Source organism: Dendropsophus ebraccatus, chromosome 9 (assembly GCF_027789765.1).
Source record: "Dendropsophus ebraccatus isolate aDenEbr1 chromosome 9, aDenEbr1.pat, whole genome shotgun sequence".
Lineage (NCBI taxonomy): Eukaryota > Metazoa > Chordata > Amphibia > Anura > Hylidae > Dendropsophus > Dendropsophus ebraccatus.
In genome coordinates, this window is record NC_091462.1 from 81707406 (window position 1) to 82284121 (window position 576716).

Sequence of the window (576716 nt, forward strand, 5' to 3'; positions counted from 1 at the left end):
GTCCACGGACATAGGTACTTTGTCTATTTAGCGGCTACATGTTCATGTAAAAGGTGCAATGTGCTGTATGTTCAGATACGTATTGTAAATACAGTGATAGAATAGACTTAATAGGCTTACAAATTTCCCCGCAGCTTCGGAGCTCAGGGGATTTATGTAAAGGCGCATTGCTTCTACATAAATCCCGATCCGTGTGAAAATTTTGAAACCTACGCGTAGGTTTCAGTATTATTTTTCCACTGAAAAAATGATAAATGCGGCACATGCAGAGGCCGCGCCCCCTCTGCGTGAAGACAGACCCCACGTAACGCCCCCTCTCCACCCCACTAGCGAAGGTGGTGCAGATGGGGCAGATGCGAAAAAACTATTTGCAAAAAAACCTTTGCGAATATTTTTAGGCCAAAAAAAAACATCTGCGCCAAAAAAAGGCATTTTTCATACATGTCCCCCAATGTTTTTAAACTAAAGGTGCTAGCCCTTGTTCTCCACAGACATCATTCTAACAAGATAATCAATGGTTTTAACTTCACCTGTCCATGGTTTTAATATTATGGCTGATCAGTGTGTCCCAGTATATTTATTCCACGCCATCTCTCAAACACACACACAAAAAAAAAAAAACACTTGACTGATAAACACTTCATTGTTCTCATTGTCGGACTACATGAAATGCACTCAGCTGAGAAAAACAAGTTATGATTATCAAGCAAAAAAAATGCAAAAGAATCATAATAGCATTTTGTTATGTTACTATGATGTTCTTTTCCCTTTGTAGCCCCATAACACTTCATCAACTTCTGCTATTTTTTGCTATAATAGAATGACACATGATATATTATTAGTATAAAGAATCCATTTTCCCTGCATGTCATTCAGATTCATAATACCGAAGTTGGTTAATAAAGGACTGAAACCGTATATGACTGGGTGGAGGATGCTGCACTTACTTTATGTGTTCTGCTATGTAATTGTGGTCTGCTATTGCAGCATGGTGTGCTGGTGTATTTGGTATAGTGGAATGATGACTATAAAGTCACAGACATGTTCATTAACCCTTAGACGACCCAGGGCGTATAGTTACGCCATGGAAGTCTGTCCCCAGACGACCTAGGGCGTAACTGTACGCCCTGGGTGTTATTCCCGCTATGAAGAGCGCTCCGGAGCGGAGCGCGCTTCATAGGAGGTGGGGGCCGGCTGCAGTGAGCAGCCGGGACCTCACCGGCAATGACACGCTGCAGCGATCGCGCTGCCGCGTGTCATTAACCCCTTAAACGCCGCGATCGCGGCGCGACCGCGGCGTTTAAGTGTAAGTGACAGGGGGAGTCCCCTGTCACTTACCGATCGGGACCCCCGCAGTGTGACTGCGGGGGTCCCGATCGGTAAAACGGACTGCTGGAGGTCTCTCACCTGCCTCCATGCGGTCCGATCGGCGCTCTGCTACTCTAAGCCTGCACAGGCAGGCTCAATGAGCAGAGCGCCGATAACACTGATCAATGCTATGCCTATGGCATAGCATTCATCAGTGTAGAAATCCAAGTAATGTATGTAAAAGTCCCCCAAAGGGGCTTCAAAAGTGTAAAAAAAAAAAAGTTAAAAACACTAACACACTACCCCAAAACCCCTCCCCCAATAAAAGTTGAAATCACCCCCCTTTCCCATTATATAAATAAAACATATAAAAATAAATAAATAGATAAACATATAATATACCGTAGCGTGCGTAATTGTCCGATCTATTAAAATATAACAAGCATCATTGCGAACGGTGAACGGCGTACACGAAAAGAGGGAAAAAAGTGCGCGGATTACCGATTTTATGTTACATTATATATATAAAAAAATTAATAAAAAGTGATCAAAACGTCCGATCTTCACAAATATGGTATTAATAAAAACTAGAGATCATGGCGGAAAAAATGACACCCCATACAGCCCCGTAGGTGAAAAAATAAAACCGTTATAAGCGTCACAATAGTCCCATTTTATTTATAATTAATTGCCAAAAAAAAGGATTTCATTAAAAAATACATATATAACATTAGAGAATCTGTGTAACCTGCATATGGTTGTGTTCGGACTGACCTATAGAATAATTGTATCATGTCGCTGTTACCATATAGTGCATAACGTAGACACAGGAACCCCCCAAACGTTACCATATTGCATTCTTTTTGCGATTTCACCAATTTATATCTTCATAAATAATATATTTGGAATTCCATCATATATGTTATGGTAAAATGAATGACGCCATTACACAGTACAACTATTCCTGTAACAAATAAGCACTTACATGGCCTGTAGATAAAAAACTGAAAGTGCTAGAGCTCTTAGAAGGGGAGGAGGGAAAAACGGAAACACTAAGATCAAAATTTGCGCGGTCCACTGGGTCATTTTGGGCCTGGTCCTCAAAGGGTTAAAGAGAGGTCATAATGCCCTAAATTCTTCAATTCATTAGGACATTACGCACTGCTGCGTAACCTGATAACCTCATGTTCATACAATGTAATTTTTAAGTAAAGAACACACGCTAATTGCAATGGATACCGCATATGTTTTTTAACTGCAGGGGCGGCATTGCATTGAAGTCAATGCAATGCCGCCTGCTGTGTTCACGCAGCGTTATGTAAACGCCCGTTCTAGTTCACAGCGTCCGGAAAAAATAGCTCTTCACACAATGTAATGTGCGGCAGCCACCCATTACATTGAAGCGAATGGTTAATTGATTTGCGTGCACACCCTACGGTGCCCGCAAGTCAATGTTAAAGGAGAAGTCCGGCCAAAACTATTTTTTAATATGTTATTACTTATGGAAAGTTAGACAAATTTCTAATGTTCATTAATTATGGGAAATGCACATATAGGGCTATTTCCCTTAATTTAGTAGATCAGGGAGACTTCAGATTCTCTGAAATTCTGTGACGTCACGAACCGGGGGTGTAATTACAATGGAGTGTCCAGCAGGGGGAGCACTATATATAGAAGTCAATGAGTACCATTGACGCCCCATCTTCACTCACCAATTACATCATGGTTTTTTAGTTTCTGAACATGATATTGATATCTGATCTGAAGAAATGGCACCACTATATCCCTCCCCCCCTTCTCCCTCGAAAGGATGCTAGATTTACTGGCAAACGGGAGGTGGGAGACAAAAAAAAAAATTAAAAATAAAAAATGTTGTTTTTCTTCCCCCTGCTCCTTGGTGCTGCCCCCCTGCAAGGTGCTGCCCTAGACCAAGGGTGCCTAGTGGTAACTATGGCCCCTCTGAAACCCCCACTAATCAGCAGTTCAGTACAACCATACAGAGAATACACTGCAAAGGAAGCTGGAGGCAAATGGCTCCATTCACTGTTTAGTAGCCTTATTACTAAAGCTGAGCTCCTATTTACTTGAATGCCACCCTTGCCTTCTTTTTTTAGAAGACTATGAGCTTTAAATAGCAATATTCCTTACACATGTACAGTCACGTGTCAGTTTACTGTGTCTTAAATGGAAGCACTATGTTGAGGAGGATGTTGTTATTATAAAACCTATAAAATTAAAACTAACTGCCTTACTTCCACCGGAGGCTACATCCAGAAAGAAGATAAATCACATCCTATATAGAGCATCATATTATTGCTTCTGATGTCTTCTCCGACACCATAGACTACAACATCCAAGAACAATAGCACTAACCATTGCCCTTTGGCACCTGTGTTATGTTTCCTTCACAGTGTGAAATAGTGGAAGCAGTTTATTAGATATATTGTAATTAATCCCTACCATTTCCAGATGTACGACTAAATAAGGAAACCGGATCAATCCGAAAAACTACATCACAAAGGGCAAGCTGTGAACTACTGACAGGATAACCACTTTTTCCTCTCCGATAACATTAAAAGAACATAATTACTCCAGTATGAAACAATGCAAGAGTTAGTACTGTAACTACACTCTGTGCTATCATTAAGGATAGTTTCCTAGATGAAAATTCACATTTCAAGTACATTTGCACAAAAATATCCAGCAACATTTGCTGGATAGACGCTCAGCACTTGGCTCAGCCAGCATTTACCAGGAGTCCATGGGACATGGACTCCTTCCGCACCAAATTTATCATGATTTACACCCAGGCATAAAACGTGATACACATCTACACCTGCTCCCGAGGTTTATGCCTTTTAGTAAATCCAGACGGGGGAAAGGGGGCAGGGCTTTATTTAAGACTGGTGTACTCCTATGCTAGTCCTAATAAATGTTCCCCTTTGTCTGAGCAACCACAGGGCAATTAGGTAACTTTCAAATATGAATCGGGATCTAAATCTAAAAAAAATCTGATAGATTTTCTGAACCAGATGTGAAATGAATTTTAGGATATTTGCTCATTACACATTGGAAAGAAAATAGAATATCTTAGTAAATAAAGAACTCAATCATTGGTTAGTAGTGGTAAAAATTACAAAACCTGGACACCATTTGAGGCGTTCTCCCGGGAGCAGAAAAAATATTACCAGTTCAGCTTCCTCGTGCTTGGCATGTCTTAGAAGTATACACTGATACCTCGTGATCATCACATGAGGGTGAAGCCGAACCTGCATGCTGTGACAAATTGTTACAAAATGTCGCAAAAACATCAGTAAAATGTGAGCGGTGGCGGGGTGGTGATGTGACTCTGATCAGCTGATCAGGACCTGCTATTTCTTTTACTTCTTTTTTGTCTCCCATATGTCTTCAGCAGATAACTTTGAGCTGATAACAAAACTACCCCTTGAATGCAACTTTGCAGCAGTAAGATCTTATAACTAAAGCAAAGATGTAAGCATAAGCAGGCCATCAAAATGGTATTATTTACTATATGTACTAATCATCGGTCCAAGAAATAATTACTTTCTATATATTTAAACCATCTATGTATAGCCCCTCCTGAAACCACTATGGACTCCAAAGTCCTGATGGTGGCCCTGAGTGCAGAATAATCACTTGGAACTTTCTGTTTAGAGAACACTTCTCCTGAAAGACGCACACCTTAATCAAAAACTATTTTCGTCATCTTGGCTTTTTTACAAAATTGTTTCTGGTATCCAAGGTTCCTAGAAATATGAAGTGGTGTTCTTACAGAGAAATATGTGAAGAAGTGCTGTTGTATTAGCTGATGTAACAGCATATATGGCTAATATAACAGTTCTCTCTCACTAATTTATTTTCAAGAACACTACTTACCAAACCTTTCCAGGAATATTGAGGGTCAATGGGAGTAGTGCATGACTTCTATCTGTGTCTTTGGTGTCTCTTTTACCACCCGCTCAGGCCTGGCAGTAGCCATTTTTTCCTGGTATTTCCTGTGTAAGTGATGTACTAACCATATATTCCCATGTATATTTTAAAGAACAAATATCCTTTATAATAGTAAAGTCAAATAGTAAAATTGAGAAGTTATAACTGCACTTGCCGACTATTAAAAGTAATTTAAGATTGCCAATCAAGGTAATGTAAGAGTGAGTTGGTGATATATTTATAAGAAAAAATAAATCTATTTATTGCAGTGATTCTTATGAACCTTCTATTGTAAAACAGTAATACACGTAGGAGTTTGCTATTCAAATGAATAGAACAATGAGTGAATTTCAAAAGCTTTGTTCCCATTGCCTATAAAAACATCAGTCATTTTTACTCTTACTCTTTTCTCACTTTAGTCGACAAAGATGACTTGCGATGGAAACAGTTATCAGACCTTATAATGGTACGTGGCTTAGTGACCAGTCATCTGGCAATGACCCTATTGCTATAGTCATGTTAATTCTTGACTTGCAAGAGCAACTACTAGGAAGAACAATGAGGAAAGAGTGCATCCTCCCTGTCAAAAGTGGAACAGTAAATTCTGCAGGCTCAGTGGAATACCATATGCTACTGCAAGTAGCCTTGCAGGAATAAAATAATCAGGCAGAAACAATTTGCAAAAATTAACCAAAGGGTGATTTCACTGCAAAGGAAGGAAACCGCAGTACACAAGCCCTCAATGTTCTGCACTTGCTGCTGTGGCAGATGTCAGCTTGCCATGTGAAATAGATACATTGAAGACATTTAGGCAGACATTGCAAGCCACTCGGGGAATATTGTTTAAGGCAAATATGTTCTGAAACTGGTATTCTCAGTTTGTGAGCAGTGCTGTTCCCACTTAGCAAGGTGTAACAGAAGTGGCAGAGTGATAATTCTTACTCATTTAACCGCTCCGCTGTTTCTTGGAGATTTCCAGATTTGGGTTTTAGATTTGCCGTGAAATTTTCATATTTATTTCATTGGATTCCTAATCCTCTTCTCTCTCTTCTCTCTCTTTTGGGGCTAAGAGCAGCCTGAACTTTCTACACTGCTCATATATATTAAAATATGTATAAAAAGATCAAAGATGATGTGGTTATTTTCGAACACAGCAGGATCAAAAAGGGCAGGAAGCTATATCAAAGACTCTATAAAAGGCTGGCTTTGAAATCTTTTTTTGGAATATAACTTGATTTTTGGTAATGTAAAGGTAATGGAAAATTAATAGATTATTTTTGTGAAATCAGTTCTAGGTGCCTGGTATTGTATGCATAATGTATAGCTTCTATGAATACCTTTATACTACAGTAGGGTAGTCAGACGATAACAGCAAAACAGACTCCAGTATTAAACTCACACCTAAGCCACTCAACTAAATCTAAAATGAGCATCCACATAGATCAAGTAAGCCTTATTCCTTTGCTGCCTGCTATTCTCCCACATCCTCCTCAGACACCATGCTGTGCCTCTGTTTCTGACCCATCATGCGCTTCTATAGATTTAAAGGACCAGTGTGTACATTAGTTATGCTACCTTCACCTATCCCTAGCTGGCATCTTCTATTTAAGGCCGGGTTCACAGTGTATGACAGCGGCCTTTTTTGACACAGCCGTGTTAATTCCAGGCAGTACCGCCCGGATGAACTTCATTTCTTTTTCGTTCGGGTGTGCCAGCATTCCAATTAACCAAAGCAGACAATGTAAAGTGCGCCCAGAGCTGTCTGCACTGTCAATTTTCTTTGGCCACTATTCAATGAATAGTGGCCGCACAAAATTTAAATTTTTTCTGCGCCCGCATGGAATTATATCCGGAGTGTATACTGTATGTGTACACTCCAGCCGGGATGCCATAGGAATTAATGCAAAGTATTTTTTCAATTGATAATATCCGGTGTTGCAATCTGCAACAACGGCCGTTATTATTTGAAAAAATATGTTGTGTGAACATCCTGGTGTCATCTCTTTTCCAGGGAAGCAAATGACCTAGCTATCCATATTATATAAAAGAATAATAATGTATCAGACTAGGTTACCTTCTCCAATTGCTCCATGGTCCAGTTCTGATGCTCATGAGCCCATTAAGGGCAGGTTTGGATATTTACAGGGGCCAACTTGGGCATTCAAACCAGTCTTGTGGCTATCCAGCCTTTTTTTAGAATAACTGGCAATAAAAGTTTTTTCCAGAAATAATCCTTATCACCTATCCACGCTGAGAACATGCACTGCCACATTCAGTGCGGCTGACAAATTATTTCTAAACTTTATGTTTTTAGTCATACATGATGTGAGATTACCAACCTCTAACAGTAACAGGAACCTCAGAAACCTTAAAGCGACTCTGTACCCACAATCTGAACCCCCCCTCCAAACCACTTGTACCTTCGGATAGCTGCTCTTAATCCAAGATCTGTCCTGGGGTCCGTTCGGCAGGAGATGCAGTTATTTGTCCTAAAAAAATACTTTTAAACTTGAAGCCCATGCCAAACGGGAGTATCTGTGCTCTAACTTTGCACCACCCCTCCGTCCCTCCTCCCTACCCTCTTCATCATTAGGAATGCCACTGGAACATTTTCTCCATGCTGAACATTGCACAGGTCCTTAACAATCCAGCACATGTGCCTGCCTGCCGCAGGTGGGGAATAGGAGGCAATCTGCCTGGAGCATTCCTAATGATGAAGAGGGTGGGGAGGAGGGACAGAGAGGTTGTGCAAAGTTAGGGCACAGATACTCCCGTTTGGCACAGGGATTCAAGTTTAAAAGTATTTTTTTAGGACAATAACTGCATCACCTGCCAAACGGACAGATCTTGGATTAAAAGCAGCTATCCGAAGGTACAAGTGGTTTGGGGGGGTCAGATTGTGGCTACAGAGTTGCTTTACCATTCAAACACTCTCTGACTCCCTTCTGCCACTCTCCACCACACACTGTCACAAATTGCGCCGGACGTAGGTAGGGAACAGAACGAGACAGTGAGCCCTAACCACTAGAACCCACCTTCTGACCCTACCTACTTGCCTCAACGGCCCTAAACGGCCGTGGACAACGACAGTGTCAGTCCCTGTCCTACACCAGGTGATACACAAAACAAGACAGACGAAACAAACACAATAATGCAAAGTCTACGGTCCGGGTCAGCAACGGCGGTCAGCGAGGTACAAAAACGTAAGGCAGAAGAAGAGTCAGAGACAGACAAGGAGGTCAGGGCAGGCAGCAGACAAAGCAGGTTGGAAGATCAAGCAATAGATCAGGCAACAGAAGTAACAGAACCAGGAGAGCTGAAGCACTTAGCTGAGTAACACTCAATAGCCAGCAGGGAAATGAAGAGTCTGCTGCTTTTTTATCTGGAATCAGGGACTGGGTCCAGCACTTGATTGGATCAGCCCTGATCCCAGCACCCAGCTCAGCTGGACAGGTCTATAAGGAGTAACCCCTGCACTGCCAGAGTGTAACAGGCAATGCGGGTGTGGCTGGGAAACTAAGACAGCATTCAGACACAACTGCAAACAAAAAACAACCAGAGGCTCAGCGCTTCCTCGGTCGCCCAGCACGGACCGAGGAGCGCAAAGTCACATTCCTGACAGTACCCCTCCTCTTATGAGGGGCCTCAGGACCCTTATTTAAAGGACCCGGTTTAGAGGGGTTATGGTCATGAAACTTCCGGATGAGACGTGGGGCATGTATATCCTTACTGGCAACCCACGTATTTTCTTCAGGACCATATCCCTTCCACTGGACAAGATATTGGATGGAATTTGACGAGAGTCCAATATCCTGTCCACTTCAAACTCCAGCTCCCCATGGATGACCAGAGGAGCAGGGAGGACTGAAGGAAGCACAGGATTAACATATTTTTTGAGAAGAGACTTATGAAATACATTGTGAATTCTCATAGACCCAGGTAATCGTAATCTGAATGAAACAGGATTAATGATCTCTGTGATAACGTACGGACCAATGTACTTGGGTGCTAGTTTACCAAAGGGAACCTTCAATTTCAAGTTCTTAGTTGAGAGACATAGCTTTTCTCCTATACCGTAATCTGGGCCAGATATGCGTCTTTTGTTCGCCTGTTTCTTAGCTGTCTCTTGGGCTTTGACCAAGTTCTGAAGAGCTTGGGCCCAAACTGTGCACAGTTTAGAATAAATACCTTCGGCCGAAGGGTTTACGGACTCTGACGCATGTACAGAAGAATATCTGGGATTAAAGCCATAATTACAATAAAATGGCGACATCTTGAGTGACTGATTTTCACGATTATTTAGAGCAAATTCCGCTAAGGATAGAAACTCTCTCCATTTATCTTGGCTCCCTGCAACAAAACACCTCAAAAATTGTTCCAGAGATTGGTTCACCCTTTCTGTCTGGCCATTAGATTGTGGGTGAAAAGCCGACGAAAAGGATAATGAGATGCCCAGCCGACCACAAAATTCTCTCCAAAATGTGGAGACAAATTGTACCCCCCTGTCAGAAACTACATTTTCTGGAACACCATGCAAACGTAAGATATGGTTTATGAACAATGTAGCCAAGGTACGAGCATTAGGGAGCTTACGCAGGGGAATAAGGTGACACATCTTAGAAAATCTGTCAACAACCACCCAAATGACAGTTTTACCCTTAGAGGGTGGCAAATCGGTAATAAAATCCATAGAAATATGAGTCCAAGGTCTGGTAGGCACCAGAGGGGGATGGAGGAGACCTTCAGGTAGTCTACGCAGAACCTTGGATCTGGCGCAAGTTTCACAGGCGTCGACAAATGATTTGACATCTCTTGCCCATGAAGGCCACCAATAATGCCGTGAGAGTAAGTACTTAGTACTTGCAATTCCCGGGTGACCAGCCAACACAGAATTATGAATCTCCTCCAAAACCTTAAGGCGAAGGTTTGGAGGAACAAACAGTTTAGACTCAGGAGTGTTCCGGGGAGCCAGAGACTGAGATTCCGCAATCCGAGCTGCCAGATCGGGTTGCAAAGTGGCCACCACCACTCCGAGTGAAAGGATGGTCTCTGGTTGCTCCCTGGGAACCGTGTCGATGTCAAAGCTGCGCGATAAGGCGTCAGCTTTAACATTTTTAGACCCAGGTCGAAAAGAAATTTCAAAATTAAATCGTGTAAAGAACAAAGCCCATCTGGCCTGACGAGGAGTGAGACGTTTGGCTTTATCCAGATATATCAGATTCTTATGATCTGTTAACACCTTAATTCTATGTTTAGCCCCTTCCAGAAAATGTCTCCATTCATCAAAGGCTAATTTAATGGGCAGAAGTTCCCTGTTACCTATGTCATAGTTGCTTTCGGCTTTGGAGAACTTCCTAGAAAAGTAGGCTATGGGTCTGAGGTTGGTGAGGGTCTCTGAACCTTGTGAGAGAACTGCTCCTACCCCAACCTCAGATGCGTCAACTTCAATGACAAAGGGTTGTTCAAAGTCAGGCTGAGTTAACACAGGAGCTTCCGCAAAACACCTCTTAAGCTTGTCAAATGCCAGGATAGCCTCAGGACTCCAATTAACCAGGTCTGCCCCCTTTTTGGTTAGATCAGTTAATGGTTTAGCAATAACAGAAAAACCCTTGATGAACTTTCTATAGTAATTGGTGAATCCCAGGAACCTTTGTAGGGCCTTAAGGCTACTGGGTCGCTCCCAATTTTCAATGGCTGTCACTTTAAGGGGATCCATACAAAATGAGTTGGAGGTGATCTTATACCCTAGGAATGAGACCTCCTGTATCCCAAACTGGCATTTTGACAGCTTGGCGCAAAAGTGATTTTGCCTTAGCAATTGTAACACAGTACGAACATGCTGAACATGAGAGCACCAATCAGGAGAAAATATCAAAATATCATCTAGATATACCACCAAAAAACGACCCAGATGTTTACGGAACACGTCATTAACAAAATGTTGGAAGACTGCCGGAGCATTACATAATCCAAAGGGCATAACGAGGTATTCGAAATGTCCCTCAGGAGTATTAAAGGCAGTCTTCCACTCGTCTCCCTCCTTTACTCTTATTAGGTTGTATGCTCCCCGCAAATCAATCTTAGAGAGCCATTTGGCTCCCACAATTTGGTTAAACAAGTCTGGAATGAGAGGCAGAGGGTGTTGATTTTTCACGGTGATCTTATTCAATTCTCGATAATCAATACAGGGGCGTAGACCACCATCTTTTTTACTCGCAAAAAAGAATCCCGCCCCCATGGGAGAAGAGGAGGGACGGATGTGACCTTTACGCAAGCTATCCTTGATATAATCTCGCATAGCCTCTCTTTCTGGACAGGACAAATTAAATATTCTACCCTTAGGGTACTTAGACCCTGGTATCAAGTCAATAGTGCAATCATAGGGACGATGGGGAGGTAATCCATCCACCGATCTCTCATCAAACACATCAGCATAATCAAGCAGAAACTCCGGAATCTCCCCATCATCAGAAGAACATTCAGCAAGCGACAAAGAAATACAATGAGGAGCACACTCTGGTCCCCATCGAACCAGTTCCCTCTTGGGCCAGTCAAACACGGGGTTATGCTGGTCCAACCAGGGTAACCCCAGAATAATATCAGCAGAGAAATTTTCCATAAGCAAAAAGTCAAGCTTTTCAAAATGAACTGATCCCACCTTTACCTCAAGATGGGGGGTAATGTAGCGTATATTACCCTGAGCAAAAGGGGCAGAGTCCACTCCAGTCACATTCAACGGACATTTAAGCTGAAGCGGACATGCCCCCAGACCAGACCAGAAAACAGTATTAATAAAGTTAGCAGAAGCCCCAGAGTCAACCTGGGCATATCCAGAGATAAATTTATCTCCCAAAGTCAAAGAAATAGGCAACAACAACTTCTTTTTCTTGTCGAAGGTTACCTGTGCACCTGAATGACCCCCTCGATAATCATTCAGGCGCTGAAGTTTTCCGGCGGTGAACCAGGTCTAGCGGTACATTGTCGTACTTGATGCCCCGCTTTGCCACAGTAGAGACACAGATGGTTCTGGAGGCGATATGCACGTCTGGCCTTGGCATCAGTTGACCCAATCTGCATAGGTTCGTCTTGCGGAGGGGACACAGGAGAGGAAGAAGAAGGTTTAGGAGGTAAGGTCAAAGGACATAAACCAGAAGGGAATTTAGACGTCTCTCTCTTTTTTCGTCTGTCCCGCATACGCCTATCTACCCGTATGGCTAAGGTCATAGTTTCCTCCAGAGTCTCAGGATTAGGATAGGCTACTAACAAGTCCTTCAGTTGGTCAGACAAGCCCGCACGAAACTGGAAACGCAGAGCTGGGTCATTCCAAGCAGAGGGTACACACCACTGCCTAAAGTCAGCACAGTATTCTTCCACTGGTCTCTTACCCTGTCTGAGTGTCGTCAATTGGCGCTCTGCCTCTGCTGCTCGGTCTGGGTCATCATACAGAAGGCCCAAGGCTGAAAAAAATCTGTCAACGGTCATTAAATCAGGGGAGTCAGAAGGTAGTGAGAATGCCCATTCTTGGGGTGGGCCCTGCAGCAGGGACATAATAATGCCCACCCTCTGGGTCTCATCTCCGGAGGAGCGGGGACGTAGCCGAAAAAATAATCTGCACCCCTCCCGAAAGGTCCGGAAATTTTTCCTGTCCCCCTTAAATTTCTCAGGCAGCTGCACTGGGGGTTCAGGAGCCTGCGGGGGGGTCAGACACATCTGCCTGGGCAAGCACATCTGCCCACAACCAACGTATTCAGACCCTGCATCTGGGTCACCAGGGTGTTCATAGGGCCCATGATGCAGGTGACCCAAAAATCTTCTTTCAGGCTGGCTATTCTGTCACAAATTGCGCCGGACGTAGGTAGGGAACAGAACGAGACAGTGAGCCCTAACCACTAGAACCCACCTTCTGACCCTACCTACTTGCCTCAACGGCCCTAAACGGCCGTGGACAACCACGGTGTCAGTCCCTGTCCTACACCAGGTGATACACAAAACAAGACAGACGAAACAAACACAATAATGCAAAGTCTACGGTCCGGGTCAGCAACGGCGGTCAGCGAGGTACAAAAACGTGAGGCAGAAGAAGAGTCAGAGACAGGCAAGGAGGTCAGGGCAGGCAGCAGACAAAGCAGGTTGGAATATCAAGCAATAGATCAGGCAACAGAAGTAACAGAACCAGGAGAGCTGAAGCGCTTAGCTGAGTAACACTCAATAGCCAGCAGGGAAATGAAGAGCCTGCTGCTTTTTTATCTGGAATCAGGGACTGGGTCCAGCACTTGATTGGATCAGCCCTGATCCCAGCACCCAGCTCAGCTGGCCAGGTCTATAAGGAGTAACCCCTGCACTGCCAGAGTGTAACAGGCAATGCGGGTGTGGCTGGGAAACTAAGACAGCATTCAGACACAACTGCAAACAAAAAACAACCAGAGGCTCAGCGCTTCCTCGGTCGCCCAGCACGGACCGAGGAGCGCAAAGTCACATTCCTGACACACACTCTCTGAACGACACTGACACAGCCGCAACCTTCTACAATTCCACAATAACCTCAGCCCTTGACTTTGTCGCTCCTCTCACTAAAAAGAGAACACAACGCATCAACAGACAGCCCTGGCACACTGACCTAACCAAACAACTAAGGCGAGTGTCCAGAGCTGCTGAGCGGCACTGGAAGAAAACCCACTCCAAGGCAGACTTCCAGACATATAGAGGAGCACTCCTTGACATCAAATCTCTCCTCACCTCTGCTAAACAGGACTCCTTCTTTTCCCTCATATCTTCCTTATCTCGCAACCCTAGGCAACTGTTTAACACCTTTAACTCTCTTCTCCGCCCCGCACATTTCTCATTTCTGCTGAGGACTTTGTCACATTTTTCAAGCAGAAAATCGATGACATCAGGGTAAGCTTTACCTTACAGTCCCCTCAGCTCCCCTTCATGCCTGTCCAGTGCTCTTCCCCACTAACTCACCTCTCCACCATCACTGAAGAACATCTCTCCAAACTACTCTCCACATCGCACCTCACCACCTGCGCACTTGACCCAATCCCATTCCACCTTATCCTCAACCTCTCCTCAGCACTTGTCCCAGCACTAACCCATCTCTTCAATCTATCACTAACTTCTGGCGTCTTCCCATCTCCATACAAACATGCAACCATCACACCCATCCTTAAAAAGACATCCCTTGACCCTACCTCCTTATCCAGCTACCGCCCCATCTCACTTCTCCCCTTTGCCTCAAGACTCCTGGAACAACATGTCTACCATGAACTTTCCTCACATTTTTCATCCAACTCGCTTTTTGACTCCCCCCCACCACTCCACAGAAACTGCCCTCACCAAAGTGGCTAATGACCTACTAACTGCCAAAACCTCACGCCAATACTCTGCTTTTTCTACTATCTTCTGCCTTCGACACAGTTGACCATTCTCTCCTCCTACAAATCCTCTCATCCCTTGGTGTCACTAGCCTAGCCCTCTCCTGGATCTCCTCTTACCTCTCCAACCGCACTTTTAGTGTCTCCCACTCCCACACCATCTCCTCTACTCGTCCCCTCACTGTTGGTGTTCCCCAAGGCTCTGTACTCGGGCTTCTTCTCTTCTCCATCTATACTTCTGGCCTGGGACATATCATAGAATCCCACGGCTTCAAGTACCATCTCTACGCCGATGACACTCAGATCTACCTCTCTGGTCCGGATGTCACCTCTTCGCTATCCAGGATTCCAGAGTGTCTACCGGCCATATCTTCCTTCTTCTCCTCCCGCTTTTTAAAACTCAACATGGACAAAACAGAACCACCCCGCCTTCTAATCTGTCAACCACTATCAATGGCTGCACTCGCACTCTGTCCCCTGTCCCCCAAGTATGCTGCCTCTGGGTCACCTTTGACGCTGCCCTGTCCTTTAAATTACATATTCAGGCCCTGACCACCTCCTGCCGCCTTAACCTCAAAAACATTTCCAGAATCTGCTCTTTTCTCACCACTGACTCCACCAAACTGCTGATACATGCTTTCATTATCTCCCGCTTGGACTACTGTAATATCCTCCTCTCTGGCCTTCCCTCTTACTCCCTTGCTCCCCTCCAGTCTATCCTTAACTCTGTTGCCTGACTAATCCACTTTTCCCCTCGCTTTGCCTCTGCCTCTCCCCTCTGCCAATCCCTTCACTGGCTCCCTATTGCCCAACGTATTCACTTTAAATTGTTGACCATGACGTACAAGGCCATCCACAACCTGTCCCCATCATACATTTCTGACCTGATATCACGCTAACGTCCCTCACGCAAGCTTCGATCCTCCAGTGACCTCCATCTGCACTCCCCCCTTGTTCGTACCTCGCACAACCGCCTCCAAGACTTTGCCCGAGCCTTCCCCATACTCTGGAACTCACTACCCCGACACATCCGGCTGTCATCCACCATCAAGTCCTTCAAAAGTAACCTGAAAACCCATCTCTTCAAACTAGGCTACAAACTATAATTCTGCATCACACTTGACTGGCTGCACTTTACCTCCTGTTTCCGTCCCCATACCTTATAGATTGTAAGCCCTCGCAGGCAGGGTCCTCTTCCCCATGTATCAGTCTGTCTTTTGTCATCATGTAATGTGTCCTGATCTTGTATTGTTCCTGCTTGTTACCCTTATCAATTGTATAGCGCTCTGGAATTAAGGGCACATTATAAATAAATAAATAATGATCCTAAGACACTGTTTAAGTCTACGTGTCTCATACAGTGATTGTTGTAAATTAAGCCTTTTGAGTGATCTGATCACATGTGGTGTGTATTGTGTTAAACCGTTTTCATGATGGATTTGGATTCTGTAACTTAAAGCGACTCTGTACCTACAATCTGACCCCCCCCAAACCACTTGTACCTTCTTATAGCTGCTTTTAATCCAAGATCTGTCCTGCAGTCCATTCGGCAGGTGATGCAGTTATTGTACTAAAAAATTATTTTTAAATTTGAAGCCCGTGCCAAACGGGAGTATCTGTGCCCTAACTTTGCACCACCCCTCCGTCCCTCCTCCCCACCCTCTTCAGCATTAGGAATGCCACTGAAACATTTTCTCCATGCTGAACATTGCACAGGTCCTTAACGATCCAGCCCATGTGCCAGGCTGCAACAGGTGGAGAATAGAAGGCAATCTGCCTGGAGCATTCCTAATGATAAGGAGGGCAGGGAGAAGGGACAGAGAGGTTGTGCAAAGTTAGGGCACAGATACTCCCGTTTGGCAAGGGCTTCAAGTTTAAAAGTATTTTTTTAGGACAATAACTGCATCACCTGCCGAACGGACCACAGGACAGATCTTGGATTAAAAGCAGCTATCCGAAGGTACAAGTGGTTTAGGGGAGGTCAGATTGTGGGTACAGAGTCGCTGTAACAAAAGGAAAGAAAAGTGTGGACACATCAGCACCAGAGTGATTGTTCTCATGGTTGGTAAGACTTCCAGTGATGGGGCCCCTAGCACTCATGCCCATATCACCTATCATGTGGATAGGTCTTGTTTTTTGGGTGGGAAAATCAGGCCCCAAAAATTGAGAGGTTGGTGACATTGTAGAGGGAGGGTTGAGGTACAGAAGAGATTCAGTCTGGAGAACAAAAGAAATACTAGCAATTGTATGTGGAGTTACACTAGAGTTGCAACTTTGCCTAATTTGTATGAACATTTTGGCAAACCCTTGTCAAAAAATAGGATCCCTATTTTTTCTGATACCATTTTGACTATTATCAAAAATAAATTACACTAATAAGGAACTAATTATATCATAGGTATCAGATCATCATAACTAGGCTGTGCCTTAACTTGGCTAAAAGAGCAAATCTTTACTAAAGCAGTGCAGTTTTCCTGTTATGTTTAACGTAAAACACCCAACCATCAAAGTGTGGAGGTAGTCATAGCACTTTCCGTTTAGGATTCAGGGGGTCCCAGGAATAAACTATGACTAACTGTGGTGGCTAAACCTCTGTTATTTACATTTTACGTAGAAACCATGCAAAACCCAATAATTTTTTTTAACAACTTGTGCCATAGTAACAGTATGTGCTGGACCATGTAGGCAACAATGCACGGCACCCATCCTTTGAAAGGACAGATTCGGTAAAACTCTTAGACAGTGTAAACATAGTCTAAGAATGTTCTAAATCTGTAACAACCTAGAGAGGAGAGGAGTACGGCACTACAGCGTTATCCAAACCGGATCCCGTGCACTGGAGAACTTGGCATTTAAATGTGCATGGCGACATAAGGTGGTCCTCTATGTAGAGAAGTTCAGTAACCAAATATCACAAGGGAAAGATAGACATGGCACTCACCCGAAGATGTCTTCACCGTATCTTTATTTAATTCATGCAAAAACAGGTTAAAGGAGAGGACGCCTAGCGTGTAGCAGCGACAGCTGTTTCGTGCCTATCCGCACTTCTTTATGCAACCGTGAAGAAGTGCCGGATAGGCAGGAAACAGCTGTCGCTGCTACACGCTAGGCGTCCTCTCCTTTAACCTGTTTTTGCATTATATCTTTCCCTTGTGATATAATGTTCTAAATCTATCAAAGTGTATTATGCTGTTTAAAGCAAATGTACAGTACCATCAGGTACATTGTTTTTTTTTACATGAGCCGATCGGCACCAGAGCAGGAATCCTGGTGGCACGGTTCTCTTTTTTGAACCGCCACCCAGTTCCCATGCTCGGTGACATTCTTTGGCAGTGCACTGACCCAGCTCTATGCACTGGGGCTGGGCCCGTCGCCCCCAGTGTGACGATCCTAGAATCAGAACCTGGAGCATGAGGGGGGGGGGGGGTTGCATATGGTCACACTGGAGTGCAGTGGGCCTGCCCACAGTGCATAGAGCAGTGCCTGAGAACAGGAAAAGAATGGTGGTGAGCATGGGAAAATGGGAGCATGGGCGGCATTTAAAAAAAATTAGCTGATTAGCTGATGTAAAATAAAAAGCAATGTATTAACAACTGTTGGCTGTCATTAGAGAGCTGGAAGGCTGCCATAGACCTTAGACAATCAGCAAAAACCACTTTAGCCAACTTTAATTAGATACACCTTTTACTGAAGCTACACCCCTAATTTCAAGGTCACATGCCTTTGGTTGGATACTGGAGAAGGATGTCTAAAAAGGTGTCTAAATCTCATAACAAATGTGGCACGTCACAAAATATGCCGAAATTCTGGTGCATTTACAATAGTAAAACTGTCCCAATGTCTCCAGAATAAAAATTAGGCACATGAACTTCACAACATTTTTATTTCCCATAAACACGGGAGCTTACGATAATTTGGCTGATGATTTTTGTGCACTTGTCATTTAGAGAAATAAAACAAGTTAAATGTCACTGGAGCAGAAATCCAATGGCTGTTATTTATTGCCGGCACTACTGACTGTGATGATTACAGTTTATAGCTTCTGACTAACTTTCCATTGTCAGGCTGAAAGTTAATGCAGCTTCCCATCCAAGGCACTTGTCATCACAAAATATGAAGAAACTGTTTTTTATATGGTTATGTTTAAAAAAAAAAACAACAACTCTGTTCTGAATTACATTATTGTAATGTGGAAAAATAAAGCGATGAAAATAAAAAATAAACTTTATATAGTAGTGGATTTATATACATATTCAGCTTTGCGGCTGATGTATTCACATGGCTGCACATATCAATCACTAAGACTCTAGACAGTATAAAATTATATACCACGCAAAAACCCTGAAATTATTCCCATAAATCTAAAGGACAATGCTGGAGACATTATTAGTTCAGGAGAGTGTTGCCTAGTAAATGTCTTAGTAATGACAAAATTACTGTTGCTAAGTATATGGCTGAAGTGGCCAACAGGCAATGTTACTAAAATTTCCATGCAAATAGTTGACATCATGATTTCTTAAAGGTTATTGCAAATATGATAAAAAGAATACACACTATGCAAATTCCATTTGAAATGCACGCCAGAAAATGATACAGAAAAACTGATATTTTATAAACCACAGTTCCATAGGTCATTAGAAATGCTGATATTCTTCTTATATCCAATAAATAAGAGACGAACTGACAATAATACATAAAGGGTTTTCAACTTCATTTTTTTTTCTAATTTGCTTTTATTTTTTGATTCTATTCCTTTCCTCTTTACAAATTTTTTTGTATAGGGTTAGGGGTGTGGTTATCAAAACCAGGAAGTGCTTAGCAGTGGGGACCAGTGCCACCATGAAGAAGAGTTATTGACTGTTTCTGTGCATGCTCTGTGACCTGTGCAGAGTACGTGCTGCAGAAAGGGGAGGAGGTTAATCATGTCCATCACTTACTGTGATTATTGTTATCTTGTATAAATGTAAACATGGAAAGATAATAAGATTTATATTTAAACAACTCTGTAGAAATTTGCCTTTTGTCTGGTGTGATCGCATAAGGAAATGTTATCCCATAAGGAGACGTTAGCTCATTTCAAAATACAAAAAAAAAAAGGGGTGAGCCACCGCAGCACTGTGACCTCCATTATATACAGAAACCGTAACATGAATGTGAACAGAGTCTTAAAGGGGTGACTGTGGACCATTAATCAGCCAGGATATGGCTTTAAACTAAAATATTTTGGATCAAATATTATGAAAAGTAATATTTCATAAAGTAATAGAAACACCTAATACTACGTAGCCCAACCTATCATGATTTTTTTTTTTTTTAAACAGAAATCTGTCAAGCCCACCAATATAAAATATGTATATCCATGAAGAAAATGCTTTCCACTGTTTATATTTGCTATAGGCCCAAAATAAAAAAATAATAGTATGAATGTTTCCACTACTTCCAACCCTGCAGATACATGTTACCTGCAATGTGCCTATATAGCGCGCGTCCACAGTCATACATGACTGGACATGGCATCAGTCCCTTTAACCCTTTCCTGCAAATATATGTAGCTTACTGTATTTCCTTTAGACACCAGCTATGGTTCCATAAATCTGGAAAGTCTCCCTGCAAAATGCGTATGTGTAGCCTCAGTATAAGACTATTGCCATCAACATCAAAAGGTTTGATTGCTTATAAATAAAAGCTTTAATATTGCACCGCTCTTCAGAAAATAAAATGTGACATTACGTTGATTACATTACATTAGCAAAGAGTCCTATCCAAAATCTCTGTTTTAATTGAAAGCCTCCACCTTCTCCACATAATTCAACACTTTAAAGCTTGAACCTAGACAAGCAAAAGAGATGAATGGAGCAAGGATGAAGAGCCAACCAGACAATAACCATTACTGCTTTTGAGAAATTCATTGTCTGTTTGGATATATCCTTTAAAGGTAGGAGTCCATAGCAGGGGCATAACTAGGATTCATGGGACCACATATCAAAAAAACTGTATGGGCCCCCCTCCAACATACTTACCTGGCCCAGCACGGTCCCCCAGCACATCATTTGTACACTGGGGAGCTGGGAGAAAGAAGAAACTGTACACTGAGAAAGGTGAGTGTGTGTATGGGGGGATTCTTGTGGCTGGAGGTGCAATGCTGCCTCCGGCCTCAAGAAAGACCCGCAGTGGCACTTGTTGAAGATGGTGTCTGTACCTGCAGCTCCTTGATAGAGCTCCTCCTCTCTGTGATGCTTTGGTGCTGGCCAAGAGCAGTTGGGGTTTGGGCGGTGGTGATGTCCCCCTTCAGATAGTGCTCTGAGACACTGTGCCCTGTGGAGGAGGGGGTTAGAGATGCAGCGGGCTGCTTGTGGTTTCTGCTGAGTCTTTGTGAGTTCGGACAGCTCTAAAGCCCCTATTACAAGGGGCGATGCAGAGGAGCAAATGAGTGTAGGAGCTGTAGGCTAGAGGTAAATCACCTGTCTAGAGAACATCAGTAGTTCATTCTTTGGCTCGAATCCCCTGATGGAAATTAAATATAGGTCCTTATTTCTTATTTTTTTCTCATTATTGTATCATTTTTAAAAGTGCAAAGAATATCCAATCAGGGGCAGATTAGTTTTGTTTTTTAACACAATCATGAGGAAAAAAAATAATTACATTTTTTTTTATTTTTCTCATGATTGTATTTAAAAAGACAAATTTGGCCCTGATTGTGAATTCTTTGCACTTATAGGCTATGTTCACACAAGGTTTTTTCAGCTCAGTTTAAAATGACGTCTGTTATTTTGAGGCTAAAATAACGGACGTCATTTAGCAGCCTGGCCTCTCCTTAGTGCAATGAATGGTGTTTACACATTATTTTAGTTTGGGGTTACTAATTGAACTTTGGGTGTGTCTTAATTGAAAAGTCCATTGAATTTAATAGTAAAGACGGAAAAGGAAAACTGTGTGTGAACTACTAATAGAAAACATCCGCTGTTTGTAAAAGACGTCCGAAAATAATGATCATGTTTATTATTTTGATGTTTGCGGCAAAAACGTCCCCTATTGAATATGCTGTGTGCATTGCCATTGCAGTCAGTTAAATCGCGGCAAAGACAGACGTTATTTTAAATATGATAATCGGCCGCCATTTCTCTATTTTTGACGTTGTGTGAACATTGCCATAAAAAGGATACAATTTTTTTTTTAAATCTGTTTAATTTCCATTAGGGAAATCAAACCAAAGAATGAACTGCTGGTGATCTCTAGACCGGTGACTTACCCCTAGACCACAGCTCCAAGAAATTTGGGCTCAGAGATTCAAATGTATCTGAGTGTTTCTTTCAGACACAAACTCCCTACAGAGGACTGATCTGCAATCAGAGACACTGGCTGACAGCTAAATGAGCAGAAGGCCGGGCAGCATTACATAGTAACATAGTAAGGCTGGGTTTACACTACGTTTTTGCAATCCGTTTTTTGCAAAAAACACATAGAAGAAACCGATGCAAGTGTGTGCCTCCATTTTGATTCGTTTTTCTACTGACTTCCATTTAAAAAAACACACAAAAAAAACGATCAAAACGGCTCCGTTTTTTTTACGGACACAATAACATGGTCAACCTCATAGTTGTGTCCGTCAAAGAAAAATGTTTTAATCCGTTTTTTCTTAAATTGGAAGTCAATGGAAAAACGGATCAAAATGGATGCACACACTTGCATCCGTTTTTGGTCAGTTTTTCATCTGTTTTTGCAAAAAAACATATTGCAAAAACGTAGTGTGAACCCAGCCTAACATAGTTTATAAGGTTGAAAGACGACAAGAGTCCATCAGGTGCAACCTATGCAAATCCTCCTGTGTTGAACCAGGGTAAGGCGAAAACCCCTATGAAGCAGATGACAATTGCCCCGTTTCAGGGACAAAATTCCTTCCCAACTCCAATGGCGATCAGAATAATCCCTGGATCAACATATCACCAGATATATCCCGTTAATTTATTAGCCTTAGCAACTGCTGCTGGCAATGATCACTAAAGTTGAGTTTACTGTCCACCAATACCCCCAGGTCCTTTTTAGTTTTACCCAGTGTTTCATTATTTAGCACATAACTGTACTCATTATTTCTATGGCCCGAATGCATTGATTATTCATGAAGGAGAGGAAGGAGGAAGCAGTGGTGAGGTGTGCCAGAGTGTGGAACAAACGTTGAGCCACAACTCCAATTTGACATTTCATTAGAGTAGAAGACCGGAGATTGTGCATTATCCACTGCACATACTAATTACCAAAATGTAATATGCTCACAAAGGGACTGCCAGCTACAGCATACTGTCACCACCAGTGGTAGGGCCTGGGTGCTGACAGATTGCCTTTAAACTTTTATTGGGGATTATTTTATGATTATTTTTTTTAATAGTTAATTTTTTTTTACTTTTTTAAAACATTTAAACAGTTAAATATTGCATATACTGATTAGTGCTATTCCATAAGCACAGCATTGATCAGTGCTATTGGCGATCTTCTCATAGAGCTTGCCTAAGGGCAGACTCTATTAGAAGATGACCGATCCAACCAGACAGAGGTAAGGGACAGAGGTAAGGTGCACAGGGCATTGGCAGCAGGAATATATATAGCCATATTGTGGACGTAAAGGGCTTAATAACGGCATCAGGGAATATTTTAGTTATTAACAAATTATCAAATTTATTTTATATAACCTGCAGATAAAAGGTGTTATTTATAACTATTTTAGTTCCTCTTTATTTCAAAGCCTCAATGTATGAAAGCAATAATGAGAGTAAATTAAACCAGAAAGAGGTAAATTTTAAAGACGGATAAGTGTAACTCATTAACGAAAAAAAATTGTTTATAAAGAAAGCAAAGCAGAAAAGGAAGTATTTTGTGTCTAATTACTAAAAAAAAAAAAAAACCTTCTCTCTTTCTTAAAAAAATTGATTCTCATTATCCTAAGGGTTATGACAAGGACAGATTATACTTGTAGATATTTTTAACTTGCAGTCGGTCGATAAACACATTTTACATATTAGTAATTTCTAGCATTTTAATTCCTTTTCTAAATGTAAATTAATGCTCCGTCTATAAACTTAGGTATTCAATGCATTGTAACAAACTAAAAATTAAAAGTAAAATATAGCTAAATAGATATATAAAGTTAAAAAAATTTAATCTTTTTCGTAGATAGCTGTTTTCATTTAATAAAATAAAAAATTCCAATATAAGGTGCTCGGAGAAATACAAAATGTACAAAAAAAAACAACCTTAAGTCCAAAATAAGCAGCCTGGGCCTTGGTGCAAACAGGCATAAATGTACACCCAGCCGGGGTACCAGACTATGAAGCGAGCTCAGGAGCGGAGCTCGCTTCATAACAGTTGAGGACTGGCTGCTATTAGCAGCTGGGCCCTCGCTGTCAGTGGTGAGCCACCTCAATAACGTGAATGCCCACTATTAACCCCTTAATTGCCACAGTCATACCTCAACTGCAGCGTTTAAGTGTGACAGGAGCAGCAGATCACATTGACTGACTGCCAGAGGTATACAGCTTACCTCCGTGTAGTTCTATTTTCAGTCTTCTGATAGAGTCTACCACAGGCAGGCTCTATCAGAAGATTGCAGATAACACAGTTTATAAAAATAGTAAAACATTAGAAAAGCTATATAAACATGCATATCGCTGTATTCAGACTGACCTATAGAATAAAGCACATTATGTAAACATGAAAATATGCAGAATTGCATTTTTTGCAAAAATCGAAAATGCAATGCAAAAAAATTTGCGCTGTGTTTATGCTGTTTGCCCTGTGGTAAAACTGACATGTTATCTATGTTCCTCAAGTCAGTACAATAATAACGTTAGGCAATTTATATAACTTTTATTTTATTTCACTGATTTTAAAGAAAACTAAATGTGTTAAAAAAAATTTATTCTGATCCTTATAACAATTTTTATTTGGTCTGGTCTATGGGGCTCTTTGATATTTTTTTGTACCATGAACTGTATTTTTCAGTGGTAGCTTGCTTGTGTACAATATATGTGACTTTTTGATCACTTTTTCTGGATGTGATGTGACCGAAAATCAGCAATTTTGTATTTTGGTTTTTTTTTTGCGCTTCAGATTACAGATTACCTTGGAAACTTTACTTTGCTTGATTAGAGTAAAACAGTTGTCAACCCTGGTATTTCCTGCCTCGGCCAGTGATTGGCTGAGCAGCCTGTCAGTGCAGAGACTGGACCAGTAGGGAGCAGAAGGCAGAGCTGCAGCTGCAGAGACCTGGGAAGGCCTGAGGACACTGGGAAACGTGGTAAAGTAAGCAAATACTTTATTATTTTATGCTACAATCATCATTCGACGGACGTGCATCGCTTTTACACCTAACAATGTGCACCTGGTGGACGATGATTTTAGGGCCTGACCTAGAGACACAATAAGCCAATGAGTCCAAGGAGCATAGAAGACTCAGCACTACTCTTCCTGAGCTAGCTGTTCGTTCTTATTTTAGATTAGACACTAACAAACACACTTGGATGGTGCTCTGTAGTATAAAGAACTCAACAATGTCCAATAAGATAAAGAAACAGGACTTAAAGTCAGAATAAAGAAGATTACACACGTACAGGTGAGTGCCTGTTGGGCTCTGTGTAATAGGGCCCTTACTGCTCCCACGCAATAGAAATTAATGTATAAACAAAAAGTATACATTTATTTTAATGAAGCTATATTACAAAGTAATGTCACTTTATTAAAGCAATGTTAATGTATAATTAATTAAAAAAAACCTTACTCTCCAGAGTCCCTTGCCCAAGGTTTACATGTTCTGAACTTATAGTTTATTCCACAACCAACAAAAGGTTTCTCACTTTCTGTGTCTGATGCATAAATAAATGTGAGTTTCGGTATAAAAAAAATAAACAAAATGCTGCCTCTCCTTTAAACTGGCTGAAGCTCATGATGAAATGTGGATAACTTCTGGTAAAGTCATCACCAAATTTTTGATAGGTTATTGAAAATTCCAAAACAAAATAATTCACTAATTTGCCATTCCCCAAGCCCTTTAGTTAGATTACTGTGTATCATTGATGATCCGACTTTAGGCACGAGAAGCACACGCATGATTTCCCCTGACTTAGGCCTTCATAGGCAAAATTAGATGCCGAAATGTCCCAAATTACAGGATTATAAACCGTTATGGGACTAGAATGCAGATTGTGCAGAAGAAAAAGCATTTGCATTATCTTCCCTGTTAAATTAAATCTTGAAGAACAGGTCTGGAAAGGTACATTGCGGTATGGAAAATTTTCTATTAGACGTGATTACCTTTCTCCCTGTGCAACAGACTCTTTCAACAATTAAATGAAATTGAATTATATGAGATACAGGCAGCAATATAAGGTGAAGCACTGTTACAATGGATAACGAAGAAAATCTCCAAGATAAATATTAAAGGTTTAATTTGGCTTTTTTTGCAGATGAATGCAATTGTCTGATCTGTTATGATCGGCCATAAAGCTGCTCATTATAATGCACTTTGCAATATCTTAATCATTAAACATAGGAGAATCGTAAAGTACAATCCAAAGTCAGCCATGGAGCGCTGAGTTATATCACAATCATTTCTTCTGACATTTTCTTTTTTTAATGTGGCTACATTTGTGAAAAAAAAGTATTTAATGTGGATCTGGGATCTCAACCAAACAGTAAAAAAGATATAGCACAGAGTAAGCAAACTATGAAAGCCAACAACAGCATGGGCCAGTACATCTACATCGTAACACATATGGTAGCGTTCTGGAAGACATTAGTAATGCAGACAATATGGCATACAGTGTGTAGTCTCATAACCCTTGGCATGAAAAACCACCATTCAGTAGTCGCATCTGGTTCGACAAAACATTTTGCAGCTTGTCCAGTTAAAGTGCTACTACTCTACTTAGTCTATCCGACTTTAGTTAAAGGGGTCATCTGGGATAAATGAATAATCTATGCTGCTTTCGGGGCTGCAGAGGACATAACAGTGAATCATACTTACCTGTCCGGCTTGACTGCAGCTTCTGGTTCCTGGGTTGCCCACCCTCCGTTGTTGTCATAGTTTTCAACATCCGCATGTCGTTCAAGTTGTTCCCACACAGGAAATAGCTGCTCAGCATAAACAGCACTATACTGTCTATGATGATAGACCATTTCCTGCAGAAGTGGCAGGTCAGCAGATGTTGTGAAAATGATAACAACAGACACCGGACGGATGAAAGCAGCGACAGACGCAGGACGGATGATAGCAGCGGCAGACACCGGACTGATTTAGCAGCGGCAGACACAGGACAGATGATAGCAGCAGACACTGTATGGATGATAGCAGTAGCAGACACTGGATGGATGATTGCAGTGGCAGACACCAGATGGCCCTGTGGGGTTGGACAGGTAAGTATGCGTCACTGTTATGTCCTGCGAAGCCCTGGCAGCAGCATAGATTATTAGTTTATCCTGGACAACCCTTTTAAAGAGTAACTTAGTGTAAGTACATAGTTAAAATTAGTGTCCTACAGAATAAACTCATAAATGGATTTGAGGTCATCCATTTGAAGAAATTAAACCAAATTCATTGTATAAATCATAAAGCAAAACAATGTTTGCCATTCACATGCTGTAAAAATAAGATCCAGTGGCGGGATATTTTCTTACATAATATAGCACAAATGCATATCAATGTTCACATCCATCTCTACTGAGCTGGATGCTAGTGGACACACAGTCACTCTCACCACAGTATTCCTCTGATTACTGCTAAGCAACCAATAGAAATAGCTTCCTACATTACGTGTCAAAAAGGAGCAGAGCTATTTAAAAAAAATTGCAAATGACTTATAAACAGCTATTAGGAGTCCTACAGGATTTTTGTAATAAAAGTGATTTATAAAAAAAAAAACTTTAAATGGTCACTGTCATTCCAAACAACTTTCCCTCATTTGATTTGTAACATATTTGTAAATCAGTACCAAAATCCTTATCCCAGATAAAAAGCTCCAAATCCTTTGCCACTTTTCCTACAAACTGCTATCCACTGGCTGTTTTTAGGTTAAAGGACAAGTGCCATGAAAAACTTTTTCCCAATAATTGAAGCACATTACAAAGTTATATAACTCTATAATATGCTTCAATCACCTATCTGCCTCCCTTCCCTGTCTTTTCCCCCCTCCACCCCCCACCAGGAAGTGTCCTAACTCACAAAGACCTAATTACTGTGGTCACCGTCACCAAGCTTTTCTCTCAGCTCCTTCTCCTGTTACAGCAGCCCCCCCCCCCTCCCCTGCCTTGTCAGGTGACTCAGCTTGCTCAGCTCCCATTGGCTGAACAACTGCAAGCCATCACTTGGACTGGGAGTGGGGGCTGGTGTAACAGGACCTAGAGCCCTCCTGCTGATGACTCATCCTCACAAGAAGGAGCTGCCTGGTGACGTTGACGACAGTCATTAGGTCTGTGTGAGTTAGGACACTTCCCAGTGGGGGGTGGAGGGGGGAAAAGACAGGGAAGGGAGGCAGATAGGTTATTGAAGCACATTACAGAGTTATATAACTTTGTAATGTGCTTCAATTACTGAGAAAAAGTTTTTCATGGCACTTGTCCTTTAATTAGGTCTCTAGTTCAAAAACAAAAAAGACCTGCCTCCTCTAGAGGGTCCACACTGTACCTGAAATATACAGTGTCCTATGTGTCCCTATGTGTTACCATCATCATCATCATCAGTAGCAGTAGTTAAATCAGGGATGTACCCTCTTTTGTAACCTCTGTCTTGCTGTGATGCTGTTGGTATTTTCTGTTTTGCTCACATAGCACCTTGCAAACCCTATGCATCAATAACCCCCTTCTTCCTCAAAATGCCATCTATAGTACTGTACTGTAAATCATCCCCCAGTGCAGTTTCAGCCTGTTCAGTTCAGTGGCCTTTGTCCAGTATTATGTCATGGCATAGCAGAAAGATGCACAAATGGTACAGCACAGTTTTTGGATATGAGAAGGCTGGACATGATTCCAGAATACCTGCAATTTTGATTCTTACATTGGCCTTCTTTGGTGAATCATAGGGCCATACCATGCTCAGTGAAACTGGGTTTCCCTATTAGGATACCCTTTAGTTGTGGTGTGACTGCAAATATTTTAAATTAAATGTTATCTGCTTCTGATTAACACTTACATAACCTAAATAAGTGCAATATCTGATTTCTCTAGATTGTATCCCAAATTCCAGATATTTCGAATATCTACATAGAGCACTATGAGAGATGAGCAAACTTACAGGAAGGTCAGGTTTGGTGAAGCTGATCGCTCAGCATTTGTATATATGTTTTCAAGGCAGCCCCAGAGTTGCATCAATCTTCTCCAGGCTGAGGGATTTAAGTGCCAAGCGATTGGGTTCACGCGAACTCTAACTTTCTGTAAGTATGGTTCTGATAGTAGGGGGCCATTGGAATTGTGGTTGGCTACCACTTGCAGCCATAATATGGAACAAAAATGCACCTGTATGTGAAAATGACTTAAAGGTGTATTTATACAGGTACATCACCACCCATGTAAATGTGCTCATACTATTCAAGAGTGGATAACCAATTAGTGTTATATTGTGCACAAGTATCTACATCTACTGTCACAGTATTTCTCATAATTCTTGGTTCATCTGTTAATGAAATTCCTGTTCTGGTGATTTTGCTGACTACATATGTTTTATGCACGATGATGCAGATTTATCTATGTATTTGTCCCAGTTTTCTGACATAAATAGATTGAAAAATATGACAAGCAGGTTATACCAAGTGCAACATATTTGCTGGCTTTCTAATATCTCCTCCTACAGCTGATTCATCAACAGGGCCCGTGCCTTGCGGATGAATCAGGAATATGCTACCCAGGGGCAGAGACTGGCACAGTGTTCATATGATGCACCAGTAACAAATCTGCCCCATTATCTACATTTCTTTAGCAGCACATAACATGTGTTACAGATTGATAGGAGCAACATGGTGCCTTTCACTGTATAATAGTGATGAGCGAATAGTGAAATATTCGAATATTCGTACAAATATCTCCCGAATATACGATCCCATTAAAGTCAATGGGAACAAGTATTCAATTATTGAAAAACATCTATTCGACCACTTGGAGGTAAAAACCGGAAGCTGGGGGATTTGAACAATTATTGAATATTTATCGAATATTCGGCGAACTATTCGATAATATTCGATAGATCGAATACCTTACTATTCGATCGAATATCTATTTGATCGAACAGTATTCGCTCATCACTACTGTATAAGCAAAAAGGACTGGCAGTAAAGATGGAGAGAGAAATTCTCAGATTAAATAAAAATGTTGGTATGTTGCACAGGGTTTGAGATTTTGTATCTGCAAAAATTCTATGCGGAGTCATATGTTCATATATCTCAGCACCCAGATTTTCTCTATTTTTCCTAATTTACTAGGTTTTGTACTTGCTTGGCTGGGATACAGAAGGCCGTATGCCAGAAGTTTTAGTTTATATGAGAAACTCTTGTTATGTTGATGTTAACTCTACAGTCATAACCTTGCTACTGTATTATGGATTAAAATGTCTGTATAAACCTAAGCACAACCCATGTCTCTGGGTTAATGACCTACCCTGCGGTAACCTGTAGCCTGAGGCCTTGAAAAAAAAATAACTTCAGTTATCAGATATAAAGGAAAGATAAAGTTAGTTACTGTTATAGCTACAATATACCATGTGGGTTATACCATTGAGTAAAAAAAACATGGTTTATCTTGAAACCACAATTCAATGCACACATTGTTAGGCTAAGTACATACATAATTATTGGTTGTTATCATGATTATGTATTCTTAAGGTTTTGGGTTTTTTGTGCCATCATAATCTATAATAATAGGGCTAATTCCCTAATTCTGTTGTCTGGCTAATGCAGGGAGGCCCTTGTTGGTGAGGTGCAGTGGAAGAAACCAGACAACGCAATTGCTATTGTAGAAGATGAAAAAATAGTAAGTTTACTGAGGGCTGGCTGGAGATTTTACACAAGTTACACAATACAGTCCTGACACAGAGATGAATGGCTGACAGACTCAGATGGGTTACGTTCTAGTTTGTGTTAGAGTCCACTAAGTCACCTTTAACTAAGAGGCTTTTTAATGAATATCTAGGTCGAGCCGGAAGCCAATTCTGAACGGGTCCTAAAAGATACCAAGTGTCCTTCGAGAGAATTCTCCCTTGGTGGTAGTTTACATACTTAGGGATCTGAAATCGTTCACCATATTACACAGAACGATAGTCGTTAGTTACGATCATTACTACGATCGTTATTGCGATCATTACTGTGATCGTTTACTACTTCTGATCCCAGCAAAACAATGAAGAATGTGCTATTCCACTGAACGATTAGTGAAAAAATGTGGAACTCAAGCGAACAAATGTGGAATTACAGCGAACGATTAACAATAATTTTAGGTTCAGATCTAAATCAACTATCAACGACATATGATCGATCTTTCGATCGTTGCCTGCAATTACACAGAACGATTATCGTTTAAATTTGAACGATTTAACGATTTGAACGATTTAACGATCTTAGGTGGGGACACCTCCAATCACAACCTCTAGGCTCTTAACTACTGTATTCCTTTCTTCTTAATCAATCTTTTCTAATCATCTAAGTGAAGGACTCCCTGACCTATTTAATGACTACACAACCACGGTTGGGAGAAGTCCTCTGAATGACTCCAACTGAATCCCGACTGTGTAGGTGTATGTGACACAGATTGTTTCCAAATCAACAACCAAAGAAAAAGCCATGTCATACATACAAGGGTGGCACTTCCCGAAAAAATAGAGAAAGCTGCATGTAAATGTGAAAAGTATAGCAAATTTTATTTTATTGGTACACAAAGAGTCAAAAAGTGCACAACATACAAATTAAAAACACTTAAAACCACAACATACACAGGTCCATGTTAAATAGGCATGGAACCAGGACAAACTGACATGTGTCTGTATAATAAACCCCCTAAGGTAAGTAATACTGACTCACAACATAAAGTAATGTGGATGTGTCCTAATTAGAGCAGTAATGTCTCTGTAAGTGACTCTTTGTGTACCAATAAAATAAAATTTGCTATACTTTTCACATTTACATGCAGCTTTCTCTATTTTTTCAGGAAGTGCCACCCTTGTATGTATGACATGGCTTTTTCTTTGGTTGTTGATTTGTAGTAGTTTCTTCATGTCATGTTGGGTTGAGCACCCTGCCTTATAGACTTTAGTAGTGCCTTGCCTTCCTTGTTTGTTTTTGACACAGATTGTTTCCCCCATCTTTGGCTTATCAGATACATTAGTACAAAAGGAAATACTGGTACACAGTACAACAACATATCTATGGATCATTAGAAAACAATATACAACTAAAAGTCAGGTGTCATCCTAAGCCCAGCCATGAATTCCAGTATACTACAAATATGCATAGGTAGGATGGGACGTTCCAGCCAGCAGGTGGGCAGGACAGTGCACCAAGTACGCCCCCAGTGCACTGAATAAATTGCTATGGTAATGCATAAGCAGGCTTTTTATTATATTTAATATGGGTTGGCTTTGGAATTAATGATAGTATTTCTATCCTACTCTTGGTGGTCTAGAGTAGTTTAGTAGTTGACTATTAATACCTCTAGCAATCTAAGGTAAAGAAATTTTTTTATGTACATAATACATGATGGTTATCCCTGGTGAACAATGGTGCTTTAGTGGTTACCATTTAACCATTTGTAATAAAAAATAATGAGAACTATTAATAATATTATTATATTGTTTGGAATGGTTCATGGGGTTTTGATGGTCCAAGTGGTGGCAATATACTGTAACTATATACTGATCAGGTTCCATCTCCTCATGTCCTTATCTGTCTATACAACATTCTTTACTTACCCTTTTCTCAGCACAACCTCTTCCTTGCTCCCTCCTCAATCATAATGCAGCTTAAGGCTATGTTCACACTAAATATATATATTCATAAAACTACGGCCATTGTTGTCGAGTGCAACAACGGCAATGGTTATTACGAAAATATATGTAGTATTGCCCCCTATGGGATGCCGGCCGGAGTGTATACATATAGTAAATACTCCGGCCGGGATCTCTTGCGGCGCCGTGGGAAACTGACATGTCAGTTTTCTGCGACCGCTATTCAATAAATAGCAGCCGCAGAAAACCCTGTCAGTGCACACTAGGGAGGGAGCGGCTGCAAAGATCGTCAGTAGCAGCTGGGACGATTTTTTCAGAGACCGGCCATTCCCTAACCCAGTGGTCACCGAACAGCCAGGCTCATACGAGGTCTAAACATAGCCTAAGAAATACTTGCATGTCCTCTCCTTTGTCTCTCTGTACTGTTTCGTTTACGCACTAGGCATTAGAGAAATAATTTATCTCCTTCCTTCTCATGTATTTAAGTCCAAGAGAGTATGCAATGAACAGCCTGTGAGTAAAGAGATCCTATAGCACATATAGTGTGTAAGCTCATGCATGCGGGCAGGGACCTCACTCCTCATGTATAGATAATTATATGTATCTCTCTGTAATGTCTATTTTTTGTCTATGTATGTACCCCAGAATTGTAAAGTGTTGCGGAATCTGTTGGCGCTATATAAATAAAAATTATTATTATTATTATTATTATTATGTGGAATAGTGAACATGGCTAAATGTCCTGTAAAAAAGGCAAAAATGTAAGACTTGGGTACAGGTGACCTCTTAACCTCACTCCAAGTAACCCTCACACTTTACCATATGTTTGCCCCTGCATGGCTGCCCAGTCTGTGCAAAAGCCCTTTGTGGACCAAGTCTATGTACAGCAGGGGCATCAAACTCAAATTCACAGTGGGCCAAATTTAAAAGTTTGGACTGTGTGTGTGTGGCGTTCCTGGCACTGGTCAGGTACACTGTGATAAATTATATGATACATTTCTATGGCATGACAAACATAGTTTACGAAGGTAGAGGCCCACCTCCCATCTGCAATTAAAAGGGTTATCCAGAAGCTAAAAACTTTTGATATTGTGCTTCCCTTATGAGGAAAATAATAAGGAGCCTATTCTTACCACACTATGCCCGGTGTCCTCATGTGGCATCTCTTTGTCTCTGTTGACCGCTACCACTGACACTTCTGTGGTGAACACGTATCAACTAGGGATGGTCCGAGGTACATCCGAACCCGAACGCTCGGCACCAGATTCCTGTTGTCTGCCCGCTCCGTGGAGCGGGCGGATACAGCGGGAGGAACGCCTGGAAAACTGGGATACAGCCTATGGCTATGGCTGTATCCCAATTTTCCAGGCGGTCCTCCCGCTGGATCCGCCCGCTGCACGGAGCAGGCAGACAGCGGGAATCATTACCGAGGGTTCGTACGAACCCGAACCAAACTTGGTTCGGACCATCCCTAGTATCAACAGTGACAGCTCACTCAGGCAATCACTGGCCACATGGCTGTCCCAACATCTGCAATGAATCCCCTCTGCCCTCCCCACATCTGCTATCCCAAATGTCTTCACATGGTGAGGTCACACAGTACAGAAGTAAACTGATCCCCTTTACGTACTTGCGTAATTGATTTAAAAATAAGATAATGACGTTGACTGCTGTGCTGCTCCAACACGGTGTGCTTCTGTTAGGCAACACTGATGCAACGTAGATGGCATTGTTGCAGGCCATATCCTAGCACTGTAACTATATACGGCATTGTGTCATTACGCTTGGGGGAGGTGCTTCAATCTGACAGGCAGATGATGTCAAGCTGTGGATGGCTAAAGTGGGGATATGTTACAGCATCGTAGCCAGCAATGCATCCTGTGGTGGGGGGGGGGGGTCATAGGGGGCAGTGTCATTGGGGGCACTGATGTGTGATGTGTCATCTCTATTCATCAATGCTGAGTCCATGGATTGCGGCGCCCCGAGCTGTCTGCGCCCCCGTGCATCATTCCCTCACTCCCTGTGCCAGGCATGTTCTAGGCCACAGGTCCGAAACTGCCTGCGGCCTAGAAGTTAGGACATTACAACAGAATATAATATGGCCGGTCTGGAACACCATCCATATTATAATCTGTTGCGATGTCCTATCAGCGGGCCAGAACTTGGAAATGAATTGATATCCACAGCGGGCCAAACAAAAATTGTGGCCAGAGTTTGACATGCCTGATTTACAGCCTATCACATTTTTTATATTTGGAGGGATGGACAGTAACGTTAATATAATATTATATTCTTCAATACATTCTCACACAAATATATACTGTATATTGTATTACATTTTAACCTAAAGATGACTTAAGGTTAAATTATAACATCAAAATTGTGTTAGGAGTCTACATGAAAAATCTGAATACACTCTGCATGCAGCATGATCTCTCTTGCCTGAAATTTGTGCTAGTTTATAAAATCACATCTGGCAGAGAAAAATTCAATTACATGGCTATAAAACAACTAATGAAAGGAAAGAAATCAATTTTGTATAACAAAGGGCAATTCTAAAAGTTGAAGTTGATGAAAAAGCTTATATAAGTGAGAATGCTCTTTCATTTATTTTAAATAAAAAAGACACAATGGTACAGTGACGGTAGTTGGATCTTATATGTTAGGGAAAAGAGGAAAGCTTTCCGAGCGGAAAAAGGTATTGTAATAAGCAGTGAGCGCCATCTAGTGATGAAATTACATTTAGCAGCAGTTTCAATTGTTTTACAAAAGGTTTGTCAGCTATGTGCTGTCAGCAGTGCCTGGAAAAAGTATATACAGTAGTTACTAAATAATACCTGTATACATGGCACAAATATTATTACCATGCTATTAACTAACAAATCCTGAGTGATGACTAATTCCCCTATGCTGTTACTGAAAAAAAAATCCAGTGGACCAAGATCACCTCTACCAATAACACCATCCTCATCTTTTCCCACAATGGTGATAATTACCCCTTTGTACCCCCCCCCATTAGGTAGGTGGGTAGGTTCCCCAATAAGTAGACAGGTGCCCCCAAGAGGTAGACATATGTCCCAGTAAACACATAAGTGTACCCATTAGTCCCCAGTAGGTAGATAAGTGTGCAAGTAGGTAGATACCCCCATATACACCTTAAAAACAAATATGTGCCTCCCCCTGTAGGTAGACAGGTGGTCCCCCATGAAGAAACATGTGTGTCCCCCTGTAGGTAGACATGTACACCTCTGTATAAGTACTACCCATAGGTGCATCTTTGTAGATAAATAAATGCCCCCATAGGTGTGACACCTGGAGTCGTGGATCCACTGAACTGTCACTAGTGATGGCACTAACCTCACCAGGAAGCGGAGTCTAAGGGGCCGCTGGTTTTCACCAGAGCCCGTCGCAAGGCGGGATGGACTTGCTGCAGCAGGCGACCCCTAGGTCGCTACCCCTGGCTTGGTTGCTAGTGACGGCAGGCGAGGCGTGGCAGGAGCAGTAGGCAGGCAGAGGTTTTTAGGCGTAATTGCAGGAGGCAGACAGTACTCAGGAACAACAGGAAGGCAGCGGACAGGGACTAGGGACCGGGTAGCGAACAGGAACAAGGACTGAGGTCAGAAACAACAGGGAGCTGGGCCAAACGCTATGGGAAGCATGTAGAGGCTTCAACACCTGGGGTGGGGCAGGGCTGGAATTTATAGGAGAGTCTGTGGGCAGCAACCAATTAGGGGCGGACTGCCCCTTTAACTCTGAGACAGCCGGTGCGCGCGCGCCCTAGGAGGCGGGGCCGCGCGTGCCGGCCAGCACAGCGACGAACAGGAGCGGGGCGAGGTGAGGTGCCCCCAGGGGCCGAAGTGGCAGCAGTGACGGGTCCCTGCATGTGGACACCGGCGGCTGCAGGACAGGGTGAGGGGGTGTGGCGGCGGTCCGGAGCACGGGACGCCGCCGCAGCCCTGACAATAGGTAGATAAGTGCCCCAATTTAGACAGACAGACACCCCAGTATGAGTAGGTAAGTGACCCCTATAGGTAGACAGTTGATAAATAAAAGTCCTCCATATGTAGCTAAAGGCCCCCATATACTGTATGCAGACTGCTACCCCTTTGTGATTAATTAAGTGTTAAGTAGACATGTGCCCCCATGTAGACAGGCGTCCCTAACCGAAAAAGAAAGAAATAAACACATCTGCACCAATCCATCAAAGGACATTTTGGGAAGCAGATCTGAAATAGATCTTTCAATCTGAGAAGGATATTGGAAAGTATTTGTCAGCATGTGAAAACCACTTTGAGCCTGATCCATTTATGCAACACTCTATTCGTTAAACAGCTGAATAACTGCTTATGCTGAGTGTATTAAGTGTAATGCTGGGTGTATTAAGTGGTCTGCGCTGTAGCTTCAGACAAATCTATATGCTTTTCTGTTGTTCATTGAAATAAATTTTGGTTGCAACTGATAAAACAAAATCCAAATTAATTCAATCTTCTGTGTTTGTTCTTCCTATACATTACAGTGTTATCTCTGCAGGTGGATAATAAACAGCTTAGCTGTTAGAAATGGTACATAGTTATTCATGAATTTAGGCCTTATTTGTCTTTTCTACAGACACAGCATTAAAAGTGACATACCGCACTGTGGAAAGGTTTAAGGCAGCCATGGAAAATATACTGCAAAGTAAGAATGCTTTCAACAATAGAATTGTTAATTGTTCATTTTTTAATCAGTTAAAGGGGCTGGCCACTAAATTGCTCAGTGTACAGTAATAAACTCCAGCATGCTCAAGTCGGATCGTTCAGCATTCAAATACCGGTGGCTGAAGAATTTGGATGTGGACGTGATTTATAGAAAACATACATTGTATTTGAATGAATGGAATCCCATCCTTCTGCACAAAAAACTGACAAGTCAGTTTTCTGCAGCCGCTATTCATTGTATAGCGGCCGCACAGACATGTCAGTTCACACAATGGAGTGTGCGGCTCCGGCCGCACGCTCCATTGTGTGCAACAGTTAATTGCGATGCAGGCGCACATAGGTGCACCCGCATCCAAATACAACAGAAGTGAAGATCATCCAGCTGGTGCTACAGTACTGGCCAGGATGATCTTCCCTGACACCGGATGTTCTGTTACACCGCCGCGTCACAGAACGGCTGGTCTCATACGCCACGTGAACGTGGCCTATAGCTGTATCCATGCTTTCCAGAACGGACAGAGCAGTACGGAGCCAAGGAGGTGAGTGCAGGCTATATTGTTTTTAATTACCCCCTCCCTAACCATGTAACTAAAAACTCCCCTGCCCAGACAACCATTTTAACAGGTTTTCACTAACTAGTAGCAAAATAGATGGAACCAACCAGAAATTGGCTATTTGACTACAACCAACGCATAGCAACCTTATGACTAACTTTCCTGTAAGTCCACTATGCTGAAATGATTAAGACACCTTTGATATTTTGAATGTGTGATAATAAAACTCTTATCTACTTTAAAGGGCCTTTCTGTTTCGGAGAACAAACTAGTAGGACATAAAAAAGTAACTCTTTTTAGAATTCCCCACCCAGGCTCTGCCATTTTTAGAGTGAATCCCTTTCCCTTTCCTTCTGTAATAACTACACCTGTTCGGACATTGGCGCAGTCCTCGGGGAGTAAGGTACCACCGAGAATCCGCTTTTGGCCATGAATTGTGTTTATTCTGTGTTTTCATTCTGAGCTGTGTCTGAACTGTGTCTTACTCCTTCTGTTCTGCTAATTGTTTTCCCTTCTCAACCCCTGTCTGTTCTGCTATGTTTTCTCTGGTCATGCAATGGTTAACCTGGTCTTGCCTCAATGATTGACAGCTGGTTCCTCCAATCGCCTTCTGGACAGGGTTGCTTGTTACTTGACTACGCCTTTGGATCCGATTTTGTACTTTTGCTACCCGACATTACTGACCTGGTTTGTCCACTTTTGTTTAGTCTTTTGTTTCACATATTCAGGCCAGATAGGGCGGCTAGTGGGCAGGGTTGAGTTTGGGGTCCACTGTCCTTGTCTCTCATGCATCCCTCTGTGACCTGAGTCGTGACAACCACAGTCTTTTTATGGGAAGGTTTATGCATCCTTAGATTTCACTACACAATTCCCTTATATGAATACTGTAGATTTATGGCTAAAACAAATGAATATATCTATATTATTTATGTGCCATGCTCCAGTCTGATTTAATAAACTCTTTGGAGGTTCTCCTCTAGCAACCAGCTATGACATGGTGGCAAAGTCTCTATTCTGGAAAGTTTACATAAATAAATCATTCTCTATCTTTCCAAAGAGATTATGTAATTTCACTTTCAAATTGCTTTGAAAGATCAAAGAGGACATTTATCAAAGGTTTACTTGGGTTGTTGGATTTGTTTTATGAGTGAAATATTTTAGCTTGGTATCTTTAAAAATACTGATCTGAAAAAATTGATTCAGCAAATGTATACCTAAATTTTTACCTGCCTAAATCAGTACTACGAGTGCATATGAGAAAAGTCTTACGGTATTGGGATACCTGTGGGCAGGCTGGGCAATGTGGCACCACAGGAGTGATGATGAGGGTCATGAGGGATCACAAGATAATGCTTAATCTTTTAGGATGGTAGCAGGTTGGTGAAGGTACAGAAGGATTTAGACAACACATGGTATCTTACCCGTCACCCTGACCCAATCACAACCACATACATTTGTGCTCAAAAGTTTCCATACCTGATTAACTTATGTAACCTCATAATAAAATTTTCACAGCCATCATTTCTCTTATTTAGAATAAGATTATTTACAGTTTTGCTCAAATTTTAGGCTCTTTATTTTATCAGAGGGTAAAGCTGCCCATTCTCCTTGGCAAAAAGCCTCTAGTTCCTGTAAATTCCTAGGCGGTCTTGCATGAAATGCGCACTTGGGATCTCCTCTAGAGAGGTGTCAACAAGGCTCATGATGAAAGGAACACTATTCCTAATGTAAAGCACGGAGGTGGATCGCTGATCTTTTGGGAATGCATACAAAGGCACAGGAAACTTGGTCAAAATTGAAGGAAAGATGAATGCAGCAAATACTGGAGAAGCTGCGCATGGGATGTACATGGACGTTAAAACATAACAATGATCCAAAACACAAGGCCAAGTCAGCCTGTCATTGGCTACAGCAGAACAAGGCGAAGGTTCTGGAGTGGCCATCTGAGTTTTTTGGGGCAGGATAGCTTCAGCCAATAGGAAGGAAGACTTCACCATAGTGATGGCATAGATAACCTGTCCATGTCATTGGACACCACTTATCCAATCAGATTTTCTGGAAAGATAAAGAAACTGGGGAAAGCCCTGAAAACAAGAAAAACTAAGCCAACAGAATATGACCCCCACAGGCGAAACCATTTTCAACAAGTATATACAAATTGGTATATTAAACATAGAAACAGAACAACATAAATATATATGAATAATAACTGAGGAGGGGGATGGGAGGACGCCATAAGGGGCCAACACTATCGCTCATTGGCCCCAATAAGGATTTTACTTCGTTTCACAGCGCTATATATTGGTGTTGGCGCCTCCAGCAGCTAAAGATGGCTGATATAGAGGAAGTGATTGTCCATGTACCAGGTAATAATTATTATATCATAAAGGGGGAGGGGAAGTCTAAGAGCTAGATTCTGAATGGTGGCCATACACTTGTATTATTGAGAGTTGTATAGCTGTCATTTACATCATATACAGTTATTTTTGAAATTGGACAATGGAGGGTCCCTACTTTCACCATTTTAATCTGTTAGTAGAATACTGGGTGCTGTTTACGGTGGCCTGTATTCTGTCTATGGAGCTGCAGGTAAAGCTTATCATAGCACATGCGGATTCTGATGTCTTTCCCTTTTACATTGCAGATGTTACAGGGATTATTATTATACCAGAGAACAAACCAAATGAGGAGGCAGACACCATTCACAGGGAAGAAATCCCTCAACATATAGACATCACCACAGTCCTGAAAAGGACAACAGAGAACTATACTAAAAAAAAGTCAAGTTGTTGATGCTTATAGAACTCAGGACTCAGGACCCTGTGCCCATAACCTTCCACGAAAAAAAGAACAAAATATTAAGAAAGAAAGGACTCTGAAGATTCCGCTCCTGACTGAAAATGAGGAAAGAGACGCCTAGTAACAGGAGTGAAATACAAAGACAAAGGGAAGAAAAAACCAAGCAAGTCAGTCTGTGGCTAAACAGAAGGAGAGAGAGGATCAGAAAACAACAGGAGAAAAGCACAAGAAGAGGTCCTGGCTATGCTGCTGAGGAGACCTGGATACCAGCCATGGACTTATCCTATTCCTGATACATGTAGATACCAGCAAATAAATCCCATACATGTAAATCTTGATGACTTCTTGCCATTTCTTTTCCTATCACACCCTTTGGGTGAGATCACTGTGATTCCTGCATTTATTACCGTTGTACTATTCTCTTGAGCGATCGGCACATGTCCTCTGCTACCATATTAAATAGGGCATCAATGATCCTATTTGTCTGCTAGAGGTTATGCCCAGCATGTATCCCCTGAGGGAACCATCACTACTGCTGATGAAAACACGTAGGGAGCCAGCAACGGACTGGGGTAATTTAGGCCCCCCCAGGGAATTTGATTCTAGTGGCGCACCCTGCATAAACCACATATAATGTGAAGAGCGATGCCATCTCATAGCTAGACACCACCAGCGTCGGACTGGGCCGCTGGAGGATACTCCAGTGGGCCCCCTGCCTCCTGCACACTTGGTGGCTGGACCCCCAGACAGTGATACAGCTGTTGTCATCACCTGACTGGGCCCCAGCTTCGGACTTTGCCACGGGAGAATCCCTCAACTCTGCTGGCCTGCCGCTGCATCAATGCTGGCAAGCCAGGTAAGTCAGATGACAGCTTTAAAGGTCTGACTCCCAGGATCGGGCCGACCCACGTCTCCTCTTTGGAACTGTATGCGCTTGCGCTCCTGATGAGCGCTTACAGTTCCTCCTGGGCAAACACTGACACAGCAAGAAGCAGAAAACATTGGCTCCCCGCTGTGTCAATCATTCTACTGGAGGGGAGCTACATTTCTGGGTGGACGGTAAATACCAGCTACCTACATGGGGGATACAACCTACTGAGGAGGGTTACTGCTAGTGGGGGTTACCTACAGGGCATGGCTACATGAGGGATACTCCTTATTGGGGGCCACAGAGATGTCTAAGTACTATATGGTTGCACAGAGGACGGCTAACTACTATATGGGCACAGGAAAGGCCTAACTAATATATGGAGGCAAAGAGGGGTCTGACTACGATATGGGGTTGCAATGAAGGCCTAACTACTATATAGATGCAATGTGGTAGAAGATGGAACTCTGCAGGTCTGGTGGTGCTCGTGGTATGAAAAATCCTAGGACAGTAGAAAGATGAATCCTGACACACACCAAATAGTGAAATGCTTACTTTATTAGTGCAATACAAGCAGGAGGCCGTGTTTTGGCTCAGTAGCCTTCATCAGCTTTAGCTTCATCAGCTGATCAAGGCTACTGACCCGAAACACGTCCTCCTGCTTGTATTGCACCAATAAAGTAAGCATTTCACTATTTGGTGTGTGCCAGGATTCATCTTTCTAACTACTATATAAAGGCACAGAGGGGCCTGATCACTATATGCGGGAATATAGGGGTCCTAACTTTTGCATGGAGGCACAGAAGGGGCTTTTCTACTATATAAGGGCACAGATAGGGGGCACTTTTGAGAGCAAAGGGGGACCCTAAACTCAACCCAACATACAGGAACAACATCCTTACAATAGGAAGAAGTAATTTTGAACAGTAGAACAAAGTAATAAGATAACTAAACAGATTCTCTGTCGTTGTGGAAGAGTACCACTTTTTACACTATCATGTCTGCAAGCACATAATTATTCATATATGAGTCGTACTTACTGTTCACTCATCTCTAATCATCACGTAAGTCACCCCCTATGCATAAAACTTTGCCTCTGCTACCCCCTCTTTTATGTTTGTGGTAGATAATGTGTGTGGTACCAGTGACTGTGTTTTTTTCTGCACCTCTAGTTATTATTGGTGAATTTGCATGGGGTGAGCGTGTCACAGCAGAGAGCAGCCAGTAGTGGAGAAGCACATGCCAAGCTAGACCTCCGCACAGACATAGAAAGAGCCTGTGTACAGTGAGTAAGACTGGCCGTGCTGCTGGTCACCTGTATCTCTCCTCGCACATTATAAAACATGAGTGCACCTCCAGTTGTATAGGAAAAATATTATAGAACTTTCTTTATAATTTAATTGGCCTATACTTAATCTAAACAGTAGCATGGATGCTGAATTATAAGACAGTGCATCCCGCTCTGCCTTTAAGGGTCCGATGTCAGAAAATTATAAATGGCACATGATTAAAAGCAAATCGTCTCATAAAAATCTAAAGAAGGGTATATTCACACGGGCGGGCTCGCAGCGAGATTCTCGCTGCGAGCCCGGCAGGTCCTGTCAGTTCCCATAAACTACATACTTGCTGCGGTCTAAACGACCGCAGCGAGTATGTAATTATACCGCGCTTAACCCCTTCTACTCCCGCCGGCTGTAAGCAGCATACATTACCTGTCCTCGCTGCACGGGTCCGGCGTCCTGCTCTCCCGCCCGGCCAATCAGTGGCTACGGCTGGGCAACACACTAATTGGCCGGACGGGAGAGCAGGACGCCGGACCCGTGCAGCGAGGACAGGTAATGTATGCTGCTTACAGCCGGCGGGAGTAGAAGGGGTTAAGCGCGGTATAATTACATACTCGCTGCGGTCGTTTAGACCGCAGCAAGTATGTAGTTTATGGGAACTGACAGGACCTGCCGGGCTCGCAGCGAGAATCTCGCTGCGAGCCCGCCCGTGTGAATATACCCGAAAACAACATTATTACTATATACTTGGAGGTTCACCTCTGCAAATCCTAAATGTGCACATTTATGACTTGATGAATGTAAAATCAACCAACAAAACACAGTAATCACTGAACTCAAAGAGAACAGCGAAAAAAATTCCAATGAAGTACTCAATCAAGAGTCTCCACTGATGCCCCCCAAAATTTACATATGCAAAACAAGAGTCCGTGGAGCCTCAGTTACGAGTCTCAAAACACGGGATAGCCAGATATCTCTAGCCTGTTGCCAACGGGGTGCCTCCATGATGGGGAGAACACCACACCACCCTGATAAATAACCCCTTAAGTCCCACTCGGTTGCGAGTATTGGAACATAGACAGGGAAACAACAGGGTGGCCCCTTTTGTCAATGTCTAACTCAAGGTGCGAGTATTGCGATCATGACAAGGGCTTGCAAAGGCAGGCTTCCACCCACAGACAGCCGTTTCGGGGTTTTTGCCCCTCGTCAGTGTGGGATAGGATTCGATTTGAATCCTATCCCACACTGACGAGGGGCAAAAACCCCGAAACGGCTGTCTGTGGGTGGAAGCCTGCCTTTGCAAGCCCGTGCCTGGCTATCCCGTGTTTTGAGACTCGTAACTGAGGCTCCACGGACTCTTGTTTTGTTGATGAATGTAAGCACAATTTATTACACAACTGTGGTGGTCGTGCATTATTTCCGTATGATTGGCCACAAGATTTATTTCCTCTGAAGGGCCCCAGGTTCGCCAGCCCGATCCTGATTGTAATATACAATGTAAGGCTATGTTCACACAACGTATATTTTCATAAAAGTACAGCCGTTGTCGAAATCGGCAACAAAGGCCATACCTTTTGCGAAAAGATACGTTGCCTATTCTGCTATCGGATCTCGGGTGGAGCGTATACACATAGTATATGCTCCGGCCGGGATCTCTTGCGGCGCCGCAAATAACTGACATGTCAGTTTTCTGCGGCCGCTATTCAGTAAATAGCAGAATCCCATGTCAGTTCACACTGTGGAGTGAGCAAATCCACCGCTCGCCCCATAGTGTGCAGTGGAGTGTTCTGATGCGGGTGCGCACGGATGCGCCTGCATTAGAAGAATGTGGCCGAAAAGAAAATCTGGACGGTACTGCAGTACCAGCTGGGATGACTTTTTCAGAGACCGGCCGTTCTGTGATCCGGCCGGGTCACAAAATGGCCGGTCTCTTACTCTGTATGAACATGGCCTTATACTGGGTCCAACAAAAAGAAAGGCTTGCTAGAAAACCATAAAAAAATGCCCTTTTTTTTCTATACTGCTTCCTGCATTCTTTGGGTCCTTTTACAGTGCCCGATAAACGAGTGCCAATCAGTGACATCACCACTTACTTCAAGTGCCTTTACAAGATACAATTATTTGCGAGGCCAGGCTGCACAATTGTGCGGCCATTGAAAGGGTTGGGGAAATGGGTCCCACCTGTGCCGATGAACGGCTGAGCGGGCCTGCAACATCACGTGTCAATACCCAGAAGCTGCTGCACATCGTGGACTGGAGCAGAGGAATGTGAGCATCAGCTCAGGAGCCAGGAATGTAAGTGGATATTTTTTTTTTTACCCACCCCTTACTCGGCCATTCTGAAAAAAGGGTCCTGGCCGAATAACCCCTTTAAGTAAACAATGATTTTACCAACTGCAAAAAAAATCAGATCAGCCGAGGTAAGCTAAAAACTTAAAAGCTAAAAGACTGAAAGGAATTCCTGCAAAAAAAACCAACTTCTTGCTATAGATACAACTAGGAGCAGCCTAGCGACATACAGCTTTGTACAGTTTACATTTCCTGCTAAGTACAAGATGTATAAGTCCATGTGATGGCTACATATATCATTTACAAATTCAGAAAAACACAGCTCAAGGATAGAAAAAAAATATAGAATTTAGACCAAAAATAAAATGGTGGAAATGATATAAAAGATGGATCCGTTATTGAAAGGACTTTATTACAATCGGCCATCGTCAAACATACATACGGTCTGCTGCGACGCAGCGCAGGCTTTGAAGCGGCACAAGATAAATAACAACATTTACACAGTACCATATACCACATGTACCACACGCTACACTACCATTCCAGCATACATTATACAGACAGTAATGGGGAAAGGGGGTGGGAAAGAAGGGGTAGGGAGGGGAAATCACAGGCCCAAAGCTTTATTTAAAGACAAAAACACAGGAGGGAAGGGGGAAGGAGAGGGGTATCAATCCTCTTTTTCCTCATCTGGTCTGTCCATAATGGAATAGTCTCTGAGCAGGTTGTGGACCAGCCAGCAGCAGTTCAAGATGGACATTTCCTCCCTGTTAATGATCCTTGCCAGCCATAGAGCATCCCTAAAACAGTTAATAAGGATTCATCTTTCTAACTACTATTTAGAGGCACAGAGGGGCCTCATCTAAAAAATTCCTAGGGAACAGACCAGGGGCGTAGCTAGGGGTTCAGCCTAGGGGGGGCGAGCAAGTCTGAGTGGGCCCCCAACCGATTATGTTACCCAAAGGGAACCTCGCTTGACAACAATGCTTTCTAAATAATAAAGGGTATATTCTGCTCCATTACTCATAGTGAATTAAGAGCAGTGTTAGAGGCTTCTACATTTACATATATAGACACATAAAATGAAACAGTGACTTACAAGGGGTGTCTTCTCATCGGAGTCGCTCACTATCCCAATGTCATGGATGTATGGGCAGTATAACAGGTTCACCTGAGATCTGTAGTTAAAACTGTAAAAAAAAGTTAAATCCATTATGCAAAGACTATTATTTTCCCTATACACTGACTGACCCATATACCATAGAGGTAGATAATTTGCATTCTGCCTAAGACAGGTGCATCACTCACAGGGAGGTACCGCAGGCTCAATCACTAGCTAACTCGGGCAGCCACTACAGGCTGCTGCACCCTGCTCTCTGTGATCCGAATCACAGCTTTCTGATTTAAACATACTTGTCCCTTATCCTGTAAGAGACTGGGGTGGAGGGGTCGGACCTCTGCCCCCATTCCCCCAGGATCTCCAGATCAGCCCCCAGCTCCTCTATGAAGCTGCCAGAGAGAACTGGGCCAAATAGGGTTAAATCAGAAAACCACTGTTTTCCACATGTCCAGCTCCCCCTGGTTTCCACATGTCCAGCTCCCCCTGGTTTCCACATGTCCAGCTCCCCCTGGTTTCCACATGTCCAGCTCCCCCTGGTTTCCACATGTCCAGCTCCCCCTGGTTTCCACATGTCCAGCTCCCCCTGGTTTCCACATGTCCAGCTCCCCCTGTTTACCACCTCCCCCTGTTTCTACATGTCCAGCTCCCCCTGGTTTCCACATGTCCAGCTCCCCCTGTTTCCACATGTCCAGCTCCCCCTGTTTCCACATGTCCAGCTCCCCCTGTTTCTACATGTCCAGCTCCCCCTGTTTCTACATGTCCAGCTCCCCCTGTTTCTACATGTCCAGCTCCCCCTGTTTCCACATGTCCAGCTCCCCCTGTTTCCACATGTCCAGATCCCCCTGTTTCCACATGTCCAGCTCCCCCTGTTTCCACATGTCCAGCTCCCCCTGTTTCCACATGTCCAGCTCCCCCTGTTTCCACATGTCCAGCTCCCCCTGGTTTCCACATGTCCAGCTCCCCCTGTTTACCAGCTCCCTCTGTTTCCACATTTCCAGCTCCCCCTGTTTCCACATGTCCAGCTCCCCCTGTTTCCACATGTCCAGCTCCCCCTGTTTCTACATGTCCAGCTCCCCCTGTTTCTACATGTCCAGCTCCCCCTGTTTCTACATGTCCAGCTCCCCTTGTTTCCACATGTCCAGCTCCCCCTGTTTCCACATGTCCAGCTCCCCCTGTTTCCACATGTCCAGCTCCCCCTGTTTCCACATGTCCAGCTCCCCCTGCGTCCACATGTCCAGCTCCCCCTGCGTCCACATGTCCAGCTCCCCCTGTGTCCACATGTCCAGCTCCCCCTGCGTCCACATGTCCAGCTCCCCCTGTTTCCACATGTCCAGCTCCCCCTGTTTCCACATGTCCAGCTCCCCCTGTTTCTACATGTCCAGCTCCCCCTGTGTCCACATGTCCAGCTCCCCCTGTTTACCAGCTCCCCCTGTGTCCACATGTCCAGCTCCCCCTGTTTACCAGCTCCCCCTGTGTCCACATGTCCAGCTCCCCCTGTTTCTACATGTCCAGCTCCCCGTTTCTACATGTCCAGCTCCCCCTGTGTCCACATGTCCAGCTCCCCCTGTTTACCAGCTCCCCCTGTGTCCACATGTCCAGCTCCCCCTGTTTCTACATGTCCAGCTCCCCGTTTCTACATGTCCAGCTCCCCCTCTTTACCAGCTCCCCGTGTCCACATGTCCAGCTCCCCCTATGTCCACATGTCCAGCTCCCCCTGTTTCCACATGTCCAGCTCCCCCTGCGTCCACATGTCCAGCTCCCCCTGCGTCCACATGTCCAGCTCCCCCTGCGTCCACATGTCCAGCTCCCCCTGCGCCCACATGTCCAGCTCCCCCCGTTTCTACATGTCCAGCTCCCCCTATGTCCACATGTCCAGCTCCCCGTTTCCACATGTCCAGCTCCCCCTGTTTCCACATGTCCAGCTCCCCCTGTTTCCACATGTCCAGCTCCCCCTGCGTCCACATGTCCAGCTCCCCCTGCGTCCACATGTCCAGCTCCCCCTGCGTCCACATGTCCAGCTGCCCCCCCCGTGTCCACATGTCCAGCTCCCCCCCCCCCTGTGTCCACATGTCCAGCTCCCCCCCCCCCCTGTGTCCACATGTCCAGCTCCCCCCCCCTGTGTCCACATGTCCAGCTCCCCCCCCCTGTGTCCACATGTCCAGCTCCCCCCCCCTGTGTCCACACGTCCAGCTCCCCCCCCCCTGTGTCCACATGTCCCGCTCCCCCCCCCCTGTGTCCACATGTCCAGCTCCCCCCCCCTGTGTCCACATGTCCAGCTCCCCCCCCCCGGTGTCCACATGTCCAGCTCCCCCCCCCCTGTGTCCACATGTCCAGCTCCCCCCCCCCTGTGTCCACATGTCCAGCTCCCCCCCCCCTGTGTCCACATGTCCAGCTCCCCCCCCCCTGTGTCCACATGTCCAGCTCCCCCCCCCCTGTGTCCACATGTCCAGCTCCCCCCCCCCTGTGTCCATCCACATGTCCAGCTCCCCCCCCCTGTGTCCATCCACATGTCCAGCTCCCCCCCCCCTGTGTCCATCCACATGTCCAGCTCCCCCCCCCTGTGTCCATCCACATGTCCAGATGTCCAGCTTCCCCCGCTTACCAGCTGGGTTGTCTGTGTGCTGCTGCTGCTGCTGCAGCAGTCCGGCACTGACCTTGTGCGCGCGCGCGGGAGACGGAACAGCGCGGCGCCAGAGATGATTGGCAGGTGGGCGGGCCAGGGCGGCGCACGCACCAGCAGCGGTGCGCTGAGGCCGTACGCACCAGATTAAGATGGCGGCGGCCGGGGGAGCTGCGGCAGCATGCCGGGCGGCGGGCGGCGTAAAAAAATCAATAGCGATCTGGGTGGGCCCCTGCCAGAGTGGGCCCGGGGGCGGCCGCCCCCCCTGCCCCCCATCAAATTTCGCTACTGGAACAGACCATACAGTACTGCACAGTAAGACAGCTTGTTCTTAGGCACGGTGTCTCTGAGTTAAAATTCCAGGGTGTCCAACAGGCCCTGAGCAAATGGGCACTGCCAAAAGATGTGCAAAGATGTTTTCTCTGTGAAGGGCAGTATCTCAATCTGCACAGGTCTCGGGCATGCAGGAATGACCTGGAGAGCAGAGCCTCCCTGACAGCCATCCATGACAAGTTCTTGTGCTCGCTGGTCAGTTTAGCCGTAGCCACATTAGTCCACACAGTCTCTGAAGCGGCCTCAGTGAGCCCTGGAATGAGCTTCAATGAGTCCTGTGTTCTAATGAGCTTGTGGATAGTCTCGGGCTTAGTTCCCCTTTAAGCTAGATTTTAATAAAAACTCAGGGGGAGATTTATTAATTACCTTCTAGGTTTTATGACTTTATCCCATTTCAGGATGTGGAAGCTGGATTTCTGCTAAAGAGACCATGCTGCTTCCAAAGTAGCAGCTGGCCAGGCTAGCCAAATAACTATGGTTCCAGGCACTAAGACATGTTTAGGCTATGTTCACACTGCGCACGATTCCGTTCGCAGTTCTTACGCCGCCGTACATGTGCGGCTGAAACTACGGGCGAGGGAAAATCGGCATGCGGCCGGATGCGTACGCACTGCGAACATACGCCCGTAGTACAGTTATGCTTCCCTAGCTTGTTTTGAAGTGAAAAATCAAGTTCAATTTGACTGAAATAAGTACTCCGAACAGGACCGCATGGAAATCCACGGCCGTGAGTTCGAACATTTCCGTCCTCAAACAATAGTCTTGTTCATTTTTCACGGCGGCGTATACGATCCGGTCGTAAGTCCATATATAGTGTGAACTGTGCGGCCATATATCGTATACTTTCAACGCATCAACCTCAAAACTACGTGTGTATATTCGCAGTTCGCACTATGCGCGGAAATATACGTAGTGTGAACATAGCCTTAAGCGGTCTAATAGAGGAGCCTTCATAGGTTATACACATCCAGAGCCAAGAACAAGCAGATAAGTCCTGGCAGGCGACACAGTTGTTGGTCCATGTCAAGCACAGGAGGGTCAGTGTATACACAAGGCTCAGACAGAGGCAACATCAGGAGAACAAGTTAATAGAGCAGGAACCATACACCTTAGTTATGGTTAAACCACACTATTGCACAGGCACAGATGAGAGGGTGGTGCTTAAATAAGTAGTTCCAAATGGGGAAAGGTAGATGACATATTAGTCATTTAAAGGAAAAGTCCGAACACAAGCATTTTATATCAAACAGCAGGGGCACGGGGGGAACATAATAAACAATGCTAACTTACCTCTCCCCATGCCTCTCCAGCAATGGGGATCGGGGCACCACCAGGCTCCGGGACCTTCTGCTCAGCTGACGTCACGACCCGGCTGATTGACAGCCTGCTCAGCCAATCAAGGATTGGGGCGGGATGCCATTGCAGTCAATGATTGGCTGAGTGGGCTGTCGATCAGCCGGGACTGGCATTTTCCCTGGATTCGCGACGTAATGACAACTCGGGGAAAATGCCTTCCGGCGGGGGTTCCGGAGGTCAGTCAGGTGGCGCATCGTGGGTGCGGTAAGAGGTAAGAAATCTGGTAATAATGGTCATTTTCTCCCCTGCCCGCCTGACAAAAATTTGGTATGGCCGGACTTCCCCTTTAAATTGCAGAAGGATTATGCTTGCTTCCTTCTGGCCAGATAAGGAATTGCAGCCACAATGAAGAAAGAAGGAGAAGAGGACAGGAGAAGAAAGCCTGGGCCTGGCACTGTTGAGTTGGTGGAGCAGTAGCAGAGACCTAGAGGCGGTGAGCCAATCATAGCAGCTACTTTATACACTATAATTTAGTGGTAGTCCTGCCCCATTGTCATTTGACAATACATTATAATATTAGCACACAAAGGTACAAAAAACCTAGATAGCTACAAATATACAGCAGCTTTGATGCTAAGGTTCTGAGGTAAGGTACTGAGAAAGACCTGACTCTAATGTAGCCTAACTTGTATCTCACATTTTACAAAAATAAAATAAAGGGGAAGTGATTTGGTTAACTAAAATGTCTACCTAGTAGATGACAATTGTCAGAGGGACATTTTCCAGTTACTCTCCTGACACTTACTTCAGTAAATCCAATTTGTATTTCGAGGACACATTTACTGCTTACACCATCCTGTTGCTAAATTAGAAAATGGTATGAAAAAGTCAGCGGAGAGAACTGGAGAGCGCCTTCTCTATGTTGTCATCGCCATGGAAACCACTTCCATCTGTTCAGCTTCCCTGTCTCAATTTGTCTTTTAAGTATCACAAAAGCACCATAATTCTATAATAGAAGAATATTAAAACAAAATTGGCATCCCACACCCAGTGATTTAGTGATCCGTTACCATATTGTTTTTATCTTTTATTTGTCTGCTGTACATAATATATTAGACTATTAAACATTCATGTGCCAGTTCTTTACAAAGCTTTAACCAAGAGATGCCTATGGATGTTCATAACTTGGACTAGATAGACTAGTTTGGGTTTGGGTTTTTATCCAATTTTCCCATTTCTCTTTGGTAACTATTTTTTTCACTATATACTGTATAGCAGGAACCGGAACATATCAGATAAATGGTAACATTAAAATTAAAGGAAAAGAAAGCTGAGGGCACTCACCCATCTGGTGCAACGACTTCTTTTATTCATAACATTTGTGGATAAAAGTCCGTACAAACATTAGGACACGCGGGCAGACGCCATACACCTTTACAGCGCCGACATGATGGCCATTTCGCGCGCATGCGCGCTTCTCCGTAGAAGCGCGCATGCGCGCGAAATGGCCATCATGTCGGCGCTGTAAAGGTGTATGGCGTCTGCCCGCGTGTCCTAATGTTTGTACGGACTTTTATCCACAAATGTTATGAATAAAAGAAGTCGTTGCATCAGATGGGTGAGTGCCCTCAGCTTTCTTTTTCTACATGTTTGGATTATTCATCTGCTTATGATTGAGGAGCACCCCACACACGACTGAGCATAGTCCATAGTATCTGATACACGTCCATTGGAAAAGCCACCAGCTGAGAGTAGTGCCGGTGATTTCTACACATGAATACTTGTTTATTAAAATTAAAGGGGTATTCCCGCCAAGAGCTAAAAAAATGAAATGCTCCCAAACCTAGCTGGCCTTACTCACCAAGTCCCCCTGAGTATTTTGAGCCGTCTCCCATCTTTCTAGCTGCTGTCGTTCCTGAGTTACAACTTTTTCTAAAACATGGTCTATATCCAAGATAGGAAACTACATTTCCCATCATGCAATGCTTCTGCCTGATGATGGTGAAGTAGCAGAGCTGAGACAATGAAGGAGATGATGACTGTGTAGCAGAGCTGAGATGGCGGTGTCGATGTAGCAAAGCTGAGTTGGAAGCGACGTCGTAGCAGAGCTGCGTTGGCGGTGACGGTGTAGCAGAGCTGAGTTGGCGGGGACACCGGTGTAGCAGAGCTGAGTTTGCGGGGACGCCGGTGTAGCAGAGCTGAGTTGGGGATGCCAGTGTAGCAGAGCTGAGTTGGGGACCCCGGTGTAGCAGAGCTGAGTTGGCGGGGTCGCCGGTGTAGCAGAGCTGAGTTGGCGGGGTCGCCGGTGTAGCAGAGCTGAGTTGGCGGGGACGCCGGTGTAGCAGAGCTGAGTTGGCGGGGACGCCGATGTAGCAGAGCTGAGTTGGCGGGGACGCCGGTGTAGCAGAGCTGAGTTGGCGGGGACGCCGATGCAGCAGAGCTGAGTTGGGGACGCCAGTGTAGCAGAGCTGAGTTGGCGGGGACGCTGGTGTAGCAGAGCTGAGTTGGCGGGGACGCCGGTGTAGCAGAGCTGAGTTGGTGGGGACGCCAGTGTTTCAGAGCTGAGTTGGCAGGGACGCCGCTGTAGCAGAGCTGAGTTTGCGATGATGCGGGCGATTGTGAGGAGCGGAGCTTGTCGCGGGCGATTGCGGGGGGCGGAGCTAGTCGCAGGCGATTGCGGGGGGCGGAGCTAGTCGCGGGCGATTGCGGGGGCGGAGCTAGTCGCGGGCGATTGCGGGGGGGCGGAGCTAGTCGCGGGCGATTGCGAGGGGCGGAGCTTGCCATGGGCGATCGCGGGTGGGCGGAGCTTGCCGCGGGGGGCTGTGTGCTGCGGGTGAGTGCGGAGGCTATGCTGCGGGTGAGTGAGGGATGCCATAGGTGATGGGGGGGGCGGTTGGTTGTGGGGCGGGGGGCTGTGTGCTGCGGGTGAGTGCTGGACGGTGCGCCGGGAGGCTCTGGACACAGGGGGTGAGCTCTGGGTTGGGGGTGACCGGGCGGCTGCTGTTAGAGAGGGAGACAGTGACATCTGCGCTGATCACTGTCTCCCTCTGTAACAGCAGCCACCGCATCAGTATTCTCAGTCACTTCACTGTGCTGGGACTGAGGACACGTGATGCCAATCCATGGAGGTGAATGCAGCTAGATAACAGCAAAACTGTGCAGAATCCATAATAACTTTATATTGGAAAGATCGAAAGCTACGGGTGGGCAGCGTATTAATGCAAAAATAATTTTGGGGGGAATACCCCTTTAATATATATCACATGGTTTATGTAGTTTGTAACTATTTTCCAATAAATGTTATATATAAAAACAGGCTATTGCCTTTATTGCCACTGTGGCAATCAGCTGATCATCCTGGATGAAGTTTTTGATATAGCCAGACAGCTACAGATGGAGAAGTTGGCACTGAGTCATCATTTTGCCTGTTGTGGCCAATACAGGGAAAATTAGGGGGTATATGAATGAGTCGCTCTCCATGTATTATGTGGAAGAACCCAATCTACTACTATGACAGTTAAATGGTCACTATTCTTTAAACAACTTTCCAGGATGAGATTTCAAATGTATGTACATCAGGAATAACACCTTTTCTGGTCATTAAATAACTTGTTTATGGTATTTTCCCCCGCTGTATACTACATGTGTAAGCAAGAGGATGGCTACTAGCAGATATGATTTCTCCCATACTGTAACAGACAGCCAGTGGACCTGTAGTAGACCCACTGTGCTATTCAACCGGTTTGGCTTTGGGCCACACAAAGTAGCGGAGTCTGGGTGCCCTTTAGGTCTTTACCCCTTATCCAGGTTGCGGAAGCTGGACTTCTGCGGCTAGAAAACACGAGGTTGCTCCACAAGTGATGTCTTTGTGTAAGCAGCAGCTGGCCCCAAATGGACCAAACAGGGTCTGTGCAAGCCACCAGGCAATAGGCCAGGTATACAGTCAGCAAGCTGAGGGATGAGCGGGAGATTGAGCACAGTACCAGGGATGAGACAGCAAACGTAGTCAAACAGTCAAAAGATCAGGGCAGGCAGCTTCAGAGGCCTATCAGCCAAAAACACAGGAATTCAGTAGAAATAGCAGAAACACACCTTAGCTTGGAATGCAAGAAATAAAAAACACTCAAAGAGAGAGAGCCAGAATGTGTTTAAATAGGCAATCTGATACGTGGAGGAAGAAGCATTTTCTTTACAAGATATATTACAGGTTTCTTATATTGATTTTTGCAAATTTTGTACAAAAGTTATTGCAAAAAAGTTGGCGTAGTTGCTCCATGGTTACAGACTTCAAAGAAACTTGAGTTTTTTTGCTAGACCAATGTTTTAGATACATGTGCCAGACTACAGGAATTTTACTGCCCTGTCTTAGTTACTCAGAAGAACTTGGCAGATTAAGAACTCTGCATTCGTGCACTTACTCTATACTACTTTCTTTGTCTGTCATTCCTCCTGGCATGCCTGGTTGCATCTGCAATGACAAATTAAGTATAAATGTTTTTTCTTATTTACATTGGACCAGTGTTGAACAGAGTATAGAAATTTAGAAACTAAATATTTGAGATTAAATATTTGCCTCATTATTTAGAGGTGTTGACATTGAAATGTCTCCTGAAAGATTAATTTATGTTCGTTAATCTGCTATTTCTGATTTGTTGACTATACAGTGAGTATGTGATATTTATTACTATGTACTATTATTTCTCCACATTTGTCCTCTAAATGAGTCCTCTTTATTGTCATCTTTGCAGGATAGGCGATCTGCTCACTGAGCCTGCACAAGCAGGCTCAATGAGCAGATCGCCTATCAAACTGATCAATGCTATGCCTATGGCATAGCAATGATCAGTGTAGTAAATGAAAGTAATGAATGTACAAGTCCCCCAAAGGGATTTAAAATGTGTAATAAAAAAAGTTTAAATCACTAATACACTACCCCAAAGCTTCTCGCTCAATAAAAGTTGAAATGACCCCCCTTTCCTATTATATCGATAAAACATATAAAAATAAATAAACATATAATATACCGTAGCGTTCGTAATTGTCCGATCTATTAAAATATAACAAGCGTCATTGCAAACAGTGAACGGCGTAGACGAAAAGAGGGAAAAAATGCACAGATTACCGATTTAATGATACATTATATATAAAAAAAAAATAATAAAAAGTGAACAAAACGTCCGATCTTCACAAATATGGTAATAATAAAAACTAAAAATGACATCTCATACAGCCCCATAGGTGAAAAAATAAAACTGTTATAAGCGTCACAATAGGCCCATTTTATTAATAATTAATTGCCAAAAAAAGTATAATATATAAAACAGTAGAGAATCTGTGTAACCTGCATGTGGTTGTGTTCGGACTGACCTATAGAATAATAGTATCATGTCACTTTTACCATATAGTGTATTACGTAGACACCGGAACCCCCCAAAAGTTACCATATTGCATTCTTTTTTACGATTTCACCTATTTATATCTTCATAAATAATATATTTGGGATTCCATCATACATGTTATGGTAAAATGAAAGACGCCATTACAACGTACAACTATTCCTGTAAAAAACAAGCCCTGTAGATAGAAAACTGAAAGTGCTAGAGCTCTTAGAAGGGGAGGAGGAAAAAACGAAGGCGCAAAGATCAAAATTTGCGCGGTCCACTGGGTCATTTTGGGTCTGGACCTCAAAGGGGATTAAAAAATGTCTTTCTCTGACTATTCAATGCATTCTGTGTGCTCCTCTGATACCCCATTACCTTACATTACAATACACATTGCCTCATCCCCTTTAAGTGCTGTTTTGTGTCTCACTTACATCACAGCTTTCAGTGTCCTGCCAAAAGAGTTGAAGAAGTGTTTCTTGGAAAAATGAGATCTGTCTTCTAATACATCCCACACAACATGTGATAAACAGCATACTTCATACATGTTTTTAATGGGGATACACTTCTACAAAATAGTAATGTATTATGAATGCAGGTGCAACAAAGAACAGACAGGAAACCTGGAGTAGGTGGTCACATAGGGTGCAATTTCTAGACTAAAAGTAGAAATATTTAGCTTTTACATTTTTTCTACAGCCATTGCGGTATTGGGGTATTCTTACTGGTCTCACTGATCAGCGCTCACTTCTGTCCCCATGTGTGGCCGTATGAGAGGAACCTTACGGTAAGCACAGACTAGATTAAAGGCCATGCTTCTGTCCTAAATTTCCCGTAGCACACGCCTTTCCCTGTGAGCCATGAAAACTATGATCATGCCCATACCAGTTGCAGCCTTAAAGTTTCTCTGTCGTTATAACTTTCAAACTCTAAATCAACAGTAGATTTGTAATTTACATTCATTGTTTTATTTTTATTTTTTTAGATATCATGGAAAACACGCCACTCCCTGTGTTTTTTTCCTCAAAGAGTCAGAAAACAGGAAGTCCTGTGTATCCCAGGCCATCTGAGTGCTCACAGAGAGAAGGCAGTCATGTGACTGACGGAAATATTGAGCCGGAATTCCTGTGTTTAGTCTGTTTTTTTCAACCAGCAAAAATCTGCCTGCAGGAGACTAGACCTGGATTTATGGTAAGTATAGCTTTGTTTTACAGCATGATAACAACAAAAAAAATAATGAATGTAAATTGCAATCTTGCTTTATATCACATCTACTGTTGATTTAGATTTTGAAAGTTATAATGACAGGTACACTTTAAATATCTACTGAGGGGCTAGCCCAGGGGGCATATGTCCTACTGCCCCCAAGTCCATAGACTTCCCTTATCCTGGTTATTGCTTGGAGAGAGGAGAGAAAAATCGGGTACGAAGATCCAGCGCTGCCACTGTATGCAGACAATTGTACCAACGTGTAGGAGAACAGATTGCACTTTATTCAGAAAAGCACGAGGTTAACATGTTTCGGGAGACACTCTTCCTTCCTCAGAACAGCGTGCATCATGCAATCTGTTCTCCTACACGTTGGTGCAATTGTCTGCATACACTGGCAGCGCTGGATCTTCGTACCCGATTTTTCTCTCCTCTCTCCAAGCAACACTGTCACTACGGGCCCCCAATCCGGGAGTATCCCGTCCGTGGGTTCATCTAGCTTTGGCAGCCACTGTTTGCTTTCACCACTTTCTCCAGCCGTAAGGTGCAACGTATCCAGTACCTCTAAGTAGGGTGATACGCTTCAAGCCCAAGTGGCTACCAGGTGAGCGCATTACCTCTCTCACTCTCTCATCCACCCTCTGGTATCACACCAGGCGCCGGTGCCTTGTCCTTTTTTTTCTTTTTCAGCTCATCCTGGTTATGAGATCTACAAAGTAAAAGAAACCCATATATTTGGATAATCCATGACCTAGCTGACCCTACTTCTTTTAGGCTGGATTCACAAAGTGCGAATTGTCATATTTCTATTGGCATAAGTGGTGACAAATGCACTGGACACTTTTTAATCTGTTTTTGGACATAGATACCAATACTTTTTTTGAGATGACAAGCGCAGTACACCTAAGCCTTTGTCCACACTTGCATTAGACCTTGCTTTCTGCAGGTTGGAATAAAGTAGCATGGCACACTTTAATACATAGATCATAACAAATGTGATCAGAGCCTGTATTTCTTCACAAGAAATTCATGCGTAGAAGCTGCTGTACCAATGCTGTATGTATGAACTGTAAGCAAGCCATGACCTTGGAGGCTTTTCATGTTGGTTTTTACAGAATTATGTATTAGATAAAGAACGACAGTACTAGAAAATAATAATCACATTTACACATATTTGTCTGTTTTGGCTACAGGGAATCTAAATAATTGCTGCCCATAGTCTGTAAGTCAAAATACTGGGAAATCGAAAAGATGTGTGTGCCAGTTGGGTTGGGATCATGTTGCTATATTCCAGTTAAATCCACAGCTGTGAGTCCTACACTTACAGTATGCAGCTAAAGTGCTATTTTATGTGGCTTTATACGTCTGCCCTAACGCATACAGTATGTTTATTAAGGCAGATTCGCTTTTCATTGTGTAACTGTAAGACTGTTTGTTAGCCACTTCAACCAAGGAAGCACTATGCCATAAATCTGTCTACTGGCGGAAAACTTACGATGCTCATTGTAGGGCTTTTCTAGATGTTTACAGTCACTTCTCAATTGCATTAATACAGTAGCACAGCTACTTTTTAAATACTGTATACTAGTAATATGGCTATATTTTATGTGGTTTTCAAAGTCATTAAACTATATTTTGTCGTTAATCTGTAATAGATAGCTTTAATTAGAGTTTAGCATGTTGGCTATGTAAATTCATAGCAATCTTATAATGGCTGGCTCGTGCAGTAAATGCACTGAACAGAACCCTGCAGAATTTATATCAATATAGTTTCTTTACTTTTTGTGGAGATGTCACATCAGCACAGCATGCAGCATTTATTTGGATCTTATGGCCTTTAATATGAAATACCTCTCGGGTTTGATGGTAGAATACATATAATTTATTGGTCTATCATAAGTTATAAGGGAGAATAACACTAGAATAAAGGAAAAATCTGGGTACTTAGGTGAGTGTTGTTCCCCCCTTTTGCCCCTATTTTATCCCCCTTTTGCCCCTATTTTATCTAGTGATTGATGGGGGTCTAAGCACTTTGATCCTAACCAATCAAAACTTTTTATATGTCTCTTTGACATGTTACAAGTTTTTTTTACAGTAACTCAGAAATTCATACGTTTGTGGATATTGACTGAATCAAAATTTTCCCCATTGTGTGAATAAGATTTAAAAAAATCCCATTGCTATGCATTTAGTATTTGGTGCAAATATTCTGAGCTTTGAGCAGAATCTGTAACAAAAGTCTACACCAAATCTGCAGCTTACAGGCCAATTATATCCCATGATACACACAGTTCCCTACATGTGCTATCTCCAGTCTGTCATATTAATCAATGCATAATGATATCAGTGGGTGATTAAACTCAGCAATAATATTAAATATGCTGTGTTCTGCAGCCATACTAAGAACAGTCAAAATACTTAATAGCCATGATTATCTTGATGGGGCCATTCATTTATTGATCTACATGTGCTCTGAAATGAGAAAAATTCATTTTACTGTAAAATAGAAAAACAAGGTTGTTCAGTTACTGTGAAGTCCACTTTATGGTGTTTCTGAAGGCAAACGTTAAAATTTTTTTTGCTTACTTTCACTTATTTTTTTTGCGTTAGGATTAGAGATGAGCGAACCGGTTTCGAGTCCATCCGAACCCTAACGTTCAGCATTTGATTAGCTGGGGCTGCTGAACTTAGATAAAGCTCTAAGGTTGTCTGGAAAACATGGATACAGCCGGGAAGATGGAGTGGAAAAGTGGAAATGAGCAGGAACCCAATGAACATCAGAGCTGATATTTTTCCCATTGGACAACCCCCTTCAGTTACAGTAGGTACAAATCTTATAAGTGAATAAATCACAGATAGGGGTACATGACATAATTAAAACATAACCTTTAATTTTAAATCACTAAAACTACAGTCCCCACATAACAAACATCGGACATACCTTAACAACAATAAGGAGCCAATGACTTATAAGAACTCCCTACAGCACCGGATACCAGTCACATAACATATGTAATAATAAAAAATAAATGTAAACTCTTACCACTTGGATGTGTTTACACAGACTTGTGATCCGATACCTGGCAGGGTATGTTCCCACCACACTAAATAGATAGAGAAAAGGGGCAAAAATGGATTAACCCTATAATGCCCTACTGGGAAGATGTGTAAACTACCCGTGCTCGCTCAGGGTCTATGGAGCACCTGCCCTAAAAAGGGCAACCCCTACTCTGATCTACTCCTTGGTCTGTCCCTAATAAACCCTCCAAACGACGCATTTCTTACATACTTAGGAGTCCTCAGGGAGACAAATTGCAATAAGGCAAGGAGGAGATGGATAATAAATAGAGATGAGCGAACCTCGAGCATGCTCAAGTCGATCCGAATCCGAACTTTCGGCATTTGATTAGCAGTGGCCGCTGAACTTGGATAAAGACCTAAGGCTATATGGAAAACATGGATATAGTCATTGGCTGTATCCATGTTTTCCAGACAACCTTAGAGCTTTATCCAAGTTCAGCAGCCGCCACTAATCAAATACCGAACGTTCGGGTTCGGACCGACTCAAACCCGGCTCGCTCATCTCTAATAATAAACAACAAAAAACAAAAAAGAGGCTGGATGCCTATATACCAAGGTCCCAGCAACTATAGGGCTGACTAGTGAGTTGCTCTATGGGGGTAATGAGACTAGCAAACAGTGGTCTAACTAGCGTCCAAGAGGCTCTACCTACTCACACAGCCATAGTCCAGGAGGTCCGATGTTTGTTAAGTGGGGACTGTAGTTTTAGTGATTTAAATTAAAGGTGATATTTTAATTATGTCATGTACCCCTATCTGTAATTTGTTACTGAGTATTGGAGGTACAATTAGTTGCTGGCCTTAACTGGGCTTGGTTGTTCTGTAATTTCTTACAACTGAATAGCCAAAAGAAAGACTTGAGGTATAGATGAATGGAAAAGAACTAACCAGTCGTTCACAGTATTTTGGTTACCCAGTACAGGCAGTGTCGGACTGGCCCACCAGAGGACTGGAGGATCCTCCTATGGGCTCCCAGCTTTAGAATGTGCATTGACACTGACTGACATGCCGTTTTTCACTGGTTCTTCATTGGTGGGCCATCAGGATCTTTTCCTCTGGAGGGCCCCAAATGTCCCAGTCCGACACTGAGTACAGGTGTGCCATTAAGTCTTTATTCCACCTGTAAAAAGGTATCACTGTCAGGTGATGGGTGTGTGGTAACTGGTAGCCTGCGAGGGAGTTTAGGGTTACTTGAGCACTTGTCACATTAGCCTGGAGTGGTGTTAGACTAAACCCGGACTGTTGGCACCGCCACAGCACAGAAAAAGAGGATAGCCCAAGTAACAGAGGTGCGTGGGTGCAGGTGCTTAAAGAGTAGACCAGTATTTTCTATTGGAGCAAACAGTACACATGATGACAGTGCTGTCAAATAGTACAAATCTTTACAGAGAACTTAGGTGGTGACAGTTGAGGTAGAACTAGTGCTTGTAGTTGTTAGGACTCGAGTCAGGCGCTCGGCTCGACTTTTTCAGCCATAATGCTTCACATGTTTTTCACATACTCAGCTCTGCTGTTCTTTGTTATAGCAGAGGCCAGGGTTTCACTCCCCTGGCTGTTAAGCATAGGTGTTGGGTGTGTGCACTGATTATTGATTGACAGCTGACTTACCAGTTAGCTTTCTGTGTCTGGCACGACCTTGAGCCTCAGCCCCAATCAAGTCTGGGGCTGGGACTCCAGGCTGAATAAATATCAGACCTGTGCTCTCATTTCTTGCCTGCGATAGAACCTGGTTCCTCCTGTGTATCTTGACCTAGCATTACTCTGACTTTGTACTTCCGATACCTGACCTTTTGGCTTGGACCTCGACTATTCTTTGGACCACGATTTTGTACCTATACTGACTGGCTGTTACCGACTCGGACCTCTGACTTTCCCTTGCTTGTTTGTTAGTCTTGTCTCTGTTTTTCGTGTATGCACTTTGCCAGGTTAGGGAACACCGCCCAGTTGTCCACAGCTGTTTAGAGCTGTCGCGGCAAGCAGGTAGGGCCAGCTGGGGTGGGTGCCAGTTCTAGGGCTGCACTCGTCTTGTTTTCCCAGACCCCCTACCTGACAGTAGTAGTAGGTGCTTTGCAGTAGATAGAGAGGAGAATGTAAATGTAAGAACATTACAAAACTCACCATTCCCTAGTTATAGAAGGTGAAAATAAAATATTAACTACTTAGCTCTTAACATCCCCATACACCTTAGACTTTAGGCTTGCAGCAAATTCAGATGTCAATCTAAGGCATGGGTCTCCAAACTGCGGCCCTCCAGCTGTTGCAAAACCACAGTTCCCATCATGCCTGGACAGTTAAAGCTTTGGATTTGGTTGTCCAGGCATGATGAGAAATGTAGTGTTGCAACAGCTGGAGGGCCGCAGTTTGGAGACCCATGATCTAAGGTGTATGGGGCCATTCTGAACAATCACTGACAGATGATGTCAGTGGTGATAGGGGTCAGCCATGATGGAAAATCACAACAAACCCCTTTGTTCAGAGAGAGAAGCTGAACGTTTCTGTGTATGGGGAGGACGGGCAGCCGGTGGAATAGATAACTAACGGCCGGACAATTTTTGACTATCAGTTATTAAAGGTGTATGGGGACTTTACTCTAAACTAGAACCACCCCAAAAGCTCAATCAAGGTCATTGCTTCCACTGCTTCTGCTAACATTACCCAAAGATTATTCTCTATACACAGGATAGGGGATAACAGGCAGATCAGTCAGACTCATTGACCCCAGGGACCCCAACCAGTCCTGAGAACAGAGGAAAATTTGCACTTGAAGATAATGGAAAACACTGGGTATGCAAAGCGTGCACATCATTCATTCATCCCCTATGGGGCTTCTGCACACTGCTGAGCTTGGAACTGTTCAGACACTCCATAGAGAATGAGAGGAGAACTAATGGCCCACACATATTTATTTAGGGGTATACTTTTTCTTTGTTCTTGTGATCGATGGGGGTCCCAGTGGTCAGACTTCGACCAATCAGCTAGTTACTCCCTATCCTGTGGATAACGGATAAAGTTTTATAATTGGAATACTCCTTTAACAAAAAATAGTTTCAATTAAAGAGTTTGAAGCACTCATTACAAGTTGGGCAATAAACTTTTAACAGCAGCAAAACCAGCATTAGTATTTCTTTTCATTTTCTTATATATCCTTTCATATATACAACCCTCTGCATTTTAGTCCATACCCATGAGATCGAATCAGCACATCCTGCCCTAGTTAAGCCTAGACATAGTTCTTTATGGGCTGATACAATAGTAACACGAGTCTTTTATCAACATTATATTCCCTTTCTGTGTGATAATGTGCTCAAGGATAAAAACCTATAACAAGTTATTATTCTCCAAGAGGATGGTATTTTTGAAAGGAAAAGATTCTACCTCTACCATAATGATGTGATAATTAGGATGGCGAGAGCCCACAAATCCATAAAGTGGTTTGTTTCCTTGACCGGATTGACATTTCATGTAATCGACATGGGGTAAATTGGAGGAGACAAATAACTAATGAATTTCCTTGGGAGTACTTCTTCTTAATGAGCGAGTCATATAGCAAGTTAGGCTATTCTAAGGCAATAAAGACAGCACCTCTAAATGATTTTTTAGAGATGGTTTGCATAGTAATAGTTCCTTTGGTACTAAATCTACGGGTTTGACTTCTGATGGGGGATTTTCAGGACAAAACATCAGGCATTACATATATACAGTATGTCAGCACCATAAGGCAAATGTGCCACTTCAGGACATTAGTTCTCTGTTTGTTATTCATGACAAGTAAACTATCTTCAATAGTCAATAGTTAAAAATAAAAAAAAAACACTTTTCACAGAAACTTGTCTGGCACCAAGTGGTCTGGAAATATGGCTGCTGATATTGTATATCAGTTTTGCTGAATAAAGGAAAACAGCATAAATAGGACTTTTGAGCCTTAAAGGGAACCTGTCCCCCCAACCCCCCCTCCCCGTGCCGGGGTGACGGCCTGACCCCCGCTAGAGCCCCGGATACTTACCCCATCTAGTCAAGTCCCGCTCCTGGAGCTGATCCTGGGACGGAGATATCCTTGTTGGAAGCCGCGCGCGCGCTGCATAGATGATTCCGATGCCCATAGAGAATGAATAGAGCCGTCATTCTCTATGGGCATCGGACGCATCTATGCAGCGCGCGTGCCAGGCTTCGGACATGGATATCTCCATCCCGAGACCGACTCCGGGAGCGGGACTTGGCGAGATGGCGTAAGTATCCGGGGCTCTAGCGGAGGGTCGCGCGGCCTTCACCCTGGCACGGGGTTCCCTTTAAGACTGGACACTTTTAAAGGGGAACCAGTCACCATGTTTTGGTGTTTTAACCTTCAAATGTTGCCTAATAACACTCAATTCTGTCTGTCTTTACATATATTTTATGTGCGTCACACTGCCAGCTAACCACTGAAAACATACTTTTATTATTTCCTTCGACGTATGCTAATTACCCTTTTAACTAAGCAGCGGGGCAGGCTTTTGATATGAACTAGTCATGGCTGTCAGGAAATCATCTGTACAGTGTTACTGAGGAGCCGTCTGTATATACATCTGAGCAGACAGCACCTTAGTGACGCTGCAGGTCCTGCACTGTGATCACAGATGATTTCCTACCAGCCATGACTAATTCGGATGAAAAGCCTGCCTCGATGCCTAGTTAACAGGTATATGTCATAGGAAATAATAAAAGTATGTTTTGGGGGGTTAGCTGGCAGTGTGACACATGAGATATAAGTAAGGACAGATTGAAGTGAGTCTTATTAGGCAACATTTCTAAGAAAGTAAGTTAAAACAACAAAACATGGTGATTGGTTCCCATTAAAAAAGGGAAATGATACTGGAGGGAAATTATACAGAGGGAAATTATATGTTCATTTAAATGGAACGTATCACCTAGATTTGTTTTTACTGGTTAGAGCCAAATACTGAAATATGTTCTTTTTTCCTAATTTGTTTCTATTTTCTAATTGTAATATTTTATTTTAGAACATTATTATGAGGGCTGCCATCTTGTCTAAACAACTTAATTTAAAAGGAATTATGCTGTCCTATCTGAGGGCAGCATAAGCCTGGTTTACTTTTCTCTGCTGGTGCCATTCATCTGGCAAAATTGTTGTTAATCACGTCGGATTACAGAGCAATTGCACACTCAGTAGTCTAAGGCCCCGCAGCGGAATTCCGCAGCGGAATTGTCCGCCGCGGAATGCCGTTAGCCTCCCGCTCATAATGGGAGTCTATAGGAGGCGCGCGCTCCTGCTCTGTACGCGCTGAAGAATGAACATGTTCCCAGATTCCCATTATGAGCGGGAGGCTAAAGGCATTCCGAGGCGGACAATTCCGCTACCTTTGCTCAGTGGGAACGGGGCCTAAGATGTGCATGGGCTGCTGCTCCAGCCCGCCTACCCGCCAATGATTGGCCCAGGTTCAATCTGACCAATATTCACAGAACCCTGCCAATAACTGGGGGGGGTCGTCTGGAGCAGCAGCTCATGAATATCGTGGACTACTGATCATGCACAGTGTGTAGTTCACTGTGGTTAACCCCAGTTTTGCCAGATCTTACTAACTGCACCTCAATCCCCTGCATTCCAGTTCCAGTGCTATTCACTTGTTTAGGGAATCAAAAAAGGGACTTGAAACCCTTCGTCTAACACTGTCAAAGCTGATGTTTGTATGTAACTAGTGCTGTCCAGTTTGTTCTATCTTGGGTAAGAAACAAATGATTGCAATATTCTACCCTTTCACATATGGATTTATGATGCAATGGTACGAAGAAAGCCTTTTCATAACTGTGTTACTTTAAATGGCTGATTCATGACTATAATACATAATGGCAATTGGATTTAGTCATTAATTTTTATAGCTCGTGTTAACATTTTCGTTGCTGAAAATTGCTCCGGAACCATACATTTACCCATTTTAATGACGACCATTACTTTTAACTGCTTGTAATTTTAAGTTTCCTTATAACCATTACATTTATCTGCCTTTTCAAAGAGATGTTTTTAGCTCACATTTAAGCTTGAAACTCCTAGTAACAATTTACTCCTCAGCCTACGAATGACAGCTTTCTCTGCATCTGACATATATTAAACAAAGCCGATGGTTAAGCCACAGATGAGATGCAGATTACTGTAATCAAAGACGGAAGAGGGAAAAGGGGGATCGCAAACGATAGTAATTGTGTCACAGTGATTAAATCAATGACTAATTTATTAGGCTACAGATTGTTCTGCGCTGTAGATAAACATTTAGATGGACTATTGGAATGCATGACAATCAATGGAACCAAAATGACCTTGAAAAACATTTTATATTAGGAAAATATATGCCAGTCTAATGAGATTTATGTTGAGAAAGTCCAACAGTGTATGAAGAAAACAGCAAAACGTTTTCATGAATGAATAAGATACTATACATTTACACGTAATCATTCATCAAAGCTTGCATTCCAGCTCTCTGGCATGAAAAACATTGCAAAAAAAAAATTGGTGATGAGTACAGATTAGATAACTTTTTAAAAGTTCAGTCTGGCAGGTTCACCTGACTTTGCCGCAAGGTTTGCGTTCATCCAGACAGAACCTTAAACAAATCGCACTAACACAGCTAAATGAATGGCATTTGGCTGTTAAGTGGATTCAGCAAGTTTGCTCATCACTACTTACCTGTCCTGGTGTCCTCCCAAGGGTCTTCGGTGACCCTCGCTGATCGCAGCCACCTATCGAGATGAGAGGGACAGCCCACTCAGCCAATCACTGGCCACAGTGCTGTCCTGTCTCAGTCATTGATTGGCTAAGCGTCAGATGAGTTTGTCTCTGAAGTGGAGGCACCTGCAATCAGCAAGTGGCACCGAAGACCTATGGAGGACACCAGGGGAGTGCGGACAGGTAAGCATAGGCTCTTTTTTGTTTTCTATTACTTTGCAAAAGGGTTGGCTCTGTAACTAACCAAACTTTTTGCAAGGTTTGTAAAACATCTGGGTTAGTAAAGCTCGGTTAGCTCATCTCTAGTGATGAGTTTCATATAAATACAAAATTGTCTTCTCTGTAGCTTCATTGTCATAATTTGAAATAACCTTATAATTTTAAGGCTATGTTCTCAAACAGCATTTTTGCTCAGTATTTTGGAACCAAAACCAGGAGTGGATTGAAAACACAGAAAGGCTATATCCACACACTGTTGAAATTGAGCAGGTGACAATCAGTTAATGGCAAATAATGGCTGTAATTTTAGGGGAAGCTTTACACGTACCGGATTCGCAGCGGATTTCATGCTGCAAGTTTGCAGCAAAATTCACTGTGAATCCATGTATTGTGAAGTTCTATGGGGTTACTTATCCGCAGCGGAATTTTCATTCTGCTGCGAATATGTAACCCGGCCCCTTCCTGGATAACATGGTGATGTCACGACCCAACTCCCAGAGCTGTGCGGGCTGTGGCTGCTGGAGAAGATGATGGCAGGGGGCTGCTCAGTGTCCCTCAAGTGCCCTGTGTCCCCCTGCCATCATCCTCTCCAGCAGCCACAGTCCGCACAGCTCTGGGAGTCGGGCCGTGACATCACCATGTTATCCAGGAAGTGACATCACCATTTTATCCCGGAAGTGAAGCCTTGATGGAGTAGTAAGTGCAGGGAAAAAAGCACTTTATAAGCATTTCCCGTAATAAATGTATATTGGTGATTTGTATAACTTTTGGGGGGCAATACAATACTATAATACATATTTTTACCGGACTTCTCCTTTAACTGGGGAAGACTTCACAATGTGCTATAAAAAAAAAATTTATGGGCTCAATTATTTCCCCTATAAAGTGAAGAATGTGCAGCAACACTCTAAGCCATGGTCAAATCCTGTGTCAGTCAACCATTGAAGGTTATACTTACAAATGGCTTTTACTTATTATTTATAGTTATTACCTCATAAGCCATATGGCCAAGACTGAATGATGAATGGTTCAATTTAATATAAAGCAGTTTCCAATTAGTAGTGTGTAGTAAAAGTTAGAGGGTACTGTGCTGTAGTATGTACTGCGCAAAGATCTTCCAAACAAGCCATAAAAGACATCTATGGTCATGAATAATTCAATGAGCACACATTAACTGTGTCATATCAATGAGCTCATGGCCTTTTACCTTCATTTAGGGCATACAGCCAATAGTTACACATTCTGGAAGGTAATTAATCATTATTACTTCACCCCAATGTGAGGAGTCTAAGCCCTTATATATGACAGATGTAGCATACATGCATTATTTGTCCTTGGATTGTATAGTCAGTCCTTCGTGCATCGGAAACTGCGCCCCTCTAGCTCTGATGCAATCCCAAAATGAGTCATCTATTATTTATTCCATTTTACTTTTATCACTTTGTGAAGGAGACTTTGCAAATCTGAAACTTGCTATCAATGAAAATGAGAGGTGCAAAATGAAGGTGGCTTAGTAGTTTGCAAGTAACACTTTTCTCTATTTCTCGTAAACGTATTAAAGAGAATGTCACAGAAAATTACCAACTGTTTAAATTTAAGTTTTTGTTAAAGGGGTTGTCCGGCGATAAAAAATTATTCACAGAATAACACACATTACAAAGTTATACAACTTTGTAATGTATGTTATGTCTGTGAATGGCCCCCTTCCCCGTGTCCCACCACCCCCACCCGTGTACCCGGAAGTGTGGTGCGCTATACATTACCTCTCACGTGCCGACCACGGTCTCCGATCGTCAGCAGTGACGTCTTCTTCGTGAGTCCGGCGGATCTTCCCGAGTGCCGGCCGCCCTCTGCAGCGTCATCCGAAGCTCAGCCGCGATTGGCTGAGCATAACTGTGCTCAGCCAATCGCGGCTGAGCAGCTGATGACGTGGCCGCGTCATCAGCCGCTCAGCCGCGATTGGCTGAGCACAGTTATGCTCAGCCAATCGCGGCTGAGCTTCGGATGACGCTGCAGAGGGTTGCCGGCACTCGGGAAGATCCGCCGGACTCACGAAGAAGACGTCACTGCTGACGATCGGAGACCGTGGACGACACGACATGCGGTGAGTATAATGCACCACACTTCCGGGTCTAGCGTGGGTGGGGGGAAACACGGGGAAGGGGGCCATTCACAGACATAACATACATTACAAAGTTGTATAACTTTGTAATGTGTGTTATTCTGTGAATAATTTTTTATCGCCGGACAACCCCTTTAAACTTTTAAACAATCACAACCTATTAAAATAAATTGAAATAATGAAACCTTGCAGTTTTATTGGCCACGAAGCCTTTAAAATAAGCTGACACTTACTGTTCTATATAGAAGCCTTTTCAGCAGCCGTACAATTATTGTCACATGCTGGATTACAATAAAAGGTAACACCTAGACTGCATGAAAAAAGGTAAGCGTCAATTGCGACCAGTCCCTTATTGAAACTTTAAGAGTAACCCTTAACATCCCAATAACTGAAATAAGGCAAAACACACAGTTTCTTTGTATTACATGGGCATTGGCCACAGCCTTAATAATTATTAAGTAGGAAGCCTTGCAAGACACATGCCAGACACATGCTATCTTGTGTCAGCTCCACCTCCGTAGGGACACCTGCCAGTCGCTTACCCAGATGGATGGTATCGACCAATGCTCCCTTCCCGTCACAAGGAGTTTTCATATACCTGACCCCATCAAAAAAAGAAAAACAGACCTTTCAATGCCGTCCTGGAGACCTGACAAATAAACGCCATCGTGTCCCATGAGGTTACAATTGTCCTCTTTTGATCTGGCTACTGATCTGGGACTACAACTTAGCCAAGTGTCCTAATATACAATGATACCTATGAATTTAGCAATTGAAGAGCTAATTCAAAAGCAGAGGAGTTTTCAGGCCTCTGCCATAGCAGGAAGTTAAGCGGCGGTGTGTGCATCAGAGGGGCAGGTCACAGGATCCCTTAACAGTCAGGAGGCACCTGCACTAGATGTTGTGGTGCCTGACATAGACAGGTGACCTCACCACCACAATAGTTACGGTTACAGCTCACCTCCTCCTCCTGCCCAGAGGACTCTGCACAGGTCACAGAGCATGCCATAAACACGTCAACAGAAGTCAGCTCCAGGTTGCTATTGTGCATGAGATACATCTAAATGTTGTTAATAATAATACCCATGAATTTAGAAAGGGCGGTCCTAAAAAAAGGGCGGTCCTAAAAAATGTTGTTTAGTGCCAATGGACTGTATTACATATAACTAGATACTAATAAACATTCCTTTATTCTTATCTTTTTAAAAGGAAACAAAAAGCAGGTTAAAAGCATCAGCACAGAGCACAAAGGATGAAGGTCATTTTCATAAACTTTGTAACTTATTAGATATGTAAATGAGGCGATTTGGTACAACGGGGACGGGACTACCACCCTCAGTGCACTGATCTGCCCCAGCTGGCCTGCCCTCCTAATTAATATTCATCTGGTGCTCTGCAGTGATGAGCGCCAGAGTGACATCACTGCAGAGCGCCGCCCCAATATCCATTAGCGCAGCGGGCAGATTAGTGCCCTTACGGTGGAAATCCCACCCACTTTGCATCAAACCACCTCATTCACATACCTAATAAACTAAGAAGTTCCCAAAATGTCCCTCAGGATCAAGGTAAGAAAATTATCTTCATCCTCAGCACCTGTGCACTCAATCCAACCTCTGCCTCAATCCAACCTGCTGATAGTTTCCCTTTAATAAGATAGTAAGAGAGGAAGTTTTATCAGTATCTGGTTACATGTGATACATTTCCTTTAAAGTGACTCTGTACACACAATCTGACCCCCCCCCCCCAAACCACTGGTACCTTTGGTTAGCTGCTTTTAATCCAAGATTAGGGATGGTCCGAACCTGCCGAGGTTCGGGTTCGTATGAACCCGAACGCTGGGCAGCAGATTCCCGCTGTCTGCCCGCACACGGAGTGGGCGGATCCAGCGGGAGGAACGCCTGGAAAACTGGGATACAGCCATAGTTTTCCAGGCGGTCCTCCCGCCGGATCCGCGGGCAGACAGCGGGAATCATTACCGAGGGTTCGGGTTCGTACAAACCCGAACCGAACTTGGTTCGGACCATCCCTATCCATGATCTGTCCTGGGGTCCATTCGGCAGGTAATGTCCTAAAAAACAACTTTTTAACTTGCAGCCCTGTGCCCAATGGCCGTGGCCTAGATTCAGTATGCATTAGGCTGGCACAACCTCTCTGTCCCTCCTCCCCACCCTCCTCATCATTAGGAATACTCCAGGCAGATTGTCTCCTATTCATCACCTGTCAGAACGGCATATGGGCTGGATCGTTAAGGCACCTGTGTAGTTTTCACTGCAGAGGAAAAGGAAAAATGGTGAAGAGGGTGGGGAGGAGGGAAGGAGGGGTGGTGCAAAGTTAGGGCACAGATACTCCAAGCCATGGCCATTGGGCACAGGGCTGCAAGTTTAAAAGTTGTTTTTTAGGACAATTACTGCATCACCTGTCGAACGGACCCCAGGACAGATCTTGGATTAAAAACAGACGATACAGACGGTACAAGCGGTTTGGGGGAGACAGATTGTGGGTACAGAGTCGCTTTAAACTTTTGTACTAAAAAGTATTGAGACACCTACGCATTAAATCTAGTGAGGCTTTTATGACATCCTATTCTAACATCATGGGTATTATTTAGAACTTATTACTCTTCTTTCGACTTTCTATGAGAATTTTTGCCCTTGCAAAAGTCTGTGAAGTCAGATGCTGAAATTTGGCGAGAGGCCTGGCTTGCAGTTTTCATTCTATGTCATCCTAAGGCTATGTTCACACTACGTAAAAGTACAGCCGTTATTGCCATCAGCAACAACGGCCGTACTTTTTGCGGAGCGCAACATAACCTTATCTGATATGGGATCCCTGCCGGAGCGTATACACATCGTATACACTCCGGCTGGGATCCCATACGGGGCCGCAAATAACTGACATGTCACTATTCAGTGAATTCTGGCCGCAAAAAGCCCTGTCAGTTCACACAGTGAAGCGAGCAGCTCCGGCTGCTCGCTTCACTGTGTGCTATGGAAAGCTCTGATGCGGGCGCACACTGATGCGCCCGCCTCAGAGCTCTGCGGCCAGACGGATCACGATGATCCGGGCACAGACCGGTCGTTCCGCGACCCGGCCGGGGTCACAGAACGGCTGGTCTGATGCGTAGTGTGAACATAGCCTAAAACAGTTTGATGAAGTTTAGGTCAAGGCTCTGGGCATGTTGGACAAGATGTGCTTCCCAATATTTTTTTTTGTCCATATAGTTCAAGATTACTTGAGAACAGGGTCCCTGAGTGCCTTGTGAGAATGGAACAGTAGTGCTCTGTGTTTAGGACAGACAATAGAATGGCAGAGGTACTCTACTTAATAAACCCTAGACATGAAACTAAAGCTGCTTGAGAGAAGATGCAAATAACATACAATAACATAATTTTTTTTAATGAAATTATGGAAAAGTTGGATAAACTACAGGGTCATATTTAGTTTATAGACATTGATATTCAAATGGGCCACTAGCTAATGAAGTGAAAAATCAGAAACATCCTTCTTTTACATCCAGACAAAACATTATTGAAGAAGGATAATGAAGATATTCTTTAAGAATGTGTTACATACTATGAATCCCTACACACCTCCAGGCTAATTCATATAAACTTTGAAGTTGGGGCTTATCTGCATATAATGTTTCTTCTATCTTTATCAAATGATCAAAAAGAATTACTAGATAAACCAATCTTTTTTGAGGAGCTATAGTTGTCCCTCAAGGCAATGTGAATTGACATTAATCAGTATGTCTTATGTCCTCAGAACTGGAGAAAATTACATTAAGTTGCAGACAAAGGAGCTAAAGTAAACTAAATATCGCCTCTATGTGCTTTGCAGCTCATGAAGACATGTCAACAGTTGGGAAATGTGAATCATCTGCTGTAGACTGGTCAACTTCATAGCCACACAGTGTTCTTAAAATGTTTTTAAGATAAAAAATGAAAATGTAACACTTTGGAGAGTTGCGTAATCATTTACTGGTCATTCTTCCTGTATTCTCTCCTGTATACTGTAGCCTTCTTTCTACTCCATTTATCAGATACCCCCTTAAAGTCATATCGATGATCCATGGTTCACCATTGGAGATGAGCGAACCTGGAGCATGCTCGAGTCCATCCGAACCCGAACGTTCGGCATTTGATTAGCGGTGGCTGCTGAAGTTGGATAAAGCCCTAAGGCTATGTGGAAAACATGGATATAGTCATTGGCTGTATCCATGTTTTCCAGACAACCTTAGAGCTTTATCGAAGTTCAGCAGCCCCAGCTAATCAAATACCGAACGTTCGGATGGACTCGAACTCGAACCCGGTTCGCTCATCTCTATTCACCATCTGATCAATTCAGTGAAAGCCTGCATGCCAGAGCTGTGGGGACATCCGGAACCTTCCTCCATTACCCTTGGTTACACAAAGTTGATGATATCTATTGTATGGACGCTCTAAGTGCACAACTTCATGACCGCTATCACCACTTTTGTTGTACATGGGTTTATCGGTTACAGTATATGTATACTGATGAATATAAAGCTCTGATGTCTTCATAATTGCATGTGAAGCCTTTCCCATCCCTCCCTTTCTTCCCTTATTTCTTCTTTCTTTCTTTTTTGTTTTTCTTTTATGTTTGTTTCTTATTTTTCTATATGAGCTCTTTGGAGTCTCATTGGGTTATGTGTTCTGTACTTTGAATGTCCAAACATTATAAGTCTGCAAAACATTGTAGAAAACATTGTTTGGAAAACTGAAACCTCTGGTTGGTATCTCTTTCTCTGGAGATAAACATAGTGCAATATTTAGGGATTTGGCTTTGGAGCAAAGAGTTGGGGGAGGTTGATATGTGCTGCTATGTGACTATACATTTTCCATACTTCCATTTGCTAGTTATATATTAAAAAATGACAATACAAAAGAAATCAGTGGAAAGTGCATGAAATAGATAAGATAAATAGGGTAACTCATTTAACTAAAAATCCTGAATAAGGTGAGCATTAAAAAGATTTTTAAACCTAAAAACCCTTTACAAACTTTGACTATTGCTTTAGAGGACAACTCCATCATTCTAAAAAAAAACAAAAAAAACACTATCACACATACATTTCATACTGTCCCTGTGACGGCAGGTCGTCTGCAGATCTCCCTCACTTCCAGGTTCCAGTGAAGTAAATGGGAGGGAAAAGGGTACTGGTGCACATGCGCACTGGCAGCTATTTCATTGGCTGGATCGCATCACTTGGCTTCCAGCTTGCTCAGCCAATTAGGGCTGAGCAAGCTGGAAGCCATGTGATGTGCTTCAGCCAATCAAAGGCTGCTGGTGCCAAGTACCTTTTCTCTCCCATTCAGTTCTGCAGGAAAATGCCGAACAGGAGGAAGACCGGGACTGCCCCCATGCTCTGACAACAACAACACAAAATGGCGGTTTTTAAGTATGCTTTCTTTCACTTTCTGGGGAGGGTCAGGGGTGGGAGAAGGGGAGGGAGTGGAACCGGGCCAGATATATAACTTTGTAATGTGTGTTAGTTAAGCAAAAAAGTAAAACTCCAGAGTTCTCCTTTAACTTCTGAACTAAAAATGTATCGCCTTTTTTCCTTTTGGGTAAAAAATGGCCTTTAAATACAGAGGAAGAATAAAGCAAGAGCAGACATTGCCTATAGAAAGAACTGTCATCACATTCACAATAGGCTTTTACTAGCTGCTCCTCTGAAAGTATAATAATTTGCCCTCCCCAAAGAGGAGGCTAAAAGGAGACAAAAGGTATGTCAGTGTCACACAATGGAAAACTAGAAGAATTCCTATAAAACTCATCTTCTAAAAGGTAGGCTCATCCGCCTGCTCCCTTCCCTATGACAAAAACAAAAGGTTAATAGTGTAGAATTAAAGATAACATATCCATTCTTAAGAATAGGCTGTTGTCTCTATAAAGATAACTGCAGAAGAGACTTTGTATTGTAAAAATTACAGCCCCACTTTTTATTCTCCTGCAGATGATTAATAACATGTCACAAAGAGAAAATTGCTAAAACAATTATAGCAGAATAAAAAATAAAATACATCAGAAGTATTAGCGCTGTGGACATACAAAAGTAGTTCTCATTTTGTTGAATGTAATTAGTAGTCTTTTTATCTCCAATATATCCCCATGTTCTTTGTTAAGGTGTCTGGGCAATTCCATGTCTGGATACTTAAAACAAACATAAAAGACGTTAACACACTAAACATGTTAAGTATTTCCCGACCTGTAACCCATGCAATCTAATGCTAAAGGAAGTGATCACACAACTCTAGCTGATCCTTTACATTATAGAAGACAATATTAGAAAAAAGATAATGCCCATTAAGTCAAGGATTAATGAAGATTAATGGATGGCACACCAATTCAGAGGGGTGATATTGCACGGGCAGACCAAGTAGATGAGAGCTCACAAAAGAGCCTATTATATGGCTCGATTATTACACGGTCACACGGCGTGAGTCATTTGTGCAGCCCTTTATTTTCTTTCGTCGGCCACACGTCCCCTATTACACAAGAAGATGTGCAGCCAATAGCCGATGATTTGAAAACCTGCTTAAAATATGCCATCAGATTCATTTACCCTATTACAAAGGGCAGTAGTTGCATGTTTGGTCGATAATTGTCTCATGTAACGGGACAGTAAAATAGTGTTATTACATAAAAGTAAAATACTAATACTGAAAATAAAGCAATGGTGTCAGGGAATACCCTTTTATCTTTATGTGTACAGTGAAGCAGGGGATTGAGAGCAATGTAACAAAAATGCAGTTTCTACCTTTATAATAAAATTATTTACCTAAGTTATATAACATCATGCAATTTGTGTTTCCTTTATGGCATTGACCATCCATGTTCAATAACATGTTTACTTTATTGTTCAAGTTGATATGATTGCAGACATACCATATTCATATGTGTGCATGTGTGTGTGTATCTTTAATAGTGAAAACTATCTGCAGAGGGAGCTGCCTAATGGATGACAGCTACAGGGACCACCTACCTAATAACAGATATTAGCTACAGAGACAAACTACCTAAGAGGGGATATCATTGTCAGGAACTTACCCGACTGCGCTCCAGCGACGTCTGCTCCGGCCGGAGCGCAGCGCCGCCTTCCTCTCCGGGGCCGGGTGACGTCACGGAGACCCGACGGCGTCCTTGGTTACCAGGGATGCCGCGGGCTCCGATGACGCGCGACGACTCAGCTGAGCGTTGTATGCTCAGCTGAGTAGTATTAGGCTCAAGCTGAGTGGCAGACGCCTCTGCCACCCGGCTTGCAGCCTACACATGTGAATTGATCAGGACTCAGGAGTCCGGACCAATCACATCCTGGTCTGGGCTCCTGGTCCTGTATTTAAAGAGCCAGCGGTCATTCACTGATCGCTGGCTATTAGGTGTATTCCTGGTCCCAGCTCTCCCTTGTATATTCCTGCGCTCCCCGTCCTATCCCTCCTACTGCTCGACTCGTTATTCTGACCTCCCGCCTGACTTGTGACTACTTTTTTGGATTCAACACAAAAAACAAGAAAAACCGAATGCAAGACCAATGTAAATATAAATATTTTTTATTATTATTATTGGTATATCAAAAAAAGAGATTTAAAAATACATAATGGGGGGGCTGAAGCTAATACAAATCCCCATACAAACGGTGGATCAAAGAGTTCTTTATACATAAAATGCTATATCAAAAGGTAGGAAGAAAACATAGACAACCTACATATACAAACATATATACTGGGCACTGGGTTGGTACTACATACAGCAAGTAAATAACTCCCACAGTGGGTATATGGCAAAGAGACATATAAAAAACGCCATAAACACATAGTAGATATTACCCATACATGTCCTTAGTATATAAGTCCACCTCACCGTACACCCGACGCGCGTTTCGCGTGTTGCTTTCTCGAGGGTGATCACCCTCGAGAAAGCAACACGCGAAACGCGCGTCGGGTGTACGGTGAGGTGGACTTATATACTAAGGACATGTATGGGTAATATCTACTATGTGTTTATGGCGTTTTTTATATGTCTCTTTGCCATATACCCACTGTGGGAGTTATTTACTTGCTGTATGTAGTACCAACCCAGTGCCCAGTATATATGTTTGTATATGTAGGTTGTCTATGTTTTCTTCCTACCTTTTGATATAGCATTTTATGTATAAAGAACTCTTTGATCCACCGTTTGTATGGGGATTTGTATTAGCTTCAGCCCCCCCATTATGTATTTTTAAATCTCTTTTTTTGATATACCAATAATAATAATAAAAAATATTTATATTTACATTGGTCTTGCATTCGGTTTTTCTTGTTTTTTGTGTTGGATAGTTTCGGGTGCGCATAGACCGCACTATTTAGGCCTTTTTTGGTAGGATTACTTTTTTGGATTGCTGATTTTGTACTGCGTTGCCCGTATGGTTTGACCCGGCCTGGTTTACTATTCCTTATTGTGTTTGTCTGTCCGTATTGTTTTGTGTATCACGTATATAGCGCAGGGAACGTCTCCGTGGTTGTCCGCGACCACCTAGGGTCGGCTGAGGCAATTAGGCAGGGACAGTGGGTGGTTCAGATAGGGCCCACTGTCTGGTTGTGTCTGTGTTATTCTGACAATCATCATATTATATTCAAGGGTTACCTACCGGATGAAGGACTTTATGTGCAAGGGCCACCTACCTAAAGGGGGATATCTACTGGGGACACCTGCTTAATTAGGAGGGGGGGTGTTAACAGAGAAAACATACTGTACCTTAAGAAGAACCTATCCGATCCACCCCAACCTTACCTATTTCTTCCCCCAACCTACTTTACTTTGTAGAAAACCAATAGGGAATTACAGATATGGCGTATAGGTAAAAAGCAGGAAAAGGGCAGAGCCAAGACTTTTGTCCAACAGGTACAGTAAAGACGGGTCGCGGCTGAAAGTTATGGGCCAAATAAACAGGAAAGGCAAAGTAAACAAGACTGGTCAGAGAAGATGCCCCCTGTGAGTCACGGGATGTAACTGCACTGTTATTACTTATATGGTGTGTAGTGCTAATGATAGTGGACATGTCTTTGCATTATTTAGATATTATTTGAGATCGAGAATATTCAACAAATTGCCTATAAACTGCTGTTGATCACACAGGATGTCATGTTATGGCACTTTTATGTAAGAAAAATAAACAAATGGCAACATACAGCATACTCACCTCATCCAGTCCAGTAATGGCCCCACTGTTTACTTATCCTGATGCTGTCCCAGCTTTTCTGGTGGTATTCTGAACCCACTGAAGCCAATCACTAGGGCTGTAGATTGTTATTATACACACACAGCAGGCCATACCTTGTTTGTTTTTAAATAACTCAGAATAGTCGTTTAATGAAGACTATGTCAATCACTGTGTTATAAAGTGATCGTATAGCAATATATTGTAAAATCCTTCGCAATTCTGTTCTTGTAATAAAAGACTTATTGTGGTTCCATACAAGTCGATATTGAACCAAGATTTCATTTTGAGTTTTTGTTATTATGCAGCAATACACTTTATATATTACCAAAGACTGCCCTCTACTGGCAAAACATACAGTATATTAAGGAAGGATTCCAGTCATGACATGTCACATTGACAGCTACCTGAGCAACACACTCTCTGACATATAAGTTATGTAATCATAGTCACTAACTGTTGTAGAAAGTACAAAAGCTTTTTTAAAGATTTGGTGAGAAATGTATTTTGTTCAGTCTTCCATTAAATAGGTTGCCCCATCCTTGGGGTATATAGATGTCACGTAGGGTTCTCCATCTTCTATGGGTTGCGATGTAGCTGTTTTTGTAGATTCAGGCCGTCTGTGCATTAAATGGACAGTCATTCATTTGCATTGTCACTCTGTAAGGGTATGTTCACACAGTAAATCAGGCAGAATTGAGCGGAGAGTAGCAGCAGCAGAGGAGCACGTTCTCCCAGAGAGAAGCAGTGTCACACTGAGGCAGGCGGGATTCTGCGGTAGAGAGTTCCGCTGTGGAATCCCACCAGCCTCAGTGTGACACTGCTTCTTTATGGGAGAGCGCGCTCCTCCGCTGCCGCCACTCTCCGCTCAAAGAAGTGTCATGTCACTTCTTTGAGTGGAGAGTGGCGGCAGTGGAGGAGGGTGCGCTCTCCCATAGACAGGCTATGGCACACTGAGGCAGGCAGGATTCCACGGCGGAACTCCGCCTGATTTCTTAGTGTGAACATACCCTAACATTACATTTCTCCTGCAGTAATAGATGGTAACTTTCCACTGCAAAATCAGACATTATTGAGAGACATCCCAGAGAGCCCAACCCTACTCCGCCCATGTGACTATCCCTTCAATGAGGGTCAGTTCTCCCACCTCCCAAGCTACATCTCCAGCCAGCCAATACCATACGTTCTACTGATGAGGAACAAGAACCCTTAAACAGCAGAGACACATAACACTATTACACCATGTACTGACTTTAAGCACTGATCGACTGCTTGACTCGTGTAACGAACTCTATTCAAATTAAAGGGAGACTCGAGCATTTAGTATGGTTTACCCTGCTTGTCAGAGTAGAGGGAACCTGGGTCTTAGTAAGCGACAGTCTGGCCCCCAGGGGGTTAAGTGACCCCATAGGGGGCCAGGCTATGCTCTGTTTGGGGGGGGGGGGGGGGCGTGGGGTCGTCTATTTTCTGTTCCATTTTCTGCAATGAGCCAATCAGCCGCTGAGGCAGGACACCGCTGCAGCCACTGATTGGCTTAGCAGGTCTCCTGTAGTTTACGCTTAGCCAATCAGAGGCTGGAGAGGTATAAAGCCTTAGCCGCTGATTGGCTCACTGCAAAAAAATTATACAGAAGAGGGATGTCATTAGTGATGTCATCGACTATATCATCAATGATGTCTTCAATGATGTAATTGATGATGTCGTCAATGATGTCATCGGTGATGTCATTGATTATGTTGTCGATGATTTAGTTGATGCTGTCATCAGTGACGTCAATTACGTCGTGAATGCAGTATAAGTAAATCTGGTGCAGCGCATGGGGGAAGTGAAACTTATTAGACTGGCGTACTTGTATGCTGTGTTGATAAGTTTCCTCAATTGTGTCAGTGCTATGTATTTTGATGTTATGATTTGTATAACTCCCCTTCCTGTGCATGGTGTTTAAATATCAGAGTCAAACAGCATTTTACTGTAACTTTTATCTCACCCTAATACCTCATTTGGATACCGGACCCCTGAACCTCGCCTGTGACTCAGCAGTTATTAAAAAGGGGGTTATCAGACAATAAAAAACATTTCATACAGTGCTGATCTTATATAAAACATAAACATCTTATCCTGTGGCATCTCCAGATCCCCGCCGACTATTGCTGCAGACTAACTCGTCTCGACAGCGAGAGCCTGCTCCACCAATCGCTGGCTGAGACGAGACTGATCGCTGGAAGAAGCCAGAAGCAGCACCTGGCACAGCCCTTCACTCTCTGGCTTGCTGCCTTTTCCATCTCCTGATAAGAACATTTTTTTTAAAGTGACAGGGACGCTTTAATTGTAGTCATGTTGTAGAATAAAGAAGATCTGTTATCAGCTAAACACTGGCATAAATAAGCCCATGGCTAGATAGAGCTTCATGGCACAGGGGTACTGTATACTTACTATCTCCACAGTCTTTTTCTGCACCAACAGAATTTTGTTAGTATATAAATGAGGCTCAAGTACTCGGGCTCTTACCATTGCTGCGGAACACCCCTTGGGCACTTGAGTCTTGTTTACATTTTAATAATAATAATAATAATGATAAAAAAAAAAAAAGTTTCCCGATGTTGGACAAAGCTATGGAGATAAGTCAGGTATGCCTAGAATCACAGTGACCCCCCCCCTATCCACCCATGGCCTCACCCTTACTAGCCTCAAATTACTTCTGGAGATCTGGCAATGAGTGTAAAGGGACTCTGTACCCACAATCTGACCCTCCCCAAACCACTTGTACCTTCGGATAGCTGCTTTTATTCCAAGATCTGTCCTGGGGTCCGTTCAGCAGGTGATGCAGTTATTGTCATAAAAAAAAATTTTTAATCCGGCAGCGCTGTGTCTAACGGCCGGGGCTTACATTTGTATATGCTTTAGGCTGGCACACCCTCTCTGTCCTTCCTCCCCACCCTCCTCAGCATTAGGAATGATCCAGGAACATTTACTGCTGTTTGAGCTTTGCACAGGTGTATTAACGATCCAGCCCATGTTCATTATGCACGCAGCTGGGGAATAGGAAGCAATCTGCCTGGAGTATTCCTAATGATGAGGAGGGTGGGGAGGAAGGACGGAGAGGTTGTGCCAGCCGAATGCATATACAAATCTAAGCCCCGGCCGTTAGACACAGCGCTGCAGGATTAAAAATTGTTTTTATGACAATAACTGCATCCCCTGCCGAACGGACCCCAGGACAGATCTTGGAATAAAAGCAGCTATGCGAAGGTACAAGTGGTTTGGGGTGTCAGATTGTGGGTACAGAGTCGCTTTAAGGCTATTCTGCACCTGCGCAGTGCAACACGGATCGGACCCGCTGTACTGCACACGTGCGGCGCAGTAGGAACGTGGGCGTGCTGATGCGAGGGATGACGTGATTAAATGCCGAAACGCCCAGGGGACAGTGACTACTTGTTGGCGGCACACCACGAAGATAACTACCTGGGGGACAATTTCCATACAGCGTGCCAAGTTTATAAAGTAAGTTTGCGGGTTGTGCAATGCAGGGAGGGGGACGTAAAAGCATGTCTGGGAAGTGTGCTGGGTGCTGCTACGGCACATTTCTATAGTGTAACAGCCATTTTTTAGGTGATTGGTTCCCTTCAGGATCATGCGCTATGGAGAATGGAGCCTTATTCTGTATACCATAGGCAGCCCCTCCAGATGTTGCAAATGTACAATGCCCAAAAGGCCTGGACAGCCAAAGCTTTGGTTATCTAGGTATGATGGGAATTCTAGTTGCGAAACAGCTACAGTGCCGCCAGTTTGACACTCCTGCTCTATACTATCTTCTACTACTGTCACACAATGTCTGGCGTGGCCCCCGGTCTGAATAATTATGCCACCATGGAAGGGTTAAAAGGGGTTGTCTGAATTACGTTACGTTTTTTGTGCAGTAGAAGGCACAAGAAACAGAAGCAAGTGCCAGGCATGGTGGATGAGAGCAGCAGCAGGCCAGTACCCTGAGCAGAGCGTGCAGGAAACCATGCCCCTCACCTCAGCTTCCCCTAACATACAGTCCCATGTAAAGACCATGCCCCCCACCTCAGCTTCCCCTAACATACAGTCCCATGTAAAGACCATGCCCCCCACCTCAGTTTCCCCTAACGTACAGTCCCATGTAAAGACCATGCCCCCCACCTCAGCTTCCCCTAACATACAGTCCCATGTAAAGACCATGCCCCCCACCTCAGCTTCCCCTAACATACAGTCCCATGTAAAGACCATGCCCCCCACGTCAGCTTCCCCTAACATACAGTCCCATGTAAAGACCATGCCCCCCACTTCAGCTTCCCCTACCATACAGTCCCATGTAAAGACCATGCCCCTCACCTCTGCTTCCCCTAACGTACAGTCCCATGTAAAGACCATGCCCCCCACCTCAGCTTCCCCTACCATACAGTCCCATGTAAAGACCATGCCCCTCACCTCTGCTTCCCCTAACGTACAGTCCCATGTAAAGACCATGCCCCTCACCTCAGCCTCATCTAACGTACAGTCCCATGTAAAGACCATGCCCCTCACCTCAGCTTCTCCTAACGTACAGTCCCATGTAAAGACCATGCCCCTCTCCTCAGCTTCTCCTAACATACAGTCCCATGTAAAGTTCACTCACCTCACCTTCCCCTAACATACAGTCCCATGTAAAGATCACTCACCTCACCTTCCCCTAACATACAGTCCCATGTAAAGATCACTCACCTCACCTTCCCCTAACATACAGTCCCATGTAAAGACCATGCCCCTCACCTCCCCCTAACATACAGTCCCATGTAAAGATCACTCACCTTCCCCTAACATACAGTCCCATGTAAAGACCATGCCCCTTACCTCTGCTTCCCCTAACATACAGTCCCATGTAAAGACCATGCCCCCCACCTCAGCTTCCCCTAACGTACAGTCCCATGTAAAAATCACTCACCTTCCCCTAACATACAGTCCCATGTAAAGACCATGCCCCTTACCTCTGCTTCCCCTAACATACAGTCCCATGTAAAGACCATGCCCCCCACCTCAGCTTCCCCTACCATACAGTCCATGTAAAGACCATGCCCCTCACCTCTGCTTCCCCTAATGTACAGTCCCATGTAAAGACCATGCCCCCCACCTCACCTTCCCCTAACATACAGTCCCATGTAAAGATCACTCACCTTCCCCTAACATACAGTCCCATGTAAAGACTATGCCCCTCACCTCACCTTCCCCTAACATACAGTCCCATGTAAAGACCATGCCCCTCACCTCAGCTTCCCCTAACATACAGTCCCATGTAAAGACCATGCCCCTCACCTCAGCTTCCCCTAACGTACAGTCCCATGTAAAGATCACTCTTCTCCTACTTCTCCAAGATACAGTCCCATGTAAATATCACTGCCCTAACCTTAGCCTCCTCTATCATTCAGTCCCATGTACAGATCACTCAGGTTACAGCAGTCACAGCCCCCCTATCCCTGCAGAACATCCCATTATAGTACAGTCACAGGCCCCTGCAGAACATCACATCCCATTACATTACAGTATACAGCCAGAGTGTGTTACTTCCTGTGCACCATCTCCCACTACTATGAAGAAATCCCCGATATACAGGCCGGGAGCCCAGCGCAATCCCAGGCCACACTGACCGGCTCCCTGTGCTGCTAGGAAGCCCGGGAACACTACTGAGCATAGCTCCGCCTACACTAGTCACATGCACATGACGTCATCACAGCTCCTTCCGGTGCATTAGATTCAGCCTTCATCGTGATGAGGAGGCGACAGTCAGGTATTAGTAGTGTCCGCAGTGTGCCCGGCTGGTGTGCCCGCAAGTGTCAGGCTATAAAGCAGTCACTGAGCCCTGCTGAGAGGGGAGGAAGCACGGTTTTCTCCAAGAACTACAAGTCCTGCTGGTGCATGATGGGAGTTGTAGTTCTGTAACCACAGCACGGAGAACATTGCTGTATGTCTGTATAGCCGCCCTCTCACCCTATAGTGTATGTGCTGTATGCTCAGTGCTGGGATGTCTGTATAGCCGCCCTCTCACCCTATAGGAGGATGTGCTGTGTGCTCAGTGCTGGGATGTCTGTATAGCTGCCCTCTCACCCTATAGGAGGATGTGCTGTGTGCTCAGTGCTGGGATGTCTGTATAGCCGCCCTCTCACCCTATAGGAGGATGTGCTGTGTGCTCAGTGCTGGGATGTCTGTATAGCCGCCCTCTCACCCTATAAGAGGATGTGCTGTGTGCTCGGTGCTGGGATGTCTGTATAGCTGCCCTCTCACCCTATAGGAGGATGTGCTGTATGCTCAGTGCTGGGATGTCTGTATAGCTGCCCTCTCACCCTATAGGAGGATGTGCTGTGTGCTCAGTGCTGGGATGTCTGTATAGCCGCCCTCTCACCCTATAGGAGGATGTGCTGTGTGCTCAGTGCTGGGATGTCTGTATAGCCACCCTCTCACCCTATAGGAGGATGTGCTGTGTGCTCAGTGCTGGGATGTCTGTATAGCCGCCCTCTCACCCTATAGTGTATGTGCTGTGTGCTCAGTGCTGGGATGTCTGTATAGCTGCCCTCTCACCCTATAGGAGGATGTGCTGTATGCTCAGTGCTGGGATGTCTGTATAGCTGCCCTCTCACCCTATAGTGTATGTGCTGTATGCTCAGTGCTGGGATGTCTGTATAGCTGCCCTCTCACCCTATAGGAGGATGTGCTGTATGCTCAGTGCTGGGATGTCTGTATAGCCGCCCTCTCACCCTATAGTGTATGTGCTGTATGCTCAGTGCTGGGATGTCTGTATAGCTGCCCTCTCACCCTATAGGAGGATGTGCTGTATGCTCAGTGCTGGGATGTCTGTATAGCTGCCCTCTCACCCTATAGTGTATGTGCTGTGTGCTCAGTGCTGGGATGTCTGTATAGCTGCCCTCTCACCCTATAGTGTATGTGCTGTATGCTCAGTGCTGGGATGTCTGTATAGCTGCCCTCTCACCCTATAGGAGGATGTGCTGTATGCTCAGTGCTGGGATGTCTGTATAGCTGCCCTCTCACCCTATAGGAGGATGTGCTGTGTGCTCAGTGCTGGGATGTCTGTATAGCTGCCCTCTCACCCTATAGTGTATGTGCTGTATGCTCAGTGCTGGGATGTCTGTATAGCCGCCCTCTCACCCTATAGTGTATGTGCTGTGTGCTCAGTGCTGGGATGTCTGTATAGCTGCCCTCTCACCCTATAGGAGTATGTGCTGTGTGCTCAGTGCTGGGATGTCTGTATAGCCGCCCTCTCACCCTATAGGAGGATGTGCTGTATGCTCAGTGCTGGGATGTCTGTATAGCTGCCCTCTCACCCTATAGGAGGATGTGCTGTATGCTCAGTGCTGGGATGTCTGTATAGCCGCCCTCTCACCCTATAGTGTATGTGCTGTGTATGCTCAGTGCTGGGATGTCTGTATAGCTGCCCTCTCACCCTATAGGAGGATGTGCTGTATGCTCGGTGCTGGGATGTCTGTATAGCTGTCCTCTCACCCTATAGGAGGATGTGCTGTGTGCTCAGTGCTGGGATGTCTGTATAGCTGCCCTCTCACCCTATAGGAGGATGTGCTGTATGCTCAGTGCTGGGATGTCTGTATAGCTGCCCTCTCACCCTATAGTGTATGTGCTGTATGCTCAGTGCTGGGATGTCTGTATAGCTGCCCTCTCACCCTATAGTGTATGTGCTGTGTGCTCAGTGCTGGGATGTCTGTATAGCTGCCCTCTCACCCTATAGTGTATGTGCTGTATGCTCAGTGCTGGGATGTCTGTATAGCCGCCCTCTCACCCTATAGGAGTATGTGCTGTGTATGCTCAGTGCTGGGATGTCTGTATAGCCGCCCTCTCACCCTATAGGAGGATGTGCTGTATGCTCAGTGCTGGGATGTCTGTATAGCTGCCCTCTCACCCTATAGGAGGATGTGCTGTATGCTCAGTGCTGGGATGTCTGTATAGCCGCCCTCTCACCCTATAGTGTATGTGCTGTGTATGCTCAGTGCTGGGATGTCTGTATAGCCGCCCTCTCACCCTATAGGAGGATGTGCTGTATGCTCAGTGCTGGGATGTCTGTATAGCTGCCCTCTCACCCTATAGGAGGATGTGCTGTATGCTCAGTGCTGGGATGTCTGTATAGCTGCCCTCTCACCCTATAGTGTATGCTCAGTGCTGGGATGTCTGTATAGCCGCCCTCTCACCCTATAGGAGGATGTGCTGTATGCTCAGTGCTGGGATGTCTGTATAGCTGCCCTCTCACCCTATAGTGTATGTGCTGTATGCTCAGTGCTGGGATGTCTGTATAGCTCCCCTTTCACCCTATAGGAGGATGTGCTGTATGCTCAGTGCTGGGATGTCTGTATAGCTGCCCTCTCACCCTATAGGAGTATGTGCTGTATGCTCAGTGCTGGGATGTCTGTATAGCCGCCCTCTCACCCTATAGGAGGATGTGCTGTATGCTCAGTGCTGGGATGTCTGTATAACCGCCCTCTCACCCTATAGGAGTATGTGCTGTGTGCTCAGTGCTGGGATGTCTGTATAGCTGCCCTCTCACCCTATAGGAGGATGTGCTGTGTGCTCAGTGCTGGGATGTCTGTATAGCCGCCCTCTCACCCTATAGTGTATGTGCTGTGTGCTCAGTGCTGGGATGTCTGTATAGCCGCCCTCTCACCCTATAGTGTATGTGCTGTGTGCTCAGTGCTGGGATGTCTGTATAGCCGCCCTCTCACCCTATAGTGTATGTGCTGTGTGCTCAGTGCTGGGATGTCTGTATAGCCGCCCTCTCACCCTATAGTGTATGTGCTGTGTGCTCAGTGCTGGGATGTCTGTATAGCTGCCCTCTCACCCTATAGGAGGATGTGCTGTATGCTCAGTGCTGGGATGTCTGTATAGCTGCCCTCTCACCCTATAGTGTATGTGCTGTGTATGCTCAGTGCTGGGATGTCTGTATAGCTGCCCTCTCACCCTATAGTGTATGTGCTGTGTGCTCAGTGCTGGGATGTCTGTATAGCTGCCCTCTCACCCTATAGGAGTATGTGCTGTGTGCTCAGTGCTGGGATGTCTGTATAGCTGCCCTCTCACCCTATAGGAGGATGTGCTGTGTATGCTCAGTGCTGGGATGTCTGTATAGCTGCCCTCTCACCCTATAGTGTATGTGCTGTGTATGCTCAGTGCTGGGATGTCTGTATAGCCGCCCTCTCACCCTATAGGAGGATGTGCTGTGTATGCTCAGTGCTGGGATGTCTGTATAGCCGCCCTCTCACCCTATAGGAGGATTTGCTGTGTGCTCGGTGCTGGGATGTCTGTATAGCTGCCCTCTCACCCTATAGGAGGATGTGCTGTATGCTCAGTGCTGGGATGTCTGTATAGCCGCCCTCTCACCCTATAGTGTATGTGCTGTATGCTCAGTGCTGGGATGTCTGTATAGCTGCCCTCTCACCCTATAGTGTATGTGCTGTATGCTCAGTGCTGGGATGTCTGTATAGCTGCCCTCTCACCCTATAGGAGGATGTGCTGTGTATGCTCAGTGCTGGGATGTCTGTATAGCTGCCCTCTCACCCTATAGGAGGATGTGCTGTATGCTCAGTGCTGGGATGTCTGTATAGCCGCCCTCTCACCCTATAGGAGTATGTGCTGTGTATGCTCAGTGCTGGGATGTCTGTATAGCTGCCCTCTCACCCTATAGGAGGATGTGCTGTGTATGCTCAGTGCTGGGATGTCTGTATAGCTGCCCTCTCACCCTATAGGAGGATGTGCTGTGTGCTCAGTGCTGGGATGTCTGTATAGCCACCCTCTCACCCTATAGTGTATGTGCTGTATGCTCGGTGCTGGGATGTCTGTATAGCTGCCCTCTCACCCTATAGGAGGATGTGCTGTATGCTCGGTGCTGGGATGTCTGTATAGCTGCCCTCTCACCCTATAGTATATGTGCTGTGTGCTCAGTGCTGGGATGTCTGTATAGCCGCCCTCTCACCCTATAGGAGGATGTGCTGTGTGCTCAGTGCTGGGATGTCTGTATAGCCGCCCTCTCACCCTATAGGAGGATGTGCTGTGTGCCCAGTGCTGGGATGTCTGTATAGCTGCCCTCTCACCCTATAGGAGGATGTGCTGTGTGCTCAGTGCTGGGATGTCTGTATAGCTGCCCTCTCACCCTATAGGAGAATGTGCTGTGTATGCTCAGTGCTGGGATGTCTGTATAGCTGCCCTCTCACCCTATAGGAGGATGTGCTGTGTATGCTTAGTGCTGGGATGTCTGTATAGCTGTCCTCTCACCCTATAGGAGGATGTGCTGTGTGCTCAGTGCTGGGATGTCTGTATAGCTGCCCTCTCACCCTATAGGAGGATGTGCTGTGTGCTCAGTGCTGGGATGTCTGTATAGCCGCCCTCTCACCCTATAGGAGGATGTGCTGTGTGCTCAGTGCTGGGATGTCTGTATAGCCGCCCTCTCACCCTATAGGAGGATGTGCTGTGTTCTCAGTGCTGGCATGTCTGTATAGCTGCCCTCTCACCCTATAGGAGGATGTGCTGTGTGTGCTCAGTGCTGGGATGTCTGTATAGCTGCCCTCTCACCCTATAGGAGGATGTGCTGTGTGCTCAGTGCTGGGATGTCTGTATAGCCGCCCTCTCACCCTATAGTGTATGTGCTGTATGCTCGGTGCTGGGATGTCTGTATAGCTGCCCTCTCACCCTATAGGAGGATGTGCTGTATGCTCAGTGCTGGGATGTCTGTATAGCCGCCCTCTCACCCTATAGTGTATGTGCTGTATGCTCATTGCTGGGATGTCTGTATAGCTGCCCTCTCACCCTATAGGAGGATGTGCTGTATGCTCAGTGCTGGGATGTCTGTATAGCTGCCCTCTCACCCTATAGTGTATGTGCTGTGTATGCTCAGTGCTGGGATGTCTGTATAGCTGCCCTCTCACCCTATAGGAGGATGTGCTGTGTGCTCAGTGCTGGGATGTCTGTATAGCTGCCCTCTCACCCTATAGGAGGATGTGCTGTATGCTCAGTGCTGGGATGTCTGTATAGCTGCCCTCTCACCCTATAGGAGGATGTGCTGTATGCTCAGTGCTGGGATGTCTGTATAGCTGCCCTCTCACCCTATAGGAGGATGTGCTGTATGCTCAGTGCTGGGATGTCTGTATAGCTGCCCTCTCACCCTATAGGAGGACGTGCTGTATGCTCAGTGCTGGGATGTCTGTATAGCCGCCCTCTCACCCTATAGGAGGATGTGCTGTATGCTCAGTGCTGGGATGTCTGTATAGCCACCCTCTCACCCTATAGTGTATGTGCTGTATGCTCAGTGCTGGGATGTCTGTATAGCTGCCCTCTCACCCTATAGGAGGATGTGCTGTATGCTCAGTGCTGGGATGTCTGTATAGCCGCCCTCTCACCCTATAGGAGGATGTGCTGTGTTCTCAGTGCTGGCATGTCTGTATAGCTGCCCTCTCACCCTATAGGAGGATGTGCTGTGTGTGCTCAGTGCTGGGATGTCTGTATAGCTGCCCTCTCACCCTATAGGAGGATGTGCTGTGTATGCTTAGTGCTGGGATGTCTGTATAGCTGTCCTCTCACCCTATAGGAGGATGTGCTGTGTGCTCAGTGCTGGGATGTCTGTATAGCTGCCCTCTCACCCTATAGGAGGATGTGCTGTGTATGCTTAGTGCTGGGATGTCTGTATAGCTGTCCTCTCACCCTATAGGAGGATGTGCTGTGTGCTCAGTGCTGGGATGTCTGTATAGCTGCCCTCTCACCCTATAGGAGGATGTGCTGTGTGCTCAGTGCTGGGATGTCTGTATAGCCGCCCTCTCACCCTATAGGAGGATGTGCTGTGTGCTCAGTGCTGGGATGTCTGTATAGCCGCCCTCTCACCCTATAGGAGGATGTGCTGTGTTCTCAGTGCTGGCATGTCTGTATAGCTGCCCTCTCACCCTATAGGAGGATGTGCTGTGTGTGCTCAGTGCTGGGATGTCTGTATAGCTGCCCTCTCACCCTATAGGAGGATGTGCTGTGTGCTCAGTGCTGGGATGTCTGTATAGCCGCCCTCTCACCCTATAGTGTATGTGCTGTATGCTCGGTGCTGGGATGTCTGTATAGCTGCCCTCTCACCCTATAGGAGGATGTGCTGTATGCTCAGTGCTGGGATGTCTGTATAGCCGCCCTCTCACCCTATAGTGTATGTGCTGTATGCTCATTGCTGGGATGTCTGTATAGCTGCCCTCTCACCCTATAGGAGGATGTGCTGTATGCTCAGTGCTGGGATGTCTGTATAGCTGCCCTCTCACCCTATAGTGTATGTGCTGTGTATGCTCAGTGCTGGGATGTCTGTATAGCTGCCCTCTCACCCTATAGGAGGATGTGCTGTGTGCTCAGTGCTGGGATGTCTGTATAGCTGCCCTCTCACCCTATAGGAGGATGTGCTGTATGCTCAGTGCTGGGATGTCTGTATAGCTGCCCTCTCACCCTATAGGAGGATGTGCTGTATGCTCAGTGCTGGGATGTCTGTATAGCTGCCCTCTCACCCTATAGGAGGATGTGCTGTATGCTCAGTGCTGGGATGTCTGTATAGCTGCCCTCTCACCCTATAGGAGGACGTGCTGTATGCTCAGTGCTGGGATGTCTGTATAGCCGCCCTCTCACCCTATAGGAGGATGTGCTGTATGCTCAGTGCTGGGATGTCTGTATAGCCACCCTCTCACCCTATAGTGTATGTGCTGTATGCTCAGTGCTGGGATGTCTGTATAGCTGCCCTCTCACCCTATAGGAGGATGTGCTGTATGCTCAGTGCTGGGATGTCTGTATAGCCGCCCTCTCACCCTATAGGAGGATGTGCTGTGTTCTCAGTGCTGGCATGTCTGTATAGCTGCCCTCTCACCCTATAGGAGGATGTGCTGTGTGTGCTCAGTGCTGGGATGTCTGTATAGCTGCCCTCTCACCCTATAGGAGGATGTGCTGTGTATGCTTAGTGCTGGGATGTCTGTATAGCTGTCCTCTCACCCTATAGGAGGATGTGCTGTGTGCTCAGTGCTGGGATGTCTGTATAGCTGCCCTCTCACCCTATAGGAGGATGTGCTGTATGCTCAGTGCTGGGATGTCTGTATAGCTGCCCTCTCACCCTATAGGAGGATGTGCTGTATGCCCAGTGCTGGGATGTCTGTATAGCTGCCCTCTCACCCTATAGGAGGATGTGCTGTATGCTCAGTGCTGGGATGTCTGTATAGCTGCCCTCTCACCCTATAGGAGGATGTGCTGTGTTCTCAGTGCTGGCATGTCTGTATAGCTGCCCTCTCACCCTATAGGAGGATGTGCTGTGTGTGCTCAGTGCTGGGATGTCTGTATAGCCGCCCTCTCACCCTATAGTGTATGTGCTGTATGCCCAGTGCTGGGATGTCTGTATAGCTGCCCTCTCACCCTATAGGAGGATGTGCTGTATGCTCTGTGCTGGGATGTCTGTATAGCTGCCCTCTCACCCTATAGGAGGATGTGCTGTGTTCTCAGTGCTGGCATGTCTGTATAGCTGCCCTCTCACCCTATAGGAGGATGTGCTGTGTGCTCAGTGCTGGGATGTCTGTATAGCTGCCCTCTCACCCTATAGTGTATGTGCTGTATGCCCAGTGCTGGGATGTCTGTATAGCTGCCCTCTCACCCTATAGGAGGATGTGCTGTATGCTCGGTGCTGGGATGTCTGTATAGCCGCCCTCTCACCCTATAGGAGTATGTGCTGTGTGCTCAGTGCTGGGATGTCTGTATAGCCGCCCTCTCACCCTATAGTGTATGTGCTGTATGCCCAGTGCTGGGATGTCTGTATAGCTGCCCTCTCACCCTATAGGAGGATGTGCTGTATGCTCAGTGCTGGGTTGTCTGTATAGCTGCCCTCTCACCCTATAGTGTATGTGCTGTATGCTCGGTGCTGGGATGTCTGTATAGCTGCCCTCTCACCCTATAGGAGGATGTGCTGTATGCTCAGTGCTGGGATGTCTGTATAGCCGCCCTCTCACCCTATAGTGTATGTGCTGTATGCTCATTGCTGGGATGTCTGTATAGCTGCCCTCTCACCCTATAGGAGGATGTGCTGTATGCTCAGTGCTGGGATGTCTGTATAGCTGCCCTCTCACCCTATAGGAGAATGTGCTGTGTTCTCAGTGCTGGCATGTCTGTATAGCTGCCCTCTTACCCTATAGGAGAATGTGCTGTGTTCTCAGTGCTGGCATGTCTGTATAGCTGCCCTCTCACCCTATAGGAGTATGTGCTGTGTATGCTCAGTGCTGGGATGTCTGTATAGTTGTCCTCTCACCCTATAGGAGGATGTTCTGTATGCTCAGTGCTGGGATGTCTGTATAGCCGCCCTCTCACCCTATTGGAGAATGTGCTGTGTATGCTCAGTGCTGGGATGTCTGTATAGCTGCCCTCTCACCCTATAGGAGGATGTGCTGTGTGCTCAGTGCTGGGATGTCTGTATAGCTGCCCTCTCACCCTATAGGAGGATGTTCTGAATGCTCAGTGCTGGGATGTCTGTATAGCCGCCCTCTCACCCTATAGGAGGATGTTCTGAATGCTCAGTGCTGGGATGTCTGTATAGCCGCCCTCTCACCCTATAGGAGGATGTTCTGAATGCTCAGTGCTGGGATGTCTGTATAGCTGCCCTCTTTCACTATGAACGATGACAATCAGCTGGTTTTAGACACATCTGGCCATATAGATGTAGCATGGTATGGACAGCCTTGATTTCCTCAGTGACAGCTGCTCTTAAGGCCCTATTCCACGGAACGACTATCGTTCGTATTCGGCCGATATCGGCCTCTACGGACGATAATCGTCCGGTGGAATAGAGTGCAATCGTTCATGTCGGCTGATCGTTGCAGTCGCTTGTTTTTCAACATGTTGAAAAACAAGCAACTGATATAGCAGCGATCTGCTGCCGTCGCTCCGTTGAATAGGAGCATCGGCAGCAGACGCTGCTATATCCTATGGGCTGCCCGGACGATCAGCGATCCCCCGGGCAGCCCCCCCGCAGCTCCCCGCCGCCCCTCCCGCACTCACCCGCTCGCTGCAGCGGCGCTGAATAGCGGCGGCAGCAGCGAGCGGGGAACGAGGAGCAAACGAGCGCTGAGAGCGCTCGTTTGCTCCTCTAAACAACCTGTGGAATAGGGGCATTAGGGTCCTTTTACACTCACGTATATCTGACAGATTTTTGCCACCAAAGCCAGGAATAGACTATAAACAGAGAACAGGTCATAAAGGAAAGACTGAGATTTCTCCTCTTTTAACTCCATTCTTGGCTTTGGCTCCAAACATCTGCCAGATATCTTGTCTATCTAATATATGGGGTCTTTGCTGGGGTCTGTGGGGGTCTGACTGCTGGGACCCTCACCATTCCCAATAAGAATGGAAAGTTGTTCCCCAAATTAATGGACTGTAGCACCCACATGTGATCAGGGCGCCAGGCATTCTGTTTGGGGCCTCCAGGCTGTGCACTCCATTCATTCAGAGGAAAATCTTCCACCATTCCCAGGATCAACAGGGGTGCCGGTGCTTTGTTCCTACTGATCAGTTTGTTATGCCATGGGTTTATTATTGAGGTGAGAATACCCTTTTAGGGTCTCATTCACACCTGACAATATTGGGAGGGTAATGTATGTTATAATATTTATTGTCACCTTTTTCAGCATCATCCGTTTCGGAATGCAGCAGGTGTCATCACTAGAAAACTGAGAAAGTTCTGACTGCGTAACCAGGGAATCCACAAGAAATATGAAGGATTACCCTTGTATGTAAGAAAATGATCTCATCCCAGTTTAGTCTGCAGAAGCATGTGTGAAGGTGCCTTTACAGTTTATACTAATGTCGGGCGCACCCGCCACTGCCGGCAGGTTAAGCTGTCAGTATTAATTGTATGGGTTCCTCTGGAGTCTCCGCTGGCATCTGTTTGTAGAGACTCGGGAGGACCCAATGGGATGGAATTTCGCTTCCTGATCCCTTTGTTTTCAGAAAGAGAAGCTGGCACCTGAGTTTTCTGGCTGCGGCTTACGTCTCTTCTCTCCGTAGAGAATACAAGGTTCGGCCATGCTGAATGCTCAAGTTTATGGGGAGGACGGGAGACATAAATATTGGAGGTGTACAGCCACCTCTATATACTCAAGGTGGACTTTACATTAAACTAAAACCTTTAGGAAAAGTAATTAGACTCTTTGCCCTTCTCTAACCATCACAATAATACTTACCTCCGGTGACTAAAAATAGGTTTTTAATACATGGCTTTGATAAAGTTATTACTTTGTAATATAACTTTATCAAAAGTTCATATTTGCACTTCTGTTGACTGTCAGCAGTAAGGAGAGGCACGGCCCCCTCTGCTTCCCACAACGTTTGTGTCGGGAACTGCAGAGCTATCAAAGCTCTGCAGCTCCCGATCCCCTGCTCTGATCTAGTGCTGCCATACAGTGATATGCAGAACAGGGTCACAGAGTGGACGAGGCTGCCTCTGCCTGCTCTGCTTCTACTACAACTACGGTAATAGCAATCACTGCTCTCTGTACAGTGACTGCAGGACACAGCGATCGCGTCGGGCAACTACTCCTCCCCAGTACTGTAAATAAGAATAAACAGGACATGGAGGGAATGGGATCCGGAACTGCAGGGATTTGATAGCCCTGCAGTTCTTGGCACATGGCCGATCATTAATGTAAACTCGCGCCGATCAAATCGGCAGATTATCGCTCCATGTAATAGGGCCCAAATGCTGGCGGCAGCAGAGGGGGCTGCTGCCCCTTACTGCTGCCAGTCTAGGGAAGTGAAAATCTGAAAAAGAACCTACCTTTTTTAATAGTTATTCTACAAAGTATTAAAGTAATGTATTAAAAACATGTCTGACTCTCTTTGGTTCATAATCACAGATGGAATTCTCCTATAAAACGTAATCTTGTTCGCAGATATCACTGTGATTATTGCTTTGTGACAGATGTACAGTATACAAGGGTCAGTACCTGTTTAACGTCATCTGGTGTAAGCATATGTATACACTGAGGCATTTTGGGCGTAATTTTCTTTATAGTAGATGTGGTGTACACGATAGGTGTGTTTGAAGCTTTTAATTTTACCATTAAGGGTATAAACCCACACACCTTATACGCAGCAGATATGCAACAAATACGCAGCAGATTTGTTGGTACAGATTTGATGCTGTGTTCAGTTATTTAGATCTAATCTGCTGCGAGTCTGCTGCGAGTTTGCTGCGTATCGCAGCAGTAAATACGCTGCATATACGGTGTGTGGGTTTATACCCTAAAGGTTACGTTTTATAGGACGATTCCATCTGTGATTATGATTCATGTTTAGTATCCCCATATGGTCTGATGCGATTTATTGGCCCTTACAGTGATTGACACTCCTTGATACAAAAGATCAGGGTGTCATAAACTTTAAGCAGTCTGAGGTTTATACAGAAAAGATCCTTAGCATCAGCATCACTTCATTCAGTGCATTTCAGTAAATCGTTAGGATTTAAGGCCCTATTACACTAAGCGATTATCGGCCGTGTAATAGCTCCTGTTAAAAGGCAAAGATCAGCCGAAATACACGATCCTGTCCTGGCCGTCTCTCCGTGTAGTGGCCGCAGCAGACTGTCGATATTTCCTATGGACTCCCTGGGCAATCTAAAGATCATCCAGGGAGCCCCTCCTGCAACTCCCTGCTCTTCCCCGCTGTGACCCGCCACTGTTAGAGCATGTAATGGCGCTGGCAGTGAGCTGAGAACGAGGAGCAAGTGAGCGCCGATCTGACAGGCTGGCACTCGCTTTCTCCTCCCGATCAACCTGTGTAATAGGGGCTTAAGACTTAATGTACAGAAGTCTAAACAAGCATTACAACAACCTATTAGGCTACATTGACATGATAGAGGTAGGTCCCCTGCTTGGCACACACTTTCATTATTCAGTAACATGGTGCCATTTATGTCATACATAGCAGATTTACACTATTTCTGTATTAAAATAATTTGGTAGTGTGTTTACAGTAATGCTGCAAATGCTGACACATACCTGTCTTGCTTCTAGATACTGAAGATCCACCCTTGTGATGAGCCTTGCCTCCTAATCTCCCTGTCTCTGTAGTGAAACAACTAAACATTGGATACCCAGATAAGATATGTCAATGGCTCCCCTCCTGGAATATGAAAATCAGATCTTCCTTGACCTCTTTCATGAGGATGGACTTGTCATCACTGCTCGTGGACTTGGTATTGATCGAATCCTGCAGAATTTCTTGAAGCTTTATTGTGATCCTGGTAACTTGGTGCTGGTGCTAAATACCAATACTGCAGAGGAGGTAATGTCTGTATGCACTGCTAGATAAACCACTCTTCTGCCATTTTATTCATACAACTTTTCACACACATGGTGGTCAGTATTCATACTGCACTTTACTTACATGGTGGTCAGTATTCATACTGCACTTTACATACATGGTGGTCAGTATTAGTACTGCACTTTACATACATGGTGGTCAGTGTTCGTACTGCACTTTACATACGTGGTGGTCAGTGTTCGTACTGCACTTTACATACGTGGTGGTCAGTGTTCGTACTGCACTTTACATACGTGGTGGTCAGTGTTCGTACTGCACTTTACATACGTGGTGGTCAGTGTTCGTACTGCACTTTACATACGTGGTGGTCAGTGTTCGTACTGCACTTTACATACGTGGTGGTCAGTGTTCGTACTGCACTTTACATACGTGGTGGTCAGTGTTCGTACTGCACTTTACATACGTGGTGGTCAGTGTTCGTACTGCACTTTACATACGTGGTGGTCAGTGTTCGTACTGCACTTTACATACGTGGTGGTCAGTGTTCGTACTGCACTTTACATACGTGGTGGTCAGTGTTCGTACTGCACTTTACATACGTGGTGGTCAGTGTTCGTACTGCACTTTACATACGTGGTGGTCAGTGTTCGTACTGCACTTTACATACGTGGTGGTCAGTGTTCGTACTGCACTTTACATACGTGGTGGTCAGTGTTCGTACTGCACTTTACATACGTGGTGGTCAGTGTTCGTACTGCACTTTACATACGTGGTGGTCAGTGTTCGTACTGCACTTTACATACGTGGTGGTCAGTGTTCGTACTGCACTTTACATACGTGGTGGTCAGTGTTCGTACTGCACTTTACATACGTGGTGGTCAGTGTTCGTACTGCACTTTACATACGTGGTGGTCAGTGTTCGTACTGCACTTTACATACGTGGTGGTCAGTGTTCGTACTGCACTTTACATACGTGGTGGTCAGTGTTCGTACTGCACTTCACATACGTGGTGGTTAGTATCCTCAAATATCAGGTGGGCACTTCATTGTGTGTCTCTGCTCCACTACTACTATGAAAATGTGACCTTTTCTAAATGTTACAACTACACCACTAGATGTACAGCCCCCTCTTCCTCTGGGCCCAGTAGCAGTCACAGTACTAGGTTGTGCATCTAATGGATACCATAATGGAGTTTCAATAGGCGCTGTCATTAAAGGAGAAGTCCGGCGAAATTTTTTATTACAATATTGTGTTGCCCCCCAAAAGTTATAAAAATCCCCAATATCCACTTATTACGGGAAATGAAATCCTTTTATAAAAAATGTTGCTGGACTTCTTCTTTAAGAAAAAAAATTTGACATATCACAGGGACATTTCAATTGTTTTGATCGGTCTGGGTCTCAACATTGATCAGAAGAAGCACATTTCACTCCCTGGCTCGCAAAGATCTTTGTCCAGGCGGCTCTATAGGTCTATTAGGTCACTGGATGGAGATGACTGACAGCTAGGAGGTGAAGCGCAGTGCTGCCTGCTTCGCCCTGCTCATTTTCTTGATCTCCTGTTTCTCAGCTGTGCCTTGTCAAAAGTTTTTCTTAATGACAGGCACATTTAAAGGGAATTGTTCTCTGACAATTTTTACATTTTCCTTGTTGTTTTCCCATTTTACAGCAACCATGCCACCACGTCAGCACATCCGGCATTAATGGGACCTCATATGTAACTAGTGGGTTATTATACCATTAGGGAGCAAAGCCCAAGCATAAGATCAATACAAAAACATATCTTTTATTACTTATTTTTAACCCACTGATGATCTTTCTGCTCAGTCTGGTTGTGTAGAATTCACAGTTTTCATTTGTTTTTTCTATTGGACATTAGGAATTAGTATCAGAATTTCTTCAGTATGAGATGCTGGATTTATTTCCGTGTAATGGCCATACTTTTCATGCAAAATAATATTGTGAATGTGAAAAGAAAGCTTTACATAATGACCACATCAGTAAGGCCCCAGGTGCTGCAGTAATGTACCATTAAGTAACCTTGCATCATCATCATCTTTTCAGGAGTATCTGATTGAACAGATGAGATCAGAAGGAGTCGCCCATTTGCCACGTATTATCACCAATGAGGTTGGCAGCAATGAACGCTATGATGTATACACACAGGGTGGTGTACTGTTTGTCACTAGTCGCATCCTTGTGGTTGATTTTCTCACCGATAGGATTCCTGCCAACCTGATAACTGGTAAGTGCTACAAGGGTCCACATAGACCAGTATTCTACAGCACCTGGCAAGGGGCAGCACAAGTGATCACATATATAAGGGGTGTCAGATTCATCAAATCCTGCTCATAAATTCTTAGCGTGTAAATGGGCGACACTTATTACACCACATTTTATGATTCTTATTCATAAAGAACAGTAGAAAGCTCCATCTTTGCTCCAAGAAGAGACATAGTACTGAACAGAAATAAATAAAGGGGTTGGCCACTTTATAGTAAAATTGTTTTGTTTGTAGTATAAGTAAATGTATTCACGTTACTTACTGACAGCAGTTCCCTGTGTACAACATAGAGCTAATATCAGACTCCCCTCCTCCAGGCTGTGCTGTCCTGCTCTGTGGTGATTCTGTCCATAAGATGTCTGACATGGAGGAGCATGTGACCATGCCCCGCCCCCAGTGTTCTCCATAGGCATATAGGGGCTCAGTGGTGGACACTGGGGGGCAGCGCATGGTCCATGTCGGCCATTTTGTGCACAAACGCACCACAGAGCTGAACAGTACAGCATGGAGGAGAGGAGTCTGATTTTAGCTCTATGAGGTACACAGGGAGCTGCTGTCAGTATATACAGTGAGTACACTTACTAATACTGTACACTGAGCAATTTTTTTATAAAGTGGCCAACCCCGTTAAATGCTTTGCCCAAGTTATGGCAAGCTTCTTGATTTATAGGTTTTAGAAAGAGAGACATTTAAGGGATTCTTCAATGGAATAATGATAGAAACCACTACAATAACAATGATCACCGCTATTAACTGGGTTAGAACTATAGTACCTACTGAGTTACATGCAAGCGGTAGAGCCTGGCAGAATACACATAGGCTCTGCTCCAAATTAGGAGACCAATAGGCTATTTTTACTAATGCATAATTCACCAGAATTCTATTTTTCATTGGATTTCAAAATATTTATATTTATATACATAAAATAATATATATTTATATACATTAAAAAATCACTTTGTAAATATGTTTACTTCTAACCCTATATATTATATTCCAGAGCTGCGTGCACAATTGTGTAGGCATCATAGCTAGAACCTCCAGTGTTTTCTCTGTTGCTTTTTGTTTGCAGAAAAGCTTCTCTGCTAATTTTTGTTCACTTTAGGTCCCCATATACCTTATACTTCAGTCAGCCATCCCCGCCACTATGAGGTGTATGGGGCTTTCCCAGCTGTCCTTTGACAGATGATGTTGGTGGAGATAGGGGTGAGGTGTGATGGAAAATAACTGCCCAACACCTCTGTTCTGGGAGAGATAAGCTGCAGCCAGAGCTACAGGAACACTGCTCCCCATACACAAGCAAGTTCGGCTTGACACAGGGGCCAGATGGGGGCCATAACTGACGGCTGAACGATCGCTCTCCTGTCATTTATTGGAGTTCTATGGCCAGCTTTACAGTGCAATAATCCCATGCAAAAAAAACTGCACCATTTCTTTATAGTGATAATTATTACTGTCACTTAACTTTATACATTTTAAAAATAAAAATGGTCTCCAAATTCTACAGCATGACACTATATATATATATATATATATATATATATATATATATATATATATATATATATATGATATACCTTAGCCTGTTGTTGAACTTTGGTCAGTATTTTTATCCAAAATCAGGAGTGTTTTTTTTCTGTGATTGTTCTACTTCTGGTTTTGGCTAAAATACTGCATGTAAACCCTGCCGTATCCCACTTCCACCACTAGATGTCATCAAAGTTCCTGGTTTATTCATTTGTTATGTCTTATATTTAACTCATGCTTTGCTTGACCTGAATTCTTAACTACTGTGTTTGTAATGTATTCATGAAGAGAAGCCTCAGCCTTTCCTTAGAAAAGAGAAGCCTTAGGGCCCTATTACACGGGACGATTATCGTGCGGAAAATCGTTATATCGTTTGAATTTAAACGATAATCATTCTGTGTAATTGCAGGCAGCGATTAAAAAATCGTTCTTGTGTCGTTGCTTTAGATCTGAACCTAAAATTATTGGTAAGTTTTTGCTAATCGTTCACTGTAATTCCACATTCGTTCACTTAAGTTTCACATTTGTTTATCATTAACCTAAAATCGTTCACCATATTACACAGAACGATGGTCATTAGTTACGAACGTTACTACGATCGTTACTATGATCATTTACTCCTTCTGATCCTAGCAAAACAATGAACAATGTGCAATTACACTGAACAATAAGTGAACAAATGTGGAACTCGAGTGAAAGAATGTGGAATTACAGCAAACAATTAGGGATAAACAACACACAGTTTTTCGATCGTTGCCTGCATTTACACAGAACTGTTATCGTTTAAATTCGAACGATATAGCGATTTTTCCCACGACAATCGTCCTGTGTAATAGAGCCCTTATTCTTTCCCTTGTAAGTATCCTCCACTTATGATCTGTTCCTGGCTTTGTATTTAATAATTGCAGCTAAATACCTGCATGTGGGAACACAAACTTATAGTTTGATGCAAGGCAGTTTCTTTAGCATTTGAATGAACATGCTTATATCTCTTCTTTAAAGTGAATGTACCATGAGGAGTATTGAATTTTTTTTCTCACTAACTTGCTGGCGAGGGCGCTTGGCGCTGTTTTATTCTTCTGCATTGGTGATCTCCATGCAATGAAAGCAGGCCTGGTGCCCCAGTTTTACAATATCCCCTCCTCTCGGTGATGCGCCTACATTAGAATCAAGCATGGCCGTGTCACAGAGGAGAGGGGATATCTGAGCACTGGGGGCATCGGGCCTGTCTCCAGTGCATAGAGCAGGCTGGTGCACAAGAAGAAAACAGTGCCGATTGCGGGAATCGGGTGGCATTTAAAAAATAATAATAATAATGGTACATTCTCTTTAACTTCAAGATTGCTTGGACCTTTTAGACTATTTCTGTGCTACCTAATAGACAAATGCTATCAAAAGTAACCTTAGGCTAGGTTCACTCTACGCTTTTGCAATCCGTTTTTTTTTCAGCCGTTTTAGCAAAAAAAGGGATGGAAAACGGATGGAAAAAATGGATGCAGTTGTGTGCAACCGTTTAGAACCATTTTTCCATTGACTTAACTTTTAACACAAAAGTAAGGTCAGCCACATTTTTGTGTACGTTTAAAAAAACGGACGTGCTTTGATCGGTTTTTTTTTTTTTGTTTGTTTTTTTATAATGGAAGTCAATGGAAAAACGGATCAAAATGGATGCACATAACTGCATCCGTTTTTCATACTTTTTTTTTTTTTTTTGCAAAAATGGATTGCAAAAACGTAGTGTGGACCCAGCCTTAGTCATTTCATGTATACAATTGGTAAGGTTAGTAAATACAAGGCTGACAGCTTGGACACCTTCTACAGCTTTTAATAATCTAGGACAGCATGGTGTCTTTTAATCATCTACCATGTGATATCTGCATAGTTACCCTTCTGCTTTTATTCAGGTATCCTTGTGTATAAGGCACACAAGATTATGGAGTCCTGCCAGGAAGCCTTTATACTGCGCTTATATCGGCAAAAGAACAAGCAGGGCTTCATTAAAGCTTTCACGGACAATCCAGTCTCCTTTCAGACTGGTTTCTGCCAAGTGGAACGCGTAATGAGAAACCTGTTTGTCAGAAAGCTTTATTTATGGCCAAGGTGCGTACACACGGAACCTATACTGTCTGTTGGGAATAAGTGGGATGTTATTAGTGGAAATAAAACTGGTGTTGGAGATCTGTTACTTTAAATCACAGATAGCATAAAGCCGGGCCAGGCTAGTTCATAGCAGCGATAAGTCATCAAGGAGCATTCAGCCGGCTTCTCCTTGCCCACCTGTGGGCGTGATTAATAGAGCTTTTCCTATACACAAATTGGGAGAGACCTGTCGATCAAACCCAGCATTGTGGAAAAAAGATTTTTCTGTCTTGCGGATTGTCCTGATCTCCTCTGGACCCATGTAGTCCTGGTAGCAGGCCACTTCCATCTGCATCCTATGTATGTACAATGCACAGGTATAGCTGAGCCACACAACATGTCCCTCCTAACACTGTGATGTGGATTAACTGGTAAGAAGCCCCCCCATTAGTCGGTTAAGCTAGGAAGGCAGCTTTGACTGACAGGACTTTATATATTTATTACACCTGTTTTCAGGGTTTTTTCGTCTTCAAAAATTCTATTTTATCAACATAATTGACTGACTGTATACCTATTTTAATGTTCAGATGGGTTCAGGAAATAAAAGTGATATTTTTTTAGAAGATGAGAACTTTTAAAGGAGAAGTCTGGTGAAAATTTTTATTTAAGTGCTGTATTGCCCCCCAAAAGTTATACAAATCACCAATATACACTTATTACGGGACATGCACATGAGGATGATGGCAGAGGGATGCTCAGTGTCCCTCCAGTGCCCTGTGTCCCCCTGCCATCATCCTCTCCAGCAGCCACAGCCTGCACAGCTCTGGTAGTCGGGTCGTGACATCACCATTTTACCCAGGAAGTGAAGCCTTGATGCAGTAGTAAGTGCAGAGAAAAAAAGCAGTTTATAAGCATTTCCCGTAATAAGTGTATATTGGGGATTTGTATAACTTTTGGGGGGACAATACAATACTTTAATAAAAATTTCCGTCGGACTTCTCCTTTAAGGCTTTCACAGAACTACAGGATGAACATATAGTTAATCTTTTACAACTGTACAGTAACCAACTTCTCAGTAATGGGAACCGTTTCATACTGCCCGAATCAGCATAAATAAAGGAAAAGGCTCTCTTACCAGCTAGCTATAATACACAGATTACAGACTAGTCAGGGGTGAAGTAAAAGGTCATCTGGGTGGACCCCAGCACCTTCTTTCCACCACTGGTGGACAATGTGTCTTGGATAAAAGGACCCTAGTAGAGAAGTTGGGGGGGGGGTTGTATGCTTCTCCCCAATTTTATTTCTCATTGAATATTTGCCCTAGATATCTCTGTGGCATTCTTTAGCAGCAGATGCTGCAGGGTATGCATATTGTGGACCAGTGGTTAGTAACCAGCACATTTAGCCTTGATCAGGGAATCCAGTTTTCTTATTAATACTTAAAGGGTATGTACATAGAAACAAAAGCAGTCGGCTCACTGTGTTTAAAGCCCAACAGTTCTTTGGTTTCCCAGGTATAATAGAAGCATGTGGAAAGAGTAAGAAAGCTGAGCCGCACTCCAGCTGGTCAGTCTATGAAGGAAAAAGGGTTTCACAGCTTCCACTTTTTGACATGTTTCACAGCAAGATAGCCCTTAAATACATGAGCATGAAGTTGGTAAATTTTCTTTTAACCCTCTAGAGTAACACACAAAGCTATAAAGCAGATGTGTGTGGGTCTTTATTGATCTTTTATTTCTGGTTACAGAAATTTCTGAGCATTGCTACAAGGTCTGATTTTTTTCTGTTGAAATATTGTGGTCTGAAAATTGGTGATGGTCCAAGATCATAGACCTGGCTGGTTATCTATGACATACGTATGATTAGATGTCAGATCATTATTCACCATTAGAAAATAAAGCAGGTTCATCATGAGATTGATCAGCGGTCATATCAGTTGTTCCCAGGCATTGCCAGAAAATATGCGCACACCGCACAAGTACTTTATAGGGGGATTAAAGGGAAGTAGTTGAGCTGATTACCTTTAAGAAAGTCTGTTTTCCATACATTGGACCTCGCCTGATGAATGTCTATAAATCAGCATCAACTTCTTTACTGATTCCTTATGTTCTTCTTCCAAAATGTATACAGTATATGCAAACTTAGCAACATTCTTCTCTTTAAAGCCCTGAATGGACCATTAAATAGCAATTTCTTCTAATAACAGGAAGTTTTTTTTTCACCTAAACTTATCACAGAAGACTTTTTTTTTTTTTTTTTTTTACTAAAATCCTTCAGAGCTGTCATGGCTCCAGCTGGATAGGAAAGAGAAGCATGGATTCAGTTACATCATTTTCTAAATGGCACAATGAATCTTCATTAACTGTAAAACAACGTCAAGGTTAATGAAGAAAGTCTTTTGATCAGCGGCCGCTGTTGTGCTCGCCGTGTATCGTCTTGTGTACTCCCGGAGCACATTGCATCGGAAACCGCTGACTCCGTGCCAGTTCTCCCAGGTTTATCTGGCTTATTTGGGGCACTTTGGCTGCTGTTTGCATCTTCTTCCAGATGGTGGATTTTTCTTGCCTCTGGTCCACCGAGCATTAGTGACCAAGAATAAAAGGTTGCAGACTAGTACGGATCTGGCTGCTGTTCACAAAGGGATTAATGTTCTACTTTGAAGTAGTAAAAAGGAGTAATAATCTGCTGGAAATGAATAATTTGTGTGTGTTCTGCGAGGAGAGATAAAACCACACTGTTCTGTGAACTCAGAAGTAGGAGGCGAATGGGAAAGTTATAGTGTAGTCTATGCGGTATACTGTATGAGGCTTTTGGGGCATCAATAAAAGGGGTGCATACATCTGTTCATGTGGAAGTAGATGTGGAAAATGCAACTTTGTAAAAGTCATGGTTTTATTTTTGTAAAAGTTTCCTTTTTTATTGTTAGTAGTTTTAGCAATTTGTTAGTGTCCTGCAAAGATTGGGTGCATGCACAGTATAGGCATAGGGATGCCAGCTCTATAGTTAAAGGGGAACTATCAGCAAATTAGCACAATCTAAATAAAGACTGCAAGGAAACGGTGCAGAGGAGCGCCCCCTCCTCTGCACCGTTTCCGTGCAGTCTTAATTCTGTCCTCTGTCCCATAAGGCCACTTGGAGCACTGCCCCGACCCCAGAGCGCCGAAATGGCCTGCCTGTGGCCGGCCTGTTCCATTGATAATTTTTGGAATGGGCACATCACCACTCTGGGGTCGGGGCAGTGCTCCAAAGGCCTCATGGGAAAGAGCGTTAAAACTGCACGGGAATGGCTCTGAGCATGAAGGTAGGAGACATGCCTTCATCCTCAGTGCCCCATGGGCAATAGGGAGCTATCAGCAGGTTAGATTCGTCCAACGGGTGTGTTCACACGTACAGCAGATTTAATGCTGTGTCCAGTTATTTAGTTATGATATCTGCGCCATTAAATCTGCTGCGGATCCTGTATGTGTAAATGCAACCCTAAGGTTAGTAACTCTGCTCAAAGTATGGCGCGTGTTGATGACCTGTATGTACTTGCGTGGAGATTTTATGATTAATATCACGTGTTTAACTTTGAATAACAAGCCCTTGTTTTTGCAGGTTTCATGTGTCTGTGAATTCATTTTTGGAGAAGCAGAAGCCAGAAGTGGTGGAGCTGCACATCACGATGACCCCGGCTATGCTGGCCATACAAGCATCCATACTGGATATAATGAACGCTTGCTTGAGGGAGCTCAAACGTTACAATCCTGCTTTAGAGGTGGAAGATCTGTCCCTGGAGAATGCCATTGGCAGGGCCTTTGACAAGGTATGTCACTTCTGCAAAATGACTGCAGTAGTTAATATTCATAGTCCATGAGCTTATTGAGTCTGTGATAGTACAGGAATTCAGACTAAAAATACCATAAGGTAAAAGTTTCTTTAAACCACACATGTACATTATTCTAGGGGGCTGATTATTAGTGAGAAAGTGTGTAGCAATGTGTACCCTAGTTGACTAGTCATAGGCATATTTCTGTGATTCAATAGATTCATCAGCTGTCATGTGACAATGAGCAGTTTTCACCACCTTTTCACAGCCATTTTTTGTGGGGAAAGAGTATTGATGAGCTATCCTCCAATCCTTGGGATATGTCATAAATATCAGATTGTCAGGGTACCAACACCTGGCGGCTGATCAGCTGTTTGTCAGAGCCTTGGTGCCCACATACATACAGAAACAAAAGACATATAGCTCCATAGATTGTGTAGTGACCATTCACTCCTATTCACTTTAAAGGGAACCAATCAGCACGACCAGTCCTGGCTCTCTGCCTGTGAGCGCCCTCTGCAGGCATGATTGACAGGCAGAGAGGCAACGGCCGGCTCTCCGCCAAGATGACTAGTTCCGCCTCTCTCTGGGCCTTGTGTGCCGGATCAAAATAGTTTTACACATAAACATATACAGGCCACTGAAGACAACGCTGGTACGGTAGGAGAGCGGAGTAGTCAATCTATTTAGTGCAGCTGGGAGCTATATTAGCACGACTATACTGATTGGTTCTCTTTACACAAAGCAGCAGAAAAATGTGACCAGTATCGGCATTAATTGAGTAAATAATTCCTTCTATATTGCTTTCAATACACAAAATGATCCTACATAGAAATTCCCTTGGCTTTTTATTTTATCTGTTTGATTTAATAAACCATGCCCACATGTGTTGAGACCATTACCAGAAAGCGGATAAACTTACTAGATATTCTTAGTTTTTTTGCAGGTGACCCTATTAGTTACATTTAGCAAAAGTGCCGGAGATTGTGTAGTATAACAGGTATACCTTACAAAGCATTTATGTGTGGTTTTATTTTCTAGACTATACGACATTACCTGGATCCCCTGTGGCATCAGCTCGGCGCCAAGACTAAATCTTTGGTTCAGGACTTAAAAATCCTCCGCACCCTTTTACAGTACCTGTCCCAGTATGACTGTGTAACTTTCCTGAACTTGCTAGAGTCAATGAGAGCCAGCGAAAAAGCATTTGGACAGAATTCAGGTGCATTTTTATGTTAACCCCTTTGTTATGAACAGAATATGTCACTAGGTCTATGCTGCTGTATCTGAGCGTGGCAAAACCTAGTTAGAGGGGCTGAGCAGAACAATGTAGTACTTACATGTTGTAATGCGGCCATTTATAGGCCGGAGTATAAGCTCTTCACAAAGCTGCCCCCCTCTGCACAGCTGTCTGCCTGCATACAGTATGCCGGTGAGCAAAGGGAGCAGGTTCTCATGAATATCAAGGACTACTTGGCACATGCATATAATGGAGAGGGCTCAATGCATAGTGCTCTATGTCTTCCGTAACCATAAGGATAGCTCCACATGGCTTAGGAAGTAATCCATTGCCCTGCTTAGCGTTTCTGTCACTAGTTTCTGCTGCCTTCGGATTGAAAATAAGCATAAACCTAGCAATAGTGTCTCTTCTTAATGGGGTAATCCAGTTTTAGCATATAGAGCTTATGAATTGTGTCATCAGTGTAACATTTGGATGATATGACCCCTACCACATGGGAGGTATAGTTTAATCAATTAGAACTGTCTCTAGAGAACTAGAAAATATACCGCTTACTACATAATAAAAGTTTATTTTTAACCTATGGGAAAGCAGTATATTTTCTAGTTCTCTAGAGACAGTTCTAATCAGTGTAACATTTAACCGTTTTACGCCTCATTTACACATTTACAATATCACACGTAGTGGACAGATAATGAACCCATTTGTTTCTATGGCTTCTATGTTTACATGCCCGTAGGTGTTACTGATCCATGCTGGGGCATCCTAACTCAGTCGTAATGTAAAAAATAGTTGTGCCCGAATACCCCTTTTAAATGAGACATAAAATGCCTTTAAATATACAGTTGTTAACATTCAGATTTGTATTTTCTCTTCTGTTTTTAAAGGTTGGCTGTTTCTTGACTCGAGTACATCCATGTTTGTTCACGCTCGAGGCCGGGTCTATAGTGTCCCTGACTCAAAATCTACCAAAAAATGTAAAACGGCGGCTGAGACAAATGACAAACAGGGTAAGTAATACAAATGCCAAAAGTTGATGCTTTGTGAGTGATTTATTATTTTATAGTGAACTGTCTTTGTACGTGATATACATCTTGGAAATGGTTATTGAAACACAGAGTACATTTTGACTTTTCGAAAGTTTTCATAATTCCACAGATTTGGGTACTAAGACCTTTGCCAATCACAAGAGAAAAGGAGGAGAAGCACTCAGCTAATCTCTTCATTCTCCATCTCCCTTTTTTGCAGGAAATAGATTCATGATGGAATCTTTCACTTGTAACAAGGAGAAAGGCAGGGTTCGAAACACTTAGCCAAATGCTTCCCATGGCTTGTTCTAACAATCATTGAGGACAGGGGCGTAGCTAATGTCTCCTGGGCCCTGGTGCAAGAGGTCAACTTGGCCCCCCCCCCTTTCCAAGCGATGCTATTGATAGATGGATAAAATCGCAAGACTGATATTACCAATACCACCAGTATATAGGAAATATTATCACCACAAATATTGCCGCCATAATGTTACAAATTTTGTATACGGAGACCAATATTGCCAATAATACCAGTATACCAGTAAGAGGCAAATATTACCGCCACAACCACTACCATATTGTTAATGACCAAATCCTGTATACTAAGATCAATAAAACACAGTACCAGATTACAAGTAACAAATATTACCACTGCATACTGACTAACATCACCACATACTGACTAACCCCACTGCTGCTACTGAATTATACCACCACATACTGACTAACACCACAGCTGCTACTGAATAAAATCCACTGTACAAAGATCACTATAACATACAATCTCATACAGTCACATAGAGGGAGACCCAGCTCTACGCAGACTCTTTACACCATATACATTATAGTGCAGATAGATTTAGTGACTCACAGGGGACGTCTTCTCTGATCGAAGTTCTTCCCTTTTCATTTTCTTCTCCATCTGCCCTGGGCTGTTATGAGAACTTCTCCGAACCACGAATCCACCGAATCTGCCAGACAGACATATTAGGCTCCTCACTCTGGCACCATCCTCATCTCTCTACAAACTGCACATCTGTATTGGCCCCTTTACACCCTCGTTTAGTGGGTAGGCTGACTCTGTGACCCCCTTATAGTATATGCCCCCCTCTGTGTGGTCCACTATAGTACATGCCCTATTGTATCCACCCCCATGTATTCCCCTTATAGATGGCCCTGCATGTGTTATTTCCCTTATAGATGGCCCCCATGCAATCCCTCTAATAGATGGCCTTCAAGTTTCCCCTTATAGATGCCTCCCCCCCCAGGTAATGCCCCTTATAGATGGCTCCCCCAGGTAATGCCCCTTATAGATGGCTCCCCCAGGTAATGCCCCTTTATAGATGGCTCCCCCTGGTAATGCCCCTTTATAGATGGCTCCCCCTGGTAATGCCCCTTTATAGATGGCTCCCCCCAGGTAATGCCCCTTATAGATGGCCCCCAGTCTGTGCAAAAAAAACAAAACAACACAACTCACCTGACAACTCGCTCCCCCGCCGTGTCTCTCTCATCCTGCAGTCCGGTCTGGCTGTCGGCTGGCGCGCGGCTCCCCCGGTCTGTCCCGTCCCTGGCAGCACAAGCATCAGTGAGGTCAGTGTGTGCGCTGGGGATGTTACTTCCGGCACGGGGGCGCTTGTTATAGACGCACCCTGCGCCGGAAGTACTTCCCCGGCGCACACTGACCTCACTGATACTTGTGCTGCCGGGGACGGGACAGACCGGGGGAGCCGCGCGTTAGCCGGGGGGCCTGTCCCAGCCTCCCTCTTGTGACTGCATGCAATATCCCGCTTGCGGTGACAAGAGGGAATGGTAGGGGGCAGTGCGGTGGCAAGGGGGGGCCTCACGGTAGCTACGCCACTGATTGAGGATCTTGGCACCCAGACCCCAAAGAATCAAAATTTTTTAAACATATACATTTTTGAAAAAAAATTACACTTAAAAGACAATTTTATTGAGCATTGGGGGGGGGGAAATTGATATTTCATAGAGATTTCTCAAATGTTTATACTGGTTGGGGTCTGAGTGATCAGACAGCTAACAATAAGATGAACGAGCCAGGAGAGACCCACGCTTAAGGCGTTCCCTCCCGACTTTGTATTGTGACTGACGTAAAAGCATAATGTTAGTCTATGGGGCTGTCTCCCCACTCGTTCTTCCAATCAGACACCATCTGAACACTCAGATCCTGACTGATAAAAACTTGTGACATATCACACGGATCCACTAGCACCAAGTTTCAAGTCCAATATGTCATAAAGAGCAGATGTGTGCCAGATGGCCTGCAATCCCAAGTAGAGGCCAGGTCACATAACAAGACAAGAACTCTTCCTTCTCTGTTCTGGCGACATGTCAAAGGGCCTTTTTGGTGACTGACAACCTTTATGGCTGTGTCCATGTTTTCCAGGCAGCCTTAGGGCTGCATCCAACTTCAGCAGCCGCCGCTAATCAAATGCTGCACGCTCAGGTTCAGATGAGCCCGAGCATGCTGGAGATTCGCTTTTCTTTCTTAAGAGACTTATTACTATTCAATATGCAAAAAGCTATACTCCTATTAAGTCACTGTAAAGTTTCGACCTTGAGTTTAAACAAAACTCTGTTTCCCTTTACAATAATATAAGTAATATATCAGCAGGTTAGAAGCATATAACCTACTTATGTCCCTATAGCCCACAGGATGCTGAGGATGAAGGTATGTTTCTTACCTTGAAACTCTGCACTTTTTCATGTACTTTTGTAGCTCAATCCATATACTAATGAGGCAGATTGGTGCAGTAGGGGTGGGACTACCCCCCCTCAGTGCCCTGGCTGCACCACCCCTTCCAATGAATATTGGGATGCCACTTTGCAGTAACGCCACTTCGGTGCTCTGAATATTCATTAGAAGGTACAGACCAGCCGGGGGCTGATTGGTGAGGACGATAGTCCCACCCCCTGAGCACCAAACTGCCTTATTAGCATATGGATTAAACTAAAAAGTACACAAAAATGGTGCTGGTGGCAATAGGGACATATTAGCAGGTCTGATGCTTCTAATCTGTTGATAGTTTCCATTTTTTCCTAGTTTGTCTTTTATAAATGACTTTTTTTTTCTTTTTGTTTGCAACAGATGGAAAGAGACAGCTGGTTTTAGAGAGCAATCCCAAGTGGGAAGCTTTGAGTGAGGTTCTGAAAGAGATTGAAACGGAGAACAAGGAAAGTGAAGCTCTAGGTGGGCCAGGTAAGATTGTTTCATGGTTTGATTGTTTGAAAATCTGTATGTGTCAGTCTGTGCCTGTGATCTTGAGAAGGGGACCCCACCATTCTAGCTGAATAAAGCTGCAGGCCGTGTATGAGTAGCTGGTTCTCTACACAGCACCCAAAGAGAGCCGTATGCAACTTTTTGCTCGCTTAGGCGACTCCGTAGACCATGGAGTGTGGATTGCTGCTCCATTCAGCGAGGATATCAGAGTCCCTATTCTTGAGATTGAGGAGGACCCCCTGTGAACTCTTTGTTATGCCCTAAACTTTGTTTATGTCTTTGAAAAGTTCATTTTCATAAAGCTATAATAGGATGGATGATTGATAGTTTGGTCTTTATTACCTTTCCTGGAGATATATCACATACACACATCTGGCCATTGCAGTTATCAGTTACTGACAATAGAATTTGCAGACCCCTTTAAACATACCAGCCACATGGTTACCTAATGTAATATAATGGTTAGCCACATCTCTTCTGTTAGACCAAGTTCACATTGCATCACTTACTTGTTGATACAATTACAGTATACCTGTCTTTTTTGGTTTTTTTTAACACTATGGACAACATGCACTTACCACATACAGTTTTAAGCAGCCTTTGTTGAACCATTGATATAAATCAAAAAAGCATCCCGATTTTCATTGGTCTCCTTGTTGCCAGCCTTTCCTTTTTCAGTGGGTGGTTTCCAGCCAAATATCTTTGCCAGTGCACTGCATGCTATATTCCTTTCCCTCACTTTATCCTCCCATAGGAAGCTTCGCCCTTCTCTCTGTTATTGCTGCATGCTTTTCCAAAATTGCTTTGTGATGGTGGAGACAACTTTTCTGAATGTTTACGTGCCACAAATTTGAAAACAAAAAGTCTTAAAACACGGACCAGATGTAAAGTATAAAGTGATGTTCACCCAGCCGATACTGCATCGGCTGGGTAAACATCTGAGACATCGGGCGCTGTTTGAGGCTGGGTTCACACTACGTATATTTCAGTCAGTATTGTGGTCCTCATATTGCAACCAAAACCAGGAGTGGATTGAAAACACAGAAAGGCTCTGTTCACACAATGTTGAAATTGAGTGGATGGCCGCCATTTAATGGCAAATATTTGCTGTTATTTTAAAACAACGGCTGTTATATTGAAATAGTGGCCGTTATTTACGGTTATATGGCGGCCATCCACTGAATCTCAACATTGTGTGAACAGATCCTTTGTGTTTTTAATCCAGTCCTGGTTTTGGTTGCAATATGAGGACCACAATACTGACTGAAACGTACGTAGTGTGAACCCAGCCTGACACTGCAAACAGCGGCCATGTCAGACAACGGCCAATGTACAGAATGTGAACATGGCCTTATAATAATTTACTGACCAATACATAATCATTTACTGAAAAGGTTTTTTTTAGATTGTATTCATTTTACTTCGACAATAAATGGAATTATATATAGATTTTTTTTTTTTTTAAATGCTCCCCCCCCCCCCCCCCCCCCAAAAAAAAAAAACAAAACATGACCTTACATAGCTAAATTGCTTAAAGGGGTTGGCCACTTTATAGTATAATAGGTCAGTACAAAGTATTAGTAAGTGTACTCACTGTATATACTGACAGCAGCTCCCTGTGTACCTCATGGAGCTAAAATCAGACTCCCCTTCACCAGGCTGTGGTGCCCTGTTCTGTTTTGTTTCAGTCCATAAGATGGCTGACATGGAGGAGCATGTGACCAGGCCCTGTCCACTGTGTCCTCCATAGACATATACAGGCTCAGTGGTGGACACTGGGGGGCGGGGCCTGGTCACATGCTCCTCCATGTCAGCAATCTTATAGACCAAAACACCACAGAGCAGGGCAGTACAGCCTGGTGAAGGGGAGTCTGATATTAGCTCTATGAGGTACACAGGGAGCTGCTGTCAGTATATATAGGGAATACACTTACTAATACTGTACACTGAGCAATTTTACTATAAAGTGGCCAACCCCTTTAAAGAAGATGAAAGTTACATTTAACCAGTGCAGATGGACAAACTATTTCACATAGTCCCTTCCACCGTTCACCCACTGCTGTCATGTCATCTGGTTCTCTTTCTGGTTCTTTTTCCGATTAAAGGGGTAGTGCGGTGTAAAAAAAAAATTTCACTAAATAACACACATTACAAAGTTATACAACATTGTAATGTGTGTTATTTAAGTAAATTGCCCCCTTCCCCGTGTAAACACCCCACCCCCACCCCCCGACCATTGACCCGGAATCACTGTCGACCCTGGCCGCCATCTTGGGACGATCATGTCATCTTCAGGAGGGCGGCCTGACTGCTCCTTTCCTCCCTCATTCCGGCCCCTGGAGGGGGCTGGAGGGGGGCCGTCATGAGGGAGGGTTGGAGCAGTCAAGCCGGCCTCCTGAAGATGACGTGATCGTCCCAAGATGGTGGCCGGGGTTGACTGATTCCGTGAGTATACAGTATCACACTTCCGGGTCCACGGTCAGGAGGGGGAGGGGGGAAACATGGGGAAGGGGGCCATTCACTTAAATAACACACATAACAATGTCGTATAACTTTGTAATGTGTGTTATTTAGTGAAAAATCTTTTACACCTCACTACCCCTTTAAGTTTCACAAAAGCAGGGAGTGTCATCAGAAGAAGCAAGAAGATGACAGTAGTAGGGACAGGAAGACTTGACAGCAGTAGGGGATCAGGGGAGTATGTGTTTTTTTTTTATTTCTATGTACAGGAAGGCATAAACCAACTTCCCCATTAGAAGAATCATGAGGGATATATGTACACCAGAAAAGACAAATTACCTTGTCTACATAGCTACAATAAAAAGAGAACATTTTCCAGGTGTTCTTTTTTTCCTATACAGTCAAAATCCATTAGATTACCTGTATTTTTTTAAACTGAATCCATAAATGATATGTTTCTTATATATAATTTTCTACAGATCCGATAAACCGTAGCTTTGTTTTACTGGCACTGCAGTTTTCAGAAAGAGTTTCCTCCGCAACTAAATTCTCCTTTCTGACATCTGGCACCAAGACTGTTAAATGAGAAGTTATATTTTTAGCATTAACCTGACAGCGTGTTATGCAGTGCAAGATCACGTATCCGGCTTCTTCTGGCCTGGTATTATGACGATCATTGCATTGTTTGTTTAACTATCTGTAATCAAGCTCAATCGCATTTAACCAGATTGAGAATGAAACCAACTTATGTAGTTGTGGCAAAATACCATCTATGTTATGTGCTAGACCACCGAGCGGTCTACGTCTCCCGGACGGTATAACTTACATGTGTACGGCCGATTTACATCTAGTATTTAGTTGATGTGGTGATATGTGTTTATTCTACTTCTTGGCTTTTTCATTGATTTGTTTCCATTACTTTAAAACATCGTAAATATTTTGCCCCAAATCAAACATCATAAAACCTATCGGGATAATGGTTTTAGCTGCCTATTTACAGATCCAGGTATTTTATGGTCACTGGAACAAAGTTAACTGGAAAAATCTGTTTTTACCATTACAAAGTACAACAAATTATGTCCCATATTGCAATATGTGGCCACTACCTTCACGCTATGATTGCAGTGATAACCAGAACGGCTGGGGGGAAACTTTAAACCAGGTCATGTCAGTTCATACACTCTCTACAACTACTGTACATACATATTCCATTATGTGAATTCACTTACTTGTTTTAAATAAATCTGTACGCCATGTGCTTATTCTAGGGGTGCATGTAGAGGAAGAGACTCCTACTCAGGGGCATAGCTTAAAGAGTCACTGTCGTTAAAAATTTTTTTTTTTTGCAGAAATCAATAGTCCAGGCAATTTTAAAAGGGTTAAGCAGCACTACAAAAACATGGCCGCTTTCCCCCCTACTGTTGTCTCCAGTTTGGATGGGGTTTTGAAACTCAGCTCCATTGAAGTAAATGGAGCTTAATTGCAATCCACACCTGAACTGGAGACAACAGTAGGGGGGGGGGCATGTTTTTGTAGCACTGGATAACCCCTTTAAGAAACTTGTAATTGTAATTGGGTATATATGCCATTATCTGCATTAAAAAAGCCTTTTCCCTCCTCTCTTTCTGTCATCCGCTCCTCAGAATCAGGAAATCTCGACCGTTTTTTTTCAGTCTGATCCTGTCTGAGCTATGGAGGGGGGAGGGGGAGGAGAGACAGAGAAGAAATGTCGGCAGCAGAGAACAAAGGATTACTCAGCAGGGGAGCTATTCAGAGTGCCATTAAGAGGTCAGAGAGGTCAGTGGTGACTGTCAGAGGAGAGAGCCTGTGATGTTGCTGTAAATTAACTCTTCATAGGGAAACAATGAAGACAGGGGGGAGAGCTTCAAACTGCTTTTTCATGATAAAAAATAATTTTTCGGCTAATAAACCCAATTACAAGGTTTCTTAAAATCGCCTGGACTATTAATTTTTTCTTTTTTTTTTTTTTGCAGAAATAAACGACAGTGACACTTTAAGGTTCAAGAGCCAAGGTACAAAGGCTCAGCTTTGCACCCCCCCCCCCATCTATGGTTTTATAGATATATTATCTGAAATCTGCTTTTCCCCTCTTTCTTTTACCAAACACATGTATTCTTTGAGACAGGCAATACCTAGCTCCCAATGGCAGCTGGTTCTGGCAGAATCATTGGAGTGCTAAGTACAGGCCTGTGCAGACTTATGCACCTCTGGTTGCCCCTGTTGCACTCTTTGCTCTTTTTTGTATTAAATACAAAATCCATTCCACACGCAAGGCTGCAGGAGAGTGGGACCTGGAGCTGAAGGTCTATGGGCTGTAAGGGTGGGTTCACACTACGGAATTCTTGCGGATAATGTCCGCGGAATTCCGTCGGCTGTCCGCGCACAAGGCCGCGCGCCTTTCCCACCATTCTATGGGCCGGCGTATTCCACTATCCGCTGAAACCCACCGTAAGGCTGTATTCTGAGCCTCACTGAGCCAGCAGGGTTTTGTATTCGTCCGTCTCGGTGAACTGATCCCAGTAGAACCACGTCCGGAAGAACCGAGCATTGCGGTCTTGTAGCTGAGCAGTAAGATCTTCCATGCGTTTGATATCTTCGATTCTACGAATCCACATGGAGATAGTGGGGGGGGGGGGGGGTCCGGTCTACGCCACAATGCAGGGATACAGGCACGTGCAGACATATGCAAGAGGAATAGTGAGGGAGAAAATGGACGTTGGTGGTCGATGAAGGTGGACGAGATGCGTCAGACTTCCTTCCAAAAGGGAACCACTTTCAGGCAGCTAGGTCTTCCTCCCAAGCAAAGAGAAAAGGAGGGGGCGGCTGTTCTGGTGGAGAGCCCAGAACCCGAGAGGGGCAGGGTCAGAGAGATCCCCAAGTTCCGAGAGGGATAATCATGACGTCCCTTTGAGAAAGAGGGTAGCTCTAAAGTTACCAGCCCTGAGCCAAGCGCGGAAGACCGGGTCCTCCGTGCTGCCCGGGAAAGCTGGGTTTCCTATGACTGGGAACAGTGGGGAGGGATGCGGGGCTAGGAAGCCGGAAGAGAGATGTTTCTGACACACCTTTAGCGTCGGGGCCAGGGTAGGGTAGGTGTATTCTGGTTCCTGACATAGCTATGATTAGTAAAACAAGTCAACAAAATGACATTTTAACCCTTTCTTTTTTGACAACATAGGCACATAGTGGTAGTCACATGTAGTGGCCTGGCAAATGGGGAGGAAGCAGTTAACACTTTGAACAGTTCTTTTCTGCTTTTATCAGTGCAGCCTTCGTGTTATGAATTTACACCTCTGTGTGACATCTTTGCTTCTGTCAGTGCTGCTGCATAGACACACACACATATATATATTATATGAGAATTGGAGCTTTAGCAGGTCAGACATAAGCAGTCAACCTTAACATGTAGTGGGGCCTCTGGGCCCCCTAAATTTATGGGCCCAGTCACAGCTGCGACCACTGCAACTTCTAAAGCGAAATCATTTTCTTAGTGCCTGGGGGGTGGAAACACCTTTTAAACAGTTCAGGAAAAAAAAAACTGTAAAAGGCTGCAATTCTGCTGCCAACTCTAGGAGGAGCTCACTGCATATGAATATATGATTGAGTTTTCTTAATAACAGGGCTCCAATCATTAAGAGAACTCAGGACCTATTTATTAAATACATGTGAATAATAGTACACTCTCCTGCCCAAAACCATGGCTTCCATCTGCAGCCATATATTGACAATATACAGTGATGCCTTTGTTTAAGAGTAACTTGGTTTGAGAGCATTTTGGTTTAAGAGCTCACAGTTTTTCAAAATTGTGACTTGGTTTAAGAGCATTGCTTTGGTTTAAGAGCTCCCTGTACTGGGTGGGAGGGTGAATGGAGGAGGGATGTGGCCTGCTCAGCGGGGTCTACAGCACTGTACTCTGACCCAGGAAGCCTCCCTCACCTTCCAAATCATAGCAGATCCACTTCAGGCTGGGGCTTACATCAGGGGACAGGACTGTGGAGGTAATCTCTTCATAGCTGTAACCCCTCTCTCCCCGGACAGAGAATGCTGCTATACTGTGCCCACATCTGTCCTGCTCATTCCTTCATATTCCCTGCAGTCTCTTATCAGTCCTTGTGTTTCCCATCCTCTCCATTACTGTACAGTAAATTATAATATCACATATTCTGCTGTTTCTGAATGTTTGTTTTATTTGTTTTACATGTTATTCAGAATAATAAATCATTATTTTGGGGTGTGCTTTGGTTTAAGAGTGGATTTGGATTACAAGCGCCGTCCTGGAACGAATTATGCTCGTAAACCAAGGCACCACTGTATAATATAATTAAAATAAAAAGTTGTAACTTGTAACCACTAAAATACCTCAGTCTTCCAGTGATTTTAAATTATAGCCAGAAATCATGATGCATAATGTATGTCTATACTATTTCTCTCTTTAGACCACCAGAGGTATTACCTGACAACCTCTTAACAACTCTAACCCTAAAACCATCCCATACAAAAGTGTGTGATGTAAATTTGTGGGCACCAAGGCATTTAGAAACCTCAATTTGTAAACATGTTTGTGCCCAGATTAAAGGAGAGCTATCAGCAGGTTAGATGAATCTAACCTGCTTATAGCTCGCTGTAGTGCACGAGGCGCTGAGGATGAGTGTATGTCTCGTACCTTTATTCTCGTCGCCATTCCCATGCAGTTTTAATGTAGTGCTCTGTACAGTAAGGCCGTTTGGAGCACCATCCCTCCCCCAGAGCGCTGATCCAGCCCACTCCATTGATAATCATTAGTAGGTAGGCTGACCAGGGCTGGATGGATACTCTCAGAGCAGGGCAGTGCTCCAAGCAGCCTTAATGTACAGAGGAGTACATTAAAATTGCACAGGAACGGTGGCAAGAATTAAGGTAAGAGACATACCTTCATCCTCAGCGCCCCGTGCACTACAGGGAGCTTTCAGCAGGTTAGACTCATGCATGCATTTGTCATTTACTCTGGATATTTGGGAAAAAAAGGTCTGACACTTGATGCAGAGTTGTTATTTGTGGGGAGTTTTGCCAGTTAAAATTGCATCCAGTCATTGTGCTTGTCTACTATATTATTCATTGTGTTTTCTGGTCAGGCCGCGTGCTGATTTGTGCCAGCGATGACCGCACCTGTGCCCAGCTGAGAGAATACATTGCAGTGGGGGCCGAAGCTCTGCTGATGAGACTGTACAACAAAACCTTTGGGAGGGACGAGAAAGCTGCTGAAGTGTGGCTGAAAAATCGTAAATCTGTCAAGAAGAAGAAAGATTTAGGTGTGAGTGGGAAAAATGCTCGGGTAAAGAAGGCAAAAGAAGGTACAAGTAAGCAGAAAAAAAATTTGAGGAAGACAGAACTGACTTTAACCCAGATGATGGGAAATGCAGAAGACGAGGATGTCGGGAAAGATCAAGAAGACGACAGATGCAGAGAGGAAAGTATGAGCATTGAGAGTAGTGTAGAAGAACCCAAGTATGAAGACCTTGGATTGAACTTGTCTTCAGACTGCTATTACGGCATCTTAAAGGAGCCCCTCACTGTCATCCATCCTTTGCAAGGTTGCACTGACCCCTATGCACTTACCAGGGTTCTGCATGAAGTGGAACCAAGATATGTTGTCTTGTATGATGCAGAGCTCAGCTTTGTGCGCCAGCTGGAGATATACCGGGCAAGCAAGCAAAAGGCCTTAAGGTATTTATGGTGGTTGTGAAAATTTCTAGTGGTATGATAAAGTATACGTCCACAACTGGAAATGTAGAACTTCTGCACACAGCTGTACTATAAAGCTTTAGAAGTCCAAGAGGCCATGTAGTGACCGGCACTCTGGGCATGTGCAGTGAATGGCAGAAAGAAGCAGGCAGCTATGGCTTAACGTTTTTGGGGTTCTCCATGCTTATGGCATCCACTTTAGTGTTAAAGGGGATCACCACTCTTACATTTTGGGCAAAAGTAGAACTTCCTGTTAATGCATATCATGATTTATCTGAAGGTAGAATTTATGTTGTATTAATATATTTAAAATTTTTCTTCCAAAATTATAGAGTATATTTTCTGATTTATGGTGGGTCTACAGAGGAGCAGAGATACCTCACGTCACTCAGGAAAGAAAAAGAAGCCTTTGAGCAGCTAATTAGGTAATAATATGAACACTGACCAAGGGACACTTGTCTAAGGCCAAAGAAATGGAGGTGAAGGAAGCTGTTAGAACTAGAGATGAGCGAACCTCGAGCATACTCGAGTCCATCCGAACCCGAACTTTCAGCATTTGATTAGCGGTGGCTGCTGAACGTGAATAAAGCCCTAAGGCTATGTGGAAATCATGGATATAGTCATTGGCTGTATCCATGTTTTCCAGACAACCTTAGAGCTTTATCCAAGTTCTGCAGCCACCGCTAATCAAATGCCGAACGTTCGGGTTCAATCGACTCAAACCCGAACCCGGTTCCCTCATCTCTAGTTAGAACCTTTTGATCGAGACTTTTGTTGAGCAAACTTGTCAAAATGATTGGGTTCGGCAGCGTTATCCGAACCTGAAAGCTCGGAGTTTGATTCCCTACAGCTGCACAAGTTGGATACTGCCATAAGGAGTCCTGGAAAACATGTATATAGCCATATGCTGTATCTATATTTCCTGGCAGCCCTTGGGCAGCTGCAGGGACTCAAACACATGGAGCTTGGATACCGTTGCTGAACCCAAACATTTTGACAGGTTCACTCAACTCTAGTCTTGAGCAAACCTTATATATCTGACTAAACTTTTTTTTAGTATGTTGCTGCTATAGGTTATTACATTTGTTGGTTTATGCCTTACTGCCAGCAGGTGTCACCATTTGAAATGATATCCATAGAAAAAATTACGAAAGTGCTCTGCATAGAGATGGTAAATGTACACATACAACTTTTCTCTATGGTTTTAGGGAGAAGGCCAGCATGGTGATTCCTGAGGAAAGGGAAGGAAGAGATGACACAAATTTGGATCTTCAGAGAGATGTTACCCCTGCCTCAGATGCCAATGATACCCGTAAAGCTGGTAGGTGCTATGAGATGCCATCTCTGCATTACAAGGAATGGTCATGGGAGTGTAAATATTTTTTAAGCGGATTATTCTCCATGTAAATGTGATTCTGAGCTTTTGTTCTCAATTGGTTATCTCATATTTCCAACAAAGAAATCTCAAGTGCAAACAGAACAAGTTCTGTATTGTGTTCCTCTTATTCACACTGGCTTTACTGCAGGTATACTATCAACCATTGCAGGGGAGAGAAGTGTGCTGGAAATCCTAATCTGACCACGTGAACATTACTCACGTTCAGCAACCCCTACTATTTCCTTAAAATGTACACGTTTTGTTTTTTTGTTTTTTTCCTTTTTCCCTTCAATCTCAAAGGGGTATTCCGCTCAATTTAAAGCTTTAATATGTTGCTGCCCTTGGGGAGAATATAACAGCCTATTTTTTTACCTTTCCGCTCTCTCCTGGTGTCCTCATGCGTTATCTTCCAGTCCCTGGCTGAACGATCCTGCCACCACGTCAGAGATGGACTTGTCCAGCAGTGACAGCTCGCTCAGCCAATCTCTGACCGTGGCACTGTCCTGTCTCAGCCAGTGATTGGCTGAGCGGGCTGTCACTACCAGACAAGTCAGTTTCAGAAGTGGAGGCAGGATCTATTAGCCGGAGACTCTTATTACTTTTCCTCTTACCATAGATTGACAGTGTCAGGCTGTATAGACCCTAATCTTATTGATAATTGAAAAGATAACACAGTTCTAGAAGAAATTGCTGTAATGTAGCTTTTTTTATAGGAAATACAAATATTTAATAAGATGGACCCAGACTTCACAAGTTGTCTTTAAAGTGGAAAAACATAGATATATTCTTCCTGAAGCAGGGCCATTCTCGTCAGTTTGGATGTGGTTTTGCAGCTCAGTACCATTAAAGTCAATGGAGCTGAATTGTAATACCGCACAATCTGGCAGTGGATTGTAACCCTATGCTGGCAAGGTCCTCTCTTGTTCTGTGCCATTTATCTGTAGTTTGATATATTTTCTTGTTATTATAAAGTGCCCATATGTTATGTATTTAACCCCCTCTGTATTTCCATGTTACCTTGGAGTTTATGACACAGAATCATCTACTTGCCTTTTACCTATAGCAGGTTTCTCATTCCAGTTCTGTTTGACTTCTAGGAGGACAGCAGCGGAAGAACGTGCAGCAAAATATTATTGTGGACATGAGGGAATTCCGCAGCGAGTTACCATCTCTGATCCACAGACGTGGCATTGACATAGAGCCGGTCACTCTAGAAGTGGGAGATTATATTCTGACACCAGACATATGTGTTGAGAGGAAAAGCGTGAGTGACTTGATTGGATCATTGAACAATGGACGCCTCTTCACACAGTGTGTTTCCATGTGCCGATACTACAAGCGTCCCGTCCTTCTTATAGAATTTGACCCCAATAAGCCATTCTCCCTCACGTCTCGCAGCTCGATCCATCAAGAAATTTCTGTGAATGACATAACCTCAAAAATCACCCTTCTTACTCTGCACTTTCCTAGACTACGTGTTCTGTGGTGTCCGTCACCTTATGCCACCGCAGAACTGTTTGAGGAGCTGAAGCAGAACAGGCCACAGCCTGACGCTGCGACCGCCATGGCTATTACTGCTGACTCGGAAACCATCCCAGAATCTGAGAAATATAATCCAGGCCCTCAGGACTTCCTTCTAAAAATGCCAGGGGTCAACGCCAAAAATTGTCGAGCCATAATGAATCATGTGAAGAACATAGCAGAGCTGACAATGCTATCTCTAGAGAGATTGTCTGAGATTATCGGAAACTCTAATACGGCAAAACAACTTTATGATTTCATTCACACGTCTTACACAGAGGCAACTTCCCAGGGGAAAGCAAAACGTTGAGATATATATGTATGTATGTGTGTGTGTGTGTGTGTGTGTGTGTGTGTGTGTATATATATATATATATATATATATATATATATATATATATATATATATATATATATATATATATATATATATATATATATGTATGTATGTGTATATGTATATATAAAGAAAATATTTATTTGATAAACATTTGCAACTATTGCTATTTTTCAGCAAATAGCAGCTACTTACAAAAAAGTTTTTTTTTAAAGTAACAATGTGGGTAGATTTTAGAGTCCCTTTAAGATCACGTGCTGTTTACTCAGGGAGCATCAATTGGATCAATGATGAATTGTTAGTTTATTTTCTTTTATAGAAATATAGGTTCTAAGGCTGTTTACAAGCTGTTTTTCAAACCCTACTGAAATGCTCTGACAGTTCTCATCCTATGCGGGTACACAGGGGTTCCCTGACCCTGTTCACATGTAAGGGAAAAATACTGCCCAGATTTTTCTTTGCCACTGTGAAAATCTGTTGCATGTCACTTTTTTTCTATAAGAAATGCCAAGAATAATTTCATTCATTGACAGTGAAGCTAATCTTCTATTTGCGATTCTGTTGCCCACTCGAAGCGCACCTGAAGCATCACTGAGGATCTGCACATCGGGTTTTAAAGGAAATCTTGCGTTTCAACCTGCTGACAGATATGTGTGTTTGGCCCAGGACACACATGGTACCTGTCATAGATCCATTTGTGCCTTTTATTCTCCAGCGCAAAGCAAAGGGTCAAAAGAGGCTTCTTCACTCATTAACACTTTGCGTCTAGAATAGAGATGAGCAAACCAGGTTCGAGTCGATCCGAACCCGAACATTCGGTATTTGATTAGCTGGGGCTGCTGAACTTGGATAAAGCTCTAAGGTTGTCTGGAAAACATGGATACAGCCAATGACTATATCCATGTTTTCCACATAGCCTTAGGGCTTTATCCAACTTCAGCAGCCACCGCTAATCAAATGCCGAAAGTTGTGGTTCGGATCGACTCGAGCATGCTCCAGGTTCGCTCATCTCTAGTCTAGAACATAGAGTAATACCTTTATTCTCCAGTGCTTAGACAAGTATATGAAAGATACATGTAGTGTAACAGCTATCTAACAGTGTCACCAGTCTGCAGCCTAAAGGAGATGTCGCCATTTTGGAACACAAGTGTAAAGTACTATGATTTTAAAAAAAACTTTTGATGTGTCATGGAGAGATCCTTGGTAAGGGAAACCCTTGGTCTTTCATATATCTGTCTGTGCTTCCAGGACATAGAAAAATGCTTTTGTTCTCCAGTGAAATGTGTCAGAGATGCTTTCTCAAGCTTTTGATTTTTGAGGGCTATAACACCTCTTTCCCTTTAATCCCCATTAGGCTGGGTTCACACTACGTTTTTTTTTTTTGCACAGAAATGCATCTGTTTTTTGCAAAAAAAAAAAAAAAGATGAGAAAAACAGTGTGAATCCAGCCTTTCATGGAACGATTATCTTGTGAAAAATCATTATATTATTAATCTTTCTGTGTGTATGCAGGCAATAATCAAACAACTAACAAAAATTTTCTGTATGTCGTTTATCCCATCTTTTGCAATAGTTTATCAGAGAAAGCAAAAATTTTTCCTAAAAGGACCCTTACCCTGCTTTGAGCACAGGTTCCAGTCAAGCAGGGTCAGGTATAGGAGGGGTAGTTAGGAGGAGGCCTTGCAGCAGATGAGGCGCTTGGGAAAACATTTCTGACACTTTTCACTAGAGAATAAAATCATTTTTCTACATTCTGGAAGCACAGATGGATATATAAGTTTCCATGTGCCTCATTGACCTGACAGCTGTCTAAGAGAGTGAGCAGTTTGGAACATACATTACAGCTAACAGGTTAACAGTCTGAATTCTGAAATGGCTTTTTCCTTTTCTCATCTTATTTCTAGTTAAGAAAATGCATATTTCATGTATTCTTTTTTTCTTTTTTCTTACTTTCTGTTTCCAGCATTTTTGGATCTAGAAGTGCCAAGATAATATTAAGTCATGCCATGACTGCCACAATTTACTTAAAGGTAGTGTGTCAGATACTATTCACATTCCAAACTACTGACACTGTTAGATAGCTATTAGGACAAGGAGACACATGGTACTTGTGATATGAGTCTGTGCTTCCAGAGTGTATAAAAAGCTGCTGCAAGCTGGACTGTCTCCTCTCTTCCCCCTTCCCTGGTGCACTTCAGGAGCTCAGGAAAGACAGATTCCCTATGATACCTTTTTAGTGCCTAAAAGACTAAAATTATACATCAATGGCCACAACTTACTTTGCATTTTAGTAGTTAACCATTTTATAGCTGGTCATTTTAAAGAAATGGCAGCAAAGGGGTAAAAGATTTTTTTTTTTTTTTTTTTTTTTGTGATACTCACCCGAATTGGCTCCATAATATACGATTACAGCTTCTGGCTGTAGTATGCATTCTTCCAGATGGCTACTTCTTTATATAAAAGTATTCTAGGTGTTGGCCTAAATAGAAAGGAAACCATCTAGATGTTTGAACCGTACATTTACTGATGCTACATGATATAGAAGGCTGCAATAGGGGATATGTTTGTGTTGCCTATGTGTATGAAAGGTTTATTAAAGCGAATGTACCATCAGGTACATTTTGTTTTAACATGACCCACGGATAGATCGGCGCCACCCGGCCCGGAACCCGTGGATAGAACGGCACCATACAAGGGAACCGGGCCGGGCTGCCCCCAGTGGGAGGAATCCCCCACCCCTCTATGACACGGTTCTGTTAGAATCAATGAAGCCACGTCATAGAGGGTGGGGGATTCCTCCCTCTGGGGGTGGCCCGGCCCGCCTCCAGTGCTTCAGCCCTGGCCCGGTACCTGTGGATAGAATTGCGCCGTACACGGGAACCAGGCCGCGGATCAAAAAATGGACCGAGACACCGGCGCCGATCTATGCGTGGGTCATGTTAAAACAAATGTACACAATGGTACATTTGCTTTAAAGAAACGGCCAATGGTGTAAAAAGGCAACTAAAGGCTTATTTACAGTCTATTAAATCAACATCATTTGTTAAGCCAAAAAATGTTATGAACATTTCTATCTTTACGCTTTTCTGGGGAGATTTATCAAAGCAGCCAATCACAGCTCAGCTTTTAGCTCTGGTAAAATGAAAGAGCTGTGATTGGCTGCTGTGAGCAGTTTACACCAGTGAATATTTTACACCCTTAGATAAATCTGGGCCTTCATATGTGTAACACCATTTTCTAGCTGACATTCAAGTGTAGTACAATTACTTTAAGGGTGCGTTCACAGGTACAGGATCTGCAGCAGATCCATCAAATCTGCTGCAGATCCTGTACGTGTGAACGCACTCTAAGGCCATGTTCACACATAGCGAATCCACAGTGGATTTCACGCTGCGAGTAACTTTCAATGAGATTACATACTCACAACGGGATTGTCATCCTGCTGCGAGTGTGTAAATGCTGGCCCCCTTAAACCACCGCCGCTCGGAGCATACTTTACCTGCCCCTCGCTCCGGCTGCATCTGAGGCTCCCAGCTCCCGTAGGTCCCACTCAGCCAATCAGGGGCCGTGCAGTGATTGGCTAAGAGGGACCTATGGGAGCTGGGAGCGTCAGATGCAGCCGGAGCCTGGATCAGGTAAAGTATGCTCCTTACGGGTTCAGGGGGTTGGCATTTACAATGACCATCCCACTGCAAGTATGTAATCTCATTGAAAATGACAGTTTGGGATCCGCAGCAGATTTTGCTTCGTGAAATCCACTGCAGATCTGTTGTGTGTGTGAATCTAGCCTAATACAGAAATTTTTTGACAAAACAAACCGGACAGTAACGCCAATTAAGTCTGGACAACTATAGTTTTTTTATTCGACTATATTTCGGTTTTACAATGGACAATTATTATCACAAGAAAACCCACACTTTGTACTGACAGCTCGGATATGTGACCTTCCTTAAAGGGGTTCCTGTATTAGAAAAACATAGTTGCTTTCATGCAAAAACAGCACCACGCCTGTCCTCAGGTTATATGTAGTATTACATATACAGGTCAATGAAACTGAGTTGCAGTACCACATTTAAACTGAGTACAAGAGTGGCGTAGTTTGTGGAAGAAAGTAGAAATATCTATAACCTGGATAACCCCTTTAAATGGCACACTGTTTACAAACCAGGTGCCAGAAGAAATTGATATTACTATACGTAGTTTTTTTGCCTATTCTGTTTGATATCTATTTAAATTATATGAATTGTGTAAAACTTTATCTCTGGGATGAAAGAATGAGGTGTGGAATTTTGTGCTATAGTGGGATATAGGTACAAGTAATAAGTGCATTGTTTGTATTCACAAATGGATAGCGCATTTTAGTGTTTGCTGGTGCTGAATTTACAGAAAAGACTTTGTAAACTGATGAAATATGTCTTCATTATTATATATATTTTCTAAGTGATATTTTTCATGCAATGGTGGTTTCTATATTGTGCTATATTAATAAATATGGTGTACATTTTACACATACATAGCTTATGATTATGACCTGGTCTCTTGTGCAGTAACCTAAGCAGAGACATGCCAGCTATCAGCAGATGGTTGGGTCCCTGTAGTTCTGATGACCTCTTGCTTCAGTGTTTCCATTGCATAGATGTCTATTGCAGAGCGCATATGTTTTGCCAGAGGGTTAATGTTAATTATATATTGCATAAGGTGATAATGTTCCACTAAAAGAATGTTAAAAGTCACCAAGGAGTTTCCTGTCCATAAAAAAAACACATGAGGCTGCAGTTAGGTTCATTTACAGTATACAGATGGATCTCAGAGGTCTCCTCTCTTTATGTATATGACAGGCCCATATACCTTTTGCATAACAAGGTCTGCTGTAACTATGGTGTGTATATTAATTTTCTTGAGCAGCAAGGACATAGAACAGTATGCTACACAGATCAGATGCTGAAGAACCTCTTTGTTTTGTTAAACATTAAATAACTGACCAAGAAAGTATTTCCTTTTAAAGTCTTATAAGGTTAGTTCTGCAGGAAAACATAGGTAAGGTCTATGTAGTACCGCTCATCTATGTATAATCATGAGGTTATTTGATATTTATTTAAAAAAATATATACATAACTTTTTTTTTCTATTTTATTTTTTTAACATTAATTATATATAAGAGCTCACAGTTTTTAAAAATTGTAACTTGGTTTAAGAGCATAAGAGCTCCCTGTACTGGGTGGGAGGGAAAATCGGGGAGGGGCATTGTCCCCATTGTGATCATGTGACCACACAGACCTTTGACAGCAGCCCTCCTTCTCTATTCTAGCCTGTTGTACTACACTAATGCATTATGGGGATCTGCAGTTCTGTCCTGTATCTACAAACTACTAACAGTTTTTTTATTCTTATGCACTTACTATACATTAGACCCCACATGCTGCTTGGCTATACGGTACAGTAACGAATATGACATATCCAGCTATCTAAATGTTTGCTTTACCTGTTATTCAGAATAAAAATAAATATTTTTGGGGTGTTCTGGATTACAAGCACGGTCCCGGAACGAATTATGCTCTTAATCCAAGGCACCACTCTGTGTGTGTGTGTGTATTTATTTATTTATTTATTTATATAATATAATTCTTCTCCTAAATTCCTTAGACCATAAGATTTTAATTTTGTGAAAGGGAAAAAAAAACACTTTCCAAAAAGCAGCACACAATGTAAGTCTTCCTATTTTATTATTTGGTCGATAAGGTGGTTCAGAACAACTGTGCCACTGGGAGTAGACATAGAACAGTAGTCTAAACTCTACATTTGGAATAGATTACAGCAAACAGATTAAAAGCAAATGTACACACAGCTGATAATAGTGCGTGTGTTTTCCTAACTACTGACATCATGCTGCTTTTTATTATTGCTGCTTGAAGGCATGACATCCTCACAAACTGTGATGTAATGTGGAAGCAGGAAGTAAAAGGGTTCCCATACATTTGTTGATTCTGTTGTATACGTTTAGCAGCGGCAAACAATCTGTATGGATAAGTAGCGATGCAGATGTGTGGACATAACCGTTGAAGCTGTACTCATGTATTTTAGAGATTAGCGCCATACAAGTCCGATTGTATGGCATTTGAATACTGGTGGCTGAAGTTTGATGCAGTCCTAGGGAGTCCAGGAAAACATGAATACAGGCAATAGCTATGTTCACACTATATAAGTTTCGTAATAATTACAGCCGTTGTAACAACGGCCGTGATTACTACGGAACTTACGTAGTGCTGTCTTCTAAGGAATCCCGGCCGGAGTGTATAGACATAGGATCCCTAGCAGCACCGCAAAAAACCGACATGTCAGTTTTCTGCGACTGCTATTCAGTGAATAGCGGCCGCAGAAAACCTGTCAATGCACACAATGGAGTGTGTGGCTCTGGCTGCACGCTCCATTGTGTGCAGCGGGAATTTCTGATGCGGGCACGCACAGATGCGCCAACATGCGTATTCAGCAGCAGTGAAGATCCAATGATCTTCTCTGACAACGGCCGGTCTCTTACGCCATGTGAACATGGCCCATAGCTGTATCCATGTTTTCCAGGCAGCCTTGGGGCTGCATTCAGCTTCAGCCACTGGTTCGGCAGCGTTATTTGTACCTGAATGCTCAACATTTGATTCCCCCCGGCTAAAGAAGAGGAAAGTTTTCTGCTTGAAATTCATCGTCTATTCAGCTCAGGCAGAATGCAAGCGGAATTAAAGCCCCATTGACTTCTTTAGGATTCCTCTAGCAGAATCGACCCAAAGAATGAACCTGTTCATTCTTCGGGCGGAACGTGGAACCTGGACGGAAATTCCACTGTGTGCACAGACAGAAGGTATTACCATTTTGCTCTATAGAAAGGAGCAATGTTGCATTAAAAGGGATGGAATTCTGCGCATATTTTGCGGCGGAAACCACAAGGATTTCCGCGAGAATTGCTCAGTGTGTACATACCCCAGGACTTTATCCACCTTCTGCAGCCGTGGGGAAAAAAAAACGCTGAGTGTTCATTTCTTGTCACTTTGGAAGCATGGAAGACAGGGTGAGGATCTTTATTTACTGTGCCAGTCTTCTTTATTTCCCTATCAAAGCTCTGTTCTCATGGAAAGACTGGTAGAGAGGCGGAGTGGTACATGCCTAACCTTCCTGTCAACCAGGTACTGTCACTATGGCTGCTGTTAGATCGGCTGTGAATTAAGACTTTGCGCCCAGTAGTTTGTGTATTCATGGCTATAAAAAAAGCTGTAATGGAAATCTGCGCAACACCTATTCTGATTCTATGGGGGTCATGTGCATATCCTTTACGGTGTGTTTGTAGCTATAGATACCAGAGCTTCCTGGTGCAGAGCAGAATTCACTGCTGATCCTGCAGTAGCTAGTGATAGGTACTCTTTAAGAACCAATATGCATTATGTGGTGACTCTTTGACTCCAATTAAGCGAGTGAATCCCCTCTGTGTGCAGGAGATACAAAGATGCAATGCCATTATGCACCTGAAACTCTTTAAGGGGTTATTCAGGATTAGAAAAACATAGCTGATTTGTTACAGAAATAACACCACACTTATTCATAGTTTTTGTGTGGCATTGTAACTCAGTTGTATCAATACAAATGGAGCCATAATACTACACACAACCTAAGGACAGATGGGGCCCTGTTTTAGAAGAAAGCTACTGTTTTTTGTTTTGTTTTTTAATCAGCCCCTTAACCCCTTAAGGACCAAGCCAATTTTTCTTTTTTGCACTCTTGTTTTTTTCCTCTTTGTGTTTAATAGGCCGTATTGCTTGCATTTTTTTCAGACCTGTGAGCACTTGTTTTTGGAGACACCAAGTGTACTTTGCAACGGCAACTTGATTTTTCCATAAAGTATGCTGCGAAACATGCAAAAAATTCTTTGTGGGGTGTAAAATAAAAAAAAAGCCCCTCCCCCCCCTCCCCCTCCCTGCACAGTGGGGTCTACAGCCCTGTACTCTGACCCAGGAAGTCTCCCTCACCTTCCAAATCATAGCAGATACACTCCAGGCTGGGGCTTACATCAGGGGACAGGACAGTGGAGGTAATCTCTTCATAGCTGTAACCCCTCTCTCCCTGGACACAGAGTGCTGGTATAGTGTGCACACCCTATACCCTGCTCATTCCTTCCTGCAGTCTCTGTCAGCCCTTCTGTTTCCCATCCTCTCCATCCCTGCTATAATGTGCCTGCCATTTACACTGCTAAAAAAGTGTCTGTAACTGTCATCCAGCACGGCTCTGTGATTCTCACTTCCTGATTAGTCCATGCCATTAATTGGTCCATTGGTCCATGGTCCCTTCCCCATTGCTGTCATGTGACCACACAGACCTCTGACAGCAGCCCTGGTTCTCTATTCTAGCCTGGTGTACTACCCTACTGCATTATGAGGATCTGCAGTTCCATCCTATATCTCAAAACTGCTGTTTTTTTTTTTCAGGTTTATGCACTTACTATACATTACTCCACATGCTGACTGCTGTACTGTACAGTAACTTATAATATGACATATTCAGCTTTCTAAATGTTTATTTTATTTGTTGTACATGTTGTTCAGAATATAAAATCATTATTTTTGGCGGGGTGTAACCAATTGTCTGTATTTCAATGATTTCTTATGGAAAAATTTGCTTTGGTTTAAGAGGGATTTGGATTACAAGCACGGTCCCGTAACAAATTGTTGTTGTTTTTTTTTTTTTACTGCTTTGAAAAAAATTAAACCTTTTTTAATAAAAAAAAATTAAATCTGTGTTTGTTTGTTTTTTGGTGTATGGGGCTGTGTGAGTTGTCATTTCTGGCGCAGAGATCTGTACTTTTTATCAGTAGCTTGCATGCGCATTATTCAAATTTTTACGGATGTGATGTGTACAAAAATCTGCAATTTTGCATAGTTATTTCTCTTACACAGTTTACCGTGCAAGATTAGGATTGTGATCATTTAAGTTTTCGTTCACATGTGGCAATTGCAAATATGTTTTTTTTTTAAATGGGAAAAGTGGTTGTGATTTAAACTTCTATTAAATTAAGGGAAGGGTTTTTATAAAAATAAAATAAAAAAAAACACTTTTTTTTGTCAATATAATTTTTAGTTCCAATAGGGGACTTCTATGAGCAATGCACTGATTACTAATTGAGATCAATGCAGTACATGTGCTATGTACAGACTGTAAACAGAGAACAGGTCATATAGGAAAGACTGAGATTTCTCCTCTTTTCAAATCCATTCCTGGCTTTGTCTTCAAATATCTGTCAGATAAATTTGTGTGTAAAAGTACACTAATGGCTCCTGGAGCCCATATTAAATGATTGGTCAGCCAGGATCAGTGTCCTAGCATTGCTGAAGCCCGGCAAGTAGGACTACGATCATGCCACTAGACTATAGTAAATACCAGAGGCAATTGGGGAGTGAGACCGGGTTTACACTACGGAACCCTAGCTGAGAATTTCTGACAGATTCCGTAGCACATACCCGTTCACAGCCGCGCACCTCTCTGTCCGTGCCATAGACAACATTCTCGGATTACGCATTCCGCCGAAAGAATTGACATGTCAATTCTTTCGGTGGATAGCGGAATCGGGCCGCCCATAGAATGGTGTCTATGGAGCCAGCAGAGAGGCCCGCGGCCGTGAACGGGTATGCGCTACGGAACTTGTCGGAAATTCTCTGCTCAGGTAGGGTCAAAACTAAGGCTGCATTCCCACGTTCCGTGATCCTGATGGATCACGGACGTGGAATGCATGTGCCGGAGTCCCCCCGCGCCCGGACAGCATCTGTAATTAGATGCTGGGAGCGGGGGAGACTGTATTCATAAGCGCCGCGCTGTAATGAATCAGCCGCGCGGTGCTGTTACTACAGCGCGGCGCTTATGAATACAGTCTCCCCCGCTCCCAGCATCTAATTACAGATGCTCTCCGGGCGCGGGGGGGACTCCGGTACATGTATTCCACGTCCGTGATCCGTCTGATACACTTCTAGCTTTGGCCCAAAAACTGCAGTGACAGTTTTCCACAAAAAAAAAAAAAAAAGTGCTGTGTGTGATGCCAGTCTTAAAGGGGTACCCTGGAGACTAATACATTGCTTTAATAAAGTTATACAGTGGTGCCTTGGCTTACGAGCATAATTCGTTCCGGGACTGCGCTTGGAATCCGAATCCACTCTTACACCAAAGCAAATTGTCCCATAAGAAATCATAGAAATGCAGACAATTGGTTCCACACCCCAAAAATAATGATTTATTATTCTGAATAACATGTAAAACAAATGAAGCAAACATTCAGAAACAGCAGAATATGTGGTATTATAAGTTACTGTACAGTAATGGAGAGGATGGGAAAGACAAGGGGTGGACAGAGACTGCAGGGGGCATGAAGGACTGAGCAGAGCAGATGTGGGCAGTGTCGGACTGGAGTCCTTGGGCCCACCAGGGGAAATCCTTCTTGGGGCCCACCCTTCTGCCACTATACTTATCTATGGTAACATTAATAAGGGTCCAGTTACACGGCGTGATAGGAGGCAGTATATAGAGATGTGCGGCCGACAGCAATGATTATTACACCCGCACAAAAGATCTAATCAGCCAACTATGGGGCATTTGTCAGCTGATCTCTGGCACTGTTACATGGGGCTTCCTAGGAGCGCTTGTTACCGATAATTGGCCGATGTAATTGGGCTCTAAGACAATTTTCTTTGCATGATAACACTGTATACTACCGTATGCTACCAATAACACCAGTATATAAAGAGCAAACATCCCCACACATATTACTGCCATACTGTTACTGACCAGATCCTGTATACCAATATTACCAATAATACCAACCAATACCATCTCCACCATATTGTTACTGACCAGAACCAGTAAACTAAGACCAATGAACACTGCACCAGATTACAAGTAACAAATACCACCACATACTGACTAATACCATCACATACTGACTAACACCACCACATACTGACTAACACCACCACATACTGACTAATACCATCACATACTGACTAACACCACCACATACTGACTAACCCCACCGCTGCTACTGACTAACACCACCACATACTGACTCACATCACCACTGCTACTGACTAACACCACCACATACTGACTAACACCGCCGCTGCTACTGAATAATCCTCTGTACACAGATCACCATCACCTCATCCAGTCATATAGAGGTAGACGCAGCTCTACACAGGTTCTGTACACCATATACATTACAGTGCAGTTATAGCAGGTGACTCACAGGGGACGTCTTCTCTATTCAGAGTTCTTCCCTCTTCTTCTTCTTCTCCATCTGTCCTGGGCCGTTATGAGAACTTCTATGAGCCACGAATCCACAGAATCTGCCAGAGAAATATATTAGGTTCCTCACTCTGTCACCATCCTCATCTCTATACACACTGCACATCTGTATTAGCCCCTTTATGCCCTCATTTAGTGGGTAGCCCTGACTCTATGTGTATATATCTCCCTTATAGTATATGGTCCCCTCTGTGTAGGCACCTTATAGATGGTCCTTTGTTCAGTCCCCCATATAGACAACTTACAGTGTTGTCCATGCCCCATATAGGTAGACCCCTTATGTTGTCCATCCCCATATATATAGCCCCTCCATGTTGTCCTTCTTCAATATAGATAGCCCCCTTATGTAGTCCATTCCCCCATATAGCCCCCTCATGTTGTCCATTCCCCCCTATAGCCCCTCATGTTGTCCATTCCCCCATATAGCCCCCCTCATGTTGTCCATCCCCCCCTAAAGCCCCCTTATGTTGTCTATCCCCCCATAGCCCCCTTATGTTGTCTATCCCCCCATAGCCCCCTTATGTTGTCCATCCCCCCTATAGCCCCCCCCCTTAATGTTGTCCATCCCCCCTATAGCCCCCCTTATGTTGTCTATCCCCCCATAGCCCCCCTTATGTTTTCCATCCCCCCATAGCCCCCTTATGTTGCCCATCCCCTCCATAGCCCCCCTTATGTTTTCCATCCCCCCTATAGCCCCCCTTATGTTGTCCATCCCCCCCTATAGCCCCCCTTATGTTGTCCATCCCCCCCTATAGCCCCCAGTGCTGGCCATCCCCCCTATAGCCCCCAGTGCTGGCCATCCCCCTCCCTCCCCTATAGCCCCCAGTGCTGGCCATCCCCCCCCCCTCCCTCCCCCCCCTATAGCCCCCAGTGCTGGCCATCCACCCCCCCTCCCTCCCCTATAGCCCCCAGTGCTGGCCATCCACCCCCCCTCCCTCCCCTATAGCCCCCAGTGCTGGCCATCCCCCCTCCCTCCCCTATAGCCCCCAGTGCTGGCCATCCACCCCCCCTCCCTCCCCTATAGCCCCCAGTGCTGGCCATCCCCCTCCCTCCCCTATAGCCCCCAGTGCTGGCCATCCCCCTCCCTCCCCTATAGCCCCCAGTGCTGGCCATCCCCCTCCCTCCCCTATAGTCCCCAGTGCTGGCCATCCCCCCCCCCCCCCTCCCTCCCCTATAGCCCCCAGTGCTGGCCATCCACCCCCCCTCCCTCCCCTATAGCCCCCAGTGCTGGCCATCCCCCTCCCTCCCCTATAGCCCCCAGTGCTGGCCATCCCCCCCCCTCCCTCCCCTATAGCCCCCAGTGCTGGCCATCCACCCCCCCTCCCTCCCCTATAGCCCCCAGTGCTGGCCATCCCCCTCCCTCCCCTATAGCCCCCAGTGCTGGCCATCCCCCTCCCTCCCCTATAGTCCCCAGTGCTGGCCATCCCCCCCCCCTCCCTCCCCTATAGCCCCCAGTGCTGGCCATCCACCCCCCTCCCTCCCCTATAGCCCCCAGTGCTGGCCATCCCCCTCCCTCCCCTATAGCCCCAGTGCTGGCCATCCAACCCCCCTCCCTCCCCTATAGCCCCCAGTGCTGGCCATCCCCCTCCCTCCCCTATAGCCCCCAGTGCTGGCCATCCCCCCTATAGCCCCCAGTGCTGGCCATCCCCCCTATAGCCCCCAGTGCTGGCCATCCCCCTCCCTCCCCTATAGCCCCCAGTGCTGGCCATCCCCCCTATAGCCCCCAGTGCTGGCCATCCCCCCTATAGCACCCAGTGCTGGCCATCCCCCCTATAGCACCCAGTGCTGGCCATCCCCCCTATAGCCCCCAGTGCTGGCCATCCCCCTCCCTCCCCTATAGCCCCCAGTGCTGGTAAAAAACAACAAAACCCAACTCACCTGTCACCACGCTCCCCCGACGGTCGCGGGCCTCTTCTTCTCTTCCCCGACAGACGAGCAGCTCCTGGTCCTGGCAGCATCACCACCAGAGAGCTTTGTGTGCACCGCAGCGGCTGGGACTTCCGGTATGCGTTATGTGAACCGGAAGTCCCCGCTGCCGCACTGCGCACGGAGCTCTCTGGTGATGACGCTGCCCGGGACCAGCAGCTGCTCATCTGTCACGGGAGGCGGCGGCAGCACCACGCTTGTGACCGCAAGCAAGAAGCTGCTTGCGGTCACAAGAGTGATTGACAGGGCGGGAAGCCAATGGCTTCTTGCCCTGTCAATCGGAACACTGCTACATTTAACTGGAAGTGATCGTTTCGATCGCTTCCAGTTAAAAGGGAAGGTGCGGCAATCGGCGGCTGAGTGGGCCCCCTAGGAGCACGGGGGCCCCCGCTGGGCTTACTGAGTGGAGACCACATTCTTGTGGTCTCCAGCCCTGTGTCCCCTGACTGGGGGGCGGGGCCTACTCCTGCTCGGGGCCCACCGGGGAATTCCCCGGTCCCCCGGTGGCCCAGTCCGACACTGGATGTGGGCACTGTATAGCAGCACTCTCTGTCCGGGAAGAGAGGGGTTACAGCTATGGAAAGATTACCTCCACAGTCCTGTCCCCTGATGCAAACCCCAGCCTGAAGTGGATCTGCTATGATTTGGAAGGTGAGGAAGACTTCCTGGGTCAGAGTACAGGGCTGTAGACCCCGCTATGCAGACCATGCCTCTCCCCCACTTGTACAGGGAGCTCTTAAAGGAGAAGTCCGGCCAAAATTATTTTTTTTTATATGTTATTACTTATGGAAAGTTATACAATTTTCTAATGTACATTAATTATGGGAAATGCTCATATACTGCTATTTCCCTTAATTTAGTGTATCAGGAAGTGTTAGAATTATCTTTGAAGCAGTGACATCACAACGAAAAGTGTAATTCCTATGAAGTACCATTGACTTCTATATATAGTGCGCCCCTGCTGGACACTCCATAGGAATTACAGTGTATGTAATGTAATGTTATGCACTGTACTTTTGTGACTTCATGAATACATTTATGGAATACTTTGGGGAACAAGTGTCCTAGCTCCCCAAAGTATCCCATAAATGTGTTCAATGAATACATTTGCAGGGCACCGAGCAGGGAGGGAGAGAGGTGCCATCTACCTCCCTGCTCGGTGCTGGGAACATATACAAAGTACTACTCCCCCATTATCTGCAGATAATGGGAGAGTAGTACCTTTTGCTATCCCTATCACTGCCCGCGCCGCCGCTCACACAGGGGCTGCTTTTCATGCCCCCGCCGCTCCCCCTCGTCCTCCCGGCATCAAACTTACTATCGCGCCGCTGATTTCCCGTCGCCCGCGCCGCTCCTCACTACCCGCCCGCTCGCTAGCCCGTTCGCACGCCCCGTTCCTCACACTATCTGGCCGCCGCTCTCTGCTCTTGCATGCCGGCCGCGTCAGCCCGCCCCCACCCCGGCCGGGGACACCAGGAAGCGCCGTGCTCCCGGACGGGGTGGGGGCGGGCTGACGCGGCCGGCATGCAAGAGCAGAGAACGGCGGCCAGATAGTGTGAGGAACGGGGCGTGCGAACGGGCTAGCGAGCGGGCGGGTAGTGAGGAGCAGCGCGGGCGACGGGGAATCAGCGGCGCGATAGTAAGTTTGATGACGGGAGGAGGAGGGGGAGCGGCGGGGGGCATGAAAAGCAGCCCCTGTGTGAGCGGCGGCGGCGCGGGCGGTGATAGGGATTGCAAAAGGTACTACTCCCCCATTATCTGCAGATAATGGGGGAGTAGTACTTTGTATATGTTCCCAGCACCAAGCAGGGAGGGGGGAGGTAGATGGCACCTCTCTCCCTCCCTGCTCGGTGCCCTGCAAATGTATTCATTGAATACATTTATGGGATACTTTGGGGAGCAAGGACACTTGCTCCCCAAAGTATTCCATAAATGTATTCATGAAGTCACAAAAGTACAGTGCATAACATTACATTACATACACTGTAATTCCTATGGAGTGTCCAGCAGGGGCGCACTATATATAGAAGTCAATGGTACTCATTGACTTCTATATATAGAGCGCCCCCTGCTGGACACTCCATAGGAATTACACCTTTCGTCGTGACGTCACTGTTTCAGAGATAATTCTAACACTTCCTGATACACTAAATTAAGGGAAATAGCAGTATATGAGCATTTCCCATAATTAATGTACATTAGAAAATTGTATAACTTTCCATAAGTAATAACATATAAAAAAAATAATTTTGGCCGGACTTCTCCTTTAAACCAAAGCAATGCTTTTAAACCAAGTCACAATTTTGAAAAACTGTGAGCTCTTAAACCAAAACACTCTTAAACCAAGGTACCACTGTATTTGTAAAGTAATTGCATAATGTATCTATAATTCAACTTCCATTGAGTGGCACCCATATGGGGCAAAATTGCCAGCAGCCAGATGTTAGTTGGAAGTCAATGGAAGTTTATGATATGCCTTAGGGTCTGTTCACACGTACAGACTTGCTGTGTAAAACTCGCACAGAACTCGCATCAAACTCGCATGAAAGTAGCTGCGTTTTTTGTGGTGTTGAACTTGCCTGTGAAAATCAAAACTTGCATGTAAAAATCGCACCAAACACGCAGCAAGCATACACATACATTGACTTGATAGCAATCAGTATCGCTGTGGATTTATGTGCGAGAAACTAGCAGCAATAAATACGCAGCGAGTTTGTATGTGTGAACAGACCCTTAGGGTGCCTTCACACGTACTGTATCGCTGTGTATTTATTGCTGCGAGTTTCTCACACATAAATCCACAGCGATACTGATTGCTATCAAGTCAATGTATGTGTATTCTCGCTGCGTGTTTGGTGCGATTTTTACATGCGAGTTTTGATTTTCACAGGCAAGTTCAACACCACGAAAAACGCAGCTACTTTCATGCAAGTTTTGTGCGAGAAATACGCAGACGGAATGTGTGACGGAAGGCACCCTTACAGTGTTTTTTTGGGCTGGTGCTTTTCTCTTTTCTGACGTTTTTGAGGCTCTTTGGCAGCATGCTGAGGGTGTGTGTGTGTTTTTGTTTTGTTTGTTTTTTTGCAAGCTGTGGCGTTTTTCTCCCAAAGACTTCAATGGGAATGTTCTGGTCATCTCAAAAATGCCATTGCTGCGTATATAGCTTTTTTTTTTCCTGGCCTTTTTGGTTCAGCAACTATGTGATGTGATGGCAGAGGAAACAGAAGTTCAGCCATCTTGGTGCATACAAAAACACTTAAACCACAAAAAAGATTATTCACACAAAGTCAACAATGCCAGGAAAAATGGCATGTACTACATAGGCATTTTTTTTTTGGATGTCAGAAAAATGCCACAGGAAAAAAAAAATCAAGTGAGAGGGCACCCTAAACAGCAAAGCGCTATACAGAGTAAGGTGCCCCCACCCTGTGTACAGTACCTGTTGTAGGAGGCTGCCTATACTATGGCTGTGTCCAGCAGCCTCCGCTCACCACTAACTCTGTTATGGTGCGTTCACACCTACAGGATCTGCAGCAGATTTCATTTAAATAACTAAACACACCATCAAATCTGCTGCAGATCCTGTAGGTGTAAACGCACCCTTAAAGGAAACCTTTCCCCCCCCCCCATGCCTGGGGCAGAGCACGCCATTCCCCGGTAGAGCCCCGGATACTTACTCTGTCCTGCAAGTCCCACTCCATTGATTTTCTATGGACGTTGTACTCATCTCTTGTCATTTACATACCATGCGCGCAGACCGCCAGGCGGCAATTTCTCCGTGGCGAGGCCTGCTTCTGGAGCGGGACATGCAGAACGGGGTAAGTATCCGGGGGGTCGGGGTGAAAGGTTTCCTTTAGGGTGCGTTCACACGTACAAGATCTGCAGCAGATTTGATGGCCCAGATTTCATTTGCTTTGTATCTGCAACTTCAAATCGGCGCCATCAAATCTGCTGCAGATCCTGTTTGTGTGAACGCACCCTAAATGGTTCCAGTACGACGAGTGGTGATAGCAATTACTACTCCCCCCCTCTGGTTAGTGTTTATAAGAATATACAGTACACAGCATGGCGTGGATGCTCTGATCAGAACAGCTTGGGAACTGCAATTCCAGACACAAACACTGGTGGCAGCAGAGGGGCTGTGTCACCCCTTATTGATACCACTCATGGAAAGATGAACAGTAGATTTACAAAAAAAAACAAAAAAACTATACAGGTATTTTAATAAAGTTAATTTACAAAGTAATATTATTAAAGCAATGAACAAATATATATATATATATATAATTTCAGTTCTCTCTCACAAAGCAATCTATTTCCTTCTGCCACCAATATATATGACATGATTAGACTGCTGTCCCCCAATGTGGGGCTCTCCAGCAGCCACAGATTGTGCAGGCAAAAGACGTGTCCCCCTAGCAACCAGATTACAGATGGCAGTTATTAATTTGGTAATGTAGTTGCTATGGGCAACTGCCGCTTCCTCCCGTACACCTGTATTACTAGCGGTAATGCGCTTCCCATGTGCAGGAGCCGGCTGCCATACGTTGTATTTACGGCGGGACAAACATGACGTAACGGTGTTATTTCCCTTGGACGCTGAGCCTCTTCCCAGCAGCGCCGCACTCCGGAACCCAGGGATAGTAGGATTTTGTCCTTCTCCCCTGCGCTTTGCCTCCTGTCTGTGGGAGGAGGGACTGAAGGAGGCCGAGCTGCCTGCGCATGGCAAGCGGCGATTCCAGGCTGAGGAGACAAGAGGAGGAAGGAAGGGAGAAGAGCCGGAGTGCTGACACTCAGGTAATGTCACTCATGATATCAGTGGTGTGGGCTCCACTCCTGAGCTTCTCTCCGGCCTGTGCTGCTAGCCATACCTCAGACCTGCCAGTAGCCGGACATTACTATGGATAGTGCTGGGTACTTTCAGTGCTGGCCACTTTGTGCACTACAAATAAAGTTATGGAAAAAAAAAAAAACCCACAACACATACAGAGTAGTGATCCCTGTGCTGTGCCCGGTGTGTATGAATAGAAGGGGCAGGGGGTATAAATACACATTACACACAAGCACAATCATCCCCATCTGTCCTGGTGTAACTCATTCTATTTGTAGCTCATTGTGCACTGTGACACCACAACTCCCAGCATGTCTGCCAGGTCCCGTCACTTATATGTAGATATTGAATCCTATATGCGTCATTGTGCGGCTGTGGCCCCGGTATATTGTTATCCTACGTGATGAAGATGTTCATAAGGAATGAACGCCAGACGGTCACATGACCATGGCCGTATAATACCTCACTTTTATTGTCACTCTGGGCAAAGTGTTGGGCTTTCAATTTTGCTGAATTGCTCGGCGCTAACCCCGAAACACTTCCGGATACTACGCATATTGCTGAGGCAGCTCCCATGATCCCTTGTAGTTTTTTATCAGTTGTTGTTTTGACACTTGCTGCCCGCCCTGCCGTGGTAGTCTGGCCGTATCAGAACCATAGTGAGGTGGCATCATGAGGTGGCCATTGGACAGCACAATCTGCTGTAGAATCAGTAGATGACTGCTAGTGGCCTTTGCGGGATCAGCGTGTTTGCACAATGGCCAGTGAATGGGCTACGAAAATGAGCAATAAGAAGACAACTCTGTGTTGTTCATCATAACAGCGTATTGTGAGATTGGTGCGGAGTCTCCCCTATCAGTTTCACCCAGCGATTTCCTCCAATTGCCATAGCATTCTTTATGGCATGGCACATCAGGCCTGGCTTACAGATGTCTGGTCTTCCAGTATAGTTTCCCTTTGGCAGTGCGAGGCGGGTCTCACCAGTAAGGCGCCCCCTAGTTGTTGGTGAGGCCCAACAGGAGAGCCAGTTTATACAAAAGTAACTATGATCTGCACAGTCCTTTGGTTGTTTGCAAATATCTCCATTTTAGCAACATTCTTAATTTATTTCATACTTTTATTAGTTAATAGAACTTGGGAGATGGGTGAAAGGTAGTCCTAGCATTATTCTCAGCCCTTAAATGAACTTCTGCCACAGATGGTGAGGCCCAGGCACCCTCTTGGTCAGTCTGGTGAGGCCCAGGCACCCTCTTGGTCAGTCTGGTGAGGCCCAGGCACCCTCTTGGTCAGTCTGGTGAGGCCCAGGCACCCTCTTGGTCAGTCTGGTGAGGCCCAGGCATTGCCTTGGTCTGTTGCGTGAGGCTCCAGTAGAAAAAGTTTAAGAAGCACTGCTCTATGGTGTGGTTGATCCAGTTGAAACCTTTGCATGCAGCAGAGGGAAACTATGCTGGGACGTTCATAGGCCTGGCACCATGCCCCTGGCAACACTTCAAGCTTGTGGCTGAGACCATCAGATATATGGGAAGCCCGCGCTTTAGAGATATTTTACCCTAGGGGTATGTTTACGCTTAGTAAAAGCAGCAGAATCCTGCCTGCCTCGTTGTCCCACAGTGTCTCTATGGGAGAGGTCGCGCGTCTCTGCTTGTGTCACTCTCTGCTCAAAGAATTGACCTGTGGGACACTGTGAGACGCGGGATTCCGCCGCTTTTACTCAGTGTGCACATACCCTAGGACAGTGATGGCTAACCTTGACACTCCAGCTTTTGCAAAACTACAATTCCCATCATGTCTGGACAACCAAAGATATGGCTTTGGCTGCCCAAGCATGATGGGAGTTGTAGTTTTGCAACAGCTGGAGTGTCAAGGTTAGTCATCACTGCCCTAGGAGTTGCTTCTGCTTCTTTTGCACACAAAAAAAGTTGCAAATCTCCTCCTGATGTCAGTTTAACTCCTGGATTTAGCTACAAATACTGGCCTAAATACTATGAATAAAGCCCTATTGATAGGGTGAGTTCACACTTAAGTAAATTCGGCGTAATTCCCTCTGCGAAATCTCGCCTGCCTCTATGGGACTCTATGGGAGGGCTCGCGCGCCTCTGCTCTCTTCCGCTCTCCACTCAAAGAATTTACATGTTAATTCTTTGAGCGGAGATCTGTGGAGAATGGAGGCGCACAAGCCCTCCCACAAAGTCTCCGTTTGACACTGATGCAGGTGAGATTCAGTTGAGGAAATTAGGCCGAATTTATTCAGTGTGAAGTCGCCCTATCAATGGAAATCCAGGCCATACTTTACACTTTGAACTTCTGTACAGATTTTTTTTTCCAACATTGTTTTCAGCATTGTAAGGGGAAAAAGGTGCTCCCTTCTAAAACAATGTCATTCAGACACTAAGATTTTTTTTTAACAAATCTGCTGTGTGTGAATGCAGTCTTATTACTTGGGTCCCTAGGTTGGTTTTGTGTGCTCATTGGGACATTTATGCTGACACAGCTCTGCAGCATTTGGGAAGATGTCCCTGTTGACAGATGTAGAGATGGTAGCGCTGTCTGGTACAATGTACATGTTGTGGTGATTTCTGTTCCATGATGCTAGTGTCATGTTAGGTCACACAGACTGACAGATGTGATAATGGGATATGGATTAAGGAGAGGGCCTCCGAGTAAAGTGCTGTGAAATGTGTCACTCAGGTAACACCTACAAATCCCCAGTGTAGAAGGAAACCTGTATGAAGCAGGACATTTGAAGCAGGTCCTATTTATGGGAATTTGGACTGGACAATTTGTTAAGACCTTCCTTGCGTTGGTTTGTAAATCTGAAAGGGAAGTAAGAGTTCTTGAAGATCAAATAACAAAACACCGGACATGTCCTGCCTAGACAAGATATACAAATAGATCCCTAAGGGTCCTATTACATGGAGCGGCTAACGATAAACGACTAACCTGAAATCGTTCCCTATATTACACAGAACGATAATCGTTAGATACGATCGTTATTACGATTGCTATTGCGATCGTTATTGCAATCGTTTATGCTGCGTTTACACAGAGCGATAATTTGCCCGATTGTACGATTAACAATATCGAAAGAACGATGTTTTTTTTAGAACAATCAGCGTTTAGACGGAACAATATATCATACGGAAGAATCGTTTTGCGATCGCTTAAGCCTATCTCGCACATAGGTAATATTGGTGAACGACTGTTTACACGGAACGATCTGCGTTTTTTTTTGCGAACGTCGATTTTAGAACATGGACGATTTCTTGCTCGTCGCTTGATCGTTCGCTGCATTTACATGTATAATTGTCATTCGAATTCGATTTTTATCGTGCAAATTCGCATGATAATCGTGTAAACGCAGCATCATTCCTTCTGATCTCAGGAAAACAATGAACAATGTGCTATTACACTGAACGATTAGTGAAAAAATGCGGAACTTGAACGAACGTGGAATTACAGCAAATGGTTAACGATAATTTTAGGTTCAGATCTAAATCAACAATCAACGACATACAAACGATTTTTCGATCGTTGCCTGCAATTACACAGAACGATTATCGTTTAAATTCGAACGATATAAGATTTTTTACACGATAATCGTCCCGTGTAATAGGGCCCTTACCGTTTGAGAAGATAAATAGAGATGAGCGAACCTCGAGCATGCTCGAGTTGATCCGAACCCGAACTTTCAGGATTTGATTAGTGGTGGCTGCTGAAGTTCCGGTTCGCTCATCTCTAAAGATAAATAATCAATGTTGACCACCAGTCATATTCCAAAAAATTAGTGCCAACTTTGAGTCTCAAAAAAAAGCTAATTTTCTAACTTTTTCCTTTTGTTGTGTTTTATGCAAATCTGGTGTTTTCTTGAATTTATCAAGTGTTTAGAAGCATTTATATGCAAACAATGTGTAAAATGCAAGTTTTGTGTAGTCAAGCATTTCACGTCTAGTTTTGTGTAATTTAATGGGGAAAATATATTTGTGCACATAGCCTAACAGTATTTTTGGAAATCAGATTTGTTAATTGCTCTGTGAATATAAATTCACAGTCTTTTTAAGGTATATTCGCATGTAAAGGATTTGATGCAAAATTTCTGAATAAGGCTTGTTAAAGACAGCATGCTGTAGTAGTGACCCCACTGAGAGACATGGAACCGAATTCAGTGGTGCTAGTACTGGGTAGTATATGAGGCGATGAACCATACCTTATTGTGAGTTGTGTGGAATCCACATAGAAATACGACATGTAAAAAAGTAACTATTGTTTCACATACAGTATATATTTTACATCAATAGTGATTAGAAACTTTATAAGATATCCGAATAAGGGTGCGTTCACACGTACAGGATGTGCAGCAGATTTGCTTTGTATCTAATGTGGACCATCAAATCTGCTGCAGATCCTGTATGTGTGAACGCACCCTAAAGAATAGAAATGAGCGCAGCTCCCGCATTCTCGATTGGCTTGAATAACTGTGGCTGAAAAAGTTATTAGACTCCTTTCCATTCCTCCTGCACTGATCACTCATTCTGGGGTTAGGCTGGGTTTACATATCTCCTTTTGCCTTATAAATATAAAAAGGGATCCAAAGCACTCCACTCTCATTAATGAATTAATGCACAAAGTTACTGGTCCTAGTGTCCAAATAGAACCACAAACTCAAAGAAAAAATAACAGCATCCTACAAGCAGCCTCAAATGAAAAAATGTGTGTTTATTCCGTCATGGCAACAGTAAGCCCGACACTCACCAAATTAAATTTATTGCTGCAAATCAAGCAGGTACATGGAATACGTGTTTCGGCTAACATAGCCTTTATCAGCTATGAAGGCTATGTTAGCTTAAACGTGTTCTCCATGTACCTGCTTGATTAGCACCGATAAATGAGCATTTCTTTATTTGGTGAGTACCGGGATTCTTACCCTCTACTGCTCTGGGAGGACTACTACCACGTGCACCACCTCACATACAGAGTGCCGTCTTTCATTTTACTATGGCAGCAGCAAGCAAAATGTCAATCAGGTGTTTTATTTATTTATTTATTTATTTATTTAAACTTGGCAATATCTCCATCATCGGGTATATTTGTCACCAGTGTGGCGCCAGATCAATAAACACTGCATGCAGCGGTTTTTGACCCAGCTGGAGATGGGACGCCAGATGCAAAAGATGCAGCTTTTAGCATCTGGTGTCCCCATTCGTTTCTATCACAGATGGGGTTGTATCCCCGGACATATGTAAACTTGGCTGAACTGGCAAAATGTTCAGAGAGGCAAAGATGAAGATGGATTATTAGTAGAGATGAGCTGACCGGGTTGGGGTTCGAGTCCATCCGAACCCGAACGATCGGCATTTGATTAGCGGAGGCTGCTGAACTTGGATAAAGCTCTAAGGTTGTCTGGAAAACATGGATACAGCCAATGACTATATCCATGTTTTCCACATAGCCTTAGGGCTTTATCCAACTTCAGCAGCCACCGCTAATCAAATGCCGAAAGTTCAGGTTCGGGTGGACTCAAGCATGCTCCAGGTTCGCTCATCTCTAATTATTAGCTCACTGAGGGAACAGAGTACAACTGCGGCCCATAGAGGTCTGTGGAGAAAGGAGAGGGAGGAACAACTACTACAGAAAGAAAGACAGATATAGACACACAGGGACACTTACAGATGCTGCATTTAGTGAGTCTTCTATCTTACCTCAGTGCTGGATTCACAGCCTGTGTGCTCTATAATGTCCTCCATACCAGGATGATATAGGCAGTTGGTTCTCCTTTTCTGTGTGTGTGTGTGTGTGTGTGTGTGTGTGTGTGTGTGCGTGCGTGCGTGCGCAGTGCAAGGGAGACATCTTAGTAGCTAGTCTCCCACACAGTGCCGTTATGCTCAGAGAAAACTGACAATTGCCTCTCGGGGACTAGTGAAAAAATTACTAAAAATAGTGCTAAGAAAGTAGCTGTTTTTTTTTTTTTTTTGTGATCCTGGATAACACCTTTAGGGTACAAACCCACTTGCCGGATCTGCAGCGAGTCTCCTTGCTGCGTTTTTGCAGCGAGACTCGCTGCAGATCCCAGCCCTGTACTTTTATTAGCAGAGAAACTCTGTACATCCCTGCTGCGATTTTGTCTGCAGCCCTCCCCATTAACCCCTAGCCGCCGGACATTATACATTACCGGGTCCCCGTTCCTGCTTGCTTCGGGGCTCCCAGTGTCTTCACGGCCCGCCCGGCCACTCAGTGCGCTGCGGCGGGGCAGCGCACTGATTGGCCGGGCAGAACGTGCCGGGAGCCGCCGAAGCAAGGTAATGTTAATCCTGCCCGCCCCCCCTGCAGCCCCGATCGCCCCCAGCCCCCGGCCGAATGATCTCCCCCCGCACCCCCCGGTCGTACGATAGCCCCCCGCAGCCCCGATCGCCCGCAGCCCCCGGCCGCATGATCGCCCCCCGCACCCGGGGCCGGAAGCTGCAGGGGGCGATCGTGCGGCCGGGGGGTGCGGGTTGGTGATCGTGCGGCCGGGGGGGTGCGGGGGGCGATCATGCGGTGGGGGGCGATCGGGGCTGCAGGGGGGGCGGGCAGGATATACATTACCAGGTCCCCGCTCCTGCTTGCTTCGGCGGCTCCCGGCACGTTCCGCCTGGCCAATCAGTGCGCTGCCCCGCCGCAGCGCACTGATTGGCCGGGCGGGCCGTGAAGACACCGGGAGCCCTGAAGCAAGCAGGAACGGGGACCCTGTAATGTATAATGTCCGGCGGCTAGGGGGTTAATGGGGAGGGCTGCAGAGAGTTTCTCTGCTAATGAAAGTAAAGGGCTGGGATCTGCAGCGAGTCTCGCTGCAAAAACGCAGCAAGGAGACATGCTGCAGATCCGGCAAGTGGGTTTGTACCCTTAATCATCATAGTGGTGTCCCATCAACAGTGACTTCATGCCTTGCATAACATCATCTTACATAGAAAAAGGGAGATTCACACCAGGACGTATGGTCCTTGCTTGAATGCATTCTCATCATAGTAATCATGGAGAATGGGAACCCATGGTGGCAGACAGAATGGGCACACTGTATCCAAGGACATTTTTCTGTCTGAGCCAACAATGAGTCCACCTTCTATCTATACATTGACGCATGGCCCCTTACCTGACTATTTCCACATCTTCTATGTACAGTGGTACCTTGGTTTAAGAGTAACTTGGTTTGAGAGCGTTTTGCAAGAAGAGCTCACAGTTTTTCAAAATTGTAACTTTGTTTAAGAGCATTGCTTTGGTTTAAGAGCTCCCTGTACTGGGTGGGAGGGAAAGTTGGGGAGGGGCATGGTCTGCATAGTGTGGTCTACAGCCCTGTACTCTTACCCAGGAAGTGTTCTTCACCTTTCAAATCATAGCAGTTCCACTTGGACTGGGGCTTGCATCAGGGGACAGGACTGTGGAGGTAATTTCTTCATAGCTGTAACCCCTCTCTACCCCGGACAGAGAGTGCTGCATTTATGTGCCCACATCTGCCCTGCTCATTCCCGCTGCAGTCTCTATTAGCCCTTGTGTTTCCTATCCTCTCCATTCCTGCTATAATCTGCCTGCACTCACACTCAGCTATACACACTGGTTCTATAATGTGCTTGTACTCACACTCAGCTATGCACAGTGCTGTATAGAAAAGTTTCTGTCATTATCCGCCTGCACAGCTCTATAGTTGATGCTTTGTCTGCGCACTCAAAGTACGGGGGTGCCAGTTGAAGCGGTTATCATGGATACAGGAATATCAACTGCACACCAATTGCTATCAATTTTTATATTTTTATTTTATGCACTTAAAAGATTTTTTTACAGTTTACAGCCCAGGTAGCCAGGATTTAACATAAGTTTTGGTGTACCATTTCACTGGATGTTTCGGTGATTTATGACCTTTGTCATACTGTATACTGTGCTCAAGAGTTATAGGAGACACCGTGTGTAGGAACTGCATAGGAGTAAGTGATGATGGCCGGACCCTGCACAGCTCTGTGATTCTAACCTTCTGATTGGTCCATGCTAAACACACCCCTTTCCCCATTGCTGTCATATGACCACATAGACCTCTGACAGCAGCCCTGTTTCTCTATTCTAGCCTGTTGTGCTACGCTACTGCATTATGGGAATCTGCAGCTCCATCCTGTATCTACAAACTGCTGCTGTGTTATCAGGTTTATGCAGTTACTATACATTATACTGCACATACTGATTGCTATACTCTACAGTAACTTATAAAATGACATATCCAGCTTTCTAAATGTTTGTTTCATTTGTCTTACCTGTTATTCAGAATAAAAAAAAAAATCATTATTTTTGGGGTGTGGAATAAATTGTCTGCATTTCAGTGATTTCTTATGGGAAAATTTGTTTTGGTTTAAGAGTGATTTGGATTACAAGCACAGTCCTGGAACAATTTATGTTCGTAATTCAAGGCTCCACTGTACTTTACTGGGAAGTTACAATGTTTGGGCAGACACCGCTGTGTATTGATGGTATACTGTTAAATAGGAATCAGTGGGGGACCTTGTAGTTGAACCACCCCTGATAAGGCTTTCATGGCAAACATTATGCTATGGGACAACCCCTTTTAGTGGGAATAGTTTTGTTTGGCTTATATAACATCATCCTTTGCTTTATACCTATTGTTGTTTTCTTATTCCAGTTCCTATTGACAAAGCATTGTGTAATCTTGGCAATTGCAGATAGACTGGAGCTTCCCTAAGGGTTTATCCGCTCGGCCTGTTTATAGCTGTCTGATTTCCACTGTCTTCACCCTGTAGTAAACACACAACGTGGCGCCTGCAATGAGAATTGTTGATTTTTACTTTGCTATAAACACAACCTCACATGTGTACATTGGGTATGGGTGTGACTGACAAAAAGCAGCTGGAGTCCTGTGGTCCGGCCTTATTATAGGAGATGGGAAACACGGGACCCCTGTTGTCTCTGATAGGTGAGGGTCCAGCGATCACTCTACAACAGTCTAACATTTCTCACCTACCCCTTTAAATATTATGTTGGTCGGATCCAATAAGGTAATAGAAGACAAACCCTGAGAATACCAAGTCCATGTGCTTGAAAACAGAAGCGGTTTAGGACGGTCTGAAACAATACTTTCATGTTTTGCATTATTGAACGTTAATATTACATTGTTACTTGGCCCAGCAAGGAATAACATCTTGAGCCATTCACAGATGCATATCAGACAGATAGGAAGGATTATGTTCTGTGTACAGTTTGCATTCAGTAAGGCCACTGCCCAGCTGTCTCCTGTACATAGGAGTAAATAATACACCTCCCCTCCCACCGCTCCCTGCTCTCTCCATATCTCAGATGTCTTCTGTTTAGCACATGGGGGCCATTGATCTGTTCTGCATCTTTTAGGGATGCTGAGTGCAGCACTCCTGTTAAAGAACTCTGCTAAATGAATTTGGGAACAAGGTAGAATACATTACTTATCATCTGCATTATATACGCTGAGTGTGTATCCAGCGTTACTCACTTCACCCATCCGTGGATTTAATATCATGGCCAGTGACAATGGTGCCTGTCAAGTAGGCAGCTAAAACAGTATATTCTTGAAGTTAATACATTGGAACAGTAAAAAAAAAAGGGCATGTTTAAAGGGTATTCTGAACTGTGTAAAGGATATGAATTATGTAATAGGGGCTAAATTCGCCCCTTTTCCCTGGCATAAGGCTGCCTGATCCCCCCCCCCCCCCCGCACGCCCCATGGGCGGGAAGGGAGGGCTCATGGGGGAGGGGGGAGGAGAGAGTTGCAGGTGTAGATTTGGTACGCCGGGCACAGGTTCAGGCCCCATATGGCCTGAACCTACATCATGTAGGCAAACAGGTGCATGTGCTTCATTTACCTGGGGTAGAGATGTAGAGGGGGTTGAATGTACATGGAAACCTTCGCTTTCATAAGGATAGTGACCGGGCTTAACTATAAAAATTGTTCAGGAATGGTTTGAGTTCACGGTGGTAACTTGGCCCCCAAACTCTAAATCTGTGTGATGTGCTGGAAAAACAAGTGAAATCCAAGGAGGCCCCACCTCACATTCTACAGGACTTAAAGACTAAGGCCTTATTCACACGTTCCGTAATTTACGGATCCGTATTTCCGGATCCGAGTTAGTGCACATTGAAGTCTATTGGGCTATTCACACGATCAGTAGCAGAAATGGATGAAGATCAATCCGTAAAAAAAAAAGGACATGTCCTAGTGCGGACCGGGTGCGGACCCATTTTTTTTTGCGGATCCTCTCATTGAAATCAATTGGTTACGGATTGTTTACGGATTGTAACATGTTGGCATCTGTATTTCCGCAAAAAAATCCGGATGAAGTGCATTGAAAAGCATTGAGTGCATTGAGTAGTAAAAAAATGGAATTACGGAAATACGGATGGAATACGGATGGAATACGGATGGAATACGGATGTCCAATCCGCAATTTCTCACGGGTTGTTTCAGGACCAGAAAAAAATACTGAACGTGTGCATAAGGCCTTAAAGGTTCTGCTGCTAAGGGGCCAGATACCATGGGACACCTACAAAAACGTGGAGTTTATGCCGTGAGGGGTAAAGGCTGTATTGGTTACACAAAGAAGACCTCAACAGTATAGGGCATAGCCAATTTAGTAAGATCATACAATCAAGCGTTTCTTCTGAGGAATACAGAAAACAGGCAGTTGCTATGGGGTTTGTTGTGTGAAATGAAGAAGCATTTTACAAAGTGGAATAATACTTCCTTATTCATGTCTGCTGTGGAATATGCATATACTCACAGACTCAACACAGTGCATTCAATCATTCTACCTGCAAAGAAGAATTATGGCACTAAACTTTTGCAGTCTCAAAAGGCTTGGCTAGATCAGAGCTCAAGTCCTATCCTTTGAATGATATCACAACCTCTGATAATCCACTACAGCCCCTGTATTTGGGACATTAAGTGAAGAATAAGGTGAATTTTCAGAATGCTATGTTGTGCTGAACAATGCCACAGGCAGAAGAGCAGACCCAATGAATGTAGCAGGCACTGCAGACTGTTCTACTCTGTAGAGAAGTTATATTTGTTTATGCCTGGTTGGGCAGAATACCTTCACTTGCCCCAAGGTTAAAGGGGTTATCCAGTGCTACAAAAACATGGACGCTTTCTTTCAGAGACAGCACCACTCTTGTCTCCAGTTCAGGTGCGGTTTGCATTTAAGCTCCATTCACTTCAATAGATCTGAGCAGCAAAACCCCACCCAAGCTGGAGACAAGAGTGGGGCTGTCTCTGGACAGTGGCCATGTTTTTGTAGCACTAGATAACCCCTTTAAAACTTAACTTTTCAATCCCTTCGGAGTTTGTAGCCTATGAATCCATTTTGCCTCTGCTTGTAAAAGTTGGATGTGTGTGTGCTATTGTGTGCCCCACAGTGACCTTCTATATCACTGTGTGTGATCCCTCTCTATATCACTATGTGTGACCCCCTGTATATCACTATGGCTGACCTCTATATTACAGGTGTCTGGCATTGTTAGCAGTGTTTCTTTAAAGCGTAACTGTCATAATTTTTTTTTTATTGCAGAAATCAGTAGTACAAGCGATTTTAAGAAACTCTGTAATAGGTTTTATCAGCCAAAAAAGCCTCCTTCTGTGCTCAAGAAGCAATCTCCCAGCCTCCCCCCCCCCCCCCCCCCCCCCCCCCCCGACTTCTTATCTGTGCATTATCAGGCAAACACGTCTTCATTACAGAGAAGCCAGTGAAGACGGGCTCTGCTCTCTCCATTGTAAGCCTATGAAGGGGGGAGGGGCTGAGGGAGATGAGGGAGCAGGAAGAGGTGACGTGAAGGTCAGCTGTTTGTAGACTCTCTGGGCACCTAAAACGCAGGATTTTGGGGTCAGAAAGGTCAGTGCTTATCTATGAACTTACTGAGAGAAGATTGCAGGGTGTTGTGCTGTGCAGGACTGCTCCGTTCTCAGTCACTCCTAACAGCCCCTCCCCTCTCCATAGCCACATAATGGAGACAGAAATCCTGCTGCTTCTGCAGTGAGGGGGGAGGCTGGGAGATTGCTTTTTCAGTCCAGAAGGAAACTCTTTTGGTTTATAAGACCTATTACAAAGTTTCTTAAAATCACTTGAACTGTTGATATTTAATGTTTTTAAAAAAATGGCCCTGAAATGACAGTTACGCTTTAAGTATGGTGAATATTTAGTTAGAAACATAGAAAACTGTCAGCAGGAAAAGATCACCTGCTCCATCTAGTCTAGTTCTGAGTTGTTCAGGACATGGAGGCTGGAGACTGGCTGCATCCACTGCACACACAGGAGAAGCTGCTTTATATACAGTATTTATTCACTCAGAAGTCGCCACAGGATCATGTAGAACATTAGGGAGAAGCTGCTGAGCCAGTGTGATAAATAACCCCGCCTGGTATATGACTGGTTATTTATGAAGGAGCAGGAGTCGGAGTCGGTCCTGATAAAATTCAGGAGTCATGGTTTACAGACTCCACAGCCCTGCGTGCCACACTTGTGTCCGTTTTTGTTTTGATGTTGCTCATATGTGATCCAATGCGGTTGTTGTACTGTCTTGCCTACATATAACAGTCCGTATGGATATTTCTCTGCGTCGATTATGCCTCTACACTGACAATTCATAAATTCATGGATGGTGAATTCCTTATTGTCTTCTGGGCTTTTGAAGGTTTTCATTTTTGGTAGATATTTGCAGTATATGCACATACCACATGGGTGTGAGCCTTTGACGTTTGATTTCAGCCATGTTATTGTTTGCTGATCTTTGTTATTATCCGTGAAATGGCTGTGGACTAGGTGGTGTTTGAGGTTTGTCCCCTAGAATTGTTTAATGACTTCCCAAATTTGATGGTGTGCCTATGCAGCGTATGATTTTTTTGCTGGTCTTTTGTAGTGGTATTTTTGTTGACAGGTGTATTTCTGTCTGTGTTCTTACCTCTATAGAATGCTCTCTGTAGGATTTTTCTTTGGATAGCCTTTATTGCAGAACCTTTGGTAAAAAATATCACATTCTTTGAGGAAGGTTACATCTGAGGAGCAATTTCTCCTAGCTCTTAAATATTGGCCTACTGGGATGCCCTTTTTTGAGAGGTGCAGGGTGAAAACTATTCCATTGTAAAAAACTGTTTGTCGCTGTTGGTTTCCTAAAGATCTTTGTCATCAGATTTCCATTTTCTTCGATTCCAAGATTGAGATACAGAAAATTGATATTATTATTATTATTATTATTATATTTCGCTTGTTATTAGTAATCCAATCGAGTTTTGATTCAGTTGATTCACAAAATCATTGAAGGACGCTGCATATGCGTCCCAAGGGATCAAGACATTATCAATGTAGCTTCCCCAAAATAGAATGTGGTCTGTATGTTGTTGCATCTCATCATTGAAGACATGGGTAGCCTCCCACCATCCAAGGTAGAAATTTGGATAGATTGGAGCACAGCTTGTTCCCATTGCAGTCTCCATTGCAGTCCCCTGTAGAATTGTTTATTAAAAATGAAATATTTGTGGGACCGTAGGAATTGCATCATTTGCATGACAAACTTAGGGTCCTATTACACAAAGCGATTTTTAATAACTAACGATAAGCAATCGCGAACGAGATTGTTTATTCTTAACCTTAAATCGTTCACCATATTACACAGAGCGATAGTCATTAGTTACGGTGGTTACTACGATCATTATTGCGAACGTTACTATGATCGTTTACTCCATCTGATCCCAGCAAAACAATGAACGATGTGCAATTACACTGAACGATTAGTGAAAAAATGCGGAACTTGAGCGAACGAATGTGGAATTATAGCGACCGATTAATGATAAACGATAATTTTAGGTTCAGATCTAAATAAACGATCAACGACATACGAATGATTTTTCGATTGTTGCCTGCAATTACACACAACGATGATCGTTTAAATTCAAACGATATAACGATTTTTCGCCCGATAATCGTCTTGTGTAATAGGGTCCTTATTGTGTGGGATGAATGAATGTAGAGAAGTCACGGTTGGAGGGCAGCAAGTAGTGTTTGCATGGTAAAGGAGAGGACTACAGATCTACAAAACAGATTGATTTTGGGTGGTTTTAGAACTGGAGCAGAGAGGTAAGCAATGCTGTATGCTTCTACACCATATATTTTACCTGATGGTAGAAAACTAATGTTCCTGAAGAATAGGCAGGATTGACTCCCAATGTGGATGTTGGTTTCATTGACTACTGTGTTAAAGTAGGAGGGCATGTAATTTTTCTTATTTTTTGTTCTTACTCTGAGATTTTTACTCCTGGCAGATATCAGTTCTGGAACCTTTCTGTGTGATGCCCTCATACCCTTACTGGGCATATGGGCAGAGGTTGTCTTCCTGAGTTGATCCTCTGTAATAACCTTTAGTAGATTGCCACTCTAAGCTGTAGTTGTGGGCTTATTGGCCAAAGCTTTTCTAGACGCACACATATTTATAGTGCTGTTTTGTTCTGGACTGTAATATGTGAGGCTGAAATGGAAAGAAAAAAGAAACTCCTTGTTTTGCATTGTAAAATTGTCCATCTTGCCATTTATGTTGTTAGGTTCTTCCTATATGTTATAAGGTTGATGCACCTGACAGCAGAAGCTCAGCTTTATTCTTGCCATCAGAACAACAGAACTGCATTATGAGATGCAGAAGAACCTAACAAAGAAATGTCAAGATGGAAATTTTCAGTGTAACAGAAGAGGAACTTGTTTTTTATCCTTTTGGCCTACATGTTATGAGTACGGACAAAAATGTCAGTGTTGTGTAGCAACCAAACAAACACTACCTTTGATTTTCTCTGTGCTGCAATGATGTCCCCATATGTTGAGCATGTGTCGCCAACGGCTGGTCTTAGCAGTCCCTTAAAGGGGTACTCCACAGCAAAGAAATAATATAAAATCAAGATATACAAATTTTAAAATGACTTCTATTTAAAAAAAAATGTAAGCCTTCCAGTACTTATCAGGTGCTGTATGTTCTGCATGAAGGGGTGTAGTGCTTCTAGCTGCCACCTCTGTCTGTGTCAGGAACTTTTTTTTTTTTTTACACATTTGCTACTGCTCTGGACAGTTTGTGGCACCTAAACTACATTTAACTGTTCATATATTTTTACATAGCTGTTGGCTGTTCATCCCAGCCCCCGCACCTGTACACATGCATGTGTTCTTAGTGGATAGAATAGTCCAGAAACTGGTTATATCCCATGACAACAGATTTTTATGGCAATCCCTCTTGCGAGATAATGTACTGTTGCTATAGGAAGATTTTTTTTTTTTAGGACTTACTGTCAAAAATCACAATAAAGATCAATGGTGTCACATCCTCTCCAGCCTGAAAATGGATCCTTACAGGAATCAATAGTTTGATTTAACTATGTAACGAAGGAAGATAAGCTAGACCTAATAATTCTAGAACCTGATGCATCTGTTTGGGTGCGTTGTTGTTCCTCAATAATATTATCACAAGCATTATTTATTGCTTTTATAATCTATATGTAACCCAGCCTTGCCCTGTATGTAAATCAGCACGAAGTCCATACAGCATTCCAGGTATGAGAGAAGTCTGGTGTATTCACCAATTTGGAAAGTGCCTCCGCCTCAATCCTAAATGTTTGACATAATCCACTCCACAATCCATAACTCCACAATCCAATCCACAACCTTGAAATACAATTAATAGAAGCGGACTGTCCTTACTTTGATTCCAAAATGAACATCACAGGCTCCATTTTAAGTGTGGGGCTACTCAGCCGGTGAGATTTTGCCATGTTTCTTGAAAGTCCTTCTCCTGATGAAGGGTTGTTGACTCATATCTTACGATATAATTGTCATTTCTATTTATAGCACAGAGATTCAACAAAAACCAAGAAGAGAACCTCTGTGTCATGTATCGCCCCCCTCACACTAAGAATACACCCTTTCTGTTTAAATATTTCTTACTTTTTTAATTAATAGTTTGTCATACATATCATATATGACATAAAAACATTATTTCTTTAAATTCAGTGTTTTACTATTTGGCTTTGTATTTGGTGGAATTTGGTGTTGTAGAGCCTTAGGACCCTATTCCACGGGACGATTATCGTTCCCATAATCGTTAACAATAAACGATCCAAACGACTGCTATTGCGAAAGACCTAAAATCGTTCACCCATTTACATGGAGCGACAATCGTTACTTATGATCTTTATTGCGTTTGTCACTACTGCGAATGACCGAACGACGTCTTATTCAATGCGAACGAGCAACAATAAAAATAGGTCCAGGTCTTATTAAATGATAAACGATTTCTCGTTCGGTCGTTAATCGTTAACTGCTATTCAACCGAAAGATTATCGCTTAGATTCTAAATGACTTAACAATAATCTGAACGATTATCATCCCGTGGAATAGGGTCCTCACTCAATGCTGCATGCTGTATAAATAACGAAAGAATCATTGTTTTGGATAAAGAAAGGTTATATTGTTGTAAAGTTTACTGTGAGCAATATGTAGGCACACCCTATAACACAATATAGACACATCAATTGTCTGTCAAGTGCAATCCTAGAAGGGGTCAATGAAAATTATTTTTGTCACACTGGCACAAATGGGAATCCGACAGGTGTCGACTAATTTTATCATGAGTTGTGAGTAGCTGGCACTTAACTTATACTATCCTAGAATGTTACCAAACATATAGCTCCAAGACAGGGTCAGAAAGACCAAAAAAATTGCCCAGATTGAGAATAATGCACATCAGATGTTATGGAAACTTTTCCTTCAAAATATCATTTATTTAGGCTCTTTTTGTAGTGTGTTTAATGGCTTAATTTATGTTCACAGATGTAAGATCCTGACATACATTTAGAAGAGGCATTTAATGGATGCCCTACATTGTATCTGTTGTAAAAAATAAAAAAATAAAATAAAATACTTGATGTCTCTGCTTAAAATAACCTAATCAACTGTACTCTATTGCATATATAGAAATGGGAAGGATTTGCACAATGGCGGTCCGCTTGTACTGGAGAACCTGGGTACGCTGGTGCTGATCTGCAGAAGTACAATCTACAACATCAAGGAAGTAATGGTTAAAACAACGTTCAATCGGACATTGTATTTTGAGGGGGTCACCTCTTCATCAGGTCCATGATTGTTTTAACTATTACTATGACTCTCATCATCCTTGATGTTGTGGATTGTACTTCTGCTGATCAGCGCCTGTGTATCCCGGTTTGTGAATCCAAGTAGACCTCCATTGTGCAGATCCTTCCTGTTTTCCCTACTGGTTATCCATAGACAGATGGGATAATCCTACAGATTAATTTAATGTATATTCCAGGAGCTTTCCGGGTATATACAGTAAATGCACTAAACACATTAAGAAGATGTAGAATAAGATTTTTGTTTTGATGACACAGAAGCCAAACATTACAATTAAAACAGAAAATATTAATTATTTTATTACTTGTTCATTTTTTTTCACCACTAGAGATGTGCGAAATTTATTATATGATGCGATTATATGTGAAAAAAAGAAATTTCAGTGTATTAGTCATTTGGCCTTGGCCTGTGCCCTGCCTCAGTATTCAGCAATTCTGTACTCCACACATACACTTGGAACGATGTATTGAAAATGTGCAGTTAAATAGAAAATGTATAATGGGTTTTATATAGTGGAACATTCTGGATCAGTTTTAAACTCCATTTTTTTTATAAGGTGACTTTTATTTGTGCACTAGTTATTCCTTTTTTTTCTTCTTTTTTGTAAGTAATAAAAAGGTAACGCTCAGTGTGAGTCACGTAAGACTTTGTACTGGCTTTATTCAGGGCTATTATAAACTATTACACTTACAATTAGCTTTAGTCCATGTTCATATTAATTTAATTGTATGAAAGATAACCATGTGTAGAGCCACCCCCAAGCTGGCTATATGCTTTCCATAAATGTTGCCAAACCCACCGACCTCAACCATCTGGGTAGTCCTTGGGTCAAACACAACCAAGGGAACATCTGCATGGCGCTTCATCTGCATGGCGCTGTGTGGGTCTCCTCCTGGTACTGTGAAGGTTGGCAGGATGGTGGAAAAGCTGTTGCAGGCCACCCCGCTAGCTCAGATTCCTGCCACAGTCCAGTTATATGACTATGAAACACTGCAGCATTTCAGAGTAAATCGTGTCAAGCACCATTGTAATTGTCACTGTTTCATGCTGGTCCGGGCACTATGTTCCTACAACGTTTCTTCTTGTCCGTTTATAATTTTTTAAATGGCGTCCTTTATTTTGCTGTTTGGCTGCCCGTGCAATGACAGCTATTGGTACATTTTGGTACATTGTGTGCATTTAGAATTCCGTCATTCCATTGACTCCAATACCTTGCAGTCAGATAAATCGCAGCAATAAGAGACGTCTTTTTAAATTGAAAAAGGGGATGCCTTTTCTCTTGTTCTTTTTTTGACGACGTGTGAACATAGACTGAGAATGATGATAGGTTACCTGTAGCCTGTTGTTGTGCTGTAACTCCTCATGACATCCTTCTTTACATTCACCTTTCAGTTATGTTGCTTTTAATAAATGTCACTAATTCTATAGGTGATTCTAAAATGTACATAAACTCTTCTCGAATGCCTGATGTAATCTTTGAATCTTTGCAAGTGTTGCTTTTATAACTTGGAATGGCATGTGATGTAATGTGACAGTGACCCATTTATTGAAGGTCATGGTTGTGCTTTTCCATAATATGCACTTGTGCAGGTGTTTTACACCAGGAGACAGATGTCTTATAGACAGTAATGATGCCACATAGACTGCAGACTGCAGTCATATACAGTTGTAATGAAAAGTATTATTATGCACCATTAATATTAGTGACTGGGATCTAGTTGTGCTTATACAACTTTACTGTGAGATTTTGCTTCAGCGACTGCAGTGTAAAAGAGACCACTTTGTTTTTATTGTGCAGCGACGTGTGTAATGTTGAGCTTGGTGGCTATTAGAGGAATCCATGGTACTTACTCCTCCATTCTACAAGCTGGCACTCCTTAATGAACTTTCCTCCTATGACACCTTCTCTTTATAGCTGAGTAATATGAGCGCATGGTGTACAGAGGAATGGCAGGGTGGGGGGAGGCCTGTCCTCCAGTACAACTAAACTTATCGTCCTATTTATATGATCAGTGTTCACATTGTGTTTTCTCATTATAGGCTCCCAGGTACTTACTTTCTAAAAAGTTGAGTGCAAATTGGTAAAATAGCTGCTCAGACAATGATAAGAATATTTAAATAAATCTGAGAGGAAACATCTGAAGGCTATGTTTTATAAATTATTTATATTTCATATCTTCCTATACAACACATCAGCTTGTCTATTTGGAACAGAGATTAGGCATCCCTCATCTACTTTTATTGTATAGGGGCATACAGAACCCATAAGAACTGTATTTCTTTGTGCCTTTCCAAGTAATCTGCTTCTCGATTGAATCTGTCACTTACTGTACTTGTCATTTTGTTTGAAAATTTAATATTTCACTGGTTTCTTTGGGTTACATGTGTTTTTTTTTCTTTATATAGTTTTATTTAAAAAAAAAAGTAAAAACTGAAGTACATAATGGGGAGATTTATAAAAGGGTGTAAATATACACCTGGTGTAAACTGCCCACAGCAACCAATCACAGCCCACCTTTCAGCTCTGGTAGAATAAAACAGGACCTGTGATTGGTTGCTGTAGGCAGTTTATATTTACACCCTTTCGTAAATCTCCCCCTATTTGTATTGTTTTGTAGACTAACTGGGTAATTCCACCTTTTTAGGTTGCATTAACACGTACCTACATTTGCAGAGGATTTCTTGCTGCAATTTTCACAATGAAATCTGCTATGATACTCGGTACAATTTATGGCCCTAAATGTAGTAAAAGCCATATTTAACTAATTAGCTGCTGGACTGGTAAAAGTAACAACAAATGCCTACCTGCCTGCGCTCTCTTGTCATGCTCTTGCTTCAGTCTCCTGGTGCCAGCTCACTGATGGCCCACTTGGCTGATCAGTGCACTGTCCCACTGCAGCCAGTGATTGGCTGATCAGGCCGTCAGTGAGCCGGGACCAGGAGCGCGGGCTCAATGCTTATTATTTTTACCATTTTTCACTACATTCTCACAGCAGAATGAAAATTTGCTGCCAGAATGCATGGCCAGAGACTGTAATTGTAGCGTATTTCACGCTGTGAGTTCTGCTGTGAAATCTGCTGCAATACTGCAGCAGTATATATGAATGCATGCTTAAAGGGGTTGTCCGGCGCTAAAAAATTATTCACAGAATAACACACATTACAAAGTTATACAACTTTGTAATGTATGTTATGTCTGTGAATGGCCCCCTTCCCCGTGTCCCACCACCCCCACCCGTGTACCCGGAAGTGTGGTGCGCTATACGTACCTGTCACGTGCCGACCACGGTCTCCGATCCTCAGCAGTGACGTCTTCTTCGGGAGGCCGGCGGATCTTCCCGAGTGCCGGCCACCCTCTGCAGTGTCATCCGAAGCTCAGCCGCGATTGGCTGAGCATAACTGTGCTGAGCCAATCGCGGCTGAGCGGCTGATGACGCGGCCACGTCATCAGCTGCTCAGCTGCGATTGGCTGAGCACAGTTATGCTCAGCCAATCGCGGCTGAGCTTCGGATGACGCTTTTCATCAAACATGCATTGACCATGGATCAAGGTTTAAAATGGTCTTATATAAAGCTACTTCCATGTATTAGTCTTCCTCCTCGTTTCTGTAGTGGAAAGTGCAGCCAGTATTTGGCCAGACTTCTCATCTCAGGCTGGAGTTTACTTTGTTTTGAGACCTTGTCTTCACTCGTCACCATGTTTTCTCTGACTATAGGCGTGTGGATAATCTTTACTGGAACTTTTTACTTCATGAGCTATATATAGTTCTGCTTCATGACCGCCAGCTTTTGTTTTAGCTCTACTGTAACTCTTGTGCTTTCTAATGGTCAGGGCAGCACATTAACTTCTGTGTCTGCTTATTTAATATGTTTTTATTCCCTACCTATATCTAATATGGTTTTTGCCTTTTGTCCCCCTCTTCCATTAACTGTGATTCAGTCCCCTGACCTCATGCTTCAGTGCTGGCCAAACACACTGTAAGTACAATGATCTATACCCCAGTAACTTGGAGGCTGTGTTCACCTTTGTAGCTGTTCTTTCTAGTTGTACAAATGCATTTAATACAAAAAAAATGAACTTTGCAGATAGGTGTGGTATGTTTGCCATGTAATGTTGGAGCAGCTAATTTGGAGAGGAGTGTAAAGCCAAGAGAGCTCTCTGCTTTCCCACTGTAGTGATAGCAGGACATTTCTCTCACTTGGCAGCAGTAAGCACAGCAGTTTAAAAGGGAACCCCGAAAAAAACAAAAAAAAAATTCAAATGAAGTGACCCATGACATATCGAGACGTTATGGGAAGGGAACCTGTCACTTAAGGACCCATGACGTACCGGTATGCCAGTAGGTCTGGTGGCCAGGTCCAGCCAGATCGGCGATCAATGTATAGAGTTTGCCACAGGCAGACTCTGTGCAATGATCACAGATAACACTGCATATCAATGCTATGCTATGGCAAAATTGTCACGGTCCTTAAGGTCATTTTCAGCTCTGTCCTTAAGGGGTTAATGCACTCTGTAGTGGTCATAGCAGTACCCTCCACTTCTCCAGAAGTGAATGTCCTCATTTCCTACTAGTAACAGCAGTGCCACATTATTTTTAGTCCTGCATTGTGAGTCCTCTTAATATCTTCTATAATTTGTAAATTACCTTTAATAGGTAATACACTTTTAACTGGCTCTAAAGCACGGGTGGTCACCTAACACAGTGCAGTCCATTTAGTGTGTTTTGGGTCTTAGCATGCAGGTCTTCCGATGCCAGTCGAGCTGCTTTATATATTCCAGCCAGGCATTTCATAACCCTAGTGTCTGTGTTATCCAGCAGAAAAGTTAATTGCAGTAAGACGCAGGATTGTAGCAGTAACAACATAATGATAATGACCGGCCAGGATTATCTCTAGTTATTCAGAGCGCTTTTTGTGCTCTTTTGTGTGCACAATCTCTTTACTTTGATCTGATATTAACTCTGATGCTATCATAAACTGTCATCGTAAGACTAATGGCAATTTATTCTATTACTAGTTGTTATAATTCTCCTAATCTTTCGCATTCTCCGTCATCGTGTTTTTCTTTTCCTAAACCCTTTTCATTTATTACAGCACTCAATTTTCTAACTTTCCTTAAGCCCTTAACAAAATCTTATTATACTATTAAGGTAAGTTCACATGGGTCGAATTTGCTGTGGAAAATTTCTGCAGTAAAGCCAAGGACAATCTACAGGGAACTCTGCAAGACAAATTTACACTAAATTGTGATTTTTAGCACAGATTTTACTTTGGAGTTTCCATGTAGATGAGGGGTGTCAAACTCAGCACCTCCAGCTGTTGCAAAACTACAATTCCCATCATGCCTGGACAGCCAAAGCTTTAGCTGACGCTGTCTTCATCGGGCTGTCCAAATGATCTAAGGACCATTTGGACAGCCCTTTCCCATGCTTCCCACTCACAGTGCAGCGAGTGTTAAACTAGAGGGAAGCTTGCTTTTATAAAATATCTAGAGGTGTAATGGGGCTATAGCAATCTGTTGGAAAATCTGCTTAATAGTCTGCAAGTTTTATTGTTTTTGTTGCTGAGTTACCTTGTACAGATACAGACAGGTACTAACAGGTGTCTGCTGCTTCCTTCCATCCCCTAAGGTGCACATGCGGCTTTAAAATGACAGTGTGTCTCCACCTATATCTTTGGCTGCTCCAATCCCGTTCCACCTGAATCTATTTGAAGTTGCCTCACCTGTTCCTTTCTTGCCTGAGTGTTGTTGGAGCCTTCTATTTCTCGTATACCGTTTGCTTCTCCCATTGCCAACCCAAACTGTCTGGTCTGCATCTAAAGCCTGCCCTGATCCTGTGCCTTATTGACTACACTGCCGTCCCATCCCTGGTACCACGACCCGGCTTGCTGACTGCATTCATTTGGACTGTTCTCTGGCACCAACATCCAGCTTCTGTATCCTGGAGTGGGATAAAGGGTGAAGACCTTAGGAGGCACATAGACTCTCTTCCCTAGTGTGGGCTAAGGCCAGACTGGTTTGGTAGCACGGTGAGACCACATCTGGTGCCCGTTACAGATTGTGTACTAGTGGTACTGGGTTACTGCATTGCATTTCCAATTTACTTTGGTCAAGGCTTCCGGTTCAAATCTATTCACCTATGGCACTACGGATAAGCTGATCAAGTGGGGTTCCGTTTTTGGCACTTTGCTGGTCAGCTATTGTTGGCTGTGGATAGGCTTTCTCTGGAAAACCCTTTCATTTAGTCATTCACAAGTTCTGCTCTGACACCTGTATACACTGCAGGCGGGAGACGTTCCATAACATATGGTTTGACTAATTGAGGGCTCCAGAAAGTAGAACGTTTGGAAAGAATTTATTTTCTGTATGCCAGTTTTTTTGGAATACAAATATGGCTGTAGTGATTGGTGCAGAAATTAGCATTTTATGTTGCACTGTTTTTTTTTGTTGTTTTTTTTTTCAAATGTGGGCAGGGTATAATGTAGGGCTGTGGTCTTCAACAGTGTGACACTATCACACTTATAGCAGAATATATACTGTATAATAGCTGGTAGCTGATGTACATCTCTCTTGGAGCATCACCACAAGAAGAGTATGAAATGGCGGTCTTTTTATATTTCCCCTATTATTTTCTCTCCTTCAGCACAATGTGTGAGGTGTATTAGGCATCTAGCCCTTGGCAAGGAAGCCCTGATCCTTCTAATAAATCACGCTAAGTGCAGCATAACATTTGGAACATAAACATTTCGAATTTTCTCAAAAGTGTTAATATTTTTATAATGTTCCTTCTCAGATCTATGAAATGTATTAAAACATAGACAGTTCCGTTTTGATTCACGCACCATTTTTCTCTGTTATAAATGAATATTTGAGTACTGGAGTTGGTTCTCTCTTGGGCAGAATTCCCAGTGGTTATAATAAATATTCACTGTTAATGCAGATGTCTGTTACACAACCCTGATACTATTAATAGTGCAAACCACAAAAGTCCTGCATTTCTCTCTTTATTATAATAAGAATGCATTGATAGTCATTTGTAAGTTTCTTTTGTGCCATTGCTCATGTACAGTACAAGTAAAGAAGACAAACACCACACACAGAAGTAAAAATTGTACAACAAAGATTGATCAGCCCAATATTGTTTCTGCCTGAGCTTGCTACATACAAACAGGGAATCTATTTGATAGAAATATGTACAATACCCCTGTGGTTGTATCTTGAGGTTTTTCTTCTCCATTACACTACTCTAAAAACAAAAAACTCATTTTTATATTTCAGTATTTTTTTCAGCAAACCTCTAGCCACAGCAATAGAAAAAAATAATAATGCATGTAGTGAAGTTTTTTTTTCCCCCTAAATAAAATAAAGCAGCAAATAAGGACTTGTGGTACCGTGTTTCCCCGAAAATAAGACAGTGCCTTATATCTCCCCCCAAACAGGCACTATGGAGGAGATTTATCAAAGGGTGTAAAATTTTAGACTGGTGCAAACTGGCCACAGCAACCAATCACAGCTCAGCTTCCAGCTCTGGTGAAAGGAAAGAGGAGCGGTGATTGGTTGTTGGGGCCAGTTTGCACCAGTCTAAACTTTACCCTCTTTGATAAATCTCCCCCTATGTCTTATTTTTGGGTGATGTCTTGATGTTTTTTTTGGGGGGGGGGGGGCAGGTGACTTCTCCCTGAACCTCTCCAGACGTTTGGCGTGGGGACATATGGAGGACGTGGGGGCCATGGACCAGGCTACCTACGCTGCCGGTTTCAGAGGTCCACGAGGGGATTAGGTGAGTCCTGGGTGGCAGGGCAGGAGGGGAATGGGGGGTGCCCTAGTGTAGAGAAGGGGGGCCTTACTTTAGGTTAGAGGGTAGAGTAGGTTGGGTGTCTTATTTTTGGGGGGGCATCATATTTTCAGGAAAACACAGTAGTTAAAAAAAAAAAAAGAAGGAAAAAAAAGTTATTTTTTAGACTTGCTTAAATGTGTTCCTTTCAGATTGTTCACATTTATAATGAATCTTTAGTTAATTATTGTAACATTGTTCAGCATAATTGTATATTAGCGCCAGCTGAGTCATGCTGACCCCCTGGAGTTTTGTATAGGGACGTCTAATCTTTCTGTTTTAGCAGTTTCCATTGTGGAAGGTGAGAAGTGATACCATAAGTTATCAAGGCTGTATAAACTATCTTAAAATAAAATGAGGACATGTATTACACAATGTACTGTAACCTACCAAAAATCAAAATATTTCCCTGGCTCTCCATATTAACTGACTTGGGATAAGCTTTCCTGTATAAACGATAGGCATATTTAGCTTCACAAGGAGACTTGATATACCATAATCTACAGCTGTAATAGAAAACCCTGAATGTTTTGGTTAAGTTCGAAGGTTTATAAAGGCGTCTGTCATCCTGTTCTAATTTATTTAACGTATGACTCTAATTAATTCAGTGTGATTCCTCACCGCAAACCTTCTCTTTTCTGGTAAAGATGGGGAAAAAACACCCTTGCTGGGTATAATAAGCTGTCATCACTAGTACACTAAAACTTACCAAAGCTAAATATGTCACACTAAACTGAAGGGCTATATAGGCAACATGTCCACACGGACCACAGTTCTTAGATGAATGAAGCTGACTGGTTTAAAGGGATTCTACATTTGTCATCTATCCATAGGACTGAGTAATCCCTGGCAATGATTAGAACAGCGCTCTACAGCTTCAGGCCTCTTTCACACCTGCAATTACAAAACGCCTACCAAACCCGTTTACAGGCATGTAGCAGTTATGGGTCAGTTCTGATCGCCATTCACCAATGAATGGGTCCATGCAATGTGGTCGACTGCGGATGCATATCTCTAATGCTCTCTGTAGCTACGGACATGTAAACAAGGCTTCAGTCTTTAGGACTGGTGAACAGGTAGCTGAGATACTGGGAGTTGTTATACTAATCTGTTGGTGAACCCTGGTAATTTTTCATTACCTGACTAACTAGATAGTTACACTCGCACGCTTCCTTTTTTTTTTTTAGGGGGGGGGGAGAGTAATATTTTCATAAATGAATTTGAGAGCTGTGAAAATAAAAGTAAACCATACTCACCTGCCCCAATCCCTAGTCACCGCTGCGAACAGTTCCTGCATGGATGGGATGTCATAGGAAGCAGTGGAGAGGACTGTGCACCAGCAGTGGCAGGGGATGGGAACAGGTGACTATGGTTTATTTTTTATTTTTGCAGCCCCTGATTTATAATATATATTGCCCCTGGAAAACCCCTTTAAGCTTTGTATCCTTGGTTCTCTGGTCCCCTGTAAATATGATCTAGGGGAAATGTGATACTTGTTAAATAGTCACACCTGAACATTTTTTTTTCTTCTAGTTGAGTAAGGCTGTAATATATATTACACAAAGTCTTAGAAGATATTGAGCAATGTACTGTAGTTTACAGTTGCTGGCAATCAGTGTAGGATAGGACTGTAATGAAAGAACGGCTGAGCTGCTGAGCTACATCCAAGACATTCCCAATTTTTATAGCCATCAGTTCATTGCTCTGCTCAGAATAGTTTATCCTTATTCCACCCTACAAACTCATGTTTGGGGCTTGGGCATCCATATTTTGGAAGGATTTTCTATAACCTGGGTTATTCAACTTTCTCCTCTGGATTTTTGCTAATTAATTTGTTTGTTTCTTTGGAACAAATTAAATTTATTATAAGGGTACAAACCCACTTGACGTATTTGCTGCGTGAATCAGTCTTAAAAATAAGCAGGCAAAACGCAGGTTGGCTTTATACAATTGTTCTGCGTTAAAATACGCAATTGCGTATTTTTGAAGCGTGAAGCTTGTTGTTAGCAAAGCATCAGTTGTTAACAACCTGTGCGAAAAACGCATGTAGCTTCACGCTTCAAAAATACGCAATTGCGTATTTTAACGCAGAACAATTGTATAAAGCCAACCTGCGTTTTGCCTGCTTATTTTTGAGACTGATTCACGCAGCAAATACGTCAAGTGGGTTTGTACCCTAAATGAAACTGAATGTTCTGTACACCAGATGCAACAAAAAGACATGAATGGCACCTCTATTAATAGAGGGAGGTTGTATGTTTGATACCTCCTTCCGCAGGCAAGAGCTGCTGAAAAAGCTCTGAGAATGGCTATGGCCTAACACATTGCTTTCATCTGTTGGTGTGTAATATATGATTTCCATAGTGGAGGTGCTTCAGAACACTTAAAGGTGTTATCCAGCGCTACAAAAACATGGCCACTTTTTCCCCCTCTCTTGTCTCCAGTTTAGGTGTGGTTTGCAATTAAAGAGGACCTGTCACCCCCCCGTGCCGAGATGACAGGCTCCCGACCCCCCCGTTACAGCCCCCTATACTCACCTGATCCCGCTGGGTCCCGCTTCTGGATCCGGTCGGGTCACCGAGATATGAGCGCACGAAGCCCGGCGCGTGTGCTCACAGGAGAGTCCGATGCCCATAGAGAATAACGGAGCATCGGACTCCCCATTCATTCTTTCTAATGAGCGTCGGTCTCTCCTGTGAGCGCGGGCTTCGGGCGCTCATATCTCTGTGACCCGGCTGGATCAGGTGAGTATAGGGAGCTGTAACGGGGGTCGGGAGCCTGTCACCCCGGCACGGGGGGTGACAGGTCTCCTTTAAAGAGTCACTGTCGTATTTTTTTTTTTTGCAGAAATCAATAGTCCAGGCGATTTTAAGAAACTTTGTAATTGGGTTTATTAGCCAAATCTGCCATTATCTGCATGTAAAAAGCCTTTTCCCAGGTCCCCCCCTCCTTCCTCTTTTTCATCCACTCTGAAAAATCTGAAAATTGTGACTTGTTGCAGGAGTCGTCCCCTGTCTGTTCTAGGGAGAGGGGAGGGGGGAGGAGGAAGGAGGGAGTTAGCCGGCAGCAGAAAGCAGATAACAGAGGATTACAGGCACGGAGCTGGGTGACAGCTGCAATCTGAGCTCAGACAGGTCACTGGTGATGGTCAGAACAGATAACGGGTGAGGGATTTGTAGATTAACTCTTTGTTGTCCTGTTTTGGTCTTTTCTTTAGCTCTCTCCATAGGAGAACAATGAAGACAGGGGGGAGAGCTTCAAACTGCTTTTTCATGATAAAAATGCATTTTTCGGATAATAAACCCAATTACAAAGTTTCTTAAAATCGCCTGGACTATTGATTTCTGCAAAAAAAAATTTCACGACAGTGACACTTTAAACTCCAATTACTTCAATGGAACTGAGTTTGAAACTCCACCGAATCTGGAGACAAAAGAGGGGGAAAAGTGGCCATGTTTTTGTAGCAGTGGATAACCTCTTAAAACAGCTGCTGCAAGGACCCACTATGGGTGATAGCTGAATGACTGGAGGTCCCAGCTGTAGACATGCATATCAACTTATTTTTTGGATACCTAAAACAGGAACTTATTTTTCCTTTTTTTTTTTTTTTTTTTTTAACTCTCATTATACACTCACCGGCCACTTTATTAGGTACACCATGCTAGTAACGGGTGGTCTTCTGCTGCTGTAGCCCATCTAATAATCCAATTTTAGTCAAATGACTAAACCAATCCCCTTACGGTAAATCATATACAAAAACCAGAATAGCAAAAAGAAAAGCTAAATGGAGAAACACCAATAAAACATAACTTTTAATAACGATCTTTAAAATAAATATTTGACACCCCACACACATTCAATACTACAACCGTGGTCCTAACTAGAAATTTTTGCCACGCATCAATATCATGGTACTCTTTGGACTCAATTCACACCGAAACAATTTACAAGTGGATAGGAGAAAAGAATGATACAATCTCACCCACTCCACGATCAGTCTCAGGGTTCCTTTTCCTGGAGTCCAATACGATATGATGCAGGGGTACACAATCTTTCCGGGCAGTCAGGATAACTCACCCTAAAATGCCCCTAGTTGTGTGTATATGTTGTCTACCCCTGCTCGCACAGGGTCTGTCGGGCCACTCGCCCTAACAAGGGCGACCCCTGCCCCGAACTACCCCTTTGGGATACAATCCCTATATACACCCTATATCCACATCCCGACGTGGCCCGTTTCTATTGGTTTTACCAAATATCATCAGGGGACATATTGGAAACAACAAAGGGTAAATGTATGTATAAATTTAAACTATGCAATACAAAGAGAGTACCTACTAGTCATAGATCACAGTGGCGATCATAAAGTGACTCATGCAGAAAAATCGTGCAAAGGTAAAGTGCTGTAAATAGTACCTATGCCAGTGGGCAAAGAGTAGAATATTGCACTAACTTGTAGCTAAAGTGCTATGTGCTGTATCAAAACCAGTAAAATAATACTAAAATGATACTAAGCTACTGCACTCGCTAAAAGTTATGTTTTATTGGTGTTTCCCCATTTAGCTTTTCTTTTTGCTATTCTGGTTTTTGCTGTAGCCCATCTGCCTCAAAGTTCGACGTACTGTGCGTTCAGAGGTGCTCTTCTGCCTACCTTGGTTGTAACGATTGGCTATTTGAGTCACTGTTGCCTTTCTATCAGCTCGAACCAGTCTGCCCATTCTCCTCTGACCTCTGGCATCAACAAGGCATTTCCGCCCACAGAACTGCCGCTCACTGGATGTTTTTTTCTTTTTCGGACCATTCTCTGTAAACCCTAGAGATGGTTGTGCGTGGAAATCCCAGTAGATCAGCAGTTTCTGAAATACTCAGACCAGCCCTTCTGGCACCAACAACCATGCCACGTTCAGAGGCACTCAAATCACCTTTCTTCCCCATACTGATGCTCGGTTTGAAGTGCAGGAGATTGTCTTGACCATGTCTACATGCCTAAATGCACTGAGTTGCCGCCATGTGATTGGCTGATTAGAAATTAAGTGGTAACATGCAGTTGGACAGGTGTACCTAATAAAGTGGCCGGTGGGTGTATATATGAAAAAAATTCTATACTAATTTTACTCCTCAAAATCAATATCTTCAGTGAAGATATATTTTTGCAACAATCCTCAACCCTTTTCTAAAGAAATGAGCCTTGATCGAAACCAGTCTTTTTGCTCTTCAGCTCCCATATATCCTGTGTATATTGGTGCCCATTTTTGAGAAGGTAATCTTGATAGAAGTCTGGGTTTTTTTCTGCAGTATTGAGTGATGGCCATTAGGATACGGTATAATAACAGCCATTATTTGTGGTCAACATATGGCTATCCAATAAAAACAGTTCTCATTTTGACGGTTTGTGAATGTAGCCTGGTTGTGTATATTAGAGAATTAAATAGAAGTCCTATGTCTGTATGGTCCAAGTATTGTGTTCCAGAAATAGATTTCCCAGCACTCCTTGCTGTGATTGTCAGTCATTCCTGTGCAGTACTGGCTCTTCTTGTCTATGTACCTAACCTGATGTGCCCAATATCAATATATCAAAGGGAAGTGACAATGGGAGGACATTTACAAGGACTTAAGGGAGGAGAGCTCAGGGAGCAGCTCATACAGTCACACAATTTTGTAGATTGAAAAGGAGACCAGAAAACCAAGGTTAGAGCCACAAGTATCAAGTTCCCTCTTATCCCTCTATCACTTATCTGCCTGTGTTTGCGGCTCTGTACCTGGTACGGACCTGACAGATTCCCTTTAAAGGGAAGGTTTAGAGAGCAGAAAAGGTATTCCCTTGGAAATCAGTGGTAGTCATTAAGCAAAACCGCACAGGGCTAAGTATTTACTTGGCAGCTCACCTCAGGGTAGCCCCCTCTATTGTATCCATGCCCCTTTAATATACTTTTTTATGATAAGTGCATGAAACTTGTTGTTCTGTAAACAGCATGAGATGGCCGTACTTTGTTTTATCCTCCTTAACTACAGAAATGATGTTCTCTTGGCCTGACCTTCGTCATTTTAAGTGACTGCATAAATATCATTGTCCTGGGACGCTCAAGCCACACCATATCCTTCAGTCCTGTGGGCTTTATTGGCTTCGGAACTAAAAAGCCATCAGCGCCAGTGAATGTTAAATTTGATGTACATGGATTTTAGTTGATGTTTTGTATAGCCGTTTTTTCTAGATTTTTGGACTTGGACGAGCGGTTTGTTCTTTTAGTACGCTATTAAACTGGAATGCGTTGCATTAAAAATAATAAGAAAAGTATTTTGTTTTGTCTCAGAAATCTGGAAATCATTTGAACATCATTTTACCATTGGCTTAGGCCATGGGTCTCCAAACTGCGGCCCTCCAGCTGTTCCAATACTACATTTACCATCATGCCTGGGCAGCCAATGAAATGCTTTAGCTGTCCGGGCATCATGGGAATTGTGGTTTTGTAACAGCTTGGGGGCGGCAGCTTGGAGACCCATGACGTATAATCTACATGTAGCCATATGTAAAATTTACCTTCACATTATTTCCTTATGACAACCCATTTGTAGACTGAAGCTGGCCTGCCAACAAACCAACTGCATAGTGAATTGCTACACAGTGTTTTCAACTCAATGTAACCTCTATTGGAGTTATGTAAAATGGCCATCTTGGTAACTTTTTGTTTATGGGCAACCTCAAGCAAAGTGGAATGGTTTGGGGGCCCTAAAGAAAGATGCAGATCCTTCCTCTGGGATCTAAACCTATAATGTGTAGTTGGTAACATCCTTTATTTTATACTGTGATGGTTAAAGGTGTACTCAGAGACGAAACTAGAAATGGCTGGGCCCCATAGCAAACTTTTTATGGGGCCCCCCTTCCCGTCCGACCACTAAGGGTACTATTACACGGAACGATAATTGGCCGAATCAGCCCGATTCGGCTGATTATCGCTCCATGTGATAAATACAACGATCAGCTGATGACAACGATCATCAGCTGATCCTTGTTATAGGTTTGGACCTATTTTCGTCAGGCGCTGACCACGCACCGCTACGTGTAATAGCGGTGCGCGGCCTGCGACTGACGATATACATTACCTATCCACGTTCCAGGGCTGCTGCTGCCGTCTTCTTCTCCCCGAGTCCTGCGCGCTCTAGCTTCAGAGTGGCCTGGCAGCTGACAGGCCACCTGGCCAATCACAGGCCGCGGCGGTCCCGGCCTTTGATTGGCTGAGCGGCCTGGCAGCTGACAGGCCACACTGAAGTTAGAGCGCGCGGGACCCATGGAGAAGGAGACCGCAGCAGCCCTGGAACGTGGATAGGTAATGTATGTAGTTTAAACAAGGGCTGCAAGGACATCGGTAACAATGTCCCTGCAGCCCTTGTTTAACGATTATCGGGCCGTGTAATAGGTCCAGTAAACGAGCAACGATCTAGCAGATCGCTGCTCTTTACAGGTATTATCGGGCCCCCATCGGCCCGTGTAATACCACCTTAAGCCTTCAAGTCTAGCATAAGTTGTCAGGATTGCTTGCAGTTAAAGGAATATGTGAAGAACCAGGTAGGCGCGCTTGGACACCTGGTGCTGCAAATGATGACAGCTCAGGGACAACAGGGCCCCCTGAAGCAGGGGGCCCCATAGCAGCTGCTATGGCTGCTACAGTGGTAGTTACGCCCCTGGGTGTACTCCATTACCTAAATGTATCCCCTAAAGATGGCAGAATATAGTTTTTTTAGTCTCTGGAATACCCCTGTAAGTGTTCCTTTATTTTTTTTTTTTTAAGCAGTGTACAATGAATAATATAGCTTTTATAAGATACCAGTCTTTTGTGTATCTAGGTGCCATTCTTTATGTCTAGGACAGTCGCTGTGACCTTTTTGAATGTTACAAATGTTTTTCTTCCATATACTTTACTTGCTGGACAGTTCTGATGTTTTGTTATAGTACTTGGCAGGGCGGCTGGTAATTTGCTCAAGGATGTGTGTGTATAACAAGGAACGAGTGGACTGTTTAGCAGGATAGTGTCATGGTTTTACACAAGTCTTTACAAAGTAAATAACTTTGACAGTGTCAGATTATGACTATGGCACTCTAGCAACAGGTGGCAGGGTCAAAATTATAACAACTCTGGATTAACTCATTTATATGCAAGCAGGATCATCTCCTAAATCTGCTCTGCCTGTAGTCACTGATAACTGTAAATGATGAGAGTCTGTGATACATGAGTGATGGTGGTATTATCAGAGGAGTGGATGACACTGGAGTCACACCATGTAGGGTCCTTTTACACACAGAGATTATTTGTAACTTTTTTTTTTCATAACGAGCAGCGTTTAGACGGTACGATATATCATACGGAAAATTCGTTGTGCGATCGTTTTGCGAACGCTTAAGCCTATCTCACACATTGGTTAAATCGGCGAACGACTGTTCACACAGAACGATTTGCGAACGACGATTTGATAACATGTTGAAAGATCAAAATGCGCGATGTATCGTTCGTCGTATGATCGTTCGCTGCGTTTACACGTACGATTATTGTTCGAATTCGATCGTTATCGCGCAAATTTGTACGATAATCGTTACGTGTAAACGCACCATTAGATACCCAAATAAGTTGTTATCAGCCATAAGTATTGCTATCCATTCCTTTGTATTAAAGGGGCACTCCGGCGGGGGGGGGGGCTATTTTGGGATCTGGGCGGGGAGGAGGTGGCTGAGGGAAACAGCGTCCACTCACCTCCTCGATTCCAGCGGCGGGTCCCGTATCGCGGCGCTCCGGTGCCCGGCCACTTCCTGGTGTCTGACGCGGGCTCGAGACGTCTCAAGTCCGCTCAGACAGTCAGCGACAGGCGGGATCTGAGCGGACTTGAAACGGATCCCGCCTCTGTCACTGACTGTCTGAGCGGATTTGAGACGTCACGTCTCGAGCCCACTTCAGACACCAGGAAGCGTCCGGGGACCGGAGCGCCGCGATGCGGGACCCGCCGCTGGAAACTGGGAGGTGAGTGGGCGTTGTTTTCCTCAGCCACCTCCTCCCCGGCCAGATCCCAAAATATCCCCCCCCCCTCCCGCTGGAGTACCCCTTTAAGGAAGAAAGGCTGGTTAATTATTCTAGCTCTAATATGATTTATAGAGATCCTGCTTGTGTTCCTGAGTAATCACTATTAGCATTATTGTTGTAGGAAATCTTTCTGGTTTTCTTTTCAAATAATTTTTGTTTCACTTTGCAAAACAATAATACGCATCTCATAATATCATATAAACCCAAGAAGAAGAGATAAAAACCACATTTGTACTCTGCAGTCGTGCATCATTGCTGTTTTTGTGATTTCTGGGGTATATTTCATTTGTTTGTGGAGATGTCAATAAATCCTCTCAACATCAAAGAGCTCAGAAACCACAGACATGCACACTTTGATGTCCAAGTCTGATTGCGATGTCAGGCGAGGTAGGGGGTCACTTTCTTATGCTCAAGGCGTCAACTAAACTTTTGCTCCTCATGTTTTTTACTGAAGCCAGTATAAAATTACTTTAATGCATTCCCTGTATCAGGTGCATCTATTGACCATGTATATTTTGCAATATGGCCTAAGATTTGAGCATATTTCTGATACTATAGTAAGATTAAACATCCATGCCGATCAGAATTTAAAGGGGTACTCCGACATCAGCTAAAAGATATAAACATGCGGAAAAAGCTGATAACATTGTTTGCCTGCCTGCCCCAGTTTTGAAACCACAAAAAAAAAATCTATTTTTTTTGTGTGTGTTTGTTGGTCTCTATGTGAGATAATCACTGTGCTTCCTGGTTGTGCTGTACTACAATTCCCATAAATCATAAATCGTCGTTCATCGTTCGTAAAAAATTCGCCGATCGTTCTGTGTAAACAGACGTTCACTGATTTTACCTATGTGTGAGATAGGCTTAAGCGTTCGCAAAACGATCACATAGCGAATTTTCTGTACGATATATCGTACCATCTAAACGCTGATCGTTAAAAAAAAAAAATCGTTACTTTGAAATCGTTAATCGTACGATTGGGCGAATTATCGCTCCGTGTAAACTTAGCATTAGGCTTGTGTCAGTACTTCATTGCCTGAGGTACGAAAAGAGTTACTTGTATAGCACTAGTGTTTACTTACGTAAGCTTTGAGGAGTGTAAAAATCTCTTTGTGTTAAAGGGAACTTGTCACCCCCCGTGCCGGGGTGACAGGCTCCCGACCCCCTGTTAGAGCCCCCTATACTCACCTAATCCTGCCGGGTCCCGCTTCTGGAGGTGGTCGGGTGATGAAGATCTCAGCCGCTGCAGCCCGGTGCGCGCGCTGAGAGATGAGTCCAACACCCATAGAGAATGACAGGAGAGTCCAGCGCTCCGTCATTCTCTATGGGTGTTGGACTCATCTCTCAGCGCGCGCGCCGGGCTGCAGCTGCTGAGATCTTCATCACCCGACCACCTCCAGAAGCGGGACCCGGCAGGATTACGTAAGTATAGGGGGCTCTAACGGGGGGTCGGGAGCCTGTCACCCTGGCAAGGGGGGTGACAGGTTCCCTTTAAGGACATCAGCTCCATATTGTAATGGCTTCAATATACAAAATATAATCATGAAATCCTTAACATTATGACATCTCTGTCTCCCTAAATGTCCCAGTAAAGATATAATAATATAATACTTTCTGATACTAGAGCTCCCCTTTAGCTTATTGGAATTTTTGCATGTATGTTGTTAAAGGGAGAATATTGACCATATAGTCTGATATGGCTTTAAAAGGGGAACGAATCTAACCTGCTGATAGCTCCTTATTGCACAGGAGACCCCAAAGAGGAAGGTATGTCTCTTACTTTCCTCCTCTGCGCCATTGGGGTGCAGTTAGTTTGCTCCACAGTCCGGTAAGGCCATTAGGAGCACCACCCGCCCCCATAGTAATGATCGGGCCAGCCTGCCCCTCTTTAATTATATTCAATGATGCGGGTCGGCCATATCATTACTATAGGGACAGGTGGTGCTCCTAATGGTCCACCCGGGGGGGGGGGGGGGGGGTGAATTGGCGCTATGGGGATGAGCAACGCTACAGTGCTCCTAACAGTCCTACCGGACCATAGAGCAAGCTACTAACTGCACCAGAACAGCACCGAGGTGGAAAGGAAGAGACATACCTTCCCTGTTGGCGTCTCCTGTGCAATATTCGTCTAACCTGCTGATAGTTCCCCTTTAAAGGAAGCGAAGTGGAGACAACAGAAGTGACACATTGCTTTCCTCTCACTACTGACACCTACTTATAGGTATTGTGATGGGTCACATCTGTCAGGAAAGCCCCTTTAAACCTTTCACAGGTTTCAATTGGGCTTTAGGGGCAGTGGGGGTACAATTTTATTCTTTTTTTTTTATAATTTAGGTTTGCTTATTTTGTGTGTGTGTTTTTCAAAAGTGTAAAAAGCATTCTGGCAGCAGAAAGGTAGAAGCCGGTGTTCACTGTGTAATGCTATGCCTTTTATAGGTCCAATGTTACCTGCTGCTCAATCCTATAATCTATGTTTACAGCAATCAGAGCTATATTGGTTAGCTACATGGCTCCCTATATGTGTCTCCTAGAGAGCACTTAGGAGCTTACTTCATGCAGCTTTATAATTGAGCGTAATTTATAAATCATATACCAAAGAAAACATCATAAGCGTAATTCCTCATCATAAGCCCTGTAAATTGACAGTCCTGTATGCAGGGGTGGATCCTGTTTTGTATTTGTTTTTTTTAGCAACGACAGCACCACCCCTGTCCTCAGGTTGTGCCTGGTATTACAATTCAGCTCTATTCACTTCAATAGAACTGAGTTGCAAAACCAGACAAATAAATCAGAATTGGACATAAAAAATCAAAATGGCATTCGAGGGTTTAGTACTTACTATAAGGGTTAATTCTGTAATGAATGACCTATCTTTTGGATAAACCATCAATATTACAGGTCTGATTCTCGGCACACCTGCAGATCACCTGATTGCTAGCCTTGCACTTAAAGGGGTTGGCCACTTTTCTATGAAACATCAGAAGTGTATTTAACTAGCCAGTGAACCCATCCATAAGACGGCTGCACACGGAGGAATGTGCATCCTTCATAGGAGTACATTGCAAACTACTGCGCAGACATAGTAAACAGGTTTCCTGATAGATCTACACTGACTGACTGTACTTTAGTGTTGAAGACCTCCCTCATCAGACATGAAGATAGCATTATTAAAGTCACATTACCAGACTACTTACATACATTTCTGATGTTTCATCGAAAAGTGGCCAACCCCTTTAAGAAGGCAAAGCTTCCCCTTCCCTTTTTTATTAGGCACAGGTTTGTACTTTTAGTAGCAGCTCTACCTGATATTACAGCTCGCTGCAGCTTTGTCCTATTCTAGTGACAAAGCCGCTATTAGAGCCTCATTCATAAGTTCAGTGTTTTTTTTTTTTTTTTTCATTTCCGCATGTAGGTCCGCTATTTTTCCTCCGTGATCCATGAACAATAGTCCGTAATTAAATCCGTAGTGCATCCATATGCACATCCTGAAAAAAAAAAAAAGTTGAACTGGTAGAAAAAAATAAAAACTAGTTTGTTTAGATTTCATCCACATGAAACTACCGTGATGTGACTACCGTGAAAAAAAAAAAACAGATCCCATAGACTTCTATAGGCTAATCTGTACCACATTTCAGGGCTCCAGACTAAAAAATTTACCTGGGAGCCATTGGCTCCTAACCTGAAAAATTTAGGCGCCAAATAGAATATTTGGTCGCCAACATTTTAAACCATGTAAAATTAATGTTATGTTACATGGGACTTACTGTGTGCAGAGGCCGCGGCAGCCTCCTCCTCCTTTAGATCCTTTCTTTTCTTAGTTTGAAAATGTTCAACATGGAAACTTGCAACTTGACAACCATATCCAGTCTGACTCAGTACTTCAGCCTCACTTGGCTAGCCTATTAATGAGGCTTACTCTTCTGAACTTGAACTTAAAGGGAACCTGTCACCCCCGGTGACGGGGTGACAGGCTCCCAACCCCCCGTTAGAACCCCCTATACTCACCTCATCGCGCCGGGTCCCGCTTCTGAAGATGGTCGGGTCACGGAGATCTCAGCCGCTGCAGCCCGGCGTGCGCTGAGAGATGAGTCCAACGCTCATAGAGAATGACGGGAGAGTCCAGCGCTCCCTCATTCTCTATGAGCATTAGACTCATCTCTCAGTGTGCGCGCCGGGCTGCAACGGCTGAGATCTCCGTGACCCGACCATCTCCAGAAGCGGAACCCGGCGCGATGAGGTGAGTATAGGGGGTTCTAACGGGGGGTTGGGAGCCTGTCACCCCGTCACCGGGGGTGACAGGTTCCCTTTAAAAGCTTGCAACAGTCTATACATACTGAGCTAGACTTATGACTGCAGCCATAGTGACCCCCCACAAGATGTGTATATAGATATATCTCTCACCTAGTGACTAATGCAAGTGACCCCCTACAATACAGACACCTGAGGGGCCCTGATAATAATAATTGTGCATATATCTATCTCCCAGTGTCTGCAGCCAGTTTGCCCTACACTTATAGATGGCCCCCTCCCCTTATAGATGGCCCCCTCCCCTTATAGATGACCCCCTCCTTTTATAGATCACCCCCTCTACCCCCATTATAGATGCCCCCTCCTCCCCCCCATTATAGATGCCCCCTCCTTTTATAGATGACCCCCTCTTCCCCCATTATAGATGCCCCCTCCTCCCCCCCATTATAGATGCCCCCTCCTCCCCCCCATTATAGATGCCCCCTCTCCCCCCCATTATAGATGCCCCCTCCTCCCCCCCATTATAGATGCCCCCTCCTCCCCCCCATTATAGATGCCCCCTCCTCCCCCCCATTATAGATGCCCCCTCTCCCCCCCCATTATAGATGCCCCCTCTTCTCCCCCCTTATAGATACCCCCTCCCCTTATAGATGACCCCCTCTACCCCCATTATAGATGCCCCCTCCTCCCCCCCATTATAGATGCCCCCTCCTCCCCCCCATTATAGATGCCCCCTCCTCCTCCCCATTATAGATGCCCCCTCTTCTCCCCCCCTTATAGATACCCCCTCCCCTTATAGCTAGCCCCCTCTCCCCCCCTTGAAGATGGCCCCTCTTCTCCCCCCATTATAGATGCCCCCTTCTCTTCCCCCCATTATAAATGGCACTCTCTTCTCCCCCCATTATAGATGCCCCCCCTTCTCTTCCCCCCATTATAGATGCCCCCCCCCCTTTCCTCTATGCTAAGCAGTATTTAAAAAAAACAAACACACAAACTCACCTGACAACCCGCTCCCCCGGCGATCCTCTTCTTCTTCGGACGCTGTCTCCGGCTGATGCGCGGCTGCCGGAGGTGTCCCGTCCTATCCCCGGCAGCGCGCGCATCAGTGAGCTCTCTGTACGCCGGGGCTGTGACTTCTGACACAGGAAGCGTCTCTGACGCGCGCTTCCTGTGCCGGAAGTCAGGGCCCCAGGCAGCTCACTGATGCGCCGCGCTGCCGGGGATAGGACGGGACACCTCCGGCAGCCGCGCATCAGCCAGGGATACTTAAAGAGACAGCGCGCCGCCGCCGGGGCCAGTCGCAAATGGCGCCCAGATTAATAAATCTGGGCGCCATTTGCAAAACATCAGTCGCATTGGCGACCATTTTGGTCGCCATCTGGAGCCCTGCATTTACAATCCATACTAGGACATGTCCTATTTTTTAATGCACAATAAGTTAATCTGTGTTTGTGCATCTGCAGTCACAGAACGTAAATTGGGATGTGTGAATAAGATGTAAATGTCCATAGCTGTGACTGGAAAACAATCTAGGGATTGAATTGGTGGCCGGGGGTCCTAAGACTGTCGTCATTAGCCACTGTATTTAAAGGGGTTGTCCAGCGAAAAAAAAATTCTTTCAAATCAGCTGGTGTCAGAAAGTGTTATTTATTTACATTCAGAAACAGTGCTCTCTGCTGACATCTTTGGCCGAGTCAGGAACTGTCCAGAGCAGCAGCAAATCCCCAGGAGAGGTTTTCTATGGGGATTTGCTGCTGCTCTGGACAGCTCCTGACTCTGCCAGAGATGTCAGCAGAGAGCACTGTTTCTGAATGTAAATGAATAACGCTTCCTGCAGGACATACAACAGCTGATAAGTATGGGAAAACTTGAGATTTTTAAATAGAAGTACATTACAAATCTATATAGCTTTCTGACACCAGTTGATTTGAAAGAAATATTTTTTTAACTGGACAACCCCTTTTAAGCATCAGAATAGTTGTAGTCTTTTCCAGCGTAATTTCTTCCTTGTCTTATGTCTTCACAGCACAAGCCTTGTTGCCATCAGTAGTATAACCTTATACATTGATATGGCAGATTCATAGTGCACTGCCTCGCTGTGTAGGAACTGTCGCACATTCTGAAAAGTTTAGTATAGAGTTCCTTTTTGTTAGTCCATTGTTTTCTCCCCTACTTTCTGGTGTGGCGACTTCCGTGTGCTGGTGACAGAAGGCGTTTCACAATCCTATGGCCCAGCGTTTCTCAGCTGTGGAGATGTAGACGCTTTTGTTCTTGCAGTGTAATGTCAGTTGTAAACACAAAACCACATACTTAGCTTTATCTGTGTTTACTGCTCGGCTCTTGTAATTATTACACTGGCCTGGGATCAAAGGAAGCCGTCTGGATTTATTTCTCAGGAAAGAAGAAATGGCTTCTTGCATCTTACATTTTAATGTAAGTGCTTTACATACGCAGCACTGGGATGTATTGTGAGACTCGGGGAAACGCTTTACTGCGCTTCCACTCGAGGTCACCAAATGCATTAAAAATAAACTTTTTTTTTTATTTACACATACAATCTGCATATTGTACTGGAAAATAGGTAGAAATTTGGGTGGGCCTCATGGTTTCTGTTATAAGGATATGTTCAAAACCGGTGAAATTCAGGTGAAAATCATTTTGCCACTGTTTTCTAAATGAATCTTTAGGCTGTGGTTCACATGGCATTGATTTTTTTTTTATTCGGGCTTCGGGCGCTCATATCTCCGTGACCCGTCCTAATCAGGAAGCGGGACCCCGCGGGATCAGGTGAGTATAGGGGTTTGTAACGGGGGGTCGTGAGCCTGTTACCCCGGCACGGGGGGTGACAGGTCTCTTTTAAGTTGTAGTCAGCACCTCCATCATATTTAAATTAGTCCCACCATTGTAAGGATAGCACGAAGAGACTCCTTAGGACTCCAAGGGAATACATATTATCAATGGATAAACTTCACAAATGCTCTTCAGCTTTTTTATAAAATTCATAACTTTTATTTCTTATTCAGCACCATGCTTTAACCACGCCACTGCAAGGACACCGGTCACATACAGTTTTGCTGGTTTATTTGTCCTCCTGTAATTCCCTCTTTGGAACATATTAGTCCCCGGGGAAAAGAGCCATGATTAAGGACTTTGGTCTGAAACGCGTCGGCTGTTTTATCATGAATAAGAAATAAAAGTTAAGAATTTTATGAAAAGCTGAAGAGCATTTGTCAAGTTTATCCATTGATCATATTTATTCCCTTGGAGTCCTAAGGAGTCTTTTCGTGCTATCCTTATAATGGTGGGCCCTGCCGCAGTCACTGATTGGCTGAGCGGGACCAACAGGAGCCGAGAGCCTCAGATGCCACCGGATTGCAGAGCAGGTAACATATGCTGCGGGGTGGGTAAAGGGGCTGGTGTTTTTTATTCCGCTGCCAGTATGTAACCCCATTGAAGATCACAGTATCAGGATTTGCAGCAAACTCGCAGCGGGAAATCTGCTGCAAATCCGGTACGTGTGAAGCGACCCCAAATCTTTGTAGCCAAAAGTAGATTAGATCTTTTTTGGTGATACAGGAGTTAGGAGACTAGATGGGAGATTACGAGTTTACTACACACTGATCATATAATGTATGTATAACAGCATAGTGTACTGTGCCATCTATGCTGGGGATGCGGAGCTGTGTCTGAATAACCAGAGCCCCGGTGACTGTAAAGATGCGGTTACAGATCCATTAGTGCAGAATGTTGTATGTGTAGTTGTGTTGGTAAGGCAATTGTGCTAAAAGGTAGATATTTACTTCACCCTATTTATGTGAACATCTTGTATAAAAGATAAGAGGTTCCATATGTGTAAGATTTTACATCACCATCACATCACCAAAGACGACTCTTTTGTTACCTGTAGTGGTGTGTGGAGTGGAGACCATACTAGCACTGCTTACGTTGTGTTCTGGCAGCTGTATTTTCATACTCTGTATCTGGAGGTGGAAGAAATAAGGCTCTTATTCACCTGCTGCTTCTTTAAAATAAGGAAAACCATATTGTAACTATTGTGTACAATGGGATTTGTGCTTTGAGTTTGTGCTCTGGGGATGAGTTGTAACAGTACAGTACTATTGCTGAGCAGTGTTTTGGAGAACAAAAAAATATTTTTTTAAGCTAGAACACATTTGCCATTTAGGAAGTATGGCTCTAGGCGGTTTTACCAATCTTATGCTTGTTCATTATGTATATTATTCTTTTGTGGTCTCTATACAAAGTTGGCGCCTGTGTTCTCTCTGGTGTACTCAGGGGATAAGGTTATATGGACAACTTGTTCAAGTGATAAAACAATTATGACCAGGGATATGTGACCTGTAACTGCAAATATTACGCAACTTAAATATGGTGTATTTCATAATGCTGTAGATAGCATAGATTTAAAAGACGATCAATATTTATAAAAGACCTATAGAAGCTTAGGTATTAAAGGGTTATGAAGCATTATCAGCTTAACTGGCCCCATAAAGTCTGAAAATATTCCCAGGCCCCTGCGGATCTGCACCATCAAATCTACTGCGAATGCTGTATGTGTGTGAAGCTACCCTAGGCGTGAGTACACAATACAGAATCCGCAGGGTTAAATGCCTGCGATAAACTCCATTGACACCATTCTATCACCGGGTGGATTCCACATTCCGCCAAAAGAAGTGACATGGTGTCTGGTGTGTATGGAACGGGCAGAGACGTGAGCGGGTACAAGCGTCGAAATCCGCCAGAATTTATCCGCACCAATTCTGTAGTGTGGAAAAGAAAAAGTGTAAAAATCTGCATGGTTTTGTTATATTGAACCCTTTCACTGCTCCAACTGCAGTTATTAAACCTTAAGAGAGTCTTCTTTATGTTGTACAGCTATTTATCATTCTCCACATTTCAAGGGGCATGATCTGAGCGTGGCTGTTTACCAGCAGTATTTGCAGGAAAGACATCTTTTAATTGGGTCCGGAGGTATGCACATCCCTGCTATCTGGGGCAGAGACTGGGCTAGTTTTAGTCCCTTTCCCAGTGATTGGTTCCTTCAATTCTCTGGTTATTATAGCTCCTACAGTTCTGAAGGAAGGACACTAGGCTTACCAGGCTGACACTGTGCTGGGGATGATTAATAGTGCAGTACCGTGAATGCCCTGTGGGGCAGCAGCCCTAAAAACTATTCACATAGTACATAGGGACATTTTAGTGTTGAATCACAGTTAGGCTGGGTTTACACTGCATTTTTTAAATGTTTTTTTTTTTTTTTCCCCCAACCGTTTTGTGAAAAAAAAAAAAAAAAAGGATTAAAAACAGATGCATTTGTTTAGGATCCTTTTTTATAATGGAAGTCAAAAGAAAAACAGATCAAAACAGATGCACACAAAGGCATGTTTTTTTCATCCGTATTTTTTTTTTTTTTTCATAAAACAGATGAAATAAATGGATTGCAAAAATGCTGTATGAACCCAGACACATCCCCTCTCACTCTACTTCACTGTGCAGCAGCAGCTGCATTTCTGATGCTGCTTCTTCAACTCTAATATCTATTCTAATGCTGATATGTATTCACAGGGCTGTATCGCCCTTTTACTGCTGCCAGTCAGTATAAAAAAAGTTATTCTTTAAAGTTATGTAACTTTATAAAAGTTATATCTCTATAGCACACGATCAGAAGCAGCATGGAGGACAGTAGAGAACAGTACTGTGTACAGTACATCTAGTGGTCTCTGCACTTATGGCTCTCTCCACCAACCGCCTTCTCCCCTAGTTTGGAAAGCATGTAAATGATCTCATGGGGGTAGGGGGGAGTGGCCTGATAAGGGGACAAAGAGGCATATTTTTCCAATAAGATATGTTACAAAGTTTCTTGTATTCCTGTGTATTGTAGTTTCAGGCATAGCTCGCTCAGACAACAATGACCAGTTATCTTAGTGGTGATTTTTCATGTGGTTATACTGACAAGTAAAGGGAATTGTTTACATATAGTTATGATCATACAGAGTAATTGTTATGTGGGTGCAGCAGTTTGTTCCTGAGCAGCTCAAGTCTATTGTTTTGTGCAGAGGTGTTTGTGTTGGTTGTGGTACATCAGAGTGGGTACTAATTATGGTTGGCAAGACAACCACTCTAAATGGGAGCAAATACAAAACCAGAGCAGCTATGTAAGATCAGGGTTACATGCACTGTATGTATTGAGCTGGCTGTGAGCACATCACAGGTTGTCATAAAAACACGCAGAGAAGAACAAGTACATGAAGCGTGTTACTCACTCTTGTCAAGGAAGACGTTGGGTCCCCCAGCTGCGCTTCTCTGTAAAGGGAGACAAACGAGTCTGACGTTAGTAATGAGACCAATGTCAGGAATGACGTCTAATGGTTATGCAGCACTTACCGTCCTACCCTAAAGCTTCTATCCAAGTGAGACTGGCGTTGGCGAGCCACCCACGGCTCAAACCTGCTATTCAGAACTGTTTACGGACATGCACTTATTGTGCTGTGTGCTAGTCGCTGTGCAGGAGACCTACATTGAAAGAAATTAAAGCTGATGCACACTGACATCCGGCTTTGGAAAGCAAAATGTATTTGGTTTTATATAATTTTTTTTTTATAGTACAGTAGTTATAGTTTACTTGATGGAAATCATTAACTCCCTCATGTATATTTTCTTTAGTAGTTCTGCTACCATGATCCAAAACTAATTGTTACATTACAAATTACCTATGTATAAGTAATTCTTACAACTATCTGTTACTCAGATTATAAAATCTTCTAAGGTTTTGTCTAGTTACTGTGAACAGCCCATCAGAAATGACTTACGTTGACAGTATATCCCTCCAGGGCAGAATACCCAACATAAAGACATGGAAATTGCTAGAAAAGAAATACCTACTTGTGTTGGCAATACTATACTGCCTAGTTATCCTAGTGTCACATTGACAGCAAGGAAGTCCAATTGCCAGTGCTTATGCCAGCTGGCAAACAGAACTGTCCAGCAGAACACACAGATGTATAAATGGCAATATAGCCTGCCACTATTGCTCCTGATAATAGTGTATTTGGGTATCTAAAGAGAGAAAAAGGGATTTCAACCCAAACAATTGTTGTACACAATATAATCTTTTTCAATGACCGATAGCAAACTGTTATTGTCTGGAAAGATGTGGGCTGTGTTTAAAAGGGAATCTATCAGCTGTAATTTACGATCCAAATTTCTGACACGGTTAGATAGCTGTTAGGCCAAGGAGACACATGATACCTTAAATATATTTGTCTGTGCTGGAAGAATGTAGAAAAGTGTATTTTATTCTGTGATATAACAATTAAAAGAGGCTTTGCAAGCTTCTGAAAGCTGGATGTTCCATACCCTGCTGGTGACACCTGGAAGCAGGAACAGGTATGGGAAGAGGGAGGAAAGAGGTGTTATAGCTTGCTGCACTTAAAGAGCTTGGGAAAGCCTCTTTGTACTATAGAGTAAAAGGAAGCACAGACAGATGTAGGAAAAATAGCGTGCGTTTTTTGGCCTAACAGTTTTTAATAGCATCATCAGTTTGGGACGTGAATTACAGCTGACAGAATACTTTAAATTTTTATCTAATATTCAGATATTCAAAATATCTTATTTTTATGCATATTGTGGAAATGCACACAATGGGGGAATTTATTAACATTAAAGGGAAATAACCTACTGTTATGTAATGCATTTGAAATGAAAATGAAGGTTTCATCCTTAGGGTTTTTTTGTTGTTGTTTTTTTTTGTGGTTAAAGTGACTCTTTACCCACAATCTGCCCAACCCAAATTGCTTGTATCATTGGATAGCTGCAATTTTTAAACTTGCAGTCCTGTGTCAAACTGGCGTGGCCTAGAGTGTCTGTGTATTAGGCTGGCACACCCTCTCTGTCCCTCTCCATCATTAGGAATGCTCCAGGCAGATTTTCTCCTATTCCTCACCTGTGTGAGCACTGCACATGGGCTGGATCGTTAAGGCACCTGTGCAGTGTTCAGACAAGTAAGGAATAGGAGAATACCTGGCTAGAGCATTCCTAATGATGAAGAGGGCGGGGAGAAGGGATGGAGATGCAGTGCAGGCCTAATGCACAGATACTGTAGGACACAGCAGTTTGGGCAGTTCAGGGCTGCAAGTTTAAAAGTTGTTTTTCAGGAAAATAAATGCATCACCTGCCGAACGGACTTTAGGACAGATCATGAATTAAAATCAGCTATCCGACGGTACAAACGGTTTGGGGGGGGGGGGGGGGGGCAGAATGTGAGTACAGAGTCGCTTTAACTTTTCAGTTTAACTTATATGTATATTAGGCGGTTTTGTGCACTAGGCTCCACTCAGTTTTAATCTGCATTAGATGGTCTTGGAACAAAATGATCTGCATCGTTACTGTTTGATGTTTTCCCACCTAGGTAAACATGGCTTCCCGGGCTCTTCTAGCCTGTTTGCGGCCACCAGGGATGGCTGGGAAGCCAAAACAGCCAAGAAGACTCAATTTGAGTAACCCTCAAATTCTTCCTTCTTTACACTGATTTTTTTTATTATTACTATTATTATTATTCCAATGAAGACCTGAAATCACCCCATGATTGATAGTCTAAATCTGATGGAACGGTTCCTGTAACCATTTCCATAGATCAATATTATGCTTTTAACCTTGCATAAATTCACAGAAGCCATCTTAATGTCCTAGTCCTAGAAATCTCAGTGCAGTATAAACACGGCAGACTCAATGGAAACACACGTTGCCAAGATCTATATTTCTTTTTTTCTATCCTGGCTCCAGAGCTGTCGTTTGATAGTAACAGCTGAGTGATGGAGTGTTTAAGTGGTCTTTATGGAGAGCAGAGGAGCCTTGCTTTGAAGAATGACACAATCATACAAGAACAGATTTGTGAAATCAATTTAGGTGTTTTAGATTTGGTTTTATTCATTTTTTTCCCATGTTACCCACATTTTTCCACATTATGCTGTCTATTAAGTAGCTGCATTTAGAAGACCATGCAGCTTCAAATTTGTGGCAGATAGATTGGGGTTGAAAAAAACAACAACATTCACACCAGTTTTACATTTCTAAACAGATACCATTGTGTTCTGCAGAATGCACAGTTTTTCTGGTCATCAAAAATACTGGACCTACAGCGGGAAAGGAAGCAAATGGCAGTGTGAATAGAACCAAACTTAGTGACACTGTCACCCCCTTTTGGCATTCTGACTTCTCTACACAGATGAAATGGGTAAATTTAACACTTTTTCCTGGAACAAGCACCATGACATATGATATAAAACAAGGTATAAAAAACTGCTAAATTTCCCCATTACACCTGTGTAGAGAAGTCAGAATGCAAAAAGGGGGTGACAGTGTCTTTTTAAGCCTCTATTCCACTGTCTGACAGTGAGGAGCAAACAAGCGCTATCAGCGGTCATTTGCTCCTCGTTCCCCGCTCGCTGCCGCCGCTATTTGTCGCGGCAGCAGTGAGCAGGTGAGTGCGGAAGGAGCCGCGGGGAGCTGCGAGGGGGCTGCCCGGGTGATCGCTAGATTGTCCGGGCAGCCCATAGAGGATAGTGGCGGTCTGCTGCTGCCTTTCCTATTCCACGGAGCGACGGCAGCAGCTATCACAGTCACTTGTTTTTCAACATGTTTGAAAAATAAACGACTGCAACGATTAGCTAATCGTTGCTCCTTCTATTCCACGGGACGATTATCGGCCGAATATCGTTCCGTGGAATAGGGTCTTTAGATAGGATTAAATAGGTATTAACATTTCAACAAACTTTGCATACATCAATAGTACAAGCGAATTATTATATGTTAGCAGACAAAAATCCTTTCTTTTTTTGTATTCAAGCTTTCCCTTATTCTTGTCTACTACTCGAAAAAAATCAGCTCAAGTACCATCTTGCAGCTAGCCCAGGGATCAAGATGCAGGCAAGACAATTCTATAAAGGGGAAGAGGGAAATCGGAGGGGAGTACCTGGTACACAGGCAGGGAAAGAGAGACTGCTAAGAGAGCTCAGTAAGTAAGAGATCTCAACCCAGGGGTTTATACACAGTTTAGACTGCATGCTACAGCTTTATCCTGGCTTCCATGCTGCTGCTGCCACTTTTAGGCTGTACACAAGGATAGTGCAGGATCTCCTCCTTTGTGTTCAGAAACCATAGACATAAGGCTTTGCCCACCAGCAATAGGATAAGTGAAAAATTCTGGTTTAAGTTGCACAGCAGAAAAATGACAATATCATGGCGAAATATTGTGCTGTATACACACGGCAGGTTACCCTGAAAAATTACCTAAAATGACAGGTATGCTATAAAACTTACCTTTGGTTTACAAGTATACCACTAATGTATTGGGAAACTGGATTATTTTAATTCCTAATACGTTGGGCGGTATTCACATCTTATATTATACAGATCTGAGGAAATCCTGGTGGATCCCAGTGAGTCCAATGGAGAAGGATCCATTAGGCTCCACTGGATATAGGAGTTCGGACTGTGTGAAAAATGTGAACAGAATTGTTCCTGCTTGCCAATTTTTGGCATTTTTCTCATGTTATTAGTTTTACTAATGGGAACTGTCTAAAAAACTGTCCTCATCTGCTATCTCTTCTATAACTACAGGGATTTTTTTCCTAGCGGCTTCCCAATCTAACTGAGGCCAAAAAAAAATTACTTTCTTCACCCTAATCCCCATCTGCAGTAAGGATCACAGTCACATATCTCACACCAAACAACATGCTAGATCCAAAGAGGATCTGTCAAGAGGGCACAACATCTCATAATAGGATGCATAAACTTTCCCCAACGAACCTTTGACCTCCCGAGCGATTATAATGCAATAAATAATAGGTTCCAGTATCTTGGATAATGTGTTAATTTCTTTATCACCTCTCTGGATTTCCCTTTCAAGTCGTATTCTTTTGAAATTTGTAAAATTGACCATTACAGGAAGGGAAGTACCTGGTGCCAATGGTAAGCACAGGAAAGGAGTTTTCCATCCTATCAGCACTATCTAAAGGGCTGGACTTTATCCTGTAATTTTATTTCTTGTGCAGCTTACATTAGTTATTTAATTCAGTCAATGCAATTGTTAAGTTAGACAGAATGAGTTTTTTTTTTTTCTCTTCTTAAGGGTGCGTTCACACATACAGGATCTGCAGCAGATTTGATGGCGCAGAATCTGCAACTTCAAATCTGCACCATCAAATCCGCTGCAGATCCTGTACGTGTGAACAAACCCTTAAAGCGACTCTGTACCCACAATATGACCCCCCAAACAGCTTGTACCTTTGGATAGCTGCTTTTAATCCAAGATCTGTCCTGGGGTCTGTTCGGCAGGTAGTAGGTTATTGTTCTAAAAAATAACTTTTACACTTCCACTAGCCATGTGTCAAATTGGTGTGGCCTAGAGTGTGTATCCCCTAGGATTGTGACACCCCTCCATCCCTCCTCCCCGCCCTCTTTATCATTAGGAATGTCCCTAGAACAATTTTTACAGTGTTCATCATCTGTCTGAACACTGCTCATGTGCTGGATCGTTAAGGAACCTGTTCGGTGCTCAGACAGGTTAAGAATCGGAGAAATCCTGCCTGGGGCATTCCTAATGATGAGGAGGGATGGAGGGGCTTCGCAATGCTGGGGCACACAAACTCTAGGCCACGCCAATTTGACACAGGGCTGCAAGTTTAAAAGTTGTTTTTTAGGACAATACCTGCATCACCTGCCGAACGGACTTCAGGACAGATCTTGGATTAAAAGCAGCTGTCCCAAGGTACAAGTGGTCTGGGGGTGGGGGTAGGGGGGTGTCAGATTGTGGGTACAGAGTCACTTTAGGTTGTTTTGACTGTAATTTGGGATGTTTTGTGAATTTTGCCTAGAGTATAAAGTGGCAAAAATATAATAAAGTGTATTGCAGCAAAAATTGGGGGCAAAACTAAGTTAGACTTTACTAGGACCACCTTATTTTTTATTTCATCTCGATTTCTGCCTTCAGACCTTCTAAATTTCAGACTATAAAATAGATGATACTCCTGTAAAGCTATTCCTGAAAGTTGCTAACCAGTCTATTCACTAAAGGCAAATTAGAGGGTAATGTTACAGTGGTATTGCTATAACCACATTCTGATATATAGTAGAATAGTTCTTAGTGTAGTATGTCAGCATGTCAGTATCTTTCATTGGGTAAGATGTAATTCTCCACAGTTTTGACTCCTTGACAACACAGTGCTGCTCTATGTAGGTATGGTCTCCTGGTGCAGGACTGTGTATTGTTGGTGTCAATTATTCTTGATCATTTGGAATAGTTTTAAAGGTGTTATCCAGGATTTAAAAAAACACAGCCACTTTCTTCCAAATAACACTCCACACCTTTCCTCAGGTTCTTAGTGACATGCCATGTACTTCAAGAGAACTGAGCTGCAATGCCACACACAACCTGAGGACAAGATTGGCAATGTTTCTTGGAAAAAAAGCTTAGGTTATGTTTTTTTAATCCTAGATTTTACTTTTAATGGGGACCTGTAACCATGCCAAAAATGAAATGTTACAAATATCTTATGGTATCCCAATTACACACCATTTTACAATTTCTTTATATGCCCTTTTATTCCCATGATATGCAGGTGTATAGCTTGTCTGACAATTCAGTTAACAGTCAAATAGGCATGAACAGGGGGTAATGGGGGTAATAATTAGTGTTATTATACCATCAGGGCGTGTAAATGTTTTACAGTGGGAACGTGTACGCCTAATGCACACCTCCTGTGCAGTGTCCCAAAACAGGCCATTTTGTCTGCTATTCTGTCTTTACACTTTTATTATAACCATTCCTGTTCTGCAAAGCTATGGTTTACTGGCTGGGGTTACCATGTGACTTCCTGTCCTACCTCAGTCCTGTCTTCCACCTTCAGGGGGACAGGTTGTGTGTGTGTCCTCTCTCCACTGCCAGGAAAGAGGTCAGTGTGCTCTGCTGCTACCACCCACTGGCTGTGTTCCGGTTTCAAGTCTCAAGATCCTCATCTGGGTGTCGCTTCCGTTATCTTCCTCATCATTCCATTTCATCTACTGCAAGTATTCATCCAAGTCTCATTCCACCCAGCATCTCAACTTCCGTATCACTACTACTCCCATCATCCAGCACGCTACTCTCACAGCCTATTGTAGCATCACCCATTACTCTGCCTTATTCAAGTTTGCCTGATTCCCAGTTGCATCCGGAGAGACTGTTGCTACTAGTTACCACCGTTACAATAAATATACAACTACAGTTGTTTCTGAACCTTGGCATTGGTGTGATGATTGGTGCCCTGACTAAGGACAACGAAGAATCGCATGCCTAGTCTCCGCTCGGTCAGGAGCCCGGTTTCCAGCTGTGACCCCTCGTGCCAAAACCGTGACAACCCTCTAGCTAGCAGCTGCCCCGGTTTCTGCCCGCAACAACATCCTCTCAGCGGAGTGGCCCCTAGGGGCCCGGGCATCGCACCTGTATAATCACTCCCATTATAAAAATGAAGTTAATTTATTAGTAATTATTCATTTTTGGGGTGTTTGGCTACAGGTCCTCTTTATATGAAAAGTATTACTCTTTTCAGCCCAAATTTTAAGACCATGTACACAAAGATCTATCAGTGTGTCTGAGATAAAAAAAAAAAAAAAGCTGTCTGGTTTTGCCTATAGCAACCATTTAAAGTACAACTTTCATTTTACCAGAGCGATTAAAGAAATGAAAGCTGAGATGTGATTGGTCGATCTGGTTCAATGTATTTGGGCAATATTTTACACATTTAATTTATTTTTACAAAAAAAAAGTGTACAATGAGCAGTTTCCCCATTTCAAAGAATCAAGTTTAGGTTTTAATAAAATCTCTATTTTTTTTTTTTTTGGGGGGGGGGGTGGAATTTTACTGAAGAAAAAAGATATACTTAGGCTTATAGGAACACTCAAGGCACATTGTGTTTCACCTCAAATACATATATTATTGCTCATTACACCTTCTGAGTTGTAGGAAGTCATAACTTGCATTTGTAGGAGTCGCTGTCCCTTTGCCCACTATTCCTACTTAAAAAGTTACTGAAACACATACTACGATATGTAAACATTGGGGGAGATTTATCAAACATGGTGTAAAGTGAAATTGGCTCAGTTGCCCCTAGCAACCAATCAGATTCCACCTTTCATTTTCCTAAGAGTCTGTGAGGAATGAAAAGTGGAATCTGGTTGCTAGGGCCAACTAAGACAATTCTACTTTACGGTTTGATAAATCTCCTTCATTGTCTATATCTGGCCATATTTGGTCTGTTCTATATTCGCATATGGTTTTATTTGTGGGCTGGAATAGCAAAGTAGTTTATAAAGCAGACCAGGTGAAGATATCCTTTGTTTTGCACAATAATATGGCACTACGCATGTTTTTGCTTATCTGTAAATCTTCTTAATATGCCATGGGATTCAACAGACCTGTACAATAAAATGCTCCATTGGACTCTGTGTCAATGCCCATATACCCATAGTTTATTATTCGTCTGTAAAGTCTCTGTGTACAAGACTGTACCAAGTCTTCCTTTTAAGGGCTTAGGGTTGGTGGTGCACAGAGTAGAGGAGAGTTTTTATGTCAGGCACCGCCCCTGCAGCACCTGCACAAGGCACAGCACAGCCAATCAGTATTACCTAGGGTACCTCTCGGGGTAATAGATTGGCCAGCATGATGTCATTTATTTAAGGCTTAGCATAGAGTCCTGATTTATTGTTTTTAGGAAACAGTAAGGTTCCTATTGTTGATCTTCTGAGAACTCTTCCGCATTTGGCAGAAATGAACATACTTCCAGGATTAGGATGGTAATACACTTGTTTGCCATGTATCCTGGCTTGTCTGAGTGTTATTTGCAATACTGTGATTAACCCGAAGACATTGTACAATCTTTTCATAGCATCTCTGAGGCAATGGACCTGATTCATTCAGCAGTGATGTTACTGGCGAGGACACAAACCATAATTCATTAGAAAATATATTTATTTCCCTTTCTGTCAGACGTAATGAGTCTCGCGTTACATATTTGGATTTCTCGCTAATTTTTCTCCTTCAGACTGTAACAGTGACTTAGTAATGTACTTAGCAGAGCTTAAACATATAAGGCGAAGGATTTTGTAGAAAAGCTTGTTAGTATTGATGTGGGATGGGGACATGTCTAAGTCCCCGGGACATCATGATCTAGCCAACTCTTACAAGTAAGCCCAGAAAATTATACAGGTTTTAGATTTTGGCAAATGTCTTTATAATATACATCTTATGATAAATTTTAGGAATTTTAGAATTTAATCTATATAAGAATATTTGGAGTCAAAGTCACTGAGAAGTTCCAGAACTATACTATCTATTGTTCTATAGGGTATTTGTGTGTGTGTGTGTGTGTGTGTGTATATATATATATATATATATGTAAATTACTATACTATATTGTTTTGCATAAATCCATAACAACTCCTCAGCTAGACCTTCGGTCCTCCAGTTGTTTCACTACTACAATTCCTATCATGCCTTGGCAGACAAAGCGTTAGCTGTCTAGGCATGTTGGAAATTGTAGGTTTGCAACAGTTGGAGGGCTGAAGGTTCCCCATCCCTGGTCTAGAGGAAAGTGTTAGTATGCCTTTAATAACCCTGGAGAAGATAGGTCGTTGATCACGGTACCAGGTTATCCAATAGTATCCAATCTAGTCTGTGAAAAATTGTGGTGTACATTTTTTAACATTTCAAATTAGATGATGTAGAATGAGTATTATCCATTTACCTGATTATAACAGAATATGACGTTTTCTGCTTCTTACAGGTTTTGTTGTTAACCGGTTACAGCTGATAAGTATGTGAAAGACACAAAAGGCCCAGAACCAGGTTACAGCAAAAGGTGAGTTTTGAAGACTTTACATAAAATACAAGATACAGGCCGCAGATATGTTCCAACACACACCAAATGAAAATCAATAAAAAAACATCAGACAGCAGCGAGATCTGAGAGGCAGAGAAGGAGATACAATAATAGTGGTAGGATACAAGGGCAGGCCAGATGGGTGTAAGAGGTGTGTTTTTCTGAGCACAGCGACACTCTACCGTATCTCTTTTTTTTTCCATACCCCGGACACCTGCAGCTTGTTCTCTTCATACGGTCGCTGCATACATCAGTAATGCGGCCATTTTTGAGCCCACCACCATATACGGCGACTGCAGATTCTCTAGTCCGGTTTAGACGTTTTTCAGCACCTGCCCTATAAGACGACGCCCAGCGTATAAGATGACCCCTGACTTTTGAGAAGATTTTCCTGGGTTAAAAAAGTAGTCTTATACGCAGGAAAATACAGTATATTGTCATTAATGGGGTATTTATATCTTGGTAAATTTATGGCTTCATGGCTTCCTAAAGGCTAGTTTGTCGGCTGTCAGGGGTGGACAGGGTGCAGAAATAGCTTAGCTTAGTAACTGCTGAAATTACGTAACAGTGTGGCTCACAAGGCTTTGTCATTTACGCAACTCCCATTAATGTCACTGGAATAACACAAATTTCATAATGCAGCTGTTTTTGGCTTCCTCCAACTGCAAACAATCTAAGGGAGGCCAAAAAGCTTTCTTTTACCAAATTAAGAATACCTCTTTCACCTTTTTAATTATTATTATTTATTTTGTCCTTTACAGAGCACCCTTCGGCTCTCCAGACATTTATTTTTTTTTTTGAGTAAGCACATGCATTCTTTATGGAATAATAGTATTAGAGCAACTTTTTTGTTTTTAGATCTGTGCCATTCCTCTATTATGTTGTCTGGAAATTTATACATAAATTGATAGCTGTTTACTGAAGTAAACAGGTTAGGATAGTTCTGACAGGTCTTTGAAGAAGTCGGGCGAAAATTTTTATTGTATTGTAAAAGCACTTTATAAGCATTTCCTGTAATAAGTGGGGGATTTGTATAACTTTTGGGGGGCAATACAATAATTTAATAAAAACTTTCACCGGACTTCTCCTTTAATGCTTTTTTCTTGTTACCACTAGGATCCTTTTGTTGAGGATTCATCACTTTTGGTAGCAAGGATAGACTAGCGTGCAAAACAAATGACTGAAACTGATAACAACTGAGCCATCCAAGGCATGTACAGTATATGTCGGCAAAATGTCAAAATGGGATGCTGACTTATATATACTTTAATAGTCTAACCCTAATAGTCACTAACTGACTACCTGACAGGCCTTAAAGAGAAACTGTCAGCAGGTTCTGGCATCACAGAGGACAAAAAGAAGACTGGTGCCGGGATCTGCAGCTCTGCTGATAATTTCCGTTTAAAGTGAATAGGGACCACATTTGTAAGTGCACATGTACGTCAGCATTCCATCTTGACGTTGTACTGACACATAGGGTGACCTACGGTAGTTGTACGCCAGTCTTAAATGAAGCCACGCCCCCTTTTACCAGCTGGATTTACTAAGAGGTGTACACCTCTTAGTAAAGCCGTCCAGCCTGGTGCAGACTTTGTGCAAAAATTTGTATCATGATTTACGCCTGTGAGCGAGCGTAACTCATGGTAAATCAGGCACGAGATGAAATCATGGCTCCTCCCTGCCTTGACACCCCCCCCCCCCAGCAGCACGGCTGGCGTACATCGTTTTTTCATGGTGTACACCAGAGGCACATCTTAATAAATGTCCCCCTTAGTGTCCATAAGGGACACAATTGTAATGTAAAACTTTTATTACAGACCTCAATATAAGTCAGTTGATTCTGTCTTATCCTGTATGATACCAGTGTGAACAGAGACTTAAAGCGGTATTCTGCTCAAAAGTAACTAGATATGTTGCTGCCCATTTCAGTGACATAACAAACAATGTATTCTTTCCTTTGCGCGCTCCCCCAGTGTTCTCCTACAGTATCTTCAGGTCCTGGTCAAGACAATTCCACTTCCGAGATGACAGCGCGCTCAACCAGTCGCTGGCTGCGGAAGGACAGTGATTGGCTGAGAGAACTGGCACCCTGAGACGATTCTTTGAAGTGGAGGCGGATTGTCTCAGCTGGGGCACGAAGATGCCGTAGGAGGACAGTGTGGAAAGGTAAGAATGCGCTGTTTGTTATTTTATCCCCATAGGAAGCAACTTATCGAAAGTTATTTTTCTATCCATGGCAGAAACCCTGGTAGGTATGTCTCTTATCTTCCTCCTCGGTGCAGTTATTTGTGTGCTCTACGGTACGGTGAGACCATTAGGAGCACTGGGACACTGTCCGCCCCCATAGCGTCGATGTGGCCCGCCCATGACCGGCCTGCTCCATTCATTATCATCAGAAAGGGGCGGCTGGACGGAATCTGATTGGCACTATGGGGGCGGGCAGTGCTTCTAACGGTGCCCCAGTTCTCCTGATGGTCTCACACTAACTGCACTGGAACAGCGCCAAGGAGAAAGGTAAGAGACATACTTTTCTTCTGTGCAAAAGGGACATAGCAGTAGATTTGTCTAACCTGCTAATAGTTCCCCTTAGTAAGTGGTAAGTGACCATTTCCCCCCTTATTCTCTCACATCATGTTCTGTGTCTTGCCTGAATAACTTGAGAAGAGTCCAGGTCTTTTTTCCCCCTGTAAATGATAAGATCTGCATTACATTATACATGATAAATAACACCTCTGCCTGATTGCCGCCTTTACAATGTAAGGCCAGGTTACCATGGCAACTGATGGAAACTGCAGAAAATGGAAAATTAGGGCTAGTGTCCTTGCCTTTAATAAAAAGGATTGTATGATTGACAGAGCTGTTCTTTCTGAAATGTAAAAGGAGCTGTTCTTGTCATTAAACGTTTGATTACAATGAACAATTTGGTACATCTCAAGAACATATTAGGCTCCATTACTGGTATCCGATGACACCCTGCAAGGAGCAGGATGATCATACATACTATGGTTGAGAGCAACAGGTGCCATTCATTTCAATGTCCCCTATTTGAGTCCATTCAGGTCATATATTTATTTATTAGCCCATAGGAGATAGCAGCAGTCTGCTGCCACCGCTTCTATTGTGCGGAGCAACGGCCAGCGGACTGTCACTATTCTAGTTTTTTTCAAAATGTTGAAAGACAAGGATCAGCCGACACTTCACATTTTTTTTACACTTTTCATTACCCACATTAAAAACCACTTATATTCCCATCAGACTCAATAACCCATTAAAAACAAAACATTACTACATTGCATGTGGGCTGCTGATATATTTTGCTGATCTGTTGGCCAAGCCGCAGCCTTTGAGGTTCTGACTCTCCTATTTCTTCCACCATTTCAGCACATACAGAGCAGATTGTCGAGAATAGACAGGTGCCGGGGTTGAGCAGTATAGCGATGTGTGTAGGTGCCACATGCACTAGAATACTGTTTAGTTACAATTAATGCACAGACTATTTTTACTCCTGGAAAGCTGCAGAGGATTATCTGAAACTATATCTTAAAGTCTCCTAGGCCTCTAAACATAGCGGTGAGCCTTTGGAGCTACAGTATACATTATGTTATGTATCAGAATGGTAAATGACAGTATGAAATAATGCAGGTGTGTTATGGAAATAATTGTCCTTATGAAGAGTACTTTACTTTCACCTTTAGTCTTTACCTCTGTAACCTATTTCCCCGTTTCTGACAGTCCCTTCTGTATCTGATCTTGTCACCATGTGTAGCTTCTTCTGCGTGACGCCTGCTTGAGCATAATGAAGTGCAGAGCAAAGCTTGTTATCCCAGCAACCGAGCAGCCAGAATGATTGAAGTGCTCACAAGACATTACTCTTAACCATGGAGAAATGTCTATAAAACAATGTTCAGTATTATGGATGGCCTTGTTATGACAGGAAGGCCGGGAGGATGACAGTCAGGCCCAGCAGGATCTTTTAAAGAGCAAGAGAACATAATTATTGTTTGACCTCTGTAGAAATTGCTTCCAAAGTGAAGGAGTCTGTGTTGTGAGCATCTTGTGCTGCTAAGCAGGGGGATCACTGATCACAACCCGCTGGGTTATCCTCATCATTTTAGACAATATAAAGACTGTGTGTGGAAATAATGGTTTTATGATGCTGATAGCTGTGTGTTCACTGCTCCCCCTACACAGGACTTTACACCAGAGCGGTCATTAACATGGCAGCAGCCTACCTATTCACAGTATGGCATGTACAAAGTGAGCAGGGCCAGATTAAGGTTGGTGGAGGCCCCGGGCGGCAACCCCCCCCCCCCCAATAAAAAAATAAACAATGCCACGATCTATGCAGATGGCAGCTTACTGTAGGCGACTTAGCACAGGCCCCTCCTCGCTCCTGGCTGTATTGCTTAGCATCCTCCTCTGTTGCGCACAGGATGGTCACTAGAGGCTGCAGTGCAGAGGAAGATGACAGACCCTAGAGAGAGGAGCGGGGAGGGCAAAGTATCAGAGTGTATTCCCACATTGTATTTGTGTTAATAAGGCAATGTGAGAACACAGCACTTTCTGTGCGCTGTTGCTCACTGTTTTAGGGTCCTATTACATAGCCTGATATCCTGGGTAAGCAGCACCGATCTACAAGGGTTCCTGCTGGTGGGGGCCCCTAAGTGGTGGAGGCCCCGGTGCACGTGCCCCTGGTGCCCTCCCTTTAATCCGGCCCTGAAAGTGAGTACTGCTTTCTTTCAGATGCACAGTTATCTGGATGCTCCAGGTCAGGTGCCCCGCTGTATACCATTTCTGGATTTAGCTATTTGAGCATTAGGGCAAGTATTAGTTAGAAATCTTTTCGAGTTAGATATATTGTAAGTTAAGTTTTAGTAAATTAAGATCCTACCCCCCCCCCCCCCCCCCCCACACACACACACACTTTAAGCAGTGAACCTGCTGATATGCCCCAGAAGCTCTTTACCTTATAACTGCAGGGATGTTAATGATTTTCCTCTTCTCCTCTGCATTGAGCGCATAGCCCCTAATTGCCCCCATGAAAATCGGGGGGCTTAGGAGCTTTTGGGGCATCACTCGTCTGGCCGGAGCACACCCTCGGAACAGCCAACCCGCCCACTCCCGTGCTGCCCACTATGCATATATGAATATTAACAGCCCTGCAGTTATAAGGTAAAGGGCTTCTGGGACATATCAGCAGGTTAATTGGGCAGACTGCTGATAGTGCCCCTTTAAGGTGATATGGTGGAACTTTAAACAGTACCTTTCAGTAAAAAGAAATGTTGACATGTCCGAGAGACATGTGAAAATCTTTTATTAGAGAAACGAACAGTGGAATTATCTGTGACCTAAATGGACCACATAGATTTACATTAAGGCGTCTAGGTCACATGACACGGAGCTGGAACTGAACTCATTGCATGTGTACTTTGCTCGTTCTGCTGATTAGTCACAGTCTGACTACTCAGACCCTGACCAATCAAAACTTTTGACATGTCTCTCTGACATGGGCACTGTCCAAAAAAAAACAAAAAACTTTGCACATTTAAGTTCTGACAAGTTCTGCAGAGAGATAACCGGGTGGACAGGTCGCAGTTTGCTTATCAAGGGGCTGATTTATCAGAAATATCAGTCGCAGTATACGGCTGGTTGCACATAGGGGAATTATGGCTGTATTTTCCCTTCCATATTTTCCTCTGCAAATCGCTGCTCAACCATAGGTCATCAGACCCACAGTTCAGGTCATCAGACCCTAGGCTGGGCCTTGCAGCTGTAATACAGAAACAAAAATACAACTATAATATGTCCTTGTGAAATCACCTAAAAAGCAATTTCGGTGATGTGCTTAATTGTATATCTTACAGCTCATGTTAGGGCTTGGGCTACATGATACTTCAGGTTACATGGTCGAAGATCGCTCTGTTACACGAACAGCGTCAGGCTAAGTAGCAGCCGGAGAAAGTGAATGTGGTACGATTGCAGCACCTAAATTGCCGTAACAAATATGGGTGCAGGTCCCAGCTGTCCGTGATCTAGACCTGCCCTAACAGTATTAATGGGATTATATGATGTGGTTAGTATAAGCTATAGTTGGGCTGTATTATGGGCACAGAGCTACATCCCCTTATTACTCTAATGCAAGTCTAGTGTAATCTAAGTAACTTATCATCTAATTCCCAGGTAGCACTGATGGGTAAAAAGCCCCGAACCTATGTAAAGTATTCATTGAAGGGGAACACCGACAGTAAAAATGGTATTTCATTTAACTCTTGATAATGTAGTCTCTCCACAAGAGGAGAAAAGATATATACTCATGTTTGTAATATTTTTATTTATCAGCTAAAAACTTGACTCCTAAATTTTTCCGTTTAGGAGCTAAAGGTTTTTAGGTAGTTTCTCTATAGGCCGATGCATTGTCAGTTAAAAATGATAAATTAACTCATATAGAATCCTGAGATTATTTAATAACTTTTAAAGCGTAACTGTCATGTTTTTTTTTTATTGCAGAAATCAGTAGTATAAGCGATTTTAAGAAACTCTGTAATAGGTTTTATCAGCCAACAAAGCCTCCTTCTGTCCTCAAGAAGCAATCTCCCAGCCTCCCCCCCTGACTTCTTATCTGTGCATTATCAGGCAAACACGTCTTTATTACAGAGAAGCCAGTGAAGACGTGTTCTGCTCTCTCCATTGTAAGCCTATGAAGGGGGGAGGGGCTGAGGGAGATGAGGGAGCAGGAAGAGGTGACATGAAGGTCAGCTGTTTGTAGACTGTCTGGGCACCTAAAACGCTAAATTCAGGTGTCAGAAAGGTCAGTGCTTATCTATGAACTTACTGAGAGAAGACTGCAGGGTGTTGTGCTTTGCAGAAATCCTCCGTGCTCATTCACTCCTCTCAGCCCCTCCCCTTTCCATAGCCACATAATGGACACAGAAATCCTGCTTCTTCTGATGTGAGGGGGGAGGCTGGGAGATTGCTTTTTCAGTACAGAAGGAAACTCTTTTAGTACATAAAACCTATTACAGAGTTTCTTAAAATCGCTTGTACTGTTGATATTTAATGTTTTCAGAAAAATGACCCTGAAATGACAGTTACACTTTAAGTATTGACTTTGATTTTATTCATATAAAATAAGTAACAGGTTTGCGCTATAATTTTACAATAGTAACAATTGATTTGTATGGAGCATGTTTATTGTGTACCAGTATTGGTAAGGGAATATTTTCCAGATAAGTGAACTTACAGTAAGTTCTCTCATCTCTAAACCCGTTCCTATGGAACGCCTGTTATTTTTTTACATGCATTTTTTAGACTAGACGTCTATTGTATCTTATGTTTTTGGCTTTTTTGATTTTAAAGTGTCTCAGTTTTCACGCCAGATATTAAGAAATGTTATGAGTCTAGAGACTTCATTGAAACCAGACCGAACACACGCATTGTGTGCAGACGAGACGTAACAGGTCACACAGCCGTGTAAGCATCAGGTCTTCCTCCACAAAGTTAAATGTTTCTGTGCTTTGTGCATTTTTGCTTTTGTAATTTTAATTGTAATTTCAAATCCAAATGAAAGCATTCAACATAAAAAGGTTAAAAATAATTGGGATTATAAATGGAATTCGACAGGCCTGAGAGAAAAGTACAAGCATTAAACCCATTGCCAAAAAGTCTGCCCTGCTTTTTAATTTGGTGCTTGGTTATCTTTTTGTTCGGTGGGAATTATAGGCCTGTAAGTTTTAGTACAATCCTATATTAATAAATCATCACTTATTCCCGCAGCACAATATAATGTGAGCAAATTCCACAATCTGAGCATCAGTTTATTAGGATGAATTGGAGTTTGATGGGTCCTTAGAGCCGCTCCATCAAAGATAGACAACTGAATGTTCTCATGCCCCAGATATTCTGCTTATTTAGTTGTGACATTGTACACTATGGTAGTGAGATTTTTAGAATTTGAACTAAAAGTGGTTTTAAAAGGACACTCCACTTTACATTATATGTATCTGTCAGGGGACCCTTGTTTACTAGGCAGCTCCACATTGTTGGGTAGCCAGTGCTCCCTATTGCGTTGTGGCTAGTTTTAGAGCTGTAGGGTGCTAACACACATGACCGATGCGCAGCAGATACGCAGCAGATTTGATGGTGCAGATTTGATGCTGTGTTCAGTTATTTACATCAAATCTGCTGCGTATCGCAGCAGAAAATTCACTGCGATACGGTGTGTGTTAGCACCCTTACAGTCTACAGAACTGTCATAGGCTCTAACTGATAATGTACCCCAGAGCTCCACAGTACTTCCCACTGCTTTGCATTTGGAATTACTGTAATTGTTTTACTGTTCAAAGCCGCTATACATTGTTTGTGGCTTACATCACAGGTTCATAAATGCATTAAACCTACCTTTAGTCAAACTGCAGAACGTTACACCATGTCCAGCTGGGCAATGCCTTCTTTCAAGCTGTTAACCCCCATTTATGACTAAGGTTTGCTTGACCATTGCTGACTGCATGGCCATATCTGAGGACCAGGTGCTCAGTTATATCCTCCCCACTGCTGAGCTGGCATGTACTGTTTACAAATATTTATGTGGTAACCACCTGATTTTACCAACTTTGCTTTGTGGAAAAACCCCTTTAAATGACATGAACACAGAACCTTGGGTGAAGTATTGCAGTATTTGCCTTTCACGGTTTAGTTCACATATCTTAATGTTGTATACAACCATGAGAAGAATAAATATCCCCTTAAAGGGGTACTCCAGCGAAAAGCTTTTTCCCAGTAAGTGAAACACATTACAAAGTTATATAACTTTGTAATATGCTTCAATCACCTATCTGCCTATCTATCAGAGCTGAGCAACCTGAGTCATCTGACAAAGGGAGGCTGGCCTAACAGGGCTTAGACCAGTTTCCCTCTGGATGATGTTGATGATGTCATTGTCACAAAATGGCTGCCACAGAGCAGCCTGCGGTCAACAGTCATTAGGTAAGAATGTGTTTACTTCACTTCCTGGTGGGAGGTTGAGGGGGCAAAAGATAGGGAAGGGGGCAGATAGGTGATTGAAGCATATTACAAAGTTATAGAACTTTATAATGTGTTTCAATTACTGGGAAAAAACTTTTTGCTGGTGTTCACACATACAGGATCTGCAGCAGATTTGATGGCCCAGAATTGATTTGCTTTGAATCTGCAGCTTCAAATCTGCGCCATGAAATCTGCTGCAAATCCTGTACGTGTGAACGCACCCTTAGGGTGGTATTACACGGGCCGAGCAGGGCCCGATAATACCTGTAAACGAGCGCCGATCTGCTAGATCATTTACTGGGCCTATTACATGGCCCGATAATCTTTTGACAAGAGCTGCAAGGACATCGTTACCGATGACCTTGCAGCCCTTGCTAAACTGGCATACATTACCCATCCACGTTCTAGGGCTACTCTTGCCGTCCGCTTCTCCCGGGGTCCCGCGCGCTCTAGCTTCACAGCGGCCTGTCAACTGCTAGGCCGCTCAGCCAATCACAGGCCGGGACCGCCGCGGTGCGTGGTCGGCGCCCGACAAAAATAGGGTTTAACCTATATCAACGATCAGCCGATGATCGTTGTCATCGGCTGATCGTTGCATTTATTACACTGAGCGATAATCGTCCGAATCGGGCCAATTCTGACGATTATCGTTCCGTGTAATAGTACCCTTAGAGTTCATTCACACGTACAGGATACACAGCAGATTTGATGGTGCAGATTTGATGCTGAGTTCAGTTATTTAGGTCAAATCTGCTGCGGATCTGCAGCAGAAAATCTGCTGCGGTACGGTAAGTGTGAAGCTACCCTTAAGAGGAAAAAGGGTAGGAAAACTGAAAACCTTCTGATTCCCTGTCACCTGGATTTCATCTTGCACGTTTTGCACACCTGGCCCAATGCCCCTGTTTTCCAGAACCTCTTTCTTTCCAATACCGATCTCCAGTTTCTCAGCTGAAAGTCACCTTTTTGTCTCTCAACAAAAGACCTTTTTCCTTTACACCTCCCTATCGCTAGCCTCCAGTGCCATATTTGTTCCACTCTGCTTCCCTACTCAGATTAGCTACTATAATCTCTCCTCTCCTAGCTGCATTGAACACCCTGTCAAAATGTGGTCAAAGTGACCCTCCTATGGCTCCAAATATTGACCACAACACTTGTTTTGCTTTTTAAATCTTTTTGAAAAAATAACTTTATACAACTTACAAAAATATCAACTTTATGTAGGACTGACCAATTTTCTAGGACTTAGTAGCTGGTGCACGTGACATATAGCTGCTGCTGGTGCTTACTTTTGGATCTCTTCTATTATTTCACTAGTAGTATTAATGCCCTACCAGTACAAAGCAGGCTTTTAGAGTGGTGAAAGTGGCCCCTAGGCTCTACAGCGGTTGCCCTTTCCTGAATAAATCATATATTGCCTTTAGCCACCCACGTTTTGCCATTTTATTCTCGTAACTGTTCATTTTGAACAAACTGTTCATCTAAAGAAAAAAACAAAAATCCATCTATACTGTACAATTTGTTCAGCAAGAAATCCGTTTTGCATGCATATTTCAGCTTGCAAATGCAAAATTCTTTTAAACCGAGCCAAGTCTAATGCCCTTATTTTAACGGTTTAGTAGATTCTTAAATTTAATGAGAAATAAAACGAACCTTTAATAAAATATTCACTTCTGAGTAATCAATTTAAGATGCATATTTTAACTATAATGAAGCCAGTGATGTCAATGTAAAAGGTTCATAAGTACATAAAGTAGCTGCCTGCCTCCCCCGAACCATGAACTTTGCTGCCCCACTCCATGCTGTGGCTGATGACTGAATATATATTTAGTGATTGCTTTTAGCTCTCCTATCATATGACTCTATTCACATCTGTGCTCCAGATTCCATTTATAATTAAAGCCATGCCACTGTGCCAGATATTCTTGTGATGCAACCCATCGTGTTAATAGAGGTCTCGGAATATGAGTGGTTCAGTCACTTTTCTTCCAGATATTTTAGAATGAATCATGATTGATTCTTTGTCATGTGAGGGAAACTGCTACCAGGAGGGTCTGGATGCCGCCTTTTTTTTTTTACCTTATTGAATTAGACATATACACTCAAAATGAACCATTGGTTTATATAAACTAGATATTAAAGGGGCAAGTGTCCTCTATGCTCATCACTCCTTGGTCATATCTTGCCAACTTTGTCAATGAGACTTGTACTCATGAGATTCTTTTTTCACATCGTTCTGATGTGGCTGGATTCAAACATAATTTTGGGCTAGTCATAGTCCTTTGTATACTCATCTTCCACATTGGTTGCAATGTGGACAACATTTATGCACAGACTGCACAAATCTCAGACTTACCAACAGCATGGTCTGCCGTCTGATCCCAATTCTGATCATCCCAGTGAACAAAAGGAAACTGAGAAAATCACTGGGGGTTTTTCTAAAAAAGCTCTAAATTATGTGAAATAACTGTGCTTTACTTCCTGTTTCAATGCTCAGTCCGACTGATTACAGCAGATGTGGTCTATAGACTGGCCCATATCCAGTGACCAGACTACACATGTGCCAGGGAAGGAAGCATGATGTTGCATGTTTCACCCAGGTATAGGTATCGATACATTATATGATTTAAACTTTTAAGTTTAACCATCACCTTTTGCTGGTGGCAGAATACTTCAAAATCCTGCCACCGCGGACCCTGTGCATACAACGGAGATGGAATTCTTCCAGAAGCATTGTATATGCAATTCAATAAACTGCACTGCCAAAAATGTTCCGTCTACGGCGCACGCCTGCAAAGGGAGCACGGCAGTAGGATTTTGACAGCCTATCCTGCCAATGAAAGATTAGTTACTCTTTAAGGTTAGTGTTTTATACCATCACATTCAAGTACAGAATCTGCTTCAGATATCAATGTATATAAATTATACAGCATAATATCTGCTGCAGATCCAGTATGTATGAATGTACCCTGAGGCTACATTCACACGCTCCGTGCATCCGTATTTGTTCGCATTGCTCAGATCCATTTATTATTGAACAGTGATCTGTGACCTGTCAGTTTTTTTTCGTTGCACAGATCATGGGCTCATAACACGTGAATGGGGCTATTCTACCCTATTCAAACGAATGGGTCTGTAGTCTGTCTTTAACCTCTTAAGGACCCATGACGTACCGGCACGTCATGGATCACTGTCACTTAAGGACCCATGACGTACCGGTACGTCGGCCCTTTAAACGGGCGCCGCGGCCGGCCGGGTCCCGATCGGGGGAGATGGCCTGCTATAATACATAGCAGGCCATCTCTCCCTGTCGGCATGGAGGGTTGTTAACCCCCCCCATGCCGACGATCGCCGCTATTGGCTGATAAGCCCATAGCGGCGATCGGAACCTTTCCGGGCCATCGGTGGCCCGATGACCCGGAAAAAAATGGCGGTCGGTGCTGTCCGAGGACGGCACCGACCGCCATTACTGTAAAAAGTAATGGTGGTCACGGTACCACCGTCCCGATCGCCGTGAACGGCCGGCCAGCCGGCCGGCCGTTCACGGCGATCAAGGTCCCCACAAGTAATAAATACCTGCTCCGGACCCCTCAGCTAGGTAGCTGAGGGGTCCAGAGCAGGTATTTGTACATTACTCACCTGTCCCGGGGTCCTGATCGGCGTCTTCCGGGTTCCCGGCGTCCTCTTCATCTTGTCGGGACTTCGGCTTCTTCCGTGAGTCCCGATCGGCTTTTTCCGGCTCCAGCGTCGTCTTTTTTCGTATTTTTCCGGCTCCAGCGTCGTCTATTTTCGGATCTTGCGCTCTGCTGCCCCCTAGCGGCTGATAAGTGTAATACACGTATCAGCCACTACAGGGATGTTCAGAATGTAGTAAAAAAAAATTTTTTTTTCCCAATTTTTTTTTTTCTATTTTCCGCACCCTATCGCCGCTGACTGTTGATCAGCATCGCACGAAAGTGCGCTGCTAATCAGCAACTCCTCCTTTTTGGCGTAGGGTGTGTTTTTTTTTTATATCCTACTGCCACGGTCTGCTGATAAGTGCCGAACATAAGTGCGGCATTTATCAGCAACACCATTTTTGGCGTAGTTTTTTTTTTGTATACTTACTGTAAAAAAACACTACATTACACCACACTACATTGAATAAAGTTTTACACTACACCACTACATACCCCATATACCAATCCCCATATAAAGATGGCCCCCAGGGTATTTTCGGTATCGGACGCATACGTTATTATTGCCTCCGACACCGAAACAGCCAGTGAGGATGAATGGGGGGTCCTTTGTTCCTCCATTCATCCTCATCCTCCTCATCATCCAGTGACGTGTCTGGGAGTAGCGTAGCGTACGCTGCCCCCCAGACACGTCTTTTCTGCCAGTACCGTCCCAATAAGAGATGACGGTATGGCGTGAAATTCTACAAACTCTGTGAGAGTACCTCAGGGTACACTTACAGATTTAGGGTACGTGCACACTGCGGAATGGCGAAGGATAACCCTTCGTGCATTCCGCAGCTGGCACCCCCCGGCGGACTGATGCAGGGGCGCGTCTCCGCCCGTGTCATAGACTCTATCCTATGCATGGGCGGATTCCATCATCCGTCATTCCATCAACACGTTGGACGCAGAGTGGAATCCGCCCGTGCATAGAATGGAGTCTACAACACGGACGGAGACGTGCGCCTGCATCAGTCCGCCGGCGGGTGCCAACTGCGGAATGCACAAAGGGTTATCCTTCGCGATTCCGCAGTGTGCACGTACCCTTGGAGTGTATGAAGGAAGGGACACTCGAATCCAGCCCCCAGATGCCCACTCTCCCCCCCCATCCTCGGAGTTAGTGGGGACATCGTCCGGGAACTGATCTTCCCACTGCTGGATAAAGGTTACCACCTGTACGGGGATAACTTTTATACCAGCACCCCCTCTTCCGGTCCCTCGCTGCTCGAGCTACTGTAGCTTGCGGCACGATCCGAACATATCAGAAGTAGTAATAGAGCCCTAATATTTAGCAGCCATGGAGCGGACCCAGCGCTTCTGGATATGAAGGACCCCGGATCGCACCAGGACAACATTTTCCAGGTGACGTCCCCCACACTGGAGAAAGGGAGACCCCAGAAGAAGTGCAGAGTGTGGGGTAACAGGGGGATCAGGAAGGACAACATTTTCCAGTGTGACACCTGTCCTGATCCCCCCGGCCTCTGCATACTGGATCGCTCCAAGGCGCACCACACGTCACTGGGGTTCTACATTATCTAAATTCTGTCCCTTATTCCTATTTCAGGGGTCACGTTGATCCAGGGATTATTCTGATCGCCATTATGGAGTCGGGAAGGAATTTTTCCCCTGTGATGAGGCTACTGTCGTCTGCCTCACGAGGGGTTTTTGCCTTCCTCTGGATCAACACAGGTTGAGTTTGATGGACACCTGTCATTTTCAACCTTATAAACTAATAATTGGCCTAATACCCCCAAATAAATTAGAATTGTCCCTTTTCCCCAGCTAAATAGGTATGGCCGCCATTCCCATTAGAGGATGCCATGATGCAATTACAAAGCCTCTGTGCGGCCAGGACAGTAGAAACCCCCCACAAGTGACCCCATTCTGGAAACTACACCCCATAAGGAATCTAACAAGTGGGGCAGCGGGTATATGGCCCCCTGGTGACGGCCACATTTGGGACGTGAAAATGAAAAAAATGGTATTTTTTATTTTCACGGCACATGTTCTACACATGTGCCCATCACTAGTGGGGTCCATATGCTCACTGCACCCCTTGTTAGATTCCTTATGGGGTGTAGTTTCCAGAATTGGGTCACTTGTGGGGGGTTTCTACTGTTCTGGCAGCACAGGAGCTTTGTAATTGCGACATGGCCTCCAACCCCCTTTCCAGCCTCTAAATGGCGCTCTGTCCTTTTGGTGACTTGCCCTGTGCCCATATGGCAAATTATGTCCACATGTGGGGTATTTTCGTACTCAGGGGAAACTACCCTACACGTTTTGTGTTCATTTTCTTTTTTAACCCCTTGTGGAAATGGAAAAAAATCAAGGCTAGACCAACATTTAGTGTAATTTTTTTTTAATTTTTACTCTAAATCATTGATCTTGTCTTGATTTTTTCATTTTCACAAGGGGTTAAAAGATAAAAAAAAACACAATGTGTAGAGCAATTTCCCCTGAGTACGGAAATACCCCACATGTGGACATAAAGCGCCATGCGGGTGCAGGGTAAGCCTCCAAAGGGAAGGTGCGCCATTTGGTTTTTGAAGGCTGGATTTGGATGGAATGGATTTCGAGGGGCCATGTTGCATTCAAAAGGCCCCTGTGTTGCCAAGACAGTTAAACCCCCCACAAGTGACCCTATTATGGAAACTACACCCCTCAAGGAATGTAACAAGGGGTGTAGTCAGCATATGGACCCCACTGGTGACGGGCACAAATGTGGAACAATGTGGCGTGAAAATGAAATATTAAATTTTTTACACTATAATGTTGGTCTAGCCTTAAATTTATCATTTTCACAAGGGGTTAAAAGAGAAAAAAAAACACAAAATGTGTAGAGCAATTTCCCCCCGAGTCTGTTAATACCCCACATGTGGACATAAAGCGCCATGTGGGTGCAGGGCAAGCCTCTGAAGGGAAGGAGCGCCATTTGGATTTTAAAGGTTGGATTTGGCTAGAATGGATGATGAACGCCATGTCGCATTTACAGAGCCCTCGTGCTGCCAAAACACTGTAAACCCCCCACAAGTGACCCCATTCTGGAAACTGCACCCCTCATGGAATCTAACAAGGGGTGCAGTGAGGATATGGACCCCTGGATGACGGGCACATTTGTGCCATGAAAGTGAAAAAATGAAAATTTGTGCCCGTCACCAGTGGGGTCCATATGCTCACTGCACCCCTTGTTAGATTCCTTGAGGGGTGTAGTTTCCAGAATGGGGTCACTTGTGGGGGGTTTCCAGTGTCTTGGCAGCACGAGGGCTCTGTAAATGCGACATGGCCCTTGAAATCCATTCCAGTGAAATCCAGCTTCCAAAAGCCAATTGGCGCTCCTTCCCTTTGGAGGCTCGTCCTGCGCCCGCTTGGCACTTTATGTCCACATGTGGGGTATTTCCGTGCTCGGGAGAAACTGCGCTACATGTTTTGTGTTTTTTTTTTCCTTTTATCCCTTTGTGAAAATGAAAAATTGAAGGCTAGAACAACATTTTAGTGTAAAAAATACTTTAGTCTTTTTTCAAGCCATATTGTTTGGAAAATCTGTGAAGCACCTGTGGGGTCCAGATGCTCACCGCACCCCTTGTTACATTCCTTGAGGGGTGTAGTTTTCTAAATGGTGTCCCTTTAGGGGTGTTTTTTAGGTTTTGGCACCCCAGAGCCTCTGCCAACCTGAAGTGGTACAGTCAAAAATGACCAAAAATAACGGAGCCATTGAAATTCACTAGGCGCTCCCTTATATCTGAGGCTTGTGGTTGCGTCAAATAGCGCAATAGGGCCACATATGGGGTATTTCTATAAACTGCAGAAACGGGGCAATCAATATTGGGGTGCATTTCTCTGGTAATAGGTTTATAATTATGAAAAATATTGGATTACAATAAAATCTCTGCACAGAAAATTAAAATTTTCAAATTTCTTACACACTTAGGGCCACATGTATCATCCGGCGAATGGATGATTTTCGTTGGAAAGTGACGATTTGCGTCTTTTTTTAAGCGAAAATGGCGGATTTGCGAATAAAATATTCGCAAATCGGCACTTTCCGCCGAGTACGCCAGGGGGCGGAGAGTGGGCGGAACGGAGGGCGCGGACTCAGAGTCCGCGCCATTTATCATCCGTTCCGCCAAAATGTATGCCGAAAACCTACTCCAGTCCTCAGCTGGCGTAGGTTTTCGGCGGTGCGCAACGGCGCGCACGGGATTTATGTAGAGGCAGTTCGCCTCTACATAAATCTCCGTAGGGCCGGAGCTGCGGGGGCATTTTTACGTCCGGCATAAAAAACGCCGGACTTAATAAATGCCTCCCTTAGCTTTTATTTCTGTGACTCCCCTAAAGGGTTAAAAAACTTTCTGGATGTGCTTTTGCTGAGTTTAGGGGGTGCAGTTTCTGAAATGGGGTGCTTCGTGGGGCTTTCTAACACACAGTCCCCTCAAATAAACTTTAAACCTGAACAGGTCCCTAAAAATATCTGATTTTTAAATTTTACAGAAAATTTGGAAATTTGCTGCTAATGTTTTAAGCTTCCTATTGTCTAAAAAAAATGAAATATAGTTTAATAAATGCCGCCAACATAAAGTAGACATGTTGCTAATGCTATTTAATATATAATTTATGTGGTATAACCATTTTCTGTATAAGCAGAAAAGTTTTAAAGTTGGAAAAATGCATTTTTTCACAATTTTTCACGCTATTTTGGGTTTTTTCATAAAGATTCGTTATAAGTATCGACTCCAATTTACAAGAAATGTGAAGTACAATATGTCACGAGAAAACAATCTCAGAATCAGCCGGATAGGTAAAAGCATCTCGAAGTTATTAATGAATAAAGTGACACTGGTCAAATTCATAAAATTTGCTCCGGTCCTTAAAGGGGTAGTTCACCCCAAAAAAATTTATTTCAAATCAACGGCTGCCATGAAGTGCCAGAGATTTGTAATTTACTTCTATTAAAAAATCTCAAGCCTTCAAGTACTTATCAGCTGCTGTATGCCCAACAGGAAGTTGTATTATTTCCATTCTGGAGAGCACGAGAGGTTTTCTATGGGGATTTGCTCCTGCTTTGGACAGTTCCTGACATGGACAGAGGAGGCAACAGAGAGCACTGTATCAGACAGGAAATAAAACACCACTTCCTGCTGGACACACAGCAGTTGATAAGTACTGGAAGACTTGAGATTTTTTAATAGAAGTGAATTAGAAATCTCTGTCACTTTATGGCGCCAGTTGATTTGAAAGAAATTTTTTTTGGGTGGACTACCCCTTTAAGGCCATTTCAGGCCCGGTCCTTAAGGGGTTAATAGTGGACAGATTTTACAGATGTGTGAATGCAGCCTAAGAATATGTTACATGTATTTTCTGCTGGTAAGTCAATGATAAAACCTGCTGCAAAAAATCCACACACTATATATATATATATATATATATATATATATATATATATATATATATATTACATATTAAGGCTATGTTCACACTACTAAGTTCCGTGGAAATCACGGCCATTGAAACAGCGGTCGTGATTGCCATGGAACTCATGTAGTGCTGCAGGCTGAAGGGATCTTAGCCGGAGTGTATACACATGGTATACACTCCGGCAGGGATCAATAGTGGCACCGTAGAAAACTGACAATGTCAATTTTCTGCGGTCACTATGCAGTGAATAGCGGCCACAGAAAACCCTGTCAGTGCACACTATGGAGCAAGCGGCTGTGCTGTTGGGAGTTCTGATGCGGGCAGAACTCAGCGGCGCTAAATATCATCCGGCCGGTACTGCAGTACCGGCTAGGATGATCTTTTCAGAGACCGGCTGTTCCGTGACCTTGCCGGTCTCATACTTAGTATGAACATAGCCTAAAGGAGTATTTAGCTCAAAAATAACTTTTCATATGTTGCTGCCCATGGGGATAACATATCAAAAAGCGTATTCTTACCTTTCCACGCTCCCCCCGATGTCCTCCTTCATCATTTCTCGCCTTAGCCCGCTCGTGAGGGCACTTTTTTTATCTGTAACCCTGACCACCACTGACACGAAGTGATCACCTGGCCAAGAGCAGGGAAACAAGTGTCTCCTGAGTAGTATAGGGAAAGGAGACCCTGTTATTTTAACTCTTTGTCTCTTTCTCTAATTTATTTATGTAGAGGAATAGACAGAAAGGTAGATAGATACTGTGCTTACTGTGCCAAGCAGAATCAGATTGAGCCAGTGGTGGGCAGTTACTACAACAGGGGTAGGTTCCTGGCAGTGGGTTCTGAGGGCTAGGAGCAGCGTAGACAAGCAGGAAAGGTGTCAAACAGTGAGCAGGGTATAGGTGAGTGTACCTTTATGCTTTTCTTGCATTTTGCTGTAGTCAGACAGCTACTTTTAAAATATTTTTAATGGAATGAATGAAATTTTATGTCCATGTTACTGGAGTTACTGATGCAGTGGTGCATTGTGTGTGCATCTGCCTCCTGGTTTTTGGGGGCTGTGTAATTATAGTGTTTGACACTTTTCTTGTTAAGGAGTTGGTGGTGTATTTTGACATTTCCCAAAGCAATTATTGAAATGTATAAGTTGTACAAAGCAGCAGGTGCTTGGTCATTGTGTAAAGTTTACAAGCCTGGAGAAACAGAAATGGCTGCACATCGCACCCATGTTTGATACGAAAGCCTATTCAGCTGCATTAAAAACCAACATCAGAAGTTAGTATATAATTTGATCAAACCATATTGCCTCATGTACCACGTGCAAGTCTTCTGATACACTTGAGTCCCTAACTAAACAACACTGTGCCGGTCAAGGACCGCCAACCCCGCAAAGCGTGTGCAAGCCGGGAAGGGGGCCACAGAATGGCCCTGCAACCCCACTGTCACAGGACCAAACCTCAAGGGCCCCCCCAAACCCCGCTGGCGGAGAAAGCGGACGCCAAGCAACACAAGTGTGAACAAGCTTTTTCCACTCACCAATGCACCAGCAGGTAGACTGGGAGAAAGAGGAGGTACTTGCCATATGTACACAGGTGTTCCTGCTAATTTGGATCACATGGGTCTTACAAAGGAGGAGTGTTAGCCACAAAGAAAGGGGACAGAATACATAAAATGCGCAAGCCTGGAGGATTGAAAAGGCTGCACATTGCACCCATGGTTGAAAGCCTGTTCGGCTGCATTAAAATCCAACATCAGAAGTTAGTATATAATTAGATCAAACCATATTGCCTCATGTACCACGTGCAGGTCTTCTGATACACATGAGTCCCTAACTAAACAACACTGTGCGGCCAGCGACCACCAACCCCGCAAAGCGTGCGCACGCCGGGAAGTTGGCGGTCGCTGACTGACCCAGTGTTGGTTTAGTGTTGCGACTCATGTCGGCCAGGGGTCGGCACGTGGAACATGAGGCAATATGGTTTGATCAAATTGTATACCAACATCCTGGCGTTGGTTTTTGAATGTAGCCAAGAGTGTCAGCCATAGGTTTGAGGTGCAGCAGCTCCCTGCTCTCCATTTCCGTATTGTGTGAAGTTTAGTTTGGACATTTTTCTTCTGAAAAGCAGTATTGTGTGGTTTATAGAGTAGGTAACTAATCACCAAATAACAGTCAGTATAAACATACTTGGAAATGCTGGCTGACCAATGAAAGTGTTTAGGGTAACCAATAGCATAAAAATTCTATGCTCTTGCTTAAAAAAATGCCAAAATGACACACTTTGGCATGTGATTGCTCCTTATTGCTACTTATTCCTTCTTATCAGTGTTTGGCCCATAAAACATGACTTGGGATAATTTACCAAGCTGCAGTGTCTTCCAGAAGGGAAAGTTGACTGTGTCTTTTTGTCCCTTTTTAGTACGGAGCAGGGCACTGACTAGCTAGGTGTAAGGCTTTTGATATGAGCGGGTAGTACAGTATGTCTCTAAACCATCAAAAATCCATTGTGAAATCCAATGAAGTTGCAGCATCTGCTTTCATTCCTTGTCTGCTTAAGGTGATGGTGATTGTAGGCTGCAGGGGCTGGTCAGAGATCATGAATGAGCTCAGAGACCAGATCCAGCCAAGCCTCCTGTGACAACGCATCATCCACTGATGTCACAGAGGGAATTGCTGGAGGCAATACACATTTTGTAGTGACTGAAGGGGCGGGATCTGAAGAAGCGCGGATTAGGAGGCGTGAAACAGCTGTTATCCTTGGTGGAAGGTGTTGGCGTCCCTCTCCCCATGAACTTACACCGCGCTAATATGCACGAATAAAGGAAACATTTCTTCACCCACCGGTGAGTGCACTCGGATTTTTTCCTGTCTTCTGTCTAGTACTATATGAGTTGCTAGTGAACTTTATCCGATCGTTGCACCACATGAGGTTGTGGTTGTATGAGAGAACATATCCAATTACATGCAGCTGGTGAGGCTATTATTGTGATAGATGCCGTAGTAGTGCCGACTCTTTCTATCTATGAACTGATTCAAACATTTTGTAGTCCTTTAATTTTCTACTTCCTGTCAGTGGTGAAGCGAGGAAAAGCACACAGAAGCCAGTACTATTATTAATAAGTTGTGTATCTGGGGATGATATTTTTACAATTTTACAAATTGCAAGTGCTAAGGCTTTTTGAACACAAGAAGGAAAAATCGAACAATGGCCTGGTCATCAAAGGGTTAAAGTGTCACTGTCGTGAAATATTTTTTTGCAGAAATCAATAGTCCAGGCGATTTTAAGAAACTTTGTAATTGGGTTTATTATCCGAAAAATGCATTTTTATCATGAAAAAGCAGTTTGAAGCTCTCCCCCCTGTCTTCATTGTTCTCCTATGGAGAGAGCTAGAGAAGACCAAAACAGGACAACAAAGAGTTAATCTACAAATCCCTCACCCGTTATCTGTTCTGACCATCACCACTGACCTGTCTGAGCTCAGATTACAGCTGTCACCCAGCTCTGTGCCTGTAATCCTCTGTTATCTGCTTTCTGCTGCCGGCTAACTCCCTCCTTCCTCCTCCCCCCTCCCCTCTCCCTAGAACAGACAGGGGACGTCTCCTGCAACAAGTCACAATTTTCAGATTTTTCAGAGTGGATGAAAAAGAGGAAGGAGGGGGGGACCTGGGAAAAGGCTTTTTACATGCAGATAATGGCAGATTTGGCTAATAAACCCAATTACAAAGTTTCTTAAAATCGCCTGGACTATTGATTTCTGAAAAAATAAAAAAATACGACAGTGACTCTTTAAGGATGCCATTAAACTGACATATGGAGTCTTATAAGCCATGCAATGTGCCATTGGGGGTGAAGGTTAGTATGTAAAGTAGCACTATAGAAAACAAGGGAATAGTTCATACATATACTATTTTTAACACAAAAAATATAGAAGACAAATAAAACAATTGTAAAGTGAGTTCTAAGATATTCTGCCATAAGCAACCCTTTGTCAAACCTTGTTCAACTAAAAGCTAAAGTAGCTAAACTACTTTTTCTAGATAAGGCAAGAGTTGCTTCCAGCATAGTCCTTTCCATTAGAGGACTGTGGAGTAAACATAAAAACCATAGACTTCCTTTAATTTCCATGGATTCTTTTTTAATCTTGGGAGTTTCCAGAAGTAAGATTTCCAGCCATGGGCTGGGACTGTGATTACTAAAAAGCCTTGCTGAAACCAGACAACCCTTAGTAGATATTATTATAGACTAGTGACCTAGTAAGTTCTGACCCACTTACATTTGCTGACGTCACTTTTCATTGTCAATCTTTTGTAAACAACATAAAAAAACAACACAATTTCCCTAAATTATATTACCTTTACGTGCCATTAATTGTCCATGTTTGCCTCCTGGAATCGTCGTGTTTGCTTCCTAAGCTGAATAGGTGACATTAGCCTTATTGGAAATCCAGGTCTCTCTCCATTGTAATACGTTAGTTCTGAAAGCCATTTAATGTTCATCATTAACAATACAAGGGCCGTATTTTAAGCGGTTCCCATAGAAACTAGCTGAAATTATTGCTTAAATCTATATTAACATCTGAAAGTAATTGTGCAGCTATTAGTCAGATGGGATATAATGTTCAGGCAGTATTTAGTGGTTTGACGTGCTCTTGTAACTAGGCAGTTTTCATCCAGTTCTCTCCTCACATCTAATGTAACTTTGCCAATATACTTTCTGAGCTTGTTCTCTCTATCCCGTAGCCCTCACCCATGACACGTATCAGCAGTGGCAGATTACAAATCAAAAATGTGAAGATTCTTTTACTTTCTACAAACTGAACACTTGAAGGAGAACTTAAAAGTACAAGTGCTTTGTGGTCTAGTCTATGGCTTTGCTGGCATCTGCAGGGATAAAAAAACCTTGTGTCTCCTGATAGTTGGATAGTTTTGAACTGTGGGCCTTCTTTATGAATATATAACTACACGATCACAAAAATTGAAAAGTTGATTTGGTTTTGTCGAGAAACATTTAAGATTCCCTGAGGACATGGCCCAATTTTGTTCTCAAGAACGCAGCAATATTTTTATGTTTTTTTTAATGTCCGCATTCTCATAGTAATAATCTTTTATTTTTCTGTCATCATGGCCATATAATGGCTTGTTTCTTGCCGAACAAGTATTTTTTAATAGCAGTTTTGGAATAGATAGGTAATGTATTGTATAATCTCTCAACATTTGGGGATAGAGAGGTTAAAGGGAATCTAGGAAGGGAAGTTAGGGCATTCCGTGTAATAGAAGGCAACTAGAGATGAGCGAACCTGGAGCATGCTCTAGTCGATCCGAACTTTCGGCATTTGATTAGCGGTGGCTGCTGAACTTGGATAAAGCCCTAAGGCTATGTGGAAATCATGTATATAGTCATTGGCTGTATCCATGTTTTCCAGACAAACTTAGAGCTTTATCCAAGTTCAGCAGCCCCCGCTAATCAAATACCGAACGTTCGGGTTCGGATCAACTCGAACCCGAACCCGGTTTGCTCATCTCTAAAGGCAACGATCAGCCAACATGAACGATGTCGGCTGATCGTTGCAGTCGTTTGTCTATCAACCTGTTGAAAGACAAACAACTCGTACAGCAATGATCTGCTGCCGTCGTTCTGTGGAATAGGAGCAGCAGCAGCAGACCGCCGCTATCCCCTATGGGCTGCCTGGACGATCTAGCGATCACCCAGGCAACCCTGCGGCCTCCCCTGCACTTACACGCTCGCTGCCCCCATGTGTGGTTACAGCAAGCGGGGAAACAGCGCCTGTTTAGTCCTTTAGTCGCCCCGTGTAATAGGGGCTTAATAGAGCATGTTACAAAGAGGAATATGTTCTCTATATCAGTGCTTCTCAAACTGTGAGGCGCCCCCTTGTTGTTGGTGAAGCCCAGATGGGGAGCCAGTTTTCACAAAAGTAACTATGATCTGCACAGTCCTCTAAAATCTAAATTTATCAACATTATTAATTTATTTTGTACTTGCTTTATAAGTATCTAGAGCTTGGGAGACAGGTGAAAGGTAGCCCTAGCATTATTTTCAGCTTTTAAATGGACTCTAATCACAGATGGTGAGGCCCAGGCACCCTCTTGGTCAGTCTGGTAAAGCCAAGGCAATGCCTTGGTCTGTTGGGTGAGGCTCCAGTAGAAAAAGTTTGAGAAGCACTGCTCTACAGTATATGATACAAATTAATGTCTGTCCTCTATAAACTTTCGAACGTCTGAAACGCTTGACCCCATATTTGGTGTGCGGATGCATTGGGTGCCAGGGAAGGTTAGAGCGAAGCTTCCACCCTTGCCAGATGTACAGGAGGGGAGGGAGATGGGGAAGAGCGCCCAATAGAAATGACTGGGAGAATCTCCACACTGCACATACAGGGGACATCCTTAGAGCTGCAGCTCCCCAGCAATGCACAGGTGAGGGAATGAGCCTCAGCCAGAGCTTTAGAGACATGAATATGCTGACCCAAAGCATCACAGTCACAAATATGACAGCCAGGCCTGGTGGGAGCTCACGAGGAGAATAGACCCCAAAAAATAAATGATAGAATGTTCTGTATATTAAATTTTACCTCATAAAGATGTCAGTGTCTAACCACACACCCCTCCTCACGCACACACGCACGCACACGCGCACACACACACACACACACACACACACACACACACACACACTAATGGTAGTTAGGAAGGTACTGAAACCTTAGCAATCAATATGATTACTGCTTTCATTTTCAAAGGGAGCTGGAATCTGATTGGTTGCTAGCAGTAGCGGATTATAATAGGTCCGTTTTGGGCTGTAGCCCCGGGCCCTGAGCTCCTGGGGTGCCGATGGCCACCCAAAAAGACTTTTTTACTTTTACTTTCAGTGGTATACTGGTATATTTCTGCCATGACTTGCAAAAAATTGCTGCTTTATTTACCACAATTTTGCACAAATCAAGGTATCCTGATATTATCTATCCTATACTATGAACACCACGCTAGTGCTGCCATAGTCACAGTGGGGTGGGGGGCCCAGGCTTGATGAACAAACTGGGGACTATGGTAAAGTTAATCCGCCCCTGGTTGCTAGGGGTGGCTACCTCAAAACGGACCCATAGAAATAAATGGTAGAATGTTCTGGAGATCAAATTTTACCTCACAAAGATGAGGTACACACACACACACACACACACACACACACACACACACACACACACACACACACACAATAATGGTAGATGGGAAGGTATACTGAAGCCTTAGCAACCAATATGATTACTACTTTCATTTTCAAAGGGAGCTCAAACCTGATAATAAGTCCTTCTTCTATAGATATTAAGTTAATAAAGAAACTGAGAGCTTAGGAATCACATGTCCTCCTCCAGAGGTCTCTGGCCACATCCTCTGTTATATAGCAATTTTAGTGACTTACTGTTCCCGAAGTAGTTATCTTGGGAAATGTTTCCATTATAAATGCTGATAAGACCTTGAATAATAGCAGACTACATTATAGTGAGGGTGTAGAGTCATATGTTTTCTGTACTTTACTGTATCTGGAGGTGTGTGTGGGGGGGGGGCAGAAATATATACCCTTTTCAATATGTCTAATATGGCTATTCAGTAGTACAGTTAACCTTTTATTGCATTGAACTTTCTGTTTCAGACTGATTACTACTAGCTCTTCTCCCATGATATACATCTTTTTGAAGTAAGTTATAAACAGTAATAATTTTTATGCCTTAAGTTTAATAAATGATAATTTTTATGTTTTTATTTTACTATTTTAAACTCCATTTTCTAAACCTACAAAAGATACATTATCAGCTCCTTTGATTTAGGAAGTTGGGAACAAAACGTGTCCATTGCAGGAAGCAGGTCTTTAGTTCCTTCCGTACAAATAATTTTAAGCTTTTCCTTGTTTTGTTCTAGTCAAGGTCTGAACATTCAGCCTGTAGCACAAACAGTGCTACACCTGTTCTAACGGGAAGAATAGATGGGAGCAAACTGTACTTTGTGCAAATAATATTTAGTTTAAAACTCTCTTTAAATAATTGTTATATTGCTTTTTTATTTAATTCTTGTCAATTTTAGGAGTATTTCCAACATGTCATATCTATAAAATATAATCTGTGTTTGCAAAAGTCTAAACCTGTATAGCTGCATAGCTGCATTCCCTGTCAACCTCAGTGCAGTTGAATAGAGCAGAACTGCAGTTCCTTGTACATGGCTGGGAACTTCGTTGTGCAAGGAAATATTTTGAAAGTATTGCAGAGGTTAAATGGGTTCTTTAGTTTAGACAGTCCTTTTGTTAGAAAGGTTTTTGAAAAAATAAGATGATCACAAAGTGTCTCTGTCATCCACTTGGGAAAGCCTCTTTTGCTCTTGTGCCATATATAATAAAAGCATATTTCTACATTCTAGAAGCAGAGATGGATATATAAAAGGTCTCTCACAGAAGAAAAAAGACATGTCATATGTAAACAATTGGCACACCACAAGGTTATAGAAAAATGTAAATGAAAAAAACCCTTATTAATTACAACATGTATACAATAACCAACAAATCTGAATACAAACACTTAAAGGGGACCTGTCACCCCCCGTGCCGGGGCAGAGCCTGGCCGACCCCCCCGCTAGAGACCCTTATACTTACGCCGTGCACGAAGTCCCGCTCCTGGAGCCACTCCTGCCGCCGAGATATCACCATCAGAAGCCTGGCACGCGCGCGCATTTGAGATGAGTCCGACGCTCATAGAAAATGAATGGAGCCGTCATTCTCTATGATTTTGTCGGTAATATCTTGGCAGTGGAAGTGGCTCCAGGAGCGGGACTTTGTGCACGGCTTAACTATAAGGGTCTCTAGCAAGGGGTCGGCCTGGCTCTGCCCCAGCACAGGGGGTAACAGGTTCCCTTTAAAGAAGGTTAAAGATACAAACAGTCGACGCCGAGAAGGCTTTTGATCACATCTTGTGGCCCTCCCTGGCACAAACTATCCAATGGCCCCTTGCTCTTTACCAAAGCCCCTCTGCTCAGTTAAAAATTAACGGTACCCTCTCGGCCCCCTTCTCTATCCTCAACGGCACGAGACTGGGCTACCCCCTGTCCCCCCTCCTTTATGTCCTCATTATAGAAATCCTTATGACCGTCATCCGCTCTGACCCTGACATTAAGGAGATTCGTATTGGGAGGGGTAAATACAAGTGTTTGTCCCGGTTGGAGCAGTAAATTCCTCCCCTTACTAGCACGATTTACCAAAGACTTGGCCACCTGGACTCAAAAAGAGTTCTCTTGGTTTGGGAGGATTAACATCATAAAGATGACCCTTCTCCCCAGAATGCTCTATCTGCTCCAGACTGTACCAGTTCATATCCCGGTCTCCTTTTGGAAACGGGCGCAGCGTATCTTTACTTCCTTTGTGTGATCCTCCGGCCATTCGAGGATCAGATGGGAAACCCTTACACGCTCTACAGATGTGGGCAGCGTCGGCTTACCGGACAGTTGGTTTTATTATCTAGCGTGTGTTCACGCTCGAATTTTGGATTTGTTCCATCATTCGTCCTCTAAACTCTGGGTACAGTTGGCCCAGGACATCTGTCTGAGATTACTGTCAACTCTTCCGTGGACGTGGTCCCCTTCGATTTATGATCCTACCCCACTGTCCTATTCTGTCCACCACACGCTTGCATCCTTACCAACGTCTGGTTCCTCTCTCGCCCTTCTGAATAGAATGGGCCCCTTGACCCCGATTAAGGATAATTCATCTTTTCCGGCGGGCCTCTCTTCGCCCTTTCTAGGCATATCCAAAAACTCACCCCTACATTTCTACCAGGTGCTTAAACAAGGGACCCTTCTGCCCCTGTCCTCTATTCTCGACCCCACCTTACACACCGCCAAACTCCCCTTTGAATATATGCAACTACAGCATTTTTACTCTTTCCTCTCCCATACCCATAAGCTGCACATACCTTTATCTGATTTTGAACGACTATGTGTTGCACCTGCATGCCCTCCTCATGCCATCTCTCTCATTTATCGCATGCTCTTAGCTCCCAACAACTGCCTTCTTATTGCTCTGCGTGGGAGGCGGAATTGGGTAAGCAATTCACACCAAAACAGTGGCAGAAGGCCTTCTTTCTCTTCCACAAAGCTGTGATAGCGTGTAAGGCCCAAGAGACCAGTTACAAAATTATCTCTCGCTGGTACGGGGTCCCGGAGGCACTACATAAGTGGTACCCGACGGTCCCAGATGAGTGTTGGTGCTGTGGGAATGCAGGTGGCAACATGACACATATCTGGTGGGGATGCCCGAAGTCGCGGAGCTTCTGGAATACAGTATTGCAGCTTATCCGCAAAATCATAGATATCTCTATCCCAAGCGCCCCTTTTGTTTATGTTCCCACCTGCCCAAACCCGCTTTAAGAAATCTCTGGCACGTCACCTCCTCCAAGCTGCTAAGACGGTAATTCCCAGGAGGTGGAAGTCTCCGGACCACCCCGCCCTGGACGAGTGGTATGCCGAGATCAGCCAGATCCACCAGATGGAAAACCTGATTGCGCGCACCCCGCAGGCGGTTAAGAAGTAAACTGCCACTTGGGGTTCTTGGTTGTCTTTTCAGACCACAGATACCTACAGGAGCACCACCCTTTGAGGAGTGCAGGTCTGCCTTATGTATCAGGTTTCCTGGGTGAGTTCCCCCTCCTCTTTTTCTTTTTCCTCTCATTTGGGGCTGGTGACTGGACGCCGTCGCAATCTCCACCTTTCTCCCTTACTCCTTTTATTTAGCCTTCGTTCTTGGTTTCAGTAACCTTTCCAGCTATCGGAATAGCTTGTGGCTCCCCTTGCTCGCCCCTCCTCTTTTCCCTTGTGTTTACTGTGTGTACTCCCTCGTCCATGTTTGTCTGGTTTTTGTCATTGAATGGTTCTTTATTCATTCTCTTGTAGTTATCTGGGCACTTTAGTGGTTTGTAGGCTTAACTCCCATTTGTGATTTGTGCTTTTCATGTTTACCAGTCCTTGTTCATCAATGCTAAAGGAGGTTCATTCCTACCATGCACTGGAACAGTCGTGTTACCTTGGGTCTGCACTATATCACTGTTACACCTGTTTGCCCTGTTCCCTATTTTTGTATTGTTGTGTTTTGGGACTTCTCAAAGTCCATGCCTTGCATTAAGATACAAACAGAACCTAAGACATACTGACATGACTGATGGAATGAACTAAAGATGGCCTATAGCTAAAGCCCTATCAAAATGCATCTCTATTGCATGGAGGCGACAACATTAGCACTTGTACTTGGTGTGCCAATTGTTTACATATGACATGCCTTTCTTTTTCTTCTGTGTGAGACATGCATTGGTTTACATGCCATTCTGTTATTACCCTTATTACACAGAACTGCACATGATTTTTCCCTTTTTTGTTTATGGATATGTGAATGGTACCATGTGTCTCCTTGTCCTAATAGCTATCTAATGGTGCGTTTACACAGATTTATCTGACAGATTTCTGAAGCCAAAACCAGGAAAAGACTATAAACAGGGAACAGGTCATACAGGAAAGACTGAGATTTCTCCTCTTTTCAGATCCATTCCTGGCTTTGGCTTCAAAAATCTGTAAGATAAATCTGTCTGTGTAAAGGCACCATAATAGTGTCAGCAGTTTGGAATGTGAATTATAGCTGACTTATTCTTTTTAACACAGAATTCCTTATTTCTGAATGCTTTTCTAAACTGTTCAACTTTTATGCTTGCTGGGACCTTTAAAATAAAGGGAATGCAGCACTAGTCACCCCCTCCAGTCATAAAGAGATTGCATATCCTTGAGACGCCTCCCCTTTAACTCCCAGCACACAAGAGACTTGTCAGGAAATGTAGTGGCAGCTGGAAGTTGTATAAGGACGCCCAACTACTCTGCTTGCATTATTGTTGATGAGTGCAGAAAATGGATTAAAATGGAGGACAGACAAGAGTAGCATCTCATGAAACCGAAAACTAGGCAGTGACACATCGGAGCACTTATTTCATTAAGACTTGGTGAGAATTGTTGAGACTTTGTAGCTCAAAACAGTTCGATGTCGTCACCAGTTTTTGTGTTTTTCTATTTTTGAAACTTGGCACTATGGTGAGCATCGTCCCTTCGAGATTATTTCATTATCTGCTCTTATATATACAGGCAACCCATCCTATGTAAACATGGTCCCAGTGCAATCAAAACCAGCTGCCGCACAGTGTTGCCAAGCTCTGTCTTCCAGATTAATTTATTGACTCATCCCAGACGCTTTGGCTCATAGATGCTGGATGATGTTTACTTAAGATTTCGTATAACCTTATCACCCCCGAAAACTCAAAATTACTGGGTAGGTTGCACAAGTTCAATGACGATGACTAAGGCTAATGAGATGTGACTATATAAGATTAAGGAGGCCATTTTTACAGTGGATGTGACAGACATGTGTATTCAGTAATACTATAGTGGTTGCGGTCATCACTCTAAAGAAATATGGAAAAAATAGCCTTTGTGAAAAGATCAGCTCCATGTGGGCAAAATGAACAGTGTCTGCTGCATCAATGATCTAGAATATATTATAATGTTGGTGATCACCCTAAGCTTATTTAGTTTATTTCTCTAGATATAGCATTGCAGATCTGACCAGGGAAACATCTGTATGGAGTCTGTATATTGTCCTCATGCTTTAGGGAGATTCCTCTCGTTCTTTAGAAGACATACTGTGGTTAGGTTGTGAGCCGCAATGTAGACAGGGACCAATGTGAGATCATTCCTGCTGAATATTTCAGAACTACATAAATGGATAAAATACATATAAATAAAATTCCTGCATATTTATAGTATGCAAGCTATTTGTATATCCTTTTTGATTTACTCTTTCCATGAAAGAAATGGTGTTGGCGGAAATTGCTTTTAATTTATAGAGGCAGACCATGCAGATGCTGTAGGACCCTTGGATAAAGAGGGGGGCCTAGCCCCCTGGTTGGTCCCACTCCTTCTGCTAAGGAGATAGGGGGCTATATCAGACACCATAATAGAGGTCCCATTTAATTCTTTGTTAGTGAATGCCCAGCAATGGAGACCGATGATTTCTGAGAGATCATCATTATGCAGTGAATAAACTAGCAAAAGAAATACATTTTGAGAAATTAGATATTCTCATAGATAAAACTGAGGCTCTCAAAAATGGAAACCTTAGGTTGGCCAAAGAATGTTGACTTTACAGTTATAAATTATAAAGTTATGGTGAAGACATTAAAACCAATAATCATAAAGTTTTGTCTGGCTGCTCTTAAACAGAAACCTGATCATATGCATTTCAATTTTTCATTTACATGAGTGCTTTGGCTGCGGGCCATCTCAGGATATGATGTTTCTATGTTCACATTATAGTCACTCACCACCAATGTTCCCGCTTAGTCTTTGTAGTTTGTACTTGTCTGTTTCCTTTAAGCCAGACAACACAGAACCACATCAAATAAATATTAATTTACAATTCCATAATGATTACCTATAAAGCTGACCGATATACAGGGCCACTTATCATCCATAAAAATGGTATTAACAGCCTACCATGACATAATAGTATGTCTCAGGATAGGAAGTGGTAAAACTGCATCCAGGTTTATGGTAGTGAAGGTTATTTTCTGTATTCTGTTAAAGTTGTTAAATATCACCATCCCTGGTGATCAAGGGCAGTGAAAGGGTTAAGGTCAGTTTTCCCTTTACATTAGAAAAGGGATTATTATTAATATTTTTTGGTAGTTGATGGATGTGAAAGGGTTAATGTAAGCATACCATGTGCCCTAGGGCAGCAATAGAGTGAACTCCAGTGTCCCTGGTGGTCTAGAACTGTGCAGAGGTTTATTCCATTTCGTTGATGATCTAGGAAAGCAAAATGGTTACTGTAAAGACCCCTGTTGGTCTTGGTCAAATGGTTAATTTTAAGCCTGCATTGTCTTGGCAATAACAGGAGGCTGAACACTAATGGTTCAGCTCCCTGTTTCTTTCCTTACCTGAATATAGATGAAGGAGGAGATAGAGAGGTATTTGCTTCTGTACCTTCACAGTTGCTCATTCTCTGTTTCATAGGGTAGAGTAATTCTGTACTTTGCCTGCTCAATAAAGGGGATACATATGGCATACTTTATGCCCAAGATAAGTCATACATGCCTGTTGTTTACGGTTTCCACCTCTGGAACCTATAGCTAGTTGTGCAAATGGTATACCACCACAAGCTATGTTGTTTTTGTACCCCAGAAGTTGTGTACACAGTATAGTTTTATGTGCTGTACTGTTTGTGAATTTCCTGTTAAAGTGACACTGTCACCCCCTTTTTGCATTATGACTTCTGTACACCGGTATAAAGGGTAAATTTAGCAGTTTTCATACCTTATTTTATATCATACATCATGGTGCTTGTTCCAGTAAAAAGTGATCTATTATCATCTGCGGATTGTTAGGATGTTAGGACAGTGGTTGTCAAGGGGCGGGGCCTATGTGCAGATGACATGGGCGGGGGTAAGCGGCGCTTTGGCCGTGAAGCCCTGTCCAGTTAGCACAATCCGCAGATAATAAAAGAAATCACTTTTTACTGGTACAAGCATAATGACGTATGGTATAATATAATATGGGAATTGCTAAATTTACCCTTTACACCTGTGTAGAGAAGTCATAATGCAAAAAGGGGTTACAGTGTCAATTTAACATCTACGGGAGTTGTACAAACAAAATAAACCAACCAGGTTGGCTGTTCCTGGCTTCCTGACCACCTCCAGAGGCCACAAGCAGGCTGGAGGAGGTCAGGGCCCCCTTTATCTTAAGATAAGAGCAAGATTGAGATGTGGGTCCACATCAGATATTTATGCTATTTTTTTGCGGATATGCTGTAAATGTATCAGATGGGAGAATCCCTTGGGAAACCCCTTTATAATTACACAAACATGTCTGCTTTCTCCCAAAAACAGTGCAATACCTGTTCTTGTGTGGTACTACAACTCTGCCTCATAGACATCAATGGGACTTAGCTGCAACAGCCAGCCAAAACTAATTACAAGATTGGCGCAGTTTCTAAAAAAAGAGCCCCTTTGTTTTTGTAATCCTGGATAACCCTTTAAGGGACAAACCAAAGCAGATTTCCCTTGATTAGGGATAGCCTGTGTGGTGTGCATTTTAGAGGGAAAAGAGCTCGCCAGTGTCTATTGAAAGCCATAGGCTGTATCCATGTATTCTAGGCAGTCCTCGGGCTGCATCCATCTTTTTCAGGCAGTGGGAGTCAAATGCCAAGAGTTCATGCTAACCCGTGTGGCCATAAAATTATTCGTTATTGGACATACATCTCTGTGTGGCAGATACCAGTGTATATAAATGGCTGCACAAACCATAGAGTGATTGTTCGTGCGTCCCAGTCGTGCATTTGTCCTTGCCAAGGCATAGCCAATCAGTGCCGAATTCTCTGAGCAGCCTTCGTTTTTGGCCTGGCTGCATTTCGGGTTGTGTAAAAGGACCTTTTGGTTTTTAGGACCAGGCTCCCCCTTTACCCCAAACAAAAACAGGCTGTTTATATCCTGTCTTTAGCGTACATTTAGTATATACATGAATCAGGTCTTTCTAGAGTTACATGAAAAGACAGAAGGATTTGAGCACCCAACATCCTTAGAACATCTGGGCTTAGCTCTCCAAGAAGACAATAAAGAGGGCCAAACAAATGCACTTTTGCACTATGTTTTTCCAATCAAAGTCAATGGGTACATACATTTCATTGTGTTTTAAATGCAGTCAAACCTGTTTTTGTGATTATATATATATATATCAAGATAATGATGTGAACAGCCATAAACCTGACCTGTGTGGTTACATACCAGTTAAAATATGGGAACATTTACACAGCTGGTAAAGCAGTGCAGTATAAGAAGATGAAAATTAAAGGGTACATGTCACCGCGGACGGGGGCACAGAGCCTGCCCGACCACCCCGGTGCTCCTGGAGCCGGTCCCTGGACGAAGATATCAGCGCCTGAAGCCGTGCACGCGCTGTATACAAATTACCTGAGATGAGTCTGATGCCCATAGAGAATGAATGGAGCCGTCTGACTCGGCTCTGCAGCACACGTGCATGGCTTCGGGCGCTGATATCTTCGTCCCAAGAGCGGCTCCAGGAGCGGGACTCACCGGAAAGGTAAAGTATCCGGGGGATGGACCCGGGGGGGAAGGAGGGTTCTGTGCCCGAGTCCCCGGTGACAGGTTCCCTTTAAAGGGGTTATCCAGTGCTACAAAAACATGGGCACTTTCTTCCAGAGACAGCACCACTCTAGTCTCCAGTTCAGGTGGGGGTTTGCATTTAAGCTCTATTCACTTCGATGGAACAGAGTAATGCTGTGTTTACACAGAGAGATAATTTGCCCGATCGTATGATTAACGATTTTTTTTTTTTATAACGATCAGCGTTTAGACGGAACGATATATCGTATGAAAAAGTTTTGTAATCGATTAAGCCTATCTTCCACATAGGTTAAATCGGTGAACAATCATGGAACATGGAACGATCTGCAAATTTTTTGCGAACGACCAACGACAATTTGAGAACATGTTCAAAGATCAAAGTTAACGATTTCTCACTCGTCGCTTGATTGTTCGCTGCGTTTACACGTACGATTATCGTTCGAATTCGATCGTTATCGTGCAAATTCGCACAATAATCCTTCGTGTAAACGCAGCATTAGAAAACCTGCACTCAAACTGGAGACGAGTGGTGCTGTCTCAGGAAGAAAGTGGCAATGTTTTTGCAATGGTTTAATTAACAGTTCAATTAGATGGTTTTATTATATCCCTCACAATGAACTATAAATATTTAATTCAAACCAGTAATACCATTGTAGGCGACGATTAGAAAACTCATTTGCATGATCTCCATAATAATTGTGTTTATTATTTCTGTAAGTAATGCTAAGTTTACACGGAGCGCTAATTGGCCCGATCGTACGATTAACGATTTCGAAGTAACGATTTGTTTTTTATAACGATCAGTGTTCAGACGGTACGATATATCGTACGGAAAAATTGTTTTGCGATCGCGTGCCCGCAGCCCGGCCCGCTCCACCGCAGCCCCCTTCGCCGCTCCGATTCCCCCCCCCCCTCTTCGCCGCTCCGATTCCCCCCCCCTTCGCCGCTCCGATCGCCCAGCCCCCCGCCGCTCCGATCGCCCCCCCACCCCCGCTGCCGCTCCGATCGCCCATCGCACTGATTGGCTGAAGAGGAGCCGTTTGAAACTCCCGGCTCCCCTCTTCAGCCAATCAATGCAAGGCAGCACTGATTGGCTGAAGGGGAGCCTTTGAAATTCCCGGCTCCCGGCAGGTCTTCGTCCTTCTCGGCGTCTTCTGTTGAAGTGAATGGGACCACCAGTGAGGCGCCCCCTAGTTGTTGGTGAGGCCCAGCTGGGGAGCCAGTTTTCAGAAAAGTAACTATAATCTGCACAGTCCTTTTGCTGATTGCAAAAATCTCCATTTTAGCAACATTATTTATTTATTACTTGCTTTATTAGTATCTAGAGCTTGGAAGATGGGTGAAAGGTAGCCCTAGCATTATTTTCAGCTTTTAAATAGACTTTGGTGAGGCCCAGGCACCCTCTTGGTCATTCTGGTGAGGCCCAGGCATTGGCTTGGTCTGTTGGGTGAGGCTCCAGTAAAGTTTGAGAAGAACTGCTCTAGGGTGAATGCACACATAGCAGATTGCTGCTGATTTTCCATGTAAATACAACACTAACACTAGTCGTAGCAGATTGTGGCACCAGCTCTGTGGATGGGATTTCTGTGAATTTCACCTACATGCTGCAGATTTTGTCTGCCCAGACATTGGCCTGCAGTGCGGGTATGTGAGTCTATAGAATGTCCATTTCTGTTTTCCCCTTATACTGTATATTTAGTGAGATAAAAGCAGCAGGGATGAGGTACCATTGTAAGTGCAGCGTTGGGGAACAGGGCAGAAGAGTATCACTTATTTCATATTTTATGCCAGGGTCCTGTGCCAGACAACCCCTCTAATTCTGTTGTAATATGCTTGGCCATGTTCTCTACCAGATTGTGGTCCAGAACTAACTGAAAAAAAAAATGTTTCGTGAGATTCTGACTTCTACAAGTTGAAATTTAGTAGGTGTTTATGATTCCAGATGCAGAGAAACATGTTCAGTGAACCGTAGCAATGTGATTCTTGCTCACTCTATGAACCAGTCATATGATTTTTTTCCCCTGTATCTAATAGAAAAGTGTAGTTATGGTAACCTTCATCTTCAGTGTGAAGGACTGTGTGGGTGCTTACAGAAGACGCATGGGAAGGAATCTATTTAATGGCATGTGGGTGAATAGTAAGTTTTGTTTATGGCTTCATGTGATACCTGATTAAAAGCAAATTTAGAAGTGATTGTATTTCTCAAAAGAAGCATGGTTAACATTGCATTGCTTATTTCCTATTCTACTGTTATGCAAGCACACCATGCACAGTATGTCATCCCACAATGGCCTCTGTTCACCGTTGTAATTTCTCTTTATAAAATCTGCGCCTTCAAATTTGTGCAATCAAATCTGCTGCAGATCCTGAACGTGTGAATGCACCCTTGGGGTGCCTTTACACAGGGATATTTATCTGACAGATTTTTGAAGCCAAAGCCAGGAACAGACTATAAACAGAGAACAGGTCATAAAGGAAAGGCTGACATTTCTCCTCTTTTCAAATCCATTCCTGGCTTCAAAAATCTGTGGATAAATCTCTTTGTGTAAAGGCACCATTAGACAACGCCTTTGAAGTCAATACAGCAGACATGCCAAATCTGTGGCTACTAAATCTCCAGTGTTGGCAGAGCACAGCCCAGCAGCTGGCTGACCTCTGGGCCGGCAGTCATATCCAAGGGCTTAGATAGACTGGCACACTGCAGCTGGATGAACCATGACCACAAACTCCACACAACCCAAGTGCTGGATAAATCCCTTTACTGGACTCAAGTATAATGTACAATAGTACATAGATCTAAAACTGTATAAATTGACGTTAAAGCGAGCAGTTTAATACTGTAATTCCTAACAGTATACTATTGTTCTTAAAATGTATCCCTGTATTATTGATATTTGCTATAGTTTGGTCAAACTCCATTTTTTTTTCATTACATGGTGACCAGGATAAGTTGCCATATACCACCCTTATATATGGATGTTTGACCACACTGGATCCAGCAGAGGGAGTATTCCTTATACACATGGCCTTTATGGCCTATGGCTGAAGTGCCTGGTGAACATGCACTGAAAGAAGCAGGGAAAGTGTAAGGTGATACTTAGCCTTCACTATACCCTGACCTATTTACATCATGTCATATCTATGCCTCGCACATGACTTATTGCAGTGAGCTATTTTATTCAGATACAGAAGGAACTTAGTTTCTCTCCAAAGGAATTGTTTAGTTTGTGCTAGTGAAGGAAACACTCCAAAGCAAGGAGCTCGCCAAATGTTCTGCGGAACATATGCCAGCCTTGAGTGGCTGCCAGCTGCCCAGGAGCACAGATGACCAGGCATTAGAGTATAAAATATTCAAAGAATGAGAATGCTATCGGGTGGGCTTCAGGGGAAGCAAGTGTCTGCTGCACACTGTGTCTTCTGAAGGATGAAATGCAATGCCAATAGTTTTGTGAGATATTCGTATCAATTCAAAAAGAAAAATACAAAATAGCTCATGGAAAGTGGGACGAACCTTAAAAAAACACACCATAAACTGTAAAGATTGTCCATGTGATCGGGGGCACTAAAGCTTTAAAGGGGTTATCCAGCTAAAATCTTTTTCCTTCAACTGGTTTCACATAGTTATGTTGATTTATAATATGCTTCTATTTAAAAATGTCAACTTCCCATACTTATCAGCTGCTATATGTCCTGCAGGAAATATTGTTTCTTTTCAGCCTGACAGTGCCCTCTGCTGCCTCCTCTGTCTGAGACGGGAACTGTCCAGAGCAGTAGCAAATTCCCATAGAAAACCTCTCTTGCTCTGGACAGTTGCTGACAGGGACAGAGGTGGCAGCAGAGAGCACTGTGTCAGACTGAAAAGAAAACATTTCCTGCAGGACATACAGAAACTGATAAGTATTGGAAGACTTGAAATTTTTGAATAGAAGTATATTATAAATCAGTATAACTATGTGAAACCAGTTGAAGGAAAAAGATTTTTGCTGGATAACCTCTTTAAAGCTTTAGTCCATCCTATATACCAGCACAAGGACCTGATTTTTAATGATGGCTGGGTAGGCTCTTGAGATTACATGTAATAGAATGCAATTAGTTTTAGCTCATTGAGATCGTCATATATTAAATTAAACCCATTAGCACCATAAATCACATGGCTGTAGCCCATTTATACATCAGGAATTATAGAGATGAGCAAAAGGCAGGGACGCTTATTTGTTTTTTTCAATTTGATGGGAAAGATATGATCTCAGTGTTTATAGTTAGGAAATTTGTAAAAATGTTCTGGACTGGATGCAAGATACAGTGAATTAGGTACATTTGAACCCATACACACACAGATACATACCTAGTAGACACACATTTAGATACAGTTCATACATACACACAGATACATACATATACATACACACACTGATGGACCAATCACACAACACTGTGAGTTTCAGGACCTGCAGGTCATGTGATAAGGTCCTTCTCCACTCTCCCTCTGTGAAAGACTAATGGCTGGAGGCTGAATTGTCGTCCGCCTTCAGTAGCCACAGAGCGCAGCCTGAGGCAGGGACTTCACCCTGCCTCATGGACGAAGTACCTTTTAAGGTTTACAATTACTAGAGCAGAGTTCAAACTTGATGTGTTTGTGCAGATTTTACACATCTGCAGCATTATCAAACTTACATCCATGTGTGCTGGAAAAATTCTGAGGATTTTCAAATCTTCATTTTGGTGTGGACATTCAGCGTGGATTCAAACAACATCTGCCAAATCCTATGCAGAAGGTGTATTTTATTTTCAGCCACTGAAAAGTGATGAGACATCTCACATAGAGGATGCTTAGTGCCCAGCATGTCTGAATTATAGGGAAATGTGGTCACCAGAGACTCGAACCTTCTGGGGCTTTCTGACTGGATGAAAAGGACCCCTAATAGGCGGGCCACCGCGTATAGTATATACACATTATATAGTATATACACAGCTCTGCATTTTAAGGGGGTGTTTACTGATTGTATTTGTACTCTTTGCTTTTATCACTTATGGTTCCTATGTCTGTTTATAACATCTGGGTCTTATGTATGTTTATAAAGTACAGGTCTTGTAAACTAAATATGCACTAAATGTAATCTGTCCTAATCCCAAAACTTGTTTTCCTGTAACAAATACCACCTTTCTAAAGTGACGAGTGATACTGCTCCAGTTTCAAACGCTTAGCTGCTTGACAAGCTGTTTTCCTTAGAGAGTACTTTCATATTATGGAAGGAAGAGTATTGCATCATGGGCACTGCTCTCTGCGGGCCCAATTCTGGAGTATATTAATACAAGCCTGCCTCCAAGTAGTTCTGCAAACAGAATCCAGCAGATTAGCCTGGAATGAGCAGTGTGTGTTCATAATAACAGGCGGTGTAGATATGATGACACCGACTTTTCATCCTTGCGTGCTACATCACGTCTTAAACAGAGGAGAACATTTTGTACGTTTCCTTGGATTTCTTAGGAAACACAAGGCATGCATGCCTGAGAGCTATAGAATCTGCATGTATTTATGTTGGCATTTTTTCAGGCACACGCGTTACCTTATTTAACAGCACCAGAGGGTGATTTTTTTTTTTTTTTTTTTCCTTCTATATAATATCTTCCATCAGTGGCTTGTTGAGCAGAAACACTAAACCTTCCAGAAAGTTGATAGTGTTATGCACATTTCATAGACTCTCCTGTTTTCTAAGTGGCCGCTTTCTTCCAGAAACTCTTGTTTCTGGGCTGTGTCTAGTACTGCCTGCTACACAGTCCCCAATATGGTCAAATGCGATTGAGGGGTCGGGGGGCGATATCTGAATTTGTTTTTGTACATTGTGTATTTCTGTATACCGTAAGTCAGATACAAGGGAGTCCCAGATAAAAAAAGAGTTTACGTTTGGACTTTACATTTAAATGGGAGTTAGTATTTCAGCCACTATTGCCTTATTTTTTTATATGATACCACTTATACACTTTTTCAAAATACTTTCTGAACACTTTTCTCCCAGTTTTCATGAGCTCCGTTTGCTGTGATCCTATAGGAGCTTTCATTATGTACACTGTACTTCCTAACAGAAATCTGTCCTGGTCATGTAATAGACACCCTAGAAGAGAAAGTCTGGTTATAAAATAAAATTTTGAGGTTAAGTTAAAATGAAAAAAATAAGTTCCCTCATCAGTCTACACTCAGTACCGCATAATGATAATGACCCTAAGTACACAGCCAAGGCAACCAAGGAGTGTCATAGGGACAACCTTGTGAATGTTCTTGTGTGGCCCAGCCAGAGCCCTGATCTGAACCCAATCAAACATCTTAAGACCATGTTCACACAACCTAAGTTCAGTATTAATCACAGCCATTGTTGCCGTGATTAATTCTGAACTTACATTGTGCTGCAACTAGAGGGACGACCGGCCGGAGTGTATACAAATAGTATACACTCCGTCTGGGATCGCTAGCGGCGACGCAAAAAACTGACATGTCAGTTTTCTGCGCCCGCTATTCATTAAATAGAGTCCGCAGAGAACCTTACAGTACACACACTCCATTGTGTGCAGCTGGGAATTCAGAAAAAGTAAAGATTATCATCTGGCTGGTACTGCAGTACTGGTCAGAATAATCTTCATTAACATCGGCCATTCAGTGACCCGGCTAGGTCACAGAACGGCCAGTGTTATGCATAGTGTGAACATGGCCTTAGGAAGAACTAAACCTGTCCCTATCCAACCTGGCAGATCCTAGGAGGATCTGCAGAGAAGAATAGTAGAAAATCCCCAAATCCAGGGGTGCGGATTTTGGCATCATACCCAATAGGACTGGAGGCTGGAATCTCTACACCTTTGGCAAAGGGTCTGAAAAGTTTTGGTAATGCAATGTTTTAGTTTTTTTCTTTTCAGGGTGTGTTCACACCTACAGGATCCGCAGCAGATCTGCAGCAGATTTGAAGGTGCAGATTTGATGCTGTGTTCAGTTATTTAAATGAAATCTGCTGCGGATCCGCAACAGAAAATAAGCTGCGGATTCGGAAGTGTGAACGTACCCTCAATAAATAAATAAATTAGCCAGGATTAATGCTGAAAAACTTGATTTTTTAAAAAAAAAATTATTTTAGCACAAGGCTGCAACTTAAAGGGGTTATCCATAGCTACAAAAACATGGCCACTTTTCCCCTTCTCTTGTCTCTAGTTCAGGTGTTGTTTGCTATTAAGCTACATTTACTTCAATGGAACTGAGTTCCAAACCCCACCCAAGCTGGAGACAAGAGAGGGGAAAAGTGGCCATGTTTTTGTAGCGCTGGATAACCCCTTTAAAATGTAGAAGGTCTAAACATTTAACAAATTCATTGAACATTATGCACCCATATTCATGCCCCTGGCATTGCGAGAACACGGTTTTATTCACTGACAGTAAACAGTGATGTTTTTAAAACCTTGAGGAGCTGATATGCTTTTAGGGTACAAACCCACACACCGTATATGCAGCGTATTTACTACTGCGATACGCAGCAAATACGCAGCAGATTAGATCTAAATAACTGAACACAGCATCAAATCTTTACCATCACATCTGCTGCGTATTTGCTGCGTATACGGTGTGTGGGTTTATACCCTTAAGGGACGTTCATACAGGATAAAGGTGCTGCAGTTTTCTGCTGCTGATGTCCAAAACAATAATAATGTGATCAGTTATGGGCCGTGTATGGCTGTCAGTAATGTGTAAGGCAAAACCCAGAATTTCCTGTTTTAGGTTGTGTTATAAGTGTCAGTACTTGATGTGTTATGTACACAATCTGATCGCCACCTCATTGGTAAAGACAATATATCATGTGTCATTCTCCTGGTTACAACGAATCAGAGGTGTAAAGACTCGCCTTAGGTTTACAGACTGGCGCTACTTTCTGAAATCCAATAAGAGCTAATGTAGAGTGGGACCTAGAAGTTACTGGTGCGCTACGCTGGTTTCATCAGATCTATAAAGCCTCTAATCAGGACAGGTGTGCCGGGGTAGAGGTAATACCTCAATAGAGAATAGGAATTGCCTGGCTGCCTCCTACTTCACTGGAATTCCTAAATAACTGGGTGTGAACACTCTCTAAAGAGAGGAGATACTTTTGTGCCGATTTCCCCACAATTCATATTATTATTTTATAAATTTAAATACATATTTGTATCCTAAATGTTTGTATTGACTGACAATAAGGAACCACCAGGAATTGATTAAGTAAGTGTATTAGAAAATAAAATAACTTTTTTTTTATACAATGGTTAATGTTTATTTACTAAAACTCTGAAAAAGTATCATGGAAGACAGCACCTCAAAAAATAGTGAGGTGCATCATTGCAACGTTTCCGCAAATTCACAGCCTTTCTCAAGCATTCACTTCTTGAGAAAGGCTGTAAATTTGCCAAAATGTTACATTGGTGTGAATAAACTCCTCACTATTTCTTGAGGTGCTGTCTCCATGATACTCTTTCTGGATTTCATACCTACGTGGGTCCGGTGAGGTGAGGCATGCATCCGCTGCATTCAAATGCACTTATCTGTTCATTGACCATTTATATTATTTGCTAAAACTGCAATCCCCCTTTAAAAATATTTAATTGCCACGGAGTTAGTTGATTGAGAATAGCTTGTATCTGGGCTTTGCATGGTGCGTCACTTGAATTGGATATGGTGTACCACTAGGATAGTTCATTATTTATTGATCAGTAGGGGTCTGACCTCTGCATCTGCCACTAATATGTAAAATGAAAGTTCCAGGACCCCTTTTACATTTTCTGCAGTGTCACTCCTGACCAGGTGTGGAGCAGAGAAATACAATACACTGTATAGAAATGACTGTAATGGAGTGTTTTAATAGCACTTTGTCTATTTACCCTTAAGGTCCTATTACACAAAACAATCATCAGCCGTTATGGATGATAATCGTCTTGTAATAGAAGGCGGCGATCAGCCTACATGAACAATGTTGACTGATTGTTGCTGTCGTTTGTCTTTCAACGTGTTGAAAGACAAACAACCAAGATAGCAACAATATGCTGCCATTGCTCCGTGGAATAGGAGCGGCAGCAGCAGACCGCTGCTACCCTCTTTGGGCTGCCCCCGCCCCTCAACATCGCCCCGTGTAATTGTGGGTGTTCCAGGTTTATTAATTGTGGGTTGTTCCAGTGGTAAGATGCTCATTAAGTAGTAAAGTTAAAGGGATTTTCCCATGAAGGCTTTGGAGAGGTGATAAGTGTCTGATTGGAGGGGATTGGGCGGCTGGGACCCAATCGCAACAGTGGGAGTTTATTATGCACCTGGTTGAATGGAGCAAAGGTTGGATTCTTACTAAATTTCTTCAGTTCCCTTAGCCTTTTGTCTGCAATGTTGCCCCTCACTCTGTTATTTGTACTTACCTTCTCCTGTTTTCTATGTACTCTGCTTTTATTCACATCTGTGAGTTTTCATAAAATATATAACATCTCCTAATTGTAACTTGTTGTATATTTATTTAGAAGGCATCTGCACCTATTGCTGGGCACCATGACCCTTAAATCCCTTCAGTTGTCTTCTCCTAACTTTAGGAGGCACCAGACTGGTCCATGAACTGCCTGGGTTGACCTGGTGTCTCACAAATTATTCATGCACACCCAACAGGGGCTGAAAAAGGAGGGCATGTGAGAGAATACTCCAGCCCTTTGGTTTAGCCATAAATGTAACTGATGGGATAGTGCATTTTATAGCATCAAGTTTTAAATTTTGAAGCCCTCAAAAGTTTTTTTGTATTTATTTTGTTCTTTTTTGGTGAACTACATACAGCTGGAGTGTGCCAGAATAACACATTTGTTCTTCTAACTAATATTCTGTAATATTCTTAAACTACTAAAATTATAACCACATGAACGCCATTTGAGCATCTGTGCAGTACAGCATTGAAGATGATTCAGAGGTCTGCAAGGCATTTATGCATTTACTGTAGATTGCTATATCTAAGGCTTTGTTTACACCACGTTGTTCTTCTGTAAGGCTCCAGATGTAAAGTGTATCCATAGGCATAGGAAAATTGAGGCCAAAAGTATTCAAAAATACTTACATTGTCATGTCACTGATGTTTTTAATAATTGTATTTGCTCTGAGGATGTTCTGGTGTGCATAAGGTCATTGCCATGATGTGGACAAGGCCTTGTTCTGTTTACTGTAATATTGGTAGTATACATCTAGAAACTATTAATCTGCTTACCCATTTACCTTCTTTTACAGACTTGTCCTGCAAAACGTGAAGTCAATTGCTTCTCCTTTTCCTCCTTCTTGTATCATCATGGACCATCGACAGGCCCTGGAGGATGAGACTGGCTCTCTACTCCGTCTGGCTCCAAGCCCCCAGAGTGAAGCAGTTGCCCATGATTTTGAGGAATTGTCCTTGCAGTCAGTCCAGCATTTGCCACCACTTAAGGAAAGAAAAAATGGTGAGTAATTTAAATGCTATGTTGTGGATACTGCTAGTAATAGATTTCTCCCTAGTGCTATATAGACCTGTATTTGTAACTGAAATGTCCCTTTAGTATATAGTGCAGCAGCGGATTTCACGCAGCGAAATCCACTGTGATACTGTGTACTGTTATGATCTATAGCCCAACACTTTCGCAGCGGATTTTCATTCTGCTGAAAAAATGTACCAACGGCCTACTGTACTCAGCATCTGATTACATTACCGGATTACGCTCCAGCTTGCTTCTCCAGCTCCCGGGTCACTCAGGTTCTGCTCAGCCAATCAGTGTGCTCTCCAGCTGCAGCCCTCCATTGGCTGAGCGGCACGGCAGTAACCTGGGAACCGCTGAAGCAAGCTGGAGTGCAGGCAGGTAATGTATTCTCTTGTTGGCTTGGTAGATGCTGAGTTAAGTAGCCGGTGGCTAACAGTACTGAGTATCGCAGCCAATTTGGCTGTGGTACTCGCAGCGTGAAATCCGTTGCGATACAGTATGCGTGAAACTGACCTAAAGGTTCTCAGAGACTTGGGACAGATGTTATATAGGCGGGGGGCTGAACCTTAGGAATCGCACAAATAAGCGTTCATCCAAACGATTGCCAAACTGTTCTCTTTTTGGTCTGTTCCCCTGAATAAAGCTGCAAGGTGACCCTCAGGTGTATTTCTATATTACACATTTCATGGTAAATCATATGAATTTCATACATTAATAATACGCCCTATGTGTCTGTAATCACCCTTCAAGCTGGTCTTAGAGGTTAAAGTAAAATGAAAATTGCTAAAGTAAAATCCATTTCAGTTGTGATAAGTGGCTGATGACTAAAGGCACTACCTTGCCTTCTTACTCGATGCATCGGCCCACGTATAGATACACTCAATCATGCATTCTGGAATTAGAAGTAAACTGTATTCTGTCATTTTGTGCTGCTGCATAGCAAGTATGGGAACAGCTGTAGAGCACTAACAAAAGAGGCAATAAACACAAGCTTTCCTGTAAGCAAACATTGAGCTCATCTTACTGCACTTTCTATCCCTGTGTCATAGGATACGTTTGTTGAGTAAGCAGAAAACATATTTTTTTTTCATGAATATTACAACAATCCTCGTTCATTTCTGGGATTTTTGTCATACATCTGTATCTGATTGCCGTACATGACCTCACATTACGTATTTCTGTGATTAGGCATACAGTCTTTGGTTTAGTTACATTTAATAGGAAATGTTTGGTGCATAAATATTTAGAGAAAGTGCTTGGGAAATTTTGTCTTCGTATTAGAAAAAAAAAATTCCACTTAGTCTGTGGTGGTTTGATTTGTCGTCAATAGTTTCATAGTAATGGTTTAATGGCATAAGAAGCCTGGGGGGAGATTTATCAAACATGGTGTAAAGTGAAACTGGCTCAGTTGCCCCTAGAAACCAATCAGATTCCACCTTTCATTTTCCAAAGAGTCTGTGATTAATGAAAGGTGGAATCTGATTGGTTGCTAGGGGCAACTGAGCCAGTTTCACTTTACACCATGATTGATAAATCTCCCCCCTGGTTCCCATACTGATGGTTACTGCTTTAGCTCCTTATAGAAGCAAGGACCAGCACCAGCATCCTCATAATTTATTTTTCTTTGTTCAGCAAGTTTTAAAGAGACTGGAAACATGAGCGTCAAACTTGACGCGTTTCGAATGTAACATCCTTGTTCATACCATCTGTGCACTTAGATTCTATTTGCTTTAAACATGCATTGGGTGAGGTATTATCTTGTGATGTAAAGGTAGTCATAGACTTAGGATAACGGTGTGTTGAATCGCCCTTCGGCTGACATCTATCATTCCTGGTTCCTGTAATAATGTGAATTCTGTGTTCAGCCAGTTGTGCATGTTATCTGAATAGAGGATGGGGATGGATAGCTATTGGACACTTGTGGTGCTGCTACCTAAAAGCAGTAATATTGTGGGAAGATTCTATTCTGTTACATCCCTTTTCCTCCAACAACAGCTTCAGGAGTGTGTTAACAGGGCCCATGGACAACAAACTCTTAGATCCTTTGGTGCGTTGGTGGGGCTCGGGACTTACAACTGTTGACAAAAAAAAGTTTTTAAATAAAGTTACTTACTTTTAATATTAGTTTAAAAAAAAAAAAGTATAGTATGGTACAGTGTTAGCCAGAAAAATCCATATCGTGGTAAATCCTTGTGATCAAAGTATTTTAGGAGTAATACCTTTATTTTTAACTTTATATACCTTTTTTATACCTTTTTTTTTGTTGGTTAATAAAGGTATCAATATTAGTTGGAGAATGATTTCTGAGTATGACCAGTAGGAGTAGAGTCTCTGAAACCTAGGCAGTGCTAAAGGTATTTATTGTGTCTCTCACCAAAGTATACCGACTTTACATTAGTCACTGTTGTCTACAAGGTTTCTCAGGGCTCAGTCTCTTTCTCACACTAAAAATGACCTCTGTATTTTCTGGGCTTGTGTATGATTCAGTATCAGTCGGTGAATTCTTTATGTAGCAGCACCATTTAGACCTGGGCACTAGGCTTTGATGTCAAAACAAAAGAAAATTGACAAAGTGGCATTTTATTTTATTTTCTTTTTGCTAATGACATATTTAGTGAATTTGTTTAAAATAATTGTTATACATGGCAGTAAAACAAGAAACGCTGTTAGTGTCCTCAACCTGTCTGTTTTGGTAAGTACACTACCGCTCAAAAGTTTGGGGTCACCCAAACAATTTTGTGTTTTCCATGAAAAGTCACACTTATTCACCACCATACGTTGTGAAATGAATAGAAAATAGAGTCAAGACATTGACAAGCTTAGAAATAATGATTTGTATTTGAAATAACATTGTTTTTACATCAAACTTTGCTTTTGTCAAAGAATCCTCCTTTTGCAGCAATTACAGCATTGCACACCTTTGGCATTCTAGCTATTAATCTGTTGAGGTAAGCTGGAGAAATTGCACCCCACGCTTCTAGAAGCAGCTTCCACAAGTTGGATTGGTTGGATGGGCACTTCTGGCGTACCATACGGTCAAGCTGCTCCCACAACAGCTTAATGGGGTTCAGATCTGGTGACTGCGCTGGCCACTCCATTACCTATGATAGAATACCAGCTGCTGCTTCTGCTGTAAATAGTTCTTGCACAATTTGGAGGTGTGTTTAGGGTCATTGTCCTGTTGTAGGATGAAATTGGCTCCAATCAAGCGCTGTCCACTGGGTATGGCATGGCGTTGCAAAATTGAGTGATAGCCTTCCTTATTCAGAATCCCTTTTACCCTGTACAAATCTCCCACCTTACCAGCACCAAAGCAACCCCAAACCATCACATTACCTCCACCATGCTTAACAGATGGCATCAGGCATTCTTCCAGCATCTTTTCATTTGTTCTGCGTCTCACAAACGTTCTTCTTTGTGATCCAAACACCTCAAACTTGGATTCATCCGTCCACAACACTTTTTTTCCAGTCTTCCTCTGTCCAATGTCTGTGTTCTTTTGCCATCTTAATCTTTTTCTTTTATTGGCCAGTCTCAGATATGGCTTCTTCTTTGGCACTCTGCCCTGAAGCCCAAAATCCTGCAGCCGCCTCTTCACTGTAGATGTTGACACTGGTGTTTTGCGGGTACTATTTAATGAAGATGCCAGTTGGGGACCTGTGAAGCGTCTGTTGCTCAAACTAGTCTCTAATGTGCTTATCTTCTTGCTTAGTTGAGCAATGCGCCTCCCACTTCTTTTTCTACTCTGGTTAAAGCCTGTTTGTGCTGTCCTCTGAAGGTAGTAGTACACACCGTTGTAGGAAATCTTCAATTTCTTAGCAATTTCTCGCATGGAATAGCCTTCATTTCTAAGAACAAGAATAGACTGTCGAGTTTCAGATGAAAGTTCTCTTTTTTTGGCCATTTTGAGCGTTTAATTGACCCCACAAATGTGATTCTCCAGAAACACAATCTGCTGAAAGGAAGGTCAGTTTTGTAGCTTCTGTAACGAGCTAGACTGTTTTCAGATGTGTGAACATGATTGCACAAGGGTTTTCTAATCATCAATTAGCCTTCTGAGCCAATGAGCAAACACATTGTACCATTAGAACACTGGAGTGATAGTTGCTGGAAATGGGCCTCTATACACCTATGTAGATATTGCACCAAAAACCAGACATTTGCAGCTAGAATAGTCATTTACCACATTAGCAATGTATAGAGTGTATTTCTTTAAAGTTAGGACTAGTTTAAAGTTATCTTCATTGAAAAGTACAGTGCTTTTCCTTCAAAAATAAGGACATTTCAATGTGACCCCAAACTTTTAAACGGTAGTGTATGTTTGTTTGTTTTTTTTTTTTGTTTTTTTACTCGAACAGGAGCAGAGCTGCTGTAACCAGATACAGCCTCCAGAAAGAAGCCCACGGCTTCCATTCACTGCATATATCCTGGTGTGGCAGCCCCGACAGCTGATTTTGGAGGTGTCAGAAGATGACATCACGCCGATCAGGGGTTAATGGCTTATCCTAAGGACCCTATTACACTAGTAGATTATCAGATTATATTTTTTTGAGCCAAAGCCAGAAATGTACTATAAACAGGTAATAATGGAAAGACTGAGATTTCTCCTCTTTTCAAATCCATTCTTGGCTTTGGCTTAAAAACTCTGTCAGATAATCTTTTAGTGTAATAGGGCCCTAAGGATAGGCCACTGATCATTGATCCCTTGGTTGCCCTCTTCTGCACCCACTCCAGGTCAGCCAATTTCTTTTTATACATAGGTGCCCAAAATTTTACACAATTTTCCATGTGTGGACTGACTAGTGATATGTATGACAGCAAAACTGACAAAAAAATACTTTTTTGGTCATGAAAAACCCCTTTAAATTAACATTGTCACCTAAAAATAACAAACTATTGACATGTCAAAAAATCTGATCGGACAGGGTCTGGGTGATGATCTCAACTGATTGGTGGGTATTGTCAGGAGAAGCACTCAGCTGAGCACTTCACTCCCCAGCTTGCTGCAATCTCCTGTTTTCAGAAGTTGGTCTCTGTAGTCGTATAATGGAGACCTACAGCGAGATGGAAAAGACAGTGGGACGGGGAGTGAAGTGCTTAGCCTAGGGCTCCTTTAGGCTCTATCTAACAATCAGTTGGGGTCTGAACACCCAGACACCTACTGGTCGAAACGTCTCTAGGGCGTGTAAAAAAAATTTTTTTAACACCTTCCCGTCAGCAATCTGTATATATACGTTCCTACTGCACATACCCTGTGCAGTAGGAATGTATATATACGTTTCTGTAACTGACGCTGTAACTAACTGATCCCGCTCACATCAGTGTCCGGGGCTGGAGGTGATGAGAGTCAGCACCGTGATCTACAGCGATCGAGGCGTTTAAGGTGCTCAGGGACAGATCAAGCATCTGTCACTGAGTGACTGCGGGGGTCCCGATCGCATGTGCCGACAGGCGTGGGGAAGCTCAAGCTCCTTACCTCCGTCCTGTCGGATCGGCGATCTATGTGTAGAGTCTGCGTAAACGGGGAAAAAAAACACACCAGGATTGCTGATTTTATTAAACTATATATCACAAAAAAATTAATAAAAAGTAATACATTTTCTGTTACACCAATATGTTATGAAGAAAAACTAGAGATCATGGCGCAAAAAATGACACCCCAACCAGCCCTGTAGGTGGACAAATAAAAGCGCTATGGCTCTTAGAAGGCGGGGAGGAACATTGCATTAATCTGACCCGGACTTTTATGCATTAAAGAGCTCTGTCTTGAAGGGGTAAAGTGACAAGGAGACTTAAAATTCTGGTTTGGGTTTTTACGTTTTTGGATTGTTCCAGGTTTAAAAAAAAAAAAAAAGTAATAAATTAAATGCACGAGTTAAAGACCCAACAAACTTCTAGGGCTCGAACATAACACAAAATATGTTTGGATGGACCAAAGATTCCCACAACATTGAGTGCCAGGGTTAGAGAACTTCCCTGTCATCACTGTGTCTCCTCTTTATTAGAGAGACAACCCAGAATATTCATTTCCTGTTCTCTACTTATTCCAGCAGAAAACTAAAAACCCTCATAAAATTGGTATGTGTAGCTAAGAGAGTGGAGGATTGTCCAAACATCTTCATTTCTTAAGGGAACGGAGGTACAATTTTTAACAATGCAGAAATCCAAGTCACAATTTTAATTTTCATGATGGAATAACGCGGAATAAGAAGCTTCCCCAAGGAAATATGTAGTGATGAAGATGGCGGTGAAATATAGTTGACTTCATTCTGCTCATTATTGTAATTTATGAGTGAGTGAGAACCTTAAAGTTCTAAATTCCTTATGTCATAAGACTGGCGGAGAAAGATACTGCACCTGTTCATAAAAACTACAGACTTCATGACAACTTCTGAAATCAGTCATTGAAGCAAATGTAAAATGTCTCCTTTATGTCAAGTGTCTTTCAAGTAAAAGTTTGACTAGTGCCTCAATAAGACAAGGCAGATCCGATAATGAACCTACCCTAATTACAGCCAGCTATATCATGGGGCCTACGCGTTCAGGTGGACTCCATCGTCCATGGATTTCAAGGGCAGCTATTCATTAGAAGGGGCACCATGTAATGCAACATTTCCCTTTGTAGCAAAATGAAGGGATAGCGACAGCTTTCCCTGGATAAGCCGGACAACCCCCTTAGGACCAGTGGGTAGATCCAGGGCTTTTTTTATTGTTCCATGGTTTGCTTGTTTTCTTTAGGTAAATAGCTTTTACTTGCAAATGGTGTTTGTATGAAACTGTTATATTTGTTACATTATTACACATATAGTTTAAAGAAAACTTCTTTTTTTCTTTCAAATCAACTGGTGTCAGAAAATCATACAGATTGCACATTCGTAGTGCGGGCCATGGCCGCAGGCCTGCACTACGGGTGTGTGAATATAGCCTAATACAGTAAACTTTAAGGGGAACTCTATCTTTCAAATCAACTAGTGTGAGAAAGTTATATTGATTTCTAATTGACTTATAATTAAAAATCTCCAGTCTTCCAATACTTATCAGCTGCTGTGTGTCCTCCAGGATATGGTGTATTCTTTCCAGTCTGACACAGTGCTCCCTGCTCCACCTCTGTCAGTGACAACAACTGTGCAGAGCAGTAGCAAACTCCATTGTAAAACCTTTCGTGCTTTGGACAGTTCCTGTCACGGACAGAGGTGGCAGCAGAGTGTGTCAGACTGGAAAGAATACACCACTTCCTGTACAACATAAGCAGCAGATAAGTACTTGAGATTTTTAAATAGAAGTCAATAAGAAATCTATATAACTTTCTGACACTGATTTGAAAGATAAAGGAAAAAAATTCCAGAGTTCCCCTTTAAGTTTACTGTATTAGGCTATAGTCACACACCCGTAGTGCAGCCCGCGGCCAGTGCTTTACTGAGCACTACACTCCCACTTCACCGCATTACAGCATGTCCTTACTTTTTTGCGGCACGGATCGCGGCCCTGTACACACGTACAGATGTGTGAACAGAGCCATTAAATACCATTGGTTCTATGTTCTGTCCGCAATTGCAATAGATGTGTGAATGTAGCCTTAGGGTAGCTTCACACGTACCATATTGCAGGGGATTTGATGGTGCGGATCCGCAGCAGATTTGATCTAAATAACTGAACACTGCATCAAATCTGCACCAACATATTTGCTGCAGATTTGCTGTGGATCCTGTACGTGTGAACGCATCCTTAAAAAAGTTTTTGGAGCACTTTGTGATCTGCATGTGCACAGCAATAAGACTGAGGGCTTTCTTGGGTTTGCATGACAAGAATCTCACACTGGCACTTATGACAAAAGGCTGGCAGCACACTTGCTGGGATCTAAACAGGAAAGGCTGGTTTACTTAGACATTCCGGATGCAAACCATGAGAAATAGACTAAATAAATTTAATAAATGGCCACAAGAAGCTAGGCCCTAAGCTGCACAGAAATAATAATACAAAGAAAGATAGCAATGTACTACCCGTCTTTTTGTGGTTATTTAAGGTTTGTCCTAGGGAAGAAAAATAAACTATTAAATAGCCTAGAGAATGCATGCAAGTATATGTACAAGGTGATTATTCCGGTAAGTCTAAAGTCAGGGGCCTCTCCTAAACATTATTTTATTTTAAATCTAAACATGACCAGAATAAAGTTGTTTGAAAGTGGACAATATCAACCCAAATAAATCTCCATCGGCCAAAATTAATCAACAAAAGATTTTTTAGCCAACCCATGGCAGGCTCTTATCGTCAGAAGAGAAGTCAGCTATGTTAGAAATTTTTAGACAATAGTTGGGTGGAAGATTGTTTGTTCAGGAAAGAATACTCCAACCCCAGAATATTTGCTAAAAGGTGGTTTGTCCTTTGCCTGGTTTTGTATGGCCAGTATGAGCGACTTTAACTGTCAAAACGGACTAAGGGCCTTATTACACGGGATGAAAAATCGTTCGGATTTGAATAATAATCGTTTAGTGTAATAGCAAACAACGATTAAACAACCAACGAGAAATCGTTAGTCGTTTGATAGAGTTCGGCCCTTTTTTTATCGTTGATCATTCGCAAATCGTTCGCATAGAATAAGACGTTGTTCAAGTCATTCACAGTAGCAATGACAAGACGACCGCAAGAATAATCATAAGTAACGATCATCGTTCCGTGTAATTGGGTGAACGATTTCAAGTCGTTTGCCATAGCGGTCGTTTGAGATCGTTTATGGTACCCTTACACATGTATGGCTGCATCTATGAAAAGATTGGAAAAGATTGGAGGATAGTTTGTTCAACCACCATTAATGCTAATGTGATTATTTCCTGCAACACCCTTCAACAAATCGTAGCCTACATCTTTGCAATAGTCTATAAATGTGTTACAAAGTGTATATAAGTTGGATTCTTGATGATTGATAGTTAAGGGGAATCGAGAAACTTTATAAATCCTCTACCCCAGTTTTCTGAACTGTAATCTGCTTTTTGCACCAAAAAATGGCAAAGTTTACCTTTTAACACCACCTAACACTTTTTTTTTTTTTTTATAAATAAAGTGGACAGGGCTTATTATGAGAGGGTATGGCCTCCTGTGGCCTATCATATGTAACATAGGTTTACCCCTAGAGTCACATAAATATGTAGCTCATGGCATTGCTGCTTACAAAACTCACAAAAGGTCATTGAGAGTTACCCAAGTTGCATAAAACAGCCAGCTTGGAGGTTTTTGGCTTTCTAACGGGCAGCCACAAGATAGCCAGAGGGGGTCAATGAGCCCTTGTTCCCAGGTGTGAATACTACTTTGGGATAGAAATACTCTTTAGTTTTGTAGCTGTAGTTAATTAGGCTGTGTTCACACTGCGTTTCACTGTTTCCATTATGTTTAGTTTTAACATACAGAAAAACTTGGTCAACCCCATTTTTGTCTACATAAAAAAAAATCTGTTTCATGGTGCGTTCACACCTACAGGATCTGCAGCAGATCTGCAGCAGATTTGATGCTGTGTTCAGTTATTTAAATGAAATCTGCTGCAGAAAATCAGCTGCAGATCCTGTAGGTGTGAACGCACCATTAGGGTGCGTTCACACCTACAGGATCTGCAGCAGTTCTGCAGCAGATTTGATGCTGTGTTCAGTTATTTAAATGAAATCTGCTGCAGAAAATCAGCTGCAGATCCTGTAGGTGTGAACGCACCATTAATGTGTTTTTTTTGTTTGTTTTTTTTATATAATTTAAGTTCATAGAAAAAATATTTTGCAGTAAGGCACACAGCTGCTGCTTTTTTTTGCATTCTTTTTTCCCCCCATTTAATGTATATGGTAAACGGACAGAAAAACGCAGCGTGAACCTAGCCTTACTGAACTTTTACAGAGAATTTATCACCTTTTAAATAGAATTTGAAATGTTTAAAGGCCACTAATCAGTAAGGAGCATTACTAAAAAAACTCATTTGGCCGATGTAAGTGTCAGCCATCAGCCGAGGATGTGGAAATTGGCTGTGTATACTGGATATTCGACCTATAGTAATACATTTAAACAGCCGCACAAATGATGCAGTGATTGTTCGTGCAGCCCAGCAGCATGATAAGTGTGCCTTCTAAAGGCATTGCATTGAGTGATGAGCTCGCTGATCGGCAATCCCTTGTGCCCTTACATGGTCCCATATCGGGCGGTGTAAAATGACCCTAAGGTTTTTTACACAAGAAGATACATTTGTATAAAATAGCTGACAGTTTAGCAGGGTGTAAGTGTTTGAAGCTTTGCATTTATATATAACAATAGTTTTTCTAAATTGTGAAAGCTTTTAGGTGCACCTGTCTATCCTCCTGACAACTAGAAGATGACAATTTAAACACTGACAGACTGCAGACTTTTACCCATATACAATTGTTATTAACTGTTTAAAAGGTCATAGTTTAAAGGGCCGAAGGCGGGAAGCAGAGCCCCAGTGAAAGGCTCCTGACACTTCCATGCTGGTAAGCTAAGGGATGCAGAGGGCAGCAGTTCTTGTATCTGTCAGCAAATGTCATTAGTTCACCCTTTCGCTGTAGGTCCCTTCTACAGAACATCAATTGTATAGTCACAGCAGCGGAAAAGCAGCCATTTCACATCCAGTAACATTGACTTTATACATTGTTTATTGATACAGCTTTGATTTGTTGTATGACCATGTGCATCATCTGGAATAGTTTAGAACACAGCACATGTTAGAAGAAAACACGTAATATAAAGCTGCAGTGGAATGACTCACGATCAGATGCTATAATACAGGCTTTATACTCATCCCTATTAAATGTTCCTGTCTTATCACCTTTCTGGTTATTTTTCAGTCATGTTGATTTATATAGGCCTTCTAAGGTAAGGGAGTTTCTTTTGATTTGGTGACAGTTTTGACCGTTATTAAAAGAGAAATGTCACACTGTCCCTATTTCATTACTATTAGTGTGGGGCCCAGATGTATACAGCTATTAGCAGTTTAGACAAATCAGATAGTCCCCTATAGCCCCTGGGATGCTGAGGAGGAAGGTATGTGTGTTACCATCTTCCTCTGCGCCAGTTCCGCATTGTTAGTTGGGGTAAACTCCTCTCCGGAGCACCCTTAGGAGCACTGCAGCTTCATCCGGCCTGTCCCCTCTATGTATTATCATTAAAAGGAGCAGGCCAATGACACAGTGCTCCGACTAACAGCGTGGAATCGGCACAAAGGAAGAAGGAAACACACATACTTTTATCCTCAACGTCCCAGGCACTATAAAGGTTCCCCTTTAAGGGCTTATCTGAAGGTTTTAAGACAACTTCAAAAAGTGTTATTCGTTAGTCCTATGATGCTGAATGCTGAAGCCAATCGCTGGCCACTGTAAATGTCCATGGCCGCTGAGGGTGCTGTTACAGTGGTAATGGATGTGTCTCTTGTTACTGATACAAGGAAACAAATGGGAACCATGATTGGGGTATTAAAGGGGTAGTGCGGCGCTCAGAAATTATTCACAGAATAACACACATTACAAAGTTATACAACTTTGTAATGTATGTTATGTCTGTGAATAGCCCCGTTCCCCGTGTCCCCCCACCCCCACCCGTGTACCCGGAAGTGTGGTGCATTATACATTACCTGATCCGTGTCGAGGGCCGTCCGCCATCTTGTGCCAAACGTCATCTTCGGACGGACGGCTGAGTCGCTGCCGCCCGTCCCCCCTCCACTGCGTCACAACTGTGCTCAGCTGCAATTGGCTGAGCATAACTGTGCTCAGCCAATCGCAGCTGAGCGGCTAATGTTGCAGCCGCGTCATCAGCTGCACAGTTATGCTCAGCCAATCGCAGCTGAGCATCGGATGACGCTGCAGAGGGCTGCCGGCATTCGGAACAGTCGGAGCTGTTCGCCGTCCGCCCGAAGAAGACGTCACTCGCTGAAGATAGAAGACTGGTGTCGGCACGTGACAGGTGAGTATAGCGCACCACACTTCCGGGTACATGGGTGGGGGTGGTGGGACACGGGGCGATTCACAGACATAACATACATTACAAAGTTGTATAACTTTGTAATGTGTGTTAGTCTGTGAATAATTTTTTACCGCCGCACTACCCCTTTAATGCTGGAGCAGTGAGGGATTCACCAGGTAAGCCCTTTTTCATTTAATAACATTGAAAACAATTAGTTTTATTTTTCCTTTATCTTCCGTGGTGTACAAAGCAGAATGAGGTTTTTTTTTTATGGACCCACCTAGGCTTTTCAATAAAGTAAAAGTGTACAGGATGTGTGCCAGGGTCTTCCTCCACCCAGTCCCTATAAGCAGCAGGACATGTCACTTTACACTGTAAAAGTTTTACAAGGTGACTGTGATTGGGATTTTACAGCTTTTATTATTGCATATTCCAGGGGATCAGCACATCATTTTCTTGTCTGCATTACTTACTAGAACAATTTTCAACGGTCAGGCCTACATGTTGGTTGTTATAGGGAAAAGGGATAAGCAGGAGGAAGAGAGTCTTGTGCTAGCTGACGAAAGAATGTAATTTGGTAAAAACCAATATTGTAGGCCATGTTGCTATCAATGACATTAGCATTAGGACACCATAGGGGTGCTCTCACACACACACATTAGATGGGTGCCCGATCCTGTTGCCATCAATGCAGCAAATTCTCTAAAGAAACAGAATTACTGTACTTTTGTAGCTGTTTTAAATAGGCACTATCATTACCAATAAATAATGATAAATCAGCAGGGGAAGTGATCTATGACATCTTTGCAGTTTACTTATTTATTTTTATGCCTTTTTTCTATATGAAAGACAATGCTATACATTCGGTCACTAGGTGTCTCACTTACTGGAGAACTGCAGTCGAGGCTCCGTCACTAATGCCATGTGGTCTTTAGTAACAGCAGAAAAGAGACCAAATGCAGGAAGTGATGGCAGTTGTCCCTCTGCTCTGCACAGACTGGCTCAGTGAGGATGACTGGCAGCTGGGCACTCCCAAGGGAGAAGCATGGCAGCACAATACTACACTAAATAGACTGCTGGGGGGGTTAAAGGGGTAGTGCGGTGCTACACATTTATTCACTAAATAACACACATTACAAAGTTATACAACTTAGTAATGTGTGTTATTTAAGTGAATGGCCCCCTTCTCCGTGTTCCCCCCACCCCCGGAAGTGTGGTGCATTATACACATAATTACTGTCGACCCCGGACGCCATCTTGGGACAATGATGTGATCTTCAGGAGGCCGGCCGGACCGCTCCAGCCCTCCCTCATGCCGGCCCCCTCTGGCGGGTCATCTGCTGCTCAGCCACGATTGGCTAAGCATAATGTACCACACTTCCTCGGGTGAGGGGAACACAGGGAAGGGGGCCATTCACTTAAATAACACACATTACAAAGTTGTATTACTTTGTACTTTGTGTTATTTAGTGAATAAATGTGTAGCGCTGCACTACCCCTTTAATATCGAACTAAGCATACATAAGGCAAATGTTAACTATATATTTGCTAGGGGGGAAGGGTTTACATGCCATGACAAGTACACTTTAATTTTACTAATATATTTAGTGGTATTTATGTTTTATATAGAATATAGACAATAAATATCCCCTCTCTTCGTGCATAGATTTCTCTCTGTGGCAAATTGCCAAATAAGAGGAAAGATGCTGAAACATTTGTTTTTCCTCCTTCCCCTGGGCAGGTGCTTGCCGGTGTCAGATTGCTCACAGTTACCTGAATAGTGTTCATTATTTGCCCTGAACAAAAGTCCTGTATTCTTCAGTAATATTCAGCTCGTGTGTAGCTGAAGGCCATGTTTACTAAGCTGTGCAGAAGGCTCGGCGAAGCTGAAGAGCGCATAAACGGATGATCTATAGTAGGGCTGGGCGATATAAACGATATGCCAAAATATCGTCATCAATTCGGTTGACGATATGGATTTTTGGCATATCGTCATATCGCGATATACCACGGAGCGGTAGTGAATAAGCTTCTCACTTACCGCTCCGTGGTACCGCGCTGCAGGGCCTTCCGTTCATGCGTGTGACGTCAGGTCTCCCAGTGCATGCTGGGAAGAAGACGCGGCCCGTCTCGCCTCACGGACTCCATCAGCCAGCCCTGCAGGAAAGGTAAGTAGCAGAGGGGTCGGGGGCGGGCGGCAGATGGCTTGGCATGGGGCCGATGATGGCCCTGGCTGGGGGGACATGATGGCTGGCACATGAAATGCCTGGAAAACAGTGAGGGGTGAGATGGCTGGCACCGGGGGGGCGGGGGTTGGGGGTGCTGATGACTGGCAACGGGGGGCTGATGACTGGCGACGGGGGGCTGATGACTGGCACAAGGGGGGCTGATGACTGGCACAAGGGGGGCTGATGACTGGCACAAGGGGGGCTGATGACTGGCACAAGGGGGGCTGATGACTGGCACAAGGGGGGCTGATGACTGGCACAAGGGGGGCTGATGACTGGCACAAGGGGGGGCTGATGGCACAGGGTGGGCTGATGACTGGCAAGGGGGGGTGATAACTGGCACAAAGGGCGCTGTAGGCATAGGGGAGGGCTGATGACTGGCAAGGGGGGGTGATAACTGGCACAAGGGAGGGGGGGCTGATGACTGGCACAGGGGAGGGCTGATGACTGGCAAGGGGGGAGTGATAACTGGCACAAAGGGGGCTGAAGGCATAGGGGAGGGCTGATGACTGGCAAGGGGGGGTGATAACTGGCACAAGGGAGGGGGGGCTGATGACTGGCACAGGGGAGGGCTGATGACTGGCACAGGATGGGCTGATGGCACAGGGGAAGGCTGATGACTGGCAAGGGGGGTGATAACTGGCACAAAGGGGCCAGCATAGGAGAGGGCTGATGACTGGCAAGGGGGGCTGATAACTGGCACAAAGGGGGCTGAAGCCTTTGTGCCAGTTATCAGCCCCCCTTGCCAGTCATCAGCCCTCCCCTCCCTTGTGCCAGTTATCACCCCCCCTTGCCAGTCATCAGCCCTCCCCTATATATTTATAATTATATATCGTGATATATCGTTATATCGTGCATGCATCAAATTATATCGTGATATAAATTTTAGGCCATATCGCCCAGCCCTAATCTATAGCAAATCTGGCAGTCATGTATCTGCCGACGACCAAGTTGTTTTACATGTTTATAAACATGTCTGTTTTTTGCTTGCATTCTTACATGGTGTGGTTTCCAGGACTGTTTACAGCCAGCACATCTGGTAACATAACATCCAGATCAGCCTGTTATTCAGCACTGACTATGATGAAGAGAGTGCCGAAGCTTTTACGCTCTCCGCACCAGAGTGCATGTTATCTAGAGGGGGATCTTATGGTACTGCTTTTTCCCATGATGTATGGCCTGTGGTTGGTACTGCCAGTTCCCACAGCCTTCACATTCCCTGTACATCAGTCAGTGTCGAAAAAGGAACAATTTTCAGGCAGGAAAGCATGTGAAAATCTATTAAGGCCAAAATTCAGCTCTCCCTAGGGACTGCGACCTCTACAGTGGACTGTGCAGTGACATTTTCATGAGCTCTGTGGGGGAATTCTATGAAGAAAAGCATTGGATAAAACTGAAGACCTGTTTATAACACAGCATTAAGTGTGTTTTTCATCAGACCATATGTGTGTTCTGTAGGTCAGTGTTATCACCACAAGATCCAGATTTCCCTATGGTTCTATATAAGATCGCTATAGAGTTCTATATGAGGTCACTATAGACCTGTAGCGATGTGAGATCAGAATGCTGCCGCCATAATATTACAGTCATGTGATCCAGACATCACTCCAGCTCTCTCTCTCTTTTTTACTTCACCAGGTTTTTTCTAAAACAAAGCAGAAAGTGATAGCCCACTATAGATAGTATAGATATTAAAGACATGTATATAAAACTGGTAACATACCTAATAGTATGTAAAGGGAATCTGTCACCAGGTTTGTGCATAAACAGAGTGACAGAACCCCTGATGTAGGAGGCGCTGTCTAATTCACTTTTTTGATTGCCTAGTTTTTCTAAAATCTGCATTTATTTGCTGGAATCACAGAGTTAGCATGCGTTTTATAGTCCCTGATATTCATGAGCTGTAACTAACCACATCCACCTCGCGGGCAGGGTCCTCTTCCCCCATGTGCCTTTATGTAATGTGTCCTGATCTTATACTGTTCCTGCTTGTTACCCCTATCTATTGTGTAGCACTCTGGAATCAAGGGCGCTTTATAAATAAATAAATAATAATAATACACCGCTACTGATTAACAGCTTACTGCCTATGCACAATATAGGCAGGTTATTGCAGCTCCTAGATAGGGTAACATAAACCTGGTGACGATCTTTAAAAGGAGCGTACACAATGAAAACATATCCCCTATCCACATGATAGACGATAAGTATCTGATTGTTGGGGTCCAACAACTGGGGTTCCCCCTGCTAAAATAAACTTGGGTTCTTTGCCTCCTGAATGAAAGGAGTAGCACTACACATTTGGCTGCCGCTCTGTTCAGTCTCATCAGAGACTATTGATCCCCATTTTTGTGATTGCTGGGGATCCCAGAGGTTAGAATTATTTGTATATTTTTAGAAGACATAACAGAGCAAAGGAACAATGGCTGATTCTAACAAATGTTATAAAGTGAAACCTTTTTGAAAAGACCATCTAAAATTGCATTGAAAAGTACATAATGTATGGTGAACTGGAAATCCATCACCCAAATCTGGTCTAGATAAGGGTTTAGTATTAGGCCTATGTTCACACACTGTAAAATACGGCCATTGTTTTGAGGTAAATACTGTATACAGCTGTGTTTTTGAATATAATGCTCTTCATTGAAGGCAATGGAAAAATACATACACAGTATAGAATAATGGCCGTAATCTATTACAACCATGAAAACAATGATCATACTTTAAAGTGACACTGTCACCCCCTTTGTGCATTCTGACATCTCTACACAGGTGTAAACGGTAAATTTTGCGGTTTTCATAACTTATTATCATCATGGTCATGGTGCTTGTTCAAGTAAAAAGTCATCTTTTATCAACTGCAGATTGAGTTAAATGGGCGGGGCCTCGCGACATTAACATCACTTAGCCCCGCCCACACTGTCACAGTTGGCCCCGCCCCCTCGTCGGCCATTGGAACAGGCTGGCCGAAATGTCTAGACCCCACCCCCTTTACATCGGCCATCCAATGTGCGTCAAGGGGGCGGGGATCAATGGTTCAGTTGTGGGCGGGGTTAAGTGACGCTAATACCGCAAAGCCACACCCACTTAATACAATCTGCAGTTGGTAAAAGGACACTTTTTACTTGAACAAGCACCATGACGTATGATATGAAATAAGGTATGAAAAACGCTAAATTTACCCTTTACACCTGTGTAGAGATGTCAGAATGCACAAAGGGGGTGACAGTGTCACTTTAATTATTTACCACTAGAGATGAGCAAACCGGGTTCGAGACGATCCAAACCCGAACGATTGGCATTTGATTAGCGGGGGCTGCTGAACTTGGATAAAGCTCTAAGGTTGTCTGGGTAACATGGATACAGCCAATGACTATATCCATGTTTTCCACATAGCCTTAGGGCTTTATCCAACTTCAGCAGCCACCGCTAATTAAATGCTGAAAGTTCGCGTTCGGATCGACTCGAGCATGCTCCAGGTTCCCTCATCTCTATTTACCACCTGTTTTTTCTCACCAGTTCACACATTGTTTTATTTTTACTCAGAATTATGGTCATATTTTGATACCTTTTTTTCTGTGTGTGACTAAAGGGGTGTTCCAGAACATAAGGAAGTGACGTATGTGGATTCGTTTTGCTTTGTTTTTTGTTTTTTTAATTTTGATATTGGTGTGATATAAAATAGAAGCGTGTTTTCGGAATAAATGATGGAAAGAGATGGTCTTTTCTACAGTCGTGTCAGAAGAGCTGAGATAAGTTGGGTTAGGTTCTTACATTTGCACCCAGACTCATACTCATTGCATTTTCATGTATCGTTTTCTGAGATGGATGGGAACATTCTGGCTGACTGACTGCCATGTGGCTGATTCTGTACAATGCTTCTTCCCATATTATTTCATAACACTAACACATTCTGTGCACTGCTCACAGACACATTGTTCTTTGTTTGCCAGCAGACTTCCAAGTCTTTCTATTTTACGCTCAGTCATACACACATTAAGGTGAGTTGTATAGGAAGTCAGTATAACTACTATTATGTTTGTGGAGTGTGGGCGGAAGCATATAAGACAATAGTCTATAGATTTTGGTTTGTTTTATATCTCTCCACCATTGTGAAATGGTTATCTGGCATAAAGAAAGTAGTGTTCTATCTAGAACCCATCAGCACGTCAGGCAATTACACTGGGCTTAATGGGAAATGTCTAAATCCTAGGAAAGTCCCATCATCAGTGAATTGCTAGGGGAAGTTGTGTAGCGCTGGGTCTGACCAGATGGGAATAAAAGCGTGCCAAAGAGACTGTTCCAGGTAGTATATGAGCTAACCTCGTCATAGCTTCATGACACAAACGTTGGCGTCCCCCTATGCTGACCATGGCTCAGTGAAAGCAGTGACAAAGTACAGCGAGGCTTTCGCCTGTGTGCCTGAAAGTTAGGTACATTTTGTGCTGATCCTGAGTTCCGGTCTGTTTCATATTCCAGAGCTGTATTCATAATTCAACTTACTTCAGGTGTGGAATTTCCCATCATCGTCCTGGTTCATTATATAAACAAAGCTTGCTCTTGGGATTTGACTTCTGTGAAGTACAATTATTGCAGCAAAGTAAACTGATATAGAAAAACAAACTTTCTCACTAAATTAGAGCAGATAAGCTGTTAGGGTATGTGGGTGCTGACAGGATTGCTGACTGTTTCCAACAGCAATCAGGGGAACTGTAAAATATATTTGACCACAATACACGCTGCAAATGTATGAAAAAGAAGATTGTCCCTAACTAGAAAAATGAGTTACAAACAGAACAGCAATAGTATAGAAATATGAACCTAGCATACTGAAATCACATACTCAAAATAATTGTACACATATCAGCTTACGGAAAAATTGTTATCCTTAGTTTTATGGGTAAAAATAAGGCATTCATATGTCTGTCTGTCTATTTATCTATCTGTATGTATATATATATATATATATATATATATATATTACACAGATAACTTTCCCGTGATAATAGTTCTGATGAAAAAGGATGTGGGACTAATAGGTTTCAAGGCAACATACAAGTAAGAAGAAACTTTTATATAAACATATACACACAATGTGTAGCATCAAAGGAAGCTAACTTCCCACAGGGCAAAACCACACATGACCATTATTATACATCCTAAAATAGGCTTAAAATATACAAAAATAAGAATAGCATAGTCACAGGGTAAATTTGTGCCACACGTGAAACAAATGACCTTTTATTGTAAACAAGCGAAAGAAGCCCTGGTGCATGAACCTCACCAGCCTCAACCTTATAAGTAGTTAAAGGGGTAGTGCAGCGTTAAACAATTATTCACTAAATAACACATACTACAAAGTTATACAACTTTGTAATGTATGTTATGTTAGTAGTGAATGGCCCCCTTCCCCGTGTTCCCCACCCACCCCGGAAGTGTAGTGCTCTATACTCACCTGATTCGTGTTGACCCATGTTCGCCATCTTGGGACAATGATGTCATCTTCGGGAGGCCGGCCGAACCACTCCGAACGTCCCTCGTGCCGGCCTCCCTCTGCCGCATCATCAGCTGCTCAGCCGCGATTGGCTGAGCAGCTGATGACGCCGCAGAAGGGGGGCCGGCATGAAGGAGGGCTGGTGAGGTCCGTCCGGCCTCCCGAAGATGACATCATTGTCCCAAGATGGCGGACGTGAGTCGACACGAATCAGGTGAATATAGAGCACTACACTTCCGGGTCTAGCGTGGGTGGGGGGGAACACGCGGGAAAGGGGGCCATTCACTAACATAACATACATTACAAAGTTGTATAACTTTGTAATGTGTGTTATTTAGTGAATAATTGTTTAGCGCCGCACTACCCCTTTAAAAGTCCACACTATTCTGATCAGAGTCTGCTATCATTGTTCACTTTGCTTTTAGTACAGTGAGCAGTGATAGTTATTAGAGATGAGCAAATCTACAGTAGGAAGGAATCAATTCGCTTCATTCCTACTGTAGATTCACTCATCCCCAATAGCAATGACTGCTCACTGTGCTGAAGCTGCCGGACACTGCAATCATGTTGGGCAGTTGTTTTTTGTTTGTTTTTTTGCTTGGTCTCCAGGTGATTTAAATCTTTTTTAAATCTTTCTAATAATACTTTGATTTTTTTTTATCCTATTTAAATCCTCCTAGGGCACTATTATAAACAATTTTTACTTTGTTTATACTGATCTATGCTATTGCACAGCACTGATTATTTACATCCGATCTGTGAGATAACAGCATCTTTTCTGCAATTGTACTGTTCCTCTGTTAGGGTATATTCACACTGAGTAAAATAGGAGGAACTCTCTGCCGCAGAAGTCTGCCTGTCTCAGTGTGTCATAGCATCTCTATGGGAGAGCGTGCGCTCCTCCGATGCCTCCGCTCAAATAAGTGACATGTCACATCACTGAGCCGGAGAGCGGCGGCAGAGGAGACAGGCAGAATTCCACCTATTTTACTCAGTGTGAACATACCCTTATTCCTACTGGAAATGTATGAATATAATAATAATAATAATAAAGAAGAATAGGGCTTGTGCACAGAACTTTCTGCCTTCCAGAATGTTTTCACAGCAGTCTGAACATCCGTCGGCAACTATGCCCTGATAGGTATTCACAGCAAGGAAGGGGCTAAAATGATGAAAAGATGGGAAGCTAAATGTAGTGGGAATGGGCAGCACTGTGTACATACAGTAGTAGGATCACTGGTATTTACATAAAAGGACAGCTTCTCTGAACTTTATGGGTGGTGAATGATCAGAGAAAAGCTTTGACTTACCTTTTAGGAAAAGTATAAATCCTTTGTAGGAGGCAGACAGGCTCACACATTACAAGTATATACAGCCCTGGCTCTCTGTCTCCTGCACAGAGCAGTAGGTAAGCCTCACACTCACTTCATGTGTACTATCCTGGTTTCTGTGTTAGGGTGGGTTCACACTGCGTTTTTGCAATCCGTTTAACGGATCAGTTTTTTTTAATGGTCAAAAAATTAGTGTCAACAGTACTTTATTGTGCGTAAAAAAAAAAAAAAACGCATCCGTTTTTGATCCGTTTTTTTTTATAAGGGAAGTCAATGGAAAAACGGATCAAAAACGAATGCACACAAATGCATGTGAACCTAGCCTTACTACAGACAGACTGATTATAACAACAAGCAGAAAAGTGCAGATAGCATACAAGGGAGACACCTAATGATCAAGACTTTAGGTCTTTTTTTCTGTTTTAGGCTATGTTCACATCACATATCAGGCTCCGGCCGCTCGCTTCACTGTGTGCTATGGGAAGCTCTGATGCGGGCGCACGCTGATGCGCCCGCATCAGAGCTCCGCGGCCGGAAAGATCACCCGGCCGGTACTTAATTACCGGCCGGGATGATCCGAGCTGAGATTGGCCTTTCCGTGACCCGGCTGGGTCACTGTGGTTCACTGTGTGAACTGACAGGTCTTTCTGCAGCCGGAATTTACTGATTTCCAACCGTAGAAAACTGACATGTCAGTTTTTTCCGGCGCCGCATGGGATCCTGGCCGGAGCGCATACGATGAGTGTACGCTCCGGCCGGGATCCCATTGAAAATAAAGCTATGTTCCACCCCTCAAAACTACGCCCGTAGTTCTGCGGCGAGAACTACGGCCGTAGTTTTACATAGTGTAAACATAGCCTTAGGGTGCGTTGTACAGGGTCTGCAGCAGATTTGCAGCTAAAATCAGCTCCATCAAATCTGCAGATCCTGTAAGTGTGAACGTACCCGTGATGAGTGTTTTTTTGGTACATGAAGTCAAAGTCAAACTCCCTATCACATGGTGGAAAATCCAAGTTAGGCAACATACCCACACTGTTTATTCAGTCGTTCATCGTAGTCCATTTTTTGTCCTTTTTTTAAGTGTATGTTCACACTGTATACGCTGTAGATTTTATGGTCTCTAAATAAATAACTAAACACAGCCAGCACATTTACCGGTTATGCTGCAGTATTTGCTCTGCAGCTAAGCATGGCGCTTACAGTGTTTCTATGTGCTTTACCTGTGCTAAACTGCAGCTACTAGTGGTAGATCACGACAGATATTTTCTACATGGTTGTGTACTGCCTGGTAGTTACCACAACACCACTGCTACATGTGTGGGTTTCCTTATTCTCCGTTTTTAATTGTCCATAAAAATCAGTCCGATTCCGATACCTCTAGTATCTGTATTAGTTGTATGTAGTTGCTGATGTTACTCTTCCAGCACAGCTTTTATGGACAGCATTGCTCGTCTCTATGTCCCCGGTCTTCTCAGTTGGGTGACATTTTTGTAATAGCATAGTCTTCATGGAGACTTGAATTGACATTTATTGGCACCAGGGTGGCTAACCCCTGATTGTCAGATATGCAGTAAATTCCATTGGCAGCCTCCTGTATTGAGAGGTCTCTGTACAAAAACACAGAAAAGGACATATGGGTATTTTTTCCCCCATCTGGTTCAAGTTAGTACACAAAGTTAAGGTTCATTTGCTTTGAAAACTAGTTAAGAAGGAACTGTTCTGCAAATTGTTTCCAGTGTTTACTGTGGATTGTGTGCCACGTACATACCTAGGATGTGCATTGCTAACTGGATACAGACCCGTATCTTGGCAAGTTGAAGCCATAGATTGGTTACTTACAGATGACTTAAATTTTGTTTCATTATTTTTCTTGATTTTGATCTTAGCATTATTTTACATATATAATTCAGAATTCATATACTTCTCCAACACAAATTCTCTAATTTAGTCAGGATGTTGCAAGTTAATGTTTCCAATCAGAGTCCACACCATGTTTCACCCCTTATGCTGACAGTACCATGAATAATGTATGATGCGATGTAACTGGATCTCGGTTGCGAACATTTTTAACTATATGTTTAGTATATATACCGCCTTCATCAATTTGTTCAATCTTGAAAGGGTCTTTCCACAATAGAATCTTCTGTAGTTACGAGAACAGGATGTTCCCACAGTGTGGAAAAGTCATTGAAGAAATTCAGTCCCGGAGAACACATCATGGTGGCTGTGTCTGGAGACATGGATCTATCTGCACAAGGCCCGTATAACATGAAGTAAACGTCTAATACAGATCCTAAATGTGGACGTATGTCATCAGTATGTCTTTATTCCTGTATCTCTGTGCAGTAACTACTGATGGACTGTCTTGTAAGCAGGAAATTGAATTACACTTTGAAAACTGGACATAATATATATGAAATACTGAGCACATACATATTTATTCATTCTCCATAGAATTCAATAGACATTTCCATCTGCATAATAGATGAAAATAGCATAAAAAGCATTTTTAAGGTACATGCCTATTTTATACAACCATGTGAACAGCACATAGCCCAGCTAGGTGTTACTGTCTACAAAAATTGGATGAAATACAGAGGCAGTATATATTTATATAACGGAATCCTAAAAGGGCATTTAAATGCCATAAAGGGAATCTAATGCTTCAGAACCTCCATACATGATGCTAACTATCATAGGTTTTCACTCATGTAGACTGTTAGTCGGGTAGTCCACTGTGTGAAAGGGATTGTTTATAATAAGACAATTTTAAATCGTATTTTTCTATATATGATATGCATATCTAATATATTATGGTGCCTTGCATTTGTATTAGAATCAATGGAGCCACGTCACCGAGGGGAGGAGATATGGTCCCACCGGGGGGTGGCGGGCCCGTCCACAGTGCATAGAGCTGGACCAGTGCACAGCCAAAGAACGGTGCCAAACGCAAAAATCGGGTGGCGTTTCATAAAGAGGGCCACTCCTCTCATTTGCGGTCAAAGAATGGACATGTTCATTCTTTGAGCGGAGAGGAGAGGCGAAAAAGAAATCCTATTGAAGAAATAGGACAGGCAGAATTTCCACTTTTAAATTCAGCCTCTTGCCTAAAACCCAGCCTTGTCCTTATTCATAATTAGCATCATATTATTATGTGAATATTTCAATAAGATAATAACCTTGTGACATGTTACCCAATTCAAGGTATAGAAGAATAAAGCAGAACCACCCCCTGCAGTACCCCCAAATGTTGAAGACTAGGTCCTTCACCCTTAACACCTGATTTTTTCAGGAACCTCATCAGCCAATCTATAAGTCCCCAAATAAAATGTGACCAAAACATTTATCTTTTATTATCTTTTGGTCATCTAAGGTTTCCTAGTTTGTAAAAAAAATTAAATAATAATAATAATAATCTGGCTTTACATTTTACAGAAAAAGTGTCTATAAACTCTGCATTGTTTCTGATAATGATCTAAGCAAGACAAATTCTAAGAGTCTTAGACCAATTTAAAAAAACAAAACAAAACACAGAAATGTTGGCCAAATGCAAAGTATACGCTGGATCCCAGTTTTCCAGGCGGTCCTCCTGCTGTATCCACCCGCTCCATTGAGCGGGCAGACAGCGGGAATCTAATGCCGAGCGTTGAGGTTCATACGAACCCGAACCTCGGAGGGTTCGGACCATCCCTATTCTTATACTCTATAGATTACTCTATAGATTCTCTATGGGGATAAGGGCAGACGAGTTTGCTGGCCAATCAGGTACCGGCCGTTCAGGTACACCAGGTATTGGTACTTTTGGCAGTGTGGACAGGTGCCAAGTCCTGCTGGGAAATGAAAATGCTCTCAAGTGCTCTAATATTTCCTGTTAGATGGCTGCAGTGACTTTGGTCTTGATGAGATACAGTGGACCTACCACAGCAGATGATATGACTCCCCAAACCATCACTGATTGTGGGAACGTCACACTACACCCCAATCAGCTTGGATTGGGCCTCTTCTTTCTTCCTCCAGACATCTCAGACCTTGATCTCCAGATAAAATGCTAAATTTAATTTAATCGGAAAACAAAACCTTTGACCACTAAGCAACAGTCCAGTTTTTTTTCTCCTTGGCCTCTGGCACTGTCTCTCTCGAATTTTGGGTTTTCCTTGGCTGTGAGCCATAATCATCAACATTAACAGAAATTAAGACTAGAAAAAGTTCCCTCTGTTTGTGAGGTATATAATATACCATATTTTTCACTTTTTGAGACATACTTTTTTCCCCTCCAAAGTGGGGAGAAAAATCCAAGGTGTCTTATAAAGCGAATGCAGATCTCAGCAGCTACCGGAGCGGGTAAGTAGATGTCCGGAGCCAAGATCTGTAGGCGGCTGCTGCTTCAGCTAACTCCTATCTTCTCTTGTATATGTGCACAGCGTCTTTGTCCTCTTACCAACAGGAAGCACAGCTACTAATTTCTTTGCGCCATCATCTATATTTATTATTTCATAGAACTACCACCCCTGTACATACTCTACAACCCACTAAGTAAAATATTCTTTTCTTATCTTTGTTGATGATGCTTAGAATATTGTAACAGATTTTTTTTATCTATATTCCTTTATTTAACATATTTTTTATATTTATATAAAAAATACAAAAACATATTCTATCTGTCATGCAGTATTTTCCCCTCTGTTCATTGCATGGATCAGTTTTGGAAACTTTGAATCAGTAACTTTTAATCTTCCTTAATAAATCAGCAACAAGTAGTGACAGGTATTTTAAAGTCACATATTTCTTTAATAGATTTCAGGGGAAGAATTTCCATATTCTTCCAACTTAAGCGAGTATGTTGCAATGCCTGTTATTTTTCAGTGTTGCATTTCAGGGACAAGGACAACAGAATCCAGATGTTCTGGGCTCAGTCCTGATGGGACACTTAGGTGAGATTTTTTGTGATTTTACCAATATCCAAGCTATTAAACCTTGTGAGCATCTTGACAGCATTAACCATCCTTAGAGATATTGGTCTTGATTATAAACAGAGTGTACCATGTATAATGAAGTGACACATTGGCAACTAGGTAAAAATAGTTTTATGGGCACCTTTTTACTTATTTATTTAATTTTTGATTATTATTCTTGGGTTGTTTCTAGAGTGCAAAATTAAGCAACTTTCTAAATAGACTTCATTAGAACAAAATCTATTTATCTCCTAGAAAACTAACGTTCCTATTACACAGGCCGACTATGGCCCAATCATTTTAGTAACTGAGCGCCGATCTTCTAGATTGGCGCTCATTTACTGGACCTATTAGATAGGCTGATGATTGGCATTAAGGTCTGCATGGACATAGTTAGCAATGTCCATGCAGCCCTTGCCCAAACACCTTACCTCTCCCCGCTCCCGGTTTTCTCTCCTGTGCTCCACAGCTTCTTGGCAGGGACAGCTGCGAGCTGAGATTAGACGATAAAGCCACCGGGAAGCTGCGGAGCACAGAAGAGAAGACCGGAAGCGGTGAGAGGTAAGGTGTCAGGTGTTTGAGGAATCGCTGGCCATGCTTCACTATTACATGTAGCAATGCGCAGTTGTCGCCTGAAATTTTCGGTCCAAATCTAAAACAACGATCAGCCGTTGATTGCTGTCATAGGCTGATCGTTGTCTCTATTACACGGAGCAATAATCGCCCCAATTCGGCTGATTATCACTCTAATCACTATCACTGTAATAGCGCCCTAAGAGACTGCTGACAACAGCAAGGGTGGTAGCTTATATACTGTATTTTCTGGTGTATAAGACGACCCCTGACTTTTAAGATGATTGTTAACCCATGTCTGACCACAGTCCTGCAGGGGTTAACTGCAGCTAAAAAACAAACAAACAGTTAACTCACCTGGGGCACGTTCCCTGCATCCGCGCATCTCCTGTCCCATTCCCGGCACCAGCAGTGTGACGGCAGTAGTTATTGTCCTAAAAAACAACTTTTAAACTTGCAGCCCCGTGCCCAACGGCCGTGGCCTAGATTGTGTATGCATTAGGCTGGCACAACCTTTATGTTCCTCTTCCCTGCCCTCCTCATCATTAGGAATGCTCCAGGCAGATTGTCTCCTGTTCATCAGCTGTGTGAATACTTAACATGGGCTGGATCGTTAAGGCACCTGTGCAATGTTCAGACAGGAGAAAATGTTCCAGGGGCATTCCTAATGATGAAGAGGGTGGGGAGGAGGGACGGAGGGGTGGTGCAAAGTTAGGGCACAGATATTCTTAGCCCGACCGTTGGGCATGGGGCTGCAAGTTTAAAAGTAGTTTTTAGGACAATAACTGCATCACCTGCCGAACGGACCCCAGGAGAGATCTTGGATTAAAAGCAGCTATCTGACGGTACAAGTGGGTTGGGGGGGTCAGATTGTGGGTACAGAGTCGCTTTAATGGTATAGATACTGTGATCATTAGCAATTGCAGCACCAGTACAGCATAATACATAATTGGTGGATCAGGGGTCTGATCGGCACTCTTAGCACAGTTAATTTTTTTTTTTTGTTTCCCCATTTTTTGGCCTCATTTACATCGTGTTTTACCCCTATGTTAGCATGTTCATTGGGAAATCTCCTGACTTACATGCTAATGCAGTCCTCCTACTAAGCTCCCTGTAGAGTATTGTTACTGCAGACAGCCACAACACATATTTCTTAATAAAATGTTATTTGGTGGCTGTCAGCCACTGTTATGGAGGGAACTGAGGTGGCGCAGTGGAAGACTATAGCTGGCTTCCCCAGGGAATTTTGATAGAGAAGTTCATCAGAATCGTAAGTCTTTCAAGTTTCAAGGTCACTTTATATAAAAGTAAATTTCGATCTGATGTAGACAGGCACTTACAGTACATTACTGCATAATTTATTTAGACTATAAAGATATAGGGCAATAAATAATAGACTGTGTAGGAGTATATGCATGTACTGTATTTGTTGCTTTTCAGACACTAAGTAGATTTCTTAAGAAGTTCACTTTACATCATTTACCAATGTCATAAGCAAACAGCTACATCATGCAGCCAGAGATAACAATTGTGAAAAACTCTAGGGTCACTTTTAGTGAGATCATAAGTAGGCTCTCAAATCTACTTTGTTGTTGTTCCTAACCATAATGTCCCATTGGCTGGGAAAATTGTCCAGTCCTGACTTCATCTGGGAACGTAGGACAAGGTCAGGCTAGCTATAAGGATTCCCATCATTGGGTGGCTTACATGTGTTAAGTCCTTAAAACTGATTGTTCCCAGACACGTTTCTTGTGAGGGTTGGTGGAGGAGGAAACATCTGCTCTGTTTGGAGGGTCCAGAAGAAGTGACAAAACTGTGTATAAACCTCAACAAAAAATGTTGGCCCGTGGGTCTGCTCTTCGTATCTGTAGGCTTGTTCCAGAGGTGAGGCTGTTCTGTTTCCTTGGATAGACCTGTGTGCCATTGATAGAACATAGTGTGATGGATCGCTTCACATTACATTTCAGAGCTGTTTGGAGTTATTTATTTAATCTTTGGGGAATCTTTTTTTGCTCAAGAATCTATAACTATTTTCAGTGCAGATCTAGTTGTTCTGGATGCTTTGAACTACTTGTAATTAACACTGATTTATTTCCAAGCAGAAACTATTACTTAGCCAGGGCTTCATAATACGACATTATGAAGAGGATTATTAATAACAGATTTGTACATACATAACCAGCATGTGAACATTAGTAATACAAATGTAACAGTGCACACAGGCCACTTAACCCATGGCAACTACTCAATGTTTTAGAAGCCAGAAGACTCCATACTTATCACGTGTGTTCAAGTCTATTTTTGTGTAAAACCTTTTCTACAATGATGGAAAACCTTTTTAGGTTATGTTCCCTTTACGTACTGATAAGCGCTAACAATAGCCGTTGTTGTAAATAAACTAATAAAATTAATGATCATGTACATTAAATTTCATGTCCGACACTGCACCAAAACAGTCACAGAACATCTCATTTCACTGCAGATCAGTGAGGTTGCAGCACCTGTTGCTTCATTCAGCACAACAAGGCAGCATGCTGTTAATCACAACTCACTCTCCCTAAGGCTGTGTTTACACATGGCATTCTTGTTCCACCTAAAACCAGTCTAGCCACTTTGGCAGCATCTGCCAGTCAACTCCATGCAAGGTGATCTTCTGGGATGTCATTAAGATGGCAGAAAGTTTTGTTGATTGGAATGGATGGAGTCCTTTTAGTCTAAGGGTCCTTTACGTGCACAGATAAATCGCTCCATTAGCGAATGACAAGCAGTGATTTCTTTTTACTTATAAACTACAGGCATTTAGACAAAAAGGTAAATCGCTAGGAAAAGTTGTTAATGCGATTGTAATTGCTTTCATATCTATATACTGTAAATGATGACTGTTTACACCGAAAGTAACAATGATTTTGAGGTTGGCTAAAAAGATGCGATCATTGACATACAAATGAATTTTCATTTGTGGTTTAATCGTTGCTGCATTTACACCTAAAGATTATCGCTTAAATTCAAACGATTTTTTGCACGATAATTGGCCCATGTAAAAGACCCTAAGGGTACAAACACACACACCGTATACGCAGCGTATTTACTGCTGCGATACGCAGCAGATACGCAGCAGATTAGATCTAAATAAATCTGCACCATCAAATCTGCTGCGTATCTGCTGCATATACGGTGTGTGTGTGTATTTGTACCCTTAAAGTGACTGTACCACCAGGCCCAGGGAGAAGCACTAAAGGCAGCCCGACCCACCCTTAGTGGGAGGAAACCCTAGCCCCTCTATCATAGGGTTCCATTGATTCTAATGGAGTCACGTCTTGGAGGGGCTGGGGTTTCTCCCCACTAAGGGGGGGTCGGCCCGCCTCCAGTGCTTCAGCCTGGGCCTGGTGGTACAGTCACTTTAAGACCCTCAGTAGTCGCCGATGGTGCCAGTTTAAATTTTCAATGTATGGGAATCCCCAGACCCAATCAACTGAGATTCCATTAAGTTAATGGCCCTGTAATGCAGGTAAAGACTGCACGTTTTCCCTTGCTGATTAGCTTTAATGTTATCTCTGTTTCTTGCTTATCGATTCTCTTTCTCCGGGTATGATATCACTCTCAGACTGACAGGACTCTCTTCGGCGGGTTGTCTGGACTTGCTTGTTGTGCAGTTTTTAATGATTAGTTCATTGCGCATAACATTTGCGCACTAGAGTTGTAATTTTTCTTCCAAAGGCAATAATGACTAGTGATTTATTGTGATAATCATATACATATACAGTATACATGAGTAAGTAGTCATACCCTTTAATGCAGTGATGCAGGTCCTGCAAGCAGAATACATGTGTGGCTAATATAATACTCTACAGTAGCTGTGTGCCACGATCTGTAGGTAGGTTTCAGCTCCCGGACACCAACAATCAAAACATCCATGTGCTATAATTAATCTTGTGAATGGGACATCTCTCTACAAAGACTCTGCGCATAGCCTTCACCTATCACATAAATACTATTTATTGCCTTGTTTATTCTCTGTACTGTGACATTACTGTTTATTACCGTCACTGATGTTATGTTCAATATCTTTTAGCTTTATCTCTGTTTATTACACCTGTAATATAAGATCCCATTGTGAATCATCCATCAGGGCCGGACTGGGACTTAAAATCAGCCCTGGCAATCAAACCCCAGCAGCCCACATACCATATCATGGATAGCCATGTAAAATACACGCTGTAGCAGATTCTGCTTCATTTAGTCGTTTCCCCCACTACTCCCTTAAACATGTGAACCCCACCATCAGCACCTAAAAATAATGCTATAGCATATATATTTATATATATATATATATATATATATATATATATATATATATATATATATATAATCTGCTGTGGATTTGATGCGGCATATTTATGCATTTATTTCAACTTATTACATCAGAAACATCAAAACTGCAATGGATTAAGTATGAACGTGCCCTTAAAGGGAACCTGTGAGGTCTATACCAGGTACAGAGCTGTAGATCTCAGCGTACAGGTCAGGGACTGGACCTTAAGTCCAGTGTAAACTTTTCTAATCATTCTTTTCATTACCAGCTGAAGTGTCACAGAGGTGGAGCCACAGCAGCACCTTCTGACCCCGCCCCTTCCTGCTTTGACTGACTGACATATAGGATGGTGCTGCTGCTGCGGCTGCTGTTGTTGTTAAACTTTAGTTGGTAATGAAAAGGACAATTATAAAAGTTTACACTGGACTAAAGGTCCTGTCAGTGATATCTCCCTCACACCTGTCTGCTGAGATCTACAGCCCTAGACCTGGTATGGACGTCACAGATTTCCTTTAAGAGTATAAACCCACACACCGTATACGCAGCGTATTTACTGCTGCGATACGCAGCAAACTCGCAGCAGATTAGATCTAAATAACTGAACACAGCATCAATTCTGCACCATCAAATCTGCTGCGTATTTGTTGCGTATCTGCTGCGTATACGGTGTGTGGGTTTGTACCCTAAAGGAGAAAAACATGGCCACCTTCTTCCAGAAACAGTGCCACAGTCTTCTTCAGTTTGTGTAAGGTATTGCAGCTCAGTTCCATTGAAGTGAATGGAGCCAAGCTGTAATACCACACACAGTCTGAGGACAGGGTGGTGCTGTTTTTGGAGAAAAGTTACTATATTTTTAAAATCCCTTTTATCCTGACTATGTCTGCACCCCATAGAATGGCGGTATAAGTAATAAGGTTTTAATTATTAAAATGTGTCTGCTGGTCGTGATCTCATGTGTAAACAAAAGATACATAATGAGCTGCTAGATAGCCACTTCCTACTATCTATCTATCTATCTATCTATCTCAGTATATAGGTAGCACTATACCAGTAGTGGATCCGAGTGCCAGCAGGGGCGGCTTTGACCAGGAGCCCGTTGAATATAGCAAGGAATTCCCCACAGCACAGCTTAGAATTCAAATGTGATTTATTTCATATCCAAAGCAGCAATAAACAGTGCAACATAGCAAGGTGATTCTGATGCATCAGACTCTCCTTGCTGTGTTGCACTGTTTATTGCTGCTTTGGATATGAAATAAATCATTATGTTTGAATTCTAAGCTGTGCTGTGGGGAATTCCTTGCTCTATCTATCTATCTATCTATCTATCTATCTATCTATCTAGAACTTTCTGTGTATGATAATACTGTCATAGTTAATAACACCTGTAAGCAAATATCACCATACTATACACGTTACTGCCACACTGTTACTAAGCAAACCCACCAATATTGCCAATACTACCAGTATATAAGTAACAAATAATATCACCACACCATGAGCACGGCCATTATCACCACATAATGACTAATACCGCTACATTGTGACTGAATACAATCCACTATATAAAACACTAATATTACCAATAATACCAGAATACACAGGACGAGTAATACCATCACACCATGCCCACTACTCTCACCATACAGTGACTGGATACCACCACTATACTGTCACCAAATAACAGCCACTATATAAAGACCAATATTCTCCCAAGGCAGTGACCATAGAACACAGGTGTCACACTCCGGCCCTCCAGCTGTTACAGAACTACAAATCCCATCATGCCTGGACAGCTAAAGCATGTTGGGAATTTTAGTTTTGCAACACCTGGAGCTGAGTTTGACACCCCTGATACAGAGGTAGATCCCAGCTGTATAAAGGTTCTGCAGACCTTATAAGTGATTATAGTGGAGTTACATCCTGTGACTCACAGTAGGCGTCTTCTCTGCATGAAGAGAGGACCACTTTTCCTTTTCTTCTCCATCTGGCTCCGGCCATCATGAAGGCTTCTCTGGCCATGACTCCTCTCCACGGGATCTGTCAGACAGACATTTTAGGCTTCATGCTCCAGCAACATCTTCATCTATACATCCCTCCATATAGAATAGCCCCCCGCTGCACAACTCTCCATATAGAATAGCCCCCCTGCTGTACATCCCCCATATAGTATAGCCCCCCTGCTGTACATCCCCCATATAGTATAGCCCCCCTGCTGTACATCCCCCATATAGAATAGCCCCCCCTGCACCGCCCACATAGAATACCCCCCCTGTTCATCCCCCATATAGTATAGCCCCCCTGCTGTTCATCCCCCATATAGAATAGCTCCCCCTGCACCCCCTATATAGAATAGCCCCCCTGAACATCCCCTCATATAGAATAGCGCCCCCGGAACATCCCCCCATATAGAATAGCCCCCCCCCCTGCATCCCTCCATATAGAATAGCCCCCCCCCTGCATCCCTCCATATAGAATAGCCCCCCCTGTGCATCCCCCTATATAGAATGGCCCCGCTGTGCATCCCCCCATATAGAATAGCCCCCCCATGCAACCCCCATATAGAATGGCCCCCCCTGCATGCCCCCATATAGAATGGCCCCCCCTGCATGCCCCCATAAAGAATAGCCCCCCTGAACATCCCCCCATATAGAATAGTCCCCCTGTGCATCCTCCCCATATAGAATAGCCCCCCTGTGCATCCCCCAATATAGAATAAACACCCCTGTGCATCCCCCCATATAGAATAAACCCCCTGCATCCCCCCATAGAGATTAGCCCCCCCCTGCATCCTCCCATATAGAATAGTCCCCTGCTGGGAATCCCCATATAGAGCCCCTGACAGCCATCTCCTCCCCCCATGGCTACATGTGAAGGGGTTAAAAACAAACAAACACATTCTCACCTGTCACCTCGCTCCCCCGCAGCTTCTTCCTCCTGGATCTTCTGTCACTGCACCTGCTCCCTGCTGCAGCGCGGCGGCGGCTCCTCTCCTCTCTCTCCTCCTAGGTCCTCAGCGGCGCGTCAGAGAAGTGACGTCACCGCTGGGGGCCTAGTGTAGGTGCCTGCAGACGTGCCTGCGCGCGGCACGTCTGCGGCCCCGGGCCAGCCCTGACACCTTCCAGCTAGGAAGACTGGCCGGCCACAGGAGTGACTGGCAGGGCCGGGGGCCAATGGCTTCCTGGCTCTGTCAGTCAGAGGCAAAGCGCTGCCGCTGTGAGCGTTCATCTTGAACGCTCACAGTTAAAGGGCCAGGGCATCGGCCCTCTGCAGAGGCTGAATGAATAGCGCAGCAGCCGGCTGCGCTATTCTTGCAGCCTCTGCAGAGGGCCAGTGCACGTGGGGGCCAGGACCGGCGGCCCCCGGATTGGTAATCCTGGCAGCCCAGCTGGCGTTTGCCCGGCTTGCCAGATTACCATTCCAGGCCTGTCATCCATGTACTATTTAACTGGTTTTCTATGATGGACTTTATAGGGGTTGTCCAGCACTACAAAAACATGGCCACTTTCTTCCAGAGACAGCCTCACCTATGTCTCCAGCTTAGGCAGGTTTTTGCTGCTCAGTTCCATTAAAGTGAATGGAGCTTAATTGCAAACCGCACCTGAACTGGAGACAAGAGTCATGTTGTCTCTGAAAAAAAAGTGGCAATGTTTTTGTAGTGCTGGATAACCCCTTTAATATTGATGGCCTGTGTTTGGATAAACCATCAATAGCAGATTGGTGGTGGTCTGATGATGGACCATTATGTAGTAGCAGCTCTTCTAATGACTACAAGTAGTTCAGTCAGTCCCATTTACATGAGTGGGACCCTTACACATGGCAAGATGAAGTATCAGACACAACCACTACACAATGTATGGAGCTGTGCTTAGTAAGCAATGAAGAAGCATTAGTACTTGCTGCTGTGGCCTCTTCAGACATCTGATTGAGGGGGTGCAAGGGGTTGCCAGCGGTAATCTATCTGATATGGATAGTGAGGGTATAGTATCAATGTTAAACGGATATTCTGGTGAATAAAACCTTTTTTTCCCCTTTTTTCTTTCCTTAATAAAGTTATTACATTTTTAATACAATTTTGTTACAGAAAATTTAAATATAGCTGTATTTGTTTTATATTGAGTCGCAGCAGCACGGAGTGACACTGCCCCTCTGCTGCCACTAGTGGCAGTGTTGGGAACTGCAGGGCTGCAGAAGCCGTCCTAGCACTGTTTCATGTCTTAAGCACTGCTGCGATATTAACGGAGTATCCTTGGCTTATAAACTTTTGTTATTTGTTAGATGACTCAAAAGTAAGCAATTTTGCAAGTGCTTTTCATTAACAAAATTGCTTACTTTTGCATTTTGGCCCTTTTCACGTACCCTATTGTTGACAGCTCGTTGCCTAGGTACCTTGGGAGCTGGTAAGTATACTTTTGCTTCTATTGGCTCTATTACATGGCTCGATATTAGGGGCAAACAAGCACTGACCTGTCAGGTCATCGCTTGCTTGCTCCTCGTTCCCCACTCTCTGTAGGTGCTATTACACCCTCCAACAGCGAGTGGGTAAGAGCATGGGGGTTGTGCGCTGGGAGACACGCATGTCAGCTAATCGTTGCCTTTTAACATTACCTATTAGACTAGGCTATTATGGACGCAATGTCAAATAATCAGCCACATGCGGACAATAATTAGTGTCATAGGGCTTCAGGGCTTGTGGATTGTTGGTATAGGTGTGTGTAATCTCCTATATCTTATCTCAGATCACTTATAGAGTGTATAAGGGCTGACATATAGAACAGTTCATACCGCTAGACCACACTGGAAACTCTTTATTGATTTGGCAACCATTCTTGTCAGTGATGTCAGCCCAGCTAACTTACAAGCACTGACACCTCAATCTGTTCTCCTCTTAGTGTGACTCATGTGCTGATACTCGGATGTAGTCATTCTATGATATCACTGTAATGACTATCTTACCATTTCTGAACTGTCAGCAGTTCTAGACCAGTGTTTATATATACAGACTCTGTAAAATGTCATATTATTTTATGTACGGATTATATTATGTACTGATTCTTCATAAATCAATGGTATACATACACTCAATGGGCTTTTAGAATCAGCCTCTTGAATTCTAGTTTGTCTGATGCTTTTGTCTGTGGATATTTCTCTCAACAATGCAAAATAGGATGTTCAGAACACAGCATAGTGTAGTACAGTAGTACACCTTTGACATATCATAGAAGTCAGTAAGATCTAAACACTTCAATGGACAGCTAGAACACATGGTTTGTAGGAGACTCAGAACACGGCACTTGGTTTTGTTGGGTTTTCTTGTCATTATTTAGGAGATTTGAATATAAGACATAGATTTTCATGCAAAATTATGACACGTCTTTACTTCACTTAAAGCTAATGTACTATCAAATATATCACGTTTTTTTTTTTTTTAACTTTACCTGGTTGGCGCCGATGCAGGGATCCTGGCAGCGGGTTTAAAACGCTGCCTGGTTCCCGCACACTGCACCTTTCTCTTCTTGTGCATTGACCCAGCTTTGTGCACAATATCCCCTCCCCTCGGTGACGTACCTCCATAAGAATCAACAGGGCCTCATCTCGCTGGGGGGCTCCGGGCCCGTGCAGTAGGGAGGGGTGCTTTGAAGAAAGGCCTGTGCCCCACGCTGGATCCCACGCTGAGTGGGTAGTGTAAAAAAATAAAAAGTGATGTACATTCAGTGTAATGCCACTTCAAGATTCAGTGCTCTGTGTAGAGTACCACCACCCTGACTCAACACCTCAAGCATACAGTAATATTATAATGATATTTCTGTATGATAGGGTAGTTCTCTATTACTGGAGGTGCTTATTAAATCCAAACCACACTTTGCTGCTAAGAAGTATTTTCTTTCCTTTTCCACTTGGCTTGAAAAGGAAACCTTAAAGTGACACTGTCACCCCCTTTGTGCATTCTGACATCTCTACACAGGTGTAAAGGGTAAATTTAGCGTTTTTCATACCTTATTTCATACCATACGTCATGGTGTTTGTTCAAGTAAAAAGTCATCTTTTATCAACTGCAGATTGTATTAAGTGAGCGTGGCCTCACATTAGCACAACATAGCCCCGCCCACAACGGCACTGTTGGCGCCGCCCCCTCGACGTCCATGGGTTGGCCGACGTAAAGGGGGTGGGGTCTAGACCTTTCGGCCAGCCTGTTCCAATGGCCGGTGAGGGGGGCGGGCCAACTGTGAAGTTGTGGGCGGGGCTAAGTGGCGCTAATGCCGCGAGGCCCCGCCCACTTAACGCAATCTGCAGTTGATAAAAGATTACTTTTTACTTGAACAAGCACCATGACGTATAGTATGAAATAAGGTATGAAAACCACTAAATTTACCCATTACACCTGTGTAGAGATGTCATAATGCACAAAGGGGGTGACAGTGTCACTTTAAAAACTGTACCAGATTGGGCTGGCTTTAGTATATTAGTCCATGTACAGTGACCAAGGTTCGGCATATATGTATGTACTTTACACCCACAGAAGTGTGGCCACTTATTGACTCTGCTTAGCAACAGATCTTATTACAGAATATTCAGCAAAGAAGTATGAGGGCACAGAAAAGAAACTGCTTTAAAGCGGTGGGAAAAGATTTACAAAATTATTTTATACCAAGCTCATTTTGGTCATCTTTTTTTGGTGAAAACCAGGAGTAGAACCTACAACAGAGAAAAACTGTAATAGGATGTTTTCTGTCTTGAGTCCTATGTTCAATCCTCATCTCCGGACCAGCGTAAAGAGAAGTTACAAAGTGCATCCCATGCTGTGGAGGACCTGTCCTGCCTACATGAGCTGGGCAGTACTGGTAGCACTGCAGGGCATATTCGGTGAACAGAAAAGGTAGGACCTTTCCTGCTCTCTCAATATCCCCTTAACCTCTACTAGTATGTTTGCCAATATTCCCATTTCAGAGCTGGTTGCTTGGGATTCAGGGTGGGGGGGGGAAAGGGTGTCAATTTGTAGTTAGTTTGTCAGTGGATCCTTCTAAAGGGCTTCCTTTTAAATCAACTGGTTTAGAAAGTTATATAGATTTGTAATGTATCTTCCAGTACTTCTCAGCTGCTGGAAATGGTGTTTTCTTTCCAGTCTGACACAGTGCTCTCTGCTGCCACCTCCATGACAGGGACTGTCCAGAGCGGTATCAAATCCCCATAGAAAACCTCTCCTGCTCTGGACAGTTCATGCCTCGGAAAGAGATGTCAGCAGAGAGCACCATATCAGACTATAAAGAACACCACTTCCTGCAGGACATACAGCAGCTGATAAGTATAGGAAGACTTGAGAATAAAATAGCAGTACATTACAATTCTATATGACTGTCTAAATCCAGTTAATTTAAAAGAAAAAGAGTACCCGTTTAAACATCCATGCCCCCTTTTTTCCTACAGTTGATAAAATTGTAAATGCTACATTGTCTCTATGGTGTATGCATATGCCTTTTATAGTAATGAACTTGTATTTGTGTAACGTGGTATTATCTGAAAGTAATTTTGCCTTCTTGGGCTATTATGTCTCAGTTGGTGTGATTTTATTTATTTAGGACACCATGGGGAACTAATGGTTTGTGTGAGACGTCCATGGTAGAATCCCAGCAAGGTTTCAGAGTGGAGGGTAGCTGAATCTCCTGTGCAGGAGCTGTCACATTGGTATCTGCCTATGAGAAGGATTGTGTCTCAGCACATCTACGCGTCATGCTCTGAATACCTATTTGTCAAAGCAGAAATGCTGGGATTTACCATGTAAATGGTGTTCTCGGCAGCTGCCGCCTCTGCAGTTGAGCAGCTGATTAGTATGTAATCAATTGTGGGGCCCGGAACACACTAATAATAGAACCACCAGAAACGGCACTGCTCATCTCCAAAATATTTAAATAGGTAAAATTATATAGCGAAATCCATATCACTGATCATATTAACTTGTGTGAAGGAGGTCTGTTATTTTCAATTTTTCTATGTATTTTTCTATGTTTTGCAGATCTCCACTAATATGACTGATGTTAAGCTATCTGTTAAGACTAATGAAAGTTTCCATTGGTTGCATCAAACCATTTTAGCATTTTAGGCACTGTTGCAAAGAGATTTTTTTTAAAGAAATGAACACTGGTTATGATCCCAAGCAGTTTTGCAGCATGCTCTCTTTATTTTTATTTTAAAATTTTCTATGTTTAAATGCGTTAAACATATCGCTACTAGGTGTCTCTCTTCCTGACAAACTGCAGTCCATGCTTCGCCTGTGATAAAATGTGGTCTTTTCTCTTTTGGAAAAAAAAAAAGAGGCCAAACGCGAAGTCACAGTCCTTTGCATGCTCAGAGACATGGCTTGGTATTAATTGACTGTATCGTTGAGCGGAGAGGCCGAACTGTTCGGGTGCGGCGAAGTTTTCAGAAGGATATCCTTCCTCCATCTAGTTGATATTCCTGTAAAGCTGTTGGAGCTGTGGTCTAGGGGTAAATCACCAGCAACAGTTTGTTTTCTTTGGTTTGATTCCCCTGATGGAAATGAAATACATTATTTATTTATTTTTTTTATATTCTCATTAAAACTAAACTAACCTGATTGGGAATTCTTAGACCTGATTGAGAATTCTTTGCACTTTTAAAAATGAGAAAAAAGAAAAATAAATACTTATATTTCATTTTTATCAGGGAAATCGAACCAAAGAAAAAAGGTGCTGGTCTCTAGACAGATGATTTACCCCTAGACCACAGCTCCAACACAGACTAGGAGTTTCAACTATATCTGATTGCATATCAGTCCTCTGTTAGTAGATACTGACTGACAGCTAAGCAAGCAGGAGGCCGGGCAGCATTGATTTCTCATAAAGGAGTGTGTGTGGGGGGGGGGGGGGGGGGAAGAGTGGTGAGGAGCACCAGAGTGCAGCACAAACACTAATCCACAACTCCTCTTTGAATCTTCATTACAGTAGGATACCCGAGATCACGCATAATCCATTCCATGGACTAATTACCAAAAGGTACCATGCTCACTAGGGGACTGCCAGCTACAGCACACTGTCAGCACCTTAGGTAGGGCCCAGGTGCAGACAGATTCTCTGTAATTCATACCAATGCAAAGACATACCATGTATGTTTAGTTGGGCCAAACCTGTATGGATAGTTTCAGTAGACTAGTTTAATCTGTATTCTCTTTTGCTCAATGTTTTATCAAAATTTTAGGCTAAAGGTGCCCATATACATTAGAATAAAGTGATAATGTCACCCATGTTTGCAGAGAAGATGAAATAAATCACTGATGAAATATTTAGCTCAGAATGGTTGTAAGGGCTTATTCCCACGTCCTGTATTCTACGGATGGGAAAGCTCTGTAGTGGAGTCTATCCCAGCCCGACATGATGTATCAGTATAATGCTGGCAGCGGGAAAAGTGTTTTGAATCTTCACAGCACTGTAATAATACAGCCGTGCGGCTCTTCCTGAAAATTCAAACACTTTTCCCGCCCCCAGCATCATATTAATACATCATGTCTGGCAGGGAAAGACTCCACCACAGGGCTTTCCCATCCGTAGAGGTCCATAGAATAAGGGACATTGGAATAAGCACTATGGCCTCAAAAGATAAACTTCAGTTCTGGACGGACGGACGGAAGAAAGTGAAATAACATGCCTCTGAACCAAACCTATGCCAGCGATAACATCGAGGAGGTGCCTCCTCCACCTCATATCACCAAAATAAAACTCCATGCTGATTTATTAGATGATTAAAGTCATTTAGAGTCTGAACTCCTCAACCATTCATATACAAATAGAAAAACAGGGAAAAGAAGCCAAAAAGCATAAAAAACCCTTTATGTTCTGCAGTTGGACTTGCGCTTTATTCCCTGAACATTGGATGTTATGTTGTTTTACATGTTGTACTATTGTAATCCTATTTCCCTTACTGTTTTTTTTTTTTTTTTTTTTTTTTTTTTTATTATAGCAAATATTGTGTTCTGGAGCCCAGCCTTTGCTAAATGCGTTTAAAATGCCTCAATAATCTTGTTTTATTGACCAGGTCACATTTTTTCTTGGTCCCGGGGGGCAGTTTTTGTTTGTATTGAATGTTTTTTGACACCCGGCCCATGGCTCTGTGCTGTCTGTATATTTATTCTCACACTAGATGAGCGTCCTAGGCTGGGAAGGAGGATTGTGAAATGCATGTAGTACACTCAGTTTTAACCTTTGAAAAACAACTATCCTGAGGCAGAGTTTTGCCCTAAAGTGGGCTGGCTCCACTCCTTCCACTTCCCGGTGACTCTGCCTTGAGTGAGTAGGATTTTTGTCTGGGATGGGACCTTGAAGCATCAGATTTTGTTTTACAGAGAATGAAGGAGGGTTCGTTGCTTCTTGGGCTACTGCTGTATGTACAGTAAGAATGAGAGACTATTATGCATTAAATGTATAGCACTTGCTTAGCTTTCTTGTGGTTTAACTGTTAATGGGATTCAATGTGTGGGGGGTGGGGTATCAGTGCATGACTAAATGGAAATCTGGGTTCCAGATAACAAATCCAGCTCTGCTACATTGATCATGTTATAGTGTAGTAAACTTACCTGCAAGGCGCGCCAATCTATTTATCAGCGGTAACATTTTCATGCTAAATTTATGTAATTTTATGGCGGTCTATGTGGTTACCATCAGCTCATCTCTATAAGAAATGTAACAGCAGCTACACCTTTTACCTTGAGGGTATATCTAGTATTTATAGAGATGATCATCTTCTTTTTTTTTTTTAACTCTTTGTGGGTTGCATGAGTTGTGCACACTGAATACTCGTGTGTAAATAATTTAGGTTGGCCCGAATTCTTATGTAAAACCACATAATGTAAGCCCCTCTGTACCTCCAGCATATCCTGTAGCTATAGGCTATGCTTGGCAGAGATTTGCATTTGCACAAGGTTTACAGGACTGCAGGCGATTGTCTCCTTTATGTCACATTACTGTAGTCTGACATTACAGGATATTTGGTGTAGAGTATCTCCCAGTGTTCCCTTGTTGATGTTGTTAGAGGGCAGCTCCTGCTGACAGCACTGATAAGACTGCATAGCTGACATACCACAGGGCTGCAGAGACTTGCATCAGGGTAGACTTTGGTTGGGAGAAATCTTCTCCATCCCCTCCTCTGATGGTGAACAAATACTAGTAACAATGCAAAAGGACTAATGTTAAGTGGAAACAGCATGGATTGTATACCGATACATAAATGCACCCCACCCGGGGACTTCCTAAAAGTCATAAAACCCCTGGTGGTTACAGAATTATATAGAATTTATATCATGTTTTTTATTTATTTATTTATTTTTCTTTGATGAGGTTGTTACAGATACTTTCAAAAATTTAGACTTTGTTCACACATGTCCAGTGATTTCGTATGGGGCTGCCATATGCAACAAACTGGATATATTGCATCTGGCATCCACTCCAGCACTTGAAGGGGTATTCCCACCTCAACTAACATATTTTTTGTTGTAGGGCTCTTCAAGCTAAATATTTGTGCAAATGCATTCATTTAGCAAATATGCCTTATCCTGATATGCTGATCTTTACGTCCCATTGTTGACAGCTCATTGTATTGTTACAGACCACCACTCTGCTCTAAAAGCAGTTGTGTGTCTGGTGTATATATAGATAAAATGGATATTTAGAGGTATGGTGTGTATATAATTGTATAGTATATGTAAATATGTATACTAGATCTGTATACATCAGCCAGACCACTGTTTTTAGAGCAGAGTGGTGGTTGGTAACCAAGACAACGAGCTGTCAACAATAAGAGAGAAAGAGCAGCATATCAGGAGAAGGGGACAAGTTTGCTAAATTGATGTATATGCAAAAATATTTAACTTGATAAGCCCTAAAAGTTTAATTATGTTAGTTGAGATGAGAAGTACCCTTTAATGGGCTAAAATATTGCACAACATCAAAAAAATACTGCATGCAATGTCATGTATATGAACCCACCCTTAGTATTATCCTGAATTGAATGCTCACACGAATGGGAATGCTGAAAGTGGACAACCCCTTTAAGAACCTAGATATGTTATAAGAACCATAATGATGGTCATTACGTTAGTGGAAGGTCCAGTGTTCTATATTCTGAAACCAAAAGGAGTTCCCTTCTCCAGACTCCTGATCATTCACTGAGAACGTTAACAAATCAGAGGGGAGATACATCCTCTTTTAGGGCAGTCCTGTACTTTTCAGTCTTAAAAAAAGCAGCATTAGTGAAAAGTTTTTGAGATTGTTTAACCAGTCCTGTAGATAGATCATTGCATGTGTGAAGGAGAACCTCCATAGACACAAATCCATCACTTATTATCGAACGATTATTGTTTAAAAATTTGCTATAATGACCATAAACAAACAATTATCTGACTGTTTAGTAACACCCAACGTTCAATCAACAAACGCAAAAAAATCACTAATTGGCGTCTTTTAATATGTTGAAAAATTATCGTTAGCAGTTCGCCGATCGTTTGCAAATCTGTTTGTGTAATAAGTCGTTTACAGATAGAACGTTCTGTATGGGTCGTCCTGAGGAACGATTAATGACTGCAAAAATTATAGTCGGTGAATGTAATAACATCAGAATCGTTCCCTTTAAAATCACTAGTTATCGCCAGCAATCGATCATTATACTGAATCTTTAAACAATAATCGCTCTGTGTAATAATGCCTTTAGACTGTAGTCTAACCATAGTACTGAGTGGCCTAGCCCTAGACCTTGATGAATGCTTGTTTGTGTTTGGGAGTCTCTTATTTACATGCAAATCTATGTTTGGATAGAACAAGAAGACCACACAGTGTGTACTGTGCCTTTAAAATTGTATTCTATTACCATCTGAATGGATCTGAGCACAGAATCCGATGCTCCCTTTATGTCTTGTACTATACATTGTATACTATATGGAATTACTGTCATGCCTATACAATACAATAGCATCTTGACATAGATAAGGCTGGTTTGCTGACAGTCAGTGTAAACATTGAAGGGGCCTTGGCCCCTTCTAACAGCTGGTGCTGGGAGTCTCTAATGCTGATGACCTATCCTGATGCCGCATTTATACGGAGCAATAATTCGCCCGATCGTACGATTAACGATTTTGAAGTAACGATTTTTTTTTTATAACGATCAGCGTTTAGACGGAATGATATATCGTATGAAAAAATCGTTTTGCGATCGCTTAAGCCTATTTCGCACATAGGTTAAATCAGTGAACTGTTTACACGGAACGATCTTCACATTTTTTGCAAACATCCAACGACGATTTGAGAACATGTTCAAAGATCAAAATGAACGATTTCTCGCTCGTCGCTTGATTGTTCGCTGCGTTTACACATACGATTATCGTTCGAATTTGATCGTTATCGTGCAAATTCACACGATAATCGTTCCGTGTAAACGCAGCATTAGAACAGACCATCAGTTTGTAAAGGATTGATAACTCTTTCATACCACATTATATTTGTCGCTTACTAATGCTGCGTTTACACGAAGTGATAATTCGCCCAATTAAATGATTTACGATTTCGAAGTAACGATGTGTTTTCTATAACAATCAGCGTTTAGTTGGAATGATATATCATTCGGAAAAATCGTTATTGCAATCGTTTTAAGATCTTTTAAGCCTATCTCACACACAGGGTGAATCGGTGAAAGACTGTTTATACTAATCGATCTGCGAATTTTCAGTGAACGGCCAACGACCTATTTGAGAACTTGTTGTAAGATCACGATGAAAGATTTATCGCTCGTCGTCTGATTGTTTGCTGCGTTTACACTAGCCCATTATCGCTCAAATGCGAACGTTATCGCGCAGATTTAATCGTTAATTGTTCCGTCTAAATGCACCATAAGACTAATCCATGAGGCACTGAGGAGCTAAGGGTGAGGATGTTGTTGTTGTTACACTATTCTTTTTCTTCCCTCTCTCTGTTAAGAAGTGACAACAGGAAATGACTATATTCACAATTCCCATAGGAGTTGTATCCAAGCTTTCCCATACTCCTGAATGGCCAATCTAGCAGTTTCAGACATGAGTAAATGTGTATGTTTGTGTCCATATTACACATGCAGGTCTTGGGGCTTGCTTCCATAATATAGACACAAAAATAAACACGTGCAAAACCGGCCTTATGCAGCACATGTATCCCGCATGTTATGCTATCTGTGTTTTTACCTAGGACTGCAGGTAAATCTACATTTATATAAGACTGTGACTCATCGGGATGCAGCTAAACGTCACGTTCAGCTCTGCCACATCTGCTTATGCAGCTCTGTAGTTATCACTCATCTTTCCCAGAAACATATAGAACAAAACAAAAGCTGAATATTTTTAATCTTTTTTCACCTATGACCTATGGACTAGCACCAGATGACTGTTCTGACTTCATTTATAGTGGCATGGTTTGGATTGAGAGAGACCCAAGCAATGTCACTCACAGTGCATTAGGTCTCCGTGTTCCAGCGATGTCCCCTCCAAAGCATTTGCACAGCCGGTCAGTCTTTTTCCATCTCAGAAGCAATTTTCCCACAGAAGATAGTGTGGGGGCGTGAGCAAACATTAGCAAGAAATAGAAAACACATCATCTACTTTTTCCCTCTTCACCCTCCTTTCTTTGGAATAGATGAGCCCACGAACTTGATTTTAAAGGGACAGTAATCATAGAGATTGTTCCTCCTCCTCTCCTAACATTGGTCATCAGCTCTTTATGACTGAACTTCTCATACTGTTTGCCAGATTCTCATCCGATTTACCGAGAAGCCTTTCTTTAATTAAACATTTGCCCAGAATACTTTTTTTTTCCCTCTCATATGTGGGTGCATGGAAATACCCTCTCAAACATATATATATACACTCACCGGCCACTTTATTAGGTACACCATGCTAGTAACGGGTTGGACCCCCTTTTGCCTTCAGAACTGCCTCAATTTTTCGTGGCATAGATACAACAAGGTGCTGGAAGCTTCCTCAGAGATTTTGGTCCATATTGACATGATGGCATCACACAGTTGCTGCAGATTTGTCGGCTGCACATCCATGATGCGAATCTCCCGTTCCACCACATCCCAAAGATGCTCTATTGGATTGAGATCTGGTGACTGTGGAGGCCATTTGAGTACAGTGAACTCATTGTCATGTTCAAGAAACCAGTCTGAGATGATTCTAGCTTTATGACATGGCGCATTATCCTGCTGAAAGTAGCCATCAGATGTTGGGTACATTGTGGTCATAAAGGGAAGGACATGGTCAGCAACAATACTCAGGTAGGGCTCTGGCGTTGTAACGATGCTCAATTGGTACCAAGGGGCCCAAAGAGTGCCAAGAAAATATTCCCCACACCATGATACCACCACCACCAGCCTGAACCATTGATACAAGGCAGGATGGATCCATGCTTTCATGTTGTTGACGCCAAATTCTGACCCTACCATCCGAATGTCGCAGCAGAAATCGAGACTCATCAGACCAGGCAACGTTTTTCCAATCTTCTACTGTCCAATTTCGATGAGCTTGTGCAAATTGTAGCCTCAGTTTCCTGTTCTTAGCTGAAAGGAGGCACCCGGTGTGGTCTTCTGCTGCTGTAGCCCATCTGCCTCAAAGTTGGACGTACTGTGCGTTCAGAGATGCTCTTCTGCCTACCTTGGTTGTAACGGTTGGCTATTTGAGTCACTGTTGCCTTTCTATCAGCTCGAACCAGTCTGCCCATTCTCCTCTGACCTCTGGCATCAACAAGGCATTTCCGCCCACAGGACTGCCTCTCACTGGATGTTTTTTCTTTTTTGGACCATTCTCTGTAAACCCTAGAGATGGTTGTGCGTGAAAATCCCAGTAGATCAGCAGTTTCTGAAATACTCAGACCAGCCCTTCTGGCACCAACAACCATGCCACGTTCAAAGGCACTCAAATCACCTTTCTTCCCCATACTGATGCTCGGTTTGAACTGCAGGAGATTGTCTTGACCATGTCTACATGCCTAAATGCACTGAGTTGCCGCCATGTGATTGGCTGATTAGAAATTAAGTGGTAACGTGCAGTTGGACACGTGTACCTAATAAAGTGGCCGGTGAGTGTATATTTTTATACATTTGTATATTTGTGTGTGTGTGTATGTTTTGCGTTAATCAGGGGTAGGGAACCTTGGCTCTCCAGCTGTTGCAAACCTACAATTCCCATCATGCCTGGACAGCCAAAGCTTTGGCTGTCCAGGCATGATGGGAGTTGTAGTTTTGCAACAGCTGGATAACTAAGGTTCTCTACCCCTGGCATAAATAACGCCATAGCCACGTCCTGCAGTAACCATCCGTGCTTTTTATCCTGCCAACTAGTGATCTAACATTAGCTCTCATATCAGCATAAAATATGTCACAGGACATTGACTTGTTCTGATGGACGTTCCTATCAGTACATTGCTGGCCAGAAACATCTATTATTGTACTCCATGGGTGTCGTATTGTACACCATGTGTCCTTCGGCCCATATGTCTGAAGATACATCGCAACGTAGAGACACTGAGACTCTTTCAGCCCAAATACAGATGATGATATGCAGCCTTATAAAACCAGCCCTACCTGTAGATAACCTTTTTGCGCACAACCTACAGTATTAGTAATTACCTTAAAGGGAACTGGTGATATTGAGTCTAATCTGCCACCTGATATATGGTATTATTGATAGAGATGAGCGAATCTACAGTAGGAACAAAGCAAATTGTTTTGTTCCTATCTGTATTCTGCTTATCAGGCTGCAGGGCTTTGAAGTCTGCTCTGCTCCATGCTGCTCCTTCCTGGGTGCTGGGAAAAGATGGATGCAGTCCTGGGAAACTGGGAGAATTTTCCTAGGACTGGATCCATCTTTTCCCAGCACTCTGGAAGGAGCGTCAGGGAGCGGAGCAGACTTCAAAGCCCGCAGCTTGATGAATAGAATCCCGATAGGAACAAAGCACTTTGCTTCCTTCCTTCGCTCATGTCTAATTATTGGAAAAGATTTAGTTTAAGTTTACTGATCTCTGCTGCCTCAGCATTTAGGAGTCCATGTACATGATCACCAGTACAAGAAAGAAAGTCAGTCATAAAGGGACACCGCTCACTGAGCAGGAATTTCATTATCGTTATTAGTTATATGAAATATTATCTACAAAATTATATATTGATCGGCTCTGCTTTTTCTGCTTTATAACATGATACTGGTACATTGAACAGTATTTAAATGGTCTCATGTTCCCTTTAAGCTCCCATAATGGCAAAAAAAAATGCGGCACTGTTATTTGTAATCACACTAACCACAAGTGGGTTGTCACAGGATAGCAATGGTCTCTTAGACCATTTATGCATGAATGATCAGTCATTGTTAAAGGGGTTATCCAGCGAAAATCTTTTTCTTTCAGATCAACTGGTTTCAGAAAGTTATAGAGATTTGTAATTTACTTCTATTATAAAATCTTCAGTCTTTCTATACTTATCAGCTGCTGTATGTCCTGCAGGAAAAGTTGTTTTATTTTCAGTCTGACACAGTGCTCTCTGCTGCCTCCACTGTCCAAGACAGGAACTGTCCAGAGCAGAAGAGGTTTTCTATGGGGATTTGCTGCTGCTCTAGACAGTTCCTGTCTTGAACAGAGGAGGGAGCAGAGAGCACTGTGTCAGACTGAAAAGAAAACATTTCCTGCAGGACATCGAGCAGCTGATAAGTATGGAAAGACTTTAGATGTTTTGAATAGAAGTAAATTACAAATCTATATAAGTTTCTGAATCCAGTTGATTTGAAAGAAAAAGATTTTTACTGGATAAGCCCTTTAAGTTTTACATGGACATTTCCGTTAGTTAATCACTGCTGTAGGAAGCACTGTTGCCAAATCAAGTAAGGCTAGGTTCCCACCTGAAACTAGTCTTATACTTGTGTTATACAGGGACATACTTGTTTAGCTGTATGCTGTCACATAACCCAGCGTACTGTACTCTTATAGGATCCGTTTATTTTAATGTGCTAAGTGACATCAAAGTGTGTGTTCATATGTGCAGATCTGCTGCAGATTTGACAAATCCCTATTGAATATCACAATTTCAATGCATACTGTTTTTTTCTGCAATAGTTCTCTCTATCTGTGAGATATAAGCCTTTGTTAATATGAAAATTAGGCTCAAGTGCCATGAGGGTGTTCCCCAGCACAGCAAGAGTCCGGGTAAGTCCAGCCCATCTTCTCTTTATCATTGCCTCTGTGCCCACATGCATTCGCCTACCCCGTTTTACTGACAGCCACTAGAAATGGTGGACATGTGCTATGCTTCCCTGGCCTCTTGTTGTGCTGGGGAACGCCCCCTGGGCACTTAAGGGGCTTATACTAGCAGAGAAGGGACTATTGCAGTAAAAAGGTATGTCCGGAATCATGGTTAGCCCTATCTAGCCATGGGCTTATTTACACCCCTGTTTTTCTGATGACACGTCCGCATTACAGGAACATTTACAAGCATGAACAGTTCTTTTTCAGGGTGGCCAGGCTTTTCAGTCCCTCAGAAAACAGTATACACTCACAGATGTGCTAAACGTAGACACTGTGACTAAGTTGAACATTCACACTTCACATTGAAGTGAATGAATCCAACTCTATGGGTCTACGCTTTGAGCTGATGCTTTATGTAATGTCAGTATCCATCACATTGTATACATCCTGTACGTTTTCTTCTGTACATGAGGCAGTTCCTAACTTACAAACCTTGACTGAGCAGAAATCAATTTAGGATATTGAACGACTATTGAGTCATTAGTCGGGTAACAAGAAGCTTCAAGTATCATCATGCATGTCAGACGTCCTATGTGAAAGCCAGAGCCCCCAGCAGCAGCTCCCATAGTATACTTCCAGGGGTCCAGTTAGAAGACATCCTCCCCAAGACCGTCTTTAAGCAATTTGGAGGGGCGTGTGGTGGGGTGTACTTCCTTTCCAGTGTTTTATGTAGACTCTGCTGCCAGATCAACCACTTTCATGCTTACTTCAGATGTTGTCTCAGCATCTGCTTCACTTCTCGTCTTCCTGTCGCGTGGGGTGAGTCTTAAGGCAAGGATTTTAAAAGCTACTTCTTCCACACTGCAGAACCAAGCAATGCTTGTAATGCGACTACAATGAGTACGTGAAGCTACATTGGTGGCTGTAGAATTTCCCATATCGGATGAGTATACATAGAAATGTTACTTTTTTTTAATGATTTGTGATGTCATGTTTTTCTTTGGGCTTCTCACGCTGATAACATTGTGACCTCCTTTGTATAGACATTGTTTATTCTCTAGTGAAGACATCAGGAAAGTTTTACTAGCAGTGCTGGACCTTGTAAAGTAGCGTTCACTGTGTATAGAGGACATGTTTATGTTGTAAGTAGTATATGACTGTAATACTGTCACTTTAATGGGATATTATACATTATAACAAAATGAATCAGTCTTCTATTCAATTTATGGATGATTGATGTGGTAGTAAATGGAATGCTCCATGTATTTGCAAGTGCTTTATCCTCTCATTTCTGTTCATTAATAAGTACACAGCTTTCCCACATAACTGATCGGCACTTTTCTCTAGTTGTATGGCACCCCCCTACATGGCAGCTACTTATTCCCTTCTGGATGGTAACTACAGCTGACAGACAGACTGATGTATGGATAATTAAATGTATATCTCTCTAATGTCTATTTTTGTCTATGTATGTACCCCCTGAATTGTAAAGTGAATTGTAAAGTGCTGCGGAATCTGTTGGCGCTATATAAATAAAAATTATTATTATTATTATTATTATTATTATTATTATTATTATGACAAAGTTAGGTTACTAAGGGCAGGGGGCACTGAACCGATTCTCTAGGCATGTATGTAGTCATGCATGTAGGTGCTAAAGAACACTTTAATTTCTACAATGACTGATAACAGTGAACAGTAGCTTGTATTTACCTGCACAGCAAACAGACTTTATTTTTGGCTTTATTTTTGTATTTTATTTTGCATCTATGTGAAACCTGAGAAGGTAGGTATTTGGTTGGAATGCGGTGTAGAAGGTGTTGGGTAAATGTTTTGTCTGTCATGTAACATGAGACCCCCTTGCAGGGTTTCTTGTATAGGGTGCAGAGATTTATTAGATGTTGCAGGGTTGCAAGGAAACATGAAGTCATTTATTTTCTGCAGCAGGTCTCCTCCTGGGTGACAGTACCTGCCATTTGCTGCTTATGTGGTGAACGCTCTCCGCCAGTGATGTCAGCATGAAATAACATCACACTTTAACGTCGTCTTGACCTTGGCCTTTGTTTAAACTTCTGAGGAAGCTTGCTTGAAGAAGACTTTAATGACAGCGGTGGGTGGACATCAGCCCAGTGGTGGCGGGCAGGCAAGTCCTCCCCAGCAGGCAGCGGTGACAATGTATCTTGTCCTAGCACTGGATTTATTATTAACTTGAGAGTCAGCCTTGGTTATTATACTGGGAGCCCTGTAACACTGCTGGTGGGTGGAGAGCTGCTCTACAGAGGGGGTGGAGATCCTCGCTCTGCTGTTTCCACAGCTCCGCTTCCCTGTCTGCCAGAATTCACTGTGTGTGCAAGTCACAATTGAAAGGAAGCACCATGGCTTTTTCCCTGGCTTATTAGACATGTCATTTGTCCACGTCTGACCACTATCCCGAGAAGGATTTTGCGCTGTTCCTGCAGTTCATCTTCCCTCACCTCCCCTGCTCTTTGCTGGATATATACATATTATTTGGAAGCAACCTCATCATGATTGATAGCAGTAAAAAGCAGCCTGGTTTTACTGAGATTATACCTGCTGGGGATTTTGATCCATTAAAAGACAAGGAATGTCTTGATGCAAACAGCCAGAGAAGTCTGAAGGAAGGTCAGTAAGCTTGTGGTTTGTGACTGGTGGAGGGGGATGCATTGCAATGCAGACATGATTTCAGCCGGCTTGAGCTGTTTCCAGATGAGAGTGCGGATCCAATGTGTGTCTGCAGTGTCCGCATCCTCGCTTTGTACATCTGTTTTCTGCATTAAGCTGGCTAAGAGGACCAGCCTGTGTGTGGATGACCCAGTGCCTGTCATTGTCCTGCACCTCGGGCAGGCCCTGCATACACCTAGGGACATAGCATAAGTACTTAAGATGATTATGGACTTTCTCCTCTTTTCTGATGGCTAGTAAAGTGGGTTTCAATGAATTTTATTTGTCATTGTTGTACTATCATTTAACTCTCTCCTAGGTGCAAGTATTTTTAGCTAATGAATAGTCCCTTCATAACCTCATTCTCTATCTTCTCCTGATTTATCTAAATGAAAAGTTCAACTATCCTTATGCTTTAATATCTGTCGCAGTCATTGTCCCCACAATCCTCTATTATGGTCAGAATCTCTATTAGGAATTATCAAGTATCTGCTGGAGGCGGCAATACACCATAGGAGTGTGAAATTATGTGTAGCATGGATTGTTTCTGTGTGGAAATGTTACTATGTACATTGCGGATACTATTAAATAATGAGTGGTTGTAGTCAACTATATATATATATATATATATATATATATATATATATATATATATAAGCTATCTCTCTGACTTCTGCAGGCGTGCAGTCCTATGTAAAACTACCTACTACAGATTTGACAAAAGCCAAACATCTGTGAAACTCAGCTCTGTACATTATAGTGCACTGTCTAGAAAGTACCGGGAGGCGAGGGCATAGTGTCCCAACCTTGTCTATAAACAATACTTGCAGATTACATCATCTTCCATCTGTCTTCTGCTGACGGCAGTGTATGATCTCACGCTTACTGCGGCCCAAGGTCTAGGTGTAAATCATTACCTCGGCTTTATGAGGAAATAAACTTCTTTGTCTCTATTTCATCTTCTCCTCGGATTACAGTTTATGACTCCTTTTATTTCATTCATTTCTATGATATGATGGTGTATGGTGAATATCTGTTAATGTAGAACTGACAAACAAGAAATCAAAACAAACACAAGAGAGAGGGGTCCTGTCCATAAGAGCTTACAATCTAAATGGGATAGGAGAAGTCACACAAGTCAAGGCACATACGTGTTTGATACAGGACTGCATTATCTCATTGAGGTTGTCTGACTTTAAATATTCAGTTTCCTCATTGTCTCTTTGCCCATAGCTCCCAAAATCTTAAAATAATCCATTGACTACAATATGCATCCTCCCTTTCCTATGGACCTCTGCATCCCCACAGAGATTAAGGATCTTTGCAGATACTTTACTTGACTGTTTTAGCCCCCATTGTCATTTCTTCTTCTCCATTCATACCTAGCTACAAAATATTTCTGGTCACCCATAGAAACAGACAAAGGGTTTTTCTGCTGTATGACGTGACCTTATCGCTTTGTCCTAACTCTATAACAGTAATGTGAGCTCCCACAATGCACTGCTCTGCTAACAGGAAACCAGCAAAATTCTTTATACATGAATGAAGGAGACAGCGTCATGTACATCAGAATTGGTACACGATAAGTAAAGAGATTTTTAACATTGCCTAACTCTTTTCCCCCCTGATTTTATCAGTGGAATGTGGTCTTTTCTTTTAAATTGCTAATCCAGCTCTGCTCCATCAGTATGTATGTATCAGTAATTGTGCCCCATTGGCAGTATGAGGCTCGCCTGCGTTCTCTAAAGTTTCACTACTGAAGGTTTATCAAGGACAGTCGCCCTGCAGTGTCATTTTTCACAATGAGTCAGATAACTTCTCAGATCATCTATATAGTTTACCTAAAATGAATGGGCTGTCTGTATGGCTGCATGATCTTTATTCATTGTGAAAAATCAGATAGGCCTGCCTGCCCGAGGTACCTGAGAATGACAAACGTCTGGGTGCACATTGCGTGCACTTACTATATAGATTGTGCTCTTTAAAACCTTGTGGTTTTCAGTAGAAGTAACCACAGAACGTTCCATAGCGAACCCTGGGTGTTATTGTCACCAGAACAGACAGAGGGATTAGCACTATGACTTCTGTACATAGCTGTGAGGTTAGAACACATGTGCCCTGCAGGATTCACAGTATAATCTCTTTGTACATTATTACACCTCAGCTTTCCTTACATTACCATGTACTGGGGAGTCAAACATAAGAGGAACATTGGAGCAATCTTATCAAACTACAACATTTGCCCATAGTCAACCTATTAGATGTCACTTTTATATGGGAAAGAGCCTCTGAAATATGAGATCTGACATCCGATTGGTTACTGCTCCAATTTCTCCACCCCTCCCTTTTACCCGTTTCGATAAGGCTGTGCTCCCAGTACATCTATATGTTATGTTAGGAGTGTTCCCAAACTTATATCCATTGAGTAGCATACATCCGCCATTTGTTGGACAGAAAAAAAGAAAAGTATGCTGCACAGTATAAGAAAGAGTAGCTGAGTGAACTTTCCTATGCAGTAAAAAATGCATACTACCCCCCAGTTAAGGTAAAGGACACATTATTTGGCCTCCATCAGGACAGTAAGGGCCTATAGCTACGTCAGATGTGCATATAAAACATGGCATGGACATGGTCTCAGTCTCCCGCATTGTTTAAATTTTCAAAAAAATCACATTTTCTCTCAAACCTTCTAGGAGATTATACAGTATGTTCTATGATATAGTTACTATTGTGTTCACTGACTACTACAGGTGAGGCCTCGGGTATCACATTTCTTACTGCATGAGAGTTGTCGGTAGCATTCAGAAAATGGCGCTCTTCATTCATGACTATGGCCCATGTTACAATTTTTATTCAGCATATTCACTCCTTGACTCCATTTATATTAAAGTTTCACTTAATTGAGAAAGCTGGGAAACAACCAAAGGCACAGGATGATTGTGATCCACTTATTCCCAGACTGCTGTATGACAAGCTGGGGAGCTATGCAGTGACACCACCACTATCCTGTCACAGTGTAATAAACACACTTGCTCTTCAGGAGTCTGGAAAAGCTTGGTAACCCTCTGACTGGACTGCTGAAAATGTATCTGTAGTGTATGAGTTTCTGGATGTTGTGTAACTTCACAGTGCCTGTCAGCAGCCCACCATGTGCTAGGTGATTGTAATACGTGGAGAGGCTCGGCTATTTATAGGCTCTCCAAAAATGTATGGAGTGAGGCAATACAAAAAGAGAGGGAGGTGATACAAGTGCCGCAGATAGGAGCCGATGAATCACAGTGAACTTATCCACCAAAATAACTACAAGCATAGGCCTAGCCTGGGGCAATCACTATAAGCCCTGTCCTGTATTAAAGAGGTTATCCAGCGCTACCAAAACATGGCCACTTTTCCCCCTACTGTTGCCTCCAGTTCAGGTGCGGTTTGCAATTAAGCTCCATTTACTTCAATGGAACCAAGTTTCAAAACCCCACCCAACCTAGAGACAACAGTAGGGGGAAAGTGGCCATGTTTTTGTAGTGCTGGATAACCCCTTTAAGGGTGGGAAGTGTTCTGGCAGCAGAGCATACAGCTGGGGAGTACTTGTAACATATGGGGTGGCATAGATAGATAGATATAATAGACTTGTATCACTCATTCACAGGTTAGTAGATTGTCTTGGGATCCCTAAGATGACTTGGATGTGGGTCCTTCTTCCCAGATCCCTTCTCACTGCAAGGCTGCAGAGTATTCCCATGGAGCGATGGTCGATCATGTGTCGGCCCTGCTGCTCCATTCATTGTCAGTGGGACTGAAGGAAATGCAATGACTGGTGCTGTCAGTGCACTACATACATTTCTGTTGTTTCCTTCTGCCAATCCCTGGTGATGTGAATAGTGTCTGAGGAGTCTGTAAGGTAAAGATGCAGCAAGAAAAAACAAGATCATGGTAGAGTCTGCTATGTAGTCCAGCAATATGGTCGATGACATCTTGTGACAGTGGAAGCATAGCAGGATAGGTGGAGATGCAATGTAAGCATTTATAACTCTCTGGGACATTATTCATGTATTTGCAGGAGGTATGCAGGCACGCATATAACCACAAGAGTGGATAAATGCTGTCATTTCTACATGTCCTATGTATCCTAAACCCCAGAGCCTCTTTGAACATGTCACCCTCCTATGTGTTCTCATTATGTGATTTCATAGGCACAATAGCAGTTGCAAGTAAACAGTGTGTTCAGACTATAGAAGCCATATGTATACTGCAGCAGTGCTATTTAGCTTTCAGCGGAATGGATTTTGTGTTTTATTATTAATATTGTTATTATGTTCATTTTGTATAGTACATAGATGCCCCACAGGTTCTTGTGGCGATCTGTATGTCATATATCCACAGCACCTTGCATGAGGATGTTTGCACCGTTGTAATGTTCTAGCGCTATAGACAGGGCTGGGCAGGTCCCTGGGGCAGCTGGCCATTCCTCCTAAACAATTGCTGCTTGCACGTAAGAGTGTGTCCAGACATGCACTTTATTTGACTACATATTTCCCCACATGGCATCCTGCAGACATATTCAGGCATGTTTAGCGAACACAAGATCTGTGCGTTTCTTTGTCCATTCATTTAAGTTGGATTCTAGAGGTTGAACTTTTCTGAAGTTCCTCATTTTTCAGGCAAAAACTATAAATACGTTTGTTTGTTTTTTTCCCCCCCTCCTTGTTTTTTTTCATCCTCCACTTCCTTAGTTTGTTCTTGGTATCTGTTCCTATGCTTTATCAGTCTGAGTTGTACTATGCTCCTGAACGTTGGTGGTCAGGTTCTGTCAGGTAGGTTTACGGCCCTGTGTTTGTTCTTATGCTGATAGCATTGTGGGTGGAATGGGCGGAAACTGAAGATGCCGCAGCAGGAATGGAAAGGTAGGCACTGCTTGTGTGATTCAGGAGCATTGCAGCTTCCTTGGATTTATGTCACCTACTTTTCACTGGTCACTGACCATTTGTGGTGAATAGAGATGAGCGCATTTTTTTTTCTGGCCTTCCTACGGCTGCAACCAACTTTGTCAGCCACCGGTATGCTCAAGTTACGCTCATCTCTAGTGGTGAACAATATGACTTGTGTTTGGACAGTGATAGACTGAAAGCACTGAATGGGTAGACAAAGCTGTGCAACCATCCAGAGGTGAGCAGTGGTTAGACACTGTGTACGAGCCGTGCCTTGCCACTACTGGAGAGAGTAGTGTACATTAGTATTATTGCAGCGGTGAAGTCATCCTGGTAGGAGCGGTGTCTCATTACGCAAACAGCCCTGCCCAGTACTAATGTATCCAGGAAAGTAGATTTCCAATGATAACAGATATACATTCTGCAATTACCGGTGACTGTAGTCTCGTGAACTATATGTAATGTCTCATTGGATGAATGCATTTTTATTTTCATCTGTTCCGGCCGTAGAGAGTGGCACAGCCATGACAGTGCTCTGTAAAATATGGAAATAGAAGTATATTGCTAGATCATAAGGAAGAGAAGCAGACATTTTAAGGCATAGAAAGCTTGGACAGATTATGGAGTACTTCTGGGGTTTTATTTGTCGTTCTGTGCTTAGTTTTATCAGTGACTCCACTTATCAAGGTGTGTGAGTGTAGACATAAAACAAAGGTGTGTGCTGTACTCTCAGGAACCGGGGACAGGAAAAACAGCAGACTTTGGATGATTCATCTGCCAAAGTGCACTTCCACTGATAAACAGGCCCATAGGTTATTCTGCAGTCATATAGAGATCGCCTGGATGGCCACTTACACTAGATGATCATCACAAACCCTGCACACAACTATGACTGGTAAGAAACTGGCAGAATACCTACAGGGAGCCTTGTCTTGGCAGCCAATCATTAGAGAACTACTATGTGACCCTGCTAAATTTTCATACAGGTAAACCTAGTGTCAGAAAGCAGAACCATGCACCATGACCATACCATAAGAATGTGTATTTACACTTCTGTAGTATAGTACTTATGTGGCGGTATGCCGCACCATCACTGACAATCTGTGTATCACTTGATAACCATTGTGACAGGATCAGTCGTAGCAGAGATGATGATTTGTGTCCAAATAGCTTTTTCATCTGTTCTGTGCATTTATTGTGAAGAACACAAGACTGTGAGTGAATACATATGTAAAATATATGCAGTAGAAAAAGCCTGTCTACAATGCACATCATACATAGCCTGGTACCAGATGCAACGAGGGATGCTCCTCTCCCCCCATTTACACAACCATCAGCGCATCTTGGCTTCCAATCAGTCTTTTTTTTTTATTAGTATTACAGTGTTTCCATATGTAAACAATGTATTTCTGTGCATATGGATTAGTTCACATGATTTCCCAATGCATACTTCCAGCAGAAGGCTGGAGCATAATGTCCTATAGGAAAAAATTGTTTACAATAGAATAGTCTACTACATTATTTCATACATTATGAGGCTATGTTCACACTACGTATGAGTCCGGCCGTAGTTCGTACGCAGCCGTATATGTGCGGCTGAAAGTACGCCCGTGGGAAAAATTAACATGCGGCCGGCTTGCGAACATGCGGGCGAGCCGCGAACATATGCCCGTAGTACAGTTATGCTTCCCTAGCTTGTTTCGAAGCAATCTGAAACAGGTCATTTACTTGGAAATCTTCGCCCAGCCCAATAAACCACACAGAACCTTTTGGATCTAAAAATCAAGTTCAATTTGGCTGAAATAAGTATTCCGTACGGGACCGCATGGAAATTCACGGACGTGAATTGGAACATTTCCGTCCTCAAACAATGGTCTTGTTCATTTTTCACGGCGCCGTATACGATCCGGTCGTAAGTTCATACGTAGTGTGCATTGTGCGGGCGTATATCGTATACTTTCCAGCTTACGCATCAACCTCAAAACTACGTGCATATATTCGCGGTTCGCACTACGGCCGGAAAGATACGTAGTGTGAACATAGCCTAAAGGTATATTGATGTCTACCATCGCAGGTCCCACGACAAGCACCAAGTCGCCCTATGTGTATGCCAAACTCTACTAATGATACCAAAGAGAGAAGACGGGAAGAGAAAATGCTATATTGCCCTCACCTGGTGTTGGAGACCTTTGACTGCTTGTATTTGTTTTAAATGATTGATATGGTCTTTTTGTAACTTTGATTATAATGTCTTAAAGACGTATGAATACAACCATACAAAACCAACAGTGCTTCTGGTTGTCACATTCTGCCTGTCATCTTCATAATGCACTTTAGAAGATGAAAGCGAATAGCAGATTAATATTGGAGCTAAACTGCAGCTTTTTCCATTGTACCTTTGTGCTCGCTTTCTATAAGATCAAGTTCAGCAATTTTACACAGGGCTCAGGATGAGTCAGAGAGGAGGTTTCTCCCCTTTCTGTACGCAGCAGGACATCTGGACCGGTCACACTCTTATCAGGGTTACAGTATATAACCAATAGGCATTGGTAGCAGGGGCGTTATTTGCTTTTCTACTAAAATGTAACCCTTCTTCTTAAAGGGGGATGTCAGGGATTCCATACATTGTATTTTATGATGCAAATCACCTTCCTGCTCTATACTTCTGCTCTGCTCCTTCTTACTGGCCGCTGCTTGTTGTGGAGATATTCACTGGTGATCCCCCCCACCCTTCCAGTTACACTGAGAGTTGTCTTCTCACGCTGTAGAAGGAACTGACAGTCCTTGGGTTGCAGTTATTCTACTGAAAGTGTGGTTCCTTGCTGTGAATAGTGGTGAGGAGGTTCTCAGTACTGTTAAGGTATCTCTAGGAGAGGCGCTCTAGGTATCTAAGGAGAGGCGCTTCACTAGTCTCATGGACATGGACCACTACTTTCTGGCTCTTACAGGTACATTAGCAAATGGTTAAAATGTAAATCTCTCCGATTTAGCATTATATTTTAGGCTACATGACTGCATTTAAGACACAATGTCTGTGGTGCAATCCATATTAATTATAGTTGCATAGGACTCTGATGTATATGTGCCTCATGCCTTGGCTCTGCATTTATTCCAAGCAGTCACGTGTAGCTATAATAAAAAAAAAAAAGTGGGATCTCCAGTGTGCTCAGATAGCAGAGTTCATGGGTATGGCAGGGCAGAATGGTCAGCTGAGCTTAGCAGCTGTGGCTTCTCTGAAACACATACCATTGTCTTCCAGTAATGTGAGGTATACTGTCCCAGGGCGTTCAGCAACTAAGCTGTACTGGTCAGAACTTTTGACATGGGGAAGAGAGATGTGAAAGGTTTTGATCAGTCTGGCTCCGAGTGGTCTGACCCAACAAGGTGCTTAGCGCAAACTTCTTCTGAATTGTTCTAGAAATTAACACTGCAACACATCTGAAGTTTTTTTTTAAAGTGACAGGGCCCATGTAAGCTATATTTATATTTAATAAAAAGACATTATATTGTAAAAAGTAACAGGTAACACACACACACACACACACACACACACACACACACACACACACACACATATATATATATATATATATATATATATATATATATATATATATATATATATATATATATATATATAGTGGTACCTTGGTTTAAGAGTGTTTTGGTTTAGGAGCTCACAGTTTTTCAAAATTGTAACTTGGTTGAAGAGCATTGCTTTGGTTTAAGAGCTGGTTTAAGTGCTGGGTGGGAGGGGGAGCGGGGGAGGGGCATGGTCTGCATAGTGTGGTCTACAGCCCTGTACTCTAACCCAGAAAGTCTCCCTTACCTTCCAAATCATAGCAGATCCACTTCAGGCTGGGGCTTACATCAGGGGACAGGACTGTGGGGATAATCTCCACATAGCTGTAACTCCTCTCTCCCCAGACAGAGAGTGCTGCTATACTGTGCTCACTCTATACCCTGCTCATTCCTTCATGCTCCCTGCAGTGATTGGTCCATGCTGAACACACCCCCCTTCCCCATTGCTGTCATGTGACCACACAGACCTCTGACAGCAGCCCTGCTTCTCTATTCAAGCCTGTTGTACTACGCTACTGCATTATGGGGATCTGCAGTTCCATTCTCGATCTACAAACTGCTGCTGTTTCTTCAGGCTTATGCAGTTACTATACATTATACTCCACATGCTGATGGCTATACTGTACAGTAACTTATAATATCACATATTTAGCTGTTTATAAATGTTTGTTTCATTTGTTTTACATGTTATTCAGAATATAAAATCATTATTTTTGGGGTTTGGAACCAATTTTCTGCATATCAGTGATTTCTTATGGGAAAATTTGCTTTGGTTTAAGAGTGGATTTGGATTACAAGCACGGTCCTATAACGAATTATGCTCGTAATCCAAGGCAACACTGTATGTATGCATATATATATATACTGTATGTATATAGACATCATAAAAGTGTGTTAGCAAACTGTTTCTAAAGGCTGCATATCATATCTATGGGGAAAACCCAGCTGTGCCCAACAGGTTGGATTTCCCTTCGCAATCTGCCTCCTGGAAAATGGATGGTGTAGATGGTGTATACTTGTGATGCTGTTTATTTATGGCCCTCCATAGAAGGACAGCTAGAAGTTGGCATAACAATTTTTCATCCGGCAGCTATTTCATGTCTAAGATCATGGAGTGCACAGCATTACTCAGTTTTATAAAGAATCGTGTGATTCAACCCCCTTCCTCAGCTGACTTGCTGTAGACCATATATCTCTGCAGATGAACGTGCATTGTTATATATGCAACTTCTGGCTTACATGGCTTACACCATGTTATTCTGGGCAAGGGTGTTAAATCACCTGAAACATTGCTTTTTATAACATCAGCTTAAAGACTAGAGAGGTAGAATCTCACACTTTGTGTCATTGTTTATACAGAATCTATTTAATGCTTTCCATTGACTTATATTGCAACAGATTACACAATTCTGCCCACCAGAGACAATAGAAATCTAATGCCTAAGGTTGGCCATGTAAATGAGATTTTCCCAGGTCTCAGAACTTCCAGAGACATTGACATGTATACATGTGAATGATAAAAGCATCTTTTACTTAGCGATGTGTGTTTTATAGCCTGCCATCTTTACATATCTTTAGAATATTCTCCCCACAGGGTTATCATGGCTGCCTCGCGTGTTAATAGCGTTGTGTATTTGGGTGACGCAGGGTCTTTTATTTCCCAGAAGTCACCATATTTCTGGAGACTTTCAGTATGAAAGTCGTGGACTCTAAATATCTGCGGCCTTTTGTTTACCACTTCCTGTTTAGCAGAAGTGACCTGATGTTTACCAGGAACTACAGTGCCGATCTACAGTGAAACCATAAGCTGAGGAGGGATCCTCTAGTGTCCTGTGCGGTAATAGTCCTCTTCCTTCCCCCCAGCGTGGGCATTCCTGCATTCACCTCTGCTGCACCAGCCAGGATGTCACTGCAGATGAATCACTTCAAGGAAGTGACTTCAGTTCATTGTCCAGACAACAGGACACGTACTGCATAAAGGACAGAACAATTCCAGACAAATGGGATTAGACATGGTTGGCAAATGGCCCTGAATTCAGCATCAGATCATTTCTCTCTCTCTCTCTCTTTTTTTTTTTTTTGTAAATAAATCTTATTGAGCCCTTGTTCTCCAGAGGATAAAGTAGATACAACATAATGTAGTCAGACTTCCATGGACTTGAATAGCATATTAGAAATACATTCTGATTTTATGTTTTTGCATGTTAGTATACAAAAGTGTCCCCAATAGGTGATTTGGTAATTTCCTACTGGAAATGTATGAATAAATTGACAGCTTAGTGCTACCCTTCCCCAGATAAATTTCCGGATGGCTGGATATGGCCTGAGGTCAAAGGTGACATTACATATACAATAGGAAAGAGGCACCTGCTGTATTTTTTTTGTTTGTTTGTTTTTTGTAACTTTCATCAAAAAGACTTTGGCTGTGTGCATTAAGTCATTTATATGAATGTATTAACATCTCGGCTACCATCTGACTTCTGGATGATCCTAATAAGAGCACATTAGTGTAATTGAATGCATAATTAAAATAATATGATGTAATTGAAGCAATATTGCTTATTGTAAATGATCCGGGTTGGTGGCGGCTGAAATGATTCCTCTCTGAACGATGCTTTTTCCATTATCACACCACATCAGCTCCTATCTCATTATCTACTCTAATCCACGTTCTCACCTCTCATTCCTACATCACTAATTTAGCTGGGTAATGTATTGCTGCTCACAGGGCCGAATTTTTCTTCATATTTTAGACAAGTTACTCACAGTAAATGAAGACTTTTTTTTTTGTGAGGACAGATAATAAGGGGAACTAATGATGGACCTCTGTAATGGGTGGATACATGGGCCCCCATCTGCATCTTTTTAAGGCCCCACTGTTTTGGGGCTCCATTGATTTTGTCCTGATTTGCTATACCAAATACAAGCCCTATTTCACTACATACAGGGATCATTTCTCACGCCCTCACATTACACATACTGTTTTCTTGCTGACATGTGGTAACCAGATTTGCAATGTCAACATTGTTTAGATATCCCAGGCATTATCTCTGTTGTTGAGGTGGAGGATTCCAGTCAGTTTTTAAAACATTATCCTCCCTCCCCACAAATACACTTGGTATGACCCTTTATACAAGTGCTTGGTGACTTCCAATCCCGGTCGGTCACTTACCAGAAAGGGTCAAGTCCTCCCAAGTTTGTTTCATAATAGCATTCCATGCATTGTAGCATCAAATTATTATAGAAAACCTTTCAGGAAAAACATTTAATGCATTACATCATGTATGTGGAAAATAGATGGAAATGGGTCCTGGTTACAGTAAGAATGTTGAACTGGATTCAGATGTTTATGGTGTGGATTCCATGCTCAAAAGAAATAGAGATTTAGATGGGGTTTGCAAAAATGCCACAGATTTTCATAACGCTTTTGACCTTTCTACAATGCATAGGGTAAAATCCATGGCAAACTTTGTAATATATCTTATCAGACAAAAATACTTCCTTCTGTTATCAAGCATCCTACCTCTTCCTACAACTGCTAAACAGTCATCAACAACATGTGTTCACTGGTTACGTCTTGTAAATAGCTTGTGGATCAGAGTGAGGAGCAGATAGGTAGGTGTGGCAGAGATAGAGAGACAACATGCAGAGAAGAAATCTGCTGAAATACAATATAATAATGGCAAGATATAGTGCTGCACCTCATGTACTAAGAGAGGACAGCTTATCCTAAAAAGTCCCTTGAAAGCATGGATACATTTTAAGGGTAAATTCACACGTACCGGATCCGCAGCGGATTTCTCGCTGCAGATTTAGTACTGTGAAGGTGAATGGGTCCCATACACGCTGCGTGTATGGGACCCGGACCCTTCATCCCCCGCACTGCCGGCCGAAAGCCCGCCTGTCCGCAGCCCCGTCCCCAAGTATACATTACCTGATCTGCGCCACGGCTGTATGAGGCTCCCCTCACTCCTCTTCAGCCAATCAGTGCTGCCGTGCCGTGGAGCAAGGGGAGCCAGGAGACCCATACACCATCGGCGCCGAGCAGGTAATGTATGCTCAGGGCTACGGGTAAGCGGGAGTTAAAGGGGCTGGGTCCCATACATGTAGCGGATCCACTGCGTGTATGGGACCCATTCAGCTTCACAGTACTGCATCCGCAGCGGGTCTCGCTGCGAATTCCCAGCAAAAAATCCGCTGCGGATCCGGTACATGTGAACTTACCCTAAGGGTAGCTTCACACACACCGTATCACAGTAGATTTTCTGCTGCTCTGATGATCCGCAGCTGATTTGATCTGAATACAGCATCAAATCTGCACCATCAAATCTGTTGCAGATCCGGTGTGTGAAGGCACCCTAAATGTTGGCTATTATCCCTGTCTCATACTGTCATGGTACAAGGGGACCATTTAATAACTGGAGTTAGCTATAGGGGTTGCAGCGGTCGCCATGGCAACCAGGCCCGTATGCTAGCGGAGCCTACTGGGCCCCCTTACCACTTTCTGTTACTCTGCAGTTCTCCCAAATCAGCTGTGATAATGGCAGCAGGTTCAAGAGAACTGCACTGAGCCTGCAGGCTGTTCTCCCTCCCTATTCAGTTGTATCAGCAATTGCTGATACAACTAAATATACTGCTGGCAGGAGCCCGGGGCTCCCTCTCCTGCTTCATGACTTATACTCTGTGTAATGAGGAGTAGAGCGATTAGCTGCATCCCCATACACAGCAGCTAGACCTGACCAGTGGAGGCCAGAGAAGATCAGGAACCTGGACAGGTAAGATCATCCCTAGAACTACAACTCCCATCATGCCCTGCTAACAGTTTATGATGGGAGCTGTAGTTTTCCAGCCTGTGGCTCTCCAGGTTGCAGAACTACAACCCCCACCATGCCCTGCTGACAAGTCATAATGGGAGTTTTAGTTTTGCAGTATGTGGCCATCCAGGTTGCAGCACTACAACCCCCACCATATCCTGCTGGCAGTTCATAATTGGAGTTGTAGTTTTGCAGTCTGTGCCTCTCCAGGTTACATCACTACATCAGTTATGAAGTCCCACTGGCAGTTTATGATGGAAGTTGTAATTTTACAGCCGGCGAGTCAAAGATTGAGAAACAATTATTAAAGAATGACACAGAATACATTACTTATAGGGGACAGTGGCACAGTACATAGGGAACATGGTGGCACAATACATAAGGTGGAGGAAGAGGCACAGTACATGAGGGGACATGGTGGCACAATACAAGAGGTTGAGACAGAGGCACAGTACATGAGGGGACGTGGTGGCACAATACAAGAGGTGGAGGCAGAGGCATAGTACATGAGGGGACATGGTGTCACTGTACAAGAGGTGGAGGCAGAGGCACAGTACATGAGGGGGCACAGTGGCACAATACAAGAGGCTTAGTATGTAAGGGGAACATATAGTTCATCACGACATGGTAGCTCATGAGGGGGCGTTACTTGAGAGTGATTGGATATAACTTTTTTTGGCCGGCCCGCCTCCAGTGCTTCACCGCCGGCCCAGTACCCATGAATAGAATGGCGCCGTATATGGGAACCGGGCCACGGTTCAAAAAAAAGGACTGCGGCACCGGCGACGTTCTATAAATGGCCAAAGCTTAAAGAGGATGTACCACCAGGTATGTCCTCTTTAACCTGACACAGGGAAGCCGGTGCCACGGTCCATTTTTCGATCTACGGCCCGGTTCCCGTGTACGGCGCTGTTCTATCCACAGTTACCGGCCGGTGCTCAAGCACTGGAGGTAGGCTGGCCCGCCCCCAGTGGGAGGGACTTCCCTCCCCTCTATGACGCGGCTCCTTTGAACGAAGCCGCGTCATACAGGGGAGGGAATTCCCTCGCACTGGGGGAGGGCCAGCCTACCTCCAGTGCTTGAGCACCAGCCGGTAACCGTGGAAAGAACAGCGCCGTACACGGTAACTGGGCCGCAGATCGAAAAACGGACCTCGGCACCGGCTTCCCTGTGACGGCGCCGTTCTATTCCTGTGTCAGGTTAAAGAGGACGTACCTGGTGGTACATCCTCACCTAATGTACCTGATGGTACATTCACTTTAATGGTATTCTCTCGCTTGTTAGATTGATGGGATATCTGAAGGATCAGCTTGAGAAGGGTGGGGGTTCCCAGCTGTTTCATTCACAACAATCCTGTATTATTGGCAATTCCTTGGTTCAGTATGGACCCCCTTTTCATGTAAATCTTGCACTGGGTGTCACATGTTTGTTTTTGTCTTCTCTGCCTTAAACTGTTGCCTTTGGGTCCCGTACATAGTTTATTTCACAAGTTTTTGCATTGTTCTGTTTTGAGGACAGTATGCAGTTCCTCTTTCTGAAATAGTAAGCTAAGATCATAGTGGTTTTCTGTGTGAAAAAGCAAAAAAATCTAGAAATGTGTAGCTTGGAGACTGTATTGTCTCTTGTAAATGTAAATAATTTTATAATAATATAATTTTAGATTTCCTGTGGTTGTTAGTTTTGCTGTTCCCTTTGTAATAAGATAACACAATGTTCTTTTTATTGTTTTCGATCTAATTGCCAGTAAAGATGCAGATTCTGGAAAACGGAAAGAGATTTCTTTGTTCTTTGATAAAAGGGCATTAAAACAAGGATTTAGATAGAAGGGAATGGATATGCTGTGTATTAAATACATTGTACGTGTGTCTCCCACCAAAGTATATGTGCAGCCTTACATTCATAGAACTAGGCCTTAATGACTGTAGACTTGCTTTTTACATACAGTGACGTGTAATAGGAAATTATGTAGTCACTGACAATTCGCAGATATCTGTTTCTTCCTGGACAGGAGTCTATAGACATATTCTATCATAGTGGCTCTATTATTGGGTTCCCCATACCTGCAGGGAGAGATTCTGATAAGTATATTGATCAATCAAAAGTATGAGCCAATATGGTATGACAAGAAGGTAAAACTGGACATGTGCTGTGAGGTTCCCCCATAACTACAGCTAGGAGTTCTAGCACTGATATCCTGGCCTATCATCTCCTTATCGGATGACGTCTAATATAAAAGCATTGTCCAAGATGGACAACCTCTAGATACAAAGCTAGTGTTGTTAATGGCCTTTCGGCTGGTTGGCTGGTGATAACTCAGCACTTGCTTACAGTAAAGCTCTTCACAGTTTAGTTACTATGGACACATTTCTCTGTGTACTTTCACACTAGATAGCACCTATCTGCTTATTCTCACCACAGATTTTTTTTCTTTCCAGCATTTACATATCTCTAGGTTTGGTCGCATTTTGTTTGAACAAATTTCTCTACTATACTAAACCACCACCAGGCAATGCTACTACTTCCCTGCCATTTCTAAATCTACTTATACAGCAAAGTCATTTGAAGAACTGATAAAACCAGTGCAAAACACCATGAAATTATCCAGAGCTAATAAAATGAAAGACTACTTTTATTATTGTTCATAAACAGGGGTATAACTATAGGGTAGGGTATAGGGGCCCAGTACTTTGACATAAAATTGTAACACAGCAGTCATCCTTTCCTCAGCCTGAATGGCTTCATACAGAGAAAAATGAATTTATTAGGAAAGAAAGCTGCAGATACATATACTCTGGACTGTGTTACCGCTTTAAAATCCTTTCACTTTCCACCATGCATTATAATCACTCTATAGAGGTATAACCAGTAGGAAGAGGAAGATTGTGATCCCTCTGTATAGAGATCTAGTGACACATAATCTGGAATACTGTGTCCAGTTCTCTTTTGTTTTTTACCTCACCTACATAAAGATATTGTTTTTTTTCTTTTCTGCCGACAACCTTCTATGTATGTTGTAGCATTGTATAAAACTTCAGCTGTCAAGATTGAGGCACCCCTCTGCAGTCTTTCTAGCCAATCTCTTTGCCCTTTCCCAATCTATAGTGCCAGTAGTTTGGTGCCTTTTATGCCATCAGCATATAGACTGTCTGTCTGGTCGGCACTGCACAGCACTAATAGCTGGAAATAGAAGGGGTGGCTGGGAGAAAAATAAAAAGTAAAGTAATCAGCAAATAACAGCTGGAGTTCCATATAGCTGCCATAGGACATCTATAGGATATGACAAGTCTAACCAGTCATTTCACTGTTAGAGGCTAAATATTATGTTCTTTATGGGATTTGTAGTTCCTAGTAAAATGTAGGCCTTTCCAAGGAAACTTTGATTGACATGTTAAAGAATCCAGTGTTAATTAATGACATTGGATCTCTAAGTAGCTATATGTTCCTTGATGACGTGCCATTTCCTGCTCTCTTGAGCCACTTATCATCCTAGTCAAGGTCCTTGGCAGCTACTGTCTAGTTGTCTTATTAAAGTCATGACAACCATATAAATGCATTGGAACTAAGGATGGTCCGAACCGAGTTCGGTTCGGGTTTGTAAGAACCCGAACTCTCGGTAATGATTCCCGCTGTCTGCCCGCTCCGTGGAGAGGGTGGATACAGCAGGAGGACCGCCTGGAAAACTGGGATACAGCCATAGCCATAGCCTGTATCCCAGTTTTCCAGGCAGTCCTCCTGCTGTATCCACCCGCTCCACGGAGCGGGCAGACAGCGGGAATCTGATGCCGAGCGTTCGGGTTCATACGAACCCGAACCTCGGAAGATTTGGACCATCCCTAATTGGAACCATGTCATCGAGACATGGCTTATGACTTACTTAAAGTCATCTATTATCTGTTCCTGAGAATTTACACAGGAATTTTATTGCTAATAGCCATGTCTTGTCACAGCCACAAGTCGTGTTATTCTGTCATATCACCAGTTCATATTATCCATCGATGGTGAGTCGTCAGAATTTTATTCTCCAATGGGCTCAAAGAAATCCAGTCTGACTGCATAGAATCACAGACAGTGCCACAGAATATGTACCCCCTATATTAGATGTTACACTATCTTGCCCAAGGTAAAGTGCATTTTCATGTTTTTACCACCTTCATGAGGGGTGACCACATGCCAGCCACATGAACCTGTACATCCTCTATTCTGCGCACTTGCCTAGATCTTGGTCAGTATTACTGTTATTGCCATCTGATGTCTCTGGCTTACAGGAACATACTCCCTAATAGTACACTTATTTCTTCTATATTGCATTCCATTAGTGACATTGTGTTCTTCCCATACTCTGCACTCCCATTTACCAACATCTGTGCAGCATAATGGCACAGAACATGAAACCTCGCAGCCATGCTGACATTTTTCGCATTCGCTCCCACTCACATATGTCCATGCTCTGTGCATCACCTTCTCTTTTTCTAGCATTCAATAGAGTCTTTGTTGTGGACAGCTTCCTCCTAGGGCATCTCTGAGAATTTACAAATGGAAAGATTAGCAGCCAAAAAGAATGTAGCAATCTAGACAGAACCAGTTATATAGCCTATTCAAGTAAGAGGGGATAGCACATTGTAACTCTATCCGCTCTTACTGTAGACCACAGTGTGAGAAATACTTTGACGCCATTACCTTGGTACAAGCACACGGTTAGTTTTGCTTTACAATCTACAGATATTTGTGGATAGCCGTTGCTGATTGAGATCAGCCTAATATCTAAGGGTGCATTTACACAGAGAGATTTATCTGACTGATTTTTGAAGCCAAAGCCAGGAATGGATTTGAAAAGAGGAGAAATCTCAGTCTTTCCTTTATGACTTGTTCTCTGTTTATAGTCTGTTTCTGGCTTTGACTTCAAAAATCTGTCAGATAAATCTCTCTGTGTAACAGCACCCTAAGGGTACAAACACACACACCGTATACGCAGCAGATACGCAGCAGATACGGTGCAGGTGCAGATTTGATGCTGTGTTCAGTTACTTAGATCTAATCTGCTGCGTATTTGTTGCGTATTTGCTGCGTATCGCAGCAGTAAATACGCTACATATACGGTGTGTGTGTTTGTACCCTAAAGGTCTAAAAGGCAATCCCTACAATGTGTTGTCAGGTATCACAAGGATCTGGTAGTAGAGGCCCACTTTAAAACTTTTGGGCTCCAATACAACATCTGTGACAGGACCAACTATAGGGACACTTATTTAGATACCAATGTTACAGTGGCTTGATCCATAGGGTACGTTCAATGTCAGATTATAATCCAGCATGTATTATCACAGTAGAAACCCGAAGCTCTGCTTTAGATTTTAACCGCGGATCTGCTGCAGTTGTGACCAAATCTGTTGCAGGTTTACATGAAGGGTATTCACATAGTTGTTCTGTTGGACTGTTATGCCACCTATTTCTATGGTGTCACTTTTTTGCAGTGTCAGATAAATCCATTGACATGCATGATGCATTTGATGTGTATTGCCTTGGGATTAAGTGCAAATCTGCATTAAATGTGTGAACGTACCCTTATATTCTCCCAAGCAGCCCCAGGGTTTTTGCCTATCATTTGTCCTGCTTCCCTATGACACGATAGAGAGTCAAGGTGATAACTGACAGCTAAAGTTTAGTTCAATAAACAGCTATCTTATGTCCAATGTGTCCGTCTTTTAGTAGTAAGCGCTGAATTATTCACTTACCCAGTAAAGTCTCCATCAGTAGTAGAGGTTGTGCCCTACATTAACCTCTTTAAGGTTATCCCCTTTCATCCAGCTGTGAAAGAAGAGGCAGATATGTACAATTAGCTAATTATGTGGGTCACAGTATTGCCACTGGACTGGGGATGAGCCGCTCTCTGAAGATTGAAGATTATTATTTATTAATTTTATTTTTTTAAGCTGTGGTGGTCACACAGGTACACTCTGCGATGCAATTCTGGTTTAGGGCAGTGTCTCCTTTTACTGGTTATCCCTTCTGATTTACTAATCCCCATCATGTTAGATTGAGTGTTTAAAAGTTACAAATTTTGGTACCGGTCACAAGATGAAAACAACAAAAAGTTACATTCATCACCTTGGTTGGTGGGGTTTTACAAGAGGAGCTGTGGATGCAAAGATTTACCATAACTAAAAAGGTTTTTTTTTTTCCTTGACACTTTACAATCCTATCATCTAGATAGGCCATCAATGCTTGAAGGGGTTATCCAGCGCTACAAAAACATGGCCACTTTTCCCCCTCTCTTGTCTCCAGGTTGGGTGGGTTTTCAAACTCCGTTCCATTGAAGTAAATGGAGCTTAATTGCAAACCACACCTGAACTGGAGACAAGAGAGGGGAAAAAGTGGCCATGTTTTTGTAGCACTGGAAAAGGGTCCATTTACACAGAAAGATTATCCGACAGATTATCTTTCAAAGATTTGAAGCCAAAGCCACTAATGGATTTGAAAAGAGGAGAAATCTCAGACTTTCCTTTATGACCTGATCTCTGTTCATAGTCTGTTTCTGGCTTTGGCTTGAAATCTGTCAGATAATCTTTTTTTGTAAATGGACCCTAACTCCTTTAATTTTCAGGATGCCGACACACAACATATACAAAATGAGGCCAAAGTAGATGGCTACATTCATTGTGCAGTAATGGTGCTTGTTTACTGTAGTGTAGCTCCTATTGAAATGATTGGAAACTGAACTGCATCAACCCGGAGCCATCTCTACCCCATGAACAGAGCCATCTGCTTTTATGGTTTTTTTGCATATGCCAGAGCTGCCGCTCTGCCAAAGAGCTGATTCAGTGGGGGTGCCATTGACTGCACCCTGCCTATCCGGCATTGATGGTCTATCCGGAGGATAAAAAGTGCCCAAAAACACGCATTAAGGTACATATACAGTACACATGCAGATATTAGTTGAGGCAGCAATTATTTCTTCCAATTCCTCCGGGGATATTTAGTGTGTTCTCAAAGAAGAGTGGGGAGTAAGTTTGGTGGGTCCGAACAACTTTGTATCTAATATATACGAGGCCCTTTATTCAATATCAGATTTTTCTGACACAAAGACAACCAAAAGAGCCAGCAGATTTATTAAGTGGCGTGTACACCTGTGTACCTATGAAGGGTCGCTCCTAGTAAATTCCCCCCATAGCTTTACTTCTGTATAATAACTTCTTTCCTAGGATGTTTTTGGTAACAGATTTTGTGCTTGGCTTATATGTGCAGGCTCTATGTATTGATATGATGGATAAAAGCTCTCCAGGGAGCGGTCATTGTCTCACATATAATTTTTCAGTGAGACAAAAGCAAATAGGATTATTATTCATAACAAATTAGAACCACACAGCGGTAGAAAAACAACGCCATGATGTCAGTAGTGACTTCAGAACAGCAAGGCATTGTTCAGGCACCAGTGAAGTGCCTAGAAGCCCATTGAGTGCTGTACATTTTGTGAAAGTGGCATTTGTGCCCACCGCGTTATCGTCAGCTGCTTGCTCCAGATTGCTTTAATGTATCGGTCACAGGCTGCTCTGCTTGCATGCATGTCATTTCCCGTGTTAGAAACCCTGTCAGCAGCCTCTAGTACTGATCGTCATTGTAGCTGGGATTCTTGGCAGGTGGTCCCCGAGGGGAAGGAACAGATGATGTTCACATTTCTGGCTTTTCTTTTCTTAATTTCTTATAAAAATAGTTTTAAAATGCCACAATTTGATACCAGAATGGAGTTCAATGCCAAGCATAGTCCATGATATGTATGAAAAAACTGTATGCCAGTTATATTGCTATAGTTTATAAAGCTATATAGTGTTTGTAACAATGCAACGCTCTGGAATGGAGGATATTGTGGTGGTGGTGGATTGGCTTTTCCCCATACACGTCCGTATACATATAGCAGGTTGTATTAACACAACATTTACCTAAACTCTTTATGTATGTACACTCAATACCCCTGGGACCCCAGCCAGCCAACAGAATGAAGGGGTCATGTTAATTGTTTACACAGCTACGAAGTCCCATGTGCACCTGTAGCCGGGCCTGGATCGTGCAGTATCAGCCACATCCACATGTATGGTGCCGTGCCTGTGTAAGCAACTAGTATCTTTGTTCTGCCTAATGGCTGGAGTGGGATCCTAGCTGAGCAAATATTAATAGCCTGTTCTAGGGACAGACCGTCAGTATTCAAACAATAGGTGACATGAGTATGATTTCTGGATATCCAACCACTGAGACCCAAGGTGGTTTCATGTGCATTCTCTTACCAACTATCTATGAGACTGGTAGAAATTCCTGATCACTGTCAATCCCATAGACAGTGAATAGAGCGACAGTGTGGACCTGTAACCACAATGACCCTCATTCTCGTTATTAGTGTGGGACCAAGCAGTTGTATGTATACGACCTGTGAATAGATTAAAAATGTTGTTGGTGGGACTTTAATATCTGGTGTTTGAAGCAGTGCCCAAGTTTTTTACGTAAAGGAGTAGGCAATACCTAATAATCCGGTCCTTGCCAATTCTTCTTTAATGGACATTTCTCTTGTGAAAAAGCAAATAGAAGTGAGTATGAATATTTTTAACAAGGACGTTATGGGCCACATACAGCTGAAGCTTGGTGTAAAGTTTTAGACTACATGTAATAAGCATAGTATGGTCCAGCGTGATGTTACCGATGACATAATGACTGGCAAATGTGAGTCAGACTGTCTGTAACCGCGTCTCCTCCTCTGTCTTACAGTGCTTCAACTGCGTCTGCAACAAAGGCGAACAAGAGAACAACTTGTAGACCAGGGCATCATGCCACGTAAGTCAAACACATCCACCCAAAATCCGTTTTCACCCTTGTTAAATGTGCAATAGTGAGAAACGGCAATGTCCTAGACAAGTAAAGTGTTTCAGTAGAATAAAAACTTCAGCTTTATAGAGATGTAAAATACAGTACATTATAGCTGCCGGAGGTCAGCTGATTTGTACACAGGGACAGTATCTTTAACTATAGAAACCCATGGACTGTTGAACAATTATTTAGAGTGATTTCTCTAACAAATACAAAAGACATAGAAGTAGGTTCTATATCCATTTTAAATTGTATTAAAGAGAATATACTAATTGTAGATAGACAAGCAATTCCGTCAATGAACGCACATGCTGACGCATTTAGACATTAAAGGAATTGTCAAAGATTGAAGGAGCATGCTCCACAATACTGGATTAGTTTTCACAAAAAATGGTTCAACTCCAATAACCGAATTTATAATTTTGGGTTTTTTGATGATTTGAACATTGCACTGCATATAAGAGCCTGTATGCTAGTTTTGTAGTCTCCTTGAGACAGGCGCACCAAATTTATTATATGGCGCAAGTGACTGTGATCAATTTGGTCCATCCTTAGATTGCCTGGTCTTATGCTCTGCGTTTACACGGAACAATTATCGTGCGAATTTGCACGATAATGATCGAATTCGAACAATAATCGTACGTGTAAACACAGTGAACAATCAAACGACGAGCGAGAAATCGTTCATTTTGATCTTCCAACATGTTCTAAAATCGTTGTTCGCAAAAAAATTCGCAGATCGTTCCGTGTAAACAGTCATTCACCGATTTTACTTATGTGCGAGATAGGCTTAAGTGATTTTTCCGTACGATATATCGTTCCGTCTAAACGCCGATCGTTATAAAAAAAATTGTTACTTCTAAATCGGTGATCGGGCGAATTATCGTTCAGTGTAAACGCAGCATAAGTTTATGCCATCTAAGTACTACAGTAAATTAGTAAAATGCCATTATGTTTCTTTTCCAGAAACAGCACCACTACTGTTCATGGGCTGTGTCTGGTATGGCAGCAGATGCGACATAAAGGAGTATATTCATCTGAACATATATGGCACTGAAGATTGTTCTCATAACTTCCATTAAATTTAAAGGGAACCAATCAGCCCAGTTGTGCTGATATGTTTCCCTGGAGCACTGTATTCAGCTCCTGAGCAGCCCGCGGCATGTACCGGCTGCAGCAGAAGCTGTGTATCAGAGAAAAGGAGGTTTTATTACAAGCAGAGACAGTCATCTGGGTAGCTCCCCACCCATGTCTAGTCAGCGCTCTCTGCCTGTCAGCGTGCTTGGCGGGATGATTGACAGGGAGAAAGACCAGTTACATAATCTCCTCCAAGCACGCTGACAGGCAGAGAGTGGTGACTAGACATGGGTGGGGAGCAGCCCAGATGACTACTTCCCCATCTCTGCCTGCGGCGCGCCTCCTGTACCCAGCTTCTGCTGCAGCCGCAGATGGTACGTGCTCAGAAGCAGTATACAGTGCTCCAGGGAACCATATCAGCACAATTGGGCTGATTGGTTCCCTTTAATTCCATAGAGTTGTGTGAAATGTGTAGCTATGTTGTGTCTGTAATGGTGTGTTTACACAGACAGATTTATCTGACAGATCTTTGAAGCCAAAACCAGGAACAGACTATAAACAAGGATCAGGTCATAAAGGAAAGACTGGGATCTATCCTCTTTTTAAATCCATTCCTGGCTTTGGCTTCCAAAATCTGTCATATAAATCTTTCTGTGTAAACGCACCCTAACTTTAGGGTTACAGAGGCAGCAAAGCGAGCTGCAGTGGTGTTTAGGCAGCAGCTCAGCTGTTCTCAAATTCCTGACTACCACCAGAGGCTGTAAGCAGGCCGTACGGGGCCCATGGGCCATAGGGCTCTATTACACTGACTGATAATCTACCAAATCAGGCCAATTCAGCATATTATCACTCTGTCTTATAAAGACAACAATCATCTGATGAAACGATCAACTGATTGTTGTAGTTTATTTCAGCCTAAAAATCATTGGCCACCGGACGCGCATCCCTACACATAATAGCAATGCCTTGCTGATGACTCTCAGTGCTCCCCGGTGTCCTTCTCGCTTCTGCCCTTTGCTCACTGTTACTGCTGGAACTTTTGCCACTAAGCTAATCACTGGCCGCTGTCCTGTCCCATCTTGGCCAGTGATTGGCTGAACGGCCTGTTACTTCAGAGACCGGCTTTGAAGTTCCAGCGGCGGCAGAGGGCAGAAGCGAGCAGCACATCGGGGAGTGTGGAGAGGTATGTATAAGGTTTATTATTTTACACTTAGGCAAGGGCCGCATGAACATCACTAACAATACATATATACAGCCCTTGCTGCATGATTTCAGGGTGCCTTTATACAGAGAGATTTATCTGACAGATCTTTGAAGCCAAAGCCAGGAACAGAGTATAAACAGAGAACAGGTCATAAAGGAAAGACTGAGATTTCTCCTCTTTTGAAATCCATTCCTGGATTCACTCTTAGGGCCCTATTCCACCGGACGATTATTGTTCAGATTATCGTTAAATTGTTCGAATCTAAACGATAATCTTTCGGTTGAAATGCAGTTAACGATTAACGACCGAACGAGAAATCGTTGATCGCTTTATAAGACCTGGACCTATTTTTATCGTTGCTCGTTCGCAAAACGTTCGCAAATCGTTCGCATTGAATAAGACATCGTTCGGTCGTTTGCAGTAGATACGAACGCATTAGCGAAGAAATAGCAAAGAAAAAACTATCGCAAATACGATCATAAGTAACGATTATCGTTCCATGGAAATGAGTGAACGTTTTCACGTCTTTCACAATAGCGGTCGTTTGAGATCATTATTCTAGAGAGGGTTGTGGGTCACAGAGGTGGGATCTACATCTATAACCTATAGCCTACATCTATAACCTATAACGTATAGCTTCAGTACCACACACAGCCTATGTAAAAGAGTGGAGCTGTTTCTAGAAAAACATATCCTTTTCCATATTGCTGACAGTCCCTTTTAAAATCTGAAGGCTTACATTGTAGCCGGTTTGGATTATTACTGCCATAGAATCTCAGACCATAATCAGACACGTTCCCTGTGGACCTGAAGTTTATTTTATAATAACATAAAACAGTTAATGATTATTTTTGTTAATATCATTATATTTACATCCTTTTAATTAAATTACATGACTGTATGTAAGGAAGATTTATTTTATTAGCCGGCTTGGATGTACATTAAGTATGTTTTCTGACTTGGGCGCTGAAAATTAATTGGAAATCCTATAAAATGGTGCGCTTATGATTAAAACCAGGCTAAGAACAGCTAAATGTGAAACCTATTATAGTGTCGATCGGCCGTATCTTGTGTTTTTGGAATGTGGGTATGTGAATGGCATTGTTACAGAATAAAATAACAGGACATTCCTGCAGGAGACGGAGGGGAATTAGCATCGCCTGTTGGTATAAATGACAGCCGTCTGTTCTGTGATGTCTAGACATCCAGCACTACCTTTATTGCTAGACCGCATCCCACATCTGACCATTAGCATACATGACTTGAATGAAAAAGTTATGCATTCATGGATAAAAATTGTTCCGTGTTGCTCATAGCAACTAATCAGATTCCAGGTTTCTTTTTTTTCAGTGGGCTTAAAAATAACAATCTTGGTCAACAATGACGCCTGTCTTCTGTCAGGAAATCTGCATTCGGAAAATGATATCTCATTGAATTCTAACCTGTAACAAATGACTTATTAATATTTTATAGAAGTAAAAATCCATTTTCTCCTAATTATCAGATTCCCATCAAACACATCCTTCTTGTCGGCTTTATCTTCACAAACCTTGCATTCTTCTCCTTCTCCTTCTTGCCAAAGATAACATTGTCTTCTCCTATTTTCAGCTTTAAAAAGTCCTGCCGCATTTCATGAGCAGATCAAAAGCTTGGAGCGTGCCAGGGTAAGAGTTAATGCTTAATATATGAGAAATAGAAATCTCACAAGCGGATCAACACTTAAAAAATGATGTTGAAGACATGCTAAAAATATCCTGTAGAGTACATTAGTGGTTAGCCAAAACCTGAACTCAAGGCAGAGTTTCTTCTTTGCTTTAGTGATGGTAGCATATAGCGGCAGAAGTAGGTGACGGTCATACATTGTCTCCGCTTTCTTATATCTGTTCTTACCTTATGTGCAGACTGAGAACTTCCTGAAGCACAAGATTTGCAGTCGTCCCGAGCGGTCTGAACTTGTGAGGATGCACATTCTGGAAGGTAAGAATAATGCTTTATGGTGATTGTGTCCTCCATATTTGGATAACCCAGGGAAGCGCAGCTTGGTGTGAATAAGGTCCTAGATGACAAGTGTCTCCAATGGGCAAATAAAGACAGACTTTCATGCTTTACAGGACTGGGATTGTATAGCTCTGCAAGTAGATTCAGCAACTTTTAATTCTGATTTACAAATGTCTAGTGTCACAAAATGTCCAGAGCAGGAGACAATTCCCAGATCACCACTGCAATCCTGTCCTGCTCTGTACAGTTCTTGACTAGAAGAGAGGTGGCAGCAGAGAGCACTGTGTCAGACTGGAAAGAATACACCACTTCCTGCAGGACATGCAGCAGCTGAGAAGTACTGGAAAGTTTGACGTTTAGAATGTCTATAGTAACCTTTTGGCACCACTTGATTTGAAATTATTTCTTACTTCTTGAATACCCCTTTGAAGAGAATGTATCTGTTTCTTTGTTTTTTATATTATTATGGGGGGTACCATTGTGCCTGAGCTGTTTTAACAGCATTTAGTGATATGCTTTACAGCAAGCTCCATGGACCATAGGCACAATAGACAGGACCTGTCCTTTTTTGAAATGACTGAAAAAATATGACAGAATTTGTCACCCATGCCAATGCAGACATAATCAAAGATTAATACTACCACCTTGTAAAGTGACGTTACGTTGCCAGGTTGTGAAACTACTACATGATGTTAGGACCCCTGCTGATCACAAACTGGCATATCATAGGGCTGTGTCACTACTTCTAGTGTAAAACATGCTTCAGTGACCAGAAAAGAACAATCATTTGGCTAAATTGGGCACACATGATGCTTATATTAAGTGGTCTGTGAATGTTTTAGGTTGGGGGACAAATCTAAGAACACCCGCGTGGCTGTGAATCAGCATATGGGGAAATGTTACGCTAGAAATTATCATCACAGACTTCACTGTTCTCTCTTTATTTTTTGTCTGTGCTGTTTTATGTAGAAGCTTAGAACCTCATGTTCCCTGCTATTGAACACTATTGTAAATTGTACAGATGGTGTTTTTTTGCATTGTGGCTTATGTATAGAAATAATGAGATTAAGACAACAAGTTACATGCAGATGGGGGAGCTTTGGTGTGTCGATGAGTCACGATTGCCTGGTTTTATCAGTAATCCTATAAATTGTTCTTACTACAGTCTATCAGCATGTGGCATGGTTAGAATAAGCTGGTACTTACAACAGGTTATATAAAAGAGGTAGGAGTAATTGTTAGGTAATAAGAAGGAGCTGCTCACTTTCTATCAGCTCATTTACTAACACAGGAGAATGGGGCTTCATTCGGAGATCTGTAGTCATATCCCATCTATTATCTCCCTGTGAATTTTAGTGGATTACACATTTCATCATCAAATGTTCTGATATTCTGTCCTGTACTCTACATTATACCCCACATACGTTTCTCCTGTTCCAGTAATTCTGTTGACTTAATTGTACCCAAAATCTGCCCTCCTGAAACCACTTGTACCTTCGGATAGCTGCTTTTAATCCAATATCTGTCCTGGGGTCCGTTCAGCAGGTGATGCAGCTATTGTCCGAAAAAAAAACATATTTTAAACTTGCAGCCTTGTGTCAAATTGGTGTGGCCTAGCCTAGGCCATGCCAATTTGACACAGGGCTGCAAGTTGAAAAGGTGTTTTTTAGGACAATAACTGCATCACCTGTTGAACGGAGCCCAGGACAGATATTGGATTAAAAGCAGCTATCTGAGGGTACAAGTGGTTTTGGGGGGGGGGGGGGGGGGCAGATTGTGAGTAATGAGTCGCTTTAACAGCTCTACACTAAAGGCCCTATTACATGAAGTGACTATCGGCCATATTCGCCCGATACCGACCATTACGGACAACAGTCGCTTTGTGTAATAGAAGCCAATGATCAGTCGACATGCACAATGTCGGCTGATCGTTGTCTTTCAACAGGCTGAATTATCAGCCTGTTAAAGATGTGCTGCAGCCGCTCTGTGTAATTGAATCCTCAGGTCTGAAGGGTTGCATCACTATGAGTGTGAAAAAAGGTGCACTTATTGCTGGAAGAGACATAGATCTTCATGCAGCCATTGTTACATGTTGAATATAGTTATTCACATTATCCTCTAGCAGTGGCCTATCCTCCTTGAAATGTAAAATATTTGATCCTTCATTTGTCTAGGTAGAGTTGGGACCCCCCCCCCCCCCATGTACATTCAATAATCAGCAGGTTTAGGAATAAACAGATTCTGATTTAATAATGTGATTACATTGACCATAATATAATCTGGGTGCGTAATAGACTTTATTCAACGTTATCATCTTGGGGAAATAAAGTACCACATACAGATTACTCCATTTGAGAAAGTAAACTACAACTAAAATGGAGTCTGTAAAATCCAGTCTGTAAAATCCAAAGTAGTATTTACATTGTTATTAGAAATTGTGTTGGACAAATACTTTAGATATTAGGGATTGGTTACATTATTACAGGAGACAGCGTGACATTTTGTTTCCATACAAATTCATAGTCAATACAAAACAACTCAAATATTTAGGCCCCACCAGCAAATCACTAAGAACATTGGCTTCTGGGATTCGTCCAGGCCTGACATAGAACAACATATGACATGTCATAATTGATGGGTATAGTAATAGAGTGCAGGCCCAGCATCTCTAATGTTGAAGTCCACCATCTGGAATATGTTGAAAAGCAATTTTTAATGATACACACAGAAACAATTAAGCGTATGTTTCCTGCTGCATTCATCCTGAGGACATTCACCTCTCACCCATTAGAAGTAAAGGTGTCTTGTGAGACTTTGTTGCTTGTGGAGACGTTATATCCGCTACAAAAGCAAGAAATTGTCACCTCCTTGACACAGTAATGTGGCCAACTTAAGCCTGTCTTATTGATGGTCACTTTGATCATTTAAGCCTCATGTATCGCTGGATCAGCAGGAAAGAGCCCTTGTTACATAGAAGTCAGTCATCCACAAGAACATGAAACCAGGATACAGATTTATTACTGGTAAGAAAATTCACCATCAGACAGTTTCTATACCAGGGGGCCTATTGTATATCCGAACTCAGCTGAATGGACTAATCTTTCATTACTTTCCATGAACTTGTAGAGCAGGAGCTGTGTACACAAGAAGGAACAGTGCTTGTTGTTGTGTTAATCATTTATAAGGAAACAATTACCGATTGTGTCTATGTAATACACCATAATATTTAGTGACTTTAAAATTCACAGATTGGTTTCCAAGAAGACTGATAATCATTTGTACTTTTCTCTCCGTGTAGAGACGCACGCTGAACCGTCCCTGCAGGCAACACAAATGAAATTAAAGAGGGCGCGACTGGCAGATGATCTCAATGAAAAAATCGCACAAAGACCGGGACCAATGGAGTTGGTTGAAAAGAACATCCTTCCTGTGGACTCTAGTGTTAAAGAAGCTATTATAGGCACGTAGTAACACAACAGAGCTTGATCAGGGTCTGTTGTATAAGGAGAAAATATGGTACCTTTTATGCTTCCATCAAGAATAACATAACTGAAGGTGGTCACATCCATCACTACTACACATCCAGATTTAGCCATTGTTCACCTACTTTTTAGTTCTTGTCAGTCTGACCTGAAATGGATGAGTATGAAATAGATAGATATTCCTGCATGACTTCATTAAATTATGGCTAAATGTAGCCATAGACATAAAACAGCTGTCACACAGACTCTATGGTCCTCATTTAAGATTAAGATTGTTGGGTTTTCAAAAACCCTACACCTCTGGATTTTTTGTTTCTCAAACCACTAAATTTATTAAGGTGTCTGATTGCCCTCATTAAATCTGGCAGTTTTTTCACATAACAGAATTAAAACCCAACCTTACTGTCCCACTAGTGACTTCGGATTTTTAGGATGCAAAACTAGTAAAAAAAAATGTCAACACGTTAGTCTCCCAATCACAAAATGATTGGGCTGTTCAACATGCCCGATCTATCTGTCCTGACATCCCTCATCTTTGAGAGGCAAGAGGTAAATATACATGTTACATAGTTAGCTAGTCCCACCAAAATGTCAGGTTCGGCCAACACGTCTAATACGTATCAGGATCTTAAGGTAGCCTGAACAGCCATATACTGTGTGGATGTTATGAGCCTGGCCATGGGTGGTTTGTTCAGATAATGGTCAATTTCAACATAGTTGTAAAAAAAAGGTAGTCTTGAGCAAGTTGCAGAAAGTGTCACAGAGCTGCCATTGAAAGCTGCTGTAAGATTCATGGTTCATATACCATGCATGTGGTTTCCTCAAGGCATCATGGAGTGTCTGATAAAGCCAGGAGGCATAACCGGGAAGAGGAAATCCTTTGAGAGCTTGGGGGGGGGGGGGGGGGGGGGGAGATGGCAGGCATAAGGTATATAGTGAAATGTGATTAAAGACAGAACAACTGCTGAAGTAGGAATGCAGGATGGCACTCCTTGCTGTGACCTCTTACCTCACTCTATAGCTTAGGCCTCATATAGATGTAGAATAATCCTGCTAAAGCCTCTGAATATAGTTGCCATATACATCAGCATTTTTTCAGAACATTTTTCTTTTTTTCCTGGAAATGTACAGTGGGATGCTTCATTAAGACACATAGCCTGACCAGATGGCTGCACAGACCTTCAGACGGGCTGTATGTCATGTTACAGAGATACATACATACAGAAATCATGTCCCTTACAGCTCTGAGCAGACTTATATTCCCTCTACATATGGCATGTATGGTAATTGATGGTGGTTGATTATTGCGGATCATGATATCTGGGTTATCATTAACAAGTGCAAGATAGATAAGTAATCATAGTCTGTGCATATCAGTGCAGCATAGGCAAGTGATGATATTCTGTATTCTTTGCAGTTGGCCAGCCAGAATATCCTGAAAACACAGATGCATTCTCATTTGATGAGGACAGCGATGCCTTTTCACCAGAACAGCCAGCAAGCCAAGAATCTCAGGGATCAGCAGCTTCTCCTGGAGAGATCAAGCTCAGCGAGTCTGCCTCTCCTACATCCAACATTAGTGTTCAGGTATGATGAATCAAGAGACACTTGTGTTACAAGGTTATGTTTTTCCGGAAGGAATAAAGATCCATCCACTCCATATTAAATGATGGTGCTGTTAGTAATAATTAATAGTTGAAGTTTAAAGTGTCACTGTTGTTAAAATTTTTTGTAGAATTTGCAGAAATCAATAGTACAGGCGATTTTAAGAAACTTTGTAATTGTGTTTATTATCTGAAAAATGCATTTTTATCAGGAAAAAGCAGTTTGAAGCTCTGCCCCCTGTCTTCGTTGTTCTCTATGAAGAGGGGAGGAGTGGACGGAGATGAGGCACCAAAACAGGACAACAAAGAGTTAATTTACAGCTACATCATCGGGCTATTTCCTCAGCACTCAGCACTACATCCCAGGGCTATTCACTCAGCACTGACCTCTCTGACCTCTGAATACCGGCTTTCAGCGGCTCCCTGCTGTGTAATCCTTTGTTCTCTGCTCTCTGCTGCCGACTAATCTCCCTCCCCTCTCCATAGAACAGACAGGTCCCGACTGATGTAAAACAGTCGAGATTTCCTGATAATGAGCAGTGGATGACAGAAAGGAGAGGAGAGGGTGGGGCGGACCTGGGGAAAGTCTTTTTAAGGTTACAAACCCACTTGCCGGATCTGCAGCGAGTCTCCTTGCTGCGTTTTTGCAGGGAGACTCGCTGCAGATCCCGGCCCTATACTTTCAATAGCAGAGAAACTCGCAGCAGGGATGTACATCCCTGCGGCGATTTTGTCTGCAGCCCGCCCCATTAACCCCCCGGCCGCCGGACATTATACATTACCGGGTCCCCGTTCCTGCTTGCTTCGGGGCTCCCGGTGTCTTCACGTCCCGCCCGGCCAATCAGTGCGCTGCGGCGGGGCAGCGCACTGATTGGCCGGGCGGGCCGTGAAGACACCGGGAGCCCCGAAGCAAGCAGGAACGGGGACCCGGTAATGTATAATGTCCGGCGGCCGGGGGGTTAATGGGGCGGGCTGCAGACAAAATCGCAGCAGGGATGTACATCCCTGCTGCGAGTTTCTCTGCTATTGAAAGTATAGGGCCAGGATCTGCAGCGAGTCTCGCTGCAAAAACGCAGCAAGGAGACTCGCTGCAGATCCGGCAAGTGGGTTTGTAACCTAAATGCAGATAATGGCATATTTACCTAATAAACCCAATTACAAAGTTTCTTAAAATCGCCTGGACTATTGATTTCTGCAAAAAAAAAAAAAAAATGATACGACAGTGACACTTTAAGTCCAGAGTTAGTCTCCTGCCCATTCTACAAAGATCTGTACTGTGAGGTGCAGCTGACATGAGGTAACTGTTCGACACCCAGCAAGTTCCATGCATGAGCCCTGTTCATCAAAAGGGTTTGTGCAGGACTTGCTGAGCACTGGACTGTTGTCTCTGCAAATGTACCGCCTCTCATCAGCTGCTCCTCCCCATACCAATCTTTGCAGAATGGACAGGAGATGAACTCTGGACTTTACGGCCATATTCTCACTGCGTAAGACACAGGCCGTTCTGTGACCCAGCCGGGTCACAGAATGGCCAGCGTCAGAAAAGATCATCTTTAATGCCGCTGAATTCAGATGAAAACTGACATATCAGTTGCTTGCAGCGCCGCTAGGGATCCTGGACGGTATGTATACTATGTGTATACACTCCGGCCAGAATTACTTAGAAGGTACCTTTACGTCAGTTGTTACAACGGCCGTGATTATTACGAAACTTAGGCAGTGGAAACATGGCCTAAGGCTGTGTTCACACACCTTATTTTTGCTCAGTATTTTGCAACCAAAACTAGGAGTGAATTGAAAACACAGAAAGTCTATGTTCACACACTGTTGAAATAGAGTGGATGGCTGCCATTTAATGGCAAACAAATACTGTTGTTTTGAAATAACGCCCGTTATTTGCCATTAAGTGGTGGCCATACACTCAAATTCAACAGTGTGAACATAGCTTTTCTGTGTTTTCAATCCACTCCAGTTTTTGGCAAAATACTGATCAAAATACTGTGTGGGAACATAGCTTAAAGCAACACTCCAGGAAATAATTATACACTGTGTTATACATAGTGCAAGGACTGTAGGGCCAGTCCTAGACTTCTGTCTTTTGTTTTCTTTAAACTTCTTCCTTAGGTTCTACCCTAGATATAACACTGTGTATCCCTTTCTCTTGAATGTTCCTTTAAGGGGCTTTGTCAATTCCCAATACACATTAGAGAAAAAATGGCAAAACCTGCTGATTTCAATGGGAGTAGATGACTGTGTATAGGGCAATCACAAATCTCCCCTGATGGATGAATGTTTTGGGGGATGTCAAACTTCAATGCTTGACCATTATGTTCTCCCTGGAGATAACCCTTTACCAGAGATGTCTGGCTGCTGCTTACTCCTCACTATGCATTGAAAATACATGCCAGAGTTGCAGAGCCGTGCTTCCACTATTACGGGAAAATCAGGAAGAATTGTTGTCTGTGGAACAAGTCTAGTCTAGCATCAGCTGTAATATATTTATTCTAACTACGCTGCAGCCCATGTAAGCTGGCATTACAAAAAGCAGAGTCTTCTATCTCCATGATGCCTATGCTAAGCTTGCAGATGCTTCTGTGCTTCTAGCTAGAGTGATAGAAGTGCATAGCTGTTAATGTTCCGTTATTACACACACACTGAGTGCAAGAAGAACTCCAGGCACATTAATAAGTATACACAACCGAATACCAATACTTATAAGGATGCACAAAGAGTTCCAGAAAGCAGCATTGATTGAAAGAGGAAGCTTACCATTCATAACTTCATAAACAATTGAATAGGATTTTTCCCTGGAAAGATTGAGCCTTTTTATTGACTTCAGAAAGAAAGACGTCACGAGCAGCAGTTATATTGTCTGCTAAGTGTCAGCCTGCCCCTCTTACTAGATGTGCGTGATAGGTCATTATGCCTCGTACATGGGATTCCCTATGTTCTTCCTCTTCTTTTTTTTTTTCTTCTGACTTTGTTTTTTCCCTCTGTCTTCTTTGTAACATGAATGTAACACCTGAGTGAGACGGGTTGTACATTTATATATGTCTATTTCTATGTCACCATGTAAGTTATAGGAACACGTTTATAAAAGAAAGTTATTTTTATATGAGACGTCTCCAATAATTATTATAGCTATTATAGCCTTCATCTAATAATAGGAACAGGAAAATTGTCTTGGAGTCTCTTGAGTCCTGCTAAGTAATCAGAACATTATCTCTAAAAGTAAAACATTCTTAACAGGGCTTTCTCATTTTTGTTTAAAACAAATAGCATCTCCATAGCAGCTGGAGAGAACTTTCAGAGTTTGTTACCTCTGCAAAGCTCAGCATACCCATTTGACATCACGTGCACAGATGTTGGGGGAGAGAAGTATCCAGCCTGTTTGAATTTAATTGCGGGGTCCTCTTCCTGTTATGTTTTTGAGGAAATATGTCACTGTCCAAAGTGTCGGCAGTGGCTTTCTACCCTCTTCCCATTCATATGACATGCATGATTTGCCAAGGGTGCATATGTATGTGGAGGGAATCAGGGAAGATAACTGTCAGCTGAATGAGCCAGCTTAAAGGGATTGTCCAGTTCTAGAAAACTTTGTAAAATTGGCTCTGCGAGATGAAAAAATTAAAAAGTGATAGAAATCCCCTGCAGCTGCCAATCTGATACCTTCCAGTCCCCGCTGCTTACCACTGCTTCCTCTACCATGTGACAAGCCGACTCCACAGGGGTTGCCCCCTCAATCTAAACATCTCTATTAATATAGAGTGCCCTACTGGGCTGTGTATGGTCATCTTAAAGCGTTTCTGTTACCTAGACATTTTAGAAGTCTTGATTGGTCAAGGGCTGGGTGTTTTAGCGTTCTGATTCTAGAGAGTTCAGAACACATGGAAAGCAGAATAAATTTTACATGACCTGATTTTTTAGGCTGGGTTCACACTACGTATATTTCAGTCAGTATTGTGGTCCTCATATTGCAACCAAAACCAGGAGTGGATTAAAAACACAGAAAGGCTCTGTTCACACAATGTTGAAATTGAGTGGATGGCCGCCATTTAATGGCAAATATTTGCTGTTATTGTAAAACAACGGCTGTTATATTGAAATAATGGCAGTTATTTACTGTTATATGGCGGCCATCCACTCAATTTCACCATTGTGTGAACAGAGCCTTTCTGTGTTTTTAATCCACTCCTGGTTTTGGTTGCAATATGAGGACCACAATACTGACTGAAATATACGTAGTGTGAACCCAGCCTTAAAGTGAATAGACCATCAGGCCTGGGCTGAAGCACTGGAGGCAGGCTGACCACTAACAGATGATGCCAGTAGATATAGGGGTCTTGGGTCATGAAAAATCACTGCCTGACTCCTTTGTTCTCTGAGAGATAAGAGCTGTCTGGTCCTGCCCAATGTTCCTGTGTATGAGGAGATAACTGTTATTTGGCCAACAGTTATTTAATACACCCGCCAACTTTCGGTTTGGATTCATAGAACCTTAGAGTATGATCCCACTACGGAATATGCAGTGTAATTTCAAGCCAAGGCCACACGGCGGACTCTGCTGGAAGTTCCACCTGTCCCATAGACTCTATGATTTTCTCAAACGAAATCCGCCATCCGTCTAAAGAATTGACATGTCAATTCTTTTGGTGGACGGCAGATTTTATTTGAGAATATCACTGAGTCTATGGAAAAGGTAGAACTTCAAATGGAGTCCACCGTGCGGCCTTGGCTTGGAATTGGGAACATACCCTTACTGTAGTGTCACTTAACTCTATGGAAAAAGTGAAAATCTCCATTTGTTAGTATGAAGAAGCCAAAAAGAATGAATTCTACCAACATCTATGTTAACATAGCATCTCAGTCTCTGTATTGTGGATCGAGTGATGGACTAAAAGCTTAGCATGCTTTATGAAAAATGGCCATCTGCCCGTGATGTTGATTGCTCCGATCACACTTTAATTAAAACAATAAACACACACTGCATCGTTTGTGGATAAGACATCCAACAAGGGAGCCTTCAGCCGCCCTCAGTGTTTTTCTGTCTTTAGAATTAATAAATTGTAATGTTCTCCAAGGGATTAATTAGCCACATTATGTGTTATGCTTCGATGTGTCAGTCATGAGGAATGTCTCTCCTGGAATCTCTGTGAAAATAAACTCATTTAAGTCAAGTACAATTCACCACGGTCTCTTACCTCACTCATAAGTGCCCTGACCTCACATTCACACACAACCAGTTTATGGATTCTAAATTAATAGACTTGAAATATCTGAGGATTTTGAAACTTCAAGTATTGTCTGCCCAACATGAAGACTCTTCATTATTAATACATCCTAAAACACTTCTTATAATATGATTAGAAGAAGTCAGACAAGCCACGCCCTTATAGTAATAAAATGGGTATTGCATATTGCTGACCCTCTTGATAATAAAGAGGTTGCAGAATTGCAGCCCCTCCACAGTTTCTCCCTGCACAGTAACCATTCCCACCACCTGGATGTGCAGGGAACAGCAGCTTGTGCCATGTACACTACCGTTCAAAAGTTTGGGGTCATATTGAAATGTCCTTATTTTTGAAGGAAAAGCACTGTGCTTTTCAATGAAGATAACTTTAAACTAGTCCTAACTTTAAACAAATACACTCTATACATTGCTAATGTGGTAAATGACTATTCTAGCTGCAAATGTCTGTTTTTTGGTGCAATATCTACATAGGTGTATAGAGGCCCATTTCCAGCAACTATCACTCCAGTGTTCTAATGGTACAATGTGTTTGCTCATTGGCTCAGAAGGCTAATTGATGATTAGAAAACCCTTGTGCAATCATGTTCACACATCTGAAAACAGTCTAGCTCGTTACAGAAGCTACAAAACTGACCTTCCTTTGAGCAGATTGAGTTTCTGGAGCATCACATTTGTGGGGTCAATTAAACGCTCAAAATGGCCAGAAAAAGAGAACTTTCATCTGAAACTCGATAGTCTATTCTTGTTCTTAGAAATGAAAGCTATTCCATGCGAGAAATTGCTAAGAAACTGAAGATTTCCTACAACAGTGTGTACTACTCCCTTCAGAGGACAGCACAAACAGGCTCTAACCAGAGTAGAAAAAGAAGTGGGAGGCCGCATTGCACAACTAAGCAAGAAGATAAGCACATTAGAGTCTCTAGTTTGAGAAACAGACGCCTCACAGGTCCCCAACTGGCATCTTCATTAAATAGTACCCGCAAAACACCAGTGTCAACATCTACAGTGAAGAGGCGGCTGCGGGATTTTGGGCTTTAGGGCAGAGTGGCAAAGAAAAAGCCATATCTGAGACTGGCCAATAAAAGAAAAAGATTAAGATGGGCAAAAGAACACAGACATTGGACAGAGGAAGACTGGAAAAAAGTGTTGTGGACGGATGAATCCAAGTTTGAGGTGTTTGGATCACAAAGAAGAACGTTTGTGAGACGCAGAACAAATGAAAAGATGCTGGAAGAATGCCTGACGCCATCTGTTAAGCATGGTGGAGGTAATGTGATGGTTTGGGGTTGCTTTGGTGCTGGTAAGGTGGGAGATTTGTACAGGGTAAAAGGGATTCTGAATAAGGAAGGCTATCGCTCAATTTTGCAACGCCATGCCATACCCAGTGGACAGCGCTTGATTGGAGCCAATTTCATCCTACAACAGGACAATGACCCTAAACACACCTCCAAATTGTGCAAGAACTATTTACAGCAGAAGCAGCAGCTGGTATTCTATCATAGGTAATGGAGTGGCCAGCGCAGTCACCAGATCTGAACCCCATTGAGCTGTTGTGGGAGCAGCTTGACCGTATGGTACGCCAGAAGTGCCCATCCAACCAATCCAACTTGTGGGAGCTGCTTCTAGAAGCGTGGGGTGCAATTTCTCCAGCTTACCTCAACAGGTTAATAGCTAGAATGCCAAAGGTGTGCAATGCTGTAATTGCTGCAAAAGGAGGATTCTTTGACAAAAGCAAAGTTTGATGTAAAAACAATGTTATTTCAAATACAAATCATTATTTCTAACTTTGTCAATGTCTTGACTCTATTTTCTATTCATTTCACAACATATGGTGGTGAATAATTGTGACTTTTCATGGAAAACACAAAATTGTTTGGCTGACCCCAAACTTTTGAACGGTAGTGTATGTAACTGAACAGTGGGTGGCCAAGTACCAATGAGCAGAGAAAGAGACTGTGAAAGGGCTTCAGTACTGATGCACCACTGCACTACCTTCATTCTCAGGACAGGTGTGGCTCTCAGAGGATGGACCCCTACTAATCAACAATTGATAACATAATCTAATGATATTCCATAGTTTTTGGAGATGGTAATACCCCTTTGCCTTGCTTTGCCATAATCTAAAGTCAGGGGTGTCAAATTTAAATACACAGTGGTCCAAAAGAGAAAAATTTGGGACAAAGTCAGGGGTTGACTTTGATGTCTATTGAAGCAAGCGTGCAGCATTCCTGGCACTGCCAGGGTGATGTGCTGTGTTCCATGCACTGTGAAAGAAGTGTACATTTATGTAAATTGCGTCTTTGTGCACCATGATAAGTTATAGCATAAATTGCTATGACATGTGAAGTGTAGAATAGGACAGTAAAGGGCAAATATTGGATAGAAAAGTTTAGGGAGGAAAGCGTCCATGTCATTGCTGCCTGTAACACCCATGACACACATACCACCATCCTATAGAGATGGCTGGGCTGCGGCCTAGTATGCTGGCTCCTCTATGACACCATCCAGCATCATGGGCCGTATCTACTGCAGTGACGTGGATGCGAGTGATAAATTAACTGTACCACAGGCTTTGAGCTATTTACAGAATTTGCCCCCCCACGTGCCATATAGTTCACATTAGGCACCACACTTTCGTACAGATTCCCACTATAGTGCCCCACAAAATCAATTCCTCCAATAGTGCCCCCACAAACATTTAATTCTCACAGTAATGCCACAATAGTGTCCCACAAATAGTTAACTATTCCCCCAACAGTGCCCCAACAAAATTAATTCCCCCAATAATGCCTCCACACATAGTTAATTCCTATTATAGTGCCCCCATACTCAGTCAATTCCCCCCCACACACACACACACACGAGTTTAGGAAAATCAATTAATCTTGAGGCCATTGTAAGTTGAGGGAGCACTGTATATGTGTAAAATGTCAGTGATTGCACAGCACACACCACTGTGTGATATAGTTTATGCCTATCCCTGTTAGTTTTCTGCTGTCCAAGTTTCGGTTGGTATGAAGATATCTGCCCCATTGTGTGTACAGAGTGTCTGTTCTATTGTGCAGTGGGGAGTCCAGACCTCCCTTGCCTATTTCTTGCTTTCTCTTAGGCCTAATTTCTTAGCACTGAACATTTATTGTGCAATGTTCAGTTTACAAGAATTCCAACTCTTGATACATCTGGATTACCAGGATTTGCAGAATTCTGTATTCAGTGCTTAAAAGAAAAACTGAAATGGAAATTAGAGAGGAAATTACCACATAGAAAACCAATATAGTTGCGGTAACGATAAATAATATTGGATTTCTGCTGGATAGGCATTACTAGCAATAAACTAGAACAGGTATTAACCCTTTAGTGCTGTATATACTGTGTATATACCACACCACTGCATCGCTAACAATCTAGCATGTACGTAGGTGTATTAAAAGACTTCCCAATCACTAACATAATGACAGAATGGGGCTTAATAGTTTATCAGTGTATAATAAAAAGTTAAGGAGCCTCCTTATACACTTTCAGCACTGCCTACACAGCTGCTGGGTTTGTCACAGTGTGCAACCTCTTTAAACTGTACAATATAACCAATGTTCTATAAATATAACATCTGGATTGGTTGCTAGTTTATGACTTTTCCACACATGTAAGCTGATCGCATACATTGCCGATTGAATGATACCGATGATGACTCCCTTGAAATTTAGAAATTCTTTTCTCGGCTTCTTATATAGTGAGCAGCTTCCAGAAAAGGTATGTTTAGAATAATGGAAGTCACACTGGCACAGGAAATTACGAGCGCTCGACTCTAAGCTGCTTTTCTTCCCTGGAATTAGGCAGAATATATTTTGGGCTGCTCCCATGATTATCCCTGTGTCAGGAGAAAAATGGATACCTAGGAATGTAGTTCACCGCAGCACACGTGCCCGGGCGGGACCTCCCTTTAGTTCTGCAACGTCTGGCAGAGATTAAAACTTTCCTTCGACAAAGAAAGTGGCCCTGAGCCAGTCCAGCAGGAGAGCTTGTCCCTACAGAATTCAGACCCCCTAGTGCTTCCAAGAAAGATCTTTCATGCTTTAAACGCTGTGCTGACAACCCCAAGCCGGAGTTCTTTGTAGTGTAACAAGGATTACTGCAGAAACATACAAGGATTCGGTGTTAATTACTGGCTCTATACAAGTTCGTGTGCCTAGTTTATTCCGGGGCTCGGGTATATATAATATTTATATTGTTTGTTTTTTTTGCTATTTTTAAAATAATAAATCTGCATTATTATATTTCCTTATAGTCTTACTTTTACCCTAAAAGTCCTTGAGACGACCTCTTGTAAAACTGCTTTCAGATTATTAATTCATCTGCTCCTTTGTTATTTCTGTATCCATATAGCCAACATTAAAGGTTAAAGAAACACTTCAACACTAGTTTGGACCTAAAACGCCAGTGCATGACATCTGTCTTGTGGTAGTTTTCAGTCATGGAGTAATGCAGTACTCAATAGGGGGATAAATAAAAACTGGAGAAGAACTTAGTTCTTTGCAGCCAATCAGAGCTCAGTTTTTATTGCTTAAATATCTTTGGTAACATAAAAGCTGAGGTGTGGTTGGTTGCTGTGGGTAACAAAGTTTTGTTTTAGTTTTTTTTCCAGGCAGTTTTAATTTATTTCCCTTGTTAATCAGGCTTACTTTTAGTGTTTCTTTAAAAAACATGAGCATGAGTTTAAGAAGTTTGCCCCTTTTTTATGTTTTTTACATTATTTTTTATATTTTTTTTTTGTGGCATAGATGGAACTTTCATATTTGTATTATTCAGTATTAGGCTATGTTCACACACAGTATTTCTGTTCAATATTTTTCAACCCAAACCAGGTGCGGATTGAAAACACAGAATGGTTACGGATGTTTTTCGGCTGAAAGTGCCGATTTGCGCATTATTTTATCCGCAAATGGCCGATTTGCGAATAAAATATTCGCAAATCGGCACTGTACGCCGGGGGGCGGGGAGGGGGTGTGAAGGGGGCAGAACGGAGGGCGCGGACTCAAGAGTCCGCGCAATTCACCATCGGTTCTGCCAAAAGATACGCCGAAAACCTACTCCAGTCCTCAGCTGGTGTAGGTTTTCGGCTGTGCGCACCGGAGCGCACGGGATTTATGTAGAGGCAGTCCGCCTCTACATAAATCCCCGTACAGCCGGAGATGCGGGGACATTTTTAAGTCCGGCGTAAAAAACGCCGGACTTAATAATTGTCCCCCTAAATGTAAAGAAGTCGTTATTCAGAAAGAATAGAGCTTGCTGTATAGGAGTAGAGGCAGCTTCCCTTTTAAATCAGTGCTTAACACCTTGGAGTGCCTTGAAACATGACAAAGGATTATCAGTAAAGTCAGAATCTTTCCCAAAAGGAAGAGTCCTCCATCTGCAGACAGCTGGGTCAGCGTTGTTCTTCATTAGTGCAGAACAGGGTGCTGGCTGAGAGAGAGGCCTGTCTTATAGTCTCAAGGTGACGCAATACCCCTTAGACTCACAAGGACTGTATTAGATGGCCCGAGTGCGGTCTCTTACAGAGCCTATTACACGACTCGACGATCATGCAGCCAGGGCTGCTTCACTAGATTGGTCACGCAGCTCTTTCCTTTAATCAGCCGTCGGCCACACGTCTCCTATTTGTGTCGTTGACGGCAGATTCTATAGACAGGTTGAAAGTGAGCGATTAGTGACGAGTGAACTTTTTCGTTGGCCGAAACTTGCAGTCTGCTCAAGAAGAATCTTTATTCCTAGGGTATGCTGTTATACATGTTCCTCTCCCCCATGGCTGGTCATTGAGACCTAATCATTTCTGGTCATTCACTTCAGTGTATACAGTTTACAGTATGCTAGGTGCACAGTGCATTAACAGTTGGGATCTGGATATATAAGGGTCAAAAGAAGTTACATATATGACGAATTGTAAGACTTTGCTGATGTTTGTTAATTTCTAATAAATTGCCTGTTAATGATGAACTACTAAAAGCGTAATGTAATCCATGTGTCACTTGCATCGTGATGAAGTAAAAGGATTATGTAAAGTTTAAAGAAAACGTCTTGAATGTGTTTTTCATTTGTGTCTTGTCTTCTTACGTCTTTGGCTCAATACCTCATGCAATATAAAAAACGAGTGGGAAGATCTTCCTACACGAAAAGAGGAACAATTGCTTATACTTGTGTATCACAAATGTCAGCTTTGCTTTATACAAGGCTGCAGTGAGGTTTTATAGGGATGTCACAAATTTATACTGCCAATAGGATTATTTACAGTGTTATCCACCGTTGTCATATGTGTTACAGTCAGGAAAGCACTTCCATGTCAACCATACGCTGTATACATTTCACTAGGAATTGGGTTCATATATTTTGGGGGCTAGGTTTGGATTCTTTATGAAAGAAGAGAGTTACTCTAACAAGCATACCAGTTGATTTACCACATGGCTGACATCAGATTTACTATTAAATTTTCCTTTCAGTGCCAAGCAGTACATTCACCTCTGCCAGAGTTTTTCAAGCCTGCTCCTGCTATTGAACCCCCCACACGACCCCCTGCACCGAGTACAATCTTGAAGCCTGGGCCAACACTGGTTAAGGTACAGTTACTACGTATTTATCATAATATGGTACAAGGTAATATTCTACATCTGCGACACAGACATAAACCACCAAGATGTACAGTGAAAAGGGTGGGGGGCAAACCCTTGTAGCAGAGAGGTACACTTAAACTAACTGTGTAGGTACATCATTCCATGTCTTCTAAAGGTATGGGGAGAAACCAGTGCCAGTTCATAACACATATGGGAAGAAGTGCTTCAGATTCCTCTCTTCTCTAGCAGCTTGTTACAGGGAAGTAGCAGCCTGTTTTGTCTCTTTTCCCCCTACCGCACTAGTGCATTTGAAGTCTTAGAAAGATAGGTTAAGAAGCTTAAAGGGGGTATCCAGGCTTAGAAAAATATGGCTGTATTCCTCCAGAAACAACACCTCTCCTGTGTCCAGTTTGGGGGCGGCAGGTATGGAGCTGAATACTAGACACAACCGGAAGACAAGGGTGGTGCTGCTGTTGCAAGAAAGTAGCTGTGCTTTCTCTAATCTAGGGCTTGATATCTAGCTTGCTGCAGCAGGAATCTCTCCCTAATACCCTGCAGAACAATCCAATCCTACTGCAAACTGTCCCCACCTAATGTTGGAGAAAACCAGGATGGGAGGGTCCCCCAGCTGAAGGTGGAGGAAACCAGGCTCGGATGACCCCAAGCTTTAGATGTAGGGAACCAGAATGAGATGGATTCCCAGCAGATGATGTATCTGTCTGGTGGCACTTGTGGAGTTAGCTCTTCCTTATAGAGAGAGAAGGGCAGATATGTTTTATTTATTTATGGATAATTTAATTATGACAAATGCAAAAATATTCCATAGATATCTGGTAGGTAGAGGGGGAGAACAGGAGTCCAATCACACCCGTTCACCATTACATTGCAGCCATTTATATTATAAAAGTCTATGGACATTATAGAAAGATCCAAGAATGCCGTGCAGTGTTTAAGATAGGAATGCCTCTTTAAGGGGTTTGTGTAATCTTTTCGCTTCTACCTTGACCATTTCTCAGCTGTAAGTAACACTGTGCATTTGTCGTCTTTAAATATTACAAGGCAGAGAAGAGCAGAACATATGTTACCATGGCACTACACTGAAAGAAAACTACTTATGTTATTGCTTTTGTGAAATTTTACCAAAATGGAAGTCAGCGTCACTGCCGTCCTTCACAGGGTTGTTATGCCACACGTATGAAAAGACCGGCGTTCATTGCCTGTGGCTTATTGGTTGAAGGATGGTGTTCAGTCAGTGCTACAGCTTTCTCCAGCTCTAATATATTATAGCCTTGAATGGAGAGAATAGAAATGCCTGCGGAGTTTAGGTTCACAGGAAGTAGCAATATTTATATAAAATAAAGCAGTGACTAAGAAGAAAATGTCAAAGATGTATTGTTCCATATAAATATATTGAATAGCAGATGCACAGTGTGGAACGAACAGAAGTTCGTCAGGGCTGAATGGTATTGGCAGGGGGCATCTAATCTGCATTACTATATAAAAGGGGTTACCCTTAGATTAAATATTCATTTTCTCTGTTTAATCAAGTAAAAGACAAATGTTTCTGTTGGATTATTTTTTTTTTTTAAAGATCCTCCTCTGTCTAGTAGTTCCTGTAAAGACTTGTTATGGCGCCCCCTGGTGTTCTATTGAAGCTACTTCTAGTCCTCTGGTTCATACAGGCCAGTCTGTACAACAGGAATAACACTGTCACCTGTGTACAAGAGGATCTAGGTGGTGGGACTGAGCTACTGAGCATGTGTGACCACTAATACTGGACACAGTAGAACAATGTTCTTATATAAGAATTAAAATTAAAAGAACAGGGCATCGTTACAGTTATTTGCATTTAAAAATGTATAATATGCTCAAAGATTTAACAGAGAAATGTAATATTTGCTTATAGGATAACCCAATTATGGGAGAATTTAGACAATGCCAGTGAAGTTCTGACCTGTGTATAATAAAAAGATGCCGATCATGAAGATCCAGCAGCTGGTTGGCATTTTGGTTTATTTTGAATAAATAAGTATACCATCTAGGCCAAGTTCAGAATATTTTAGACTGTGATCACCTAATATTTGTGCCGTACATGTGACATATCTTTTTATGTAAAAAAATAAATTTATATAAGTATATAGTAACAATTCCATTGGCAGAGGAAACGTTTTATATAACCTGCATGGTTGTATCTGGCATCTGTTATGCAGTTTCCATATTTTACTGTCCATACAGAGATACACAGGTTTCATCCCATGGATTTTGTGGGAGAAATACATTGTAGCATGGCACATTGCGTGTCATATAATAGATGGATTCTTCCATAATTCTCCCCAACAGTAGAAGCAGTCTGTCATATCATTAGGCACTGGCACATGGCATTAGTTTGTATAGGAGCCCCTGCAGTTAGAATAACTAAATGTTTGCCTGTATTTCCAGCACATATTTCCGACTAATCCTTTCATTAGTGCATATAAAATGAATGGTCATGGGTCACTAATTCTGCTAGTAATTTTTCCGGATAAATGGTGGTCCCAGCGTCAGATAGAAAAAAAATTCTCTTAAAGTGCAGCATTGCATCAGCTGAACACGCTATATGATCTGTAATGGTAATGTCACCTGGCTTTCCAAACAGCAAAGTCAACCCAAGAATTCAAACGATAAGCCCCGCAGTAAGAAGTCCAAGGAGCCCAAACCACGGGTGAAAAAGCTGAAATATCACCAGTATATTCCACCAGACCAGAAAGGGGAGAAGATGGAACCAGAGATGGATTCCAATTATGCCCGTCTCCTGCAGCAACAGCAGCTCTTTCTTCAGCTTCAGATTCTGAGCCAGCAACAGCAACACTACAACTACCAGACAATCCTACCAGCACCACTCAAGTACGTAGTCACGCACATGACACTGGCCAGTCTATGATCTTAATTCACTAAACGTTATGTTACGGCTAGAGATGAGCGAACCTCGAGCATGCTCGAGTCGATCCGAACCCGAACTTTCGGCATTTGATTAGTGGTGGCTGCTGAACTTAGATAAAGCCCTAAGGCTATGTGGAAAACAGGGATATAGTCATTGGCTGTATCCATTTTTTCCCGATTTATCCAAGTCCAGCAGCCACCACTAATCAAATGCCGAATTTCGCTGAGGTGAAGAGTTTTGCAGGGTTATGGGTTCCTCTGGATCATTGCATATTTTAATATTAGGTTCTAGTCTCCAGCAATACATACATACATACTGTTGGCCCGTTTATTTTACATGATAAAGTAGTATTGGGGCTGTTTTTGTTGGATGTTGGAGCAGGAGAAACACAACACCATCAGATTCTAGATCAATAGACCTTTTCTATATACATTAATAATTCAGGCTGATACAAACATCTACTTGCATAGGGAATAGATTATCACCATTCAGGGAGACCTAAATCGCCTTTTACTTTTAAAATCAGTCATCTATGTTCTTTATATTAGTATAAGGCTGGGGTTACAGGAAATAGATACTAAGGGTGGGTTCACACTAAGGGTGCATGCACACTGCGGAATGGTGACGGATAACCCGTTGCACATTCCGCAGCTCGCACCCGCCGTTGGACTGATGCGGGCGCGCGCATCTCTGCCCGTGTCATAGACTCCATTTTATGTACGGGCGGATTCCTTTATCTGGATGAAGGAATCCACCCTTGCATAGAATGGAGTCTATTACACAGGCGAAGACGCGCCCGCCCGCATCAGTCCGCAGGCGGGTGCGAGCTGCAGAATGTGCGATGGGTTATCCATCGCCATTCCGCAGTGTGCACACACCCTAACGGTGGGTTAACACACCCGTGCAATAGAATGGTGTCTATGGCACGGGTGGAAAGGTGCACTGCTGTGAATGGGTGTGAGCAACGAAATCCGCTGGAATTTTTCCGCCTGGATTCTGTCGTGTGAACCCATCCTAACACTTGGGTTTCACAGCGTTACCTGTGAATTATACGATTGTTGCAGTAGCGCAGCTTGTGTGCAGTATAACAAATCTGACTTGGTTGCCTAAAAGTCTCAGTATTAGGCTGGGTTCACACACAGTACTTTTGCTCAGTATTTTGCAACCCAAACCAGGAGTGGATTGGAAACACAGAAAGGCTATGTTCACACACTGTTGAAACTTAGTGGATGACTGCCCTTTAAAGGGGTAGTGCGGCGGTAAAAAATTATTATCAGACTAACACACATTACAAAGTTATACAACTTTGTAATGTATGTTATGTCTGTGAATGGCCCCCTTCCCCGTGTCCCACCACCCCCACCCGTGTACCCGGAAGTGTGGTGCGCTATACTCACCTGTCACGTGCCGACACCCGTCTCCGATCTTCAGCGAGTGACGTCTTCTTCGGGCGGACAGCGAACAGCTCCGACTGTCCCGAATGCCGGCCGCCCTCTGCAGCGTCATCTGATGCTCAGCCGCGATTGGCTGAGCATAACTGTGCTCAGCCAATTGCGGCTGAGCACAGTTGTGACGCGGCGTAGGGGGGACGGGCGGCAGCGACTCGGCCGTCCGTCCGAAGATGACGTTTGGCACAAGATGGCGGACGACCCTCGACACGGATCAGATAATGTATAATGCACCGCACTTCCGGGTACATGGGTGGAGGTGGTGGGACACGGGGAACGGGGCGATTCACAGACATAACATACATTACTAAGTTGTATAACTTTGTAATGTGTGTTATTCTGTGAATAATTTCTGAGCGCCGCACTACCCCTTTAATGATAAATAATTACTGTTATTTTAAAACAACGGCCGTTATTTGCCATTAAATGACGGCCATCCACTCAATTTCAACATTGTGTGAACATAGCCTTTCTGTGTTTCCAATCAACTCCTGGTTTTGGTTGCAAAATACTGAGCAAAATATTGTGTCAATATGATTTTACTGTGGTTGGCTGGTGACCCTATGTTATCATGGAGCCCTAGCCTGACCATTAGATAACTGTTATACTGTGGGGGAGTATATTAGGTATGCACTACTGAGCCTGCGAGGGATGCTTTGAATATAAACCTCCCAGGAGATTGACGTGAGCTTGTTAGCACATATCCATTCAGCAACTTGTATGTACATACAGTGTAGATATTATGCTATCTACACTGCATGTATGCAGCACCTCCACAGCTACATTATCTTAGTAGGTGCACTTCACAAGTCAGCACTTTGTCTGGACTAAAGTCACAGAACACCTTTAAAACAGTGTGAAAATGAATGTGATCAACAAGATGACACAATAATAAACGTCGTTTCTTCTTCCTCCATTAGGACTTTGAATGACAAATCAAACAATGGAAACTGTATAACCAGCAATGTGAATACCAGCACTTCCTCTGCCCCAAACACCAACAGGCAGAACAGCATGCCATTCAAGAAGGCAGGGCCGCTACCCTCCAATCTGGATGATATGAAGGTAATGCAAAAACATGTGGGAAGTATAAGCAGAATATATAGTACATGAAATTGGTCAGCTTCAAAGCTTTAATAATGCTTTTTATGTGTAAGGCTCACTATGGGGAGGGGGCTGTGTCATAGCAGAGGACGGTTGCTGCCAGGGCTGTGGAGTCTGTAAGTAAGCTGCATCTCCGACTCCTAAATATTATCTGGCACTGACTCAGACTCCTGACTCCTTCATAAATGGCCAATCAGACGCCAAGGAGTTATTTATCAAACTGGTGTAAAGTAGATCTGACTCAGCAGCTTCAGGGTAATGTTCAACATGATCCTGGGGCGACTTCTGAGGGAATAAGGAAAGATATAAAGCAGATTCTCCTGTGCGTGCAGTGGATGCAGCCAGTCTCCAGCCTCCATGTCCTGAACAACTCACAACTAGACTAGATGGAGCAGGTGGTCTTTTCTGCTGACAATCTTCTATGTTTCTAACTAAATATTCATTGTACACAAAGAAACACTGCTAACAATGCCAGATACCTGCCAAATAGTGACCGCCAACTTTCCCCCAACCACCCTTATTTAATAGGGCTAGTGCTTTATTACTGATATATGGAAGAATTTTGTTTTCTCTTTTTAACTAAATGTATGTGATAAAGTGTTTTTCAGTTTTTTTTATAAATAAGGTCCTTTGACTGAGCATAAAATATATTAATGAGGAACATTTATAAAATAATATAGAATATAGAATAATATAGACTTAATAATAAAATTTTTAAAAGATTTCCAACCCCAACCATAACTAGTTCTGACTCCACAGCCCTGGTTTCTGCTGCAGTAAATGGCCTCCTAGCACTGTCTGCGTTGGCCATTTGCATCAGATAATTGCAGATAAATCCTCACAATAAGATAATGTGTTGTGTGCAGGGGCAGTCTTCAGGGGAACCCAGAATTGAATATATGAGTTTTCACTTGGGAAGTTTTTCACAGCAGTAAATAAACATTGTCTGAGATTTTTTTTTTCAGGCAGGAAAGATTATTTTAGGCTGTATAGCTTTATTAAGTCAACAGCAAGTTAAAGTGTTTTATTTGATCAAAATATAGGAAGATATGAGGGGTTGTGTTATGTTTTTTATGTTTTCATTGTGTGAACTGCTTTATATGTGATAAAACAAGTAACTAACAATGCTGTATACATTGTGAAGCCTAAATCTGGCTATCCACATAAAGGTCTTAAAGGGGTAGTGTGGTGTTTAAAAATTATTCACTAAATAACACGCATTACAAAGTTATACAACTTTGTAATGTGTGTTATGTAAGTGATTGGCCCCCTTCCCCCGGAAGTGTGGTGCATAACTGTGCTCAGCCAATCGTGTCTGAACAGCTGATGACGCGGCAGAGGGGGGACGGCTGGAGCGGTCCGGCCGGCCTCCGGATGATGACCTCGTTCTACCCAAGATTGCGGCCAGGGTCGACAGTAATCTGGTGAGTAGACTGCACCACACTTCCGGGGGAAGTGGGCCATTCACTTACATAACACACATTACAAAGTTGTATAACTTTGTAATGTGTGTGATTTAGTGAATAATTTTTAAACACCGCACTACCCCTTTTAATAAACGCAATAAACAGAAAAAAGTCAGCCAAATCAGCCAATTTTCTATTGTGTATGGGGCCTTGCTACTCTCCTCCAACAGATCAGAGAAGGATGAGGCATGCTGAATTTCAACACCTGATTCTTCTCCTAGAGATAAGCTGCCACCACAGGAATCTGACATCAGCTTGTCCCCCCTCACAATGAAAACTCTTCATATTTATGGGGGATGAATAGCTGTTGGCTGAATGGATTTACAGCCGATGGCTAATGAAGGGGTATGACCACCTTTAGATAAACGTTGGCTAGTTCTGCTTATATTGGTGGGACTGGTTAACGCTCTAGTGTGTATGGCCTAATGCACATTCATTTTAGGTGAATTCGCTCTGACAGCTGAAGACTTTCCAAAAAAACACAGATTCCAGTTGAAAAGGGAGTATTACTTATTCCTTCCCAGACCTGATTATATGATGCATTTTATAAGCTATGTTCTCACTCTGTATTTTGATAACTATGGAGGGAAAATGATTAACAGACTTGTCCCATCTTCCTGGATAATGCTAGGGAGGCAGTGAAGTGCACAGTCTGGTCTTGTATATTTTTCTGGTTGCTATAGTTAAATTAAGCCAGCTTTATACATCATACAATCACCTATCACTCGAGATTAAATGTAGCCTGAGTGATCTATAAAATACATAGATACTGAGCACCTTCACAATGGGCTAATAGGCATATACAAGGAGTAACAAGGCAAGGCTTTTCCTTGATTTACCTTCTCTTTTTATCATGTCTTTGTAGGTTGCAGAACTTAAAATGGAGTTGAAATTGAGAGGGTTGCCAGTATCTGGGACCAAAACAGATCTCATTGAACGTCTGAAGCCATACCAGGATTTAAACAATAATGGTGTTAGTGTGAATAGTGCCACAGCTGTAACCACCACTACAGTACCCAGTAGTAGTGTTGCAGATGAGGCTACAATGGCATTTACCGCTGCTGTAAGTAACTGTGCCCCCAGCCTGACTTCAGAAGTGACCTCTACTTCTAATGGAAGCGGCCAGCAAACTTTGGATGGCATCAACTCTCCGTTACCCATGTCTCCCACTCCTTCTGAACAATCCAACTTCAGTACTGAAGACACTACCATGACAGACACTTTTGCAGAGATTATGACCATGGTGTCTCCGTCCCAGTTTATGAACACATCGCCTATGAAGGCCAATATAAATGAGGATAGTATGGGGTCAACCAGTGTAACCACTACAAACATGGATTTGGATGCTGCAGAGAAGGACCGCAAACTTCAAGAAAAAGAAAAGCAGATTGAAGAGCTGAAACGGAAACTAGAACAGGAGCAGAAGCTGGTGGAAGTGCTGAAAATGCAGCTTGAGGTGGAGAAGCGTGGCCAGCAACAGCCGTGCCCCAATGTCCTAGTAAATGTGGATCAGAAGCATTTCAATGCGAAAATTAAAGAGGAGAACATGTCCGACTGCCAGAATTCTACCCAGACTGTTCTGAGTGGTCACTTGATAGGACAACCCACAGTAACCACTGGCGGGCAGAGTATTATTGCCAACAATGCTCTAGTCATCAAACACGAAGTTCCCTTAGCCAACCCTGAACACCAAAATATTATCCAGCAGTTTTATGTGACATCTCAAAGGACGTCTCAGGGTGCAGTGGTGGCTCAGCCTCAGGCACTGCTGACCACACCGACCGATCAGATCCTGCTGCCTGTCTCCATCAAAACCACTAATGGAATGCTGCTGTCAATGGTTCAGGTGTGTCTTCTGTGTTTTACTGTGCAGAGGTGTCAGTACCATAATATAGTATAAGACATTGATATAAAGAGTAATGTTCTCAAAACCTAATAAATTCCAAAGCATAAAATCACATTATACACTAGGATTTTATAAGCTCGTAAACCAGTGATAGCTAATGTTGTTCATGTTGTTTAACCCACTGGCTGCAAATGTGTTTCCCTTTTAGCCCAGGCTTGGTTCTTTTTGATTACAGATTTGTTTACAACAATTTTGTTTACAACGTTCCCATTCATATGTGTGGCGATCCAGTATAGTTGCCATCCAACTCCAGCATTCCCACCCTGAATGGCTTTGAACCTTGTATTACTAGTAGGCCCTAGTGACAGCTAACCTGTATTAGACGGCCCAATATATCAGAGCAAGCAAGCGCCTACCGATCAGGTCAGCGCTTGCTTGCTCCTCGTTCCCCGCTCGCTGTCGGTGCTATTACACGCACTGACATCAAGTGGGGAGGCCGCAGAGAGCTGCCTGGACAATCTTTAGAGCCAGCAGACAGACACTATCGTTATTGGGATTTTAGGTAATGCTTTAAATCAATGATCAGCCGACATTGTGCATGTCGGCTGATCAATGATTTAAAACATGACCTATTACACGAAAAGATTATCCCCCAGAATGTCTGGTAATCGGACAAGTATGGTTGATTATTGCTTTGTGTAATAGTACCCTTACAGAGGAACAGCACATCATAGAGCTAAGAAAAGAGGTTTTAAAATTGTTTCATGGTGGATACAAGGATTTACTAATACATACAGTATGTCCTCCTTAAGTCCTTTACTGTTCTCTCTGCCTTATGCCCCAAATGAGCATCTAGCTTTGCTATGATACTGCTTGTCTGCACTTAAGCAAGTATGGATTGTGTAAGTAGTCAGGGAATTGTGATGTTCTCTCCTGTTTGGCTCATAATAAATGTTTTTAGCCCTACTAAAATCTAATTCTCCTTTAAATAATTATACATGCTTATAATCCATAGGCTCCAGCACAAGCACCAACTACATCTCAGCCTTCAGTTCTGAATTCTACACCTGCTACTCTGGTCCAAGCACCATCCTCTCAGAAAGCACCAGCACAGGTGATACAAGAAAAGTTTACACCACATATGATCAACCAGAACCCACAACCCAGAAAGGTTTGTGATTCCTTTACACAGCATATACAGACCAGTAATATTATGCCCTGACTATACTGTTCTTCAGGTTGTGGTTTACGCCTTTGTTTTAGAAAAAAAATTCTTGCAGGATGTATTACATGTAATGTCCAGCAGGTGGAGATAGTGCATTCTGTTATTTAATACAAATGGAACATTACAACTCTGTTCCACAGACAGTGACGATAGTCAGTATTACATTGTCAGTTCTTATTTCTTCATTCACATGCACCCTGTCATCTGACATCAAAGATAAAATAGTCTGCTGCTGGATACGGTCTATAGCAGGAAATGGCTTAATATGTGTTTGCAAATGTGAAAATCCTTTGAATAACTACACTTTATGGAAAAGCCAGAAAGACCCAGACAGCAGCAGTCACCATTCCAGGCTGTGTTATTCTATAGATATTGCTGGTGTGATTTTACAAGTCCGTCTATGTCTTGGGGTAACAACCTTGTACTATATTTCTTACCCTTAGGTATGTCCCCCTGCAACGTCAAACAATGTATTTTCATATCCTAAAAACCCAGTCACGTCAGTTTCCCCATCATTAAACAACGTGTTGACTACTTCAAGGACACAGCAAGCCGCTCCAGTACAGAATGGGCCAACATCACTTCATGAGGTTAGACATTAAATGTACAGTGCATCCATAGTGACTTTATCCTCTGCTGTGCGTTATACATGTAGATCACTTGTATTGCATATTCTGGGAGTGTGTTCCATATTCACATTGGGTTTTTATTTTACAAACGACCAGGATAGCAGCAATCTGCTCCCGTCGCTCGGTGGAAAAGGAGCGGCAGCAGCAGCAGACCGCCACTATTCTCTATGGGCTGCCCGGACGATCTAGCGATAACCCGGGCAGCCCCCCCGCGGCCCCTCACGCACTCACCCGTGCGCTGCCACTGCGTGGAATAGCGGTGGCAGCGAGCGGGGAACAAGGAGCAAACGAGCGCTGATAGCTCCTCACTGTCTGCCTGTGGAATAGGGCCTTATGGTAGAGTTACACGTGCTGGGTGGTGCAGCGGTCAGGGCACTGTCTTTTTGTATAAGGTTTTGACCCCACCAACGATGTCACATGTTCATAAGAAGGACACAAGTCTAGCCCTGACAGCCATGACTGTCAAGAACTATTCTACAGTTATTTATGGGGAAATCATATTAACATAAAGATGACGTCATAAATAAATATTATTTCCATTCCATATGTCTAATACATTTGGTGTGCATGCCCCCAGTGAGCAGGTTGTGTTGTCTGATAACTTATTGTGCCTATGTTCCTTCCACAGTCCACCACCACCACGTCTCCGTCCCAGCAGTACATTGTCCAGCATTCTGTGTTCAACAACTCAGCTGCTAAAAATAAAGACCCTCCCCGCTATGAAGAAGCCATCAAGCAGGCCCGTAGTATTCAGCCTCCGTCTCACAGTGAGGTGGGTGCTTCACACTTCAGACATTTCATGGCCTCATATAAATATACCTTGTGAATGGTAGTGGTTTGCAGTAACCAGAAACAAGTTCTCCAGGGGGAGCATTCATGTTTAATAGACTCCCCACCTTAGCTGACATCAGGCGTGGGGAGATGCAATTTATTGTGGCCAGGACGGTTTCCAACAGATATGACCTATTAATCAGAATATCCCACATGCTCCATACTCACTAGATTGACATATAGCTGCTTTGGTACCTGTATTGCCCTGTGGGTTGTGGCATATTCCCATGCCTAATATCAGACACATTAGAGGGACAGTAACTACTTAATAAGCAACACACATCTGTGACACAAATTCTGTGTATTTCCCAGGGGTAAGTTTTACATTAATGTCACAGTTTAGCCATGTGGTGGGGCAGTTCTGTTGCTTCTTGTATGTAGTTCAAGTTGGTTTAGGGGCCATGAGTATAATATTAGGGAACCACTCTATGATCAGCTCTTTAATATAATATTATTATGAGAATTGCTCCATGTACAAGCAGCAAATGAACAATTTCCTAGCATAATATTATTATTGGATTCACTGTCTCTAGAAGCAGGAGCAACTCCAATATTATGGCTGCAGAACTGTGGAGAAATTCAGTTTGTCAGCAGAATACAAGTCTTGAATCTGTAAATTTAGTTTTTTATAGGAGCTGTCACAAATTTATAGCAGTGCGCTAATGGATCGTAATCTGGCATTGCTGGTCACACCGTTCACGGAATACAAGCAGCCATACGTGTCATTTGTGCATTTTTATGTATATGTACATAGTATGTTGGCAGCCATATTGCCTGAGCATTCTGCCCATCATTTTGAGATTCACTTTACAGCAAGTCCTATAGACGAGGGATAAATAAACTGAAGCTGACCCCATTGACTTCTATAGGAGAGTTTTCTAGGTGTGCACTATGACCAGTGCAGAGGTCTTTGTGTAGGGAGGAAAGTGCGTGCAGTGGCCAAACCTATTGTGAATGGACTGATCCAGTCTTACTTATCCACTGGTATCACCTGTCACTGTCTGTGATGATAAGGAGGGCACTGCTGGAAAGTTTCCTGTAAAGAACAGAATGTGTCAGATTATTATTAGGCTTATTGGCCAAACTGAAAGCTGCAACTGCAAGACAACTGAAGTTTTTAAATTCAAATGGTTACCTGAAAATTTAGGGGAAAAAATCACCAAAATATTTAACCTAATCTGATGATTCTTTCCCTTTTTTCATGGTTGCACTGACTTTTTTTCTGGGTACCTCGTAGTAATACCCTGTTATGCTATTTCTTTGGGGCTGTATACTGCAGGGGAATGAGTGACCATAAAGAAGTTTCTGTGATGTTAGCTGATCACTGGTGGTTAGAGAAGCCAGTCCAATTACACATAGGGATCAGAAAATGTCACTAGACATTTTCAGCCTTGTCAAGTTAGCTACAAGAAGGCCTTATGCAGTGCATTTTCTGGACTGTTCCTGAAAAATATTTCCTCATGCAATGTCTACAATAGTAATGTACAATTTGACTATTTATCTGGGTTTAGGTAATAAAAAGTGTTTGTTTTCCTGTAAACCTGATGATTTGGGTTCACGAAACCTCTGTGTGTTCAGATGTGCTTTGAAGTTGCTGCATTGAAGTTTGTGCTGGTGTCAGTGAATCACAGCTCAGGTATTAGAAACATCTGTCAGACAGAAGTGGAAACCATCAATGCAGAATAAAAAAGGAAATTAATAAAACTTTCCTGAAAGACGCTTGTTTTCTCAGATTGCAGAAAGACAACACCCAGCCTATATTAGCATTTCCACATATGCTGGCCTGTCTAGCTGCGGCGCTCATGGACAATAGAGGAGCCTTTCTATCAGCACTGGATGCTATGATTACAAACCAAACTACATCTTTCCAAGATGCTATAAAACCGCATAATAGCAGAACTGGGACTTGTGTCCTGCTTCCTTCTGACTCACATGTTCCATGCTCATATTGAAAGAAAGTTATAAAGTTCAGGATCCATTTTTATGTATCAGTGTAATATAGAAATACCAGTGTCTAAATGGCCATAAGTGGGAATATTCTCCTTTTTATTGTGTTTAATTGGAACAGGCATCTTTAGGGTCCATTTGCACAGAAAGATTATCTGGCAAAGATTTGAAGCCAAAGCCAGGAATGGATTTGAAAAGAGGAAACATCTCAGGCTTTCCTGATCTCTTTTTATAGTCTGTTTCTGGCTTTGGCTTCAAATCTTTGGCAGATAATCTGTCAGATAATCTTTCTGTGTAAATAGACCCTTAGCCAACGTCGCATACAACCTAAGGCTGGGTTCACACTATGTATATTTCAGTCAGTATTGTGGTCCTCATATTGCAACCAAAACCAGGAGTGGATTAAAAACACAGAAAGGATCTGTTCACACAATGGTGAAATTGAGTGGATGGCCGTCATTTAATGGCAAATATTTGCTGTTGTTTTAAAATAACGGCTGTTATATTGAAATAATGGCAGTTATTTACTGTTATATGGCGGCCATCCACTCAATTTCACCATTGTGTGGACAGATCCTTTCTGTGTTTTTAATCCACTCCTGGTTTTGGTTGCAATATGAGGACCACAATACTGACTGAAATATACATAGTGTGAACCCAGCCTAAAGCTGCTTTTAGAGACTGTTCTTTGTATTTACCTATTGTTTTCTCTTGACACCAATAGGAAAATAGCTGTTTATTCACACATTTTAAAAGGAATTATACAAATAGAAAATTGCCATGAAACCATCAGAGACATAAAGAGACTGTGACTGCAATACCTCTCATCGTTGAAAATCTCTGCCCTTCCAGCTGTAACTGGCAGTCAGGACTCTGTGCCATGACTGTGCCGATGCACACCGGGTGAATGTTCCCGCATCACGGTCAGCCTCAACACGTCCGCTGGCTTAGCCCATAACACAGAGCTCTACCTGTCAGTCACAGAAGGTAGGGCGGCCATCTTTAGTGGTGATAAGAGTTGCCGCTGGGGGCTTTTTAGTCCCCCAGTGCACTTTTTTGACTCTTCGTTCTTAGGAGCCTTGTACAAGTGCATCTAGTCTCTTTGTTATGATCGCTATGAAACTCGCAATTCTTTAGTTTGTTTAGGGTTATGGGCATAATGGGGCCTAAATAATTAGAGGGGAACAAACTTCCTAAAATTCATTTTAGGACAATTCGCTGTGAAGAATCCAATGATCATTTTGGATTTGATGGATGAACCCAAATTGTCCATATATCCCTGGCCCAGTGACTGTACTAGTTAGTATAGACCTCTGATCTCTGAACGGGTGTACAGGAGCAGGAACTCCTGCCGATAAATGGTTTCCCTGTCCTGACCAAACATATTGTTTGCCTATATGTACATTGCATCTTTGAGACTAATGCTGTAGATGTTATGTAAGAGGCGAAGGTGTATTTCATGTATTTTATTTCTATTGCTACATAGGTTACAAATGCACACAGCCAGCAGATGGATGACTTGTTTGATATACTCATAAAAAGTGGAGGTAAGGAACTGCATGCAATACCTTTTATTCACAAGTGGTCCAATAAGTTTTCTACCTTTAGCTTTCTGCCTTAAAAGTTTGTCTAAATTACATATTGCCGTACAGCTTGTTGTATAGTCCAGAGTTGCAGTCACAATTCTGCAGTCTTTATAGCTGAAATCTGCCAGCATTTCTCATATGCATTCTGGGAAAAGCAGTCCATCCACACTGTAAGGGAATCTGATGTAGGACATATTAACTTAGCATTATAGAGAGTCACTAGATGTTGGACAAGCACTTTGACATAATGCCTTCTAGACAAAGCTCTAGGATGTCTTCTTATTACTGGGCTGTGTTCACATTTTAAAACATCAGCTCTAGTTTTCCTGCGCTGCCTGTTACTTATTTTCCTTTCTTTGCACTTTGAAAACATCTACCCAGTGTGTTGTAGCCACAACATGACACGGCTGCATCTTCCCAGCATAACATTGTGATTTTCCAGCTGATGGGACAGCAGATCTCCTAACAATTTACTATAACCTTCTTAAGTCTATGGAAATTGCCTTTAAGACACTTCTCTGTGGTACAGGAGTTCTTTTCTTTTCTATACTCTAAAGTGAATGTATGTCAAGAGCCTGCAGCCCTGCTTCAGCTTCCTGACAGTCACTCTCAATGAGCAGCTCTGCTGATAGGAGAATGACAGACTTGTGTTACAGGCATATTGGCCGCTGACTTGAAGACTGGAGCCAAACTTAAATAAGTAACAGCTGAAGGAAAATTAAACCGTGAATTGAGGAGGCAAAGCAGCCGTCCTTTGTATGCAGAACTCATTGCAGCCGTCTGTTAACCCTTGTTCTGGGCCTTAGAAGCCTTAGCTGGGCTGCACAGCAATGATCAGTCTGGAACTTATATATAGTAGAAGGTGTGAAGGTTTTGAGTCTTATGAATAAAAATTCAAAATGTTTATCACCAAAGCAGAAGATAAAAAAAAATAGTGAAAGGCTAAAGTAAAAAGGAAGTCTGTGAGAAGCAAAAAGAGAATAGCTCTAGCAGCCTGATGGGTATTTATGGGCAGCTTCTCGGCTGGCTTTTAAAAATGTCCCCTTGTGTATTTACTCCACTATATGGATATTCTGAACAAATGTAAGTGACCATTGCACCAGAAGTCCTTGTGCTGAGTATACAGGAACTTCTGCTTAGACCTCAGAGCAGCAGTAGCTCCGACCAAGGGTAAAGGGGGTGGATGGGGGTGAGAACCCAATATAAGACAGACTCTTTACATTAGGGTACCATTCTGATCTCTGCTTTTTATGCCTGTCCCTCTTAGACCATTAAGAACAACTGAGAATGTTCATGTGACAAACTTAACGTCCATTGTGTTAGGCCACTACCATACATACCCGCTGCGATATTGTCAACATTGATGCCATGACTATGCCCTTATCTAAAGGTAGTCTGTGGCTTCTACATTATTATTTGAGTGTCTGCAGTGATCTTGAACCTTCAGCTTTCTAGCTGTTTTGCAAGTACAACTCTCAGCTTCCCCTAATAGTCTGCTGAGATGCTGAGAGTTACAATACAATATCTTATGGAGATCACTATAGAGTCCGGCTTTATAAAAGCCCATTATAAGTCAGACTTTTTTTTTTTTTTCTTTAAACTCAGAGCGGGGAGAGCACGCGCAGCAGCTGCAGTCCTCTCCCCACCCTATCTCCCGATCGGTACAGGTCTGCTCACTCAGACCCGGGCGACCATGTCAAAAGTTTTTTATAACGACAGGTACACTTTAACTCCATATTTAATAACTGCACCTCAGGATGTCCTGTGAGATCCAGGCTTACCCTGTGCTCTTTTCAGCTTGAGCAGTGAAATGTGTGACTGCAGTGTTACAGACTTTAGAGCTATGTGTCTATCTGGCTTGGCTTCCCTACAATCTCATACGTAGACTGAAGCTCTTTATGGCCTTCGCTATAAATTTGTCATTTTTAACACACCATTCAAAGATGCATTTAACACAATTTTTCTTCCCAGTTTGCTCTCCTTCTGTCTTTGAAGGAAGATCAGATTTATTACTGGCTATTTCAGCACATAATGGGTGCGTGTGGCTCATGACATCATTTCCCTTTTATATTTAGCACCTAAGGGAGACAGAGCAAAACCTGCAGCTTGAGAATCCATTACAATACTCGGCGGAGAGAGCGTAGGCTGATTATTTTCATGGCAAGCGGTCAATTCTGAGCTCTGTTTCATCTTGCTGTCAGAGTCCTGATGTTAATGAGAGTGCTGAGATTTAAACATTTGATAGCCAGCAGTCCGTTTGGATTTCAACCACATCCTCAGCACAGCACAAGTCTCCTTTTTCACAGTGAATGTATGGAAAAAAGATATAAAAAACCCCTGATAAATCATCATCAGCTCAGGTATTTGCATACAATACATTGCACCTCTTCCCCTAATTAGTTACCATATCCCTTTATTTTAAAGTCTTTCTTATATTGCCCTCTTTATCAGGACCATCACAGTCCATGTTTCTTCTCATACAGTCTTTGGATTCCTGCAAAATTTTGCACTTTTGCCCCAAATCAGGAAGAAGGGGTATATATTGGGGCCACATAGAACGACTCTTATGAGGCAGTGCAGAAACGACTTTATTTATGGTTGTTTATTGACTTTAGTGGTTACTGTTTTCCTGCAGCGCCAATCACCAGAGCCCCAGACCTCCATGCTCGGCTCAACATGAGGAGGACCACAATATGACACTTGCTTTCAATAAGACCCATGAGCTTTCCTGACATATCTGTATTAGTAAATACTCCATTCATTTCAATACTGGTAAAATTCTTCAGTTACTCTTCCTGGCACTAAACACTCTGGCACTGTTCATTTGGGGCACACACCATTACTAAGGGGAATGGTAACTTCTAGTCTTTAACTTTTTTTTTATACATTTCCAAGTAGAAGGGTGCGTTCACACATACAGAATCTGCCCAGATTTGATTTGCTTTGAATCTCCAACTTGAAATCTGCTGCGGATCCTGTACGTGTGAGCGCTCCATTAATCTTCTCGTTACTGTACTGACACAGCTGCACGGCTGTGTCAATACAGTAGTGCAAAGATTTAAACAGTTTCAGAGCTCTCGGCATCGTAATAATACAGTAATGCTGTCAGGATTTCCAATAACCCGTTCTGTTGCACACGTCCATATATATATGGACCATGCACGGAACATGTGCATGAGGCCTATGTCTGCAGAACCTCATAAAGCCCATTTATGAGTATCACGATAAAAAGCCCAAATAAGTATACATGTCCAGAGAGTGACCTTCACGGAGTACACGTCTGCCAGTAAATTAGTAAAGGCTGTATTTTTTTTCCATACATCTTTATCTCCTCCCAGATACGCAGCCCTTATGAAGTTGAAATTGCAGCTTATACCCATATCTGAAGCCAAGCATATATTTAGTGTTGATTTACTATGTTCCATATTTCCAGAGGATTAGGCTCCACTTTAAAGCTTTGTTCAGCCATATACATGATAACAATACAAGTGCTGTATGTTTCCCATGGCATACAAAGAAACGACTCCTCCAGTTTGGAAAATCTATTAGCGTTGAAGGCTGGTTGTCGGTAATTTATCACTGCTGGGAATACAAGTGCCGGTTAGTATCAGACTCTGAGAAAAGGTTTTATTGTCTAGGAGGATACTCTATTTAAAATTGGATCTGGATAAATGTATACATCTGGAAAACAAGGGAGAGCTTTTACATGATCTTTCCTTAAAGGCATTGTGTGCCTGACAAGTGCTGTTGCTGACTGCTTATCTGTTGTGCACAGTAACGTATTCACATTCAAGTAGCACTTCATAAAGGCCATAATCGCACACAGCACTATTCAGTACACGTAATGCTTACAAACTCCATGAGGACCATATACTCTATTTTAGTTTTCCTGCAGCCGCCCCTCCCCTTTTTATGGAAAACTGAACCTAATCTTTACATAAAAAAAGGGCCACTAGTATCCTTCATAAATACACGTAGATGTCTAAATGTTTCAGGAGGTCCATGTAGTCAGTGATCCATCTACAGTGAGCGCCTGGCTCTCGTGCTCCAGGGTACAGTGCCTTACACCCACACCTTGTACCATGTGTCTTTTAAAATTCTGGTATCTAATTATGAGTTAGAGGGGTTTGTGTTCGCTTAGGCACCAGGTCCCAGGTACAACTCTGGTTCATAAAGTTTTTATTGAAATTTTTTTAATTTTTCAATTAACATGTATTTTTTTCAATATAAACTCAAGTATATTGCAATATGTATCAGAATACACTTTTGTTAGTGAAGTACGTAACATCTTTACATGACTATTAGGAACATAATATAACATGTATAACAAGTAGAATCCGTCCTTTAGGGACGTCAACAGAACATTCAAAGTAAACAAAACTGTCTTCCAGGTACAACTCTAAAAAGAGTGTTATTTTGTAGTTAAAGGGAATCTGTCACTAGGTTTATGGCGCCTTAAATGAAGGCAGTATAAAGTAGTGACAGAAATGCTGAACATACCGGTGTATATACCTGCTTATAGCTCCCTAGTGGGCACGGGGGTGCTGAGAATGAAGGTATGTCTGTTACCTTTATCCTCTGTGCCGTTTCCATGCTGTTAGCTATGAAATCTTCTGCCTGGTTAGCCTTTGGGGAGAAAAGGGGTTACTGCCCCCAAGCACCAATCCATAGCCCTGCCCTCCGTGCGGTGATCCACCCCCCCCTCCCCCACCACCCTAAGGCTTAGCAATGGAGGGGCAGGCCCAACCCCATTGTGTCTAACTGTTTACTGGGCAGAAGATTTCACAGCTAAAAGCACGGGAACGGTGCCAATGATGGAGGTAACAGACATACCTTCATCCTCAGCGCCCCATGCCCACTAGGGAGCAACCAGCAGGTTAGATTTTTTTTTTTTTAGTTATCATGGGAAACACAGCACCTTTTTTTTTTTTAATAAAGAGTCTAATTACAGGAAGTCTCGTATTTCCCAGGTCTTCTGCGGTCACCTAGAAGTCAGTCATTTGATTGACGGATGTATTGAGCCATGCCTCTCTGTACTGGCCAGACTTTGTGTTTGGTCTCTTTTTTCAACCAGCACAAGACTAAGAGTCTGCCTTCAGGAGACTAGACCTGGATTTCACATGAGTATAGCTTTGTTTTACAGCATGAGAACTAATGAAAAAAAATAAAAATAGTGAATGTAAGTTGCAAACATGCTTTATATCACATCGCCTACTGATTTTAAATTGAGATTTTTGGATTTTGAAAGTGACAGTGATACTCTAAAAGCATATTATTATGTGTCTCTCTAGTGTAGCTTTTAGAAGAGTTAACCTTGTCTGTTTAATTTTCCAGAAATTTCTCCACTTATTAAAGAACAACCCTCTCCAATATCAAAGATGAGACCAGTTACTGCCAGTGTAACCACCATGCCAGTGAACACTGTGGTATCAAGGCCTCCCCCGCAGATACATGTAGCCCCTCCATTGTCGTTGGAACCAACAAACAGTCTGTCTATTAGCTTAGAAAGCCAACTGGAGGCCTTCTTAGATGGAACTCTACCATCAGGGACTAACATTCCTCATCTAGAAAGCCATAGTGATGGCAGAGATACATTTTCTCTCATCGATGACCTGAACAATGATCTTCACAGCATACTGGACCATGATCAGACACCAATGGAGACCACAGATACCCCATTCACTGCAAACAGTTGCTTATCTTTAGACCTCCAAGACACAAACCTGGACAACATGGAGTGGCTGGATATTACGATGCCCAATTCGGCTTCTTCTCTTACGCCTTTAAGCTCCACCATCCCAAGCATGTTCTCCACTGACTTTTTGGACACTAATGACTTGCAGCTGCAATGGGAGTAGACGTTTACTGTAGATCTGGGATTTTACTTTAAAAACATAGGCTGGAAAATGGTTGTAATTGCAGCAATTACACCAAACAGCTGGATACAAAGTGATCTGCAGCATTTAACTGCACTGGATTCCCAAATATGTTACTGGCAGGCCGCTAGGGAGAGACACTACATTGTACAGGTGAAAACCAAAACCTAAACGGTGACCCGCACATGTAGGTCAAAAATGCTGAGTAGCATCAGGAGATTAAAAAACGGAATGGGCTAACTGTACACAAATCTACTTTACTGATTTGTCTGTATGTTTTTTTTCAAATCATTTTTTCCCCCACTAAACATTACTGCACTTGACTGTTCCTGTGAACAGGCTGAGCCCACACGAATACATGGCAAAGCACTGACTGGTTCAGGGTTCGCACTCTAATCTTCACAAGATACGCAGGGTGAAGACTTGCATCATGTGTAATTGGCTTTATCGGTCGTACCACCTGAAAGGATGATGTAAACCTCGTAGAAAGCATACATTAAAGAGAATCTACAATTTACTGCCATTTTCCTGTCGGATCATAGACAAGCCTACAGATTTAGTTTTTTTTTCCCAAAAACAAAAAAACGCAAAATCTTACATTTGTTGGGCTGTTTATATATCATGACATAAGTGTATTGCTGGAAAATGCTGGTTTAATGTATTAGTTGTAGGAGTTTTTTTGTATGAAATTGTGTTGGTTTGCATTATTTTATATTGCTTTTTGTAACTGTTGAGAACAAAGGGATTTTTATGGCCTTCTCTCCTAAACCTACTGTAATATACTGTACAAAATTGTATTTTTTTTTTTTATTGAGAGGTCACCTGCTATAGATTAAACGCACAGGCTTTTTTTTTTTTTTGCTTTTCCTCCCAAAATGGCATGCACCAAAAAAATAGGAATAAAAAGTGTTAGACTGGACAATATAGATCCTAGTCTGATGTGTGGGAGAAGAAAGGGATATGAGCTTGGAATGGTCCACTACAAAGAGACATGTATATAGGATATTTTTGGAAAAAAAAAAAAGTAAACCTTGTAAATATAGTTATGAACTGAAATATACAAAGGGAGAAATGAGATTGTAAATACATAAAACATAGACTGGTGTTTCCTTGACTAAGAGTAGCTGTACGCTATTTCTGCATGTAGTAACGGGCATAATTTTATAAGAAGGGTAGTCTACCATAGTCAAACCTGGCTTTTCTGAAGACATCCAGTGATTGAGAATTCACAAGAGTGATTGACTAGAGGTTTCATGTTCTCATCTTGGAGGGTAAAGCAGTATTATAAGACATACCAGTAAATTTGTCTTCACAGGTTATAGTGAAGGAAACTGCTGATGTAACATGAGCATAACATTCATTTTTACTTTTTCGCCACCGTACCAAAATTTTTATTTGAATTTCTCGGATTATGCTTCTTTTCCTGATTCTCTAAGATGAGAGTCATAGTAGGAAGATTCAACAGGAATAACCCCCAAAATAATTTTCAGTCATTTAGACTTCTAGTTTTTAGCTTTTTAACAAAGAAGGGATGTTCACACACACACACACACACACACACACACACACTCTGACACTGCTGTTTGCCCTGTAATTTTTTTGGCTCCAAAAGGCTAAAATGGCACCTGTATTTTAAGTTGTTTGTTTTAGCCTGTTTTATGACTTGCTTTTTCACAATTGTTGCTGCTGTTTTTGCCATATATTAGCCGATATTAGGTCTACAGCAAGAAGCTATAACTCAAAAAACATCTATTCTTGTAAGAAACATATCTGGGCTGTAAACGGCTGAAAAGGTCAGTGCTCTCGATTTTATGGCTGTTAAATGAATGTTTATATGACAATTGAGTTCAAATTACAAATTCTTCCACTGAGTGAAAACATAGCATCGCAGGTCCACACTTGTCCATGGGATATGTCAAGTGAATGGTGTTGAGCTGTGATACTATAACCAGCCTTTGGATACGAGCGGCGCTGTTTCTGGAGTAAAGCAGATCTGAACATCCTGTGTTATGATTCGGTAGATTCATAACCATATCTGCTCCTAAATGGACAGGATCTGTTTTTGATTCTTCTTCATGTGAAAACAATCCCTTACATTTGTTGTAAGCCCTGTAGAGCACACTGTGTATGGCCTACTATTTGACTGACAGTGTATGGCTGGCAAAGCTGTTATAAGTCATTGGGCTGGAGATACAAAAACATTAGTGCCAATCTATACTATGAAACAGGCTTTAGGATTCTCAGAGCATATTAAAGCGGACTCTTAAGGCTGGGCTTAGCGCATTCTGTGTGTGTTGTCTTTACTTGCATTTTTATAATGGTAATGTGATAGACCGTCACAACGTTATATCTAGTATTATTGGGTATAAACCCAGCTGGCTGTCAAATATTGCTTTTAAAATAGGCCTTGTTGTAAGGCATGTGTATCTGTAAGCGGCCAGTACATAAATCTGTAACTATGGGTTAATATACTGTAAATTATAATATAACGTCATGTGCACTATGATCAAATGGTTCTATGACAACACTTGTATATAAATGTAGGGCCAGTCTACAGCTACAACACTGAAGATGATGGTGCAAGGATCTACAGGATCATGTATGTTCACACTAGAAGAACAGCAGTGATACCTACTACTACCTGAAGTGTCAGCTGGTGACCTTTAACATACATTAAATCTAGTTTCAAGTTTTTATTAGAGACAGCAGTGGCTTTTATATCACATTGATCTTTGCGCTCCTCTGCTGATATTTTTGACAGTTGTGTTTCCCAATTCTTTCCATCTAACGTACATCATTGTAAACTGACCCATGTAGTACCTTCACAGCTTGATTGTGTCTCATATTGAATTCTTAAGGGCCAGGAAATTGATTAGGATTAGCATTTAAAAAATGCTGCAAATTACCCTTCTGTTCATAATATTAGTAGGTTTTAAAGGGAATCTGTCATCACTTTCATGGCCTGAACCATCAAGTCATCATGGCAGCTGGAGGGCCATCAGTTTTGACGCCCCTGTTGTAAAGGGAATCATTATCCATATAGGCCTGCTCAGGGCATCCAAAAAGGCAAAGCTGCGACCCCATAATTGCCCCCCCCCCAATGCAAATTGTTTCCATTTCCAGCCGTTACATGAATTACCACTCTCCATAGGTACCAGTAAAATAACACCGCAGATTAGTGGCCATTCATTGTTCCTATTCTTTACACTTTTTCAGGTGTATTATCAGTCAGTCCATACATGCACGTGCAATGATAAGCTATATGTTTAACATTGACAAGACCATACGGGGCTCATGTCGCCATTTTGTTGGTTTGATGATACACATTAGTTGCGTTATTTTATACCAGTCACCATAGGCTTGTCAGCTTATTTATGAGATAAAGACCAGTTACATAATTATATCCCCTCAGTTTTCCTTATTGGGAGGTTTAGCCATCTCAGTTCAGCCATCTATAAATGGCTCCTGTTTAACAAATTGTACTTTTCATGATATACAGTATACAGTGAGACCCTTGTACAGACACTGATGTTTTTCCATGCAACTAGACCACAGACTGAATTGTATGGATGTATGAGCAAAGCACTTCCATACAGTGGAACAGGACCTGTGACACAGTGACAACAAGAGACGGAGCCTTTTTAAAACTTATTTCCTTAAAGAGTTCTGACCTTGGTTTAAGATGACCCGAATCTCAGAATCATTGGTTTTTAACCTGCGACTTTCCAGCTGTCGAGGCATCTTAAAAGATATAAACTTTACAACAGCAGGAGAGCGATAGGTTGTAGATCACTGATCTGCATGATCCTTGAGTCTGCTTCACAAACATGCAGTCTCAGATCTTCACAAAGAAAACAGATGAAGCTTAAAAGTCTACCTGTCATTGAAAATTTTTCTCCCGACTCTGTGTCACATGTCCAGGACTCCAATACGAGTACGCTGGTCTTAAAGCCCCATCCCGAATAACTAAAAGGTGTCATAAGAATGCCCAAAAAAATCTACACCAGTAAAAAAGGCGTGGGAGGGGGACACGCCAAGTGGCATGCCACAGCTGGCATACGCCATGAAAAAGGTAAGAATTTGCAACTTTTTTGTGGCGTGCGCGAGGGCACAAGTTCAATATGGGCATGATTCAAATTACAATTACTTTTGACGTGTAAAAAGTTTTTGAGGTTTTTTTTTTAAATGACAAGTTCATTTTAGAAAATGAATGTAATTCACAAGGTTGTCCTCTTTGACTTTGATCTGTTCCACGCCTTTACGACGCCACTACAGGAGAAATTAAGTATTATAGGGTTGAAATAAATGGGCTGACCATGTTATGGAAGAGGCTTCCTTTGCCTCTCTCGACTCATTCTAATTTTAGCTCATTAATGTTCTAGTATACAAAACATTACCATATGACAGCAACTGCAGGATTTATTTTATTTAAAAAAATTAGCTTTCAAGATGGCATAACACACACTAAGCCAAATACAATGAAGACCAGGAACTAACATTAAGTAAACCCCAGCTCTACAAGGTAGTTTGCCAACAGGAGTCATTGTGATGATCGTGTTGTTTTTAAAGTTTTACAAGGTAACCACAAGAATCGGTTCCTAACACCTTCATAAAACAGTAAATGGATTAGAACCATCCTTGCTATTGTCTGCTGCAGAAGAATTATTGTGATGTTCTATGTTATTGGTGGCTCGCTGCTTTATGATGACATGACAGTACCGCAGTGATCCGCGCTACCGCTGTAAACCCCTGTAGATCTGAATGTGACTTTTTTTCAGGGGCCCATTGATGTATTGCCTTTCTATGAGATTTTTTGATGCCTTCGTATTTGCAGTTTGCACCCCATGCAATCAATTCCATATCATGATGTTCGGATGCCAGATGTTTTGCACATTGTACATATTGTAATGCATACTGTATTTTTATATGTGTAACACATTTATCATTGGATATTTTGTACATAGTGGCAATGTTGTAGCTACTGATGAATTGTTGAATAGGAGCATCATTTTTCTGCATTTCTTGTGTTCCAAAATAAAAATAAATTCCTTTTACATCCTTGATGATTTTTTCTTTTACAGCATTATGTACCCCTACTCAACCAAAGGGGTTATCTAGCATTGGAAAAAGCTTTTGCTATGATCTGTAGTTTTTATCAGTACAATTTTTGTGTAAATGTGACTTTTTGATAACTGTTTTTTTATTTAGTGATCTTCTTATATGTGGCCAAACTTTGGAAATTCAGGTGGTTCCACACTTGCCAATTCTACATGTTTTTCACACACATATATATATATATATATATATATTATTATTCTTTTATTTTTTTTTGGGGAATGATTCCTGTACCAGCAGAGCTGCACATTCCAGCGCCAGTTTTATTTCTCTCTGTAGCACCACTTTCCTGTAGTTTGATCCGAACATAATATGCTAATTACTCTGTTCAGTGTACTGGGGGCGTTCCTCAGCCCGTCATTGCAATGTCCTGCTCACCTGCCACCTCTAATTCAAATGTATTGCACTGATCTGTGAAGTTGGTGCTCTAACTTTATAGCGTGCCTTTGGCAGATTGTATGAGGCCTCGAACTGCTATACCAACAAATTGTTACCAATTGTAGATCTGACTAGTGTGGCTCCTGTAAAGTTATCATTTACATGATGCGATGGCTATTTATCGCAGCATCTAAAGGGTCGAATTGACTCTGTACCCACAATCTGTCCCCCAAACCACTTGTACCTTCGGATAGCTGCTTTTAATCCAAGATCTGTCCTGGAGTCCGTTCGGCAGGTGATGCAGTTATTGTCCTAAAAAACAACTTTTAAACTTGCAGCCCCGTGCCAAACGGCCGGGGCTTAGAGTATCTGTGCCCTAACTTTGCACCACCCCTCCGTCCCTCCTCCCCACCCTCTTCATCATTAGGAATGCCACTGGCAGGATTTTTCCTATTCCTCTGCAGTGAACACAGGTGCCTTAACGATCCAGCCCATGTACAGTGTTCTCACAGCTGATGAATAGGAGACAATCTGCCTGGAGCATTCCTTATGATGAAGAGGGCGGGGAGGAGGGACAGAGAAGTTGTGCCAGCCTAATGCACACACACTCTAGGCTACGGCTTGGCTAGGCTAAGGTTTGGCACAGGGCTGCAAGTTTTAAAGTTGTTTTTTAGGACAATAACTGCATTACCTGCCGAGCGGACCCCAGGACAGATCTTGGATTAAAAACAGCTATCTGAAGGTACAAGCAGTTTGGAGGGGTCAGATTGTGGGTACAGAGTCGCTTTAAAGTACCAGGATCAGACTAATGTCCAGTGCCAGCAATTGCAGGCAAGTGTGGGCTGTAAGATACAGCCGACACCCAATGCATATGAAATTTGCTCAGCTTGTGAACCCACTCCATATACAGTGACTGCCTAATTGCCATAAAAACATTTTTTTTGGGGAGGAGTCACTGAGGCATTTGACTTTCCATCCTGTTTAATCACTTTGCATTTTGTTAATTGATAAATATAAACTAATAACACTTATATTTTTTTTATGATTCTTACTTCGCCTACCTACTTCGAAGGTTTTTCCACACCTGCCTAAAATTTTTACACTGCATATATTTATTTTTTTATTGCTAAATTCAGCATCCACCACATGCAAAAAAGTTATTGGGAGCAAAGAAACAATATTACACCCTTCTTGTGCCATTTTTTTTTTAAATATCCTCAATAATTCCCCTTTTTTATGTTAGTTGTGGTCAGATTTCATCCATTCCGGTTTTATGCCTCACATACAGAGCTGTGTAAGCAATTTGTGAGAAATAAGACATCCTTGTGTTAAGCTAAAATATAACAGCTTTTTTTTTTTTTTTTTAAATAAGCAGTTTCTCCAGACTAGGTCTTCAAAAAATAGTTCTTGCCCATCAACCATACAAAGTGGTCGACAAGGTTAAATTCATCGGTTGTTTCAGAAAACATCTGATGTGTCATAAGGCCCCATGCACTTTATACTAAAGTCGGCTGAACCTGCCACTGGTGGTATAGATGGATTTTCAATGCCTGAACCTTTTTTATCGCATGGATAAGTTGTCCTTAGGGTAGTCTGGCGGTGACATACCCCTCCCCATAGAAAACACAAACTTTTGCCTATGCCAAACGTTCATGTGTATAGAGAAGACCGGAGAGATAACCGTTATTAAAAGTAGATAGGCATCTTAAAGAGGATGTACCACCAGGTACATCCTCTTTAAGCTGAACCCACGGATCGAACGGCGCCGTCACGGGGAAGCCGGTGCCGTGGCCCCTTTTTCGGACCGCGGCCTGGTTCCCGTGCACCCAGTTCCCAGTGCTCAAGCACTGGAGGCGACCGGGCCGCCCCCAGTGGGAGGGAATTTCCTCCCCTGTATGACGCGGCTTCCTTAGAATGAACTAGGCCGCAGTCCGAAAAACGGACCGTGGCACCGACTTCTCCGTGACGGTGGTACATCCTCTTTAAGTGACAGACCTAGGTTGTAATCAGTGGCGTTTGATTGCAGAAATCAAGGGAAAGAACAGCTTGTTTGATCCCTGTACAGCTTCAACTGTGAAGCTTGGATCTTCTTGGAGAGGCAGGGTTAGCACTGAATAGGTTGACGGACTGTGTATGAGACTATGTACTGCTAAGCCTGCCTCTCCAAGGAGACTTATAAACAACAGAAGGGGTGAAGAGCTTAGCTGAGCACTTCTGCCCCTTTGTTTCTGTGATCAGTGAGATGTTCTAATCTCCATTGATAAAACTTCTCAGGTGCCAGAATGAAGTTTTCAAAAACACATTAAAGGAGTTCCCCAGTTTACAACCACACCCCCTGTCCCCCCAAGATCTTCTACATTTGGCCTGAAAAACCTTGATGAATAAATTGTTGTATGTGAGCCTCCACCACCGCTAATATGGAGACCAGGGAAGCATGCCACAATATTTTTATGTTGGATTCCATATGAAATGGGAGGCATAATGTATTGTGTTACTCTATGAGTACCTTATTACAGTTCTGTACTTGGAGGTTGTACACGCATACATGAGACCTTATAGGAGTAGGTCCCAACCTGTGGCTCTTCAGCTCTTATGAAACTGTAACTGTAAGGCTGGGTCCACACTGCGTTTTTAGCATACGTTTAATGTATCCGTTTTTTTTTACAGACAAAAAAGAGTGTCAGCAACGTTTTTGTGTCTGTCAAAAAAAACGGATGCACACAAATGCATCCGTTTTTTGAAAAAAGCATGAAAAAAATGGATTGCAAAAACGCAGTGTGAACCCAGCCTAATGGGTATCAGGAAATGCTGGGGGTTGTAGTTTCCCAATAAATCTCAGCAGAGCTAACAACTTTAAAATATGCTTTGTGATATTTCCTTGTTCCCTGTTCTAATTTATAAACTGAAAGGGGAAACTGCCCCCACCCCAACTGTATGATGCCTTACATTATATACATATACAGTGGTAACTTGGTTTAAGAGCTCACAGTTTTTCAAAATTGTGACTTGGTTTAAGAGCATTGCTTTGGTTTAAGAGCTCCCTGTACTGGGTAGGAGCGCGAGTGGGGGAGGGGCAAGGCCTGCATAGCGGGGTCTACAGCCCTGTACTCTGACCCAGGAAGTCTCCCTCACCTTCCAAATCATAGCAGATCCACTTCAGGCTGGGGCTTGCATCAGGGGACAGGACTGTGGGGGGTAATCACTCCATAGTTGTAACCCCTCTCTCCCTGGACAGAGAGTGCTGCTATACTGTGCCCACATCTGCCCTGCTCATTCCTTAATGCTCCCTGCAGTCTGTCAGTCCTGATTGGTCCATGCTGAACACACACCCCTTCCCCATTGCTGTCATGTGACCACACAGACCTCTGACAGCAGCCCTGCTTCTCTATTCTAGCCTGTTGTACTACGCTACTGCATTATAGGGATCTGCAGTTTCATCCTGTATTTACAAACTGCTGCTGTTTTTCAGGTTTATGCAGTTACTATACATTATACTCCACATGCTGATTGCTATACTGTACAGTAACTTATAATATCACATATTCAGCTGTTTTTCATTGTTTGTTTATTTGTTTTACATGTTATTCAGAATATTAAATCATTACTTTTGGGTTGTGGAACCAATTGTCTGCATTTCAATGATTTCCTATGGGAAAATTTGCTTTGGTTTAAGAGTGGATTTGGATTACAAGCACGGTCCCAAAACGAATTATGCTCGTAATCTAAGGCACCACTGTACATATTTTACTTCTCGAAGCCCTAAAACAAGTAATAACATCTAATAATATTATCAGGCACAGCTATGAAATTTGCTAGTTTTCCTCTCTGGTAATTTTTTTTATAAAAATGGATGAAATGATCTGCACTACTGGAAGATATTGTTGGTTTCGGAGCAGAAAGTATGTGGTTATTCAGGAAGGAAGAAGTGAAACCAACGTGAAATTTTACCATGCCAACAAACTGGAATCCAGCCCCTGTTCTAAAGATTTTTCTGCTCCAAGTAGCCATCGTCTCTTATAAACTGAGTACAAATTGACTGCACCTTTCACAAGTAATGAAATTGCTCTTTATTTGGCTCCAGGAGCGAGAAAACAGCTTCAGCTGGAAGCAGAACAGTGTGTTTTTGTTTAACCAGGTTTAGAAGCAATTTCCTTGCATGTGTCCTGTGCGATAGTTTGTTGGCATACAGGACTATTTGATTTAATTCTGCATTTCTCCTGTAACTAATGCTATCATTTCCCCCTGTGCGCTGCCTATATGCTCACAGGCTCTGGTTTCCTTGTAATGAATATTCTTTATCTAAATGCTCTTCTCTTGATGAGACTATTTACCAATGGGCTATTTCTTCCTAGAACAGTTTTACAATTGTAATGTTATTCATCTGCGGTGTTGGCTGGCTGATACCGTAGAAAGTTTACATATACCTTATCACACACAATCCTTGTATATCATTCTAACACCAACATTCAGATAAAATATACACAGAAATTTCCTACAAGTGCTCATTTCCACAATAATTGGCCTGTGTAAGAGAGTGAGTGATCAGCTGATGGACGAGCAAACTCGTTCATCAGCTCATTCATCTTTTGTGCGGCCGTATAAATTATTGTTATTGACTACACATCCTTTCATCTAAACAGGGGATGTGCGGCCATTAACAAAGTATTTAAATGGCTGCACAAGCAATTCATGAAGGCTCTGCAAACGAGCGCTGATCGGCACTCATTTCCTGGCCATGTGAAAGGGTCCTAATAATTACATTTAATAAAAATCAGTTATAACAAGTGTATACCTACCATACAGGAAGATCGCATGGCTGCTGTGGCGTTCTTGGAGAGAGGTATATATAGGGTTCGGACTCTGTTCGCCTCCAGTCTGTGCCCTGTTCCCCGTTCTCCTGCATTTGGCCTATATAGACCAGTCATGCTCTCTTCTACATATTTAAAGGGGCAGGGTGTGCATTAATAATTCTTCCTCCAAGTATCCCTGCTTTGCATTTTTTATTTAAGGAGTATTCACCCCACATTCTGTGCCTGAATTTTGTTGGTTCCTAGTGTTCTCTGTAACAGTGTGCTATCTTGATCCTGTTATACTGAACATCCCGACCCAACCCTGTTTCCTGCATTATAATTCTGCCTGTACTTTACTGTCTATCCTGTTTGAGATCCAGACTGCTGACCTAAACCAATGCAGCTTGACTTGACCATTTGTTCATATGACCACCTGATGCCACACACTAGTATCAACTGGTTCAGCAGCTACCCATACTGGGACCACCCTTGGGGAGCAACCTCTGCTGAGCCAGTCAGAGACTAGGATGGGATGCCACTCTAGTCACTGACTGGGCTGTCCATCAGCGGGGACGGGCATTTTCTCCTGATTTCTCACAGAAAATAAGACCATACAAACAGCACAGTATTGCCTCAAATGTTCAGCACTAGAAACTATGGCTGTATCCATGTTTTCCAAGTAACCCTAGGGCTGTATCCATCTTCTCCAGCCATCAGGAGTCAAATGCCAAGTGTTCAGTTTCACAAAGTCAAACTTGGCAAAACTGTATTTTGGCTCATCTCTATTCAGAATGCTAAATTTTATTATACTCACACAATAACTTAAAAAGCATGTATATAGTTATATAAAAAAATGCAACACACCTAACAACTTGTAGCATGACTCAGGGGTTCTTTCTTGTTCGGCCTTTTCTAGGGATGTTGTGCCTTGGAAGTATAAAAGAAAACCTGTGGGAGAACTTGGGTTGACATGCTGCGATTGCTACACCAAGTGGTACTGATACCCAATGTTTTGCCTTGAGATAACAATGAAGATTAAAGGGGTTATCCAGTGCTACAAAAACATGGCCACTTTCTTCCAGAGACAGCCCCACTCTTGTCTCCAGTTTGGGTGCAGGTTTTTTAACTCCGGTTCCATTAAAGTAAATAAAGCTTAATTGCAAACCACACCTGAACTGGAGACAAGAGTGGTGCTGTCTCTGGAAGAAAGTGGCCATGTTTTTGTAGCACTGGATAACCCCTTTAATTATAAAGGACATTGATTCTAAAATAGTTTAAAATTATACACAAGCTGGGATAAATGTGTGATGGAAGATGTGTGCATAAATACCATATTAAGGGCGAGTCAGGAATATTATCTTGGTTTAGCTGGTGCCAAGCTTGCTTTGTGATTGTGCCCGCTGCCTCTTAACAAAGACACCTAGAGTGCCGAAACATGTTGAGGGGGGCATGACCTTTCATTTTAACAGCATGGGAACCTGCCTTCATACTCCTATACAGCACTGAGGTATAGCAAAATCCTCAGATAGTGGCTGTCTACTGACCACCACTCTGCTACGACTACCCCGAAAATAAGACAGTGCCTTATGTTAATTTTTGCCCCCAAAGAGGCACTATGTGTCATTTTCAGGGGGTGTCTTATTTCTCTCCCCCCGGCATACTCACAACATCCTGTAGGAGCGCAGCAGCGGGACCAATTGCGTGCGCCAGCGAGATGTTGGGGCCACGGACCAATATGCCTGCGTAAACCAGAAGCAACAAGAGGCACAGCAGTCACAATGGAAAATCCTTTAAGTATTTTGTAGAAGAGCTGACTGCTTCACTTACTGTAGGATGTTACAAATTCATAAATCTTTTTAACCAAAAAAGAAAAAAATATTAATTATAATAATTTGAATGCATGAAAAAAAAACTACAGTAACAAATGTGGAACATATTAATATACATGTGATGAAATGATACCGCAGCACTCAGAAGATCTGTACGCAGAATATAGAGGCACGTAGAGTGGAATATATTCCTTGGCTAATATGGAAACCAAGAAATCAGTAATTTAAACAAGATGGTCCTCTGACATCTTAAATTATGAACAGTAGGATCTTGTGTTTAAATTATAGTTTAATATTCAATTGAGAACCACATTTTGTGCTATGCAGAATACGGTTAAAATCTCTGTTATTGAAAAATCTCGAATTCTTTCCTCAAATGTTTTCAAAACTCAGGGAGGTTTGTAAAGTAAATGAATGTGCTAGAAACAGCAGGTATGAGTGATCAGCGAAAACTCAGGTATTATACTTTATGTTTTTCATATTACTTGGTGCACTGTATAATGCCTGACCGGACTGTATTTTGAATATTATTAAATAACTCATATATGACCCTTATATATATTTATATGATACATGAGGGTGAAATAGTGGATACAGGTCACTTTCCTTTAGCAAGGATTTGTCTTTTCTCCTAAATCTTAAAGTGTACCTGTATGTCCGAGTACCTTTTTAGGATACGCTGTTGTGTATGTACATGAGGAATAGCACTATTTCTTATCATTATATAGCATTTTTTGTAAAATTTTTCCCTCTGCAGGCATCATCTTTATTTTCAGTTATCCCTGATCTAGTGGGTGGAGACTAGCTAATGAGATGTCCCCAATATAATGTGAAAACACAAAGTGATCCTGTTGCATATATCAGACTTTCAGAAGAAGCCAACCGAAGGGATATATACTACATGTTATCAGAAAACACCATTTTTATGTTGTGCAAAGAAGTATCCAAATGATTCATCAGTGTAATGCTGGGTTTACACGGAGCGATAATTCGCCCGATCGTACGATTAACGATTTCTAAGTAACGATTTTTCTTTTATAACGATCAGTGTTTAGATAGAACGATATATCGTACAGAAAATTTGTTTTCCGATCGCTTAAGCCTATCTCGCACATAGGTAAAATCAGTGAACGACTGTTTACACGGAACGATCGGCGAATTTTTTGCGAAAGACAATTTAAAAACAAATTAAAAGATCAAAATGAACGATTTCTCGCTCGTCGTTCGATCGTTCGCTGCGTTTACACGTACAATTATCGTTCGAAATAGATCGCTATCGTGCAAATTTGCACGATAATCGTTTCGTGTAAACCCAGCATAAGGGTACATTTACACAGAAAGATTATCTGACAGATTATCTGCCAAAGATTTGAAGCCAAAGTCAGGAATGGATTTGAAAAGAGGAGAATTCTCAGTCTTTACTTTAGGACCTGATCTCTGTTTATAGTCTGTTTCTGGCTTTGGCTTCAAATCTTTGTCAGATAATCTTTCTGTGTAAATGGAGCCTAAATCCAAAGCATAAGTAATCAAGGTATAGAGTAAAGGCCCTATTACACGAAACTATTATCGGCCGATAATCGTCTTGTGTAATAAAAGGCAATGATCAGCCGACATAAACAATGTTGGCTGATCATTGCAGTTGTTTGTCTTTCAACATGTTAAAAGACAAATGACTAATATATCAACGATCGACTGCCGTCGCTCCGTGGAATAGGAACGGTGGCAGCAGACCGCTGCTATCTGCTATGGGCTGCCCGGACAATCTAGTAATCACCTGGGCAGCTCCCAGCGGCCCCTTCTGCACTTACCAGCTTGCTGCCAACGCATGTAATAGTGGCGGCAGTGAGCGTGGAACGAGGAGCAAACAAGCGCTGACAGCTCCTCTCAGTTGCCCGGTGTAATAGGGGTTTAAGTTCCTAAGAATCCGGAAGATTAAGTCCCAATGGACCTTCATTGGTGAGATATACTAGTATGTGAAAGAAATAGTAGATGTAGGGGAAAAGGCATATATGTTTTCTGTTATTGTGTGGGCTCACATCTATATACCTTGATTACTTATGCTATGAATTTACATTGATAAATCATTATGTGGATACTTAATAATTTTTTTGCAAAACAAAATGTGTTTTCTGATTACATGTAGTGTATAGTGGTGCATTCTATTTAACTTTCAGAAGGAGCAGTAGCAGCATAGAGGACATGATAGAGTAGTACTGCACAGTGTAATTGTAAGTCAAGCACCGCAGTGACATGGTACACTTGTACACTAAGGGGGACATTTATTAAGTCCGACGGTTTTAACGCCGGACTTATAAATGTCCCCGCATCTCCGGCGCTACGGAGATTTATGTAGAGGCGAACTGCCTCTACATAAATCCCGTGCGCATCGGTGCGCACAGCCGAAAACCTACACCCGAAGTAGGTTTTCGGTGTATCTTTCAGTTTAAAAAATGATGAATCGCGCGGACTATGTGTCCGCGCCCCCCGTCTTGCCCCCTCCCGGCGTACCCGACGGAAAGTGGCGATTTGTGAATATTTTATTCGCAAAACGGCCATTTGCGAATAAAATAATACGCAAATTGGCACTTTCCGCTGAAAATACACAAACCGCCTCTTGATACATGTCGCCCTAAATCTTTTATTTTTTTTCCTCCATATCACTTCATCCACATTCATATATCTGTAGCTACCACCGCAACTCTCTGTAGCCTTCTCTAAAAAGCATAAAGCCTCATACTTTAATGAGAAGATCTATCGGAGGAAAAAATTAGCAGATAAATTGAAAAATTTACGAAGCAGAGAGGAGGATTAATGGAGCCCGGACAGTGAAGAAAGAGGTATTTTATGTAATGAAATACTATATATTAAAGAATTTATTATATTTGCTAGTACTATTGATTATTAAAAGGTTAGTGACCATTTATATGTAAGTATTAACAATTCTGGTGCAAATTTTCAAAGAAATCTGTGTTGTATTATTTCTCCAAAATATGTATACATTGATGATTGGTTGTCACCATTCTCCTTTTTAGTAGGGCATGTCCTTACATACCCAAGGTAAGGGCATTGTCAGGGGCCCAGGAAACAAAGAGACACAGGACACAAGTGGGCCCTATGGCTAACTCCCCCCACGCTGTCGCTACCTACTTGCAGTGCAGGTCCTAAATGACCGTCCGCAACTGGGCGTCATTTCCTGCACTCAAATAAGTGCAAAACACAGACAAGACACTGTACAGGCGAACAAGGTACAATGACAGTAGACAAGGTAAAGTCACAAATACACACAGAAGGACAGGACCAAGAAGGTAGCAAGGAATGGAGGATCAAACGAATGGAGGCCGAAAACCACAGATGCAACAAGGTAAACAGAGCAACAAAAGCCAGAGATAGTAGCATGATGAACTGAGGACAGAGCAAGGAACACTGAGGACTAAGCAAGGTAAACTTAAGGCTAAGCAAGGTACACTGAACCAAAAGACAAAGAAAGGCAAGAAACAAGCAAAGGGATAAGGAAACTAGGAATACAGACTGTATGACAAAAGGCTGGATCTAGCTGAGAGACAAGCTGCACAAAACTATCAAAAGCACAGACTGAAGGGAGAGACCAAACTACACTCACCGGCCACTTTATTAGGTACACCTGTCCAACTGCACGTTACCACTTAATTTCTAATCAGCCAATCACATGGCGGCAACTCAGTGCATTTAGGCATGTAGACATGGCCAAGACAATCTCCTGCAGTTCAAACCGAGCATTAGTATGGGGAAGAAAGGTGATTTGAGGGCCTTTGAACGTGGCATGGTTGTTGGTGCCAGAAGGGCTGCTCTGAGTATTTCAGAAACTGCTGATCTACTGGGATTTTCACGCACAACCATCTCTAGGGTTTACAGAGAATGGTCCAAAAAAGAAAAAACATCCAGTGAGCGGCAGTTCTGTGGGCGGAAATGCCTTGTTGATGCCAGAGGTCAGAGGAGAATGGGCAGACTGGTTCGAGCTGATAGAAAGGCAACAGTGACTCAAATAGCCAACCGTTACAACCAAGGTAGGCAGAAGAGCATCTCTGAACGCACAGTACCTCCAACTTTGAGGCAGATGGGCTACAGCAGCAGAAGACCACACCGGGTGCCACTCCTTTCAGCTAAGAACAGGAAACTGAGGCTACAATTTGCACAATCTCATCGAAATTGGACAGTAGAAGATTGGAAAAACGTTGCCTGGTCTGATGAGTCTCGATTTCTGCTGCGACATTCGGATGGTAGGGTCAGAATTTGGCGTCAACAACATAAAAGCATGGATCCATCCTGCCTTGTATCAACGGTTCAGGCTGGTGGTGGTGGTGTCATGGTGTGGGAAATATTTTCTTGGCACTCTTTGGGCCCCTTGGTACCAATTGAGCATCGTTGCAACGCCACAGCCTACCTGAGTATTGTTGCTGACCATGTCCATCCCTTTATGACCACAATGTACCCAACATCTGATGGCTACTTTCAGCAGGATAATGTGCCATGTCATAAAGCGAGAATCATCTTAGACTGGTTTCTTGAACATGACAATGAGTTCACTGTACTCAAATGGCCTCCACAGTCACCAGATCTCAATCCAATAGAGCATCTTTGGGATGTGGTGGAACGGGAGATGCGCATCATGGATGTGCAGCCGACAAATCTGCCGCAACTGTGTGATGCCATCATGTCAATATGGACCAAAATCTCTGAGGAATGCTTCCAGCACCTTGTTGAATCTATGCCACGAAGAATTAAGGCAGTTCTGAAGGCAAAAGGGGGTCCAACCCGTTACTAGCATGGTGTTCCTAATAAAGTGTCCGGTGAGTGTATAAGGGAACAGAAGTCCCGGACTCCAAGCTGATAGGTAGGGCAGGAGAAACACACAAGAGAATCACAGAAAGCCAGAGGTGAAGAGACCTGTCAATCAGAACACAGCAGAGACAATTAGTGAATAGACCACAGCAAGGAAAGTGCAGGGAGAACTGAGAAAACATGGACCGGAACACAGAAGACACAAGCAAAGAACAGAAGAAAACCAGGCACGGACTTAATGCCAAAAGCGCAGTCTTTGGCGCAGAGGACGAATCTTCAGCGCAGAGAGTGGCACTGATGCCTTTTCAGGCACAATCATGACAGGTATACTCACTAATTCTCTACACAATCTGACACTGGCCCACTGCGTAGATGGTATACATTATATTGACAATGAGAACTTAATTGTCAATTAAGTTTTTTTTTTTATATTTCAGTGTAAAAAAAAGCTGCATTTTTAGATAGTTTTGATATTTATTTGGACCAAGTATATTGTATTTTAGACATCCCATAATATACAGAGTTAAAATATAAGGTTGTATAGACCAAGAACCTCAGTGGTCAATGTAGGAATTCAGTAGTTGACTTAACTATTCCAATTAATATAAACCTGTTGGTATCTGTAACCACACAACTGTACATTCAGTCCACTTATTGCTGATTCTGTCACTAAATGTATTGTAGTTCAGAAAACATGAATATTCTCTTACAGACTCCTCAAACTCTTGACGATGAATGAAAAGAAATATTACACCAATGTTAACACTGATTTGCAGAAAAAAAATAATGGTTGGCAGGTTATAATTAGAAGTGATAATAAAAGTGATAACACTGAGCTGAATACTATGCGGCTGTAAATAATAAGGCTCCAGAAGTGGGACTTTTTAATCATACTTTAGAGAGCGGCACCAATCACTAGGCAGGGCTCTTCATTTTATCAAAGATAAGATTGTGTGTGAATCTGCCTCCTGTACAATTACTAGCTGATGCTGCTTTCTAGGGCACAAGTGGCTAAACCTTTTCAGTATAGGATCTATTTTTTTTTTTTGTAAAGCCTGAGTAATATTATCAAGGAACAAGAGACAGGAGCATGTGGTGCATGTTCATTAAATGTCCTATAGCTTTTGTAATAGAGATATCAGCAGATCATTGCAGTTGCTCAGCAGCCCATGCCTTCCTTGTACATAATTGGTCTGGTCTTCCCCTTTGCCCTGGCTTATGATTCAAGTGCATATTAGGAAGCGTGTAAGACTCCCCCCAGCAGAAAGCAAACAAGTCTGAATAAAACATATGTGACTGATGGCAGAAAAAGGCCGCACAATCTATTTAGTCATCCCTTTTTATCTTAGAATAGTTACAGTATATATTTGAAATTCCAAACATCTACTATTTTTCCAGCAAAATGAAATGTAATCAATCAAATAGTACACTATTCGAAATACTTGATTTCGAACGAGTATTTGATCAAAACCACAGTAAAAATTTGATTCCCCCTCCACCTTCCCTGGAGTTTTTTTTAACCAATAACTATCCAGGGGGGGGGGGGAGGTGCAGGCACTAGGAGCACACAGGCAGTGGGGGAAAAAAAATCACCTACATTCATTGGCTGGCTAAACCATGTGACCTTCACAGTAATCGAAAAGTGCCTTTGTTAGGGCTAAATCTATAGAAGGAACACATTTATCTAAAGATATCCAGCTATTAAGCCGGCTAACAGCAAATAGGCAGGGCGGGCCTTAGGGTAAATGGCGCCCTGTGCAAAACCTTTTTTTGCCCCCTCCCCCCCCCCCCCAAGATAATATAAAGCTCCTTCAGCCTCCCATGCCTCCACACAACACCCAACCCCCCTCGCCACTTACACAACTACCACCCCAGCTCCCCATCCAACTACAGACCCCCAAACTACCACCCCAGCCCCCCACACAACTACAGACCCCACACAACTACCACCCCCAGCTCCCCACCCAACTACAGCCCCCCAAACAACTACCACCCCCAGCCTCCCACACAACTACCAGCCCCCCACACACAACTACCACCCCCAGCCTCCCACACAACTACCAGCCCCCCACACACAACTACCACCCCCAGCTCCCCGCACAACTACCACCCCCAGCCTTCCACACAACTACAGCCCCCACCCAACTACCACCCCAAGCCCCCCACACAACTAACACCCCCAGCTCCCCACCAACTACAGCCCCCCAAACTACCACCCCCAGCTCCCCACCAACTACAGCCCCCCAAACTACCACCCCCAGCTCCCCGCACAACTACCACCCCCAGCCTTCCACACAACTACAACCCCCACCCAACTACCACCCCCAGTCCTCCACACAACTACCACCCCCAGCCCCCCAAACTACAGCCCCCACACAACTACCACCTGCAGCACTCCCCCACACAACTACCACCCCCCGCCCCTCCACGCACACAACTATCACCCCCAGCCCCCCCACACACATAATTATCAACCCCAGCCCCCCCAACACACATACAACTATCACTTTCAGCCCCCCCCCCCCCAAACAACTACCACCCCCAGCCCAGCCACCCCCCCCACACACACAACCATCACCCTCTCTGAGAGTTCTCTTACCTGAGCGCCGGCGTGGCATGACTTCACCCAGACAGCACGTCCCCGTACTAATTGGCTGGATGTGCGGTCCAGGTGACGTCATGCTCCGGCGCTGCGCAGGGGAGGAGAGGAGCTGAATGCTGCGGGAGGAGGGCGGCCAGGGGTGCTGGAGAGATGCACTACACATCTAACTTCAAATAGAAATTAAATGTGCTGTGTTTCTGCCGGAGCCCGGGAGGAGGAGGAGGGGGATGCAGCGTTTAAATGTAAGTGACAGGGTCCCCTGTCACTTACCGATCGGGACTCCGCAGTGTGACTGCGGGGGGTCCCCATGGTTAAAACTGACCGCCGGAGGTCTCTCACCTGCCTCCGTGTGGTCCGAACGGCGATCTGCTCACTGAGCCTGCACAGGCAGGCTCAATGAGCAGATCGCTTATCACACTGATCAATGCTAGCAGTGATCAATAATAGCAGTGATCAGTGTGAATAATCACACAAGTGTATGTAAAAGGGACTTAAAATGTGTAAAAAAAAAAGTAAAAAAAAAACATTATTACACTATCCCAAAGCCCCTCCCCCAATAAAAGTTCAAATCACCCCCCTTTCCCATTATATAAATAAAACATATAAAAATAAATAAACATATAATATACCCAGGGGCGTAGCTAGGATTCCCCGGGCCCCCGAGCAAAAATTTGTAAGGGGCCCCCCTCCCATAAGCACAACACAAAGCACTGCGCATATATATATATATATATATAAATATATATATATATATGCTTTACTGCTCATGCACTGATAACCTCTGACCTCTGCACATTTCCCAGCTGGAGAACAGAGGTTATCAGTGCAGTGAAGCAGAGATCTCTGTCTTCTGCTTGTTAACCCTTTTTTGTGTTGTAGCATGTAAGTAAACATTGGGTCACTTACACACTGCAGTACATAAGGGGTTAAGCAGGAGGACATGCGTTCTTACCTCCTCCCCCGGGCCCCCCTCCTACATGGGCCCCATAGCAACTGCCTACCTTGCCTCTATGGTAGCTACGCCACTGAATATACCGTAGCATGCGTAATTGTCCGATCTATTAAAATATAACCAACGTAATTGCGAACAGCGTAGACGAAAAGAGGGAAAAAAGTGCACGGATTACTTATTTTATGTTACATTATATATAAAAAAATAATAAAAAGTGATCAAAACGTCCGATCGTCACAAATCTGGTATTATTAAAAACTAGAGATCATGGCGGAAAAAAATGACATCTGATACAGCCCCATAGGTGAAACAATAAAACTGTTATAAGCGTCACAATAGGCCCATTTTATTAATAATTAATTGCAAAAAAAAAAGGATTACATAAAAAAAAAATATATAATATTAGAGAATCTGTGTAAACCTGTATATGGTTGTGTTCGGGCTGACCTATAGAATAATAGTATCATATAGTGCATTATGTAGACACAGGAACCCCCCAGAAGTTACCATATTGCATTCTTTTTTACAATTTCACCTATTTATATCTTCATAAATAATAACTTTGGGGTTCCGTCATACATGTTATGGTAAAATGAAAGACACCATTACAAAGTACAACTATTCCTATAAAAAACAAGCCCTCACATGGCCCTGTAGATAGAAAACTGAAAGTGCTAGAGCTCTTAGAAGGGGAGGAGGGAAAAACGAAAGATCAAAGATCAAATTTTGCGCGGTCCACTGGGTCATTTTGGGCCTGGTCCTCAAAGGGTTAAAGAGGACGTGTCTGACCGCATCTCACACACACTGACAGTTAGCAGTGGGTGCTGTGTGATTTCCACCTTATCTATGCCATCTGTAGTTGTCATAGGCAACATGATTTAAAGGGGTGCATGAAAATATTTCTTTGACTTAAAATGTGGCTTTCTGTCCATACTACTGTAAAGGAAAGAAGGTTTCCATGTATTTTTTCCACTTTACATAGAGGTTGTGATAGTGGCGTAATACTGCAACTTTGGCGTGTTAGATACACCCAGGCATGGGATTCGATATAAAATCGAGTAGTCAAGTCTTAGGGTCTACTCAACATTCGAAAATTCAAATATTTCACTACTCGCTTATCTCTATTTAACATATGTAAATCTTTCAATCATATCCTCCATTACCCTTATTTTATCCATGCTATATACAGACTGTTCTTTAAAGTGGTAGTGCGGTGCTACATATTTATTCACTAACTAACACACATTACAAAGTTATACAACTTTGTAATGTGTGTTATTTAAGTGAATGGCACACATTATAACTTTGTAATGTGTGTTATGTCTGTTATTTAGTGAATAAAGTGTAGCACCGCACTACCCTTTTAACCCTTTTAGGATTTAGATTTCCAACTTATGTTTTTTTCCTTCACCTTTTAAGTCCAATATTTTTTTTATTTTTGCACAGAGCTGTATGGGGGCTCATTTTTTGGTACTTGTTACTGGTATACTTTCATTGATCATACAAGCAAGGATAAATATTTGTAGAGCAAAAATTAAAAAAAAAAGCAAATACAAAAATTTGGTATCGCATTTGGGTAGTTTTTGTTTTACTATAAAAGAAATATAAAAGAAAAAGTATTATATTCTGACCCCTATAACTAATTTATTTTTCCACCTACAGAGCTGTACAAGGGGTCATTTTTTCTGCACCGTGATCTGTAGTTTTTGTTGGTACTGCATGTGATGATGTGACCATTTTTCCTGCAATGTGATGTGACAAAAAATCAGCAATTGTGGATTTTGCTATTTAGCCCGCCACAGGGACTATTTTAAGCAATATCTTACATAGATTAATGCAATACATGTGCATTTATTAAATCAGTGCTCTACTGGTAAAGTCTACAACAGACAGGAGTCATAACAGGCCCCGAGGCGTAACAAAGGCTCAGGGTCCTATTACACGGAGCGATTTTTAACGATTAACGACTAACGAAAAACGATCTTGTTTATCGTTAACCTGAAATCGTTCACCATGTTACACAGAACGATAATTGTTAGTTACAATCGTTACTACGATGGTTATTGCTATAGTTAATATGATTGTTTATTCCTTCTGATCCCAGCAAAACAATGAACAATTACACTGAACGATATTGAAAAAATGTGGAACTTGAGCGAGCGAATGTGGAATTACAGCGAGCGATTAGCGAAAGATTAAGAATAAATTTAGGCTTAGATCTAAATCAATGATCAACAACATATGAACGATTTTTTGATCATTGCCTGCAATTACACAGAACAATTATCGTTTAAATTTGAACGATATAACGGTTTTTCGCATGATAATTGTCCCGTGTAATAGGGCAGTCAGGCTGCTGTGATGGCTGGTCAGCACCCTGCGATTATATTGCAGGGGTGCTGATTGGGCCACTGCACCATCCATGACAGTCATCAAAACTGTTTATGTACAAACATTTGACAGCTGCCTAGACATCAATTGTTAAGACCACACCAGGTCTCATTTATAGCCAGGTTTAGCACGCTTCATTCCCTGGCTGTCCAGCTGCCCGATCTAATTATTTACTGGAGTCAGACTCTATTATATGCTAAGTCTTTCCTGATAAGTATGGCCCCGCAACTACTTTGGTTTTGAATAGAGACGCAGCTACGGCACATGACCCACAGCTCTATTTATTCCTATGGAGCCGTTGGAAAGAGCCAAATGCTGTACTCAGCTCTCTCCGCCAAACCTATAGAGAATGAATGGAGCTGCAGGTCATGTGCCGTACCAGCGTCTCTATTCTGAGCAAAGGAGCTGTGGCCCGATACGGAGATCACCGGGGGTATGGAGGTCGGACCCCTGTGATCTTTTACTTGTCCCCTATTTTTTCTTGGAAAACCCCTTTAAGACCTTACACTGTCTTTGGACCCATTCTCATTCATCAAAATCTTATTGTAGGTACTGTGGACACAGTATTCCTCCAGATGTGGTGTATATATATATATATATATATATATATATATATATATATATATTCTAGCAAGCACAGAATTGCAAATAGAATTTTGAGAGGATTTTTTCTCCCTAAGCACATTATTCTCCATTTGAAAACATTGATCTATAGTTTCCATAGCTTTGATCAGTAAGGCTAAATCATTTTCCATGATAAACTGAACTCTGGGAATACTCTATTTCATCCAACACTTGTGTGATATAATCAAAGAAGATTAGTTTGACATGATCTGCCCCCACTAAGCCATGCAGGTTTGAGTCCATCAAGTTTTTTAGATGGTCGATGATCCTCTTTGTAAGGAGAGTTTCCATTATATTTGATACTGCAGATGATGAAGACAGTAGGGCCCCATAGATGGTTACTAATAAATTGTACTTAAAAAAAAGCTCTAGACAGGGAAGAGTCTATAGCTGACTTTTATTAACTACACAGTAGATACAGTCTTAGAAAGTGTCGAACAAATGCTGTTACTTACTGTAAATTATTCTATAGCAGGAAAATCCAATAGGCAGAAAAACTGAGCTTTTGTTGTACACGGAATAATCCTCTATTTTTTACGTTACTTAAGCAGACAAAAGCTGAAAGAGTCCTCACCACATCCGAACATTAAAATGTATCAGCTCATCTTAGAGATTAGAATGAAACACCAGTGTTTCCTTTTGATCATACTGTGTCTCTTCCCTGCTTCTGTTTCACATTATCTGAGTCAACTTACCCACTGCACAGAAATCCTTCTCCTTCCTTTCCATCTCAAGTGCATTACTGTTAATCTGGATAGAAATTTCTCATCCAAAAGGAATTATTGTACAGACTGAAGTAGTATATTAGCTATATGTTGTCTATTAAAGCTAGAAAGATCTAACAACAACAGTAGCATAATAATGATAGCTAAAAATAATGGCTAGAAGTCAATGATATAGAGAAGTGTTTCATGCTCATTTTTTCAAACGTTTCCAATATATATTAGAACTCGTACTCTAATGCTACAACACTACAACCACAATCAGCCAGTGTCAGCAGACCTGTTTGCAGGGCTACAGTGGGGAACGACCATACTTCATACTGATTATAACTTTGCATACGTACCTATCTTTAGACTGCATACACATGGGCACCTGCCAAACACCAATGACACATCCTGTCACAGCTGTCATATGTACGCACTCACAGTTGAGCCTGAAGCTTGTACTCTGGATGCACAGAAGGTGAGCAGATGCAAACAGAATCCTTGCAGGTTATCTTTTTATTTAATATCCTAGTCCCCGCTATACAGAAGGTTGTAATATTTCCCATGAAGCTTTTAGTTGCAAACATCTTAAAAAGGTCAGAAAAACAATATAAACCAGAGCTAACAATCTAGCAGCTTATGGTATAACTTTATAGAGGGTGTCCAGATATAGCAGTCAAAATTTTAAAGTCTCAGGGTGGCTTAAAAATAAAAAAAAATAAGGAAATACCTACCCGATCCCCCACCACTGCTGTGCCCCAGTCTGCTCTGTTTATTGCTTCCTGGTGATTTCACCACATGCAGGAAATGCCTGCTCAGCCAATCAGTGACTTAGTGGCTAGCCAATTTGGCCAGAGATTGGCAGAGCTTTTTTTTTTAATCAGATAACTTTTTATTAACCATCTCATTGCACAGGTAAAAATACATACAACAAAATAGGGTATTAAGAAAAGTTGTAAGGTACATTTCCAGTATAAACAATGTATACAAAGGCATTGAATAAAACCCCATCAAGGAATGATTGTATTTGCAATCATTCATCCACTCCTTTTTCTGTGTTTTCCTCCATATATGCTTGCACCACTTTTTCGCACATTGTGGTCAGAAAGGTTGGTGAAAATCGTATAGCAATAGGAATGTGCGGAAAAAGATCTCTAAACTTAATAAACAAAGAAATACTAAAACTCTACTTAACTAGAAGCTCAACAGGAGCCGAACTATCCACACTGTACGCTAGAGATCACATAGAATCGCTATAATTAGTAAGCTGTTGTCTTCAAGAGCATAAGCTGGTATTTTCAGTGTGTAGACGTCACCAGGAAGCAGCGAGGACTCGTCATTGGAAACAGCAGAGGCAGGTGAGTATTGCTTTCTTATTTTAAAGAAACCCTGACATCTTTTTCTTTTATCTTCAACTTGCTATATGTAAGTTTTCAAACAGCAATGTGTCTGTAAGAGGCATACGTAAGAGTGAAAGTAAGAATGCTTTAAAAAAAACGCAGGGACCTTTTTTTCAGTCATACCAAATTAAAATAGTATTTTTAGGCTATAGCTTTTGCTATAAAAAAAAAAAAAGTAAAAAAAAATACTGCCAAAAAGTCTGCAAAAACTTGTGAGAAATGGGACCTAAACTGGTGTGAACATAACCTTAAAGGAGAAGTCCGGCAAAATGTTTTATTGAAGTATTGTATTGCCCCCCAAAAGTTATACAAGTCACCAATATACACTTATTATGGGAAATGCACATAAAGTGCTTTTTTCCCTGCACTTACTACTGCATCAAGGCTTCACTTCCTGGATAACATGGTAATGTCCCGACCCGACTCCCAGAGCTGTGTGGGCTGTGGCTGCTGGAGAGGATGTTGGCAGAGGGACACAGGGCACTGGAGGGACACTGAGCATCCCTCTGCCATCATCCTCTCCAGCAGCCAAAGCCCGCACAGCTCTGGGAGTCGGGTCGTGACATCGCCATGTTATCCAGGAAGTGAAGCCTTGATGCAGGGAAAAAAGCACTTTATAAGCATTTCCTGTAATAAGTGTATATTAGTGATTTGTATAACTTTTGGGGGGCAATACAATACTTCAATTAAAAATTTTGCCGGACTTCTCCTTTAATTTCTACATCACTTATATTCTGGCTCTTAAGCATCTACAATATATTTAGTATGTTGATTCTACCTGTCTCTGTTAAAGGCAATGTGTCATCTGGGTCTTCTTTAACTGAATAGAGACAGATACTAAAACATGTTCTTTTTTTCTAATCTGTTTGTTTTCTGACTTTAATTTTTTTTCCTTAATTTCATCTTTTGTATATTGTTATGGGGGTTGCCATGTTGCCTGAGCTTCTTTTAACAGCCCTTAGTGACATGCCTTAACCCCTTGGCGACACAGTGTGTACATTTATGCCCCCGCAGCCTGGGCCTTGGCGCAAACGTGTAAATGTACGCCCTGTCGGGGGGCTGTCCTATGAAGCAAGCTTAGGAGCTGTGCTCACTTCACAGCGGGTGAGGACTGGCTCCTGAGAGCCCTCACCCTTAATGGCGGGCTGGCGCAATCGTCCGCCACTAACTCCTTGAACACCGCGATCAAGGCATTTAAGTATAAGTGACAGGAGCAGCTCCTGTCACTTAGCAATCAGGACACGCTGCGGGAGGTCCTGATTACATGGCCTGACTGACAGGGGGGGCCTCTTACCTTCCTCCGTGCAGTCAGGTTTTCAGTCTTCTCATAGAGTCTGCCACAGACAGGCTCTATCAGAAGATCGCACATAACACTGATCCCTGCTATGTTATTTTATAAATAAAACACATATGAAAATAATAAAATACACATTTTATATACTGTAACGTGCTTAATTGTCTGGTCTATTAAAATAAAATAATAATATTCCCGCACAGTGAATGGTCTTAATAAAAAAGGGGTAAAAAAATCCAAGGCACCACTGTTTATAACTATATATATATATATATATATATATATATATATATATATACACTACTAGAAAATGTACCCGGCGCTGACCGGGTATAACGTGTCAGTGTGTTAATTAGATTTGTTCCAAGGTCGCCCAGGAGGCAAATCTATGCCCTTGTTTTTTTTTTTTTGTTTAAGGGGAAATCGCCAGGAGCCCTATATACCCCTTTATACGCTATATACCCCGACAGTTCTGCACTGTTTATATAAATTGTAGCTTATGCACATTAGAAATAAACTAAAAACTTTAAACATCCTAAATATTTAATAGCCAAACTGAGATGTCATGTGATCAGATTGTATACAAAGCCTGGTTATATACAACATTGACAGTGTAATATACAGCCTGGTTATATGCAACATGGCAGTGTTATGCTGAGTCTGGTTATATACAACATTGGCCTGGTTATATACAACATTAACAGTGTTATACTGAGCCTGGTTATATACAACATTGGCAGTGTTATATACAGCCTGGTTATGTACAACATTAGCAGTGTTATATACAGCCTGGTTATGTATAACATTGGTAGTGTTATACTGAGCCAGGTTATATACAACATTGACAGTGTTAGTGGGGGTCCTGTATACCTGTAGTATATAGTTGGTGGAGGTCCTGTATACCTGTAGTGTATAGTTCTGGGGTCCTGTATACCTGTAGTGTAAAGTTTGCGCCCCCCTTCCCCGCTGACTGCAGACCATAGGTGTGTGTGTGCAGAAACCCTGCAGCTTATAATAATAAGTGCATACACTATCCCGCATCATAATCTTTCCCTCTTAGGCACTACCTTTCATCCTTGGTGAGGACAACACAGATGAGGTTTTAAAGTTTCTAGTACTGTATACTTTCCCCCCCCTGCAGGTAGCCCCCGTACTGTATACACTCCCCCCCCTCTTGCAGGTACTCCTATACTGTATACACTCCCTCCCTGCAGGTAGCCCCCATATTGTATACACTCCTGCCCACAGGTAGCCCCCATAATGTATACACCCCCCACCCCTGCAGGTAGCTCCCATACTCTATACACTCGCTCGCCCTTGCAGGTAGTCCCTATACTGTATACACTCCACCCCTGCAGGTATCCCCCATTCTGTATACACCCCCCATCCCTGCAGGTAGCCCCCATACTCCATACACTCCCCCCACTTGCAGGTAGCCCCCATACTCTATACACCCCCCTTGCAGGTAGTCCCTATACTGCCGCTGCACGTTTGTCAGCAGGCCTGCCCCATTTACCCCAGCGTATACATCACATGGTCCCCGCCCCAACTTGCTTCGGGGATTCCCGGCACGTCCCGCTCGGCCAGTCAGTGCGTTGCCCCGCCACAGTGCACTGATTGGCTGAGCGGGACGTGAAGATGCCGGGAGCCCCGAAGCAAGCCGGAGCGGGGAGCAGGTGATGTATACACTTTGGCGGTGGGGGGTTAACGGGGCGGGCTGCTGACAAACTTGCAGCGGGATGTCCATCCTGCTGCAAGTTTGTCTGCCCATAGGGTGTACAGGGCTATGCCCAGTGTGTTTGTACCCTTAGGGTGCGTTCACACGTACAGGATCTGCAGCAGATTTGAAGCTGCAGATTCAATGCAAAGTAACTCTGGGCCATCAAATTTGCTGCGGATCTGCTGCAGATCCTGTACGTGTGAACGGACCCTTACTGTATTTATTTCTGTGGATCTGTTGTGAGGCAGCCGCCCTAGCAACCAATCAGATTCCAGCTCCCTGTGAAAATGAAAGTAGTAACCCTATTGGTTGCTATGGTTTCCAACTGCCGATTCTGGTGGGCAGAGCTGCAGCTGATTATATCACCTGTGTGTGCAGTGTGGAGATTTTCCCATTCATCTCTATGGGGCGCTCTTCCCCCTCCCCCTCCCCTCCTGTACATCTGGCAAGGACGGGACCTTCGCTCTAACCTTCCCGGGCACCCAATGTATCTGTGGGCCAAATTTAGGGTCAAACGGTTCAGGCATTTGGAAGTCTATATGGGACAGACAGACAGACAGACAGACTTTAATTTTTATGATATAGATGGGGGAGATTTATCAAACTGGTGTAAAGTGAAACTGACTTAGTGGCCCCTAGCAACCAATCAGATTTCACCTTTCATTTTCCAAAGAGTCTGTGAGGAATAAAAAGTGGAATCTGATTGGTTGCTAGGGGCAACTGAGCCAGTTTCACTTTACACCATGTTTGATAAATCTCCCAATATGGCTAGATATTTACCAGCCAGACCATTGCAGATGGTTATTTAACTTGTGCACTACAAGTTTAACTACTTCCATGTTTTCTACATCTTTTTATAATTACTATTGTTTTAAGTATTATTTTTTCTTTTTATAAATTCTTCAGTGACAATGCATATAAAAAATATTTTAGAATATCTTAGTTTTCACTGGGGTCTTTCCTAAAGCACTGCTTGAAAAATACCCCATTGAGGGGTTAAAACACTGCAGTTTTTGCCTTGGATGTAATAAACACCTTTGCTTTAATACTACATTTTTGGAGTCCTGCTGGGATTATCTCATTGTTGGCTGTTTTTCCTTTTTGGTCACATAAAGGCACTGCTTTTTTTCTTAGTTTTCACACTGGCTACTACATCATTAGTTATATTACTCATTTAATAAGACTGGATGGGGCTAGTGTACGCAGCTGTGAGCAGCTCTGCACATGCTCCATTTAAACTTCATTTTTACTGTACTTGAGCTAGGGGTTTAAGACCCTCATTTTAGTCATTGGTGGAGGTTCCTCACTGATACGATATGTATTACTCGTCCTGTAGAAAGTAGAAATAAATGTCTATTGTGAGCATATTGACAACTTTATGGTACAGCTGGGATCCTAAATAAAGGTGGCCATACACCTTCAATAACTGATGTCCATCAGTTATCTCTCCCATCCTCTCCCTGTCCCTCCCATGTACAGAAACGTTCAGCGTAACCATGCGCTCCAGTGTTCTCTATGGGGAGAGGGAAGCCCGACCACTCTAGCTGCGGCTTATCTCTCTGAGAACAAAAGGGTGGGGCAGAATTTTTCCATCATGCCCAACCCTTTTTTTCTGGCGGGTACAACCAACAAAAGTATAAAGTGTATGAGGACCTTTAGGCAAGATTCCCAAATTATGTTACCCTGTCACTGTCTCTGGAGAAGAGGGGTGCACTTCATCACTTTCCCTTGTAATACTTTCCCTTTAACAGTAGGAGTGCATATTTCAGGTAACAGGAATATATCAAATTCTTAAAGACATTTCCCTGATTACTTGAATTCCTCACACTAGTAGAGGAAGCAATATGGGTAATACAAGTTTGACAGGTAACTGTTGTAAATGCCTCGGGACAAATAGTAAGATAAAAATGACAGTATTTCTTTTAAAGTTTCTTTCTTTGACAATTTTGAAATATATCTCTAAAAGTTAATCGGCAGAAAAAGTTATCGTTTCGCTGGGAAATTGAAAAGTTCATGTAAATTTTACAAAGTAGTCCCTAGACTGCTGATAAAATGCACATCCATTCCATCTAAGCCTATTTCTTTGCAAATTCATCCTATTGTTTTAATCTCATCTATAATTTGAGTGCAAGATTTTTCTCATATTGAATAAATATGAACTGATAAGTTGATAAAGTTGCGCAAGAGCCAAGTATTAGTCATAAACACAGAGAAAAAAAATCTTCCACAGGGATTTGAATGCATTGAAAACAACAGTTCACATAAGAAAATTCAGTTTATTTGCCAAGGTAACATAGCTTTTACAGTTTGACCTAGGAAACTATGTGCTATTATGTGCTTAATAGTCTGCATATTGTATGCATCAGTTTCCTTCCTATAATGTCATTTGTAAAGTAGTAAAGTTCATATTGGACCAAGCTGAAAAATTCTGCTATTGAGTTTTGGTATTAATGTAAGAACAGATCAACTTTCAAAATAGTTGCCCTCTTAATAATTAACATCCTATGGAAAATGTAAGTGTCACTCTTGAACCCAATTTGCATACCACTGTTTACTCATACTGTCATTAGATGGGGTTTGTCTCTCAGCAAACCTACTATCTGAAAGAGCCATGTTGTTCTGGCCAGCGCAAATTTCAGACATGTGTGAGCCTGGTCTACAGTCTGGCAACAGGAAATATTGTTGCACTGTTCCAGGACCCCTCCCCTGTGCAGCGTGTGCCAGAATAAGTTATTGTCAGACATCCATGTTCAGTACAAATCTGAAGCTAGGTCTTCTTTTCTCAACACGTTTGTGGCAGACAGTTTGGCATAACTAAGTAACTCTATGAGTAAATTATACATTTAACCCTATAGGTCATATTAGACTAAGTGATTTTTGTTTTCGACGATTAACGATTGCAACCGACCTGAAATCGTTCACCATAATACACGGAATGATATATAGTATATAAACAATTGTAATAACACACAAATGATTTGTACGAACACCAAAAGATTTGCGAACGGTTAACAATGATTTTATGGTCAGCTCAAAAATTGCCCTATGGGGTGTGTAATAAAGAGGACCTGTCAGGTCAGTGCTCGCTTCCTCCTCGTTCCTTGCTTGCTGCCTGTGCTACTACATGCACAGACAACGGGAGGGGGGGTGCAGGGGGTGGCCCATTGAAGTCAGCAGTGGTCTGCTGCCGCCACTCCTACTGCACAAAGCGATGAACAGCAAACGGTCGCCGTCATGATTTTTTAACCTGTTGAAAGACCACAATCAGCTGACATTGTGCATGTCGTCTGATCATGGTCTTCTATGCTGCGTTTACATGGAGCAATAATTAGCCCAATCGAACGATTTTGAAGTAACTGTGTTTTTTATAACAATCAGTGTTTAGATGGAATGATATATCGTTTGGAAAATTCATTATTGCGATCGTTTTAAGATCGCTTAAGCCTATCTCACACATAGGGTGAATCGGTGAAAGACTGTTTACACGAAGCAATCTGTAAATTTTTAGCGAACGTCCAATGACGATTTGAGAACATGTTGAAAGATGAAAATGAACAATTTCTCGCTCTTCGCTTGATCGTTTGCTGTGCTTACATGAGCCGATTATCACTCAAATGCGATCAATGTCGCAAAAATTCAAAAGATCATCATTCCGTGTAAGCGCACCATTACCAGGCGCTATTACACCAAAAGATTTTCGGCCTCAACGGCTGATAATTATTTGGTGTAATAGGGCCCTAAGCCTCTTGGTGCATTAACACAACAAAAGTCAGCACACTTACCTCACTGTCTTTGCTTGCCACTCCTGTGATGTCCTTTCTTTATTTGATGACGTCCTGCTCCCCTGATCTAGGGAAACATAGGGTTAAACGTTGTGGTTTCCTGGAAACCTCTAAAAATAAATAAATAAAAATGTATGAATAAATGAATAAATAAATATATATATATATATATATATATATATATACACACACACACATCATGTTAACAAAGTTTTGCAAAAACATTGCAGCCTATTTAACCTCTATTAATCTATTACATCTTGGGTGTAGAAATTATTATACATTGTACAAAGTAGCAGCAATTTGTTCCACTATTCTTAGCGATTAGCAAATTGTTCTAGAAAATTTATGTTGTAAATCGACTGTCAATTCACCAGCCATTAATATACATTAGGCAAATTGATTTAACATGCTAGTTCTTTGCTTTCATAGAGTCGATATTAATAATGTATATTCTATGAGCTACCATATTGATGGACTGAGCAAAAAAAAAAAAATCAGCTAATTTGCTAATCTGTTGTATTTAACAGAACTTACTGTTGCACTATAATAAAGTTACCTAAATATGTTGTTCGGTTAATTGTATACTAATGAATACGTACATAACCTACTCTATAGATTTAATATGTACATTCTTTCTTTCAATAAAAAATTATACCTGCAGGTATCATTCCAACCTCCACCACTGCATAGAGCCAGTTTATGTGTTGAATAATCACCTTTGCTCCCTTACAGCAGTGCTTTACTTGGAAGCAGTAAAATTATACATGGTAAGAATCAAGTTGCAGGCTCATAGTAGTCTATATATTTTTAAAAGTATATTCTATATAAAACCAGGAAAGGTTTGGAAGGATTAAGAGATACAAAGATGAATGGTTAACAGCTGTTCTGAGTTGTTCTGAGAGTTTTAATACAGTTATATGGAAATTTAGCATGCTTCCATGGAAAGTGCACATATTTTTGTAAAAATGAGCAACTCAGTGTACTCAAACATGTTAAATATTCAGAATACTTTGTCTTGTTTGAAAGGATTAGTTGCTTGTAGTTATGAATGGTGCATTATCAATTAAAACATACCTATTGTTATAAAAAAAGAAACAATTAAAACCTATGTCCTCTATGGAGAGGGATAAGCTGCAGCCAGACATAGAGCAGACTCACAGGTGACGTGAGTAGTGAGTAATGAGCAGTGTTGCCCCCATATATAGGATCCCCCATACAGTAAAAATAAAGCCCATTCTATAGTTATAATTTCCCATGCTGTGCCCCCCAATATAGTAATAATGCCCTGTGCTGTGCACCCCTACACAGTAATATTGTCCCTTGCTGTGCCCCCATAGTAATAATGTTGTGTACAGCACCCTGATCCACACACAGTAATAATGCCCCTGGTATGCACCCCCTCATCCATAGTAATAATCCCCCCTGCAATGCACCCCACCACCACCCATAGTAATAATGCCCCTCATTGTGTACAGCCCCCTGTCCAGTAATAAGGCCCCCTGCTGTATACATCCCCCTGCCCACATCCCCCTGCCTGGCGGAGAGAGATCTTGTCCTGGCTGCTCAAAGGCTGCAGGCCTGAAGTGCCCATGGCCAGTGGCGTAACTACCAGGCCCGTCATCAATCACTCTTGTGACTGCAAGCATTGTTTTGCTTGCGGTCACAAGAGTCCGGATCAGTCTGCCCCCGGATGATGCGCGGCTGCTGGGGGTGTCCCGTCCTATCCCCGGCAGCGCGCGCATCAGAGAACTCGCTGTGTACCTGGGGCCCTGACTTCCGGACTGTGCCGGAAGTCTCAGACCCAGCGCACGTGGAGTTCTCTGATGCGCGCGCTGCCAGGGATAGGACGGGACACCCCCGACAGCCGCGCATCAGCCGGGGCCAGACGGATGCTGCAAGATGAGAGAGGCTCGACGGGGGAGCGCGCTGTGAGGTGAGTTGTGTGGGTTTTTTTTTTTTTTTTTAATCTGCCTGCACGGGGGAGAGGGGGCAATCTATAAGGAGAGGGTGGGAAGAGGGGGCCATCTATAAGGAGGGGGGAAAGAGGGGGCCATCTATAAGGAGGGGGGAAAGAGGGGGTCATCTATAAGGAGGGGGTCATCTATAAGGAGGGAGGGGAAAGATAGGCCATCTATAAGGGGGGGAGAGTGGGCCATCTATAAGGGGGGAGGGGGCTATCTATAAGGAGGGGGGAAGAAGGGGCCATCTATAAGGAGGGGAAAGAGGGGGTCATCTATAAGGGGGGAGAGGGGGGCATCTATAAGGAGGGAGGGGAAAGATGGGCCATCTATAAGGGGGGAGAGGGCTATCTATGAGGGGGAAGAGGGGGCCATCTATAAGGAGGGAGGGGAAAGAGGGGGCCATCTATAAGGAGGGAGGGGAAAGAGGGGGCCATCTATAAGGAGGGAGCCATCTATAAGGGGGGGAGGGGGCTATCTATAAGGAGGGGGGAAAGGGGGCCATCTATAAGGGGGAGAAAGGGCCATCTATAAGGGGGGCATCTACAAGGGGCAGGGAGAGGGGGCCATCTACAAGGGGGGGAGAGGGGGCCAACTATAAGGGGGGGAAAGAGGGGGGCATATATAAGGGGGAAAGAGGGGGGCAAATAGCGGGAGAGGGGGCCATCTATAAGGGAGGCAACAGGGGGAGAGGGGGCCATCTATAAGGGGGACAACACAGGGGGCCATCTATGAGGAGGCTACATAGAGGCGGTGGCATATATTATTAGGGGGTCACATAGAGTCAGCCTACCACTAAATGAGGGTGTAAAAGGGCCAATACAGATATGCAGTTTGTAGAGATGAGAATAGTGCCAGAGTGAGGAGCCTAATATGTTTCTCTGGTAGATTCCAATGATTCGTGGCTCGGAGAAGTTCTTATAACAGCCCAGGGCAGATGGAGAAGATGAAAAGGGAACAACTTTGATCAGAGAAGACGTCCCCTGTGAGTCACCTGATGTAACTGCACTGTAATGCAGTGCTTCTCAATTCCAGTCCTCAGGTCTCACCAACAGGTCATGTTTTGAGGATTTCCCATACAAAGAACAGCTGTGATAATACCTGATGCACTGAGTATAATTATATTACCTGTGCAATACTAAGGAAATCCTCAAAACATGACCTGTGAGGCCTGAGGACTGGAATTGAGAAGCACTGCTGTAATGTATGTGGTGTACAGAACCTGCATACAGCTGGGTTAGCCTGTATATGACTGTATGAGGTGATAGTGATTTGTGTACAGTGGATCTTATTCAGTAGCAGCGGTGGTGTTAGTATGTAGTGCTATTAGTCAGTAGCAGCAGTGGTGTTAGTCAGTATGTGGTGGTGTTAATCAGTATGCGTTGGTGTTAGTATGCAGTGGTGTTATTTGTTACTTGTTATCTGGTTCTGTGTTTTATTGGTCTTAGTATACTGGATTTGGTCAGTAACAATATGATGGTGATAGTAGTGGTTGTGGTGTGGTGGTAATATTTCCTTCCTATATACTGGTATTATTGGTAATATTGGTCTCAGTATACAGGATTTGGTCAGTAACAGTATGGCAGTAATATGTATGGTGATAATATTTCCTCTTCCTATATGCTGGTGTTATTGGTAATATCTGTGTTGATGTGTGTATATAATAATATATATATAATTATATATATATATATATATATATATATATATATATATATATATATAGCATCACTTGGTCGTGAAAGAAAGGGGGAGGCCCAAGTTGACCTCTCGTACCAGGGCCCAGGAGACATTAGCTACGCCCCTGCCCATGGCCTATGACAATAGAGCATCAGGACACTGGCAGACCCTGCTACTCTATTCTACTCACCTGCTCACCCTGCAATGAATGCACTAAATGGAACAGCAGCAGGGCATCCCTAGAAGCTAAGCGGTCACAGCCTCTAGGGATTCTGAAAGGGGGACGCGGGCCTGGCTGAAACAGTTAGCGGGCTAGATGTGGCCCGGGTTTGTTCTAGGGTAACATTTAGAGATAAAGCGCTTCATTAGCTCGGCAGTCATCTTATCAGCCGGCTGACTTTATACTCTGTGCCGCTCCGGGTGCCTGGAAAAGCTGGATACAGTCCTGGGAAACTGGAAAAAGTTTTTCAGGTCTGTATCCAGCCTTTCCAGGAACCCGAAGCAGAGTGGCATACAGTTCAATGGCAGCCGGCTGCCGAGCTAATGAAGCACTTCGATATTACTGTAAATTCGCTCATCTCGTCACATTCACACATACTTAAAATGCCGTCGATTTTATGGTGCAGATTTAGGTTACAAACCCACTTGCCGGATCTGCAGCGAGTCTCCTTGCTGCGTTTTTGCAGGGAGACTCGCTGCAGATCCCGGCCCTATACTTTCAATAGCAGAGAAACTCGCAGCAGGGATGTACATCCCTGCTGCGATTTTGTCTGCAGCCCGCCCCATTAACCCCCCAGCCGCCGGACATTATACATTACCCGGTCCCTGTTCCTGCTTGCTTTGGGGCTCCCGGTGTCTTCACGGCCCGCCCGGCCAATCAGTGCGCTGCGGCGGGGCAGCGCACTGATTGGCCGGGCGGAACGTGCCGGGAGCCGCTGAAGCAAGCAGGAGCCGGGATCAAGTAATGTATATCCTATATTTTTTTCTTTGTACGTTCCACTTCTGATTTGGTCAGAAGATTAAACCTGCTAAAAAAAACACATGGTAAAAACACAAGGAAAACTAAACCAGGACAAAGCTACGGGCATAGTACTGCTCCCAGCGTTAGTTCATGCTTACTGGTCAGGGGTCCCCCTCACCACTGTGCTTCTGCTCCTGTCACTCCCACTCCTGGCTCTACCCATAGGGTGTGTGCACGTTCAACTTGTGATTCTTAAAGGGCCAGTGCATGCACCTGCTCTATCAAAAAGCCCGACTTAGGGCCGTATTAGATGGCCGAAAACCTTGGGTAAGCACCAATCTGCTAGATAGGCTCACTTAAACAGCTTATTATAGAGATTATTATGAGGCAAGGGCTGCACAGACAGGGGTTATCCAACGTTAGAAAAACATGGCCACTTTCTTCCAGAGACAACACCACTCTTGTCTACAGTTCAGGTGTGTTTTGCAATCAAGCTCCATTAACTTTAGTGAAACTGAGCTGCAAAACCTATACTGGTGTCTCTGGAAGAAAGTGGCCATGTTTTTCTAATGCTGGATAAACCCTGTCTGTGCAGCCCTTGCTTTGTATAGTAAATAATTAACTTTTATACTTACCTGTTTACATTCCCCAATGTCCTCCTGCCTGGTCTCCGCTGACGGCAGCCACTGCTTATACACTAGTTGGCTAAGCACCCTGTCACTTCAGAGAAAGGTGAAGAAGCTTTATTGGTCAGCAAAGAACAGTCAGGAGGACACTGGGGGAGCCTGGACAGGTAAGTATACATCTTTATTATATATTATACATATATACTTTAATCTGCTGCAGACTGCGCACCTCCTTTTACATGTAATGGCGGGCAGTTTTAGAACATGCTGAAAGACATGCTGAAAGGCTGAAAGCCTCATCGGGCAGATAATCATCTTGTGTAATAGGACCCTGAGGGTGTGTTCACACCTACAGGATCTGCAGCAGATCTACAGCAGATTTGATGCTGTGTTCAGTTATTTAAATAAAATCTGCTGCAGAAAATCAGCTGCAGATCCTGTAGGTGTGAACGCACCATTAAAGTGAATGTACCACCTTAATGACAATAAGTTTTACATACCACCTTATCAGTGCTGCTGCACTGAATCAGCTGTCTACTTTTTGCCTGCGCAGTATGACTCATACCCCATTCTGATGATGGCACTTGAGAACAGGCCACAGATCCAGGCCGGGCAGGAAACGGAGGCAGAGCTTAGTAAGAAAAGAAAGCACGCATCACCCGGGAGATAACCTTGCACAGACAGACCTCATTTGCATTTCTGAATACTGGTAAAGATTACGGTAATCAGCCAACTGATTCAAAAAGGACTACATTAGCTAATTCAGCGCAGCAGCATCGAAAAAGTGGTATGTGAAACGTATTATTGTCATTAAGGAAGGAAATCTTTTTTAAAGTATTGTGTTGCCCCCCCAAAAGTTATACAAATCCCCAATATACACTTATTACAAAAAATGCTTATAAAGTGCTTTTTTCCCTGCACTTACTTCTGCATCAAGGCTTCACTTCCTGGATAAAATGGTGATGTCACGACCCGACTCCCAGAGCTGTGCGGGCTGTGGCTGCTGGAGAGGATGATGACACGGGGGACACTGAGGGACACAGGGCACTGGAGGGACACTGAGCATCCCTCTGCCATCATCCTCTCCAGCAGCCACAGCCCACACAGCTCTAGGAGTGGGGATTTGTATAACTTTTGAGGGACAACATAATACTTCAATTAAAATTTTTACTAGACTTCTTTAACCCTTTGAGGACCAGGCCCAAAATGACCCAGTGGACAGCGCAAATTTTGATCTTTGTGTTTTCGTTTTCCATCCTCCCCTTCTAAGAGCTCCAGCACTTTCAGTTTTCTATCTACAGGCCATGTAAGTGCTTGTTTGTTACAGGCATAGTTGTACTTTGTAATGGCGTCTTTCATTTTACCATAACATGTATGACGGAATCCCAAATATATTATTTATGAAGATATAAATTGGTGAAATCGTAAAAAAGAATGCAATATGGTAACGTTTGGGGGGTTCCTGTGTCTACGTAATACACTATATGGTAAAAGTGACGTGATACCATTATTCTATAGGTCAGTCCGAACACAACCACATGCAGGTTTACACAGATTCTCTAATGTTATATATATATTTTTAATGAAATCCTTTTTTTGGCAATTAATTATTAATAAAATGGCCCTATTGTGACGCTTATAGCGCTTTTATTTTTTCACCTATGGGGCTGTATGGGGTGTCATTTTTCCGCCATGATCTCTAGTTTTTATTAAAACCATATGTGTGAAGATTGGACGTTTTGATCACTTTTTATTCACTTTTTTCCCTCGTTTCGTCTTCGCCGTTCACCATTCACAATGACGCTTGTTATATTTTAATAGATCGGACAATTACGCACGCTACGGTATATTATATGTTTATTTATTTTTAAATGTTTTATTTATATAATGGGATGGGGGGGTGATTTCAACTTTTATTGGGGGAGGGGCTTTGGGGTAGTGTAATAGTGTTTTTAACTTTTTTTTTCTTACACATTTGAAGTTCCTTTGGGGGACTTTTACATACATTTGTTTGATTTTTACACTGATCACTGCTATGCCATAGGCATAGCATTGATCAGTGTTATCAGCGCTCTGCTCATTGAGACTGCCTGTGCAGGCTCAGTGAAGCAGATCACCGATCGGACCGCACGGAGGCAGGTGAGAGACATGGCATTTAAGGAGTTAATGACACACTGCAGCACGATCGCTGCAGCGTGTCATTAACGGTGACGTGCCGGCTGCTAATTGCAGCCGGCCCCCACCTGCTATGACGCACGCTCTGCTCCGGAGCGCGCTTCACAGCGGGAGAAACATCCAGGACATACTTCCAGGGTCGTCTGGTGACAGACTTCCATGACGCAACTGTACGTCCAGGGTCATCTAGGGGTTAAGGGTCCATTTACACAGAAAGATTATCTGACAGATTATCTGCCCAAGATTTGAAGCCTAAGGCAAAAATGGATTTGAAAAGAGGAGAAATTTCAGTCTTTCCTTTATGACCTTATCTTAGTTTATAGCCTGTTTCTGGCTTTGGCTTCAAATCTTTGGCAGATCTTTCTGTGTTAATGGGCCCTTATGGTGCGTTTACACAGACAGCTTTATCTGACAGATTTTTGAAGCCAAAGCCAGGAATGCATTAGAAAAGAGGAGAAATCTTAGTGTTTCCTTTATGACCTGTTCTTTGTTTATAGTCTGTTCCTGGTTTTGGCTTCAATAATCTGTCAGATAAATCCTTCTGTGTAAATGCACCATTAGGTAGTAAATTCACTTTAATCGACCTCACCTGACCAAATGTTTCATTGTTTTCCTTTGAAGATTCCAAAAGACACAACTTTTAATTGGCATCAGTGTTTTTTTTACTGTGTTTTGGTTTTATCCCCTGCATTTTTTGTGATGTCATGTCATGTTATTCTTTCATCTTGTGATTTCAGGATTTTAATAAAAGAATTGGAGAGGAAAGTAACAGAAAACACAACATGCATAACACATGGCATTTTCTGGTGTGTTTTTTTTTTTTTACCCATAAGTCTATAGAAAAAAAAAACACTGCACCCTGAGCAATTTCCCAGCTACCATCTGGCCACGGCAATTTTTATCCAAAATACAATACAGTACAGTAATGCAGCCAAGAAGTGTTGTAGGTTTAACACATGATAAGAAGTGCAACATTTGTAAGACATGCAAACAAATCCCAGTGTCATTCTAATAAGTTTGGCCAGGACATTGGGAAACCTGCCGCTCCATGTTCTTGTGCATGCAATGTTGTATTTTATAAATATTTCCTAATGAAACCATATTTGACTAAGTTGTGCTAGTCCTGTATATGTGCATCCACACATACTAAACCTACAGCTGTGGAATGTGCACGCTCTGCAGATCCAGGCTCTCCATCATTGGCGTTAGTTCTTAATCATTGCTTAGAGGAAATATTTTTAACTGCAAATTATATAGTCTTGGTGTTTTAATGAAAAACCATAAATTTCAAGTATAGGAAATAGTATGTAAAGCCTCTACTTTACCTCCATAGAAGATGTGGAGGTTAGCCAGAGTCTGCTATCAGTTTGTATGTATTTAGAGGAATAATTCTGCTGATGAACGTTCAGGAAATTTGGGAACATCAAAGGGGTTGTCCAGTGAAAATCTTTTTCTTTTAAATCAACAGATATTAGAAAGTTATATAGATTTGTAATTTACTTCTATTAAAAAAATCTCAAGTCTTCCCATACTTATGAGCTGCTGTATGTCCTGCAGGGAGTGGTGATTTATTTTCAGTCTGACACAGTGATATCTCTGGCCAAGACAGGAACTGTCCAGAGCAGGAGAGGTTTTCTATGGGGATTCATAGAAAAACGAGACAGAGTTCCTGTCTCGGCCAGAGATGTCAGTAGAGAGCACTGTAGACTGCAAATAAATTAAAACTTCCTGCAGGAGTGGGTGCCTTGACTGGACAGCCGGGCTCCAGTTAGGGACGCTCATACTTGGGCCTTTAAACATGATACTGTGCCTTATTGTTCCTTAATGGATGACATTGTGGTGAATTGCACTTTTGAATTTCAAAATAGCTTTATGATAATAGTTCTCTCTATAGCCTGACCAATGTTGTTGCCTTCCTACAATTATTGTTAAAGTTGGTTTGGGGGAGGGGGGTTGGTACTTTAAGATGGGTGGGGGGAGGATGGGGGGTTTGTTTTGTTTGTATGTTTAACTAAAAAAGGCACGCTTTTTGTGTGTGGAAAACTTGTCAATAAAAATAATCTGATTTAAAAAACTTCCTGCAGGACTTACAGCAGCTGATAAGAATGGGAAGATGATATTTTTTAATAGAAGTAAATTACAAATCTATATAACTTTCTGATATCAGTTGATTTGAAAGAAAAAGATTTTCGCTGGATAACCCCTTTAACCCCTTAAGGACAGAGCCTGAAATGGCCTTAATGACAGAGACAAATTTTTCTGAATATGACCTGTGTCACTTTAGTCATTAATAACTTCGGGATGCTTTTACCTATCCGGCTGATTCTGAGATTGTTTTCTCGTGACATATTGTACTTTACATTTCTGGTAAATTGGAGTCGATACTCATAACAAATCTTTATGAAAAAAACCCAATTAATGTGAAAAAATGAATTTTTCCAACTTTGAAACTTTTTTGCGTATACAGAAAGTGGTTATACCACATAAATTATATATTAAATAGCATTAGCAACATGTCTAATTTATGTTGGCAGCATTTATTAAACGATCTTTCATTTTTTTTAGACAATAGGGAGCTTAAAACATTAGCAGCAAATTTCCAAATTTTCAGTAAAATTTCAAAATCAAATATTTTTAGGGACCTGTTCAGGTTTAAAGTGTATTTGAGGGGCCTGTATGTTAGAAAGCCCCACAAAGCACCCCATTTCAGAAACTGCACCCCCCAAACTCTGCAAAAGCACATCCAGAAAGTGTTTTAACCCTTTAGGGGAGTCACAGAAATAAAAGCTAACCTTACAAACAAAAAGCATGCCAAATAGTATCGGTGGCACATCCAAAGTCAAATATCAACTAAATGAATGCATTATAGTATGACAAGAATAAATTTTATTGGTACAAAACAACAAATGGGACATACAAATTAAAAACACTTAAAAATGTACAACAAATCGAACATTGTGCCATGTATAATAAACAGGCACAAGGACAAGCTGATAATTACAAGTAAACAAGATCCCCACTGATGTTGGTAATGTATAGTGCAATAGACACAAGTACAAGAAGAAGATGCAGAGTAAATAGAAAGGGGCCAAAGCCCATCAAGAGTATATCACCAGACCAGAGGATCTGTATCAGCGTCCACATCAGCGTTCTGTGGACGCTGATACAGATCCTCTGGTCTGGTGATATACTCTTGATGGGCTTTGGCCCCTTTCTATTTACTCTGCATCTTCTTCTTGTACTTGTGTCTATTGCACTATACATTACCAACATCAGTGGGGATCTTGTTTACTTGTAATTATCAGCTTGTCCTTGTGCCTGTTTATTATACATGGCACAATGTTCGATTTGTTGTACATTTTTAAGTGTTTTTAATTTGTATGTCCCATTTGTTGTTTTGTACCAATAAAATTTATTCTTGTCATACTACAATGCATTCATTTAGTTGATATTTGACTTTGGATGTGCCACCGATACTATTTGGCATGCTTTTTGTTTGTAAGGTTTGAATCTAGGTAATTCATGCCTATTCGGTTTGAGCACCCTAACTAGTTTACAGTGTACCTATTTATTTATTACATCACATTGTGTGGGGTAGTGCCTTGTCCGTCATTGTAGTTACAGAAATAAAAGCTAAGTGTGTAAGGAATTTGAAAATTTTAATTTTCTGTGCAGAGATTTTATTGTAATCCAATATTTTTCATAATTATAAACCTATTACCAGAGAAATGCACCCCAATAATTATTGTCCCGTTTCAGCAGTTTATAGAAATACCCCATATGTGACCCTATTGCGCTATTTGACGCAACCACAAGCCTCAGATATAAGGGAGCGCCTAGTGAATTTTAACGCCTCCGTTATATTTGGTCATTTTTGACTGTACCACTTCAGGTTGGCAGAGGCTCTGGGGTGCCAAAACCTAAAAAACACCCCTAAAGGGACACCATTTAGAAAACTACACCCCTCAAGGAATGTAACAAGGGGTGCGGTGAGCATCTGGACCCCATAGGTGCTTCACAGATTTTCCGAACAATATGGCGTGAAAAAAAAATAATTATTTTTTACACTAAAACGTTGTTCTAGCCTTCAATTTTTCATTTTCTTAAAGGGATAAGAGGCAAAAAAAGACACAAAATGTGTAGCGCAGTTTCTCCCGAGTACGGAAATACCCCACATGTGGCGATAAAGTGCCAAGGGGGCGCAGGACGAGCCTCCAAAGGGAAGGAGCGCCAATTGGCTTTTAGAAGCTGGATTTCACTGGAATGGATTTCAAGGGCCACGTCGCATTTACAGAGCCCTCGTGCTGCCAAGACACTGGAAACCCCCCACAAGTGACCCCATTCTGGAAACTACACCCCTCAAGGAATCTAACAAGGGGGGCAGTGAGCATATGGACCCCACTGGTGACGGGCACAAATGTGGAACAATGTGACGTAAAATTAAAAAATTTCATTTTTTCACTTTCATGGCACAAATGTGCCCGTCATCAAGGGGTCCATATCCTCACTGCACCCCTTGTTAGATTCCTTGAGGGGTGCAGTTTCCAGAATGGGGTCACTTGTGGGGGGTTTCCAGTGTTTTGGCAGCACGAGGGCTCTGTAAATGCGACATGGCGTTCATCATCCATTCTAGCCAAATCCAACCTCCAAAATCCAAATGGCGCTCCTTCCCTTCGGAGGCTTGCCCTGCGCCCACATGGCGCTTTATGTCCACATGTGGGGTATTTACGGACTCGGGGGAAATTGCTCTACACATTTTGTTTTTTTCCCCTCTTTTAACCCCTTGTGAAAATGATAAATTCAAGGCTAAACCAACATTATAGTGTAAAAAATGTAATATTTCATTTTCACGCCACATTGTTCCACATTTGTGCCCGTCACCAGTGGGGTCCATATGCTCACTACACCCCTTGTTACATTCCCTGAGGGGTGCAGTTTCCATAATGGGGTCACTTGTGGGGGGTTTCAACTGTCTTGGCAACACAGGGGCCTTTTGAATGCAACATGGCCCCTCGAAATCCATTCCATCCAAATCCAGCCTTCAAAAACCAAATGGCGCTCCTTCCCTTTGGAGGCTCGTCCTGCACCCGAATGGCGCTTTATGTACACATGTGGGGTATTTCCGTACTCAGGGGAAATTGCGCTACACATTAAATGGTTTTTTTTATCTTTTAACCCCTTGTGAAAATGAAAAAAATCATGACAAGATTAATGATTTAGAGTAAAAATTTTACAAAAATTACACTAAATGTTGGTCTAGCCTTGATTTTTTTCCATTTCCACAAGGGGTTAAAAAAGAAAATGAACACAAAACGTGTAGGGTAGTTTCCCCTGAGTACGAAAATACCCCACATGTGGACATAATGTGCCATATGGGCACAGGGTAAGCCACCAAAGGGACAGAGCGCCATTTAGAGGCTGGAATGGAGGATAGAGGCCATGTCGCAATTACAAAGCTCCTGTGCTGCCAGGACAGTAGAAACCCCCGACAAGTGACCCCATTCTGGGAACTACACCCCATAAGGAATCTAACAAGGGGTGCAGTGAGGATATGGACCCCACTGGTGACGGGCACTTACGTAGAACATGTGCCGAGAAAATAAAAAATACAATTTTTTTCATTTTCACGTCCCAAATATGGCCGTCACCAGGGGGCCATATCCCCACTGCCCCCCTTGTTAGATTCCTTATGGGGTGTAGTATCCAGAATGGGGTCACTTGTGGGGGGTTTCTACTGTCCTGGCCGCACAGAGGCTTTGTAATTGCATCATGGCATCCTCTAATGGGAATGGCGGCCATACCTACTTAGCTGGGGAAAAGGGACAATTCTAATTTATTTGGGGGTATTGGGCCAATTATTAGTTTATAAGGTTGGAAAGGACAGGTGTCCATCAAACTCAACCTGTGTTGATCCAGAGGAAGGCAAAAACCCCTCGTGAGGTAGACGACAGTAGCCTCATCACTGGGAAAAATTCCTTCCCGACTCCATAATGGCGATCAGAATAATCCCCGGATCAACGTGACCCCTGAAATAGGAATAAGGGACAGAATTTAGATAATGTAGAACCCCAGTGACGTGTGGTGCGCCTTGGAGCGATCCAGTATGCAGAGGCCGGGGGGATCAGGACAGGTGTCACACTGGAAAATGGTGTCCTTCCTGATCCCCCTGTTACACCACACTCTGCACTTCTTCTGGGGTCTCCCGTTCTCCAGTGTGGGGGACGTCACCTGGAAAATGTTGTCCTGGTGCGATCCGGGGTCCTTCATATCCAGAAGCGCTGGGTCCGCTCCATGGCTGCTAAACATTAGGGCTCTATTACTGCTTCTGATATTTTCGTATCGTGCCGCAAGCTACAGGGCAGCGAGGGACCGGAAGAGGGGGTGCTGGTATAAAAGTTATCCCCGTACAGGTGGTGACCTTTATCCAGCAGTGGGAAGATCAGTTCCCGGACGATCTCCCCACTTGTTCCGAGGATGGGGGGGAGGGGGCATCTGGGGGCTGGATTCGGGTGTCCCTTCCTACATACACTCTAAGGGTACGTGCACACTGCGGAATCGCGACAGATAACCCTTCGTGCATTCCGCAGCTGGCACCCTCCGGCTGACTGATGCAGGCGCACGTCTCCGTCCGTGTCATAGACTCCATTCTATGCATGGGCGGATTCCGCTCTCCGTCCAACGTGTTCATTCTTTGGACGGACGATGGAATCCGCCCGTGCATAGAATGGAGTCTATGACACGGGTGGAGACGCGCGCCTGCATCAGTCCGCCGGCGGGTGCCAGCTGCGGAATGCACAAAGAGTTATCCTTTGCCATTCCGCAGTGTGCATGTACCCTAAATCTGTAAGTGTACCCTGAGGTACTGTCACAGAGTTTGTAGAATTTCACGCCATACCGTGATCTCTTATTGGGACGGTACTGGCGGAAAAGACGTGTCTGGGAGGCAGTGTACGCTACGCTACCCCCCAGACATGTCACTGGATGATGAGGATGATGAGGATGAATGGAGGAAAGAAGGATCCCCCCATTCATCCTCACTGGCTGTTTCGGTGTCGGAGGCAATAATAACGTATCCCTCTGACGCCGAAAACACCCTGGGGGCCATCTTTATATGGGGATTGGTATATGGGGTATGTAGTGGTGTAGTGTCAAACTTTATTCAATGTAGTGTGGTGTAATGTAGTGTTTTTTTACGTGTTTTTTTACAGTAAGTATAAAAAAAAAACCTACGCCAACAAAGGAGTTGCTGATAAATGCCGCACTTATGTGCGGCACTTATCAGCAGACCGTGGCAGTAGGATAAAGAAAAAAAACACCCTACGCCAAAAAGGAGGAGTTGCTGATTAGCAGCGCACTTTCGTGCGATGCTGATCAACACTCAGCGGCGATAGGGTGCGGAAAATAGAAAAAAAAATTAAAAAAAAAAAAACAAAAACCTTTTTCTACATTCTGAACATCCCTGTAGCTGCTGATAAGTGTATTACACATATCAGCCGCTAGAGGGCAGCAGAGCGCAAAATACGGAAAAAGCCGACGCTGGAGCCGAAAATAGCCGAGAGAAGCCGAACGTGACGTCACGGAGGAAGCCGAAGACCCGAACGAAGACGAGGACGCCGCGAACCCGGAAGACGCCGATCAGGAGCCCGGGACAGGTGAGTAATGTACAAATACCTGCTCTGGACCCCTCGGCTACCTAGCTGAGGGGTCCAGGGCAGGTATTTACTATTTGTGGGACTCTGATCGCCGTGCCACCGGCACGGTGACCACCATTACTTTTTACAGTAATGGCGGTCGGTGCCGTCCTCGGACAGCATCGACCGCCATTTTTTTCCGGGTCATTGGGTTACCGATGACCCGGAAAGGTTCTGATCGCCGCTATTGGCTGATCTGAATTGATCAGCCTATAGCGGCGATCGTAAGCACGGGGGTGTTAACTACCCCCCGTGCCGTGAAGCTAAGATGGCCTGCTATGATTTATAGCAGGCCATCTTCCCCGACCGCTGTGTGTGAACACACAGTGATCGGGGAAACATCGGGCGTACCTATACGCCCGTTTGCGTTAAAGCCCACCCTGCGGGGGCGTATGGGTACGCCCGATGTCGTTAAGGGGTTAATGAACCAGGCAGGTGCAGACCTAACAATTGTCTTCCCTGTCTGTTTGTATTTTCCAATTGTAGATTATTTTTTTTTTCTGAATAGGATTATGTGGAAGGCCATTTTGCCTGAGCTGCTTTTAAAGGGAAACTAACAGCAGGTTAGAAGACTCATCTGTTATTATGTATCCATAGCATTAAGACTCTGATAATAAAGATAAATTTCTTCTCTTCATCCTCAGTGTTGTCTTCATTAAATCTTTAGTCTAATTAATATGTAAATTAGGTGGTTTGTTGCACTAGAGATAGGACTTCCATGCACCAATATACCCCCCCCCCCCTTAGTGTGCCCTACTGCCTCATTTACGTGTTAAATTAGCCTAAATATTTAACAAAACACTGAGGCTGAAGAAAATTACCCTCATACTCAGTGTCCTATGCACATTGGAAACATGTTATTTTCTCGTAAAGAGCAACTAGAGATATGCTTTATAGCAGCCCATAGGTATCTGTAGTCTGAAGGTGATCCGTTGACTTCTATGGTAGAGAATACCAGACAAGCTCTGTAATCTGTACAAGGAGGGGGAGAAGAGCTGTGACCGTCATCTCATCTGCATAGGGAGTCCTGTGGTATGTATATATCTAGGGCTATAAGGGCTATGTATAAGTCTAGGGCTATAAAATCACTTTGGTCACTCAAGTCTCCTCCAAGTTGGGCAACTTGCAACCAAAAGTCCACCAAGGATGGACTGTGAATGAGGCCTAAGGCCTAAGTCAGCCTACGACGTGAGGCTGTGGTGTGGACGCAGACATGTTCCTTTATTATATTAGTGTGAATGTAGTCTTAGCAGCGGTTTTCCTCAGTGACCAAGTGGGAGAAGGCCCAAATGGGATTCCGCTACTCAATGTCTTTTTCCAGCAGCTGGTGCAGGAGCTGAGCTCGCTCCATAAGAGGGGGTTGCTGGTTTTACCTTACAGCTGACACTGGCCTGAAACTGCCAGAATTATTGGACTTATCTCTGCATTTAAAGGGTGTATATATATATATATATGTATATATATATATATATATATATATTCTCCCACTATATACATACATATACACACTCTCCCACTTCAACGCCACAACTCTGGGACACCGCTGCAGTGCCTGACTGGCTGATAGGGATATTTCCCACCTTTACCGCCGGGTCAAGACTAGAGATGAGTGAACTGCTTGGACTTTTGGTCCGACGGAATCGGCGCTCTCTCATCGTGCCTGTGATCCCAGCCGCATAGTTGCGATCCCGCGAATATGCGGCCAGGATATTCCAGGGAATTCAACAGGGATTCCCTGGAATATCCTGGCCGCATATTCCCGTGAGCGCAAGTATGCGGCCGGGATCAAAGGCACGATGAGAGAGCGAACTGCTTTCGGACCAAAAGTCCGAGCAGTTCACTCATCTCTAGTCAAGACGTACCCAGAAGCTGTGAGAAAATGACATTTGGCAGGGTCCGGTGATGTGGCGCTGCACAGGGAGCAGCAAGTATACTTTCTTTAATATGTGGCTCCCACCACCTGCCGGCACTCTATAGTTTTGGATTTTGCCAGACTTCTCCTTCAATAAAAAATAAAACGTGAATTAACAAAAAAAAAAAAAAACACACAAAAGTTACACACCATAGTGCAAAACATTAGTCTCCACACAGCTCCGTAGATATAGTAAAAAACAAAATAAAAATAATTATTACTGATCAGTGCATAAATAAAACACCCCGTCCGCAAAATTTGGAAAAATTTACTTTTTTTCCCTCCCATTTCCCACACATAGTTTTTCAGGCTGTCACTACAAAGTATAAAAGGTAAAAGAACAAGCCATGACACGGCTCTATAGAAGATAAAATAGGACTTACAGCTCTTATATGAGGAAAAAAAAACACAAAATTAACTTTTTCTAAAAAGTGACTTTTCACCCAAATTTCCTTCTCCTGACTATAGGAGGGACGGCTACTTTGAAGCCTGCCATAGAGATGCCTGCAGTGCTCACGTCTTTGTCTGGTATCTGGATTTAGCAGAACCTCCACAGCAAGTGTGAACACTGCCCAAAGTGTGGCCTGGCCGCCATTTTACTGTACTACCCTCACGATGATCACCACAGTGTCAGCGAGCCCCAGGGTTACAACTATACAACTCCTATACATACCGCTCATAGAACTGAATAAATCTCTGTGAGCTGTGCCCTTATAAGAGATGGCGCTTATGACGTCATAACACGGACACGTCACGCTGACCTCACAGTCATTCAAGTGGGCGGGAAATTAAACCGTTTGAGAATGTGCGCGGGAAAGCCGAATGATAAATCCGGTGCAGCCGCCCCTCAGGACCGCAGCATTATGTATATACCGTGTAATGGCGGGCGCGCTGCGCTGTAGTCAGGACTCTGTGTCATGAAACGAGCGCCCTTTAGTCAGGCAGCGTATGTGCGCAGGTCTCACGGCCGCCCTATAGCCCAGCACGTCCCGCGTCCTGCAGCTCAGCAGCTCCGTGAGGCGCCGAACAACAGGCTGAGCTGAGGATTGCAAAGAGCTTGTACACCACAGCTAGACGCAGGCGCGGTGGCCAAGTGGTAAGGCGTCGGTCTCGTAAACCGAAGATCACGGGTTCGAACCCCGTCCGTGCCTACACCTCTTCATTTTATATTATGTCTCCTGCTGATTGTAACTGCTATTACTTTTAGCCGTGATGTAAATATACTCATATCCATATAATGTGGGGTCTCCTACAGAACATACTGCAGCGGAGAAGCTGACACACTGCACCGAACAACGTCACAGCAGTGTTCTGATTACCGTCACTTAGTTTTGAGCAGTGTTCACACGCTCAGGTGCAGCCTCTATGTGGCCATCAGGCAGCCACCATGTGAGTCTTCAAACGGAACCTAAAAGCGGTATTGGACTGTGTTCACACTGTGCTGCCTGTGTAACATGTAGTTTCTGTTCTGATTGGTGAACTCCCATATCTAAAGGAAAAAAAAACGCACAGTGAATACAGCCTAAGGACCCTATTTCATGGGACGATTATCGTTAAGTCGTTCGAATCTACGCGATTATCGTTTGGTTGAATAGCAGTTGACGATTAACGACCGAACGAGAAATCGTTGATCGTTTAATAAGACCTGGACCTATTTTTATCGTTGCTCGTTCGCAAATCGTTTGCATTGAATAAAACGTCGTTCGCAGTAGTCACGAACTCAATAGCGGCAACAAGGAGACTGCAAGAACGGTCATAAGTAACGATTATTAATTATATTTATTTTGTATATGTTATCTTTCCATGTAAATGGGCGAACGATTTCAGGTCTTTCGCAATAGCGGTCGTTTGGATTGTTTATCGTTAACGATTATGCAAACGATAATCGTCCTGTGGAATAGGGCCCTTACAGTCAAACATCAATAAACAGATGGAGGGAGATTTATCAAACATGGTATAAAATGAAATTGGCTCAGTTGCCCCTAGCAACCAATCAGATTCCACCTTTCATTTCCCAAAGAGTCTGTGAGGAATGAAAAGTGGAATCTGATTGGTTGCTAGGGGCAACTGGGTCAGTTTCACTTTATGTTTGATAAATCTCCCCCATAGTGTATAGATATAGCTATAGTATACATTTTTTATATATTAGGGTATGTTCACACTGAGTAAATCAGGAGGAATTTCGTTCTGCCTGCTTCATTTTCCGCCTGCCTGAGTTTGCCATAGCCCGTCTATGGGACAGCGTGCGCAGTGTCATACTGAGACAGGCGGGATTCTGCAGCGAATTCTGCCAGATTTATTCAGTGTGAACATACCCTTATGCAGTGTATATACATTACAGTAATACCTCGGTTCCCAAACACTTTGATACTCAAACCACATTTCCCCCTGAAGTTTTGTTCGATACTCAAACATTGTTCGGTATCAGAACAAAATCAGGGGAGGTAACGGTCAGCTGAACTATTGTTTAGCTGACAGTTATTGAGGTGTTTGGCAGACCAAGATTACAGGAGCAGGGAATACCGTAATAAAACGTAAACGGGGGTTCCCCGTGGCTGAGGCAGTAGCGGGGCGGCTGTTTGAACTTGCCGTGCACCAGCCGCTGTTAGAACTCAGCACCGGCCAGCTTGAATTTGGCGATGCGTCAGTGGCCAGCGGACAATACAGGACGATCGGCGGTGGCCTAGAGAGGGGTGCCCGGAGCAGGCCGTCAGAGGTGTTCCCTGTAGCGGAGAGAAGTGGCAGTGGCGGGTGAATGTTGTGGCCAATGGTTGCCAGGCAAGTGGTGGGGAGATGCAACAGCTGCGGGCACCCTTCTCCACGCCACCAGCGATCGTCCTACATTTTCCGCAAATTGAAACTGGCCAATGCAAAGTTCAAGTAGCTGCCGGTATGCAACAAGTTCAAACTGCTTAACAGTAAGTAGTGGTGTATGATGCATCACTACTTACTGCTTGTCCAGAGGAGGTAAGTGCAGGGCCATATTTACCACTAGGCACCTGTGGTCCGGTGCCTAGGGCAGCACCTTGTAGGGGGAAGGAAACAACTTTTTTTTGTTGTTATTTTTTCAGTCTCCCACCTCCCATTCAGATTTGCCAGTAAATCTGATGGTATTGGTGGTTTTACCAATCTACCAATCCTGGGTGAGAATTTCTTTAGACAATATGCAGACGGCTTTAATCATTGATTCAGTGTGGAAATTTGTTTATGTTTAAAGGGAACCTGTCACCCCCCGTGCCAGGGTGACAGGCTCCTGACCCCCCGTTAGAGACCCCTATACTTACCTCATCCCGCCGGGTCCCGCTTCTGGATTCGGTCGGGTCCCGGAGATCTCAGCCGCTGCAGCCCGGCGCGCGCGCTGACAGATGAGTCCAACGCTCATAGAGAATGACGGAGCGCTGGACTCTCCTGTCATTCTCTATGGGTGTTGGACTCATCTCTCAGCGCGCGCGCTGGGCTGCAGCGGCTGAGATCTCCGGGACCCGACCGAATCCAGAAGCGGGACCCGGCGGGATGAGGTAAGTATAGGGGTCTCTAACGGGGGGTCGGGAGCCTGTCACCCCGGTACGGGGGGTGACAGGTTCCCTTTAAGCAGTTAACCCCTAGACAACCGAGGACGTACCGTGCAGCGTGACATTAACTCCTTAAACGGCCGCGGCGTTTAAGTGTAAGTGACAGGGGGTCCTGATTGTTAAAACCGACCGCCGGAGGTCTCTCACCTGCCTCTGTGCAGTCCGATCGGCGCTCTTGTCACTGACCCTGCACACGCAGGCTCAATGAGCAGAGCGCCGATAACACTGATCAATGCTATGCCTATGGCATAGCAGTGATCAGTGTATAAAATCAAAGTAATGAATGTACAAGTCCCCCAAATGGACTTAAAATGTGTAAAAAAAAAAAGTTAAAATTACTAATACACTACCCAAAGCCCCTCCCCCAATAAAAGTTGAAATCACCCCCCTTTCCCACTATATAAATAAAACATATAAAAATAAATAAATAAACATATAATATACCGTAGCGTGCGTAATTGTCCGATCTATTAAAATATAACAAGCGTCATTGCGAACGGCGTACACGAAAAGAGGAAAAAGTGCGGGGATTACCGATTTTGTTATATTATATATAAAAAAAAAATCAATAAAAAGTGATCAAAACGTCCGATCTTCACAAATATGGTATTAATACAAACTAGAGTTTATGTCGGAAAAAATGACACCCCATACAGCCCTGTATGTGAAAAAATAAAATCGTTATAAGCGTCACAATAGGCCCATTTTATTAATAATTAATTGCAAAAAAAAAAGGATTTCATTAAAAAAATTAGAGAATCTGTGTAAACCTGCATATGGTTGTGTTCGGACTGACCTATAGAATAATGGTACCATATAGTGTATTACGTAGAAACAGGAACCCCCCAAAAGTTACCATATTGCATTCTTTTTTACAATTTCACTTATTTATAGCTTCATAAATAATAACTTTGGGATTCCATCATACATGTTATGGTAAAATGAATGACGCCATTACAAAGTACAACTATTCCTGTAACAAACAAGCCCTTACATGGCCTTGTAGATAGAAAACTGAAAGGGGAGGAGGAAAAAAGGGGAGGAGGAAAAAACTATAGTGCAAAGATCAAAATTTGCGTGGTCCACTGGGTTATTTTGGGCCTGGTCCTCAAAAGGGTTAAAAACCATGAAAAATGTGTTTCAGACAATGTTTCTACACGTAGGCCCCGTACACACAGAGCAAGAGCAGTGGAGCCTCCCATAGAGTGTCATTATGACACAGAGGCTCCAACACTCTTGCTCTGTGTGCACGGGGCCTTAGAGAAATGCATGTGGCTGAAACCAGGCTCCCATTTCTTCCCCGGTAGTTATGTGCTGTTATCAGAAAATTTGACCATACGCCTATTGGTTACTGTACGACGTTCTGGTTTCAGCTGCATGTGGTGACGTACAGTAAATGTGGGAACACGGCCTAAGGGTGCCTTCACACGTACCGTATCGCTGCGTATTTATTGCTGCGAGTTTCTCGCACATAAATACAGTGATACTGATTGCTATAAAGTCAATGTATGTGTATTCTCGCTTCGTGTTTGGTGCGATTTTGATGTGTGTTTGGTGCGATTTTTACATGCGAGTATTGATTTTCACAGGAGAGTTTAACACCACAAAAAACGCAGCTACTTTCGTGTGAGTTTTGTGCGATAAATACGCAGCGATACAGTAGGTGTGAAGGCACCCTAAGTCTAATCATATATCAATAGGATGTTCAGAAACTAGAAAATCATGGTACTTATTAGTGAGTGAAGATGGGGCTTCTGAAGGTCTTAGTGCCTAGGGCAGCAGCAGCAGCTGGTAATATGGCCCTGGTTAAGTGGGGATGCTATTGCATCTCTTTACACTCTGTGGACCGGGCGCTCTGCACCTGACCCATGGAGCATAAAATATGTGAACTAAAAGCTCAAATAATTTACACATTTTTGACAAAAAATAAAATATCACCTAACGTGGCGGCTATTATATACACAGCTCCCTGCCAATCCTCTGCTGCTGGTTGTGGAGCCTCTCATGAAGAAAGTCACTTATGGCCTAGTGGTTCCACTGCTTGGGACCTTCCTCTATGAACCTGAATGGAGGACCGAGTTGTTCCAGCGGGTCCCAATCAAACCATCATTGTATTTACAAGGACAACAATTTATCAGAATAGCTCCTATGCATCCTCTGGGAATATCCACCAGCAGTATGTGAGAAGTTACTGCTAGTACACTAATTCTTATTGGCTGGCCTGTACAATAGTAGCAATCACTCTGCTGCCCATATCCAATAGAAACCAGATAATGGGACTGAACAAATGTGACCACCAGCTCTCACATAAGGTGACTTTTATCAAGACCGGACACTCAAACACCTGTCCATAGCAGTTTTTTGCAAAACAGCCACTGCAGTTTTTGAGCCAAAGCCAGGACTGGATCCAGCAGGTAGGAAACATTGCTTCCTTTTTTTTCCCTTTACTTTGAATCCACTTCCGGTTTTGGCTCAAAAACTCCAATAGCACTTAAAAAAAAAAAAAAACAATATGTGAAATCAGCATTAATAAAATTCTGTGGCCATAGGATTCTGCTGATTCATTAAAGGGGTTATTCAGGCTTAGAAAAACATGACCCGTTTATTGCAGAAATAGTACAACTCTTTGCTTCAGTTTGGATGCGGTTTTGCAGCTCAGTGCCATTAAAGTGAATAGAGCTGAATTGTAATACCACACACAACCTGAGAATAAAAGTGGTGCTGTTTTTGCAATTAATTAGCTGTGCTTGTTCTAATCCTGGATAAGAGGTATACAGCTGTTAATAAATTAGGCCCTGTGCAGTGTCCTAGGTGGGTGTGCTACTGCTGTGTTTATCATGTGTAGGTCGGTATCTCTATGTACAGTATGTATATAGGAGAGAGGGGGACAGGGGCGCTTCCTGGTGTAATACAATAGGGCAAGAAGAAGGCTCACCTGGTTGAGTTGTGCTATTGATAGGCACAACTCTATACAGCGATTGTATGGAGAAATACCAGGAGAAATCTCCAGGAGATGATTGTCGGCACGTGGTCGCAATAGACCAACTGTACTCCGCAGGTAAAGTGGAAGAAATTTATTGGAAACAATGCGTTTCGGCCCTCCACATCCTTGAGGGCCTTTTTCAAGTAATAGAAACATCTGACGGCGACTCGGTTTAAAAGGGAGTCGCCGCCAGATGTTTGTATTACTTGAAAAAGGCCCCCTAGGATGTGGAGGGCCAAAACGCGTTGTTTCCAATACATTTCTTCCACTTTACCTGCGGAGTACAGTTGGTCTATTGCGACCACGTGCCGACAATCATCTCCTGGAGATTCAGTTACCTGCGCCCAATGGTCGTGCCGGAGCCTTCTTAGGTCCAGTGTTCCTTGTCTGGTTCATGCTTTTCACTATGTATGTATATAGTATTGCAGGTATTCGGTGACTCACAGGGGACGTCTTCTCTGCCTCAGGTTTGTGTTTCTTGCTATCTTTCCCCTCCCCCTATGCAGCAGTCCCCATAGAGTATAGCCTTCCCCTGTATTAGCCCCTATGTAATAAAGGCCCCATTCCTGTGCAGGAGCCCCCCAAAAGCACATAGTATAGTCCCCTTTGTAGCCCCCACATAATATAACCCCCCCTTTTTAGCCCCCACATGGTATATAGTATGCCCCTATGTTGTATGCCTCTTCGTACCCCCTTAGTATGCCCCTTAGTACGCCCTAAGTATGCCCCTTAGTACCCCCTTAGTACACCCCTTAGTACCCCCTTAGTATATCTCTTAGTATACTTCCTAGTGCCCCCTTAATATGCCCCTTAGTACACCTCTTTGTACCCCCTTAGTATGCCCCTTAGTATACCTCTTAGTACCCCCTTAGTATGCCCCTTAGTACCCTCTTAGTATACCTCTTCGTACCCCCTTAGTATACCTCTTCGTACCCCCTTAGTATGCCCCTTAGTACCCCCATAGTATGCCCCTTAATATGTACCCTTTTAGTATTCCCAGTAGTACGCCCTTTAGTACCCCCTTAGTATGCCTCTTAGTACTTAGTCTCCTGGAGCTACTGATGCAGGCTTCCTCTTCCCGCCCCGTGGCGTCTGCACTCTTCTCTCCTTCTTGGCACTGGACTTGACATCATCCGGGCCAAGCAGGAGAGGAGTGCGGGCGCCGTGGGGCTGGAAGAAGAAGCCTGCACCAGAAGCCTGTGTATCTCCTCCGCGGCCCTTCAGTGTCAGGAGCGGCGCCAGGAGCTGCAAACACCCAGACAGTAGGTGTCGCTGTGAGCGCTCATTAGGACCGCTCACAGTGAAAGGGCTGCAGTCTGCACACGGCAGCTGCCGCTGCGAATGCCAGGGCCCATGTATGGTGGGGGACAGCGGGACACATGGGGGCCATCCCGGAACAGAGGGACATCACCCCAAAACCGGGACTGTACCGCCGGATCCGGGACGGTTGGGAGGTATGCTATTCTACAGCTTAACCATCATACAGAAAGGGCTGCACAGACATTGTTAGCAATAATAAAGTTCATACATACCTGACCACACTCCCCGTTGCTTCTGCACGCTCCCTGGTCCCATCTTTATGGCTTCTGCCTGGTCTTACGCGAGTACTGCAGAGCTGGCCTCTGAAGGGACAGGCCACTGAGAGGTCTGTCACTTCAGAGCAGGGCCAGCCTTAGGGGTGTGCGACCTGTGCTACCCCCTTTAGCTGTAAACTTGCCTAATGGCAAGCTTATAGTTACACAAGGCGCCCTGATTGATAGCGAAAGGTGCCACTGGCTCCTCGCGCTATCAATCACTCTTGTGTCCGCAGGCATTATGCCTGCGGTCACAAAAGGCCGCTCTGTACCCCTGCTCCAGCGCTCTGACGTCACTGTGCGACGGAGCAGAGAGAGGCACAGAGCGTGAAAGAGAAGAGGGGATGCCTGAAAAGTCAGGAGGCAACGGAAGCTAGGTGAGTAAAGTGTTTATTATTTTTGGACAGGGGGCACTGGAGACTATTGGGGCTGCTGGGGAGGGGACATACACCTGATGCTATAAGGTGACTTCAGGAGGAGGAGGGCTGATGCTGCAGGAAAGGGGATTAGTAGTAAAATGGGGGGCTGATATTGCTATATGGGGGGGCTGATATTACTATATGGGGGGGCTGATATTACTATATGGGGGGCTGATATTACCATATGGGCAACTATTAATACTATATGGGGGGGCTGATAATACTATATGGGGGGCTGATAATACTATATGAGGGGGCTGATATTACTACATGGGGGGCTGATATTACTACATGGGGGGCTGATATTACTATATGAGGGGGCTATTATTATATGGGGGGCTGATAACTGATACTATATGGTGACTGCAGGGGGAGGGGTGTGATAACTGATACTGTATGGTAACTGCAGGGGGGGTGATAACATACTATATGGTAACTGCAGGGGGAGAGTGCCTGATACTACTATATGGGGGGATGATACCTGATACTATATGGTGACTGCGGGGGGAGGGGAGCTGATACTACTGTATGGGAGGATGATACCTGATACTATATGGTGACTGCAGGGGGGGATGATACTACTATATGGGGGGATGATATCTGATTATATATGGTGACTGCAGAGGAAGGGCGGCTGATACTATATGGTGATGGGGATTGATATTAAAAAAGGGGGCTGATACTACTATATTGGGGGGGGTGATACTTTGGGGCTTTTGTAGTAATACTATATGGGGCCTGAAGAGGGATATTGAGAGTTAAAATCATATGTGGGGGCAGCACAGGGTAGTAGGGCAGATACCATATGGGGGATGCACATAAGGGATGTATTATATAAGGGCTGCAGAGGTGGGAGTCTGATACTATATTGGGGTGTACAGAGATGCCTGATGCTATATGGGGACAGAGGGGCCTATACTATATAGAGAACTTACTACTATGTGGGGGGACACAGGGGGGCTTAAAACCTCATGTGGCACAGCAGACTTTACTACTTTGTGCTGGATCAAGGAGCCTAAAATATTTCTCTGGTAGATTCTGGTAAGAAGATTAATGGCCAGGAGAAGACTTTAAGGTGGCCCAGGATGGATCGAGAGAAAAAGGAAAAGTGAACAACTCTGACCAGAGAGGACTCCACCTGTGAGTCACTGGATGTAACTGTTCTCTTTAATAGGGTCTGTAGTGATAGTGGTCATGGTGTGGCAGTATTATTTAGATATGCAGTGGTATTATTGGTAAGGTCTTTCTCACTTTCAGGGCATTATATTGTGTGCAGAGGAGACTTAGAGTCCTTAAAGGGTTTCATTTGGCGATAGAAATGATTAACAGTGCACTCCCTGTATACATTTTGGTTTTATGTCCTGCTGTTTCTGAGGGGGGGGAGGGGGCGCCAAAAGCAAATTCCGCACATGGCGCATCTACCCTAAGGCCGGCCCTGCTTCAGAGGCCGGCTCAGCACTTCCACCAACAGCTGCAGACATTGGGCAGAAGACAGGAAGACACTGGGGAACAGTATGAATTTTTTTACACAATTCTCAACTGTCGGCCGTGCATTTATGTTACATGTTGCGATGCACTGCCGGCGGATGCTGATTTTAGATCAGGATCTAAAGACACGATCAGCTGATGATCGTTGTCATTGGCTGTTCGTTGTCTTTATTACACAGAGCGATGATCTGTCGAATCGGTCCGATGATCGGAGCCGTGATTTGCTGAAAAAGGCCCTAAGGAGAGAGAGAACTAGTTGGAGAGTAGTGGAGAGAGGTTCCAGTAAGTTTTTTTTTTCTAAAAGAGTTCCAGAACTTGCAAAGCTAGGCTAGTAACACCCCAGTGAAGCTGCAAGAGATGGGTGGAAAAGCTTATCCACACTGAGAGGCTATGCTTTTCAAGAGCATACTGATGTCACTCGATGCCCATGGACAGCAAGAGGCAGATCGTCAGAGCCGTCGAAGCAGGTACTGTTTCAACGCCACTCAAACAAGGTGGTTAGAGACCCTTTAGTTAAGAACCCAAGGGTCTGGATATGTCCCCCTTTCCTCAAATAGCCCACTGCCATCTAAGTCAAGTTTATCTCAAGTAACAGGAAACTTTAGTCTAATGTCCTAAACAGTATACTTGTGTATGGCAGTAATTTCAAGTATTTAGTCTCAGGCACCCTGCTCAGGCAGTGTCTATAAACTATCTGTATTGCACTTTTATTCAAGACAGACTGTTTTAACGTGTACTGTGCCTTCATGAAGTAAAAGTTTGCACCTGTTTAAGTACTTACTGGACTCTAGTTCCTCTCCTCTACATCTGCTTTACATCAACCTTTAACAGGCGTGTGTTGGTATATCCAGGGGTGGGCTCATACTACTCCTGGCCACCGTGACAAGTGCCTAAGTGGTACATGAACACCTGACCTGGCTAACACCACCTGGTTCCCCTGGGTTACCGCAACTGCAGCTGCTGCCCCACATGCAGCACTTTGGAATCTTTTCTAGCATAGATTCCAGCTACAATATACAATAGCTCTCTAGCACATATTGCATTGAATTCGGTGGGCACTCTGCTCTCTTTTACACACCCACTTTCTTATGATTAGGGCAAAAGGGTTAAAGGGAAAAAAGTAAAAATTTTGGCGCAAAGCATCACTTTTTCACACCAAGTCATTTGTTGTAGGGGGTTAATATGATGGTGCCATAACAATCATATAAGAAATTATAAGGCAAAGGGGCATTCTTAACAATTACTACAGTTGAAAAATAACATTATGCACCAGGGACAGGGAAAAATTTAATTAATTCATCGTAGTCTATGATATTCTATCCCACAAACAATATATACACTGGCATAAAACAAACCAAAGGTACTCAGCACAGTATGGGCATGCCATGGGAATGCTGCAGTATACAACTTAATACCTTTTTGTAGTATACAGAGGATTTCAGATGGAGTGAGCCTAAGGCGAAATAATAGCCAACTTCTGTTTCCATTTATTTACCTTATTCCACAAAGTTCTGTATATAAAGCCTTACATAAGAAGCACACAGCTTTTATCTTCAGTCTTACTGTGACAACAAAAATGAACAAGGGGGGGCAGCAAAAGCACACTCGGTGTGAATGGATTGTGCTGTTTGTTTGCACACAACAAGTATTAAAACATGGGCACAGTAAACTTCTATAATGCACTACTTAACGTATAACACTTACCTTACATAGGTCAGCAGTAACTTACTAAAAATGAAAGTAAATCCGTTTTCTGTTAATATAAACCACCAGAACAACCTTGGGTTTTTTCCTTTAATCAAGTTGGTAAAGTGATACACTTAAAATAGTTTTTCAATTTTCATGTTGGTTTCACACATGGCAGTTTTGAGCCAAGGCCAGGATCCGGCATAGTGTTGAATACACTTTTGATTTTGGCTCAAAAACTACAATGTCAGTTTAAAAAAAACAAATAGCTGTGTGTGAAGTATAGCATAAGGGTATATTCACACGGACGGGCTCGCAGCGAGATTCTCGCTGCGAGCCCGGCAGGTCCTGGCAGTTCCCATACACTACATACTTGCTGCGGTCTAAACGACCGCAGCGAGTATGTAATTATACCGCCCTTACCCCTTCTGCTCCCCCGCTGTAAGCATACTTTACCTGTCCTTGCTGCACGGGTCCGGTGTCCTGCTCTCCTGTCCGGCCAATCAGTGTGTTGCCCAGCCGCAGCCACTGATTGGCCGGGCGGGAGAGCAGGACGCCGGACCCGTGCAGCAAGGACAGGTAAAGTATGCTTACAGCGGGGGAGCCAGGCGGGAGCAGAAGGGGTTAAGAGCGGTATAATTACATACTCGCTGCGGTCGTTTAGACCGCAGCAAGTATGTAGTGTATGGGAACTGCCAGGACCTGCCGGGCTTGCAGCGAGAATCTCGCTGCGAGCCCGTCCGTGTGAATATACCCTAAAGGGGTTTAGCATAGCATAGTAAAGCATAAAGGCGGCTGCTGATTTCTGCAAAGATAAAGCTTTGTTGCATTCTTTTTTTTTTTTTTTTTGTCGCAGAACAGTACATCGTGTGAATGTAATCTACCTGTCATAAGAGGTGCCAGAATACACGGCTGGGCTTTCTACTAACAGGGAATCTACAGGTTCGGTAGCATTCAGTGGCCCCATAGAGATTGAAAGGAGCAGTGGCCATGCAGGCGCACTGAACATTCCATTTGCTGCGGGGCAATTGCATTCCCTTTCTCTGGATCTGTGAGGCCCTGATGATCAGACCCCCAGTGATCAGTGTGTTATCCCCTTTCCTGTGGCCCAGTCCATTTTGGACGGAAAACCCCTTAAAATCCAAAATTTTTGTTTTAATTTTACTAATTTAACATATGACACTATATTAAATATAAACTTTGTGCTCATGTATTGCAAATGTACCAGAATGTTTCTGCCAAAAAACTGCCTAAGGGTAGCTTCACACATACCGGATCTGCAGCGGATTTCATGCTGCAAGTTTGCGCTACGGCTGTGTGAGGCTCTCGTCGGTCCCCATCAGCCAATCAGTGCACGGCAGCACACAGCCGCGGCGCCGAGTAGGTAATGTATGCTCCAAGGCTGCGGGATGCGGGGGGCGGGGGGGGGGGTGTTAAAGGGAAAATTCTGCTGCGGGTATGTGACCCCATAGACCTTCACTATACCAGGATCTGCAGCGGATTTCACTGCAAACTCGCAGCGTGACATCCGCTGCGGATCCGGTATGTGTGATTTCACACTGCAAGTTCCACACTAAAAACCGCTGTGATACTGTGTATTGTCATTTTCTTTGGCTTTACATTCTCTCAGCAGATTTTTCATTCCACAGCAAGAATGTAGCCCCTTCCTTTTTTTAAATCAAATCTTTTTTATTGAAAAAGCTTTTTCCAAAACAAATTATTTCCCAGTGTAAACAAAAACCCTGAGAGGGCATATGCTAATATAGCCCCTTCCTACTTAACCCACAGCTGTCGGGCTAATACATTACCTACCTGCGCTCCTGCTTGCTTCTCCAGCTCCCAACTCTCTGACAATCCACTCAGCCAATCAGTGTCAGGAAGCTGGAAGCCTGACAAGCAAGCTGGAGTGTGGGCAGGTAATGTATTACCCCGGCAGCAATGGGTTAAGTGGGAAGGGACTACATTCTCGCAGCGTAATGAAAAATCCGCTGTGAGAATGTAAAGTCATAGAAATTGACAGTACAGAGTATCGCTGTGGAACTCGCAGCGTGAAATCTGCTGTGATGTGGTACGCGTAAAGGCAACTTCAGAGGAAGTGGGGTCTCAGAAAAAGTGGTGTGGCTCTAGTAAAAGGGGACACAACCTAAGATGCAACACTGTGGCCCAGATTTATCAATCTATGTGTCTAATTTTCAACTCAATTATTACCCAAAGTTCATTTTGTGAAACCAGAGCTGAGCTGTGATTGGTTGCTGTCCATCTGAGACAAACATCAGACACATTTTTGTCTTACAAAGATTGATGAATTTGGGCCTGTGTGCCAAACATGCACCAGTACATTCTCTTTAAGTTTTGCACATGGAAAGAACTCCACAGGCACGAGGAAGCCGGTGGCGCGGTCCTTTTTTTGAACCTTAGAATCAATGGAGCCTCATCATAGAGGGGCGTTGGTTTCCTCCGACTGGTGGTGGGCCGGTCAGCCTCCAGTACTTCATCCCCGGACGGTGTCCGGAAATAGAACGGCGCCGTATGCGGGAATCGAGCCACAGTTCAATAAAAGGCCGTGTTCCCTGCGCAAGCACTGTTCTATCCATGTGCAAATCTTAAAGCGAATATACTGATGGTACATTCGCTTTAAGCTAACCAATGGTTGATCTAAACTGCAATCTCTAAGAATCAGACAGTTTTAGTAAATCTGGGCCGTAGATTTTTAGGCATTGACATGGTTTAGAGAAGTGATCAATGATTTCCAGCTCTGGATATAGTTTGCTTTCGTTTGCTTTGTGCTTTACATCTAAGTAAACAAACCTATAGCACAGTTGCCATTTGCAGAATATTGAACTCTGTCCTAGAATTTTACCTTATCCTTGATAATACAGCTTTCACCAATTCCTTGTTTACTTTCGTGTTCATTCTCATACAAATACAGGGGATAATAATCATGATATTGACAACTTTCACATATCTCTATCTGGTTCCTTCTGGGGTGCACGGGTAGCAGTCACACGCACAAGCACTGGTTCCAGATTTTTCATATGCCCCACTGCTATATAAGATGATACCAGTAATATAAATGGTGCATGGTAGGCGGGAGTCCTGTTCCCTACTTTGCAATGGGACAAATGAATATTATGTATTATACTCATACTACGTATTCAAGGAGCCCTGCCTCCTTGACACGGTTCATGGCTTGTATAAAGGCTTTTTTATTTTAAAAGAAAAATGGTTTTAAAAAACACAAAATGTGAAGAATACTTCTGCTTTCAGCAATATTTTATGGTTAAAATATACATCTATAATGTGTGCAAGCTTAAATAGCTTGTGCAGATTTTGAGGAGCATACTTTCTTCACCGGTCAGGTCTACTGCTATGTTCATATTTCTCATATTAACCAATGTGGAGTTTCGCACACTGTAAGCATGATATCAGAAAATCACAGATGCAAATCTAAGGCCCAGAAGAAGATGCAGACTGTCCCTGCACAGCTGGATGCATGTCACAAGCAGTGAGTAAATTATTTCTTCATTTATGGGGAGAATGCAGTAGGGGAAAGAGCTAAGAAAACTTGTAGCCCAATGCATCATTGAGTTATTGCAATTGGCCCATTCTACCTATCATATTTTCTTTCTTACTCCGAAACCTACAAGGATTCATTAATTTTTAACTTTACAAAAGGCAAACAATATAGTATACTCAATTGATTTTCAACCTTTTTCTTTTTAAATACTTCTCAGCTCCCAGGTACCCCTACTACCCTACAGGAATAGCTGTTGGACAAGGTTTTATGGCTTTTAGCGTACACTATGTTTTAATGAAGAAGTGCAGGCGGCTCAGCCTATCCTCATGCCAAACAGCACTGAGCCCGTTGAGTTTAATTTTCCATCCCTACTGTATAAATTACAAATTTTGTGCTGCTACACTTCTAGGAAGAAAAGATAAAATCTTGAAGGAAAAACACACCTGTGGTTTCCTGGCAGGGGGTTACACAACTTATACTGCATATATATATGTTGTTGCTGTTCAGTAATTCCAAGAGAAAACTAGTTATATGAGCAAAGAATATATTACAAATGTTACTTCCATGAGCTCATCTCCTGAATGAGCTTGGAGACTTCTCGAGTGCTGACAGGACAATGTACAGGCCCAGAAGAGAGATGATGTTAAGAATCAAAAAAGCATATAACGCAGACAACAACCAAAAAGTTTAAAGAAGTACTATGCGTTTTTTTTTATTGGGGTCCTTGTCTGTACACTCACCCCGGATGATGGCTTGCTTTCCAGCGGGGTAGTGTTATTCCCATGCTCCAACGCTGTTCAGATCCTTCTGAGGCCTACGTAACGTCTCTTCCGCTCTCTTTGGGACAGCCAGAGAAGAGGTCACTTTTTCATAAAAAGTGGTTTTATTTTGTAGATATGTTAAAGATAACACATGTTTCTTATTGCCGAGATATAATGAACAATTGTCAGGACCATGTGTGGGGGGGGGTACAATAGAGAAGGGGCAGTTAGAGAACACAGACAGTAAGCCCTAGCCTGATCCCACCCAGCTAACCCTTGCCTCAAACAGCCCTAGGTGACTGCGGACAACCACATTGACGGTCCCTTACCTAAGGCTATGGTGTAAATGCAGAGACAAGACAGACAAACACCAAAGTATAGTCCTCCAGTCCGAGGTCTAACCAAATGCAGCACAAAATCAGTAGTCAGGGAAACAAGAGCCGAGAACAGGAAGGCCAGATAACTAATCACACAAAAGGATAAGGAGACGCTTGCACACTAGTAACACTAGTCTAATAACTAGTGTGGATAGCAGGGTACTGATACATTTTATAGGAGGTCAGGGACCCAGTCCAAGAAGTGTTTGGACCAGCCCCCTGATCCCTCAATATACACCTGACTAGCAGGAACACCTGTCAGTCAAACATCAGCCCCCCTGCCAGTGACACGGGCCCGTTGCATCCCTGGTAAATAGGGACACCACTGACGTCACCCGGCTGGCAGCTCTGGCTCCGAGTACAGGGATGTAGCACTCAAAGGTAAGGATATAACACCAATATAAAGCTTTCATGTTATTTTAAACACATTATACAAGTCATCACTTTCAAGGCCAGAAACTTTTCTTTCTGTTTTTTTTTTTATCAATGGAATCATATGCTTTTTTTTTTTTTTTTTATCGATGGAGGATATGCTTTTTGCAAGACCAATTGTTCTTTGCATGGTGGGACCCCCAAAAAGGGGTTTCTTAGGCAGGCTGCGCTGGCCAGGTTAAGGTTTACAGTAGGTCAGGTGGTACAAAGGGGTGTTGTGTTTGGTTAAAAGGGGTACTCATGTGATTTTTTTTTTTTCTTTCAGATCAACTGGTGCCAGAAAGCTATATAGATTTGTTTACTTTGTTTACTTCTAATAAAGAAAGCTCCAGTCTTACAGTACAGTGATGAAGTCTTTCCAGTCTGACACAGTGCTCTCTACATAAGTTTCTCTAACCGTTTGATTTGAAAGATAAAAAAAATTAGTACTCCTTTAACCAAACACTGCCCCTTTGTTCCACCTGACCTACTGTGAACCTTAACCTGGGCAGGAGATTTTCACCCTTGACTATGCTCCTGGCAGTGTAAAAGTCCCACTCACCCTCCCCTTTTTAATGTGTTTTTGATTGTTGTGATTTAATTTTAATAGTATATACTTCATGTCAAAACTTGCTGCATCAGAAGACCTTGCTGACAGCAGTTTGAATACCAGACAGAGGTACCAAATCAGATCAACAAGGACATACCCACCACAGAGGGATGGTGTCACTGGTGACCTCTTCAAGCATCTTATGAGTGGATACTAGTACTGCATGGTCCACCTTTTATTCCATGTTTATAGGAAAAACAGATCACTGGTTTCCCTGAGATCAGTGATCTGTTTCTCTTATGTCTCTATTTTCTCTTAGGCATTGCTCCCACCTAGCCAGAATTGTGCTCCACATTGATGAGGGGCAACACCCTGAAACAGCTGTCTGTGGATGGATACCTAGCCTTGTTTTTTCCCTGGTCATTACATTGACTTATAGGTCCACTAAATATGGTGATTTCCCTACAGGAGCTATCCCTTGGCTGGGCCCTTCCTGGAGGGATGTCTGGCTAGTCCTGTGTTTCGAGACTCTTATATGAGGCTCCACGGGCTCTTCTTTTGCATATTCCATGGTTAATAATACAAGCCGTGGCATACCTTAAAGCATTAAAGACTCACTGTCAACTGTAAAAATATCTTTTGATATGTCATCAGGCATGCCAAAAGTTATTGATTGCAGTGATCTAACTGCTTATACCCACTGTGATCATGAAAAAAAGCCGGGGAGAGACCATGACAGATGTTTGTTCCACTCCCTAGCCGCTTGACAATTTAGCCTCAGACTATAATGAAACTAAACTACATGGCTACCATGCTCTCTTACTGGCTATATCTCCTGATCGCAGTAGATCTAAGCAGTGAAACACACTGTGATCAATAACTTTTGCCATGCCTGATGACATGTCAAAAGTTATTTATAATAACAGTGGCTCTTTCACCTCTTTAACAGTTGCAAGTGTTGTGTGTTTATTTAAGTAATGTTATATAATAATTTATTCTGAAGACAGAGACCAAGCTTACACTGTTCTGTACAAATCACTTTCTAGCATTGTCCTCCTTATCATCACAGACAGGAGTACAGTAACTGGTTACACCAGTGTATGGATAATTTCATCCTAGAGACATTTAGATGCTTTTAAAATAAGAATCAAATCATATTCACATGCAACAGTCACCCACAGCTGCTGTTCCATCTGGTCCCTCAGCAAATCACTTGCCTCAGGGGTGCCCGGCAAGTGACTGGCTACCATGCGTCACAGAAACAGTAAAGTGTTGGGAAGCAGGGGGGACTACCAACCAACAGAATGGCAGCTGTGGGGGTATTGAGTGGGAGAGTATAGATCAGGGGTGGGCAATTAATTTTCCCATGGGACCACATAACAAATTGATATGGTTTTCGAGGAATAGAAATAATATACATAACTCAGTTCTGGTGGGGATGGTGGTACATGGGGGGAGTGTTTCCCAACCTTTTCCACCTGGGGGAACTACCAAATAATGTTCTACAAAATGCAAAAAACTTAATTCAGTGACTCACAGGTGACGTCTTCTTTGATCTGAGACATCTCTTTCCCTTTTCATCTTCATACGGACACCTTTCAGCTACAATTCATCTCTTCAGAACCTGCCAGACAAACATTTCAGGCTCCGCACTTTTCCTTCAACTTTCTTCCCTTTTTCCTACCTATAGGGTCCCATACAGTAGTAATTGTGCTGTTTGGTGTGATGCTCAGTAAAGTGAGTAGATATGTGGGTTGCCCCTGTATGTTGAATTCCCCATATAGTGATATCCCCTTCTATGACCCCCCATATAGTTATAATATCCCCTTCTTTAACCCCCCATATAGTAATAATATCCCCCAATATAGTAATAATGTGCCCTTCTATAACCCCCCATATAGTAATGTCCCTGCAGTGAGCAGGCTAAGCATTACAGTGGAGAAGCTGAGCAGCCGCAGCTTCAAGGGATGCTGAAAGGGGACGTGGGCCAGGCAGAGTAGGCCCAGGCTCGGACTGGGCCACCGGGGGGCCAGGGAAACCCCCGGTGGGCCCCGAGCTGGAGTGGGCCCCGCCCCCCTGTCAGGGGACACAAGGCTTGAGACTGCAGCCATGTGGTCTCCAGCCAGCAAGCCCAGCTGGGGCCCCGTGCTCCCGGGGGGCCCACTCGGGTGCGGCACCTATCTTTTTAACTGGAAGCGATCGCAACAATCGCTTCCAGTTAAATGTAGTGTGCTGATTGACAGCGCGAGAAGCCATAGGCTTCCCGCCCTGTCAATCACTCTTGTGACCGCAAGCAGCGTTTGTTTGCGATCACAAGAGTGTCAGTGTCACCTCCGCTCCCGCCCCCGACAGATCCGCAGCATCCTGGGGAAGTCCCGGGCAGCACGTCGCTTCTGAGTTTAGTGTGCGCTGCGGCGGCTGGGGCTTCCGGCTGGGAGCGTGTACCGGAAGTCTCAGCCGCTGCGGCGCACACAGAGCTCAGAGGCGACGTGCTGCTCGCGACTTCAACAGGATGCGGCTGATCTGTCGTGAAGAGAGAAGACACCCGCGACCGACGGGGGAGCGTGTTGTAAGGTGAGTTGTTTTTGTTTATTTTTAGGGAGACAACAGGAGGGGGTTATATGGGGGATGGACAACAGAAGGGGGGGCTATATTGGGGTGAACAACAGAAGGGGGGCTATATGGGGGATGGACAACAGGAGGGGGCTATATGGGGGATGGACAACAGAAGGGGGGCTATATGGGGTATGGACAACAGAAGGGGGGCTATATGGGGGATGGACAACAGGAGGGGGCTATATGGGGGATGGACAACAGAAGGGGGGCTATATGGGGGATGGACAACAGAAGGGGGGCTATATGGGGGATGGACAACAGGAGGGGGCTATATGGGGGTTGGACAACAGGAGGGGGCTATATGGGGGATGGATAACAGAAGGGGGCTATATAGGGGTGGACAACAGAAGGGGGCTATATGGGGGATAGACAACGAAAGGGGGCTGTATAGGGGGATGGACAACAGACGGGGGCTATATAGGGGGGTGAAAAACAAGGGGGATATATAGGGGGTGAACAACAGAAGGGGGCTATATGGGGGATTAACAACAGAAGGGGGCTATATGGGGGATGGACAACAGGAGGGGGCTATATGGGGGATGGACAACAGAAGGGGGCTATATAGGGGGTTGACAACAGAAGGGGCTGACAACAGAAGGGGGCTATATAGGGGGTTGACAACAGAAGGGGGCTATATGGGGATAGACAACGAAAGGGGGCTGTATAGGGGGATGGACAACAGACGGGGGCTATATAGGGGGGTGAAAAACAGAAGGGGGCTATATAGGGGGTGAACAACAGAAGGGGGCTATATGGGGGATTAACAACAGGAGGGGGGCTATATAGAGGGATTAACAACAGAAGGGGGCTATATGGGGGATTAACAACAGAAGGGGGGCAATATAGAGGGATTAACAACAGAAGGGGCTATATGGGGGATTAACAACAGAAGGGGGGCTATATAGAGGGATTAAAAACAGAAGGGGGCTATTTTGGGGGGTGAACAACAGAAGGGGGCTATATAGGGGGGTGAACAACAGAAGGGGGCTATATAGGGGGTGAACAACAGAAGGGGGCTATATAGGGGGGTGAACAACAGAAGGGGGCTAAATGGGGGGGGCAACAGAATGGGGCTAAATGGGGGGGGGCAACAGAAGGGGGCTAAATAGGGGGGTGAACAACAGAAGGGGGCTATATAGGGGGATGGACAACAGAAGGGGGCTATATAGGGGGATGGACAACAGAAGGGGGCTATATAGGGGGGTAAACAACAGAAGGGGCTATATAGGGGGTGAATAACAGAAGGGGGCTATATAGGGGGATGGACAACAGAAGGGGGCTAAATAGGGGTGTGAATAACAGAAGGGGGCTATATAGGGGGGTGAACAACAGAAGGGGGCTATATAGGGGGGGTGAACAACAAAAGGGGGCTGTTTAGGGCGATGGACAACATAAGGGGGCCATATAGGAGGATGGACAACATAAGGGGCTGTATAGGGGGATTGACAACAGAAGGGGGCTATATAGGGGGATGGACAACATAAGGGGGCTGTATAGGGGGATGGACAACAAAAGGGGGCTATCTACAGTATATGCGGGATGGATAACACAGGGGAGCCATTTATAAGGGGGACAACATAGGGGAGCCATTTATAGGTGAGACAACACAGGGGGGATGTATATAATAGGGCATGCACATAGGGGGTCATATACTATTGGGCAGTGATAGGGAACCTTGGCTCTCCAGCTAATGCAAAACTACAGCTTTAGCTGTGGCTGTCCAGGCATGATGGGAGTTGTAGTTTTGCAACAGCTGGAGGGCCAAGGTTCCCTACCCCTTGTATAGGGGATGCACAGAGGTTGTCATCTACTATAGGGGGACTGCGCATAGGGGGATTTCTACTATAGTAGATGCACATGGGGCCATCTGTATGGAAGACTGAACAAGGGACCAGTAAAGGGGCCAATACAGATGTGCAGTGTGTAGAGAGATGAGGATGGTGCCAGAGTGTGGAGCCTAATATGTCTGTCTGGCAGATTCTGTGGATTCGTGGCTCGGAGAAGTTCTAATGGCCCAGGGCAGATGGAGAAGAAAATGAAAAGCGAAGAACTCCGATCAGAGAAGACGTCTCCTGTGAGTCACCTGATGTAACTGCAGTGTAATGTATATGGTGTATAGAGCCTGTGTAGAGCTGGGTCTGCCTCTATATGACTGTATGAGGTGATAGTGGTCTGTGTACAGAGGATTTTATTCAGTAGCAGCGGTGACGGTGTAAGTCAGTATATGGTGGTACTAGTCAGCAGTAGCGGCGGTAATATTTCCCCCTTGTATACTGGTAATATTGGTCATAGTATACAGGATTTGGTCAGCACCAGTATAGCGGTAATATGTATGGTGATACTATTTCCCTCCTATATACTGGTATTATTGGTAATATCAGTCTTGGTATACAGGATCTGGTCAGTAACAGTATGGCGGTAATATGTGTGGGGATATTTGCTCTTTATATACTGGTGTTATTGGTAGCTGTATGACTTTTGTATCTGTATAAAGTGTTATCATGCAAAGAAACCTGTCTTATAGCCAATTGCACAGGGCAATTATAGGTAACAAAAGCTCCTAGGAAGCCCCATGTAAAAGTGTCAGAGATCAGCTGACGCGCAAATGCCCGCTAGTCGGCTGATTTGATCTTTTGTGCAGCTGTATAAATCATTGTTGTTGGCCGCACATCTCGGTGTATTCCTGCCCTGCTGATTAGCAATCGTTTGCAGCCCTATGCTGCCCCATATCACACCGTGTTAATGGACCCTTATTAATGTTACCATAGATAAGTATAGTGGCTGAAGGTTGGGCCCCATGAATGATTTCCCCTGGTGGGCCCAAGCACTCCAGTCCGACACTGAGTAGGCCCATGTGTGGTATAGATTGTTTGTTAATTGGAAGCCCCTTTACTTCTTCAGGACAATATTTTCTATTCCCAGAATACCCCCTTAAGTAGTTTATAATTTTTAAGGAGCTTTATTTATTGTCATACTGACTGCCATTACTTCTGATAGCTACAGGCAGCTCCAGCAATGACCTTCTACCCTTGTCTCCTTTTAGAATTACTGTTAGCACTGCCTTGTTCTGTGTCATCATGGTATAACCCTTGAAAATCTCAAAGTTAACTTTATATCCCTTTATAAAGCCTCATTGGAATGATCCAATAATTGGTGATGTCATTGTTTTAATTACAACCTTGTTGCCATCCTAGTAGCGACGTTAACCGCCGAGCCTTTAAATAGCTCTGACTTTCCATTCCACAGCTAAACTGTTGCTAGGTAAATGAGTTCTATGTTTGCACGGGGATGTTTTCTTTTGTCACATGTCCTTCATACATAGTTATTGCCTGTAAAGTCCCTGAGTAAATAAAACAAGGCTTTGCTTGCTTTAAAAGAGGTCCCCTTACTTCACAGTTTTGATCAAAGTTTCCCTTCCAGTGAAACACGCTTCTGATTTTAAATCCCGGACCCTAATGAATGTTAGAAAACCATGACTCGTCTGTAATCTCATGATGACATAAAGTTAGGCTGGCAACGCTGGGAACTTACTAACAATGCAGAAATCCCTGGCCAGAAGTATTACATTTCTTACTCAACAGCTGAACACCATGTTGCCAGTCCAAAGCTCCACCATGAAATTGTAGTGCAACAATCAATTATCTTAATGCTGTGAATTTACAGAGGGAGTCCCTGCACAAATTGCTAATTCCAGACGGAAGTGTCAAGTGTGGGCACAAGTGGCTTAGACTGTAGGATGCCATATAAAAATATATATCTTAGCCTAGGTAACAATAACACTTTTTTTTGGTTGGTTTGTGATGTCTTGTTCTAAAACACATGATGAGGGGGGGGGGGGGGGGTCCATGTTTTCATATTGACTTGTAGTTTGTTACGGAAGCAATGATGGTTAAAGGGCCTGAGAGCTACTTCACAGTAACCTTGATTTAACAAGTCCAGGAGACACGTTCCTACTAGTCCCTCAAACTGATAACTGTAATAATGTCGCTGGCAACAATGACCAGCGTTCCTATATATTTCAATTTAACCAATACTAAAATGATACAAAAAATATATAAATATATTAGAGATATTGATAAGTTGTAAAAAGGCTCTAGGTAGGCATGTAGGCTTTTTGAGACTTGTTCTTTCGCACAAATGTGCTAAAATCCTTGCCTTAAAGGGGTTATCCAAAGATAAAACAAAGCTAAAAAACATGGCCACATGTGCACCACTCTTGTGGGGTTTGAAACTTAGTTCCATTGAAGTCAATGAATATTAATTGCAAACCACACCTGACTTGGAGACAAGAGTGGGGCAAAAGTGGCCATGTTTTTGTAGCGCTGGATAACCTATTTAATTCACGATCCACAAACTACTGCCCAGAAAAGGATGACCTGAAACTGCAGACCCGGCCCTCTCCCACCCCTACACTTAGTTCCCAAAATTAGAAAAATGTAAAAACCCCTTTACATTAAGGCCACGTTCACACTATGTATTTTTGCAATGAACAACATCCGTTGTTGCAAGTTGCAACAACGTCTGTTGTTTATTCACATCAGCCATTTGAATTGGTGTCTATTGAACAATGGCAGTAGTGTATACTCTGTATATACTGCAGCCATTGTTCTCTGCTGCTGCACAGAAAAACTGACATTTCTATTTTGTGTGGCCAATATTCAGTAAAAAGTGGCCGTACATGATGTAAAGTATGGCTCACGGCCGTACTTTACACTTTGGTCTGTGGCTAATTGGAGTGAGGGCACACCCGAATGTGCCTGCATTGCCATTAAAATTAGGTGATGTTCAAACGTCTGCAAACAAAGGCCGATGTTCATACAGCGTGTGAACATGGCCTTAAACTGTAAATGTATATACAAAGTGAGTTAATACTTCATACAGGTGTTGTGAGGGTGGTTCATCAATTTCCACTGACACAATTATGTACCATGCTCCCAATGTATTCTGTTTCATCTCTCCAGGGACTGGGACATTACAATACAGTTCAATATTCCTAGTGCTTGACTAATTGAACTCAACTTTTTTTTTTTTAACTGTATTTACTGTGTGACAGGTGTGTGACAAGTTTTATCTATACGCTGCCCAAGGTCTTATGGATTAAATTTTCATGGGCCGCCCATGCAACAAATACATGAATACAAATGATGCTCAAAAATTACATGCAAGTTACATGAAGGTCATGCAGCAAGTGTTGTTCAAGCTATTGTGCACGTTAAACTTTCATCAAGTTGACAGAGCTGCAATTATTAAATTAGCGATCTTACCTCAGCTCCTTTTTTATTTTGGCTCTGCTCCAATCTGGATCAGCAATGCATGGATCCGCCGGATTGAGGTGAGTCTTTGCTGCCCCACTTAGTAAAGGTGGCTTCAGCATGCCGAATCTACGACTTTATTTTGTCACTAGTCACTTTACAAGAATCTTTAGGCTATGTTCACACTACGTATATGTCCGGCCGTAGTTCGTACGCGGCCGGACATGTGCGGCTCAAACTACGGCCGTGAGAAAAATAGACATGCGGCAGGATTGCGAACATGCGGGCGAACCGCGAACATACGCCCGTAGTAGAGTTATGCTTCCTAGCTTGTTTCGAAGCCATCTGAAACAGGTCATTTACTTGGAAATCTTCTCCTAGCCCAATAAAACACACAGAATCTTTTGGATCGAAAAATCAAGTTCAATTTGGCTGAAATAAGTACTTCGTACGGGACCGCATGGAAATCCACGGCTGTGAGTTGGAACATTTCCGGCCACAAACAATGGTCTTGTTCATTTTTCACGGCGCCGTATACGATTCGGCCGTAGGCTCATACGTGGTGTGCATTGTGCGCTGGAAATCGTATATTTCCAAGCGTACGCATCAACCTCAAAACTACAGGCGTATATTTGCGGTTCGCACTACGGCCGGAAATATACGTAGTGTGAACATAGCCTAAAAGAGGAAAGCAATCGGGCTTTTGCACAATTACTGCTTTTGAGCAAACATGATAGTTGGTGGGAGCTCTTAGAATCAGGAAATTTACTAGAAGGGACATTGAAAACTTTTTCGTTTTGTCTACTTATTGAAACAATTTGGGGTTATATTAGAGATAAATGTGGAATTGAGAGAAGCTTACAATTTACTCCTCTTTGGAATAACACGTTTTTGCAGCAATTCACTAAAATAGCCAACAGACAATTTTGGATTAGTAAAGGCATCACAAAGGTATGTCAAATACAGTATGTGAAAGGGGTTCACCTATTAGTTTTGAGAGATTACGGGAGGCTTATGGGTTGGAGGTAAATTATTGGTTTCACTATAAACAATAAGGGGGAGATTTATCAAAGGGTGTAAAATTTAGACTGGTGCAAACTGGCCAGTGCAACCAATCACAGCTCAGCTTTAGGCAGTGCTGAAAGGAAAGCTGAGCTGTGATTGGTTGCTGTGGGCAGTTTACACCAGTCTACATTTTACACCCTTTGATAAATCTCCCCCTAAGTGTCTGCTAAACTTCACACTGGGGATAAGCAGAGATTTATAATTTCATACTTGGTTATTTTTGATAAGTTCGTTAATGATTCGGCATGCAAGAAGTCCATATATTATATCTATAAAATCTTGGGGCCGGTGGTTCCATATTAAATGGTTGACAGATGCTGGGCTAGATGGAGTAAATATCTAGGAGAGATAGAGGATGACAGTCGTGAGCGGATCCTTGGGAATTTGAACAGGGAGTAAAGCACACAAATTGATACAATTTAAGGTATTACATTGCGCCTACTATTCCCCTAAACAGTTTGGACGAATGGGGCTCCCGGACAGATCCCGCTGTCCGAAATGTAAGCTGGAGGATGCCGGCTTTCTGCATATGCTCTGGTCATGCGGGAGTATTAGTAGTTATTGGGAAGAACTATGTAACACACTGGATAAGAAGCTGAACTACACAATTCCCAGAGACCCGCTCACTCTAGTTTTTGGTGATTCAAGTGGGATTAAAAAGCATGAGAAACTTATAGTAAGGGTGGTGTTTTATGCGAGGTTGGTGATTCTTGGGAACTGGATCTCCCCGTCTCCTCCCTCAGTGTGTGAGTGGATTAAGGGTCCTATTCCACGGGCTGAGGAGGGCCCGATCAACTATGTAAACGAGCGGCGATCTGCTAGATCGCCGCTCGTTTACTGGGCCTATTCCACGGCCTAATGATCGTTGAGGAAGGGCTGCAAGGACATCGTTACCGGCCATTCAGCTGACCGGCCATTCGGAAGATAGAGCGTGCGGGACCCGGGGATGAAGACAGCGCAGAGAAGAAGACCTGACAGGTAATGTATGATGCTGCGCTTCTGAAATCGTCGGCCGCCCGCCACGCACCGCTATTCAACCGTAGCGATGCGCCTTGGGGGAACGATGATTTTAGGTCTGGCCCTAAATGAACGATCAGCCAATGACACAATCATCGGCTGATCATTCTCTCTATTTCACCGAACGATAATCGGCCGAATCGGCCCCATTTGGAATAGGGCCCTAACACTGTTGATAAGATCAAACAATATGAACGGTCCTGGTACTCGCATAAAAAAGATGGAGTCCTTAAGCATTATGGTTTTTGGAAAAAACTGTAATCAAAAGTAACTGCTTCATTTTTGTGGGAGGTTTTTGTTTATATAGTGGTTGATATTTTGAGTTTTTTCTTTCTTTCTTCTTGTTTCCTCTGTCCAAGGTGGGTGGGTTTTTTGGGTATAGCTGCATATTCCTACATTGTATCTTCTGTGAAGGTTTTGCATGTATCTCAATCTTGGTTATTTTGACTGTTTGCAGAAGATAGATTTGTAGTATGTAAATGTACTTTTCGTTTTAATCTATTAAAAAAAAAAAACTTTCATTAAGTTTTCATGCAACCTTCTAGCCTACTATTAGGGCCACTGCTATAGCCAGACTATATAGTATTCCCAGGGGGCAATGTTCCTAGATTCACTGATGTTGATAAACGAGTGATGGTGTCTCTGCGGTGTTTTGGTTGATCTCCCTAAGGTCGACCATCATTCTCTTATGTAGTATGGCAGCTGAGATGGTAACTGTTGTACTATACCAATACACTAAGTTGCATGCGCATACAGCTTACATGACGCTTACGGTATGTAAGCGTTGTTCCCGCCAAGAATGGAAGCCCAATATAGACTTTATACTGGCTATACTGAGCTTCTATTTCCAGCTGGAACAGTGCGTCACTGGATCTTTTGAAATTGTTGACTGCGGCAGAAAGCGAGCAACCTGGGAGGATAACCAAAATGTCTCACTGTCCCATATGCGGAAACCAATGCTATAAACAATGGCTGATGGTTGGGACGCTGTGTCACAGAATCTGTTTTAGGTTTCAGAAGATTTGAAAGGGTATTCTAACTCGAAAATGTCTAAAAGCACCATTGAGAATGAGGGAAGCACTGGCACACGCAGTGCTCTTTATTCATTCGGGGGCAGTATTGCTTCATTCTCATGATCAATGGCACACGCCACCAATTAGCTTGTTGCAACTTTGCGCATTGGAATTACCCCTTTAAGAAATGATTTTCTATATAATAAGTATCCTTCTTATGATCTATTTACACTGGGGACATATAACAGTAACTGAGAACGTGTCCTTTGTGTTGTACTGTGTGTGCACTTTCATGCGTGTGCCTGTGTCACCCAAGCAGGATATAAGTTAACATATTACAAAGAAGCAGCTTAAAAAACTTGCAATCTATCAATAAGAAAGAGATAAAATCTCAACAGTTCTCAGCGGGACAAGTACACAACTGATTATTTTTACTGTGCCGCTGCTGCTGCTGCCCGAAACTGAGCCTCCTGACCCTGCAATATGTGCCTGACCTTTGCCATGGATAATTAACAGTAGTTAGAGGCCAACTGCAGGCTAAAGAAAGTAATGTAAGAAATACTCTTCTAAGGACAACTTCTGTTTGCCTGTGTGCGGCTCAGAATACATGCCTTATTGATACAGAATGAGAGGCCACATTTTCCTCTCCGATATATGACTTGCTTTGATCCTGTTTATTCCATATTTCACATATTGGATTATGACAGGCAAATGGGGTCACTGTGGGGTGGTATATTCAAGCTGTCTGGGATTCGGCACAAAGCACAGGCCCCTGCTGCCCCATAACTTTTTAATGTGCCCCGAATATGATTTATATGATTGCTAATAATAATTCTATTATTTTCAATGTATTAGCCTAAATGTGATCTTTACCCTTCTATTACTGTATTCACTGTTTTTAGACAAAAATGTTCTTTTGAAGTTACATAGTAATGGAGGAAGGCCTCTCTTAGTTAATATTTTAGTAGTCTGAAAGGTGCATTTTTAGAAGCTAGTGACAAACAAAAAGTTATTTAAAATTATTTAAATATACAGTGGTGCCAAATCACTCTTAAACCAAAGCAAATTTTCCCATAAGAAATCATTGAAACACAGACAATTGGTTCCACCATCCAAAAGTAATGTTTTTTTTTAAATTCTGAATAACATCTAAAACAAATGAAACAAACATTTAGAAACAGCAGAATATGTGATATTATAAGTTACTGTACAGTAATGTAGAGCATGGGAAACACAAGGGGTGGACAGAGACTGCAGGGAGCATGAAGGAATGAGCAGGGCAGATGTGGGCACAGTATATCAGCACTCTCTGTCCGGGAAGAGAGGGGTTACAGCTATGGAGAGATTACCTTCACAGTCCTGTCCCCTGTTGTAAGCCCCAGCCTGAAGTGGATCTGCTATGATTTGGAAGGTGAGGGAGACTTCCTGGGTCAGAGTACAGTGCTGTAGACCCCGCTGTGCAGACCATGCCCCTCCTCCACTCGCGCTCCCACCCAGTACAGAGAGCTCTTAAACCAAAGCAATGCTCTTAAACCAAGAAACAATTTTGAAAAACTCTTCTTGCAAAATGCTCTTAATCCAAGTTACTCTAAACCCCAGGTACCACTGTATTGTAGCTGTTACAGGACATGGAGGCCTGCCCCTTCCCCACGGGTAGTAAGAACATACACAAAGATACCCCTCCTCACAGACACAGCAATCAATGAAGGATCACACTCCAGGTTGGAGTGGCCTCTGAAAATACCCAGAGCTCCTCTAACCCAGTAATAGGCCCCAGAAGTCCAGCAGGAGATATCATTTTAAGCCAATCATTTGCTGCAAGAGACCCTTTTAATTTTGCCTTATTTGTTTGCAAAGATAATGGCATAGCTTAAGATGAACTTCATAGTTTCCATCCATGTGTTCTATATCAGTGTTAACCCCTTATAATGGTTCCTTTTTATTCGCCTAAGGACCCCAGTCCATCATTGGTCACGCCATCTTTTTTTTCACAGAAAGAATGGAGAAGGTGGTAGAAAAGAAAAACTGGGCTCTCTTATCTTATGATGGATCTGAAGTGATGTAGAGTCCTTGTTACTCGAGTCAAGCACTCTTTAATGCTCGAATTGTTGAATCAAGTAACTGAAGCCCCATTGAAATCAAAGGGAGTCTCGAGCATTTTACCAGGTGCCCCCTAATCAGCAGAGGGAAGGGTGTCTGGTAACATAGGAAATTTAATGGGGGACAAGTGATCATTTGGAGTAATACTTCATTTTTTTGGTTATAATTTTTCATATTTTGTTCCTTCAAGGAATGTTTAAAGGAGCATTCCCATCACCTTAAATTTGCTTTCTTTTTAAGTTTGGCAGCAGTGGTCTAGGATCCCGACCACCACTATCAGCTATGATAGCGGTGGCCGGGCAGTGACGGGACTTAGGTGGGCGGAACCATGTAAGTAGGTTTTAACTACTTTTGTTTCTTCCTCCACATCCTGAGCTTAGGGGTTTAAAGCCAGGGCTTTACATAGAAACATTGACACATTCCTTTAAATTTCAAAACTATGCATTATTATTCTTTATCAATTAGTTATTTGCCCTCATAATAATGCTTCCATATAGTAAATTAGTAAAGATGTCCCTTCTTCCCGAATTCAGTAATATTGTCCCCCTAAGCCTCCATACAGTAATAATGCCCTCCGTGAATCTATGCAGGATAAAAAAACAATACTTTCCTAGTCCTGGTTCCAAGGAGTATCGCTCTTTTTCTCCAGGCCTGCAGCCTATGAGCCGCAGGGACAGGATACCCAGGCAAACAGGTGAGGGATTGCATTCCATTGGTTCATAGGCTATAGGTCTGAAGAACCTATAGCCTATGGGTAAATGGTGGAGCAGGTCGCTAACTTCCCCCACTTTGCCACTTTACTTCACTGCAGTGAAGGAAGGCCGTTGCTAAGAGATCTCAGGGGCTTTAGTGCCTCATGGGGCACAGATGGCAGCCCCGAGGATGCCACAGTGGGGGTTACGTGCAGCCCCTAGACCACGTGCTTGTTACCTCTGGCTTAGAGAGTTGTGCCCCTCTCAGAAAACTCAAGAACTGTGCACAGCTCTCAACATTAGAGAATCACACTAAGGGTATTTTGGTGGAAACAATGAATGAATGTCATTGAGATGAATGGACGTCCTATTATGCTTTGGCATTGCACTGATACGACTATTTCCTACTGCTAACAAATGACTGTAGGGGGTCTCGCTAGCAGGACCCACTGCAATTAGTTTGATGTATGGGGATGTACAAGTGTTGGCTCAAGACAGAGATCTCGCTGCTTGTGCTAAGAAAAAAAAATATTTTTATGTATGTGATATAGATAGTGTATATTGTGTTTTATATTGTAAGCTGAAAATAAGAAAGCATTAAGCATAGCAACTTCAGCTGTTACCCATCATTGTATCATTAATATAATCAGAGGGTTATCTATGAAGTATGAATTTACTCTAAGCAAGAACACCCTGGAGGAGAAAGAAGTCAGATGACAAACACAAGCAGTTCAGTTACACAGTCTTCACCTGATACTCTACCATGTGGCTGTTTATACTGGTGTCACAAGTTAACGGGAGGATCCTGTATGTGACTTTCTCCCTTAAGGTAATTTTATCCACTGCCTGGAAAAGATCCTATTAAAGTGATTTTAAAAATGCAGAAAATAGTTTAAGACACTGGTAAAAGAAAAAAAAAAAAAAAAAAAAAAATAACAACAAATATGACAGCTGAATAATATGTAAAGAGAAAAGACTGAGCTTGTGTCAAAGTAAGATTAGTTTCGATGTGACATATTTGTACTCTATCGGCATTACCTTTTGTTGTTTCCTTTGATTTTATTGATTTGATACTTGTACTGTGTATTGAAATGTTAACAAACAAACGCTATGGGGGGGGGATTTATGAAGGCCCCGCCCCCTTTTCCCCAAGCAGGATTCACTAAGAGGCGCACACCTCTTAGTGAATCCGGCCAGTCAGGCGCCCGGCATACAAAATCTACACCTGATTTATGATTTACGCCTCCTCCCCTCCTTATCACGCACCCTTCAAGCTCCCCCAGCCCGCGTGGGGCGTACAAGAGGCGTACGCCAGGGAGAAGAGTCGAATCTGCACCTTCTCCCTGGCATACGCCTTGGCCTTATCTTTTATAAATGTCCCCCTATGAGCTAATTCACACAATGCAGCTGATGCAATAATATTTTCCATGTCACTATCTACTGGCCACTGGGCCCTCAGTAGACTGGCACTAAGTGTCCCGTAGAGATCACTTTTCAGGACACACAGGGTGTACAAAAGCAGCAGGGACACTTCTCAAGAAGATACTATTATTATAACTGGCACATGGTAGGTGGGAAGCCTTGTTACAGGTTTTTGCATTGTCACCCAGGAGCTTTAAGTAACACATCTGAGTCATCTCATTATTATCAAAGAGAGCAGGATTACATTGAAAGGTAACACTGCTATAATAAAGCCCGAGGATCACACCACTGACAATAAATGATGGGGACAGCTCACCTGCTCAGTCTTCCTTTACAATGACTTTGGCACAGGTCTTCTACACAAAATTAGTACAAATAAGTCACTGGTTAGATTTTCTGATTGAGGTTTGTTATGTTTAGGTGGCTGCTATGAAGGAAATTCCAAGTACAGTCCATGGCTCAGAGCAGGATAATCATGTAAAAAAATCAAATAAAACATATAATCAGGAAATAAAAACAGATTATAGAAAAGAGTATAATAAATAGAAAAGAAACGGTTAGGTGATTCATGGGGGTTCGACTACTCGTACCCACACCGATCAGGACAGTGGATTCCCTGCCCTTCAAGTGAATGGAGTTGCAGTATGCATGCTCAGCCATGGCTCTATTCACTTGCTGTGTTACTACCATGCTATGTTACTGCATAGCTTTATTATGCCACTAATAAACAAACATAATTGTATAATATGTATGTAATAATTAGAAACGAAAGAAGCGAATGCAGTAAAGCAAAAAAAAAAAAAAATTGCTTCATTAAATTCACTAACAAACCCTGGTGTCCTCTTCCAGTGTCTTCAGCCACCTCCAACCCAGGCAGGCAATCACTGCCTGAGAGACAGCGCTGCGGCCAGTGACTGGCTGAGCAGGCTGTCACGCTTGTGTCTTGAGAGTGACAGCCCGCCAGGGCCGGCGTCAGCACAAGGCTTACCCGGGCATGTGCTGGGGCCCACAGCGCCTCTAGTGGCTTAGAGAGGGAGGGAGGCCCAGTGTTCTAATGTTCAGCCTGCTAACTGTAGTACAGGGTGAGCGCTGAACATCAGAAGACACAAGAGACGTAGCAGGACCTGCACAGAGAGACAAAAGGGTTAAAGGACCTGAACACATGACCCATAGGTCCTTAACCATACAGTGTGAAAAGCAGCCCGACAGAGGAAGAGGGAGAAGACTGAGCTGTAAGGGCTGTGTGTCAGTCAGTCATTGTGTCAGTCAGTGTCTGTGTCAGCCAGTCGGTGTCTGTGTCAGTCAGTCAATATCAGTCAGAGTCAGTCAGTCAGTGTCAATAATGTGTGTTTGTGTATTTTAGTGGTGGCTAAAGTGATTGTGAATAGTGTGTGGATGATGGGTGCATAGTGGACGGATGAAGGGCTGAGGCTCTGTCGCCCGAGGGCCTGCAAAAACCTAGAGCCTTGCCAGCCTTGCAGCCCTCTCAGCCAATCACTGGCCGCAGCCCTGTCCATCAGCCAGTGATCGCCTGAGTGGGTTGGATCTGGCTGAAGACACGGCAGACGACACCAAGGGAGCGTGGACAGAGAAGTATAAAATTTGATAAGGCTCCGTTCGTGAATTTTGCAGTAAAAATTCACAAACATCACATCAAGGGAATTTAAAAAACAGATTCGATCATATCATTTTGTAATAACAATATGAATTACAGATCAAATACATCTCTCAGTATGTATGTGCAGTATGTGACAAAGATGTTACATTTCATAAACATATACCTCAACATAAAAGGTCACTCTGTTTTTACAGCATAAGATTGACATTTATATGTATTGTTATATTGCATTGTACCTAATGCACAGCATGATATTACTATGTTATTTACTGTCAATTTCTTATCCTCTTCATAGTGATGTTCATCTGTGATCCCTGATGATGGACCACCACCGGTCTGATATTGATGGCCCGTCAATATTAATATTGATCGGCTTTCAATATTAAATATGCCCAGGAAATTCCTTTAAGGCCAGGTTCAGACTATGTAACTGTGCGGCTGTATTTGCGGCTGTAATTGTGCGGCGGTATTTTTGGTGGTTCATGCGTACGCTGGAAAGTATAGGATATACGGCTGCACAGTGCACACTATGTATGAATCTACGGCCCGATCGTAAATGGACCCGTAAAAAATGAACAAGACCATTGTTTGCGGCTGGACATGCGGCCGAGGATTGACAGGCGGTCCGTACGGAGTACTTCAAAAATAGCCGGCAATGATGCCGAATGCCGATGCCTCTAATAGTTAATATATTAAATTAATAAAACACATTTTCTTTGTAATAAAATCCCTTTCGTTGGTCAATAATTTAATTCTAACGAATCATCATTTGGCAATTAAATATACTGTTAAAATAAATAGATATATAAATAAATGTATATTTATATATATATTTATTTTTTGACAGTATATTTAATTGCACAATGATGGATTCGTTAGAATTAAATTATTGACCAACGAAACTGAATTTATTTCAACGAAAATGTGTTTTATTAATTAAATATTAATTAGTACAGGAAGCTCCATAAGCCGTTAATTCATATGCCGGCAATAGAGCTTTCTGTACTAATCATCACTTTACTTTAATGAAAACATCAAATGTTTCTTCTAATTATGTTATCACAATAGCATTATTAGAAGAAACATTTAGAATTATATGTGCGCTCAGCTGATTGGCTGATCGGCTGAGCGCACATATAATTAGCCGGTCCGCAGTACAGTCTCTTCATTGTGCTGCGGACCAGCGAAGAGGACACATCGGGGTGAGTATAGAGCTCTCCCCACCCCCTCCCCAGCACTGCACCCCTCCCAGCAAGGAAGGGGGGGTCAGTTAACCCCTTCCTTGCTGGGATGGGTGCAGTCTGACATCAGTCTGGCCCCCAAGGGGTTAAGGGGGATGCAATACATCCTCCCTTAACCCCTTGGGGGCCAGACTGTAAGCAGCGATCTGTAAAGATGCTGCATACTGTAAGGTGCACAACACCGCTCACAATGATGGGTGTTGTGCTCCTGTTTGTGTGTTTTTTGTGTGTTTCTCCCTTTTTGTTTTTCAGATATCGGTATCCTGTGAATTACGTCGGATTCCGTGGACTACGTCGATGACCAGCGTTTTTTTAATGTTTTTTTTTTATAAAATGGTCAATGAGGGGTGTGGGGGTGTTTTTATTTGAATAAAAAAATTTTTTAACTTGTGTCTTGTCTTTATTTCTTTACTTTATAGACTTAGTAGTGGAAGCCGTCTAATAGACGGAATCCATTACTAAGTTGGGGCCTAGTGTTAGCCGGTATAAAATGGCTAACACTAACCCCCTATTATTACACCAGTACCCAATGCCACCAGGGGTACTGGGAAGAGCCGGGTGCCAGTGGTCCCGGAGTGTCAAAATTGGGGCTCCTGGACCGGGCGGCAGCAGGCTGGTAAGATTTAGGCTGGGGAGGGCCTAAACCAATGGCTCTTCCCACCCTGGTGTTACCAGGCTGCTGTCGTTTGGTTTTTAACCGGGCTGGTTATAAAAATAGGGGGGACCCTATGCAGGTTTTTTTTTAAATAAATAAATAATAAAAAAAAAAACGCATAGGGTCCCCCCTATTTTTATAACCAGCCGGGTTAAAAACCAAACGACAGCAGCCTGGTAACACCAGGGTGGGAAGAGCCATTGGTTTAGGCCCTCCCCAGCCTAAATCTTACCAGCCTGCTGCCGCCCGGTCCAGGAGCACCAATTTTGACGCTCCGGGACCACTGGCACCCGGCTCTTCCCAGTACCCCTGGTGGCATTGGGTACTGGGGTAATAATAGGGGGTTAGTGTTAGCCATTTTATACCGGCTAACACTAGGCCCCAACTTAGTAATGGATTCCGTCTATTAGACGGCTTCCACTACTAAGTCTATAAAGTAAAGAAATAAAGACAAGACACAAGTAAAAAAATTTTTTTATTCAAATAAAAACACCCGCACACCCCTCATTGACCATTTTATTAAAAAAAAAACAAAAAAAAAAACGCTGGTCATCCACGTAGTCCACGGAATCCGATGTAATCCACAGGATAACGATATCTGAAAAACAAAAAGGGAGAAACACACAAACAGGAGCACAACACCCATCATTGTGAGCGGTGTTGTGCACCTTACAGTATGCAGCATCTTTACAGATCGCTGCTTACAGTCTGGCCCCCAAGGGGTTAAGGGAGGATGTATTGCATCCCCCTTAACCCCTTGGGGGCCAGACTGATGTCAGACTGCACCCATCCAACAAGGAAGGGGTTAAGTGACCCCCCTTCCTTGCTGGGAGGGGTGCAGTGCTGGGGAGGGGGTGGGGAGAGCTCTATACTCACCCCGATGTTGTCTCTTCGCTGGTCCGCAGCACAATGAAGTCACTGTGCTGCGGACCCGCTAATTATATGTGCGCTCAGCCGATCAGCCCATCAGCTGAGCGCACATATAATTCTAAATGTTTCTTCTAATAATGCTATTGTCATAACATAATTAGAAGAAACATTTGATGTTTTCATTAAAGTAAAGTGATGATTAGTACAGAAAGCTCTATTGCCGGCATATGAATTAACGGCTTATGGAGCTTCCTGTACTAATTAATATTTAATTAATAAAACACATTTTCGATTAAATAAATTCAGTTTCGTTGGTCAATAATTTAATTCTAACGAATCCATTATTGTGCAATTAAATATACTGTCAAAAAATAAATATATATATATAAATATACATTTATTTATATATCTATTTATTTTAACAGTATATTTAATTGCAAAATGATGGATTAGTTTAAATTTAATTAGTGAACAACGAAAGGCACTTTATTACAACGAAAATGTGTTTTATTATTTTAATAGATTAACCATGAGAGACATCGGCATTAGTGCAGAGGATCGCAAACCCCGGTAATAGCAATTCATGTAAACTGTTTCCCTGCTTTCCCAGATGCATCCAGAGGTGTTTCCATCACTTTCTTAAGATTTTATTTGTTATTTTTAGTTGAACCAGATTTCCAAGTAAATGACCGTATGTTTTGAGCCGCATGTCTATTTTTTCCCACGGCCGGAGTTTCATCCGCACATTTACAGACGCATAAAAAATACAGCCGCACAGTTACATAGTGTGAACCTAGCCTAAAGATGTGGAAGGTGTATTACTATAGTATACTGTACTATGGTCACACTGTAGGGTGCACTGTAAAGACATTTGTAGTGTAATGAAAATTGGTATCCTTATAGGAAGGTAGTCGACAGGCTGATGGGAGTTCAACAGATCTCAACCCATGAATTTTTTGGGTTCTCCCTTAAAGGGGTTTGCCACTTTACAGTAAAATTGATGAGTGTACAGTATTAGTAAGTGTACCTACAGCACTTACTGACAGCAGATCCCTGTGTACCTCATAGAGCTAAAATCAGACTCCCTTCCTCCAGACTACACTGTCCTGTTCTGTGGTAATTTTGTCCACAAGATGGCCAATATGGAGGAGCATGTGACCATGCCCCGCCCCCCTGTGCCCACCACTGAGCCTGTATATGCCTATGGAGGACACTGGGGGGTGGGGCATGGTCACATGTTCCTCCATGTCAGCCATCTTATGGACAGACTCAGCATAGAGCAGGGCAGCACAGTCTGGAGGAGGGGAGTCTGATATTAGTTCTATGAGGTACACATAGAGCAGCTGTCAGTATATACAGTGAGTACACTTACTAATACTGTACACTGAGCTATTTTACTATAAAGTGTCCAACCCCTATAAATATACAGTTTTATCTATATTATTAGTCATTTAGGCTTTTACTAAAATATCTACAGACTACAGACACAGCTAGTGGTGCTCTTACCATGAAATACTATACAGTATGTTTCATGGATGAGCACATAGTGATCTTTGTATGTATTCTACACCCTTAGCAGCCAGTGAAAAAAGAACTTTTTAGGAAAAAAACGCCACAACCCTTGGACAGAATCGTAAGATTATATATTAGGAGGGTAGAGCATCTGTAGCTCTCTCTTACATTACCCTCTTTTTTTAAAGACCTGTATGACCCCCTAAGTGGTCCTTGCACAGTAGATTTATTACTTTTAAATCACTGTTGGATCTCTGTATTGCTATGTCCCATATTATTCCTGTTTATTTATGCTCTCTATTTAATGCATGATTTTAATTTAAAAAAAAACAACTTACCTTACAAGCAAGGTAAAGCAATTCAATATACCCCCTCATCCCTGTAAACTGTGCTAACACTATTTTAAGTACCCACAGGAATCTATGCAAGGTACGGTGGAAAACACAGAGCACAGGCGGAGACACAAGATACATTAACGCAGCCTTTGCTTGCCCAAGCAAGCTCACTAAGGAGACACTGAATGTACTTGAAGACCTTTGGGACCAGACTTGCACAAACCAATATACTGCAGTTAATTCCTGGAGAAAGACTTTACTGCAAATACTGGTTATTAACCTCAACTTAGATTATGTAATATAACTTATATTTATTGAGTTCACCTAACTGCGAAGACTTAGTGACAGGTCTAACATGGACTGAAAATGCTAGTATAATAATATAAAGTTTTAGTATATTAATCTGTTAATGAATTTTTTTTTATAACTGTATGTATTTTCATATATTCTACTAGATAGTTACTCACACTGTTATACCATTGTGTTTCTATGTATATCATAATTAAGGTATCATTCATTCACGGTATCATTCCTCTATCTATCAATCTATCTATCTATCTATCCATCCTATCTATTTCATATCTGCCTACCTATCTAATGCAAGGAGAGCATCAAACCAAGCAAATCACAATGTTAATTTTATCTTTATTTATCAAACAAACTCCGCAACGCTTTTAAGCTGTGGGGACAAGGTAAGTATGTGTTTTTCTATTTTGTAAGGGTGTGTGTGTGTGTGTGTGTGTGGGGGGGGGGGGGGGGGCATTACAATAATTACCTTTATCCTAGGGCTTGAAGAGCCCTTGTAAAGTGGTATTTCCATCTGGATATTTATATTTATGACTAATCCACATCATATGCAAAAAATGCCTGCTAGCAGCTGCAGGTGTCACCTCTGGGACCCATATCTATCACAAATTCAAGGGCCCCTGCTGGGGTAGCCAAAACCAGCAGAGGTGGCTGTTACACTGGCTGTTACACTGTTTACATAACTTGCATTGACGTTATTGGAATTTGCACAAACAGCATAGCACCTCAAGCTATACTGTTTACATAACTCCTGAGTTTCCAGGAATTTAGATCATTTTGGATTTTCTTGATCATAGGACATTGGAATTATTTGGAAAAAATTGTTATACGAATGGATGATAAAGAATCTGGACCTGTGTGGAAAAAAGTATCATTATTAGTAATAATATTAATATTAACCCTTTGGTGGCACATTCCGATCACAGCATTTAAGGCAAAATGACATGTGCATGCCACTCCTGTTTTGATCGGCACCCCGCAACATGATCGCAGGGTGCTGATCAGTTACTGTGTAAAAAATAAAGAAAAAATAAAGGAATCCAGGTCATAGGTGGACCAAGAGTACAGAGAAAGAGATTGTGAGGGTAGCAAGATGAAATTGCTGTAGATCACAAAAAAAGCTGCTCTACCGTTGTTGGCTCTTCGAAACTTCGGTTCTCATGACCTGCTGTATTTTCAATAAAGCTTTTGCTACTGCAAACTGGTGAGTCCTGTCTGCCTTCTTTCATTGCATCTGTGGTGTCCCACCAAGGTTGTTTCTTGTAATACACCTGTCACAAAAGCCCTTTACTCCAAGGCAGGTGGTGATGAAAGTATTTATTGGTTTCACCACTAGATGTGAGTTTTTTGTATGTAAACTCTTACTTATTGCACAGCTATAGTGAACAAAGGGTTACTGCTCCTTCTATATTATGTATTTTATTGTCCAAATTAAGATACTCTTTCTGTCAAACCTATCGCTTTCCTTCTCTCCTTGCACACATTCTTCTCCACCACTCACAGGGCCCCGTACACACCCCTGTAGGAAGTAGTCACTTGATGGGAGGAAGTGTGGAGTATTTTTCCTCAGGTTCTTGTGGGAGGAAGGCACAAAGAGTAGGCATCCCTGTCTGGGACAGTCCAGTTGTGTTGGAGAGTCAGTACCCACGAGTATGGAGCAACTAGAGACACTTCACTTCTTTAGGCTATGTTCACACTATGTAAAACTATTCTAGCAGTATGCTAGCTACAGCGGAACTGACTCGGATAGAGCAAAGCTACCGTAACAAAGGTCTACATAAATATCTCGCAGAACAGATGAAACTGGGAAACCTTGGAATCTGGGAAACTGGGACACTAAGCTTTGCCCAGGTAACCACGACTGGGGCTTGTGTCACTGTAGTAGGACAGATCCCCCGACATTGCAGGGCAGAAGAGGATCAGACATAGTCGAAACAGGGGCACAAGTATCTCTCTCCCTCAAGCCTCAAATATTCTTATCTCTAATAGTTCTGGCAGAGCACACAACTACCTTGGGTTGGGACCCCCTTGACAAACTCCTCTCTTCTTCACTGCTCAACTCTAAACTATACAAGTGCCCCTACATTTACCTCCTATATAAGCACTTACAAGTATCTCCTAACACAGATTCAGTAAACACAAGTCTGTATCAAGAGAAACTATTTACTGCCAAAGTGTTCTGTATTCCAAGAGACTGTTCAGTAAAGCTGTTCTATTTGTTTCACTGGGACTCAGTCATCATTGCACCAGCACCAGCACTTACACACCTTTGCTACACACCTTGGGTCATTTTTCCCCTTTCAGTGGGTGGCGGTACTGATAGTCCGAGTGGGTCATTTTCCACTCAGGACTACCGTGACAGAAGCCCAAGGGACCCATCACAGCCCGGCAGGTCATCGACCATTGGGGAGTAGTACAAACCGGCCATACACAAAGCAGGTAACAACATCACACCTGTGTGCTGGACTAGTACTGGCGTCACAACAACCATCATTACTGGCCGAGTACTAGCACAGTAGCCACCACACATCAGTTGCTATGGCTGCTGGAGGCCTTGTGAAGGTGTTTATGCCTGCCATATTATCTCTGCTAATGCTGCATTTCTCACGCAGGCTGCACTAGCACCAATGAAACTGAATAATTCAATGTAGTAGCATTCCATTGAAATCTAATAGCAATCTAATGACTGCTTATAAAAGTCCCTTAGAAAATAAAAGAAATACATAAAAAAACAAACAAAAAAAAAACGATGAACTATTTTTTAGTTTCCCTCAAAAGTAAAATATTTGCTACCAGATTCGCTGCTGGCTTGCCCTTGTGGTGCAGTGCTGCCTTTCAGAGGGTTGCACCAGCCACTATGTATATCTCTGCCTATTACCTTTTTATGGATCACTCTCTGTTCATAAATAACTTGCAACAGGAGTACGGTAGTACACTTTTAACAGAACTTCACATGGATCAAATGATCACACAGCTCAATGTTACCTTAATAGAGACCAGTTTACCCCAACACAGGTCAGCTCCAACCGACCATGCAACATTAAAATTTTTTCTTTATTCAAGAATAGGCATGCCCTTAGTCTGTTTAAAAACCTGTAAGGCTAAGGGCCCTATTCCACAGTAACGATAATCGGCCGAATCGGCCGGATCGGCCCCATTTTGCCCGATTCGGCCGATTATCGTTCAGTGAAATAGAGAGAACGATCAGCCGATGATCATGTCATCGGCTGATCGTTCATTTAGGGCCAGACCTAAAATCATCGTTCCCCCACCGCGCATCGCTACGGTTGAATAGCGGTGCGCGGCGGGCGACCGACGATCTGACAAGCAGCAGAAGCATACATTACCTGTCCAGGCTTTTTCTCTGCGCTGTCTTCATCCCCGGGTCCCCCGCTCTCTACCTTCAGAATGGCTGGTCAGCTGATGGAGCGCTCAGCCAATCACAGACCGGGACCGCCACGGCCTGTGATTGTCTGAGTGTGGCCTGTCAGCTGACCGGCCATTCTGAAGATAGAGAGCGCGGGACCCAGGGATGAAGACAGCGCAGAGAAAAAGCCTGGACAGGTAATGTATGATGCTGCAAGGGCTGCAAGGACATCGGTAACGATGTCCTTGCAGCCCTCGCCCAACGATCATCGGGCCGTGGAATAGGCCCAGATCTGCTAGATCGCCGCTCATTTACATCGTTGATCCGGCCCTCCTCGGCCCATGGAATAGGACCCTAACACTCTCACTCAAAAGTTCACTAAACGATTGGTGTGTAAAGACGTGAACAAAAAACTATTTTCTAGGTCACAGAGCAGCCAAACTATCTTTCTGCGGGTCCTTCCTTCTCTGACTCATGTTTTATACAGCCCATGTTATTCTTCATATAGCTCCACCTAAGGTGATGTTCACACTGAAAAATCTGGGCAGATCACCTACAGCGGATTCCGCCGCTCTCCCCTGTTCACGGCCGTGTGCAACTCTGCCTTTGCCATAGACTCCATTCTATTGTCGGGCGGATTCTGCCATCCGTCCAATGAATGAACAGGTTAATTCTTTGGACAGACGTCAGAATCCGCCCGACCATAGAATGGAGTCTATGGCACAGGCGGAGATGGGTGCGGCCGTTAATGGGGGCAAGCAGCGGAATTCGCTGCGGGTGATCAGCCCAGATCCCTTATTGCTAAAGTCTCACTCCACCTATGATATCTAAACCATAGCTCCCCATAGAGCTGAAGTCTTACTCATCCTACAATAGTGTCCCCTCTGCTTTAATGTTCTACTTTTGAAGAAGTAGTCTCAGGGTGTGATGGTTAGAACAGAATATTTTACTTTTTGTAGTAACAGAATAGTGGCACAACAACTCTTGACAGTTACAGACCTTTGTAGAGTACAGTAGGCATAGTGGTTGCAGCTAACTCTAGGTGGGTTGACTTTACACCGCTCTCTAGAACCCATTATCAATTGTCATTCACACTTATACACCTAAATTGTTTTAACCTTTGCCCTCTCATACTCTGTCAGCCATCACTTTTTACATTTTTTTAGGGTTTTGTAGTTATTTCAGGCCTTTTTTTATTTTTGCCGGTCGAATTATACATTTTGTTAACCAATATTTGATGGCCATGTATATGTTATTATTTGATGCACTTGAAATTAACACACTGTTTACCATTTACCTTAATAGGTGACATCAGTTTTATGCATCATTATGGGTGTGGGGTTGCCTAATATGTATATGTTTCAGATTTTATTAGCTTAGAGATTTTAAATAAATTCTTTTAGAGATACAATGAGACACAGATGCAGTACATTATACAGATGGGTAAATGTGATGTAAATGCATTTGGTACAGAAGTATTTCCATATAGTAACACATCCACCAACACATGGTTACCGTGTACTTGCTTCAATGCAGAACAATTAGATAATACGAGAACAAACATAAAATCACTTGTAATAAGGCACTTGGGACTGTAATGGCTTAGAAGGTGCACAGGAAAAAAAACAGGAATGTTGGTAGGTCTCTGGTTAGATATGTGATGAACAAAATAAATGTCTGTGTGACACCAGCAGTGTTATTCCCAGATTTTGTGATAATTTGCCTCCGATATTTCAGTGTACTTCCAGTATTTTAGTAATAGGTGGACTGAATATATCCAGTCCTGAAAAACACATGCATGAAATACAACTTGGGGTCTTCCGTCACTGGGACAACCCTGTGATTCAGAACTTCCTATCTAAATCCAGTATCCCCAGATTCTAGAAAAGAACCACATTCAGGTGTAACTATCATTGTAACAAACTCCTGACATGTCATAGTGATATATCTGACATTTATATCGGTGGGGGTCTGAGTGCTAAAACCCCTTGCCAAATCGCTGGAATGAAGAGCCCTACATACCCTGCTGCTCAGTTATAGCGAGCATTCTACTGAATTATAGTGGATGGCTATGAGACTTCTGGTATATGGAATTGCTGGAATTGTCGTAGACATTTATTATAATTCTGTAGACTGCCTAATATACCTGAGCAGAGCAGAAAATACAGTAGCTGGATCCTCACCAATACAAACTTTTAACATGTCACCATGACAACTATGTAACAACTGATCCCAAAAACGGGGACCTAATTGTCCCCACGTTGCATGGAGTGCTCACCACACTTGTATGGCCACTATAGCTTGCTTCTAAGTTTAGTGCTGTGAAGCATTCAGTGTCCCCATAGAGAATGAATAGTGAGCATGCAGTGGTGGCTGCGCAGGCTGGGTGAGCACTCCTTTCATTGTCCCTGTTCTTGAGATTGTGGGAGTCCTGGTGGTTGGCCCCTCAGCAAACAGCTTGTTATATCCTTGCCTATGGATAAGGGGTAACAATTTCAGATGCAAATACCCCTTTAAAGTAAATGTAAATTCACTTTAAGTTTCTCACATGGATAGAATGGCGCCGGCATGGGTGCCGTTCTATTCCCGGGCACCGGCCGGGGGTGAAGCACTGGAGGCGGGCTGGCCTGCTCTCAGTGGAAGGAAACCCTCTATGATGCGGCTTCATTAAATTCAATAGAGAGGCATCATAGAGGGGCAGGGGTTTCTACCCACTGGGAGCAGGCCGGCCCGCCTCTAATGCTTCACCCCTGGCCAGTGCCTGGGATTAGAACCACGCCGTACCCGGGAACTGGGCCGCAGTTTAAAAGAAAGACCGCAGCACCGGCTTTCCTGCGTCAGCGCCGTTCTTTTCGTGTGAAAATCTTAAAGCGAATGTATTGATGGTTCAATCGCTTTTACACATGGTTACACATGGTTACCATCATCGAACAAAACCTTCCCGGGCTCATTTTAGCTGACGTCTTTCTGACATTCTGACAATTATGACAAAAGTTTTGTTTAATGACAATTATAAAGATAGGATGTCAGGGCTGAATTAGCGAACACTTGTCTTAACAACCCTTCAATACTCTAGATGTAAGTGGAAAATCCTATTTCGCGTAAAACTATGCCCCCCAAATCACACCTTTTTTAACCCTAGAGGTTAATTTTTCATGACATCCTTACCTAAAATGTAGCCTATGCCTAGTGAATGTAGCAAAATAGAACTGCTTTGTCAGGGACTGGACAAAGACTGAATTCACACTGCATGATCTCTGAGAGCACTTTTACTGTCCAGCTCGTGGTTGAGTTGTTTATCAGTGCACCAGTACAGTCTAGTCATCAGAAGAAAGGTGGTCTACTATAAAGTTACTTATAAGCTATGTTCACACGCTTTAACAACGGCCATTGTATTAAAGTGCAGGGACTGGCTGTCATGTAGCATGTCCCTAAGGCTAATACTACAGTATCAGCCGTAGGAACATTATATTTTTACTATTTGGATTGCGGCCAATTAAGCATTGACCAGAGTGTAAAGTACAGCCAGGAGCCATACTTTACGCGGACTATTTTCTACAGCTGCTCTTCACTAAACTGTGTCCCGTTGAAATCAATGAGATTGTATTAATTTTATTAACAATTGTCATTTAAAGAAAGGCTGTTGTTAATGAAATTAATACATTTGGGGAACATAGCCTAAAAGTGTACCTGTCTTGATATACAGTATAAAAAAAACCAGCAAATATATAGTTAATGCTTGCCTTTGTGTGATGTCGGTTAGGATTTTACCATCGCAGCACCAGTGTCCTGTTTAGTGCCCCACTGCATTGCCATTGCTTCTGCATTTTACTCTGAGCTGGGGTATACAGGGGCGTGCATCGCTTCCAGCTCACTTCCTGCCTTTGGTGGTTTTTTTTTATGTTACTAAAGACTTAATGGCCTTAGTGACGGAGCCTCAACTGCAGTTTTGCAGTAAGTGAGACACCTAGTGGACGAATTTATAGCATCGTATTTTGTACAGAAAACGGGCAAAGAAATAAAATAAAGTAAATGAATTAAATTGCAAAGATATAGTATTATCACCTCCCCTGCTGATTTAAAATTATTTATTGGTAATGACAGTGCCTATTTAGATTACAGTAAATTTTGATTGCCATGTTTGTAATAGAGACCACTAACCTGAGATCTGCTTAAAAGGGTTATCCAGTGTGGGGGCACTTTTTGGGCGGGTCACTCATCGCGGCGCTCCGGTCCCCGGTTCCCGGACGCTTCCTGGTGTCTGACAGGATCCATTTGAAGTCCGCTCGGATCCCGCCTCCTTCACTGAGTGGCTGAGCGGCCCTGAGACGTAGCGTCTCGGGCGGCGTCAGACACCAGGAAGCGGCTGGGAACCGGGGACCGGAGCGCCGCGATGAGTGACCCGCCGCTGGAACTGGGGAGGTGAGTGGACGTCTTTTATTTCAGCCACCTCCTCCCCGGTCCCCCCCAGAAAGTGCCCCCATGCTGGACAACCCCTTTAATGTTAAGACATCCTTCTAACAGGTAGAAATTGTCTAAAGGAACACCTTCTTTAATCTGTCAGTACTATTACTTCATGGCAGTGTCAGGGGAACATGAAGGAGATCAGTAGGAAAGAGTGCACTGCAATACATGATGATGATGATGATTATTATTATTTAAATACATTACATTATTAATATACATTAATGATTACAACCAATCATGTGATTGCATATTTATATTACAAATTTAAAAGACGCTTTTTTCCCCCATTTATCCTATTAAAAAATACAAAACTTAAAAAAATATAAATGGAAAATTCCCTGTCCGTACAGTGAACACCATAAAAGAAAAAAAATTGTAGAATTGCTTTTGCTGTTTACTGTCCTACAAAAAAAAAAAAAGGAAAGTCCCCATATAATTCGCTCAGTGGAAACAGGGTGAAAAAAAATATGACTCTTGAAAGATGAGAATTATAAAAAAAAAATCTATAAACCTATAAAATGTAGCTGTGTCCTTAAGGGGTTAATAAGTTTAACCACCAGGATTATTGTTTTCTTCAGGCCGCAGTCACATTCCTGCTGGAGATGACTTTGACATACATGTACTGCATGAAATATCCTCCTGCCAGAAGTACATGTATTCTATGTGTTAAGGGGTTAACAAGCTATAGACTAGAACTATAAAAACTTGTGGAAAGAAAAAGAGAGCAAATGCATGTAACCAATCACATTGCTGCTTTCATTTTCCATTCTGTCCACACCGGCGTCTTTCTCTGGGTTATTTTACAGAAATAACACTTATTTTCGTGACCTTTTTGTGTGTTCTGTAAATGTTTTGTGTGCACGTGTTCACAGTCCTAGCAGAAGAACTGTATATATATATATATATATATATATATATATATATATATATATATATATGTTGTGTTCCATTACAGTACAGTACAGTACATGCCGTGTAATGTACAACACTGTTACTCTCTTTAAAACAGTCTGTAAAATGGATGAAAGAAATTCAGATAAATGGTTCCTAATAGGGACACATACACCTTGGCTGCTCTGGAAAAGTAAAGCTATCTAGACTTTTTATGGTAAACCTATGCTGGCAAGAAATTTGCCACTGAAGAAGTGACAATACATTAATATCATTATTCCCAGAATGCTCAGCTGTTTTTTGCCATCCCGCTCTTCTCTGGCTGCTGTATCTAGGCCAGTCCAGGACTGGGGGGTCCTCAATCCAGAGATAGATGTGGGTCCCAAAGCAAATAAAATCAAGTTACATTTTATTTTTGTTTCTTTTAAAGATGTATCCATAAAGTGTTTAGATGGATTGGCAGCACCAGTACAAGTGGCTTTTTTCTTCACCATACTGGTCATCTCTGACATCTTCACAGCTAGGCAGCCTTTCTTCACCACAATACTACCCTATTATGCAGTTGACAGGCACATTTACAACTCATCTAAAGTTAGGCCTCATTCACACCATTAGTATTTTTTTAGGACCTTATATCATGTCCATAATCCACAAAAAATTAGTCTGTAGTACATACGCAATCCATATTTTTTGCAGATCTGCAAAAAGTTGGAAGGTGATAGTTAAATTAATGTGAGCCATATTTTTTTGTGTGGACATTACAGATTAAACATCCGTAACGTCAGCAAAAAATGCAGATCCTACAGACCTCCGTTGGCTAATTGTTCCATAATTATGATCTGCACTAACACATGTCCTATTTTTTGCGGAATGGATTGTGAATCCATAAAACTACAGATAGTGTGAATAGCCGAATACAAATCAATGGGCCCTAAAATTACGGAACGTGTCAATAAGGCCTAAGAGTCCTAGTGGGGAGCTTTAAACAGTGGGAATCCCACAGTATCAATGGTGTCACTCGCCTCCTTCCCAGGGCCAAATAGGTGTCTAATAGTTAGCATTCCTATCCTAAACATACACTGTAAATGCCTAAAATGAGAAACATCTTTAAGTAGCAATATATATATATATATATATATATATATATATATATATATATATTCATTTAAAACTCTTTACACCAATATTTAACACATATACAATAACTGATACCATTGTGAGTACACTAACACCGTGCAGGCTCAGCTATTGGCTTGGCTGTATTCTTCTCCAATGACCTCCCTAGCAGAATATATAGAATATATAGTCAATTCCTTTAACCTGGCATCTATGGGTGGAATCTTATAAATCAATCTCTTCTAACTCTAATCTTACAAATATCCAAATTGTATTGTGCCAGAGTACCTGACCTTCATACTGGATACCAGATTAAAGGAGCGTACATTGTAGTCCAATCTTGTTTTTGAAGCTACTGTATATGTCAGGGAGATGGGTGTCACACAGCACGTCTTCTTCATCTAAAAATCATACTCTATAACCCCTTGGTATTCTTAACACTTTAAAATAAAAAAGTGCAAAACAGCACAATAAAACAGAAAGACGATAGGCCCACTTCTAAATCCTGTATGATACCATGTGAGAGACATGCAAACTATCTCTTGTGTGTGACTGCTGATGTAAAGGTTGTGCGCGTTCAGCAAAAAATACATGGGTATAGTTTATCATTTGAGGCCCATGTAGAAAGCGGGGTGGCTGAGCCTGTGCAGATAGCAAGCTTCAGCCCAGGTGGTGAAACTTTAGAAAAAATAGGGGGGGGGGGGTGCGAAGGCTGGTAGGCCATTTTCCCCAAGTATTTAGTGCCAGAAAGAGGGACATTCTGCTTTGTAAAGCATTTAGATACATATATAGGACAAGCTTTTATACAACTCTGCAAACAAGGGAGGGGAAGGGGTAGCGACAGGCTCTGGAACCCCCAGTACCACAATAAGTAAAGGGTAGGGGTTTATATAAAGATTTATGAGTGGGCCCGCTGTCCTCTATGCATAGCCCTGCATGATACATACTATCCTGCCACACCCCTCTGCAATGACAAAGAAGCAATATCAATAGGTGCCGGAGCAAACGCATACATTTCCTTCTAACCATAGCACACGCTGCAAGCCTCAATTTTTCCAGCGTCTATACATTCATCATTTACGTCTTTTCATTCGCAGTAACAGGACACATTCACACACCAGCCACATTATGCATTTGGATTTTTATTTATTTATTTTTTTATGTGAAATCCTATATATTTTGTGTATGTGTGACTGTAAGTCCTAAAGCTACATAGGAAACTGTGCAAGCTCCTAGCTTTTCACATGACTCTCCCGGATCTAATCTGCAGGCTGCAGGTTTCAATAGTTCTCCCTCTTTTGCTGAAGCATTATCTGATCCAAAAGGCATGCAGCTCTGACTGTGCTGAGTGCTGCTATTTCCCCAGAATCCAGCGCAGCAGCGCCCCCTGCAGGACACTCAGCACACAGAAGCTACTTAACTCTCTGACGTCTCCAGAATTTCTAGGAATGCCCCTTCCCTGTTACTATATTTGGAGGTAGTTTCTAGGAAAATAATTTTCAGAGGATCTGGACTTCAGCACAGCTCCATATTCAGAACCACTTTCAGGATCTTTTTTTTTTCTTCTTCTCTGCAGCAAACTCTGTAGCCCCTTTGATGGATCCACAACCTGATCTGTTGTATAAAGCAATGGCACTTGTGGAGATCACATATTTCACTAGATACATGTGATTTTTTTACAGTCACTTTTGGATCGCCCCTGCAGCCACCAGTGGATTTTTTTTTACCCCTGATCTGGCCTCTTGTGGCGTGACCATGATGATGATGATGATGATGATGATGAAGAAATGTTACAGAAGCCTGGCAATGTGATCTTTCTATAATGAGTCAGGATTCGCTAAGGGAAGGAGCAGGGCTGAGGATCAAGCTTCCCCAGCTCAGGGAATGACAAGCAGGAGGGAGATCTGCAGCCTGGGCTCTCCCTGCTAGCTGCACAGCCTGTAAGTTACCCTCCTTTTGTCCTGATTTCTATAAATAATCCAGACTGCAGCAGCCTGCAATCAGCATGGGCAGGAGAGGCAGCAGCTAGTGCATGGCACATACACATGGTACATTGCATGCTCTGGATATGCAGGTGTGGTGGTGGATGTGTGTGTCTGTGTATAGGGGCTCGTTTATTGCTATAGATCATTACTTTACAGTATGACCTTGTATGTTGGAGCATAGTGTGCACATAGGACTTTATTATGCAGTGCTGCTGTAGATTGCATGAAGACAATGGACTAAGTACCTGTATTCTCTGGGGACCTTGCCATAGACGGTGTCTGACATTCAGCTGCAGTCTTTTAGATTACAGGGCTGCCTGCTAAAGCAACAGATCTCAGCTGATGTGTGCGCCTGCATCTCTTATAGAACCTGCTCTCAGTAATACTGTAACCCTATAGATTATTGTTTATATACCTTTACTGTTTTCTGCTTGGTTTAGTTTGTGAAAAAAAAAGTTGCATAAATGCATAACTGTTTGGAAGCTGCCTGTCAAGCTAAATAGTTAACTTTTTTTTTTTTTTTACTGCATATGTCAGCTACTTTATTAGCAATGAAAGGGTTAGATTTTTTTAGGAGTACGCTGTAAAAACATAACCCTGTAACCATTTTTACTAAAGAAGCATGGCGTGCAGATTTAGTGCGAACACACCCACTAAGTCAGAATGCTGTCCTGTGCCGTGGTAAAGGGCTAGGCGTTTTTTTTTCTTTTTTCTTTTTGCGTTTTTCTGCTTTAAAATGTCAGTTGCAGATAGAGCTGTATAATACTCTTATAATTTTATCATATAGGGATAGGATTTAAAGTTAGTGGGCGGAAAGAAAAAAATTAAAGTGAGAATAATGTCACCGCCTTTCCTGACAGCTGAGAGGAATTTGCTTAATGTCTTATACCCTTAAGATTGGTAGTGCCACAAGTATGAACACTTAGAGGGTAAAGGCCCAGTCCTAGCCTGTGTTAACTGTCATATTCATAACTTTTGATCATGTAATGGCCTGGTGCATATATATATATATATATATATATATATATATATATATATATATATGTGTATTAGAGTAATTCACACCTTTTGATTACCAGGGACAGAGGCCTTTTAGACTGTAGTCCTACCTGAGCCTATATAGATTACTTTTAAAAAGTTGTTACTGTCACTTGTATGTATTTCTTAAACTTTTAAACAATAAAATGATTTAGTTCGGCGTATAATGATCAGCTTGTGACTCTATCAACATTGGAAAAAAAAATAGTTAATAGCTAAAAGTTCTTGGCCCATTATGTATATATTGTTAAAAATTGTTCGCCTATGGTTCGTGCACATGATAGCACATAAAGAGGCGAATGACGCATGTACCGCGTAGATGTAGAATTCTTGCCATCACGTCTCGTACAGTAGGTCATTAAAAGGTCCCTGAATTCACTTTTCTGGTTGTAACCGATCCTCTCAAAATCCCTTATAAAGTTATCGTGTTCAAATAACCCTTCGCAGTCTCTCCCTAAATTGCCGATATGTTATAAACCTTTAACTTTTATGGTGGTTATCATGGGACGGACTTGTTAAAAAAAAAAGGACACAATTTGCTATACATTTCATATCATCCAATTATTCTACCAGTTGTTACTTTTTTGGGTTCTGGCCGAGGCGCCTGCAATCCATGAGCCAAGCCAAAGCTAACAAAATAAGGGTTGACAGCTACATTTGGAAAGGACTTGAATCTTATGGCTCATGTTCTCCAGTTAACCCTGCAGTGTCTCTTAACGGGCATTTTAATCGGTAGCCCGTGGTAAGTGACCAAAGGGAACTTTTGAACTGTGTTCTGACATTAAAGGGTTAATTTAGCATTTTGGAATATTGTGATATATAAATGTTCCGATATACATGTGTGGATGCTATGGAGGAATGCTATGGAGTATAAAAGACATTCTACGGAGTTGTATTGTACAGGATGTGAAGAGTTTTTAGAATATTTAGGAGCAATGTCCATGTAACAAAATCTTATAGAAAGTTCTGCGTGCGCTTCCATTACTTTCCTGTAGAAGGGATGGATTATGGACTATAACCCTCTCATCAGTGTGGCTTCAGAGTCGGGATTTTGGGGGCGAGATGAGCTAATGTTTTATCCAACTGGCCCGCAAAGTCCCGCTTCTGGGGGCCACTTCTATCTCCAGAAAGAAATCAAAGCTTTCACTATGGTTAAAGGAGCACCAGTGTTATTTGCACGCTGAACCTTGTAGCTAATGGAGACGTGAATGTCACATGTTTGTAATTTGCTAAAAAAAAAAAAAAAAAAAAAAAGGTCAGGATAACATTGTTACATAATATTACAGGCGCCTCCATTTTATTCATGCTCTGTACATCTCTGTGCATTTTATCATTCATAATATATAAGGAAAGCATGACCTGCAGTTTTAATGCAATACTTTTAAGTTGTTTTTTTTTTTTAATTTTTTATTTACAATGAAATTTTACAGCGATGTGTGTCCAGGCAATTATAACATAAAGCATATTATATATAAGAGAACATGCATAGTTATTTGTGATACATACTGGTTTACTCTAACTTCTATGCTTGTACATAGGCAGGTTGCTGTAGATAAGAAAAAAACTAATTAAGGGGGAGGAGGGGAAAAACTAATTAAAAAAATATATAAATATTTATAGAAAAAGAAAACATTAAATACAGTTAAAAATTGGGAATTGTTTTGTCATTCCATTGTTCAGCTAATTGGACTTTGTTCACACTTAGTATAATTAACTATTAAGTACTGGTATGGATGGTACGTGGTAATTATACTGGTCTGGTAGCGTGACAGCTCCAGCACTAATTTAGATTCATCCTCTTGTCTCTGAGAGTCTGTTTACGGTGCACCATCCCTGCAAAGATTATGCAGATGAAACAATGAGGGCACTCTCCTGAATTTCCTTAAAGTCCCTTAAAAATGACATTTTATAATACTATATCCCTTCGCTATAGGATGTGTCTAAAATTGTAGCTTCAGGTTGGTTAAAAAAAAAAAAAGAATCTCAAAGAAGGTCTTAGAGACAAGAAAGAAGTAAAGGATCCGATTTCGTTGAGTTGTTATTTAGTGTAACAGAGCAGCTTGTGGGGTTTTCACACTTGTGGATGTAAGTGAGAGCTCTAATTAATATTGCATCTTTGCATGATTACAAGATTGAGAGCTAAGGCCTTAAAACACTTCTTACCAGTAACTGAAGATCTACATTTTCACCTGAATTTTTTTTCCCACTTTTTTTTTTTTATACTGCAGAAATAAAAATTGTAGTTCTGAATATTTCACTGCCATGTGGAAAACCTCACTTGGTGGTTTAGTGTCCATAAACCCAGCTCAGCTTTCTCTGCTCTACTTTTAACACCTTTGTTGCAAATACTCTCCTTCGTAGACACCAGTGTAATATTTCCCCTGGAAACGTGGATAACCATCAGTGAAGTAACATAATATAATAATATCTGGGAGGGAAGTAAAGTCACTATAAATTAACCTTCCCCCCCCCTGTTTGTCAGTGAACTAGAATGAGGTATAATATTGGGTGTCAATAATTTTTATTTGTGTGCTAAACTTTAGTGGAGATTTTTTTTTTTCAGTCTGAGCACATGTTGTAATGGAGACAGTTGAATATATATGCTAGGAGTGGCAGAAAGCCTGTAAACGTCTGGTGCGGGCCTAATGTAAGCTTTCAAAACTGATGTGTTATCATACTGTGCTACTTTGTTTAAAGGGGTGGTTTCACAAAGCAAATATTCTCATAGAAAAAGAACTTCCAGAACTTCCAGAGTTATATAAAAAAAGTATTATAGCTTTATAAATATGGCTATTATGTACCATAGACTGGCAACCTCCGCTGTTTCCGTTGTCTGAATTTTTGTACGTCCATCCAACAAACGTTCAGGTCACACATGTCCAGCTACACTGATTTGCCAGGTCTTCCTAGCTAGCACCAGTGCATAAATGTGTTCTTTTTTCTGCCACTTGGGATGCAGTACATGCAGTGTGGAAAGCAACTAAGGGCGGCAATGAAGGAGAGGGGCACACAATGCATTATGGGGCTTGTTGTGGTCTGCCATTACATGTGCACCAACAATCTACTGCTTGCAAGACGAATACATGGGGAATAAAGAAATGCAGAAATTTGACAGAGGCTTCAACAGGCCAAACGATGTCCATTTGTGACTATGTTTTACCATCTTTATGCTGGTATATGACGACTACTACGCTTTTCTATCCTCAAAATGACACATATACAGTAGCGGTCTTAAACAGACCCAACATAGTCACAGGTAAAACAGACCAAACATAGTGACAAGCACTTCATTTGCTCTATGGGGCCCTATGATCGTTACTATTGGCCGTCATTTTCGCCTAAAAGAGACATCTTGTAAACATAGCCTTGAAGCCAATGTACCATCTTGTAATGCAATTTTTTCCTCATGACCCTGTTGGTGCTGGCGCATTGATCCCAGTGTTGCCATCCATAGAGCGTACACGAGAAGAAAACAGCACGGAGTGCGGTAACCAGGCGGCATTTTGAAAAAGGAACCGTGCCATCAGGGTCAACACATCAGCGCTGACAGGGTAAAGGAAAAAAATTGCATTAACTGATGGTACATTCGTTTTAACTTGATATGAAAGTGGCCATAACCACTTTTTAAAAACTAAATGGCCAATTTTTTTATTTTGAGTTTGGCTTATGATGTAACCAAAATAATTTCCAGTATCAGGTAACATGCCATAGTCTCAAGGGACTTTCCATAGCTTGATTTCCTTTCTATAATGGATCATGCAGTGGTGAGGCACAATGACGTATGCTATATGAAATGGGGATTGAGTTTATGGCATTCTATGACATTACGGTTGTCCCTGATACTTTGTAATCCAAGTATAGAAGAAGAGCCTCGATCTTCTGCAGAACCATATACTGACTCCTTTTTGCTCTGTGATGATGGTCTTTGCTGTATAGCAGCACATACAGAGTAGACATACATCATTTATGAACATTTGGTGAAAGATTGCCCTGGAGGTGGTTGAAATATTTACATCTTGGTCCATCTGCATGGTCTACAACGTTACAACATGGCCGCTCTGCTAACCTCTATGTATAAATTTCCAGACAAAGAAACTGTGTTGTTCAGTCAGTGAAGTATGTCAAGTTCCACAGCACATGGAATTTACTCAGAAACTGTTGAAACTTTGTGTCGTGTTATATTGTCCACATTGTAGGAAGAGGATGGCTACAATATCTGGGTCAGTAGGAGGTCTATTTATTGTTCTGTTATATAGCCAAAAGATGCTGTCCTTTTTGGGACAAACCATTATTCAGGAACTGCTATGCTAGTCAGTGTTAACTATCTTCACATTGACGTTTTCATACCTCGATCTTTACACTTTATATAGCACAAACTTTGTATAGTTTTGTAGTTCAAATTCCTAGAGTCCCATTTTGCAATCAAAGGGTTACATAACTTAATAGAGAAAAAAAAATCAAACCAACTAGTGCTAGAAAGTTATACATATCTGCAAATCCACACCTTCCAGGACTTATCAGCTGCTGTATGCTGTGGAGGAAGTCTTTTAGTTTGTTCTAATCTGACACAGTGTCACCTCTCTTAGTATTTTTCTCTGGGGGTTTACTTCTGCCCTGGACATGGACAGATGTAAGTGTAAAGAACACCATGTCTCATTGGGAAGAACTAACAGCTTCCCCCAGCACATAACGCAGCAAAGTATTGGAAAACTTGATTTTCTTTTTTTTTACATTTACAAAAACTTTCTAGCACCAGTTTTTCTTCAGAGTACCCCTCTAAATTCTAAGGCCATGTTCACACGCTGTATATTTTTAATAAATAATGGCCGTTGTTGCAGATTTATTGAAAAGGCGAATTCACATTGTTTCCCATGGAATCGTGGCTGGAGTGTATACACTCCAGCCGGGATTCCATGCGGCCGCACAGAAAACTGACATGTCAATTTTGTGCGGCCACTATTCATTGAATAGCGGCTGCACAAAATTGACTGTGCAGACAGTGTAAAGTGCATTTCTGGACATACTTTACATTGCCTGCTATGGTTACTTGGAACATGGGCACACCCGAATGTTCCCCCATTTCAATTCAAAACAAGTGAACCTTACAGACAGCTGCCGTTCTGTGACACGGCCGTGTCACAGAACGCCTGTTGTCGTACAGCGTCTGAACATGGCCTAAAGATGAATTTATACAACCCCATTAAAGGGAACCAATCACCCAGAAAATCAATGTAAAGACAAGGATATGTGCTGATAGATCACCCAGCACACTTCTCAAATATGCCCCTGTAACCTCTGTGCCCCCCTCAATTAGACAGTAATCTTACTTTGTTCAGGTCACGCGCTGTATGTAAATTTTTGCTAAGTAGTCCTGGTGGGCGTATGTAGTCCTGGTGGGCGTATGTAGTCACGGTCCGGGGGCGTATCTAGTCATGGTCCGGGGGCGTATGTAGTCACGGTCTGGGGCTGTAATCACGCCCAGAGGGGCGTGATTCGGAGGCTTGCGGTCCAGTGACGTCATCCGGCGGCTTGCGTTCCGCGTCGCGGCCGCGCCGACGTGTTCGGGAACCCGCGCATGCGCAGTACGGCGGGAGACGATGCTGACGTACTGCGCATGCGCGGGTTCCCGAACACATCGGCGCGGCCGCGACGCGGAACGCAAGCCGCCGGATGACGTCACTGGACCGCAAGCCTCCGAATCACGCCCCTCTGGGCGTGATTACAGCCCCAGACCGTGACTAGATACGCCCCCGGACCGTGACTAGATACGCCCCCGGACCGTGACTACATACGCCCACCAGGACTACATACGCCCACCAGGACTACTTAGCAAAAATTTACATACAGCGCGTGACCTGAACAAAGTAAGATTACTGTCTAATTGAGGGGGGCACAGAGGTTACAGGGGCATATTTGGGAAGTGTGCTGGGTGATCTATCAGCACATATCCTTGTCTTTACATTGATTTTCTGGGTGATTGGTTCCCTTTAAAGTAAAAAAAAAAAATCAGCTATACTCCCACCTAGTGGTGGCAGCAGGCTGACAGAATTTTATGTTTTTCCTATGTGGCTGTGAGAAGAGAAGCAAAAGATTTGGAGCTCTGTATCTAAATCGACAGGAAATGATATTGAATGTCATAATAGCATTGTGTTTCTCCATAATTACTTCCATTATCCTCCTAAAAAAGTTTCCTTTAGTCTGGATGCATACAAGTCAGTTGGGCCCTAAACTATCGCCCACTGTACATGAGAAATTGCAAGATAATAATTTGGCAAAATGCAACTCTGGGGTAATATATTTTGGTATACTACACTTGTAAATGAATAACATTAATAAGAATAAAGCCTGCTAAGCCACAAGACAGTGAAATCTAATCTACAGGCTAATAATGGACTGGTGTTAGTTATCCAAATATAACAAAAAAAGTAAGATATTTTACTCATGTACAGTGATGATCTAGCTCAGACCCTTGCTAGGCTTATATGACATCAGCTCTCGGGTTTCGTTGTCTTTATTGTTAAACGAAAACACATTTTGTTGATGTAATGTTTTTCCTGTCTTTTTATTGGTTATTGTTACTGATCTGATCGCATACATCACAGACTGTATCAGAGGATTATGCAATAACCAACAGTTTACATAGCCAACAGCATCAGACTGCATTGGAGAAAGGATGTGGTTGAAAAAGCTGGCCAGGCGAAAGGCAATGGGCAAATGTCCATTTCTCACAGCCTGGTCATGTATTAGGAAGCACCGAGCCAAATTCCAGTGTGTGTATGTTTTAGTATATGTAATGAAAAATACTCTTGGAGACTTCTATTATAATTACATGGGGTTCGCGATTAACTGTATTACTTTTTTATTTATAGAATAAATATTTTTTTTATTTGGTTAAATGAAGAAAGTATTTATCAGACATGTCAAAAGTTATTGATCGCAGTGGGTCTCACTGCCGAGACCTAAGGAAATCAGGAGATATGGCCGGGGGGAGTGCACAACAGCGCGAGTCTCTCCCTGACTGTCACTCAAATCCATCTCTTATGCTTCATTATGGTTTATGAAGTGAAAGAGTCGTATCTTCGCCAGTGGCGGATTAAATGTACCCTGGGCCCGGGCTGTCCACCCAACCTGGGCCCCCCCCCCGGTCAATCCTCCCACATTGTACTCCGCTACTGCCCCCCCCCACGCTGTCCCCAATAAACACTGCCTGCCTCCCCTCCCTGCTGGCCCCAATAAACCTAATGTTTGGTCCCTTGCTGGTCCCAGTAAGCATTGTCCACCCCACCTCCACTGCCCCCAATAAACATACTGCCACCTGGTTTCAGGAGAGGAGGGAGCTGATCTTATAGGGGAGGTCGCAGGGTCACAGCAGCACAGAGGATGTCAGGAGTGGAGGGTGCTGATCTTATAGGGGAGGTCACAGCAGCACAGAGGATGTCAGGAGAGGAGGGTGCTAATCCTATAGGAGAGGTCCCAGCAGCACAGAGGATGTCAGGAGAGGAGGGTGCTGATCTATAGGAGAGGTCCGAACAGCACAGAGGATGTCAGAAGAGGAGGGTGCTGATCTATAGGAGAGGTCCGAGCAGCACAGAGGATGTCAGGAGAGGAGGGTGCTGATCTAATAGGGGAGGGTCACAGCAGCACAGAGGATGTCAAGAGAGGAGGGGGCTGATCTTATAGGGGAGGTTGCAGCGTCCCAGCAGCACAGAGGATGTCAGGAGAGGAGGGCACTGATCTTATAGGGGAGGTCACAGCAGCACAGAGGATGTCAGGAGAGGAGGGTGCTAATCCTATAGGAGATGGTCCCCCTCTTCCCCCCTTATAGATAGTACCCCTCTTCCCCCCCTTATAGATGGTACCCCTCTTCCCCCCCTTATAGATGGCCCCCCTCTTCCCCCCCTTATACCCTTATTGATGGTCCCCCTCTTTCCCCCTCTTATAGATGGTCCCCCTCTTTTCCCCCTCTTATAGATGGCCCCCCTCTTTTCCCCCCTCTTATAGATGGTCCCCCTCTTTTCCCCCCCTCTTATAGATGGTCCCCCTCTTTCCACCCCCCCTCTTATAGATGTTCCCCCTCTCCCCCCCTCTTATAGATGGTGCCCCTCTTTCCCCCCCTCTCTTATAGATGGTCCCCCTCTTTCCCCCCCTCTCTTATAGATGGTCCCCCTCTTCCCCCCCTCTCTTGTAGATGGTCCCCCTCTCCCCCCCACTTGTAGATGGTCCCCCTCTCCCCCCCTCTTATAGATGGTCCCCCTCTTCCCCCCCCTCTAATAGATGGTCCCCCTCTTCCCCCCCTCTTATAGATGGTCCCCCTCTTCCCCCCCCTCTTATAGATGGTCCCCCTCTTCCCCCTTATAGATGGTCTCCCTCTTCCCCCCCCTTATACCCTTATTGATGGTCCCCCTTTTATAGATGGCCCCCCTCTTCCCCCCTCTTATAGATGGCCCCCCTCTTTTCCCCCCTCTTATAGATGGTCCCCCTCTTTTTCCCTCTCTTATAGATGGTCCCCCTCTTTTTCCCCCTCTTATAGATGGTCCCCCTCTTTCCACCCCCCCTCTTATAGATGTTCCCCCTCTCCCCCCCTCTTATAGATGGTGCCCCTCTTTCCCCCCCTCTCTTATAGATGGTCCCCTTCTTCCCCCCCCCCTCTCTTATAGATGGTCCCCCCTCTTCCCCCCTCTCTTGTAGATGGTCCCCCTCTTCCCCCCCTCTTATAGATGGTCCCCCTCTTCCCCCCCCTCTCTTATAGATGGTCCCCCCTCTTCCCCCCCTCTCTTGTAGATGGTCCCCCCTCTTCCCCCCTCTCTTATAGATGGTCCCCCTCTCCCCCCCCCCGTGCAGGCAGATTTAAAAAAACAAACAAAAAAAACTCACCTTACAACCCGTTCCCCCGTCGATCCTCTCCTGTCCTGTAGGCTCCGTCTGTCTCCGGCTGATGTGCGGCTGCCGGAGGTGTCCCGTCCTATCCCCCAGCAGCGCGCGCATCACAGAGCTCCCCGTGCACCGGAAGTCACAGCCACAGGCGCACGGGGAGCTGTCTGATGCGCGCGCTGCCGGGGAATAGGACGGGACACCTCCGGCAGCTGCACAACAGCCGGGGACAGTAAGAGCAGGACTCTTGTGACCGCAAGCAAAACAATGCTTGCGGTCACAAGAGCCTGCAGTGGCAAGGGGGGGGGGGGCCGGGCCGCAGCGGCATTATAATGTGGGCGGCGTGGCATGGGCCCCCCGGAGCCTCGGGCCCCGGGCGGCCGCCCAAACCGCCCACATTATAATCCGCCATTGATCTTCGCCCCACTGGGCAGTGGAGCACACCACCTCTTTCTCTCCCAGCTGTATCTCTGGATCACAGTGGGTCTCTGCAGTGACACCCGCTGTGATCAATAACTTTTGACATGTCTGATAATTGCTTTATCATCCTTTAGTGATGTGTTTAGCATTCAACACTAATATCGTCATGTATAACCAGATTTAACTGGTATTAGTCATCTACTGAAGGCTTAAAGCATTACTATCATTTAAAAAAATCTTGAGGCATGTCACACAGATTGGTCGGGGTCTTAGGGTCAACGATGTAAACGAGCGCCGATCTGCTAGATCGCAGCGGTCCTGGCCTGTGATTGGCTGAGTGGTCTGACTGCTCAGTCAGGCCGCTTCGGAGCTGCTGCTGCTATGCCGCGGGATCTGGGGAGGAAGACGGAGCAAAGGAGAAGTCCTGCCAGGTAATGTATGGTGCTTCTCAAACGGTCGGTCGCCCGCCGCGCACCGCTATTCCACCGTAGCGATGCGCGGTGGGGGAACGATGATTTAAAGTTTGGCCCTAAATAAACAATCAGCCGATGACATGATCATCGGCTGAGCATTTTCTCTATTTCACCGAGCGGAATAGGCCCCTTAGAGTTCAGACTCATATCTAGATATAGCATGGAAAGTGCTTCTCTCCCCATCTCTCTTCTCGTTGCTGTCCCCTTCTGGTTGCAGGAGTCAGGCTACATAGACTTACTATAGAACCCAAATGCTGCAACATAAAACAGTGAGCTGGGGCATCACATGCTCAGCCATGTGCTTCTCCCTACTATATCAAGCAATCATTGAGAGTCTGAACACCAAATCCTTGAGTGACCAAATCTGTTGACATTCCTGTGACATGTTAAATTTTTTCAAATGAGCAGTAATGCTTTAAAGCGTACCTGTCATGATGTACACTGACCCAATTGCTGTGAAATCCGTTCTGTCGCTGTTCGGGTATCCATGGCTTTGACTATGCCAGGTCAGTATTGTGCACAAGCCCATTTGGATCAGTATAGGGGTCCCGCACAATACTGACCCAGCATGCCTGTATCCATAGATAACCAAACTTCCAGTGGCAGAATGGATTTACACTGATAGGGTCAGCGTATTTTATATGTTGTAAAGCAAATGTACCATCAGGTACATTCCCTTTAAATGCTGCACATGAATAGAATGGCGCCGGCGTGGGGAGGCAGGTGTCTCGGCCCTCCCCTATATGACGCGGCTGTATTAGAATCGACAAACCCCCTGCCCGTTATGTTGCGGCTTCATTAGAATCAATGGAGCCACATCATAGAGGGATGGGGTTTTTCTCCCACTGGGGGTGGGCCAGCCCGCCTCCAATGCTTCAGCCTGGGCCGGTGCTCGGTAATAAACCATCGCTGTGCACTGGAATTGGGCCGCAGTTCAAAAAAAGGATGCTGCGCTGTTTTATTCATGTGCAGCACTTAAAGTGAATGTACCTGGTGATACATTCGCTTTAAGGTAGCTTTACATGTTAGCTAATCCCATTATTTGCCGCAGGACCATTTGAACATTCACTATGGATGTGTTCCTCAGGAGAAATAGCTGTTGGTAGAACAAGCATTCAGCTGACAATAACAATATCTATGGTGTACGTCTACCACATAGCATTTGTATGTCATTTAATTATAAAGGCTTTACGCTGTGTTGCGGTATGATTTCTACATTGTAGCAGTTTGTGGCTGTTATATCCTTTTTTTCCCACACCAAGTACTGTATGAGCCACATGTGTATCAGGTGTCACTTGGTAAGCCAACACTGTCTTGTGACAACTGTGCACTGCTTAGGGCGGGAAGAGATCATACGACCTAACTAAAACGAAATAATTATAATGTTAGAGCAAATAAGTTATTGATTATGACCGATAATAAGCGCTTACTGTGCCTCATTTATCAATAGCGTCTACCAGTAAATCTCGTTCACTCGTTCATCTCGTAAACTAATGCTTATTTAAAGTTGCAAAGTGATAGTTTTTTATTGGTAATCTGTTACAAAAATTTGGTACATAGATCCCAGCCTATGTATATGATGATGAAGGGCTTGCTTCTAAAAAATGGAAAGCTATGTGGTCACAAAATGTCACTTAGATTTCATAATTTTAACTAAAGTATAGAGAAACTTAATTTATATGATTATATCCAAAAATGTTTTTGTGCCCACTAGAACTGGTTTAGATTTTGCTAACTAAATTTAGAATAAACGGTAGAATGAAATTAAAGGGCAACTCCGGACGGGGCGATTTTTATTGTAAAAGTGTTGGACCCAGGACTTGACGTGTCAGGGCTGCTCAGGCAGTCAGCGGCCATAACGGAATCCCACTTTGGCCACTGACTGGTTTGACTGACATGTCACGTCCTGGGTCCCCTCTCTTATCCAGGGACCTGGGGGACCGGAGTGGTGGTATGCGGCATCAGTGGTGGAGCCAGGGAGGTGAGAGCATGTTATTTCTTTCAGCCTCCCCCTCCGTGGCACTTTTACAAAAAAATATCTCTGCCCGGAGTAGTCCTTTAAGCCTATATATTGCTGGACTATAAAAAGTAAGAGCCTATTCTAACCTCGCCACGACTCCCGAGGTTCTCCTGGGGCTTTTACGGGTCCCCTGCTGAATGCTGCTGCCTTCTTGGCAGTGACAGCCTGTTGAGGCAATGACTTGTCGCAGCACTGTCGCCTCTCAGTAGGTGATTGGCTGAGCGGGCTGTCACTGCTGAGATAAGTCTTGGAAGTGGAGATGGGTTAATTCACCAGGAGAATCATATGGGAGCACGGTGAGGTAAGAATAGCCTCTTTATTATTTCTTTATAAATGCAGTAATAAAAATAAGTAAAATTTTAAAGGGCCCGAGTACCTTTTCAGGGACTGAATTCCTGAATGGGTTTACATTGGAATGCTTTATCCCAAATAACTGGCCTCTGTAATAGGGACAACAATTAACTGACGAAACTGACCTATGAGTGTAAAAAATTACAGTGAGAAAATCAGAATCCATGATAGGTAGCACTTGCATGGCACCCCTGGATAAATGATGTTACAGTAACCTGCCCCTCATTTTTGGGCTTTATTTGGTAATCTTTCTGCTTTCATCTTTCTTTTTTTTTTTTTTTTTTTTACTTCCATTTGCCCTTTTATTTTGTTCTTTTTTTATCTTTACGGTAGCATTTTTCTTCTCTTTTATTATTTGCTTTCAACTCTACTATACTTACACCTGCTATCCATTACTCCCATGTCTTATTAATACATGCTTTTGTTTTATTTTTAACCTTAGGCAAGAAGTTGTTTTATAGAATGAGAATAGTCTCACTGGAATACTAACTCATTTTAAGGAGAATTTCAGAAAATACTCAATGTCTTCCCAATGAGAATTGCTTGATGTCTCGCTTCTTTCCTTCTGTCTCTCAATGCTCTCATCTCATGCGGTTAATATAGATATTAAGAATTGAAAACTGCTATAGAAAAAATAGGAAATTAAGTTCTTAGCATATTATTTAATCAAATAGTGTGTACCATCCCACCACATTAAGGTGAACCTCGGATGGATGGACCCTACTCTGCATTCTGGGCTAATATTAAGTCCACACACAGGATTCTGCTAATCTCTGCCTAAATCACCCATGGACTATGTCACACAACTTTTTTTGGCTGTTTTGCTGCCCTTTTTTGGATGACCGTCATTTTGGCACCATGACGTGGCAGTTTTGAGAAAATTATGTCCGTATTTCATATATACCGGCCACATTTTGGCACCAAAATGATGGCTGTCCAAAAGACTGTGAAACAACCTAAAAAAGAAAGTGTGTAAACATAGTTGTGGGGTGGGAGGGGCAGACTGCACAAGCCAAATGGAGGCAGCCACTCCCCATACTTTTTACTTATGTGTCTGTACTTCTGTTTCTCTATGGTACATGTGGGGGAGTTTGGCTACCTTCACTTGACCCGTGCACTCCACTCATCGCACCTCATGTGTAATTTAAACAGAGATTAGCTGGTTCCTGCATGCCCAGTGTATAGGCTTAATATTATCCCAAGAGAGGCCATTGCACAGTGTAGGGTCCATTCCTCTCTGAGGTCACCTTGTGTGGCACGGTACAAACTGGTTTATCAAATGGCTTACTAAGAATCAAATTTTTTTCTATTTTTTCTATACCAATTTTTCAATTCTTAATATCTATATTAACTGGATGTCTAAGCATTTGCAGTGTGCCGTCATACTTTCTGTTTTTGTGTCGGTATTTCAGCCCTGGCAGTGTGCACAATGTGTATAGTGGTATTGTATTTGCTGGCCATTTTTACAAACATTTTTACAAACAGGCGAGCTGTGTAAAACACACACAAAATAATTTCATTTCTTATGGAGGAGCTGTTTTTAAAAGACAAAAATAACAAAAAAAATAAATAAATAAAAAACATTCTCGATTTTGTATTACTGAGCAAATCCTACAGCAAATGGGGTGTGGTACTGAATTCTATGCTGCAGGGGGGGGAAATCTGTGAAGATTTTAGAATATTTTTGGTAAAGTGCACATGACTATTTTGCTACGGGCATGCTGCCATGTGCGAATGTATCCTAAGAATTTTGACAGTGGTATTATCATCCCTAAATATACCATTTAATTGGTTTAATGGTCATAAAATGGAGACAGGAAATATATGTTCTCCCTTGTTATTAAAAAAGTAAAGGCATTGGGTTAATATACTTTTAAAACACTCTAAATATGTAAGTTAATTTTTTGGCTTCTTCATCTTGACATTGGAATTTTTGCTAGTGTAGACTTGCTTTATTACTTGGAACAGTCCATATTAAAACTCTTCAAACATGCCTTCTGGATCTTATTTAAAAAGTAAGTGAAATCTCATGACTACCCAGTAGTTATAAAATTAGAATCAGTGTAGATCACAGAAGATTTACATGTTCTAGAACATGCAGCGTTATTTTACATTGACTCACAACCTCTGTAGAATATTTTGTTAAAGGGGTAGTGCGGCTCTAAACAATTATTCACTAAATAACAAACATTACAAAGTTATACAACTTTATAATGTATGTTATGTTAGTGAATGGCCCCCTCCCCGTGTTTCCCCCCACCCACGCCACCCCTGGAAGTGTAGTGCTCTATTCTCACCTGATGCGTGTCGACCTCTGTCCGCCATCTTGCGACAATAATGTAATCTTCGGGCGGCCGGCCAAACCGCTCTGACTGTCCCTCGTGCCAGCCGCCCCCTGCCGTGTCATCAGCTGCTCAGCTAATCGCGGCTGAGCAGCTGATGACGCAGCCGAGGGCGGCCGGCACAAGGGACGGTCGGAGCGGTTCGGCCGGCCGCCCGAAGATTACATCATTGTCGCAAGATGGCGGACGGGGGTCGGCATCAGGTATAGAGTATAGAGCACTACACTTCCGGGTCTGGCGTGGGTGGGGCGGAACGCAGGGAAGGGGGCCATTCACTAACATAACATACATTACAAAGTTGTATAACATTATAAAGTTGTCCTGTCACTGACTACCTTAAAGGGAACCAATCACGCCGAAAATCCATCTTAAGATAAGGAAACGTGCTGGCACATCACCCAGCACGTTTCCTAAACATCCCCCTGTAACCTCCGTGCCCCCATCCATCAGTCAGTAATCTTACTTTGAAGAAGTCCCGCGCTGTATGTAAATTTCTGGCAAGTAGTCACGGTGGGCGGAATTAGTCAAGGTGGGCAGAATCAGTCACCGTTCCTGGGCGTCTGTAATGGCTGTAATCACGCCCAGAGGGGCGTGCTTGAGGTCTGCCTTCCATCCATGTGACCCGGAGGCTTGCATCTCACGTCGGCAGCGCGCTGACGTCATCCGCGCGCAGCGCAGACGTCTTCTGTAGTCCGTGCATGCGCAGTACAGCGGGAGACGACGCAGACGTACTGCGCATGCGCAGACTCCGGAAGACGACGGCGCTGCGCGCGGATGATGTCAGTGCGCCGCCGACGTGAAACGCAAGCCTCTGGGTCACATGGAAGGAAGGCAGGCCTCAAGCACGCCCCTCTGGGCGTGATTACAGCCATTGCAGACGCCCAGGACCTGTGACTGATTCTGCCCACCTTGACTAATTCCGCCCACCGTGACTACTTGTCAGAAATTTACATACAGCACGGGACTTCTTCAAAGTAAGATAACTGACTGATGGATTTTCGGCGTGATTGGTTCCCTTTAAACGCTGTGATCGCTATGCATCGCTGCGTTTAAAGGGGTTAACGACAGGCACCTGCATGACTGCAGCTGCCTGTCATTAGGCCCGGGGTCTGGGGGCAGTAATGTGCGCAGGGCCAATCACATTAAATTGGCCCTGCACACATTATAACCCCTTCCCAGTCAGGAACGCTTATATACATTCCTGCTGCATGGGGTATGTTCAGCAGGAAAGTAAATAGCCATTTGGCTAACTTAAAGGGGTTAATAACGGCTGTTGTTTGCCCTTATTTGTACATTTTGGGTACATAGCCTAAACTATTTTACCAAAATATATTGCCACAGTAATTATATCTACATATAATTGATTTAAGAACTAGTTTAAACTAGTTTAGACTTGTAATTTTATAATATTCTTGAATATGCATTCATACTGATTATAGTAATCTTGTATGGCACTGGAATTGTGACAAACATTTCTTATAAATGGAAGAAAATTAAACAATGGCTAGGTATATTTTACTAGTCTTCTAGAAGAACTAGTGGGGTCTGCTGTAGCTTTGTGGCCTGGGTATATAGGGCCTAGATAAAGGAAAGACTGGTTGAAGCTTTGATGCAGTAGATAAAATCTTCATCCTGTTATACTGTAGTGAGATGTACTGGTTATGTCTTTATGGTGTAAGGGGTTAATGTTTCTCCTTGAGGTGGTGTGAGAAAGTTGCTTAGAATATCCATTCTGCATGTGTGCACAAAGTATGTGCTGGTTACAGTCTTGTGGTAACTGGTGCATGTACAGTAGAGATGAATGGGAAAAGGGTAATCCAGGTTTAGGCTATGTTCACACTACGTCCGTGATTACTACGGTACTTACGTAGTGCTGCTGCTGAGGGAACGGCTGGTCTCTTACAGAGTGGGAACATGGCCTTAGATAAACATTCCTGCTCCCCCCCCCCCCCCCCAAAAAAAAACAACACCTCTCCTGTCCTCAGGTTGTGTGTGATATTACAGCTCAGCTTTATTCACTTCAATAGAGCCGAGCTAGCTCTGTTTCTGGAAGATAGCTGTTTCTGGAAGATAGCAGCTGTCTTTTTCTTATCCTTGATAACCCCCTTTTATAGTGCCTAAACCTAGTGACAAGGTCCCTTTAAGGCCTACATAATGATATGACCAGAGTAGATGATTGATAACCAGCGTGAGGCCTGTAAATGTTTCTAGCCATTACTTGTTTATTGTTCGAATTATATGAAATTAGCTATTTTGTAAGAAAAAGTACAAACTGTGGGTGAGATTTATCAAACATGGTGTAAAGTGAAACTGGCTCAGTTGCCCCTAGCAACCAATCAGATTCCACCTTTCATTCCTCACAGACTCTTTGGAAAATGAAAAGTGGAATCTGATTGGTTGCTAGGGGCAACTGAGCCAATTTCACTTCACACCATGTTTGATAACTCTCCCCCTGTATTCCTACTGAATATAAAAATAATCTAAAATTTTAATATGGTTAAAGGGGCTGGCCACTTTATAGTAAAATAGCTCAGTGTACAGTATTAGTAAGTGTACTCACTGTATATACTGACAGCAGCTCCCTGTGTACCTCATAGAGATAAAACCAGACTCCCCTCCTCCAGGCAGTACTGCCCTGCTATGTGGTGTTTTGGTCCATAAGATTGCTGACATGGAGGAGCATGTGACCAAGCCCCGTCCCCCAGTGTCCACCACTGAGCCTGTATATGTCTATGGAGGACACAAGGGACAGGGCCTGGTCACATGCTCCTCCATGTCGGCCATTTTATGGACCGAAACAAAACAGAGCAGGGCAGCACAGCCTGGTGAAGGGGAGTCTGATATTAGCTCTATGAGGTACACAGGGAGCTGCTGTCAGTATATACATTGAGCACACTTACTAATACTTTCTACTGACATGTTTTACTATAAAGGGGCCAACCCCTTTAAGTAATATGTTATGTTGCATTATTCTCGTAGATACGTATTAGATCTGCACCATGAATAGTAGATTCACATTGTGCAGTATGTGAGTGACATGGTAGCAGTATGAGTCTTCCCAGACCTTGGGGCTAAAAGGCGACACTCTCTCATAGTTTGGGAACATTGGTTCATATGCTTTTATTTCTCATTGAAATTTAGGGAGAAATATAATTCAGTATGTATAGTAGTCAGACAAAAAGATAAAAAATATCCAGCACTGAGTGCAAATCTCACGCTTTATTACGTCTTACTTTTTTAATATATAAAAGATATAATATAACAATAAAGTAAAAAGTGACTAGACCAGCAACTCTGCAGAATATATTTAACATAATCGAATAGGTCTTTTTAAGACGGATAGTTTCCTATATTGGTGATAAACATAAAAAATGTAAGTAAAGTAAAATGTGATCTTTCACTCGTCTGTAAATGAAGCTAAACTGAATAAAAAAGACAACCCCTCAAAAGCGGAATTAACTCCCCAGTGTCATCTGCCATATGTATGCTAAGGGTTTAACGGCAGCCGTGATAAATGGATATGTAATGCCAAGCTGGACATTTAACTCCTTAGATACCATGGCTAAGCCATTAGCTCACTTCCCAATGCAATCACAGGATGACAACTGGGTGCTGTGGTAGCTAGGCGTTACATCTGCCATGTTTGTGCACCTTTTAAACTCTGCCTCAGCTAACAGACATCATTCAGTGCCATACAGAAGTACTGCAATGTAATGTACAAGGGATCTAGCAATATAACATTTCATTTACCATTTTATAACATTTTCTAAAGATGGTAAAAAAATATATATAAAAATGCTTTTTTTTTTGTAAAAACAAAAAAAACAAAAAACAAAACACCTTATTAAAACAAAAAATCATATTATGTATAGGCTTTATCTAAACAAATTCTAAATTTAGTACTGTAATAATGGTATCAACCTTGCAAAATTATACCGCACAGTAAATGCTAAAAAGATTAAAAAAAAAAAAAAGTAAAAAATGGTGTCATTCCACATTCCACAAAAAACAAGCCGTCATTCGGCTACATTAACAGACAAAATATTTAGGTCTCTGGAGGTGTGGATTAAAAAACTGAAAAAAACATCTGCATCACTAAATTATATTTTTAAAACCTATAATAACCAGCAGATAACTAGTGTCCAGATTACCACATCTGAAATTCTGCTTCTCTAGTGCTGGGCCTTTGTGACCTTCTAAGAAATCCAGTTGTAAAAAAATGTTATCCTGTTAGGAATCAATTATTTTTTAAAGCTGTTAATTTATGTCTTGTGAAATTACTTGTTCTCATCATGTATCTCTGCTAAGGTTTTCAATATCCCTTCTGCTATGTATTCTGCATAATCTAGACCTAGAGCTCGCCCGTGGAGGAAAAAGAGGGCCCCAGTGTAGAAAAACTGGTGGAGTCTGTGCCCCCACCTCCCGGATTTTCCTGGAAAGTCAGCCACACGTTGGGAAATATGTCTTGCAGCATTTCTATAATAAGCTGAAAGACACTGCAAGGATCATTTCTGACCTTAACTCTGCCGAGCTAAGATTTTCTTTAAATTTTAGACCGTGCATTTAGTGCTACTTATTCCACACTTTTAACCACAAATTGATCAAATTCTAGACTATAAATTATGTACATACATTTATGTACATAACAGAGGTGGGGAAAATATTGGAACTTTTAGAAGTTGGATAGGCCTACGGCAAGCTAGAGTTTGCACCTTGGTAATAAAATCTTTCATTGGCTTTGAGAGAAAGCTAACTAAAAAGGGATGTCAATATATATATATATATATATTTATATATATATATATATATAATATATGTATAGTGCGATTGCTTGACTGTTTTAAATATGTGTGTATATATTTTATATATATATATATATATATATATATATATATATATATATATATATATATATGATCTAGATTAACTATGTTTCAATTTAAGGCTTTTATTACACATCTACTTTATATATTAAGCCATTCCCACAGAATGGGACTTTAACTGGGCCAGTGATTTTGTGGGAAAGGTTTTTTTCTAAAGATTTCTGCATTATATCTATGGATATACACAGCAGATGTTGTTACAGCAGTAGCAATATTGGCCTATGGATTCACACAAAAATATCACTGTCATTTCCCAATGGAAATGTAACTTGCTACTGTACATGTCTGACAGTGGAGCTAGCTGCTACAAAGAATCGTCCCACAGATTACAGCGCCCACGTTGTTTATGACAGTCTATGAAAATGTTACATTTTGCTTTTTTTGTCATGATTTTGCTTTGGAGGTTTAACAATCAGCCATAACCTTAGGCGATGTTCACATACAGTAAAATAAAAGTAAATTACAGCCAAGTTTTCAGTATTGGAGTCTATGGGGAATTGACCATCAGTGCACATTGTATTGCAGGGGCCGGGGAGCATCTATGCTGGATGAGGGACCAGTTGGCCTAATGGCCAATGTCCTTGCTCATCGAGGTCACATCATTGGGGAATGGCTGCTGGAGACTGGGGGACCTCAGATGGAGTAGCCTGCACTTTCTCCAGACATAAAGAGTGTAGATGCTTATAACTCTGTACCCCAGAACCTCAATAACCTGAGAGAGGCCCTTGTAGAAGAGTGGGATGCCATACCTCGACAGGCAATAAGTCCACTTGTGTACAGGATGAGACATCATTGTGAAGCTTTAATTAAAGGAGAAAATTTTTATCAAAGTATTGTATTGCCTCCCAAAAGTTATACAATCCCCATTATACACTTATTATAAAAAATGCACGTAAAGTTCTTGTTTCCCTGCACTTACTACTGCATCAAGGCTTCACTTCCTGGATAAAATGGTGATGTCACTTCCTGGATAACATGATGATGTCACGACCCGACTCCCAGAGCAGTGCGGGCTGGCTGCTGGAGAGGATGATGGCAGGGGGATGCTCAGTGTCCCTCCAGTGCCCTGTGTCCCTCAGTGTCCCTCTGCCATCATCCTCTCCAGCAGCCACAGCCCGCACAGCTCTGGGAGTCAGGTCGTGACATCACCATTTTATCCAGGAAGTGAAGCCTTGATGCAGTAGTAAGTGCAGGGAAAAGAGCACTTTATAAGCATTTCCCGTAATAAGTGTATATTGGTGATTTGTATAACTTTAAAGGGGCAATACAATATTTTAATAAAAAAAATTGCTGGACTTCTCCTTTAATGCTCAAGGGGACATGACAAGTTATTGAGACATTGAATTTTTTTTGTTTGGGTATACCCACCACTGGTGTTGGCTTTTGTTAAGATGAGGAAATCAATATGATATGCTTCTACTTTAATGCCCTACTTTCGTGAAATAATATCACTATAGCGGGAACTTTTTACGTTTTCCATAATATCCCAAACTCTTTGAGAGTAGTGTAAAAGGGTATATATGCACACTGAGTAATTGTTGCTGAAAACTCTGCGTGCACTTGTCCCTGCACGCTCCTGCTTCCCTCACCGCCGGCTCTATAGGCATCATTATATGCTCAGCCAGATTCCGTCATCCACCCAAAGAATTGACATAACAATGTCCGCTTGAGCATATAATGGAGCCGGGGGAGAGGGAAGCGGGAGCACGTGGACGAGCAGTGGATTCCGCACAGAGTTTTCAGTGACAATTACTTTGTGTGCATATACCCAAAGACAGTAGAAATATATAAACTTAATAGTGTCAGTAGGGCCCTTTAAATACTTGGATAAATATATGAAGCTGTATTTAAAACAATAAAGAAGCTATGCTTACCTCACCTCACTTCCCCAGTGTCCTCCACTTCCGCCCAGCAAATCATTGGCTGAGGTGCTGTCCTGTCTCAGTAGGTGATTGGCTGAGCAAGCTGTCATCTCTGAGACTTTTCCGTCTTGGAAGTGGAGGCAGGATCGTGTCTGGTGGGCACTGGAAACCCACAGAAGGACACTGGGGGAGTGCAGAGAGGTAAGCAAGCATAGCTTCTTGTTACGGCCGCGGCGGCGTCCCGCGTTCCGGGCCGCCGCCGCGACCGCTACCTGCCCTATGCAGCAGCCGGTGTCCATAGTCGGGGACCCGGCGCTGCTGTCACCTCGGCCCCGGGGGGCGCCTCACCTCTCCACGCTCCTGTCTCCCGCTGTGCCGGCCGGCGCGCGCGTCCCCGCCTCCTAGGGCGCGCGCGCGCCGGCTGTCTCAGATTTAAAGGGGCAGTGCGCTCCTAATTGGTAGTTGCACCCAATCACTCCCCTATAAATCCCAGCATGCCCTGTCCTTAGTGTTGGAGCCTCTACATGCTTCCCATAGCGTTTGGCCCAGCTCCCTGTTGTTCCTGTGTCCTGTCCGTTACCTGGTCCCAAGTCCCTGTTCCTGAGTCCTGTCCGTTACCTGGTCCCAAGTCCCTGTTCCTGGTTCCTGTTCCCCTGTCACTCCACCTGTTCCCGTGTCCAGCCTGTCACGTGCTCTCTCATCTGCAGACTATTGCCTGTGCCATCTCCTGCCACGCCTCGCCTGCCGACACCAGCAACCAAGCCAGGGGTAGCGACCTGGGGGTCGCCTGCCGCAGCAAGTCCATCCCGCCTTGCGGCGGGCTCTGGTGAAAACCAGCGACCCCTTAGACTCCGCTCCCTGGTGAGGTTTGTGCCATCGCTGGTGCCGGTCCAGTGGATCCACTACTCCGGGCGTTACAGTAGGCTCCAACCATGGATCCCGGCGAGGTGCCCGATCTCCGTGACGTCGCCAGAGTGGTCACTCAGCAGGCGCAACAAATCCAGAAACAGTCACAGCAGATCCAGCAACTCACTGCCGCCTTACAGCAGCAGACTACTGCCCAGCGCACACCACCTCCTGACGCTTCTTCTTCACTCCGACTGGCCCTCCCAAGCAAGTACTCTGGGGACTCTAAGTTGTGCAGAGGATTCTTGACTCAGTGCACCATGCACATTGAACTTTTGAGTAGTCAGTTTTCCACCGAGCGCTCTAAAGTGGCTTTCATCATCAGCCTATTAGAAGGTAGAGCCCTGGCCTGGGCCACGCCACTGTGGGACCGTGATGATCCAGTTGCTGCCAATCTCCGGGCCTTCCTATTTGAGTTTCGCTCCGTCTTTGAGGAACCTGCCCGTGCTTCTTCAGCCGAGACTGCTCTCCTCAATCTCTCTCAAGGCAGCTCCTCTGTTGGTGACTACGCCATCCAGTTCCGCACCCTGGCAGCCGAATTGGACTGGAACGAGGCCGCCCTATTGGCCACCTTCAAGAAGGGCCTGTCTAGTCGTGTGAGAGACGTGCTCGCTGCCCGAGACCTGCCTACCTCCCTGAACGAACTCATTCTACTGGCCACCCGAGTTGATACTCGTTTTTCGGAGAGGGAGGAGGAGGTTCGGCATGAACATTTACTAACCCGTTCCCGTCGCCATCCCCAGCTGGCGCCAGTTTTCCAGAATCCTGACCTTTCGATGTCCCAACCCTCTCCTGAGATTCCTATGCAGGTGGAACGGGCTCACCTGACGCCTGATGAAAGAATCCGGCGCCTGGAGCAGAATCTCTGTCTCTATTGCGGTGGTTCCGATCACTTCCGGCTGGGATGTCCCCTACGTCCCCAAACATCCGGAAAATGCTCGCACCTAGGTCCGGTGGGACAGGTGTCCCTAGGTGTGAATGCCACCATTCCAAGTCTGTCTATGCCAGTTTCCATCCGGACTCCCTCAGGACAAAATCATCAGACTACTGCCTTCCTCGATTCTGGGTCAGCAGGCAGTTTTATTGCGGCAACATTGGTCCAAAGATGGCGGCTACCCGTGACCCGACTAGCCAGGCCCCTGACTATCTCCTCGGTCACAGGCGAAATTCTTACCGACCGTGTGTACTACCAGACCGCATCTTTAGTCCTCCAGGTGGGTCCTTCACATCAAGAAGAGATATCCTTCTACGTCCTGCCCCATTCTTCCCCCGCGGTCCTCCTGGGACTCCCGTGGCTACAAAAACATGCCCCTCAGGTGGACTGGAGAACCGGGGAGATTCTCAGTTGGGGTCAGGACTGTTCCCACCAGTGTCTCAAGTCACCTCAGACCAAGTGTATTATGTCATTTCCTGTCCCGGCCAAGCCTCTATCCGGCCTACCGGCAGAAGACCAAGACTCGGCGGATGCCTTCTCTGCCGAGGTGTACCCTCTCCCCGTACCCAAGACTAAGGTCGTATCCTCTCACCACCGGAAGAACTTACAGAAGGTCCCTTGCCACGTTATACCGCCTGATCGCCTAGTACCAGTCGTCACCTCCACTCTTCAGAGAGTACCCCCCGGAAAGACTCATGTTCACCCTGCGCTTCGAAGAGGTATTTTGAACTGGGGACATTCCTCGTTGGAGGCCGGGCACCCGGGAGTCCGTAAGACCGGCCAACGGATCTCTCGCCACTACTGGTGGCCCAGCCTATCCCAAGATGTCAAAGACTTTGTGGCTTCCTGTGCCATTTGCAGGCAAGAAAGAGGGGGAGGCCAAAGGGGGGGGGTACTGTTACGGCCGCGGCGGCGTCCCGCGTTCCGGGCCGCCGCCGCGACCGCTACCTGCCCTATGCAGCAGCCGGTGTCCATAGTCGGGGACCCGGCGCTGCTGTCACCTCGGCCCCGGGGGGCGCCTCACCTCTCCACGCTCCTGTCTCCCGCTGTGCCGGCCGGCGCGCGCGTCCCCGCCTCCTAGGGCGCGCGCGCGCCGGCTGTCTCAGATTTAAAGGGGCAGTGCGCTCCTAATTGGTAGTTGCACCCAATCACTCCCCTATAAATCCCAGCATGCCCTGTCCTTAGTGTTGGAGCCTCTACATGCTTCCCATAGCGTTTGGCCCAGCTCCCTGTTGTTCCTGATTCCTGTCCGCTACCCAGTCCCTACTCCTAGTCCCTGGTTCCTGCTTCCCGTCTCTCTGCTGTTCCTGTGTCCAGCCTGTCACCTGCGGTACGCTTACACGCCACTGTCAGTACCTGCTCCTGTCACGCCTCGCCTGCCGTCACCAGCAACCAAGCCAGGGGTAGCGACCTGGGGGTCGCCTGCCGCAGCAAGTCCATCCCGCCTTGCGGCGGGCTCTGGTGAAAACCAGCGGCCCCTTAGACTCCGCTCCCTGGTGAGGTTTGTGCCATCGCCGGTGCCGGTCCAGTGGATCCACTACTCCGGGCGTTACACTTCTTTATTGTTTTATATATACTTGTAACAATATGGATATAGTTTTCCCTATCCAGATAAGCCCTTTAATGCTACATTGAATACAAAATTATATCATATTATATTAATTATATTATTCTGTATAGATTATTGGAGTGCTGCTAACAGAGCTGTAAATGAGTATGAAAGTGTCACTTCCGTTGTTAGCCCTTATCTCATTCAGGCAGCTCTCAGGCCCCATTGACTTGGTGATTTAAGGCAATACAATTTACCTTTTAAAGCAAATTAAATTGCTGCAGTGTAAAGCAGGCTCCATAGGAGAATCAACGAGCAGTATGCGGTAGGATTCTTTACCAGGAACTGTACTTTATTTTATAGTTCTTAGATTTTAAATCCAGTTATTGTAGGACTCCAAACAGCTTTGTATTGTAAGAGCCACTACTTAGCTGATTATCTGCAGAAATTAAATTAACAGACCTGTAGAGTCACAATTAGCCTGTAGGGAAGCAGACTTGGCAAACATGTTGCTGTTAATCCATCAGTGTGCGTAAGGGAGAGACCTTCAACATTTCCAAAATAACTTCTGTGTGACTCGATGTGTACCATACTTTTTCATTTTGTGCTTCATTGCATAAACTGTATTATTGTTGATTTTCAAACTCTATAGATTTAGTATTCTAGATAAATAGATTTTTTGGGTGTGAGGAGGGGTGTGTGTAACCATGCGTATACAGTAATGTTTTGTACTGTAGTTTGTTTATCAATGTTATTTGTAATCATGCCGAATAATATATTATTGTTCAGCTTGTTGTTTTGGACATCGGCATGAGACATTTTTCATCAAAATCTGGTACCACAGGCACATATGCAGCATCTAGGATCCAATGCTAGGCCTTCAGACACTGTTGAGGTGTCACCACGTGTTGCTGCTCTCCGGTAGGGATGGTAAGAAGTGGTGCACTCTAATGGGAAATAAGTCCAGAGGGGTCACAGTAAACAGTGTGCTTCTGCTTCCTTACTGAAGAAATTATGGGTGCAAAACAGTACTGGCAAAGCACTGAGCTGGCTTCTCCAGTCTCTAACCCATAGCAGAAGTAGTCTTTTTTGTGCAAAGGAAAAGGCCTAAACTAGCCGTCTTGGTCTTGGTCTCTTAAGGCTCTCCTCCCTCATCTCCACTTACCATCCTTCCTGTGCTATGCGTTCTGCTAATGACCTTACACTAACCTCTTCCATAAACAGAACCTCTCACTCCCGCCTCCAAGACTTTTCTCGTGCTGCACCAGTTTTCTGGAACGCCCTACCCAAAGACCTCAGACTAATTTCCAACACCCCCAGTTTGAAGCGTGCCCTGAAGACTCATCTCTTCAGGTGCACTTATAACATTTCCTAATCTCTCCCTCTCTGCTATCCCTCCTGCATCCTCTCTATAACCTCTTTGGTGCCATCTACTTTGTACTTGCTACCTTAGCTCAGAAAATGGCTTGTGACTGGCTCGCCCAATTACCTATAGGCACTTTGAGATTTTAAGTACAATGACTGAAACATTGACAAATAAAGCCCTTGTTGCCTCTCGTGTCACCCCCAGTAATTCTAGTCTGTACACTCTCGAGAGCAGGTCTCTAATTCTGTATTTTTTATTTTATTTTAATTTATTCATTGTATATTTTAATATAAATATAACCTGTATTGTATTTATATATTTAAATAAGCGCTGCAGAATCTGTCTGCTCTAGTCTCTATATGCAGTACTACTAGGATACTGACTGACTCCTTTTATACTGTTTGTGAGAACATTAGAACGTTCTAGTGGGTAGGGTTAAGTGGAGAAGCACAACCTCAACAGATAAATTCATCTTTAATCTACCGTAGACTTGTATTGAGTTTCCATACAAGTCTATTGGAATGACATAGTTTCTTTCTAAACCTCATAAACCACATTAAATAGGTCAAAATTAGAGATGAGCGAACCGGGTTTGGATTCGAGTCGATCCGAACCCGAACATTCGGTATTTGATTAGCTGGGGCTGCTGAACTTGGATAAAGCTCTAAGGTTGTCTGGAAAACATGGATACAGCCAATGACTACATCCATGATTTCCACATAGCCTTAGGGCTTTATCCAAGTTCAGAAGCCACCATTAATCAAATGCCGATCGTTCAGGTTCGGATTGACTCGAGCATGCTCGAGGTTCGCTCATCTCTAGTCAAAATTTTTTTTTGTTTTTTTTTCAGTCCAAAAGTTTTCATCCAAAAACTCAGCTCCGCACACTATCTCACAGCAACAATTGAAAACTACCAGCTTCTAAGCTCTTGTGTCATATCTTGGCTTTGTAGTAACCCCTTCAGAGTATGGTGCAGGTATAGTGCAATTTCAGTGAACGTAACAGACACATTACATATAAAACAAAGTTCAATTCTGCAAAACAGTACAAGGCTATGTTCATACAACGTAAGTAAATTATTTATCACCGCTGTTGTTGCTGATTTGCAACACGGCCGTGATCAATCCTTTATCCACATTGTGCCGAGGTCCCTAGCGGTGCCACAAAAAACTGACATGTCAGTTTTCTGTGGCCGCTATTCAATGAATAGCGGCCGTAGAAAACCTGTCAGTGCACACAATGAAGCGTGCGGCTGCACACTTCATTGACTGCAGTCGTGAATTTGGAATGCGGGAACGCACGGATTTGCCCGCATCCGAATTCAACTGCAGTACCAGCTGGGATGATCTTTTCTGCCACCGGCCGTTCCGTGACCCGGCTGGGTCACGGAACAGCCAGTGTCTCACATTGTGTGAAAATGCCCCAAGTGTGCACAACAGAACAACACAGTGCAAGTTAACCCTTGAAAGTACAATAAAGTGAAATGGTGATGGCCTTCCAGAGTGTCCTCAATAAAAGTTACCCTTACCTCTGCGTGCTACACTTAGCAACTGAGAAATATGGAACTGTCCTAAAGCCCCTGTACCTAAATTGGCTTTCTTTGGGGTGCTGACATAGTCCTTGACGCCTGTATTACAGAGTAAAGCATTTAGGATGTGCCATAACCATTCTATCTGAAGCTCAAATCTGAAGTGTTATTCCTTGTATGTTAAAATGCTCACTAGAAAGCTTCTTTCATGAAAACACTCGCGAGTCTCATGATTGACTTGTGATCTGCTTGAATACAGACAATAAAGCATGGATAAGGAGTTCATCAAGTTCTTCCTCTGTTCATTTAATTTGGGTTCAGCTCTTTAGGAGAGTCTGTAGTTCTCTAAACAGATATGGCATATACTGACATGCATAGTCCTTAAAGTGAATGTATTACTAGTACATCGCTCTTTTGTTTTCTACATAAACAGACTGGGGTATGTCGCATGTCGGTCTATCACCGAGCACCGGTTGGGCATGAAGAATTGGAGGTGGGCCCGTTGGCCCCCAGTGTGAAAAAACCCACATCCCTCTGTGATGCAGCTCCATTAGAATCAATGGAGCCACGTCACAGAGGGGAGACCCTCAAACTGGGGGCCAGCAGGCCCACCTCCAGTGCTGGAACCAGGCCAGCAGGCCCAACGTGCTGGAACTAGGCAGCAATTCAAAAAAAGAAGTGCAGCACCAATATCTCCGGTCTGTTCATGTAAAAAACTAAAAAGCGATGTACTAGTGGTATATTCGCTTTAAGGGTAGCTTCACACATAACGGATCCACAGCTGCCAACAATGGGAGGAAAAGAGCAGCATATTAAGAAGAGGACAAGTTTGCTAAATGAAAGTTTTTGCAAAAGTTTTGACATTCCCTACAAGTTTAACTATGTTAGTTTTGAAGGGAATAACCCTTTAAGCAAAAGAGACCCTAAGCCTATGTATCAACACTAAGACCCTGTTTGCTTCTTGCCAGTGCAAACTTAAAGGAGTCCCCATCTAGTCATAAATGTCTGATAGATGCCAGTCCCACCGCTGGGCTTCATTTTGGGAAGCCAACAGCAGATGACCTGGCTAGTTTATGCAGTTTGTGTAACTCAGAGTAGCCCTGCAGCAGGATACACTGTTTTATAACCTAGAGTTACTGAAAATTGAGGCTTCTGGTGCCACACCGTGTAGGCAACTTCTATAGGAGTTGTATTAACAGCTGGAAACAGGCTGTTTAGTCGTTTTTTGGCTTACCCCAGGGAGTCCTCAATCCCGAGATCGGTGACCCATTTATACACATTTATGGCATACCCTATGGATCCACATAGGAATATCCCTTGTATTTTAGCGCACTAGTAAAATTATATATGAAATATTTGTTTCTATGGGCAATAAGGGCAATTATTCTCCGATTAACATGAAGGCCATATTTTCCCTGCAGCGAGGTGTCTGTAAAATGGGATGCTAGGTAATCTTGTTAAGTGTAGGCACGAGGCCAGCGAGATTATTAACAACAGAACACAAGGAACAAATTACTGAAAAAGAAAGCGAAGAAGAAGAATAGTTAAGACATTCAGGGCAGGTGTAAGTGTAAACTGTATCAAAGTTCACAAGGTAAATCTGTTCTGCACGGTAATCTTCTGTAAACTCGCCGTGTTACATAACTGATATTCCGGCGCTTTCTGCTCTGCAAAACATATTTATCGTCGCACTAATGCTGTGTTGTTTACCACTGGCACCGGGCCAAACTTTTATCAGCCAAGCGGCAATGCAATATTGTATGAAAGCAGGATAAACTGCATTATCTTTGCGTTAGCTAGGATATAAGCGGAGAAAAGAAGAGGTTAAAGTATCCACAATATAGAAAACAAGCCTTATTCATACTGAAAACTTTCAGCTATTTATGAGGGAGACTTCCTGACAGTGTCACGCACATGCTGCTGGCTGTGATATATGGGAGTCCTTCAGAAATGATACTGTCAGCAGTTCACAGGCCTGTTTTTCAGTTGTCTCTCACACACAGGCTTCTATTCACAGCGACGGGGAAGAGTTCAGTCCTATCATTTCAATGAAGTGGAATAAAAAAAATAAAAGATAACTGTCTGTACTTGAGTTTTATTGTCACTTAGTTGCCTCACAGAATTATTCTTTTACCGTTTTAGAGGACGTTTTCTTATGTAGAGAGGTTGCCTGAAATAGCCTGTGCCCTATTAGTTGATGGAGCAGGGCGCATATAATGTCCATTGATTTCTCTGGGCACCCTCATGGGCCATTTTCTCTTTTACAACTTATTTATTGTATGACTGTTGCTATAAAACAGCATATACAAGAAAATCACCTAATACATGACTATACTCCATGTGCTGGAAAAAACACAGCAGGAGCGATTTAAAGGGACTAGTGCAAACAAAAACACCAATGTTGTCTATATAAGTATTGATTAAATTATTTAAAGGCAATAATAAAACTTCCTAAAAGGTAAAATGTACTGATAAGCTATTCACAGCATAGCTCATCAGTAACTGATTGGCAGGTTGCTGACACCCGACAGCCAGTGGTCAGTGGTACAGTGAATAGAATTTGTCATTGTGTAGCAGTGGCGATGTGTAACTGCAGCTCAGTTTTTGTTCAAGTCAATAGGACCAGAGCTGCAGTTACACGTCACCACTGCTACACCATGAATGGAGATAAACTCTATTTACTGTGTAGTGCAGCATTGACCAAGTGATCGACCCGGGTGTTGGCATCCTGCCAATCAGTTGCTGATTCGCTCTTCAGTACATATTGCTAGGAAAACCCCTTTAAAGTTAATATGCAGAGTGCCGTCAAGTGACCATACTAGAAAGGGGGAAAAAAGGATAACATGTTGGCTGTCAAGATTCCAATCCTTTGATGTTCCCTTTGAAATAAACATGGATTTTGAAGAGTCTTTTACATAGGGCAGCTCTAGGCCGAATAGGCCAGGTAGACTTACTGATCAGCTGTTTGCCAGCTGATCGCTGGGATTGTGCAGCCCTATAAATATTTGTTGGCCATCTTCCTGTGTAGGGAATGTGCGGCTGACAGTGATACAAGTAAAGTGTCATTGAGACGTGTAAAAGGCTAATAGAAGGAGTGCTGGTCACCGCTCATGTCAGACATGTAATAACTAGAGATGAGCGAACCTCCAGCATGCTCGAGTCCATCCGAATCCGAACTTTCGGCATTTGATTAGCGATGGCTGCTGAACTTGGATAAAGCCCTAAGGCTATGTGGAAATCATGGATATAGTCATTGGCTGTATCCATGTTTTCCAGACAACCTTAGAGCTTTATCCAAGTTCAGCAGCCCCAGCTAATCAAATACCGAATGTTTGGGTTCAAATCGACTCGAACCCGAACCCGGTTCACTCATCTCTAGTAATGACATTTCCCCCCCCCAAAAAAAAAACAGATAAGCAAATATGAGCACTAAAAAATTTGGTGTCGTTTGTGCTAAATATACGACCTATGAAAAGTGGCTGTGGCTTCTGGAAAAGGGTATGTATGGACCAAAATAATGGGGCAATTTTTTTATGCATATTTTTGGCTTAAAAGTTGGTCAAATTCATAGTGGATATGAGCAGGTGGTAAGTGGATGAGATTCTTCATGTCTACATGCTGTGGACGTTTTCTGCATGGAAATATGAGCGTGCTGATGATTTCACACTAAATTGCCACATGCGCATTTTGTTGCGGATATTGTGGATATTAACCCCTGATGGTGTAACCAGAGTAAACTGCCCTAAAACTTGCAGCACAATCACTGTGTAAGTCCTCCTTCACAAGACAGTATATTTCTTTTCGTATACTGTCCATTATGATGGATCCCTCAGTAACTGACCTAATGATTTCTGTAATACGGACTCAATACAGATTTTTTCAGATGAAAATGAGGACATTGGAGCAGCATAGTTTTAGTCCGCAAAGCACTTACAGTCATGTGAAAGAGGCCTGAAACATGCCGAAGATTTGCTTGAACTTATGGCTCTAAATTGCTCTACAGTGGTAAATTTCAATTGTGCTGGACCCGTCCTAACTCGCACCTTTCGCTTCTTCCTAGTTTCATTTCCTTTGTAAATCTGAGCAAAACGACTGATAATTTATTACCTTGCTTTTCCTCCCTTTATGTTTGCCTGCAGAAACAGTATAAACAGTTTACATAATCGATTGACAGCGCAAAGTCGGATTCGGAAATGATTAACAAGATATGACATTGGATAGTAATAATGAACTTGAAATTATAAAGTCTGAGTAATACCATAACTGCTCTTTTACTCTTAAAGGAGAATTCAAGTCGCCTTAATGCACATGGCTCAAGTCCTTTAGAGAGTCTTTTCTATTTACTCCATAAGAAGGGTGTAAGCCAGAGTAAGTTGAAGCATGAAGGAGAAGTATATAAACTGTTCCTTTAAACTTCCTATTCCATATGAATCTAGTTTGGTTTAAAAAGTGAATGAAAATGTGCTTAAATTTTTTTTTTGTCCAAAGAAATTTGTGCATGTGACACCAGTCTTGGGCTCCCTCACATGTTTTAGGCTATGTTCACACAATGTGAACAGAAAAGATCACCAGAAAATATCATCCCGGCCGGTACTGCAGTACCGGCCAGATGATCTTTACCGCCGCTGAATTTGGATGCGGGCGCATCCGTGCGCTTAGGTTGTGTGAACATAGGCTTAAATAGTATGACAAAGACATTTTAAGTCGTGTTAAGCAAAGAGGCAGAATGTTCGCGTACTGAGGAGGTTGCAGTACCCAAACAGTTTTATCATTTTTTTCGTGACATTTTTGTCTTGGTAAAAATCGTGAAAAAACAGCATTGGGGTCCATGCATTTGTTGGATTGTTTACTGGTTTAATTACATGCGTTTTTGGTTGTGTTTCTCTTTTTACAAGTCGTGTAATTCTAGGCTGGCGTTTCTGCAAAAAGTAAAGGAAAAAAACAAAAGCAAACGCCATGGTGTTAATTGGTATTTTTCCAAGATTTTAAGGCAGTGTGAAGCCAGACTAAATCACCAGTGTTTAGTATAGTAATTTAAAGTGTAAATTACCAGAAGGAAAAAAAAAGCTAAAAAAAATGCAAAACCATACAAAAAATTGCCATACGTATTGGCGTTTTTCTGGCTTCTTTTTGGAGGCCAAAAAATGGCCACAAGTGTGAGGGCACCCTTAGACACTTGTTTGACTTGATTGACAAGGGCTGTGGCTTCAATGAAAGGGTGCATAATGCTGGGTTTACACGAAACGATAATTGGCCCGATCGTACGATTAACGATGTTGGAGTAACAATTTTTTTTTCATAACGATCAGCGTTTAGACGGTACGATATATCGTACGAAAAAATCGTTTTGGGATCGTTTTGCGATCACGCGCCCGCAGCCCGGCCCCCCGCCCGCAGCCCGGCCCCCCGCTCATCCGCAGCTCAGCCCCACGGTCAACCGCAGCCCCCTGCGCTGCTCCGCTGGCCACCCCCGCCGCCGCTCTGATCGCCCCGACCACTCCGATCGCCCTCCCGCCACTCCGATCCCCGCCGCTGCTCCGATCGCCTCCCCCCACCCCGTCGCCGCCGCCGCTCCAATCGCCCCCGCCACGAGCATACGTTACCTGCTCCGCGTAGCCAGGAATTTCAAACGACTCCTCTTCAGCCAATCAGTGCTGAAGAGGAGCACTGATTGGCTGAAGAGGAGCCGTTTGAAATTCCCGGCTCACCACTTCAGCCAATTAATGCACTGAAGAGGGGAGCTGGGATTTCGAAGACCTGCTACGCAGAGCAGGTAACGTATGCTCGTGGCCGGAGCGGCGGTGGCGATCGGAGCGGCGGCGGGGGGGTTTGCCGATCGGAGCGGCGGGGGTGGTGACCAGAGTGGCGGGGGTGGCGAACGGGACGGTGGGGGTGGCGATCGAGCCGGCGCAGGGGGCTGCGGATGAGCGGGGGGCCGAGCTGCGGATGAGCGGGGGGGCCAGGCTGCGAGCGGATGGCGGGCGGTCGGACTTTTGCTCGACGACTGCTTACACAGAACGATCTGCGAATTTTTTGCGAACGACGATTTAAGAACAAGATAAAAGATCAAAATGAACGATTTCTCGCTCGTCGTTCGCTGAGTTTACACGTACGATTATCGTTCGAATTCGATCGTTATCGTGCAAATTCGAACGATAATCATTCCGTGTAAACCCAGCATAAGGTATTCCAATATAATGAATTCATCCCTTATTTACAGGATAGGTGATAACAAACTAATTGGTGGAAATCTGACTGCTGGAACTCACACTGATTGCAGTGAATGTGCATGGTGCAAGCTTAAGAACATTGTTGACTTTGACGCTTGGTAATATTTAGCATCCCCATGGGGAATGAATAGAACCCTATTCAGTCAGGGGACAGTTTTGTCTCCATTCCCAGGATTGGTGGGGGTCCCCAGCTGATTAGCTTTTTATCACCTATCTTGTGGATGGATGTAATTTTGAGGGCAAATAATGGCCGTAATCACAGCCGTGATTACATGAGACGGCCAAAAAAAGATGTTGTGTGAAATAGCCTAAAGATGTCTCTGATTCCCAAACGTTCTGAGCCACGGTGATAAATCTGGTACATTTGTAGGCTGTATGGTATAAAGTTACGCTGTCTTATAACTATTAGCCAGATTTTATTTATTAGCCCCATTGTACAGTGATATTTTTTTTTTCCACTATAGACTTTAAATGGTCATTACCAATAGATTATATTAAATCAAGAGGGGAGGTGGTATATGAAATATGAATGTGAAATACAGTGCTGTAAAACCGGCAACTAGCAGTCTCATTTACCAGAAAACTGAATTCGAGGCTCCATCACTAATGCCATGTGGTCTTTAGTAACAGCAAAAAAGACCAAATGCAGGAAGTGATATCAGTTGTCCCTCTGCTCTGCACAGACTGGCCCATTGAGGATGAATGCTGATTGGTCAGCATCCAGTCACGCCCCTGTACACGCCCTGGTGCAGTGCTGCAGCTGAGTAGAACAAATGCAAAAAACAAAGCTGTTAAAAAAAAGCTTTACTTATATTATTTTAAATAAATTTAAACCAGATAGTGAAACATATTTTTTCATTTAATCTATTTTTCTTAATTTCATTGTAGATTCAATTTGTAAGTTTTTGTACATGATTATGTGGGCGACCATCTTGTCTAAGCTGCTGTTCTGCTCTGTGAACAGCAGTTTCCACCATGACCTGTTAACATAGAAACTTCACTGAGAGCTCTGCTAATTCTTAGTTATGTTTCCAAGTTGGCTCAGACAGCTACATTGCAGCAATGTACATAAATCCTTGTAATTTCAAAATTCTCAAGATAATGCAGCCTAGAGACGTTATGAGATGGTTCTGTTGAGTAACTTGTGGACTGCTAAGAAGCTGTGGTAGAGCCATTAAAGGGAAGGGTCACCTTTAAAAATGGAATATCACTGTGAATGTTGCTGATAACGTAAAGGGATTTTGCTAACTAAAAGTTGAACTTCACTAGATAAGAAATAAAGAGCTGATCAGTGGCGGTATAAGAATGAATGGAGAATGGCTGCACATGAACAATATGTTCCATTCATTCTGGCCATAGTTCCCCTCCATTCTTGTAATCGGTGGGGGTCCTATCAGTTGGACCCCCACAAGCAGCTTGGTATACTCTATCCTTCAGCATAACTGTCATGTATTTTTTTATTGCAGAAATCAGTAGTCTAAGCGATTTTAAGAAACTCTGTAATAGGTTTTATCAGCCAAAAAAGTCTCCTTCTGTACTCAAAAAGCAATCTCCCAGCCTCCCCCCCTGACTTCTTATCTGTGCATTATCAGGCAAACACGTCTTCATTACAGAGAAGCCAGTGAAGACGGCTCTGCTCTCTCCATTGTAAGCCTATGAAGGGGGGAGGGGCTGGGGGAGATGAGGGAGCAGGAAGAGGTGACATGAAGGTCAGCTGTTTGTAGACTCTCTGGGCACCTAAAACGCTAAATTCAGGTGTCAGAAAGGTCAGTGCTTATCTATGAACTTACTGAGAGAAGATTGCAGGGTGTTGTGCTTTGCAGAAATCCTCCGAGCTCAGTCACTCCTAATAGCCCCTCCCCTCTCCATAGCCACATAATGGAGACAGAACTCCTGCTTCATTTAATGTGAGGGGGAGGCTGGGAGATTGCTTTTTCAGTACAGAAGGAAACTTTTTTAGTACATAAAACCTATTACAGAGTTTCCTAAAATCGCTTGTACTGTTGATATTTAATGTTTTCAGAAAAATGACCCTGAAATGACAGTTACACTTTAAGTTGAGAATATACCTTTAAATGGTCACTTTTTTGATCACCATGTTTTTTTTCCTTGGACTACTGATCTTTTAATAGTACCGCTGAGACCACTTGTGATCTTGGGAATGGCACCTGACACCTTTGTTCTTAGTTGCGATTCGCACATGGATGCCGTCATTCCATTCACTGTCTATGTAGCTGCATTCCATTCAAAACAACATAGTAAGCCCCCTTTCTTGAGATTGTAGGGGTCCCAGCAGAAAGACCCCGGCAATCTGACAATTATCGCCAATTCTGTGGATGGGCCACCATGTGATACTATGTTTCCCACGCAGGAGCCACTGCAGGACTATAATCAGCTGTTTGCCAGCAGCTTAACCCAGGGCAATAAGCTGATCGCCTAGGCTGGATTCTTAAGGGGATTGTTTCTGATAAAACAAATGTTTTAATATTCATTTTTGTTTGTTTTATCACCACAACATAACTGTAAAAGGTCACAAGAAGCAATTACAACACTCAAATACAGTTGCTAAATATTTGCAATAAGTCCAATAAATTTTTTTTACATGAAGAAACAGATACTAAATATTTTAAATTCCGTAAAGAGGTTTTCCAAATAGCATTTAAAGGAGAAGGGGGGTAGACAATGGGGGAAATGTATTAAGGATTTTGCATCAATTTAAGGTGAATAATTGGATTCACCCTTTTTTTGTTCTAAGTTCTAGTTAGGAATCAGCATTCAACAAGTACTGCATTATAACTACAGTATTCGCAAATTTAGATGCGACTTAGATGGAAAAATCTGTCCATTTTGAGTATTCACCAAAAAAAGTTTGCATAACCCGGGATTAGCACCCAATTTATCATTTGTGACTTTTTGAAAAGGAGCACATACAGGTGCAGGCCTACGTCTGGTCAGTACCGGTTAATATGCTTGCGCAATTTTTTTTTTCTTTTTTGCGCCTTTTTCTGCAACTTTTTTTGCAACTTTTTACTTAGATACATTCATTATGGCAGTGCTACATTTTAATAAATCAGTCAAAAGATATTGGAACAAAATAAACAACAATCCTCATTAGAAGAATCACACACATTATTGCCCATGCAATGCCGCATCACAGCTCCCGGACCCCTCGGGGTGTCATCTTCTCCCAGGTTGAATGTCACAGATGGGTGCGATTTAGCCCGCTCAGCATAGCTGTGACTGTAGAGGTGTCCCGCCCCAGTCACTGACTGGCTGAGTGGGGCATCCGTCAGTCGGTTGTGACGTAGCCGGGGGGCTGGGATCCAGGAGTGGGATGCGGCTCTGCACAGTCAATGGGACAGGTGGCTAGAACTTATTTTTTATGAAACTTTTCCCACAAAACTATTTATCAGTCTGCAATAAAGAAGTCATTTTGCCAGTTTACCACTCACTCCTCCTGGTTTGCACAGAGTTCACTCCAATCCAGTGTGAACAAGTACCAATAAATGAATTAAAATAAATGAAAAATCTTCATAAAACCAATATAGTGGCACAGTGCAAATGTTCTTAGTGCATAGACCTACCTATTTCCGGTGTGCTACTGACACCTTTACACGAATAAACATGGAGATATCCGTCTCCATGCCTATCTAGTTATCTATTGCAGTTTTACATACAGTAATATTAGTTTTTTTCTTTATTTTTGTTATGGTAGACACACATTTGCAGCCATATCTTATAGTTTTAGCTTTTCGATAACTGATATATATCTTTCATTTTATCAGCATGTTCAATCACAACAAAGGAACAGTTTTACAAGCAGTAGCAGAAAGGATAATTCAACAGTGACAGCCAATATCATATGCCAGTGTGGCGATATGCAATCATGGGATGCTAAAAAAAAAAATATATAGCCAGCATTCTGTCCGGCAACCCTTGAATATCAATGAAGTACTCCTCACAGAGATGACGAGAGGAGCATTTTTAAGCCCCTGCAGGGTAAATCTATTTACCGATTACAATTGCTCCATAGTGAAAACAGAACATGGTGATGCACCATAACAAATGCATCTTCTCTTAGACTGCATTCACATGTGCCATAAAATGGTCCAATTGACCACGGACAATTTTAGGAACCATTCAAATGAAAGTAGCCACAATCCGTGCAGCGACCCCCACCATGATCCAAACCGCGAAAAAATAGGATGTCCTAGGGCAGGACCCCCTATTTCCGTGATGCGATGCAGAGGAGAATCGCAGCAAGGATCGTGTGAATGAGGCCTTACGGCCATATTAGATAATCTAGATATGCTAGGTTGGCGCATGCTTACAGGACCTATTATACAGCTCGATTATCATGGTACAATGGCTGCATGGACATCGTTAACAATGTCTGCACAGTCCTTCCTTTTTATAGAAAATAATAAGGGTTAATTTACGTCTCCCCAGTATCCTCCTGCCTGTTTCTTGCTTTTCCTTCATGCGTGGACAGCCATAGCTTTCTCCATCCAGTCTAGACAGGGCACCTACTCAAATATTATTCGTTTTGGATCAGTCTTCACGTGTATAAGAAAAGACAAATGTAAGTGTGTATATATATATATTATAATCTATGTACTGTAAATACTTTATCTAAATCTTTACTTTATTATTATGATTTCACTTGAGCGAGTATTGCTTGTTTTTTGGGTGGGATTTACATTTTTGTAAGCCTTTTGTTCAGACTGTACTCTGGGTCCCGTAATGAAGCTGAACAGCTGTGACCTTTTCTTTACTGAAAACATCTATCCATGTCCAAACTTGACAAGTTTGCAGGCAGCTAAATTTCAGTTCTAAATTGATGTATTGGTTGGTAAAATAGGGAAGGTCCTGCATTTCTGCCAGAAAACAATAATAAAAAAAAAACATGACCAGGGTACAGCGTAGTGCATAAACATGCAACTCCAGTTGTACGGCTTGTGTCTTGCATGTGGCTGTGTTACAGCTTTCCGTAACCTAAGTTGTACAGATCATCCGTAGAAGTTATTAGGGCAGTACCCCAACACTTTATATCCTATACTAGTGGTCAACCCCTTGTAATGTAGAGAACGTGGGTCCTGAACTCCCATGGGAATTAAAGCTGGATCACTACGGTTCTATTCATTGTCTGAGGGGGCTGCCGACCACTGTACTTGTTCAGCATTCTCATAAATAGTGAGTAGTGTGTCATAGTGCATGTAGGAAACTGCTCCATTTCAGTGGTAACTTTTGGACCCAGTTGGCGGAATGGTCTCAGCAATATAGAAACATTTGTATCTGGAATACCCCTATAAAGCATTACTGTTCTTTTTATTATATAAAAACTTTTTGCATGTCATGCAGACTTCCAACAGATCTTTAGATACAGCCAAGAGAAGCATGCATCACTGCACTCCCCTCCTGTCATACTGCAATGACTTAGTGGTGAGCTGGAGAGTGAATCACACAGCCACATGCTTCTCCCTGCTGTATATAGAGATTGGTGGGGTCTCAGTACTTTCAAGAACTCCAATAAGATTCATTGTGTGAATAAATTGAGGAAGGAATCAGGACCATAATGAGTAAAAGTAATATCTGTAATATCCTTAGTAAATAGAAACCAATTTTCAGGAGCAATTCTAACCTCAAGGATAAAATACCTGCCAAACTTTGCGTTACTTTCAGGCTAGCACTTTAAGAAGTGTGCTGTCTCCTAGCCGTCTGAGGGTGGCACCCTTGAGCAAGGGATCCATCCATAGTTCTAGTTCCAGTTGGGAAATGAGTGTTTTTGGGAGCAGTCACTGCATGCGTTTCAACATCGTAAGGGTGCGTTCACACATACAGGATCCGCAGCAGATCTGCAGCAGATTCGATGGTGCAGATTTGATGCTGTGTTCAGTTATTTAGATCAAATCTGCTGTGGATCCGCTGAGGATCCACACCATCAAATCCACTGTGATACGGGACGCGTGAAGCTACCCTTAAGGACAGAGTAGATCACTGATCTATTGCATCATAGGAGAAAAACGTCTTTTTAAGTCTATGTTCACACACCGTTATTTTAAAGTGAAAAACTTTTTTATATTAATGGCCGTAAAAAATTATCATGATCAATATTTACAACTGTCATTATTTAAAACTGTAGTTTTTTTTTTACTTTGTGTGAACATAGCCTAAAAGTGAGTTTATTTGCTTTTCCAAGCTCCTGAAAAGCTTCAAGCTGAAATGCCTCCTCTCTCCTCCCTTCCTGCTTTATTGATACTTGGATGCTGAGTCCCAAGCAGGGTCAGGTATGGGAGCGTTGGCTTGCTGCACTTCAGGAGCTCAGGAACACCTCTTTGATTTTTCTTACTATATAATAAAAACATTTTTCTACATTCTGGAATAACAGACAGGTATATGAGAGGTACCATGTCTATCCCTGAACTAACAGCTATCTAACAGTGTCAGCAGTCTAGAATGTGAATTGCAGCTGACAGATTTAAGTGCCAAATTTGTATGCCCTTAAAATACTACCATACTACCATACATTTAATTTAGTAGTAAAGACAGTAAAAGAATGGTGAAAAAAAGTGTAAACAACTAAAAATAATGTCTGTTGTTTACAAAAAAACGTCCTCGAATAGTTGACGTTAACATTAATTTTATGTCCACACAAACAATGTCTGTTATTTAATACACTATGGGGGAGATTAATCAAACATGGTGTAAAGGGAAACTGGCTCAGTTGCCCCTAGCAACCAATCAGATTCCACCTTTCATTTTCCAAAGAGCCTGTGAGAAATGAAAAGTGGAATCTGATTGGTTGCTAGGGGCAACTGAGCCAGTTTTACTTTACACCATGTTTGATGAATCTCCCCCTATGTGTATTGGGTGGCCATCATTCCACTGACTTCAAATATATATATATATATATATATATATATATATATATATATATATATATATACAGTATATATACATATATATATATATATATATATATATTTTTTTTTTTTTTTAAGCTGCCTTTTTTTCTTTCTTTTTTTTTACACAATGTGAACATAGCCTCGTGGTGTAGCTATCTTATGTGGCCTAATACATCAGCTGGATAAAGTAGCCAATGGCATCATGATCATGCCGGTAAATGGACCATTATGTGTGTATGAGGCTTTGTCCATGTGTGGCATTTTAACAAGGTCGCACTTTAGGAAGATAATTAGTCATACTCAGGTCACTATATATATATATATATATATATATATATATATATATATATATATATATATGTATTTTTGTGCTGTTTGTTTTTTCTTTATAATCTCCGTTATTATTGGGCTAGAACACCCTCAACAACCAGCTGTTTTTTATTTTTATTTAGTCATTCTCATAACTGGCTTAAGCAATTTTTATGTCCTTTCCGAGTTAACCTTTGTCACTTTTCCGTGCAATCTGCTACATGAACCCACCACCCAGTAGAATGGCCTACCCGCTTTTTCCATGAGTCTGCCAAATTCCAGCCCTACAGCATGACCTCTTGCTCTGGTGTTGCTGCTAAGTATCAGTATATGTATTCTAATGAGTCTACAAAGCAGCATCATTACACTGGGGAGAAGTCATATGGGTCTTCGTGTGAAGGGTGAATGGAGCAGATTACACCCACTTGAATATGCAAGGAAATTTAGAGCCGTAAGAATCCAAGAAGCTGAAAATTCTGAATGCGAGATCTGCAGGCAAAAGATAGCTGCATTAAAAACCTACAGGCATGACATTTCCCAGCCAAATGATATTTTAATGAGTACTTTGTCAAAATGCAATTTAACAACCCTTCATTGTTAAACCTTGTTTCAATAGTCTTGGAAATGTAACAATTAGAAGTTAATCACTGGTTGGAAAAGCAATTTCTATGAGTCTCCAGCAGTTGTATATTGTTATCTTTGCCTTATTATGCTGTTAAGTCAAATATTCTGATCTAATAGTATTCATTCCTGAGTCTGACTTGTCATAACATTTTTACTTGACTTGGCAAAGCATCAATATCAATATAGATGACAAAGCAACATTTTATAGCCGCAATGTATATTGTGACCTGCTGTTTAGCGCGTTCTCTGCTTTAGAAATGTAAGAAAGAGAAATGTGTATCTGGGAGTGATAAGGAAGGATTAATAAAGTGCATTTCCAGTAATATGGATGAAAACATTCTATGTGTCAATAAGAATGAAAAGCTTTTAGTTTTATTAAAAAGTTTTTATGCACAGGATCAGACTGAAAGGGAATTCCTATAAAATGGGAGAATCCATAATGAAGAGATCATAGTTACCTGATGCCATGCCCAAACAGTGCACCGTCACCGCTCATGGAACCCCACCAGCCTCCTGCAGCTCCCAATTTTGCCACGTCACAACCTGACTTAAGGTCCTATTACACAAAGGGATTATCGGCCTCATTCAGCTGATATCAGCCGTTGCGGCCGATAGTAGCTTTTTTCGCAATAGAAGTCAATGATCAGCCGACATACACGATGTTGTTGTCTTTCAACAGGCTGGAACACAAACGATCAGCCTGGCAACGATCTGCTGCCGCCTGTCTCTGTAATAGGGCAAACCGCTACTATGCCCTATGGGCTGCTTGGACAATTTAACGATCGCCCAGGCATCCCCCCCCCCCCCCACAGATCCTTGTGGCCCCCCGCTCTTACCCGCTCTGGCGGCACGTGTAATAGCGCCAGTAGCGAGTGGGGAACAAGGAGAAACTGAGCACGGACCTGACAAGTCTGTGCTTGCTTGCTTCTCTGAATCGCCGCATGTAATAGAGGCGTAAGGGATGTCCGTTCAGCCAGTCAGTGACTGACCCAAGGTAGCTCCTTCCAGTTTGTAAGGACACAGGAGGCTGTGCTGGAGATGCTGTGATTTCTTTATTTTGTCCTCCCTCCGCCCACTATGGATTTTTTTTTTTCACAGGAGTTCTCCTTTAGGCTATGTTCACACTACGTAAGTCTCCGGACGTAGCGCGTTCCGTGAATAAGCGGACGGAGATATACGTAGTTTGCGTACAATGGAAAGTATACGATGTACGGCTGCACAGTTCACACTACGTAAGAACTTACGCACGGATCGTATGCGGCGCCGTAAAAAATGAACCAGACCATTGTTTGAGGACGAAAATGCTGTAACTTACGCCCGTAGCGTAACATGCGGTCCCGTACGTAGTGGCGATTTCTTCATTTTTCCACTTTTCTTTGCCGATACAAAAGGTTCTGTGGGGTGTCTGGGGCTAGGCGAAGATTTCCAAGTAAAAGACCGCTGTCAAATCGCTACGTAGGGCGCTCTGTAAGCGTAAGTAGACTACGGGCGTAAGTTCGCAGTCCGTACGTACGCCGCAACTTGCGTAAATTCCCGGCCGGAGTTTAACACTTATATGTCCGGCCGGACATATACGTAGTGTGAACATAGCCTAAGGGTGCGTTCACACGCACAGGATCTGCAGCAGATTTGATGTCGCAGATTTGAAATTGCAGATTCAAAGCAAATCAATTCTGGGCCATCAAATCGGCTGCAGATCCTGTACGTGTGAACGCACCCTAAGGCCGTAGTTGGAACATTATCGGCCGGAAATAAATGACATTTTTATTTTTCACGGAGCCGTGAAAACAACGGCCGTTGTTTGATACGTAGTGTGCATTGTACGACCGTAGTTCGTATATATTGCAGCCAAGGCATAAACCTCAAAACTACAGCCGTAGTTTTGCGGTTCGGACTACGGCTGTAGTTTTACGTAGTGTGAACATAGCCTAAAACTTACTCGTACCCTATCCCCAGACTAGGGGACAAGTAAGAGATCGCAGGGGGTCTGACCACTGTGCCTCCTGGCAATTCCCAGATCGGCCCCAGGTCTTTTGTTTTGAATACAGCCCCGGGTCGACACATACAGTAATCCATGGCTGTGTTCATTCTCTATGGCATTTATAGTATATTGTATTGGCACAACATTTGGGCTTTGTCATGGCAATGTTAAAATGAATGAACATACTGTAGTAAATATGGTCAGGTATTGCTTAGAAAAGTGAGAGGGTTTAAAGGAAACCAATCACGCCGAAAATCCATCTTAAGATAAGGAAACGTGCTGGCACATCACGCAGCACGTTTCCTAAACATCCCCCTGTAACCTCCGTGCCCCCCTCCATCAGTCAGTAATCTTACTTTGAAGAAGTCCCGCGCTGTATGTAAATTTCTGACAAGTAGTCACGGTGGGCGGAATTAGTCAAGGTGGGCAGAATCAGTCACAGGTCCTGGGCGTCTGTAATGGCTGTAATCACGCCCAGAGGGGCGTGCTTGAGGTCTGCCTTCCATCCACGTGACCCGACGGCTTGTGTTTCACGTCAACGGCACGCTGACATCATCAGCACGCAGAGCGGACGTCTACTGTAGTCCGCGCATGCGCAGTATAGCATGGGACGACGCCGACGTACTGCGCATGCGCGGACTCCGGAAGACGTCTGCGCTGCGTGCGGATGATGTCAGCGTGCCGCCGATGTGAAACGCAAGCTGCCGGGTCACGTGGATGGAAGGCAGACCTCAAGCACGCCCCTCTTGGCGTGATTACAGCCATTACAGACGCCCAGGACCTGTAACTGATTCTGCCCACCTTGACTAATTCCGCCCACCGTGACTACTTGTCAGAAATTTACATACAGCGCGGGACTTCTTCAAAGTAAGATTACTGACTGATGGAGGGGGGCACGGAGGTTACAGGGGGATGTTTAGGAAACGTGCTGGGTGATGTGCCAGCACGTTTCCTTATCTTAAGATGGATTTTAGGCGTGATTGGTTCCCTTTAAAGGGAAATAGTTCACACTTGAAAAGAGTGGCTAAGCGTTTAGTCCATGAAGTTTTTTGTGTTTGGTGACATTTTGGTGGCACTTTTTTTAAACCAGAAATGCATCTTTTACATACATTTGTTTCACCCTTGAGAGCAACCCGTAGGAATTGTTTATTTAACATGTGCATTTCCAGTAGATGAGTGAAGTTCACAGCTGTGGCAGTGTAAAGTGCATTTTGCCCTCATTTAGCTAAAAGAACAAACATGTAGCAGCGTCTATAACTATCTATAGCTATATAGTGTGAACATGACAAAAAATAGAGATAATAATAGAATTAACCACTCTGGACAAAACTGAAGAAAGGCCCAGTTTACGCCATGTGTTTGCATCCTGTTAAAAGGTTTTTTTTATTTTTTTATTTATAGTTTAGAAAAAATACCGTTCTCAGGCTGGGTTCACACTAGGTTTTTGCAATCCCTTTTTTTATCACTTTTTTTTTGTGCAAAAAATGGATGGAGAAATGGATGCATCCGTTTTGATCCATTTTTCCATTGACTTCCATTAAAAAACAGATTGCAATAACGTAGTATGAACCCAGCCTAACAGGATGTAACAGGGTACTGTTGTACTGCATCCTGGTGCCTTTGAATTCTAGTTCTAGTCTAGTCCCGGTACTGTTGGTTTGTATGGGTTTACATACTTGCAGCAGATTCCCATAATTCTCAGTGGATCATGAATGGCCCATAGGCCTTCTCACTTCTTATTTGCACTCTCCTCAAGAGAAACATTGCCCTTTTGGTTTTACAACGATAGACCTGTTTGCAGCCAGCCAGCACCCTCCACTGTATTGATGGGGGCAATAAACCTAAAAGAGCTGTCTACAGATGTGTAATATTTCCTTCTGGAGAGATTTCATGCTCCTCAGCCTTGTTCTAATACTCCTAGCTGAAGTGAAATGCTGATTTGAAGTGAAAGCTACCTCTAAAGGTGGCATCAGAACCCGAAATCCTTTATTCTTCATTTCTTGCGTCATGCCTTACCTGCTTAGCCCCTACACTAGCATAATGGCATAATGCAGATGAAGAGTGTTCCTTTAACCCCTTAAAGTTTGGACCAATTTTCATTTTGACGCTTTCGTTTTTTCATCCTTGTGCTTAAAAGGCCAAAGCACTTGCATTTTTTCACCTAGAAACCCACATGAGCTCTTGTTTTTTGCGTCACTAATTTTACTTTGCAGTGGCAGGCTTAATTTTTGCAAAGAGTATGCTGCAAAACCAGAAAAAAAATAAATGTATGGTAAAATTGAAAAAAAAACAAAAAAAAAAAACACTTTTTTTTTTTTTTTAATTTGGGGAGGTTTTGTGTTCACACCGTTTGCCCTAGGGTAAAACTGACTTGTTATACATGTTCCTCAAGTTGTTACGATTACAACAAAATGTAGTTTGTATAACTTTTATTTTATTTGATGGCTTTTAAAAAATTAAAACCGGTTTAAAAAAATATGTGAATGAAATAAATTAATATTTTGGGCAATTTCGCATGCGATGATACCAATCATGTTTATTTTTTTAAAATTTTTATTATTATATAATGGGGAAAGGGGGGGGGGTTTATTCAAACTTTTATTAGGGATTTTTTATTAATATATTTTTTTTTTTACACACATACTAGAAGTCTTCTAGTATCACTACACTGATCTCTTATTGAGATCTATGCAGTATAGATATACTGCATAGATCAATGAGATCTGTGCTCTATTGCTTTTGGCTGCTGCAGCCGAAAGCAATACAATGCTGACCCGGGATCAGCGCTCTTTATGGCTCAGACCCCGGCCCGGCACAAATGTGGGGATTGCTCCTCTGCAATCACATTGCGGGGGGGGGGGGGGGGGGCAATCCCCCCCCACTAGACCACCAGGTGTGGGAAAAGCAGCTTTTAAATGCAGTTGTCAACTTTGACAGCTGCATTTAAAAAGCTAATTAACTGGCACAGCGATTGGGCAATGCCCGCTAATAGCCGCGGTCCCGGGCTGCAGATAGCGGTGGTTCCAAGGGGGGTCACCCTTCTGAACACCCTTAACGACGCCAGGCCGTATATTTATGCCCTTGGTCGTTAAGGGGTTAATGGGAATATATAGTATGTTCCTTGTGTCTATTCAGGCCACGGTGACTATACATTCCAAAGCTGCACGGTCATGGAAGATTTTTTTTTTTCCATGGATATAGATGTCGAATCAATAGATGCAAACATATGTTTCTTCCCCAAAGGGATGTTGATTAATCTGCATTAGCTCTGTTCTTTTCCATGCTGAATATTTTAGAATTTCCTATACATCTTGGATGTAAAGGCTGTGTGCTTTAATATTCATGCTCGGTGGAAGTTAAGGACTCTAAGTCCCTTGCTTATTTAATCAGTTTGCAGCCTAATTTGTAATCTGAGCACTAGTTGCTTCCTTAGTGCTGACTAATATTGAACGTGTAAAGTCGGCAGTGTAGCTGTGAGAGGAACGTGTGAGCGTTGTCTCTAAATCCGGAGCTATTATTCTTAGCTTTTATTTATGTAGTGCTAACATTTTCTGCAGAGTTTTAAAGTAAGTAATTGTTGTGGGGGTTGTTGAAAATGTAAGAATTGGGGAAGAAGAAAGAAATATTTAAATTCTCTTATGCTGGGAATTTCAGCTTTATTTCCTATATTTAAGAAAGGGAGGGGATAATGGGAAAAAAAGTGATGGCAATATTAACCCTTTTAAGCAGTTTTATAGGCTGATATGGATGGCCTAACTGCAGCTCAGCTCCTATTGAAGTTAATATATCGGCGAGGATAGGCCATTAATCATTTTAGCCCGGAAAGACCCTTTAATGACTTACATGTACATCATCAGAGGAATGTGGTTCCTGCAGTCTGCCCTGAAGGTCTATCATTACTAATTGCATAAACATAAGTGGGATCAGGATCGGGGCAGTGTGACTGAGATTGCCATGATCACATAACACTGCAATCCACAGGATGACATAAAACTGCAATCCACAGTCCATCCTTTTAACTCCGAGAGCACTGCAGTCAGTTCCGATCACCCGGGTGGATTAAGGGTTGGTAAATCTCCTTTTGCTGTCAGCCCGGATAAATGCATTCATTGGGGTTGACTGGAAAATTGTAAACACAGCGAACGATCAAGCGATAAGCGAGAAATCGTTCATCTTGGTCTTTCAACATGTTCTCAAATCATCGTTGATCGTTTACTGAAACTTTTCAGATCACTTTGTGTAACCAGTCTTTCACATGTTCATCCTATGTGTGAGATAGGCTTAAGCGACCTTAAAACGATCGCAATATCGATTTTTTCAAACGATTTATCTTTTCGTCTAAAATAAAATCGTTGCCTCAAAATCGTTTAACGAATGATTGGCCATATAACTGCTTTGTGTAAAAGGACAATAAGACAGTTTAAATCCAGCATACTTGATCCTTCTAACGTCATCTGTCATGAGCCCTTCTACACTTGCAAACTCGGCTGGTCCCACCAAAGTCAAGGATGCGGATTAATTTTGGCTAAAGTGTATAGGAACCCAAAATCATGGGGCCAGGGGAGACAAAAAAAAAATTGCAAGTCACAGAAACGTATGAAATGTAAATATTTTAACAATGCTCGTAAAATGTAATGTAATTTAATGTAATGTTAAAAGTAATGACTAAGCAGTTGTGAAAATGTTTTTTAGGCTGGGTTCACACAACATATTTTTTCATTTAATAAAGGCCGTTGTAACACTGGCCATTATCAAATGAAAAAATATATTGCATGGATTGTAATAGAATTCCGGCTCTGTAAACACTGTGGCCAACATGTCAGTTTTGTGCTGCTGCAATTTATTGAATAGTGGCTGCACAAGACTGACAGAGCAGACGAGGCTCCAGCCGCACTTTACATTGTCAGACATGGGTAATTGGAATGCGGGCACACCTAAATGTGCCCCCATCCCAATTCTAAAGAAATAAAGTTCATCCGGCCGGTACTGCAGTATCGGTCGGGATGAACTTCACTGACAACTGCTGTTCTGTACTGTGTATGAAACCGGCCTTATATTTGTGACTTAATGAATATGAGGAGGCAAAATTGTCCTTATGCCAAGTAATTTTCTTAGTTTTTTTTCATTGTCGCCTTTCAAATGCCATAGCATTTTTATTTTTCAGTTCAAATGCCATATATGAGGGCTTGTAAAAAGTTATACTTTTTATTGACACCATCTTGGGTTACATATGACTTTTTGATTGGTTTCTATTCTTTTTTTCTGAGGCAAATTAACAAAATATTGGTGTCATCCTTTTATTTTTTACAGTGTTCACTTTGTGGAATAAATATTGAGAACATTTTATAGTTGAGGTTCTTATGGATGTGGTGATACCAAATATGTGTATTTTTTATGTTTTATAAAAAAATATTTTGTTAGAGGGCAGTGTGTACTTTTATTTTTTGGGGGAGGGGAGTAGGGGAATTTTGTTATAAATAATATAATAAAATTATAAAACTATATTTTAACTTTTTATTTCAGTACATGCCTTTTGTCTGTATCACAGCCTATTCTGCCACAAACACACTGGTCGGATGGTCCTGTGCTGTGAAAAGGCTGCTGTGGATCACGGAGACCCCATCCCAGCAATTCCCTTTGAGATTATGATAACTAAGGGCCCAGTAATATTTGAGTAAGGATGTTGCTTGGAATAATATTGTACAAACAATGGAGTGGAATGGTGACTAATTTGTAGTGTTGGAAGTATCAGCTGTGAGTATCTGTGATTACTTAGGATGCATTTTTATTGCATTACCAAAATAGGAAAAACAACTAGAACTCGTGTCATTGTGACTTCTTACTTTTTACGTGACTTTACATGCAGCTAAATTGACCATTCCTAGAATACTAAGATGACAACAGTGATTCAATGTGTTTTTACTGTGTTTTACGTGATTTTAGTGTTTTTGTTAAATGAGCAATGATAACAGATCTCAAAGATCACAGCTATAAAGGTCCCCATACATCTTATACTTAGGGTGGTATTACACGGAGCGATTATCGTTCGAAAAATCGATAAATCATTTGGATTTGAACGATAATCGTTTCATGTAATAGCAGGCAACGATTAAACGACCAACGAGAAATTGTTGATCGTTTAATAGGATCTGGACCTACTTTTATCGTTTGATCGTTCGCACATCGTTCGCACATCGTTCGTTGGAATAAGAATTCGCAGCTGAAACGTACACAATAGCGACGACTAAACGACTGCAAGAACGATCATAGGAAACGATCAACGTTCTGTGTAATTGGCCAAACGATTTTGGGTCGTTTGCCTTAGCGGTTTAAGATCGTTTATCGTTAATCGTTAGTCATCGAAAAATTGCTTAGTGTAATAGTACCCTTGCACTGCCCACGTGTAAGATGTCTGGGGTCTCCTAACCGTCTACAACAGATGATATCATTGGAGATAGGGGTCGGGTGTAATGGAAAATCACAGCCGTAAGGCCCTATTACATGGGGCGATCTGGAGGAGAAAGCGAGCGCCAACTTGTCAGATCAACGCTCGCTTGCTCCCCATTCCGCGCTCTAAAGGAGGGCTCTAAAGACTGTTTGGGAAGCCCATTGGAGATAGCGGCGGTCTGCTGCCACCGCCCCGGTTCAACAGATGTTGGCCAAATACGGCCGATAATTGCTTTGCGTGATAGGGCCTTTAATCCTTTGTTCTGGGAGAGATAAGCAGCAGTCATAACAGTCTGGCTGCGGCTTACTCCTCCGTGTAGTGAACACAGAAATGCTTGGTTATGCTGGGGGAGGCAGCTTTTAAATGGAGGGAAACTGTTTATAACTATCACCTATGAAAACCTATGATTCCTTTTTTAGGAGACAAACTACAAAGCGGTGGAAATGTTTGCAAATAAAAGTAATAAATACATTAACACCTATATTAGCATTGGTGATATTCATTGGTGTTTCATTTGTTTGTAGATGATCAGTAGTCATAATGAAAAAGGAATTAGAGCTGCTATTAAACTAAACATGTACAGCAGCAGCAGCAGCACTGCCATGGCAATTAAGCGTCCAGGATAATCATTATACCTAGCATGTCCGCAGCCTGGTATTACTTAAAGTTCACCTAATTCCTCTGTGATCTTTATTGCATTTAAGACAAGAAGAAAAATTCCCTTACCGTCCCTACGTGCAAACCTTACATGGCACATAGAAAACAATGCACGTACAATACAATATGCTTTCTTATGCTTATGCTATGGAGAGCTCTATAGGATGCACAGTGTTCCCTCTTCTGTGCAGGCGATGAACAGTAAGGGTAAATGCAAACAACAAAATTACATGTGGATCAAATTTGCAACAAATCTGAACAAAAATTGTTGCAGATTTTGGTGCGGATTTGCTATGGTAATAATGTTGTGGATTTACTGAGGATTGGGTAGGGTTGGGTTCACACTACGTTTTTGCAATCTGCTTTTGCAATCCATTTTTTTTTTTTTTTGCAAAAAAAAAACGGATGAAAAAATGGATGCATTTGAGTGCACCCATTTTGATCTGTTTTCGCATTGACTTCCATTGTAAAAAAAAAAAAACGGATCTGTTTTTTTTTTTTAACGGACACAGGGTCAGCTTAGTTTTTGGGTCCGGAAAAAAAACCCCCGGATCCGTGGAAGTCAGCGGAAAACGGATCAAAACAGATGCACACATGCATCTGTTTTTTCTATCCGTTTTTCATCCGTTTTTTTGCAAAAAAAACGGATTGCAAAAATGTAGTGTGAACCCAGCCTAAGGATTTATCTTCCTCTTTGATTTCAATGGGAGAAACCATGACAAACCTGTTACAGAAGTCCACACTGCCGGTTAGCTTTGGTCAGGAAAATGTCCACAATGTGAATTTCTAAAATTACATCTTCTTTATTGTTGCTGTGTCTGCTGCGGATTTGCTGAATGTCTTGAGTGGCTGGTTAACACCTGTGTAGATGAGTATGCACCTAGGGACAGCCAAGACAGTGGGTACATGGTTAAAGGGAATCTGTCAGCTGTAATTCATGTTTCTAACTGCTGTCACTGTTAGCTGCTGTTAGGACAAGGAGACACATGGTACCTTCCATATGTCAGTCCGTGCTTCTATAATGGATGTCAGTGGAAAAAGGATCAACATGGATGCACACAAATACATCCATTTTTTGCATAAAACAGATTTGAAAAAAAAAAATGGATTGCAAAAACACGTGGGAACCCAGCCTTAAAGTGTCACTGACATTTTAAAAATCTTTTGGTATGTTAGAGAGTGTTTACACTCTGCCCAATGGGGAGAATGAGCCAGGAGAAGTCCGTGCTCAGTGCAGTCCTCTCCCAGCTCTGTCACTGATGAGTCAGTCGGTTGGATTCATAATTAGTCTATGAGCTCAAATCTTTTAACTGACACAGAGCGGGGAGCTGCTGTGTGGTCCTCTCCCCGCTAGTTTTTACGGCCAGATCTCAGACCCGGAACGATCAAAACTTTAAACATGTCTCTCTGACATGTCAACATTTTTTTATTACAACCGTGACATTTTAACCTGCTTGGGACCTCCAGGTGTCAATCAAAAAGTGTCACTGTGATAATAAAAAACTCATGACATGCTGCGTGGTCCGCTCCCCGCTCAGCTCATAGACTTTCATTATGAGTCTGGCTCATCACTTGACACAGAGCCAGGAAGCGACCGCACTGAGCGATGTCTTCTCCTGCCTTGTTCTCACACCTGGACATGTTAAAAGTTTTTTTTTATAATGACAATGACACTTTTAGGTATGGGAGGGGGAGTAAGGAGATGTTGCAGTGTGGTGCACTTCCAGAGCTCGGGAAAGACTCTTTGTACTAGAGGATAAAATAATACTGTATTTCTACATTCTCCAAGCACAGCTGGACATATGAACGGTACAATGTGTCTCCTCGACCTAACAGATACCTAACAGTGTCAGCAATTAGAAATGTGAATTACAACTGACAGATTTCCCTCTAAAAGTGTTGTCTAACAGGTCTAAACTCATGCATTAAGTGCAATTTCCTTATCTGTCCAATTGTACTGGCATTTGGTCTCCACTGCAAATACAGGAAGGGCTTGTGGAAAAGCGTGTGCCCTACGGCTTGTAAGGAAGTCATTGGTTCCATGGGGGAAAGGAGTCTACAGGGATGTGAGATACTTTCCTTATAAACAGCACACTTGTACTCCTCTACATGTGTACGCAGTACACATCTGATTTTAGCAACTTTGTGAAATTTACCCTATTTAAGGGCCCTATTCCACCCGACGATTATCGTTCGCATAATCGTTAGCGATTAACGATTTTAAACGACCGCTATTGCGAAAGACCTGAAAACGTTCACTCATTTCCATGGAACAATAATCGTTACTTATGATCGTATTTGCTATTTCTTCGCTATTGCGTTTGTATCTACTGTGAACGACCAAACGCCATCTTATTCAATGCGAACGATTTGCGAACGAGCAACGATAAAAATAGGTCCAGGTCTTATAAAGCGATCAACGATTTCTCGTTCGGTTGTAATCGTTAACTGCTATTCAAACGAACGATTATCATTTAGATTTGAACGATTTAACGATAATCTGAACGATAATCGTCCAGTGGAATAGGGCCCTTATGCTGAGTTTACACGGAGCGATAATTTGCCCAATCGTACGATTAACGATTTCTAAGTAACAATTTTTCTTTTAGAACGATCAGCGTTTAGATGGAACGATATATCGTACAGAAAAATCGTTTTCCAATTGTTTTGCGATCGCTTAAGCCTATCTTGCACATAGGTAAAATCAGTGAACGACTGTTTACACGGAACGATCGGCAAATTTTTTGAACGATTTCTCGCTCGTCGTTCGATCGTTCGCTGCGTTTACACGTACAATTATCGTTCAAATTCGATCGTTATCGTGCAAATTCGCACGATAATCGTTCTGTGTAAACCCAGCATTAGTCACACGACAAACTACAGCACAGCACTTTTTACATAACCCATACAAAGACACCAGAGAGCCTTCTACTGGACAGCTGGGGTAAATGTTTTAGGAAAATTTTTAGAAAGTGGGCAACATATGTAACTCGTTCTTCTAAACTGGCCTTTTTTAAAAGGCTAATGGTTGGGATTAATTATAGCAAAGTTGAGACAACTGTATATAAACACTTAAAGTACAGTAGCTGGACTATTATTGATGCATATTGCTATAGGCATCATGCTAACATGATTTTCTGCTGTATCCCTATAGGAAATTATCATCAGAAAATGTGCAATTTTCTTTCCATAGTGTTGAGGCCTGTATGTATAACAAGGTCATACTGAGGTTGCTTTATGCATAATATATTTTTTACGATGTTTAGATTTTCGTACCACTGGCAATAATAATCAGTGCAGGTTTAACAACTTGATCCTTCACCTATCTCTGCAGATTGACATTATTGCCTGCAAGATACAAGATCAGTCCGTCATCTTACTCCAAGGATATATCTGCTACCAGCATTTTAACAAAGTAAATGTGACAACACCAAAGCGTGGTGATTCTTTGCAGTCACCTGTGGGTTATGTCTTCTGTTACTGAGCAGTACACAGGGGAGAGATTATGGGATTAAGGCCCCCTCCTTAAAGGAAAACTATACGTTGTGTGACTATAGCCATTGACTGTTCAAGTTTCACCTTTAGGCTATGTTCACAAAGCGTAAGAGACCAGCCGTTCCCTGACCCGTCCGGATCATGCAACGGCCAGTCTCTGAAAAGGATAATCTTTCGGGCCGCAGTGTTCTGATGCGGGTGCATCCGTGCACGCCTGCATCAGATCTTCCTACTGCACACTATGGAGCGTGCGGCCGGAACCGCTTGCTCCATAGTGTGCACTGACATGGGTTTCTTCGACCACTATTCAATAAATAGCGGCCGCAGAAAACTGACATGTCAGTTGTTTACGGCACCGCTAGGGATCTCAGCCAGAGCGTATACCATGTGTATACGCTCCGGTCGGGATCCCATAGACAGCAATGCAACGTATATTTTCGTAATAATCACGGCCATTATACAACGGCCATGATTTTATGAAAATATACGTTGTGTGAACATAGCCCTAGCCATGAAGAAGACATTTTCGAAATGGCTGAAATAGAATTTTACTTCCTTTTGAGTTTTTGTTGTAAGTTACAATTTCTTGAATATAAAAACATCTAAAAACATTGAAGAAACTCCAGATGTCTTCCAATGTACAGAAGATTTGACAGATACATTACTTGTTTAGGCCTCACCTGAAGAAGGGCTCTTGGATATAGCTGCTCATTTCTTATTTACTTTCCTCCTGTTTCCTTAAGATTTTCATGATTTTATTTTTCATTTTACAGAAGGCAAATCTGATTTTTTAGGAAACTATCCAAGGGCTTTGTTGATTTATTTTCCTAAATAACATGGATACTGATCTACATCTTGTGGTATGATGTTTATTTTATTAGCCTAGGCACACAGGAATCCCAGTTCTATTTGCTTGCAGACTTTCATTATAGTAGGTGCACATCAGCGGCCGTGAATTACAGTAATTCTTACGCTTTACATATTCTTGACCAATAATATTTGAGCCATATGTGTGGTATATGTTGAAAAGATGAATTGTTATGGGTATATTGCTGATAATGTTACATGGAGAAGGTAGTTTGGCATAACAGTGTCAGTTTTTGCAATTTGGGGCTATGTTCACACCGTCAAAATCATAGCTGTTTTTCTTGGACGTGCATCATTTAATGGCAAATAATGGCCAGTCATAAATATGGCCGTCATTTTGACAGTGTGTGAACATGCCTAGGCCTGCCAGAAATGACTTTATAGCTCTACCTTTAATTGAACCAGCACATGTTCATGTTGTTTCATGGTTATATGGTATATGGTACATGATATATGGTTTTGTGGACCAGGGCTGGTTCTAGGTTTTCTGCTGCCTGAGGTGAAAACTGAATAGGACCTCCATTAAATGTAAGAAGGGTTTCGCATGCAGAAAATCTGCGCAGAGTTACCAAATACGTAGTACATTCCTGGTCCTGACTGCTTTACATTCCCAATTCCCACAGTTGCCATTTGTAGATCATATGGTCAATCAAGCCAAGGGTGTGTGGCGGATATTGCTATACAGTATGATTTTTGGCAACTTCATGGACCATGCTTCTTCTGAGGGACCTTGCAATCTTCTGGCTGAGGCAAGATGCTCATCTTGCCTCATGGAAGATAGATTCCTGTTGTGGAGGATGTTAATGGTGTGGCCATAAAGTTATTTTATCACTGAGGCAGATAGGTAATGTTAGCTCTCTTTATGCTGGTATTAAGGCATCTATTTCTAATTACTTATCGGAATAGCTAATACTGAATCCTATTTACGTATTTATAATAATTATCCCCACTGATGTTTCCAATCATTTTAAAGACAAGAACAACATAGCGGGCAATTTGGAGGTAGAAGCACTGAGCCAGTCATGTTTGGCCCGGTATCCCAGGCCTTTAATGCCTCTGTGTGGTTACACCTCCAGCTTTTCCGGTGTTCAGATTTCCAGCTTGTGTTTGATCTTTTACCTGATGATTGGACCTGATGTCACCTCCCGATATTGACTAAGCCTGTTTGACCTGTGCTCAGTATCTGGTTTTGACCCTTTGTTGTTTTATTTGTTTTTTCTCCTTTTTCAGTGTTTCCGCTCACATGCAGCAGTTTGGTGTTTCCGTTGCCTGTCTGACCTTTCTCCCCACCTGTACCCTTATCCCAGTGTTTGGGGTCACCATTTAGGGTGGATGGTTCAAGTACGTAGGGACAGTGAAGAGGATGAGAGCTGGGCTTGACGCATCCCTATCTAATCATGTACAAAAAGAAAAAAGCTAGACACAATATGATAAAGCGCACACCACTATATGCAAAGAATGATTACAATCTTTATTAGGACAAAACAAAAACAAACAGACACCAAAACAAGCATTAATTAATTGTTGCTTGTTTTGGTGTCCTGTTTTTGCATTATGTCCTAATAAAGATTGTAATAATTCTTTGCATATAGCTGTGTGCACTTTATCATATAGTGTCTAGCTTTTTTTTTCTTTTTGTACATGGTTTGTATTTTGGGCACTTAGCTGCACCCCTTGTTTTGTACTTGTGTGAGCTCCCCCATTTCTCTATATTTAAGATTATCCGTATCTAATGTGACAGTATTATTGCTAATTACAAACACTGTCCTCTGGTTGATCAACTCAGTTCTACACAAATATTACTGTACAGAATGACATCGTATTTGCATAATCTTTTTACCTACTGGATCAACTACCGGTAGTAATTTTTGACAATGATTGTCTAGTCCAGGAAGTTCAGTTTACAGCACTGACAGTATGTATTGAGATACAATGCTGTTCTCTCCTATAATGTGTATTTATATTTTATAAACAAAGCTTTCTTATAAAGTCATATTCCACAATGGATTTTCTGAGCGTCTTTGAAGCAGAACTAATGGACAATCAATGCAGAGGCTGACATGAGTTGCAGTAGCAGCCGGCTTTTAAAGCGAACATCCTGCTCCCTAGGAGACCATACATATTTTTAGGTTGCTAGCAGGAATATCACATGGCTGGTGTCATCATCTGCAGACATAGATTTAATAGTGTCCTAGATAATAAAAACCTACCTTGGGTAAAGGTACTGTGTACAAGGACGACAATTATGAGTATTGAAATGGTTCTTAACCCCTTCAGGACCAAGCCAATTTTCGCTTTTGCACTTTCATTTAGCAATTTTTGCTTTTGCGCTATCGTTTTTTCCTCCCTGTGTTTAAAAGGCCATCGCACTTGCATTTTTTTTACCTACAGACCCACATGAGCCCTTATTTTTTGTGCCACTAATTGTACTTAATTTTTCCATCAAATATGCCGCGAAACCAAAGAAAAAATTTTTTGTGTGGTGAAATAGAAAATAAAAGGCAGTTTTTTAAATTGGGGGGGGGGGGGGTTGTGTTTACGCTGTTCCTCCTATAGTAAAACTGAATTGTTATCTATGTTCCTCACGTCAGTATGATTACAACGATAGGCAATTTATGAAGCTTTAGTTTTATTTCATGGCTTTTCAAAAAATAAAACCTTATATAAAAAAAAAAACCCTAAATGTTCCTTAAATTGCTCTATTCCCATCCTAATAGCTCTTTTATCCTTTGGTCTATGGGGTTGTGTGAGGTGTCATTTTGTGCACCATGATCTGTACTTTCTATCAGTACCCTGTTTGTGTAAATGCTACATTTTTGTTACAATTTTCTGGACTTGATGCGACTAAAAATCAGCAATTTTGTATTTAGTTTGTAAATAGTTCGGGTTAATACGTACCAAATATGTTTATTTATTTATATCTATAAAATGGGAACGGGGGGTAATTCAAAGTTTTATTAGGGGAGGGGATTTTTTATTAGTAAAAAAAAAACATGGACGAGCTTGGGAGTGTGTTCGACAGCTGCATTTAATTAGCGGGCATGGTGATCAGCCCCCGCCCATTAATAGCCATGGATAGCAGCCAGGAGTGGCAGGATTCAAATCGGGGTGTCGGCGCAACCCCTCTCTTAACCCCCCTAGTGGACACATGACGTACCAGGTACATCATGTATCCTTAAGGGGTTAAATGTATATACACTCTAAGACTTGTATTTGTATTGGATATAACTATTATTTTACATTAAGGCTATGTTCACACACAGTATAACAATGGTGGTTGCTTAGCTATAGCCATTGTTATTCATGCCAAACACCAGCATTTCTTTGCATGTTATTGCCGCCATTAGAGCTCTGACAGCCACAGGAACATTTATTTCCATACGACCCACTTGGGGGTGTGTATAGAAATCAATAAAGTATTGATTTCCATGCACAGCACGGATAAACAGACTGCGAAAAAAGCAGCCCGTGTGTGCATGGACATTTAATAAGTTCATGTGAAAGCGGCTGTTATTAATTCACATGCCGATTCTTTTCACGGCTGCACCAAAAAACTAAGGAGCTGTTCGGTTCAGTGTGTGTACAGAGCAGAAATCAATGCAATGCCGCCAAGGCTGAGAAGAACAGCCACTGTTTTCATTGAAAACAGTGGCCTTTCTTTTCAAAAATGGTTCTGTAAACATAGCCCAAGGCTGTACAAACAATGGCCGTTATTTGGCACTCAGGTTTTTTTTTTGATTATCCAACAACAGCTGTTGTTTTCAATGCAAATTACATTGAAGTCTATAGACAACGGCCAGAAATAATTAACATGATCGTTATTTCGACTGCCGAAGCAAACAACGTCCGTTGTTCAATACATGTGTGAAATGACGGCCGTTGTTTGCATTGACTTCAATGCACATAATTTCATTATGAAAAAAAATGCCCTTGTGTAAATTGAAAACAACGGCCATTCTTTTCATAAAAAGTATACTGTGTGAATATAGCCTGAGGCTATGTTCACACTACGTATATGTCCGGCCACATATTTTTCGCGGCCGGACATATACGTGTAAAACTCTGGCCGGGATTTACGCAAGTTGTGGCCGGCTACGTACGGTCCGCGAACTTACGCCCGTAATGTACGTACGCTTCCCGAGCGGCGTACGTAGCGATCTGACAGCGGTATTTTACTAGGATATCTTCGGCTAGCCCCGGACACCCCACAGAACCTTTTGGATCGGCAAATCAAAGTGTAAAAAAGAAGAAATCACCACTCCGTACGGGACCGCATGTTACGCTACGGGCGTAAGTTACAGCATTTCCGTCCCGAAACAATGGTCTGGTTCATTTTTTACGGCGCCGAATACGATCAGGGCGTAAGTTCTTACGTAGTGTGAACTGTGCAACTGTACATCGTATACTTTCCATTGTGCGCAAACTACGTAAATCTCCGGCCGCTTATTCACGGAGCGCGCTACGGCCGAAAACTTGCGTTTTGTGAACCTAGCCTAAAACTGTAAGTGTAGTAAATAGCAGCCTCAGGATTTGAAAATGCACAATGCTCCGGGGTCACAGGGTGTGAATTTGACTACAGACAATATCTGCATGGAATTTCTGTTTTTATGTTTTTGTGTGTATCATGGCACTTGTGAATTGCAAGGCCAGGATCTATGATCTTTATAGCCAGGATGCCCAAACCAAATTCTCATCTCACTACCATTAGATCAATGTTAAATCATAGAAATTAAAATTCAGGAACTTAAAAACAAAGTGACTAGTTGCGGCAGGAATTTTCAGTCTTTGTGTACTATGGCCAGTTTCCAGATTTGTCTCTTAAAAATATTTTTGGCATTTAATGAATGCAAGTTATGTAAGGATAAGTTCACACCCGTTCACCTGTATCAGAAATAATACACAGATTGTAGCACCTGCAGCAGAATTAAAACCTGCAGTGTGCCCTATTTCCTTTTTGAAAGGAACACAGACCATTCGACCCACTGGGGGGAGGGGGATGAATAAATCTGCGTACATCAAAAATCCGTTAAGGTTTAGGCTATGTTCGCATGTCGTATCAGACCGGCCGTTCCGTGACCCCGGCCAGGTCACGGAACGGCCGGTCTGTGCCCGATCATCGCGGCCAGTACTTAAGTACCGGACGGATGATCTGTCCGGCCGCAGAGCTCTGATGCGTGCACATCAGCGCGCGCCCGCATCAGAGCTTACCATAGCCCACAGTGAAGCAAGCGGCCGGAGCCGCTTGCTTCACTGTGTGAACTGACAGGTCTTTCTGCGGCCAGAATTTACTGAATTCCGGCCACGGAAAACTGACATGTCAGGTTTTTCCGGCACCGCATGGGGTCCCGGCCGGGGCGTATACGACGTGTGTACGCTCCGGACGGGATCCCATTGCACATAAGGCTATGTTCAACTCCACAAAACTACAGCCGTAGTTCTGCGGCGAGAACTACGGCCGTAGGTTTACGTAGTGTGAACATAGCCTAAGGCTGTGTTCACAATGTAGTTTCATTGTATTACTGTATGATTTCTGTAAAGACGCTGCAGTATCGTGACTGTACTGCAGTGAAATTCCAATATGTGTGAACCCAGCGTTGTAGCAAAAAAAACTGACTTACATGACCTGCACCACACATTGGATACGTTTTAGATATTTTTAGACACTATCCATACTATCCAGGATAACAAGCTGATCACTGGGGGTGCAAATACAGGGGCAACATCTGCAAAGAGTTTGTATGTTCTCTGTGTTTGCATGGGTTTCCTACAGTTTCATCACAGAACCAACAAATATATTATATTAGATGCTCTAAATTTATACTCGATGATTTAAAGAGGAGCCCATCTATTGATAACAATGGTGCAAATAAAGATCACGATTATTATTTGCGCCTGCCATATTCAGTAGCCAACCATCCAGGAGTCCTGGAAAACACAGATACAGCCTATTGCCTATGGCTGCGTTGGCACGCCTCGTGTGTAGCACATTTTCCAGGCAGCCTTAGGGGCCTATTCCACCGGACGATTATCGTTCAGATTATAGTTAAATCGTTTGAAACTAAACGATAATTGTTCGGTTGAACTGCAGTTAACGATTAACGACCAAACGAGAAATCGTTGATCGCTTTATAAGACCTGGACCTATTTTTATTGTTGCTCGTTCGCAAAACGTTCGCAAATCATTCACATTGAATAAGACGTTGTTCGGTCATTCACAGTAGATACGAACGCAATAGCGAAGAAAAAATGATCGCAAATACAATCATAAGTAACTATTATCGTTCCATGGAAATGAGTGAACGTTTTCAGGTCTTTCGCAATAGCGGTCGTTTGAGATCGTAAATCGCTAACGGTTATGCAAACGATAATCGTCTGGTGGAATAGGGCCCTTAGGGCTGCATCCAGCTTCATCAGGCATTAGTAATCAAATGCAGCACGGGTTCGGACAGACCCCACCCCCTGCCCGGCACTGTAATTCATTAATTTTACTGGACTTCTCTTTTAGGCAACATGCACACGAATTCCATAACTGAATCCCACCAGCCTCCCTGTCATAATGACAGTCTATGGGAGGCTTGCACGCATTCCCTGTCTGCGCTGAAGAGTGAAAATTCTTCAGCGCGGAGAGAGGAGGCGTGTGAGCCTCCCATAGACTGTCATTATGACAGGGAGGCTGGCGGCAATTCTGCCACTTTTGATCCATGTGCACGTAGCCTTAAAAATAAAAAAGATGAAGGTATTGTCAGGACAGGCAGGCATAGACAAGACAGTGGGCCCTAGATCTGAACCCACCCACTGTCACCTGCCTACTTGCCTCAGTCGACCCTAAACGGTCGCGGACAACCACAGAGTCGGTCCCTACACTGCATAGGTGAATACACAAAAGTAGACAGACAAACAAAACACAATGGAGGATAGTCAACTAGCAGGGTCAGAACCAAACAGACAACACAGAAGGAGAGCGGATAGTCAAATGTCAAGCAAGAGGTCAGAACACGGGTAGAGCAATAGGAAGGGGATTAGGACAGGGAACGCTGGGAAAGGAGCAGGGGAGCTGGGACTAGTAACAACCAATAGCCAGCAGGGAACTGAGGATCTGACTGCTTTTTATCCAGGATCAGAGACTGGGTGCAGCAGCTGATTGGACCAGCCCTGATCCCAGCACCAAGCTCAGCTGAACAGATCTAGCAGTGTAGTAACCCCTGCACTGCCAGAAGTCTGACAGGCAAGGCAGGTGTGGCTGGAAAGTAAAACACAGTTCATTCAGTGCAAACACAAACAGAAATTCAGCGCTTCCTCGGCCGCCCGCCATGGACTGAGGAGCGCAAAGTCACATTCCTAACAGGTATCCTGCCCCATTCCCCAGCGCTGCTTAGACCAGGTTGCTCTTATCTTCTTCTTCTTATGATGTTTTTTGGGGTAGGAAATGCCCTCTCATCCTATCACTGGCTGGGCCAGGTCATCACTCAGTAGTTAACTAAGTTAGCATTTCCTGCTGAAACTAAATGTCTTAGTAAGCAGGATGGATCCAGCACCATTGGACGAATTAGGGCAGGTGAGTACGTTTTCTTGTTTATTTTTACAGCACCTTGAATCTAGGTTGCAATGGCCCCATGTTACAATATTGTCAACATACAATGTTTTTTCCTGGACCTTTGTAAGATAAAACCAGACTCCTCATACAATCCTACAAATACTCAGGATCTGTACTTGTGAATGGCTGAAAGAGCCAACCAATCAGATACAGTTACCTACAATACAATGAAATACAAATGTCTGCATACAGAAATACAAGGTGTCCATAGGCTTTATAAAAATATGATGTGCGAAAATAGCCTAGTAATGTGTCATCTATATTTTTAGTAATTAAAACTGGATGCTGATACATATTTTTGTTTCTATTTTTTTCTGATTGTAGATTTCTTTAAATTCTGTTTTCTGTAGATGATTATGGGGGCATCCGTCTTCTCTAAGCTGCTCTCAACAGCATTTAGGGAGATGCTTTACAGCAGCTACAAGGACCATGGAAAGCAGTAGTCTGGAGATGATCAGTTGACTTCTATGTTCTGGACATGCTCTGTGACCTCTGTAGAGGTTATTGTGCTAAGAGGGGGAGAAGGTGAGCTGTGACTATTATATATTGTGTTGTCTATGGTTATTACCTTTCATTGTAATCTTGCCTGTGACTGAGAAGTGTTCAGTGGCTACAATGAAAACCAGAGGATTTCGGGATCAAAAATAAAATTACCTAAAATTTCCTAAAAAAATATGTTTAGCAAGTAGTGTTTGACAAGTAGGTGGATACGATGCTATAATGATACCATTTGCATATAATAATACAGTTTTAGGCACATACTTTTCACTACAATTGGTGGAAATTGTACAGTATGTTTGCACAACATTTATACCATACTATACTGTAAAGCATATGATCTAGGCAAAACATTGGATGTCTTTTGATACAACTTGTGAAATAAAAAAAATGATAGCATTCTATGCATGTGTCCCTACATACCAGGGCAAGCTGTAGAATAAAGTGTAACTGTCATTTAATTTTCACATTTTTCAGAAATCAGTAAGTATGAATAGTTCAAGAGATTTTAAGAAACTCTGTAATAAGATTTAATAAGCAAAAGAGTTTCCTTCTGTACTCAAAAAGCTGTTTTCCTACCTCCCCCCTCACTTCAGAAGAAGCAGGATTTCTGTGCCCATTATGCTCTATGGAGGGGGGAGGGGTGAAGGGGGATACGTGAGCATGGAGAGGAGAAAAGGCAGCCCTGCAAAACACTACATTCTGCAATTTTATCTCACCAAACTCCCTGATAAGCACTGACCTTTCTGACTTCTGAATCCAGCATTTTATGTGCCCAGACAGTCTGCACACTTTACAGCTGCTTTCCTGCTCTCCCTGCTCACTCATCCTCTCGGCCCATTCCCCCTCCATAAGTTATATGGGACTCAGCAAACCCATCTTCACTTGCTCCTCTGTAATAAGGATGGCTTTGCCTGATAATGAAAAAATAAGGCTTTTTTGCCTTTGTGATAAATCCTATTATTGAGTTTTTTTAAAATCGTTTTTGTGAGTGATTCTCTGAAAATTTTTTTTTAATGACAGTTACACTTTAAATAGCCATTTCTAAAAAACAAACAAAAAAACCTATTCTGCCTACTAAATATAACATTTGGTATGCAATCCATTGTGTCTAGAAGAGGTGAAGGATTTGAGATAATAAAAGTAACAGATTTTTAGACTAGAGTTCATCTTTGTTTAGAATCACTGTGTTGCCATCTTTCACACATAAATTACTCATGATGTAACTTTTTGCACTGGTTGCCAGTGGAAGCTTTTGGCCAGTGACTACATTTCTGTAAATAAAGCAGTGCGAACACTGACACCTGCAGGCTGTAAAAACATAGTTATCTGGCGGCTGATTTGTGAAGGATGGATTTTATGCATTTATTTTATAGTATGGATCATTACAGTTGTGCACATACCAATTATGTTTACCTTTTTATGTTCACACACAGTATTTTTGCTCAGTATTTTTCAACCAAAACCAGAAGGGGACTAAAGACAGAGAAATGTTCACACACTGTTGAAATTTAGTAGATGGCCGACATTTAAAGGGGTAGTGCGGCGTTTCAAAATTATATTCACTAAATAACACACATTACAAAGTTATACAACTTTGTAATGTATGTTATGTATGTGAATGGCCCCCTTCCCCGTGTCCCCCCCCCCCACGCTAGACCTGGAAGTGTGATGCACTATACTCACCTGATTCATGTCGACCCTCGTCCGCCATCTTGGGACAATGATGTCATCTTTGGGAGGCCGGCCGAACCGCTCCATCCGTCCCTCATGCCGCCCCCCCTGCCGCGTCATCAGCAGCTCAGCTGCGATTGGCTGAGCATAACTGTGCTCAGCCAATCGCGGCTGAGCACAGTTATGACGCGGCAGGGGGGGGACATCATTGTCCCAAGATGGCGGATGGGGGTCAACACGAATCAGGTGAGTATAGTGCATCACACTTCCGGGTCTAGCGTGGGTGGGGGGGAACACGGGGAAGTGGGCCATTCACTAACATAACACATTACAAAGTTGTATAACTTTGTGTGTTATTTAGTGAATAATTTTGAAACTCCGCACTACCCCTTTAAATGTCGTCCATCTACTAAATTTCAACAGTGTGTGAACATTTCTCTGTCTTTAGTCCACTTCTGGTTTTCGTTGCAAAATACTGACCAAAATACTGAGCAAAAATACTGTGTGGGATCATAGCCTAGTATTGCTTTTTTTTAATTTGTTTTTTTTTAGTGTGAGAATGTTATTCATTTTGTTTAGACCCACTCGGGGGCTTAACCATGTTATTACTATAACACTATATTGCATTTCTTCTCTATTGTAGTGCATTATTCCTGTCACGATCAATCTAAAAGGCAGTATGTCAATGATATAGTCCTTCATAGAAGACAGACCCAGGAGGGCATTTGGGCCGTCATGGAAACCAATTTGCATCCTGCCAAACCACTTAGATGACACTATTGTCCATGGTGGTTGAGTGGCTTTATGGCTGTGATATGAGTTATCTCTGATCCCAGCTGTTGCAACAGAGTGTAATATACTGTACAGCTGACATCCATTGTAGATTGCCCAGGCACAATTCCTGTGTCCACAACATCTCTGTACTAGAAATGAGTGAACTAACAGAGGGTGTGGCCAAACCCAAACCTGATTGCTCAGCTGTTGAATCCCACTGCCAGGAAAAGATAGATGCATCCCCAGAGTCATATGTGCCTGGAATGTAATTCAATTTGATGCTCCTAGGGTATGAGTGATGCTTACCTAGTTAGCTTGCTTATTCAGGGTTAGTAGTTATTTATATTGTAAATGGGCTCTTGACTTTGACAAAAAGTTTTTTTTTCCAGAAACAGTGCCACTCTTGCCAGTAGGATGTGTCTGGTACTGCGGCTCGGACATTCAATTAAGGATATGCTGCAAAACCAGATTTAATTTAGACCTGAGAAGGCAGATAGATATCACCGAGTCTGCGTTTTATATAGAAAATAGAAATAGAATGGCTATGGGGCAAGTTATGGTAAAACTAAGGGTTAATTAAGGGAGTACGCAGGAGGGAGAGGAGTGCTGAGGAAATTGGTAGTTAGGAAGAAAACTCCTACAGATATGGTATACTAACTATTGCTAAAAGGGGTTGTCCAGCAAAAATCTTTTTCTTTTAAATCAACTGGTATCAGAAAGTTTTATAGATTTGTAATTTACTTCTATTAAAAAATCTCACGTCTTCTCATACTTATTAGCTGCCGTATGTCCTGCAGGACAGTACTCTGTGCTGATATCTCTGGCTGAGACAAGAACTCTGTCTCGGTTTTCTATGAATCCCCATGGAAAACCTCTCCTGCTCTGGACAGTTCCTGTCTCGGCCAGAGATGTCAGCAGAGAGCCCTGTGTAAGACTGAAAATAAAACAACAATTCCTGCAGGACATACAGCAGCTAATAAGTATGGGAAGACTGGAGATTTTTTAATAGAAGTAAATTACAAATCTATATAATTTTTTGACACCAGTTGATTTGAAAGAAAACGATTTTCGCTGGATAACCCCTTTTAGTCTTTTGCCTGTGAAAGAAGAGTGTCCCTTACCAAGGACTGGTCATTCGGTAAATTCTTTTATGCCATATCCTCTGTTGTTCCTCTTGGAAATACTTTGATTAATGGACAACTGGGTGTGACAGTTTTTCTTGACATGCCCCTTCTCATCCAGCGACTATCCAGTCAATGCCATGTGGAGGGGCACACTGTTTTAAATGCGCGGTTGTCAATTTATATATAGTCAGTAGGAATAACAGAGGAATGGCATAATATAGAAAATATGGAAAGCTGCTCCAGCTTTGCCTTTTCTCTGCCACATGATGTTGTCATGGCCGATTCATTAAATAAGTTCAAGGGAGGCCTGGATGCTTTTCTTGAAAAATATAATATTACAAGTTATGGGCATTAGATTTCTGGGGATATGTTGATCCAGGATTATTCTGATTGCCATTGGAGTCGAGAAGGAATTTTCTCCCTGTGATGGGGCAATTGGTATCTGCCTCATAGGGGTTTTTGCCAATCAATGGATCAACACAGTAGGGTTTTTCTAGGTTGAACCTGATGGAATCTGGTCTTCTTTCAACCATATTAACTGTGTTACTATGAGGAAAGTAAGCATTAAGGCTAGGTTCACACTGCGTTTTTGCAATCCGTTTTTTTTATCCGTTTTTTGAAAAAAAAAATGGATGAAAAAAACGGATGCATTGGTGTGCATCCGTTTTGATCCATTTTTCCATTGACTTCCGTTGTTTAAAAAAAACGATCGAAACGGATACGTTTTTTTTGAGGGACACAAAAACGTAGCTGACACTACTTTGGTGTCTGTTAAAAAAAAAAATGATCCGTTTTGATCCTTTTTTTTACAATGGAAGTCAATGAAAAAACGGATCAAAACGGATGCACACAAATGCCGTTTGGAAAAAACGGATGAAAAAAATGGATTGCAAAAATGCAGTGTGAACCTAGCCGAAGTTAAAGGTGCATTCCGCTCAAACATAATTTTTCATATGTTGCTGCCCATGGTGAGATTAACAATTCATTCCATAGTTGTTATTATCTATTCAGTCTCCTTCCCTCAATTCTGAGCTGCTGCTTTCTGCTGAAGACACAAAAACTGCATGTGAGCTTTTCTCTCCATCCCCCCCCCTCTTTCCCCCACCTTCTGAGATGGCTGATGTAAACAAGTCCCTATCTGCAACTTTGTAATGCCAGGAGGGATAATGACAGCTAATAACAGTTAATCAGCTGCTTGACCTCAAATTAACCCTCCCGGCATTACAAAGAAGCTACATAGTTGCAGATAAAGCCTGTCAGGGACTTGTATATATCAGCCTTCTTGGAAGGGAGGGGAGAGGAGAGGGAGATGGAAATAAAAGTTCACACACAGTTTTTTGTGTCCAGCAGAAAGCAGCAGCTCAGAACTGGGCGAAGGAGACTGAATGGATAAAAATTATGGAATAAATTGTTAGTCTCACCATGGGCAGAAACATATGAAAAGTAATGTTTGAGCGAATTTCCCCGTTCACACCTACAGGATCTGCAGCTGATTTTCTGCAGCAGATTTCATTTGAATAACTGAACACAGCATCAAATCTGCTGCAGATCCTGTAGGTGTGAACGCAGGGTGCGTTCACACCTACAGGATCCGCAGCAGATTTGATGGTGCAGATTTGATGCTGTGTTCAGTTATTTAAATGAAATCTGCTGCAGATCTGCTGCGGATCCGCAGCAGAAAATACGCTGCGGATCTGGTAAGTGTGAACGTACCCTCAAGAGGTTTTCCAGGAAAAACTATTGATAGCCTGTGCACAGGATAAGAGCCAAGGATTAACCATTGTGAGAAATATATTTCTTTCTTGTTTAGGCCCAACCCCAATACTGTATATTCTGGGGTTGAGTGAAATCGCAATATTGCAACTTTGGAGGATGAAAAATGAATTGGTCTGTCACGTATCGCTGCACCCAAATATGCAGTTTTGAAAGAAAAAGATCAGAAGAAGAATTAAAATATTTGCAGAAACATATCCATTTACTTCTATTGAATACATTACTGCCATAAGTCAGTCTGCTGATAGCTGCCACTTCCCATGTATGAGCAGTCACATATACGTTATTGCCTAATCTTTGTTTAATATTTAACTCTGATATTCCCGCTGTTAGTCGAAAACCAAGTGCTGGTGGATTTAGACTTCAGTTACACTTTCCATTTTTGTTAATGTTATTTGAACTGTAAAAAGGATTTAACCTTCCTGACTAATTTTAGACACATTCTTAACATTCTGTTTGACAAGAAAAACACATAGACGAATGCTTAGGATGGCAGAACTGTGGGGTTGGCCCTGCAGGACGCCTCTTGCTATCTGTGTAGTGGTATGTATAAAGGATATGGGGGGACATAGATAAAGCTTAATCACGGGGACTAGATTAATGCGCTTGGTTTTAAGGGATGTTTCTTATATGGCAGGCTACAAAAATTGAGCTGAAAGGACAAATTAGATGTAATCTTACGGTATGATCTTAGTGTTGATTTTTTTTTTATTATAATTTTCCATTGAACTCAGTAGGAGAGGGAAATGCACATTGTGTGTGGACTTTTTGTGCTCTTTTTAAATGCATTTTATGGCTTGTGAGTAGGGATGGTCCGAACCTGCCTAGGTTCGGGTTTGTACGAACCCAGACTCTCGGCAATGATTTCCGCTGTCTTTAACATCCGTGCAGAGGGTGGATACAGCGGGAGGACCGCCATAGGCTGTATCCCAGTTTTCTGCTTTATCCACCTCTCCACAGAGGTTTAAGACAGCGGGAATCATTGCCGAGAGTCCAGGTTCGTACGAACCCGAACCTAGGCAGGTTCGGACCATCCCTACTTGTGAGCATACCCTAAAATTGATTTTCCTATTTTTGTGCACTTGCACTGGAAATGCCATAAATATCTGATAGATGTGGGGTCAACCTTTGAGACCTGCACCTATCTTGAGAGATTTATATTTTGGGAGTTGAGTTACCAGTACTGAGCTGTCTATGCTGCTCCCACTAACATCTATGGGAGTTACAGAAGCTGTGTAAAACTTAGGGCCCTATTCAACCAGCAGATTATCTGACAGATTTTTTTGAGCAAAAGCCAGGAATGGACTATAAACAGGGAACAGGGAACAGGTAATAAAGAAAAGACTGAGATTTCTCCTCTTTTCAAATCCACTCCTGGCTTTGGCTTAAAAAAATCTGTCAGATAATCTGTTGGTGTAATAGGGCCCTTACAGACTCCTCATCCTTATCATCTCTTTGGACTCTGTTTTTCATACCATGATTTAATGTTACAATACAGTTGTCTTTTTGTTCCCTCTTCATATATGGTATCTTTTTTTTTTACTTCCATAAAGATGTATTGTATGTCAAATAAAATTCAACAAACCGTTTTGGTTCCCAAAATGTCATGATTCAAGGGTTGTTGTATTATTTCACAAGTGATAAAACTATGTTGAGTACATCAGGCATCACGTCAAGTGTTCTCGGTAAAGGGGTAGATTGTTCACTCTTATCCATGCCCCCATACCATTGTAACAGCCGGTGAGCAGGAGGTGTTCAGCAGTTGATCTTTTTTTTTTTATAAGAATTAAAGGGGTTATCCAGTGCTACAAAAACATGGCCACTTTCTTTCAGAGACAACATGATTCTTGTCTCCACGTCAGGTGTGGTTGGCAATTAAGCTCCATTTACTTCAATGTAACTGAGCAGCAAAACCCCGCCCAAGCTGGAGACAAGAGTGGGGATGTCTCTGGAAGAAAGTGGCCATGTTTTTGTAGCGCTGGATAACCCCTTTAAACTCCACATTCATGATAATGGGACATCATTTATACAGATGTAAAATCTTATCACCAGCCAAAACGTAAAACTTGACCGTGCCCTTAAAGGGGTTATCCAGTGTGGGGGCACTTATTTGGGGGGGACCGGGGAGGAGGTGGCTGAAATAAAAGACGTCTTCCCACCTCCTTGGTTCCAGCGGCGGGTCACTCATTGCGGTCTCATGGCCGCTCAGCCACTCAGTGAAGGAGGCGGGATCCGTTTGAAATCTGCTCAGATCCCGCCTCCTTCACTAAGTGGCTGAGCGTCCCTGAGCGTTTCGGGCGGCGTCAGACACCAGGAAGCAGCCAGGAACTGGGGACTAGAGCACCGCGATGAGTGACCCGCCGCTGGAACCGGGGAGGTGAGTGGATGTCTTTTATTTCAGCCACCTCCTCCCCGGTCCCCCCCCCCCAGAAAGTGCCCCCATGCTGGAGCACCCCTTTAATTCTTTATAGTAGTAGCCATATATTTACTGTGAGCTCAGTTGTTTGTAGTCCTCCCCTCAGTCTGTTTCCTGCGCAGCCCGAAATTAATAATAAATTCAATATTGATTTCAATCGCCCAGCCCTAGTGGGCTCCCAGCCTTGGTGGGCCTGGGAGCGGCGGCCCCCCTTGCCCCCCCCTAATTTCGCTACTGCCAGGAGGCCAATGTATGCCCTCATTTTCTGAATATGTAAATTGTAACTTATGCAGATAAAAAATAAACTAAAAGCTTTTAACATCCTAACTACCTAATGGCCAAACTGAGATGTCATGTGAGAATAATTTATAAAGAACCTGGTTATATATAACATAGGTAGTTTTATTGCCAGGTGCTTAGACACCATAGTACCTTTATAGTTCAGTATACCTTCCCAGCTACCATTAGTGTGTGTGTGGTGTGGTCAGACACTCACCTAACATCATCTTTATGAGGTAAAATTTAATATACAGAACATTCTATCATTTATTTTTTTGGGTCTATTCTCCTCGTGAGCTCCCACCAGGCCTGGCTGTCATATTTGTGACTGTGATGCTTTGGGTCAGCATATTCATATCTCTAAAGCTCTGGCTGAGGCTCATTCCCTCATCTGTGCATTGCTGGGGAGCTGCAGCTCTAAGGATGTCCCCTGTATGTGCAGTGTGGAGATTCTCCCAGTCATTTCTACGGGGCGCTCTTCCCCATCTCCCTCCTCTCCTGTACATCTGGCAAGGACCTCCCCTGGCACCCAATGTATCTGGGTGCCAAATTTGGGGTCAAATGGTTCAAGGGGTACATAAGTCTATAGAAGACAGACAGACAAACAAACAAACAGACACATTCATTTTTATTATTTAGATTTATAGATTACAGATTATCTGTGGTCTTCAGCTGCTACTTCTGATGAAAAATGGCCCATCCTTTAGGTGCATTTCAAAAGTGGTGTCAGGGGTATTGTGTTTCTAAAAGTCCAAACTTTTAAGTAAAATTTAGATCATTTGTGCCAAAAAAATGCAAAAAAAAAAAAAAAAAAGGTGCATGCCCTTGAAAAATTCTCCCCCGTGAGTTTAGGATTAGAATTTACGGCCGTATTGATCAGAATGGCAACATAAAGCCCAGTCAGAGTAATATTCAGCTAAATCTCCTATTTAACTTAGGCAGAAACATCTCAGGGATCCCAGCCGAGTTATGAAACAGTTCTTGGAATCTTCTCAGCATTGGCCATTAATAACAAGTCCTTAACACGTAGTATTCAACAGAAACCCTTCTCATCAATATAAAACCTCAGGAGCCGCCGTCCAGTGAGAAGTGATTTACTGATACAGCCATGTATTTTACTTTAAAGTTCTGTCATTGAAACATTTATTTATTCAAGTCACATGCTTGACATGCTTTACTTAGAAAACCTACTGTGGTTCTTTGGAAAAAATATTGACGTAAAAGCATTTTTTGTTTTCCACTTATGTAACACTTTAACTTCCTGCGTAACTAGATGCAGAAAAGGGGGACTGTTTATGGTGCAGATCTTCAGAATTATTTAGATTTTCTAGACTTGCATTATATGCCTTAAAGGGCAAGTACACTTGAACAATAACCCTGCCCCCGCCAAATGACAGTAGTAGTTTTATTTGTAGTAGTTGTGAGTTGTGTTGTCCTCTTCAACAGACAATAGGTGACGACCATAAGTCTTGCCACTGAGGCTGTTGATCAGCTGTAACTCTATATTACTGTACAGGTTTTTTTTTTCTGTAGCCATAGCCATGTTTATATGGTCAATAAGCAGTGTGGTTTTCAAGGCAGAAGCCATGCCAATTTCCAAGGTGCTCCCATTGTCTTCAAAGGGAGGCAGGAAACTGTGCCATTACACTCTGAAACTCCCCTTGAAATCAATCTGAGCTTTATGGCTCTTTAGTTTCTGCATCCTGGAGTGATCATAGGGTGAAAACCTAGAGGGCGTTTAGAGGGAGATTTATCAAACATGGTGTAAAGTGAAACTGGCTCCGTCGCCCCCTAGCAACCAATCAGATTACACCTTTCGTTTTCCAAAGAATCTGTTTCACTTTACACCATGGTTGATAAATCACCTACTTAGAAACCACTCCCAAAGCCAAACCGGTTCTGTAACACAGCGGGCCCACATTCACTGCCCATTACAACCATACTGTTATTAAACAGAAACTACTACAGAAAGACCAATATAACCACCATACTGTAAACAGATAAGAGCAGATATCAGTTCTACACAGACACTGTCGAGCAGGGGTCCCCAAACTTTTCACACAGGGGGCCAGTTCACTGTCCCTAAGACCGTCGGAGGGCCGGACTATAAAAAAAACAAAACTATAATCAAATCCCAGTGCAAAATGCCACAACGCCCCCCCCCCCCAAAAAAAAAGTAAAAGCATCCCTCTCTTTCTACCCCTCACCCAGCACACACTCAACCCCTCACTCCCCCCTCAACCAGCCTCCCCTAACTCCCCCTTCACACCCTCAACCAGCCCCCTCATCCCATATACTAATAATGTATCCCTGCATTGTCCCCCATATAGTTATATTGCCCCCCTGCAATGTCACCCATATAGTTATATTGCCCCCTGCAATGTCCCCCATATAGTTATAATGACCCCCTGCAATGTCCCCCATGTATGAATAATGTTCCCCCATATAGTTATAATGACCCCCTGCAATGTCCCCCATATAGTTATATTGTCCCCTGCAATGTCCCCCATATAGTTATAATGCCCCCCTGCAATGTCCCCCATATAGTTATATTGTCCCCTGCAATGTCCCCCATATAGTTATATTGCCCCCCTGCAATGTTCACCATATAGGTATAATGACCCCCATATAGTTATAATGACCCCTGCAATGTCCCCCATATAGTAATAATGTCCCCCATATAGTTTTAATGACCCCCTGCAATGTCCCCCATATAGTTATATTGTCCCCTGCAATGTCCCCCATATAGTTATAATGCCCCTCTGCAATGTCCCCCATATAGTTATATTGTCCCCTGCAATGTCCCCCATATAGTTATAATGCCCCCCTGCAATGTCCCCCATATAGTAATAATGTCCCCCATATAGTTATAATGACCCCCTGCAATGTCCCCCATATAGTTATATTGTCCCCCTGCAATATCCCCCATATAGTTATATTGTCCCCCTGCAATGTCCCCCATATAGTTATAATGCCCCCCTGCAATGTCCCCCATAAAGTTATTATGCCCCACTGCATTGCTACAAAAAAAAAAAATTATACTCACCTAATACTGTGTTCATCTCTTCTAGCCTCTTCAGCCGGTCAGTCGCCGGAGGGATCCCCCAGCAGGAGCAGCGACGTCATCACTGCCCCTGCCGGAGGATCCCTCAGAGATCATGTCCAGGTTACATCCCAGGCGGGGGTTAGTGGTCCGTGCGGCACGGAGGAGGCTGGCGGCAGGGATAACATCTGACACTGCTCCGGGATCTGCGGTCCGTTGCACCAGACCGCAGATCCCGGAGCAGGACCGCAGATCTCGGAGCAGTGTGAGATGTGGCCCTGCCGCCAGCCTCCTCCGCGCCACACGGACCACCAACCCCCCCGCCTTGGATGTAACCTGGACATGATCTCTGAGGGATCCTCCGGCAGGGGCAGTGATGACGTCGCTGTACCTGCTGGGGGATCCCTTCGGCGGGGATGTCGGCAGCAGTGTGGATGCGGGGCAGGGGCTGGCGTGATCCGGAAGGGGGAACTCTTTTATTGGTGCTCAGTGAGAGCAGTCTTCTCACTGACCACCAATGAAAGAGTTGTCCCTTCCGGAAGTGCGGCGGGGGCCGGATAAAAGGCCTCGGGGGGCTGCATGCGGGCCGTAGTTTGGGGACCCCTGCTGTAGAGCTTTAGATGTAAATCCTGTAGTTAATATGTTCCCCCGATTGGAGTTATTCATCTTCCCTTTTCTTCTGTATCTGACATACACTGCCATGAATACTTCTCCCCATAGATGACTTGTCTGTTGTCTTTGGTTTTCTGCCCAGATGTCTTTGGTTTATCAGTGATCCATCACCCTCCCCATCTATTCCCAAGTTCTACACAATCTAACTATCTGCCGCCATTTAAACTCTACAATCCTGCTGCTTCCTCTGTACTCTGTTTTCTGCTGCCCCCGGTGCCCTCATAACCACATTTACCCCTCAAAAAATAATGCCGAACGGACAGTACTGCAGATGGTTATAGCACCCCACACAATATAGGGCCCTTTTTTGTACCACATATTATATTTTTCCTTTAAGGGCATTAGTGTTTTTTTTTTTGTTTTGTTTGATTACATTGATGATTACATTTAGATTACATTGATGAAAATTAACAATGTTATTGTGTGTAGTATTGAGTATTTTGTATAAACTTGCCGGTATGGACAGTAGAGCTAATTATGCTGAATATATCAGATTTTATAGTAATATAAAGCAATATACAAATTAGCTGATTGGTGCACTGGGTGTGTTCCCCAGCCCCCAAGTGCACCTGTCTGCCCGTTAGTCAACCTAGGTAGTTACACCTCCTGATAAATATTCACGTGATTCCTCTGTTGTGACAAAGTTGAATTTCATTGTCAGATCGTGTGCTATCGCAGTTACATAGGCAATATGGTGGCCGGGTAATGTTACAACGGGATCTACTGTGTCACAGCAGAGGAGTCACATGAATACTTATTAGGCAGACAGTTGGACTAGTATATTTGGGGGGAATGCTCCCTGTACACTGAACCAGCTAATTTGCCTATATCGCTGTATCTACAATCTGGCTGAAGGAGGTAACAAATTAATCTAGGAGATTAGCCCCCTACCAGCAGCAAGCTGGTTATTACTATTATATTCATAAATTGTCTATTATCAGAGGCTCTGGTGTACTTTTTTGTTAACTTTACAGTCTGAAAGTTGTAATTCTGTGAGGCAGGAGTCCAATGTATCCATGCCATGTGCCCCTCCTCCCCCGCCATGCTATTACTACCATTAAATTGAATGAACAGTAAAAGCGCACTGATCGACAAGAGTAGCATTAATTATTGTGACGGTAGGGATGGAACCAAGTCACTCATAAATGTACTTTATAAATAACTATGATGCTATTTTTTTTAGTTCCCTCCATATTAGATTAGGTTACAATTTGAAAGTTTTAGGCAACTATATTTCATTGCCCTTTCTATTCGATCTGTCATGCAACCAAATTTGCACCAGTTCCCTAACCTCCCTCTCTGTTAGATTGCCTTGTTTGCACATTGATGTCTGTATCACTTAGTGGTAATGAATGACTTTGAATTTCTTGCCGGTATTTCGTTCTGGTGTATATACTGGCCCCATGCGCTGACATATCCTTATTTCTGAACTTCAGGGCCGTCTTCCAGAGCAGTAGGATGTGGTTAACCAGCACTGGGTACAATGTGTTCCTTCGTTCTGCATACCTGTGACACTGTATCTTCGTCGACTGGTTGCCACCAATATGTGGGTACTTTGTCACTGATGTATCTAGACAGCTGGCAGCCACCCAGGTCCAAATAACACGTAGGAGAAAATATCTCTGTTGTGCTGGAATCATGTGGTGTTTTATTGCACATTCCTCCACACTCGATGTTGCTTCCAGCATTTTGTTGTGATGGATTTTTACAATGCATGGTTTATATTCTATACACACATTTTACTGAAAAAGCTGATTTTTGGAGAATGCTGGCAGCAGTGTGATGTAAAGCATGATTAATCGATTGCATTTGTCCTCTAGTAACTCTGTATAGCTTAGTGACCATTATTTTTAAGTAATCAACAGAATAACAATTTTCTTTTACCACATCATAATCAGAACCTGATCAATTGTGTTGTGTAGTATGTTTAAAAGTAATATGCCAGCAGATTTGTGTTGGACAGCATAATATACTGACATGCAGTAAACTATGTCTTACTCTGAAACATTTTGGGCCTTGAGAGAGAAAACTATAAAATAAAAGAATCAGGTACGTGAAGTAGTGTCTGCAAGGCGGTTTCCTCCAGCTTCTTCCCTCCAAGCTCAGGATGTGTTCACACAGTCAGGCTTTTGGAATTATTGACATCAAAACCATTCCAGGCTTTGTTTTCATAAATTGCAATTAAAAACTTGAGCGTACCATAAGCTTTGTTGATAGGCCTATCCTAATAAGCATCTATCTTCTTATTTTTTAATAATTTCACCGCTTCACCCAATTTACCGCTGCACGCAATGAAGCGTGCATCCGGAGCCGTACACTCCATTGTGTAAACTGACACGTCTGTGTGGCCGCTATTCAATGAATAGAAGCTGCAGAAAACTGACATGTATACTAAGCTCCGCCCTGGATTCCATTTATTCAAATAGAACTTATGTTTTGTATAAATCATGGCCGTTGTGCAACAACGGCCTTGATTTATACAAAACATACTTTGTGTGAACATAGCCTCAAGGTGTGAATGTCTAATCTTCAGTTGCATACATCTAGACCACAGTATGTATAAAATGTTAGTTTAGTGAGTCAGCAATAGTCAGCCACACACCAGCCTCAACAATGGCCAGGACTCCTCGTAAAGGTCATAAAGTTCACTATTTCCTTACACCTATAAAGTCTAATGAACTGTGCAGCTGATTTCAATGTATGTATCCCTACAGGATGTTTAGTCATGTATTTCAATTACCAATAATGACTTGTTTATAGCTCATATAGAAGGATGTTGACTTCATTAAATCATTGGTCTTGTGTAACATTGCTCGAATAGATTAAATTAGGAGCTGTTTGCCAATTCCTCCAGTATTGATTTGCTACTTGAGTTAATGTATTGCTCGTATATAGAGAGTATGATGATCCAAATATTGAATCAGTGCTAATCATGGATATTCTGCTGTCCCAGCTAGGAAACTACCTAAAAACATGAAGCATGTAATACTTTTGAAGAGGCTGACATTCTACGTTGAACTTTTCCTATTTATACTTTTGGTTACATGATCTTCAAAAAAGTTTGTCTTTTGAATTCTAGTTACAGTAATATTTCAATGTATGCCGTGCCTTTTATTATGTTGTCTGTTGTGGGAGAAATATTTTTCTTGCATTACTAACTATAACCTTTTCCATTTTAGCTGAGCCATGAATTGCCAAGGTCTACCTCACTCGCATAGCTGTATACCGCAGGGAAAATGAGGGACTTTTGGGGGCAGATGTGTTTCCATTACACTACCATAATGCCCCTAAAAATCCTTATTGCTCTTGCAGTGTTCTTCTGAGTCTACGGACCCTCTCTACGACATCAGGAGATAGCCGGGATGTTTCTGGAAAGCCTCTTTAACTTACCACATTCACTTCCTTGTTTTATTTTTGGCAGTTCTTAAAATATAGAAGAGGAGATGTGCCAACATAGACAAAGTCTTTTTGCCAAAGAGGTTAAAGGACAGATGAGTGTGGGACGTTTTAACTCTTTGATTTACACATTTCATACTTCCGTTAATTGTCGAATGCTTGGCTGGAAAGAGTTGTCATAACTGCAACAAAAACTGCTATACAATACACAATAAAACAATAAGAGAAACCTTAAAACAATGCACTAGTTATTTGTGAACAGCAACAAAATGCTATATGTGTTAAATTAAAACCACTAGACATTGAAGCATGGCTTTGATTGACTCAAGTCATATATTGACTCCTCCTTATCATTAGGTCCCAAGGACATAAATTGCAATACGAGCAGTGTGGTACCCCTGTGTAGCTCCTTGAGTCCGATACTAAGGACCAGGTGAGGCGCATAAAAATTGGAAAGAATTTTTGCAAAATAGCTCTCTTATAACACCTTGAAAAGGTGGCCTTGTTTTCAAGTGTTTCTCTCTAAGTTCTAGTCCTAGAACAGTAACTAGGGATATAAAACAGGCCTAAAATCTCTCCAATAATGAAAGAATTCCCATCTGCAGACAGCTGTTTCAGGGTAATTGCCCCTTGTCAGTACAGATCAGGGTGCGGGCTGGCTACAGAGAGGCCTCTTGTTGTGGACCGGAAGGGGTGCTAATTCTCCTTGAGGAGAATGTCATAAAGTTGTATGGCGGCTAAAAGCAAATCTATAGCCACCCCAGGTCCCCCTCCCCCCCCCAAAAAAAACCAACACTGATACTGATTTTTTTCATAAAAGAACATTTTATTTGGAGGAGCAGTGTCAAAGATCCCTACCCTAGTCCTGTGACGCCTCATAGTTCTTCCTCCCCGCCATTCTTGTTCTTTACCACACCCCTGGGCTGAATCATCTTTATCGGCGCATGGACACTCTAGCCCCAGCCTCTATGACAATCTACTGGATTAAAAGAGCATTTTTAGGAAAACGACGGCACCACCACAGGTTGTCCATTGTGTGTGCACCGTGTTATAGAGTAAGGAGGGCCAATCAGATAAATTCATTTTCATTATGGGCTTAAGAGTCAAGTGTGTGATCCCATTATTAATTAACAGCTACCTCTGTGCACATTATATCAGGAAGGCTGTCAATCACTAATCGACTCCGCCTACTGGACTCATAATCCATATAAAGGTGTAATAAATTATAATAACTCTACAGCCAATTATTATGAAATAATCTATTGACCCCATCTGTCTGTTAAGCCCTCTGGCAATCTTAATAGTTGTTTGTCATCTAAGTATAGTTTTATTTATTGTACTTAATCTATAATAGTATATTTTAATTTTCAATTGCCTATTTTGTAATTATGTTTGTTTTATTGATTTTTTTTGTATGTATAGCTGTTTGTGTGCTGCATACAGTCCTGACGGAGAGGTCTATATAGCACTTACTACAAATTAGACTATGCATATAAATTATTAATAAATCATTAATAAAACATAAGATTTTACAACATGCATTTATGATCTCTTTTATTTAATTTTGTTTTTAGTTTTGGTTTGATTTACCTGTTAGAAACTCTTTATTCCATACGTTTGTTTCATGATGGTCTTAAGGATGGGCAGACCCATGCCTGATATGAATGCCAATCGAACAGATCATTGCTCCTTTAATAAGCCTATAATGTATAGCTCAGGGGTTGTTCAGCCAGGGTCTCACAGATAATAGCTGAATTGTTTTGGTGACCTTTCACTTCAGACAGCAAAGGAGTAACTGGTCTTTTATGTTTTATCTCGACCTGTTTTGTTAATAATTGCCCTATGTAGAAGGCCTCTTATCATGTACCTATAGATCTAAGTCGCGACATAGGATGACACCTCCACTGTTACCTCACTAATAGTGTTGAGCAGACTTACCAGATTGTTCGGGTTCAGCAATGTTCTCCTAACCTGAATGCTGGGCACTTGTCTCCCGGCATCTGGCCTATGGCTGTATCCATGTTTTCTAGGCGGCATCCAGATGCTGGATCAGTTGACAAGCTTTCGGGTTTGGAGAACGTTGCCGAACCTGAACAATTTCCCAAGTCCACTCAACGTTACTCACTAATTTTCTGTTATTTATTAAAAACTTAAATTTAACCACATCAACTATGCAGCCAGATCTGCAGACAGCAAGTCATAGAGACAGAGGTGCTGAGTAAACTGATATAAAGTCCTGTGTTGAAAAGATACAAGGTAACCTGCAATTTTTTTTAATTACATTCTTGCTAACTCCAGGCTTAAGTGACCAGTGAGTGATCCTGCTGACAGCGGTTTCTGTATTCTCATTCATACAAGGACGACTGTCAATCAGTGTTTGGAACCACCCTCTGGACGCAACTCGAATCTCATGGTTTTATAGAGACCTGGTGTCATAATTTACATTAAGTCTTGATTTTAGCAATCAGTGTATCTGATCCAGGTTCTTATGTTAGGTCTTGGCCATCATCTTGCTTATCTTGAGCAACATGATGGCCAAGACCTAACATAGGAACCTATAAATATATTTGTGAGTTCTTCCACTTCCCAAAACATACTAAATTTTTTGTCTTTTTATGAAATTGTTAGCTCTATAAGGGACAATGACCAATACGAATAATGACAACATGTGTACAGCACTATAGAATATGTTGGAGCCACAGAAACACCAGGAAATTAAAAAAAAATAATAATAATACTAGTGCAACATCCAGCAGGGGCTGAAGTGAAGTTACTATTTGTGTCGCCCTGGTCTAGGGCAATAGTAACCCAACAATTGACAAAAAATATTACATTATTTAAAAATCACAATTTAAACCAGTATAATCCTTCTTTCTGGACTATGGTAACTTGAGACCAGACTTAACATACAATGCTACAGACAATCAGGATCTGCAGCACATGTAAATACCTACAGTAGATGATCAACTAATAAAACTGGTCATTTTACTGGTAAAACACCAGTATTACTGAAGTGCATGCACTAGTTGGCTGTCTAATGGTGCCTCTTTACAGTACAGTGTAATACTACCAGTTGAGGGCGACTTCATTACATTTTGGGACCCTGTGTGATCTGTACAGGACCCAGAAAATTCTCCGGTCTGCTTCATGGAAAGTAATTTACAGAAAGTAGCTCTTTCTGACTCCTTCACAATGTATAGATTAAAAGACGGCCCTCACCCAGGATCCTAGGTGTTGATGCTTTATTACCGTCTATCAGCAGGCTTAAAACAGCGTTACAGAACAGCAAGTGATGGCATTTTCACACCTTAGCGCATCTTCCGGCTCCCGCCTTAGGGCATCTTCTGGTAAGCCGGAAGATGCACTAAGGCGTGAAATGTCCGTCGCCTGCTGTTCTGTAACGCTGTTTTAGCCTTGCTGATAACCTTAATAAAGCATCAAAACCTAGGATCCAGGGTGAGGGCCATCTTTTCATCTATACAATGTGAAGTAGTTCATTCTAACCGGTTGGACTGAGCACCACCTACCTGATTCGTTCGTTCCCACCAGTTTAAAGGCTGGGTTCACACTATGTATATTTGAGGCTGTATTTGGTCCTCATGTCAGGTCCTCATAGCAACCAAAACCAGGAGTGGATTGAAAACACAGAAAGGCTCTGTCCACACAATGTTGTAATTGAGTGGATGGCCGCCATATAACGGTAAGTAACTGCCATTATTTCAATATAACAGCCGTTGTTTTAAAATAACAGCAAATATTTGCCATTAAATGGCGGCCATCCACTCAGTTACAACATTATGTGAACAGAGCCTTTCTGTGTTTTCAATCCACTCCTGGTTTTGGTTGCTATACAGCCTCAAATATACAGCCTCAAATATACGTAGTGTGAACATATTAAGCTGCAAGCTCCTATTGCTATTATCACTAGAAGCACTGGTTGCCATCACCTATTTTTGTTGTTGGCTCTTACTAACTGTTGTATGTAGGACTTGCTTTATTTCTGCTTATTTTTCTTTAAATCTTAATTTTTTTCTCATTATGGTATAATAATATAGAAGTTTTAGAAACAATTACCAGTTTTTCATAGACTTATGGTCTCATCTTACAATGGTCGTTCTCAAATCAATTAATAGTGTATCTTGAGGGCCCACTGTGATTTGTGATGAGTAGACGTTTTTTTTTTAATACAGAAAAAACATGTATGGAAACATTTGTTCTCATCCTAAGGCTATGTTCACACTATGTATAAGTACTGCCGATGGCAACAAAGGCTGTACTTTATGCGCCAGTGAACACTGCCTATTGATCTATGGGATCCCGGCCGCAGCGTATACACAACGTATACGCTCTGGCCGGGATCCCGTGCGGCGCCGCAAATAACTGACATGTCAGTTTTCATGTCATTTCAATGAATTGCGGCCGTAGGAAAACCCTGTCTGTGCACACTATGGAGCGAACGGCTCCCGCCGCTTGCTTCATAGTGTGCTGTGGGAGGTTCTGATGCGGGCATACGCTGATGCGCCCGCATCAGAACCCTACTTAAAGAGGACCTGTCACCCCCGGTGCCGTGGTGACAGGCTCCCAACCCCCCGCTAGAGCCCCTCATACTTACTTGATCGCGCCAGACTCACCATTCATTCTCTATGAGCGTCGGACTCATCTCAGCGGCGCGTGCCAGGCTTTCCGCGGGGATATTTCCATCCCGGGACCTGCCGAAGAAGTGGGACCCGGCGAGATCAAGTAAGTATGAGGGGCTCTAGCGGGGGGTCGGGAGCTTGTCACCCCGGCACCGGGGGTGACAGGTCCTCTTTAAGTACCGGCCGGGATGATCCGGGCAGAACGTAATGTGAACATAGCCTAAAGGACAATGAACATTGTTATATTATCTCCCAATACTCCCTCCAGGTCTGTTTACCCCTAGTCAATAAAGGTTGATATATACAGATCCATATTAAATCACATCATATGGACAAGTACCGTTTCATAAAATGTCTCCAGACAGAAAGCTGGCAAGTGTAATTATCCTGGACTTATTCATCTCTATATTTGTTGTAATATAGAAAACATATATAATAAAGTAAGACTGTACTATAAAACTGAAAATAACCTCCATTGTTATTCTCTTCTATCACGTCCTGAATGTAATAGTTCTATTTGAGAGTCTCTCTTTATAGCAGGGACTTATTATTGACTTCAGAGGTTTTGGCATAAAACTAAACAAAATAACACATCAGTGTTTTGAGCATAATCCTCTTATACAATTACAGATTATGATAGGGTTGGTTATAACTACAACCCAGAAGCCAGAGCCTCCTCCTTCAAACCAGTAGTGCAAGAATATCTTTAATGATAAAGTCAGTGGTTAACTGGTTGTCAGAGGGGTAGCCATAGCCATAGCAACACCGATCCAAATACATGGCATAAAGTTCAGGCTGTGGTGAGAGACTGTAAAAGTGTTATTAACAAGGCCGCAATGACTCTTTTTGTCTACACAAGCTGTTTTTTTTTTTTCGCTTAGTAATATCACTCCTGCTACTATAGTTCTTCATTTTTAAGGCTGTTCGATGTTTTGAATACTTAAATATTAGTAATGATTACAGGTATAACATATACACATACAGTATATACAGTTTAATAGGCTGCGTTCACACTACGTATATTTCAGTCAGTATTGCAACCAAAACCAGGAGTGGATTGAAAACACAGAAAGGCTCTGTTCACACAATGTTGAAATTGAGTGGATGGCCGCCATTTAATGGCAAATATTTGCTGTTATTTTAGAACAACTGCTGTTATGTTGAAATAATGGCAGTTATTTACTGTTATATGGCGGCCATCCACTCAATTTCATCATTGTGTGAACAGATCCTTTCTGTGTTTTTAATCCACTCCTGGTTTTGGTTGCAATATGAGGACCACAATACTGACTGAACTATACGTAGTGTGAACACAGCCATAACATGTAGGTATTATAGATGAACTCAGGTATACCAGTAATATTTACAATGGTTCCTGGTAAGAAGTGACATTCGCTGATATTTTTCCAATCCTGGATGTATGTATCCTTTTATGTATGCATCACAAAAATCCCATGATGTATACATTATACAAATGCCACCGTATGGCGCCCATTACCCCAAGATTATTATGGCATCCATTTCGAGAATACGTTTTCTCACAGAAATCTGTACATGAAACAGCATAGTTTAGTACGCTATTCTGTACCTAAAGTGTCACTGTCTCTTAATGCTCTGCTGTATACTAACATATTCTGCCCATACAGGACAGTGTTTTGCCCTCTGTCAGGCTAAAGTAACCCTCTAGACACATTCAGCAGGTATGTCCGAAGATTTCCCTATGTACATTCTAAACATAGATGACAAACATGATGTGAACAGAGCCTTATAAGTCCAGGACGCACATGAGATGTCTTTTTATTGAGTGTACATGACCGGCATGGAGCATCCTATTACTCTCTAGGGTTATGGCCCTGCTCCTATTTTTCAAACAACTACATTACAGTTGTGAATAAAAGATTGAAAGTCCTTTAGAATATTAAAGAGCAATAGATAAATATAATAAAAAAAGAAATCCAATGGACTATATGTGGTTTCCTTCTAATCACAAAAAAACATAATATCAAGCTAATGTATTAAAATAGGCCTATGATGAACAATAACAAAAAGTGAAAAACAATAGTGAAATGGCTCTTTCTAAGCTTTCCGCTGTTAAAAACAATATCTGCAACATTTTATGTAATACAAATAATTCTTAAAACACATGCAAAGAGAGAAAACAAAAAACTTATATGGTCCGGAATGGCAATATAGTGTGGCCCTTAGTAGGTTAAACTACAGAGTTGTATTACACTCCAGAATACTACACTAGAGTGATAATACACGGAGGCACTGCGATTTTCCTGCCCTGCACTAGTAAGTATAACACCGATCTCTGACCCCAAAAAAAAAATTGGCACTTTGCAGCTACAGTCATGTGAGTCCTCTCCTGGCTTGTAATACGTTCAGAGCAGCTGGGACATTTCCTTGGCTTCACAGTCAGTGCCATCCTATACTAATAATTACTGGATTGCCCAGGAAGATATGCCAAGGTAATGTAGGGGCACTAGGGACAAGTGCATGGTATTGTATAGGGTTTGTGGGATCATAGACCCATAGCTGAATTCACATATATCTGTTGTGGAATAAAATATAGTAAAATATAAGTGAATGGGGTTGTAACAAACCTATACTCCCAATATGTAAAAAAAAATATTTTTTAAGCTGCAGCGTGACCTATTTCTTTAATTGCATAGCAGTGAATAGCGGATTCTGTCGCTCGCCTCCGCTTGCGGCCACGCGCATCTCTGCCTGTGCCATAGACCCATTCTATGCACAGGCGGATCCCACCGTCCACCGAAGGTTGACATGTCAATTCTTTTGGCATACGGTGGAATTTTCCCAACCATAGAATTGAGCCTATGGGACAGGCGGAAATGTGCACAGGCGCGAGCAGGGACGAGTGACGGAATCCACCAGAACTTCTCTGCAGCGTGAACCCCCCATTAAAGGGAAAAACCTTTTAAGCCTGTGGCTTAAAATTCTGCACAGAAATTCCACTGTGTGAACAACAGAGCGGAAATTACATTAAACACAACGGGTCAATGTTATCTTCTTATCTTAGCGGCGGAATTTGAAGCGGAGTCCGTGGTTAATTTCGTGTGCATTTTGCTTGAAATTCCATGCCTATTCCTCAGTATGAACCTGGCCTGCCCACTCCCCAAGGTTCAATAAATCTCTCACATGCAATGTAACATTACTTGTGGTTTCGTACAATATGATGCCATGCAATCCCAATAGCAAATTCTAATTCTAATAGCAAATATGTAAAAGAATCACTGATCCTGTCTTCTCTATTTTTGTATTTGTTGTGCTCATACAGCTGTACCAAAAACTGCATGTGTGAATTCAGCCTAAGAGACAGTGCTAGAAGATAAAGCAACTATTGGTTGATATGGACAAACCTCCATTGCCTTTTTCTAATAGTTTTTTTTTCTGGATTCCAAAGTACATCACAATATGCCATAGGATAGTAACATAAGTGTATGGTAATAGTTTATATTATATAGTTAAAAACTCCATTCAGCATGTGCATAGCTCTCTAAAATCTGAAAGTCATAAAGCTGAGTGCTCGCAGGATGAGAAGCCAGTCTGGCATGTGTGAGCTGTGTTTGTGTTAATGAGAAGAGCAGTTCTGGGTTGCAGAAGCGAGGGCAGTCTGCGCTGTCTGTGACGGGGAAATAAAAGCTGACAAGAGATGGGATAATTTGATGACAACTGGACGGTTTAGACACATAATGAAGCGGCAGCGCTGATTTGGCAGCCACACTCGCTTGCACATATTGCTCCGATATTTATTTGTCACAGGAATCTGTTGTTGTCAAAAAGCAAGGTCTCTATTATAATTACGACATCTGGGTTATAAAAATGTGCCCTATGGTATACAGTTATCTGTTTACTTTCTTTCTTTATTGAAGAAGGACTCCAGTCATTGACTTTTGTCCTAAAAATCCCAGATTGGTAATTTACCAAAAATGTTATTTAATTTTTTTAAAACAATTCTTTTATTTCTATTGTTCTCTTGTTCCCTTCTTCATCTTCAGCCATGTTTGGACCTCTGTCTTCCTCATCCTCTGTGCTGATGAATCACACTGACCCTCCACAAATTAGTCATCTGGGAGGGCAGCGTTCACATGTCCCATTGAGCAGAATGTAAGTTTGTAGGCTTCAGGTAGCGGGTCACACAGAATAATGGTGACTCCTGACTGCTACTGAAACAACTGTAAACCTGGTCGCCATAAAGTTGTAACCCAATGGAATGGAAGCTTTTACAGGAAAAAGGGTAATATGACATATCTATCAATATGGTCATAACACCTATGGATAAAAAAACAAAACAAAAAAAAAACAAAACATTTCTTCTGAGTGCTTCTGTAAAGGGAACCTGCCGTATTGAATATACTGCCTGATCTGCCAGCAGTATGTTTACAGCAGGATTAGATGAGTAAATTGTATCATAAAGATGTGGGAAAAGATGTAGTATTTAGTAAATTATTGATTTAAATGTCTTCTTAATCTGAGTTTAGGAGCCCAGTGTCCAATATTGACAGTCATTTCTGTACGCTTCTACAGGAAAAAGCTGTCAGTTACTAAGTAGGACCACCCACTGGACTCCTAGGCCTAGAACAAGCAGGAGTTTACTAGTAAATTCTCTCCAATAAATTGATATATAAATGTGCTCAGCTCCTTCTTACTGATTCGGATAAGACTGCATTTTTTAGTTTGAGAGGTTCCCTTTAAGTAAACAGATATAATGAAGATTATTATTATCCATTGATTTATTTTAGATATTTCAAGATGTCCCAACAAATTCTTCTAAACACAAAGGGTGACATTTATTAAGACCAGTATTAAATTAGGCCCTGCCTTATTTACAAAGTGGCGCACAAGGGGTGCAGAAATCTACACTTCAAAGGAAACTTAGGAGCAGGTGTAGATTTCTGCCATTATTTAAATCATGGTAAATCATCAGGCGTAAATTGTGGTAAATCAGGTGCCATGCCTCCTCCCCGCCTTGCTGCATCTAACCCCCCCATCTGCCTATTGGACAAGCAGGCCGCACACAAGGAAAAAGGCTCAGATTTGTGCTCTAACCAGGTGTTTGTTTTTCAGAGTAAGTCACATAAAATGCAGATGTTTAGACAAGGCCTTAAATAATCTCTATTACGTTGTGTTTCTTTTGGTTTTATTTAGTTCTACATTGATATGCGGTAAGTTTGTTGTAGATTCTGCGACTGCAAATCAATTCCGTACATTTCCATATGGTCGTTTCAGTGGCAAGCTAAGGGATTTTTGCTAGCATTGTTTGCAGGATTGGAAAAGTTGCATACATTTCTTCAATAAATCTGCCACTTGTAACAGTTGAGAAAAACTAGATAACTGTACACAATTTTGTGCAATTGTGCTTTAGTAGGAGACCCATTTATATAATATAATCATGTTTAACCCTTTAACACTAATGCCATTTTAAGCCTTAAGAGCAACTAACTGTAAGTTAGAAGACTCTATTATCATAAGGAGGAAGCCCGTGGGCAGCGTAGACCGGTGCACTAAGGGCTGTAGTGCCACCCGAGTGCACCAAACCAATGAATTCACATATTAGGTCAACTGAAGATTAAACTAAACCTGTGCTGGTGATGAAGGTAAGAAGGTGACCCTCATTCCCATGGAAATATAACAGCAGATTAGTCTGCTGTGAACGTGTTTTGTTTTATACTTTTTTGTTTACATGACAATTGTTCCAAATAACTGCCTTAGTTACAAGTGAGGAAGCGGCATGACAACGTCATCATATAGCCAGAAAGATTAGATAACCCAACTCAACATGTGGGCCAGAGCTCAACTAGCGGGATGTATACAGACATAACCATTCTGAAGCACATAACAATTGTAAGGGGGAGTCAATCTATCTTCCTGTTCTGGGGCTACTTACTGTAGGCCAATCGATGGTATGGAATGACAACAGCTAAAAATTTAATTAAAATAGCCAAACCCTGCACTATAAGCAAGTGCCTATCTTCTAGATCAATGCTCAGTTACTAAGCCTATACAGGGCTGCACAGACATTGTTAATGATGTCTGTGCAGCCCTTGCTTTGGTGTAAAATAATAAAGAGATGTACTTATCTGTCCCAGCTCCCCCAGTGTCCTCCAGCTTTGTTCATGTGTTCCCTTGCTCACTGCAGCTGCCTCAGGGACTTCTTATCCTGTCTCTGAAGTGACAGGCCACTCAGACAATCACTGGCCCACATGGAACAGCGCCACGGTCATTGATTGGCTGAGCTGCCTGTCACTTCAGAGACAGGTTCGTGGTGCCAGATGTGGCTGTGAGGTTAGGAGAACAGATGAACAAGCAGGAGGACACTGGGAGAACCTGGACAGATCTAAAAAGTAATGCGTTTTGTAAGATACAGATTACCATCACATGTAGTCCTTGTAGTTTGAAGAAAGGGTCATTTATATGCTCTGAAGTGCAATACTTATAAGCATGTTGAATGATCTGCTTTTGTCACTTACTAGTCACCATGATCATATGATCACTGGGACAAAAGAAGGCTATGGCACTGATGTCACCTCCTGTTCTATCAGGGAGACTTTTAGGGTAGCTTCACACGGGCGGGCTCGCAGCGAGATTCTCGCTGCGAGCCCGGCAGGTCCTGGCAGTTCCCATAAACTACATACTTGCTGCGGACCGCAGCGAGTATGTAATTGTTCCGCGCTTAACTCCTTCTACTCCCGGCCGGCTCCCCCGCTGTAAGCAGCATACATTACCTGTCCTTGCTGCTCGGGTCCGGCGTCCTGCTCTCCCGTCCGGCCAATTAGTGTGTTGCCCAGCCGCAGCCACTGATTGGCCGGGCGGGAGAGCAGGACGCCGGACCCGTGCAGCAAGGACAGGTAATGTATGCTGCTTACAGCGGGGGAGCCGGCCGGGAGTAGAAGGAGTTAAGCGCGGAACAATTACATACTCGCTGCGGTCCGCAGCAAGTATGTAGTTTATGGGAACTGCCAGGACCTGCCGGGCTCGCAGCGAGAATCTCGCAGCGAGCCCGCCCGTGTGAAGCTACCCTTAATGGAATTTTCCAGAATAAGAAAAGCATGGCTGATTTCTTAAGAAAGCAGGACCACACCTGTCATATTCTCCTTAATTTAGCTGAGCTGTAATACCAGGCACAACCAGTGGTCAGGTATAGTGGTGTTTCTTGAAGATAGCAATTTCTAATACACGCATTAGTGGGGTAGGGTAAGTGCTTCTTGCCCATAGACCTGGGATTCATAAGTACATGTGTTGCCCTATTGTGTGCTGTATTTTTCTAATGCACTGACCATTATTCTTCAGTCCACTGGAACCTGAACCTGGAGTCCCTGTATAAAGAGGGGCCTGTTGCTGGTCTACATTTAATAATTGACATGAGACATTGACATGAATGTAAAGAAATATAGTTTATTCCTGCAGCTACTAAGTCAGCTAAAGGGGACAAAATCTCAGCAGTGAGTAAATGATAAAGTTTGTGGAGCTAGATATAATATGGAAGATTTGATCAAAACTGGTGCGAAAGAAAATAGAATCAGGTGCCGCGATAATGTTGCAAAGAACCGCTGAGACCTGCTTACAGCCCCCAGCAGAAATGATGGAATTGTGGCACACAAAGACCCGGACATTTTATTGTATAGCAAATATACAAATCACAGACATGACACAACAATATTTAATATCAAATAAACATCATTTAATATCCTATAAATACAATGTTTATTAATAAGACAGACACCAGTTTTTGGAAGAAATAAGACTGTGTAATTTTACTAAGGGGTTACATAAAATATTGACCAATAACAAATATCAAAAATGTCATAGCTCATAAGATTTAAGGGGTTATCCAGTGAAATTTTTTTTGTTTTCAGAATGTTACAAATAGATTTGTAATTTACTTCTATTTAAAAATCTCAAGTATTCCCATACTTATCAGCTGCTGTATGTCCTGCAGGAAGTGGTGTATACTTTCCAGTCTAACATAGTGCTCTCTGCTGACATTTCTATCTGAGACAGGAACTGTCCAGAGCAGGAGAAGTTTTCTATGGGAATTCCCTGCTGCTCTGCACAGTTCCTGTCTCGGACAGAGGTGGCAGCAGAGAGCACTGTGTCGGACTGAAAAGAAAACAACGTTTCCTACAGGACATCCAGAATCTGAAGTATGGGAAGATTTAAGATTTTTAAATAGATGTAAATAACAAATCTATATACCTATTTGAACCTAGTGTATTTTAAAGAAAAAGATTTTCGCTGGATAACCCCTTTAATTCCTCATTTAAATATTTCGCCCAGCCTAGGCTGGCGACCTGCCCTCTAATAAAAAGCACAACAGTAAAACCTCCTCAGAGATTTAAATAACAGGAATTTCTGCTCCAGATAGCCATCCACTCAGGATCCATCACTACCCTAGGAAGAATAGATATATCCAATTACAGCAGAGTTTTTCCATGAAGATTCCGTGGATACCTGAATCTGTCGCCTACACATCCCATTGGGCATCTTTAACCCAATCATAACTGTCCCTGAAAAGGTAACAGGGACTGGGGTGAAATTTTAGACCAATTTTACACCATGAGGGGCCAACGCTAACTTCACCTTGTCCTCTATTTTAAATTCATAAAACATACCTCAAACAAATGAAAGGAAATTATTTTAATTAATGGCATATGTTTCTTCCAGATGAGGGAAAGGGAAAAAATTACTAAATAAATTAATGTGGAGGAAAGAATTATGGAATTTCTAAATGTGCATTTTTAAAATATATACTGTAACAAGTCTAAAAGAGGAAAATTAGTCTGTAGGTAAAAGAGAATGTGCATACAGACCGTACCCAACTATGAACCTAATCATTGAAAGTAAATGTGACCAAGACTTGTTGTCTGAAACAATAGAAACCCTTCAGGTTGGAAACCTAACACAGAGTGTGGAAGAAATGTTGGTTGTTCCCAGCTATGTGTAAAATATAAAAAGAAAAAAACAGCACTAACCTCTAAACAGAAAAGAAGGAGAAGAAAGAGAAATGGAGTTAAAGGGGTGCTCTAGCAAGGGGGCACTTTCTGGGAAGGACTGGGGAGGAGGTGGCTGAAATAAAAGACGCCCACTCACCTCCCCGGTTCCAGGGGCGGGTCACTCATCGTGGCGCTCCGGAGCGCCGCAATGAGTGACCCGCCGCTGGAACCGGAGAGGTGAGTGGACGTCTTTTATTTTAGCCACCTCCTCCCCGGTCCCCCCCAAAAAGTGCCCCCACACTGAATAACCCCTTTAAGAGAATTGGTTGAAAGCGAATTTCAGTGATGAACTAGATTTGCATTTCCAAGGAAATACATAGGGGGACATGTATGAAAAGGCGTAAGTGCCCTTTTTAGGCGCAGATGCGACATATCGGTGTAAAAATATTAGCAAATGGTATTTTTGCGACTATTTTTATTCGCATCTGCCCCATCTGTGCCACCTTCGCCAGTGGGACTGAGAGGGGAAGTTCCAGGGGGGGGGGGGGGGGGGGGGGGGGGGAAGGGGTGCAGCTGCACACAGAGGGGACGTGGCCCTTTAACAGTGACTTCCCTTTATGAGAAACTTTAACCCTTAATACCCTTCCTTTAAGAGCAACTTTGGTATAGTCCTCTAAGGAACGACTTTGGTGCCAACACTGTGAATGACCTATATATTGTCCCTTTAAGACCAGCTTAAGTACTGTCCCTTTAAAAGAGACTTAGGTACCATCCTTTGAAGAGCAATTTTAATGCTGTCCCTTTAAGAGTTATTTTGACCCAGGCCTTTTATGAACAACTTTATAACTGCCCCTTTAGAGTGACTTATGTACCTTCCATTTAAGAGTGACCTATGTACCGTCCCTTTAAAAGTGACTTATGTACCGTCCCTTTAAGAGTGACTTATGTACCGTCCCTTTAAGAGTGACATTCATTTTTCAGGATGATAATGTATGCATTTAGGAAGGAGAGTTGAGGCTTCATCAACTCAATTACATGGTCAGCAAACCATTGAATGTCATGAAAGTTGGTCCATGACAAGGCTCCATTTTGCAGAGCTGAAATGTCAACCACTAATTTTGCATGCAACATTAAAGGGATTATGGTCAATGCATGCATGATGTGACCGGAATGCAGAACTACCGGCATCATCCGTTTAACTCTTTTTACTACTGTAGTGACACAGCGGGATACTATCACATTTCAAGGTTTACTGTTGCAGTTCTCAATAGAGACACAAAAACTTTTTTTAAACAAAGTGGCATAATTTTCTTTTTAATTTTAAAAAAAGGTTTAACCACATTCAACCCTTCAGAATCCTTTTCATAGGACACTCTTTCCCACCTATATTGTTTTATGCAGGACCGCCCTACTCTACTACTTCCTCCCTTTAACCTGTTAATAATTCACTTAAAGCAAAAGTACCACTAGGTACATGACTTTGTGTTTTTTACATGAACAGACCGGTGCTGGCACGGGGATGCCAGTGCCATTCCTGTGCACAGCGCCGGTCTATTCCTGAGCACTGGCCCAACATGAAGCACTAGACACTGGCCCTCCGGCCTCCAGCGTGACAAAAATCCCCTCCGCTCAGTGATGTGACTCCATTGATTCTAATGGAACTGCGTCACAGAGGGGAGGGGAGATCGCCACACTGGTGCTGGTGGTCCAGTCTCTAGTGCTTCATGCTGGGCCAGTGCTCGGCAACAGACCGGTGCCATGCACGGGAATAGCATTCTTATCCCTGCACCGGCCTCTTCATGTAAATAACACAAAGCAATGTATCTAGTGATACATTCACTTAAAAATGTAACCGATACATAGCAGACTATAGCATTCCATTAGAAAATAGGAATTAAAAAAGAAAAGGGTCCAAAGGTCACAAATAAAAAAATAAAAGGTTACACACTAAAAGTGCTCCTAGTAAAGGAATCGTAAAAGGTATTCCAGGATTCAAAGTCAATCTCAATCAGCTGTTTTTTGCTGAGATTATTATGCTCACTAACATGGAAAAATATAGACACGTCACAAACGGTAAAATCATTAAAACCAACAAGAGTAAGGCAGATACTTCATCCAGGCAGAGCTTTTCCCAGGTTGGTTTCTTCTTGGACTTCTTGATGCAAAGGCCATTTCATCCACAGTTACATATTTAGGTCACATGATAAGAGCAAAAAATGTATAAACCACACAAGTGTTTTCCATATGTCCAAAAAGTATTATATGAATATTTAGATCAGTGTTGACTCTGAATTTATTATAAAACAAAGCATAGAAAGCAAGAAAAAAAATACAATATGTGATTGCACTAAACTCACTCTTCCATTTTTATTTACATAGGGATGAACTTATATGACCACAAATGGCCATAATATCTATCTTAGAGGTTTATCTATTCATTCACACCAATCCTATTTCTTGCCTGTTCTCAACATTACTTATTGCCACATCATGTAACAAGAAAGGGTTTGATCTATATCAATTCATATCAATATTTTAATAGGATAATTCTCCCCCTAATTCCTATACCCCAACCTGTGGCTCTTTACCTCCACATTACCTTGCATGGCTTCCCCTGCCTCCCTACAAAGAGAAACAAGCTTGCTACCACCCTTTTCCATCACCTATTAGGGTAAGTTTAGTTGCTTTGGAGTAACCTTTACATCCTCTATAAGTCATTCATGTACTATTTCACAATAGATTTTGTACGCAGAACAAAACTGTAAAAAGTTCAGTAAACGCCAAACCCTACATCTGCAGCTGGTGACTCTCCAGAGAAAATAACCTGGAGAAATTTCAATACAAACAGTGCTATACAAGATAATGCAACAGTAACTAAGAGGATAAGCTAGAGTTTTATCAGCCTCCGTCTGACATCCCTGTTTGAAATGAAAGCTCCCTAGATATACTGGAAGTCGGCTATGATTACCTCATGAATCTCCAGGGCACCAGCCCTCTATCACTATATCAGCAGATTGGCACATATAACATACTTTTACAACAGGTTTTTTATTGCTGAACTTTTTATTACATATTCATGAGAGAAACATTTGCAATAAGTTGCATCACTATTTAAGATACTTCTCCTGCCATGTGTCAAGTGCAAAAATATTCCCCACCGTTTTTGGATTTTCTTTTAAGGTCACGTGCACAGGATGCTTTTCCTGGTACAATTGGCCTGAAATGCAATGCAAAATCCGCATGCTTTTCTTGCACATGCAGGTATTCCCTCAAATAAATAAGAGTACATGTTATTCAAAGAGCAGGAAAAGAGTTAAAAAGGAGGTAAGGGTGGGTTTACACTAAGGAATTCGTGCGGAGACGTTCCTGAAAAAGGGTGTAAGGGACCCACCCTTACACCCTTTTTAACTCTTTTCCTGCTCTTTGAATAACATGTACTCTTATACTAAGGAATTCGTGCGGAGACGTTCCTGCGGTTACAAGCACCATAGTGGCCTGCAAAGTGTTCAAGAGATATAAGGTGGTGACAGATACATTATTTCTCATGCAAGCCCTAGAACTTCCAAAAAATATAGCTGAGAAGCCAATGATAGTAACCTATCACTTTTAGGGGTTTAGCGTGAAACAAGATTCTGATTTTTAACCTTTAATGATACCAAGAAAGACATCTTTGTACATTATATAGTTATAGCCTTTATATACTTACTGTGGAGTGTGTAATGTAGAAACCCATGTGCTTTAAGTTGTGAATGGTTACAGGGCAAGCAAGAGAACCGTACAGGCAACAGCTGCCATGCCAAACACCCTCCAACTGCAGTAAAAGTAGCCAGCTCTGGAGACTCTTCTGGCCACCACTTTAGACACAGTGTCAAGTTGATGACATGGAGAAAGCCTAGAAGGAAGCCATAGACAGCTGCTCCAATAATAGAGAATCCTCAGAAGGGCATTGAGGAGGGGGAGCAGATCCTGCAGAAATGGGAAATGATTGTGTCAGCGGGACACAGGTGGGACCCCACCTCAGAATTTGTGATGGGTTCCTGTTATGTTTATCAGAAAGTTTAGAACATGAAAAGTTTGCAATTCTTTTTATATCATTATGTGAAGAGATACTGCACCACTAGTGCTTCTTTTTAAACCATTTTCAGTATGTATTTATGTCCCTTTCCTCCAATCGGTGTGTTATTTTCTCTGCACAGAGCGCTGTCTTCGCCATGGTTAAAGGTAAAGTTAATGGTTGCCACTAGATGGCTCTGTAACGTGATGGATATAAATAGAGGCTAATAGCAGGAAGTAAATCAGTGTGTGTGGCTGAGACCACATGGTGTGTCTGGAGAGACTACATACTATGTAGCTTAGACAGCAGACCATAGGCCTCTAAATAACAGAAAAAGGAAGAATCCATGAGAGTTTGTTAAGAAAAGCCTGCAAGTACCAAAGAGTTTTGATTACTTAGCTGTTGGAGCTACTCTATTGTTGCAGAATGTAAATTCATTGTGGCTGCATTATTATACAGTAAAAGCTAAGCCTGAGAAGTAGCAGCTACAGTAGCTGCTGCAAAGACCTGTTTAACATGGAGCGAGCCCTAGGCACATGGCCCCCCTTCTACATGGAGGGCGGCTTTTCCATGACCTAGAGTGGTCATAGAGGTGTGGCTAGATACAGACAAACACAAGTGGGACTTTTACTGATTAAAATTCCCATTCCATGGTGGGCCTTCTTTACACTGTAAGAGCCTGTTTGTGAAGTCATTGCAAGTAGAGTGAGTCCTCTGTTTCTGTGACGTCCACCACATATTGCATAAGCACAGATGAAAAATACGGATAGACAGCCATTCACACACCAGAGCATGACAAATGTTTAGTGCTAGGGATCAGGAACATGGCAACCCTGTATGTATGGATACTGCATTGAGACCTCTCTTGAGCATATCATATAATATAAGAGCAAGTTGGAAGAACTGATTGTCAAATAACACATGCCATATTGACAAGGATGAGGTAGGCAAGACATTAGAATGGTATATCTGTAACTTCAGAACAATACAGAAATGTTGCAGTTGTTTTACAGCAATGATAAAACTTCACCACCTTTACTACTAGAGTAAATATAGGAAATGATTGCATCCAATGGGTTATTGGAAGCAGTAATAGATGGTGAAATTTGCACAAAGAATGAAATGTCATTTTCTTCATTTTAGCAATTGACAAACCAAAAAGTCAAACAATACAAATTCACAACACTTAGACAAACTTCTATTCATTCTTGCTCTACCTTTTATGACCTAGGACTGTAAGGTTATCTTTCCACTTTATATTGGGGAAGACGGCCGTTATAGATAATATTGATAATGATCATGATAGCTGCTAAATCCCATTGTGTGAACATAGCCTATGGGGGAGATTTATCAAAGGGTGTAAAATTTAGACTGGTGCAAACTGCCCACAGCAACCAATCACAGCTCAGCTTTCCTTTCAGCACTGCCTAAAGCTGAGCTGTGATTGGTTGCTTTGGCTAGTTTGCACCAGTCTAAGTTTTACACCCTTTGATAAATCTCCCCCTATGTCTGCATACTGTGTTTCCCTGAAAATAAGACGGTGCCTTATATTTTTTCTCAAAAAAAAACAGGCACTATGTCTTATTTTCGGGGGATGTCTCATTCCGCCCCTCCCCCGTAATACTCACTGGAAGAGCGCATCAGCTGCGGGTCAGTGGCTTGACATGCGGAAGACGTGGGGGCCATGGACTAGGCTACCTGTGGTGCCAGTTTTTGAGGTTTATGAGGGGATTATGTGAGTCATGGGTGGTGGCGGGGGTGGCGACGGGTGGCCTTACTTTTGGGGGGTGCCCTAGTTTAGATTAGGGGGTGCCTTATTTTCTGGGGATGCCTTACTTTAGCCTAGAGCAGTGCTTCTCAAACTGTGAGGCGGACTCAGCTGGGGAGGCAGTTCTCACAAAAGTGACCAAAAGCTACACAAGTCCTTTCCCTGACTCCAACAATATCTGCTTTAGGAACATTATTGACTCATTTTGTACTTATTTTATGTTATACAGAGATTAGAAGAGATTTGGAGGGTAGACTGAGCAATAGTTTTTATATTTGCATGGACCACAGATGGTGAGGCCCCTGCTTTCTCTTGGTCAGTCTGGTGAGGTTCAGGCATCATTTTGTCTGTTGGGCGAGGCTCCAGTAAAAAAAAGTTTGAAAAGCACTGGGCTAGAGGGTAGAGTAGCTGGGGTATCTTATTTTAGGAGGGTGTTTTTTATTTTTGAGGAAACGCTGATCATGTAGCATTAAATGGTTACTATTATAAAAATGAACCAAAAAAAAAAAAAAAAGTCCTTAAAGTGTCACTGTCATAACTTTCAAAATCGAAACCAACAGTATATGTGATATAAAGCAAGTTTGCATTATACATTCATTATCTTTTTTGTTGTTATCATGCTGTAAAACACAGCTGAACTTACCAGAAATCCAGGTCCAGTCTCCTAAAGGCAGATTTTTTGGTTGTAAAAAACAGACTAAACCCAGGAATTCCGGCCAGGCACAATATGTCCATCAGTCACATGACTGCCTTCTCTCTGTGAGCGCTCAGATGGCCTGGGAAACACAGGACTTCCTTTTTCCTGACTGTTTCCTGTCAGAAAACAGGAAGTGCCGTGTTTTTCATGATAACTAAAAAAAAAAACAAATAATGAATGTATATTGCAAACTTGCTTTATATTACATCTACTGTTGATTTAGATTTTCAAAGTTATAGCGACAGGTACACTTTAATGATCACTAATATCCAAATAATAAAAAGAAGACAAAAATACAATATCCAATAAAAAGTGTAGATATACTTGGCCAGAGGAAGCACTGTTGCTATAATCCCTTAGCAATGGAATGCCCTGATAACAGTGAATGTATTTTATGGTCATACTTTGCGCTGTGCACATTACACATTACACATTCCCAGTAATGTTGGTTGTCAGCACGACGTACATACAGGATGTCAGAAGTATCTGCATCTTTCTCCTATTTCAGGCAGCCAGTTTATAAATTATTCCAGGAAATGTGATCAACAGCAAGAAAGGGGGTTTACGGGTTTGCTGGTGTTTCTTTGTTTCTTCTGCCGAAATCTAGATTAAAGGAATGCGTAACTGAAGAATGACGGAGTGCTGCTTTGCACAACAGGCAATTGTAATCCTTTGATCCCGGTGTGGCCAGCAATGGGCTATGCTTGCAACTGTCAAGGTAGAGATTGTACAACCAAAGTCCTCATTTTTTGGAATTGAAACATTTGTACTGCATGCATCTTATGGGGCCATGCCGCTGTTAATGTTTACAGTGAAACGTATGGAAGAGGAATAAAATCATTCCATAACAGATGTATAAAGTTGACCACATAAAAGAGCTGTTAAAATAACTCTTTGAAAGAATAATACGGCATCTCACTGGAGTTTAATACTAAAGATATCAAAAAGCATTTGGGCCCCTCCAGATGTATTGTACTTTTGTAGATTTGTCACACTGAATATTTTTTGATCTCTAAATAAAATGCAATACTACACAAAGGAAATCTGAATTGTCCTATAACAATCAGTGTGTAAGACCCTAGAAAAAAAACTAACAGCCCTTTTTATCTGGGTGCCCAACCATGAACAGCAGTAATCCAATATATTGAAAAATCTCCTGTAATTTAGGCTTTGATGCCCTTGTTGGAACATTTTAGCCCCCCCCCCCCTTTTTTTTTTTTTTTTTTTGCAAAGACTACTTTTATTTTAGGTCCCACAACAATATCTCTATCTGACTCACATAACAACTTCTGGCAAAACCAACCAAAATGTTAAAAAAAAATTAGACCATGATTACAACCCTTTCCATATGAGCTGTATGGGCATATGCAGGTCAACAGGACCCTAGAATAGAGACCTGATGCATAGGAGCCTCTCTTGCTTTAGCAGACCATGTCATGCCACCAAGTAATGTTACATTGCCCCTGCAGACACCCATTGACAGATCACATGAAGCTAGCCTTATGTTAATCAGCTGGGTTCTGTTTTAATAGGTGATGCCATATTTATCCCTTTGAGGACCAGGCCCAAAATGACCCAGTGGACCACCCAAATTTTCATTTTTGCGTTTTCTTTTTTTCCTCCTCCCCTTCTAAGAGCTCTAGTACTTTCAGTTTTCTATCTACAGGGCCATGTGGGGGCTTGTTTTTTAAAGGAATAGTTGTACTTTGTAATGGCGTCTTTTATTCTACCATAACATGAATGATGGAACCCCCAAGATATTATTTATGAAGATATAAATTGGTGAAATCACAAAAAAGAATGCAATATGGTAACATTTGGGGGGTTTCTGTATCTACGTAATGCACTATATGGTAAAAGCAACATGATACTATTATTCTATAGGTCAGCCTGAACACAACCACATGCAGGTTACACAGATTCTCTATTGTTATATATTTTTTTTTTATGAAATCCTTTTTTTTCCAATTAATTATTAATAAAATCGGCCTATTGTGACGCTTATAAAGGTTTTATTTTTTCACCTACGGGGCTGTATGTGGTGTCATTTTTTCTGCCATGATCTCTAGTTTTTAATAATACCATATCTGTGAAAATCGTATGTTTTGGTCACTTTTTATTAACTTTTTTTTTAATATATAATGTAACAAAAAATCGGTAATCCTGCCACTTTTTTCGCTCTTTTCATTTACGCTGTTTGCCGGTAGTGATGACTCTTGTTATATTTTAATAGATTCGACAATTACGCAAGCTACGGTATATTATATATTTATTTATTTTTATGTTTTATTTATAAAATGGGAAAGGGGGGTGATTTGAACTTATTGGGGGAGGGGCTTTGGGGTAGTGTAATAATGTTTTTTACTTTTTTTTTTTTACACATTTTAAGTCCCTTTGGGCGACTTTTACGTACATGTGTTTGATTTCATACACTGATCATTGCTATGCCATAGGCAGGGGACTCCCCCTGTCACTTACACTTAAACGCCGTGGTCGCTTAAGGGGTTAATGACACGCTGCAGCACAATCGCTGCAGCCTCTCATTAACGGTGAGGGCTGGACTGCTCACTGCAGCCGGCCCCCACCTCCTATGAAGCGCGCTCTGCTCCGGAGCGCGCTTCATAGGTCAGGGCGTACAGGTACGTCCACGGTCGTCTGGGGACAGACTTCCAGGGCTTACGTGTACGCCCTAGGTTGTCTAGGGGTTAAATGTTGTCCCCTTAGCCGTTACAATGTAAATTTACTCCAAGTGTTTTGTCTTGGGATATAATGTTTTATTTTATGCTTGTTTATTTGGGGATAGCCATATATTGTACAGCATTGAGCTGTATAAATAATCAAATGGTTGCTTATAAAAATCCCCTAGGGGATTAACAGTGTTAAAAATACCTTCAGGCTGTGTAAGGGCTATTTGACCAAGAAGGAGAGTGATGGGGTGCTACGCCAGATGACCTGTCCTCCACAGTCACCAGACCTGAACCCAATCGAGATGGTTTGGGGTTAGCTGGACCGCAGACTGTTGGAAAACCATTTCAGGTGACTATCACTTGAAGCTCATCAAAAGAGTGCCAAGAGTGTGCAAATCAGTAATCAAAGCAAAAGGTGGCTACTTTGAAGAACCAAGAATATAAGACATATTTTCAGTTGTTTTTTTTGTTAAGTATACTGTATAATTCCACATATGTAAATTCATAGTTTTGATGCCTTCAGTGTGAATCTTTAATTTTCATAGTCATGAAAATACAGAAAACTCTTTGAATGAGAAGGTGTGTCCAAACTTTTGGTCTTTACTGTATCTCTATTATTTCCATACTCTTTTTCAGTGCTGAGATATAAGATTTAACTGTTAATATATAAAAAGCCCAGGAGGAGTCTCCCAGCATCCCAAGAGCCAGGGTAGGTCCAGCTTATTTCCTTCAATCGTCAAGGATGTGGCCGGTCAAAAGTGGTAGATGGATACAAGCAGGTACAGAAATGGTTAATAAAAGGAGATGGGCTTGACTGGCCTGGACTCTTGCCATGCTGGGGAACACCCCTTGAGCTTTTTAGGGTGTGTTCACACTGAGAAATAGGCAAGGAATTGAAGGAAAATTTTCTTTTCCTGAGTTGGCTCAGAATTCAAGCAGAATTCGAGTGGAGAGCAGAAATTCAAAGCCCCAATGGGATTATGGGATTTCTTTAGCAGAAACCACCCAAAGAGTTGACTTGCCAATTCTTTGGGCAAAAGTGGATCAACGGAGGAACATGCATGAACGTAAATTCTTTCAAAGGACAACAGATCGGAAATCCCTTTGAACACGATGGGACACTGTTCTCTACATATTTTACAGCCGGAATTTCAAGCGGAATACTTTAGAAATTAAGAGGGAGATTTATGAAAGGGTGTAAATATACACCTGGTGTAAATTGCCCACAGCAACCAATCACAGCTCAGCTTTCACCTCTCGTAAAATATAGGAGGAGCTGTGATTGGTTGCTGTGGGCAGTTTACACCAGGTGTATATTTACACCTTTTCATAAATCTCTGGATTCATAAATCTGCGGATTCAGCTTGAAATTTCTCGTCTATTCCTCAGTGTGAACATGCCCTAAGTCATTTATATATTTTACTAAAAAAAACTCAATTGAACCAAGCCTATGACCAATTTGGCCACTTTTCCCCCCAGTGCAACACTATTCTACATACATTTGTTAATGTGAATTTTGTGCTTTCCTACAAATGGTTTGGTTTCTGTAAAGGACTATTTGCCAGAGTATGTGAAAAATCTGGAGGTCTACAGTTTCCTTCATCCTTTCAAAAGAACATGGGATCCCATTTACACGTGTCTAGAAAATGAGTATCTAGTGAAGGAAACTTGAGAAACTTCATACAATTGACACTCATACAAATTGACATGAGAAAATATTCTCGCATGGCTTCATGCTTGATGTGTGACCCACGTTTGTCATACTTCATTTCATTGCTACTTTAGATGTTTGAAGCTCTCTGCTCAGTTTCAAGTTGGACTTGATTGTAGTTTGTGTAGAGGCAGGTGGCAATTCTATTTCTAATTAGCGGTAAGAGATACACGCAGGTCCATTCTATAAGTACTGGACCCTGCCAGCAAATTCAAAACAAAGCCAATGTCTTACTTCTCTCATTATCCTAACACCATACTAAGAAGTCAATTGCTTTCAGCCAGAAACAACTCAATGCGGCTGGCCTCCAAACCACGAAATTAAAACTCTGCCAACTATTAAATCTAAACCACTGTAAAGTGGCAATATTAAAGAATCAGAATTTAAAAGCAGGTCTGCTTCGTATATTAGTGGCTTTCACTTTTAGCTCAGAACCTGGACTTTAAACTATATTAGGGAATTATTGTTTCGTGTTGTTAGATTAGTTTGGGAAATGGAAACAAATTTTCTGCACATTGCATAGTGGATTAAAAGAAATAAGAATCATCTGGTTGGGGAAGAAACAGCTTGTATACAGTGGCGTAGCTACAATGAAGGCAGGGAAGGCGACTGCTATGGGGCCCCTGCATGAAGGGGACCCGAGGAAGCCTGCCTTGCCTTCATGGTAGGTACCCCGCTCCCCCAGGGGTCCAGAGAGGAAGAGGGACCCCCACTGCACTGTTCAGCCCCCTCACTGTAGTGCCGGGTGAGCGGGCTGAACAGAGGAGCAGGACCTGCCAGACGGCACAGGAGAGGGATGAAGGACCTTTGGGTCACATGACCCAAAGGTCCTGAATACTTCTATGTAAAGATCAGCCCGGACTACAGGAGGAGGAGGGGGAAGCCTGGGAGCTGTAAGTGCTGTGTATTTGTGTCAGTGAGTGTATATATGTATCTGTGGGTATATGTATATGTCAGTGTGTGTATATATGTATCTGTGTATATATTTATATGTCAGTATGTGTATGTATCTGTGGCTATATATGTGTGTGTATGTCAGCAATGTCTGTAGCACTGGTGTATATGTGTATGTTTGTGTATGTTTGTGTATGCTTGTATAGTAATGGAAGGCATTCCCATTTATGTCCTAATGAGGCTGGAAGCTGATGCCTAACAACCAGAGCCCCATACTGGTAGTTGTATAGCTAGCCATACCCATAAGTAATAGAGCCGATTTTGACTGTGAGTGTAATCACATGACTAAAGATCGTCCTGTTGCAATCAATTGATCATTGCAGCTAAGGTACTTATTGCGGTCACACTGCTAACTACAAGTGGCTGCTACCATGACCAGAAAGATGCAGGAGATCCATCTGAGTCATCTTTAGGTTTGCAGTATGACTGTAGTCACCGACCTTAGCTGCGACGCAGAACAATCACTGCAGTGTAGCACTGTGATGTTTGGTTGCTCAACCCCTTTCCCAACCAAAATTGCTGGGCAGTCATAGCCAAATTTATTAACCTGTCAATCCATATGCTGCTCATTTTGTATATGTATCCACCCCGGTAGAGTGCACTTCCTGTAGCATTGCTAATGTCAAGCGCAAACAGGTACTATTTAAGGCCATCCTGTTAAAATAACATTGGTTTAGAATGTGTCCATAGACCTTAAAGGAGAACCCCGGCAAAATCTACTTTTTAATATGTTATTACATAAGGAAAGTTAGACAACATCCTAATGTACACTTATTATGGGAAATGCACATAAACTGCAATTTCCTTCAATTTAACAGATCAGGCAGGCTTCAATTTCTCAAAAAAAAAAAAAAAAGGGATGTCGCGACGCGGTCATTATACCTGGCAGGTCCAACAGGGGGCGCAGTATATGTAGAAGTATATGTAAAAGTATAGAATAAGTCTATGTAGAAAGTATATGTAGTATATGTATTAGTGTACATTAGGAATTTGTCTAACTTTGCCTATGTAATAACATATTAACAAACGGCCGGAGTTCTCTTTAATGCAGCATATTATTAGATTTGCATTTTATATCTTTTTTTTTTTACTGTTGTAGGTTGCTTTTATTTTACTGTGTGTGAACATCGCCTAATACTGACACCCCAAGTGTCAGCAATTGATTGATGGGGTTGAAACAAAGGAAGTCTTCTTTCATTGTTTACAGTCCTTAAACGTTGCAATTAGTATTAAGTGCAACACCTATGGGATTATATTTGTTTTTCAAACTCCATGTGTCAATCATAGCCGCAGCAACTATTGTGCCTGCATAATCAGCCTGATGTTTCTACATGGTAATGCAGAGAAATACATGACTTACATGTACATCAAGGTGTTCTGGGTTGTTTGGGCTTTTAACCCCTTGCTGCAAATTCACATGCATGTATATGGCGACAAATCTCTGTGAAGTCAGTGAATGTTGACCATTCCTGGCATCCAAAGGACCTATCATCACTTGCTGCCCTTTCTCAGACACTGGGGAAACACACAAAGGTAAGTATAGACAAGCAAATTTTTGAACCGCACTGAAAGAGCTAAACACCTGCAGTTATCTGTTTTAGTGCGGTTTGTTTAAAGGGAATCCGTCAGCTCCCGGGCACTACCTAAGGTGTTGACAATGTGCTGTAGCTGGCAGCCCCCAGTGAGCATGGTGCCTTTTTGGTAATTTTCCGTGCAGCGGATTATGTGCAATCTTATGTCTCCTACTGTCACAGAGCTGTTGTTCGTGCCACACTTGTCATGCATCCTTCTCCCTCTTCATGAATAATCAATGCTGCCCGGCCTCCTGCTCGCTCAGCTGTAAGATTGCAGACCAGTCCTCTGTAGGCAGGTAATGTCTGAAAGAATCTTTCTTCTGTAATGTGTTGGAGCTGTGGTCTAACCAGAGAATGAACTGCTGTCAGGTCTCTAGACAGGTGAGTTACCCCTAGACCACAATTCCAACACATTAGGGAGGAGAGATTCTTTCAGAGATAACCTACCTACAGATGTCTGATCTGCAATCTGACAGCTGAGCGAGGCAGCATTGATTATTCATGAAGAGGGAGGAGGATGCATGACAAGCGTGACACGAACAACTGCTCTGTGACAGTAGGAGACATAAGACTGTACATAATCCACTGCACAGAAAATTACCAAAAAGGCACCATGCTCACTGGGGGACTGCCAGCTACAGCACACTGTCACCACCTTAGGTAGTGCCCGGGAGCTGACGGATTCTCTTTAAGGTTTGTTAAAGTTCGGTGAACCTGCCGAGCCAAACATTTGCTAATCTCTATTAAATATGTTGGCCCACAGATTGCATTCATGACTTATCCACAGCATAGGTCAGGACCCCCAGCGATCTCATGTACGGAGGTCACTGAGTGACCTGTGACAGTGGTTGCAAAACGATATCTCATAGTAGTGGCCACACAGGTTAGGATCCCCAACAATTACACATTAGGAATAAAAGATATAATGGACAAACTGCCAGATTAAGGAGGAATATAGTATTAGGTATATGGACACAACCAACTTCCCATAGTGCAGAATATGTTTATTACATTGTTATAACATAATTTGTAAGTAAATGTTTCCATGGAAAATCTGTAGAGGAAACCCTCCACGCCTAATTTATGGAAATATATCATCTTCTATTATGGATGGCCTTCTGCAAGAAGGGAAAACTTGGCCTTTAAAAGCCCAGTTAATACGGCCCTCGTAAATAATTGCTATGTTCAGAAGATCTTTTTTACTACACAAGTAGCCGCCTGATTAACTAAAACCTAATTAGCTTATGTAGATCACTTTGTGATACACATACCTTCCAGCTTATTACTTCAGCCCATACAACATGTAACTTTTCTAGCTCATTAGCCTTAACATTACATTGAAGTAATTAGACATGTCTCTACAGAGCGTTCCATACACAGGCACCATGCATTAGTTGCTTTACCTGCGTACAAATGTTTCCAGAGGAAAATATTCTCTGTGACACCCAATCAGATTTACCTCATTGCACCCTAATTACAGACCCATGAATTAGCCTTTGCAGAGGGTCTGCTGATGCTATGTATGCCCTTGACCACAACATCTGTAGCTATTATATATTACAGCCATATTACATGGCCAGATGACTAGTGTAAGCGAGAGCCAATCGCTTACTGAGCCTATAACATGCAGCAAGGGCTGCACGGACATCGTTAGCTTCAGGCTGCTCAGCCAATCAGTGTTCGAGATGGGACAGTCCCATGGCCAGTTATTGGCCTAGCGGCCTGTCACTTTAGAAACAAGCTCAGAAGTGACAGCAGCTGCTGCGGGAAGCGGGCAGAAGCTTTAAGGACACTGGGGGAGCCTGGACAGGAAGCAATAAAGTTTATTATTCTCTTTTCACATCCCTCAGTCATTGGCTATTGCTATTACATGCAGTGATGCACGGTCGGCAGTTGCTGATTTTTGAGCTAGCTTAAACGATCAGCTGATAGTTCCGTTTATTACATGGAGCGATAATCTGCCGAATCGACCTCATTGGGCACATTATCACTCCGTGTGATAGGGCCCTTAAAGAGTAACTGTCATGTTTTTTTTTTATTGCAGAAATCAGTAGTATAAGCGATTTTAACCCCTTGCCTCCGCAGCCTGTTTTGGCCTTAATGACCAGGCTCATTTTTCAAAATCTGACCTGTCTCACTTTATGCGCTTATAGCTCAGTGATGCTTTAACGTATGCTAGCGATTCTGAGATTGTTTTTTTGTCACATATGGCACTTTATATTAGTGGCAAAATTTGGTCACTACTTTGTGTGTTTTTTGTGAAGAACATCAAAATATCATGAAAAATTTTAAAATTTTGCATTTTATGAACTTCTGAAATTCTCTGCTTCTAAAAAAGGAAGTCATAGCACATAAATTAGTTACTAAATCACATTACCAATATGTCCTCTTTATTCTGGCATAATTTGGGAAACATATTTTACTTTTTTAGGCTGTTATGGGGCTTAGAAATTTATTAGCAAATTATCACATTTTGTGAAAGTTTCCAAAACTGATTTTTTTTTAGGGACCAGTTCTTTTTTTAAGTTGATTTAGGAGGCTTGTATGCTGTAAAACCCCATAAGTGACCCCATTTTGGAAACTAGACACCTTAAAGAATTAATCTAGGGGTATAATGAGCATTTTAACCCTACAGGGGCTGGAGGAAAGTATTCACAATTAGGCCTTAAAGAAATCGAAAATTTTAATTTTCCAATAATATATATGTTTAGATTAAAGTTTCTCCTTTCCAAAAGGAACAAGAGAGAATCTGCACCCCACAATTTGTAACACAGGTTCTCTTCAGTACAACGGTACCCCATATGTGGGCGTAAACCACTGTATGGGCACACAGCGGGGCTCAGAAGGGAAGGAGCGCCAATTAGCATTTTCAGTGCAGATTTTGCTGAAGAAGTTTCTGAGCGCCAGGTGCGTTTGCAGCGCCCATGTAGTACCCGTAGAAGAGAACCCCCCCAAAAGTCACCCCATTTTGGAAAGTACACCCCTCAAAGAATTCATCTTGGGGTGTGGTGACCATTTTGACCCCACAGGTATTAGAGGAAAGTATTTAAAATTAGACAGTAAAAATGAAAAACTCGAATTTTTCCAATAATATGTTCGTTTAGTTTAAAATTTCTCAATTTCACAAGGAACATGAGAGAATCCGCACCCCAAAATTTGTAACGCAGGTTCTCCTGAGTACAACGGTACCCCATATGGGGGCATAAACCACTGTATGGGCACACAGGAGGGCTCAGAAGGAAGGGAGTGCCAATTAGCATTTTCAGTTTAGATTTTGCTGAAGAAGTTTCTGAGCCCCAGGTGCGTTTGCAGAGCCCCTGTAGTGTCCGCAGAAGAGAACCCCCCCATAAGTCACCCCATTTTGGAAAGTGCACCCCTCAAAGAATTCATCTTGGGGTGTGGTGACCATTTTGACCCCACAGGTATTAGAGGAAAGTATTCAAAATAAGACAGTAAAATTGAAAAACTTGAATTTTTCCAATAATATGTTTGTTTAGTTTGAAATTTCTCAATTTCACGAGGAACAGGAGAGAAGCTGCATGCCCAAATCTGTAACGCAGGTTCCCCTGAGTAGAACGGTACCCCATATGTGGGCATAAACCACTGTATGGGCACCCAGCCGGGCTCAGAAGGGAAGGAGCGCCAATTAGCATTTTCAGTGCAGATTTTTCCGAAGAAGTTTCTGAGCGCCAGGTGCGTTTGCAGTGCCCCTGTAGTGTCAGCAGAATAGAACCCCCCCAAAAGTCAACCAATTTTGGAAAGTACACCGTTCAAAGAATTCATCTTGGGGTGCAGTGAGCGGTTTGACCCCACAGGTATTAGAGGAAAGTATTCAAAATAAGACAGTAAAAATGAAAAACTCGAATTTTTCCAATATATGTTCGTTTAGTTTAAAATTTCTCAATTTCACGAGGAATGGGAGAAAAAATGTACCCCAAAATCTGTAACGCAGGTTCTCCTGAGTACAACGGTACCCCATATGTGGGCATAAACCACTGTATGGGCACACAGGAGGGCTCAGAAGAAAGGGAGCGCCAATTTGCTGGAGCAAAACCGCAGCTAGTAATGGTTATTAGAATAGCGCAGTTACTAAAATACAAAAAAAAAATGAGATTACAGGTAATGTGGGGTGGTTACGGATAATCTGTGGTGGTTACGGGCAACCTGCGGTGGTTACGGGCAACGAGGGGTGGTAACGGGCAACGTGGGGTGGTAACGGGCAACCTGGGGTGGTTACGGATAAACTGAAGTGCTTATAGGTAATCTGGGATGGGAACCTGTAACGTGCGATGGTCGGGGGCAACGTGCGGTGGTCGGGGGCAACGTGCGGTGGTCGGGGGCAACGTGCGGTGGTCGGGGGCAACGTGCGGTGGTCGGGGGCAACGTGCGGTGGTCGGAGGCAACGTGCGGTGGTCGGAGGCAACGTGCGGTGGTCGGAGGCAACGTGCGGTGGTCGGAGGCAACGTGCGGTGGTCGGAGGCAACGTGCGGTGGTCAGAGGCAACGTGCGGTGGTCAGAGGCAACGTGCGGTGGTCAGAGGCAACGTGCGGTGGTCGGGGGCAACGTGAGGTGGTCGGGGGCAACGTGCGGTGGTCGGGGGCAACGTGCGGTGGTCGGGGGCAACGTGCGGGGGTCAGAGGCAACGTGCGGTGGTCAGAGGCAACGTGCGGTGGTCAGAGGCAACGTGTGGTGGTCAGAGGCAATCTGGGGGGAATTACATGTGATTAGGGGCAACCTGGGGGGTTACAGACAATCTGCGGTGGTTACGGGCAACATGGGGTGGTTACAGACAATCTGGGGTGGTTACGGATAAACGAAAGTGCTTATAGGTAATCAGGGGTGGGTACATGTAATTTTGGGTGGTTACGGCAATCTGGAGGGGGTCACTGGCAACGTGTGTGAGTTAGAGGCAACGTGCAGTGGTTAGAGGCAACGTGCGGTGGTTACGTGCAATATGCGGGGTTACGGGCAATCGGGGCTGATTACGGACCATCTGGAGGGGCTCACTGGCAATTTGGGGTGGTTACAGGCAACGTGCGGTGGTTATGGGCAACGTGCGGTGGTTATGGGCAACATGCGGTGGTTATAGGCAACATGCGGTGGTTATAGGCAATGTCCGGTGGTTATAGGCAACGTGCAGTGGTTAGTGGCAACGTGCGGTGGTTAGTGGCAACGTGCAGTGGTTATGGGCAACGTGCGGTGGTTAGTGGCAACGTGCGGTGGTTATGGGCAGCGTGCGGTGGTTATGGGCAACGTGCAGTGGTTAGTGGCAACGTGCGGTGGTTAGTGGCAACGTGCGGTGGTTATGGGCAACATGCGGTGGTTATAGGCAACATGCGGTGGTTATAGGCAATGTCCGGTGGTTATAGGCAACGTGCGGTGGTTAGTGGCAACGTGCGGTGGTTAGTGGCAACGTGCGGTGGTTAGTGGCAACGTGCGGTGGTTATGGGCAGCGTGCGGTGGTTATGGGCAACGTGCGGTGGTTATAGGCAACGTGCGGTGATTACGGGCAATCTGGGGTGGATACGGGCAATCTGGGGCGGATATGGGCAACCTGCGGTGGTTACGGGTAATTTGGGGGGGCTAGGGGTAATCTGGGAGTAAACTGCAATTATTACTATAATAAAAAATGTGTGTTTTATTTTTTTGTATGTTTTTCACTTTTTGTACTTTATACATTAATTTTCACTGTATTACTATGATTACTGTGATATTTTCTATCACAGTAATCATAGTTCAGTGACAGAGACCAAATTGGTCTCTGTCACTTTAAATTTTCAGAGCTAACTGATTCTGGAGCGCATGCGCACTTCAGAATCAGCCTGGACGTCGAGGAGGACGGAGCTCCGTGGATCAGGTAACGTATGTGCGGAAGGGGGGGTGACTGGGGGACGGGGGTGACTGGGGGGGTGGGGGGCGACTTGGGGGGGGGCACGGTGACACTTTTTATCCCCTGTCACCAATGATTTATGGTGACAGGGGATAAAAAGTGCTGATCAGCACTGGGAACAGGCGATCGGCGGTATATAGTATATACCGCCGATCGCCTGCTCCGGGACCACACGGGGGGGGTCCCCGATCACTGCCCCATGCTCTCCGCTACCTCCGGTGGCGGAGAGCATGGGGCTTTGATCACTTATTCATTTCCATCCCTGCGAACAAACATCGTTTGTTAGCAGGGATGGGGGCGGCCATCTTGGATCTGATGGCCGCCCGGGGAGGGTGATCGGGGGGCTGATCTGGGGTCTGAGGGGACATTTTTCATCTCCCCCCACCGTGGATTCACGGTGGGGGGAGATGAAAACTATCGGCGGCGCCGGTAATGCCCGGTACCGGCGGATCGCCGCTAAAGAGGTAGTAGCGGCGATCCGCCGGTATCGGAGGACGAGGGGAGGGGGCCGGGGGACACAGACTGAGTGGCGGTGGGGGGAGGCAGCGTTCTGCAGCCTCCCCCCGCCGCCCGATCGGCGGGGGACACTGAATCTCCCCATAGACGCTGCGGTCGCATTGACCGCGGCGTTTATGGGGTTAACTGCCCGGGGGGGAGCGCGGCTCCCCTCCGGGCAGTGGCAGCAGGAGGATGCTGTGTGACACAGCCTCCTCCTGCTGCCCGATCTCACCCAGGGACAGAGGGGGGAGGCAGGGAAAGCATGACGTCCAGGGACGTCATGATGCATTCTGCCACTGCTTTTCATGACGTCCCTGGACGTCATATTGGGGGAAGGGGTTAAGAAACTCTGTAATAGGTTTCATCAGCCAAAAAAGCCTCCTTCTGTACTCAAGAAGTGAGTACTATCTCCCAGCCTCCCCCCTGACTTCTTATCTGTGCATTATCAGGCAAACACGTCTTCATTACAGAGAAGCCAGTGAAGACGGGTTCTGCTCTCTCCATTGTAAGCCTATGAAGGGGGGAGGGGCTGGGGGAGATGAGGGAGCAGGAAGAGGTGACATGAAGGTCAGCTGTTTCTAGACTGTCTGGGCAACTAAACCGCAGGATTCTGGGGTCAGAAAGGTCAGTGCTTATCTATGAACTTACTGAGAGAAGATTGCAGGGTGTTGTGCTGTGCAGGACTGCTCCGTGCTCAGTCACTCCTAACAGCCCCTCCCCTCTCCATAGCCACATAATGGAGACAGAAATCTTGCTTCATTTGATTTGAGGGGGGAGGCTGGGAGATTGCTTTTTCAGTACAGAAGGAAACTCTTTTAGTACATAAAACCTATTACAGAGTTTCTTAAAATCGCTTGTACTGTTGATATTTAATGTTTTCAGAAAAATGACCCTGAAATGACAGTTACGCTTTAAGAAAATAAAGCCAACCACTGGCACTGCAATGTGTTTTTCCTGCACTCCTTGCTACCCCTGATAGACAGAAGCTACAACCCAGGTCTATTCAAGTGAATGGGACTAAACTAAAGTTCCCTGCAGAGCCAATGACCGTAAATGTTAGTGTCCAGGGAAAAAACTTTGAAGGGGCCACAGCGCTAAACTGGTCCCCTCATTCAGTGAATCAAAGGAAACTCTGATGTTTGGATCCCATAAAACAGAAGGTGATATGCCATCTCTTGTACCAATGGGAAAAAAAGTTTATAATATATCTTGTACTTTGTTTTATAGGTTCTTGAGACAGGGATCTTGTGCCATAGCATGATGATATAGTGGTAGCATCACAATTGTTCTATATGATATATTTGAGCACAAGCCCCAGCATGGTCGTTCGACTCTCCAGATGTTGTAGAACTACACCTACCTTCATGTAGAAGTTGTAGCCTCACAGCAGCTGCTAAGCAACAGATTGGAGAGCTTTGCTATAGCTGGCTGTAACCGCTTTATTCTGGGAATACTATATGCATGCCTATATGACTTGTCAGATTTAGATAAAGCTCAGCAATCTGTATATCTCTATACCTGTCAACGCCCATTCTTTAAAAAAAAAAAAAAAAATGTTGCCATCAAGGTATTTTGTCTCCCCTGCTTTAATCCCTTTTCCACCACAGCATTTGTATTTTACATTTTTTTCACCCTCACCTTCCAAGACATTATTCTTCCATTGACTGAGCCACAGGAGCGCTTATTTTTGCTGAACAAGTTGTACTTTTTAATGGCACCTTTCATTTTATCATATAATGTGTTGTGAAACGAAAAACGGAAAAAAAAAGTATTTGTGGTTGGCAGATATGTTAGAGAAATTTCTTTCTATACTGTGTAAAGATCCATGTAATATGTACTCCATGAGCAACGTCATTCAAAGAAAGCTAGGAATGTGGTAATGCATTATATAGTGTAGTCTATTAAACACATTTTATATTGTTTGTTAGTCAGCATTTACTTTATTATTGTTATTATTATTTTTTTATTTTTTAACACTTGTCGTAGTTTTTTTTTTTTTTTTTGCAGAAATCAATAGTCTAGGCGATTTTAACCCCTTCAGGACCAGGCTAATTTTCGTTTTTGCGTTTTCGTTTTTTCCTCCTTGTGCTTAAAAGGCCATAGCACTTGCATTTTTACACCTAGAGACCCACATGAGCCCTTATTTTTTGCACCACTAATTGTACTTTGCAATGACAGGCTGAACTTTTGCATAAAGTACACTGCGAAACCAGAAAAAAATTATATGTGCAGTGAAATTGAAAAAAAAACACAATTCTTTTTCTTTGGGGGGGATTTGTTTTTACGCCGTGTGTCCTATGGAAAAACTGACATGTTATATATGTTCCTCAAGTCGTTATGATTAAAACGATATATAACATGTATAACTTTTCTTGTATCTGATGGCCTATAAAAAATTCAAACCATTGTTAACAAATATATGTTCCTTAAAATCGCTCTATTCCCATGCTTATACCGCTTTTATCCTTTGGTCTATGGGGCTGTGTCAGGTGTCATTTTTTGCGCCATATTTGTGTTTTTTCTATTGGTACCTTGATTGCGCATATGCGACTTTTTCATCGCTTTTTATTACAATTTTTCTGGATTTGATGCGACCAAAAATGCGCAATTTTGCACTTTGGGATATTTTGGCGCTTACGCCGTTTACCGTGCGAGATCAGGAATGTGATTAATTAATAGTTTATTTATTTATTTATTTATTTTTATTTATAACCTGGGAAAAGGGGGTGATTCAGACTTTTATTAGGGGAGGGGGCTTTTGATTGACAACAACACTTTATTTTTATTTTTTTTACACATATACTAGAAGGCTCCCTGGGGGACTTCTAGTATATACACTTTGATCTCTCATTGAGATTGAGCCGAAAACAAATGAGTGCCGAGCCGGGGACGGCGCCATCTTGGAGCGGTCCCCGGCCGGCATCAGTAACGGAGATCGCTCCTCTAGGACAACGTCCCAGGGGAGCGATCTCCACCACTTGACACCAGGGAAAAGCTGAATCCGGTAATCGGATGCAGCTGTCATCTTTGACAGCTGCATCGGATTACCTTATTAGCGGGCACGGCGATCGGACCATGCCCACTAATAGCCACGGCCCCGGGCTACATGAGGCACCTGGGACTGCGGCGGTTCAGAGCGGGGTCGCCACGCGGCCCCGCTCTGAACGCCCGCACCCGCGCGAGGACGTCAGCAGAGAGCAGAGAACAAAGTATTAGACAACACAGAGGTGGGTGACAGTGGTATTCAGAGGTCTGAGAGGACAGTGCTGACTGTCAGAGGAGATAGCCGGGTGATTACCTGTAGATTAACTCTTTGTTGTCTTGTTTTGGTGCGTCATCTCTCTCCACCCCTCCCCTCTCCATAAGCAAGCCATTAAGACAGGGGGAAGAGCTTCAAACAGTTTTTTCATGATAAAAATGCATAAACCCAATTAGGGTACAAACCCACTTGCCGGATCCGCAGCGAGTCCCCTTGCTGCGTATTTGCAGCGAGATTCGCTGGGGATCCGGCCCCTATTCTTTCAATGGAAGACAAAATCGCAGCAGGGATGTACATCCTTGCTGCGATTTTGTCTGCAGCCCGCCCCATTAACCCCCCGGCCACTAGACATTATACATTACCGGGTCCCCGTTCCTGCTTGCTTCAGGGCTCCCGGTGTCTTCACGGACCGCCCGGCCAATCAGTGCGCTGCGGCAAGGCAGCGCACTGATTGGCCGGGCGGAATGTGCCGGGAGCCGCCGAAGCAAGCAGGAGCCGGGATCAGGTAATGTATATCCTGCCCGCCCCCCTGCAGCTCCGATCGCCCCCAGCCCCCGGCCGCACCATTGTCACCAGCCCCCGGCCGCACAATCGCCCCCAGCCAGGGGCTGCGGGCGATCGTGCGGCTGGGGGCGAACGTGCGGCCGGGGGCTGCGGGGCAATCATGCGGCCGGGGGCTGCGGGCGATCGTATGGCCGGGGGCTGGTGGCAATGGTGCGGCCGGGGGCTGGTGGCAATGGTGCGGCCGGGGGCTGGGGGCGATCGGGGCTGCAGGGGGGCGGGCAGGATACAGTATACATTACCTGATCCCGGCTCCTGCTTGCTTCGGCGGCTCCCGGCACGTCCCGCCCGGCCAATCAGTGCGCTGCCCCGCCGCAGCGCACTGATTGGCCGGGCGGGCCGTGAAGACACCGGGAGCCCCGAAGCAAGCAGGAGCCGGGACCCGGTACTGTATAATGTCTGGCGGCCAGGGGGTTAATGGGGCGGGCTGCAGACAAAATCGCAGCAAGGATGTACATCCCTGCTGCGATTTTGTCTTCCATTGAAAGAATAGGGGCCGGATCCGCAGCGAGTCTCACTGCAAATACGCAGCAAGGGGACTCGCTGCGGATCCGGCAAGTGGGTTTGTACCCTAACAAAGTTTCTTAAAATCGCCTGTCTCAGGAGATAAATACTTTAGAAAGTCTATGGAGCCTGTCTTCTATGGCAAGGGGAGAAACAGTGACAGAAGCAATTACCTGAGTAATCTCCCTACTCTTTCTGATGATTGGTGGGGGTCTTACACCACACACACACACTGACCCATCAAAACTTTTGAGATGCCTCTATGAAATGTCAAAAGATTTTTTATCGATAGTAACACTTTAAATCCTATCATACATTTGCCTGAAAATAATTCCTAAATAAAAATATTTAAAAACACTACAAAAAAAGTTATGGCTGACAAAATGAAAGCAAAAACTTGGTCCATGAGAGAAAAACAAATAACTCCTTAATCCCTTAAGGACAGAGCCTGAAAAGGCCTTAAGGACAATTGTCACTTTTGCGTTTTCGTTTTTTCCTCCTCTCCTTCTAAGACCTATAACGCTTTAATTTTTCCACCTACCGGGCCATGTGAGGGCTTGTTTTTTTTTCAGGAACAGGTGTACTTTGTAATTGCATCTTTCAATCTGCCATAAAATGAATGACGGAACCCCCAAAATATCATTTATGGGGTGAACTTGGGTCAACAAATGCGATTCAGCAAATTTTGGGTGGCTTCCACGTTTACGTATTCCACTTTGCGGTAAAACTGGCATTTTTCCTTTATTCTATAGGTCGGTCTGAACACGGTGATATGCAGGTTTACTAGGTTTTCTTATGTTTTACTATTTTTATTAGCAGTAAAACTTTTTTTTTGCAAATAGGCATATTTAAAAAGGCCCTATTGTGACTCCTATAGCGCATTTATTTTTTCACCTACAGGGTGGTATGGGGTGTTATTTTTTGCGTCATGATCTCTAGTTTTTAATAGTAACATTTTTTTCTAGATCAAATGTATTGATCGCTTTTTATTAAATTTTTTATACAAAAAATGTCATTAAAAAAAAGCAATCTCTGCGTATTTTTACCGCTTTTTTTCACGCCGTTCACCGTGTGGGAAAAGTAATGTTTTATTTTAATAGATCGGACGATTATGCACGCTACGGTGTATAATATGTTAATTAACTTTTTTACTTTTTATGTGTTTTATGTATGCAATGTGAAGGGGGGGGTGATTTTCACTTTTATTGGGGGAGGGGCTTTGGGGCATTTTGTAAAACTTTTATTTATTTATTTTTTTACACTTTTATAGTTCCCTTAGGCAACTATCACTGACATATATTGGATCAGTAACACTGATCCCTGCTATGCAATAGCATTGTAGGGATCAGTGGAAATGCGATCGGGACCCCCGATAAGTGACCGTTGCTCCGGTCACTTATACTTAAACGCCGCGGTTAATGGCGGGCGGCCACACGATCGCGGCGGCCCGCCATTGAGGGTGAGGGCCTGGCTGCAGATAGCAGTCGGTCCTCACCCCGTATGGGGCGGGCTCAGCTCGTGAGCCCACACCATAGCCTGGGACCGCGCCGTTGTCGTTAAGGGGTTAAAGGAGTTTCCAATCAGCAGGATAGATTATCAGAATCTGATTGCTGTTTATCGACTATTGTGACTCCCACCAATCACAAGAACTAGAGTCCACTAGACTCCCCTAGTGGTAGTCACTCAAGCCCGCTGCTGCTGCTCTATCCAACTAAATAGTACTGACAAAGATATCCAAACAATGTACTCAGCTATCTCCGACAGACACATAGAATTAAATGGAGCATATATGCCCTACAACCACTCTACTTAAACAGGGAGACATGGTATCCCAGTTCTTCTTATTGGAGGGTACCCAGAGGTTAGACCCTACCTGACTATCCATTTAATATCATGTAGACTTTACAAGGTCAGATGCTCCAGAAACCTGTAAGTACAACAGAACAGTATAGTACATAGACACATTTTAAGGCCGAGTTCACACAGCCGCATCACAGAATGACCACTTTCTGTTAAGTTCATCCTGGCCAATACTGCAGTAACGGCTGGATGAATTGAATTTCTTTGTAATTGGAATGCAGGCAAATTCATGTGCGCCTGTGTTCCAATTAACCATTGCAGACAATGTGAAGTGCCACCGGAGCTGCACTTTACATTGTCTGCACTGCCAACCTTATTGAATAGCGGCCGCACAAAATTGTCATGTTAGCTTTAAGTGCGGCCGCATGGAATCCAGGCCGAAGTGTATACTTTGTGTATACACTCCGGCCGGGATTCCACAATGTCATTTCACATTTTCAGTGAATAGTGGCGGGTGTTGCAAACTGCAACAACAGCCATTATTTTTTTTTTTAAATAAGTTGTGTGACCTAAAAGGATGAAGTCCAGCAGTCATTCATGGGTTAAGCTAACTTATTAAGATTATAGATTGAATGTGTTTATCTCAGGTGGTTCAGAATGCGGAGCGTTATAATAAGCTCCATAAATACTGTGCGTTCATCCAGTTGTTTTTAGTTGTGAAGTTTAAATTAATAGATAGAACATCATGGTCCTTCGATATCTAAAAGGCACATGTTGTTCTCCAGTGTGTTTCAGCCTGTCTGTTCTTGACTGCAGACTTCTTATTAAGAAGTAAACAACATCCTCTTAACACAAGACACGTTGAACTAATTGACGGAAAACACTGAACACGTTTATTTTACTGAGATGTCACAATGCAATGGTCTGATGTGCACATTACAAGTAGCCAAGTTACACAATTAACTGGATGTTGCTGTGCAGAACTGTTATATTTGTGTGGTAACCCAGGGGTGCTAGGGG

General features: G+C 42.9%; 2 protein-coding genes, 3 long non-coding RNA genes and 1 other non-coding gene across 16 annotated transcripts; 4 read left to right on the forward strand and 2 right to left on the reverse strand.

Annotated features, from left to right (window-relative positions):
* The first annotated feature begins 84132 nt into the window (after positions 1-84132).
* ERCC4 (ERCC excision repair 4, endonuclease catalytic subunit) lies at positions 84133-123370 on the forward strand. Of its 3 annotated transcripts, none has more exons than XM_069985417.1 (14): positions 84133-84191; positions 94081-94185; positions 96466-96736; positions 98780-98960; positions 102431-102626; positions 106203-106410; positions 107455-107635; positions 108541-108663; positions 111788-111898; positions 116374-116412; positions 119509-120100; positions 120451-120543; positions 121327-121439; positions 122594-123370. In XM_069985417.1, the coding sequence occupies exons 3-14, from the start codon at positions 96557-96559 to the stop codon at positions 123325-123327; spliced, it is 2751 nt and encodes a 916-aa protein (XP_069841518.1). In that variant the 5' UTR covers positions 84133-84191; positions 94081-94185; positions 96466-96556; the 3' UTR covers positions 123328-123370. The 3 variants fall into 3 exon arrangements, with proteins under 3 accessions (XP_069841518.1, XP_069841516.1, XP_069841519.1); XM_069985415.1 differs by having other exon boundaries at positions 94081-94181; XM_069985418.1 differs by lacking the exon at positions 116374-116412 and having other exon boundaries at positions 94081-94181.
* Positions 123371-141155: 17785 nt separating this feature from the next.
* On the forward strand, positions 141156-361611 carry MRTFB (myocardin related transcription factor B). Of its 6 annotated transcripts, XM_069983711.1 has the most exons (18): positions 141156-141402; positions 195595-195669; positions 221495-221539; positions 240310-240515; positions 314363-314428; positions 318351-318406; positions 318644-318719; positions 322039-322200; positions 323640-323809; positions 335569-335685; positions 338315-338562; positions 340968-341112; positions 343483-344463; positions 345479-345634; positions 346132-346278; positions 346946-347089; positions 350582-350642; positions 356016-361611. In XM_069983711.1, exons 3-18 carry the CDS (start codon positions 221520-221522, stop codon positions 356537-356539), a joined length of 3279 nt encoding a protein of 1092 aa, XP_069839812.1. In that variant the 5' UTR covers positions 141156-141402; positions 195595-195669; positions 221495-221519; the 3' UTR covers positions 356540-361611. The 6 variants fall into 6 exon arrangements, with proteins under 6 accessions (XP_069839812.1, XP_069839813.1, XP_069839816.1 ...); XM_069983712.1 differs by lacking the exon at positions 221495-221539; XM_069983715.1 differs by lacking the exons at positions 141156-141402; positions 195595-195669; positions 221495-221539; positions 240310-240515 and adding an exon at positions 281688-281755.
* Positions 314159-407003, reverse strand: LOC138801169 (uncharacterized). Of its 3 annotated transcripts, none has more exons than XR_011364572.1 (3): positions 406639-407002; positions 388960-389069; positions 314159-314376 (listed from the first exon to the last, which is right to left on the reverse strand). It is a non-coding gene; the product is annotated as an uncharacterized lncRNA (long non-coding RNA). The 3 variants fall into 3 exon arrangements; XR_011364573.1 differs by lacking the exon at positions 314159-314376 and adding an exon at positions 381669-382212 and having other exon boundaries at positions 406839-407003; XR_011364571.1 differs by lacking the exon at positions 314159-314376 and adding an exon at positions 381669-382212.
* On the reverse strand, positions 366805-368581 carry LOC138801171 (uncharacterized). Its single transcript, XR_011364574.1, has 3 exons — positions 368506-368581; positions 367705-367767; positions 366805-366983 (listed from the first exon to the last, which is right to left on the reverse strand). It is a non-coding gene; the product is annotated as an uncharacterized lncRNA (long non-coding RNA).
* Positions 407004-407044: 41 nt separating the features above from the next.
* TRNAT-CGU (transfer RNA threonine (anticodon CGU)) lies at positions 407045-407116 on the forward strand. Its single transcript has one exon. It is a non-coding gene; the product is annotated as a tRNA-Thr (tRNA).
* Positions 407117-456623: 49507 nt separating this feature from the next.
* LOC138802222 (uncharacterized) lies at positions 456624-537630 on the forward strand. 2 transcript variants are annotated; one of them, XR_011364699.1, is made up of 3 exons: positions 456624-456798; positions 520847-521021; positions 535929-537630. It is a non-coding gene; the product is annotated as an uncharacterized lncRNA (long non-coding RNA). The 2 variants fall into 2 exon arrangements; XR_011364700.1 differs by lacking the exon at positions 535929-537630 and adding an exon at positions 526377-526559.
* Positions 537631-576716: the final 39086 nt, after the last annotated feature.

Excerpts from the sequence above, each read along its gene's own strand:
- ERCC4 (XM_069985417.1), top strand. The coding sequence starts at position 96,557 with ATGTCAATGGCTCCCCTCCTGGAATATGAAAATCAGATCTTCCTTGAC. Across the intron at positions 98,961-102,430 it reads TCCTGCCAACCTGATAACTG|GTATCCTTGTGTATAAGGCA; the intron begins GTAAGTGCTACA and ends GCTTTTATTCAG. Across the intron at positions 120,101-120,450 it reads AGCAAGCAAAAGGCCTTAAG|AGTATATTTTCTGATTTATG; the intron begins GTATTTATGGTG and ends CCAAAATTATAG.
- MRTFB (XM_069983711.1), top strand. The coding sequence starts at position 221,520 with ATGATATACATCTTTTTGAA. Across the intron at positions 240,516-314,362 it reads ACTTAAGGAAAGAAAAAATG|TGCTTCAACTGCGTCTGCAA; the intron begins GTGAGTAATTTA and ends TCTGTCTTACAG. Across the intron at positions 345,635-346,131 it reads AGAACCCACAACCCAGAAAG|GTATGTCCCCCTGCAACGTC; the intron begins GTTTGTGATTCC and ends TCTTACCCTTAG.